Below are 550,000 nucleotides of genomic sequence, written 5' to 3' on the forward strand. Positions count from 1 at the left end.
ATGGTGATGTGTATAAGCCTCCACATGTTGTTATGATACTTTGAGGTGGGTATTGAATGGACAATTGACACAATGCCAACATCATGTTGAGGTAATCACCAGTGTGGGTCAACCTATTGCATGGAGCTAGATTTGGACATACAGTGCCTTGCGAAAGTATTCGGCCCCCTTGAACTTTGCGACCTTTTGCCACATTTCAGGCTTCAAACATAAAGATATAAAACTGTAATTTTTTTTTGTGAAAAATCAACAACAAGTGGGACACAATCATGAAGTGGAACGAAATGTATTGGATATTTCAAACTTTGTTAACAAATAAAAAACTGAAAAATTTGGCGTGCAAAATTATTTAGCCCCTTTACTTTCAGTGCAGCAAACTCTCTCCAGAAGTTCAGTGAGGATCTCTGAATGATCCAATGTTGACCTAAATGACTAATGATGATAAATAGAATCCACCTGTGTGTAATCAAGTCTCCGTATAAATGCACCTGCCCTGTGATAGTCTCAGAGGTCCGTTTAAAGCGCAGAGAGCATCATGAAGAACAAGGAACACACCAGGCAGGTCCGAGATACTGTTGTGGAGAAGTTTAAAGCCGGATTTGGATACAAAAAGATTTCCCAAGCTTTAAACATCCCAAGGAGCACTGTGTAAGCGATAATATTGAAATGGAAGGAGTATCAGACCACTGCAAATCTACGAAGACCTGGCCGTCCCTCTAAAATTATAGCTCATACAAGGAGAAGACTGATCAGAGATGCAGCCAAGAGGCCCATGATCACTCTGGATGAACTGCAGAGATCTACAGCTGAGGTGGGAGACTCTGTCCATAGGACAACAATCAGTCATATACTGCACAAATCTGGCCTTTATGGAAGAGTGGCAAGAAGAAAGCCATTTCTTAAAGATATCCATAAAAAGTGTCGTTTAAAGTTTTCCACAAGCCACCTGGGAGACACACCAAACATGTGGAAGAAGGTGCTCTGGTCAGATGAAACCAAAATTTAACTTTTTGGCAACCATGCAAAACGTTATGTTTGGCGTAAAAGCAACACAGCTCATCACCCTGAACACACCATCCCCACTGTCAAACATGGTGGTGGCAGCATCATGGTTTGGGCCTGCTTTTCTTCAGCAGGGACAGGGAAGATGGTTAAAATTGATGGGAAGATGGATGGAGCCAAATACAGGACCATTCTGGAAGAAAACCTGATGGAGTCTACAAAAGACATGAGACTGGGACGTTGATTTGTCTTCCAACAAGACAATGATCCAAAACATAAAGCAAAATCTACAATGGAATGGTTCACAAATAAACATATCCATGTGTTAGAATGGCCAAGTCAAAGTCCAGACCTGAATCCAATCAAGAATCTGTGGAAAGAACTGAAAACTGCTGTTCACAAACGCTCTCCATCCAACCTCACTGAGCTCGAGCTGTTTTGCAAGGAGGAATGGGCAAAAATTTCAGTCTCTCGATATGCAAAACTGATAGAGACATACCCCAAGTGACTTACAGCTGTAATCGCAGCAAAAGGTGGCGCTACAAAATATTAACTTAAGGGGGCTGAATAATTTTGCACGCCCACTTTTTCAGTGTTTTATTTGTTAAAAAAATTTGAAATATTCAATAAATTTCGTTCCACTTCATGACTGTGTCCCACTTGTTGTTGATTCTTCACAAAAAATTACAGTTTTATATCTTTATGTTTGAAGCCTGAAATGTGGCAAAAGGTCGCAGAGTTCAAGGGGGGCGAATACTTTCGCAAGGCACTGTAGATGTATATGTATCACCAGAAATGGGATTCATTGTTCTACAATATCTAAAAGTGGATATAGCATGTTTTTGGATTAATTCACATTTTTGAACATAGTTTGACTCCAACATACATTGCTCTTTCCACAGGTCCTCCTCCCCCTGGCTTATGATAACATTAACACCCACCTTCACACCAAACACACCATGCTGTGTCGTCTCCGGATGAGGCAGCGGCGGAAATTTTGTTTCAGTGCCACGTTTGTGGACCTTCAGCACTCTCGGAGTGATGCCAAGCATCGCGCTCCAAGAGTGCTGCTAAAAGCTGCGGAACAAATCTCCGGTAAGTAAAGATATAGATTACATGTGCCCAGATCTGTGATGTTTTTTTGTGGGCGGGCCTGTGTTTAGGTATGCAACAATTACCCCCCCCCCCCCCCGCTCCCTTTGCTCCCTACCTTTGCCACCTCCATCAAGTGTCTCTTCGCAACCTTTTTTACTACTATTAACATTTGTCTTTTAATTTGTCCTTCTTTATCTTCTGGTTCTAGCCGCAGCGGACGGACACGAACCGGTGGTGTGTTTGGTGAAGAAGGGGAGGAGGAGGACTGCCACACTGCAGTACATGGTCCCTGAGAGCAAGCCACTAGACTGTCTCCAAATTGTTGATCGTAAGCAGAAACATTTTAATTGTAGAAATGTAAATTATATTGATCGTAAGCAGAAACATTTTAATTGTAGAAATGTAAATTATAAAGTGTTTTGGGGTTATTGATCAGGACTAATAATGTTGGTGCATTTTTTTCAAGATACTTATTTATATGTAGTTATCTAACACTTCATGCTGAATTGTTTTGGAGCAACATGGTAACAGCAAACTACTCAGGAGTGGAGGTGTATTAGCAACGTCGACAAATTATATTAATTGTATGATACTCGAAAAGTGTGTAGATGTTTCCATGGTTCATTTGCTAGTTTATCTAAAAAAAGCCTTTACATGGTCAATGTGTAAAATCAAGGGCAGATTAACAAACTTTATGATCCACTTTCTGGAACTCTGACTAATGTGACTGCAGAGTGAACACATGATATTGGGGGGGGGGGGGGTGTGACTCATTGGGAATGGATGTTGACCTCCTGTTTCTAAACATGGTCAATGCAGCCCATTGATGTAAGTGCTCTTGTATGTGCAGATTTGTAGGGGCATTGAGTATGGTGCTAGCATGTTGAGAGGTTGCTGCCTATTTGTGTCCGAAAATAGTGTGTAACTTGGGATGTTGTTCTTTTTAGAAACAAGCGACGAGGAGCTGGAGGCTCAGCCTTCTCAGGCCCACTGTAAGTAATGTGGCTGTGCTGGTGTGTTGTGTGTTTGTTGTAACTTTGAGGAATGCATTTTTTCTTGTTTTGTTCTCTTTTGTGGTTGAAGTAGCTTCAGCGAGAGTGGAGCCTAAACAGGCAGGCCCAAGTCAGGTGGCCCAGGGGCAGGAAGGCCAGGACCATGTGGCCCATGAGGTGGAGGCAGGCCCAAGTCAGGTGGCCCAGGGGCAGGAGGGCCAGGACCATGTGGCCCATGAGGAGGAGGGTGGCCAGGATGAGGCAGCATTGTCCCTCAGTGATGAGGAGGAGGAAAACAGCTGTCCTCAAATGGGAAGTAAGTACTCTACATGTGTTTGTGTGTTCAATGTGTCCTTGTAATTATAAGGGCTGGAATGTATATTTTTGCCTTTGGGGTTATGTAGCAGCTGACATTGATGATGTTTGTTGTGGAGGATTGGGGAAGAGGGGCCGCTGCTTACCCAGTCCACTGTAACTACTATCTTCAATGTTTAGGGACTACTTTCTGTGTGCCTTGAGAAAATAGCTGATGTTAAATGATTGTATTCTTGTCTTTGTGTTTCTAGGATCTCCAACACCATCACCCCATGCAGGGTCTCCCCAATTGTCCTCCACTCCAGGGGTGGAGGATAATATAAGAACAGTGTTGGCCGGCTCCCCTTAACCACACTGTAAGTACATTGAATGTGATTCTCACATGTATTGTGTGTGCTAGGGTGATGTGTATCTGTGCTAATCTAAGTTGTAGTCAAAGCAAGTGCAGTTTTGCTACATGTGACAGGAAGGTTGATAATGATTTTGAAATGGAGGATTGGTAAGGTCAAGGATGGAGAATATACCATGAGGATCGATGTAAGGGTGGCCATTTTTGGGTTTGGTGAGCTTCTAAGACTGACCAATATTTGGAAGGTCAGATTGCACAACACTGTCAGCGTGGAAACACTATTGCTTAACTTTCATGTTTGGAAGGTGGCATTGGGGAGCATTACTGGACATGTAAGTCTTTCTTTGCTTTCTCAAGCCACCCTCCTCTAAATTTGTGTTCGTTTCCCTACAAAGGAAATTGTGTTCTTTGGACTTCTAATTTCTTTGGGGCCATGTTAATTAACTCATGTCCTGATTTTGTCAACACTTAAAATTCGTGTGGCTTGGCTTGAACATTGTGTTTGTTTCACAACATGTCAAAAATGCTCATCCCCCGGGAATGTCCCACATTCTAGTTCACATTTTGTGTTTTTTTCTTGTACAGCTTCTCATGCCCAAAGGCCATCTGGCTCTGTGGCCCAACAAAACCTTGCTAATGGTAAGTAATGTGTGCTTTTGCTGTAATGTGTCTACTTAGTAAGTGGAGAAATGCTACATGTGTATGTCCCCGATCAGGCTTCAAGTGGTTATAAAGGTAGCAGGTTCTTTATGTGAATGCATTCTATCCATTAGTATTCCAAGTGTTTGGTGTGCATATGCCCCCTTAGACTTACCAGGGCCCTTTTCTTACTGGAAAAATTTTCCAGAAAACACTTGTCTGGTCCTGACTCCCCCTCCTCCTTAGCTGAGGTGACAGCATGCCAAGATTGCCTCCAGATTCTGTCATTCCAAATCATTGAGACTATTGGAAGATAGGGGGGTCAGTCTGGCTCACAGCCTAGTACCTGAACAGACACAGGGTGCTTGGCTTCATCTCAGGTGCCTCCATAGCAAGCTGCCTGCTGTGGGGTCAATCAACAGGAGGGAGGTGCCTAGAGGGGTGTAGAGGGGCCATTTAAAGAGGAGGATCATGACTGCTCTCGTCCAAAAAAATCAACAGCGGGTAAGTATAACCTGATTTTTTTTGCCCAGCCATCCAAAAAGGAGATGTTCCCAACATTTATAACAGGCAGGGCTAAGGCAGAAACACAATCAGCACAAAAACATGGATTACGTATCTTAAAGGCTACAAGCTTCACCCAGAAGCATTAAGCTTGCAGTATAGAAATCAGCCTCCCTACCCTAAAAAGGCTAAACTAACACTTTCAGGGGAGTGTGGAGGGGGAAGGAGTGGCTGCTACAGCTTTTTCCTGACTGCCTAACCTACATTTAGTGTGAGTCTATTCCTTGATAAACTTTTTACTCTCTCTTAACACAGTTGTGCTGCAGCCAAGTGGATCTTGGCCAGAGAGGGATCAACCCCTGCAACCATTCGTCATCCGTCTTCCAAGGGGTGAGTCTCTACAATGTGTCTGTTTCAATCTATAGACAGTAGGAGGGAGAGAGTACTCAATCCAAATTATTATGGTTATAGAGAGAGATGTGTGCACATGTATCGTGGGAAGCAATTGAACACAACACCTTACATTGTTCAAAATGTTTGGTTGTGTTGACATGGAAAGCCTTTTACATTGCTTTGGTGGAACTGCTACTAACATTCTAAGCCATCTTGTGTACCATTTTGAACAATTTGCCGTGGAAGTTTGAGTTCAAGGTTTAGGTCCTAGTAAATCGGGACCACCTAGGATTTATTTGTTAACACCAACAAAGTGCTTGCTCCACTGTCATCTCTACCATCTTCATGCTTCAATGCTAAGAGATGAAAGACCACACCTAAGCTTGCTAGGAGCTCCTTCCAAAACTTGTGATGACTCAAATTAGCAGCCCAATAGGGAAGCTCTGTTCCTATGTGTATGCAATTGTCTAGCATTCCCAAACAATCCATATCCAAAGAGGTTGAAGTGAAAAATTTCTTCTGGTTGACTATAGAATTCACCTTACAGCTGCCAAAAACATGTTTGTGTATAACGCTTTTGATTGTAACTATGTAGACCAGCAAACTATCATATTTTCTCCAGAATGTGGAGAAAAGCCACCCAATATACTCCAAAGCATATTTGTTGATGCACATTTATTACAATCCTTGTTTGCCTCATTTTGCTTCAAGTAAATTATCTTGTCTTTTTCTACCCAGGGCACACCGACCTCACCAGGGAGGTGGCAATTGAATATCTTCAGTGGTGTGGGGCTCAGATAGCCCTCTTGGAGCGGAGGTTGGGGGTTGATCCTGACCCCAAAGATCCATTTATTCAGGATTGTCTCCTTTTGCAGTAAAGCTTTTTTTATTTTTTTTTTATGTTGCACGTTGCAACAGAATGTTCTTACAATTTTGTTTGTAAAATAATATATATATTTTTATCTTACAAATTTTGTACCACAAATAAATATGTATGTTTTATACAAAAAAAGTTTGTGTGTTTTTCAACATTGAATCTGTTGTGTGTTGGATTTGTTTAGTTTATTCTGAGTGGGGTGGTCTGTAATTGTTTGCATGTTGGCTTTGGTTTCTGTTCTCCATGAGACCTGTATTGAGGCTAAATTTGAAGGGAGACCTTTTTTTTGTTCATTATGTGAAGATTGAGTTTAGCAAATAGAAATGTAACCATATGTTTGGAGATAGAGAAGCACGTGTGTAGAAAAGCCTACATTAACCAGGGCCCTTACTTGGCCAACAACACTCACAAAATACCAGAGATCAAACACAAACAAATCAGGTTCAATATAAATTTATTCCATCACAAAATAAAAATGTCAAAATAATATACAGCCACCCTCAAATAACAACAAAAAGGGGCCCCACAATTTGGGCAATGGCCAAAGAAATACCAAAATACAAAAATCTAGAAGAAACATTCAAAACAAAAAAAAACACAAACTAAGGTGGTGGCTCATCAGGTGCCCTTGAACCCGGAGACATCCCAAATAATAGCAGCTGCAGCAAGGTGAGTCTCTGGGTCAGCTGCAGCAGTTGTGGCAGTTGTGGTCGTGGCTGCTGCTGCAGTGGCTGGTGTAGCGGCTGTTGCTGGTGCAGCGGCTGTGGCTGGTGTAGCGGCTGTTGCTGGTGTAGCGGCTGTTGCGGCTGTGGCTGGTGTAGCAGCTGTGGCTGGTGTAGCAGGTTTTGCTGGTGTAGCAGGTGTTGCTGGTGTAGCGGCTGTTGCTGCTGTTGCGGCTGTGGCTGCTGCTGTGGCTGCTGCAGCTCCACCCGGGCTACTTTTTGCTGTTGTTGGGGGTGCGAGGGGTGTGAAGATGCGTGGTGAGGTGTGCTGGATCGTTTTGCGGGGCGGGCCACGGTGCGGGGTAAAGTGAGATGTCTGTGTGGTGACAAATAAGGGGAATGGTCTGGGGAGGAGTGAAGACATAAAGGTGTGGAGGGACTGTAGCCTGTTGGAAGGTGTAGTGTGGAACCAGATTGAAAAGGGGTTGTGCAGGAGGATTGCTCATTGAGGGGTGGCTACAGGAGGAATTGTCCCCTCCCCAGCTGCCTGCCCAGTGGCCAACACTGGCGTCCCCCTCCCACTAACACAACCTGTGGTGGCAGGCGATTGTGCTGGTTGGGAGGGCTCTGCCAATGGGGCATCTTCAGCTCCAATCAGGCATTGGCGTCTGTCCAGCACCTGAGTGTCGACACTTTGCAGATCCCGTGGATGCTGGCCTGCTAACATTACGAAGCAGTCACGCATATCCTGTTGAACCTGTATCAAAGCCATCTGATTCCTGGCCAACATTGATACAGATTCCTGTATGAGCCCGAGCAACCGTACCAACTCACTAGATTCAGCAGCAGGCCTCCTTGGGTCATTTTGGAGCTGATACTCAGCAAGCAGCATCTCGGCCACATCCTGCAGAGATGGACGAGGTGGGGTAGGTGACAATCCCGCTGCATCCAATGCTGGCTGAAAATGACAAAAAATCTTTAGAAAACATCATTCCAAAAGAGTTACAATTAGTTAGACAGTGTAAACACCCCAAGCAGAACTTAGAACAGTTGGATGTGCTTCTAATAAGCACTTGATCATTGTAATGTTATCCAAGCTAGCAACACTTCTGGTAATGGGTACATATTATGGTTTTGTTACTATTATTACAATGGCAGAACAGTTTCTACATTAACCAGTTCCAAACTAGCCCTGGTCTGGTAGCTTAATTATTGTCTTGGAAAGTCTCTTACTACACCAATGACTTTCAATATCTAAGTAACTTGTCTAAAATCTGGCCAAAAAAAGGCTACATGACACCCCCACAAAAATACACACATGAAGTTTGACGTGGAACTTCAAAGACTGCCAGGACTTTATAGGTCCTGGATGTTTTAGAAACGTTTGTGTCCCCAGAAATTATACAATAATTCCCTGACGTTCAGGATGTAATTCTTGTGCTGCTGGTGCAGCGTCAGAATGTCCCTGCACACATTTCACACAGACAATGTAAGCCATATCTAGCCATAAAACCCTACTAACATTTAAATGGAACATTTCCACCTTGTTTCCTTAGATAACATACCCCAGCATCGGATGCAGAATCCTCGCCAGCTCCTGGTCCAACTCCAGCTGCTCCTTCAACAGGAGCCTGATGTTCTTAAAAAAAAGAGCAAGAAAAGGCTTAGGAAATAACCTTATACAGTAAGGATTTGGGGCCAATTTCAATCCTAGCTTCATGAATTAAGCATTGAGGCCAAACATTCCAAAGTGTTTCCCTGGGCTCATAGGACACTTGCTAGCACCCTCCCAAAGGCTAAGACGGCATGGTCAGAATACTTAATAGGCCATCCATGAATGATGACAATGGTGTTTTCAAGGGTAGACCTATTAAGGCCAACACTCTTTCTAAAGAAATGACATTTGCTTCAACTGGGTTAACAATAACATTCAGAAAAATACACATTAGCAATACATACCAACACCTTCCTCCAGGCCTTGCTGCACTGGGGGTGTTTCCTGATGCTGCTGATGCTCTTCTGTCAAGAGGACATAGCAATATGAGCTATCATTTGGAAATGAGAGACTAGTCTTCTACATTGTTTAGCACAGTACAATTTGGGACCTACCAGGAGGAGGGTCAACATTTATGTCACCAGCCGTGAGTCCGTCCGGGTCGCCGAGCGGCATGGGCTGAGATCCGTGCTGCAGATGAACAAATTGCAGGTGTTGGTTAAAAAAATAAAAAAATTGAAGGCGAAGTATAAAAGTCTATTCATGTAACACATAGGATAGTAGTTACTAGTTTCACAAAAACTCACACAATTTATATCTAAGTTAGTAACCTACCTCGGTGCAAAGCATCCGTATCAACGTCCTCCCCAGAAAAGATGGTGTCGGGTCCAAGGATTGTAACAAATGGCAACCGATAAGTCCAGAGAGAACGTTGAGCACGTGGATCCAGCCGACCTTCGCGGTCATAAAGGCCCTCCGCAGCCCATGCACTCAGCTTCTTCCGAACGGACCCATGGATGTCGTTGACCCTCTTCCGCACATTTGCAGTACTGCGGCGTACACTACCACCCAGTGCATTTACGGCATCCCGGATTTCATCCAACAAGCGTGCCCTCTCACTGGTTGAGGTGGCCTGGGCCCTGGTCCCTTGTAGGTGATCATATCTTGCCATATAGGCCTGGACCAGGACCCGGCTCTGCTCTGGGTTGAAATGGGGAAGCCGGGGGGCTGAGGACAAGCTGCTTCTCCTCCTCGAAGTTCCCTCTCCAGGACTGGGAGGAGAAGAAGCTTGTCCACTTGGTGTGTTAACACCCCCCCCCCGGCTTCCTCCTCCGGGATGGGGACGGTGGACTCCCTTCTGGATACAGCTGGAGCCTCCCTCTCACCAGAGCCAGACAATCTGCCCCCCTGGCCCCACTGGCCCCTCTACCTGCTACCCTTATACTCCTCCTCCTCCCTATACGTGTGGGTGTGGCCATGGGAGAATGAGGTGGGCAGGTAATCTGGCTGTCCAGCAGTAGCAAATAGCCTCAAGGCCACAATCTGCAACAAAAAAAGAGAAAAAAGGAAAGAGAAAAAACCATGAGTTCCACAAAGCCAAATACTACAGTATAATTAGTGAACAATTACAGAACACACTTACCAAAGTTAGCCACTGATTGCTTTCCAAGCCGCGTTGGTGGTGAGTAGAGTTGAGCGGACACCTGGATGTCCGTGTTCGGCGGATTCGGCCGAACTTGAAAAAAAAGTCCGGGTCCGTGTCCCGGACTTTTTCCGAACTTTACCCGGACACCGAACACCATTGAAGTCAATGGGGACCCGAACTTTCAGGCACTAAAATGGCTCTAAAAAAACAATGGAAAGGGCTAGAGTGCTGCAAATGGCAGCAAAATGTAGTTAAGAGCATGGCAAGTTCTCTGCAAACAAATGTGGATAGGAAAATAACTTAAAACAACAAAAAAAACCAGAAAAATAAAACAATTTTCTTCATCTGTGAAGGACGAGGCCCATATGGAGTAGGAGTGAGGTTGAGGTGGCGGTGGAAGCGGCGGTGGAGGGGGACGGGGTAGCCAACAATGCTTTTTTTTAGTCATTTTAAATTAGGGTACACCCCAAAAGAGTGAGAAAGATCAAAAATATAACAAAGGCTGGGTAAGGTCAGTATAAATCTCTATTCTGCACAAGACTATTCTGAAAAGTCCTGTGGGATCCATGCCTGGTTAATTTTAATGAATGTGAGCTTGTCCACATTGTCTCTGGAAAGGCGGCTGCGCTTGTCTGTGATAACGCCCCCAGCCGTGCTAAATACACGTTCAGATAATACACTGGCTGCAGGGCACGCCAGCACCTTCAAGGCGTAAAGGGCAAGCTCAGGCCATGTGCCCAATTTGGAGACCCAGAAGTTGAAGGGGGGAGACCCGTCATTCACTACATGTAGGCGTGTGCACACATACTGCTCCACCATGTTGGTGAAATGCTGCCTCCTGCTAAGACGTTCCATATGAGCTGCTGGTGCTGCTGTTTGTTGTGGCGTGCTGACAAAGCTTTTCCACATTTCGGCCATGCTAACCCTGCCTTCTGAGGTTCTGGTGGTGCCCTGGTTGCATTGGTGACCTCTTCCTCCTCCTCCTCTGCCTTGGCCTTGTGCTTCCACTGTGGCCCCGCTGTCAGGTGGGAATGCCAGCGTGCGCTTGTACTCCCGCATCTTGCGATCATGCTCCAGTGAGTGAATTAAGGACGGTATGTTGTCCTTGTAACGGGGATCCAGCAGCGTGGCCACCCAGTGATCAGCACAATTTAGAATGTGGGCAACTCGGCGGTCGTTGTGGAGACACTGCAGCATGTAATCGCTCATGTGTGCCAGGCTGACCAGAGGCAATGAAAGGCTGTCCTCTGTGGGAGGTGTATCGTCTGTGTCCTCTGTATCCCCCCAGCCACGCACCAGTGATGGCTATGAGCTGGCCTGGGTACCACCCTGCTGTGAACATGGTTCCATCTCCATCTCCTCCTCCTCATCCTCCAGAACTGTGCCCCTGCTGGACAATCGTGTACCTGGCGTTTGTGGGTGCAGGAACCCACCCTCGGAGCCACTTGTGAATGACTGCCCTGAAAGCCTTGGAAATGATCCCTCTTCCTCCTCCTCCTCCTCCTTATGTGCCACATCCTCTTCCATCATCGCCCGAATCGTTTTTTGAAGGAGGCATAGAAGTGGGATAGTTAAGCAGACAACGGCGTCATCGGCACTGGCCATGTTGGTGGAGTACTCAAAACAGCGCAACAAGGCACACAGGTCTCGCATGGAGGCCCAGTTATTGGTGGTGAAGTGGTGCTGTTCCACAGAGCGACTCACGCGCGCGTGCTGCAGCTGAAACTCCACTATGGCCTGCTGCTGCTCGCACAGTCTTTCCAGCATGTGCAAGGTGGAGTTCCACCTTGTGGGCACGTCACATATGAGGCGGTGAGCGGGAAGGCCGAAGTTACGCTGCAGCGCTGACAGGGGAGCAGCAGCAGGGTGAGAACGCCGAAAGTGCGCACAGACGGCCCGCACTTTCTGCAGCAGCTCTGACATATCGGGGTCATTTTTAAGGAACCTCTGCACCACCAAATTCAGCACATGCGCCAGGCAAGGGATGTGCCTCAAACCGGCTAGGCCCAGAGCTACTATGAGATTTCGCCCGTTATCGCACACCACCAGGCCGGGCTTGAGGCTCGCTGGCAGCAACAACTCATTTGTCTGCTGTTCCATGCTCCTCCACAACTCCTGCGCGGTGTGTGGTTTTTCCCCCAAACAGGCAAGTTTTAAAACTGCCTGCTGTCGTTTACCCCTGGCTGTGCTGACGTTGGTGGTGAAGGTGTTACGCTGACCGGGTGAGGAGGCGTTAGAGGATGAGGAAGTGGAGTAGGAGGAGTAAAGAAACAGGAGGCAAACTGAAGCGCCCTGCAATCCTCGGCGGTGGAAGGAGATGCACCAAACAAATTTAAAAGGTGTATCTCACACGTACCGATACAGACTATGCCGTAATTTAATTTTTTTCACCCCAAAAGGGTGTATATTGAATAGCGGAATAGAAAAAAAATTATAAAACGGTGTATCTCACACGTACAAACACAGACTAGGCCCCGATTACAATTTTTTGTACCCTAAAGGGAGGATGAGGAAGAGGAGTAGGAGGAGTTCGGAACAGGAGGCAAACTGAAGCGCCCTGCAATCCTCGGCGGTGGAAGGAGATGCGCCAAACAAATTTAAAAGGTGTATCTCACACGTACCGATACAGACTATGCCGTAATTTTATTTTTTTCACCCCAAAAGGGTGTATATTGAATAGCGGAAGAGGAAAAAGTATATAAAATGGTGTATCTCACACGTACAAACACAGACTAGGCCCCGATTACAATTTTTTGTACCCTAAAGGGAAGATGAGGAAGAGGAGTAGGAGGAGTTCGGAACAGGAGGCAAACTGAAGCGCCCTGCAATCCTCGGCGGTGGAAGATGTGCCAAACAAATTTAAAAGGTGTATCTCACACGTACCGATACAGACGATGCCGCAATTTAATTTCTTTCACCCCAAAAGGGTGTATATTGAATAGCGGAATAGAAAAAATTATATAAAACGGTGTATCTCACACGTACCGATACAGACTATGCCGCAATTACATTTTTTTTACCCCAAAAGGGTGTATATTGAATAGCGGAATAGAAAATTTTTTATAAAATGGTGTATCTCACACGTACAAGACAGACTAGGCCCTGATTACAATTTTTTGTACCCTAAAGGCAGGATGAGGATGAGGATGAGGATGAGGAACAGGAGTAGGAGGAGTTCGGAACAGGAGGCAAACTGAAGTGCCCTGCAATCCTCGGCGGTGGAAGAAAAAAAATTTGAAAGGTGTATCTCACACGTACCGATACAGACTATGCCGCAATTTAAATTTTTTTACCCTAAAAGGGTGTATATTGAATAGCGGAATAGAAAAAAATTTATAAAACGGTGTATCTCACACGTACAAACACAGACTAGGCCCCGATTACAATTTTTTGTACCCTAAAGGCAGGATGAGGATGAGGAACAGGAGTAGGGGGAGTTCGGAACAGGAGGCAAACTGAAGCGCCCTGCAATGCTCGGCGGTGGAAGATGCGTCCCAAAAATTTGAAAGGTGTGTCTCACATGTACCGATACAGACTATGCCACAATTTAATTTTTTTTACCCCAAAAGGGTGTATATTGAATAGCGGAATAGAAAAAAGTATATAAAATTGGTGATTTTTCAATAGCACATGTGAACACAGCAGTGTCTTATGTTTTATGTCACGGTCAGCAGCAGGCTATGAAGGGAAAAAAAATTCCCCTTTAACTTTGTAATTTTTAAATAGCAGATTAGAACAACAATCTGTGGTAAAATATAGCTGAATGCTGCACACAACAGACTGATAAAAATATATTCTTTTCTCCCTCCTCCTCCTCAGTGGGCTCAAGTGAGGGCAAAAAGATTGTTCACAATCACTGCACCACCCCCCACACAGCAAAATCGATGTAGATCACTAACGGACGATTGTTCTGTCCTGTGTCTCCTAATCTCTCCCTGCCTAATCTCTCCAGCCTGTCCCTAAAATGCTCAAATATCTTTCCCTGCCTACACTCCGACCTGTCCCTGCATTCTTTTCAGCACAATGTTGTTTTACCCTGTCTGTCCCTAATCAGCAGCAGCCAGCACCGTTATGTGTGCTCTCTCCCTACACTACAGCAGACTGACGGATTGCGCTGTGTCTCTAGCTTATAAAGACCTGGGTCACATGCTTCAGCTGGCCAATCACAGCTACTAATACATTAGTAGGCATGACTGTGGTGGCTTCTTTTGCACACCAGTTAAACGCTTGTTGATTGGCTGTTGAAAGCCCGCCATTAAAAGCGCGCCATTACATACAAAACAGGAAATAAAATTACTGAACACGGATTTTAAACCCGAACATACAGTAAAGTTTTCGGGTCCATGTCCAGGTAACAAAAATCCAATTATCCGGTACGGACCCGAATAATACAGTCCGTGTTCGCTCAACACTAGTGGTGAGTAAAGGAGGCTACAAAGAAAAAACGAACATGAGAAAACGCATAAGCAACGCACGTGGGCCCAACAAACACTTACCAAAGGTCACACAACAGTGGCTTGCTTGTAGTGGTGGTGAGTAAAGGAGGCTGCAAAGAAAAGACAAACATGAGAAATTGCATAAGCAACACCACTGCACGTGGGCCCAACAAACACTTACCAAAGGTCACACAACAGTGGCTTGCTTGTGGTGGTGGTGGGTAAAGGAGGCTGCAAACATAAAACAAACATGAGAAATCGCATGAGCTAAATCCCTGCACTTGAGGGCAAAAAAACACTTACCAGAAAAGCAAAAAGAGGTTTTTTGGAAGCTGGGAAGGTGAGGGGGCAGGCTTTGAGGCCAAATATAGACTGCAAACATAAAACAAACATGAGAAATCGCATGAGCTAAATGCCTGCACATGAGAGGAAATTACATTTACCAGAAAAGCAAAAAGGGGTCTTTAGAAGCTGGGAAGGTGAGAGGGCAGGCTTTGAGGCCAAATATAGACTGCAAACCTAAAACAAACATGAGAAAACACATGGAAAAACAACATGCACATGGGGGCAACTGACAATGATTAAAATACACTTGAGGGGTTCCTGAGGTATTGAGGGTTGGAGGGGATTCACCATAGACAATTGAAGCACCCCCGAGACAAGTAAAAAGTGCCAAAGTGCATACTTCAGGAAGCAATAACGGTGAGCCAAACTACACAGACAGAGATATATACATATATATAGATATTGTGAGGGATTAGCTCGGTGGTAGGCGTGGATGACCCCTTTGGGGGTGCGTTTTCACAGAGAGATAGCCGACAAGTGCTTGCAAACAAACAGTGTGGTTTATTAAATGGTGTTTTCTTCACCAGGCTGTATGCAGCAAAACATCCAAAATAAAATAAAAGACAAAATAAATTCTTGCCTCTGTGGGCGGCTACCTTCTCACAGCTGGAACCTACCTAAGAAGTCTTTCCAACCTACTGTTGGGCCGACACTGCTGATCCTACAGCAGACACTCAAATGTCCATTTGTTTGCTTTTCACACAGCACAAACATTGTCCATTGAACATGTCCCTTTGTTTTCTTTCACACAGCACATGTTCATTTATAACAGGATCCTTTACTCTTCAGATTCTTCACATTGAACACAGTTCATTTAACAGGTCCCTTTACTCTTCACACTCTTCACATGGAACACTTTGTCTTCTCACCTTTGAGACGTCTTCACTCGTGGTTACCCTCCTTAGCTTCACATCGCTTTAGGGGGTCTTCTCCCATGCTCACCAGCTTGTCGGGAGGCACACATCCGACTGTCCCCCTCTCCCAGCCCACACGGCGACAGGCGGCAGCAGTCCTTCTCCCATGCCCACACGGCGTCGGGAGGTACACGTATGTCTGTCCTCCTCTTCCCAGCTCACACAGCGACAGGAGGCAGCAAACAATAGGAATTTCTCTGAACAAATTATAGAGCCTTAACTCCCTCATTCTGAACAGGTGAAGGCCTTTCAACTTCCTGCTGGCTAGCTCTGTAGCCAACACCCTAAATTAATTAATGGACTTTCTAAATCAGGTAGAAATGTATCTCCTTCCTGTGACTACATTCCCAGATTTAGCTGACTTCCTGTTACATACCCCCCCCTCTTGTTTCAACCCTAGGGTTGGGACACAGATTTCCAGGCACGCATGTGTCAAGCACTGCTGACTCACTGATAAGCCTCCTATTATCCTCAAGCTTCCGGATGAAACTGTTTTGTCATCTTCATTGACGGATTTCTCATAAATGCCACACAGTTTGTCTCTCATCTCGTATACACATTCTTCAACTGCATTTTTGGCATCATTTCGCTCCTTCTCGTTTCTGTCATCTTCATTGACAGCTTTCTCATAAATGTCAGACAGCTTGTCCCTCATAACCGTCTGTCCAATCCACCATGGAGGACCGTGATCCATAGGCAACTCAATTGGGCTAGTCTTAATGTCTTCAACATTCTTAAGACGCCTCTCTCTGCAATCCATAAATGTTTTCCACAAAACTTTGAGAACCTTTGCTTCACTAAGCTTTGTTCCAAGTAGGGACTCTTGACATCCCTCTGTGACTTGAGTTGCCTCTCCATACAGCTGTACACAATCATTGACTTTTTGTTGTAAAAGGGAATGATCTTCCTTCTTGAGCTTTGCTTGCTCTAAGATGCTGTGCAGAGGATTTTCCAATTGAGACAACAGGCTGTCACACATTTCTTCAAAGTGACCCCTGTTCCTTTTCCCAGAGATATCAATATCATTCACCAAACATTTCATATTCATAGGCAGATCTGAAGCATTTGCACTCATCAACTTCTTAAACTTTTCGCCCTCCTGAGCGAGTCGCAGTAAAGGCCTACTATTTGATTTGATATTCAGTTTATATTTCTTGCCAAACTCTTCACAGAAGTAGCCAACCAGAACCTCATCAACTTTCCTTCCACCAACATAGGGGTCAAAGGCAACAACACAGTTGAACCCAGCGATCTGGGTGGTATCCATTATAGACCTCCTCTCTGCATCAGTGAAGAAGCATGGAACTGCAACACATTCTTTTACAGGTTTCTTCAATGCACTTTCTGCTGAACTATTTGACCGCTCAAGGTCACCTAGTTCTTTTTCTCTATCTGAATTCCACATGGAATGCATCTCAAGATCACGATCAAACTTCTGCCACCCGTCTTTCACCAGTTCCATTTTGGAAACACTCCCTGAAAGGCACTTATTCATTTGCTTCACGTTTTCACCAACAGCCTTAGTTTTCTCCACTAGGTTTTCAGCCTGAACTGAGAAATCACCACATTTCTTACTCAGCTCCTTTGTTTGCTGAAGTTCTAATGATACATTTTCCAATGCTTGAAGTTTTTGAAGGAACGGTTTATTCCAAAGGGGTGATTCAAGCCACATGTCGTCACATTTCTGAGGCTCACTCAGGACAGACCCCAAAACACTGATCCTTTTAAAAACTGCATCAGGCCCACTATCCCCTCTTTGGGACAGATCCTCTGTTGCCTGGAATTCCTCTTCCAGTTCCTGCAACGGAATCTTCATCTCTTCTACTTGCTGTTCTAAGGCTCGCTTAGACTTTTCTAGCTCCTGAACGCTTTTCACAACATCATCCTTGGAGCTGACCAATTCTTCCATTTCTGTACGCAGCTGTTTAACACTTTCTAGTTCAGCCTTACACTCTAGAGCTTCCTCCAAAGAGCGAGCCAAGAACAGGGCTTTGCTCTCGTTATCACGCACCTCCGTTTCTGCACGTGCGCGTTCTTCTGCATATTTTGCAGACACAGTCTTCCTTTCACCAAGCATCTGATCAAACTTCTTTTTCACATCTTCAACACACTGTAATGAACCAACGCTTTCTTCCATGCGTTTTTTCATATCCGCTATCTGAGCTTGCAATGTTGCGACTTGCTCTGATAGGTTTTTCTTTGCTTCCGCCTCCTCTTTTAATTGTTCCAGGAAGCCATTTTTCTCATCTTCCATTTGTTTGAGCTTTGTGCTAAAACTCAGCCTTTGACACCTCTCTTCCTGTAAGAGTTCCTGCGTGTCTTGCAGCTGCGATTCCAAGATAGAAAAATCTTCCGCAATTTCTCTAGATTTGCTGTCTGCTTGAGAAAGCTGATTTGTAACATTGTCCAACTCAACCTGCAGTCGGTTTGCCTTCTCTGACAGCTTAGCACACAATCGGTCACCTTCTGACACCTTGACTTGCGATTCCAGAAGCTGTGCCTCTACTTTTTCCCTCTTATGTTCACAATCTTCTTTTCCCTGCATAAGAGCCTTCACCTCATTGGCTAGCATCTGGGAATAAGAATGTAATTCTGCCACACAGGCTTCTTTCTCCTTTAACTGCTGCTGGAAACGTTGGGCTTCACCTTTCCAACTTTCACAGTCTGCACGCCATTCATTTACCACATTGCTTAAAGTAGTGAGCTCATACACAGTACTCAGTAATTTAGCCTCTCTTTCACTTTTCTCTTTGTCGCTGAGAGACAATGTCGCTTTCAGAGCAACATTCTGTTCCTGCGACTCCTGCAGGTCTATTTTTGTAACTTCCAAACACTGAAGACTTTTTTCCAGCTGATTACGCAACTCCAACATATCAGCCATACTTTGCTTCTGCAAAGTCTGAATTTCACTTTCCTTTTCCATGAGGATGGTATCTTTCTCCATTATAGTCTCTCTGCGTTTTTGCAACTCGACCAAAAGAAGAGCAGTGGATTCTTCCCACTGTAACACATGAGACTTGAGTAGTTCATTCATTTCCTGCAAGTTTCTATGCTCCATTTTAAGCAATTCCAAGGCTTGTTCCTTTTCTTCCATTTTCCGTTGCAAGGCATCCAACTCAGCCCTGCACACATACTCGGTTTCTTCCAAACCGATGGCCTCCATTGGCTGCTGGCGTCTCTGTTTCCAGCCTGCCATGCTCTCTTGATGAGCCTTTTGTTGAGCTGCAAAGCTCTGCTGAAAATCCGCATTTGCCTGCTGTTGAGCTGCATTTGCTTGCTGTTGAGCTGCATTTGATATAATCAGATGTTTCAACATCTCCTCCATTTTGAGTTTACTTTTCATCTGAGCACACTGCGTCTCCATAGCAGTTTCATCAGTGTTGCTAGGGACAACAACCTTCCTCTTTAGTATACTCTCTTTAGGCATGGATGGGGCTGGTTCAGACGGTAACATCCCCTCCATCCAAAGAATCCGGTCTCTCATTTCATCTATCTTTGCATTTTTCAGGCGTTTGGACCGCCCCATCTTCAATAACTCCACAAACAAATTTTTCACAGTCCAGCAAACAATTTTCAGACCACTGTCTCTTCAACACATGTAGTTTTTCTCTCTCTTGCAGGATCTCTTTTCCTGCGCACACAGTTTGTGCAGTCACTTGCACCAGACACAACAAAGTTCATCAAAAAATTTTGAGACCCCTGTCTCTTTAAAACACTTTTTTTTTTCTGTCAGGATCTTCTCTCCTGCACACATAGATTGTGCAATCTCATGCACCAGATAAAGTTCATCAAACATATGCACTTCCTTGCAGGGATCTCTGCTTATGCCCACTGCATACCTCCACCATATGTGAGGGATTAGCTCGGTGGTAGGCGTGGATGACCCCTTTGGGGGTGCGTTTTCACAGAGAGATAGCCGACAAGTGCTTGCAAACAAACAGTGTGGTTTATTAAATGGTGTTTTCTTCACCAGGCTGTATGCAGCAAAACATCCAAAATAAAATAAAAGACAAAATAAATCCTTGCCTCTGTGGGCGGCTACCTTCTCACAGCTGGAACCTACCTAAGAAGTCTTTCCAACCTACTGTTGGGCCGACACTGCTGATCCTACAGCAGACACTCAAATGTCCATTTGTTTGCTTTTCACACAGCACAAACATTGTCCATTGAACATGTCCCTTTGTTTTCTTTCACACTCTTCACATGGAACACTTTGTCTTCTCACCTTTGAGACGTCTTCACTCGTGGTTACCCTCCTTAGCTTCACATCGCTTTAGGGGGTCTTCTCCCATGCTCACCAGCTTGTCGGGAGGCACACATCCGACTGTCCCCCTCTCCCAGCCCACACGGCGACAGGCGGCAGCAGTCCTTCTCCCATGCCCACACGGCGTCGGGAGGTACACGTATGTCTGTCCTCCTCTTCCCAGCTCACACAGCGACAGGAGGCAGCAAACAATAGGAATTTCTCTGAACAAATTATAGAGCCTTAACTCCCTCATTCTGAACAGGTGAAGGCCTTTCAACTTCCTGCTGGCTAGCTCTGTAGCCAACACCCTAAATTAATTAATGGACTTTCTAAATCAGGTAGAAATGTATCTCCTTCCTGTGACTACATTCCCAGATTTAGCTGACTTCCTGTTACAATATATATAGAGAGAAATACAATTGTCTTACCTAAAGATAATCGAAGTTCTGGCTCACACAGTCTTTATATGTGTTCACTCTCTAACATCCAGCAGCCATATTGGCCATGTGGTCATTTTATAGCAGGCTCAGGCTGTGGCAATTAGCAGCCGTGTGTATATATAACTGCGCCAGTGCGCCGGCTAATTCCCGTGCTCAAAATGGCAAACAGAAGGCTTTTGGAAAATGCACTCTTGGCATTTATTGGTGCCCTGTTTGAGGAGGCCAGAGCACAGGAGGCAGCAGAAGGTGGGGCAGCACCTGAGGGAGCAGCTGGGGAAGCAGCTGCAACAGCACCTCCAGTCCCTGTGCCCTTACCTCGCCAGCCAAGAATTTTTGCTGCATGGCTATATTTGGACAAGATGTGTGATTCAGATATCAGAAGGAAGTACCGGCTCGAGCGAGAAGCAATTCTACACCTCTACCAGCTGATAAAGAACAAAATTGCACCTGACACAGAGTGCTGCCATGCGGTGCCCGGCATGGTCAGGTTGCTGATGACTTTGTATATATTAGGGCGTGGCAGCTTCCAAGCCACTTCTGGAACTATAATGGGCATTATCCAGGCCACAGTTTGCAGGGTGTTCATGTTGGTGGTTGATGCCGTTGTGGAGATTGTGCCCCAATTTATCCACTGGCCCCAGAATGTAAACGAGTGAAATGAAGTGAAGTTAGGTATGTATCAGTGGCACAGATGCCACAAATCCTAGGGGCAATAGATGGCACCCACATAGCCATCAGGCCACCAAGGAGCCACGAAATGGACTATTGGAACCGCAAGCAGTACCACTCCCTGAACATCCAATTGGTGTGTGACGCCAGACAGCGCATAATGAGTGCCAACACATGTCACCCAGGGTCGTGCCATGATTCCATGATTTTACAAGACAGTGCTCTCTACCGGAAGTGAAAGTGAAATGCCCGAGGGGTGGCTTATTGGTAAAGTATTAATTTTGGACAACAACATAAACTGTAAGGTTACATACTGACATGTTTTTTTACAGTATTGATTAGAGAGGCATAGACATATGAATAAGCTACATAGGTGTACACCCTGCTTAAACCGAAGCCTACATGAAATGTATCTGTTATGAGTTGGCAGGCTGGTTGCACACAACCAGATCATCATCTGCTTGTATGCAAGCAGCCTACTAGCTCACAACTGAAACATTTCAGAAGTTCTCTTCAAGTCAAATGAAGGTAGTTACCCAATGTGTAAATGCTGTCCTAACGCCACACAAGCAAAACATAAAAGTGATTCCAATGGTATTGACATATCCCCAAAGTCCTTTGCATAAGTGAGTCAATATTTGTTTCCTCAATATAGTGTAAGATATCTTCCAGAAGTAATGCCTATGCTAATCTAAGTAGAAAAAATAAGGGCGAAAGGTGGAACTTTAAATTGAAAGACACAACTTTTGGTCTCCTTTTTTCCACTTAGATTAGGGATGTAGGCAATTAGACATATTTCAGATGTGTCAGATGACTTTTTGCTATTATGCTAATATAAGCACACACCTAGACACACAGATGAGCAGGTTGTGTTGAAAAATGCATCATTGTCTCCCATTTTGATGACAGTCATCTAAAGTCACATGATATGAAGAACTAATGTATATCTTATTTTCTTTTCAGGGGATGCTGGTTACTCGCAGCTGACTTGGCTGATGGCTCCAATCAGGTACCCCCTGGGCCAACCACAACATAACTACAATAGGGCCTTGAGAAGAAGCCGGAGCCTCACTGAGTTGACCATAGGTCTTCTCAAATCCCAGTTTCTCTGCTTGGCCCGGCCCAGGGGAGAAATCCTGTACTCTCCTGCAAAGGCTTGGCTTCCAGGATCATCCTGGCATGCTGCGTGTTGCACAACATGTGCGTTGCCCGGGATGAATCCTGGGAGCTGACGGAGGAGAGGGAGCCAGAGGTCCGTCAGCTGGCAGCCCCCAGGCGGCAGAGCACCGCTGCAGGGATGGCCACCCGGAATACCCTGGTCGCTAGCCACTTTACATGTACTTACTGTAACCGGGATACGGCATGTGTATTAACTTGCTACTTTGCAGAGTTGACACTCACAGGGAGACAGATGGCAATTAACATCTGCCAATGACACTTGCCATTCTAGATAAAGTGTAGTCAACATTCCTAAACGGTGTTACTTGAGCAAGAACACGCACCTCAAACCAAAAACATGTTGGTATTGTAAATAGTGGAGAGGGATGAGAAGACCTGGCAGGTGTTTAGTTGTGTCTGTGCCACCTTTGTAGTTATTGACAAAATGAAAGGCTGCTTGGTATCTTATGGTGTATGCATTTTTCAGAATCTGGACATCTAGGATTGGAATCATGGCAAGTACCCTGCGAAGCCTGTGGTGATGGGCAATCGTGCGTCACAGGTGTGTATTCAAATGTTTGCATTAATGAATTCTGGTTTGTGTAAGTTGTGTGAAAATGTGTAATTTCAGTCATGATGTAGAAACAAATGAAGTAAAACATGAAGCAAGCGTGCAGTAAGATGTGATTGTCATGTTGAAATGGCTTATCCTTTGATATGATTTTCCAGGAGTGATACTGCTTGCGGTTGTAGCTGGTAGAAACCCACCTTCATGGACTCCACTCATCTTCATTTTTGGTCAGTGGATATTTTGGGAGGCACAAGCCCAGAACTGGCCTCGATCACCAACATGAACACCCTGGAACTTCAGAAGTGGCTTGGAAGCTGAACAGCAACCTGCACATGCCTGTCCTCTATGAGCTGGTAGAGGTGCAGTATTGCTTCTCGACTCTGCATGAACTTGCACAAGATATCCAAATCCCACATCTTTGCCTAATGTAGCCATGGAGCAAAGATTGTGGGCAGGCGCAGTAAAGGCACAGGGACTGGAGACTGAAAATATGACCTTGCTGCATCCCTCCTTATGCTGTAATTCCATGAAAAATAAATTATTTTGTAAGGAACATGTCTTAGTTTTTTTGTGGGTGGCTACAGACTTAAGCTGCCAATGCCGGGGCTTTGCACTTTGCATGCTGCTTGTACTGGTGATGTGAGGGCTTGGAATGTAGGGTAGGGATGGGACAGTGTTGTGCTGAGGGGTGAGGCAAAGTGTAGTGTTGGACTATGAGGGTCTGTGTTGTTAAAATATGTAGAGAGTCCAATACCAGACACATATATGCTTGTTGCTCCTCAAATTCAACAAGCATGGTAAATGTGTAAACAATTGCAGCTCCAGAAAAAAATGACCACACTCATACAGTTAAAATTGTGTTTGTTCCATTAGCGCTCTGTATATTTATGTAAGGCCCCCCCCCCCCCCCCCACCCCCCAAATACAACCAAAAACTAAAAAAATTTGATAGGGAAAATAGATCCAAGTGTAGTGATTGTTGGGATTTGAAACCATGACGTTGCATGACGTTGTTAACTGTAGTTAAGTTGCAAAGCACTTAGCTATTCAGCCGAATAGAGCTGTTTGCTGAAAAGAAAGGAGTGTCTTAAGGCTAAAATTCACATATAGCTAAAGTACTGAACATTGTAGGGAATCTAGGAAGAAGACCATTGAAAAAATGTGAGTTTTTAATGTGGACCTGAAGTTGTGTAGTGGTTATAATGGTTTGCTCTGCACTGTGCAACCATGAGTTCTAATCTAGACAAAGGTGAGATTATGAAATAGCTGAACAAAATGTGAGTTTGCAAGCGCTTGACAGTGTATGTTATGTGTATGTACGTGATGTAAATTTTGGAGCAATACAAATGATCCAATCTGTCAGAGTTTTTAAAAAAATATATATCTACACAAAAGAAGTTAAGTGAAGATGGTCAGCCTAGAACCTACGGCTAAGTGAGATGCATGAATCAGAGGATATGTGCACAATCCCACTAGACCATGGTGCTGTGTTGGACTGCTCCGTTCACATAGACATAAGTATGAGAATTTGAAAAGTCGCGATCGCCATTCAGCGTAGATCAACGCCGCTGAAGGCTGAATTCACTGTTGCTGTCACGCTGTCCAATTCGCCACTGCGTGAGTTAACCACTTCCCCCTAGGACGACGTCATATGACATCGTAAACTTTGCGGGGGTATACCGGGATGATGCCTCTAGCTAGAGGCATCATCCCGGTACCGTTGTTTGAAGCCGACGGTCGGCTTTCCGTCGGTACCGATCGATGCGGCTCGGGAGCCGCTCGATCGGTACCCGGGGGGGGCGGGAGGGGACGTTCCCCCCTCCCGCCGCCTTCCGCGGGTTTTACCGGGGCTCCCGTCCCACCGGGAGCCCCGAGCACCCAGCCGGCGCGTCCACCGGCTGGATGGAGTCCCGATGAAACGGCATCGATCGGGTCTCCCATGACGTAACCCGGAGGCGGCGTCCATGACGTCACTTCCGGGTTAGTGTGCTGCAAAACGGCGCCAAATTTGAAAAACGGCTGTATGCAAAAACGCCGTTTTCGGCGTTTTGCATACAGGGAAGTGTAGTGGAGGGGTCGAGGGTCTTTTAGACCCTCGATCCCTCCATAAAGTGTACCTGTCACCGCATATTGCTGTCACAAGGGATGTTTACATTGCTTGTGACAGCAATAAAAGTGATCAGATTTTTTTTTTTTTAAAAACTGTAATAAAGTTAAAAAAAATAAATAAAATAAATGGGGAAAAAAAAAAATTTAGCCGCCCCGATCACCGTTAGCTCGCGCGCAAAAAAAAACGTATACGGAAGTCGAGCCGCAAATTAAATCGCTGTTCAAACCACACATGTGAGGTATCGCCGCGATCTTCAGAGCGTGAGCAATAATTTAAAAAAAAGAGCTACACTCCAACTCTAAACTGGTAACCGTTAAATAAATTTAAAGTGTCGCCTATTGAGATCTCTATTGACCGTAGTTTGTCGCCATCCCACAGGGGGGCGCAATTTTAAACCGTAACATGTTGGGTATCTATTTACTCGGCATGACATCATCTTTCACAATATACAAAAAAATGGGCTAACTTTACTGTTTAGTATTTTTTAAATGCAGTGAAATGTAATTTTTCCCAAAAAAATGGTGTTTTAAAGACCGCTGCGCAAATACCGCGTGACAAAAAATATTGCAATGACCGCCATTTTGATCTCAAGAGTCTTTGCTAAAAAAATATATATAATGTTTGGGGGTTCTAAGTAGTTTTCTAGGAAAAAATACTGGTTTTAACTTGTAAACACAAAGTGTCCGAAATAGGCCTGGTATGGAAGTGGTTAATTAATTGGAATGCGGAGAGAAAAAAACAAGCCAAAGCAGAGTTAGGCTGGAGGTTTAATGAATTAGGCCCCCCGTGACAGTGATTCTAAACACAAGGCCAAGTCGTCCTGTCATTGGCTACAGCAGAATAAAGTGAAGGTTCTGGAGTGGCCATCTCAGTCTCCTGACCTCAATATCATTGAGCCACTCTGGAGAGATCTCAACCGTGCCGTTCATACAAGACAGCCCAAGAATTTAAAGGAACTGGAGGTTTTTTGCCAGGAAGAATGGGCAGCTTTACCATCTGAGAAGAGAAAGAGTCTCAACCACAAATACCACAAAAGACTTCAAGCTGTCATTGATGTTAAAGGGGGCAGTACCAGGTATTAAGAACTGGGGTATGTGAACTTTTGATCAGGGTCATTTGGGTAGTTTCTGTTGTCATTATGATTTAAAAAGAGTAAACACTGTTGATTGCCAGTAAATGGCTTCAGGCAAACACTAACCATGAGTGAAAGAAAAGTTTTTGTGTTATCATTCATATTGCCTGAAAAATGGCCAAGAAATCATAAATTCTGCCAGGGTATGTAAACTTGTGAGCACAAATGTATCTTGGCACGGACACTGTGTGCCAGAGATACATTCACTTGCCGCTGAACATGGCCATATAGCTCTGGGATGCCTATCTGCGAGAAATATTTCCTTCCTGGGACCTTCCATTGTGGTGTTCCAATGGCCACAAATTTTCGAAAGGCCTCCGAGTCCACCAGTTTATATGGCAGTAGTTGGCGGGCTATCAGTTCTGACAAGCCAGCGGTCAACCGTTGGGCAAGAGGGTTATCCGGCATCATCATTTTTATACGCTCGAACATTTGGGCCACGGAAGGTGGAGTGGAGAACAATTGTGAGGAGAGAGGAGAAGAAGGAGAAGAGGCTGGACGGTGAGAGCCTGGAGTGTGGCTTTGTGGGTTCTGACGGCATTGCTCCCACTGGGCTCAGTGATGGGAGTCCAGTTGCCTTCTTAAGGCAGTCGTCCCTAGGTGAGTGTTGGGCTTACCGCGACTTATGCGTTGACTGCAAAGGTTGCAGATGGCAACATTATTGTCAGCAGCAGACACATTAAAAAAAGCCCACACTGTGGAGCCATGTGCCGTCGTCCTGGGAGCGCCAGATGTGACCGTACATGGTTGATGGCTCGCTCCTGATACATTAGCAGTCTGGTTTGTCCCTACTGTGCAATGTAAGTTCGGCCTCCTTATCCTCCCTATCTGCTGGTCCATCTCTCCCTCTGAACTCCCCTCTTCTTCCTCTCTTGTGGGCACCCACGTGACGTCCATAGACACGTCATCATTGATGTCACCTTCCCCACCACTAACATTAGAGATCTCGGAGTAGGCAGCAACAGCGGGGACCAACCTCCTTGGGCTGATCTGGGTGCTGTCGTCAGACTGCTGAGTGGCGGCTGTTGCTACGTCCTCTTCCTGATCCGATGCCAAGAATGGCTGTGCATCGGAAATGTGTTTTGATGGATCGGAAAATAATTCCAGTGACTCAAGCGGAGGGTATATGGTGGTGGTGGTGTCTTTGGGGGTGCACACAGCAGAGAGTGAAGAGGGTGCAGATAGAGAGGATGAGGAGGATGCAGAAGAGGAAGGCTGAGTGAGCCTCTCAACCAAGTCTGGTGCGTCCTTTGACATTATCAAACGCACGGTCTGCAACTTCCCACTTTGGCTCCGGCCTGGTGCTCCTGCCCTACCACTACCACCCCTGCCTCTTCCTCTGCCTGTCATTTTTTAAATGACCCTGTGACAAAAGTCTCTAGAGAAGCGCAGTATATGTGGAAGAAGGTATATAACATCCCACTTCAATCTGTCATTTTGGGGGGGCCACTGGTCTATCACACCAGTTACAAAAAAAAAATTCCAGTAACTTTTGTCACTGTGTAGCAGAGGTAACGCAGCGAAAGAGGCAAATTTCTGCAGTAACCAAATACACTGTTATGAAAGTATATCGTTTTTTTCGCATTTAAATTTTTATTGATTAATAGTCAATACATACACAAAGAAAAACAACAGCAAAACAAAACTCACAATACTTATATAATTCATATACACAAAAAAAAAAAAAAAAAAAAACACCCCTAGTATGTCAGATCTATTCCACCCCCTTGTAAGCTCTTATATGCATCTAACAACCTAAAGTGGGTCCATGGTTCCCATAGCTTTTTAAAACCTCTTGTATTCTCCCTAGCTACCGCAGCTAATTCTTCTAAGTCATAAATTGAATTCACAGCTCCCACCCATTCCTTCAATGTGGGTATTCTAGTCGACTTCCAGTATTTAGGAATAATAGATTTTGCAACATATGCCTTACCAACGACTTTTTATTCTCGCTAAGTGACCAACCTGTTATATTCAAAAGACAACATTCGGGGGTGAAGTTGACCGGAATATTAATAATTAATTGGATCTGCCTCGTCACTTCTTTCCAAAATTTTTGTATGTTAATACAGCTCCACCATATATGTACCATTGTGCCCCGATCCTCACCACATCTCCAACACAAATCTGATATTTCAGGAAACCACGCATGTAGCTTAACAGGTGTATAATACCACATTGTCAAAATGTTATATGTCTTCTCTTGTATATTTGAACTAATCGAGCATTGGTGCACCATGGTACAAGCATTGGACCACTGGGTATCAGAAAATGTGGTTTGTAATGCTAATTCCCACTCCGCCTTATATTTAGAGCCTAGATCCTGACCATGCGTTTGTATCCGATCGTACATTTTGGATGTTGATTTCTCAATCGGATTACCCTCAAAACACATAACCTCAAATTGTGTCAATTGTCTTGAAAAATTTGACCGATTAATCGGACTCCCAACATAGCTATGAAGTCTAAGATATTGCCAGTATGTAAACTGGTTTCCAACTACCTGCGTTCGCAACTGGGTGTAAGGCCTAAGCCTTCCTGCCTCCATACAATGAAATATCGTCAATGGCATTGTCGATTCTCCACCTCCCGGTTCTATCACCTTCTTATTTTGTGCCCAGTCCATCTTGCCCTCCAAGGGGGTCAATGGACCCGGGACAGAGACCAAATCCCTATGCTTAACCACCTTCTGAAATATCTCTAATGTGGGTCCAATGGTTGGATGTATTCTAACTTCCATTGGAAGTAATTTATATGGGATCCATGGTAGAAATCTTAATGGTAATGTTTACATTTAGAATGACAGTTCCAATCAATGACCCTTACTAAATGTGTAGCATAGTGATAATGCAAAAAATTTGGTAAATTTATACCTCCCGCCTCTTTAGGTCACGATAATGTCTGAAGGCTTATTCTCGGCTTTTTATCCGCCCATATAAATTTCCCTATAATGGAATTCAAGAATAAGAAAAAGCCCCTAGGTAGTCTAATAGGTAGACTCCTTAGGAGATAGAGCACCTTTGGAAGGACCGTCATCTTTACGGCCGCTGCGCGCCCAAACCATGAGAGCGGTTTTGCCCTCCAATTTTTAAGATCCCCCTTCAATTTTTTTAATAGCGGAAGAAAATTTTGCGTATAAATATCTGCCATATTCCCCGGCAGTATAATTCCCAAGTATTTTAAATGAGATGACACCCACCTAAATGGGCAATTTATTTGAGTCTGCTGTAGTACTGTTTTGTTTAAAGAGATATTAAGCGCCTCCGACTTATGAATATTAATTTTAAAGTTAGACAGATAACTGAATGTCTCCAACTCTTTCATTAAATTCGGCATTGTAACCAGGGGCTGTGTCAAGGCAAAAAGAAGGTCGTCTGCATATGCCGCAAGCTTATAACTTTGCCCTTTTATATTAATGCCATTAATAGAGGGATGGCCTGAGCTTGCCCTTTACGCCTTGGAGGTGCTGGCGTGCCCTGCAGTCAGTGTATTATCTGTACGGGTATTTAGCACGGCTGGGGGCGTTATCACAGACAAGCGCAGCCACCTGTCCAGAGACAATGTGGACGAGCTCACGTTCATTAAAATGAACCAGGCATGGATCCCACGGGACTTTTCCGTACCTTGTGCAGAATAGCGATGGATACCGACCTTACCCAGCCATTGTTCTATTTTTGCTCTTTCTCACTCTTTTGGGGTGTACCCTCATTTAAAATTTCTGAAAAAAAGCAGTGTTTGCTACCTCGTCCTCCTCAGGGCCAGATTAACATAGGGGCTATTGGAGCTGCAGCTCCAGGCCCCTACCTTAATATAGGTCCCGGGTTGGCCATATTCACTGTTACCGCTCTTCTGTCACTTGTAAACACAGAAGTCTGGCTTCTATGTTCGCTTCCCCAGGCAGCTCCCTCAGAACCTCCCCACACAGCACGAAGGCCGGACAAGGAGGGACAGTTGCCGATGCATGGATGTGTTTATGGGCTTCAGAGACAGCATCCCATGTTGAATTAGGCATGCATGGCTGCACCCTTCCTCCTCTGGGTGCATGCCAAGGCACGGCTCTTAAGGCCCTTCAAAATCCTCAGCACCAAGCCCATGATGCTCTTAATCCGGCCCTGGTCCTCCTCCACCGCCGCTTCCACCTACACCACCCATAGGTGTGCGCAGCCTATTGCATTAGGGTGTGCACCCCAAAGTTTAAATACACATGCATGTGTTTGTCTACATGTACATGGCCCCGATACATTACTCTCCCTGCTGGCAAAGTGAAATAGAGCAGAGCAGGTCCGAGGGAGATCTTTCCCATCTCCTCACTGGCAAACAGAGCGATAATGCTATGTGCCCTAGGTGATTAGGGTGTGCCCAGGTACACCCGGCACACCCTGTGCGCACACCTATGACACCGCCACATCCACCACCACCTCAACCTCCCTCCTACTCCATATGGGCCTCGTCCTTCAGAGATGAAAAACATTGTTTTATTTTTCTGTTTTATTTTTTGTTGTTTTAAGTTATTTCCCTATTCACATTTGTTTGCAGAGCACTTGCCATGCTCTTAACTACGCTTTGCTGCCATTTGCAGCACTCTAGCCCTTTCCATTGGTGTTTTGGAGCCATTTTAGTGCCTGAAAGTTCGGGTCCCCATTGACTTCAATGGGGTTCGGTGTCCGGGAAAAGTTCGGCAAAAGTCCGGGACACGGACCCGGACTTTTTTTTCAAGTTCGGCCGAACCCGCCGAACACGGACATCCAGGTGTCCGCTCAACTCTACTCACTACCGCAGGTGCGGATGAGGTACCAGCTGAGGTAGCGCCTTGAGGGTTGGCGGGAGATGACAGAATTTGAACTCGTTCTTCCAGCCGAGTATATCCCTCTTGTAGATCCTTAACAACTTGTGTCAGACCCGCCAGATGTCGGTACAGTTCTTCCATGGGGGAGGTTCCTCGCTCGGGCTCAGACATGGCTGTCTGATACTGTCAACTTCCCACGTACCTGACTGATGAGCCCGATAGTGCAGAGGAAGGCCTCCCTTACGTTTTTGACTCGCGGCCCCTAGTAGAGCAGACAGGTGGCATGGGAGAGCAGAATGGTATGAGGGCCTGGCGGGTCAACAACAGGCGGGCAGCGTGGAATCCAAGGGAGCATGCAGGTTCAAGGTCAGAGGGGAGCCGGGGTCAGGTGCAGGCAGAAAGCAAGGGGAGTCCAAAAGTCAAGCCGGGTCGTACAGGAGATCAATCACAGAAGCAGGTAAACAGGAGCAGGGGTCACAGGAAGCTGCAGATCAGACAGCAAATACATAATGCTGCTGAGGAGTTTAAATAAGGCAGCCTGTTGCCAATCACTGCAGTTAGTCTTCAGACTCTGCATTATGTTAACCCTTAGGTAGCAGGCCCGTGACATAAGCACTTTGAAAATGCTATATTGTCAAGTTGTTGCTATGGGTAACAAAGGGGAATCCGTAACCAGCAGCTCCCATGGGAGTAGTGCTACACTTTTATATTTCTGTATTCCGATATATATCTGAAATTTGTAGAGATTCTTTGTGGGTGCATATTTCAACCCTCTATCTAATACTCCTATCTCGTCTTTAGATAGGGTTTGATTACTCAGGTTGAAAAGGCCTTCCCCCTTTAGGCTTCTTTCACACGGGCGCTCCGTATGTCCGTATATCATCCCATCCTTTTGCGGATGATATACGGACATAATGCATGTCAATGGGATTGCGGATGTCAGTGGATGACCATCCGATGACTTCCAATTTGTGTCCTTTCAGTTCTGTTCCGTTTTTTTTGGAACTGGACAGAACCCTATTTTTCTTTTGTTTAAAAAATGGAAAGGACGCAAAATCGGATGTCAGCGGTGTCATCCGCTGACATCCGCAATCCCATAGAGATACATTATGTCCGTATATCATCCGCAAACGGATGGGATGATATGCGGACATACGGACCAGATGACACAAGTGTCATCCGTGTCCGTAAAAAAGAAAAAAAAGTGCAGGAGCATATCAAAATATAGTGTGAAAGGACCCTTATTCTTTTGTTCTCTCTTTCCCGCTCTCTGTCCTCTTTTTCTTCTGCACTCTTTCTTGTGTGTCTTGTATCCTCCATTCTCTTTGTTTGAGGGTGGGTCCCTCCTTTCCCTAAAAAAGATTTTGAATAAGAGGCACCCTAATAATGGTCTTGGTAATTCCTATCTGTTCTTCCTTCATCTATATAATCACTGAGGGGGGCATAATAGTTTTGATTTCGTATAGGTGATCTCTATTATCACCGGTTCTATTATGCGTTCGGTCTTGCTTTCTATATGTATCCTGTGGATGCCTTCTAGTTTCTCTCCCTCGTCGATCATGGTTGCGATTGGGGCTCGTCCCATATTCTCTGTAGGGTTCTTGTGGTGGTCTCCTAGGACTTCTTTCAGAATTTCTATAATATTCGTTCTTTCTATAGTTTTCATATGGTGAGTCCCTAGGTGCTCGTGGGCCCTGATTAGGTCGATGCCAGTTGTTATATGGTTTCTTATATTGGTTATTCCCATAATAGGGTTTTTTTCCATGTATTTTGTGGAGTCCATGGAGGTCTTCTTTCCAAATTTCTAGGGGTATGCTGGTACTGCTCATATTATCCCACTTCTCTTTTATATTGTCTTGGAGTATTTCCTTGTGTTCTATGTTGGTCAGTGGTTCTTATGGAATTTGCCTGATCGGGTACCTCATCAATTGAATGGACTCTCTATTTTTTCAGGGGTGGAGTAATTGGAGGCTGGGTCAGTGGTGTTAATTTGACTCTTTAAAAACTTGTTCATTTTTGTAATAATTGGTGTCCCTTAAATATTTTTTACTTTTTCTAGATTGATCTTCTCGATCTTTTTTTTTTGTTCTTTATTAAGTTGTATACTTAATGTTGAAAACTCTGGTGTGTCTTTGAAGTTTTCCAATTGTACTTTTAACTCTCCTATGGTTTGCTCTATTTTTCTCAATTTTCTCTTAAGTAAAAATGTAACCAGTTCTAGTCCCTTATTAAAAAATGTATGCCCTTCGTCAATAGATTCCTGGCCTAAAAGACCATCATTGGGTGGAAACTCCTACCTTGGGCGTCTAGGTACAATTTCATCTCTAATATATTTATTACATAGTTACGGGTAGTTACATAGTTAGTGAGGATGAAAAAAGACATCAGTCCTTCCAGTTCAACCTATGATGTGTGTGTGTGTGTGTGTCTACTGTTAACCACACATTGCATACCCCTGTATGTTGTGGTCTTTAAGGTGCCCATCTAATAGTTTTTTGAAACTATCAATGCTCCCTGCTGATACGACTGTTTGCGGAAGAGAATTCCACATCCTTACTGCTCTTACAGTGAAGAACCCCCTGCGCATTTTAAGGTTAAACCGCCTTTCCTCTAGTTTTAGTGAGTGGCCACGCGTCTTATTGTATTCCCTTTCTCTGAATAGTTTGTTCCTTATGCTAGGGTTTCCAGTACAATATTTGTACATTGATATCATATCCCTCCTCAATAGTCTCTTCTCCAGAGAGAATAAGTTCAGTGCTTGTAGTCTTTCCTCATAGCTTATGTCCTCCATTCCCCTAATTATTTTTGTTGCCCTTCTCTGGACTTTCTCCAGTTCCAGCACATCCTTCCTGAGGACCGGTGTCCAGAACTGGACAGCATACTCCAGATGTGGCCGGACCAGAGTCTTGTAGAGTGGAAGAATAATCTCTTTATTTCTGGAGTGAATCCCCTTTTTTATGATAAAAAAAGTAAAATCAGCGCAGGTACTCTACAGTTGGTGAACCATCACTATAAGCAACTCACTTAATAATGCATAAGAACTAGATATCACAATATAAGATGATCAGTCTGTGCAGTAATAAAATGTGCCGAGTTTATAAATAAATAAAAAATGTGAAGGAAAAAATTAAGTTCAGTAATAAGCGTGATGATCTGAAATCAGTGAACCCAAACTTGGAAGTGGGGTAGAAAAGAAGAATAACAATGATGATTGTAGAAAAAAAGAGGAAATGGTGAATTCTTCAAAAAAAATTATAAAAATATCTTTCAGAGGTGCTCAAAAATAACTGGAAAGACACAAGAGCAGTGTCTATAATAAAAGTGTCGTGAGAAATAAGAATTAACCAAAAATCTTTTTTTTTTTGGTCAAAAAAAATTAAATACAGTGCCCTATGAAGAGTAAACCACCATACCTCTTCATAGACGGAGAAAAAAGGTTCAGTGACACAAGTGATGACTGGAAATAAATAGTGTCAGAAAAATGAAGAGAGAAAGTAGATAGATAATGAAGAAAAAACTATATATATATAAAAAAAAAATTATATATCCTCTGAAGAGTGAACCACTGTCAATTCAAATAACCAAAATTCTAAAGAAGTGACATAGTGGATAATAATATCACGAGGTGAATCATGCACTAAAAATAAATAATCAATCAAAAAATCAAAGAGTCCCAAACTGGATAAAGGAGAAAAAACAACTGCGCTAATTCAAAAAAGCAAAGCAGCAGCTTCAAGTGCGACTGACACCCCAAGAAGAAAATATATACATAAAGCTGCGCTAACAAATGAAACAGTCCATGTGAATGTCCATAAATGAGAGGGAAAAATGATGACCCTTGTGCAGGTACCGCTTACCAGATTCCAATCATTAAAGAGCCAAGAAATTTAGAGGCAGAGTCTTCAAATGTGGAACACAGCAAGCTTCATAGGGCTCCGATGTAAATCTCCTCAGTGGTATATGAATAGAAGGAGAAAAACAACACCATAGTGTAAACCAGTAAAAAAATGGAAAAAATTGCGTTGTAACTTGTGCGGGTACCGCTTACCAGAAGTAGCAGATACTGTAGCCAAAACTGGATAGCAATCAGTGCAAAATTCAAGTTCTTAATAGGTGAAAGAATACCGGTGATTCCCAGTGCGGCTCTTTAGTGAGCTGAAATATCAGGAAAATGAGTGTAATGGCCGCTCACCTCCACTAACACTCATAAGAGCGTTTCAGGTGTCACTTGTCAACCTGTAGACTTTTAGGGGTGTCTCCTCTAGATCCTGGGTGTCCAGCGCAGCCGCCCTATGGCTGAAAATGGTGGGTCGGGGCGGGGCTGGACTGTGCCTCAATGATATTATTGTATGTGGTGACACTACACTATTGGCTGTAGGTCTCTGGTGCTCCATTCCGGTTTTTCTCACCTCCTCCTGGTTATCAGTTTCCTTTTCTCTTTTTGGTAGCGCATAGGTTTACTTTTTATAATCCCCTTTTTTATACATCCCAGTATTCTGTTGGCTTTGCTTGCAGCGGCTTGGCATTGCATGCCACTGCCAAGCCTGTTGTCTACCAGTACCCCCAGGTCCTTTTCCATCCTAGACTCACCCAGAGGTTCCCCCCCTCCCCACCCCCAGTGAGTAGCTTGCTTTCTGGTTTCTGGCACCCAGGTGCATTACTTTACATTTTTCAACATTAAACCTCATCTGCCATGTAGTTGCCCACCCCATAATTTTGTTCAGGTCCGCTTGTAAGGTTTCCACATCCTGCCCAGAAGATATTGGCATGCTTAGTTTAGTATCATCCGCAAATACTGAGATTTTGCTCGATATCCCCTCCTCTAGATCATTTATGAATAAATTAAACAGGATTGGCCCCAGGACAGAACCCTGGGGGACCCCGCTTTCCACACCCGCCCAATCTGAGTACTCCCCATTAATCCCCACCCTTTGCAACCTCCCCTGGAGCCAGTTCTCTATTCAGGTACTCACCTTATGGTCCATACCTACCTTCCTTAGTTTGAACAGTAAGCGTTTGTGGGGAACGGTGTCAAAGGCCTTTGCGAAGTCCAGGTACACCACATCCACAGGCTTACCTTTATCTAGGTGGCAGCTCACTTCATCATAGAAGGTTAATAGAATAGTTTGGCAAGATCTATTTTTTATGAATCCATGCTGATTACTACTAATAATACCGTTTTCATTACTAAAGTCTTGTATGTGGTCCCTTAACATCCCCTCCAAAATCTTGCAGACTACTGATGTTAGGCTGACCGGCCTATAGTTACCCGGGATATATCTTGGCCCCTTTTTAAATATTGGTACCACGTTGGCTTTTTTCCAATCAGCTGGCACCATACCCATCTGTAATCTATCCTTAAAGATCAAGAATAATGGTCTGGCAATCACCTGGCTGAGCTCTTTAAGAACCCTTGGGTGCAAGCCATCCGGTCCCGGTGATTTATTTATGTTAAGTTTCTCTAGTTTAGTTCTAAGTCTATCTTCTGTTAGCCATGGCAGTATTTCCTGAGGTGTGTTGTTTCGTTTGGCCTTGCAAGCTGGGTTAGTGTAGCCCCCTGTTTCTTTTGTGAAGACTGAAGAGAAGAAATTATTTAACACTACCGCCTTTTCCCTGTCCTCTGTGGCCAAAACTCTCTTATCGTCTTTTATGGGGCCAATGTTCTGGCCTCGCTTTCTTACTGTTTATATACTTAAAGAATTTCTTGGGGTTCTTTTTACTCTCTTCCGCTATATGTCTCTAGTGTTCTATTTTAGCCGCCCTGATTTCGTCTTTACATTTCTTATTACACTCTTTGTAATGCTTGAATGCTGCCAATGACCCCTCAGTCTTGTATTTTTTGAAGGCCTTTCCTTTAGCATTAATATACATTTTTATGTTGGAGTTTAGCCACCCAGGGTTTAGTTTTGCTCTTTTAAATTTATTTCCCTTTGGAATGCACTGGTCAATCCCTTTGTTAAGTATGCTTTTGAAGCACTCCCATTTTTCCTCCGTGTTCTTTGTTCCCAGGGTTCTATCCCATTTGATATTTTCTAGCAGAGAGCGCAGTTTTGGGAAATTGGCTCTTTTGAAATTCAGTGTTCTTATATTACCCTTATGTTTCCTATTACTGTAATTAATCCTGAAACTAATTGACCTATGGTCACTGTTTCCTAAGTTGTCCCGTATTTCTATATCCGTGAGCAGGTCTGTATTGTTGGTAATCAGTAGGTCAAGAACGCATTGTTTCTTGTTGGTGCATTCACCATCTGACCCATGAAATTGTCCTGCAAAACATTTAGGAACTGCCGAGCCTTAGCTGAATGCGCGGTTCCTTCTGCCCAGTCTATATCTGGATAATTAAAGTTATTGTCATTATAATGACATTTGCCATCCTTGCTGCCAATCCTATCTGTAAAAGGAGGTCCGCCTCCCTCTCCTCCCTCAGGTTGGGGGGCCTATAGCATACGCCCCATATTACTTTCCCCACAGTGCCTTCCCTTTACATAGTTACATAGTAGGTGAGGTTGAATAAAGACAATAGTCCATCCAGTTCAACCTGTGTAGGTGTGTGTGGCTGTAATCATCTCACATACCCCTGAATGTTCTGATCCTTGAGATGTAAGTCTAAGAGTCTTTTGAAAGCCACCATACTACCCGCAGAAACCACCTCTTGTGGTAGAGAATTCCACAATCTTGTAGCCCTAACAGTAAAGAACCCCCCACGTTGCCTGAGGTTAAAACGCTTCTCCTCTAATCGCATTGTATGCCCTCGAGTCCTCATGCAATCCCTTCGAATGAACAGCTTTTTTTCTAAGCTGGGATCAACATTAAGATATTTATAAATTGCTATCATGTCCCCCCTCAGACGTCTCTTCTCCAGGGAGAATAAATCGAGCGATTGTAGACGCTCTTCATAGTCAAGGTCCTCCAATCCCCTAATTAGTTTAGTTGCCCTTCTCTGGACTCTCTCCAGCTCCAACACATCCCTCCTGAGGACTGGCGACCAGAACTGGACAGAATACTCCAGATGCGGTCGGACCAGAGTTTTATAAAGTGGAAGGATTATAGTCTTATCTCTGGAATACATCCCTTTCTTTATGCATGCTAATATTCTGCTGGCTTTGGCAGCTGCCGCTTGACATTGCATGCTGTTGCCTAATCTATCATCAACCAAGACTCCCAGGTCCTTCTCCATTTTTGATTCCCCCAAGGGTTCCCCTCCTAACGTGTATTGTGCTTTTATGTTTTTAGTCCCCAAGTGCAAAACCTTACACTTCTCCACGTTAAACCTCATTTGCCATGTCGTTGCCCACTCTGTAATTTTGTCCAGGTCATTCTGTAGGATATCTGCTTCATGCTGTGCAGTTATTGCTCTGGCCAATTTTGTGTCATCTGCAAAAACTGATATCGAACTACTGATCCCGACCTCAATGTTGTTTATGAATAAATTGAACAAGGTTGGTCCCAGGACTGAGCCCTGGGGCACCCCGCTTACTACCTCAGACCAGTCTGAGTATGCGCTGTTTATTACCACTCTTTGGACACGCCCTTTAAGCCAATTCCGTATCCAAGAGCAAACCCTGCTGTCGATACCTGCAGATCTTATTTTATAAATTAAGCGCTTGTGGGGAACTGTATCAAACGCCTTAGCGAAATCCAAGTACACCACATCCACTGGTCTCCCCCTATCTAGCTCACAGCTCACCTCCTCGTAGAATGTTAATAGATTGGTTTGACAAGAACGCCCATTTGTAAACCTGTGCTGATTACTGCTGATGATGTTGTTGTCTTTAGCAAACTCTACGATATAGTCCCTTATCATCCCCTCCAGAAGTTTACATACTATTGATGTCAAACTGACAGGCCTATAATTTCCCGGGATATGCCTCTGGCCCTTTTTGAATATCGGAATCACGTTAGCTTTCTTCCAATCCCCTGGTACATCTCCTGTCCTAATACTGTCAGCAAAGATCAGGAACAGTGGTCTGGATATAACCTTACTGAGTTCCTTGAGTACTCTCGGGTGTACGCCATCCGGGCCTGGTGATTTGTTTGTGTTGAGTTTATCCAGCCTTTCCCTGATTTCCCCCTCTGTTAGCCATAGTGGCAAGTCCTGTGTATTACTACTAACCAAACAGTCATGGTCAGTGTACCCCTCCGTTTCCTGTGTAAAGACTGACGAGAAAAAAGCATTCAGCACGGTTGCTTTTTCAGTGTCCTCTGTAACCATCCTCCCATCATTGTTAGTTATGTGTGCAATATGCTCTGCCCTAGTTTTTTTGCTGTTGATATATTTAAAGAATTTCTTTGGGTTTTTTTACTATCCTCCGCTATTTGTCTCTCAAAGTTGATTTTAGCCATCTTGATTTCTTGTTTACTTTTCTTATTTGCCTCCTTGTATTGCTCGAAAGTCGATACTGTGCCCTCTGATTAATACTTCCTGAAGGCCAATTTTTTTCCCCTAATAAGTTTTTTGACGCTACGGTTTAGCCAGCCAGGTTTGGCTTTGTCTCTTCTAAATTTATTTCCCATAGGAATGCACTGCAAGATGCCTTTGCCTAATATGTTCCTAAAGCATTCCCATTTTTCCTCTGTGGTCAGGGATCCCAGGGTTTGGTCCCAGTTTACCCTTTCCATCAATGAGTACAATTTTGGAAAGTTTGCCCTTCTGAAGTTTAGGGTTCTTATGTTCCCCACTTGCCTTGTTATATTGTTATTTATACTAAATGTGATCATCCTGTGATCACTAGAGCCCAGATTGTCCTGGACTCCTACCTGCGAGATTAGGTCTGGGTCATTAGTGATCAATAGATCCAGGACTGCATTTTCTCTGGTAGGGGAATCCACCAACTGTGACATGTAATTATCCAGTAAGGTTTCCGTGAATAGGCGGGCCTTCTGTGAGTGTGCAGTCCCCTCGTCCCAGTCAATGTCGGGATAATTGAAGTCCCCCAATATGACAACTGATCCCAATTTTGCCACTTTACTCATTAGTGCTAAGAATTCCAGCTCTACCTCCTCCCCTTGGTTAGGTGGCCTATAGCAAACCCCCACAATTACTTTCCCCTTTTCTCCTTCCCTATGGAGTTCAACCCACACAGATTCTAAATCCATGCTCATCCCATCCGTAATGTCACTCCTTTCTATCACCTTTATATTGTTCTTTACATAGAGACATACCCCTCCCCCTCTTTTTCCTACCCTGTCCTTCCGGTACACCGAATACCCTTGGATATTGGCCAGCCAGTCATGTGAGGGGTCGAACCAAGTCTCTGTTATTCCCACAAGGTCTATGTCCTCCTCATGTACCAATATTTCCAACTCATCCATTTTATTAGCTAGGCTCCTGGCATTAGCATATACCCCTCTTAGTTTTACGGAAGTTAAGCGCAATTGGCGGTTATGTTTATTCCTGTTTGGTCTGAGATTTTCCCGCACAGACCTGCCAATTGACATTGTGGACCTACTGTCGCTGCTGACCCTACAGCTGCCTTCAGTCCTCTGCTCCCTCCTGACTGACTCTACTTCTGAGCCCTCCCCCCGTCTCCTAGTTTAAAAGCCCCTCCAACTTGGTGGCCATCTTTCTCCCCAAAAGAGCTGTACCGTCCCCATTAAGGTGCAGCCCATCCTTACTAAAGAGCCGGTAGCCGACTGAGAAGTCAGCCCAGTTCTCCAGGAACCCAAACCCCTCCTTCCTACACCAATTCCTTAGCCACTTGTTAAGTTCCCTAATCTCCTTCTGCCTCTCCTGTGTGGCTCGAGGTACAGGCAGTATTTCAGAGAAAACCACCTTGGAGGTCCTTTTCCTCAATCTATTACCTAAGTCCCTGAAATCGTTCTTAAGGATCCTCCACCTACCTTTAACTTTGTCATTAGTGCCCACATGCACCATGACCGCTGGGTCATCCCCAGCCCCCCCCCATCAATCTGTCTGCCAGATCTGCGATGTGCCGAACTCGGGCGCCCGGTAAACAACAAACTGTTCGGTTCACGAGATCTTTTTTACAGATTGTCCTCTTGATAATTGAGTCCCCAACTACCACAACCTTTCTAACCTTTCCTGAGTTACCGCCCCCCTTCTTCCTGGAGCCGACCCCCCCCTGGCAGCTGGGGGAGGGCCCGTTCTCCAGCTCTGCCACTCCTGAGTTGATATCCCCCTCAACCTGCAACTCGGCAAATTTGTTAAACTCAGGATTGGCCTCCCTGGCACTCCTTCCTCTACCCTTCCTAACAGTCACCCAGCTGCGTACCTCTGCTGCTTGCGTCTCCTCTGTTCCTCCCTCCTCTATGCTGGCCCCTACCAGCGCCTGATAGGCAATGTCCAAGCTCCTTTCCAGGTTGTTGATGCCACGCAGTGTTGCCACTGTGTTCTGTAGGTCCAGGATCTGGTCTACCAGAGCAACAAGTCGCTCACATCTTGCACAGCAGTATTCGCCCTCGATTGGTTCATCAAGGAACACATACATACAGCAAGAAGTGCACTGAGTAGCATCCGCAATCCTGTTGGACATTATTACCCTCTACTCTATGGGGATAATATTAACGACCTGCTCTTCCTTACCTACCCTACCTCTGTCTCCCCTGGTACTAAACCTGGGGTCCTCACCAGTCGCTAAGATACTAACCAGTCGCTAAGATACTCACCAGTCGCAAAGATCCAACAGACGCAAAGATACTCACCAGTCGCAAGGATACTCACCAGTCGCAAGGATACTCACCAGTCGCAAAGATACCCACCAGTCGCAGGATACTCACCAGTCGCAGGATACTCACCAGTGGCAAAGATACTCCCAGTGGCAAAGATACTCACCAGTCGCAAAGATACTCACCAGTCGCAAAGGTACTCACCAGTCGCAAGGATACTCACCAGTCGCAAGGATACTCACCAGTCGCAAGATACTCACCAGTCGCAAGATACTCACCAGTCGCAAGGATACTCACCAGTCGCAAAGATACTCACCAGTCGCAAAGATACTCACCAGTCGCAAGGATACTCACCAATCGCAAGGATACTCACCAGTCGCAAGGATACTCACCAGTCACAAGATACTTACCAGTCGCAAGGATACTCACCAGTCACAAGATACTCACCAGTCGCAAGGATACTCACCAGTCGCAAGGATACTCACCAGTCGCAAAGATACTCACCAGTCGCAAAGATACTCACCAGTCGCAACGATACTCACCAGTCGCAAGGATACTCACCAGTCGCAAGATACTTACCAGTCGCAAGGATACTCACCAGTCGCAAGGATACTCACCAGTCGCAAAGATACTCACCAGTCGCAAGGATACTCACCAGTCGCAAGGATACTCACCAATCGCAAGGATACTCACCAGTCGCAAGGATACTCACCAGTCACAAGATACTTACCAGTCGCAAGGATACTCACCAGTCACAAGATACTTACCAGTCGCAAGAGTACTCACCAGTCACAAGATACTTACCAGTCGCAAGGATACTCACCAGTCACAAGATACTTGCCAGTCGCAAGGGTACTCACCAGTCACAAGATACTTACCAGTCGCAAGGATACTCACCAGTCACAAGATACTTACCAGTCGCAAGGGTACTCACCAGTCAGAAGATACTCACCAGTCACAAGATACTTACCAGTCGCAAGGATACTCACCAGTCGCAAGGATACTCACCAGTCGCAAGGATACTCACCAGTGGCAAAGATACTCACCAGTCGCAAAGATACTCACCAGTCGCAAGGATACTCACCAGTCGCAAAGATACTCACCAGTCGCAAGGATACTCACCAATCGCAAGGATACTCACCAGTCGCAAGGATACTCACCAGTCACAAGATACTTACCAGTCGCAAGGGTACTCACCAGTCACAAGATACTTACCAGTCGCAAGGGTACTCACCAGTCACAAGATACTTACCAGTCACAAGGATACTCACCAGTCACAAGATACTTGCCAGTCGCAAGGGGACTCACCAGTCACAAGATACTTACCAGTCGCAAGGTTACTCACCAGTCACAAGATACTCACCAGTCGCAAGGGTACTCACCAGTCAGAAGATACTCACCAGTCGCAAGGATACTCACCAGTCGCAAGGTTACTCACCAGTCACAAGATACTCACCAGTCGCAAGGGTACTCACCAGTCAGAAGATACTCACCAGTCGCAAGGATACTCACCAGTCGCAAGGATACTCACCAGTCACAAATACTTACCAGTCGCAAGATACTTGCCAGTCGCAAGGATACTCACCAGACTTCCCAGGTACTCTGTTGCAGAGACAGTCACACAGCAGTCAGTCGCAGCACTGTCAAACAGCTATTGATTTCTCACAGAGCTCAGTCACACAGCTTTCTCCCTGTTTGCAGCTGCTGCCTTACTCACAGCTGCTGCCACACACACACTGGGACGGATGTCTCCTCCTCCTCACTGGGCACGGACGGTCCTCCTCCCCTTCATCCAGGCACTAAGGGAGGCAGTTTCCGACCTCCACCGCCGCGCTCTTCCTCGGTCCCTGCACCCGGTATCCTGGTACGGTTGTTCACGTCCCTGCTGCCGCTCCCTCTGCTCTTCTAGCGGCTCCCGTCCTCCACCGCCGCTCAGTTGGTGGTTACCGGCCCCCTGCACTGTGCACCCGCACCCCTTGTGCGGCTCCCTCCGCACGTGTCCCCGCAGCTCCTCTTCCTCCTCGCTCCCTTGCCGCACGTACACACACACTTCCGGTTTCTCTCAGCGCCGCCTCCGGTCAGAGTGGTAAACTTCCACCATCTAAAACCTTTGAAGTTCTACTCATAGGCATTCTGCCTTGTCCATAGCTCCATTATTAATATCATCCCTCATATTTACCTGTATACTGTTCTTAATATACAGACATACCCCTCCTCCTTTTTTACCTTCTCTATCTCTGCGATCAAGGGAATACCCCTGAATGGTTGCCATCCAGTCATGAGAGCTGTCAAACCAAGTCTCTGTTATCCCCACAAAATCTAAGTCCTCCTCAAACATCAGCAGCTCCAGCTCTCCCATCTTGTTAACCAGGCTTCTGGCATTGGTATACAAGCCTCGTAATCGGTTGATCGGTGATCGGTTACACATATCCTCATTTGATGTTTTTAGGCTGCTCTTGTGATTTCTCCCCATACCCCCCTGGGTTTAGGAGCTCCATACACCCTACCGCTAATGTCCCCATTTCTGCCCTCTGGATCTTGCTTTCCACTGGCTAAGTCTACATCTGTACCCTCCCCGCCATCACCTAGTTTAAAAGCCCCTCTAACTTTTTGGCCATCTTCTCACCCAGTACGGTTGCACCGTCCCCATTTAGGTGCAATCCGTCCCTACCATAGAGCTGGTGGCTGACTGAGAAGTCGGCCCAGTTCTCCAGGAACCCGAAACCCTCCTTACTACACCAGCTCCTCAGCCACTTGTTAACTTCCCTAATCTCCCGCTGCCTCTCTGGTGTGGCTCGAGGTACAGGTAGTATTTCGGAAAATACTACCTTGGAGGTCCAAGTCCTCAACTTAGCTCCTAAGTCCCTGAAATCGTTTAGGACTCTCCATCTTCCTCTGCCTATGTCATTGGTACCCACGTGTAACATGACAGCTGGGTCTTCCCCAGCCCCACCCAGTAATCTGTCTACCCGATCCGCGATGTGCCAAACCCCTAGCGCCCGGTAAACAACAGACTGTTTGGCGCACACGGTCTTTGTGACAGATTGCACTGTCTGTCTTTCTAATGATTGAGTCCCCTACCACCAGCACCTGTCTTTCCTTTTTCCTTTCCCTTTCTCGCGGCCTCACTGGAGGAGTTCTTCCCCTGGCAGCTAGGGGCGTCACTCTGCTCCAGCAATGCTGGACCCTGACTGGTTTCCCCAACATCACGCAATGGGTTTGTATCTATTGGGGTGCTCCAGCCCGGGACCAGCCTCCTTGCCTTGTCCCCTTCTACCCCTCCTAACTGTCACCCCTCTACTCTGCTCTGATGCCTGCACCTCTGTGCAGGCCCCAGCCTGAGTCTGACTGGTATAATCCTGGCTTTCCTTCGGTATGGACATTTGGCTCAGTGTTGCCAGCTGCTTCCCTAGATTCAGGACCTGAGCTTCCAGGGAAGCAACGTGCTTACATTTTGCGCATTTGTATTTGCCCTTGATCGCATGATCTAGGAACGCATACATATCACAAGATGTACACCGAGTCGCATCTCCACACCCGCCGGGCATTGTACCTACTAATCTAATCTAATGGGGATTTAGTAATTAAAGTCTGTCCTGTGTGACTGTTTCCTGGCTTCCTAACTCTACCTTCTCACCCTCTGGTACTCCGCTACACTCACTTGACACTTAGTCACACCACACTCTCAGACGCACAACATTCTCAGACGCACAACACTCCCAGACGCACCACACTCTCAGACGCACAACGCTCCCAGACGCACCACACTCTCAGACGCACCACACTCTCAGACGCACCACACTCTCAGACGCACCACACTCTCAGCCGCACAACACTCTCAGACGCACAACACTCTCAGACGCACAAAACTCCCAGACGCACAACACTCCCAGACGCACAACACTCTCAGACGCACCACACTCTCAGACGCACAACACTCTCAGCCGCACAACACTCTCAGCCGCACAACACTCTCAGCCGCACAACACTCCCAGACGCACAAAACTCTCAGACGCACAAAACTCTCAGACGCACAACACTCTCAGACGCACAACACTCCCAGACGCACAACACTCTCAGATGCACCACACTCTCAGACGCACCACACTCTCAGACGCACAACACTCTCAGACGCACAAAACTCCCAGACGCACAACACTCCCAGACACACAACACTCTCAGACGCACAACACTCTCAGATGCACCACACTCTCAGACGCACCACACTCTCAGCCACACAACACTCTCAGCCGCACAACACTCTCAGCCGCACAACACTCCCAGACGCACAAAACTCTCAGACGCACAACACTCCCAGACGCACATTGAATGTATTAATGTCCCACCATAGACTAATTTTCTTCTCCATGTTGTATAATTTAATAATATTTTTTTTAAATTATACTACACTATATGGAGCCTTTTGTCCCTCTATGTTGGTCTGCCTGAACTGGAGACAACAAGATTTCCCCTAATATATCCTACCTCAGTAACGCCAGTGGATTTACTTCATGTTGTTACCTTACAGCAGTAAAGTAAGGGTGTAGTGCACCCAGAAGAGTGACCCTATCCTTGCATAACCATCTGGTATTGGAGATTATTTTCACGTTTTACACTATTGAGTGTTCATTGCTATTTGTTTTTGAACTTTATCATACCATTCACTATGATGGATCTCTTATGAAAATGGAAAATTCCTATCAAATACTTACCGTAATTTTCCTTTCCTGATGGTCTCCATGGCAGCCTACGTGTGGGTTAACCCCGCCTACACTCCAAGGGTATAGGACCCCCCTCCCATAAATTTCAGCTCTCAGGTACAGCCAGTGTTCCATATCTTAGCCGAATCCAAGACGAGAGGGTGGGAACTCCGGCTGCCATGGAGACCATCAGGAAAGGAAAATTACGGTAAGTATTTGATAGGAATTTTCCGTTTTCCTGACAGTCTCCATGGCAACCTACGTGTGGGAAATAACTAGCTCGCGCCACACGGGTGGGAATGCTTTAACAAAGAAACTTTAATTCATGCTGTTGGCAGACAAAACAGTCAGACCAAAATTAACTGAAGACAGCAAAGCAGGCTCCACACAATAATGGGTCATAAAAGTATTGACCGAAGACCAGGAAGCCGCTCTGCAGATCACATCTGGAGCCACTTGTCGCGAGGCCGCCCAGGACGTAGATATACTCCTTGTAGAATGAGCCGTCACCGCCTCTGGAGGAGCCAAACCCTCTGCCATATAGGCCTGTTGGATAGCTGCCATGATCCATGATGCAATGGTTCTGAATGAAGCACGCTTCCCTCTGTTTTTTCCCAGGAATAAGATAAAGAGGTTGTCTGACTGTCTGAACGATGTAGTTGCTTGAAGATAGATCCTCAAGGATTCACCAACATCCAACGGATGAAGACTAGTCTCATCAGAAGACCAGAAAGTAGGAAGAACGATCTCTTGATTTTCGTGAAAAACCGAGGTAACTTTCGAGTTTGAATTCAACATGGGTATCAGAACAACCCGATCCGGAAAGAAAGTTAGAAAAGGTTCTCTATAACCAAGGGAAGCTATCTCAGAGACCCTTTTAGCCGATGTGATGGCTACCAGGAAAACTGTCCGGATGGTAAGGTTCTTGAAGGAAGAAGGCCAGATTTTGAGAAGGCATTCAAGACCAGAGGAAGATCCCATTTCGGGAATCTGGGTTTTCTCTGCGGCCTGAGTCTGGCTGCTCCTTTAAAGCAGAGCTTCTAGAGCTCATTAAAGTGGGAATTGCTGTTGGTGGACAGCCGAGCGATTCCAGCCTTTCCCTCTCAAGAACCAGACCGTCAACCGGAGTATTGCAGGACAGGGATGCACTGATGATCCCTGAAGGAGAAGGTCTGGTCTGAGGGGAAGAGGGACTGGGTCCCGATAGCTGAGCTGTAGGAGAAGCAGAAACCATGGACTGTTTGGCCAAAAGGGAGCCACCATCACGACCTCGACATCTTCCGCTTGAAGTCTCTGTAGGAATTTGAGAATGATGGGTACTGGAGGAAAGACATATGCCCTGCTGAACTCCCACCTGTCGGTTAGTTCATCTGTTCCCGTAGGCCTGATGGCATTTGCCTCTCGTGACATACTTCTCCAGCTTGTGGTTGCAACGAGAGGCAAACAGGTCGACTTCGGGAGAAACTCCCAGAGACAGAATCCAGTTGAACAACTCTGCATGAAGAGACCATTCGTTGTGGTTCAACTGGACCCTGGACAGAAAATCTGCCTGGACGCTCTAAGGTCCTGGAATGTAAACTGCCGATATGTTGACTAGATGAGCCTGAGCCCAAGTCATAATTGGGTCTAATTCCCGTAGAAGGGGAAGGCTCTGCATCCCACCCTGTCTCTTTACATAAGACACTGCTGTGGTGTTGTCCATCCGGAGCATGACGGATCTTCCTTCCACAAGGTGTTGGAAGGCTCGAAGAGTGTGATAGGCTGCTCGGAGTTCCAAAATGTTGGACACCGGAGTGTGTCTTTGAGGAGACCACCTCCCTTGAGCCACTTCCGACAGACAATGAGCTTCCCAGCCCGAGTTGCTGGCATCTGTTGTGATTATGGTCCACAAAGCTGGGATCAGAGAGTGGCAATTGAGCAGATTCTTACATTGGAGCCACCAAAGAAAACTGGTCCTCATGCTGGAGGAGATGTGGATGAATTGCTCTTGCTTTTCTGGATTCCATTGCTGTAGGAAACCTCTCTGACAAGGCCGCATTCGCCAAAGAGCCCATTTGACCATGGGAGCCGTGGATACCATGATGCCAATGATTTTGAGGCACTGGGAGGCTCTTAGCTGGGAGGAAGAAAGGGCTGGGAGGATTCTCTCCCGCACTACCGGTATCTTCTCCACAGGGAGAGTGATTGTACTCCTGACGGTGTTGAACTAAGCCCTTAGATAGACTAGGCATTGAGTGGGCTTCAGCTGGCTCTTCTGCAGGTTCAACAGCCAGCCAAACCCCACGAGGGTCATCATGACCTGATCCCTGTGTGCCAGTAACTGATCTTTGTCCTGAGACAAAAGTAGAAGATCGTCTAGGTAATGGTGTAGACGTATACCTCTTAATCTTATATGAGCCACAACAGCCAGGAGAACTTTGGAGAATAGTCTCGGTGAGGTAGAGAGGCCGAAAGGAAGACATGTGAACTGAAGATGTCAGTTCATGACAGAGAAGCGGAGATATTTGTGAAAGTCTTCTGCTACAGGCACATAAAAATACGCATCCTTGAGGTCTTTTGAGGCGAGCCAGTCTCCTGGCAGCACCGCCTTTTGGATGGTGGAGAGAGTCTCCATCTTGAACTTTTCTTTCTTTATGAACTTGTTCAGATATGTGAGATCTATGATGGGCCTCCAGGAACCGTTCTTCTTTTGTACCAGGAAGAGGGGTGAGTACACGCCCTGAAATTTCTCCTGATCGGGTACCGAGACCACCGCTCCTTGAAACACCAAAGCGTCTACATAAGCGAGCAAGACTTCTGTTCTCTCTTCTTGATAAGGCAAGTGAGTTGGAATAAACCGGGGAACCGGATCCACCAGAAAAGACCACTTGTGACCTGTAGAGCCCGTTCTGACGGTCCAGAAGTCCGAGATTGAGGCCACCCAGACATGCTGGAAGTGGAGTAGACGTGCCCCCACCTGGCATGTCTGAACGGGCCCAATCTCAAAAAGACTTAGTGGTTTCCTGCCCAGAGGGGGCTGGATTCCTAGACGATCTTTGAGAGGATGATTGGCCTCCTCTCCAATTTCTCAGAAAATCCCTACCGGGCTTGTAGGAGTGAGCATCTCTTGATCTCTCAGTATTGCCTCCTAGGTTGAGGCTTCTTCTGGCCAAACAGGCGTCTATCTTGTGGTAGGAAGCCCAATTTCCCGCCAGTGGCCTTCGCTATGGCGCTGTCCAATTTATTACCGAAGAGAGATGTCCCCTCAAAGGGGATTTTACACCATGCCTGTTTGGAGGCTGGATCAGCAAGCCAGGGACACAGCCACAAGGCCCGCTTCACTGTAACCGAAGACAGCATTGACCTGGACAAGAGGCGAAGAACATCGATGGATGCTTCTACCAAAAAAACGGATGCCAGTTTGAGCTCATGGATGGGAGAGTTCTCAACTGCTTCACCTGAGATGTTCCCTAGTTTGGTCTCGATATCAGACACCCAGACCTCCATGGCCTTGGACATGGCTGCTAACACCATAACAGGCTTACAGGCTGCCCCAGCCGTAACATAGACTCTTTTCAGGTCCAAGTCTATTTTCCTATCCAGGGGATCCTTAAAGGAAACTGCGTCATCCAGGGGCAGTGTAACATGCTTTGCCAGTCTTGTGACTGCAGCATCTACCAGGGGAGCAGATTCCGGACGAGCTACATCTTCAGCTTTGAAGGGATAAAGCTTCACCAGTTTGGAGGATAGGGAAGATTTGCTGTCCCTTTTGCTCTATTCCTCAGTGATCACATCTTGCAGCTCAGTAAGGGAAGGGAAGTTGATGCGCTCCTTACCTAGGTGCTTGAAAAACTTCCGCTGCTTCCTCTGGGGAGACACAGGATCCTCCCACTTTAGAGCTTCCTTAATGGCTCTAATTAAGGGTGGCACTAGGGCGATCTCAAAGCCTCCTGCTGCTCCTTCCTGTTCAGAATCACTATCTGATGAATTCACAGAAGCAAGACTCGGTTGAGAGGGGCCCTGATCCTCAGGTGCTTCAGCTGGAGAACTGAGTATGGTGGGACAATGTGCTGGAGCAGAATCCCACTCTTTCAGGGACTGTTGTACCACCCTCTTCACCAGGGTTTGCAATCTGTGGTCCTCGGGCTCCCTCTCACCGGCTGCACGAGCGAAGCATGGCTCGCAAAGGGACTTGTCCTCCGGGACATGCGCCCCACAACCCCAACAAGCTCTCTGGTGTGTGCGGTGACCATGACGTTGCGTATGGTGTCTGGAGGAGGAATGGGAGCGTCTCCTCTGAAGCCTGCTCCCTGATGGAGACTCATGGCATCTTGATCTGGAGGATGAACTCATACGTGGTCTGACAGGGTCTCTATCTTGAGGTGCTCCAGACCTGGAAGAGCTGATGGAGAAAGAGAAATATTTGGGGAGACATTGGATTTAGCCATGAACCAGGAACCAGCTAGCCCTCCCCCACCCCTCCTGAAAACGCCAGCACCCACCTGTTATGAGAGGGCTGGCCACAGGAGGGTGGTGACGCAGGATCCATACTTCAGGCCAAACAACCAGACTGATAAAAGAAGGTAGCACACATCAGACACAGGGATAGTACAGTGGATAGTACAATGTAAATCATCCTCATCCCCCCCCCCCCCTCTGCATGTCAGACACCAGACAATCCCTCTGCACATACAGTACCTGTAGCAATGAAGCAGGAGACACAGGGAAGCTGCCGCAATGCCCACAGTACTTCCCAAGGGTACTGGGGTTTGACAGCTGTTTAAAGTCCCCACCGGAATGACGTCAGCGGTGACGAGCCCGCGATCGCGAGTGCTCATGCGCGAACCAAGCCTCGGCTTCGTTCGCAACGCACTGCTCATGCGCGGGACCGGGAAGCGGCCGTCCGATTGGCAGATGACAGCAGAGGAGGAAGAGGAAGGCATCCTGGAACGCAGGAAGCGTTCCAGCGCCATTAGCCCTAAAATACCACTAGCGCCAGGGAAAGAAATACAAAGAGGAATACATAGACAACTAATACCGCTGCCATGAAGAGCTGTACCGATAATCTTCAGACCCTTTCAGAGTATGCCGACCAAGCTTCAGTCAACCGCAGAGAGCTGGGGGATTTCAAGTGTCACTCACCCGCCCGTGGCTGGGCCCTGGACACCAAATATCTTGAGGTGAGCCGGCCATGGATAAAACATCCAAAATGTAGGTCGTTGGAGGAGGACAAAAAAGGAACACTGGCTGTATCTGAGAGCTGAAATTTATGGGAGGGGGGTCCCATACCCTTGGAGTGGAGGCGGGGTTAACTCACACGTAGGCTGCCATAGAGACTGTCAGAAAAGGAATTTTTTCACTGAATTTTAAGCACCTATTTATTGTCCACCATTGTTCTTATCACATATTTCCAGCACACATTAAATTTATTTGCACTTATCACTGTAAGAAATTGATTTATCGATCTATTGGATTTATTTATTGATTTGTTTATGAAAGGGAATTTATTGATCAATCTTTCAGTATCTATTTTATACATATGCAGTATTTTTTTTTTGTGTGTTTTTCATCGCATATTTTCCAGTGCACATTCATTTTGCACTTATTATATATTAATATTTTTTTTTTAAGGTTATGCACTGTTTTCAGTTATTGGCTAATTATTGATACACACCTTTATGATACTTGGATTATTGGATTATTATTGATACACACCTTTATAATACTTCTAGCATCTCTAAAGGTCTGATTACAGTTTTTTGATTAGCGCAGCTCCACATCTAGATCTTCATTTCACTTTACTCAGCTTTGGGAAGGCTGACTAGGCAGCTGCAGCTATCACTCGGTTCATATTGTCCTATCAGATAGCACAGGGGTCTCACTTTTCTTATTTACATATTTACAGGTGTAGCACCCTACAGGTAGATGCTAGGTAAATGTATAGTGGGTCTTGTCTGCCTAACAGCAGGGCTATGATTTATTTTGGTCAGGGTGTCATGGTTTCCAGATGTGCCTGCCGAAGGGGAAGTCTCCTCACTGGCTCCTGTGAGAGGCTTCTCATAGGGCAGTGGAGGAAGCCCAATCAGGGGACAAATTCAAGCTTGTAACTACCCCAGAAGGAAGATTATGCTGCAAAGGATTCTGGGAGTGGGTATAAGTTTGGGGGAAGCGCATGACATGGCGTCTTTGGCAGGAGCAGAGTCCCAGGAGGGAGAGAACAGCTGTCTCTCCTCCTGTCTGAGGAAGTGGATGTCTCGGGGTGTCGCCTAAGAATCCAGAGAGTGCTGAGTTGAGCTGAGGGGATGCGGTGTGCGGAGAGCGAGAGGGGTCCAGTTCCAGGAAAAGCCTACACAGGTTGTGAGTACTGAGGATGGCCCCTGGGGTCTGCCTGAAGTCAGAGGGGACCACTCCGGAAGAGGTTCTGGGATCCAGTGTCAGCTAGCCGTAAAGGGGGTACCTAGGTTGAGGACCCTAAAGTGAGAGGGGGTACATAGTCAGTGGACCATGAAGAGTTAACGGTTAAAGGGGGCGCCTACAGTTTGGGCCCTGAATTGCACAGAGTATTAGTTGGGAGTTGCAGCCATACAGGATTTCACCAGAGTCTACCTCAAGCCAGTGCGAGGCTGGAGGGAGTAGTCAGTGACTCTGCAGTACAGTGTCAGAAGCTCTTTATTCTACAGTCCTGGATCTGCTTAACTCATAGTCGGGAATCTAGCACTTCTTTCAAGTTGAGTTGAAGTAATCAAGGTAGGGTGATTACCTAAAGCGCTTGCTAGAATGTGTCAACCAAGTGATATATGTAAAATATAACAATATAAAACACTCTAAAATTAATAGCAAATATATGGTATAAATACTGTGCTTATTGATAAGGGGATTGAAAAAAATGTGATATTACTCAATAGCTGAAATTCATGTGCAAAAACATATAATAAATAATTGATATACAGTCCATATTATGGAAGCATCCACCAAAAAAAGTGACTTCTAGGTGAAAAACAGTCCAAAAAATATGTAGATAAATAATAAAGTGCAGGTGCTTCTTCCTCTTCCCAGGTTTCCCTTCACCGTAGATTATAGGTAAATTTCAAACTCACGGCATTAAGACAACCGCATTTTAGGAGACACTCTCCAGGTCCAGGTGCGTCCCTCCTGGCGGGTGAAGATATCCCTCTGCAGTACCACTTCCACTGCTAACCGTCTCCAAACTGGCTGTATCTCCTCAGAGAACGAACCGATAACTCCTGCCTGGGTATGATAATCCTCCCGTTTGGTCACCTCCAGCCACGGGTGTATATTAAAGGAATAAAAAAACGGATAGTGCAGTACTGTTGCAAAAATGGTTTTAATATTGCACACAACCCCGGTCACTCCACACAAATACAATCCCAAAGGTGATAAAAACAGGTGTAAAATATTAAAAAGCATCAAAGGAAGGTAGAAAACATCAAACGGTGAGGCAAATTGTGGGTAAAACACATAAAACCGAGCAAAAACGCCGCCATACGCTTGGGCTGCAAGTGGAGAGCGGTAGTTCCAGCTTGCGTTCCACTAAGGCCGTATGACGTCACGATCCGTGCGTTCCACCTAACGCATTTCGTCATTGGCTAGACGTCTTCAGAGGTGGAGTCACACGTTCGGCCCAGATCTTTTATATTGGAGCTGCTGCTCTTCACTCCGCCCCTTTCATTTACCCGGAAATAAGCGCACATCCGTGTCCCCATCCTATTATTGGACATGGATGTGCTTAAATCGTTACTGTTATTGCAAATTTTTTTCCACAAAAAAACTATCCACGTTTCAAATATAAGTTACTGCATTACTCTGTGGTTTAATATACACCATAATACCAGTTGATTCAAATAATCATACATCATAGATCCGGATGTACAGGAATATAATATAATTGTTCATGGAATAACTGCTTAAAGCGGAGTTCCACCCAGGGGATACTTTTTTAATAAAAATACCCCCGGGACAGTCAGGGCTAGTACATTCCACAATGGATAGCCTCTGATCTGTCCCGGGTTGCACTTACCTTTTAGGAGAAATACTTACCTTGAAAAAGTATTCTCCAGCACTGCCATCTCAGGTGTGGGCAGCTTGAAGCCAGCGCAATCCTCTTCTGCGTCCTCTTCCTTCTTCTTCGGTCCCACGATGCACTGCACCGGCCCCGCCGTCACTTCCGGTGCGCGCGCGTCATCCCTCCACACAGGGCCGGAGTGGGACTCATTTTCAGCCCTGGAGTTTCATGACTTAGACCGGCCCACTTTAGTTCATGACTGACTATATTAAAATAATGTAATTAAAACCTCAGAATATAAGTTTGCACAGGTGCACTGTTCTCTATTCTCTACAGCCTTGTAATTCATTGTATTTTTCAAAAAATATTTACAATTCAGTGCAAATTCAGCAGCCTAAGGCCTCTTTCACACGGCCGCTCCGTTTTTTTTGGCTGCTGTGGCACTTTTTTTTTTGTTTACGGACACGGATGACACTTGTGTCATCCGGTCCCTATGTCTGCATATCATCCTATCCGTTTTCGGATGATATACGGACATAATGCATGTCTATGGGGTAGAGGGGGAGATGGTTAGAGGCTGTGGCCATGGTACAGGGGGAGATTGTTAGAGGCTGTGGGCATGGTACAAGGGGAGATGGTTAGAGGCTGTGGGCATGGTACAAGGGGAGATGGTTAGAGGCTGTGGGCATGGTACAAGTGGAGATGGTTAGAGGCTGTGGGCATGGTACAGGGGGAGATGGTTAGAGGCTGTGGGCATGGTACAAGGGGAGATGGTTAGAGGCTGTGGGCATGGTACAAGGGGAGATGGTTAGAGGCTGTGGGCATGGTACAAGGGGAGATGGTTAGAGGCTGTGGGCATGGTACAAGGGGAGATGGTTAGAGGCTGTGGGCATGGTACAAGGGGAGATGGTTAGAGGCTGTGGGCATGGTACAAGGGGAGATGGTTAGAGGCTGTGGGCATGGTACAAGGGGAGATGGTTAGAGGCTGTGGGCATGGTACAAGGGGAGATGGTTAGAGGCTGTGGGCATGGTACAAGGGGAGATGGTTAGAGGCTGTGGGCATGGTACAGGGGGAGATGGTTAGAGGCTGTGGGCATGGTACAGGGGGAGATTGTTAGAGGCTGTGGGCATGGTACAAGGGGAGATGGTTAGAGGCTGTGGGCATGGTACAAGGGGAGATGGTTAGAGGCTGTGGGCATGGTACAAGGGGACATGGTTAGAGGATGTGGAGGGGTCTTACCTGGCCATGATGAGAGGCGAGCGCCACTGCTGGGCCACTGCAGTTTTTTTCTTTCGATTTAAAAATGGCGCCCCCCGCGCCATTAGCCCACTGCTGACAGAGGAGGCGGGACAGATTACTTAGCTGAGACAGGAGGCGGGGCGGAGGCGGGATGAAGTGCTTAGCTGGGAGGAGGTGGGAGGGAGAGAAGACATCCTCGGGTCTGAGAGGAGGCGAGGTGGAGGCGGGACGAACTGCTTAGCTAGGAGGAGGCGGGACGGAGGTCGAGCATAATTGTAATAATGCAGAGCTGGCAGATTACATTTTTTCTCTACCTCCGTCCCGTCTCCTCCCAGCTAAGCAGTCCGTCCCGCCTCAGCCCCGCCTCCTCTCAGACCCGAGGATGTATTCTATCCGTGCCGCCTCCTCTCTGCTAAGCAACCAGTCCTGCCTCCTCTCTGTCAGCTGTGTTCTAAATTTTAGAACACCGGTGTCACCGGCCCTCAACCCGACCAGCCCACCGGGAATCCTCCCGGTTCTCCCGATTGGCCAATCCGGGCCTGCCTTCACAGCTTCTGGGCATGCCCAGAAGCTGTTTCGAAGGGAATGATGCGCGCGCACCGGAACTGACGTCGGGGCCGGTGCAGGCGCATTGATTCCTGGCAGCTCCCAGGAATCATTGCAAAAGCCAGGAAGTGACGAATCGCCGTGGCTGCCGAGGGGAGGAAGAAGGAAGTAAGGTAAGTATATTTTCTCTACAAGGTAAGTAAAAAAAAAATTTTGATTATCCATTTGTTTTTCAGGTGACCCGGAGCGAGAAGATGGAGGTAAGTATAAATTTAGGGTGGAACTCCACTTTAAGGTTAAACCCAAGTTTATAGTTTACCATAGTTATATTGAATTAATTTATATATAAAATATGTGCTATTAATTATATTAAAAATACTTTATTGGTTATAATTAAAATCCCTATTAAATAAATATTTTTAAATTTTATATAAATGGATACCTTTCCAGGGGTTATGTGATAAATTAATAAAAATAATAATATTTAAATAGATATAGCTGTAAATTACGCTGTGGACATGCAATGGTTAAATATATTAAATATATATATTAAAAATATTCAATTAAATAATTGTATTTTTTAATAAATTGTGGTGTTGTCGCATGTGGTGTTGATTGAATATATATATATACGTATTTCTACTATCGGTATGACATTAATGATAATACTGATAGAAAGGACAGGGGTGTTTTTTTGTTATTTCGGATTAGAAATTATTATAATGATAAAAAGGACAGGGGTGGTTTTTTGTTATTACGGATTAGAAATGAAGCAATTTATGTCCATGTCCATGATGTCTTTTTTCAACCTCACTAACTATGTAACTATGTAACTATGTCCATGTTCATACCCTTAGGCTGAAGGGTAGACAGTTCAAAAATCCATCTGGACTCATTCTGGGATACTGCAATCCGCATGTTATTTCCCCTCCAGTTGGGTTCAATTCTATCAATGCCCTGAAAGGATAAAAAGGTGGGATCTCTGACCTCATCAAGGAGCACCAACTCCCACCCCACAAGAAGAATTTAGTCATAACCCACCTACCCCCAGATCCACAGGGGGGCCAAAACCACAGAGAACACCATATATGCAAAGGGAAAAACACAAATCTGGACCATCATCCAACTCACCAGTGAGGTACAATGTACCAACTTATAACCCATTCCAACCTTTGGAAAACACACAAAATAGGTACTATACTCCAGAGAGACCCCAATTCCGGGATTTCCCCGATGGGAAAACAGAGAACCCCCAACGTGGAACAATTACAGGAATCCAGAACCTTATCACCATCGGCCGTCACGTGGGAATCGAGGTTGGAACCGTCCCTATTACGGGAGGGGACGGGGGGGGGGCAGAGGAGGATATTGGCAATCCCAACCTCCACCTCCCCATCAGGGTTACCAAACCTATTACCAGAACCAATCCAGCCACCACCCTCCCCCCCGAAATGAACAAGACGGGGCAAAAGACGCAGAGGATGTAGAGGTGGCAGGAGCAAAAAGAAAAAGGGCCCAATAGGCCTGGGAATATTTAACTTGAGCGGAGTTGTATTCTCAGAAAAAGAATTAGAAGTGCTTGACATGGGATTAAAATATGCTCCTGACCAACTCTTAGATCCTTTTGACGTGTTTGTGGACATACAAAAATTTGTGAGAAAAATTAATATAAAAAAAACATTATTTTAACAAACCGGATTTTAAAGTTTTAAATAATGATAATAAATATATGAGGAGTGGACTAAAAAACAAATCCACTGTTAATCCAAAATGTGGGAACAATCACTTTGTGGATACGTTCAAATAGCTTGAGGAACAAGATCTAAAAACCCTCAAAAGAAAATAAACCAAAAGAGAATATCAGGCTAGGGATACGAGAACAAAAGGGGGGGGGGGCATTGTGATCCTAAAGAAAGAAGATTACTACGAAGAACTTAACAAACTGGTACATGACGAGGACACCTATACGAAGTTAAAAAGTAATCCTTTGAATATATACAGAAACAAATGCAAACATTTTTTAAAAAAGGCACATAAAAGGGGAATACTCACGAACAAAGAATACCGTTACCTACTTCCCGAGGCTCCAAGACTACCCATTATTTACCAACTCCCAAAGGTCCACAAAAATCCAGAGAAACCTCCAGGTAGACCTATAATTAGTGGAATAGACTCCCTATACTCACGTATTGGAGAATACCTGGACGTCTTTTTGAAACCTTTGGTTACACAGTATCCATCTCATCTACGAGATAGTAAACACCTCATCAACTTGATAAATGCACACACATGGGAGGATGATATTATTTTAGCAACCGTGGACGTGGAATCCCTATATACGAATATCAAACAGAAAGTTGCCCTATCAGCCATTAAATGGGCCCTGGAGGACCAATTAGACTTAGAATCGGAGCAGCAGAAAATTATTTTAAAACTTTTAAAAATGGCGATGAAAAGCAACTATTTCTGGCATCAGGGGGATTATTACCGCCAACATAAAGGAGTTGCAATGGGAGCTCGCTATGCCCCAAGTGTAGCTAATATATTCCTGAGTAAATGGGAAAATGAGGACATTTTTGGAAAGAAACGAAACCAATTGGTGATGTACCGTAGGTATATAGATGACGTGTTTATTGTGTGGAAAGGCTCGGAAGAATCCCTAAAAGAATATATAGAAGAAATTAATAATAATAAGTACAAGATAAAATTTAGTGGTACATGGGATAGGAACGAGATACATTACCTCGACCTTACTGTATTCAAGGGAGAACAAAGGACTATGCAGAAAAACGCACTTTAAGCCCACAGACAGAAATGGGTATATTCCCACCCATAGTGGGCATCATCCTAACTGGATTAGAGGAATACCCAAAGGACAAATTATGCGTCTAAGAAGAAATTGCAGCAATGAACAAGATTTTGACTCCCAAGCAGACGTGATCATTAAGAGGTTCCAAGAAAAAGGTTACAAAGAAAACACATTACTCAAACTAAAGGAAGATGTCAGAAACATGGATAGGAACAAGCTCTTAACAGACAAACCGAAGGAGACAAAGGATTACTCTTTAAATTTTATCACTCAATACAACGTAAGACATAAGGAAGTTGAGAATATCATAAAAAAGCACTGGCACCTTCTATTGAGGGATGAGAAATTAAAGGAGATTATTCCCAACCATCCCAAGTTTATATACCGAAGAGGACCCAACCTGAGGGATAAACTTGTGAAAAATGTACCAGACCCCCCTAAACGACTTTTACATTTTTTACATTATAAAGGTTTTTATTCATGCGGAAGGTGCAAACCATGCAGAACTGTGAAGACTAGGAAACGTCAAATATTGGAATTCCAATCTAATGTGACAAAAAAGAAATACAACATAAAAAAACTGATCACATGCAGAAGTACGCACGTCACCTACCTACTGACCTGTCCATGCGGGCTACAGTATGTAGGCCGCACCACCAGAGAGCTCAGGGTACGGATTGGAGAGCATATTGCCAATATTAGAAAAGGATTTAAGAAGCACAGTGTATCCTTGCACTTTAGATTAGTACACAACAGAGATTCCACCTTTTTATCCTTTCAGGGCATTGATAGAATTGAACCCAACTGGAGGGGAAATAACATGTGGATTGCAGTATCCCAGAATTAGTCCAGATGGATTTTTGAACTGTCTACCCTTCAGCCTAAGGGTATGAACATGGACATGGACATAAATTGTTTCATTTCTAATCCGTAATAACAAAAAACCACCCCTCTCCTTTCTTTTTTTTTTTTTTTCATTTTTTTTTTTTTTCCCAACAAGTTTATTGAAGAGTAATGAGGTTAACAACATGTAATTATACTTTTCACATTGTAAGAAGAAATAACAATCAAATCTGATCCAATAACATTATAAACGAGTAAGTATCAGTTTACATTAGGCAAAAGAAATAATCAGATGTCAAGGAAACGTATGTTGAAACACGTGTTAATACAGGAATGATAAAACTGAGGTGATTCGCCCTATTAGAGTGAGAAGTTTTATGTTGAAACAACATAACCCATGAAATATGGCTGTTAAGGGCTAACATCTTTTTCCGCTTAATAAAGCTAAAATAACAGAGTAAGAGGTAGAATATCAGAGGAAGTGGGGGAGCGGACCCTCTGACCAGCATTGGGTCCGCTGGGATGGGGAAGGAGTAAGCTAGAGAAGTAAGATGGGGAAGAGGGAGAGGGAAGGCAAGGAGAGTGGGCAGAGGGGAGGCGGGTAGGGACCAAATCAACTTATGTGTCTAAGCCCCTTAATGGATCATGAAGATAAATGATAATACGGAGGAGGTGGATTAACTAATTAGTAGAAGAGTTAGTAAGCTGTTCATATTCGGCGGAGTATCGGGAAATGATCCAATCTTTCCAGATTTTAAGATATTTGTTTGGAGAGTCATGAACTGTAGATATGAGCTCCTCCATTTTGGAGATTTTGTTGATCTGGGTAAGCCAAGTATGTAGGGATGGGACTTTTGTGGTACCCCAAAGTCTGGGGATGCAAAGCTTGGCAGCATTTATCATAATCATAGGAAGGGATTTGAAGTACTTAGGTGGAGAGTTGGGGTGAAAGTGCAGTAGGAACTGAGCTGGATGTAATTGTAAGTCTTGAGTGGTAATTTTGAGTATATAGGATTTGACCGTATTCCAAAATGGCTGTATCAGGTGACAGGACCACCAGATATGTAGTAAATCTGCATGAGATTGTTTGCACCTCCAACATTCATTTGGGATATATTTGTTATATTTGTTGAGCAGGAATGGGGTGCGGTACCATTTGGTAAGTATCTTATAATTATTTTCTTGAATGGATACATTTATTGATCCTTTTAAGATGTTACGATATATTTTTTCCCATTGGGGGTCTGTCAGAGATAAGTCCAAATCAATGCCCCAATCATCACACAGTTTTCCAAGTTGTATAGGGCAGGAATCCCAAAGGAGAGAATGTATAGCTGATAGCAGGTGTCGCTGGGGTTGCTGAAGTGCACAAATTTGTTCAAATTTGGAAAAAGGTGCCTCTTTAGGATTTTTTTTCAGGCGTGCGGAGACAAAGTAATGGAGTTGTGTGTATTCCCACCAGGTCAATGCGGGACTAAGTATAGCATTTTTGAGATCCTGAAAGTTAGGAAATTTCCCATTTTGTAAGAGGTGGAAAATGCGAATTCCTATATCATTGGGAACCGAGCGCAGGGTGTGTGAGGATTGGCCCGGAGGGAATTGCGAGTTGTCTAGTAAAGGAGTAAGGAGGCTATGTTTACGGATTAGTTGGTGTTTGGCGTTTGCTGTATGGAAACAACGAATGGTGGGACCTATTAACGGGTGTTTTTTTAGGGAGTCCTGTAAGGAGGAATAAATTAGCCAAGGGGTACTTTGAATGGGAATCTGAGAGAGAGAGTCTTCCAATTCAACCCAATCCTTTTTGTGCTTCTGTGCGTGCCAGTCTGCTATGCGTAAGAGGTGTGATGCCTGGTAGTACAAGTAGATGTCTGGGATTCCCATTCCACCTTTGGATTTGGGTCTTGAGAGTGTCTCAAATTTAATGCGAGGGGCTTTGTGATGCCAGATAAAGGATCTGATGGCCTTTTTTAAAGTGGAGAAGAAGTGTAAGGGCAGTTGAATGGGAACCGTTTGTAATAGGTAGAGGATACGCGGAAGCACATTCATTTTGACAATTGCAGCACGACCGAACCATGAAAAGTGTACTTTATTCCACTTTTTAAGGTCTTGGAAAATATCCTGTGAAATAGGAAGATAGTTTTTTTTTAATAGGTTATTTAGATCCGTGGGGATTTCGATACCCAAGTATGTGATGGTATCCGTTTTCCATTCGTAGGGGAAGGATTGTTTACACTGCTCAACTATTGGGTCAGGGAGGGATATGTTAAGTGCTTCCGATTTGGATCTATTTATTTTGAAGTTAGAAATGTATTGAAATAATTTCAACTCTTTTTGTAAATTGGGGATTGAGATAAGGGGGTTGGAGAGGAACAGCAGAACATCGTCTGCATAGGTAGCAATCTTATATTGGTTAGAGTTGGAGAGTACGCCTGAAATGTTAGGATTTGTTCTAATACTATTGAGAAGGGGCTCAAGTGTGAGTATGAATAGGAGAGGAGACAGGGGGCAGCCCTGACGGGTTCCGTTGCTGATGGAGAAGGCATTCGATAGCGAGCCGTTCACACGTACCCTTGCTGATAGGTTGTGGTAAAGTGCAAGTATGAGGGACATCAACCTGGGTCCCAGAAAGATTGACTGGAGGATCGCTTCCAAGTAGTCCCAGGCAAGCCTATCGAATGCCTTCTCCGCATCAAGAGATAGCAGGAAGCCGGTCTGTGAGGAAGAAGAAAGAATGTGGTGTATATTAAGGGCTTTAAGTGTGTTATCCCTAGCTTCCCTGCCAGGCACAAAGCCAACTTGGTCAGAGTCAATCAGGGATGGAATGAAAGAAAGAAGGCGGTTAGCTAGTATTTTGGCAAATATTATCAGATCTACATTGAGCAGTGATATTGGACGGTAGTTTTGAACTCGTGTGGGATCCTTCCCTGCTTTTGGTATAACAGAAATATGTGCTTCCAGGAGTCTGGAGTGGCTGGAATTCGAATTGGAAAGACTGTTGAATGTTTTCAGAAAGGGTACGGCCAAGATATCTGCAAAGGATCTATAATAGGCTAGAGAGAAACCGTCAGGGCCAGGGCTTTTCCCTGGTTTTATTTGCTTCAGAACCAGATTAAATTCTTCACTCGTAAGTGGTCCGTCAATATTGGAGGATTGTTGATTGGTGAGTGGTTTGAAGCCGTTTTGAAGTAGGTAATCCCTGATAATTTCAGCTCTAGAACTATCAGTCGCTTGAGGTTTGTGTTCAGGTGGTAGGTTATAGAGAGAAGTGTAGTAATGAGTGAATGCTTGTGCAATTTCAGAGTTGGAGTGATTCTTTTTGCCTGTGGAGTCTGTTATGCAGTGGATGGTGTTCTGAGCTCTTTTTGCCGCCAAGGCCCTGGCCAAGTATTTACTGCTTTTATTGCTAAATTCGTAGAATAGCTTTTGTGATAGTATGAAGCGCTTCCTGACTTTAATGTTAAAAAACTCTCTGATCTTATTCCTGACCTGATCTAACTCCTCTAAATGTTGTACAGCATGCGATCGTTTATGTGTGAGTTCCAGTTTCTTAGCTTGCGAGAGGAGCTCAGAAATGCTTTTTTGTGCTGCTTTTTTCCTATGTGCCCTCATTTTGAGTAGCGCCAGATTTTTTCATGTCTATTAATTTGAGGGATCGCGAGTGTGGCAGAGATAGCACAATGATCCGAGATACACATCGGTTCAATAGTCGCTTTTTTGAGTAGATGGATGTCTTTTTGCGTGATAAAGAGGTAGTCCAGCCTCGAATATCTGTTATGTGGAGTGGAGAAGAATGAATAGTCCCTGCCGGATGGGTTTAGAAGGCGCCAAGTGTCGTGTAAGGACAGGTCTTGTAGTTGTTTCTTGACCTGTTTAAGTGCCTTATACGGCATGGATGAGGTCCCGGTGGAGGTGTCCTCTATGGGATTAATTGCAAGATTGAAGTCTCCTCCTAGGAGGAGACATCCCTCTTGGAAAGATGTGAGGATTGTGGACATCTCTCTAAAAAAACTAACTTGTGCTGTGTTGGGTGCGTAGATATTAGCCAATGTCAGTGGAGTGTTCCACAAGGAACCCTTCACTAACACGTACCTGCCGTCTTTGTCAATCAGGGTGTCCGTGATTTCCAAAGGGATGTGTTTCGCTATCAGAATAGAAGCCCCCTTGGTTTTGGCAAGGTTGTTAAGGCGTGGAACATCGATGGAAATTCTCTGACATGCCATTTCGGAATACGGTCAGTCTTGAAATGTGTCTCCTGCAAAAATACTATGTCTGCTTTAAGAGAGTGGAGATAGAGGATTAGTTTGGACCTTTTTTCAGGAACATTTAGCCCTTTAGTGTTAAGTGAGATAATTTTAAGATGTTTGAATGCAGGTGTGTGTGATGGAGTATCCATCATGGTGAGAATCGCAGATGACAAGGGAAGGGGATGGGAAAAGACAAAGGAAAAAAGGAGAAGGGAAGCGGGTGTTATGAAACAAGAGAAGAAGAGAGAAAAAAGAGAGCAATTTCCCCTTGAAGTAGGAGGGGGATCACGGACCAACAGCAAATAAAGACCTGCCTTAACTGCTATAGGGATAGAAAGTGTTGGATTTAGTCAGCTCAAATCTGAGCTGTGTGGGGAGGTGGTAGAAAGCGTGCGGTATCTGGAGGGTACCAAAGATCGACCAAAACGTGGAGAAAACCCATGGTACCCCCACACGACCACCCGAACAAAAACTTATTAGGTGTTCATTTCTATGAGGTAACATTGAACCTGGGATAAAAGAAATATGGGAGTAGAAACAACACTATAACTGTAAGGATAATTACCTTTGGCAAGTGTAGACAGCACCAGCATTGTGGAATAGGAGGTCGAGTGAGGAACTGTGTGCACATACCTGTGTCCCGAGCAGGGATAGGCACGGACCAAGGCTGTGACAGACATTTTCCGAAGTACAGACCTTAGTGAAGGACACCGAGGTACATTTCAAATTAAAACCATCAAAAAACATTCTGTCTACTCTCTGGCCTAGTTCTACAAGTACAAATACATTTAAAATAACATTTATATAAAGACTTGTGGTATACTGTTTAAAAGATTTTCAAAATTCTTACTTTATATTTTTTGGCCAGGGCAGGTCCCCCATAGATCCCCCTTTAGCGCAGGCAGATCCCCCATAAATACCTCTTTTGAGCAGGCCAAGCCAGGGTGAGGGTTCCCCATACAGATCCCCCTTTAAAGCAGGCAGGTCCCCCATAGATCCCCCTTTAATGCAGGCAGGTCCCTCATAGATCCCTCTTTAGAGCAGGCAAAGCCAGGGTGAGGGTTCCCCATATAGATTCCCCTTTAGAGCCAGTCAAGGGCAGGCAGGTCCCCCATAGATCCCCCATATATCCCCTTTAGAGCAAGCCAGGCCATGTTGAGGGTCCCCCTCCCATATAGATCCCCCTTTATAGCAAGAAAGGGCAGATAGGTCCCCCATAGATCCCCCTTTAGCACAGGCAGGTCCCCCATAGATCCTCTTTAGAGCAGGCCAGACCAGGGTGAGGGTCCCCCATATGTATACATCCACTTTAGAGCAGGCAGGTCCACCGTCCCCCATAGATCCCCCTTTAGCGCAGGCAAGGGCAGGCAGGTCCCTCATAGATCATCCTTCGAGTAGGCCAGGGTGACAGTCCCCATATAGATCCCCCTTAGAGCAGGCCAGGGTCCCCCTCCTATTATGGATCCCACATAGAGCAGGCCAGGGTTCCCATCCCATTATAGATCCCCCTAGAGTTTGGCAGACACACACACACACACACACACACAGTATACATACATACACTGTATATACACACGCACACATACACAGTATATACACACACACACAATATACATACACATGCACACAGTATATACACACACACAATATACATACATACATACATACATACACACACAGTATATACACATACACACACAGTATACACACAGTATATACACACACACACAGTATATACACATACACATACACACAGTATATACACATACACATACACACAGTATATACACACACACACAGTATATACACATACACATACACACACAGTATATACACATACACACTATACACACAGTATATACACATACACACACAGTATACACACATACACACACATACACACACAGTATATACACATACACACAGTATATACACATACACACACAGTATACACACATACACACACATACACACACAGTATATACACATACACACAGTATATACACATACACACAGTATATACACATACACACAAAGTATACACACAGTATATACACATACACACAAAGTATACACACAGTATATACACATACACACAAAGTATACACACAGTATATACACATACACACACAGTATATACACATACACACACAGTATATACACATACACACACAGTATATACACATACACACACAGTATACACACACACAGTATATACACACACAGTATATACACATACACACACAGTATATACACATACACACAGTATACACACACACACACAGTATATACACACACAGTATATACACATACACACAGTATACACACACACCAGCACTTTCCATCTAAATATCAGCCTGATTGAACACACTGCTGCTGCCCCAATTTCCTGGCATGCTGGTACTTGTGGTGCTCCAGCAGCTCACAGACATTGGATGTGGTAATACAGGAGAGGAGGAGGTGGGCAGGTAATGAATAGGGAGGTGTAGCAGAGATTGGGGGAGAAGTTTAGAGGATATCTTCCATCTAGAAGCAGTGCACTGCTCCTCACACAGACAGGAAATGCATCTAACAGCCTCAGAGACAGGAAGAGTCCTGCTAGAAAACACAGCCTCTCCCCTTCCCCCTCCTCAGCAGGAATACATATCGTTTATCTGCCCCAGCTCACCTTCTTTTATGAGGCTGCAGGCTGTGTACTCCTCTCCTCTCCTCCTCTGATGTTAAACAAGGCGCGCTGGGGAAGGGGGCGTGTACACTGTGTTCCCATTGGCTGAGGAGGCAGTGGAGAAGCGGAGCAGCTATAGACTGTTTTTTTTTCACTAAAAGAATGTCGGTAACTGACATTTCAGGGAGTCGCAGAGCCTGCAGCGAGACTCCAGTGAAAAAGTCAGTGGCGGACCCGGCAAGGACTGCTCACGGACACCAGTGTCCGTGTGCGGACACCTTGCCGACCCCTGGTCCCGAGAGGAGCACTGGAACATATCACGCAAGAGCAAAAGTTTCTGTTGCGTATGGTCAAAAGATAAGAAATAGGGAATGAAAGGACAAAAAGTTAAAAACTTTGATACCATGTTAATATATAACCATAACAAGTTGTGAAATATCGCCATCTAGTGACATCAATCGGAATTGAGCCACGATGGGGATCTTAAAAGATATCCATGGAATGGATCCCGAATAATTGCTCCAGTGCTCCTCACCCGAACCAATATTAAACTTAGACTAATAAACAAGAGTATATGATTCTGGGTAATGAACTGAGTAGAACCATAAACCTGACTCGCCCTTCAACCAGGCACTTACAAACCCGTGTGAAACCGTTGCAAATCATTTAGAAGTATAAATCAGCACCTTAGTTCTTTTTTTTTTTTTTTTCATAATAATTTTTATTTGCATTTCAAATACAAACAGACACAGAAACAGGGAATGTAAGGAGGGAAGGGAGGGGGAATTGGAAATGGGGAGGCATGGCATGGCAATGCTCTAGTTGAATTCAGTACAACATGTACTATACAATTAGATACATTCAAACATTCTCAGTAACCAAAGAAAAAATAACATCAGCAATACAATACAACCGCGAAAAAGCATGGTAGCTCAGGGAGGTGACCAAAATTCCCAATGGTGTCGAAATTTTGACATGGAGAGGGAATTAAGTGCTAATGCCTTCTCAAATTGGTAATTTGCACGTAGTAGGGATGTCACATCTGTCAGATTGGGAGATTCCGTAGATCTCCAATTCCGTAGGATAATGGACCTGGCGGCTAGGAGCACGTGTGCTGACCATGGCCTATATTGGTGCGGAATGACTTCAATGCCTAGGTTTAGTACGGCCAGGGCCGGGGTCGGGTTGATCAAACAACCAGTGTGAGTCGCCATATATTTGAATACCTGACTCCAATAACTGGTAAGGGACGGGCATGCCCAGAGAATGTGGAGAAGTGTGCCCACCTGACCACAGCCCCTCCAGCAGAGTTGTGAATAGGACGTTGAGAAACCTGCAAGGCGGTAGGGGGTATAGTACCACCTGTTGACTATTTTTAGCATCATCTCCCAATGATTGACACAGTGTGTGTGATCCGTGGCAGATGAGATTGCCAACTTCCATTGGGACACCGTAAAACTCTTCCTAAGATCCCTGTCCCATTTGAACATCTGAATTGACTTGTAAAACTTCTCGTCATCTAACAGGATGTGGTAGTATTGAGACAGTCTGGGGGGCGGTATGCGCTGGGTAACCAAGAGATCCCAGAGCCCACCATCCACCAGTAGACTCTGTAAGGGATGTTTCTTTAGGAAATGGTGGATGCGGTATACATGAAAAAGAAGGGACCATGGTAGGGCATATCTATCCATCAATTCTGTAGGAGAAAGTAGATGGGACCCTTGGTAGAGGTGTTCTATTAGGGTTATGTTTCTGGAGTGGAAGATATGAAGCGGTAAGTCAGAGATATGTGTAGCCAGCAACGCCAGCGGGAGTGGCTGTGAGGAGAGGACATCCCGATCCGACGCCGAGGACACCGATTTGCGCCACGCCCGAACCGAGGCTTGCATTGTGGGGGGCAGACCCGACACATCCCAGGGGATCCATTTGTCACTGAGAAGCAGAACCCGCAAGTCAGGGAAGGGAGCTATGTCAGCCTCCAACAGGACCCAAAGTGGTTCATCCGTTGGCTTGACCCATTGTTTTGTTTGTGCCAGGATAGTAGACCAGTAATAGGTTGGGATATCCGGCATTGCTGCCCCTCCAAGGCGTCTCCTTCTGGGCAAGACAGAGGATGCGCAACGCACCCGTTTGTTGTCCCAAACGAAACGTCGCATATGGGTTGTCAGTTTAGCCAATTGGGTGGAAGGGATCGGAATGGGTAGTGTCCGAAATAAGTACAACAGTTGGGGAAGAATGTACATTTTATATGTCGCTAGTCGCCCGCTCCATGAAAGATATTTTGTGTTCAACCGAGAAGTGTCCTCCGTAATTTTAGTTAACAACCTGTTCATGTTAAGCGGAAGTAGTTTCGAGGTGATCGGGGGGATATCAATGCCTAAATAGTGGATACTGTCCGACGACCATGGAATGGGTATGTTGGTTTGTAGAGTTGTTTGCGTATCAGGGTCCACGCCAAGGTTTAAAATAGTAGATTTGGACACGTTCAATTTATAGTACGACACATTGCTAAAGGAGCGCAGTACCTCATAAGCTGCCGGAAGCGACGTAAGGGGGTTCGTAAGCATTAAAATAACGTCGTCGGCAAAAAGTGTTATTTTATGATGCGAGCTGGGGAGGGAGAAACCAGTGATCAATGGGTGAGACCTTATCGTTTTGGCCAGGGGTTCAATTAGTAAATTGAATATGGACGGGGACAATGGGCACCCCTGCCTAGTGCCGTTCGAAATCAAGAAGCGTTTGGAAAGGGAACCCGACGTGAAGACCTGCGTCGACGGAGAAGAGTATAGGGCTAAGATGGCGGACAGGATAGGGCCAGAGAAACCAAATTTGCGAAGTGTAGCCGACATGTACCCCCAGTGTACCCTATCAAAAGCCTTTTCGGCATCTAGTGTCAGTAATAGAGCTGGGGATTTGGAAGTCTGAGCGACGTGCACTACATCTATCAACCGCCTGGTGGCATCTGAGGTCTGCCTTCCTGGGGTAAAACCTAGCTGGTCCTTACCAATCAGTGACGGTAGAAACTTTTGGATTCTCTTTGATAGTATCCTAGCATATATTTTGGCATCTGAGTTCAACAAAGAAATCGGACGGAAGTTGGCCGGGGACACAGGGTCTTTACCAGGTTTGGGAAGCGTTACAATGTGTGCGCCCAAAATATCGGGGGGAAGGGTGGATTCCACCATGGCTTTATTAAACACTTCAGTAAGGGTCGGTCCTACAAGTGGGAAGAATAGGTGATAAAATTCGTTAGGAAGACCATCCGGTCCGGGTGATTTGCCTTTGGGAAGGGAAGCAATATTGGTACGAATCTCGTCTATAGTAAAGGGTGAATTAAGTTCTTCTAGCTGGGTTGGCGACAAACCAAACTTCAGGAAGTCCGCTATACACTCCATCGAGGGCTGGGGGTCAGACTGACTGTCCTTCAGATTATAAAGGGCGCTATAGAATTTGGCGAACTCGTCAGCAATGTCCTGCGGGTGTGTTATTTTGTGTTTAGTCTCGGGATGCAATAGAAAGGGGATCCTGGCCTTGGCCTGTCTACGCTTGACTTGCTGTGCTAGGTGTTTACCCGCCTTATTAGCCTGAGAATAATGTTTGAGCCTCAAGAACCCCAGATGTTTGTCTGACTGCTCCAAGAGCACAAGACGGAGGTCCTGACGGAGGCGAGTTAGTTCAGAGGAGGTGGTCACCGAGGGGTTTTTCTTGTTGTCCGCCTCCAGCACACGTATCCTATCCAGTAATGTGTTCAACTTTGCAGCCCTCCGTCTCCCGAGCCGCGCCCGCTGCTGAATGCACTGCCCTCAAACAAAGGCCTTATGTGCACCCCACAGCACCCACGGGTCAGAGACAGAGGGGGCATTGATAGCAAAAAATTCACGTAAACTAGCAGAAATGTGAGAGAAACAACCTGGGTCCTGAAGCATGCGGGTGTCACATCTCCACACACCCGGAGGAGCCACTCTCACGGCTTCCTCGATGGAAAGTGTCACCCCCGCATGGTCGGACCAAGAAATAGTCCCAATCTCAGAGGAGGATGCTTTGCTCAAAAGATACCTATCTAGCAAAAACATATCTAATCTAGAGTAAGAAGTATGTCTTGACGAAAAGAATGAATAGTCCCTCTCTGTGGCATGTTGACACCGCCAAACATCAAACAATTGTTCAGTATGCAAGAAATCTCCCAGTCCCCGTTGGCGGCCCCGGGGGGACGCCGAAGAGTCCAACCCGGGGTCGGCAACAAGGTTAAAGTCCCCACACAACAGAAGATGACCCCGCTGAACCTTGTATACTTGCTTGAGTAGTCTGCGCAGGAATTCGGATTTGGTGAGTGTTGGCCAGCATGACTCCTCGCTGTTTCACAGAGTCAGATGCAATGAGTATTTGTGAAAAATCCTTATGGGAGCAAGATGGGTGGGATCCAGCACGGAAATGGGTCTCCTGCACTGCCACTATATCCGCTCTAGAGGTTGAAGCCTCCAGCCATAGTGTACGCCGCTTCGCAGGATGGTTGAGACCATTAACATTAATCGACAATAGCTTGATGGTCATTGCTAGGCGGGAGAAAACGGGATGCAGATCCATCTTGTCTGTGGGACATCAAAAGAGAGCTAGCCAAGTGCGTGCCATAACGAGTCGTGTCAAAACGAGGGTGTAGCGTTGCCAATGCCAAACATGGGGAGGTAGGGGAAACAGAAACTAAGAAGAGAACCGTCTCTGCGGTTCGTGGTCGGGATGAGCCGACTACGAGCATACGGAGGGCCAAGAGGGAGCAACATTTCCCATGGCCGTGGACACTTGTACAGGAAAGTTGAGTCAAGCACTAGAGCCCCTATGATCAGATGTCAGCCGTGATTGCCTCTTCTGGGACACCACATTCCATTCGTCTTCCAGTGTGTGCAATGGAGAAGAGGCAGAAGGAGAGGGCTGTTGTGGCGGTAAGATCTGCCAGGTCTGCAGAGCCAGGATACCTTCTTCCATGGTACGGATGGTAACCGTGGAGCCTCCATGGGTAACCAGAAGCGTGGCGGGATACCTCCATTTATGAGGTATGGCGTGGTTGCGAGAGCTTTGGTCACCGTCGCCAGGTTACGTCTAGCTTGGAGGGTGTGTCTGGAGAGGTCTGGGAGGAGCTGAAGGCCCCCGTAGCCCTCCGGAAGGTTGTTATTTGCCTGACGGGATGCCACCATGATCTGTTCCTTCATGCGATAAAAATGCACCCGTAGCAGAACGTCTCTAGGTACATCATTGGGCAGGAAGGACGGCTTTGGCAACCTGTGAATCCTATCAATAGCCAGGTCTGCTGCGGAGGCCCCAGGCACCAGGGCAGTGAATAAAGTAGTGACATACTCCAGGAGTTGAGGGGTCTGAACTGTCTCAGGGATGCCTCTGATCTTGATGTTATTTCTCCTGGAGCGATCCTCCAGGTCTGCCACTTTATTTTTTAGCCATTGGATATCCTCATCATGCGTGTTCACTCTATCCACCACAGCATTGATGCAGGAGGCTTGTTTCCCCATAGCACGTTCACTGGCATCCACTCTGGACCCCAGGGACACCATCTCAGATTTAAACTGGTGCATGCAGGCCTGCATGTCCGCCTGCATGGTGGAGCGGAGGGTGTACATCATGTCCCTCATCACCCCCTCTGATATAGGATTGCTGCTGGAAGGGAGTGCTGCGAAGGGATCAGGGTGGCTGGGTGGCTGCAGAGACATAGCAGAGGGGGGAACACTGATGTCCATACCTGCTCCCTGGTGGTGCCGTGGAGGCGACTCTCTCCTCTGCTTATTCTTTGCAGGGCTCCTGGAAGAAGGTGAAGGAGGCGACGGGGAGCCAGAGGATTGCCCACTGTCCGGGTTTGCTATCTGGCGAACCGCAGGAGCAGCGGATGGGCGCGGATTTAGGTTCTTCAGCTGCTGGGGCTGCTGCTGCGGTCCGCGGGCGCCGCCATTTTGCTGGAGACCGGCGCTCTGGGAGATCCAGAAACCGGACAGCTTGTTCAGCTGTTCCGGCCCCTTCTTGCGGCGTGCCATCCCCGCGAATAACTGCTGTCTCCTCCGGTGCTGCGGGCTGTTGATACCGGGCGGCGGGGGCTCTACGGATGCGGCGTGTCCAGGGTGGCCTCGCGGAGCCGGACTAGAATGCGTCCATCTTCTCCGCCGGAAGCCACGCCCTCAGCACCTTAGTTCTTGAAAAACAATATGCCTAAGCAGAAAAGAGAGTAGGCCCATCCCCCTCGGTCCCTGGAGAGTCCGGGGGTAGCCACTCTCAGGTACTTGTGAGCCGCTGCGAATTGGTCATAAATAAAAAAAAAAGGCACGCAAAAACGGGTTTTCTTCAGGTGTCCAATGTGAATTAGAGTCGTAGTTTAAAGTGATGATAATCTGACATCACATTTGTACTCTTGGATTCCGATACAGAGCGTTCCTAAAGCAGCAGAGCGTTCCTTTAGTATACATCCTCTCTGACGGTTGATGAAGAAAACAGTGTGAATGTCATATACCGGGGTGGAATGCAAGGAGGTGAAGCTAGAGGAGGGTGTATTCAGTATAAGCGAGGTCTCCTAGAGATGAAGGGGCGCTGCCCTGGTCACGGCCTTGCCTGTGTCCTGGTGAGGCAGGACGATTGGGTGAAGGTCGATGTCTTCCGAAGTGCTCAGGGTTCTCTTGATGATGAACATCCATGTCCTCTATTTGCATATTAGGAGGTTGTCTGCTCACATGTGACCAACCAGGAATCTCTATTAAAAGTATGCCCAGAGAATTGCAAAAGGTCACAGTATCTTCAGGATGTCTGAGTGAGGCAAAGCGACCCCTGGAGCCGGCAAACAGACAAAACGGAAATTTCCATTTATAGGGAATTTCCCTTTCTCTCAAGATGTTCAATAATGGACGTAAATCTTTGCGCTTTTGCAAGGTGATTGGGGAGAGGTCTTGGAATAGTTTTACCTCAGTGCTCTGATAAAGTATGCGACCTCTTATCCTGGCGTTATGGAGGATCTCCTCTTTTAATTTAAATTGTGCTAGACAGCCAATAATGTCCCTTGGAGGATCCGAGTCCCTTCCTTTAGGTCTCAGGGCTCTGTGGAGCCGCTCTATTTCTATTGGGGTATCGGGTGGTCTCCCCAGCAGGTCATTAAAGATTGTGAGGGCAGTTTGAGTCAGTTGGGCAGGTTCTATTGATTCGGGGAGTCCGCAAATGCGGATGTTGTTTCGACAACCTCTGTTCTCAAGATCCTCTAGATGTCTATGGAGGTCTCTGATCTGGGAGGAATGATCAGATATCTCTCTCTGTGCACTCAGTATATCTGCATCTTGCCTGTCAGTAATTTCTTCTACCTCTTCCAGTCTATCAGTAATGTTATGCATCTCTCTCTTAAGGTCAGCAATGGCAGCTGAAAAGGTAGCTGAAAGGGTAGATTTAATGTCGTCTGCTACGGCTTTAAGATCTTGCAGTGATACACAATGTGAGGATGAAGCATGGCCAGGCATATCTGTGCGCACATTCTGGGCAAGAGGACAGGGTGAGAGGTCACCAGAAGAAGGGGTTCTTGGTGCCTGTGGTGTGTGTGCCTCTTTCACCTGCATGCAGTTGGGAGCGGCCTGTGCTGCTACATGTACAGTTTCTCCTGTCTGTTTTTTAAACATGTCCGGAACCTGGATCCCTGAACGCTGTTCTTGATCTCGTGGAGAGCGAGAGCGGGTTGAGGATGAGGATCTATCCCCTTTTCCCATGTTGAAGCTTTTTTAGGGCTGCCTCAAATGCTGCTGTATCAGGTGGACGGGTGGGGGAGCCCCCTCTTTACATATTCCCCGCCATGTGCAACTAGTGCAAAACTTTTAGTGATGCCAGAGAGGGGCTAGCGGATGTGCAGATTGCAGCCAGCAGAACTAGAATTTATTTAGGGGCGATTGCTGGACAGGGTGAGTGGTGTGCTGCCTGCTGAATGGTGTGCTACCTGCTGAATGTCTCTGTCCCCTTTTGCAGCCAAGATGGCGGCCGGCTGTGCTGAGGGGAGCTCTAAGTGTTATTGGGGGCCTTTTTGTGGGGAGCAGGAGGGGATGAATAAGTGAAGGGGCACCCGGGATGACCCCTGTGAGCTTCGGCCTTACCGGAACCTGATGAGCGCGATCACGGCTGCGGTCCGCTCTAGGAAAGGCCGCGGCTTCGGTGTATGAGTAGGCCTCAAAAAAATGATCCTTCAGACCGAGCTTTTTCTTTTAAATAATGGCCAATATCAGTCCTGGGGGTTCAGATGGGTCTCCCAAAGGTGTTTGTGACCCGTAAAGAGGGGAGATGAAGGAGGATTGAAGGCGATTGAGAGCGGTGATGTCGTAGCTCTCATCTGGCACGTTTGTCCCGCTCGGCTTCCGGTCACGCCCCTGTCCTTTCTATCAGTATTATCATTAATTTCATACCGATAGTAGAAATACGTATATATATTCAATCAACACCACATGTGACAACACCACAATTTATTAAAAAATAAAATTATTTAATTGAATATTTTTAATATACTATATATTTAATATATTTAACCATTGTATGTCCACAGCGTAATTTACAACTATATCTATTTAAATATTATTATTTTTATTAATTTATCACATAACCCCTGGAAAGGTATCCATTTATATAAAATTTTAAATATATTTATTTAATAGGGATTTTAATTATAACCAATAAAGTATTTTTAATATAATTAATAGCACATATTTTATATATAAATTAATTCAATATAACTATGGTAAACTATAAACTTGGGTTTAACCTTAAGCAGTTACTCCATGAATAATTATATTATATTCCTGTACATCCGGATCTATGATGTATGATTATTTGAATCAACTGGTATTATGGTGTATATTAAACCACAGAGTAATGCAGTAAGTTATATTTGAAACGTGGATAGTTTTTTTGTGGAACAAAAATTGCAATAACAGTAACGATTTAAGCACATCCATGTCCAATAATAGGATGGGGACACGGATGTGCGCTTATTTCCGGGTAAATGAAAGGGGCGGAGTGAAGAGCAGCAGCTCCAATATAAAAGATCTGGCCCGGACGTGTGACTCCACCTCTGAAGATGTCTAGCCAATGATGAAACGCCAATATAACTATGGTAAACTATAAACTTGGGTTTAACCTTAAGCAGTTACTCCATGAATAATTATATTATATTCCTGTACATCCGGATCTATGATGTATGATTATTTGAATCAACTGGTATTATGGTGTATATTGAACCACAGAGTAATGCAGTAAGTTATATTTGAAACGTGGATAGTTTTTTTGTGGAAAAAAAATTGCAATAACAGTAATGATTTAAGCACATCCATGTCCAATTATAGGATGGGGACACGGATGTGCGCTTATTTCCGGGTAAATGAAAGGGGCGGAGTGAAGAGCAGCAGCTCCAATATAAAAGATCTGGGCCGGACGTGTGACTCCACCTCTGAAGACGTCTAGCCAATGATGAAACGCGTTAGATGGAACGCACGTCGTGACGTCATACGGGCTTAGTGGAATGCAAGCCGGAACTACCGCTCTCCACTTGCAGCCCAAGCGTATGATGGCGTTTTTGCTCGGTTTTATGTGTTTTACCCACGATTTGCCTCACCATTTGATGTTTTCTACCTTCCTTTGATGCTTTTTAATATTTTACACCTGTTTTTATCACCTTTGGGATTGTATTTGTGTGGAGTGACCAGGGTTGTGTGCAATATTAAAACCATTTTTGCAACAGTACTGCACTATCCGTTTTTTTTATTCCTTTAATATACACCCGTGGCTGGAGGTGACCAAACGGGAGGATTATCATACCCAAGAAGGAGTTATCGGTTTGTTCTCTGAGGAGATACAGCCAGTTTGGAGACGGTTAGCAGTGGAAGTGGTACTGCAGAGGGATATCTTCACCCGCAGGGGGGGACGCACCTGGACCTGGAGAGTGTCTCCTAAAGTGCGGTTGGTCTTAATGCCGTAAGGCATATAGGACCCACATTTTCTGGTGAGTTTGAAATTTACCTATAATCTACGGTGAAGGGAAACCTGGGAAGAGTAAGAAGCACCTGCACTTTATTATTTATCTACAAATTTTTTGGACTGTTTTTCACCTAGAAGTCACTTTTTTTGGTGGATGCTTCCATAATATGGACTGTATATCAATTATTTATTATATGTTTTTGCACATGAATTTCAGCTATTGAGTAATATCACATTTTTTTCAATTCCCTTATCAATAAGCACAGTATTTATACCATATATTTGCTATTAATTTTAGAGTGTTTTATATTGTTATATTTTACATATATCACTTGGTTGACACATTCTAGCAAGCGCTATAGGTAATCAACCTACCTTGATTACTTCAACTCAATATCAGCACTAGCACCTTACTATAGCAGCTGCAACTTAATTTATTCACTTTAATAATTTATTCATTTAATTTATTTATTTATTGTCACTATCACCACTAGGTCTTTAACACCTTTATTGGTCCCCTTTGGCACGGGTAATATACTCTGTATATTTCTTTCTTATTTCTTTCAAGTTGCAGTGTGTTACAAGGCGTCAGTGAGCGCTGGCTAGCTTCGGCTGGCGTCAAGGCAGCGTTAACAAACATTTTCTGGATAAAGCCCCAAATTGTATTTAGTTGAGCCTAAAAGGAGTATCCCACTCATTTCCTTCTCCCATCCCCTTAAATACAATAAAACCACAAAACAAAGTTGCCGGAGTTGTCAATGTCTCAGTTCTCACACCCAGGGTCACAGCTCACATGGGCTGGAGAGGTAACCGGTAACAATGGCAGACCCACATCAGGCTCAATGCCTAGAAAACCTTCTACACAAGTATCATATTTGATTCTCATTATGTAGGTGATTGCAGTTCTACTAGTTATACTCCTTTTAACAAAAATATTTACAAACGCTGTCCCTTTTAAGATGTTTTTCAGTCACCCTATTTGTTGATGCTGGAAACCATATTACTAGCAAAGATGACAAAAAAGATTGTAGAAAAAATAAAACATGTTTCTTTACTTTCTGAAGCCAGAAATATAACAGTAATATTCAGTAAGAAACAAGTAAACAAAGAAGGGTTCAGGCTTATTTACTAAAAGGTAAAATGCAGGTTTAAAACAAATGGTAAAACGATGAAACCGTCCAACTAAAAAAAAAAATCTATATAATGTTTGGGGGTAATTTTTTAGCAAATAAAATAATGATTTTTCCATGTAAGAGAGAAGTGTCAGAATTGTCCTGGGTGGCAAGTGGTCAATTACCATAAGTAATATACAAATAATTATTATACATTGTTTTTAAGGTAATTTACTATATTTTCAAAAACTGTACTGAAGCAGGTGGCTTAACGAACAAATTACTAAAGTTTAAAGTTATCCTTTAAACCAGTAATTTCGAATTAAATAGATAAATATTATATAGCATAATAATATAATATTTTGCTTGATTAAAAAAGTACCTTTTTTGAGCAGCAGCAGCAGATTCTCCCTCTTACCTGCGTGTGTTTTTTACAGTAAAAATATTGGTGGTTGGCAACACTGTTGGATAAGTGCAAAAGTACTAATTGATCCTGCAAGTGTCCTGTGCACCCTGCCTGTGTTACTTCATAGAGTCTAATCAGCCCTCTCAGCTCTTCCCTTGGAATATATCCCCCTGCTATTGTAGCACCCTCCTAGATAGGTGCTAGGTAGTGAGTATAGTTTTGGCTCTGTCTGCCTATCAGAGGAGCAGCAGGCAAAATCTACATTTGTTCTCTGCTTAACAGAGAGCAGGATCTGTGAGTTAGGTCTGCTTAGTGTGCTTCATCTGGTCTTAGGGAGTGTCCTCAACTGATCCAATAGGGAGGCACATACAGTAGGATGCTGTATGAAACCTAACCAATGTCTCACATGCTTTTGGTACTGCCCCAGAGATTGGCATAGACAGTTGGTCTCGGGGTATTATGGTGCAGGGTATAAAAATCCATGGGCACAAGAGGTAGAGGTTTTTTGGCGGGAAGCAAAGTCCCAGAAGGATTGTGGCTGACTGGAGGAGTTGGGGCACTGCAAGACTCTGGAAAAAACAGTATCGTGAGTACAGAGGATCTTGCCCAGGGGTCTGCCCAGGAAGGGGACCACTCCGGAGTGTAGAGTCAGTGGACGGATGTCAGCTAGCACAGTGAAAGGGAGTACTAGTAGAGTACACTGAAGAGAAACACAAATAGGAACAATTACCTAATTTTTTATTCAAGTGGCAGGATGAAATAGCGGCCTTGCCGCATTCTCAAGTTAGAAGTCCTCTGAAGATTGAATAGTTAACAATTGGAGTATCCCACTCATCCGTTCTTCTATCCAAATATAAATAAAACAAAAAAAACAACAACCCTAGATGGATCATTGACTAAGCCAAAAACATAAAGTATTAAGATTTCTGCAAGCAGTTGCTATGGGTAACCCAGGGGAATCCAAAATTGTCATTCTTCAGCAGTGCCCTATGGGGCAGTGCTACACTATGTTAAGAGATAAGGGGAGGGGATATACCGTATTTTGTAATAGAGTAAATCAAACCTAAACTGTCTAGAGCTGTGTGTTATCTGTCATAAGAGTTTTATTTAGGATACAAGTGTATCGGGTATTTTCTGCACTTGCAATGTCTTTAAAAGGATAAAATGTGGAGAAGTGTGTACATTGCTGAGAAAAAAAATCTCTTTTCTCAAGTAATATGGATGACCACACATAGTAACCTGTATCACCCGCATTTTAAATTAAAATGTAGTAATGATAAAAGTATGTTAATGTTATGAACACTACAGATGAAAATATCAACATTCTCCTGTTCTGCTTTAACTTAAATCATAAAATATTTCCATTATATTCCCAGATATTCAAGAAAAGCACAAACAACATCTGATGGAGAAGACTGAGATTGTAGTGGAACATAAACCTCCGGGAACTACCCTGGAACCACAAAAATTCCTCATCAATGAGCGTTATGTGAAGCTGATTGTAGTCTCCACTGATCAGTTCAGGCAGCGTCCCCAGAATGAGCTAATACAGACTGGGGTAAAACATGAGGAATGCTTGAAGAAAACACAGACTGGACTGGAGCACATTTCCCCCAACAGACTGTTCCGATGGAACCACCAGTCACATTGTGTTCCACATGCAGTAATGGTGAGCGGAGTGCCAGGAATAGGGAAGACCACACTGATGCAGAAGTTTGTCTATGACTGGGTGACCGGAAAACACTACCAGAGATTTGCCTTTCTCTTCTTCTTCAGATTCCGGGACCTTAATAGACTGGGAGAGGTCAGTTTGGAGGAGATGATTCTTCATCAATATCCACATATGGGGAGCCAAATTGAAGATATTTTACAAGATCCAGAGAGACTTCTGTTTGTATTTGATGGATTAGATGAGAGTATTCACCAAATGGATTTCAGATCAAGTAAACTGTCCAATCCAAAACAGAGAACACATTTTGGTGAGATTGTGGTCAGTTTGGTGAGGCAGAGTCTTCTTAAGGGTTCCTCTGTACTGATAACCAGCCGCCCAACCAGACTAACATCAGTTGATACCTGTGTTTTCCAGAGAATAGCTGAGATCATGGGATTTCTCCATGAAGACAGACTGATCTTCTTTAATAATTTCTTTGGAAATGAGGAATTATCAGAAAAGGCTTTTCATTATGTACAGGAGAATGACACGCTGTACACTTTCTGTTATATCCCATCATACTGCTGGATCATCTGTACAGTGTTATCAATCTGCTTCAGATCCCAACCAACAATCACTGATCAGCTGATGACATCATTACCCAAAACAGTGACACAACTCTTTGTGACTTTTGTCTCCAACATTCTGGCCAATCACAGCCAGAATAAAGAAGGTGTTCATACTGCTCGGGAACTGCTGACATCTATTGGGTGGATGGCAGAACATGGAGTCATGAATCACATGATTGTATTTGATGAGCGTTATCTGGAGTCATTCAGTGTGAGAAATGATAATCATCTCTTTTCATCTTTCATGATGGAATCTGGTCAGCCTCCGAACGTGGATTACACCTTCTTACATCTCACTCTTCAGGAGTTTTTTGCTGCTTTAGTCCATTTTATTAACTATTATCCTGACAGATTACAGAAAACACTTGATGAGGCTGAATCTTACAAAGATGGCCGTGCTGAAATATTCCTTCGTTTTCTGTCTGGTCTCTCAGACTCTTCTACTAGATCCATGTTAAAGTCTCATGTGGGAGAATTGTCTACTCAGGCTGCCAGACATGTCATCACCTGGATCCAGAAGAAAATCACAAAACAAAGATTTTATAATTTTAAAGAAAAGAGAAAGCTTCTCAATGTATTCTACTATCTCTACGAGAGCAGGAATAAGGCTCTGGTGTCACAATGTATTGGATCAAACAAATTTGTCTTTTCTAGGGTCCCCCTCAGCCCTCTGGACTGCTCTGTGCTGTCTTTTATCCTTCAATCCTGCATAAAAACAGAAGAAGTGTCTCTCGATTCATGTAGAATTCCAAGTGAAGGATTGAGGAAATTTATACCGGTGCTACACACCATCAAGAGTTTGAGGTAAATATAAAATCTTATTAATCACATTGCTGTAATAAATTGTTATTTTCAAGTGTTTTTCCAGTTAAATTATTAATTATTGGTGTGATTTATTTCCTGTTGTATGCAGACTGTACATATCTATTTATGTGAATACATCAGATAAGACGTAAAGTAGAATTGAAGGCAAAACCTTTTCTTTTCATCTTGGGTAGAGTAAGAGAAGGTTATAACCTCTGTCAGTTTTTGTCATTAGTGTCCCATTGGGGAGACTTCCCTTCACTTCCTGTCCTATAGACAAAATAGAAAGTAAGTGGAAATTCCTCCAAAGTGAATTAATCCCTGGTTGTCACCAGAACTAGTGTCCCTATTGGAAGATTTCTCCTCTTTTCCATGTACTGGCGACAACCCATTTTTTTTTTTTTTTTCACTTGCACTTAGTGATAACAGTTAACAGGACATATAGAGAGTGTGAATCTCCCTACTGGGGGACAGACAGTAATAAAAACTTACAGGTGTAGATCGATCTACACCTGAGGAAAGAGCACGCATGCTCCCCACGAGCTTGGCGCACGCTCTGAAACGCGTCGTGTGCACCCTGACCCTGCCTACGTCACACGGTCGACGCTGAGTCACAGCCTGCCTCGAGAGTCCGGTCCCGGGGAAGCAAGAGCCGGCATCTCCCCGCCATCCCATCCACCGGATAGTACCATCTTGACTTCTTCTCTCTCGGCATCAGCTATTGGACAGCTTGACCCCAGGACGTTGCTTTTGAGCCTTCACTTCCTTTTATCTAGTGAGTTACTTCACACTGTATGTTTATTTCTTCATTAAACGTATTGCACTTAGAGGCGCTCCGCTTGTTTTTTTGCCTTACACTTTGATGGATCCGTGTATTTTTTTTTTTTTTTTTTCTCAATAAAAGCTTTATTGAATCGCAATAATAAACATGTACAGTATTAACAATGGCAGTATGACATATTGGTACAACTGTACAACATGTACATAAATTACAACATCATATAATGTTGGATCAAAAGTTAGTGCAACAACATTAAACATCTAAGTCAGCTCCTGAGGTATAAAGTGGGCATCTAACCTAGATACCCACCCTCAGATGAGACAGGACCAAAGTCATATGCCTGTCTCAAAGAAGGCCACTAGAGGGCAGGGAAGGAAGCGAAGATAGGAATTAAAGAAGACGAGTAAAAAAGAAAGAGAAGGAGAAGGAAATGTAAGGGGAAGGGAGGGGGGGGGGTAATGGAGTACTATTGATAAGTGGTACTTGATCAGGTGGCTCATTGTAGAAGCGTATACTAAAAGGTCCAGGTGGAATGTGAGGGTTAATTGCGAGATTGCTAATCTTCAATCATTTTTTTGAAATCCGAAGAAAGAGTAAAAATCAACCATGGTCTCCACATGTCATGGAAGGGTCCGCTATTTTCTTTTTTGATGGCTAGAGTTTCCTCCATCTCATATGTGGAAGTAACCTTGTCTACCCAATTCTTAGTCGAGGGAACGGATTTGGAATTCCAGTGTAGAGGTATAAGGGATTTGGCCGCATTGAGTAGATGTCTCGTTAGAGACTTTTTATATGACCTATAGGAGAGTTTATTGATGTGTAATAAACAGCTTGCTGCATTAAATTCTATGGTAGAACCAGTGATATGTTTGATCAGAAGCACAACCTTGTTCCAAAAGGTTTTGATTATGTCACAATTCCACCAAATATGCAGAAATGTGCCTGTGTGAGCTAGGCATCTCCAACACCTTCCAGAGTTCTGTGGGGACCACGTCTTCATTTTCGCTGGTGTTATGTACCATTGCGTGCGGATTTTAAATGACGTTTCTTGAGTTTTTGTGCTCAGGGAGCATCTATGAGTGAATACACAGGCTTTCTCCCATTCCCTATCAGAGATTTTGCGTGATAACTCGAGTTCCCATAATTTCTTATATTTGTCGTCAAAATTCGGCGACGGGGCTATAAGCCACTGGTAGGTCATCGATGTCGTTTTCGATATTGGAGACTGTCTCTCACATATCCTCTCAAAAGCAGTTAGTTGTCTAGCCCACAAAGTTTTCTTTTTGTTATTTAGAACAAAGCTGTGCAGCTGGATATAGTTCCACTGGTTCAATGAGATGTTTTGGGGTTTTAGGTTGTTTAGTTCGTGAAGAGATAGGATTTTTTGATCACGAATGCAATGTTTAATGAGCAAAGGGTGGTCAGCAGAGCACTTTATATTAAGACCCGGAACAAAGTCTGGGTTGTGGGAAACCGGGGTCAGAGGGCTTGGGTTGGTGGATAAGTTATATGATTTCGCTAGCTTGTGATAGATGGTAAGGGTGGTGTTGATTAGGGGGTGGTGTTTAACTTCAGAAGGGAAGTTGTGAGGGTCTGTCCAAAGCAGGAACTGGGTCAGATACCGGGAGCAGTGCCTCTCCATGGCCACCCAGTCCTTTTGAGTTGAATGGCAGTGCCAGTCAATCGCTCTGGTAAGGTGAGTGGCTTGGTAATATTTATAATAATCCGGGACCCCTATGCCTCCATTGATCTTGGGTAATTGCATATATTTTAGTTGTATCTTGGGTCTTTTGTTAGCCCATATGAATTTTCTTTGAATAGTCGTTAGTTTCCTGAAAAAGGAGGGAGGTATTGTGATGGGTAAAGCGTGAAATAAATAAAGTAGTCTAGGCAATATGACCATCTTTAGGATGGCTGCTCTGCCGAACCACGAGAAATGTTTAACATCCCATTTACTCAGGTCATTAGTGATGTGTTTCAGGATTGGGATAAAATTGGCCTCATAGAGGGCATCTAGAGTTGGGGTAAGTTTGATTCCTAGGTATTTAAGTGAGGTCGAATCCCATTTGTAGGGGCAATTAGATTTAGTTAATTGTTTTACTTTATCGGGGAGTGAGACGTCCATGGCTTCCGATTTGGAATGGTTGATTTTAAAGTTTGATATGTATCTGAAGGTGCGGAAATGTAAGTTCAATTTTGGAATGGAGATATGCGGTTGTGATATATAGAAGAGGAGATCGTCCGCATAAGCAGAAACTTTGAATTCTCTTTCTTTAATGCCGAAGCCATGCACATCTGTGTCCCCGTTGATATGTCTAATTAATGGTTCTAACGCCAATATAAAGAGGATGGGTGACAGAGGGCAGCCTTGTCTAGTTCCATTCTTTAGATGGATAGGGGCGGAAAGGATGTTGTTCACCTTAACTTTGGCTGTGGGATTAGAGTAGAGGGATTTTATCCAAGATATCATACTACTTTTCAGTCCTATATGTTCACAAATCATCAACATGTAGTCCCAGGCCACTCTATCGAAAGCCTTTTCGGCGTCGGTTGAGATTAACAGACCTTCAATTCCTAAATTGTGGGCTCCGTGTATTAAATTCAGGGATCTGATAGTATTATCCCTAGCCTCACGGCCTGGCATGAAGCCTACTTGTTCGGGGCCTATAACTTGTTGTAATAGTGGTCTTAACCTATTTGCCAAGATTTTTGCTAACAGCTTCACATCAAGATTTAGTAGGGAAATCGGTCTATAGCTGGCGCAGGTAGTCGGATCTTTATCCGCTTTCGGAATCACTGTGATGTGAGCAGTAAGAAAATCCTGAGATGGTTTATGCTGTTTGGTTAGTATGTTTAGTGCGTTTGTAAGGGGATCTGTTAAATAGGTTTCAAACATCTTGTAATATTGGGACGTTAGTCCATCTGGACCAGGACTCTTCCCATTTTTAAGATCTAGAATTGCCAATTTGGTTTCTTCTGGGGAAATTTCCTTTTCTAATGCCTCCACATCTCCATCTGAAATCTGAGGAAGGCCACTGTCAATGATATACTGTTTCATAATTGAATGTCTGGGACCTATGAGGTCGCTGGGTCTATTCTGAGGGGGCAAGTTGTAAAGCTTCTCATAGAAAGATCGAAAGGATTCCGCTATCTTTCTTGGGTCATGTGTTAATCTATTAGATTTGTCTTTGAGTGACATAATGTGTGTAGAGGTATGCGCGTCCTTTAATGCCCTTGCTAGGTACTTGCTTCCCTTATCCCCAAATTCGTAGTATATTGCCTTTTTAAAAAAAAGTGATCTTTTTATTTTGTTGTTTAGGATTTCGGACAATGATTTCCTAAGAGATAATAGTTCTTGGTGGTGTTCTTTGGTTAATGACATTTTATGTTGAGCCTCAAGAGTCGAAATTTTTGTGATCAAATCTTGGACCTGTTGCTCCTTCTCTCTCTTTCTCCTGGCCCCGCACTTAATGAATTCACCTCTCACCACACATTTGTGGGCCTCCCACAGGATCATGGGGGAGATATCAGAGGATTTGTTTTCATTGAAATAATTTGTTATTGTAGTTTGGATTTCACTTTGTATTTTAGCGTCTATTAAAAGAGAGGGGTTTAGCCTCCAATTGAATACTGGTTTACAATGTGTGGTTGAGGAGAGAGAGAGTGATATCGGAGCGTGGTCAGATGAAGAGATGATCCCGATGTTAGCGTCCGTAAGGTTGGGAAGGTCCCTCTGGGTAATGAGCAGATGATCTATTCTCGTGTATCTATTGTGCGATGCCGAGTAGAAAGTGAAATCCCTGTCAGCCGGGTGTAGCGATCTCCAGGCATCCACCAAGTTCAGTGATCTTAGTGCATTTTTGATTTTTTTCAGTGATTGGTATTTAATACATGAATGACCTGAAGATGTGTCCTGAAGGGGATTTAGGGGGACATTGAAGTCTCCCCCTAAAATAATACATCCTCTGGCAAAGCTTTTTAATTCATCAATAATTCTTGAGCAAAAGGACACATGTGCTTTATTTGGGAAATATACATTTGCTAGCGTGGTTGGACGTCCGAATAATGTACCAGAGAGGAACAGAAACCTGCCCTCTGGATCTGAGTGTTGTTTTTCAACTACAAAGGGTGCAGATTTGTGTAATAAAATAGCGACTCCTTTGGTCTTAGTGATGGTACTAGATGCCTCATATATTTTAGTGTAGTTTTTGTCAATCAGGGTAGGGATCTTGGGTCCCTTGAAATGTGTCTCTTGTAAAAACACAATTTGAGCTTTTGATTTTCGTAGTTCATATAACAATTTCCTCCTCTTTTCTGGAATATTAAGGCCGTTCACATTATGGGAAATTATCAGGGGATTCTTTCCCAGCTGCGAATAAGCCATGGTTAGTCAGGGGACAAAGGGGTATTGGACACGGACAATGAGGGGGGGGGGGAAAGGGTGGAAGAGAAAAGGCAAAGAGAAGAGAGAAGAGAAGGAGGAAGGAAGAATAGACAAGTAAGTAGTATCACCAACACGATGATCAACAGACCGTGAAGGTGAGAATCAAGATTAGGTACAAATCAAAGAATTATTTAACTTTAAATGAATTATGAATAATATTCCCTACTGGGGGGTGAGTGGAAGGAGTACAGTCCGGCCTGTCCGGTGAGAAGTCGTAAAAATTTGAACAAAGTACGGACAACACGCCAGTCTGAAGCCGGACAACTCCCCATCCATTATTAAACAAACAGGAAAAAAAAAAGATTTAACGTAAGCCTAAATTCAATATATAACAATAGGCAATGAATAAAAGGACTGCAAGATATGGTACATTTGGTGAATAACCAATGTATCCCTGGGTTCGGCAATAGCGCCCAAGGACACAAAAAAAAAAAAAAATTTAATAATAAAATATAATAAAAAATAACTTTTCCTCTTTCCCTTTTTTTTTTTTCTCCTCTCCCCTCAAAGGCCAATGAAAATTAAAGAGGTACTGTGAAGTAGATTATGACTCCTTGAACTGTTAGCATGTTTATCACGTAACAATTGCTGTGATATGGGTCTAAGAACTTTTCAACATTTTTGGAGAAAATAGGGGCAAACGTCACCCCGAGAATTAGGGGACCCCCGCCTCCACATCCCCAATAGCAGGATAGCATTAACTATTGAGTCACATAAACCACTACATTGGATGAATCAAACCTTTTGAAAGAGGGAGAAAGGATGGATAGATTTTTTCCCTTTTTTTCTTTTTCTTGATCCTCATAGTTCCGCGTGGATGCTATAAGAAGTTAGTTACAGTACCTTGGAGTAGACCCAGGAATATAACCCGGTAGGTGTTTCAATAACGGTCCTCTGTGGAAGTCCCAGTGTAGCTGTCTCTTTTTGCTGCAACCCAAACTATCTCGGAGGTAGGGAGATAGAAGGACAAAAAAGAAAAGGAAAACAAACCCGTTATGGGGCGAGATTAATTAAATCAAGTATTGACAACATGAGATATGTCATTGCGAGAAAACATGGGTAGGTATGTCATTCTAATGACTCAGTATATCTGAGACTCCTGAGATTGAAATCAACTGCACAATATCGGTAACTTGTGGTGAACTAAAGTATTGCGAACCGTAGCATGAAGAGAATTCCATTAATGAAAAGTGGTAATGTCTTGTACGATATTATAGTGAATTCCTCATAAAGGCAAATCCCTGTGCGTAGGAACCTTTCACAATAGTCAGTCAATCAGGGCTTGCATGAGAGCAATCCTATTTTCATAGATAATGTGGAAACTAAGCATCATTGAGCCGGTTGGTCTCTTGTGTCTGTGTTTATTTCCACCTTCAAGAAGTGGTAACCTGTATGTTGACAATGACCCGTGGACATAGGAGAACAGTACATCTACCCATTGTTTCTGTGGGTCTAGCACCATCTACTGAACAGATGTTCAAACATCAATCTACACACAAAAAAAAAAAAAACTTGAAAGCAATTGAGCAGAACCAAAAAACAAAACAAAAAGAAAAAAAGGAAGAGACTTGCAGTCTTTTTCAACTTGAGTGAGCAGGATCAAGTGTGATCTTTGGGTCTGGGGGTTTTAGGAGGTGAGGAGAAGGCGTTGTGAGGATCTCTGCCTTTAGATTTCTTTCCTCCAATTTTAGTTGCAGGTGACCTCATTGATGTTGAACATGAGGCTTCGTGTGTGTCGCTCATGGATGTGGGCAACATAAATTCTGCATACCAGTCTGGCAATGAGATTGGCTCCAAATTTAGGTTAGCGCAGAATGTGGGGAGATCGTCTGGTGTGCGAAGAAAAAATTGTTTCCCTTGATATGACGCCTGGACCGCAAAGGGGAATTTCCACCTGTAGGTGATATTTCTCTCCTTTAATGCTTCCAACACAGGTCTGACAGCCCTTCTATTTTTCAGGGTGATGGGGGAGAGATCTTGGTATAATTGAATAGGCGTTTCATTGAACAAGATCTCTTCATTTTGCCTCGCCTTATAGAGGATTTCTTCTTTAACTGGGTGGTTTGAGAGGCAGCATATAATGTCTCTCGGAGGGTTGGGATCTGGAGCTTTGGGTCTGAGCGCACGGTGGGCTCTGTCGAACTCAATCGGGGACTCTGGGGGTCTCTCCAGAAGATTATTAAAAATGGAGGTCAACACTGGTCTGATATTTTCACCGCTGACCGATTCAGGTATCCCCCTAATCCTGATGTTATTACGTCGTCCCCGATTGTCCAAATCCTCTAGTTGACGATTCATGGCAATAAGATGTTCAGAGTGTGAGGTGGCTACAGTCTCAAGTCGTTTAATAGCCTTATCTCTGCCTTTTCCTGCTCTCTCCCCCACCGCAATTTGTTCAGTGATCCTCAGTATGTCTGCCTTCAGGTCAGTTATAGCTGTGGCAAATGAATTTTTTATGTCTGCAGTTATGTCTGCAGCAAACACAGTCATGTCTTTAAATGTGAGTTGTCTGTCAGAGTGTGGAGAATCTCCCACCGTATCCTCCGATGCGGTGATTGAGTCTGCATCATATTCTTCTTCTTCCTCCTGTGTTGGTCTCCTCGCCATGTTGGAACCTGCTTTGTTCCTCCTCACGGGAGCCTGGGTTTTGAAAATATCGGCGATCCCCTTGCTGCTAACAACTTTTCCAGAGCGTTGTAATTTCCCCTGGGATCCTGTCTTAAGTATCCTGCCCATTGTATGTTGTCTTACATTAAAAATGTGGCTGCATGGAGGATGGGGAGCTGTCCTGTGACCGGCTCTCTCTTTTTAGTCGGCCATCTCCGCTGTGCACAGACTTTTGAGTGCTATTGTGTCAAATGGGCGGGTGGGTGAGCCCCGGTTTTACACAATGTCCGCTACACGCAAATAATGCCAAGTTTCTCTGGTTTCCAAGGAGGGGATAGCGGGTGTGTGGAACTACAGCCAGCTACACCAGTATGTCTCCAGGGGCAATTACTGGAATTGTTTAGTGGTGTGCTACTTGCTGAGTGTCTCTGTCCCCTTCTGCAGCCAAGATGGCGGACTGCTATGCTGTGGGGGCTGTAATATTTGTTGGGGCCTTACTTTGAGAAGCTGGTGGGGATGGGTGGGCAATTGGGGCGCCCCTAGGGGGAAGGATGGTCTCTGTGCGCTTCGGCTCCACCAAAACCCGGAAGCCACGGCCTACTCCAGGAAAGGCCCTGGCTCCGGAGCCCAATTAGGCCGCCGAAATACCGGACCTTCAATCCGGTGTATTACTGCACAAAAATGTCCAGTGACAGTACCTGGAGTGCCTGTGGGTCCCCCCGAGGCGATTGTAGGCGTTTGCGGCCCTCCCCGGATGCAGCCTCACCCGGATCCCGTATCGCGGCCGCGGGCGCCGCAATTAGGCGAGTCCGCGGCTTCAGAGCCCTACTAGGCCGCAACCTCAAAAGTCGCTCCCGGAGTCAAAATGGTCACACAGATGGGTTCCTTAGGCTCCGGTGTGGAGGATTGTGGTGTTGATGTCGCTGTCAGGGTGATCAGAGAGGAGGATTAGGCCGGATTACTTCTGCCAGATAGGAGCCTCTCCACCAGACGTCCGTCCCGGTCCGCTTCCGACCACGCCCCTGTATTTTTTAACCTTCACCTCTCCTCCTTGGTCATCCTTCATCCATTGATTTTGATACAGCTGCGATATTTTTGCCTTCCCTGAATCCTTCCTTTGACCCTTAGAAAAAACCCTCCCCTTTGGGTGATCTATGTACATTGCAAGGATTGTAGCAAACTTTGTGTCAGATTCCTACCTTTTCTTATTCTGAAGAAATTGCTGTTTGTCCATTTGCAGAATGAATGTCGATGGGAGTGATTGTATAATTATCAATCAGCTGCTGCACTTGCAGGACTCTAATAAAGAAAGTAACTGGGTCTGCATCTCTTTAGATGTGATTTTCCCTTTGGAAGTATACAAGACAGGAAAAAACCCAAGGGAGAGGCAAAGGCGACATTGCAGAGCACCTGTACAATATCAATGCTGTTTAAGCATCATTTGCCTGAAGTCTGGCACATAGGGCACACAGTTTTTAGGAAGGTTTACTGAGTCTTCCAACTCCAGGAGAGGCTGAATCTGGAGGGGTAGGTTCAGCAGTGGGGATATACTTGCAGCAAACAAAGTACTTACCAACTGCAATCAACAGGTGGCTTGGAGCATGACCAAAAAAAGAACACTTCAGTTGTGGGAAGGCCTGTCTTATATAGCTAGGAAGAGGTGGTCCTGTAGGCTCCAGAGGAGGTATTAACCCATTGTGTGCTGACATGGGGCTAGGGCAGGATAATGCTTGTACATAATATCTTGATATGTTTCACTAGACAACACTCGCTTCCTCAGGAGAAATTAGACACTCATATTTCTGAAAGCAGAGACCAGGTTGTTAAAGAAAAGAAAAAGAAAACACTTGTTTTAGGGGGAAGTTCCAAAGATTACTTTACAGTTCAAACAAAATGCCCAAAGTCTATTTATACTGGCTTGAGATTCCAAAAGTAAAGTTAATAGCATGACCCCAACAAGCATAAAACAGGGGGGCAGGAGAAAAGATGCCAACTGGACCACACCGTCCCATCTAGCAGTTGTGAGAAGGGGGAAAAAACAAGGCCAATCACTGAAGGATCCCAAATGTCTCATGAGAATTGGGCGACAGTCTCCAAAAACTGGAAAAACAAAAAGATCCAAAAAACCTAGAACATGGACCAGAAGGGTGATAAAAAGAGACCTCTTGAGTGAATACCAGGGGGGTGGGTGTGACAAGGGTAATAGTGATTGAAGGCAGGAGCCCTCAGATGATGAAAGGACCTCCTGAGAACACCTGGAGGATGGATGTGACGATAGTTAAGGTGATAACAGGCAGAAGCCCTCAAACAATAGAGGCAAGTAAAAAAAAATTGATAGATTGTAGGTTGCTACAAAATACTCCCACATAAGAGAGAGAACTGCTGTAAAAATAGTGAATAAAAAGTGACTGAGTAAAGTAGGGGTCCCACATTAGGGAGTGAGTCTCAAAAAATGAAGATCTATATATACAAATAGTATAAAAAGTCTACCATGTAGAAGTTGTACATCCAAATAATGTGGCAGTATGGATTAACCACCTAAGGACCAGGCCTATTTCTGACACTTGTTGTCTATAAGTTAAAAATCTGTATTTTTTGCTAGAAAATTACTTAGAACCCCCACAGCATTATTATTATTATTATTTTTTATTTTTATTTTTTTAGCAGAGACCCTAGAGAATAAAATAGAGATCATTGCAATACTTTGTCACACCGTATTTGCGCAGCGTTCATACAAAAGCAATTTTTTGGGGGAAAAAATACACTTTTTTGAATTAAAAAATAATAAAACAGTAAAGTTAGCCTAATTTTTTTCTATAATATGAAAGATGATGTTACGCTGAGTAAATTGATACCTAACATGCCACGCTTCAAAATTGTGCACGCTCGTGGAATGGGGACAAACATTGGTACTTAAAAATCTCCATAGGCGACCCCTTAACAATTTCTAAAAGTTACCAGTTTAGAGTTACAGAGGAGGTTTGGACTAGAATTATTGCTCTTGCTCTAATGATCATGGTGATACCTCACATGTGTGGTTTAAACACTGTTTACATATGTGGGCGCGACTTGCGTATGTGCTGGCTTCTGTGCGTGAGCTCGGAGGGACGGGGTGTTTACATTTTTTTTTTATTCTTCATTTTCCTTTTTCTTTTTAGACTGTCCCTTTAAAAAAAAAAATGTATCACTTTTATTCCTATTACAAGGAATGTAAATATCCCTTGTAATAGAAATAAACAGGACAGGTCCTCTTTAATCACATCTACACTTAAAAGTTAAAAAAAAAAAAATAATAATCTTTTAAGTAAAAACATTTAATAAAAAATTGGATCTTTAAAGCCGTTGGACTTATGACGTCGCTCTGGTCCTCCAAGGCCATAGAGTCGAGTGGGGGCCATCTTGCCCTCAGTCAACTCCCTGCCTGGGACCCGGAAGGACCGTTTAGTTTTCCTTTCTACCGACGGCACCGGTAAGTGGGGAAAATGACTGGGAAGCAGTGGGAGGGGGAGCACCTCTCCAGCCGCCCATAAAACTGATCCTGCAGCAAATCCGCCGCTGGGACCACTTTTATGTGAAAAAGCACCGCCCACCGTGTAGAGAAATAACGGGGTTTTGGCAGCTATCTGCTGCCATAATGCCGGTATTAAACGTCAAATACGCGGCAGGCGGTCCAGAAGTGGTTAAAGAAGGTGGCAGATGCCCAGCAAGTCAAGAGCAATATTGTCAACCCCCAGAGCAAGCAGGCTTACATAGCCTGGTTTGATAGCCGAACCACCCATCCCAGTGTCACATTGGTGGGAAAATAACCACGAGACTGCTCAATGCAGAAGGAGGCGGCCGCAGGTTCACCTCCATAATGCCAGTGCCAAAGTTCTAGTGCTCATGCATGGAACACAACAACACACGACATGTGTCATCGCATCAACAGCGCATGCGCAATCTCCCCATGCAGGTGGAAACCAGATGTGATGCCGATCCCACCCGCCTCCAACTGCCAAAGCGGAAAGAGGCGTGGAAGTTAGGTGCCACCCAGAAATACCAAGGCAAAAAGATGAAAGGTGACAGAACATAAACAAATCCATAGCAAGGGTGAAACCAAAATAACAAACCAGAAAACACTCCCGTAGGGCTGGCAAAGGATATACAGCGGGATCACAGCTCCTGGATATCGGACCGTGGGGAAAACCAGGGGCAAAAAAAAAAAAATACCCATAAGGTGGGGTGAAGGGCCCTCTGGTGTGCATGGTGTGGAAACTGGTGCTTCCTTGCACTGTTCGAAGATTACCTTAATACCTTAACCACTTGACGACCGCTTACGTTGCTGCTACCGCAGCACTGCGGATCTCCTATGTCCAGCAATGTAGGTCTATGTCGCCCACATTCACGGCTCCAGGGCGCGCACCCGCGTGCCCTGACCTCTGTTCTGGCCAATGGCATCATGTCCCCTGCCTGTGTAATGTAAACACAGGCAGGGGAAGTGATGTAATTTTCCCTCCTGGAACCCTTTCGGTTCAAGGAGAAGAAGAAGAAGCATCTAAAACGTTGAGTTCCACAACACTACACTGACACTACCACACAAAGGCATACTTTTGACCCCTGATCAACCCCCCAAACCCCTCACAGTGGACACTATATACAGTGGTATACAGATCTTTTACTGATCACTGTATTTAGTGTCACTTGTGACCCTAATTTGTGCTTGCGCTACCCCCAAATAGGTTTAGGGCACCCACCATCTATCCCCTTGATCTCCCCCAGTTAACCCCTTCACTCCCTATCACACCGTGCACTAATATACAGTATATTAGCTAAATACTGATCACTGTATTAGTGTCACTTGTGACCTTAATTTGCGCTTGCGCTAGGTCCAAATAGGTTTAGGGCACCCGCAATCTATCCCCTAATAAAGGTTTAACCCATTGATCTCCCCCAGTTAACCCCTTCACTGCCCTGTCACAGTGTTCACTATATACAGTGATTACCGATCACTGTATTAGTGTCACGGGTGACGCTAGTTAGGCTAGTTAGCGTCAGGGTCCCACCACATTTTTTACCAGTTATTAAGCGTCAGAGTGAATTACAGATTGCCAGTAACACACACACACACACACATACACATACATACACCTCCCTTACTAGTATAGTGTTTGAACAGATCAATATCTGATCTGATCAGAACTATACTAGCATCCCCATAGTTTAGTGTTCCCAAAATGCAGAGTTTGCACGATCAGCACTGATTCCTGCCAGCAACTGCGTTTAGCCACTCCGCCCAGCCCATCCCACCCAGGCAAGTGCAGTATTCAATAGATTATTGTCACTTCCAAAAAACACACAAAACGGCTGCGTTAGAGTCAGGCCTGATCTCTGCTAGCCCTAGCAGTTTTTTTTGTAGCGACAAAATAGTCCTCGAAACCAGGTGCTTTTTTAACTGTGAGTCACACTACTGTACCTCACAGTACCTCACTGTCACTGCGACTGACCGTGCCCTGCGACTGACCGCCTGGGAGGACTGGTAAGTATCTTAGCAACTGGTGAGTATCTTAGCGACTGGTGAGTATCTTAGCGACTGGAGAGTACCCTAGGTTTAGTACCAGGGGAAATAGAGGTAGTGTAGGTAAGGAATAGCAGGTCATTACCATTATCCCCATAGAGTAGTGGGTAATAATGTCCGACAGGATTGGGGATGCCACTCAGTGCACTTCTTGCTCCATGTATGCGTTCCTTGATGAACCAATCGAGGGCGAATACTGCTGTGCAAGATGTGTGCGACTTGTTTCTCTGGAAGCCCAGATCCTGGATCTAGAAAACATAGTGGCAACACTGCGTAGCATCAACAACCTGGAAAGGAACTTGGACATTACCCATCAGGCACTGGCAGGGGCCAGCATAGAGGAGGGAGGAGTAGAGGAGACGCAGACATCAGAGGTAGGCAGTTGGGTGACCGTTAGGAAGGGTAGAGGGATGAGTGTCAGGGAAGCCAGTCCTGAGTTGGTACACCCTAACAAATTTGCCAAGTTGCAGGTTGAGGGGGATATCAGCTCAGGGGTGGCAGTGCTGGAGCAGGTGCCCTCCCCCAGCTGCCAGGGGAGTGGCGGCTCCAGGAAGAAGGGGGGCCGAGATTCAGGAAAGGTTAGACAGGTTGTGGTAGTTGGGGACTCAATCATCAAGAGGACAGAGAGGGCAATCTGTCGAAAAGATCGCGGTAGCCGGACAGTATGTTGTTTACCGGGCGCTCGAGTTCAGCACATCGCGGATCGGGTAGACAGATTATTGGGCAGGGCTGGGGATGACCCAGCGGTCATGGTGCATGTGGGCACTAATGACCAAGTAAAAGGAAAGTGGAGGATCCTAAAGACCGATTTCAGGGACTTAGGGAATAGATTGAGGAATAGGACCTCCAAGGTGGTTTTCTCTGAAATACTGCCGGTACCTCGAACCACACAGGAGAGGTAGAAGGAGCTTAGGGAACTTAACAAGTGGCTGAGGAATTGGTGTAGGAAGGAGGGGTTTGGGTTCCTGGAGAACTGGGCTGACTTCTCAGTCAGCTACCGGCTCTTTAGTAAGGATGGGCTGCACCTTAATGGGGATGGTACAGCTCTTTTGGGGAGAACGATGGCCACCAAGTTGGAGTAGCTTTTAAACTAGGAGACGGGGGGGAGGGCTCAGAAGTAGAGTGAGTCAGGAGGGAGCAAAGGACAGAAGGCAGTAGTAGAGTCAGCAGCGACAGTAGTTCCATAATGTCAACTGGGGGGTCTGTGCGGGAAAACCTCAGACCTAACAGGAATAAACATAATCACTATTCACGATCAACTTTTACAAAACTAAGAGGGGTATATGCTAATGCCAGGAGCCTAGCTAATAAAATGGATGAGTTGGAAATGTTAGTATATGAGGAGGACATAGACCTTGTGGGAATAACGGAAACTTGGTTCAACCCCTCACATGACTGGCTGGCCAATATCCAAGGGTATTCGGTGTACCAGAAGGACAGGGTAGGAAAAAGAGGGGGAGGGGTATGTCTCTATGTCAAGAATAATGTAATGGTGATAGAGAGGAGTGATATTACGGAAGGGATGAGTAAGGAGTTAGAATCCGTGTGGGTAGAACTCCATAGGGAAAAAAAAAAGGGAAAAGTAATTGTGGGGGTTTGTTGTAGGCAACCCAACCAAAAGGAGGAGGTAGAGCTGGAATTTATATCACTGTTGGGTAAAGTGGCAAAACTGGGATCAGTCATCATGTTGGGGGACTTCAATTATCCCGACATTGACTGGGAAGATGGGACTACACACTCACAGAAGGCCTGTCTATTCATGGAAACCTTACAGGACAACTACATGTCACAGTTGGTGGATTCTCCTACTAGAGAAAAAGTAGTCCTGGATCTATTGATCACTAATGACCCAGACCTAATCTCGGAGGTGGGAGTCCAGGACAACCTAGGCTCTAGCGATCACAGGATGATCACATTTAGCGTAAATAACAATATAACAAGGCAAGTGGGGAGCAAAAGAACCCTAAACTTCAGAAGGGCAAACTTTCCAAAATTGTGCTCAATGATGGAAAGTGTAAACTGGGACCAAACCCTGGGAACACTGACCACGGAGGAAAAATGGGACTACTTTAGGAACATATTAAACACATGCATCTTGCAGTGCATTCCTATAGGAAATACATTTAGAAGAGACAAAGCCAAACCTGGCTGGCTAAACCGTAATGTTAAAAAACTTATTAGGGGGAAAAAATGGCCTTCAAGAAATATAAATCAGAGGGCACAGTATCGGCTTTCGAGCAATACAAGGAGGCAAATAAGAAAAGTAAATACGAAATCAAAATGGCTAAAATCAACTTTGAGAGACAAATAGCGGAGGATAGTAAAAAGAATCCAAAGAAATTTTTTAAATATATTAACAGCAAAAAATCGAGGGCAGAGCATATTGCACACATAATTAACGATGATGGGAGGATGGTTACAGAGGACACTGAAAAAGCAACCGTGCTGAACGCTTTTTTCTCGTCAGTCTTTACACAGGAAAAGGAGGGGTACACTGACCACGACTATATGGTTACTAGTAATACACAGGACTTGCTGCTATGGCTAACAGAGGGTAAGACCAGGGAAAGGCTGGATAAAATTAACACAAATAAATCGCCAGGCCCGGATGGCGTACATCCGAGAGTACTCAAAGAACTCAGTAAGATTATATCTAGACCACTGTTCCTGATCTTTGCTGACAGTATTATGACAGGAAATGTACCAGGGGATTGGAGGAAAGCTAACGTGATACCGATATTCAAAAAAGGGCAGAGGCATGTCCCGGGAAATTATAGGCCTGTTAGTCTGACATCGATAGTATATAAACTTCTGGAGGGGATGATAAGAGACTATATCGTAGAGTTTGCTAAAGACAACAACATCATCAGCAGTAATCAGCACGGGTTTACTAATGGGCGTTCTTGTCAAATCAATCTCTTAACATTCTACGATTTGGTGAGCTGTGAGCTAGATAGGGGGAGACCAGTGGATGTGGTGTACCTGGATTTCGCTAAGGCGTTTGATACAGTTCCCCACAAGCGCTTAATTTATAAAATAAGGTCTGCAGGCATCGACCGCAGGGTTTGCTCTTGGATACGGAACTGGCTAAAAGGGCGTGTCCAAAGGGTGGTAATAAACAGCGCATACTCAGACTGGTCTGAGGTGGTAAGCGGGGTCCCCCAAGGCTCAGTCCTGGGACCAACCTTGTTCAATTTATTCATAAACAGCATTGAGGACGGGATCAGTAGTTCTATATCAGTTTTTGCAGATGACACAAAATTGGGCAGGGCAATAGCTGCACAGCATGATTTAGATATCCTATAGAATGACCTGGACAAAATAACAGAGTGGGTAACGACATGGCAATTGAGGTTTAACGTGGAGAAGTGTAAAGTTTTGCACTTGGGGACGAAAAACATAAAAGCACAATACACGTTAGGGGGGGGACCCTTGGGAGAATCAAAAATGGAGAAAGATCTGGGAGTCTTGGTAGAGGATAGACTAGGCAATAGCATGCAATGTCTAGCGGCAGCTGCCAAAGCCAGCAGAATATTAGCATGCATAAAGAAAGGGATGTATTCCAGAGATAAGACTATAATCCTTCCACTTTATAAAACTCTGGTCCGACCACATCTGGAGTATTCTGTCCAGTTCTGGTCGCCAGTCCTCAGGAGGGATGTGTTGGAGCTGGAGAGAGTCCAGAGAAGGGCAACTAAACTAATTAGGGGATTGGAGGGCCTTAATTATGAAGAGCGTCTGCAATCGCTTGATTTATTCTCCCTGGAGAAGAGACGCCTGAGAGGGGACATGATAGCAATTTATAAATATCTCAATGGTGTTCTCGGCATAGAAAAAAAGCTATTCAATCGGAGGGATTGCACGAGGACTCGAGGGCATACAATGTGATTAGAGGAGAAGCGTTTTAACCTCAGGCAACGTGGGGGGTACTGTTTGGGCTACAAGATTGTGGAATTCTCTACCACAAGAGGTGGTTTCTGTGGGAAGTATGGAGGCTTTCAAAAGACTCTTAGACGTACATCTCAAAGATCAGAACATTCAGGGGTATGTGAGATGATTACGGCCACACACACCTACACTGGTTGAACTGCATGGACTATTGTCTTTATTCAACCTCACCTACTATGTACCAGAAAATTTAGTTGCTAAAATGTCCAAACGGTGATACAGTAGTGAAGAGGCCTACAGTATACTGACCATGTGAGATGAGAGCAATGGGGAAGCCTCACTGGCAGAATCAGGGTCAGTATATGAACCTGTAGAGAGAAGTGGCTCCCTGACAGATAGTTCCGACGACGGAGGGGTTCGTGCTAAGGTCAGGTGTTCCCGACCCCATTCTGGAGTTGCTAAGATGCAAAAACCGGATGTTTCTCGTATGCAGCAGAGTGCCAGTACTAGTGCCGCTCACACTTCTGGTGAACTGGCAAGCACCAGTGGCCTAGTACACCCTGGACCTAGACATACCAGCACTGCAGCATCACTTGGTGACGTGGCGAGTCCCATAGGTGCAGTTGAAGCTGGTGCAGTGGCTAGCATGAGTAGTGGCCCGCAGCCACCGCAAATTCAAAGACAGGCCCATAGAGCCCATAGTGCCCTCCCTGAAGCGCTGGAATATCCTAATTGGCAGCCCACAGATTCTACAGCGCCTGTACTTTCCTCCCCATTCACTGCCCAACCCAGAATTCAAGTGGAAACAGCTGATTTTAATCCCCTTAATTGGTTTGAGCTGTTTTTCACTGAAGATCTTTACAGATCTATTGTGGATCACAGTAATTTGTATGCTAACCAATTTATCACCGCCAGTCCAAGTTTGTCCCTTGCCAGAGAATTTGGCTGGAAACCTATAACGGTTTCCAAATTTAAGACCTTTCTGGGCCTATCCTTCAACACGGGCATTACTAAAAAGAGTGCGTTGCGGTCATATTGGTCCACTGACCCAATTCACCAAATGTGCATGTTCTCTGGTGCTATGTCCAGGGTTCGATATGAACAAATATTTCAGTTCATGCATTTCAATGAAAATGAACTCTGTCATCCTCAGGGAGACCCTGGATATGACCGGCTCCACAAAATTCAGCCCCTCGTAAACCACTTCAATCAGCGATTTGCAGACTTGTTTATCCCCCAACAAGATGTCTGCCTTGATGAGTCCCTGATTAAGTTTACTGGCCGCCTTGCTATCAAGCAGTATCTCGCCAGCAAGCGTGCCAGATATGAGGTCAAGCTGTATAAGCTGTGTGACAGGGCCACAGGCTATAAAGTTAGTTTCCATGTTTACGAGGGAAAAGATAGCACTGTGGAGCCCCCCAACTGCCCAGACTACATAGGGAGCAGCGGCAAGATGGTTTGGGACTTGGTGTCACCCTTATTCGGACAGGGGTACCACTTGTACGTGGACAATTTTTATTCGAGCGTGCCACTTTTTAGACACCTCTTTCAATTACAAATTGACGCATTTTACGCACTGTGCGATCTAATCGCTGGGGCTTCCCCCAACGGCTTTTAAATGCCCCACTTAGTCAGGGGGAGAGAGCCAGCTTGGGGTGCGATGAATTGATCGCAGTGAACTGGAGGGACAAACTGAACATTTTCGTTCTGTCCTCCATTTACCTAGACACGGCAGTCGAAATTACCATGGTCACTGGTGTTGTTGAGAAGTCCCTCTGGGTCCATCCATGACTATAACTGTAAAATGTAAGGGGTGGACTTCAACAAACAGATGATGGGACCGTACTTAATTGCCCGTAAGGCCGGACGCTGGTACAAAAAAGTGTCTGTATACTTATTTCAATTGGCTTTTTACAACGCTTATGTCTTATACAAAGTGTCTGCCTGAACATTATCCTTCCTAAACTACCAAGAAGGGATAATCAGAGCCCTTCTGTATCAAGTAGGTGCTCCTGCCCAACTTCCCCAACCAGATGCAGTGAGCCGGCTGCATGAGAGGCATTTTCTGAAATTCCTCCCGAGTACTCCTACCTAAAGATACTCCCAAAAAAAAAGGCAGTGTCTGCAGCAAGCATGGATTTAGTTGTGACACCCGTAATTATTGTCCCAACTGTCCTGACCGACCTGGTCTTTTCCACGGTGACTGTTTCCGTCGCTACCACACACTAGTGGAATATTAGCGTAGGGTACAGCACGGCACAGTTTAGGGCACACTTACACAGGGTCTCGAAAGATGTTTGATGGCTATCATCATTTTGAGAGACCCTAACCTGGAACTGTAACGTTGAAGAAAAAAAAAGTGTAAGAAAAAAAAAATTGCAAAAAAAAAAAAAACATAACATAAAAAAGCCAAGAATAGAATAGTTGTCGTTTGAGTTATTTTTCTGTTCTTACTCTGCTCTTCTACTTATACTCTTCCTACTTTTACTGTTTTTCATTGGTACTTTTCAGGTACCAAAGTAATGTTTTATGTTTACTGTTCACTTTGCCTTGCAGGTACACTCATCAGCTGCCACACTGATTTATATATATTCTGACACAAACAGCGTTTGCGCTCAGCATATATGGAAATCTCTGATGGCAGCGCTGTAGGAAGTGATTTAACCACCACAGTTAAAAAAATATTAGGTATACATTTGGGCGTTTGGTCACGTATCCCATCATTAGAAAGTGGATTTGGATTTTTTGGGCAGCTAATGATGGGTGTACTACACCTTTTCTGGCGGATATTTCTTCATCCACATTGATCGATGAGGATGAAGGAATCTGTTAGGTTCTCTTTTTTCGTTCAGCCCACAGGCAGCATGAAAAAAAAAACCTACAATATATGCCAAACAAGGACCAGCAATGTATTGGTATTGTCACGGGGTAACGTGGCAGAGCCTGACATAAGAGGAGTGGCTTACCGGGTAACTGGCATGGCACAGGTTCACCAGAGGCGCGGAGTCTAAGTGTTAGCCGGTTTTCACCAGGGCCCCAGATGGTGGGGATGGATTTGGCTGCTTGCTAACACCAGGTCGCGGCCCCCCGGATTCCCTGGGAGAGCCAGGAACAGGTCCAGGACCAATAGCCGGTAGCAGGTAAACAGATCAGGACGAGACAGGAGGATAGTCAGGACAAGCCAAGGTCAGGGCGGGCAGCAGGTAATCAGAATCCAAAGACAAGCTGAGTCAGGTAAACAGGAACAGCAGATATAACAGGCACAGGATACAGGAATGCTGAAGACAACACAGCAATCAGCTAGAGTGACAGCTGTGTTTAAATAGGCCTTTTTGGCACCAATTTGGTAGCCTCGAACTACAATGAGGTAGCCTCGAACTCTACAGAGGTAGCCTCGAACTCTACCGAGGTAGCCTCGAACTTCCACCAAGGTAGCCTCGAACTTCACCAAGGTAGCCTCAAACTCTACCAAGGTAGCCTCGAACTCTACCAAGGTAGCCTTAGCGCATGCGCATAGGCGTTCGCCGGTTAGCGACGCCAGTGCGCCTGCGCAGGGTATTGAGTCCCTGACATTGCCCCCCCCCTTAAGGGCAACCTCCGGGTGCCCAAAAGGTTCCTTTTGTGGGGATGGTTGCGGAAGAAATTCCGGTTTAAGTCCTGGGCATGGAAATTCTGTACCAGTTCCCAGGAATTTTCTTCGGGGCCGTAGCCCCTCAACTTAACCAGGTATTGTAGCTGCTTCCTACGCCTTCTGCAGTCTAGGATGGCCTCCATCTCAAATTCTTCGTCCCCGTTGATGGTGACAGGAGCAGGGGGTTCCGAACTTCTACCAGGAAAGGAATCAGGTACTGCAGGATTCATGAGTGAAACATGGAAGACTGGATGGATCTTGAGGGAATCGGGAAACGTCAATTCATAAGATACCTCATTTAATTTTCTCCTCACAGGGAGCGGGCCAATAAACTTGGGTGCCAGTTTTTGGAAGGGCATGCCAATCGGAGATTGGTGGTGGCTAACCATACCAGGTTGCCAGGCTGGAGAACCAACTCACCTCTCCTTCTTTTGTCAAAGAACTCTTTATTGGAGGTCTGAGCCTTTCATGGCATCCTGTAAGACTTTGTTGTTCTCCTTAAGGAACTCCAAGATATCCCGGACTGCTGGCACTGTAGGCTCAGGAATAAAGCAGGGCAAGAAAGATGGGTGAAACCCGTAGTTAGCATAGAATGGGGACTGACCTGTAGCCGAGTGTTTGGCATTATTGTATGCGAACTCTGTTGATGGTAGTAGTGAGACCCAGTCATCTTGAACAAAGGTGGTGAAGCATCGGATATATTGCTCGAGGGTCTGGATGGTCCTCTCAGTCTGCCCGTTAGTCTGGGGATGGTATGCGGAGGACATTGACAGCTTGATTTTCAGTGAATCACAGAAAGCTCTCCAGAAGCGAGAAGTAAATTGGACACCTCTATCCGACACAATGTTCATTGGGACCCCGTGAAGTCTTACAATTTCTCTGATGAAGACCTGCACCGTCTCGAGCGCCGGAGGGTGTACCTCTTAGTGGTATGAAGTGAGCCATTTTTGACAGACGGTCTACTACCATGAAGATTGCAAAAGAACCGTCTGATGGAGAAAGTTCCACGATGAAATCCATGGCAATCATCTTCCATGGTCTGTCAGGGACTGGTAGTGGTCTGAGCAGGCCCCATGCCTTATTTCAGGTTGCCTTGCTTCGTGTGCAAACAGTATAGGAGGAAACATATTGTTTACAACACTTCTCCAAGTTGGGCCACCAGAACGTGCGCTGCACAAGATCCAGGGTCTTATGGATCCCGAAATGACCAGCCATCGGGTGGTCATGACACAGTCCTAGGATGGACACACGAGCACATTCTGGAACGAAAATTTGATCCCCTCTCCATAACAGTCCATTTCTGGGTACCAATATAGTTCCAGCAGTATGGGGAGCATTTACTGTGGCTTGTCTCAGAGCGGTAATAAGGTCAGACTGTAATAGCAGAAAGTTACCTTGAATTAAGATGGTGTCAGGTACAAGGATTTCTTTAGAACTGTTGTACATTCGAGAGAGAGCATCGGGTTTCGTATTCTTGGAACCTGGTCGGTACGTTATATGGAACGTAAATCTGGAAAAAAAAGTGCCCACCTTGCTTGGCGAGGTCTCAGGCGTTTGGCCGTCCTCAAATACTCCAGGTTCTTATGATCCGTGTATATGAGTATGGGATGTTCCGCCCCTTCCAATAGATACCTCCACTCCTCCAGGGCGGTCTTGATGGGAAGGAGTTCCCGATCCCCTACATCATAGTTCCTCTCTGCAGGAGAAAGCTTACGGGAGAAGAAAGCTACCGGATGAATCAGGTCCTTGAGACCTTGACGCTGGGAGATGACTGCTCCTACTGCGATTTCCGAGGCGTCAACTTCGAGGATGTAAGGCAGGGCGGGATCCGGGTGGCTGAGGACAGGAACAGAAGTAAACAGCTCCTTCAGGGCTGTAAATGCAACTTGCGCCTCAGGAGACCAGTGGAAGCGGGTACCTTGTTTGGTGAGCAGGGTAATAGGGGCAATGATGGAAGAGAACCCCTTGATACATTTCCTGTAGAAATTTGCGAATCCTATGAAACGCTGAATCCCCTTTTTATCCACTGGTGCGGGCCAATCCAGGATGGCGAGACCTTCTGAGGGTCCATTTTAACCCCTTCAGAAGAGATTATTAACCCAAGGAATTGGATACTCTGCTGTTCAAATTTGCATTTCTCGGGTTTTGCGTAGAGCCTGTGTAGCCGGAGTCGGTGGAGTACCTTTTTAACGTGTTCTCGGTGCTGGGCCAGGGAGGAAGAGAAGACCAAGATATCGTCCAGGTAGACAATTACAAAGATATCCAGATAGTCTCTGACGATGTTGTTGACGAAGTGCTGGAAGGTGGCCGGGGCATTGCAGAGCCCGAAAGGCATCACCAAATATTCATAATGCCCGAATCGGGTGCGGAATGCTGTCTTCTATTCGTCCCCCTCCCTAATAAGGACCAAATTGTAGGCTCCCCGTAGGTCCAGTTTGGTGAATACAGAGGCGGTTCTTAGTCTCTGGAAGAGTTCAGGAATCAAGGGTAGGGGGTACAGGTTTTTGACCGTAATTTTATTTAACTCACGGTAGTCCGCACATGGCCGAAGTGAATGGTCTTTTTTCTCCACAAAAAATATCCCAGCTCCTGCCGGAGAAGTAGAGGGTCAGATGAATCCCTTCTCTAGGTTCTCCGTCACATAGTCCTTAAGGGTACCCAATTCTCATTCCGATAAAGGAAAGATACGTCCGAAAGGGATCTCGGCCCCCGGAAGCAATTCAATTGGACAATCATAGGGGCGGTGGGGGGGGGGTAAGGTCTCAGCCCCCTGTTTATTGAAGACATCCAAGTATTCATGATAAGATACTGGGACAGAGGAACGTATCTCCTTATCAGCGTCCATACAGAGTAGGGTGCTAGGAGCACTATGGCGTACTGGCAGGCAATGATTCTGGCAGTAAGGGGACTGGAACTTGACGTCTCCAGAAGTCCCATTAATCTGCGGGTTGTGCGCCTGCAACCAGGGTAACCCCAGAATAACGGGAAACAAGGGAGAATAGATGGCATCCAGGCACAACAACTCCTTGTACCCTTCGAGAGTGGTCACAGGCAATGGAGGGGTTTCTTGGGTTACTGGCCCAGACTTGATGTGGGACCCATCCGCTAGGAAGATGGAGAGTCCCTGCGACTTGGGTCGAAGTGGGATGCGTTGATGGGCAGCAAAGGTAAGGTCAAAGAAGCAGCTGCATGCCCCAGAATCAATAATAGCGGTGACCGGGATTGGGCCTTCTGGGAGCTGGAATGAGGTAGAGAGAGCCAGGTGAGTGGTATTGTTATCCAGAAACTGGATAACTTGAGGGGGATATACAAAGCCACTTACGCATCTTTGCTGGGAATGAGCGTACAAAGTGTCCGGCCTCTCCGCAGTACAGGCACAGGTTGTTCTGACATCGTCGTGAGCGTTCTTCTGTTGATTAGGAAGGACGCATAAGCCCAAGTTGCATCGGCTCTGACGTATCCGATTCAGGAGTAACCAGAGCAGTGTTGCTGGAACGGGCACCGGAGGAGAAGGTGTGGATGGGATTAGGAACCCGTGGCAACATCCAGACTGGGCGGGTCTGCTGCGTGGACCTCTCTGCTCTACGCTCACGGAGCCGGCGGTCTATCTGTATGGCCAGGGTGATTAATGCCTCCAAGGTCTCGGGTATACCCACTCGGGCCAGTTCATCTTTCAAGTTTTCTGAAAGACCCAGGCGGAACTGATGTCGCAAGGCTGCGTCGTTCCAGTGAGTGTCCGTACTCCAACGCCTGAAGTCAGTGATCCTCTACGGCTCTACGGCCCTGTTGAAGTGAAGTGAGCGCGGTTTCTGCGGTAGCAGTGCGCTGCGGGTCTTCGTATAACTGCGCCATTGCGTTAAAGAAAGCCGACATGGAGTCCAGCTGGTCACTGCGCTCTTCAAGCAGGCGGTGAGCCCAGGACTGAGGTTCACCTTGAAGCAGGGATATGATGAACCCCATTTTGGTTGCTTCCAAGGACAAGGTTCGGGGTTGCAGGGAGAAGTACAGCTCGCAGGCATTGCGGAAGGCTCTAAACTTGCTCCGATCCCCAGAAAACCTTTCTGGCATAGGGACCCTTGGCTCAGGAGGCAGCATCACCACCGTCGGACCGGAGGGATTCCCGGAGGGAGCCATGGAAGCAGCAGAAACTGTAGGGTCCGTGGAGGGGGTTAGGGACTGAACACGCCCCTCCAGCTGGGTATAGCCCTCTTGCAGGGACTTAACGGCTTGGGTAAGGGCCGCAAGGTGCTGGCAGATGTCGTCCATAGGAGAGGCTCCTCTAGCAGGCTCAGTCATGGCTGTGTTGTACTGTCACGGGGTAACGTGGCAGAGCTTGACGTAAGAGGAGTGGCTTACCGGGTAACTGGCGTGGCACAGGTTCACCAGAGGCGCGGAGTCTAAGTGTTAGCCGGTTTTCACCAGGGCTCCAGATGGTGGGGATGGATTTGGCTGCTTGCTAACACCAGGTTGCGGCCCCCCAGATTCCCTAGGAGAGCCAGGAACAGGTCCAGGACCAATAGCCGATAGCAGGTAAACAGATCAGGACGAGACAGGAGGATAGTCAGGATAAGCCAAGGTCAGGGCGGGCAGCAGGTAATCAGAATCCAAAGACAAGCTGGGTCAGGTAAACAGGAACAATCAGAATCCAAAGACAAGCCGGGTCAGATAAACAGGAACAGCGGATATAACAGGCACAGGATACAGGAGAGCTGAAGACAACACAGCAATCAGCTAGAGTGAAGAAGGGTTTGTATTACTCGCGCCTAGGTGCAAAATAAAATTATCTGTGGGAAGCTGCAAAGTAATCAGGTGCACTATATAATAGTGATCTAAGAATGTGTGAAAAAGAAAAAATACTGCGCTACCCTATTTAATCTGATTAAACAGCTCAATAAATGTGTTGATCAACGGTATAAATATTATAATAAATATTAAATATTATTACATTTAGTTGATGTTGTTAAATTATATAGTGAATAAATATATATATATAGTGAGTGGAAAAAAGATGAGTATGGATCACTCCAATATACTCAAATACATAAAGTGCAATGTGAACCCATATAAAATATGTGCAAACAACAATAATATACAAATATAGCAATAATAACAAATACAATTTATAATAAATAGTGACAGTCCATGAAAAACGTGACTAAAGTGCAAAAGTGCTTAATAAAAGTCTCTTTCGTGCAATATGCAATCGGTGGTGACTCCTGTGACCCTCAGTTTCACCCTTCAGTGCTCAAAGGTAAGGTAGCCCACTTACCAGATGTAGTGGATTCTTATGGCATACGCCAAAAAGAATCTATACTCGCTTGTGTGTTTCTCCTTATATCAGATGATCCGGTTCCGTGTTGAGCCCATATACACTCGGGATAAACAAAAAAAGAAAATGCTCCTCATAGTGTAAAAAGGTAACGACCTTTATTTTCACTCTAACACATTATAAAACACACTCTTCAGGCTAAAACATCTATAAAACGCCAAAAAAAACACTCTGGTAAAACTCCAAATACTGTATAAACACTGTGCAAACTAGCAAGAAAAAACGGTGAAGGGTCACAGCAAAAAGAGGTACCCGTTTAGGGGTCAGCTAGTAAAATAGTGTACCGCTACTGAGCTCCTGTATTGCCTCGCGGCACGATGTGACAGGACGCTGGTGGTTCTCCGCTGTTTGCGCCGTACCCGGAAGTGGTGAAACCGGCGTGCGGTCCAGCTTTGGCTCAGAGCGAGGCAGCGTGCGTACCAACTTGACGCGTTTCATCAGAGATGTGACGTCTTCGGAAGTGGTACGTGCGCTGCGTGTCAGCTTGGTTTTATGCGGAAGGATTCGATTGAACCCGCCTTCTCTCCCGCCTTGATTATATCCTTAATTTATGCAAACCGGAAGCAATTCATTGTGTCCGTAATCATATCTCTATGTGCATATTATTCTTATTATTCAATATAATTGGATGCAAAAAAAACTTTAGATATGGACCGACTAAGATTCATTGTATTCTCCCCAAAAACTGTTTCATTAATATTTCTTGACCATTTTCTTTCCTATTAGTGATGGCCTGTGTTAGTCTTATTCTATAGTATAGATAGGATGTGGAAATCAATCAATTACTTCCGTGTAGAACATAACCGATTTTTTATATAATTACATTTCTAGTTAGTGAATTTTTCCCTTTTGCCTCATCAATAATACATTCTGTGGGTGTTATAAATATGAATATATCATTATTATCAGATCTACATAATTTACAGCATTTTTCAGTATATTGTGACCTTGAATAAATAAATAAATTTCCGTTATATGATTACCTCATTTTATCAATAATTAGTTCACTCAATGATAGAGGAAAATATTGATAAAAAATTATTATAATTAATAAGAAATATAATATAAAACTGGGACATATGACAAAAAGGGAGTACATTTGTTAGATTTGACTATTAACATCAGAGAGGGTAGATTTTACACAAAAACCTTTTTTAAGAGTACAGACCGTAATGGATACATACCCACCCACAGTTATCATCACCCCAGATGGATTGAGGGAATCCCAAAGGGTCAGATGTTGCGAATGAGGAGAAATTGTAGGGATGATAGAGATTATGTTGAGCAGACCAACATCCTCATAGAAAGATTTTCAGACAAAGGATATGACACACAAAAATTAATCACATTACGAGATCAAGTAAAAAATAAGGATAGAAATATCTTATTGCAAGACAAAAATAAGAATAATGACCAAAGCACCAGTCACTTTAATTTAGCTTTCATCACACAATATCATAGAAATTACAGACAGATAGAAAAAGTGTTTAAACAACATTGGCACATACTCATGAGAGATAATACTTTAAAAACTATACTACCACCCAAGCCACAATTTATATACCGTAGAGTGCCTAATTTAAAAGATAGGCTAGCCCACAACATTCCTGACCCACCAAAGAGGATGGTGTCAACCTTTTTGGATTTCAAAGGTTTTTATGCATGCAAAAAATGCAAGGCTTGCAACACAGTAAGAATGAAAGCTAGAAAACAAACTTCCTTTATATCCCATGTTACTTCTAAGGAATATGAAATCAAAAAATTAATTACATGTTCAAGTACCCACGTTACGTACCTGGCCACATGCCCATGCGGTCTACAATATGTAGGCCGTACCACCAGAAAATTGAGTATCAGAATAGGGGAACATCTTGGCAACATCAAGAGGGGGTATAAAAAACATAGCCTCTCTATGCACTTTAGGACCCATAACAATAGGGACCCCTCACTACTACAGTTTTGCGGTATAGATATGGTAGACCCACATTGGAGGGGAGGAGATAAAAAAATTGCCATATCCAAAAACGAAACTTTTTGGATATGTGAACTAGGCACTTTACAACCTGGTGGAATGAACAAAGATTTAGACATTAATTGTTTTATATCAAATTTTTAATACATGAACAAGGGTTTTTTTTAATGTTTTTTAATGTTTCTTTAACCGCTTGCCGACTGCTCACAGTATATTTACTGCGGCAGTCGGCCCCTCACAGGCAGAGCGACGTAGGTCTACGTCGCTCGCCTGTGAGGCTCTGGGGAGCGAGCGCGCGCCCGCGGAGGCGCGCTCCCGCGCGGTCACGGACCCCCCCGCGCGTGTGACCAGCGGACCCGATGTCCGCCTGTCACTCGGCGATCGGTGGGGGAGAGGGAGAATGTCAGGCAGCTTGTGTAAACAAGCCACCTTTCATTCTCCTCGCTGTAAAGACACTGATCACTCGGATCTAGTATGTAGATCCGTTGATCAGTGTCCTTACAGCTCAAGCCACAGCCAATCACAGTAGAAAGCACGCCCCTAGGGACACACACAGCCCCTCCCTCTCAAATAAAGTTAACCCCTTCACTACCAGTGTATTTTTACAGTAACAGTGCATATATATAGCACTGATTACTGTAGAAATGTCGCTGGTAACCCCAAAAGTGTCAAAAATGTCAGTCAAGGGTCCGATCTGTCCGCCCCAATGTCGCAGTACCGCAAAAAAAATCGCAGATCGCCGCCATTACACGTTTAAAAAAAAACACCAAAAATGACAGAAATCTTTTCCTTTGTTAGTAAACGCGATAACTTTTGCGCAAACCAATCAAAATACGCTTTTTGCGATTTTTTTTACCAAACATAGGTAGCATAAAACAAATTGGCCAAAAATTTTAAAAAATTTTGATTTTTACATGTTTTTTGGGGAATTTCATATAAAAAAATGTGAAAAATATTGTTATTTTTGCAAAATGTACGCTCTTTTTTTGTTTATAGCGCAAAAAGTAAAAATCGCACGGGTGATCAAATACCACCAAAAGAAAGCTCTGTTTGTGGGAAAAAAAGGACGCCAAATTTGTTTAGATACAGTGTCGCACGACCGCGCAATTGTCTGTTAAAGTCACGCAGTGCCGAATCGCAAAATACCCCCTGGTCGTTTAGCAGGAAAATCCTCCGGGGCTTAAGTGGTTAATGTTTAATTATATTGATTATTGCAAAGGAATTTTTATATATTATATTTCTTATTAATTATAATAATTTTTTATCAATATTTTCCTCTATCATTGAGTGAACTAATTATTGATAAAATGAGGTATTCATATAACGGAAATTTATTTATTTATTCAAGGTCACAATATACTGAAAAATGCTGTAAATTATGTAGATCTGATAATAATGATATATTCATATTTATAACACCCACAGAATGTATTATTGATGAGGCAAAAGGGAAAAATTCACTAACTAGAAATGTAATTATATAAAAAATCGGTTATGTTCTACACGGAAGTAATTGATTGATTTCCACATCCTATCTATACTATAGAATAAGACTAACACAGGCCATCACTAATAGGAAAGAAAATGGTCATGAAATATTAATGAAACGGTTTTTGGGGAGAATGTAATGAATCGTAGTGGGTCCATATCTAAAGTTTTTTTTTGCATCCAATTATATTGAATAATAAGAATAATATGCACATAGAGATATGATTACGGACACAATGAATTGCTTCCGGTTTGCATAAATTAAGGATATAATCAAGGCGGGAGAGAAGGCGAGTTCAATCGAATCCTTCTGCATAAAACCAAGCTGACACACAGCGCACGTACCACTTTCGAAGACGTCACATCTCTGACGAAACGCGTCAAGTTGGTACGCACGCTGCCTCGCTCTGAGCCAAAGCTGGACCGCACGCCGGTTTCACCACTTCCGGGTACGGCGCAAACAGCAGAGAACCACCAGCGTCCTGTCACATCGTGCCGTGAGGCAATACAGGAGCTCAGTAGCGGTACACTATTTTACTAGCTGACCCCTAAACGGGTACCTCTTTTTGCTGTGACCCTTCACCATTTTTTCTTGCGAGTTTGCACAGTGTTTATACAGTATTTGGAGTTTTACCAGAGTGTTTTTTATGGACTTTTACCGGATGTTTTAGCATGAAGAGTGTGTTTTATAATGTGTTAGAGTGAAAATAAAGGTCGTTACCTTTTTACACTATGAGGAGCATTTTCTTTTTTTGTTTATCCCGAGTGTATATGGGCTCAACACGGAACCGGATCATCTGATATAAGGAGAAACGCACAAGCGAGTATAGATTCTTTTTGGCGTATGCCATAAGAATCCACTACATCTGGTAAGTGGGCTACCTTACCTTTGAGCACTGAAGGGTGAAACTGAGGGTCACAGGAGTCACCACCGATTGCATATTGCACGAAAGAGACTTTTATTAAGCACTTTTGCACTTTAGTCACGTTTTTCATGGACTGTCACTATTTATTATAAATTGTATTTGTTATTATTGCTATATTTGTATATTATTGTTGTTTGCACATATTTTATATGGGTTCACATTGCACTTTATGTATTTGAGTATATTGGAGTGATCCATACTCATCTTTTTTCCACTCACTATATATATATATATTTATTCACTATATAATTTAACAACATCAACTAAATGTAATAATATTTAATATTTATTATAATATTTATACCGTTGATCAACACATTTATTGAGCTGTTTAATCAGATTAAATAGGGTAGCGCAGTATTTTTTCTTTTTCACACAATCAGCTAGAGTGACAGCTGTGTTTAAATATGCCGTTTTGGCGCCAATTTGGTAGCCTCGAACTACACTGAGGTAGCCTCGAACTCTACCGAGGTAGCCTCAAACTTCCACCAATGTAGCCTCGAACTTCACCAAGATAGCCTCGAACTCTACCAAGGTAGCCTCAGCGCATGCGCATAGGCGTTCACCGGTTGCTGGACTTTGAGTGGTTATACCAGGATGATGGCTGCAGATTTAGGCATCATCTTGGTATAATTTTTTACAGCCAGCGGTCAGCTTACATGTAAAAGCTAGCAGATAATTCGCCCCTAGACTGCTTTTACAAGCAGTGGGAGGGGACTCCCCCCCCTGCGGTTTTTCTCAGGCTCTCCTGTCCCACCGGTTAACCCGAGAGTGCAGTCGGTGGTTCCATTATCTGACCATAGAGCTGATTGGAGAAGAAAATGGCTCCAATCATCTCTATGGCCTAAGATACCGGAAGCTATGAGCATTTCATGACTTCTGTTTCGCTAGAAATAAACAGCGCCATTGGGAAATAGGGAGAGCATCTTATCACACCAATCTTAGTGTGATTAGATGCTTTAAGGTCAGAGGAGAGATCTAGAGTCTAAAAGACCCAATTTTCTTAAAAAAAGAGTACCTGTCACTACAAATTGCTATCATAGGGGATATTTAAATTCAAATTCACTGTGATAACAATAAAAATTATAAAAAAAATAATAAAAATGAAAGGAAAGGTGTCAAAATAACATAAAAAAGCAAAAAAAAAAAAAAAAATCAAGCCATGGAATATTTTATATTTTGCCACAAGTTTCGGGAAAATTATTATTATTATTTATTTATTTTTTTTACACACAGTTGTCACTAAATGATATATTGCTCACACATGCCAGGGGTTTATGTGAAATGACACCCCAAAATACATTCTGCTGCTTCTCCTGAGTATGGGGATACTCCATTTGTGAGACTTTTATGCAGTCTAGCCATGTACAGGACCCCGAAAATGAATCACCGCCTTCAGGCTGAAATCAAAACAGTTGATTTCACTGTTTACTTCACTACCTATCACAGTTTTGAAGGCCATGAAATGCCAAGATAGCACAACCCCCCTCCCCCCCAATTGACCCCTTTTCGAAAAGTAGACACCCCAGGGTATTTGCTAAGATGCATGGTGAGTATTTTGCAGCTCTCATTTAATTTAGAAAATGAAGAAAAAAAGGAAAATGCATTTTTTTCCTCTTTTTTCAATTTTCAAAACTTTTTGACAAAAAGTGAGATGTTCAAAACACTCAACATGCATCTCTGCAAATAGCTTAGGGTGTCTACTTTCCAAAAAGGGGTCATTTGGGGGGGGGGGGGTTGTGCTGTATTGGCATTTCAAGGCCTCCAAAACTGTGATAGGTAGTGAGGTGTGAAATCAACAATTTACGCCCTTGGAAAGCCTGAAGGTGGTGATTGGATTTCGGGGTCCAGTACGCGGCTAGACTTCCAAGAAATCTCACACATCGGGTATCCCCATACTCAGGAGAAGCAGCAGAATGTATTTTGGAGTGTCATTTTCCATATACCCATGGCATGTGTGAGAAAAATATAATTTAGTGACAACTTTGTATTAAATAAAATAAATAAATAAAAAAAATATATAATTTTCCCAAAACCTGTGGCAAAATATAAAATATTCCATGGACTCAACATGCCTCTCTGCAAATAGCTTGGGGTGTCTACTTTCCAAAATGGGGTCATTTGTGGGGGTTTTGTGCTATCTTGAAATGTCAGGGCCTCGGAAACTGTGATAGGCAGTGAGGAGTGAAATCAACAATTTACGCCCTTGGAAAGCCTAAAGGTGGTGATTGGTTTTCGGGGTCCCGTACACCACTAGGCTCCCAAAAAGTCTCACACATGTGGTATCCCTGTACTCAGGAGAAGCAGAAAAATGTATTTTGGGGTGTCATTCCACATATACCCATGTCATGTGTGAGCTATTTATCTTGACAACTTTGTGTTCAAAAATAAAAAAATGTTATTTTCCCAAAACTTGTGGCAAAATATAAAATATTTTATGGACTCACCATGCCTCTCAGCAAATAGCTTGGGGTGTCTACTTTCCAAAATGGGGTCATTTGGGGGGGGGGGGGTTGTGCTATCTTGACATTTCAGGGCCTCTGAAACCGTGATAGGTAGTGAGAAAGTGCAATGAGAAATTTACGCCCTTTGAAATTCTGAAGGTGGTGATTAGTTTTCGGGGTCCCGTACACAGCTAGGCTCCCAAAAATTCCCACACATGTGGTATCCCTGTACTCAGGAAAAGCAGCAGAATATATTTTGGGGTATAATTACACATATACCCATGGCATGCGTGAGCAATATATCATTTCAATGACAACTTTTTTTAAAAAAAAAACAACATTTTTTTTTTTAATTTTTCAAACACCTGTGACAAAAAATTTAAATATTAAATGAGCTCAACATGCCTCTCAGGACATTCCTTAGGCTGTCTACTTTCCAAAAAGTGGTAATTTGGGGGGGGGGGGTGTACTGCCCTGTCATTTTAGTGCTTCAAGAATTGAGATTAGGCAGTCAGAAATTAAAGCTGTGTAAATTCCAGTATTTACACCATAGTTTGTAGATGCTATAACTTTTGCGCAAACCAATAAAATTACACTCATTGAGAATGTTTATATCAAAGACATGTAGCTAAATACATTTTGGCCTAAATATATATATAATTGGATATTTTTTAACAGTCAAAGTAGAAAATGTCAAATTTTCGAAAACCTTTTGCTATTTTTTTACTAATATTGCAAAAAATGAAAAAGTGCAGAGGTGATCAAATACCACCAAAAGAAAGTTCTGTTTGTGGGGAAAAAAAGGACGTAAATTTTGTTTGGGTACAGCATTGCATGACCGCGCAACTGTCAGTTAAAATCACACAGCGCCAAGTTGAAAAAAGTGCCCTGGTCATTAAGCAGGAAAATCCTCCGGTCTTAAAGTGGTTAAGCACAATATTTTTCCACTTTTTTTGGACTTTATTTTATCTAGATTTTTTTCTTCTACCTGTGCATTTCATATTGACTTTGAAATGCATACTGTATATCTATTATAACTGTGATATATGGAATGATTATGCAATCATTTATTAAATGATTTACATGATTTTATTGCACACTGTTTTGCACATTATGGTCCATTGTAGATGTATTAATTTGTTTATTTTTTTTAAATTAAAGTTTATTGTATATGTGAAAGTTACAAAGTATGCAACATTTTAACTTTATAACATATAAGAGTAAGATTAAGTTTGTATAATCAATGAAATACATGGCATATAAAGCAATGGCAAATAGAGATCAACTCGACCCACAAAATATCACATTGTACAAACCATTGGGAAATGATGACAAGTATTGTTAATAGGTGGATAACTAAATACATTTCTTTTGGGTGTCAATAATACATTGCATCCAATCACATCCACATCCCAGTAGACATAGAAGACACATAAAATTACATGCGTGAACTGGTTCAGGTGAGTAATCCCAGTTACGCCTAGTAAAACAGTTGGACTTTAAAGGATGTGATGATGCAATATCTATAACAAGCTAGTCAACACGAAATATATATAAAAAATATATATTTTATTAAATTGTTCAAACATTAAAAATATCCACTGATCGCATGATCAGGTCATAAGAACATACATGTAAACATATTTATTACAGATGAGAAAAAACCTCTGCAATTATAGTCGATTAAGTTCAGTCGTGTTGAAACAGGTTTGACGCGTTTCGCTTGAACAATTAAGTTCAGGGATTTGCTTCCTCAGAGACCCTTGTTTCAGAACTAGATGACTTTAATATATAAGAAAAATATAAAACAAAAAGCAATAAACAATATTATATAGCAATTACATACAATACAAAATGAAAAAATTCTTTTAACATGTATATGTATATATATGCATTTTATGCTTGCTCACCTAAATGACACAGATGGATTGGCTCACTCACGTCAGTCAAACCAGCTGCCACCAAACATGAACAGCTGTGGGTGGCCACAAGCGACCAAGTGTAGAGGATTCCCAGGAGTCCAAGGTACCTCACACGTGGGAGGTGCGGAGTCCCCTTAATCTAGACTGAAAGCCACAGCATCGGCACATACAGCTAAACTACGTGGAAGGATTTGTTAACAGCCACTATAATATATAGTGATCCAAAGGTTACTCGATGGGATCTATAATGGAAAGATACATATTGTCACCATAATGAACGACTCTAATACACCCCAAAATAATTACTGGGATAAAGAGTTAGGGTTAGGGCATAAGGTCATGCAGTCCCACCTCCAAAGGAGACATAGACGTGATAGATTGTAGTTAAGACAAAGTGATATCAATCTGGCCCCATATGGACAGAAAAATATATCCAGATATGTCCAAGATCAGACATAATGCAAAGGTTAATCCTCGCATAGGGGAGGGGGGGGGATGGGGAAAAAAAAAGAGAGAGAGGGGGGGAGGGGGTTTAGGGTCCGGGAAGAGACCCAATCACCAACACCCTCCAATACTACAACAATATCCAGCCCACTACCCAAAACATCCCCATGCGGTAATCATGTCAAGTTAATGGGCCTGGTGATAGGGGCAAGAAGGAGACCACAATATCACTTGTCATCAATAGAAAGGAAAAAAGAGACAAGGGGGAAAGAGACCGCCAGCTCAAAGAGGTATACCCATGCCTAAACTATATAGAGATAGAGCAGAGATACAGCCCGTTCATAGTGCCCATCAGCAATGCCCATTGTTACCTGCCTTCACACAAATTGCAAGGATAAACCAAGGTTCCTCGCGTCTCCCCGTCAGGATCGGCGTTCGCATCTGCCATGCCGGCTTCTCCCGCCAGATAAGGGGACTCCACCGGAAGCATCTTGGCGGGTGAAACCTCCCGCCGCGTCACTTCCGGTGCGGGCGCAAGAGGGCGGAGCCATCGTCATAGACGCAGCCCATAACGCGGACCGTCCACGGTGGTGAAGGGCTACGTCTATGATGACGGCCCCGCCCTCTTGCGCCCGCACCGGAAGTGACGCCCTGGGAGGTTTCACCCACCAAGACGCTTCCGGTGGAGTCCCCTTATCTGGCTGGAGAAGCCGGCATGGCAGATGCAAACGCCGATCCTGACGGGGAGACACGGGAACCTTGGTTTATCCTTGCAATTTGTGTGAAGGCAGGTAACAATGGGTATTGCTGATGGGCACTATGAACGGGCTGTATTTCTGCTCTATCTCTATATAGTTTAGGCATGGGTATACCTCTTTGAGTTGGCGGTCTCTTTCCCCCTTGTCTCTTTTTTCCTTTATATTGATGACAAGTGATGTTGTGGTCTCCTTCTTGCCCCTATCACCAGGCCCTTTAACTTGACATAATTACCGCATGGGGATGTTTGGGTAGTGGGCTGGTTATTGTTCTAGTATTGGAGGGTGTTGGTGATTGGGTCTCTTCCCGGACCCTAAACCCCCTCCCCCCTTTCTCTCTTTTTTTTTTTCCCCACCCCCCCCCCCCTCCCCCATGCGAGGATTAACCTTTGCATTATGTCTGATCTTGGACATATCTGGATATATTTGTCTGTCCATATGGGGCCAGATTGATATCACTTTGTCTTAACTACAATCTATCACGTCTATGTCTCCTTTGGAGGTTGGACTGCATGACCTTATGCCCTAACCCTAACTCTTTATCCCAGTAATTCTTTTGGGGTGTATTAGAGTCGTTCTTTATGGCGACAATATGTATCTTTCCATTATAGATGCCATTGAGTAACCTTTGGATCACTATATATTATAGTGGCTGTTAACCAATCCTTCCACGTAGTTTAGCTGTATGTGCCGATGATGTGGCTTTCAGTCTAGATTAAGGGGACTCAGCACCCCCCACATGTGAGGTACCTTGGACTCCTGGGAATCCTCTACACTTGGTCGCTTGTGGCCACCCACAGCGGTTCATGTTTGGTGGCAGCTGGTTTGACTGGCGTGAGTGAGCCAATCAATCTGTGTCATTTAGGTGAGCATAAAATGCATATATATACATATACATGTTATTAGAATTTTTTCATTTTGTATTGTATGTAGGGTTGAGCGGACACCTAGATGTCCGTGTTCGACGGGTTCGGCCGAACTTTAAAAAAAAGTCCGGGTCCGTGTCCCGGACTTTTACCGAACTTTTCCCGGACACCGAACCCCATTGAAGTCAATGGGGACCCGAACTTTAAGGCACTAAAATGGCTCTAAAACACCAAAGGAAAGGGCTAGAGTGCTGCAAATGGCAGCAAAACGTAATTAAGAGCATGGCAAGTGCTCTGCAAACAAATGTGGATAGGGAAATAACTTAAAACAACAAAAAAAAACAGAAAAATAAAACAATGTTCTTCTTCATCTCTGAAGGACGAGGCCCATATGGAGTAGGAGGGAGGTTGAGGTGGTGGTGGATGTGGCGGTGACATAGGCGTGCGCACAGGGTGTGCTGGGTGTGCCTGGGCACACCCTAATCACCTAGGGCACATAGCATTGCCAGTGAGGAGATGGGAAAGATCTCCCTGGGACCTGCTCTGCTCTATTTCTCCTTGCCTACAGGTACATGGCCCCGATACATTACTCTCCCTGCTGGCAAACACATGCATGTGTATTTCAACTTTGGGGTGCACACCTTAATGCAATAGGCTGCGCACACCTATGGGCGGTGTAGGTGGAAGCGGCGGTGGAGGAGGACCAGGGCCGGATTAACAGCATCATGGGCTTGGTGCTGAGGATTTTGAAGGGCCTTAAGGGCCGTGCCTTGCCATGCACCCAGAGGAGGAAGGGTGCAGCCATGCATGCCTAATTCAACATGGGATGCTGTCTCTGAAGCCCATAAACACATCCATGCATCGCCAACTGTCCCTCCTTGTCCGGCCTTCACGCTGTGTGGGGAGGTTCTGAGGGTGCTGCCTGGGGAAGCGAGCATAGAAGCCAGACTTCTGTGTTTACAAGTGACAGAAGAGCGGTAACAGTGAATATGGCCAACCCGGGGCCTATATAAAAGGTAGGGGCCTGGAGCTGCAGCTCCAATAGCCCCTACATTAATCTGGCCCTGAGGAGGAGGACGAGGTAGCCAACACTGCTTCTTTTCACAAATTTTAAATGAGGGTACACCCCAAAAGAGTGAGAAAGAGCAAAAATGGAACAATGGGTGGGTAAGGTCGGTATCCATTGCTATTCTGCACAAGGTACGGAAAAGTCCCGTGGGATCCATGCCTGGTTCATTTTAATGAACGTGAGCTTGTCCACATTGTCTCTGGACAGGCGGCTGCGCTTGTCTGTTATAACGCCCCCAGCCGTGCTAAATACCCGTTCAGATAATACACTGGCTGCAGGGCACGCCAGCACCTCCAAGGCGTAAAGGGCAAGCTCAGGCCATGTGCCCAATTTGGAGACCCAGAAGTTGAAGGGGGCAGACCCGTCATTCACTACATGTAGGCGTGTGCACACATACTGCTCCACCATGTTGGTAAAATGCTGCCTCCTGCTAAGACGTTCCATCTGAGCTGCTGGTGCTGCTGTTTGTTGTGGCGTGCTGACAAAGCTTTTCCACATTTCGGCCATGCTAACCCTGCCTTCTGAGGTGCTGGCGGTGCCCTGGTTGCGTTGGCGACCTCCTCCTCCTCCTCCTCTGCCTTGTGCTTCCACTGTGGCCCCGCTGTCAGATGGGAATGCCAGCAGCATGGCGTCTACCAGCGTGCGCTTGTACTCGCGCATCTTGCGATCGCGCTCCAGTGAGTGAATTAAGGACGGTACGTTGTCCTTGTAACGGGGATCCAGCAGCGTGGCCACCCAGTAATCAGCACAAGTTAGAATGTGGGCAACTCGGCGGTCGTTGTGGAGACACTGCAGCATGTAATCGCTCATGTGTGCCAGGCTGCCCAGAGGCAACGAAAGGCTGTCCTCTGTGGGAGGTGTATGGTCCGTGTCCTCTGTATCCCCCCAGCCACGCACCAGTGATGGCCATGAGCTGGCCTGGGTGCCACCCTGCTGTGAACATAGTTCCATCTCCTCCTCCAGCTCCTCCTCCTCCTCATCCTCCTCATCCTCCAGAACTGTGCCCCTGCTGGACAATTGCGTCCCTGGCGTTTGCGTGTGCAGGAACCCACCCTCGGAGCCCCTTGCGAATGACTGCCCTGAAAGCCTTGGAAATGTTACCTCTTCATCCTCCTCCTCCTCCTCATCCTGTGCCACATCCTCTTCCATCATCGCCCGAATTGTTTTTTCAAGGAGGCATAGAAGTGGGATAGTTAAGCTGAGAACGGCGTCATTGCCACTGGCCATGTTGGTGGAGTACTCAAAACAGCGCAACAAGGCACACAGGTCTCGCATGGAGGCCCAGTTAAATTAAATAGCGGAATAGAAAATATGATCCAAAAAAAGTGTATGTATATCACACGTACACAACCACACTAGGCCCCAATTACTATTGTTTGTACCCCTAAAAGGCTAGATGAGGAGTAGGGGGAGTATGGAACAGGCAGCACCCTCAAACCTTCAGAAGTATGAGATGAACCCCAACAACTTGGAAAGGTGGATCTCTCTCACACGTACCGACACAGACTATCCCGCAATTCAATTGATCCTCAAAGGTTTTTATTGAATAGCGGAATAGGAAATATGATCAAAAAAAGTGTATGTATCTCGCACGTACACAACCACACTAGGCCCCAATTACTATTGTTTGTACCCCTAAAAGGCTAGATGAGGAGTAGGGGGGGTATGGAACAGGCAGCACCCTCAAACCTTCAGAAGTATGAGATGAACCCCAACAACTTGGAAAGGTGGATCTCTCTCACACGTACCGACACAGACTATCCCGCAATTCAATTGATCCTCAAAGGTTTTTATTGAATAGCGGAATAGGAAATATGATCAAAAAAAGTGTATGTATCTCGCACGTACACAACCACACTAGGCCCCAATTACTATTGTTTGTACCCCTAAAAGGCTAGATGAGGAGTAGGGGGGGTATGGAACAGGCAGCACCCTCAAACCTTCAGAAGTATGAGATGAACCCCAACAACTTGGAAAGGTGGATCTCTCTCACACGTACCGACACAGACTATCCCGCAATTCAATTGATCCTCAAAGGTTTTTATTGAATAGCGGAATAGGAAATATGATCAAAAAAAGTGTATGTATCTCGCACGTACACAACCACACTAGGCCCCAATTACTATTGTTTGTACCCCTAAAAGGCTAGATGAGGAGTAGGGGGGGTATGGAACAGGCAGCACCCTCAAACCTTCAGAAGTATGAGATGAACCCCAACAACTTGGAAAGGTGGATCTCTCTCACACGTACCGACACAGACTATCCCGCAATTCAATTGATCCTCAAAGGTTTTTATTGAATAGCGGAATAGGAAATATGATCAAAAAAAGTGTATGTATCTCGCACGTACACAACCACACTAGGCCCCAATTACTATTGTTTGTACCCCTAAAAGGCTAGATGAGGAGTAGGGGGGGTATGGAACAGGCAGCACCCTCAAACCTTCAGAAGTATGAGATGAACCCCAACAACTTGGAAAGGTGGATCTCTCTCACACGTACCGACACAGACTATCCCGCAATTCAATTGATCCTCAAAGGTTTTTATTGAATAGCGGAATAGGAAATATGATCAAAAAAAGTGTATGTATCTCGCACGTACACAACCACACTAGGCCCCAATTACTATTGTTTGTACCCCTAAAAGGCTAGATGAGGAGTAGGGGGGGTATGGAACAGGCAGCACCCTCAAACCTTCAGAAGTATGAGATGAACCCCAACAACTTGGAAAGGTGGATCTCTCTCACACGTACCGACACAGACTATCCCGCAATTCAATTGATCCTCAAAGGTTTTTATTGAATAGCGGAATAGGAAATATGATCAAAAAAAGTGTATGTATCTCGCACGTACACAACCACACTAGGCCCCAATTACTATTGTTTGTACCCCTAAAAGGCTAGATGAGGAGTAGGGGGGGTATGGAACAGGCAGCACCCTCAAACCTTCAGAAGTATGAGATGAACCCCAACAACTTGGAAAGGTGGATCTCTCTCACACGTACCGACACAGACTATCCCGCAATTCAATTGATCCTCAAAGGTTTTTATTGAATAGCGGAATAGGAAATATGATCAAAAAAAGTGTATGTATCTCGCACGTACACAACCACACTAGGCCCCAATTACTATTGTTTGTACCCCTAAAAGGCTAGATGAGGAGTAGGGGGGGTATGGAACAGGCAGCACCCTCAAACCTTCAGAAGTATGAGATGAACCCCAACAACTTGGAAAGGTGGATCTCTCTCACACGTACCGACACAGACTATCCCGCAATTCAATTGATCCTCAAAGGTTTTTATTGAATAGCGGAATAGGAAATATGATCAAAAAAAGTGTATGTATCTCGCACGTACACAACCACACTAGGCCCCAATTACTATTGTTTGTACCCCTAAAAGGCTAGATGAGGAGTAGGGGGGGTATGGAACAGGCAGCACCCTCAAACCTTCAGAAGTATGAGATGAACCCCAACAACTTGGAAAGGTGGATCTCTCTCACACGTACCGACACAGACTATCCCGCAATTCAATTGATCCTCAAAGGTTTTTATTGAATAGCGGAATAGGAAATATGATCAAAAAAAGTGTATGTATCTCGCACGTACACAACCACACTAGGCCCCAATTACTATTGTTTGTACCCCTAAAAGGCTAGATGAGGAGTAGGGGGGGTATGGAACAGGCAGCACCCTCAAACCTTCAGAAGTATGAGATGAACCCCAACAACTTGGAAAGGTGGATCTCTCTCACACGTACCGACACAGACTATCCCGCAATTCAATTGATCCTCAAAGGTTTTTATTGAATAGCGGAATAGGAAATATGATCAAAAAAAGTGTATGTATCTCGCACGTACACAACCACACTAGGCCCCAATTACTATTGTTTGTACCCCTAAAAGGCTAGATGAGGAGTAGGGGGGGTATGGAACAGGCAGCACCCTCAAACCTTCAGAAGTATGAGATGAACCCCAACAACTTGGAAAGGTGGATCTCTCTCACACGTACCGACACAGACTATCCCGCAATTCAATTGATCCTCAAAGGTTTTTATTGAATAGCGGAATAGGAAATATGATCAAAAAAAGTGTATGTATCTCGCACGTACACAACCACACTAGGCCCCAATTACTATTGTTTGTACCCCTAAAAGGCTAGATGAGGAGTAGGGGGGGTATGGAACAGGCAGCACCCTCAAACCTTCAGAAGTATGAGATGAACCCCAACAACTTGGAAAGGTGGATCTCTCTCACACGTACCGACACAGACTATCCCGCAATTCAATTGATCCTCAAAGGTTTTTATTGAATAGCGGAATAGGAAATATGATCAAAAAAAGTGTATGTATCTCGCACGTACACAACCACACTAGGCCCCAATTACTATTGTTTGTACCCCTAAAAGGCTAGATGAGGAGTAGGGGGGGTATGGAACAGGCAGCACCCTCAAACCTTCAGAAGTATGAGATGAACCCCAACAACTTGGAAAGGTGGATCTCTCTCACACGTACCGACACAGACTATCCCGCAATTCAATTGATCCTCAAAGGTTTTTATTGAATAGCGGAATAGGAAATATGATCAAAAAAAGTGTATGTATCTCGCACGTACACAACCACACTAGGCCCCAATTACTATTGTTTGTACCCCTAAAAGGCTAGATGAGGAGTAGGGGGGGTATGGAACAGGCAGCACCCTCAAACCTTCAGAAGTATGAGATGAACCCCAACAACTTGGAAAGGTGGATCTCTCTCACACGTACCAACACAGACTATCCCCCAATTTAACTGATCCCCAAAGGTTTTTGATTAAATAGCGGAATAGAAAATATGATCCCAAAAAAGTGTATGTATATCACACGTACACAACCACACTAGGCCCCAATTACTATTGTTTGTACCCCTAAAAGGCTAGGAGTAGGGGGGGTATGGAACAGGCAGCACCCTCAAACCTTCAGAAGTATGAGATGAACCCCAACAACTTGGAAAGGTGGATCTCTCTCACACGTACCAACACAGACTATCCCCCAATTTAACTGATCCCCAAAGGTTTTTGATTAAATAGCGGAATAGAAAATATGATCCCAAAAAAGTGTATGTATATCACACGTACACAACAACACTAGGCCCCAATTACTATTGTTTGTACCCCTAAAAGGCTAGGAGTAGGGGGAGTATGGAACAGGCAGCACCCTCAAACCTTCAGAAGTATGAGATGAACCTCAACAACTTGGAAAGGTGGATCTCTCTCACACGTACCAACACAGACTATCCCCCAATTTAACTGATCCCCAAAGGTTTTTGATTAAATAGCGGAATAGAAAATATGATCCCAAAAAAGTGTATGTATATCACACGTACACAACCACACTAGGCCCCAATTACTATTGTTTGTACCCCTAAAAGGCTAGGAGTAGGGGGAGTATGGAACAGGCAGCACCCTCAAACCTTCAGAAGTATGAGATGAACCCCAACAACTTGGAAAGGTGGATCTCTCTCACACGTACCAACACAGACTATCCCCCAATTTAACTGATCCCCAAAGGTTTTTGATTAAATAGCGGAATAGAAAATATGATCCCAAAAAAGTGTATGTATATCACACGTACACAACCACACTAGGCCCCAATTACTATTGTTTGTACCCCTAAAAGGCTAGGAGTAGGGGGGGTATGGAACAGGCAGCACCCTCAAACCTTCAGAAGTATGAGATGAACCCCAACAACTTGGAAAGGTGGATCTCTCTCACACGTACCAACACAGACTATCCCCCAATTTAACTGATCCCCAAAGGTTTTTGATTAAATAGCGGAATAGAAAATATGATCCCAAAAAAGTGTATGTATATCACACGTACACAACCACACTAGGCCCCAATTACTATTGTTTGTACCCCTAAAAGGCTAGGAGTAGGGGGAGTATGGAACAGGCAGCACCCTCAAACCTTCAGAAGTATGAGATGAACCTCAACAACTTGGAAAGGTGGATCTCTCTCACACGTACCAACACAGACTATCCCCCAATTTAACTGATCCCCAAAGGTTTTTGATTAAATAGCGGAATAGAAAATATGATCCCAAAAAAGTGTATGTATATCACACGTACACAACCACACTAGGCCCCAATTACTATTGTTTGTACCCCTAAAAGGCTAGGAGTAGGGGGAGTATGGAACAGGCAGCACCCTCAAACCTTCAGAAGTATGAGATGAACCCCAACAACTTGGAAAGGTGGATCTCTCTCACACGTACCAACACAGACTATCCCCCAATTTAACTGATCCCCAAAGGTTTTTGATTAAATAGCGGAATAGAAAATATGATCCCAAAAAAGTGTATGTATATCACACGTACACAACCACACTAGGCTCCAATTACTATTGTTTGTACCCCTAAAAGGCTAGGAGTAGGGGGAGTATGGAACAGGCAGCACCCTCAAACCTTCAGAAGTATGAGATGAACCCCAACAACTTGGAAAGGTGGATCTCTCTCACACGTACCAACACAGACTATCCCCCAATTTAACTGATCCCCAAAGGTTTTTGATTAAATAGCGGAATAGAAAATATGATCCCAAAAAAGTGTATGTATATCACACGTACACAACCACACTAGGCCCCAATTACTATTGTTTGTACCCCTAAAAGGCTAGGAGTAGGGGGGGTATGGAACAGGCAGCACCCTCAAACCTTCAGAAGTATGAGATGAACCCCAACAACTTGGAAAGGTGGATCTCTCTCACACGTACCAACACAGACTATCCCCCAATTTAACTGATCCCCAAAGGTTTTTGATTAAATAGCGGAATAGAAAATATGATCCCAAAAAAGTGTATGTATATCACACGTACACAACCACACTAGGCCCCAATTACTATTGTTTGTACCCCTAAAAGGCTAGGAGTAGGGGGGGTATGGAACAGGCAGCACCCTCAAACCTTCAGAAGTATGAGATGAACCCCAACAACTTGGAAAGGTGGATCTCTCTCACACGTACCAACACAGACTATCCCCCAATTTAACTGATCCCCAAAGGTTTTTGATTAAATAGCGGAATAGAAAATATGATCCCAAAAAAGTGTATGTATATCACACGTACACAACCACACTAGGCCCCAATTACTATTGTTTGTACCCCTAAAAGGCTAGGAGTAGGGGGGGTATGGAACAGGCAGCACCCTCAAACCTTCAGAAGTATGAGATGAACCCCAACAACTTGGAAAGGTGGATCTCTCTCACACGTACCAACACAGACTATCCCCCAATTTAACTGATCCCCAAAGGTTTTTGATTAAATAGCGGAATAGAAAATATGATCCCAAAAAAGTGTATGTATATCACACGTACACAACCACACTAGGCCCCAATTACTATTGTTTGTACCCCTAAAAGGCTAGGAGTAGGGGGAGTATGGAACAGGCAGCACCCTCAAACCTTCAGAAGTATGAGATGAACCCCAACAACTTGGAAAGGTGGATCTCTCTCACACGTACCAACACAGACTATCCCCCAATTTAACTGATCCCCAAAGGTTTTTGATTAAATAGCGGAATAGAAAATATGATCCCAAAAAAGTGTATGTATATCACACGTACACAACCACACTAGGCCCCAATTACTATTGTTTGTACCCCTAAAAGGCTAGGAGTAGGGGGAGTATGGAACAGGCAGCACCCTCAAACCTTCAGAAGTATGAGATGAACCCCAACAACTTGGAAAGGTGGATCTCTCTCACACGTACCAACACAGACTATCCCCCAATTTAACTGATCCCCAAAGGTTTTTGATTAAATAGCGGAATAGAAAATATGATCCCAAAAAAGTGTATGTATATCACACGTACACAACCACACTAGGCCCCAATTACTATTGTTTGTACCCCTAAAAGGCTAGGAGTAGGGGGAGTATGGAACAGGCAGCACCCTCAAACCTTCAGAAGTATGAGATGAACCCCAACAACTTGGAAAGGTGGATCTCTCTCACACGTACCAACACAGACTATCCCCCAATTTAACTGATCCCCAAAGGTTTTTGATTAAATAGCGGAATAGAAAATATGATCCCAAAAAAGTGTATGTATATCACACGTACACAACCACACTAGGCCCCAATTACTATTGTTTGTACCCCTAAAAGGCTAGGAGTAGGGGGGGTATGGAACAGGCAGCACCCTCAAACCTTCAGAAGTATGAGATGAACCCCAACAACTTGGAAAGGTGGATCTCTCTCACACGTACCAACACAGACTATCCCCCAATTTAACTGATCCCCAAAGGTTTTTGATTAAATAGCGGAATAGAAAATATGATCCCAAAAAAGTGTATGTATATCACACGTACACAACCACACTAGGCCCCAATTACTATTGTTTGTACCCCTAAAAGGCTAGGAGTAGGGGGAGTATGGAACAGGCAGCACCCTCAAACCTTCAGAAGTATGAGATGAACCCCAACAACTTGGAAAGGTGGATCTCTCTCACACGTACCAACACAGACTATCCCCCAATTTAACTGATCCCCAAAGGTTTTTGATTAAATAGCGGAATAGAAAATATGATCCCAAAAAAGTGTATGTATATCACACGTACACAACCACACTAGGCCCCAATTACTATTGTTTGTACCCCTAAAAGGCTAGGAGTAGGGGGAGTATGGAACAGGCAGCACCCTCAAACCTTCAGAAGTATGAGATGAACCCCAACAACTTGGAAAGGTGGATCTCTCTCACACGTACCAACACAGACTATCCCCCAATTTAACTGATCCCCAAAGGTTTTTGATTAAATAGCGGAATAGAAAATATGATCCCAAAAAAGTGTATGTATATCACACGTACACAACCACACTAGGCCCCAATTACTATTGTTTGTACCCCTAAAAGGCTAGGAGTAGGGGGAGTATGGAACAGGCAGCACCCTCAAACCTTCAGAAGTATGAGATGAACCCCAACAACTTGGAAAGGTGGATCTCTCTCACACGTACCAACACAGACTATCCCCCAATTTAACTGATCCCCAAAGGTTTTTGATTAAATAGCGGAATAGAAAATATGATCCCAAAAAAGTGTATGTATATCACACGTACACAACCACACTAGGCCCCAATTACTATTGTTTGTACCCCTAAAAGGCTAGGAGTAGGGGGGGTATGGAACAGGCAGCACCCTCAAACCTTCAGAAGTATGAGATGAACCCCAACAACTTGGAAAGGTGGATCTCTCTCACACGTACCAACACAGACTATCCCCCAATTTAACTGATCCCCAAAGGTTTTTGATTAAATAGCGGAATAGAAAATATGATCCCAAAAAAGTGTATGTATATCACACGTACACAACCACACTAGGCCCCAATTACTATTGTTTGTACCCCTAAAAGGCTAGGAGTAGGGGGAGTATGGAACAGGCAGCACCCTCAAACCTTCAGAAGTATGAGATGAACCCCAACAACTTGGAAAGGTGGATCTCTCTCACACGTACCAACACAGACTATCCCCCAATTTAACTGATCCCCAAAGGTTTTTGATTAAATAGCGGAATAGAAAATATGATCCCAAAAAAGTGTATGTATATCACACGTACACAACCACACTAGGCCCCAATTACTATTGTTTGTACCCCTAAAAGGCTAGATGAGGAGTAGGGGGAGTATGGAACAGGCAGCACCCTCAAACCTTCAGTATGAGATTGTGTTCACTGTACCCCACAAAGATTGAGTTCACTGCACCCCACAATGATTGTGTTCACTGCACCCCACAAAGATTGTGTTCACTGCACCTCACAAAGATTGTGTTCACTGTACCCCCCAAAGATTGTGTTCACTGCACCCCACAAAGATTCTGTTCACTGTACCCCACAAAGATTGTGTTCACTGCACCCCAAAAAGATTGTGTTCACTGCACCCCAAAAAGGATGTTGTTCACTGCACCCCAAAAAGGATGTTGTTCACTCCACCCCAAAAAGATTGTGTTCACTGCACCCCACAAAGATTGTGTTCACTGCACCCCAAAAAGATTGTGTTCACTGCACCCCAAAAATGATTTTGTTCACTGCACCCCAAAAAGGATTTTGTTCACTGCACCCCAAAAAGGATGTTGTTCACTCCACCCCAAAAAGATTGTGTTCACTGCACCCCAAAAAGATTGTGTTCACTGCACCCCACAAAGGATTTTGTTCACTGCACCCCAAAAAGATTGTGTTCACTGCACCCCAAAAAGGATGTTGTTCACTGCACCCCAAAAAGGATTTTGTTCACTGCACCCCAAAAAGATTGTGTTCACTGCACCCCACAAAGGATTTTGTTCACTGCACCCCACAAAGATTGTGTTCACTGCACACCAAAAAGGATTGTGTTCACTGCACCCCAAAAAGATTTTGTTCACTGCACCCCAAAAAGATTGTGTTCACTGCAGCCCAAAAAGATTGTGTTCACTGCAGCCCAAAAAGATTGTGTTCACTGCAGCCCAAAAAGATTGTGTTCACTGCAGCCCAAAAAGATTGTGTTCACTGCAGCCCAAAAAGATTGTGTTCACTGCAGCTCACACACAGAAAAATGGATGTGGATCACTGACACCTGCCTATCTCCAATCCCACACCACACAGCAATATCGATTGTAGTTTGTAGAACACAGTTTCCCTAAAATTCAGCAGACTCTGTCCCTAACAGGATTGAGAAGAGATCGTAGATCAGGATTGAGTGCAGACCCCACCCCCCACACAGCAATATCGATTGTAGTTTGTAGAAGACACTGACCCTATATAATTCAGCAGACTCTATCCCTAAAATGCCTACAACTCGCCCTGCCTAAACACTCCGACCTGTCCCTCAATTCTATCCGGACACAAATGGTTTTTTCCTGCCTATCTTTCCCTAATCAGCAGCCAGCACGTTGATGTGTGCTCTGTCCCTGAATCTAAGCAGCATAATGACGCCGCTGCGGCTGCCTCGAACTTATAAAGACTTGGTCACATGCTTCAGACGGCCAATCACAGCTACTGAGACATTTGCAGGCATGGCTGGGATGGCTTAAGGCACACCAGTTAAACGATTGTTGATTGGCTGTTGAAAGCCCGCCATGAAAAGAGCGCCAAAGCATGCAAAACCCGGAAATAAAACGACCGAACACGGATTTTTACCCGAACATACAGTAAAGTGTCCGTGTCCGTGTTCGGGTACAAAAAATCCAATTATTCGGTACGAACACGAATAATACAGTCCGTGTTCGCTCAACACTAATTGTATGTAATTGCTATATAATATTGTTTATTGCTTTTTGTTTTATATTTTTCTTATATATTAAAGTCGTCTAGTTCTGAAACAAGGGTCTCTGAGGAAGCAAATCCCTGAACTTAATTGTTCAAGTGAAACGCGTCAGACCTGTTTCAACATGACTGAACTTAATCGACTGTAATTGCAGAGGTTTTTTCTCATCTGTAATAAATATGTTTACATGTATGTTCTTATGACCTGATCATGCGATCAGTGGATATTTTTAATGTTTGAACAATTTAATAAAATATATATTTTTTATATATATTTCGTGTTGACTACCTTGTTATAGATATTGCATCATCACATCCTCTAAAGTCCAACTGTTTTACTAGGTGTAACTGGGATTACTGACCTGAACCAGTTCACGCATGTAATTTTATGTGTTTTCTTTTGTTAATAGGTGGTATTTCACTTCCTATAGGTTTTCTAAGATGAATCCCTCCCTTTCACCACTGTGCTGGAGAGAATGTGGTAGAGTGGGTACCTTACAGCACGTCCTCTGGGAGTGTCCCTCCCTTACAAGCTTTTGGAAAGCAATTTTCCAATGTACTGCATCCATCACTGGAATCTTAACTCCTCCCAAACCAGAGTTAGCATTATTGAATCTAAACATTGAACTATACCCATTGACATATAGACAAATGATTGTACATCTTCTTTCGGCTGCCAGAACTTTAATACTATGCAAGTGGAAAACCACCGACACCCCAAATCTTTCTGAGGCAATTATCCTTGTTAATGAGAACTATAAACTAGAAAAAGCTTTATCCTTCTACGCTTTAACCCATCACAAATTTCAAAAAGCTTGGTCGGAGTGGCCCTATTTAACACCTGATACTAGAAGTTTATAATGTAACCTTTTATTTAACTTAGTTCTACTCATTCTGATCCTGGGGATGATGGGGGGTGTCGACGACCCATGGCTTGGTGACATAGTTCTGAGTCGGGGTGGTTCGACTCCTCTCTTCTCCTCCAATCATCAGAATAAACTACGTTAAACTTTACATGCATGATGCCATAGCACTCTTGTACGAAGCTTATAACTATTGTTTGAACACTGTAACATCCACTTTTGGATAATGTTCTACCTTGTTGTTGTTATTTTCTTATATCACATCCTGTTGATGTGATTCTCTGTTTTTCATTTGCATTTGAAATTCAATAAAAATTATTGATTGAAAAAAGAAATACATGGCATAAAGGTACACAAAGTATAGACTAATGCTTGTAATTAGAGATGGCCTTGCAGTTCGCCCGGTGGTTAGTTCGCGGCAAATTTTGCTTGTTTGCTACCCGCCAAATTTTCGGACACATGACGTCGTTCGCAGTGGCCATATTTGCTTACATTGGGGAGAACTTTGACCTGTGACATAGCCGTCATGTGGAACGGGACAGCCAATTGAAACATTCCAGCACATGGACAGTCCCCCTACCATATAAATAGACCCGATCTGGCGGCTTTTTCACATTCCGCTTTCTGCCAATGTAGGTAGAGGTCTGCTGTGCTCATGAGGGAGAGTTTGCTAGACACATGTAGCGCTGTGAAGATCCACAAAAATGTCCTTTTCAGGGCTGGTATTTTTCGGTACAGGTCTACTAGTATCTTTTGAGCTTAAGGAGAGGTATCCAGTGGTTGCTTTAGGGGCAGTTAGAGATCGGCTGCAGTCACAAATCGCTCTGTCAATGTCCACAAAAGTTCTTTTCAGGGCTGGTATTTCGGTATAGGTCTAGTATCTTTTGAGCTTAGGGAGAGGTATCCTGTGGTTGCTGTAGGGGCAGTTAGAGATCGGCTGCAGTCACACAGAAATCGCTTTGTCAATGTCCACAAAAGTCATTTAAAATGCTCCAATGTCGTTTTAGGGTCTTTTACAGTCTCTTTACTATAGGGGCAGGTATCTTGTGGTTGCTTTAGGGGCAGTTAGAGATCGGCTGCAGTCACACAGAAATCACTTTGTCAATGTCCACAAAAGTCGTTTAAAATGCTCCAATGTCATTTTAGGGTCTATTACAGTCTCTTTACTATAGGGGCAGGTATCCTGTGGTTGCTTTAGGGGCAGTTAGAGATCGGCTGCAGTCACACAGAAATCACTTTGTCAATGTCCACAAAAGTCATTTAAAATGCTCCAATGTCGTTTTAGGGTCTATTACAGTCTCTTTACTATAGGGGCAGGTATCTAGTGGTTGCTTTAGGGGCAGTTAGAGATCGGCTGCTCTCACACACAAATTGCTCTGTTATTGTCCACAAAAGTCATGTAAAGGGCTGAAAATTTTTTGGTATTGCTGTGCAGTGCACTAAAAAGGGGGGGGGGGAGGGGGGTAATCCACAGTATAATATACTTTGTAGAAAACATATTATAGTGGATTAGTACTATTACTGTGCAGCATTGTGATAGGTGTGGTGGTGAGACTGAGTGTTTTGGCAGCAACACTACACACAGTGACAAAAGTACTTATAATGTATTATAACTGGTGTGATAGACCAATTGCCCCCCCCCCCCCCCAATGCCACATATTTAAGTGGGGTGCTATCTGAGTAAACTTTTTCAAGTGTATTTGTGTCATGCAACAATATTGCCTAGTTTGCTGAGTGAAGTCTGGTACACACAGCGCCAAACTCACTGGCCAATTTTTTGAACTGGTGTGCTACACCAATGCCACATATTGAGGTGGGGTGTTATTTAACAATATAATTTTCTAAGAGTGTATTTTAGTCCTGCAAAAATTTGGCCTGTTGCTGTGTAAACAGTGCTACACACAGTGACAACAGTTACTGGCCAATTATTTGTAGAACTGGTGTAATAAACCTGTGCCCCCCCCTCCCCCAATGCCACATATTGAAGTGGGGTGCTGTTTAACAGTATAATTTTCTAAGAGTGTATTTTAGTCCTGCAAAAATGTGGCCTCTTGCTGTGTAAACAGTGCTACACACAGTGACAACAGTTACTGGCCAATTATTTGTAGAACTTGTGTAATAAACCTGTGCCCCCCCCCCCAATGCCACATATTGAAGTGGGGTGTTATCTGAGTAAACTTTCTCAAGTGTATTTGTGTCATGCAACAATATTGCCTAGTTTGTTGAGTGAAGTCTGGTACACACAGTGCCTAACTCACTGGCCAATTTTTTGAATTGGTGTGCTACACCAATGCCACATATTGAAGTGGGGTGTTATTTAACAGTATACATTTCTAAGAGTGTATTTTAGTCCTGCAAAAATTTGGCCTCTCGCTGTGTAAACAGTGCTACACACAGTGACAACAGTTACTGGCCAATTATTTGTAGAACTGGCGGACTGACGGAACGGCAGATAGGGAGGAGAGGCAGGCAGAACTTGCATTGCAGAAGAGGTACAAAGCAGACTGCAAATGTATCAGGAGCGAGCCATCAACCATGTACAGTCACATCTGGCGCTCCCAGGATGCCAGCACATGGCTCCGCAGTGTGGGCTTTTTTTAATGTGTCCGTTGCTGACACCAGTGTTGCCACCTCCAGCCTTTGCAGTCAACGCATAAGTCGCGGTAAGCCCAACACTCACCTAGGGACAACCGCCTTAAGAAGGCACCTGAAATCCGCCATTACCAAGCCCAGTGGGAGCAAAACTGTCAGAACCCACAAAGCCACACTCCATGCTCTCACCATCCAGCCTCTTCTCCTTCTCCTCCCCCCTTCTCCTTCTCCTGTCTCCTCACAGTTGTCCAACACTCCATCTTCCATGATGCCGTCGTAACGTTGTTCTGGAAAAAGGCAGGCTTCTGTGGCTCAAATGTTGGAGAGTAAAAAAAGATGTCCGACTACATTGGGTTAATGGGTGTGGTGGGCAGGCTTGACCTCTGGCCAGAGCTGGCACAATTTGCAAGGGAACTGTTGGCTTGCCACCCATCCAGTGTCCTGTCCGAAAGGACGTTCAGCGCAGCAGGGGGGATCGCGACCAATAAGCGCACTCGCCTAGCTCATGACAGTGTAGACTACCTCACATCTATAAAAATGAATGAGGCATGGATCTCTGAGGAATTCAACACATGTGACCAGTAGACCAGGTTTCATTGAAATTCCTCATGCCAGGCCACAAATATCTGAAAGACCGCCATCCAACCACAACAATTCCTGGTCCTTGGCTTCGCTAAATACAGCGGCATAAAAGGTATTTCATGTCCATTGAATGGCTAATTTTTGCAGCCTATACAGGCCGACACTTACTGTTCTGTGTACTGTTAATGCCTACTGTACCTCTAGCCATCATATACTACGTTCTTTGTTGTCAGTTCAACCCATGTGAGCTCATTTTTGCGGCCTATACAGCCCGCCACCAACTTGTGTATACTGTGAACGCCTACTGTACCTCTAGCAATCATATACTACGTTCTTTGCTGTCAGTTCAACCCATGTGAGCTAATTTTTGCAGCCTATAGAGGCCGCCACCTACTTGTGTATACTGTGAAAGCCTACTGTACCTCTAGCCATCATATACTACGTTCTTTGCTGTCATTTCAACCCATGTGAGCTAATTTTTGCGACCTTTAGAGGCCGCCACCTACTTGTGTATACTGTGAACGCCTACTGTACCTCTAGCCATCATATACTACATTCTTTGCTGTCAGTTCAACCCATGTGAGCTCATTTTTGCGGCCTATAGAGGCCGCCACCTACTTGTGTACACTGTGAACGCCTACTGTACCTCTAGCCATCATATACTACATTCTTTGCTGTCAGTTCAACCCATGTGAGCCAATTTTTGCGGCCTAAACAGCCCGCCACCTACTGGTGTATACTGTGAACGCCTACTGTACCTCTAGCCATCATATACTACGTTCTTTGCTGTCAGTTCAACCCATATGAGCTCATTTTTGCGGCCTAAACAGCCCGCCACCAACTTGTGTATACTGTGAACACCTACTGTACCTCTAGCCATCATATACTACATTCTTTGCTGTTAGTTCAACCCATGTGAGCTAATTTTTGCAGCCTATAGAGGTCACCACCTACTTGTTTATACTGTGAATGCCTACTGTACCTCTAGCCCTCATATACTACGTTCTTTGCTGTCAGTTCAAACTGTGTGAGCTAATTTTTGGAGCTTATCTGAGTATACTTTTACAAGTGTATTTGTGTCCTGCAACAATATTGCCTCTTTTGCTGAGTGAAGTCTGATACACACAGTGCCAAAATCACTGGCCAATTTCAGCATTGTGTTCACAGGCAGATCAGTGGCTGAGACCGCTGAATTTGTCAGTTGGTAAAGTGGTGTGCGACAAAAGTGTCAATCTGCTGAGCGCGCTGAAACAGGGCAAAATAACACACGTGCCATGCATGGCACACGTCCTGAACTTGGTGGTGCAGCGATATGTTGCCAAATACCCTGGGGTCCAGGACGTCTTGTGGCAGGCAAGGAAAATCTCGGGCCATTTAAGAAGATTTTAAACAGCTATGGCTCGCCTTGCTGAGATTCAGCGGTGACACAACCTGCCCCTCAGGCGTCTTATTTGTGACTGCCCGACGCGATGGAACTCAACGTTGCATATGCTCGATAGGCTGCTCCAGCAGAAACGTGCAGTTAATGACGACCTGTTCGAACTCGGCAGCAGGACAGGTTCTGGGGAGCTTGGGTTTTCTTCACCTCGCCAGTGGCTGCTCATGCGGGACGCATGCAGACTTCTGCGGCCATTCGATGAGATCACCAAACTGGTCAGTCACGGCCAGGGCGCCATAAGTGACATCATACCTTACGCCTTCTTTCTGGAGCGTGCATTGCGTTGTGTCATTGATCAAGCCGTCGAGGAGCAGGAAGATCAGGAAGTCGCAATGTTGGATGAATTCCCAGGGAGTGCTACTCCATCTGGGACAAATCAACAGCAGGAGTCTGAAGAGGAGTCAGAGGAGGAGGATGGTGCTGGGGGGATGAGGAGGAGAAAGAAGAGCATGCTTCAAACCTTTCTGGGATCCCTGGTGTTATCCGTGGATGGGGGGAGGAGAACGAGGACGACATTATCCTGGATGATGAGCTGGAAGCAGGCCACTATACCGCTTCCGCTTTAGTGGGAATGGGGGCATACATGCTGCAGTGTTTTAAGGGGGACCCCTGTATAAAACGCATAAAGGCCAAGGACCAGTACTGGGTGGCAACGTGCTTAGACCCCCGGTACAAACACAAAATGGCGGAAATGTTACCACAATCACAGAGGGCGGTCAAAATGCAGCACTTCCAGGCCTTGCTGCGGGAAATGCTGCATTCTGCTTTTCTGTGCGCTGGCAGAGGAATTTCCAGTCACAGAGAGACAGTTGCGGGTAGCAATCCAACAGCGCCTGCAAGAAGAGGGCGGTTGGAAGATGTATTGGTCACTTCAGATATGAGATCCTTCTTTCAGCCGAACCATCGACAGCTGTACTCCGGACAGGTGTCCGACTACATCGGGTTAACGGCCGATGTGGATGCTCTGAGCAGTGATGAACCCCTGGACTACTGGGTGGGCAGGCTTGACCCGGAGCCAGAACTTGCACAATTTGCAATGGAAATGTTGGCTTGCCCCCCATCCAGTGTCCTGTCCGAATGGACGTTCAGCACAACAGGGGGGATCGTGACCGATAAGCGCACTCGCCTAGCTCATGACAGTGTAGACTACCTCACATTTATAAAAATGAATGAGGCATGGATCTCTGAGGAATTCAACACATGTGACCAGTAGACCAGGTTTCATCGAAATTCCTCCACCCACAACAATTCCTGGTCCTTGGCTTCGCTACATACAGCGGCATAAAAGGCATTTCATGTCCGTTGAATGGCAAATTTTTGGGGCCTTTCAGGGCCGACAATAATTTTTTTCTGTGAATGCCTAATGTACCTCCAGCCGACACTTACCGTTCTGTGTTCTGTAAACGCCTACCGTACCTCTAGCCATCAAAAACTAAGTTTTTTACTGTCAGTTCAAACCATGTGAGCTAATTCTTGGATAGTGTTGAGCGAACACGGACTGTATTATTCGTGTTCGTACCGAATAATTGGATTTTTTGTACCCGAACACGGACACGGACACTTTACTGTATGTTCGGGTAAAAATCCGTGTTCGGTCGTTTTATTTCCGGGTTTTGCATGCTTTGGCGCTCTTTTCATGGCGGGCTTTCAACAGCCAATCAACAATCGTTTAACTGGTGTGCCTTAAGCCATCCCAGCCATGCCTGCAAATGTCTCAGTAGCTGTGATTGGCCGTCTGAAGCATGTGACCAAGTCTTTATAAGTTCGAGGCAGCCGCAGCGGCGTCATTATGCTGCTTAGATTCAGGGACAGAGCACACATCAACGTGCTGGCTGCTGATTAGGGAAAGATAGGCAGGAAAAAACCATTTGTGTCCGGATAGAATTGAGGGACAGGTCGGAGTGTTTAGGCAGGGCGAGTTGTAGGCATTTTAGGGATAGAGTCTGCTGAATTATAGGGTCAGTGTCTTCTACAAACTACAATCGATATTGCTGTGTGGGGGGTGGGGTCTGCACTCAATCCTGATCTACGATCTCTTCTCAATCCTGTTAGGGACAGAGTCTGCTGAATTTTAGGGAAACTGTGTTCTACAAACTACAATCGATATTGCTGTGTGGTGTGGGATTGGAGATAGGCAGGTGTCAGTGATCCACATCCATTTTTCTGTGTGTGAGCTGCAGTGAACACAATCTTTTTGGGCTGCAGTGAACACAATCTTTTTGGGCTGCAGTGAACACAATCTTTTTGGGCTGCAGTGAACACAATCTTTTTGGGCTGCAGTGAACACAATCTTTTTGGGCTGCAGTGAACACAATCTTTTTGGGGTGCAGTGAACAAAATCTTTTTGGGGTGCAGTGAACACAATCCTTTTTGGTGTGCAGTGAACACAATCTTTGTGGGGTGCAGTGAACAAAATCCTTTGTGGGGTGCAGTGAACACAATCTTTTTGGGGTGCAGTGAACAAAATCCTTTTTGGGGTGCAGTGAACAACATCCTTTTTGGGGTGCAGTGAACACAATCTTTTTGGGGTGCAGTGAACAAAATCCTTTGTGGGGTGCAGTGAACACAATCTTTTTGGGGTGCAGTGAACACAATCTTTTTGGGGTGGAGTGAACAACATCCTTTTTGGGGTGCAGTGAACAAAATCCTTTTTGGGGTGCAGTGAACAAAATCATTTTTGGGGTGCAGTGAACACAATCTTTTTGGGGTGCAGTGAACACAATCTTTGTGGGGTGCAGTGAACACAATCTTTTTGGGGTGGAGTGAACAACATCCTTTTTGGGGTGCAGTGAACAACATCCTTTTTGGGGTGCAGTGAACACAATCTTTTTGGGGTGCAGTGAACACAATCTTTGTGGGGTACAGTGAACAGAATCTTTGTGGGGTGCAGTGAACACAATCTTTGGGGGGTACAGTGAACACAATCTTTGTGAGGTGCAGTGAACACAATCTTTGTGGGGTGCAGTGAACACAATCATTGTGGGGTGCAGTGAACTCAATCTTTGTGGGGTACAGTGAACACAATCTCATACTTCTGAAGGTTTGAGGGTGCTGCCTGTTCCATACTCCCCCTACTCCTCATCTAGCCTTTTAGGGGTACAAACAATAGTAATTGGGGCCTAGTGTGGTTGTGTACGTGTGATATACATACACTTTTTTGGGATCATATTTTCTATTCCGCTATTTAATCAAAAACCTTTGGGGATCAGTTAAATTGGGGGATAGTCTGTGTTGGTACGTGTGAGAGAGATCCACCTTTCCAAGTTGTTGGGGTTCATCTCATACTTCTGAAGGTTTGAGGGTGCTGCCTGTTCCATACTCCCCCTACTCCTAGCCTTTTAGGGGTACAAACAATAGTAATTGGGGCCTAGTGTGGTTGTGTACGTGTGATATACATACACTTTTTTGGGATCATATTTTCTATTCCGCTATTTAATCAAAAACCTTTGGGGATCAGGTAATTGGGGGATAGTCTGTGTTGGTACGTGTGAGAGAGATCCACCTTTCCAAGTTGTTGGGGTTCATCTCATACTTCTGAAGGTTTGAGGGTGCTGCCTGTTCCATACTCCCCCTACTCCTAGCCTTTTAGGGGTACAAACAATAGTAATTGGGGCCTAGTGTGGTTGTGTACGTGTGATATACATACACTTTTTTGGGATCATATTTTCTATTCCGCTATTTAATCAAAAACCTTTGGGGATCAGTTAAATTGGGGGATAGTCTGTGTTGGTACGTGTGAGAGAGATCCACCTTTCCAAGTTGTTGGGGTTCATCTCATACTTCTGAAGGTTTGAGGGTGCTGCCTGTTCCATACTCCCCCCTACTCCTAGCCTTTTAGGGGTACAAACAATAGTAATTGGGGCCTAGTGTGGTTGTGTACGTGTGATATACATACACTTTTTTGGGATCATATTTTCTATTCCGCTATTTAATCAAAAACCTTTGGGGATCAGTTAAATTGGGGGATAGTCTGTGTTGGTACGTGTGAGAGAGATCCACCTTTCCAAGTTGTTGGGGTTCATCTCATACTTCTGAAGGTTTGAGGGTGCTGCCTGTTCCATACTCCCCCTACTCCTAGCCTTTTAGGGGTACAAACAATAGTAATTGGGGCCTAGTGTGGTTGTGTACGTGTGATATACATACACTTTTTTGGGATCATATTTTCTATTCCGCTATTTAATCAAAAACCTTTGGGGATCAGTTAAATTGGGGGATAGTCTGTGTTGGTACGTGTGAGAGAGATCCACCTTTCCAAGTTGTTGGGGTTCATCTCATACTTCTGAAGGTTTGAGGGTGCTGCCTGTTCCATACTCCCCCTACTCCTAGCCTTTTAGGGGTACAAACAATAGTAATTGGGGCCTAGTGTGGTTGTGTACGTGTGATATACATACACTTTTTTGGGATCATATTTTCTATTCCGCTATTTAATCAAAAACCTTTGGGGATCAGTTAAATTGGGGGATAGTCTGTGTTGGTACGTGTGAGAGAGATCCACCTTTCCAAGTTGTTGGGGTTCATCTCATACTTCTGAAGGTTTGAGGGTGCTGCCTGTTCCATACTCCCCCTACTCCTAGCCTTTTAGGGGTACAAACAATAGTAATTGGGGCCTAGTGTGGTTGTGTACGTGTGATATACATACACTTTTTTGGGATCATATTTTCTATTCCGCTATTTAATCAAAAACCTTTGGGGATCAGTTAAATTAGGGGATAGTCTGTGTTGGTACGTGTGAGAGAGATCCACCTTTCCAAGTTGTTGGGGTTCATCTCATACTTCTGAAGGTTTGAGGGTGCTGCCTGTTCCATACTCCCCCTACTCCTAGCCTTTTAGGGGTACAAACAATAGTAATTGGGGCCTAGTGTGGTTGTGTACGTGTGATATACATACACTTTTTTGGGATCATATTTTCTATTCCGCTATTTAATCAAAAACCTTTGGGGATCAGTTAAATTGGGGGATAGTCTGTGTTGGTACGTGTGAGAGAGATCCACCTTTCCAAGTTGTTGGGGTTCATCTCATACTTCTGAATGTTTGAGGGTGCTGCCTGTTCCATACTCCCCCTACTCCTAGCCTTTTAGGGGTACAAACAATAGTAATTGGGGCCTAGTGTGGTTGTGTACGTGTGATATACATACACTTTTTTGGGATCATATTTTCTATTCCGCTATTTAATCAAAAACCTTTGGGGATCAGTTAAATTGGGGGATAGTCTGTGTTGGTACGTGTGAGAGAGATCCACCTTTCCAAGTTGTTGGGGTTCATCTCATACTTCTGAAGGTTTGAGGGTGCTGCCTGTTCCATACTCCCCCTACTCCTAGCCTTTTAGGGGTACAAACAATAGTAATTGGGGCCTAGTGTGGTTGTGTACGTGTGATATACATACACTTTTTTGGGATCATATTTTCTATTCCGCTATTTAATCAAAAACCTTTGGGGATCAGTTAAATTGGGGGATAGTCTGTGTTGGTACGTGTGAGAGAGATCCACCTTTCCAAGTTGTTGGGGTTCATCTCATACTTCTGAAGGTTTGAGGGTGCTGCCTGTTCCATACTCCCCCTACTCCTAGCCTTTTAGGGGTACAAACAATAGTAATTGGGGCCTAGTGTGGTTGTGTACGTGTGATATACATACACTTTTTTTGGATCATATTTTCTATTCCGCTATTTAATCAAAAACCTTTGGGGATCAGTTAAATTGGGGGATAGTCTGTGTTGGTACGTGTGAGAGAGATCCACCTTTCCAAGTTGTTGGGGTTCATCTCATACTTCTGAAGGTTTGAGGGTGCTGCCTGTTCCATACTCCCCCTACTCCTAGCCTTTTAGGGGTACAAACAATAGTAATTGGGGCCTAGTGTGGTTGTGTACGTGTGATATACATACACTTTTTTGGGATCATATTTTCTATTCCGCTATTTAATCAAAAACCTTTGGGGATCAGTTAAATTGGGGGATAGTCTGTGTTGGTACGTGTGAGAGAGATCCACCTTTCCAAGTTGTTGGGGTTCATCTCATACTTCTGAAGGTTTGAGGGTGCTGCCTGTTCCATACCCCCCCTACTCCTCATCTAGCCTTTTAGGGGTACAAACAATAGTAATTGGGGCCTAGTGTGGTTGTGTACGTGTGATATACATACACTTTTTTTGGATCATATTTTCTATTCCGCTATTTAATCAAAAACCTTTGGGGATCAGTTAAATTGGGGGATAGTCTGTGTCGGTACGTGTGAGAGAGATCCACCTTTCCAAGTTGTTGGGGTTCATCTCATACTTCTGAAGGTTTGAGGGTGCTGCCTGTTCCATACTCCCCCTACTCCTCATCTAGCCTTTTAGGGGTACAAACAATAGTAATTGGGGCCTAGTGTGGTTGTGTACGTGCGAGATACATACACTTTTTTTGATCATATTTCCTATTCCGCTATTCAATAAAAACCTTTGAGGATCAATTGAATTGCGGGATAGTCTGTGTCGGTACGTGTGAGAGAGATCCACCTTTCCAAGTTGTTGGGGTTCATCTCATACTTCTGAAGGTTTGAGGGTGCTGCCTGTTCCATACTCCCCCTACTCCTCATCTAGCCTTTTAGGGGTACAAACAATAGTAATTGGGGCCTAGTGTGGTTGTGTACGTGTGATATACATACACTTTTTTTGGATCATATTTTCTATTCCGCTATTTAATCAAAAACCTTTGGGGATCAGTTAAATTGGGGGATAGTCTGTGTTGGTACGTGTGAGAGAGATCCACCTTTCCAAGTTGTTGGGGTTCATCTCATACTTCTGAAGGTTTGAGGGTGCTGCCTGTTCCTTACTCCCCCTACTCCTCATCTAGCCTTTTAGGGGTACAAACAATAGTAATTGGGGCCCAGTGTGGTTGTGTACGTGTGATATACATACACTTTTTTGGGATCATATTTTCTATTCCGCTATTTAATCAAAAACCTTTGGGGATCAGTTAAATTGGGGGATAGTCTGTGTCGGTACGTGTGAGAGAGATCCACCTTTCCAAGTTGTTGGGGTTCATCTCATACTTCTGAAGGTTTGAGGGTGCTGCCTGTTCCATACTCCCCCTACTCCTCATCTAGCCTTTTAGGGGTACAAACAATAGTAATTGGGGCCTAGTGTGGTTGTGTACGTGCGAGATACATACACTTTTTTTGATCATATTTCCTATTCCGCTATTCAATAAAAACCTTTGAGGATCAATTGAATTGCGGGATAGTCTGTGTCGGTACGTGTGAGAGAGATCCACCTTTCCAAGTTGTTGGGGTTCATCTCATACTTCTGAAGGTTTGAGGGTGCTGCCTGTTCCATACTCCCCCTACTCCTCATCTAGCCTTTTAGGGGTACAAACAATAGTAATTGGGGCCCAGTGTGGTTGTGTACGTGTGATATACATACACTTTTTTTGGATCATATTTTCTATTCCGCTATTTAATTTAACTGGGCCTCCATGCGAGACCTGTGTGCCTTGTTGCGCTGTTTTGAGTACTCCACCAACATGGCCAGTGGCAATGACGCCGTTCTCAGCTTAACTATCCCACTTCTATGCCTCCTTGAAAAAACAATTCGGGCGATGATGGAAGAGGATGTGGCACAGGATGAGGAGGAGGAGGAGGATGAAGAGGTAACATTTCCAAGGCTTTCAGGGCAGTCATTCGCAAGGGGCTCCGAGGGTGGGTTCCTGCACACGCAAACGCCAGGGACGCAATTGTCCAGCAGGGGCACAGTTCTGGAGGATGAGGAGGATGAGGAGGAGGAGGAGCTGGAGGAGGAGATGGAACCATGTTCACAGCAGGGTGGCACCCAGGCCAGCTCATGGCCATCACTGGTGCGTGGCTGGGGGGATACAGAGGACACGGACGATACACCTCCCACAGAGGACAGCCTTTCGTTGCCTCTGGGCAGCCTGGCACACATGAGCGATTACATGCTGCAGTGTCTCCACAACGACCGCCGAGTTGCCCACATTCTAACTTGTGCTGATTACTGGGTGGCCACGCTGCTGGATCCCCGTTACAAGGACAACGTACCGTCCTTAATTCACTCACTGGAGCGCGATCGCAAGATGCGCGAGTACAAGCGCACGCTGGTAGACGCCATGCTGCTGGCATTCCCATCTGACAGCGGGGCCACAGTGGAAGCACAAGGCAGAGGAGGAGGAGGAGGAGGTCGCCAACGCAACCAGGGCACCGCCAGCACCTCAGAAGGCAGGGTTAGCATGGCCGAAATGTGGAAAAGCTTTGTCAGCACGCCACAACAAACAGCAGCACCAGCAGCTCAGATGGAACGTCTTAGCAGGAGGCAGCATTTTACCAACATGGTGGAGCAGTATGTGTGCACACGCCTACATGTAGTGAATGACGGGTCTGCCCCCTTCAACTTCTGGGTCTCCAAATTGGGCACATGGCTTGAGCTTGCCCTTTACGCCTTGGAGGTGCTGGCGTGCCCTGCAGCCAGTGTATTATCTGAACGGGTATTTAGCACGGCTGGGGGCGTTATAACAGACAAGCGCAGCCGCCTGTCCAGAGACAATGTGGACAAGCTCACGTTCATTAAAATGAACCAGGCATGGATCCCACAGGACTTTTACCTTATGCAGAATAGCAATGGATACCGACCTTACCCACCCATTGTTCCATTTTTGCTCTTTCTCACTCTTTTGGGGTGTACCCTCATTTAAAATTTTTGAAAAGAAGCAGTGTTGGCTACCTCGTCCTCCTCCTCAGGGCCAGATTAATGTAGGGGCTATTGGAGCTGCAGCTCCAGGCCCCTACCTTTTATATAGGCCCCGGGTTGGCCATATTCACTGTTACCGCTCTTCTGTCACTTGTAAACACAGAAGTCTGGCTTCTATGCTCGCTTCCCCAGGCAGCACCCTCAGAACCTCCCCACACAGCGTGAAGGCCGGACAAGGAGGGACAGTTGGCGATGCATGGATGTGTTTATGGGCTTCAGAGACAGCATCCCATGTTGAATTAGGCATGCATGGCTGCACCCTTCCTCCTCTGGGTGCATGGCAAGGCACGGCCCTTAAGGCCCTTCAAAATCCTCAGCACCAAGCCCATGATGCTGTTAATCCGGCCCTGGTCCTCCTCCACCGCCGCTTCCACCTACACCGCCCATAGGTGTGCGCAGCCTATTGCATTAAGGTGTGCACCCCAAAGTTGAAATACACATGCATGTGTTTGCCAGCAGGGAGAGTAATGTATCGGGGCCATGTACCTGTAGGCAAGGAGAAATAGAGCAGAGCAGGTCCCAGGGAGATCTTTCCCATCTCCTCACTGGCAATGCTATGTGCCCTAGGTGATTAGGGTGTGCCCAGGCACACCCAGCACACCCTGTGCGCACGCCTATGTCACCGCTAGGCTTGTGACGGTATCAGATTTTCATGCTGCGATTAATTGATTAAGGTTTTGCCACGGTATACGGTATTATCACGGTATTCTATTATTAAATTTAAATTATTAAATTTCCACCTCACTTCAATTTCATTGCTGAATTTAGGGGCTTTGGTTCACTTATGCACATTATTATATAGTCAGTCAGTACAGACTCTGTGAACCAGGCCTAAAATAGGTCATCAAGCAGTGTCTGGCCTAACTGGTGATAACTGGTTCTGGCGCTCGGCTCCGATCCGATGGCCTGGTCATTAAGAGGGCAAATCCTTGTGGTCAAGAAGTGGTTAAACCTGAAGGAGGTGTTGTTTATAAATTACTTTACTATTGCTTTAGGCCTGGTTCACATGTATGCGGGTTGGTGGTTCACATTTGCACAGGCATAGCAGCCCATTGATTTGAATGGGCTGCTATGCCCTCATTTTCCGCAGAAAAAAGGTGCATGCAGCATTTTTTTAAAATTCAGTGGCCTTGAAATCCATCCTGCTTTTGCACCATGCGACTAACCTGCAGTTCCTGCTCTGGCAAGCTTTCTGCATTTTTTGTATACGTGGGCACGGCATTTAAAAATAAACAGTTTGCGTGTGCAGCAACGGCAGGTAAGTCGCATGGTGCAAAAGAAGGATGGATTTCATGGCCACTGCATTTTTTTAAATTCTGCATGCACCTTTTTTCAGCTGAAAACGCAGGCATAGCAGCTCAAGCCCATTCACATCAATGGGCTGCTATGCCTGTGCAAATGTGGGCCCCCAACCCGCATACATGTGAACCAGGCCTAAAGCAATAGTAAAGTCATTAATTGGTTAAACCTGCAGGAGGACCGGTGTTTTTATCTATTAATGACTTTACTATTGCTTTAGGCCTGGTTCACATGTATGCGGGTTGGGGGCCCACATTTGCACAGGCATAGCAGCCCATTGATGTGAATGGGCTTGAGCTGCTATGCCTGCGTTTTCAGCTGAAAAAAGGTGCATGCAGAATTTAAAAAAATGCAGTGGCCATGAAATCCATCCTTCTTTTGCACCATGCGACTTACCTGCCGTTGCTGCACACGCAAACTGTTTATTTTTAAATGCCGTGCCCACGTATACAAAAAATGCAGAAAGCTTGCCAGAGCAGGAACTGCAGGTTAGTCGCATGGTGCAAAAGCAGGATGGATTTCAAGGCCACTGAATTTAAAAAAAATGCTGCATGCACCTTTTTTCTGCGGAAAATGAGGGCATAGCAGCCCGTTCAAATCAATGGGCTGCTATGCCTGTGCAAATGTGGGCCGCCAACCCGCATACATGTGAACCGCCAACCCGCATACATGTGAACCACCAACCCGCATACATGTGAACCAGGCCTAAAGCAATAGTAAAGTCATTAATAGATAAAAACACCGGTCCTCCTGCAGGTTTAACCACTTCTGGATCGCAAGGATTTGCCCCTTTAAAGACCAGGCCATCGGATCAGAGCGCCAGGACCAGTCATCACCAGGTAGGCCAGACACTGCTTGATGGCTATATAATAATGTAATGTGGGCTGCTAGGCGTGTGTGTGTGTATATATATATTTATTAGAGCTGCACGATTCTGGCCAAAATGAGAATCACGATTTTTTAGCTTGGAATAAAGATCACGATTCTCTCACGATTCTCTGTGTAACAAAAAAAAAAAAAATTGGGATAACTTTACTGTTACGTTTTTTTTTTTTTTTTTATTCATTAAAGTCTAATCATTGCGTTTGAAAGACTGCTGCGCAAATACAGTGTGACATAAAATATTACAACAATCGCCATTTTATTCTGTAGGGTCTCTGCTAAAAAAATATATAAAATGTTTGGGGGTTCTAAGTACTTTTCTAGCAAAAAAAAAACTGATTTTAACTTGCAAGCAGCAAGTGTCAGAAAAAGATCCAGTCTTTAAGAGGTTAAACTTCCTTTCTCCCTGGCAGAGGGAAGGAAAAGATACAAATGTAATCATTTTTGTTTATAGTTAGGAGACTTAATGCTGAAAGGTGTTAGCTGAGTGAGTGAATGAGTCATCCAGCTCACTGAAATGTATCAATTCACAAGTCAGGCAGACTTGACAGAGAAACTCGGTATTTTAAAAATGCCACAATAACAATACCGTGGCTATGCAATACCGCGATATATCGAATTACCGAAAACCGGCATATGTCTAGTCACCGCCACATCCACCACCACCTCAACCTCCCTCCTACTCCATATGGGCCTCGTCCTTCAGAGATGAAGAAGAACATTGTTTTATTTTTCTGTTTTTTTTTGTTGTTTTAAGTTATTTCCCTATCCACATTTGTTTGCAGAGCACTTGCCATGCTCTTAATTACGTTTTGCTGCCATTTGCAGCACTCTAGCCCTTTCCTTTGGTGTTTTAGAGCCATTTTAGTGCCTTAAAGTTCGGGTCCCCATTGACTTCAATGGGGTTCGGTGTCCGGGAAAAGTTCGGTAAAAGTCCGGGACACGGACCCGGACTTTTTTTTAAAGTTCGGCCGAACCCGTCGAACACGGACATCTAGGTGTTCGCTCAACCCTATTCTTGGAGCCTATACAGGCCGACACTTACGGTTCTGTGTACTGTGAACGCCTACCGTACCTCTAGCCATCAAAAACTAAGTTTTTTGCTGTCAGTTCAAACCATGTGAGCTAATTGTTGGGGCCTATACAGGCCGACACTTACGGTTCTGTGTACTGTGAACGCCTGCCATACCTCTAGCCATAAAAAACTAAGTTTTTTACTGTCAGTTCAAACATGTGAGCTAATTTTTGGAGCCTATACAGGCCGCCACTTACTTCTGTATCCTGTGAACGCCTACTGTACCTCCAGCCATCAAAAAATAAGTTCTTTGCTGTCAGTTCAACCCATGTGAGCTAATTTTTGGAGCCCATACAAGCCGACACTTACGGTTCTGTGTACTGTGAACGCCTACTGTACCTCTAGCCATCATATACTACGTTCTTTGTTGTCAGTTCAACCCATGTGAGCTAATTTTTGCAGCCTATACAGGCCGACACTTACTTCTGTATTCTGTGTGAATGCCTAATGTACCTTCAGCCACAGAATACTACGTACTTAGCTGTCAGGTAAACCCATGTGGGCTAATTTTTGGGGCCTATACAGGCCAACACTTACTTCTGTATCCTGTGAATGCCTAATGTACCTTCAGCCACAGAATACTACATTCTTAGCTGTCAGGTAAACCCATGTGGGCTAATTTTTGGGGCCAATACTGGCCGACACTTACTTCTGTATCCTGTAAATGCCTAATGTACCTTTAGCCACAGAATACTACATTCTTAGCCAGGGGAGGGCTGGCAGCATTAGGCCTTGGGGGCAAGTCCAGTCAAGTGGCCCATTGAACCATCAAATAAGTTCACCATACATGCCAACCTGGTTTTATAACATATATTGATGTTATGAAGCAAGACAAACATGATGCAATGTGGTAACATAATTTAAGGTTAATAGCAACAAAGGAGGTTTACCAAAAATACATGACATCACGCCAGACGGGGCCTAGGAAGCTCCTGTCGGGCAGAGATCACTTTGCCTGACAGGGAAGTGACTGTGTTAGTATTGTGCCGGCCGGGTTTAGGAGCGTACTCTGCACACTCATACCGCTCCGCTGCAGCTCTGCAAATATAACATTGTGTATCGACGATCGCCAGCTGTGTACAGAGTCTTGCCCCTACATTAATCCAGACCTGAGTGCTTACTTTTTTACCCGGCATCAGAGTGGCCTAGGGGGCAATTGCCACCCTGCCCCCCTTCCCAGTCCTCCCCTGTTCTTAGCTGTCATGTAAACCCATGTGGGCTAATTTTTGGGGCCAATACTGGCCGACACTTACTTCTTTATTCTGTGAATGCCTAATTTTTCAGACTGGAAATTGAAAACAATGGGTCTGTAAAGGTTCCGCCAAATTGTGGAATGGATGCGGACCCATTTTACAGATGTGTGAATGGACCCTATATGTATTAGACAATGTATTTACCGGCTGCTGTCAGTTCTGGCTGATTTATGAAAAAAAGAAATATATATTTTTTGTTGTAAAAAAAAAAAAAAATAGGGCAACTTTTTCAATTGTAATACTTCTGTTATGACAATGTCCATGTGCTGGGACTATTTGTGCACAGCTAGTACATATTTTGTGGCTGCAAATAGGACCTAAAGGTTTTTAAAGTTGGCCTCCCATTAAAGTCAATGGGGCCCGTCGCGAACTCGCGGTTCGCAGACTTTTGAGAAAATTTGCGGCTGGCGTTCGCGAACCGCCCCGGCCGATGTTCGTCCATCACTACTTGTAATCACTCATTGAATATATCAAACATGTTTATAAGTGAAAACAATATTTAATAGTTCTGTGAACAGCATATACATTGGTAACATTCTAAGTAGATAAGGTAGATTATGAGTTTTGAATAGGGAAAAACTTGATGAGGTTTTGTGATGGATTGGAGAAGAGAAAAGGAGTAAAGGGGGGAGGTGTATCAGGTATTTTTACATATATTATGTTTTGTATTATGTATTTTAAACCTACAAGACATGGTTATTCATCTGTTCATTTCTTGTAGGTTTCAGACAGTGTGAAAGTGTACCATGGTCTCCACATTTTGTGAAATTGTGTTGTGGTTTCCATTTTAATGGCAATTGTTTGTTCCATTTTGTATATGTAATTGACTTTCATTAGCCAGTCTTTTATTGATGATGTGTTTCTTGTTTTCAAAAGTAAAGGTATGAATGCTTTGGCTGCATTTAAAAGATGTCTTGTCAGAGAGCGTTTATATTTTCTGTAAGAGAAATTGTTGATGTAAACCGCAAGCTGGGTCAAGATAAGTTGTGTGTCAGTTATGAGTTGTAAAAAGAAATGAGGTAGTTGGCGTTGCCTGAAAAATGTGTGGAAGGTTAAAGTAAAACCAATAGCTTGTATACAGGGGATTCTCTCAGATGTAAAATAAATATGAATATAAAGTACAAAAAATGCAAACCAGTGCAATCACAAATCAATATATATACACATATATATTATATAGACACATAAAGTGCAATAGTGCAATAACAGTGCGCACTCCCCCAAAAATGATTTATTTATTTTTTTATATGTATTGGTTGTATATATAAAAAGTGATTGTGGTGAAGATAGCCTGTTAGGAGGTCTGGCCAGTGAACCAACGAGAATTTAATATAAACCTATCTGTGGGGTGTGAAACTATATAGTAAAAAATATATATATTAGTGAAATAGTGCAATTAATATGGTGAAATACAGGATGAAGTGTATAAGTGCAATATAATTCTAAACCGATCAAGGGTATGTATAATAATAAATAAATTATATTAAAGTGCTTATTTGTGCGAGTAACTCAAATTTAAAAAGGTGCTATTCTAGGGACCCGTGTTTAAAAAATAAGAAGTTTGTAAATTAATCCGTGACTATGATCAAAAAAATCAAAAAATTCAATCGATCAGATAAAATGGAAAAAAGTCCATAAAAGTCCAATGAAAGGTGAGCTGTGGCAATATTCTACTCCGTAGGTGATTATTTTGTAGTGCTCCAATAGTTTAGGTGCCGGGTGTGGAGACAGTGCTCCCCTCTTGTTCCCAATTTCTCCCGCACTCACCAGATAATCACACCCCTACAGGGGTAACCAGCATATAGGACCAAGATCCACTATTCGGTCATAAGATGTTCATATGTGTTGATCCTTCTGGTGCAGTGCACTTCGAGTCATATATATCGTGGATGTCATATACCAAAATGTGTTCATGGGGAATATATCCAGGGCATCATAGGGAAAAAGAGCCTCATATAGTGATGTAACGTTTTAAAATACAGTCTTTATTAAACATCAAAAAACGTACTCACATTTAGGCAGATAAAGCAGGCGACCGGTACTGTAGGGGCCGCAAGACCCTCTTTAGCGGTGGCTTCCGGGACGCTGAGTTAGCCAACCACCGGATCTGCGTTCCAACGATGCGGAAGTGACGTAATTACGCTTTCAGTTATGAGTTATCTAATTCTTAATTTGTTTCCAGTATGTTTGTATCAATGTGCAAGACCACCATAAGTGTAGAAAAGTGCCTCTGCTCCTATTGCATCTCCAACAAACATCTGACTCCTGAAGAGACCAGCTTTTTATTTTTACAGGGGTGATATACCATTGGGTGCGTATTTTGAATGAAATCTCTTAACCACTTACCGACCGCCTGCCGCAGTTCTACTGTGGCAGGCAGCACCTCCTGCGCAAACCGACGTAGTTATATGTCAGTCGCGAGCCTGCAGTTAAAGGGGGTGAGCGTGCGCCGCCGGCGGTGCGCCCCCGCCCCCGCTCCGTCAGCAGGGACTCCGATGCATGGGGAAGGTGGCTCCAATTGCCGCCTGACACCCGTGATCGCTCCCCGCTGAGAGAGAAGAACGGTCAGCTGTTGTAAACACAACTGACCGTTCTTCTCCCTGGAATGATCACAGAGCTCCTCTGATCCTGCTATATAGGATCACAGGTCTCTGTGATCATTTCACAAGCCCCGCCCCCATACAGTTAGAAACATGCCCCTAGGTACACATTTAACCCCTTGATCACCCACAGTGTTAACCCCTTCCCTGCCATTGTCATTATTACAGTAACAGTGCATATTTTTAGCACTGATTACTGTAGTAATGTCACTGATCCCCCCAAAAGTGTCAAATGTCAGTCAGGGGTCCGATCTGTCCACCCCAATGTCGCAGTCCTGCAAAAAAAAAATAAAAAAAACACAGATCACCGCCATTACTAGAAAAAAAAAGAAACTAACAATAAAAATTACATAACTCTTTCCCGTAGTTAGTAAACTTGATACCTTTTGTGCAAATCTATCAAAATACGCTTATTGCGATATTTGTTTTTCTTTTTAACAAAAATATGTAGCAGAAAACAAACTGGCCTAAAATGTTAAAAAATTTTGATTTTTAAAATTATTTTTGGGAATGTTATATAGCAAAATGTGAAAAATATAGTTTTTCCAGAATTGTCACTCTTTTTTTGTTTATAGCACAAAAAATAAAAAAATAAAAAATATCGCACAGGTGATCAAATACCACCAAAAGAAAGCTCTATTTGTGGGAAAAAAAGGACATAAATTTTATTTAGGTACAGGGTCGCACAACCGCGCAATTGGCCGTTAAAGTAACGCAGTGCCAAATCGCAAAATATGGCCTGGTCATAAATGGGGAAAATCCTTTTGGTCCAGAACTGGTTAAATGCAAGTACCCAGAAAGTATTTATGAGTGAAAACGCATGCGTTTTTCCATTGCTCATCTGAGATTTGAATTTTAAATTGTTCTTCACAGATTTTGTTTTTTATTTATATAGAGTGTCAATGATTGGTTGTGAGAGCCAATTATAGGACAAAGAGGTGGCTTTTTGTAGTGGAGTTTGGTTGTAACATATTTGTTCAAAAGTTGTAAGGGGTCTTGCCATTGACTCTTTCTTTTGTTGTTATTGTTTTTGTTTTGGATAAAAACATGTATCTGTCGGTACAACCAAGAGCTTAAGATTGTTTTGTCAAATTAGTTCTTTAACCACTTTAATACAGGGCACTTCCCTCCCTTCCCGCCCAGGCCAATTTTCCCCTTTTAGCGCTGTTGCATTTTAAATGACAATTGCGCGGTCATGCAACACTGTACCTACACCAAATTTATGTCATTTTCCCCCCACAAATAGAGCTTTCTTTTGGTGGTAGTTGATCACCTGTGCGATTTTTACTTTTTGCTAAACAAATAAAAAAAGACAGAAAAGTTTGAAAAAAAAAATAAGTTTTTTTGTTTATGTTATACAATTTTGTAAATAAATAAGTTTTTTCCTGCACTGATGAGCACTGATGAGACTGCACTGACAGGCACTGATGAGGAGGCAATGATGGGGTGGCACTGATGGGGTGGCACTGATGGGGTGGCACTGATAGGCAGCACTGATAGGCGGCACTGATAGGCGACACTGATAGGCACTGATATGTGGCACTGATAGGTAGCACTGATATGCAGCATTGGTGGGCACTGATAGGCGGCACTGCTGGGCACTGATAGGCGGCATTGATGGGCACTGATAGGCGGCACTGACGGGCACTGATAGGTGGCACTGACGGGCACTAATGGGCACTGATAGGCAGCACTGGTGGGCACTGATCGGCACTGACGGGCGGCACTGATGGGCACTAATGGGCACTGATAGGCGGCACTGGTGGGCAATAATGGGCACTGGTGGGCGACACTAAAGGATGGCAATGATGGGCACTTGTGGGCAGCACTGATAGGGAGGACACTGGTGGGCATCACTGATGGGGAGGGCAATGGGGGGCTCCCTGAGCCCTTATTGCCATCCCTGGTGGCCATAGTGGGCATCCCTGGGGTCATAGTGGGCATCCCTGGGGTCATAGTGGGCATCCCTGGTGGATCTAGTGGCATCCCCCCCGAGGGTCTGCACTGGTAATCAATGATCTGATTACCAGTGCCGACCCCCCCCCTGTCAGGGGAGCCGCCGATCGGCGCTCCTTTACTCGTGCCTGTCAGGCATGAACTAAGGAAAGCCGATCAACGGCTGTTCCTGTTTTACTATGTGACCAGCTGTGATTGGACACGGCTGATCACATGGTAAAGAGCCCCCGTCAGAGGCTCTTTACCGAGATCGGAGATGCAGGGTGTCAGACTGACACCTCGCATCACCGATCGCCGCTCTGCGTGCCCCCGGGGGGCGCCCAGAGCGGTGTTATCCTGCCGCCGTCATATGACGTCCGGTCAGGATAACTCAACCACATTCCCGCCGTCATTTTGTAATAGGGCGGGCGGGAAGTGGTTAAGCATGTAAAAGATTTTAAATGACCTTAATGCAAGCAATGAAGTGCTAATAGGGGGGTGGGGGTTCTTCTTTATCTTGAGATTGTGTTTTGTAATTTATTCCAGGAGGGAAGTCTGAAATATTTGCTATTGCTGAGAGGGGACCTGGCTTAGATGATATAACATAAGATGATAGTTTGTGCGGTTGTTATTTCTTTGGAATATCTTTAAAGTTATGTTTATTAAGGGGTGCTTTTTGATTTAAAGTGGGTATTGTGAAGGGTTGTCCATGGTAGGTACTGTATAGTGTGTGTGGGTTCAACCATGATCTTTTTAATTCTACCCAATCTTTGTTTCTGTTTCTGGCATGGCAGTGCCATTCTATGATCCTTGTCATGCGAATTGCGTAATAATATTTCCTGAAATCAGGAAGTCCTATTCCCCCTTTGGGTTTGGGGAGATGGAATAGTTTTAGTTGGAAACATGGTCATCTGTTAACCCAAACAAAATATCTTCGTACCGTTGTTATTTTTTTTTTTTTTTTAAAGGTAGAAGGTATCTCGATTGGGAGTGCATGAAATAGGTATATTATTCTGGACAGGATTGTCATTTTCATGATGTTAGCCCTGCCAAACCAGGACAATTGCTTGGTATTCCAATTTTGAAGATCATTTTCTATTTTTCTAGTATTGGTAGGAAGTTGTGATCATAAAGGAGCTTTAGTTTTGGGGTTAGTTTGATGCCAACATATTTTAGTTAAGTCCTTTCCTATTTATATGGGTAATTTTCTGTTGTTAAATGTTCTCTTTTGAGAGTGTTGGGATAATCGCTTCAGATTTATTTCCTGTGGTTGATCCTAAAATTGGATAGGTATTTGAATAGTTGAAAAGATTTGTTTAAGTTTGGAATTGAGATATGTGGTTAAGTTATGTAATAAGAAAAAAAAAATCTGCATAGGCAGCTAGTTTGTATTCTTTTCCTAAAATCCATGTGTAGTCGGGACCGGACTACTATATATATATATATATATATATATATATATATATATATATAGCAGATACTGTATATAATTATGCCGGTTTACTTATATGGTTTACTTATTTGCTTATACTTATATGGTTTGCCATTATTGTTGACATTGCTGGAGTGCCCCTTTTTAAGGCTGCTTACAGAAGAGGATCGGCTCTCGCAGGAAGCGGACTAATTGGATGGTTCAAGAATGGATGGAGACCATTGTTTGGACTGCTGAGGGAACTATACTCCCAGGGAGCTTTGAGAGAGCGAAGGATCCTGGGAAAACTGATAAACCTATCTGCTACACAGAACGTGTGCTCTCTTGCTTCCGGGACTTATTTGATACAGACCAGCCTGAGAGGTGTATCGGGACACTGATGGTGGAGGAGGCCTGGTGTATGCGGCCTAGTGAGAGCGGAGCCCATCCTCAGCGGTGCGGATGCTGGTGACTACACAGCGGTAGCGGATCCATTGGAGCTGAGAGGAGAGCGGGTGGAAGCTGAGCTGTCTGACAGGGACAGCCGAGTATTGATCACTCCCAGATGCCAGAGCATGGGAGGGCGAAACGTTTCCTGTCACAGGATTGTCACATGTGGACACTGTCAAGTGGAAGAGTACCTAATGAAGTCCTAATCGCAAGTATAATTCTCCCTCAATAAACACACTGACTACAGGGATCAGGATTACACATTTTACCTTGGGATTACAAATATTACAGTGAATAGTGATCAGAGCTCCAACTGCCGGTGAAGACTAAGCAAGGTCTTGCTAGGGGAGGGAACTCAGCATTCGTTTGCTTCAAAGGGGTAGCTACAGTAATTAGAGTTACTATCAGTTAGGATCAGCAATAGGTGAAGTGATAACATAGGTCTCTTGTTTAGGCCACAGCTATTCTACAAACCCAATTCCAAAAAAGTTGGGACACTGTACAAATTGTGAATAAAAACAGAATGCAATAATGTGGAAGTTTCAAATTTCAATATTTTATTCAGAATACAACATAGATGACACATCAAATACTTAAACTGAGAAAATGTATAATTTTAAAGGGAAAAATACGTTGATTTTAAAATGAATGGCATCAACACATCTCAAAAAAAGTTGGGACAAGGCCATGTTTACCACTGTCTTTTTATAACAGTCTGCAAACGTCTGGGGACTGAGGAGACAAGTTGCTCAAGTTTAGGAATAGGAATGTTGTCCCATTCATGTCTAATACAGGCTTCTAGTTGCTCAGCGGCCTTAGGTCTTCTTTGTCACATCTTCCTCTTTATGATGCACCAAATGTTTTCTATGGGTCAAAGATCTGGACTGCAGGCTGGCCATTTCAGTACCTGGATCCTTCTTCTACGCAGCCATGATGTTGTAATTGATGCAGTATATGGTCTGGCATTGTCATGTTGGAAAATGCATGGTCTTCCCTGAAAGAGACGACGTCTGGATGGGAGCATATGTTGTTCTAGAACTTGGATATACCTTTCAGCATTGATGGTGCCTTTCCAGATGTGTAAGCTGCCCATGCTACACGCACTCATGTAACCCTTTACCATCAGAGATGCAGGCTTCTGAACTGAGCGCTGATAACAACTTGGGTTGTCCTTGTCCTCTTTAGTCCGGATGACATTGCGTCCCAGTTTTCCAAAAAGAACTTCAAATTTTGATTTGTCTGACCACAGAACAGTTTTCGACTTTGCCACAGTCCAATTTAAATGAGCCTTGGCCCAAAGAAAATGCCTGTGCTTCGGAATCTTTTTTATATATGGCTTCTTTTGTGGCCTGTAGAGTTTTAGCCGGCAACAGCAAATGGCACGGTGGATTGTGTTCACCGACAATGTTTTCTGGAAGTATTCCTGAGCCCATGTTGTGATTTCCATTACAGTAGCATTTCTGTATGTGATGTAGTGCCGTCTAAGGCCCGAAGATCACGGGCATCCAGTATGGTTTTCCGGCCTTGACCCTTACGCACAGAGATTGTTCCAGATTCTCTGAATCTTTGGATGAGATTATGCACTGTAGATGATGATAACTTCAAACTCTTTGCAATTTTTCTCTGAGAAACACCTTTCTGATATTGCTCCACTATTTTTCGCTGCAGCATTGGGGGGACTGGTGATCCTCTGCCCATCTTGACTTCTGCGAGACACTGCCACTCTGAGAGGCTCTTTTTATACCCAATCATGTTGCCAATTGATCTAATAAGATGCAAAGTGGGCCTCCAGCTGTTCTTTATATGTACATTTAACTTTTCCGGCCTCTTATTCCTACCTGTCCCGACTTTTTTGGAATGTGTAGCTCTCATTAAATCCAAAAGGAGCCTACATTTGGCATGACATTTCAAAATGTCTCACTTCAACATTTGATATGTTATCTATATTATATTGTGAATAAAATATAAGTTTATGAGATTTGTAAATTAAGCCCCGTACACACGTACTGATCGTCGGCCGAACGATCGGCCGTCTTTTGTCCAGGGCTTTTGTGTCTGTTGAAAACTGCAAAAGACTGCACACGAATTTTGTCGGCCAACAACAACCGACTGCAGAAGTGATGTCATGTGATGGTTAACTTTCCCTGTCTTTTTTCTTTTCTGAGCATGCCCAGTCTTGCTAATCTGCTGTCTGTCGGCCGAAATCTGTACTGACTGACGAACAATCGGCCGTTCTGGTGATGGCCAACAAATATTTTAATGCCTGCACGACAGATTCTGTTCGGCCGAAAATGCGCTGTCGGCTGTCGGAAGCATCATACTAACAAGCCTACAATCGGCCGATCGGTCGTCGGCCGAATATTTACAGCCGACAATCGGTACGTGTGTACGGGGCTTTAGTCCATTCCTTTTTTACTCTCAATTTGTACAGTGTCCCAACTTTTTTTGGAATGGGGTTTTTATATCACAATAGTTTTGACAGAAGTTACTAGTGATGAGCTAAACACCCCCCGGTTCGGTTCGCACCAGAACACCGCGAACAGAGGAAAACTTAGTTCGAACAAACGAACCCCATTGAAGTCTATGGGACTCGAACCTCGAAAATCAAACGGCCTCATTTTGAAGGCTTAAATGCAAGTTATTGCCCCAAAAAAGTGTATGGGGGTCTGGGTCCTGACCTGGGGAACATGTAGCAATAAAAATAACGTTTTTAAAAACAATCGCTTTTAAAGGAGCAGTGATTTACTGATTTTAATGAGGCTTAAAGTGAAACTATAAAAATTAAAAATTCCCTGAAATATCGTGCCTGGGGGGTCCTCTGAATGTGTCTGTAAAGTAGTGCATCTCTACGAAGTATGTAGCCTGCTGCAGCTATACTGACATTTCTATAGCAAAAAATGTCATATACAAATTTCAAATCACATGTACTTGTCATACGGGTGCAGAAAAATATTGGCCTTGCTTGTTGATGGTGCCTGAACACCGTAACCCCTTGCAGTTACTCTTACTGGGTGCAGGAACGGGCCCTGCTGCTAAAAAATCCATACAAATATGAAATTGCATGTACTTGTCATACAGGTCCAAAAAATTGGGCCTTTGGTGTTGCTGGTGCCTGAACACCGTAACCAACACCTCACAGTTACTCTTGCTGGGTGCAGGAATGGGACCTGTTGGTAAGAATTCCATGCAAATTTGAAATCGCATGTGCTATACAAGTGCCAAAAATTGGGCCTTTGCCATATGTGGTGCCTGAACACTGTAGCCAAGCCCTGACAGTTACTCTTGCTTGGTGCAGGAATGGCACCTGCTGGTAAGAATGCCATGCAAATTTGAAATTGCATGTGCTATACAAGTGCCAAAAATTGGGCCTTTGCCGTATGTGGTGCCTGAACACCATAACCAAGGCCTCGCAGTTACTTTTGCTTGGTGCAGGAATGGGACCTGCTGGTAAGAATGCCATGCAAATTTGAAATCGCATGTGCTATACAAGTGCCAAAAATTGGGCCTTTGTGGAAGGTGGTGCCTGAACACCATAACCCCTTACAGTTAGCAGGGCACAGGAACAGGGCCTGCTGTTAAAAGTGACATACTTCAAGGGATGGCAGACCTAGCAAATTCAATCTGTTACATCAGCATCAGGGGCCTGATAGCTCTTGTTGATATAGGACTGGTTCATTTTGATGAAAGTCAGCTGATCAACAGAGTCTGTGGAGAGAAGCACTCTTTTGTCCATCACAAAACCTCCAGCGGCACTGAACGTCCGTTCAGAAAGCACGCTGGAAGCAGGACAGGCCATTAGTTCCATTGCATATTGAGCAAGTTCTGGCCAGTGGTCCATCCTCAAGACCCAGCAAGCCAGTGGATGGGCAGCTGGAAAGGTCTCCAAGTCTGCTCTTGCGCCTTGATAATCATGCACCATATGATGGAGACGCTGGCAATGGTCGCTTAAACCTAACAGCCCTGGGTGCTGCTGAGGACATAAGAACAGTTTAAAGGCATCGGTCAGTCAGCCACCTTCTCCACCGCTCCTCCTTTGGCTGAAAGATGCCTCAGAAACACGTCCGGAGAATGTTGACCTCCCAGTGTCTGGAAAGGCAGTACACAATTTTTTTTTCAAGGCCTCCTCCAGAGGTTTCATCCTCTGCTCCCTCTGCGAAGGCAGGATGAGCTTTGCAACTTTACCCTTGTAACATAGATCAAGAAGGGTTGCCAACCAGTAATTATCCCTCTCCTTGATAGCACGAATCCTCGGGTCCTTTTGCAGGATTTGCAGAGTCAGGGAGCCCATGCAACATAAGTTGGGAGGAGGCATGAGCTTCTGAGTCCTCTGGGTCACTAAGGATGACATTGTCAGCAGGAGCAACCTCTCCCCAACCATGTACAACTCCTGGGGTTTCTGGGGAATCAAAACCATCCCTTGAAGACTGCTGTATCCTATCCTCTACATGCATGCTGCCGAAATCCTCATCCTCCTGTGTGTTTGGTGCCCCTGCAGGAATGATATCTGCATAAAGGGGGCCTTGTGAGGAAAGGAAGTCCTCCTCTTCCTACCACTGTTCTGCCTCAAGTGCCCTGTCCATGATTCCATGCAATGTGTGCTCCAGCAGGTAGACTAGCGAGATAGTGTCACTGATGCATGCATCGTCCTGGCTCACCATCCGAGTGGACTCCTCAAATGGTGACAGGAAGATGCATGAATCCTAATCAAAAGCCACTGGCGTGGCAATAAAAAAGCCAAGCTCCCCTGACCCTGTCCTTGCGCCATACTCACACTCATTGATGGCCCTCTGCTGCATGTGCAGCCGCTGCAGCATTGTCAACGTTGAGTTCCACCTGGTGGGCATGTCATAAATGAGGTGGTTGGTGGGCAGGTTGAATTCCCGTTGAATGTGAGATAAGCGAGCACTGGCATTGAACGAATGGCGGAAATGGCCACAGACTTTCCTGGCCTGCCTCAGGAGATCTTGGAAGCCCGGGTATCTGCTCAAGAAACGCTGCATCACCAGATTCAGAACATGTACCAGGCATAGAACTGTAACGCTCCTGCGTTTTACGTATGATGTGGATTTTCAGCTGCAGAAATATTCCACTTCAGTAGTCATGTAGAGAAACGCTGAGACACCATTCCCAACTCTCAATGCCTCATCATGTGTGGATGATCTCAATTCAGCAAGTAAATACACACACTCAATAAGATGTTTCCTAGAGTGACTTATGTATATAGTAACACAGTGATGATAGGCTGAAGAGACAGGTTGGGTAGAGATGGTAGATGACAGACACTTGAAAGGAAATGTTCTTGAAAGTAAGATAGTAGCAGATGGGATGCAGATAGGTTTAGCAATCATGTATGGTAGTAGATGACAGAGTAGCAGGTGGACATACAAGAGAGATCAACCCAGTGCAAGAACAGATGGTAGTAGGCTCAAGAGCTAGCAATCTTAGATAATGCAGATGTAGTAATAGTCCTTAGTATGCAGAGCTAGATAGTGTAAGCTTTAGTATAAAGGTTATAGAGGTTTCCCCTGTGGGGTACTTATCACTAATAGCAATGTAGCAGAGGAGAGGTTCGGCAAGAGCGGATGATCCGGTAGCGGGATACAGGGATCAGCGCAGCGTGGTTCCGACAGCGAGGTATGCTTGCAAGCATGTGAGCTTCAAGACAGGTTAGCATCAAGGCACAAAGCAGTTTGAACGAACACATGTGAGTGAGAGCCGGCGATCTAAATAGCCATCCAGTCCGGCGCTCAGTGATGACAGCATCAGTCTTAAAGGTGTATGCGCACCTTACCAAAAGAGAATGGTGGGGCGCATACACTTATGAAAGAGTAATTAGGGTACCCAAAGGTACCAGAACATTACAAGAACATGTGTCAAGTGTCCCTGTTGGAGGGTGGAGAGAAGGTTGGTGCCATTATCGCATACAACCATTCCTGGTTCAAACTGTCGTGGCGTCAACCATCTCTCAGCCTGCCCTTGTTACTCCTATCCCCTAGACAGACCAGTTGAAGCACAGCATGGCATCTTTTCGCCTGACTGCTTGCGTAGTCCCTTGAACACTTAGGGAGCACTGCTGCTGCAGAGGAGAATTGCGCAGAAGAGGACATGGAGGAGGAGGTGGTGGTGGTGGAGTAGCCAGATGTGGCAGAACCAGCACCAACTTTTTGGAGGTGTGGTGGCAAAACAAGCCGCAAGACGAATCCTGTCCTGCATCCTTCCCAGCTGCCAGCAGTTACCCAGTGCGCAATGAAAGAAATGGAACGTCCCTGTCTATGTCAGCAGTAATGTGCACCTTCCTGCTGACCGCTTTGTCCAACGAGGCCAAAACACTACCTTCCACATGACGGTAGAGAGCTGGATTGGCTTTACGTGAAAAGTAAGGCCTTTTTGGGACCTGCCACTGTGGTGCAGCACATTCCACAAATTTGTGAAAGGGAGCCGAGTCTACCAGCTGAAAAGACAGCAACTATAATGCTAGCAATTTGGCCAAGCTAGCCTTAAGACGCTGAGCATGTGGATGGCTGGGACAGTATTTCTTTCTATGGTTCAAATACTGGGGTAGTGAAATCTGCCTGCTGCTCAATTCAAGCGGTGGTGTACTGTTAGCAGATTGGGTGCAACTATCTGTGCCACTCATTGCTATACCATCATCCCTCTCAATGCTAGTATTGAGAAGGCATGAGGTATAGTAGGGTTAGATATCGCAGATGAGGAGCAAGGTGTTTTGATCTGGTGCCTCTTTCAGGTGCTGTTGCCAACGGACTGCATAGCAGGAAGTCATATGCCTTGTTAAGCATGTGGTGCCCAAGCGGCTGGTGTTCTGGCCACGCTTGATCAGCTTTAGACAGATGCTGCAAACAGCAACGCTGTGGTCTACTGCACAGGTGCTGAAAAAAGCCCACACTAATGAACTTTTTTAAGTCCGCGGGGATTTTGCAGCACCCTGCACCTGTGGAGCTCTGTGCTGTGACGCAATAGGTTGGCTACTGCTAGGCCGGCCCATGGAGCACATCCTGCCTTGTTGCAGTTGTGCATCCTCCTCATCCTCCCCCTCCTCCTCTATCCTGTCAGGCACCCAAGTACGGTCAGTGACCTCATCATCCCTTCCCTCCTTGTTACTGGAGCAAACTTGGCAATATGCTTCAGCTGTGGCAACATGACTGCTGGTCTCTTGTTCTGTCGTTGCCACCCCCTCTCTCTAGGCTCATGTTATTCCCTTCATCAACCTGGGAAACAACATCACAGCTTTCAAATTTCTGCGCATCCTCCAGGAGCATGTCACTGACACTATGATCGAATAGTTCAGGTGACTCCTTTGTGCATGATGGTGGGGCAACTGAAGGAGTAGCTGTGGAGAAGGAGCCTGTGAAACGGGCCGCTTTGGCAGCTGCGGTGGAAGGAAAACTACTGAGAACGTGGGTGTCAGAGGAAGAGGAGGTTGAGGATGGCTTATTGATCCACTCCACCAACTCTTCCACATGTTGTGGATGAATAGCACGGGCAGCACCGGAAATAAAGGACGGGCGTGCCCCACCTGCAGAGGATGCACTATGTCGATTGTGACCTCCACTTTTCACAATCGACACAGAGGCTATTGCCCTCTTTTCGTGGCTTGTGAGTGTCGACCTCTCCTTGTCGGCCTTTCAGACATGATGTTGATACAGAACAATACAGGGTATACGCAACTGACCAATATATACTCAATGACCGAATATGATGTAATTGATAGCCCTATAGATGAGCTGTAGTGGTTATAGATGTACGCAACTGACCGATTATCAATACTCTCACTGATATCTGATGTAATCTATAATCCTATAGATGGATGATCTGTGATCCCTATAGATAAATCCACAACTGAGCAAAGGATACCGTGGCTGATATCTGCAGTGATCTTTATTCCCACACCTATGTGACCCCTATAGAAAAAAACACAACTGAGCGCAAAGGTTACTGTGGCTGATATCTGTAGTGATCTCTATTCACACAGGTATGTGACCCTCATAGATAAATTCACAACTGAGCAAAGGTTACTGTGGCTGATATCTGTAGTGGTCTCTATTCCCACAGCTATATGATCCCTATAGAAAAAAAAACACAACTGAGTGCAGCATCTGTCTAATGTGGCTGATATCTGCAGTGATCTTTATTCCCACAGCTATGTGACCCCTATAGAAAAAAACACAACTGAGCGCAAAGGTTACTGTGGCTGATATCTGCAGTGATCTCTATTCCCACAGCTATGTGACCTCTATAGGAAAAATCACAACTGAGCGCAAAAGGTTACTGTGGCTGATATCTGCAGTGATCTCTATTCCCACAGCTATGTGACCCCTATAGAAAAAAACACAACTGAGCGCAAAGGTTACTGTCTTTAGTCCAATCATGGCAGAGATAATTTGATTGGCCAAAGCATTTGGTCAGGGTGCATGCTTTGGCAAATCACATAATGCACTGCACGCGTGCAATATGCAAAACTCGAATTTCCCGCGAAGAAGCACATTTGTTCGTAATTCGACGAACGATCGATGTTCGAATCGAACGTAGCCTTGACTCAAACTCAAAGCTCATCCCTAGAAGTTACTGACATTCTATTTGTTTGTATTAATGTTTGATATTTCTTATTGGCCTTATATATTCATGTTGTGTCAGTCTGTTAGACTCCACTGAGTTTGGTGGGGTTTGATAGACTGAGATTAATACATTCTTCTATTACCAAGTTGTACCCGTTTATCTATTCAAGTAAAATATCCAAACGGTATTTTCATTGTGTTAGTGTGTCCTTTGGAGAATATACTTGTCATGTCTTAACCTAAAGTGTCAGATGGGTTGGAAAGTTCTCAGGGTTGGGTGAGTACAGAGGAACACCCACTAACCAGCAGCCCTCATGGGGGCAGTGCTACACATGAATCGCTTTTTCTTGGTTTATGGTCCTAATTAGTGGTTCCTATGCAAGCATGAATAGCAAGGGGACAGGGGGCAGCCTTATATTGTTCCATTTTGAATTTTTATCAAATCTAAATAGATGTGATAGACTTTAATTTTTGTGTGTGGGTTGTTGTATAAGGATGTTATTCGTGACATCATCTTTTTGCCAAGGTCAATGTGTTTGCAGGAAGAGAACATATAGTCCCAAACTACCCTGTCGAAGGCCTTTTCTGCATCAGTTGACTGCAGAAGGCCTTGATTTTTTTTTTTGTGTAACCTGTGAATCTGGTTGAGGGTCTTAAGTATATTATCTCTTGTCTCGCAACCTGGCATAAATCCTACCAGCTCCTAGCTTAAAGCGGAGTTCCGGCCTCGGGGGTGAAATTTAGATAAAAATACCCCCGGGACAGTCAGGGCTAGTACATTCCACAATGGATAGCCTCTGAACTGTCCCGGGTCGCACTTACATTTTAGAAGAAATACTTACCTTGAAAATTTCTTCTCTAGTGCTGCCATCTCGGATGTGGGCAGCTGAAGCCAGCGCGTCCTCGTCTGCGTCCTCTTGCGTGTCCTCTTCTCCCAGAATGCGCCTGCACCAGCTCCATTCGTCACTTCCGGTGCGGGCACGTCATCCCTCCACAGCTTCTGGGCATGCCCAGAAGCTGTTTAGCAGGGAATGATGCGCCCGCAGCGGAACTGACGAACAGGGCCGGTGCAGGCGCATTGATTCCTGGGAGCGATGACGTTCAGCTCCCAGGAATCAATGCAAGGAGGAAGTGACGGTGCGGGCCGCGGCCGCAGAGGGAGGAAATGGAGGAAAGGTGAGTATATTTTCTTCAATAACAAGGTAAGTAAACAAAAAAAAATCTTAATTATCCATTTGTTTTTCAGGTGACCTAGGCCAAGCGAATGGCCCAAAATCAATTTTGTCGATTTTGAGGCCAGAACTCCGCTTTAATAGTCTTCTGAGAAAAGGCCTAATTCTGTTGGATAGTATTTTGGTAGTATTTTGGCGAGGAGTTTTAAGTCAATATTTAGTAAGGAGATTGGTCTAGAGTTTGTACATTCAGCAGGATGTTTGTCAGGTTTTGGTATTATAATTACTTGTGCTAATAGAAATTCTCTATGAAGAGTTGTGATCCTTATTAATGGAATTAAGTGCATTTTGTTAATGGTTTAGTTAATACAGGTTCAAACATTTTATAGTATTGTGATATAATACCATCAGGGCCAGGCAGTGGTGTACCTAGAGCATTTGGCACCGGGGTGGATCCTATATCTGGCATCCCCCCCAAACTTTAAAATGTAAAATCACCCACCAAAATTTGTAATGTTTTCAAGAATATTTATTGCACAAATTTCACAGCCCTCCATCACAGTGCCTCTTGCAGTCTGCCCCGTATCTCTAATCACAGTGCCCCCTTTTACACTCTCTGCCTCCCCTGCACAGTCCTACCTTCAGCATAAACAGATAGCTAATACTATTAGCAATGTGTATAATTTTGAGTAAGAGATTGGAGACATGCTACAGGAGAAGGTCAGAGACTGCAGACATGATAAAAGAGATGGTCAGAGACTGCGGACATTATACAAGAGATAGTCAGAGACTGTAGACATGATACAAGAGATGGTCAGAGACTGTGGACATGATACAAGAAATGGTCAGAGACTGTGGACATGATAGAAGAGCACTATGGGGGCAGGAGAGCACAGGGGAAGCAGAGAGCACTGGAGGAGCTGAAGGGCGGGGGGGGGGCTGGAGAGCATTAGGGGGGACTGGGGAGGTCTGGAAAGCATTGTAGGGGGTTGGAGAGCGCGGGGGTGGAGAGCACGGAGTGGAGGGGGGCAGAGAGCACTGGGGGAGCCAAGGATCGCTGGGGAGCCAAAGAGCACTGGGGGGGACTGGAGATTACTGAGGGGGGGGGGCCAGAGAGCTGGAGAGCACTGGGGGGGCTGGAGATCACGGGGGACTGGAGAGGGGGCGGGCTGAAGAGCACTGGGGGAGGGCTGGAGAGGGAGTGGGCTGAAGAGCACTGGGGGGGCTGGACAGCAGTGGGGGGCCAATAAAAGAAAAAAGAAGTTGTATAGGAGGAGCGGTGGGGCGGCTGCATATAGAGGAATTGATCTTTCCATATTCCTCCTGCAACCGCCGAATGCCTGCAGGAGGGAGAGGAGAATCAGGCATTCAGCAGCTGTAGGAGGAATATGGAGAGATCAATTCCTCTATATGCAGCCGCCCCACCGCTCCTCCTATCCAGTCACACACATGAGGCTGCTCAATCCTCCGGCATTCACCTTCTCGCAGCACAAACCGAGGACGGAGGGAGCAGCTGCCTTCACATAAGGAGATGAGCAGCGCCAGTACCAGCTTGACACCACCCCAGTGTGTGGCACCTGGGGCGGCCCGCACCCCCCAATGGTACGCCACTGGGGCCAGGGCTTTTTCCAGTTTTTAGGTCTTTAGTAGCGGCTGTGACTTCTTCTGGAGAGAGAGATTAAGTTTCTATCAGTTAAGTAATTTTTTATTATTTGCTCTCCGGTTAGGTTTGTTGGTATGTTCTGAGTTATGATGTAGAGATTAGTGTAATAATTAGGAAAAAGTTCTGCTATTGTATTTGAGTCATGAGTTGGTTTTCCTTCTTTATTGTGAATGCAGTGAATATCACCGGCTATTTTGGTCTCTTTTAGTGCTTTTGCAAGGTATTTGCCTCCTTTGCCTCCATCTTCATAATATATTGATTTTTTTGAGAAACCGTGATCTTTTAATTTTAGAGTCTATTAGTTGTTGTAGGGCTTTCCTGATGTTAATTAGGTCTTGTTCCGTTTTCCGTGCTAGCGATTGTTTATGTTGTGTTTCTAGGTTTGATATTTTGGTCAAAAAGTTTGCAATTTTTTCTTTGCTCCCCATTTAATAAACTCCCAGTGTATCACACTTTTTTGTGGGCTTCCCATATTGTGAAAGGTGCGACGTCTGGTGTGTTATTTGTTCGAAAGTAGTTCAAAAGTGAACTTCGAATTTGGGATTGGATTAGAGGGTCAATTAAAAGTCAGGCATTTAGTCTCCAACTAAATGTTTGTGAGTGGTTTCTGTGGGAATTAAATTGAGATCTGTGCATGGTCTGAGAGGGAGACTATTCCTATTTCTACTCTCTCTAGATCAGGTAGATCTCTTTGGGTAATGAAAAGGTAATCTGTTCTGGTGTTACATTTGTGTGGTGCAAAATAGAAGGTAAAATATTTTCCTGTTGGGTGTAATGTTTTCCATGTGACAATCAATGTTATAGATTTTAGCAGTAATTTCACTTTAAGGATTTTGTAGACGATACAAGTTTTACCCGACAAAGTATCCTGAATGGGGTTTAGAGAGATTTTAAAATCCCCTCCTAGAAGTATGTATCCATTGGAAAATCCTTTGAGCTCATCAAATCTATGCTGACAGAATGTGATATTTGCTTTATTTGGTAAGTAAACATTTGCCAAAGTAACAGGCTTACCATTCATAGTTCCTTTCAGGAATATGTATCTACCTCCAGGGTCTGAGAGTAAAGAACCCTCTACGCAGTTTAGGTTAAACCGCTTTTCTTCCAACTTTAGTGAATGGCCGTGTGTATTTTTAAATTTCCCTTCACTAAATCATTTTTTCCCTATGCTAGGGTCACCAGTACGGTGTTTGTACATTGATATAATATCCCCTCTCAAGCGTCTTCTCTCCAGAGAGAAAAAGTTCAATGCTTGTAGTTTTTCCCTATAGCTGAGATCCTCCAGTCCCTTTATTAGCTTTGTTTTCCTTCTCTGGACTCTCTCCAGTTCCAGCACATCCTTCCCGAGGACTGGTGCCCAGAACTGGACGGCATACTCCAGATGTGGGCGACCTTGTAGAGTGGGAGAATTATTGTTTTATCTCTGGAGTGGATCCCCTTTTTATTGCATGCCGCATTGCTGTGTCTGCTAACTGGATTTTGGATGTGTTGTTGGTAAGCTATATCAGACTCTTAAACTTTAACCAGACTTTGTAATCTTTTTGTGTATATGATTCACTAATAGAGTTGAGCGGACACCTGGATGTTTGGGTTCGGCCAAACTTTGCAAAAAAGTTTGAGTTTGGGACCCGAACTTAACCCAAACTTGACCCCGAACCCGAACCCCATTGAAGTCAATGGGGACCCGAACTTTTGAGCACTAAAATGGCTCTAAAAAAGTAATGGAAAGGGCTAGATGGCTGCAAATGGCAGCAAAATGTTGTTAAGAGCATGGCAAGTGCTCTGCAAACAAATATGGATAGGGAAATAACTTAAAATAACATAAAATACATAAAAATAAAAAATAATAATCTTGATGTAGGAGGACGAGGTCCATATGGAGTAGGAGGTTGAGGTGGCGGTGGATGTGGCGGTGTAGGTGGAAGCGGCGGCAGTGAAGGAGGAGGACAAGGTAGCCAACACTGGTTTTGGTTTTTAATTTTCTTTTTTTTTAAATTAGGGTACACCCCAAAAGAATGAAAAAAGCAGGAGTGTGTTCCCATATATAGCCCTAGATGGTTGCATAAATGAGGAATGGCATAGAGAATGTTGAGTCCCAAACAGGGTGACCGTTGATCAAATACTGAGACTATAGGAAAAGCTGGTGAAAGATGGAGAATCCTTCACCATGAAAGAGATCAACTAAGGGCACCCACGAGGCAGGCTGCAAAAATTATGCGAAAAACTTTATTAGGCACTTATGCCGTGAAAAGCATGTGAATAGATGTGGCACAACAATGTATATTAAAAACAGTTATAAACAAGCAATTGTAATGGATCACCATGAACCAGGATTGCTACAATTAGCTAGTATGAATACACGGAAACACCTGTACTGGCTAGAATGGCTGAATAATGCACTGTCCCAAATTGCCACTAGTCAGTGGCTAAGTAATCCAGATATACCAGCAAGATTTCAAATGGTATAAAGGTCAGATATCCCAATTGGGGAAAAGTTAATGCTAGAACCGGTGATGGCTAAAGCCGGTAGAGTATTGCACTGTCCCAGATTGCAAATAAATAGTGGCTAGATTGCACAATTCGAGTGGAAATATCCCAAAGGGTTCCAAAAATGGCAAAGGACGTGAGGCTGTAATGGGACCACAGTCCGATATCCCAATTGAGAGATGACTGATGCTGTACTAGGCCTTATGTAAAGTAAGGATATTGAATGACAAAAGGAATAGGACAAGGAATGTCAGCCTTCAATTCAATTACAGATTCCAGTTAGGGCCATAAATGATAAATACAGGTGAAGAAAGAGATGAAGAGCAAGTCTTCTGGTTTACCATGTAAGTACCAGCAGTACATGCCATGGTAGGGTTCCTGAAGTGTCCGTACCTCCGTATGGATATCGCCAGACGTGCCGGTAATGGCGTTCCTCACACGGCGTTCTCCTTCCGCGCTTACTCTGCGAACTTCCTGGTTAGACGTTCAGGCCCGTCGGACACGGCCAGACATCACATCCGGCATGGAGAGTTGGAGGCGGGGGAACAGCGAGGAAGCCGTCGTGCAGTTGTCCAGAGGTTACGGAGGAACCGGATCCATCAACTATGGGCAAATGACGCCAACGCTGACGCGTTTCACTGGCAAAATGCCAGTGAAAGCGCTGAAGAAACTGGCGTTTTGCCAGTGTCAGTGATAATATATTTGAATAAATAGATAAAAGCATAAACCACCTATTGTCGTATAAAATCTCAGTGTCTGACAAGTGATTTAAAAATAAGTAGAAATGAGTGAGGTGCCTATACCAGTGATGCCCACTAGGTATCGCACTCACCCTGTTTTTCTTTTAACTTCTGGGCCAAATTAATGTAATCCACCACAGAATGAGAGATGATTGGTTCGGGGTTCCTTCAGACTGCTATGAGCCAGGCTGGGGGGTAATCCTCCCTCTGATGTCCAATATCTAGGATGCTCAAACAGATGATAAAAGACCCCAATGGCGTAGTATATGATTATAGTAGAGAGCCAAGCAAATAAAGACTCACACTTCGGACCGATCACTTCAGTATCAGGACGCCGGGATGCTTCCGCGTTCCACGGCTCCAACCTGCTAAACCGGAAGTGACGTATGACGTGCGGAACTATTTTCTAAATATTTAATATATTTAATATTAAAGTCTGCTCAAACAGGTAGCGCCTTATACAGACTCCCTTTCCTTTAAACATTTGTACCCCTGTTTTCCAGGGGTAGGTTTGTGGCAGCTAACACCTGTATATTTACACATATTTGTATTAGTTACTCCATAGCGCTGGTCAGCTCTCTACTATTATTAGTTTCTAAGGAACCTCTGCACCACCAAATTCAGCACATGCGCCAGGCAAGGGATGTGTGTCAAACCGGCTAGGCCCAGAGCTGCTACGAGATTTTGCCCATTATCGCACACCACCAGGCCGGGCTTGAGGCTCACTGGCCCCATCCACTCATCGGTCTGTTATTCAATGCCCCTCCACAACTCCTGCGCGGTGTGGGTTTTTTCCCCCAAACAGGCAAGTTTTAAAACTGCCTGCTGTCGTTTACCCCTGGCTGTGCTGAAGTTGGTGGTGAAGGTGTTACGCTGACTGGATGAGGAGGCGGTAGATGATGAGGAAGCAGAGTAGGAGGAGTTAGCAACAGGAGGCAAACTGAAGCGCCCTGCAATCCTCTGTGGTGGAAGGACATGTGCCAAACTGCTATCCGGCTCAGGCCGCCACTGCACTTACCAAGTGTGCTGTTAGGGAGATATAACGTCCTTGACCATGCTTACTGGTCCACGTATCTGTAGTTAGGTGGACCTTGCCACAGATGGCATTGCGCAGTGCACACCCAATTTTGTCCCCCCTTGGTTGTGCAGGGAAGGGATGGCGGCTGGGCACGACATACTGTGGGACAGCCACCGCCATAAGGCTTTTAAAACTCTCCACCAGCTGGAATGACAGGAATTTTGAAATGCTGGCATTCAGGGCCAGGGATCGCGGGTGGGTAGGGGGGGTACTTCTTCTTCCGCTCCAGTGTTTGGGAGATAGAGAGCTGAACGCTTCCATGGGACATTGTGGAGATGGTTGGTGACCCAGGTGGTGGTGTTGCTGGCAGATCCTCTGTTTGCGGGGTGGCAGGTGCCATTGTCACTACAGAGGTGGATGAAGAGGCCGAGACTGCAGCAGAAGAGGAAGCAGGAGGTGCCAGAGACCTTTCTTGGTTTTTGAGGTGTCTACTCCACTGCAGCTCATGCTTTGCACTTAGATGCCTGGTCATGCAGGTTGTGCTCAGGTTGAGAATGTTTATGCCTCACTTCAAGCTCTGATTGCACAGCGTGCAAACCACTCGTGTCTTGTCATCAGCACATTGTCTGAAGAACTGCCACGCTAGGGAACTCCTTGGAGCTGGCTTTGGTGTGCTCCGTCCCTTGCTGCGTTGGGCAGTAGCAGGCACCCTGCTCCCTCTTCTGCTGTGCTGGTGGCTCTGTGCGACCACCCCATCTACCTCCAAACTACACAGGTCACCTGCATGACGTTCATTCCATGTGGGGTTGAGGACCTCATCATCCTCCTGTAAGATTCTGGTACCTCCGGTACCCTTAATCACCACTTTCTCTGTAATGCGTCCCACCTTTCTCTTCAGGTGGTACGCATATACCTTTAAGAACGATGATGTCACTGCTGAGCGCTGCAGAGCGGCTATTTCAACCGCCGGCGGTCTCACTCACATTGTTCATCCAACCTGCCTTGTTATCCACATGCTTTCAAGCCTGTCTCTCGATCGGAACCTCCAGCTATTCCCTTTACCTGGAGCAGACCGGAACCTCGCTACTGATCCCTGTATCTCGCTACCGGATCATTCCTTATCTACTGGACCTCTCAAAACTACTAACATTACAAGTGATAAGTACCCCGCAGGGGAACCCTCCATAACCTTATTGCACTATCTACCTATGCACATTAAGGACTGTTACTACCTATCCATACTATCCTATCATCTGCACTGTTACATAGATTGCTAGCTCTTGAGCCTACTACCATCTATCATCTGCACTGCTGCATAGATTGCTAGCTCTCCTGTCTACTACTATCTATCCTTGCACTGGGTTAGTCTATCCTGTATTTGTCATCTGCTGTCCTCACCACCTGTTAGCATACTCGATACTAACCTATCTGCATTCCTAAATACCATCTTGAACTCTCCTATACAAAACCTATCAAGTGATTACCATCCTTGTCACTGTTCACACCTGTCCCTTCAGCACATCACCTTCATACTATCATATACATCCTATCACTCCAGGAACATCTCATTGAGTGTGTATATATCTGTATGTTGAAGCTGACAGGCCCACGGTGATGAGTCCTGGAGAGTTGGATCTGGTATTCAACACATCTCTACATGACTACTGAGTGGAGATTTTGCAGCTGCAAATCCAGCCTATAATAAAAATGCAGGAGCGTTACAGATTGAACGAACCTTAAAAATGGATTCAGCAGAATTACCCACTCAAGTGACACAATTAACACAACAAGTAAAAGCGTTAATACTTGCTCTGACTGACGTACAAGAAAAGAATCAGACTCTGACACAGCAGGTAACCCAGCTCTCACGGCTTACTGCTTACTGCTGTTCAGCCTCCTGAACCTAAAATAAACCCTCCTCTAGTGTTGATCGGAAAAAATTTCGTGAATTCAAAAACGCATGTCAATTGCTTTTTTTGTTAAGACCTCGTACATACCCCACTGATCAAATAAAAGTCTGTACCGTTATTTCATACTTGACGGGTGATCCACGGGCCTGGGCAGACTCTCTCTTTGAGAATAATGATCAGATTCTCAACACCTATTCCTTATTCCTAGCGGAACTCGCTAGTTTATACGATGACCCCAATAGGCAGAGTACTGCTGATATTCAGTTGAGGGCCTTAAAACAAGGAAGGAGACCTGTAGAAGACTTTGTATCTGAGTTCAAAAGATGGACCCTTGATTCAGGGTGGAATGACACATCTTTGCGAACTCAATTCAGACTCAGGTTATCGGAAGCTGTTAAAGACGAGCTCGCCCGAGCGGATTTACCTGGCACCTTGGAGGCCTTGATACAACTTAGTATCAACATCGACAGACGACTGCGAGAAAGAAGGGCTGAAAAGATGGGAATGCCATTGTCTAGTCCTTCTCAGATTTCGGCCGTTGACCCTACTCCCATGGATGTAGGAACCATACGCCCACCTTTAACGACTACTGAACGAGCTAGAAGAACATCCAGAAATCTCTGCATGTACTGCGCATCCTCGGATCATTTGATAAGCACCTGTCCCCTTTTCCGCAAAAAAGAGGGTGAGTGTTCACATGTCTTGCTGGGAGGATTAACGGCTTCCTTTTCTAACCCCTATCTTTTTGTTCATTTAATATTACAGTGGGACCAAACTAGGATCACCACCAAGGCTATGGTCGACACTGGATCTTGTGGAAACTATATTGATACACGCTTTGTTACCTTAAATAAAATACCTATTATTTCAAAATCTAAGCCTGTTTCTGTCACGAACCGGCAGGACTGGTAGTGGATCCTCTGGACCAGAGAGGCGATGGCACGGGTTGTACTAGAGGACCGGTTCTAAGCAGTTACTGGTCTTCACCAGAGCCCGCCGCAAGGCGGGATGGATTTGCTGCGGCGGTAACTACCAGGTCGTGTCCCCTAGTAACAACTCGACCCCTCTGGCAGCTGATAGGGCGTGGTACACAGGAAGTAGGCAAGAGCGTAGTCGGACGTAGCAGAGGTCAGGGCAGGCGGCAAAGGTTCAAAGGCGAGTAGTCGGTAGCAACGGGTTCGGCAACAGGCAAAGCAAACAAACACAGCAGGGAACGCTTTCTCAAAGGCACAAGGCACAAAGATCCGGCAGGAAGCTGTGGGAGGAGAAGGTATTTATGGGTAATGCACAGGTGAAGCCTAATTAAGTCAGCACTACCTCTCACAAACCTTAACCCTTAATAACCACTTTAGGCCAGGCACCAATCACTGGTGCACTGGCCCTTTGAATCTAAGAGTCCCGGCGCGCGCGCGCCCTAGAGAGCAGGGACGCACACGCCGAGACGCTGGAGTGCTGCCTGGAGGCATACGCTGTGAGCGCTCCGAGGCCAGCAGGAGGCCCGGAGCGCTCAGCGTAACAGTACCCCCCCCCCCCCTTTGGTCTCCCTCTCCTTTTGGTACCGAGGAACTTGAGGATGAGACTGCGGTCCAGGATGTTCTCCTCCGGCTCCCATGACCTCTCCTCAGGACCGCAGCCCTCCCAGTCGACCAAAAAAAATTTTTTCCCCCGGGAGATCTTGGTCGCCAAGATCTCCTTGACAGAGAATATATCGGAGGTACCGGCGACAGGGGTGGGAGAAACAAGCTTGGGAGAAAAACGGTTAAAGACAGCAGGTTTAAGAAGGGAAACATGGAAGGAGTTATGGATTCGGAGGGAGGGAGGAAGATGGAGCTGATAAGAAACTTGATTGATACGACTCTTGATTTTATAGGGTCCCAAGAAACGAGGGCCCAACTTGTAACTTGGGACCCTAAATCGGATGTACCTAGAGGAGAGCCACACCTTGTCACCCGGGCGAAATTCCGGAGGAGATCTGCGTCTCTTATCAGCTTGAACCTTCATACGGGCGGAAGCCTTGAGGAGAGCAGCGTGGGTTTCTCGCCAGATGGAGGAAAAGTCCTGTACAAGACTGTCAACGGCAGGTACAGAAGAAGGAGTGGGAGACTGTGGCAGAGGTGGAAGAGGATGACGGCCAAAAACTACAAAGAAAGGAGACTTGTTAGAAGCAGAGGATTGTTTGTAGTTGTAGGAGAACTCCGCCCAGGGAAGTAGATCAGCCCAGTCGTCATGGCGTGAGGACACAAAGTGACGCAGATAGTCACCCAAAATTTGGTTCACCCGTTCTACTTGGCCGTTAGACTGAGGATGGTAAGAAGAAGAGAACTCCAATTTGATCCCGAGCTGAGCACATAGAGCCCTCCAGAATTTGGAGACGAATTGTACCCCACGATCCGAGACAATATGTTTGGGAAGGCCATGGAGACGGAAGATGTGCTGGAAAAATTGTTTGGCCAACATGGGTGCAGAGGGTAGACCGGGCAGGGGTACAAAGTGAGCCATCTTGGAGAAGCGATCCACCACGACCCAAATAACGGACTTGCCATGGGAGGAGGGAAGATCTGTAATAAAGTCCATAGCGATGTGAGACCAGGGAACTTCAGGAACAGGTAAAGGCAAGAGGAGACCCGTTGGTTTCTGGCGAGGCGCTTTATCCCGGGCGCAAATCATACAGGCCTGGATGAAGTCCGAGACATCTTTCTCCAAAGAAGGCCACCAGTACCTTTGGGAGATTAGTTGGAGAGATTTTAGCACCCCCGGATGACCGGCAAAATGGGAGGCGTGGCCCCACTTGAGAATTCGCAACCGCTGACGTGGAGGTACGTAGGATTTGCCAGGAGGAAGAAGGTGCAGGTCCACGGGAGCGACTGTAATAAGGCGTTCTGGAGGGATAATATATTGAGGTGTTAACTCGTCGCCCACCACATCAGAGGAGCGAGACAGAGCATCTGCCCTAATGTTCTTACAAGCCGGACGGAAATGGATCTCAAAATTAAAGCGGGCGAAGAACAGAGACCAACGGGCCTGACGGGGATTTAGTCTCTGAGCAGACTGGAGATAAGCCAGGTTCTTGTGGTCTGTGAAGATGTACACAGGATGTGTGGCGCCCTCGAGTAAATGTCTCCATTCCTCCAGTGCCAATTTAATAGCAAGTAGTTCTCTGTCCCCAATGGAGTAATTTCTCTCTGCGGGAGAGAATGTCTTTGAAAAGAAGCCACAAGTTGAAGTCTTGCCCCTGGAGGACTTCTGGGTGAGGACAGCTCCGGCTCCCACCGAGGAGGCATCCACTTCAAGAGAGAAAGGTTTGGTGGAATCTGGTCTAGAGAGAACGGGTGCAGAGGCAAAGGCGGATTTCAGGGACTGGAAGGCTTCCTCGGCTTGGGAAGGCCAGGATTTGGGGTTAGCTCCTTTTCTTGTGAGAGCCACGATAGGAGCTACCAGAGTGGAATAGTGAGGGATGAATTGCCTGTAGTAGTTCGCAAAGCCCAGAAATCTTTGTATGGCTCGGAGACCAGAGGGACGTGGCCAATCCAGAACCGCAGAGAGCTTGGCTGGGTCCATTTGAAGTCCTTGGGCTGAGATAATGTATCCCAGGAAAGGCAGGGAGGTCCGTTCAAAAATACATTTTTCAAGTTTAGCGTACAGGCGATTCCTCCTAAGACGAGTAAGGACTTGTCGCACATGGGCTCGGTGTTGGTCCAAATTGGAGGAGAAGATGAGGATATCATCCAGGTATACGACCACGCAGGTGTAAAGTAAGTCCCTGAAAATATCATTGACAAATTCCTGGAAGACAGCAGGTGCGTTGCAGAGGCCGAAGGGCATCACCAAATAATCAAAATGGCCGTCCCTTGTGTTAAAGGCGGTCTTCCATTCGTCTCCCTCACGGATACGGATCAGATTATAGGCCCCCCGAAGGTCCAATTTAGTGAAGATCTTTGCCCCTCGGAGACGATCAAATAACTCAGAGATTAAAGGCAGAGGGTAACGGTTCTTGATGGTAATTTTATTAAGACCTCTGTAGTCAATGCAGGGGCGGAGGGAGCCGTCTTTTTTTGTCATGAAGAAAAAACCGGCCCCAGCAGGAGAAGAAGATTTTCTTATGAATCCTTTCTGTATGTTCTCACGTATATAGTCAGACATGGCAAGAGTCTCAGGAGGTGAGAGAGGATAAATTCTGCCCCGAGGTGGAGTAGAACCGGGTATCAGGTCGATCGGGCAATCATAGGGTCGGTGAGGAGGAAGAACCTCAGCTTGTTTCTTGCAGAAGACATCTGCAAAGGAATGGTATGGCTTGGGCAGCCCTGGAGGCGGAGAAACTTGCGGGTCCTGTTTGACCAGAGCAGGCTTGAGACAGCGGTCAGAACAGGAGGAACCCCAACGCAGGATCTCACCGGTGGACCAATTCAGGACAGGACTATGACGTTGAAGCCACGGCAGACCCAGGAGGAGTTCGGAGGAACAGAAGGGAAGGACAAAGAACTCTAAAGTCTCGGTATGAAATATTCAGATGTCCATCTGCAGAGGCTGGGTACGGAACTGCACGGTGGCAGAGAGTCTCTCACCGTTAACAGTAGAGTTGAAAAACGGCTTGGGTAGACGGATTACTGGAATACGGTACTTGTCAACCAAGGAGGCGTGAATGAAGTTGCCTGCTGAACCGGGATCCAAGAAGGCGGTTGCGGAGAAAAAGGACTTGGAAGAGATGATCAACTGCACAGGTATGATGAGACGTGGAGAGGAAGAATCCACACCTAGCAACGCCTCTCCCACGTTTACTAGGTGCGAGCGTTTCCCGAACGCGGTGGACGGAGAGGACAATCTCTAAGGAAGTGCTCAGTACTGGCACAGTACAGACACAGGTTCTCGTCTCTGCGGCGGCTTCGTTCTTGCGGAGTCAGGGGTGACCGATCCACCTGCATGGCCTCCATGGCGGGAGGCCCAGTAGCGGGTTGAGGTGGACGCAGAAAAACGGGAGCCAGACGAGGGTAACGTCTAGGACGAGCTTTTTCCTTTTCAAGGAGGAGTTCCTCTTGTCTTTCGGCGAAACGCTTGTCTATCCTAGTGGCCAGCAAGATGAGGTCACTAAGAGTGGAAGGAAGCTCACGTGCAGCCAGGACGTCCTTTATCTCGCTGTTAAGTCCCTTCTTGAAGGTGGCGCAAAGGGCTTCATTGTTCCAGTTCAGCTCAGAGGCCAGGGTGCGGAACTGAATGGCATAGTCACCCACGGAAGAATCTCCTTGGGTCAAGTTTAGTTAGGCAGTCTCTGCGGAGGTAACCCGGGCAGGCTCCTCAAAAACATTCCGGAACTCTAGGCAGAAGCTCTGGACGGAAGTGGTGGCAGGATCTGCGCGGTCCCATAGTGGTGTAGCCCAGGCCAGGGCCTTCCCGGACAGTAAACTGAGAATAAAGGCTACCTTGGCTCGCTCAGAAGGAAACTGGTCGGACAGTAGCTCGAGGTGGAGAGAGCACTGCGACAGGAACCCACGGCACTGCTTTGGATCTCCGTCATATTTGTCTGGTAGGGACAAACGGATTCTGGAACCGGTGGCAACTGCAGGCGGAGGTGCTGGCTGTTGCTGAGAAGGCAGGAGCTGCTGCAACATAGCGGTCAACTGGGCCAGCTGTTGACCCTGCTGGGCCACAATGGTGGTGAGATCCGCTAGGCTTGGCAGGGGAACATCAGCGGGATCCATGGCCGGATCTTACTGTCACGAAGCGGCAGGACTGGTAGTGGATCCTCTGGACCAGAGAGGCGATGGCACGGGTTGTACTAGAGGACCGGTTCTAAGCAGTTACTGGTCTTCACCAGAGCCCGCCGCAAGGCGGGATGGATTTGCTGCGGCGGTAACTACCAGGTCGTGTCCCCTAGTAACAACTCGACCCCTCTGGCAGCTGATATGGCGTGGTACACAGGGAGTAGGCAAGAGCGTAGTCGGACGTAGCAGAGGTCAGGGCAGGCGGCAAAGGTTCAAAGGCGAGTAGTCGGTAGCAACGGGTTCGGCAACAGGCAAAGCAAACAAACACAGCAGGGAACGCTTTCTCAAAGGCACAAGGCACAAAGATCCGGCAGGAAGCTGTGGGAGGAGAAGGTATTTATGGGTAATGCACAGGTGAAGCCTAATTAAGTCAGCACTACCTCTCACAAACCTTAACCCTTAATAACCACTTTAGGCCAGGCACCAATCACTGGTGCACTGGCCCTTTGAATCTAAGAGTCCCGGCGCGCGCGCGCCCTAGAGAGCAGGGACGCACACGCCGAGACGCTGGAGTGCTGCCTGGAGGCATACGCTGTGAGCGCTCCGAGGCCAGCAGGAGGCCCGGAGCGCTCAGCGTAACAGTTTTTGTTAGTTTCATTAATTGTATTCCACTGTCTTCTGGTCCAATCACCAACCAGACACAGGCACTCCTTGCCACTACCAACGAATCACATGTGGAGACCATCACCTTTGACATACTATCCTCACCCCATTTTTCTATTATTTTGGGACATCCCTGGTTACACACACACACCAACCAATCATAGATTGGAATAAACGGACTTTGGTTTTCCCTTCTCACTATTGTGAGAATACGTGTAACCTCCCATCTTATGGGAAGATTCTGTCTGTGGTGTCAGATGAAATTGCACCACTATGCTATCAGGATCTGTCCGAAGTGTTCCTTGAGAAAAATGCTCAAGTGTTGCCTCCCCATAGGGATTACGATTGCACTATCGATCTACTCCCTAACAGCAAATTGCCTTTCGGTCATGTTTATCCCCTTTCACAGGATGAACTTTCTCATCTCAAGGAATACTTGGATGAGAATTTGAAAAAAAGGGTTCATTAGACCCTCTACTTCTTCCACTGCTGCAGGACTTTTCTTTGTCCGCAATAAGGATTCCAGTCTCAGGCCTATTATTGATTATAGGCAATTAAACACGATTACGATAAAGGATCGCTATCCTTTGCCGCTCATCCCTGAACTTATTGAACAGGTGCGTGGGGCTACTTATTTCACCAAATTAGACCTGAAAGGGGCATACAACCTAATCCGAATCCGTGATGGGGATGAGTGGAAAACAGCATTCAGAACCAGATACGGACTATTCGAATACCTTGTGATGCCATTCGGGCTATGTAATGCTCCCGCAGCTTTCCAAAGATTCATAAACGACATCTTTAGAGACTTACTTGATGTCTGTGTTGTAGTATACCTAGACGATATACTTATTTATTCTCGATCTATGCCTGAACACATAAAACATGTAAGACTTGTGTCGTCCAGACTGCTCTCACACAGACTATATGTGAAATTAAAAAAATGTCTATTTCATAAAGAAGAAATATTATTTCTAGGATACTTCATATCCAAAACTGGAATTAAGATGGATATGAGTAAGATATCCTGTATTCTAGACTGGCCTATACCAACAACTCGTAAGGCCCTACAGCGATTCCTTGGATTCTCGAACTTCTATAGGAAGTTCATCAAGAACTTTTCCGCTATTGTGAGACCTCTCACACAACTGACAAGTATAAAAAAAACATTCAAATGGTCAGAAGAAGCAAATCAAGCTTTCTGCTTGTTAAAATCAAGCTTTACTTCTGCTCCCATACTACGCCACCCAGACCCATCCCTCCAATATATTCTAGAGGTAGATGCGTCAAATATGGCAGTAGGAGCAGTTCTCTCCCAACGACCAACAAACACTTCATCACTCCACCCAGTTGCTTTCTTTTCAAAATCACTAAGCAGCCCAGAGGTGAATTACCCAGTGGGTGAAAAGGAGTTGCTTGCCATAAAACTGGCACTGGAGAATTGGCGACATCTGCTCGAAGGTACCCAGTTACCAATACTCATATATACAGATCATAAAAACCTTCAATACCTCCAGACTAACAAGACTCTCTCTCACCGGCAGGTACGATGGTCATTATTCTTTTTAAGATTTAATTTCCTAGTGACCTACATGCCTGCAGACAAAAATAAAAAAGCGGATGCGCTATCACGATTAACCGAAGATAACTGCGCCGAAATCCCTTCCATTCCCATAATACCCTATGAACGCATTATTGGTGTTGTCCGTTCCTTGAAGGAAGAGATTTTGCACAGTATAAGAATGGATTCACCTCCACCACAACTAAGTACTGATGCATAAGGCTTCCTCTATTACAATGACAAACTCTACATACCCCCTACTATGCGCACCAAGATCTTGGAGTTATCGCATGATGTGCCCATGGCAGGACATATGGGTATAACGAAAACCTTTAATTTGCTCACCAGGCAGTTTTGGTGGCCTGATATGAAGACGTCTGTACAAAAATTTGTTTCTTCATGTGACATCTGTGCAAGGTCCAAAATTGACACTACAAAACCATCTGGACTACTTTGTAGTCTACCAATACCCCAGGTTCCATGGGAAGTTGTGTCCTTAGATTTCATAGTAGAACTACCACCCTCTAAAGGATTTAATACCATCCTAGTGTCAGTGGACCACTTGACAAAGATGGCACATTTCATTGCTATCCGTAGACTACCTTCATCTAAACAAACAGCGGAACTACTGATGAAACATGTGTTTAAGTTGCATGGAATTCCCAAAACTCTTTTGTCCGACCGTGGTTCACAATTCATCTCTAAATTTTGGCAAGCACTTTGTCAAATTTTACGCATTGAGCGAAAGCTCACTTCTCCCTACCATCCTCAGACCAACGGACAGACTGAAAGAGTCAACCAGTGCATTGAGCAATATCTACGTTGCTACACATCATACTTGCAGGATGATTGGGTGGATCTACTTCCTCTAGCAGAATTTGCTTACAACAACGCAACCCACAGTACTACGAAGCAAAGTCCGTTCTACTTGAACTATGGGTTTCATCCCACTCTTCTTCCACCACGCATCCTGCCATCGAGTAACCCAGTAGCCTCGGATTACCTTACCCAAATAAAAGACTCTTTGGGTTTACTCAATACCACTATATCACACGATCACAGTCAACAAAAAAAAGTACTACCTTCGTAGAAGACCTTCTCCTCAGTATGCTATTGGGGACCTTGTTTGGCTATCAACAAAGAACTTAAGATTAAAAATCCCTAGCAAGAAGCTTGGACCTTTATTTTTGGGACCCTTCCCAATTAAAAAACTTATCGGAAAAGCTGCAGTACAGCTCACCCTACCAGCAGATCTCAAGATCCATCCCATCTTCCATGTGTCGCTACTGAAGCCCCATGTTCCTAACCAAGGAATAAGGCCTACCATCTTGCCTCCACCTCCAATACAAGTTGAAGGCGGAGAAGAGTATGAGATCAAGGAAATTTTGGATTCTCGCATCCATAGAGGAAGACTCCAGTATCTCATAAGATGGAAGAACTATGGACCCCAAGACAACACCTGGCTAGATACCTCTGATATTCATGCGCCTAGACTTATACGGAACTTTCACTCGAAACACCCAGAGAAACCTGTCCTATAGGCCTTCCGGAGCCAGCCTTAAGGGGGGGGGGTACTGTAAGATTCTGGTACCTCCGGTACCCTTAATCACCACTTTCTCTGTAATGCGTCCCACCTTTCTCTTCAGGTGGTACGCATATACCTTTAAGAACGATGATGTCACTGCTGAGCGCCGCAGAGCGGCTATTTCAACCGCCGGCGGTCTCACTCACATTGTTCGTTCAACCTGCCTTGTTATCCACATGCTTTCAAGCCTGTCTCTCGATCGGAACCTCCAGCTATTCCCTTTACCTGGAGCAGACCGGAACCTCGCTACTGATCCCTGTATCTCGCTACCGGATCATTTCTTATCTACTGGACCTCTCTAAACTACTAACATTACAAGTGATAAGTACCCCGCAGGGGAACCCTCCATAACCTTATTGCACTAACTACCTATGCACATTAAGGACTGTTACTACCTATCCATACTATCCTATCATCTGCACTGTTACATAGATTGCTAGCTCTTGAGCCTACTACCATCTATCATCTGCACTGCTGCATAGATTGCTAGCTCTCCTGTCTACTACTATCTATCCTTGCACTGGGTTAGTCTATCCTGTATTTGTCATCTGCTGTCCTCACCACCTGTTAGCATACTCGATACTAACCTATCTGCATTCCTAAATACCATCTTGAACTCTCCTATACAAAACCTATCAAGTGATTACCATCCTTGTCACTGTTCACACCTGTCCCTTCAGCACATCACCTTCATACTATCATATACATCCTATCACTCCAGGAACATCTCATTGAGTGTGTATATATCTGTATGTTGAAGCTGACAGGCCCACGGTGATGAGTCCTGGAGAGTTGGATCTGGTATTCAACACATCTCTACATGACTACTGAGTGGAGATTTTGCAGCTGCAAATCCAGCCTATAATAAAAACGCAGGAGCGTTACACCTCCACATCATCTTCCACCCAGTCTTCACCCCTGCCCTCCTTGTCGGTTTGCACAATTCTGAAAGCCGTAGCAGTTGGCACCTGTATTTCATCATCATCCGAGACGTGCTGCGATGGTCCTCCCATGTACTCATCTTGAAACATAAGTGGTTGGGCATCGATGCACACAATCTCTTCCACTTCTGGGGCAGGGCTAGGTGGATGGCCCCGGGAAACCCTGCTAACAGAGTCATCAAAAAGCAGAAGAGACTGCTGCGTGACTTGGGGCTCAGACTGCTTGGCTGATTTGCAAGGGGGTGAGATGAAAGACTGATGGACATTGGCTGCAGGTGCCAACTCTGGTCTTTCAGCAGGAGACTGTACTTGTTCTGGCCTCAACATTCGTAGAGCCGCATTAGGCCCGACCAAATACCAGTGCAGATTCTGTCGCCTACTCGCACCTGAGGACGGTGTTTCACTTGTGCGTGTAGCTGGCACAGATTGACCACTTCCTCTCCCTGCAACAGGAGCTTCACCAGCAGCACCACAACTGGGGCCACGTCCCTTATTTGGTGTTCTCATCATATTTCTCAAATTTAGGATCTTGCCCTAAATGGGTGTTTTTTGAATAGCAGAATAGAACAACAATATGTAAAGGGTAAAAAAAACAAGTAGATGGGAATATGAGCGCTCCCTACAACAAATTCAAGTTGGCACAGAAGTCACAGATAAAATATCTCAATAATAAAAAATCTCAATTTATTGTAATAAAAAAACTTGGCATAAACACTTGTCAGCAAAATATGTCCAAATGGTTGGCAGTACCTGTGGTGGAAGTCAGGAAGACAAGATGGAAACATCTCACATGGTTGTGTGGGAACAGCCCAGGGAGTGACCTCACACAAAGAGAGAAGGGGAGAGAGGATCCGTGGCCTTGGAGTGGTGAGGAAGGCAGTCACCCTGTTGTATTAAAGAAAGGAGAGAGCGGCGCCAGCTTAGTATAGTACAAGTTTATTTAACACTGTTAAAATTGGTGACTCACTGTCCGAGGTTGGGTGAGACCGGTACACAAAGACTGTTAGGGTCATCCATCTTCCTCTTCCAGGATAGTGGTCATAGGAGAAGGTGGTGAGGTTCCAGAGGTATAGCCGAGCCGCTGTGGGGCTGCTAGTTGTCACTGGCCGCGGCGGAGCATGCACAACAGGGCTCCGGCTGCCGACTTCTGATCCCTGATGACATCACTTCCTGGCAGGAGAAAAATAGGGGTTGCACGCGTTCAGAGCATCCGTGCTCCTTCGTCAGGCGATGGGAGTGTCTCAGGTGGGGCAGGGAATTTATACCCTGTTGCCGGACTAATTGCAGAGACATCTGTCTGTGGGGGGGCGGAGCCAAAAGACTCTAAGAAAGTCATCTCAGTAAAAACACAATTGGGGATACATGTCTCTAGGAAATCCATAAAAGTACATAAAAATACATAAAAATACATGATGGTATTACATAAAAGAGGACTTATAAGAATAAATCCCATAAAAACAATACTGACATGGCCATGGGGAAAATAGATCGGTAATGGGTGTATACATCTACATGAAAAAACGGTATTGGAGGGAAAAAATAAAAATAGAAATAAATGTAAAGATAAAAAAAAAAAAAATTAAAAAAAAAAATATATATATAAAGATAAAAAAAAAAAATATATATATATAAAATAAAATAAACATAAAAATAAAAATATATAAATAAAAATAAAAATAAACATGAAAATAAAAGTAAAAATAAAATAAAAATAAAAATAAATATAAAACTAAAAATAAAAATAAATATAAAAATAAAAATGAAAATGAGAATAGAATACACACATACATATATATATATATATATATATATACACACATACACACATAAAAAAAATATATATATATATACATATATATATATATATATATATATATATATATATATAAAAAAATATTGATGGAAAAAAAAAAATATATATATATATGTCACTGATAGGGAATGATGTGTGAATGTATGAGGTGTCACAAGTATATGTGCAATATTTTAGAGTGTGATATTGATTTCTAATCCCTCGTTTAGGCCTCCTGGCGCTAGAGTGTCCAGGGTATAAATCCAGTAGTTTTCTCTGGTACACAGTCGCTTGAACCGTTCAGCAGGGGGAAAGTGTGCAGGGATGGCTTCCAATACCCACACTTTGAGTCCATCGGAGCACTTGGGATGATACTCAGTAAAGTGTCGGGGGACGCTATGTTTATCGGAACCTGTTTCAACAAGGTTCCGATGCTCTCCAAAGCGTTTGCGTAAGGTCCGTATTGTACGGCCTACATAAAGTAGGTTGCAGGGGCACACGAGGCAATAGATGACATATTCCGTCGAACAAGTGTAGAAGTCAGTGAGGTGATGGGTTTTTCCATTGTTTGTGAATTCCTTTAGACCGTGTCTCACATGTTTGCATGTTAAGCACCTGGTCTTACAACATTTGTACATTCCCTTGATTTGGAGAAAGGAGGTGAGTGATGAGTTAGTTTTTGGTCTAATGGAGCGGACCTGGCTTGGTGCTATTAGAGTTTTGAGGTTTTTTGCGCGCCTGTATGAAAAACGGGGGCGCTCGGTGAGGTCTGCACGTAGGTAAGTGTCTTCCTTTAGGATTGCCCAATGTTTATGGAAAATGCGTTCCATGTGCTTGAATTTACTGTGAAACTGGGTAGTGAATCGTGCAGAGGTGGGATGATTGTTTATTTTCCTTGTATACTCCGCTCTACTTTTCTTTAAATCTTCATGCAGGTAGTGGTAAGCGGCTTTTGTTATGAGTTCTTCAGGATAACCCTTTTCAAGAAATTTCTGTTTGAGTAGTGTTCCATGGTGGAGATATGTTTGGGACTGAGTGCAATTGTGTTTAAGGCGGCAATATTGGCTCTTTGGTATGTTCTGAATCCATCTGGGGTGGTGACAGCTATTGTAGTGCAGGTATGAATTTCCAGCGGTGGGTTTGACGTAATTCTGAGCACTGATTGTATTATCATGATGGTATAACTCGAGGTCCAAGAAAGTGAGTTTTTCGGCATCTGAGACTGATGTGAAGGATAGCCCCATCTGGTTGTTATTGCAGTGTTCGAGAAATGGTGGTATGAGGGAGGCAGGGCCATCCCAGATGATAACTATATCGTCGATATATCGACCAAAGAAGATGAGATGAGAAGCAAAGGGATTGTTGTGCCAAATGTATTGCTGCTCCCAGTAGCCCATAGTTAAGTTGGCGTAACTGGGGGCAAAATTGGCCCCCATGGCCGTGCCTTTGATTTGGGTGTAGAACTCGCCATTAAACTCGAAGTAATTGTGGGTGAGACAATATTCTATGAGATCCAGGAGAAAGTGTGTTTGCCGGGGATTGAGTGCAGATTCATCATTCAAGAAGAAACGTACGGCCTGAAGTCCAATGTGATGTGGTATAGATGTATAGAGAGAGACTACGTCCAAAGATAGCCAGAGATATGATGGTTGCCATGGGTAAGAGGATAATAGGTCCAGTAGATTGATGCCATCCTTAACATATGACGGAAGTTGTTGGACTATCGGTTGAAGGAAATGGTCGATATAGATGGAAAAATAACTGGAGACACTCTCCATGGCTGCAATGATGGGTCTGCCCGGGGGATGAAGGGGATCTTTATGGATCTTGGGGAGATGATAAAAATATGGCCTATGGTAAAAGTCATGTTTGAGAAATGACACTTCTGTGGAGGTGATGACATTGTCCTTTGCCGCTTTTTCAATGAGGGAATGAGCTTCCACTTTGAATTCGGGCAAGGGGTCACTGGTGAGTTTTAGGTAGGTGGAGCTATCGGACAGAAGCCTGATGGATTCTTTAATGTAGTCAGCTTTATTTTGAACGACCAGGCTACCACCTTTATCCGCTGATTTTATGATGATATTTGGGTTTTTCATGAGTTCCTTTAAAGCCGATTTTTCCATAGGTGTTAGATTGGAGGCAGGGTGTGTTTGGTCATGGGATGATTGGCACATGCGGCGTATATCAGCGTGGACCACTTGGTAGAAGCTTTGGATGTACGGACCTTTAGCAAATGTGGGGTAAAAAACTGATTTGGGCCGAAATGTAGTATGCTGTATGGGTGGGGAACCAGGTAGGTTTTGGGAAAGAATGGAGACGTAATCATCAGTATCGCAAGTGTATAGATCTTCTAAATTCTCTAGAGCCTGTAGTTCTTGTGTATTGAAATTATAGTTCTGTTCAGTGGTGGGAGAACTGTCAATATCATCTATATTGGGTATTGGTGATTCCTTTATACTGTTTTTGTTTTTGTTAGCTTGAATATGGAAGAAGCGTTGCACCGTAAGGTTCCGTATGAATCTGTTCAGATCTAGGAAAAGGGTGAATGGATTGGGAGCAGCTGTAGGCGCAAAAGTGAGTCCTCGGGCTAAGAGGGATTCTTCAGATGTGGAGAGGGGGTGGTTGGAGAGGTTGAAGATTTTCATAGTCTGCGTGACTTTTCTGGTCTGTCCGTGTCTACGTTTTCCCCCTCTTCTACCTCTGCGATGAATTTTCTTTTTGAGCAGGGTAGGGGGGTTTGTACTAAAAAAGACTGGGGGGAAGAGGGAGCTGGTAAGCTTATAGGGGGTGTGTTGGGTGTAGCATTAGGGGGCTCCTGTGATTGGGGAACCGAGTTCACTCCTGTGGTAGGAGGGTCAGTGGTTAATACATGGTATTGCGTGTCCTCTGTTCCTGAGCTGGTTTGGTTGGGTGGGCCGGGTTCAGATGTATGGTGTTGTTGAGCTGTGGGCATGATATGCTGTTGCCCAGTATTGTCAAGTGGATGGGGTGTGCTGGAATCTATTTTTGATCTGGTAGCCTTTTTGCTCCTTTGGCGAGGGACTTCTGCTTGACGACTGCATGGTGTAGAGCAAGGTTGGGACGGAATAAGGGGTTTAGGGGGGTCCTTTCCACGTGGTGGTAGGTTGCTGGAAGAACAATTGGTCTGTTTGGATGATGCACGTACCCTCTTAAGTAGCGAGGGTGTGGGAACAGGGCGACAGTCCATGAGGGGGACTGGGCCTATAGCGGTGGTGGATGGGAGGGAAGATTGTGTGGATTGCCGGCTGACAGGGCGACAGTCCATGAGAGGGACTGGGCCTGTGGCGGTAGTGAGAGGGGGGGACTGTGTGGATTTCCAATTGAAAACTTTTTTCTGAGCATAGTCATCTACATCCCTTCGTATTTTCTGCAATTTGTTTCGAAGGAGGGAATCTTCTAGAAATTTTGTGTTTAATTTAAGTTTTCTGAGCCAAGAAGATGGAAATGGAGAAAAGTCTTTTTGGAGGGAAGAAATTAGCGTTTGAGTTTTGGAGATGAAGGAATGGTATTGGGCTTCTCTCTGTGTGATAATAATGGACATCCATTTACGTGTGCAGAATTCTGATATGTGGAACCATTCTCGATCCAATTCTTCACTCAAGAATGGACAATTTTTTAGGACCCTAAGGCCTCTAGGGGTGATGTGGTTATTGAGATATTCTTGAAGGAAGAACCTATCCCACCATTGCATATTGGCCTTATGAATAAGGTCTTTTATTTTGCGAAATTTTGCACATAATAGGCGATATTGGGGTCTGGGGATGGAGGCCTGATTTTGAAAAAAAGTCGATGGGAAAAGCATGTATAGTTCGTCAAGTATAGTGTACTTGGCGGACTCTATGTGTTCAATGATATCCATGTTGGGAAGAAAAAAAAAAAAACAAAACAGAAAAAAAAAAAAAAAAAAACCACACACCAAAAAAAAAAAAAAAAAAAAAAAAAAAAAAGGGGGGGGGGGAGGGAAGGAAGGAAGGGACACACAAACTCAGGGGAGGAGAAGGAAAGGGTAGTGAAGACTGGTATAAATTTTACTATGTAAGAGATGGTGAGATACTGGAAGTGATCTCTGATAGTACCTTACATAAAAACAAGATATATCTCATACATAAAGCATACAACATATAAATATACACACATATATACATATGGTGAAAGGTAAGGAAATAAAAGCAATACCATGTGGGATAATGCATGAATATATATAAATGATATTGCAAAAGAGACTGAGCAATAATGCAAAAAGGGGACTGAGATGAATATACTCCGTTGCTGTAAGCTTTGTTTAAAAACTGTCACTTGAAGAAAAACAAATTGTTTTTATGAAAGAAATCACGGCATGAAGTTTTCATGTGCCAATATTATAAAATGTCATAAAAAGATGAAACATCCAATAGTACAAGAGAAATGGGGTGGGAGAGGGAAAGGGAGGGGGTGGGAGATCACTGGTATACAGGTGTACCAATAGGATTAGAGGCAGCTCATGAAAGTTCTCCTGGAAGCACAGACATGAAAGTGGGGGGTGTCATGGCACTCTTCTAATATCCCAAGGTGGTACAAGGAATGTGGGTGGATGGGAGGGGGGGGGTTATGGGGCTGCGTGGGGGGGAACAAAGTTTGGTACTGTAGGGAAGCTATAGTCCGCGGCAGCCGGCTGAAGCGTGGAGAAGCCCTGAGAGATGCAAGAAAGGAGAGAGCGGCGCCAGCTTAGTATAGTACAAGTTTATTTAACACTGTTAAAATTGGTGACTCACTGTCCGAGGTTGGGTGAGACCGGTACACAAAGACTGTTAGGGTCATCCATCTTCCTCTTCCAGGATAGTGGTCATAGGAGAAGGTGGTGAGGTTCCAGAGGTATAGCCGAGCCGCTGTGGGGCTGCTAGTTGTCACTGGCCGCGGCGGAGCATGCACAACAGGGCTCCGGCTGCCGACTTCTGATCCCTTTTTTTTTTTTTTTTCCATCAATATTTTTTTTTTTTATATATATATATATATATATATATATATATATGTATATATATATATATTTTTTTTTTATGTGTGTATGTGTGTATATATATATATATGTATATATGTATGTGTGTATTCTATTCTCATTTTCATTTTTATTTTTATATTGATTTTTATTTTTAGTTTTATATTTATTTTTATTTTTATTTTATTTTTACTTTTATTTTCATGTTTATTTTTATTTTTATTTATATATTTTTATTTTTATGTTTATTTTATTTTATATATATTTTTTTTTTTTTTATCTTTATATATATTTTTTTTTTTTTAATTTTTTTTTTTTTTTATCTTTACATTTATTTCTATTTTTATTTTTTCCCTCCAATACCGTTTTTTCATGTAGATGTATACACCCATTACCGATCTATTTTCCCCATGGCCATGTCAGTATTGTTTTTATGGGATTTATTCTTATAAGTCCTCTTTTATGTAATACCATCATGTATTTTTATGTATTTTTATGTACTTTTATGGATTTCCTAGAGACATGTATCCCCAATTGTGTTTTTACTGAGATGACTTTCTTAGAGTCTTTTGGCTCCGCCCCCCCACAGACAGATGTCTCTGCAATTAGTCCGGCAACAGGGTATAAATTCCCTGCCCCACCTGAGACACTCCCATCGCCTGACGAAGGAGCACGGATGCTCTGAACGCGTGCAACCCCTATTTTTCTCCTGCCAGGAAGTGATGTCATCAGGGATCAGAAGTCGGCAGCCGGAGCCCTGTTGTGCATGCTCCGCCGCGGCCAGTGACAACTAGCAGCCCCACAGCGGCTCGGCTATACCTCTGGAACCTCACCACCTTCTCCTATGACCACTATCCTGGAAGAGGAAGATGGATGACCCTAACAGTCTTTGTGTACCGGTCTCACCCAACCTCGGACAGTGAGTCACCAATTTTAACAGTGTTAAATAAACTTGTACTATACTAAGCTGGCGCCGCTCTCTCCTTTCTTGCATCTCTCAGGGCTTCTCCACGCTTCAGCCGGCTGCCGCGGACTATAGCTTCCCTACAGTACCAAACTTTGTTCCCCCCCACGCAGCCCCATAACCCCCCCCCCCTCCCATCCACCCACATTCCTTGTACCACCTTGGGATATTAGAAGAGCGCCATGACACCCCCCACTTTCAACCCTGTTGTATTAGCCGGCCGCAGAGCCGCAGCGAACCGGTGTCTCCTCTCCTTGGCGGTCTTGAGCGGCGACGGCAGATGACGTCATCCACAAGCGGCATTCGGCTCACAGGAATCCACACCAGACGGCCGGAAGAGATGAAAAGGCAGCTCCACACTGATGCACATGCCGCACACCAGCAGGCATAACCAAGTGTTGAAGGGGATGGCAGAAAGATTAAACGCCAGGGGGGGAGAAAATAAGGAGATTACATGTTTCGGGACAAGCCCTTCGTCAGATCTCCAGTGGCGTTGTACAAGGGGGTTTAAATAAAAGAGGGAGGGAGGAGAGATGTTGCCACCCCCCCAGGCTCCCCCTTCAGGCAGCTGCTGCCAACATAATCACAAACATACAAACAAGATGTACATAAATGCATAATGAATATATATATATATATATATATATATATATATATATATATATATATATATCAATGAATGGTTGAAAGGAATATTATTACAATTGAAAAATAAAAAATAAATGAATGAAATAATATAAAATAATAATAATAATAATAATAATAATAGAAAATAAATTAAAAATGATGTTGAAGATGGTACGTAACACAATGGGGGGGGGGGATTTATATCACAGAATATGTGTCCAACTCTTCATTCAACCCGTGAGGAGAAAGCGTGTTGAGTTTATAAATTCAAAATGTTTCTCTCTTGCAAAGCAAGGAGAAACGCTCACACAGAGGTCTAATCTGTCACCCTCTGAGCAGAGTGCTCTCATAGTGCTCAAACAGAATGGTGACATTGTGATTAAACAGGCCCATAAGGGCGGCAGTATTGTGGTCCAAGATCGGGTGGCTTATACCAACGAGTCTTTACGATTACTGTCTGACACTGATACTTACATTGTTCTATCTCATGATCCCCTTCCTGAGTTTCAGTCGGCCCTCAGGGGTTTGGTACAGGCGGAGGTTAGGGCTGAGGTGCTCACCAAGAGGGAGGGTCAATTTATCCTACCCCCGGCATGCAGCACTCCTTATTTCTAGCATCTCCCCAAGGTCCATAAATCCCTAGTAGACCCCCCAGGGAGACCCATTGTGGCCGGCACTGACAGTTTCTTCAGTGGTCTTTTTGAATACATCGATTGGTTTTTACAACCAATCATACAACAGCTTCCCTCTTACATTCGGGACTCGGGTCATGTATTGGACATACTCCAACAATATCCTTGGGAAAACCGGTACCAGTGGGCCTCCTTGGATGTGTGCTCGTTGTACACATCAATTCCACATGATGTGGGCATTCGAGCTCTCAACCATTTTCTCACCAGGGATGGACAATTGAACTCTCGCCAGGCATCCTTCTTGGTGGAAGGAACGAAATTCTGCCTAGAACACAACTATTTTTCCTTCCTCAATAAGTTCTATTTGCAAACCAGAGGTACCGCCATGGGAGCGAGTTTAGCACACTGTTATGCTAACCTCACCATGGGCTTTTGGGAAGAGTTTAATATCTGGCATAACAACCCCTTTTCTAAGCACATAGTCTACTATGGGAGGTATATAGATGATGTGCTTGTAATTTGGGACACTTTTCAGGCATTTGTTGCCCATTGCAACACCAACGACTTGGGCCTTACCTTTACACACGTCATTGACCCGGTTCGTCTGGTGTTTTTGGATCTGGAGCTCACTCATGCTGATGGTGCCATTGTGATTTTAAATCATTCCAAGCCAGTGGCTGGCAACTCCTATTTACATTTTGGGAGTTGCCACCACCCTTCTTGAAAGAAGAACATCCCGAAGGGCCAGTTCCTGAGGCTCCGCAGGAACTGCACCCGAAGGGATGATTATGTTGCCCAAGGCCAACTCATGATGGCCGAGTTCATAGAAAAAGGCTACCCTGAGGATCTTGTACAATCAGCTTTCCTTTCCTGCATGGATTCACCTTCTACTAGTGGTTCTGATGCTAGCTCTTCAAGGGGTTTGGTTACTCATCAAGCTAGATTCGTCACCGGTTTCAACAGTAATTTCAAACAAATCACTCACATCATCAAAAAACATTGGCCGATTTTACGGTCTGATCCCAGACTGGGTCCCCATCTCCCTACAGCCCCTCAGGATGTGTACAGGAGGGCTCGCCCCCTCAAGAACAATATTGCTCCTAGCAAACTCAATAGGCCCACAGGTGAGAGAACCATGGACATCAGGTCTTACTTCAATGATAGAGTGGGCATATTTCAATGCAAGAAGAGGAGCTGCCTGACTTGCCAGTTTATTTCCCATGGCCACAGTTCCTTTTGTGACACACTAGGTAATTGTTTTTCCATCAGACAGTTCATCACATGTTCCACACAATTTGTGGTATATGTACTGCATTGTCCATGCAACCAACTCTACGTGGGCCGCACTATCCGCCATTTACATGAACACCGCAGGGCTATCATTTAAGGGCTGGCCACCAAAAATTGAAAGGTTCCCCATAGTGTCCCCCGTCACTTCTCCACCCATCACAATGGGAATGTGCGAGATTTGACGGTTTGGGCCATTGAATCTATTCCTAAAGGTACCTTAACAAATAATGAGTGTTTCTCCTTGCTTTGCAAGAGAGAAACATTTCGGATTTATAAACTCAGCACGCTTTCTCCTCACGGGTTGAATGAAGAGTTGGACACATATTCTGTGATATAAATGTGCCTTGTGCAACACTTCCCCCCCCCCCCCCCCATTGTGTTACGTACCATCTTCAACATCATTTTAAATTTATTTTTTATTATTATTATTAATGTTTTTTATTATTTTTTTTATTTTATTCATTTATTTATTATTTATTTTTCAATTGTAATAATATTCCTTTCAACCAGTCATATATATATATATATATATATATATATATATATATATATATATATTATTCATTATGCATTTATGTACAGTACATCTAGTTTGTATGTTTGTGGACATGTTTGTGATTATGTTGGCAGCAGCTGCCTGAAGGGGGAGCCAGGGGGGGTGGCAACATCTCTCCTCCCCCTCCTCCCTCCTCTTTTATTTAAACCCCCTTGTACAACGATCTGGAGATCTGATGAAGGGCTTGTCCCGAAACATGTAACCTCCTTATTTTCTCTCCCCCCTGGTGTTTAATCTTTCTGCCATCCCCTTCAACACTTGGTTATGCCTGCTGGCGTGCAGCATGTGCAGCAGTGTGGAGCTGCCTTCTCATCTCTTCCGGCCGTCTGGAGCGGATTCCTGTGAGCCGCTTCCCGCTTGTGGATGACGTCATCTGCCGGCGCCGGTCGAGACCACCGAGGAGAAGAGACTCCGGTTCGCTGCGGCTCTGTGGCCGGCTAATACAACAGGGTGACTGCCTTCCTCACCATTCCCAGGCCACGGATCCTCTCTGCCCTTCTCTCTTTGTGTGAGGTCGCTCCCTGGGCTGTTCCCACACAACCATGTGAGATCAATGAGATGTTTCCATCTTGTCTTCCTGACTTCCACCATTTGGACAACCATTTGGACATATCTTGCTGACAAGTGTTTATGCCAAGTTTTTTTATTACAATAAATTGAGATTTTTTATTATTGAGATATTTTATCTGTGACTCCTGTGCCAACTTGTATTTGTTGTGGGGAGCGCTCATATTCCCATCTACTTGTTGTTTTTGTGCTTTTCTCAGCTGGGTCTGAGCATGGGACAGCTGCACCCCTGACATGGACTAATTGGCATTTTTTCCTACACATGGACGTCCATCCCATTCAGTTTGACATCACATGTGTTTGGGTTTTCTGAATATTCCGCTTTACAGCGCCAGGATTCTTTTCTGTGCAGTATGTAAAGGGTGTATCTCACAATGACCGATGCAGCAAAGGCTGCAATATTAAGAATTTTGCCCAAAAAGGGTGTTTTTTTACTAACAGAGTATGACAGCAGTATATAACGCTTGAATTTGACACGTACAGATGCAGCAAGGGCTATAAAATTATGGATTGTAGCCCAAAAAAGGTGTTTTTAAAAACCCAGAAAATTATAGCTATATTTATAGCTTAAAATGCACACTGACTAATGCGGCAGAGGCCCCAGATGGACGGCATTGCCAAAAATGGGTGTTTTTTCAAAGCCTGAAAATTATTGAAGTATTTCAAGTTTGTTTTTATCACAGATGCAGCAAGGGCTGTAAAATTGTGTATTTTGCCCAAAAGGGGTTGTTTTTTTTTAAAACCCAGAAAATGAAACCTGTATTTCTAGCTTAAATTGAACACAAAAGCTACAAATGCAAAATATGTAGGATATTGCCAAAAAAGTTTTTTTTTTTTTTTTTAAAACCAGATTATTATTGCAGTATTTCAAGCTTGGATTTGAATGTTACAAAAGAATATATGCAGTGCTGGTGCACTGATCTTATATAAAATGGCCGCCGCCGCCCACCTAACTAACAGACGGATAAAAGTTATTTTTCTCTGTCACTGGGCTCAGGGCAGGGTAAAAGGATTGTGCACTGCACCCACACAACAAAATCTATTTAGATCGCTGAGTTCTGATTAAAGATTCTGTGACTGTCCTATTCTCTCACTCAAAGCAGCAGCCGCAGCCTTCCCCTACACTAGTTAAAGCAGAGTGACGTGCAGCGCTACATGACTCCAGCTTATATAGAGGCTGGGTCACATGCTGCACTGGCCAATCACAGCCATGCCATTAGTAGGCATGGCTATGATGGCTTCTAAGGGCACACGAGTTAAACGCTTATTGATTGGCTGCCCTGAAGCTTTTTAGAATGTGCCATTAAATTGCCGAACACCAAACTCGATTCCGAACATACAGTAAAATTTTCTGGTCCGGGTACCAAAAACCCTAAAGTCCGGTATTAACCCTAGTCTTCAAGAGACTCACTTTTTGGAGGACTCTGTGGGGTGCTTGAGGTACTCTTTTTTTTTTCAAAAAACATTTTATTCAGGAATTCAAAGATATATACATTACCATTTCAACATATAATCCAGTATCATTTAACAATTTATTGCTGCTACTCTTTTACCTTTTACTTGACTTGTATTCCTTCTTTATTTTCCTTTATATCCCCCACCAGCCCTCCTCCCCCCTCCCTCTCTCCCCGCCCTTCCCAAAAAGAAGAGAAGAAAAAAAAAAAAAACATATATTCCGCTACCAGTAATATGGAGGGCCCATTACCTCCTCTATCTGATTTTTCCTCCACTTATCCTATTATAAATTGTTTCCCTTCCTCAGAAACGATGAAGTGATTCCATAATTCCCATATTTTTTTATACTTTCCCTGTCTATTTTGGGATGAAGCGATTAGCTCTTCCATTCCTCTCATATCCTCCACTCTTTGTACCCATTCTACCAGCGAGGGGGGTTGTATTTTTTTCCAGTTGCCTGGGATACATGCCTTAGCTGCATTTACCAAGTAGGGGATGATAGAGCTTTCATATCTCCCCACCGGTATATCCGTCACCTGCAGCAAGAAAAAAACAGGATTCCTTCTATTTTATATTCTGTACATTTTTGAATAATGGTCTTCACCCCTTCCCAGAATGGTTTTATATCTACACAGGTCCAAAGAATATGAAATAGTGTGCCTACTTCTTTTCTACACCTCCAGCATAGATCTGATTCCCTCGGGAACCACCTGTGCATGTTCTTAGGTGTAATATACCATCTCAGTGTTGGGTGAAAAGTGCGCAGGATACTGTGTAGTAAAGCTGCAAACCTGAAATAATGTATAACAATAGTGAAGGAAGGTGGGTGCGCTAAACTTAAACACAATGTTCCCCAAATGGGAGTAAATCACAACGTGATAAATTATATTACATGTGAAGAAAAAAATTGCAATATACAAAGTAGGATGTAGTAACGTGCACTAGTGGTCAACTAAGCAATCAAGGGTGACATGTTCTCTTCAAAGTAATAACAGAAACTGAAGTAAAAAAGTCCAATCCAAACAAAATTCCTGAAAAAGTCCACGTGGTATTGTGAATAAAATGAACTCCTTGGTGAAAAAATCCACAGCAAACTAGAGTGCATATAGTCCCACCACCATATCCGGATTGGCTCCTTACCAGAAGGTTAATTGTAAGGGCGTAAATTACACAAATCCAGATATAAGATACCCACACTGGATCCCTTAGACCACACTTAGGGAGAGGATGTGCCTCTTACCAGAAGGATCATGAATGTGGGCCTGATCACACACTCTCATGGGAATGGGTGGTTTCCCTCCTCTGGCTCCTGGGTCTGGATGTGTCCCCTCTGGTGCTTGAGATATTCTCGTAGTGCCCCAGAAATAAAAATCGTGCAATAGTGTAGTACTGTACAGACCGTTTAATATTAAAATAATAGAAACCCTTACATACAGCCACTTGTTCCGGGCACAAAAAGCACAGCAATGGAGAGGAGAGGGCCACGGCCGCCTGCAGCGCGGTCCGCGGCGATGAGTGATGACTTTGCGGCGCTCCTTTCTGACGCGTTTCCTCCGAGAGGACGTCAACGGAGATAGGAGATAGCCGGCAACATCATCTCCGCCCTTATATGGTGAGAGAATGAGATCCACATCCGGTGTCAGGAGAGGAAGTCCCGCTGTTCATTAGAAACAGGAAGTGCAGCCTGATGTCCCCGATCTTTACAAAAAATCACTATTGGACAGCGTCTGCCCTGGATTCTTTCTTAAGGGGCCCGATGTACGGATCACCTAGTGTAAACTTTAAAGAGTTTGGGAAATTATATATAATCATTACTAAATTCGAAGCTTCCACCGGATATTGGGTACTCATCTCTATAGTGGTACAATAAATAAAATAACATAAAATCAAGTGACAAAGCGGCATTAGGTGTGTGGTCACCATATCCGCTATCTTATAGGCCAAATGGGTACAATCATAGGTTTAGGGTCTGAGCAGTTATCACTATCTCAAATTTTATTGTATTATTGAATAATAAAGGTAATAAAATGTTAAAACCTATGTGTAAAATATCCTAACCAGGATAACTAAAACAATTAAAATGGTGATTAAAACCGTGATCAATGACTGTAGTGGGATGTGATTCCGACTCCTCAGTCAATAGATCACTCTTAAGAGGGGGCACAAAATCCCCCGTAATATCAATATGATGCAAGAGGATTGAGGCATATAAAAGTAATGTTGTGGAGGCACATCAGCTGTTATTTATAAATGAGTTGATGTCCCATTCCACGTTATGACCCAGGGGGCGGGAACATTTGAGCTGGTAAATCCAGTAGGTCTCTCTTCTTGATATGGACCTTTTTAAATTGCTCCCTTGCCAATGGGGGTTGTATTCCTCTATCACTCTCACTTCCAAGTCTCTGTGTTTTTTGTGATGGTGAGTAGAGAAATGCTGAGAGAGACTGTGTCCAGGAAAGCCTTTCAGGATATTCGCCAGATGTTCCCCTATTCCCCATATTCCGAAAGCACTGGAGTATACTACAGCAGGACAAGATTTTAGGCCCAGTTCTTCCTACAGGTCCACAAATGATTTATAAAAAAGCACGGGACCTGAAAGAAATCATAGCCTGCACACCAGTAGACAAACCTATCACACCAACTTTTTTTCCCAACTTGAAGGGATATTTTCCATGCAGGAATTGTAACCTCTGCAGAAACACCAAAACCATCAAAACCGACTCGTTCAAGTCCTCAGTGACAGGTGAAGTCTATTCCATCAAAGACTTTATCACCTGTCACACTAAAGGGGTGGTCTACCTACTCACATGCAGCTGTAATAAACAATATGTAGGCAGGACCATCAGGACGGCCAACATCAGAATAGGGGAACATCTGGCGAATATCCGGAAAGGCTTTCCTGGACACAGTCTCTCTCAGCATTTCTCTACTCACCATCACAAAAAACACAGAGACTTGGAAGTGAGAGTGATAGAGAAATACAACCCCCATTGGCAAGGGAGCAATTTAAAAAGGTCCATATCAAGAAGAGAGACCTACTGGATTTACCAGCTCAAATGTTCCCGCCCCCTGGGTCATAACGTGGAATGGGACATCGACTCATTTATAAATAACAGCTGATGTGCCTCCACAACATTACTTTTATATGCCTCAATCCTCTTGCATCATATTGATATTACGGGGGATTTTGTGCCCCCTCTTAAGAGTGATCTATTGACTGAGGAGTTGGAATCACATCCCACTACAGTCATTGATCACGGTTTTAATCACCATTTTAATTGTTTTAGTTATCCTAGTTAGGATATTTTACACATAGGTTTTAATATTTTATTACCTTTATTATCCAATAATACAATAAAATTTGAGATAGTGATAACTGCTCAGACCCTAAACCTATGATTGTACCCATTTGGCCTATAAGATAGCGGATATGGTGACCACACACCTAATGCCGCTTTGTCACTTGATTTTATGTTATTTTATTTATTGTACCACTATAGAGATGAGTACCCGATATCCGGTGGAAGCTTCGAATTTAGTAATGATTATATATAATTTCCCAAACTCTTTAAAGTTTACTCTAGGTGATCCGTACATCGGGCCCCTTAAGAAAGAATCCAGGGCAGACGCTGTCCAATAGTGATTTTTTGTAAAGATCGGGGACATCAGGCTGCACTTCCTGTTTCTAATGAACAGCAGGACTTCATCTGCTGACACCGGATGTGGATCTCATTCTCTCACCATATAAGGGTGGAGATGACGTTGCCGGCTATCTCCTATCTCCGTTGACGTCCTCTCGGAGGAAACGCGTCAGAAAGGAGCGCCGCAACGTCATCACTCATCGCCGAGGACCGCGCTGCAGGCGGCCGTGGCCCTCTCCTCTCCATTGCTGTGCTTTTTGTGCCCGGAACAAGTGGCTGTATGTAAGTGTTTCTATTATTTTAATATTAAACGGTCTGTACAGTACTACACTATTGCACGATTTTTATTTCTGGGGCACTACGAGAATATCTCAAGCACCGGAGGGGACACATCCAGACCCAGGAGCCAGAGGAGGGAAACCGCCCATTCCCATGAGAGTGTGTGATCAGGCCCATATTCATGATCCTTCTGGTAAGAGGCACATCCTCTCCCTAAGTGTGGTCTAAGGGATCCAGTGTGGGTATCTTATATCTGGATTTATGTCATTTACGCCCTTACAATTAACCTTCTGGTAAGGAGCCAATCCGGATATGGTGGTGGGACTATATGCACTCTAGTTTGCTGTGGATTTTTTCACCAAGGAGTTCATTTTATTCACAATACCACGTGGACTTTTTCAGGACTTTTGTTTGGATTGGACTTTTTTACTTCAGTTACTGTTATTACTTTGAAGAGAACATGTCACCCTTGATTGCTTAGTTGACCACTAGAGCACGTTACTACATCCTACTTTGTATATTGCAATTTGTTTCTTCACATGTAATATAATATACCATCTCGTTATGAGCTTATAATTCAGCTCTTGAATTTTAACACAGCCAGATGGTTTAAAGATTAATCTTAATATCCTCTGAATCTATTCACTTTTCAGCTTGCATCCCAGATCTCTACCCCATTTTTCCAGCCATGGTAATTCCAAGTGTTCTTCCGAGTCTGTCAATAACCCATAAGTAGGGATGAGCGAACACGGACTGTATTATTCGTGTTCGTACCGAATAATTGGATTTTTTTTACCCGAACACGGACCTGAAAACTTTACTGTATATTCGGGTAAAAATCCGTGTTCGGTCGTTTTATTTCCGGGTTTTGCATGCTTTGGCGCGCTTTTCATGGCGGGCTTTCAACAGCCAATCAACAAGCGTTTAACTGGTGTGCCTAAGCCATCCCAGCCATGCCTACAAATGTATCAGTAGCTGTGATTGTCCGTCTGAAGCATGTGACCAAGTCTGTATAAGTTCGAGGCAGCGCCGCTGCGGCGTCATTCTGCTGTTTAGTTCAGGGAGAGAGCACACATCAACGTGCTGGCTGTTGATTAGGGACAGACAGGAAAAAAAAACATTTGTGTCCGGATAGAATTGAGGGACAGGTCGGAGTGTGTTAGGCAGGGCGAGTTGTAGGCATTTTAGGGAGAGAGTCTGCTGATTTTTAGGGTCAGTGTGTTCTACAAACTACAATCGATATTGCTGTGTGGGGTGGGGTTTGCAGTGACCGATCTACGATCTTAGCAATCCTTTTAGGGACAGAGTCTGCTGATTTTTAGGGTCAGACAGTGCGTTCTACAAACTACAATCGATATTGTTGTGTGGGGTGGGGTTTGCAGTGACCGATCTACGATCTTAGCAATCCTTTTAGGGACAGAGTCTGCTGATTTTTAGGGTCAGACAGTGTGTTCTACAAACTACAATCGATATTGCTGTGTGGGGGGGGGGGGGGGGGTTGCAGTCACCCGATCTACGATCTTATCAATCCTTTTAGGGACAGAGTCTGCTGATTTTTAGGGGTCAGACAGTGTGTTCTACAAACTACAATTGATATTGCTGTGTGGTGTGGGATAGGAGATAGGCAGGTGTCAGTGGTCCACATCCATTTTGCTGTGTGTGGGCTGCAGTGAACACAATCTTTTTGGGGTGCAGTGAACACAATCTTTTTGAGGTACAGTGAACACAATCTTTTTGGGGTGCTGGCTGCTGATTAGGGACAGACAGGAAAAAAAAAATTGTGTCCGGATAGAATTGAGGGACAGGTCGGAGTGTGTTAGGCAGGGCGAGTTGTAGGCATTTTAGGGAGAGAGTCTGCTGATTTTTAGGGTCAGTGTGTTCTACAAACTACAATCGATATTGCTGTGTGGGGTGGGGTTTGCAGTGACCGATCTACGATCTTATCAATCCTTTTAGGGACAGAGTCTGCTGATTTTTAGGGTCAGACAGTGCGCTCTACAAACTACAATCGATATTGCTGTGTGGGGGGGGTTTGCAGTCACCCGATCTACGATCTTATCAATCCTTTTAGGGACAGAGTCTGCTGATTTTTAGGGTCAGACAGTGTGTTCTACAAACTACAATCGATATTGCTGTGTGGTGTGGGATAGGAGATAGGCAGGTGTCAGTGGTCCACATCCATTTTGCTGTGTGTGGGCTGCAGTGAACACAATCTTTTTGGGGTGCAGTGAACACAATCTTTTTGGGGTACAGTGAACACAATCTTTTTGGGGTGCAGTGAACACAATCTTTTTGGGGTGCAGTGAACACAATCTTTTTTGCCCACTGAGGAGGAGGGAGAAATGTATTTTTGTATCAGGTACTGTGTGCAGCATTTTTCCTTCAGCTGTGCTGTGCTGAGTGACTGATCATACACTGCTGTGTTCAGTTCACATGTGCTAATATTGAGTGGTTTCAAAAATCATACACTTTTTTTCTATTCCACTATTCAATATACAGCCTTGGGTTAAAAAAAATTAAATTGTGGCCTACAGCAGAGCTGAATGATATTTGGGGTTTTTGGGGTTCATCTCATACTTCTGAAGATTTGAGGGTGCTGCCTGTTCCATACTCCTCCTACTCCTCATCCAGCCTTTTAGGGGTACAAACAATAGTAATTGGGGCCTAGTGTGGTTTTGTACGTGTGAGATACATACACTTTTTTTGATCATATTTCCTATTCCGCTATTCAATAAAAACCTTTGGGGATCAATTAAATTGCGGGATAGTTTGTGTTGGTACGTGTGAGATCCACCTTTCAAAGTTTTTGGGGTTCATCTCATACTTCTGAAGATTTGAGGGTGCTGCCTGTTCCAAACTCCTCCTACTCCTCATCCAGCCTTTTAGGGGTACAAACAATAGTAATTGGGGCCTAGTGTGCTTCTGTATGTGTGAGATACATACACTTATTTTGATCATATTTCCTATTCCGCTATTCAATAAAAACCTTTGGGGATCAATTAAATTGCGGGATAGTCTGTGTTGGTACGTGTGAGATCCACCTTTCCAAGTTTTTGGGGTTCATCTCATACTTCTGAAGATTTGAGGGTGCTGCCTGTTCCATACTCCTCCTACTCCTCATTCAGCCTTTTAGGGGTACAAACAATAGTAATTGGGGCCTAGTGTGCTTCTGTACGTGTAAGATACATACACTTTTTTTGATCATATTTTCTATTCCGCTATTTAATCAAAACCTTTGGGTATAAACAATTAAATTGCGGGATAGTCTGTGTCGGTACGTGTGAGATACACCTTTCCAAGTTTTTGGGGCGCATCTCATACTGCCGAGGATTTGAGGGTGCTTCAGTCTGCCTCCTGCCTGTTCCGAACTCCTCCTACTCCTCATCCTGCCTTTAGGGTACAAAAAATTGTAATCGGGGCCTAGATTGTGTTTGTACGTGTGAGATACACCGTTTTGTAAAATTTGTCCTATTCCGCTATTCAATATACACCCTGTTTGAGTGTAAAAAATTAAATTGCGGAGGCTCCTTGGTTACCTGTTGAATAATTTGCGCTGTGGGGCTTCTTCCAGTTCCCTTGGTAACAGCTTCTGATCCCATTGGGGTTGCCTCGGGACTGGGCGAATCTCCCCCGAAGTTTTGGTTCTTTATCTAGGCCGGTTGCCTCCTCTTCCTTGGAGCCTTGGTACCTGTATTGCCTTGTTTTACTGAAGATGTTATTTTACCATGTAATGCTTTGTTAAGCGGTGCACAAAGTTTGTTACCCCCTTTACAAAAAGCGAAATGTTTCATTTTGCAGTTGTTACCTGTATTGATATCTCTTAATAAAAATCTTTGAAAGAAAAAATTAAATTGCGGGATAGTCTGTACCGGTACATGTGAGATACACCTTTTTAAATTTGTTTGGCGCATCTCCTTCTACCGCCGAGGATTGCAGGGCGCTTCAGTTTGGCTCCTGTTCCCAACTCCTCCTACTCCTCTTCCTCATCCTGCCTTTAGGGTACAAAAAATTGTACTCGGGGCCTAGTCTGTGTTTGTACGTGTGAGATACACCGTATTATAACATTTTTCCTATTCCGCTATTCAATATACACCCTGTTTGAGTGTAAAAAATTAAATTGCGGGATAGTCTGTACCGGTACATGTGAGATACACCTTTTTAAATTTGTTTGGCGCATCTCCTTCTACCGCCAAGAATTGCAGGGCGCTTCAGTTTGGCTCCTGTTCCCAACTCCTCCTACTCCTCTTCCTCATCCTCCCTTTAGGGTACAAAAAATTTTAATCGGGCCTAGTCTGTGTTTGTACGTGTGAGATACACCGTTTTTTTATCCTTTTTCCTATTCCGCTATTCAATATACACCCTTTTGGGGTAAAAAACATTAAATTGCGGCATAGTTTGCATATTTGACTGTCAGATACACCCGTGCGATACTGTTGTTGTTTTGTTCCGCTATTCAATAAACACCTTTCTAGGGCAAGATCATAAATTACAGAAATATGAGGAGACCGTCAAATAGGGGCCGTGGCCTGGGTCGTGGTGCTGCTGGTAGAGCTCCTGTTGCAAGGAGAGGACGTGGTCGATCTGTGCCAGCTACACGCACAAGTGAAACACCTTCCACAAGTGTGAGTAGGCGACAGAACCTGCATCAGTATTTGGTAGGGCATAATGCGCCTCTAGACGTGATGAGGCCTGAAGAAGTACAGGCGATAGTAGATTGGGTTGCTGACAGTGCCTCCAGTTCCTTCACATTGTCTCCCACCCAGTCTACTGCAGAAAGGTCAGAGTTGGCACCTGCAGCCAATGTCCAACCGTCTTTCACCTCACCCCCTTGGAAATCAGGCAAGCAGTCTGAGCCCCAATCCATACAGCAGTCTCTTCTTCTTTTTGAGGACTCTGTCAGCAGGGTTTCCCAGGGCCATCCACCTAGCCCTGCCCCAGAAGTTGAAGAGATTGAGTGCAGCGATGCCCAACCACTTATTTCTCAAGATGAGTACATACAAGGACCATCGCAGCACGTCTCCGATGATGACGAAACGCAGGTGCCAACTGCTGTGGCGTTCAGCATTGTGGAGACCGACGAGGAGGGCAGGGGTGAAGATTGGGTGGAAGATGATGTGGAGGACGATGAGGTCCTCGACCCCACATGGAATGAAGGTCATGCAGGTGACCTGAGTAGTTTGGAGGAAGAGGCGGTGGTCGCACAGAGCCACCAGCACAGCAGAAGAGGGAGCAGGGTGCAGAAGCGGAGCGGCCGTGCCCTAGACACTACGCCCGCTACTGCCCAACGCAGCAAGGGAACGAGCGCACCAAAGTCAGCTCAAAGGAGTTCTCTAGCGTGGAAGTTCTTTAGAAAATGTGCTGATGACAGGACACGAGTGGTTTGCACCCTGTGCAATCAGAGCCTGAAGCGAGGCATAAACCTTCTCAACCTGAGCACAACCTGCATGATCAGGCATCTAAGTGCAAAGCATGAGCTGCAGTGGAGTAGACACCTTCAAAACCAAGAAACGTCTCTGGCTCATCCTGCTTCCTCTTCTGCTGCAGTCTCGGCCGCTCCAGCCACATCTGTAGTGATACTGGCACCTGCCACACCGCAAACAGAGGATCTGTCAGCAACACCACCACCTGGGTCACCAACCATCTCCACAATGTCCCGTGGAAGCGTTCAGCTTTCCATCTCCCAAACACTTGAGAGGAAGAGGAAGTACCCCCCTACCCACCCGCGATCCCTGGCCCTGAATGCCAGCATTTCAAAATTCTTGGCCTTTGAAATGCTGTCATTCCGTCTGGTGGAGACGCACAGTTTTAAAAACCTTATGTCGGTGGCTGTCCCACAGTACGTCGTGCCCAGCCGCCACTACTTTTCCAGGCAAGCCATCCCTTCCCTGCACAACCAAGTGGGGGAAAAAATCAGGTGTGCACTGCGCAACGCCATCTCTGGCAAGGTCCACCTAACTACCGATACGTGGACCAGTAAGCACGGTCAGGGGCGTTATATCTCCCTAACGGCACACTGGGTAAATGCAGTGGCGGATGGGCCTGAGGTGGATAGCAATTTGGCGCATGTCCTTCCACCACCGAGGATTGCAGGGCACTTCAGTTTGCCTCCTGTTCCTAACTCCTCCTACTCCGCTTCCTCATCCTCTATCGCCTCCTCATCCGGACAGCGTAACACCTTCACCACCAACTTCAGCACGGCCAGGGGTAAACGACAGCAGGCAGTTTTAAAACTTGCCTGTTTGGGGGACAAACCACACACCGCGCAGGAGTTGTGGAGGAGCATGGAACAGCAGACAAATGAGTGGTTGCTGCCAGCGAGCCTCAAGACCGGCCTGGTGGTGTGCGATAACGGGATAAATCTCATAGCAGCTCTGGGCCTAGCCGGTTTGACACACATCCCTTGCTTGGCGCATTTGCTAAATTTGGTGGTGCAGAGGTTCCTTAAAAACTACCCCGATATGTCAGAGCTGCTGCAGAAAGTGTGGGCTGTCTGTGCGCACTTTCGGCGTTCTCACCCTGCTGCTGCTCGCCTGTCAGCGCTGCAGCGTAACTTCGGCCTTCCCGCTCACTGCCTCATATGTGACGTGCCCACAAGGTGGAACTCCACCTTGCACATGCTGCAAAGACTGTGCGAGCAGCAGCAGACCATAGTGGAGTTTCAGCTGCAGCACGCACGCGTGAGTCGCTCTGCGGAACAGCACCACTTCACCACCAATAACTGGGCCTCCATGCGAGACCTGTGTGCCTTGTTGCGCTGTTTTGAGTACTCCACCAACATGGCCAGTGCCGATGACGCCGTTCTCAGCTTAACTATCCCACTTCTATGCCTCCTTGAAAAAACAATTCAGGCGATGATGGAAGAGGATGTGGCACAGGATGAGGAGGAGGAGGAGGATTAAGAGGTAACATTTCCAAGGCTTTCAGGGCAGTCATTCGCAAGGGGCTCCGAGGGTGGGTTCCTGCACACACAAACGCCAGGGACACAATTGTCCAGCAGGGGCACAGTTCTGGAGGATGAGGAGGAGAGGAGGAGGAGCTGGAGGAGGAGATGGAAGCATGTTCACAGCAGGGTGGCACCCAGGCCAGCTCATGGCCATCACTGGTGCGTGGCTGGGGGGATACAGAGGACACAGACGATACACCTCCCACAGAGGACAGCCTTTCATTGCCTCTGGGCAGCCTGGCACACATGAGCGATTACATGCTGCAGTGTCTCCACAACGACCGCCGAGTTGCCCACATTCTAACTTGTGCTGATTACAGGGTGGCCACGCTGCTGGATCCCCGTTACAATCCTGTTTAATTTGTTCATAAATGATCTAGAGGAGGGGATATCGAGTACAATCTCAGTATTTGCAGATGATACTAAACTAGGCATGCCAATATCTTCTATGCAGGATGTGGAAACCTTGCAAGCAGACCTGAACAAAATAACGGGGTGGGCAACTACATGGCAGATGAGGTTTAATGTTGATAAATGTAAAGTAATGCACTTGGGGGCCAGAAACCAGAAAGCAAGCTACTCACTAGGGGGGGGACCTCTGGGTGAGTCTAGGATGGAAAAGGACTTAGGGGTACTGGTAGACAACAAGCTTGGCAGTGGCATGTAATGCCAAGCCGCCGCAAGCAAAGCCAACAGAATACTGGGATGTATAAAAAAGGGGATTCACTCCAGAAATAAAGAGATTATTCTCCCACTCTACAAGACTCTGGTCCGGCCACATCTGGAGTATGCTGTCCAGTTCTGGGCACCGGTCCTCAGGAAGGATGTGCTGGAACTGGAGAAAGTCCAGAGAAGGGCAACAAAAATAATTAGGGGAATGGAGGACATCAGCTATGAGGAAAGACTACAAGCACTGAACCTTTTCTCTCTGGAGAAAAGACGATTGAGGGGGGATATGATATCAATGTACAAATACTGTACTGGTGACCCGAGCATAAGGAACAAACTATTCAGAGAAAGGAGATACAATAAGACACGTGGCCACTCACTAAAACTAGAGGAAAGGCGGTTTAACCTTAAAGTGCGTAAGGGGTTCTTCACTGTAAGAACGGTAAGGATGTGGAATTCTCTTCCACAAGCAGTCGTATCAGCAGGGAGCATTGATAGTTTCAAAAAACTATTAGATGGACACCTTAAAGACCACAACATACAGGGGTATACAATGTACGGTTAAAAGCAAACACACACACGCATCATGGGTTGAACTGGATGGACTGATATCTTTTTTCAACCTCACTAACTATGTAACTATGTAACTATGTAAGGACAACGTACCGTCCTAAATTCACTCACTGGAGCGCGATCGCAAGATGCGCGAGTACAAGCACACGCTGGTAGACGCTATTCTGCTGGCATTCCCACCTGACAGCGGGGCCACAGTGAAAGCACAAGGCAGAGGAGGAGGAGGAGGAGGAGGAGGAGGAAGAGGTCGCCAACGCAACCAGGGCACCGCCAGCACCTCAGAAGGCAGGGTTAGCATGGCCGAAATGTGGAAAATCTTTGTCAGCACCCACAACAAACAGCAGCACCAGCAGCTCATATGGAACGTCTTAGCAGGAGGCAGCATTTCACCAACATGGTGGAGCAGTATGTGTGCACACGCCTAGACGTACTGAATGAGGGGTCTGCCCCCTTCAACTTCTGGGTCTCCAAGTTGGGCACATGGCCTGAGCTTGCCCTTTACGCCTTGGAGGTGCTGGCGTGCCCTGCAGCCAGTGTATTATCTGAATGGGTATTTAGCACGGCTGGGGTCGTTATCACAGACAAGCGCAGCCGCCTGTCCAGAGACAATGTGGACAAGCTCACGTTCATTAAAATGAACCAGGCATGGATCCCACGGGACTTTTCCATACCTTGTGCAAAATAGCGATGGATACCGACCTTACCCAGCCATTGTTCCATTTTAGCTCTTTCTCACTCTTTTGGGGTGTAACCTCATTTAAAATTTGTGAAAAGAAGCAGTGTTGGCTACCTCGTCCTCCTCAGGGCCAGATTAACGTAGGGGCTATTGGAGCTGCAGCTCCAGGCCCCTACCTTTATATAGGCCCCAGGTTGGCCATATTCACTGTTACCGCTCTTCTGTCACTTGTAAACACAGAAGTCTGGCTTCTATGCTCGCTTCCCCAGGCAGCTCCCTCAGAACCTCCCCACACAGCACGAAGGCCGGACAAGGAGGGACAGTTGCCGATGCATGGATGTGTTTATGGGCTTCAGAGACAGCATCCCATGTGGAATAAGGCATGCATGGCTGCACCCTTCCTCCTCTGGGTGCATGCCAAGGCACGGCCCTTAAGGCCCTTCAAAATCCTCAGCACCAAGCCCATGATGCTCTTAATCCGGCCCTGGTCCTCCTCCACCGCCGCTTCCACCTACACCGCCCATAGGTGTGCGCAGCCTATTGCATTAGGGTGTGCACCCCAAAGTTTAAATACACATGCATGTGTTTGCCTACATGTACATGGCCCGATACATTACTCTCCCTGCTGGCAAAGTGAAATAGAGCAGAGCAGGTCCGAGGGAGATCTTTCCCATCTCCTCACTGGCAAACAGAGCGATAATGCTATGTGCCCTAGGTGATTAGGGTGTGCCCAGGTACACCCGGCACACCCTGTGCGCACGCCTATGACACCGCCACATCCACCACCACCTCAACCTCCCTCCTACTCCATATGGGCCTCGTCCTTCAGAGATGAAGAACATTGTTTTATTTTTCTGTTTTTTTTTTTTTTTTGTTGTTTTAAGTTATTTCCCCATCCACATTTGTTTGCAGAGCACTTGCCATGCTCTTAACTACATTTTGCTGCCATTTGCAGCACTCTAGCCCTTTCCATTGGTGTTTTAGAGCCATTTTAGTGCCTTAAAGTTCGGGTCCCCATTGACTTCAATGGGGTTCGGTGTCCGGGAAAAGTTCGGCAAAAGTCCGGGACACGGACCAGGACTTTTTTTTAAAGTTCGGCCGAACCCGCTGAACACGGACATCCAGGTGTCCGCTCAACTCTACCCATAAGCAATTGATAATGTATGTAAAAGAGTCCCTGGCTTCACACAATATTGTTCAAATCTCGTTAATGCTCTACAGAAATTTTCTGGTTTTGGTATTGAGGCCAGATAATGATGTATTTGGATTGCTTGCCAAAAAGGCATATTATATGTTCCCAATCTATCAATCAACTGGTTAATTGAGGGCCATTTTTTTTGTATCAAGAAATACGAAGCCTGCTCATACTTCTTCTCCCTCAATACAGCAAACTGTCTCTTATCTAGGCCTGGTATAAACTGGGGATTCCCCAATATTGGGAATAGGGGGGACTCATTCGTTGTCAGTTTAGTATAAGTATTAGATTGCCTACACACTCGGAGTGTATTTCCTATTATTAAGTGTTTTTTCAAATCTCTAGGTAGTGCCTGGTAACACCATATCGCTCTCTTCAAGTCCACCTCTGTTTGTGCTTGCTCAATTTGCACCCAAAGTTTATTTTCCGAGTGATGCCACCAATCTAGAACTCTGGCCACTTGAGTGGCCTGTTAGTATGCCCGTATATCTGGGAATGCTAAGCCTCCTTTTTTCTTTGGTAGCGATAAAATTCGTCTTGCTATTCGTGGTTTTTTTATGGGACCAAATATATTTCACAAACAGAGAGTGTACTATTTTAAAAAAAAGCTCGGGATCTTAACGGGCAGCACTCGCAACAAATACAGGAACTTTGGCAGGACTATCATCTTTAACAAATTGCATTTGCCAAACCAGGAATGCATTCCACTATGCCGTTGTTCTAATAGTTTCCTCGTCATTGCAATCAGGGGCTGGAAATTGAGATCGTACACTTGTGTTAATTTTGCTGGTATATATGTTCCTAGGTATCTCACCGCCTCCTCTTTCCACTTGAAGCCAAAGCTCCTTTTCAGTGCATTTGCTTGGGAGTTAGGTAGCCCTATTCCCATAGCCTCTGACTTGTCAAAATTAATTTTCAAATATGACATAACACCAAATGTTTTAAACTCCTGTATCAGGTTCGGCAGTGATATACCAGGGTTGGTCAGAGAGAATAGTAGATCATAAGCATAAGCGGCAATTTTATATTGCTTCTCCTTTATCCTTACCCCCTCAATGTCTTGGTTTAATCGGACTCTACATAAGAAAGGCTCTAATGTCAAGGCAAAAAGCAAGGGTGACAATGGGCACCCTTGCCTTGTACCATTTCTTATTGGGAATGCATCTGATAATACACCGTTGGCTTTCACTCTAGCTGTTGGCTCTGTGTAGACTCTAGTTATTTTTCCCAACATCGCTTCCCCCAGCCCAATGTACTTGAGCACGGCAAACAGGAAGGGCCAGCTTACCCGATCAAATGCTTTCTCTGCGTCCGTGCTCAGCACTACACATGGGGTCTTTTTTTCCTTTACTACTTGTACTAGATTGAGAATTCGGGTAGTATTATCTCTTGCTTCCCTTGATGTCATAAATCCCACCTGATCTAAATGTACTAAGCTTGGGAGAATACTTGCCAATCTATTTGCCAAAATTTTAGTGAATATCTTTAAGTCCACATTTAGCAGAGATATTGGTCTATAGCTGCTACATGCAGATGGATCTTTACCCTCTTTTAATATCAGCGATATGTGGGCCGTAAGTGTATCTCTAGTTAACTTTCCATCTATATCTGTTGCATTATATAATCTTACCAAATATGGACCTAAGATGTGGAACAACGTCTGATAATATTGTGTCGTTAGGCCGTCTGGACCCGGTACTTTCCCAGGCTTCATTGATTTGAGTGCTTGCTGTACCTCCTCAATAGTAATTTCCATCTTTAGAGATTCCCTATCCATCTGTCAACTTCTCACGTACCTGACTGATGAGCCCGATAGTGCAGAGGAAGGCCTCCCTTACGTATCTGACTCGCGGCCCCTGGTAGAGCAGACAGGTGGCACGGGAGAGCAGAATGGTATGAGGGCCTGGCGGGTCAGCTGTTGGACGGGTAGCTCCAAGGTCCCAGATGCTTTAAGAGGAGACAACCAGCAGGTAGGAGGATCCCAACAGCAGGCAGGCAGAAGGACGGAACATCCGAGTCCACACTCACTCTGGGGGTTCACAGGCAAACGGATCAGTTCACAGGCCGGGTCAACAACAGGCGGGCAGCGTGGAATCCAAAGGAGCATGCAGGTACAAGGTCAGAGGGGAGCCGAGGTCAGGTGCAGGCAGAAAGCAAGGGAAGTCCAAAGTCAAGCCGGGTCGTACAGGAGATCAATCACAGAAGCAGGTAAACAGGAGCAGTGGTCACAGGAAGCTGCGGATCAGACAGCAAGGACATAATGCTGCTGCAGAGTTTAAATAGAGCAGCCTGTTGCCAATCACTGCAATTAGGCTGCAGACTCTACACTAAGTTAACCCCTTAGGTAGCAGACCCATAACACCATCTCTGTTAGTTTTGGAAGCTGTGACTGAGCTATATATCTTTCAATATCCTGTAAGGAGGGTGGGGTTTCTTTTAGATTATATAATGAGGTATAGAATTTCTCAAATTCCGCTGTTATTTGTGTTGGTAGGGTTTTCTTGACCCCTTCTGCCGTAATGATATGTGGTATGTACGATCTCAATCTCTGCTCCTGTACCGATCTGGCGAGTAGATTTCCGCATTTGTTACCCGATTCGTAATTTATTTTACGGCCTCTTTGAATAGCTGCTTTAGCTTTGTATTGCAACAGGTCCGTTATCTGTTTTCTAGTCAATGTCATTTCTCCTCTTACTGTCTCTGATAGAGTCTGCTTATGTCTTATCTCTAACACACTAAGTTTTTCTAAAAGTTGTGACAGCTTCTCGTTCCTTTCCTTTTTAATACGTGCTCCATGCTTAACAAAAATTCCCCTCACCACCGACTTATGAGTCTCCCAAAGGGTTCCCATCCGACAGTCCGGTTGATCGTTTATCTCAAAGAAGATTTTCATCTCCTTTGATAATTCTTTTAAAACCTCCTCCTTCTGGAGTAGGTCCTCATTTAACCACCAGAAACGTCTTCTCTGTGGGGAATTTGATGTTAAGCTATACGTTATTGATATAGGTGCATGGTCTGACCATGTAATGCTATCTATATCTGACTTTTTCACGGCCTGTAGCTGAGCATGAGGTACAACAAAGAGGTCAATTCTGGAATAGTTCTTATGTGGTATTGAATAGAATGTGTATTCCTTTTCCGAGGGGTGTTGTAAACGCCACACATCTATCAGCTGAGCTTTGTATAGAGCTCTTAATATCCGTTTGCTCATTCCAGAGGTAAGAGTAGTAGTCCCGGAAGATGTATCTAATGCTTGTATTAATGGTGCATTAAAGTCCCCACCCAAAATTAATTGACCTTCTGTGTATCCCACAAGCTCAGCTAAAGTCCTAGAGATTAATGCATCCTGCCGATTATTAGGTGCGTATATTGTTGCCAGCGTTACCCGTATTTCCCCTATCAATCCCTTAACAAATAGGAACCTTCCCTCTGGGTCATGTCTGCTATCTTGGAACGTCCACGGTACTCCATTTGCTATAAATATGGAGACTCCACGGGATTTTGCTTGTGTATAGGCAGAATGGTATATATATGGGAAGAATCTATTTTTGCAAAGGGATATTTTATCTGACCTAAAATGTGTCTCTTGTATAAACGCAATATTAGTTTTTAATCGTCTCAGTTCTGTTAGTAGCATATGTCTCTTTTCTGGGATATTTAATCCTTTAACATTATAGGAAATTATTTTTAGATCCTCCGTCCCTGGTTAGCGGAAAAAAAAAAAAAAAAAAGAACCCCAAACCCCCCTCCCGCCCCAATGAAGAGTGAGAGAAGTCGGTCTCTATAAGGGGCCGATTCTCTCTCTCTTCACTTCGGATAGTATTTCTATCCTTATCTCACACGGCACTTTTCGGTGCCACTTGTGTGTAGTCCTAAAATAGGGCTATGCCCCGGAGTGTCCCTCCGCATATTTTCCCACACCTCTCCCTTTTATCTTAATTAATTCTCTTATTACATTCTCCTAAAACACCTAACTATTTACTCTCCCCCCCCCCCTCGTGTGTTCCATCTTATTTTCTCCTCCCTCCCCTCCCTTCTTCATAGAGAGGATACATCTATCTCTTTACCACTAATTTAAATGTATTCCCAGGGGGGGCTAGGAGAAGTAGAGAAGAGAGACATACACACTAACAAGAAAAACTAGGTTTCTTCCCCTTAATAAGACTGTAAATATTCCTCATAGACATTTTCGCTTTCCCTCTACCTCTCCTATCCCCTCTCTCTTCCCCTTGTCTCTCTCCTCCTCTCCTTTCCCCCTCCAAGGGGATAGCTAGTTGATAAACAATATACACTTCTTCAGTTAAAATATTGTTGTATACATTTATAATACCCCCCATTTCAGCTTCCCCTCTCGTCCACAAAGGAGAGGAAAAAAAAAAAAAAAACCCAAGTTCTCCCCCTTTCCCTCTACTTGTGTAATGTGCCTTCAAAAATATAATCAGAATAGTAGGGTATACAAAATTCTCCCTCCTAATATATGTAATCAGTCACCAAAAAAAAAAAAAAAAACTCCCCCATTCCCTCCACTTGTGTATTGTGTAATGTGCCTCCAAAAATATAATCAGAAGGGTAGGGTATAGAAAATTCTCCCTCCCTAATATGTGTAATAAACACAAAACAAAAAAAACAAAAAAAAAAAAACTACTTGTGTAATGTGCCTCTAAAAATATAATCAGAAAGGTGGGTATACAAAAAAAAAAGAAAAAGGCTCCTCCCCCTTTCCCTCTACTTGTGTATTCTGTGATGTACCTCCAAAAATATAATCAGAAGGGTAGGGTATCAAAAAAATTCTCCCTCCCTAATATGTGTAGTAAACACAAAAAAAAAAAAATATTTATAATACCTCCCCATTGCGGATACAGGAAGTCTCTCTAGAGGTAACAAAAAAGAAAACTAGTCCTCTTTATCTTCTCTCTTCCTCTTCACGATATCTAATCTTTTCTCTTGTTGTTGAAATTGGGGGAAAAGCCTTTCTTTGGGTATCTGGTCTAGCCAGTTTACCACCTGTATGGGGTCCGTCTTTATAAATTGAAAGAATGCCACTGGCTAGCCTCCTTCCTGCAGGGTCTAAAAGGCGCAGGTGGTATAGCTTGGTGGCGGGCTTGCTCAAGGGGAGGAGGTATCGCGATATACCAGCGAAGCTCCGGTATAGCTGCGCGAGATACCCCGTAAGGTCCTCTGTCACAGCCGTTTGTTCCTCCCGCTCGATGGTAGCGGGTATCCCCATGGGAGCCGGTCACGCCGCAAGGTGGTCACTTCGCTAGACCCCCACTCTGCCTCTGCTCTGCCGACCAGGGCTCTCTCCTCATCTACCGAACCAGCGGGCCGCAGGTCTACTGTTCCGGTCTCAGTGTCTCAGGAACGCCAGCGGGAGAGGTGTGTGGTTGTTGCGGAGAGTCTCACAGTGTGAGGTCACATGACCACTTCCGGGCACGCCCCCCGACACTCATTGGACGCTTGAGGTACTCTGGGTGGGCCGGGGATACCATTCCACTCACTCCCCATATTCCAGGGGGGTGAGTGTTCTGGTGTACAGGTCTCTGGCCTTTCAGGAGCTGGGAGCTCGAGTGGATTCGGAGGGCCACTTTGTGTTCCTGTATTGCAAACTCTTTCAAATTACATGTATACTGGCTGTGGTGTATATTCCTCCTCCGTTTTCCTCCACGGTGCTCCGGGGACTTTTAACATTTATGGTAGACAAGGCTGATGTACCTCTATTTGTGATTGGGGACTTTAATGGGATCTTGGACCCTGTGAGGGACAGGCATCTCCCTGCCTCTTCTTCGGTCTCCGCTAGGGGCACTGCTCTCTCCCATTTTTTGGGGGAGCTCGGCTGGGTGGATGTCTGGCGCCTGAAGCATCCTGACACGGTCCAATTCTCCTGCTTTTCCAAGACTCACCTTTCACTGTCTCGCATCGACCTGTGTGGGGGCACTGGTGCTGCCCTCGCGCTGGTGGAGAGAGTGGAGTACGCCTTGAGAGGGATTTCGGATCACTTCCCGTTGGTGGTCTGGATCACTGCAAGGCCTCAGACCGGATTGAGCGGAGCTCCCTGTCGCCTGAATGCTTTCTGGCTGAAGCTTTTCCCACCGGACACTGACATTCAAGCCAGTAACATCTCCTACTTCCTAGATAATGACCGGCAAGGGAATGTTCTCATGAGGTGGAATGCCTTTAAGTGTTTCCTCAGGGGCATTTTAATTGCTAATGTAGCAGGATTGCCAGGGTTTGGGCTTAATGTGGGTCTGCCACGGTCACCGGAAATGCCAGCCACCCCTTTAAGCTGAATACCCAAGTGTGAGGCTTGAGACAATGAGCAGTCTTTGTTTGTTTTGTTTATTTTATATGGGGATGGGAGAAGGGAATGAGTGGGTCAACTAGGTACAAATGGGACACTTTGGGGAAAAATGCCTTTCAGCGCTATCTTGACACCAGCTGGATGCCGACCAACGCTTGCTGGCACTTGAAAAACACTTGACTTGCTGTACTGTACTTGAACTTGACTTCTGACACTCTGGTTAGCTCAAAATTCCCAAACACAGCTCCCTCCAGTCCTTTCAGACTGAGGTAGCTTCTGTATACTGCTTCTGTTGCTGCAACTCTCAACACTGTACACTGCACACTCTAACACTTTAGGGCCCAACTGCTGGCGCCCCCTCTTTACTTCAGGTTCCTCTCACTAGGCACCCCCGCTACACTTCAGGTTCCTATCACTAGGCACCCCCTCTACACTTCACGGTTGACACTGGCACCCCCTCTACACTTGCACCTGCACTGACTAGCTGGCTCCTGGATCCCTCTGACCTTCACCGGAGTGGTCCCTTCACTCTAGGCAAACCCCCAGGGGCAGTTTGAAGTACTCACGAACTGGGAATTCTTTCCTGAAACTTGACCCCTCTCTGTTCCGCCTGTCCTCGGCACACCGGATCTTCTCTGCAGCTTAGCTCAGCCCTCTGTCCCCTCAGGAAAGCCGCCTGGGACACCCGATTCCTCTGACAGGAGGAGAGACAGCCGTACTCTCCCTCCTGGGACTCTGCTTCCCGCCAAAGACGCTGCGTCATGTGCTCCCCTCAAACTTATACCCACTCCCAGAATGTTGTGCTGCAGAATCTGCCTTTCTGGGGTAGATACAGGCTTGAGTGTGCCATTGGCTGGGTTTCCTCCACTGCCCAATGAGAACCCTCTCATGAAGCACAGTGGGGAGACTCCCCAGTCTCAACAGCCACACCTGGGAGACATGACAGCCCAGCTGAAAATCATGGCCCTGCTGATAAGCAGACAAGGTCCACTACACTTTACCAAGCACCTACATTGTAGGGTGCTACACTAATATTAGAAAGGTACAAACCAACTCCAGACACTTTGAGGAGCAATTGGCCCAGCATGCCCGCAACTTGGAGGAGGAGTATATTGCCAACCCCTTGGACGGGACGAGAGATGCCTGGTTGTCTGCTCAGAAGGTTTGGGTTGGGGAGCTTCACTCTAAGGCTGATAAAAAAACGTTTCTTTGCTAAAACTACCTTTATGAGGAGGGGGAGCGGACTGGTCGCCTGCTGTCACGTATTGTGGGGATGTGCCCCTCGCCCCCCCCCCCCCCCATTGGAGCCCTTAGGCATTTGGATGGCCATCTGGCTAATACGCTGGAGGGCATTATGGCTGAACTGGTACGTTTCTGCTCCAATCTGTACTCCTCTAGAGTGACATATGCTCCGGAGGACCTACGGCAATATTTGAGCATGATCTCTCTTTGACAATTGACGGAGAGTCAAAGTGCCAGCCTGGAGACCCCCATCACTGAGGAGGAGTTGCATGAGGCAGCAGCTCTGTTCCCAGGCTCCAAGGACCCTGGTGATGATGGTCTCCCTATAGAGATATACCAGCAATACTCTAAGGTGCTTATAACTAAACTGCTAGAGGTCTTTAATACGGCCAGGGAGCTGGGTGCTCTGCCAGACTCAATGACTAGGGCTAGAATTGTTCTGTTGCTTAAGCCCGGCAAACCCGCGACGGACCCGGGCTCTTAAAGGCCTATTTCTCTACTCCAGAACTATGTGAAAATTTTAGCAAAGGTTCTAGCAAGGAGGGTAAATGCCATTATTGCACACATTGTTCATGAGGACCAGACAGCTTTATACCTAATAGATCCACAGCTGTCAATCTCGGCCGTCTGTTTGTTGCCATGCAGACACCAGCCGACAATGCGGGGGATAGAGCGATGTTGTCGTTAGACGCTAATAAAGCGTTTGACAGCGTGAATCGGGCTTACCTATGGGCAGTGCTGGAGAAATTTGAGTTCGGCCTTATCTTCATATCCTGGGTGTGGTTGCTATATTATCTCCCACAGGCTTCCATTAGAGAGGGTGGTAGGACATCAGATAGCTTTCATATGGGAAGAGGTACTAGGCAGGGGTGCCCACTATCCCCGCTCCTGTTTGCCCTGGCCATCGAGCCACTCGCAGCTACTATTAGGGCTCAGGCTTACATAGTTGGATTTCGCTATGGTCCCTTACAGGAGAAGATTCTGCTCTATGCGGATGACATGCTCCTGCTACTTAGGGCTTGCTGGGATCACTCTGTCTGGTCCCCGTGGTGTCCATGTTTAAATATTTAGAAATGGTGGTCTCTGCGGACCTGATCCAATATTGTCAACTAAACATGCACCCTCTCCTGGCAAGATTCCGGTACACAATAAAAGTATGGAATAAATTGTGGTTATCAGTAGCCGGCAGAGTGAATCATCAAGATGGTTCTAATGCCGCAGCTCCTGTACAACTCCCCGGTGGTGATTACACGTAAGATATTTCGGGTGGTAAACACGTTATTTCGGTCTCTCATCTGGCGGGGGCAGGCGGCCCGGATTAGGATTGAGCAGCTGCAGAAACCTCGGGATATGGGAGGTCTCTCTCGTCCCAACCTGTGGATATACTACCTAGCCTCTCAGCTGTAGCACATGGTGGGGGTCGTGGCTAGGGTACAGGGGGGCTCAGCGTTGGCACTTATGCGGCATTGCACCGGTGCTGGCGGGATACTGGGGGGGCTGGAGGCACAACTCTTCTCCTCCAAGTCCAATAAACTCTTCCCCACCTATAGGCTCCTTCAAAAGATCTGGGACAAAGTCAAACAGTTGCAGCAGGTTTCTGGCTACGCTTCATACAGCCCCATTTGGAACAACCGTTCATACCCTGAGCTATGCAAATTGGACCAGGCTGGCAGGTGGCGTCCTTACGGGGTGACTCATCTCAAACACATTTTGCTGAATGGGTCGTTAGTGCCCTTTGAGCAACTGCAACTCCGATTCCTTGTAACTGGAAATATGCTGCACTATTATATGCAGTTACAACACGCTGTGCGGGCCCAATCCTCCTTACACCATTCCCGAATGTCCTCTACCCCGGTATTCTCCCTTATGGAGTAATTTACTTCCACTAAGGGATTTATATCCGCCTGCTATGCTTCCTTGTTGGGAATATATCTGGAAAAATATCCTAGCAAGGCGTTTGATCAATGGTGGGCTTGAGCACGATATGGCCATATGGTGGGACTAAATCCCCATTTTTATTTATGGATTGTCTCCATATTTGCATGTGTGCGCTATTCTTTTTTAATATACATGTCGCTTGGTCCATAGCTGCACCGGCTTTAGATATACATTTTCAGGGTTTGCTCCCCCAATTTTTTGCTTGTTTATAATGGTGCGCAGATGTGGGGGAGGTTACTGATGAGCAGTGGGAGGACGCCTTGGAATCTGTCCGGGTATGCTCGCTTATTGTGTCACATCAGGTGTCAGTTATACATTCTCATAAGGGTTCACCATACAACGCTGAAGCTTCACGCTATGGGCCTCCGCTCCGATAATGTGTGCAATAGATGTGAGAGATGTGGGGGATTTAATACACTTACTTTGGCAATGTCCAAAGTTACATCGGTATTGGTCAACTGTAACCTATGCTGTCAACCGGGTTCTGGATTTGGAGATCCCAATGGATCTGAGGCAATGACTCCTGGGTATACTTGACCACATAATACAGGATAGATTTCTGCGTGAGGCAGCGGCTTGGGCTTTGTTTCAGGCACGATTGCTTATCCTTAGGCAATGGACCGCGCAAGAACCCCCGACATGTAAGATGTGGTTGGAGCAGTTGGGTTCCACCCTTCGCATGGAAAAATGTATATACCAACACAGGGAATCCCCATCCAAGTTCATGAAGATTTGGGGGGTTTGGTTGAGTTCACCGGGTATGGCCCAAACAGACTTGATACTGGACCGTTTGTTGCTTTAACTACTGCGGGCCCTGGAGGGGTCGTGCTGTTTGCACTAGGGTCTCTACCTTCTTTCTTGTGGTTCGGTTGAAAAGTCTGCTAAGATGTATATTTTCATTAAAAAAAAAAATGGAAGGACCAAGGGAGGCCCTGAAAAGTGGGACTATACCGGCATAAATTGGTTGCAGGGATACAAACACAACACTATTATGTATAAAACATATTCATTTTATTACAAAAAGATAAAAAACAGATATGACAACAAGACATACATACAGAGCTTAAAAATTAAATACACAGGTCCGTGTGTTGTATGATAACTGTAATAGGTTCCAAGATACCACAACAACGGATCCCAGAATAATTGCAGACTAGTGGTCCCTGGATAAGCCAACGTGTTTCGCATTTATTGCTTCATCAGGGCATTACAAAGACCAAATCGATACTGCACTAGAAAAATATAGAAATACAAATATTACAATCACAAATACTTTTGATACATTCATATTGCCTAAATATACAGTTTATGATTATGCTAACCTCAAAATTAGGACAGGCGGGATGAAAGAATACCTCCTCTGCAGGCATCGGGAGCCCATATATGTGGATCAAAAAGGTGGTCATATATTGCTTACTGATTATGTCTTTACAAGTAGTGAGTAATTTAGGGATGCAAAGTATCATATGGGATACTAAATATTACAAAAAGGGGGGTAAAAAGATAACTTGAATACCCTAATTGTAGATATAAGAGTAGCTTCCACCAAGGATATTGATTGCCTAAAAGGAAAGACAATAATTATGTCACATATAATATATTGCCTAAATAGATGTCCCCTTAAGAAAAAAAAAAAAGCTAGATCCATAGATATATGGGGGAGGGGAGAGGTAGGAGATAAAAAACTCCTTTCCCTCAGAAGCTACAAGTAGAGCAAATAGAAAATTCCCATAGAATGGTAGCCATGTATCCCAAAGTACGGATGGATGAAATACCACCTATAGAAAAGATCCAAAGGAGCAAATAGTACCAAAGCTATTGGCCAAAATCATATAAATGAAAGAGCAAGAGAGGTATTAAAGTACAAGAGCCAACAGGATAGAGGACACAGGAGGAAAAAATGCTCCATATTTTGCCTCCACTCAAACAAACACATACCTCGCTGCACAGTGTGGTACAAAGAACGCTGTCTCACTCCTTCCGGTCATGTGACTGGCTATATATATGTGGCTATAGATATATGTGGCACCGCCTCTGCCTGGGACCGAAAGAACAGCTGCTAAGCCAATGATCGCTCATTGGCCGCAGCTGTGTAACCGGCCTCCTAGTCACGTCCGCAACGCGGAAGTGATGTTGGCAGAGCGGCGGAAGTACCGAGAGGACCATAGAGAGAACCCCCCTCCAAGGCCACTCCACATCGCACCGCCATCTAGCATATAGCAGCCAAAGTGTAAACTTCCACTGAATGCCTGCAGTGAAGAAACCCATCACAAGCCTATCATATTTTGATAACAGCAACATCCATCTTATACAGAGAGCCAAAGCCCCCTATAATTGTTACAAATATAATGTACATATATAAATCCTTGAATACATGGCAGAATAAGCACATTAATACGCAAAAATAATGACAGTACATGGGAATATTCAGAAAATAGCAATAACACTCCCAAAGCTATCTAAACTATAGTGCTATAGGAATGATTTGAAGCTCAGAACATCGTTCAGACCTGGACTTTGAGTGGCCTTCAAGTCAAAAATCCATTTAGCCTCCTTAACCTTTTGCCGAGCGCCGCACGACTATTTACTGCGGTGGTCAGCCCCTCACAGGCAGAGCGACGTAGAACTACGTCGCTATCCGGTGAGGGTCTAGGGAGCGAGCGCACGCCCCTGGAGGCGCGCTCACGCTCCTGCGTGGTCACGGACCCCCCCGCGCATGTGACCAGCGGACCCGATGTCCACCGGTCACTCGGCGATCGTTGGTGCAGAGGGAGAAAGGCAGGCGGCTGATGTAAACAAGCCGCCTGTCATTCTCCCCTGTGTAGAAATAGTGATCATACGGTTCTACAATGTAGGACCGTTGATCTCTGTTCCTACACCTCAAGCCACAGCCAATCACAGTTAGAATCACGCCCCTAGGGACACACATAACCCCTCCCTCTCAAAAAAAGTTAACCCCTTCACTACCAGTGTAATTTTACAGTAACAGTGCATATGTATAGCACTGATTACTGTAGAAATGTCACTGGTAACCCCAAAAGTGTCAAACATGTCAGTCAAGGGTCCGATCTGTCCACCGCAATGTCGCAGTACTGCAAAAAAATCACAGATCACCGTCATTACACGTTAAAAAAAAAAATGACAAAAATCTTTCCCTTTGTTAGTAAACGCGATAACTTTTGCGCAAACCAATGCAACTGAGTCATTTGTGTTTTTTTTGCTGACCATTGCTTGAGAAGAGGTAAGGAATTTGGTCAGGTGTTGCTATTGTGCATTTGCTAATGAGACCAGCTCATTAAGGTGTTACATTTGTTACTGGGGAGGAGCTGTGAAGGAGTGAGTGTATATATAGAGACATACTCATTAGCTGGCCTAATTCATTAGCTGCAAGTACTCCATTCAAGTACAACATTTTAAGTACAGTGAAGAGATATTGCAGGAGATAGTCAGGAGGTAGGCTGGAAGGTGGAAAAAAACAAAAAAAAAAAAGGTAAGATTTGTTTGACTTAAATTTATAATTTTTTTTTTCTCCTCTTTAAAATGGCAGACTTGGTTCAGTGCAGGAATTGTTGTGCATTTATTTCATGTTCCACTCTTTGGAGATTCGGGTGCTGTCAGATCTGTAGACAATTCTCCTTACTGCAGCAGGAAATTGCATTTTTGAAATCAGAGATATTTAAATTATCTGTTAAACAAACTCCAGCTGGGACTGCTGCAATGCCACTGCCACAGAGGACCCCCAGAAATGGCAGATGGGTTACTGTAGGTTCTGGAAGACTTAGAGTGGTGGATAGAAGACATGTCCCACAGTCGGTGGTTCTCCAAAATTCATTTGCAGCACTCTCAGAATGTAAGGACAACATGGATATGGACTCAAGCACAGAGGGTGAGAAACCATTGACTCCTATGTCTAATGTATGCAAGACTGCAGCCAAGGACAAAAAAGATAAAGTGAAGTCTCAAAGGAAGCAGCTGTTGCTGGGTGATTCAATCATAAGAAGTGTGGAGCTTAAAGAAAATGGTTTTGTGAGATGTCTCCCTGGTGCTACTGCTAGACAAGATAGAAGACATATTATTAATATTGTTAAGCAAGCAAAGCAGGAAGGGGACGTGGATGTTCTTGTCCATCTAGGGACAAATGACCTGGCTTGCAATGAAGTGTCAGAGGTGAAAAAATCTTTTATCACACTTGGTAATGACGTACAGGATTTTGCATCCACCATTTCATTTTCTGAAGTTCTGCCTGTGCATAATGTTCAGAATGATAGGCAGAGGCGCATAAAGGAGTTCAACATATGGCTTAGTAAATGGTGTCAAGAGCAAGGATTTGGCTTTGTTTCTCATGATAGCTCTACTTGGAATAGAAAGGAACTGTACAAAAAAGATGCTTTGCATCTTTCTCTCAAAGGAACAAATGTACTTAGTGAACAACTCCAAGAATTTGCGAAAGAGTATTTAAACTAGGAAGGGGGGGGGGCAAAAGAGTGGAAATACAAGAGTCCAATTGCCCCCCGAAACAATGCCAGAACAGGTCAGAAGCACAGAGGTTAAGAAATGATAAGCTCAGAGTCCTGTCTACAAATGCTCGCAGTTTAGGTAAAAAAATCAATGAACTTGGGTCAATAATGGCATCTGAGAATGTAGATTTAGTGGCTGTTACGGAGACATGGTTTAATGAAAGAAATGACTGGGACATAACCATACCAGGGTACTCTTTATACAGAAGAGACAGAGAAGGCAAGAAAGGAGGAGGAGTGGCCCTGTATGTGAAAGATAGCATTAAATCTAACCTAATACATGTTGGTGAGGCCAACATAGAGTCAGTTTGGGTTACGTTGCAGTTTGCTAATCATGCAGTAACTCGTGTAGGTGTGATATATAGACCACTTGGTCAAGTTAAAGAACTAGATGATCTACTAGTTGAAGAAATAGCTAAAATGACAATGAAAGGAGAAGTTATCATTATGGGAGATTTCAATCTTCCAGATATAAACTGGAAAACCAAAATAGCAAGTTCTACCAGGAGTACAGATATTCTAAATTCCCTACTGGGGTTGTCTCTGCAACAAGTGGTTGAGGAGCCAACCCGGAGGGAGGCCATTTTGGATTTGGTATTCACAAATGGGGATTCGGTATATGATGTCATTGTAGGCGAAACCTTGGGATCTAGTGATCACCAGTCAGTGTGGTTTAATATAAGAACTGTGAAAGAGTCACACCACACAAAAACAAAAGTTTTAGATTTTAGAAAAACAGACTTTTCAAAAATGAAATTAGTCATAAATGAGTCCTTATCAGACTGGAACGGATTACATGGAGTCCAGGAGAAATGGGACTACTTAAAAGGTGCATTATTGAAGGCAACAGAAAACTGCATTAGACTTGTCAGTAAAAGCAAAAAAAGGAAGAGACCACTGTGGTACTCAGCAGAAGTGGCCCAAATCATTAAAAATAAAAAGCTAGCATTTTGTAATTATAAAAAAAACCCAGAGCAATGAAGATAAGGAAATCGACAAGATTAGGCAGAAAGAGGCCAAGCAAGTTATAAGAACTTCTAAAGCGCAGGCCGAAGAAAAACTAGCTCAGTCTATGAAAAAGGGGGATAAGACATTCTTTGGATATATAAATGAAAAAAGGAAATTAAAACAAGGAATAACTAAATTAAAAACAAAGGACGGAAGGTATGTAGAAGAGAATAAAGGGCTAGCCGACTGCCTTAATGAATACTTCTGTTCAGTTTTTACAGAAGAAAAAGAAGGAGAAGGACCTCCACTTGAAAGGATGACTAATGAATCGTTTGATGCATGTGTCTTTACAGAGGAAGACGTTCTAAGATTGCTGTCTAAAGTGAAGACAAATAAGTCACAGGGTCCTGATGGGATACACCCAAAATTATTAAAAGAGCTTAGTGGTGAGCTGGCAAAACCATTAACAGATTTATTTAACCAATCATTAGTAACAGGAGTCGTCCCGGAAGATTGGAAATTGGCAAATGTCGTGCCCACTCGCAAGAAAGGTAGTAGGGAGGAATCGAGCAACTATAGACCAGTGAGTCTGACATCAATAGTAGGCAAATTAATGGAAACCCTATTAAAGGATAGGATTGTGGAACATCTTAAATCCCATGGATTGCAAGATGAAAAACAACATGGGTTTACTTCAGGGAGACCATGTCAAACAAATCTTATAGATTTTTTTGACTGGGTGACTAAAATAATAGACGGTGGAGGTGCAGTAGACATTGCATATCTAGATTTTAGTAAGGCTTTTGACACTGTCCCACATAGAAGACTTATCAATAAACTGCAGTCATTGAGCATGGACTCCCATATTGTTGAGTGGATTAGGCAGTGGCTGAATGACAGACAACAGAGGGTTGTAGTCAATGGAGAACATTCAGAACAAGGTCATGTTACCAGTGGGGTACCTCAGGGATCTGTACTGGGACCAATTTTGTTTAATATCTTCATAAGTGATATTGCAAAAGGCCTCGATGGTAAGGTTTGTCTTTTTGCTGATGACACAAAGATATGTAACAGGGTTGATGTTCCTGGAGGGAAACGCCAAATGGAAAAGGATTTAGGAAAACTAGAAGAATGGTCACAACTCTGGCAACTGAAATTTAATGTGGATAAGTGCAAGATAATGCACCTGGGGCGTAAAAACCCAAGGGCAGAACATAGAATATTTGACACATTCCTGACCTCAGTATCTGAGGAAAGGGATTTAGGAGTAATTATTTCAGAAGACTTAAAGGTGGGAAGACAATGTAATAGAGCAGCACGAAATGCCAGCAGAATGCTTGGATGTATAGGGAGAGGTATAAGCAGTAGAAAGAGAGAAGTGCTTATGCCGCTGTACAGAACACTGGTGAGACCTCACTTGGAGTATTGTGCGCAGTACTGGAGGCCATATCTCAAGAAGGATATAGATACTCTGGAGAGAGTTCAGAGAAGAGCTACTAAACTAGTACATGGATTGCAGGAAAAAACTTACCAGGAAAGGTTAAAGGACATTAACATGTATAGCTTGGAAGAAAGAAGAGACAGAGGGGATATGATAGAAACTTTTAAATACATAAAGGGAATCAACTCGGTAAAGGAGGAGAGCATATTTAAAAGAAGAAAAACTACCACAAGAGGACACAGTTTTAAATTAGAGGGGCAAAGGTTTAAAAGTAATATGAGGAAGTATTACTTTACTGAGAGAGTAGTGGATGCATGGAATAACCTTCCTGCAGAAGTGGTAGCTGCAAATACAGTGAAGGAGTTTAAGCATGCATGGGATAGGCATAAGGCTATCCTTCATATAAGATAGGGCCAGGGACTATTCATAGGATTCAGATATATTGGGCAGACTAGATGGGCCAAATGGTTCTTATCTGCCGACACATTCTATGTTTCTATGTTTCTATGTAAAATACTCTTTTTGTGATTTTTTTTTTTACCAAACATATGTAGCATAAAACAAATTGTCCCAAAATGTTAAAAAAATCTTGATTTTTACATTTTTTTTGGGGAATTTCATATAAAAAATTTGAAAAATATTGTTATTTTTGCAAAATTGACGCTCTTTTTTTGTTTATAGCGCATGATCAAAAAATCGCACAGGTGATCAAATACCACCAAAAGAAAGCTCTGTTTGTGGGAAAAAAAAGACGTCAAATTCATTTAGGTACAGCATCGCACGACCGCGCAATTGTCCGTTAAAATCACGCAGTGCCCAATCGCAAAATAGGCCCTGGTCAGGAAGGGGGTAAAATCTTCCGGGGCTTAAGTGGTTAAATAAGATTTTTTTATCCACATTTCCCCCCCTGGAGTCCTGATGTATTACTTCCAAAACTGTGAATTTAAGTCCTCAAAATTATGTTTCAACCGTACGTGTCCTCCAATGGGTGTATTGATCTGTCCTGTATTTATGTAGGAGATGTGGTCAGAGATTCGTTTGTGCAAAAATCCGATTGTCTTTCCCACATAAAATGAGCCACAACTACATAGCATGATATATACCACATTTTTTGTTTGGCAGGTCATATCATGTTCATTAATGTAATGTATACGTCCCGATGGAAGTCTGAAAGATTGCCCTTCCAGAATCCAGGGGCAGAAACTACAATTTCCACACTTGAACATACCTTTAGGTGGTTGGACATCTTTCTGAGGTCTAGTGTAGTGACTATGTACCATACTGTCACGTAGGGATTTTGCCCTCCTGTATGTAACACTTGGGGATGGTCCCAAATATTTACAGAAAACTGAGTCATTTGTAAGAATACTCCAATTTTTTCTGAGTATCTCATAAATTTCAGTATGCTGTCCAGAATATGTAGTGATGAACCTAATTTTGTCATCGCTTTTTTTCTCTTTCTTATTAAAAAGGAGTTCATGACGTGTTTTATTAGTAGCTTTATTATATGCTTTGCGTAGTATAGACTTAGAGTATCCTCTCTGCATAAGTCGCATCCTAAGCTTATCTGATTCTTGTTTCAAACACTCATCTTCTGAACAGTTCCTCCTCAGACGGAGGTATTGTGAATATGGGATACTGTTTACTAAATTTCTAGGGTGGGCGCTGTCCGAGTGTAGTATTGTGTTCCCTGCCATGGGCTTCCTATATAGAGTGGTTCCCAAACTACCATCTCTCTGTATATACAGAGTGGTATCAAGGAAATCAATTTTTTCCTTGCTCCAGGACATCGTAAATTTGAGGTTATATCTGTTCATTTTTATCCTAGAGAAGAATTCTTGGAACAGATCAATATCTGCATCCCAAATAATGAGGACTAGGGATGATCGAACTTTTGAAAAGTTTGGTTCGGCCAGAACACCCGAACTTCCCAAAAGTTCGACCCGGATTTCAGAACCCCATTGAAATCAATGGGACACGAACTTCGGTAATCAAAAAACACAATTTTGAAGCCCTAAAACCCAACAAATGCCCCTAAAAAATGCCTAGGGTTCTGGGTCATGCCCCAGGAACTATTAATCACACAAAAAAAAGTTCTTAAAAATTGTCATTTTTGATAGAGAGCCAATTATTGAAAAAATTATTGAAAAAAAAAAAATGAGATTTCTTTGGATTTAGTGTCTGGGGGGGTCTAAAACGTGTACCTGTGAAGTTTCAGCTCTGTAGCATGTCCAGAACCAGAAAAAAAGGTAATTTGTATTAGAATTAATATAGAACAGGGATATGGCTCTACTATTTTCACACCTTGCCGGTTTTGTAGCAAGCGTTTTTTTGGGCATTTTTTGGGGGACTTTGGAGGCAGGCATAACGTCAGAACTTCTGTGTAGGGGTATATATATACACACACTTATATGTATACAGTGAGTACAATATATACCCAGGTCCCTTCCTGTATACAGTAAGTACAATATATACCCAGGTCCTGTCCTGTATACAGTGAGTACAATATATACCCAGGTCCTGTCCTGTATACAGTGAGTACAATATATACCCAGGTCCTGTCCTGTATACAGTGAGTACAATATATACCCAGGTCCTGTCCTGTATACAGTGAGTACAATATATCCAGGTCCTGTCCTGTATACAGTGAGTACAATATATCCAGGTCCTGTCCTGTATACAGCGAGTACAATATATACCCAGGTCCTGTCCTGTATACAGTGAGTACAATATATACCCAGGTCCTGTCCTGTATACAGTGAGTACAATATATACCCAGGTCCTGTCCTGTATACAGTGAGTACAATATATACCCAGGGTCCTGTCTTGTGTACAGTAAGCAGAATATATACAGTGAGCTGAATATATACCTGGGAACTCTCTTATCTACAGTCAGTGGAATATTTACCCAGGTCCTGTCCTGTATACAGTGAGTAGAATATATTCCTGGGCCCTCTCCAATGTAAACATTAAAATATTTCCTGTGTACAGTGAGTGGAATATACAACCAGGTCCTGTCGTGTATACAGTGAGTATCTCTATATGTACAGAATACATAAAATAAGTGGCTCAAAGTGAACAGCATGAAGTGGGTGGCTCACATACTTGCCAACTGTCCCTTTTTCCCTGGGACAGTCAGTCCCTGCAAATAGGAGCCTGTCCCAGGTAATTTATATTGTCCCTGGAAGCGCCTGTTAATCGGGCTGCCCGTAAATGTTACGCAGAAGTAGTGCAGCTGAATGGGAGAATTATTCCAACTCTGTAACTGTGGGTGCTCTGGCTGTGGGGTTTCTTCTCTTTTTTTGCTCTAATACGAGAAAACCGCGCCTCCTAATTGAATAACAGCGGCTAGCATTCAGTTACTAGTGAGTATAAAATCAATGGTGCATAAACACTCAGTGGTAGCAGACTCTGTTTGGGATCCATGATTGTTACCATGGTCTCTTTAGTATAAGCGCTGCATTTTATTCCACATCTCTTTTTTAATTGGTTGGTAGAACTAAGGGATGATGGGGGATTTGGGACTGCGTGGTTGGAATTTGGGTAGGGAGGTTGCTTTGGGCACAGGGTGGTCCGTGTTTTGTTTCTTCCACGCTGTTGGATATTGTGTGGTTTCTCCTTTGGGGGGTCACCGCCCTCCCCCCCAACAACCCCCCCCCCCCAACAACCACACACCTGTCTTATCCCAGGGGTGGGTTGGTCGAGGGACGTCTTGATGGAATGTGTGAGGTGGCATATACGTCCTTCGCTATGGCGGTGCATTGGGTCCTGCATTATGATCAGGGAGCCATGGAAGAAAACACTGGTAGTGTCTCTGCTATTTGGTTACTGCCTGGGTATCCTGGCAGTCTCCCTTTATATTTGGAGGACATGGCATGGTTCTGTTTTGTTCAGTTGTTTTTTTTTTAAATTTTCTTGATCACTGACTGCCCATGGGGAGTTCCCTTTCTTGTTCGGGGTTTAAAATGTTTTTGTTTCCTGCATTGGTGGTTGTCTGTTGTTGACACTACTTGGCTGATTTCTTGTGTACTGGCCCTGCTGATTCCACTGGTTGCATGGTGCTGTTGGCTACTGTTCGGTCCGTTGTTCCGCTGGTTCCTAAAGGGACTAGGGACCTTCCTTAGTGCTTAGCTTCTTAGGGATTCTGTCTGATGCTTTGGCGATGTAGGTAGTGCTTATGGATGATACACTGGTGGGTTGGAATTCAAGGTTGTGTTGGCTCAGCGGCATTGCAGTCAATTTTGGTTATTCTCTTATGCCTGCCCTGTCGTGCTTAGGGACAGGTTTTTCAATCATTGTTTTGAACTGGCTATTGAGGGTGCCTGGTCATGGTATTATGTTACCTGGGATGGTGGGGATTACGTTTGGGTCTGTGGGAATCTTTTCTCTAACCCTGTGCGTTAGTAGGTTGTTGCAGCTGGCGGATGCCATGTGTTGTTTTGTTATCCGCTTTGTGTCACCACTGGCTATACAGGTTGTGGTACGCATTCGGTGTCAGTGTAAGGCAGGTCATTGGCCGCCGCCATGGTGGGGTGGCTGGGTTTACTGAAAATGTGTGTTTTATTAGAGAAAGACAGTCTGTGTGGGGCCCGGGTGTGGGGGTCCAACACGAAGACTGTATTTCATAAAAATGGGAAGAGAGAGAAAAGAGGAAAGGGAATGGGAATAGGAAAGGAAAGAGAGGAAAGGGGGGGAGGGGAAAGGGGAAAAAAAAGGGGGAAGGGGAAAAGGTAGAGGGGAGGAAGGGAAGGGAATGGGAACAGGGGAGGAGGGGGAAACGGGAACGTGGTGGGGGACAAAAGAATGGGGGAAAAAGAAGAAGAAGAAAAGAAAAATGTGGAGGGCTAGTGGGATTTTTAAGCGGTACTGTAGCTAATTGTAAATACACAACATGAGTATAAAAAATACAAATTTTATTAATATCTTAAAATCAAGAGAAGCATTGTGTAGAAAACATGATGTTGAAATGCAGAGCAATACATCAATTCATACAGATATTGTCTTGTAGGCAAATACAATATACACATACAGAGACCGGTGATTCAGAAAGCACCGAGTGTCAACCCAACATGTTTCGCGGTCTAAATGATCCGCTTCTTCAGGGGTGTTTTTATTATGTAATAGGTTGATTTGCCTTGGAGTTCCTGTGTAACAGAAAATATACATTAAGAATAATGCAATAAGAATCAATGCGCAGGAGAATCGTTACCAGCCACATGCACCCCAAGTGTCTCGTGTCTCCATCAGCCCACACATGCACGGGTAGCCACCCAGTGAACGCCTCACCCACGGATGTGTGTTTTGTTTGTTTACTATGGTTCTCTGTACTATGGTTCTTTGGTTCTGTGGGGTTTTCCATTCCATTGTAACAGGTTCGTTTTCTCTGTGACAATTTGAGGATTATAGCGAACAGCGTGTCTGTGTCGTTTTCATATGGCGGTCCAGTCAGCTTCACCTTTGGGTTTGGCATTGTTGGCATTTTAATTCTTTATTTATGTAGTCCTTGTTACTGGTTGTACTAACTTCCGATTGCTGCTCTTTCTTGGTTTCCGGGTACAATTCTCGGTACCTGGTGTACCTGAGAGTTCCTTGGCCAAACTGGCGGTTTAGCCTTGCAGTGCAGTACTGCTTATGCTGCTATGTTCAGGAGCTGGCCACGTGGTCGTTACCTCTCCGGAGGTGGGAAGCAGATTTGGGTTCGGTTCATAGGTTGTGCAGGTTTGCAGGTCGGGCAGCGTGTTCTTGAAACAAGGGGTAAAACCGTTGTTGGTTCGTTATTGGGCAGTATGGTTCTGGGAGCTGCAAATTGGCAGATTTTTCTTTCCTTTCTTTCATTTGTTTCTGATGTTGGGTTGATGGGACAGAAAAATGTTTTTAATTTGCAGCAAAGCGGGACCGAGCACCGGTGGTTGTAAGCCTTTTTAGGCAAGGCCTGTGTCATTTTATTTATTTGTTCATTTCCTTGAATAAGCTAATAATCCCTGGTCGGTTCATCTTCTTAGGGAGGTATTTTCCTGAGGGCCTTGGTGTTGGCCTTTTAGCTTGCATGATTGGTGAGCTGGTTTGTTTTCATGATTATGGCATCCAGTTTCCAGGTGGTTACGTTCGGTGTCATCTTGGTCAGTGTGTTGGTTTCTGCATTTACATACTGACGAGTTGGGGTTGTGAGTGTAGTTGTTGGGTGAGTGCTCCTTCTGTCCACACGGTTTGGGCTGTTGCCTGCTCTTAGTAGTGGGATATGGCGCTCTCCTTCTTCATTAGGACGTTTGGTGCTGTCTCGATCACACTTTGTATGGTTTGGATGGTTTATTGATTTTTGGTTAGCGCACCTTTGGGTGTGTTTAAGGGCATCGGCGGCTGAGGGTGTCTTGAGGTTCTCCTGTGTTTGTTCGCCCTTTGCTTGTTTTCTTGTTTCACCTGATTATGTATCTGCCTTGTTTGGCTTGTGGGTCTTGTTTTACTGTTTGTCTCTCCTCTTCGTGCATCCCTGGGGTAATAAGTCTGGGTTCCCTAATGGTGCTTCCTACTGAAACTTTAGCGGGGGCACATAGTAGGGTGTGCTGGGTTTCAGTTGCCCGGGCGGCGACTGGGCATTCCCAGTTGGAGGATACACAGCAATTGATTGGGACGCCTGGCTTAGGTTGGGTTGGGTCATTGCCATGGTCCAGTGTTATCCTCGATTGGATTGGGGCACCTTGGTGTGGCAGGACACGCCGGGAGATGTTGTATGGGGTTTGGATCTCAGTACAAGCTTGTTTATTGCAGTAAATTTTGCCTTACGCCTTGCACTTGCTGTCCAGGGTTGACACTTGTTTGGTCTGAGATGGGCGTTGTTACTCACTGGTGTTTGGGCGGTCAATGGGGAGCCTGACCGTGGCTTAGGTTTAGGTCAATGTGAGGAGTCCCGGTTTGTGGTCTGGGCTGGAGGTTTTCTGGGTGGTTCAACATTGGGAGTTGGAAGTTAAATTGTGGGGGGTATTGATGTGGTAATGAGTTTTACTTGGATACTGTGGGTATTAGGCGGTGGTGTTGGTGTTCAGGCTGGTTTTTCAGAGAGCCCTGCAGGTTTGTGGGGCCACACAAACATAAGGTGTCATGTTTGTGCGGTGGTGGCGGGGTACAAGGTCCTGGTAGGTTAGTATGGTGCAAACTTATACTTGGTAGGGACCCGTCTGAGGTACGGCTCCCTGATGGTGCAAACTTATACTGAGGTACGGCTCCCAGTAGTTGGTATGTTGGTACCTGCGACTGGTTGTCTCCGAGCCGGTGCTGTGGTGGCTAGAGGCCTCATTAAGTCGGACGCAGGTACCTCCTTCTTTGATGCCTACCGGGACCTTGAGGCTCCAGTAAAAAACTGGGTTTAACGTGTTATTTACCTGTTATGTATACAGTTTGTTAATAAAAGGCTGCTATGGCCATTTAACTCCAACCTGTGGTCATGTGGTTATTTATAATGGAGGAGGAGAGTGATGGTCAGAGCAGAATGGAGACAAATCATCTTTAATCCCCTAGTCAAGCATCCGCCAGCAGGAAGTCTGATATAGAAGTACAAATAGTATAATATAATTCTATGCATAGAGCCCTACATTTAGTGACAAAATGTGTGATGAAACAAATGATAAATCTGCACCCTACAATGTTTCCAAATACCAAATGTAAAACATTTAGGCCCCATGCAGACAGGACGTCAAAAAAAAAAACAAGCTGCAGAGCCACTTCTAACGTCAGGAAAAAGCAGCTGTAAAAACTTGCTTTTAGCAGCTTTTTCCATTTGCGTTATTGTATGTTTGGCCACGTCACTTTTAGCAGCGTTTTTTCTGCCTCCATTCAAAATCAATGGTTTCCTATGGGAACCTATTGAATTGAATGGAAGGCGCATTGCAAGTCGGATTGGGATGATCCGACTTGCGGTGCAACTTGCGTTGTGAGAATCTTAAGGGGGAACCCCGCGCCAAAATGGGAAAAAATGGCGTGGGGATCCCCCCCAGGTTCCAAACCAGGCCCTTTGGGTCTGGTATGGATTTTGAGGGGAGCTCCATGCCGAAAAAACGGCGTGGGGTCCCTCCAAAATCCATACCTAACCCTTATCCGAGCATGCAGCCCGGCAGGCCAGGAAAGGGGAGGGGACGAGTGAGCGGCCCCACCCCCTGAACCATACCAGGCCACACGCCCTCAACATGCGGGGTTGGGTGCTTTAGGGCAGGGGGGCTCTGCACCCCCCTACCCCAAAGCACCTTGCCCCTATCTTGATGAGGACAAGGGCCTCTTACCGACAATCCTGGCCGGAGGTTGTGGGGGTCTGCGGGCTTCTCGGAATATAGAAGCCCCCTTTAACAAGGAAAGCCCCCCAGATCCCGGACCCCTCCCTATGTGAATGGGTATGGGGTACATTGTACCCCTACCAATTCACCCATAAAAAGCAGTGTATTACATAATAACAGAAGAAGTTTTGAAAAGTTTATTAAAAATCTTCATCCGGTCTTCTCGGCTCTGGTCTTCTCCCCTCTGCTCTTCTGGTCTTCTGCCCTCCACTCTTCTGCTCCTTTTGTCCTCCCCTCCGCTTTTCTCCCCTCCGCTATTCTTCTGGTCGTCTTCTTCCTCTGGTCCTCCTCCAACGCTGTTTCCGGTGATAATGCCGGTCTCCGGTCTATGCAGCTTATTATATAGCCATTAGGGGCGTGGCCTCCTGGTGACATCATCGAGAGACCCCCACCCCCTTATGTCACAGGTGACGTCATCTGTGACATAAGGGGGCAGGCTCTCCCGATGATGTCACCGTGAGGCCACTCCCCTAATGGCTATATAATAAGCTGCATAGACCAGAGACCGGCATGACCGGCATAATCACCGGAGACAGCGTCAGAGAAGGACCGGAGGAAGAAGAATAGCGGAGGGGAGAAGAGCGGAGGGGAGAAGACCACAGTGGAGAAGACCGGATGAAGGTTTTTAATAAGCTTTTCAAAATGTCTCCTGTCATTATTTACATACACTGCTTTTTATGGGTGAATGGGTAGAGGTACAATGTACCCCATACCCATTCACATAGGGAGGGGTCCGGGATCTGGGGGGCCCCCTTGTTTAAGGGGGCTTCCAGATTCTGAGAAGCTCCCTGCCCACAGACCCCCCACAACCACCAGCCAGGGTTGTCGGGAAGAGGCCCTTGTCCTCATCAACATGGGGGCAAAGTGCTTTGGGGTGGGGGGGTGCAGAGCCCCCCCTGCCCCAAAGCACCCAACCCCCCCATGTTGAGGGCGTGTGGCCTGGTATGGTTCAGGGGGGGTGGGGCCGCTCGCTCGTCCCCTCCCCTTTCCTGGCCTGCATGCTCAGATAAGGGTTTAGTATGGATTTTGGGGTGACCCCACGCCGTTTTTTTCGGCATGGGACTCCCCTCAAAATCCATACCAGACCCAAAGGGCCTGGTTTGGAACCTGGGGGGACCCCCACACCATTTTGGCATGGCGTTCCCCCTCAAGATTCTCACAACGCAAGTCGCACCGCAAGTCGGATCAACTTACGATGCGCCTTCCATTCAAATCAATAGGCTCCCATTGGGAACCATTGATTTTGAATGAAAAAAAAAAAAGTATAACGTGGCTTAACGCTGTTTAGGCAACGCTATTCAGCCTTTAGCAGTGTCATGTTTTTACAGCTTGACACTGCAGCTCCAGAATGCACTGGTCCTGTTTTTTTTTTTTTTTTGCAGCTATTAAACGCCTATGCCACTTGGAGCTCCTAAAAGAAGGCCTCATGCACACTGGACGTTTTTGAAGCTGCTGTTAGCAGCATCAGACGTTTTTTTTTTTTTTTGCAGCTGCAGAACGCCCATCCATGTTATTCTATGGCATCATGCACACATAGAGCTTTTAGGAGCTCCAAGTGGCATAGGCGTTTTACAGCTCCAAAAAAAACCCAGGAACTGTGCGTTCTGGAGCTGCAGCGTCAAGCTGTAAAAACGTCTGACGCTGCTAAAGGCTGAATAACGTTGCTTAACGTGCGTTAAGCCACGTTATACGTTTTTTTTCTTCCATTCAAAATCAATGGTTCCCTATGGAAGCCTATTGATTTGAATGGAAGTCGCACCGCAAGTCGGATCAGGATGATCCGACTTGCGACGTGACTTGCGTGAGAATCTTGAGGGGGAACTCCACGCCAAAATGGGGAAAAAAATGGCGTGGGGTTCCCCCCAGGTTCCAAACCAGGCCCTTCGGGTCTGGTATGGAATTTGAGGGTAGCCCCACGCCGAAAAAACGGTGTGGGGTCCCCCCCCAAAATCCATACCAGACCCTTATCCGAGCATGCAGGCCAGGAAAGGGGAGGGGATGAGCGAGCGGCCCCACCCCCCTGGACCATACCAGGCCACACGCCCTCAACATGGGGGGGTGTGGGTGCTTTGGGGCAGGGGGGGCTCTGCACCCCCCACCTCAAAGCACCTTGCCCCCATGTTGATGAGGACAAGGGCCTCATCCCCACAACCCTGGCCGGTGGTTGTGGGGGTCTGCGGGCAGGGGGCTCATCGGAATGTGGAAGCCCCCTTTAACAAGGGGGCCCCCCAGATCCCAGACCCCCTACCTATGTGAATGGGTGGGTATGGGGTACACTGTACCCCTACCCATTCACCACATAAAAGGCAGTGTATGTGATTAACGACAGAAGACGTTTTGGAAAGTTTATTAAAAATCTTCATCCGGTCTTCTCCCTCTCCGGTATTCTGCTCTTTTGCTATCCTCTCTTCTTGTCTTCTCCTCTCCGGTCTTCTGCTCTTTTGCTGTCCGCTCTTCTTGTCTTCTCCTCTCCGGTCTTCTGCTCTTTTGCTGTCGGCTCTTCTTCTTCCTCCGGTCCTCCTCCTCCGACGTCTCCAGTGATTATGCTGGTCTCCGGTCTCTGCAGCTTATTATATAGCCATTAGGGGTGTGGCCGCCAGATGATGTCATCTGGAGACCCCGCCCCCTTATGTCACAGTGCTGTGCAAAAATCAAAAAGATTCTAAAATGTGACGATACAAAAGAACAGCGCAAAATGGTTGTGATTGGCATAAAATATGGTGAATCAACAAAAACCATAAATGGACAAATATAAATATAAGTATATGAGACAGATATATCCTAAAACCTTGTGCAATGAATGTCAATAAAAAAACAGTATCATACACCCTGTGCGGTGAATACAAAAGTCCATAAAAATAATAATAATAACAGTCAATCAAAAAATAAAATCCCCTTCTCCTCAAGGAACAGGAAATGAACAAAGTACTTGAGGAGAAGGGGGTATTTAAACCCTTCCTAGTTGAGGCCGGAAATATATCTGTGATAATGCCTTGGAGGGCGAAACGCGTCAACACAATTTCGGGTCCTAAGCTTGCTGTGACGTCATTTCCGATAGCGGTGGAACGCACGCCGGGACCAGGGGAGCCCGCAGCACACCGCGATCTGAACGATCTCTTATATCAACTTAATGACTACACCAGCCTGCTTTTTATCATGCGAAATGTGAGTGATCCATTTTATGTTCTGAATAAACGTTTTCATTAGCAATATTACACTATTGTGAGCCTTTCCTTCCGCATATGGTCCCTATCCTGCTGAGTCTATTGGAGGTCCCTAGGTGGTTCTAATCAGCCCAAAGGATAATTGCCTGGATTCCTTACTGGACTAAGCCTGTGTGACCCTTACACAATATTGTCTAGGGGTCCATTTTGTCCGGTAAGTGTAATATCCTGGGGGAGAGGAAAAGTCACTATTTGTCACCACACCATGGCAGCATGATTTTGCACAGAATTTCCAGCACTTGAGCACCTTTTGTGGACTATCTTTCACTGGCTACTTGCTGAAGCACTTTGGATATTTATACATTTTGGATTTTATTCATTTTTTGATTGACTGTTATTATTATTATTGTTATGGACTTTTGTATTCACCGCACAGGGTGTATGATACTGTTTTTTTATTGACATTCATTGCACAAGATTTTAGGATATCTGTCTCATATACTTATATTTGTCCATTCATGGTTTTTGGTGATTCACCAGGGGAACAGTGTACCCCATATCCATTCACATAGGGAGGGGGTCCGGGATCTGGGGGGCCCCTTTGTTAAAGGGGGCTTCGAGATTCCGATGAGCCCCCTGCCCGCAGACCCCAACAACCACCGGCCAGGGTTGTGGGGATGAGGCCCTTGTCCTCATCAACATGGGGGCAAGGTGCTTTGAGGTGGGGGGTGCAGAGCCCCCCCCTGCCCCAAAGCACCCACACCCCCCCCATGTTGAGGGCGTGCGGCCTGGTATGGTCCAGGGGGGGTGGGGCCGCTCGCTCGTCCCCTCCCCTCCCCTTTCCTGGCCTGCCAGGCTGCATGCTCGGATAAGGGTCAGGTATGGATGTTGGGGGGGGCCCCACGCCGTTTTATCGGCGTGGGGCTACCCTCAAATTCCATACCAGACCCGAAGGGCCTGGCTTGGAACCTGGGGGGGAACCCAACGCTGTTTTTTTCCCCATTTTGGCGTGGAGTTCCCCCTCAAGATTCTCACAGCGCAAGTCGCGCCGCAAGTCGGATCACCCTGATCCGACTTGCGGTGCGACTTCCATTTAAATCAATAGGCTCCCATAGGGAACCATTGATTTTGAATGGAGGCAGAAAAAACGCTGCTAAAAGCAACGTGGCCAAACGTGCAATAACGCTAATGGAAAAAGCTACTGAAAGCACGTTTTTACAGCTGCTTTTTCCCGGCGTCAAAAAATAGCTTTGGAGCTCGTTTTTATGACGCCCTGTGTGCATGGAGCTGAATGGGTGTTCTGCAGCTGCAAAAAAAAAAAAGTTTGACACTCCTAACAGCAGCTGCAAAAACGCCCTGTGTGCATGGGGCCTAAATGTAGATGTGCGAACTACACCAATAGGGATCAAATCTAACAATGAAATTCACTACAAAAATCCACTTTCATACATGTGAGCAAGGACAGATCTCCTCCAACCTATTCACAGCTACTTCAATCTACAATCACCAGCCACTTTAGTAAGTACACCTGTTCAATTGCTTGGCTATACCAATTGCTAATTAGCCAATCACATGGTAGCAACTCAATGCATTTAGGCATCTAGACGTGGAGAAGACGACTTACTAAAGTTGAAACCGAGCATCAGAATGGGGAAGAAAGGGGATTTCAGTGACTTTGAACGTGGCATGGTTGTTGGTGGCAGACGGGCTGGTCTGAGTATTTCTGGGATTTTCACACACAACCATCTCTCAGATTTACAGAGAATGGTTGGAAAAGGGGAAAATATCCAGTGAGCGGCAACTGTGTGGGGGAAAATGCCTTGTTGATGTCAGGAGTATAGGCAGACTGGTTCCAGATGATAGAAAGTAAGCAGTAATTCAAATAACAACTCGTTACATCCAAGGTATGCAGAATACCATCACTGAATGCACAACCATCGAATCTTGAAGCAGATGGGCTGCAGCAGCAGAAGACCACACCAGGTGCCACTCCTGTCTGCTAACTGAAGCCCCGTACACACGCACAGATCGTCGTCATACAAACGTCGGCGGACGAAAGATCTGCCGATTGTACGCGTGTAAAGCCCCGTACACACGTACCGATGGTCGGCATACAAACGTCGGTGGACGAAGGATCTGCCGATTGTACGCGTGTTAGTATGGTGCCTCCGACAGATGTCTGCGCACAATCCGCGGACAAAAGTCTTTCTTGCAAACATGAAAATTTTTGTATGCCGACACCAGAACGGACGATTGTTCGCCTGTCAGTACACAATTCGGCCGACAGACCGCAGATTTGCAAGACTGGGCATGCTCAGAAAATAGAAAACACAGGGAAAGTTAACCATTACATGACATCACTTCTGCAGTCGGCGGACAAAATTCTTGTGCTGTCCTTGTGCTGTCTTTGCACTTTTCAGCAGACACCGACATCCCGGGGAGAAAAGAGGAACATTTGTATGCCGACCATCGGTACGTGTGTACGGGGCTTTAGTATGGTGCCTCCGACAGCTGTCTGCACACAATCCGCGGACAAGAGTCTTTCTTGCAAACATGAAAATTTTTGTCTGCAGACACCAGAACGGACGATTGTTCGCCTGTCAGTACAGAAATCAGCCGACAGACCGCAGATTTGCAAGACTGGGCATGCTCAGAAAATAAAAAACACAGGGAAAGTTAACCATTACATGACATCACTTCTGCAGTCAGCTGAAGTCTGCGGACAAAATTCGTGTGCTGTCCTTGTGCTGTCTTTGCACTTTTCAACAGACACCGACATCCCGGGGAGAAAAGACGAACATTTGTATGACGACGATCTGTGTGTGTGTACGGGGCTTAAGGCTACAATTCACACAGGATCACCAAAATTGGTCAATAGAAGATTGGAAAAACTTTGCCTGGTCTGGTGAGTCTCGATTTCAGCTGCAACATTCAGATGGTAGGGTCAGAATTTGGTGTAAACAACATGAAAGCATGGATCCATCCTGCCTTGTATCACCGGTTCAGGCTGGTGGTAGTGATGTAATGGTGAGGGGGTGGGATGGTTCAGGCTGGTGGTGGGGGTGTAATAGTGTGAGGGATATTTTCTTGGCACACTTTGGGCCCCTTAGTACCAATTGATCATGGTTTACACACCACGGCCTACCTGAGTATTGTTGCTGACCATGTCCATCCCTTTATGACTACAGTGTCCCCATCTTCTGATGGCTCCTTCCAGCAGGATAATGCACCATGTCACAAAGCTCCAATCAACTCACCACTGGTTTCTTCACCATGACAATGAGGTCCCTGTCCTCCAATGGCCTCCACACTCACCACATCTCATCCAATAGAGCACCTTTGGGATGTGGTGGAACGGGAGATTGGCATCATGGATGTGCAGCCAACAAATCTGCAGCAATTGCATGATGTTACCATGTCACTATGGAGCAAAATCTCTGAGGAATGTTTCCAACACCTTGTTGTATCTATGCCACAAAGAATGAAGGCAAAAGGGGGTCCAACCTGCTACTAGCAAGGTGTACCTAATAAAGTGGCCGGTGAGTGTATATAACATATAACGTGCAAAATACATAAACATGAAGAGCAACAAAGTTATCTCATAATATTGAAAACATCAAGAGAAAGTTCATACATGTGAAAAAGCAGATTTCCTACAACCCATTCACCACTACTTCCATCTCCAATCACCATACAGTGACTTGTGCAGTAACAGAAATAATAATTCCCAAAGATTCATCCAGATGGTTTATATAAATGCTGATCAGCTGCTACCTCTTTGGGGGCTGATCAGCATTGATTTAAACCATCTGGATGAATCTTTGGGAATTATTATTTCTGTTACTGCACAAGTCACTGTATGGTGATTGGAGATGGAAGTAATGGTGAATGGGTTGTAGGAAATCCACTTTTCAATTTTATGAACTTTCTCTTGATGTTTCCATTTTTTTAAAGATGTTTTTATGTATTTTTGTACATTATATGTATTGAAGTAGCTGTGAATAGGTCGCAGGAGATCTGCCCTTGCTCACATGTATGAAATATTTGTAGTAAATGTAATTGTTATATTTGATCAGTATTGGTGGAGTTAGCACATCTAGTATAATATGGAAGACTGCAGCACTAGTATATAACATTCAAACAATATAAATGTGAAAATATAACAATAAAAGTGAGACTCCCCAACACAAAACTCCCTATTCGTGTATATATAACAATGGTATGGTGAATATTTCACTGATAACTAATGAAGAGAATTTATAATCCGCATATATAAAATTAGTGCAGCAATATTAGTACGTATTAAAAAAAAAAAAAGGTCCAAATAAAGAACGGTAATAATAAAATCTTCTCCACACCATAAGATCAAATCCTCCACCGTGATGTTCAAAGGAAATCCCAAACTACAATGGTGTCCCTTTTAGTCAATGAAGTTTCCACAACATGAGTGAGACTTCTGTGACCATCAAAGTGAATTCCCACAACTAGAGTTGAGCGGACACCTGGATGTCCGTGTTCGACGGGTTCGGCCGAACTTGAAAAAAAAGTCTGGTTCCGTGTCCCGGACTTTTTCCGAACTTTGCCCGGACACCGAACCCCATTGAAGTCAATGGGGACCCGAACTTTCAGGCACTAAAATGGCTCTAAAACACCAATGGAAAGGGCTAGAGTGCTGCAAATGGCAGCAAAACGTAGTTAAGAGCATGGCAACTGCTCTGCAAACAAATGTGGATAGGGAAATAACTTAAAACAATAAAAAAAAAAAAAACAGAAAAATAAAACAATGTTCTTCATCTGTGAAGGACAAGGGCCATATGGAGTAGGAGGGAGGTTGAGGTGGTGGTGGATGTGGCAGTGTCATAGGCGTGCGCACAGGGTGTGCCGGGTGTGCCTGGGCACACCCTAATCACCTAGGGCACATTAGCATTATCGCTCTGTTTGCCAGTGAGGAGATGGGAAAGATCTCCCTCGGACCTGCTCTGCCATAAGAGAAGTGCCACACACTTCTATTTCACTTTGCCAGCAGGGAGAGTAATGTACCGGGGCCATATACATGTAGGCAAACACATGCATGTGTATTTAAATTTTGGGGTGCACACCCTAATGCAATAGGCTGCGCACACCTATGGGCGGTGTAGGTGGAAGCGGCGGTGGAGGAGGATGAGGTAGCCAACACTGCTTTGTTTCAGTCATTTTAAATGAGGGTACACCCCAAAAGAGTGAGACAGAGCAAAAATAGAACAATGGCTGGGTAAGGTCGGTATCCATCTCTATTCTGCACAAGGTACGGAAAAGTCCCGTGGGATCCATGCCTGGTTCATTTTAATGAACGTGAGCTTGTCCACATTGTCTCTGGACAGGCGGCTGCGCTTGTCTGTGATAACGCCCCCAGCCGTGCTAAATACCCGTTCAGATAATACACTGGCTGCAGGGCACGCCAGCACCTCCAAGGCGTAAAGGGCAAGCTCAGGCCATGTGCCCAATTTGGAGACCCAGAAGTTGAAGGGGGCAGACCCGTCATTCACTACATGTAGGCGTGTGCACACATACTGCTCCACCATGTTGGTAAAATGCTGCCTCCTGCTAAGACGTTCCATCTGAGCTGCTGGTGCTGCTGTTTGTTGTGGCGTGCTGACAAAGCTTTTCCACATTTCGGCCATGCTAACCCTGCCTTCTGAGGTGCTGGCGGTGCCCTGGTTGCGTTGGCGACCTCTTCCTCCTCCTCCTCCTCCTCTGCCTTGGCCTTGTGCTTCCACTGTGGCCCCGCTGTTAGGTGGGAATGCCAGCAGCATCGCGTCTACCAGCGTGGGCTTGTACTCGCGCATCTTGCGATCGCGCTCCAGTGAGTGAATTAAGGACGGTACATTGTCCTTGTAATGGGGATCCAGCAGCGTGGCCACCCAGTAATCAGCACAAGTTAGAATGTGGGCAACTCGGCGGTCGTTGTGGAGACACTGCAGCATGTAATCGCTCATGTGTGCCAGGCTGCCCAGAGGCAACGAAAGGCTGTCCTCTGTGGGAGGTGTATCGTCTGTGTCCTCTGTATCCCCCCAGCCACGCACCAGTGATGGCCATGAGCTGGCCTGGGTGCCACCCTGCTGTGAACATGGTTCCATCTCCTCCTCCTCCTCATCCTCCAGAACTGTGCCCCTGCTGGACAATTGTGTCCCTGGCGTTTGTGGGTGCAGGAACCCACCATCAGAGCCACTTGTGAATGACTGCCCTGAAAGCCTTGGAAATGTTACCTCTTCATCCTCCTCCTCCTCCTCCTCATCCTGTGCCACATCCTCTTCCATCATTGCCCGAATCGTTTTTTGAAGGAGGCATAGAAGTGGGATAGTTAAGCTGACAACGGCGTCATCGGCACTGGCCATGTTGGTGGAGTACTCAAAACAGCGCAACAAGGCAAACAGGTCTCGCATGGAGGCCCAGTTATTGGTGGTGAAGTGGTGCTGTTCCGCAGAGCGACTAACACGTGCGTGCTGCAGCTGAAACTCCACTATGGCCTGCTGCTGCTCGCACAGTCTTTCCAGCATGTGCAAGGTGGAGTTCCACCTTGTGGGCACGTCACATATGAGGCGGTGAGCGGGAAGGCCGAAGTTACGCTGCAGCCCTGACAGGCGAGCAGCAGCAGGGTGAGAACGCCGAAAGTGCGCACAGACGGCCCGCACTTTCTGCAGCAGCTCTGACATATCAGGGTAATTTTTAAGGAACCTCTGCACCACCAAATTCAGCACATGCGCCAGGCAAGGGATGTGCATCAAACCGGCTAGGCCCAGAGCTGCTATGAGATTTCACCCTTTATCGCACACCACCAGGCCGGGCTTGAGGCTCGCTGGCAGCAACCACTCATTTGTCTGCTGTTCCATGCTCCTCCACAATTCCTGCGCGGTGTGTGGTTTTTCCTCCAAACAGGCAAGTTTTAAAACTGCCTGCTGTCGTTTACCCCTGGCTGTGCTGAAGTTTGTGGTGAAGGTGTTACGCTGACCAGATGAGGAGGCGGTAGAGGATGAGGAAGCGGAGTAGGAGGAGTTAGGAACAGGAGGCAAACTGAAGCGCCCTGCAATCCTCGGTGGTGGAAGGACGTGCGCCAAATTGCTATCTGCCTCAGGCCCATCCGCCACTGCATTTACCCAGTGTGCCGTTAGGGAGATATAACGCCCCTGACCGTGCTTACTGGTCCACGTATCGGTAGTTAGGTGAACCTTGGCACAGATGGCGTTGCACAGTGCACACCTGATTTTTTTCCCCCACTTGGGTGTGCAGGGAAGGGATGGCTTGCCTGGAAAAGTAGTGGCGGCTAGGCACGACGTTCTGTGGGACAGCCACCGACGGAATGACAGCATTTCAAAGGCCAAGAATTTTGAAATGCTTGCATTCAGGGCCAGGGATCGCGGGTGGGTAGGGGGGTACTTCCTCTTCCTCTCAAGTGTTTGGGAGATGGAAAGCTGAACGCTTCCACGGGACATTGTGGAGATGGTTGGTGACCCAGGTGGTGGTGTTGCTGACAGATCCTCTGTTTGCGGGGTGGCAGGTGGCGGTATCACTACAGAGGTGGATGGAGAGGCCGATACTGCAGCAGAAGAGGAAGCAGGAGGAGCCAGAGACCTTTCTTGGTTTTGAAGGTGTCTACTCCACTGCAGCTCGTGCTTTGCACTTAGATGCCAGATCATGCAGGTTGTGCTCAGGTTGAGAAGTTTTATGCCTCGCTTCAGGCTCTGATTGCACAGGGTGCAAACCACTCATGTCCTGTCATCAGCACATTTTCTGAAGAACTTCCACGCTAGAGAACTCCTTTGAGTTGGCTTTGGTGCGCTCGTTCCCTTGCTGCGTTGGGCAGTAGCAGGCGTAGTGTCTAGGGCACGGCCACTCCGCTTCTGCACCCTGCTCCCTCTTCTGCTGTGCTGGTGGCTCTGTGCGACCACCGCCTCTTCCTCCAAACTACTCAGGTCACCTGCATGACCTTCATTCCATGTGGGGTCGAGGACCTCATCGTCCTCCACATCATCTTCTACCCAGTCTTCACCCCTGCCCTCCTTGTCGGTCTCCACAATTCTGAGTGCCATAGCAGTTGGCACCTGCGTTTCGTCATCATCGGAGACGTGCTGCGATAGTCCTTCCATGTACTCATCTTGAGAAATAAGTGGTTGGGCATCGCTGCACTCAATCTCTTCCACTTCTGGGGCAGGGCTAGGTGGATGGCCCTGGGAAACCCTGCTGACAGAGTCATCAAAAAGAAGAAGAGACTGCTGCATGACTTGGGGCTCAGACTGCTTGCCTGATTTGCAAGGGGGTGAGGTGAAAGACGGTTGGACATTGGCTGCAGGTGCCAACTCTGACCTTTCTGCAGTAGACTGGGTGGGAGACAATGTGAAGGAACTGGAGGCACTGTCAGCAACCCAATCCACTATCGCCTGTACTTCTTCTGGCCTCATCACTTCTAGAGGCGCATGATGCCCTACCAAATACTGCTGCAGGTTCTGTCGCCTACTCACACGTGAGGAAGGTGTTTCACTTGTGCGTGTAGCTGGCACAGATCGACCACGTCCTCTCCTTGCAACAGGAGCTCTACCAGCAGCACCATGACCCAGGCCACGGCCCCTATTTGACGGTCTCCTCATATTTCTGTAATTTATGATCTTGCCCTAAAAGGTGTTTATTGAATAGCGGAACAAAACAACAACAGTATCGCACGGGTGTATCTCACAGTCAAATATGCAAACTATGCCGCAATTTAATTTTTTTTACCCCAAAAGGGTGTATATTGAATAGTGGAATAGAAAAAAGGATAAAAAAACGGTGTATCTCACACGTAAAAACACAGACTAGGCCCCGATTACAATTTTTTGTGCTCTAAAGGGAGGATGAGGAAGAGGAGTAGGAGGAGTTCGGAACAGGAGGCAAACTGAAGTGCCCTGCAATCCTTGGCGGTGGAAGGAGATGCGCCAAACAAATTTAGAAGGTGTATCTCACACGTACCGATACAGACTATGCCGTAATTTAATTTTTTACACTCAAACAGGGTGTATATTGAATAGCGGAATAGAAAAAAATTTACAAAACGGTGTATCTCACACGGACAAACCCAGACTAGGCCCCGATTACAGTTTTTTGTACCCTAAAGGCAGGATGAGGAAGAGGAGTTCGGAACAGGAGGCAAACTGAAGCGCCCTGCAATCCTCGGCGGTGGAAGGAGATGCGCCAAACTAATTTAAGAAGGTGTATCTCACATGTACTGATACAGACTATGCCGTAATTTAATTTTTTACACTCAAACAGGGTGTATATTGAATAGCGGAATAGAAAAAATTTTACAAAACGGTGTATCTCACACGTACAAACACAGACTAGGCCCCGATTACAATTTTTTGTACCCTAAAGGCAGGATGAGGATGTGGAGTAGGAGGAGGTCCGAACAGGAGGCAAACTGAAGCACCCTGCAATCATCAGCAGTGGAAGATGCACCCCCAAAATTTGGAAGGTTTATCTCACACGTACCGATACAGACTATCCCGCATATTTAATTGTTTTTACCCCAAGGGTGTAGATTGAATAGCGGAATAGAAAATATGATATCAAAAGGTGTATGTATCTCACACGTACAGACCCAGACTAGGCCCCGCTTACTATTTTTTGTACCCCCAAAGGCAGGATTAGAAGTAGGAGGAGTTTGGAACAGGCAGGAGGCACACTGAAGCACCCTGCAATCCTCGGCGGTATGAGATGCGCCCCAAAAATTGGAAAGGTGTATCTCACACATACCGATACAGACTATCCCGCAATTTAATTGTTTTTACCCCAAAGTTGTAGATTGAATAGCGGAATAGAAAATATGATATCAAAAGGTGTATGTATCTCACACGTACAGACCCAGACTAGGCCCCGATTACTATTTTTTGTACCCCCAAAGGCAGGATGAGGAGTAGGAGGAGTTCGGAACAGGCAGGAGGCAAACTGAAGCACCCTGCAATCCTCGGCGGTATGAGATACGCCCCAAAAATTGGAAAGGTGTATCTCACACGTACCGATACAGACTATCCCGCAATTTAATTGTTTTTACCCCAAAGGTGTAGATTGAATAGCGGAATAGAAAATATGATATCAAAAGGTGTATGTATCTCACACGTACAGACCCAGACTAGGCCCCGATTACTATTTTTTGTACCCCCAAAGGCAGGATGAGGAGTAGGAGGAGTTCGGAACAGGCAGGAGGCACACTGAAGCACCCTGCAATCCTCGGCGGTATGAGATACGCCCCAAAAATTGGAAATGTGTATCTCACACGTACCGATACAGACTATCCCGCAATTTAATTGTTTTTACCCCAAGGGTGTAGATTGAATAGCGGAATAGAAAATATGATATAAAATTGGTGATTTTTCAATAGCACATGTGAACACAGCAGTGTCTTATATCAGTCCGCTCTGCTGCAGGCTATGAAGGAAAAAAAAAAGAAAATTCCCCTTTTTAAGTTTGTAATTTTTAAATAGATTAGTACAGACTATGCCCCAATTTAATTTTTTTAACCCAAAAGGGTGTATATTGAATAGTGGAATAGAAAAAAGTGTATAAATGTTAAAATCACTCAATAATAGCACATGTGAACACAGCAGTGTAGTATCACAGTCAGCAGCACTGAAGGAAAAACGCTGCACACAACTGACTGATAAAAAATATTTTTTTCTCCCTCCTCCTCAGCGGGCAAAAAGATTGTGTTCACACCACCCCACACACAGCAAAATCGATGTAGAACACTGACCCTGCCTATTCTCCAGCCTCGCCCTAAAATGATCGATAAGATCGGTCACTGGCATTGCAAACCCCCCACACAGCAAAATCGATGTAGAACATTGAACCTGCCTATTCTTATTCTCCAGCCTCGCCCTAAAATGCCCTAACAACTCGCCCTGCCTGCAGCACTCCGACCTGTCCCTGAATTATTTTCGGACACAATATAATTTTTGACTGTCTGTCCCTAATCAGCAGCCAGCACGTATGATGTGTGCTCTGTCCCTGTACTACAGCAGAATGACGCAGCGGCGCTCGGTCTCAAACTTATAAAGACTTGGTCACATGCTTCAGATGGCCAATCACAGCTACTAATACATTAGTAGGCATGGCTGGGATGGCTTAAGGCACACCAGTTAAACGCTTGTTGATTGGCTGTTGAAAGCCCGCCATTAAAAGCGCGCCATTACATACAAACCTGGAAATTAAATGACCGAACACGGATTTTAAACCCTTACATACAGTAAAGTTTTTGGGTCCGTGTTCGGGTAACAAAAATCCAATTATTCGGTACGAACACGAATAATACACTCCGTGTTCGCTCTACACTACCCACAACTGAATGGAAGACTTAGCAGAAGGTTGGAGGTGAAAGCCTAAAGGTCAGTGTGAGTGTGTATGGTACAATCCCCAAACAGGAATAATGAATGGATCACACCACCTCATCCACTTCTCATCTCACATTTACTAATTGGGATCCACAAAAAGAGAAATCTCTAATAGTGTAGATGGTAGATCGTGTTTTATAAAGTGATATAAATGATTCCAATAAAGAGAAATGAGTTCCATGTATGTACATAGTTGCCAACATTTAACTACCTCAATACTGGACACTTAAACCCCCTTCCTTCCCAGACCAATTTTCAGCTTTTAGCGCTGTTGCATTTTGAATGACAATTGCACGGTCATGCAACACTGTACCTAAACCAAATTTATGTCATTTTTTCCCCACAAATAGAGCCTTCTTTTGGTGGTATTTGATCACCACCAGGTTTTTTCTTTTTTGGTGCACGAATAAAAAAAGACCGAAAAGTTTGAAAAAAAAAACGTTTTTTTGTTTAGGTTATAAAATTTTGTAAATAGATACGTTTTTTCCTGCACTGATGAGCACTGATGACGCCGCACTGACAGGCACTGATGAGGAGACACTGATGGGGTGGCACTGATGGGATGGCACTGATATGCAGCACTGATGGGCACTGATAGGTAGCACTGATATGAAGCACTAATGGGCACTGATATGTGGCACTGATAGATAGCACTGATATGCAGCATTGGTGGGCACTGATAGGCAGCGCTGATGGGCACTGATAGGCAGCACTGATGGGGACTGATCGGCGGCACTTATGGGCACTGATAGGCGGCACTGATGGGCACTGATCGGCACTGATGGGGGGCACTGATGGGCACTGATAGGCAGCACTGGTGGGCAATAATGGGCACTGGTGGGCAGCACTGATAGATGGCATTGGTGGGCAGCACTGATAGGGGGGCACCACTGGCAGGCTCTCTGAGCCCTGTTTGCCATCCCTGGTTGCCATGGTGGGCATCCCTGGTGATCATGGGTGGGCATCCCTGGTGGCTCTAGTGGCACCCCCTCCACCCAGGGCTGCACTGGTAATCAATCATCTGATTACCAGCACAGACCCCCCCTGTGATCAGTGAGTAATTAGAAATACTCACTGATCCCCCCCGGCTGCAGCACCGATCCTCTCCTCTTCTCCTCACTGACAGGATCTGTCAGGAGGAGAAGAGATCAAAGCCGTTACAATGACTGTATTTACATTACATGACGGCTGTGATTGGATACAGCCGTCATGTGATCAGGAGGGCCAATCACAGGGCTCTCCTGCCGCATCTTGTTGCTCTGTGTCCTAGGGACACAGGCACATCGAGATCGCGCCGCTGCACGTGCCCGCGGCGGCGCGATCTCTCTCCTTCTGAAGGACGTTCCAGAACGTCCGATCAGAAGGACAAGACTCCCACCCGGCCGTATATGTACAATGGCCCGGGTGGGAGGTGGTTAAAAACCATTTCCAGGGACACTTTGCAGCACAGCTATCAACTACCACACCCACTTTCCTGAAGCTCCACCCACTCTGCATAATTAATCTTGCCTATTTATCAGATTATATGGTCTACTCAATATAGAGAATTATAGGAAATTAAAAAGGGAATTTCAAACTTAAGGCCACAGTAGCAGAGTTGGAATAATTCTCCCATTCATCTGCACTACTTCTGGGTAACATTTACGGCAGCCCGATTAACAGGCGCTTCCAGGGACAATATAAATTACCTGGGACAGGCTCCTATTTGCAGGGACTGTCCCAGGAAAAGGACAGTTGGCAAGTATGTATGTAGAGAATAGTTACATTCATTCCTGGGGGAGAAATTTATTTTCTTCTGGTAACATTCTTCTCTTCTACAGATTGTGCTCTAATCACCTGACAGACAGTTCCTGCCCCCACCTGGAATCTGGAATAAGAAATAATCAGACACTGAGGACACTGGACCTGTCTGGGAACAATCTGGAGGGTCCTCATTTCAGGGATGTGATGGAAGCTCTGACAACAAGCCGGATAGAGGAATTACAGTGAGTATAACAGGACTGACTGACAATAATATTCTGGGACAGTTTTATATCTAAACCACATAAATAATATAGAAATATGAGAATGTCATCAAAATCCATCTTTAGGCTCCATAAATATCCAATCCTGGACTGTTCTGTCCAAACTCCATAAATCAAATTATAATAATGGAGATATATTTCATCTCCTGTTTGTCTCTATATATCACCAATATCAGACACTTCTCTAAAGATGGATATAAAACAAAAATAAAAATGAAATATCTGCACTAAAAAACGTGAAAAACTTTGTGGAAAATGTAATGAATGAAAATCATCCGCCAGCAGGTAGTCTGATATAGAAGTACAAATAGTATAATATAATTCTATGCACAGAGCCCTACACTTAGTGACAAAATGTGTGATGAAACAAATGAGAAATCTGCACCCTACAATGTGTCCGAATACCAACACTTGCTGAAAATGTAAAACATTTAATGTAGATGTGATAACTCCACCAATAGGGATCAAATCTAACAATGAAATTCACTACAAAAATCCACTTTCATATATGTGAGTAAGGAAGCAAGGACAGACCTCCTCCAACCTATTCACAGCTACTTCAATCTACACTCACCGGCCACTTTATTAGGTACACCTGTTCCATACCTCCCAACAGTCCCGGATTCCGCGGGACCGTCCCGCAATTCTAAGGAAGTCCCGGGTCCCGCGTATCTGAGCTGAAGTCCCGGATTCCCAGCTCCTCACAGCTACGCCTCCCGCCTCCGATGAAGGACAGCTCCGCCCCCCACCTTCGGCTCCAGTTTCCTGCCTGTCGTGTCTGGTAAGCTATGTAGTAAGAGTGGACAGCTCATCACAGGATAGCTCCACCCCTCGCCTCCGGCTCCAGTAAACAGCTTCGTCCCCCGCCTCCAGCACGGGACAGCTCCACCCCCGTCTCCGGCACCATCACGTGATAGCTCTGCCCCCCTCCTCCAGCACGGGCCAGCTAAGCCCCGGCCTCCGGCTCCATCACAGGATAGCCCCGCCCACCCGCCTCCAACATAGGACAGCTCAGCCCCCCGACTCCGGCTCCAGGGAACAACTTTGCCCCCCGCCTCCAGATCCAGCAAAGGACAGCTCCACCCTCTGGCTCCAGTGAAGGAGAACTCTGTACCCCACCACCAGTTCCTGCATCATGCCTGTCAGCGGCTCCTACTTGGTAAGAAGAGCCATGTAGTAGCTTGGCACACTGACAAGGAAGTGGAGTGAGGGGGGACTCAGTGACAAGGGGGAGCACAATGACAGGAGGCTACACAGAAGAGGGGGGGCACAGTGGCAGGGGGGACAGAAATGGAGATTGGGGACTTGTGCTTAAAGAAGGAGGAGAGAGATTGGGTTGGAAGGGGGAATGGAGGAAATGAGGATCGGTGCTGGGCAATGGCGGCTGGTGCACAGGGGCGCTGCCCCCCCTATCCATGAGTCAGGCCCCCTAATCTACATGCGCGGCGTTGGACGCATGGAGTTCAATGGGTTTTTTTTTTTCTGAAGCACCTGATTAGAGCCAGAGGCTCTAATAGGCTTTAGGAAAGGGTGGGTCCGGGGCACAGAGCACTGCGCCCTAGCCCACCCATTTGTGTGACAATAGCGAATGAAAAGTTGCTATTGTCACACGGATCCTCTTCCTGGCCAATCAAGAAGCGGGTCCGAGACCCGTTTCCTGATTGGCCGAAAGGCGAACCCATTGCATTGGCCAAGGAGGAGGTGGGAGGACGAGGCGGGTGGACTCGAGGAGACGCAGGGAGACGCGGGGGACTGAAGAGAAGCCACCGCTGCAAATCAGGTAAGTGCATTGGTCACTCTGCATTGAAGGGGGCACAATGGTTTCTCTGCATTGAAAGGGGCACGCTGGTCATTCTGCATTGAAGGGGGCACACTGGTCTCTCTGCATTGAAGGGGGCACGATGGTTTCTCTGCATTGAAGGGGGCATGCTGGTCACTCTGCATTGAAGGGGGCACGCTGGTCATTCTGCATTGAAGGGGGCACGCTGGTCTCTCTGTATTGAAGGGGGCACGCTGGTCTCTCTGTATTGAAGGGGGCACGCTGGTCTCTCTGCATTGAAGGGGGCACGCTGGTCACTCTGCATTGAAAGGGGGCACGTTGGTCTCTCTGCATTGAAGGGGGCACTCTGGTCTCTCTGCATTGAAGGGGGCATTCTGGTCTCTCTGCATTGAAGGGGGCATTCTGGTCTCTATGCATTGAAGGGGGCATGCTGGTCTCTCTGCATTGAAGGGGGCATGCTGGTCTTTGTTGCTTTGAAGTGAGCACACTATGCCTTGATTACTGAAGGCCCCTTTCACACTTTTGTGACCTCACAAAGTCACACGATTTTTTACCGCGTTTTTTGCCGCAAAGCAATGCCTATTACATTTTTCTGTTTGCGCGCCCCCAAACATTTTACTGGAAAGGGGGGTTGTGGAAGAAAATTTGTCCTGGGAAAGGGGAAGAAGATTTGTGCTGAGAGGGTGGATTTGGATGGGAGGATGTGTGATAGAACTGGGAGAGGACTTGTACAGATATGTGGGATGTGGGGGAGAGAGGATTTGTGCTGGAGAGAATTTGACTCAGGATGGGGTGGGGGGGGGCTGTGTTGGAAGGGAGTACTTGGGAAAAAGCATCTGTAATAGAGATGGGGAGAAGATTTTTACTGGAAGAGGGAAGTAGGGATTTGGGGGTGGGGGGGGGCAGGATTTGTCCGGGAGAATTCTAAAGAAGGGGAAAAATGATTTGTGCTGGGATGGAGGGGTGGGGTGGCATTGTGCTGGAAGCGGGGAGGGGATTTGGGGGTGGGGTATTTGTGCAAAGATGAGGAGTTGTGCTGGGAGGGGGGATTTGGGGGTGAATGAAGATCTGTGTTGGAAAGGGGGATTTGGGGGAGATATTTTTTTGGTAGAAGTGGAGAAAGAATTTAAGCTGGGAGGAGGAGGATCTGTGCTAAAATAAGGGTTGGATGTTTGCTGGGAAAATACATTTGGGGGGGATTTGACGTGCTGGGAAGGGGGATTGGTGAGGGAAAGATTTGTGCTGGGGCATTTGAAGAGGGGGAATTGGGTGGGAGATGATTTGTACTAAAATGGGGGAGTGTGCTGGGACAGAGGATTTGGGGGGGAGGGGGGGTGGTAGAGAAATTATTCTGAGAGGGGTACTGGGGGGAATGAGGTGAAACTTTGAGTCATGAGGGGGAATTTTCATTGTATGGGAGGATTTGTTTTAGGAGGGGGGGGAGGATTTGTACTTGGGGGGGGGGGGGTCATCATGCAAATTAGTGCTTTTTATTTATTCATTTATTTTTTTTGGAGAGGAGGGAGTGGTAAAGTGGAGGAGAGTATTGCTTTGGGGGGGGGGGGGAATTTGGCACTCTCCTTACCCCTACACTGTGCATTACACACCCCTGACTCCTGCACTCATTTTGTTTTGTACACCTGACTCTTACTCTGCATTACATACTCCTGACCCCTGCATTCTGTACCTTACACACTCCTGTCCCCTGCATTTTGTACATTAAACACTCCTGTCCCCTGCATTCTGTACATTACACACTCCTTTCCCTTGCATTCTGTACATTACACACTCCTGTCCTCTGTATTCTGTACATTACACACTCCTGTCCCCTGCATTCTAAACATTATGTACCCCTGTCCCCTGCATTCTGTGCATTACATACTCTTGACCCCTGCATTCTGTGGATAACACTCCTGGAGCCTGCTCTGTGTTGTCATGTATTCCTTAACCCAACCTAACTAAACCTAATACTGACTGCAACACCCCCCAATCCCTGTGCTCTGCATTACACACTCCTGCACTTTATACATAATACTGTACATTATATACTTCTCACCAAAGTCTTCATTGTCTCAACAGTTGCTGGTTGCTATGCAGTCCCTGACTATTTTAATGAAGTTCTTCTTTAAGGTAGGCTCAGAAAAAGAAATCAAAGCATATTTTTAGGTACAGTGAAGCTTGGGTTATGGTTCACCACGCCCATTAAGCCCCTCCCACTTGTATGCCTTTGGCCACACCCACACTTTGCCACGGCACACGTAGTAGGTCACTCCTTCCCTCAAGTGTCCCTCATTCTGAAGTTCAAATGTTGGGAGGTATGCTGTTCAATTGCTTAGTAATACAAATTGCTAATTAGCCAATTACATGGCAGCAACTGCATTAAGGCATCTAGACGTGGGGAAGATGACTTACTGAGTTCAAACCAAGCATCAGAATGGGGAAGAAAGGGGATTGAAGTGACATTGAACTTGGCATGGTTGTTGGTGCCAGACGGGCTGGTCTGAGTGTTTCTGGGATTTCACACACAACCATTTCTCTATCGTCCATCAACAGAAGCAGCCTCATCTCCATGAGCTGAGTGGGTTATGCTGTCACCTGCAGGAGTAGTCTAGGCAGTACGTTAGTACAAACTTTTAGCATATACACGCACACGGGGCTGTCTCTCCAGGCATAACCCCCACTGCCAAAGCCCAGAACATCAGTTTGTTTCTGCTTAGAGAAGGAGTAGGACCTAGGTTTCCTCAGGACCTGGTCTCAGTTTTTTTATTTTTCAGAATATTTTATTTTTATTTCTCTTTACTCACTTGCTAGCTAGTGTTCAGGGAATAATTTTCCTCGTGATCTACAAGCAATGATGCTGGCTGGGGCTTTGTACTGGATAATCTAAATCCTTATGCTCCCCCCAGTCTGGCCTACGCGCGTGAGCAGATTCTAGTTCCGACCTAGGCCTAGCCACGATGGTCCCCCTTTTCCAGAGGGGGACTAACCTGCGAGCGGATGCCTCGCCGGAACACGACGACCTGGAACGCCCTGAGTCGCAGCATACCCCTCGGCTGGCAGCACCCCCACTTCGGGTGAGAGGCAGTTTGCCCAGAGCAGAGCCCACCCGGTCCATGGTATGGTGAGTAAATATACCCTCTTTGCCCCTGCTGGCCTTGGGGGGGATGTGGGCCCTCTCCTGGGGATAATGGGATTTGTGCCTCCCAAAAGATCCCCCTGGCCTGCCCGGTCTGTGTGTCCTCCCCTCCCCCCTTCCCTGTCCCTGCGGTGGCTGTGTGTCTGGAGTGCTCTGGTCCCTAGCCGCATGGTTCGTCGTGGGCACCAACATCTTAAGTGTGGGCAATGTGATTTTTATTTTCCCCATAGACTTGTATGGGGCAGACATTTTCCCTGTAGCTTCCAATTGTTTTGTATGGGCATCCATCTTTGTGTAGCCCTGGTGCTATGCTCAGCAGTGTAACCTTATTCACCGACATCACTTCCTGTGCAGTCATTTCCTGCTGCTGCTGAGCCGAGGTCACTTCCTGCCTTTCTCTCCATGCTGCTGGAAGATTCAGGAGGATGGTTTGTCTGAGGTGGTACAGTACTTGGGGTCCCTGCGGACATATCCCTGCACATTCTGCTGTCAGTTTGGTTTAAAGGGGTTCCCTGCAGACCAGGGCGATCGGTGGTGGATACCGCAATCGGAGCTCTTAAAGCGACAGTACATTGTTTTTTGAAAATTGCAATATGTAGTCCCAAACTGTGCAATCTCCCTCAGACCCACTCTGTGCAACTCCCAGACAGTACGGATCGCAGTTGCTGGCCACGATTTCAGCAGCCCTGGAAAGTCGTTGGCCGTGATTTCAGCAGCCCTGGAAAGCCTGGCGACTGTTAGTCATGAAAAAGGTTGATAGCCAAAAACGGACACTGCCTTCTCCTGATATGGAGGTGTCCTCTGATTCAGAGGCTGATGGCATCGCCCCAGACGCCCTCTACCTGAGGGGTCGCTGTCCTTGCAGTCAGATGGTGAAGAGGACCCATCTTCAGCTGCAGCACGGAAATACGCTTTAGTGGAAGCCCTGATTATTTCAATGTGGGATACTTTATAAAATTGGCTGATGAGCCCGTGTCGGCAGGGACGCGGGTGGCTTTTTGCTCTCAGAAGTCTCCAAAAGCTGACAGGGTTTTCCCTTGTCCCGAAACCTTTCAGGATATTGTGAATGACCAATGGTGGCACATTAAGCACGTGTTAGTGGTGCCTAAATGCTTTAAATGCCGGTACCCTTTTGCTGAAAAGGTCTTTAACCGTTGGACGGTGCCACCTAAAGTGGACCATCCTGTTTCCAGATTGAGCAAATCTACCCTTGTACCTGTGGAGGATTCCCCGATTTTTACGGATCCAGTGGACAGGCAGGTGGAATCCCTTTCCTGCCATCTTCATGTGCTGGCGGGTTCCATTTTGAAACCGGTTTTTGTGTCTGTGTTAGTCTTACAGACGACGTCGGAATGGATTAGGGGTTTGCAGGAGTCTTTGGGCCCCGAAACTGTCCCTCCGGAACAGCTGGAACTGTTGGACCAGGTGATCCAGGCTCTGGTGTTCCTGTGTGATGCGTCTATGGATGCGGCTCCCCTGGTGGCCAGGGTTTCGTCCGTGGGCATTGTTTTAAGGCGCATGGTTTGGCTGAAGAGCTGGTCGGCTGACCAAGCTTCTAAGAAAGCCCTAGCTGATCTCCCCTTTCTGGGAGAGCGTTTGTTTGGTGACTCATTGGATGAGTTGATCAAGGGCCTGACTGGCGGGAAGAGTACTCTTTTTCCTCAATCCTCCAAGGGTAAGACACCCCGTACTAAACGGGGTCCCTCTTTTTCTGCTCACAAACATTTTTTTCGTGCCTCCTGGGCGCAAGAAAAAGGTAAGCCATTCAGAACTTCTGGGGGAGCTAAGAAGCCTTGGGGCAAGCCCAAGGCAGGTCAGTCAGGTGCTGCTGACAAGTCCTCTTCAGCATGAAGGGGCACCCTCACTCGTCTCAGGGGTGGGGGGACATCTGCGTTTCTTTCAGGAACACTGGACTTCCTTCATTCAGGACGATTTGGTTCACAGAGTGATTTGCTTCGGGTACAAGATTGATTTCTGGTCCCGGCCAGGGCACAGGTTCTTTCAGTCAAATCTTCACCTGTCTCCGGAGCGTTTGAAGGATCTGCGGGAGGCTGTGCGAGATCTCCTGGCACAAGCCGTGATTGTGCCGGTTCCTCCGCAGGAACGCTCTCAAGGTTTCTATTCAAACCTGTTCACGGTGCCCAGAAAGGAGGGCAAGGTGCATCAATCCTGGACCTCAAGGCTCTGACCCATTTTGTGCGGGTCCAGACATTTCGAATGGAGTCCATTTGGTCAGTGGTGGCCTCTTTGAATCAGGGGGATTTTCTGGCTTCCATCTATCTCAAAGATGCGTATCTCCACGTCCCCATATTTGAGGGACATCAGCAATTCCTCTGCTTTGCAGTGGCAGAGGAGCGCTTTCAATTTGTGACATTACCCTTTGGTCTCGCCTCAGCTCTCAGAGTTTACCAAGGTCCTAGCCCCTGTGCTGGCCTTGTTGCATCGACGAGGTATCTCCATTGTGGGATATCTGGACGATCTCTTGTTGCGAGCAAGTCTCCCATTCAGATCTGCTGGACAACGTCTCCATCACCATTTAGACCCTTCAAGAATTCAGGTGGACGATCAATTTCAACAAATCTGCCCTGACACTGTCCGTGAGGGTCGCTTATCTGGGGCTGATCCTCGACTCTGCTCTGGTAAGGGTCTTCCTTTCTTTGGACAAGCTTCAGAAGTTGCAAAGGGCGGTCTGGTTGCTGATGGAGACTGATCAGTTCTCATTGCGGGCTTTAAATAACAATATTGCTGCGCTAAAAGACATGAAAATTAACATGAGAATCTAAAAAGTAGAAAGCAGCCACACAAATCCGGAATAATATACAGATCCAAAGGACATAATATAAATAATGCAGCACTATTCAATATGAAAAAGTCCCAAACTAACAGGACAAAGCAGTCCTTTAGTGTCCACTCCAAACGGAAGAAAATGTGGGAAACCGCAGGCCCGGAGAACCACCGCTAAGCACACTGATCACACCGCCTCTTACCAAATAAAAATTACCTCCATTACAGATATCCGATATAGCCAAATGTGTAGGGGCAGAGAGCGATCCTCCTTCCAATGATGCTGGGCTCACAGGTTCAACCGTATAAAAGATATAAAACGGGACACTCTCATAGCGCAGACTGCATAAAGCTTTTAATAGCACGTATGGTTAAGAACACTTACAATAAAATAAAACAAAATGAGCATCTTAGCTGATAGTATGTGTTCCTCTCCGTGTACCGTGCTGTATTCCGAGAATATTCTTGCTGCTTCTGCCGCTGCTCTCAGCATTTGGCTAAGAGCAGCGGCAGAAGCAGCAAGCAGAGTGGTACCCGTGGATCGGAGCAGCGCTGAGCCTTGAGCTGTCGACAGAACTCATGTTAAGAGAGTAGCTTGTTGGGAGACGTTCATCCAGAGAGTTGGTGGAAAAGTATTATCCCCTTGGCCATTGTGCCTTGAGCCACCGGAACCTACAGCTGCGAATAGGACAAGTTTTCTGGATATCCCAGCGAGAGCACACCACTCTTTGTTATCCATACACTGGATTTCACATTACAGCAGTCTAAGCTCATATCTCCCTGATCTCTGGTAAGAATCCATCTTTACCACTGGGTGTCACCATCTCACCACATTGTCACCTTCAAGTTTGAATGTCATTATTGAAGTGTTTTGCGGGAAGAGGCCACCCTAAACATCGGTTAATGTGAAACACCATCGTCTGAACCTATTGTCACGTCACCTTGGCACAGACTCACTTATTTATTTATTTTTAAGTTTAAAGCAGACTCAGTACATATACAGCGGCGGTCAGTCCCTCACAGGCAAAGTGACGTACCGGTACGTCACTAGCCTGTGAGGCTCTGGGGAGCGAGCGCGCGTTTCCGGAGGCGCGCTCCCGCGCGGTCACGGATCCCCCCCCCCCTCCCGCGCGTGTGAGTGGCGGACCCGATGTCCGCCGCTCACTCACGATCGCCCGTGACAGCGGGAGAAAGGCAGGCGGCTAATGTAAACAAGCCGCCTGTCATTCTCCCCTGTGTAGGAACAGTGATCATACGGTTCTACTATGTAGGACCGTTGATCATTGTTCCTACACCTCAAGCCACAGCCAATCGCAGTTAGAATCACGCCCCTAGGGACACACACAGCCCCTCCCTCTCAAATAAAGTTAACCCCTTCACTACCAGTGTCATTTTACAGTAACAGTGCATATGTATAGCACTGATTACTGCAGTAATGTCACTGGTAACCCCAAAAGTGTCAAAAATGTCAGTCAAGGGTCCGATCTGTCCGCCCCGATGTCGCAGTCCCGCAAAAAAAATCGCAGATCGCCGCCATTACGCATTAAAAAAAAAAAAACAACAAAAATGACAAAAGTCTTTCCCTTTTGTTAGTAAACGCGATAACTTTTGCGCAAACCAATCAAAATACGCTTTTTGCGATTTTTTTTTTTGCGGCGGGCGGGCGGGAACCGGGAAGGTAAGTGCGTCAGAGTGACTGACGCACGCACCGCCCCCACGACGTCGTCAGGCGGGAGTCCTGAATGATTGGTCCAGGCTGGAGTCTGGACCAATCACAGGACTAGGAGTGTAGAAGTGGGAGTATCGGGGCGCATTGCTCTACGCCCTGATGACACCCACAACAGCCGCCAATCGGCACCTCTGCCTGGCAGCACATGGGGTGCCAAACCCCACCCCCCCCCCCCATAGACTTCAATAGGTCCGGCGCCCCTAGTGGGCTATAAATGGAATTTTTTTTTTTTTTTTTACATGAAGATGCTGATAGATGCTGATTGGGGGGGCGGCACCCTGCGCCCCCTATAGACCGGCCACCACTGGACAGCTCAGAGGCTATCTATTATGAAATGTACTAGCCCTGACTGTCCCGGGGGTATTTTTATCTAAAAAAAAGTTTCCGAGGCCGGAACTCCGCTTTAAAGGTGCCTTCTCCTCTGCCATAACGAAGTTGATAGCAGATATGCTGACACTAACAGAAAAAGTGGCAGGAGCAGAAAGAGAAGGAAATAGGCGTGATGAGGCTATATCTCACCTGGAGAAAGTTACCAGTGTTCACTTCACACATCTGATAGCATTGATGGCGATTGAGGACCTGGACAGTAGGGGAAGGAGGCGTAATATAAGAGTGAGGGGGGTCCCAGAGACAGTGGAGCAGGAGCACATAGTGCCCACTTTGCAGACAATTTTTAATAAGCTGCTGAACCGTCACCAAGACTCCACCATCAATTTTGAAAGAGCTCATAGGGCACTGAGGGCTCGTCCAGTGGACTCATTACCCCCACGGGATATAATATGCTGTATCCCCAATTTCAGACTTAAAGAAGACATCATGGTGAAAGCTCGGATGAATGAGCCTATTTTATTTGACAATCAAAGGATTAGTCTTTATCACGATCTGTCACCCACTACTCTAAATAATGGGCATGCTTTGCGACCCTTGTTGGATTTACTGAAGGAGCGGAAGCTAATATATAAATGGAAATTCCCCTTCGCCTTGCAAGTAACTTTTCAAGGCAGACACTTTTTACTACGCACCCCGGATGACTTACAATCATTTTGCGATAAATTGCGAATCCCTTTAGTGGACTTGCCAGATTGGTACAGTGAATTTCGTGACCTGCCAGACGGGGGCAGTATACCAACTGTATCTCAATCTACTCAACGTGCATAATTTTCCCGAAGCAAATTCTTAACTAAGGAGGTGAAAACCCCTAAACCCCATAAACAGGGTATGGACCGGGCCTCAGTGTGAGAAGGGATCTATTGGGGTTTATTGGATATGGACAGTGATTAAGCAGGCAGTAAGCAAGCTAGTGATTAGTGACTAGGAGGCTAAGCAATTAAACGAGTAATGAATATAAAATTAAATTAAAACAAATAGAATGAAATTATAAGCTTGCAACTGTGAACTTTGCAACTTGGAAATTCTAGAGGCATCTTGCTCAAGGAGATTGAATAGGGTGGGTGTAACTGGACGATTGAAACTAATAGGGTGGGATTAATTGGGTGGGTGGCTGGCTGGATTTTTTTTTTCTTTTCCCTTATTTGAGATTTTAACCACTTTACCGCTATGTACCGGAGTACTACTGCGGCAAAGTGGCTCTTGTAGGTCTAGTCACGTAGACCTACGTCGGCGCGTTCTCGGCTCCCAGAGCGCGCTCCCGCGCGCTGCGGGTGCCGATTCCGATCGGATTCGTTTGGGAACTGATCAATCACCAGATACTGACCAATGATTTTTGGTCAGTGTCTGGCGATCGGTCCCAACCAATGGCAATCTGTCCCCTGTCTGTGTAATGTAAACACAGACAGGGGAAGTGATGTCACTGTCCCTCCTGGAGTCCTTTCGGTTCCAGGAGAGAGACAGAGACACAGCAAAAACGTGAGTTCCACCAACACTACACTGACACACCTCACATAGGCACATTTAACCCCTTCATCACCTCTGATCACCCCCAAACCCCTCACAGTGAACACTATATACAGTGGTATACAGATATTTTACTGATCACTGTATAAGTGTCACTTGTGAGCGTAGTTTGCGCTTGCGCTAGGCCCAAATAGGGTTAGGGCACCCGCCACCTATGCTCTAATAAAGTTTTAACCCCTTGATCACCCACAGTTAACCCCTTTACACCCTATTACTCTGTGCACTAAATACAGTATATAGGTAAATACTGATCACTGTATTTAGTGTCACTAGTGACCCTAATTTACGCTTGCGCTAAGCCCAGATAGGGTTAGGGCACCCGCCACCTATCCCCTAAAAAACTTTTAACCCCTTGATCTTCCCCAGTTAACCACTTCACTCTCTATAACACAGTGCACTAATATATACAGTAAATCAGATAACTACTGATCACTGTATTTAGTGTCACTTGTGACCCTAATTTGCGCTAGGCCCGAATAGGTTTAGGCCACCCGCCATCTATCCTCTATAAAGGTTTAACCCCTTGATCTCCCCCAGTTTAACCCCTTCACTTCCCTGTCACAGTGTTCACTATATACAGTGATTACCGATCACTGTATTAGCGTCACGGGTGACACAACTTAGGCTAGCTAGTTAGCGTCAGGGTCCCACTACACCACCGTTACTTAGCGTCAGTTAGATTCAAGTACACTAACACACATACACACACACACACACACCTCCATTACCAGTATAGTGTTTGAACAGATCAATATCTGATCTGATCAGAACTATACTAGCGTCCCCATAATTTAGTGTTCCCCAAACGCAGTGTTTGCACAATCAGCACTGATTCCTGCTAGCACCTGCGTTTAGCCCCCTTGCCCAGACCACCTTACCCAGGCAAGTGTAGTAATCAATAGATTACTGACACTTCCAAAAAACACAAATCACACAAAACCGCTGCGTTAGCAGAGTCAGGCCTGATCTCTGTTAGCACTTGCAGTTTTTTTTTTGTAGCGACCAAATAGTCCTCGACAACCAGGTGCTTTTATTACCTAGTAGTCGCACTACTGTACCGGTAAATTTAGTTACAAAAATGACAAAACGTTGGTACAGTGGTGAAGAGGCCTACGAAATGCTGACCACGGCACGTGAGAGCGATGGGGAAGCCTCACTCTCAGAATCAGGGTCAGTATACGAACCAGATGACAGCAGCAGCTCCCTGATAGATAGCTCCGACAGAGGGGTCCCTGCTAGGGTCAGGCGTACCCGACCCCATTCTGGAGTTGCTGACTTGCAAGAACCGGGGGTTTCTCGTATGCAGCAGAGTGTCAGTACTAGTGCTGCTCACACTTCTCGTGAACTGGCAAGCACGAGCGGCCTAGTACATCCTGGACCTTCAACCAGCACTGCAGTATCACCTGGTGACGTGGCGAGTCACCTGAGTGCAGTTGAAGCTGGTGCGGTGGCTAGCACGAGTAGTGGCCCGCAGCCACCGCGTATCCGAAGACAGGCCCGTAGAGCCCATAGTGTCCTCCCTGAAGCGCTGGCATATCCTAATTGGCAGCCCACAGATTCCACAGCGCCAGTACTTCCCCCATTCACCGCCCAACCCGGAATCCATGTGGAAACAGCTGGTTTTAATCCCATAAACTTTTTTCAGCTGTTTTTCACTGAAGATCTTTTCACATCTATTGTGGACCAATCAAATTTGTACGCTCAACAATTCATCGCCGCCAACCCAAATTCACCCCTTGCCAGACCATTCGCCTGGAATCCTATTACGATTCAGGAGTTTAAAACCTTTCTGGGCCTTTCCTTCAACACGGGCATTACAAGAAAGAATGAAATGCGGTTATATTGGTCCACTGACCCAATTCATCAAATGCACGTGTTCTCTGCTGCTATGTCCAGGATTCGATACGAACAAATATTTTGGTTCATGCATTTCAACGACAATGAACTCTGTCGTCCTCGGGGAGACCCTGAATATGATCGGCTCCACAAAATTCGGCCCCTCATAGACCACTTCAATCAGCGGTTCGCAGCCATGTTTACCCCCCAACAAGATGTCTGCGTTGACGAGTCCCTGATTAAGTTTACTGGTCGTCTTGCTATCAAACAGTACCTCCCCAGCAAGCGTGCCAGATACGGGGTCAAGTTGTATAAGCTTTGTGACAGGGCCACAGGCTATACAGTTAATTTACGTGTCTATGAGGGAAAAGATAGCACTGTGGAGCCCCCCGACTGCCCAGGCTACATAGGGAGCAGCGGCAAGATAGTTTGGGACCTGGTGTCACCCTTATTCGGAAAGGGGTACCACTTGTACGTGGACAATTTCTATTCAAGTGTGCCACTTTTTAAACACCTCTTTCAATTGCAAATTGGCGCTTGTGGCACTGTGCGATCTAATTGCCGGGGCTTCCCCCAACGGCTAGTGAATGCCCCACTGAGCTCGGGGGAGAGAGCCTGCTTGAGGTGCGAGGAATTGCTTGCAGTGAAATGGAGGGACAAAAGAAATGTTTACGTGCTGTCCTCCATTCACCCAGACATGGCAGTCCAAATTACTACGGTCACCGGTGTTGTTGTTGAGAATCCCCTCTGTGTCCACGACTATAACCGTAAAATGGGAGGGGTGGACTTCAACGACCAGATGTTGGGACCGTACTTAATTGCCCGTAAGGCCAGACGCTGGTACAAAAAAGTGTCTGTATACCTATTTCAGTTGGCTGTTTACAACGCTTTTGTCTTATACAAAGAGTCTGCCGGAACATTATCCTTCTTTCAATTCCAAGAAGAGATAATCAGAGCCCTCCTGTATCCAGCTGGTGCTCCTGCCCAACTTCCCCAACCAGATGCAGTGAGCCGGCTGCATGAGAGGCATTTTCCTCAATACCTCCCGAGTACCCCTAAACAAAGATACCCCCAAAAAAGATGCTGTGTCTGCAGCAAGAGCGGATTTAGGCGTGACACCCGGAATTATTGTCCCGACTGTCCTGACCGACCTGGTCTTTGCCACGGTCACTGTTTCCGTCGCTACCACACACTAGTGGATTATTAGCGTAGGGTACAGCACGGCACAGTTTAGGGCACATTTACACAGGGTCTCAAAAGATGTTCGATGGCTATCGTCATTTTGAGAGACCCGAACCTGGAACTCGACGTTTGAAGGAAAAAAAAAAATACATAAAAGCCAAAAACAGTTGTCGTCTCAGTCATTTTTTATGTTCTTCTACACTTCCTACTGTACTTTTAATGTCCTTTGTTTGTTTTTTCATTCTTTTGTGACCTGTTTCTCTTGCAGGTACTCGTCGGCTACCACGCATTGATTTTATATATTCTGACACAAACAGTGTTTGCGCTCAGCATATATGGATACCTTTGCTGATAGCAGCTGTGGTGATTTTCTGATTTCAGCACTGCAGTTAAAATCCTATTTTGGTATACGTGGATAGTGTTGTGTATACCCATCATTAAATTCAGTGGGTGGTTGTTTGGGCGGTTAATGATGAGTAATACTACACATTATTCCTGTGCTGATTTCTGATAGGTTCTCTTTTTTTTCGTTCAGCCCACAGGCTGCATGAAAAAAAAAAAAAAAACCTATATGCCAAACAAGGACCAGCAATGTACTGGCACGTTGCTGGACTTTGAGTGGTTATACCAGGATGATGCCTGCAGATTTAGGCATCATCTTGGTATCGTTTTTTACAGCCAGCGGTCGGCTTACATGTAAAAGCAATCCTAGCAGGTAATTGGCCGCTAGACTGCTTTTACATACAGTGGGAGGGGACTCCCCCCCCCCCCCCCCCACCGCCGCCTTCCGCAGCCTTCCGTGGTTTTTCTCGGGCTCTCCTGTCCCACCGGTTAACCCGAGAGTTCAGCCGGTGGTTCAATTATCTAACCATAGAGCTGATTGGAGACGAGAATGGCTCCAATCATCTCTATGGCCTAAGATATCGGAAGCTACGAGCAATTCATGACTTCTGTTTCGCCAGAAATAAACAGCGCCATTGGGAAATTGGAAAAGTATTTTATCACATCAATTTTGGTGTGGTCAGATGCGTTAAGGTCAGAGGAAAGATCTAGAGTCTAAAAGACCCCAATTTTTTTTTTAAAAAGGGTACCTGTCACTACAGATTGCTATCATAGGGGAAATTTAAATTCACCATGATAACAATAAAAATTATATATAAAAAAAAAAAATAAATGAAAGAAAAGGTGTCAAAATAACATAGAAAAGCAAATAAAAAAAAAAATCAAGCCCCCCTGTCCCCCTGTGCTTGCGCGCAAATGCGCACACAAGCGTTGGTCTAGTGTCATATGCACCATGCATGTGAGGTATCACCGCGAACGCCAGGTCGAGGGCAGTAATTCTTGCAGTAGACCTCCTCTGTAAGTCCAAAGTGGTAACCTGTAAAGACTTTTAAAGGCTTTTAAAACCGTACGTAGTTTGTTGCCGTGACACGGGCGTGCGCAATTTTTAAAGCATGTCATCTTAGGTGTCTATGAACTCGGCATAAGATCATCTTTTAAATTTTACCAAACAATTTGGAATTATATAGTGTATTTCTGCATTAAATATAAAAAAAGTGTTTTTTTTTTCTTTCAATAGTTTTTATTGAATTTTCAGAAATCAAAAAATACAAAAACAAAAAGGCAGCAAAAATATTGCAAATGTACAGTCCGATATAACAGGAACAGAATATCACTAAACCATATAAACTGCTGTGGGAAGCACAGGTGAAAAACAACAATATCCGTCCTTGCGAATCCCAACAAACGACAAAGTGGGAGCAAAAGGGAGGACTGGTTCTAGATGCGGTAACTTGCTGTAAACAAGGCTTGTTCAGTCCAAGTGGAGGGGAAGGGGGTGTTGACCCTACTGGACAAGGCCCCCCCCAGCCAGCATCCCGCACCAGAGGACGTGCCCCTATAAGGTGGCGACACATCCGTCCCCCGAGCGGGAGGCCAGAGGCGGAGACCCTGCCCAGAGTACCGGGTTGATACCATAACAAATTAGAAAGAAGAAGGAGTGAAAGAAAGGCCAGAAGATAGGGAGAATCAAGAGGGAAGGGAGAGGATCCTAGGTCAAACATGAAGGAGTTAACATCACAGATCAACATGAACATATTTAGCCCATGGCTCCCAAGTAGACTCAAACTGGGCCACCCGGTCAGAGAGAATACCCGAGAGCTTCTCCTGGGTCATGATCCAGGAGATCTTCATTTTAGCTTCCCTAACCGAGACGCGTGGTTTCTTCCACGCCCTGGCTATGGTAAGTTTGGCCCCTAACAGGATAAAGTGTAGAAGTTTTTGGGAAAATTTAGGCAGGCCCGAGACTCTACCATTAAGTAGGGCTATTAGGGGAGACTGGTCTATTGGATGATCCAACACCTTCCGGGCCATACGAAAGATGGACGACCAGAAGGCTCGGAGCCTCGGACAGGACCACCAGGTATGAAGGAAGTCCCCTGACATATCACATCCTCGAAAACATAGAGCAGATGAATTAGGGTACATGCAAGCTAAACGTGTAGGAACCAAATACCAGCGAGTAAGCAATTTCACATTGGCCTCGATCAAGGAAACATTAACAATACCTTTAAAGGCGCGTCTGAATCGGGTACTCCAGTCATCCAGCTCCACACCAAGGTCCCTTTCCCAATCCAACATGTATTTCGGCTTCTCAGTAGTGTCAGAGAGTGCGCTGTAAATCAGAGATATACCCCCTTTAGGGTCACCGGCCTCCGAACACCACCGCTCGTAGGAAGTGACCTGGGGAGGGTCAGGCTTAGTAAGCCAAATTGAGTGTAGAAAATGGGAAATCTGTGTGTGGCGGAACCTTTCAGTCAGAGGCCTTTTGAGGGAACTGACACAATGTGGGAAAGATAGAGGGCCCATAGAATTAAAGAAATTACCTATCCGAAAGAGTCCCTTATTGAGCCACCAGCCAAAAGTTCTGATATTGAGACCAGGGGGAAAATCGGGATTATGAAAAATATGCGTAAGTGGTTTCATGGGAGAGATCAGGTTGGGGTGTTTAGACAGGGCATCATGAATGGAGAAGTGCGACAGTGTAGGGGATAGAGTCAGAGGTCTAGATTTAGGGGGCCTCCAGGCTAGGAAGTCCAGCGTGTGATTCGGGGTTGCTTGTCTTTCAATATGTACCCAGTCCGGTTTGGCAGAGCGCCTATAAATAGCTGAGAATTGGGCAAGCTGGGCCGCTTGGTAGTACCAACGTAGATTAGGGAGGGCAAGACCTCCTTTGTCCCTTGAGCGAAAAAGTACAGATTTGGCGAACCTATGACCTCTAGAACCCCAAACAAATTAGATAACTGCCTTTTGAAGCTCCGCTAGATGTCCGGAGTTAACCGGGATTGGAAGTGCATGGAAAAGATACAAGACCCTAGGGAGCAACGTCATTTTTACCGCATGAATTCTCCCCAACCAAGACAGTGAGTGCGTGGACCAGGTAGCGAGATCAGCCCGAAGCTTTTTGAACAGAGGGGGATAATTGACCGAATATAGAGAGGCAATGGAGGGGGTCAGTTGAGTACCCAGGTACGGGATAGAGTCCGCTTTCCAGGAGAAAGGAAAGGCGGCTTTCGCAGTGGCCAACTGCGATGAGTCTAAAGAGACATTCATTGCCCAGGATTTTGACAGGTTGACCTGCAGACCTGAAGCAGCGCCGAATACTTTAAGTCGTTCAAGAATCAAGAATTACAGGTACTGAGACCACGGGATTAGTGACAAAGAGAAGCATGTCGTCCGCAAACAACGCACATTTATGTTCTCTGTCCCCACAACGAACCCCCGAGACGTCGCTGTCGTGCCGAAGGGCAATTGCCAATGATTCGATCGCAATCGCGAACAACAATGGTGAAAGAGGACAGCCCTGGCGGGTTCCTCTGGTTATAGGGAAAGGGTCAGAGTAGCATCCATGAAGACGCACTCTGGCCGATGGCGAGGAGTACAGGGACCGTAGGATGTTCGTGAAACGGGGTCTAAAACCCCATCTCCCGAGCACCCCAAAGATGTAAGGCCACGTCACCGTGTCGAAGGCTTTTTGAATATCAAGGGAAAGGAGAAATCCCTTCTGAGGAGGCCCGCCATCCCAGTCTAATTTGATCCGTCCCCTGTCTACCTGGGATAAACCCAGCCTGATCCTTATGAACATATTGGGAAATAAAAGCATTCAGTCTGTTCGTGAGTAGCTTAGTGAGGATTTTGACATCATTATTGATGAGGGAAATAGGCCTATAGTTAGAAACATCACTAGGATCCTTAGAGGGTTTGGGGATTACCGAGATAAGAGCAGCATTGAGATCTGGGGACAGCGGGGTACCGGAGGACAATGAGTTGAAAAATTTCGTTAGGTGTGGGGCTAGGGTGTCAACGAACCTTTTGTAATATATCGGCGAAAAACCGTCAGGGCCTGGGGCTGAAGAGGTTTTCAAATTCTTAATGACATCACGGACCTTGGCTTCAGAGATTGGGTCTTCTAGGCTCTTCCTATGAGAAGAGGAGAGCGTAGGGAGAGGGATCGTGTCCAGGAAACGTTCGGACGCCCCTGGTGCGTGTGATCCATTGTCTTACAGTTCGGAAAAGAATTTCTGGAAAGCCGCCATAATTGGGGCAGGATTTTGGGATAAAGCGCCGGTAGGCAGTCTGATCTTAGGGAAGGCCCGGGCTCAGGCCCCAGGGGTCAGCCTAGAGGCCAAGCGGGAGCCTATCTTGCCGCGTTCTGAATAAAATCGCGCGCCGGTCCAACGAAGATGCTTTTCCGCAGCCGTGGTAAGCGCCATGTTCAGGGCCACCTTGGCTTTGTCAAGGAGACGCAAAGAGTCCGCCGTGGGATGCCGCTTGTGGCTTTTACGTATGGAAGTGTGGAAGGAGCGTTCGAGAGTAATCAGATTAAGTCAATAAAGTAATATTGCTGCGCTAAGTGAATAAAAATATCGCTTAAATATGTGACAAATAATGCTGTGATACTGGTAAATCAATAACACTTGAATAAGATAACAAATAATATTGTGATAATCATAAATCACTTGAATAAAGTGTCCCAATAAGTGAGCAGTGACTTTAAATAATATAACAAAAGTCCCAATAAACAGTGCAGTTTCAGTGATATAAAGATAAACAAATCTTCATCTGTGCAGAATGTGCTGCATGCTTCACTCTCAGTGCTCCAGTGACAGATAGTGAGATTAGCAGCTCACCTCAAATGGAGACTCAAATGAGTCAAGTCAGGCACATAAAGCAGTATTCACAATCGCCTGGTGATCACCTCTGCCTTCACCTCCAACCAATCTCTCAAACTCCAGGGATGTGGTGGATGAAAAACAAATAAAGGAGATCTAATGCTCTCTGTGTTGATTGGGGGGTTATTTATTATCAGTATATATATTGCACTTACATAGACGGGCACTTCAGCCGTGCCAGCTAGCAATTGCCTCCAAACACTTCCTGGTACCTCCGGACCGGCGTAATGACGTGCAGGCTCCTCCCCCGTACGCGTTGCGTCATCGACTTCGTCAACGCGTACGGGGGAGGAGCCTGCACGTCATTACGCCGGTCCGGAGGTACCAGGAAGTGTTTGGAGGCAATTGCTAGCTGGCACGGCTGAAGTGCCCGTCTATGTAAGTGCAATATATATACTGATAATAAATAACCAACCAATCAACACAGAGAGCATTAGATCTCCTTTATTTGTTTTTCATCCACCACATCCCTGGAGTTTGAGAGATTGGTTGGAGGTGAAGGCAGAGGTGATCACCAGGCGATTGTGAATACTGCTTTATGTGCCTGACTTGACTCATTTGAGTCTCCATTTGAGGTGAGCTGCTAATCTCACTATCTGTCACTGGAGCACTGAGAGTGAAGCATGCAGCACATTCTGCACAGATGAAGATTTGTTTATCTTTATATCACTGAAACTGCACTGTTTATTGGGACTTTTGTTATATTATTTAAAGTCACTGCTCACTTATTGGGACACTTTATTCAAGTGATTTATGATTATCACAATATTATTTGTTATCTTATTCAAGTGTTATTGATTTACCAGTATCACAGCATTATTTGTCACATATTTAAGCAATATTTTTATTCACTTAGCGCAGCAATATTACTTTATTGATTACTAAGGGTGTTTTGTGTTTGGCACTGATTGCTTGCAGCTTTGTGTTTTTCACTTTATTTTGAGGATTGCGCTGATTATCTTCACTTTATTTGAATCAGATTAAGTCGCTGCTCACGCTTGAGTTTGGATGCCAGTTGTATGATATGCCCCCAGGTGACGGCTTTATGGGCCGCCCAAAGGGATACCGGGGAGATATCATTCACGCCATTCAGTCGAAAATATTCCTTTATCCCATTGTCGATCATCGTGCAATGGGCCGGGTTGGTTAGAATCTATTCATTAAGTCTCCAGTACGACGGAGCCGTAGAGCGAGTAGGTATGGAAAAGGAGATGGAGACTATAGAGTGGTCAGATAGAGGTGTATCGCGAATGTCAGATTTGTAAACATTAGGGACAAAGGGAGCTGGGACGAAAACATGATCAATCCGAGCATAAGTGCGATGAGGGGCCGAGTAATGGGAGTAGTCCTTAGAAGTAGGATGTAGCTCCCTCCATATGTCGACAAGACCCATGGAGGAGATCGTCTTGGCGACCCTAAAGCTCTGTCGAGGAGGTTGTTTGTACGGAGAAGACAACGGCCTGGATTTGTCCAGGCTGCGGTCAAATGCCAGATTAGAATCGCCCCCGAGGATCAAGGATCCAACCGCATGTTTAGAGATCAGGTCAGCCAGAGTAGAAAAAAATTTAGCCTGACCCTTGTTAGGGGCATAATACGACACAAATGTGAACGTCTGTCCTGCTATGTCACCAACCAGGAGGAGAAAGCGCCCTGCAGGGTCGCGGACTGTCTTGGTGGGGGAGAATTTCACCCTGCCCGAAAAGAAGATGGCCACCCCCCTAGTCTTAGAGTCAGAGTTCGCCAAATAGAACAGCGGGTACTTAGCATGGACAAAGGAGGGGTTGTATGAGGGGGGAAAATTAGTCTCTTGCAGGAATAAAATGTCATAATGTGTGGTGTGATAATATTGAAACAACTTACGCCTCTTGAGGGGGGAGTTGAGACCCTGGACATTATGGGAAGCCAATCTTAGCGGTGGAGCTCGCAGGTCAGAGGAGGCCATAATACCAGTGGATGAGCTGCGCAGACGGGGAGCTTGCGGACGGAGCTGCCCGATGAGGGCCCGATGAGTGGAGCCAGAGCTGGAGGACCATAGCAGCATGTTGACCTAGGACAAGAGGAGAGAAAGAGACAAGAGGGAGGGAAAAAAGGAGAGGGAAGAAAAGGAGAGGGAGGAGGAAGCGGAAAAGCACAAGGAAAAAATTAGTCATTAGTGAAGACAATAAACAAAACCATACAAATGCATTAACAGTAGCAGCATTATATAACGGTGACAAAAGGTCACATCCAGGGTCGCGACCGGTCAAACAACGCCCGGACGCGAGCCCGGATAAGTTCACCGGGAACCTGGGAACAGGACCCGGGGTAGCCCCAGGGGGGCACAAGAAAGTCATCTCGTGCAACCGCCGGAACTAGTGGAGTGGCATGACAGCCGCTCTGGCAAAGGCTCAAAAAATGGGGAAAGGGAGCCAAAAGGGACTCCCCCCCCCTGAGGAAGCACCGTGGAGAGGAAAGCTCCCCACAATGCTTCCCCTATAAAGTAACAGCACCATGCTTAAATGAAGCTCACAAAGGCACCAGGAGAGCAAATATAAGACTCATAAAACATTCTCATATATAGAAGATGGTAGAAAAAGAAAAATGGAGGGTAAAATACCCATTAATGTCCTGGACAAGGACCAAAAACAGTAAAAACAAGAGAAAAAAAAAATGAGTCAGTAGTGCCAGCCAGCCGAGAACCGGGTCGGCATGGCAAAAAAAGGGCAGATCTTCCCAGTGTGGGAAGCAGTCCGGCAAAAAGGTAAAACACTCGGAGCCACGATGCGGGGGTCTCAGGGAGGTCCGGAATCCTTAGACCGCTTGTGTTGCTGCTTTTGCCACAGAGGGATCACAGGGCTGGACGGTGTGGGATGCTTGGAGGATGAAGATCTCTGCGACCCAGGAATTGGTGCGTCGTGGGAAAGGATACCCAAATGAAGGAGCAATTTCTCGCCGTCAGCCATAGAAGAGAAGCCATAGGTTTTTTGACGGAAAGAGAAGCTGAGGCGAAAGGGGAAAGACCACCAATACTTAACGTTCTTCTGGGTAAGGACCGTGAGCAGGGGTTTGAGGGAACGTCTCCTTTGGATGGTGAACAGTGAAATGTCCGCAAATATTTGGATTGGATGACCCATGGCGGTGAGTTGGGGTGAGGATCTGGAAAGTTTCATAATTTCCTCTTTTACTGAGTAGTAATGGGGCTTCACGATAATGTCCCTGGGGAGGCCATCCTAACGAGGGGGCTGCAGGGACCTGTGAGCACGGTCCAATTCCAGGCGGTTTGCAGAAATGCCAGGTATCAGGTCAGAAATAAAGGATTGCACCGCAGCCGTGACATCCGTTATGGATTCCGGGAGCCCCCGGATCCTAAAGTTGTAACGACGGGATCTATTCTCCAAATCGTCTATCTTGGCTAGCGCTGTCTCAAGCTGGTCTTGGATGTCCTGTATTCTAGCTGTGTTCTGGTTGGTTCTGGCTATAGTATGATCAGCTTTCTGTTCGATAGCCTCTATGCGGGACACCAGATTCTGCAAATCCCCCTGAATATTGGAAGTGATCTGAGCAGCCGTGTGGGAAAGGCCCCTAGCCAACATTTTGGAGAACATAGCCATCATTCCCTGCATATTAGGAGGGCAATTAGGGTCGTCCAATTGCAGGCCAGGAATCTGGCCTGGGCCGGGTGAAAAGTCTGCCATGGGGGAAAGGAGAAGTTCCTCCAGTGTGCGGCCTATATAGGACTCTGTGGAGGCCGGGGAACATGGGGGGGCTGGAGAGGTACTCACGGGGTGAGCTGTACTGTCCCTGGGTGTCTGTGGGGTAGCTGGAGGGTCCGCTATGTCCTCCGAATCCGCAAGCCCTCCTTGAGGTCCGGGTGATGGTGCAGCCGCCGCCATCTTGGCGTATGAAGGCCGCGGGAGGTCCGGGGTCAGAGACCGCTCCAGGTTCCACCTGACCAGGACCACTGACATAGAAGGGTGCCCGGATAGTTCAGGGATGCCGCGGGTGCCTCGATGGAGCCAGGGGTGCCGTGTATGTCGTGTTGCGAGCTCTTAATTGCCGGAGCGGGACGGAGCTCCTGGATCAGACGTCCATGCTGGGCTGCCGCGCATGCGCACTCAGAAAAAGTGTTTTTTTTACGCAAAAATTGCGTTTGGAAAATGTGTGCGCAAATACCGTGTGACAAAAAAAAATTGCAACATCCACCATTTTTTTCTGTAGGGCCTCTGCTTTAAAAAAATATATAATGTTTGGGGGGTCAAAGTAATTTTCTTGTAAAAAAAAAAATATTTTTTCATGTAAACAAAAAGTCACAGAAAAGGCTTGGTTTTCAAGTGGTTAGAAGAGTGGGTGATGTGTTGCTAAAATTTAGCATAAAATGTCAGGACTGTTCAAACACCCCCCAAATGACCCCTTTTTGGAAAGTAGACACCCAAAGCTATTTGCTGAGAGGCATATTGAGTCCATGGAGTATTTTACATTTTGCCCTAAGTTTCAGGAAAATTACCATTTGTTTTTTTTTTGTTTTTTTTTTACACAAAGTTGTCAGTAAATGATATAATGCTCACACATGCCATGGGTATATGTGGAATGACACCCCAAAATACATTCTGCTGCTTCTCCTGAGTACAGGGATACCCCATGTGTGAGACTTTTTGGCAGTCTAGCCGTGTACAGGACCCCGAAAACCAATCCCCACCTTCTGGCTTTCTAAGGGCGTAAATTGTTGCTCTCACTCCTTACTATCTATCACACTTTTGAAGGCCATGAAATGCCAAGATAGCACAAACCCCCCCCCCCAAATGACCCCATTTTGCAAAGTAGACACTCCAAGCTATTAGCTGAGAGGCATGATGAGTCAATGGCATAGTTTATATTTTGCCACAAGTTTCGGGAAAATTATAATCTTTTTTTTTTTTTTGTTTTTTTACACAAAGTTGTCGGTAAATGATATAATGCTCACACATGCCATGGGTATATGTGAAATGACACCCCAAAATACATTCTGCTGCTTCTCCTGAGTACAGGGATACCCCATGTGTGAGACTTTTTGGCAGTCTAGCCGCGTACAGGACCCGGAAAACCACTCCCCACCTTCAGGCTTTCTAAGGGCGTAAATTGTTGATCTCACTCCTTACTACCTATCACACTTTTGAAGGCCATGAAATGCCAAGATGGCACAAAAACCCCCCAAATGACCCCATTTTGCAAAGTAGACACTCCAATCTATTTGCTGAGAGGCATGGTGAGTATTTTGCAGCTCTCATTTTTTTTGGAAAATGAAGAAAAAACAGGAAAATGCATTTTTTCCCCTCTTTTTTCAATTTCCAAAACTTTGTGACAAAAAGTGAGATCTGCAAAACACCCAACATGCCTCTCTGCAAATAGCTTAGGGTGTCTACTTTTGGAAAAGGGGTCATTTGGGGGGGGGGGGGGGGTTTGTGCTGTCTTGGCATTTCATGGCCTCCGAAACTGTGATAGGTAGTCAGGAGTGAAATCAACAATTTACGCCCTTGGAAAGCCTGAAAGTGGGGGTTGGCTTTCGGGGACCTGTACTCGGCTAGACTGTAAAAAAGTTTCACACATGGGGTATCCCTGTACTCAGGAGAAGCAGCAGAATGTATTTTGGGTGTCATTTCACATATACCCATGGCATGTGTGAGAAATATATCATTTAGTGACAACTTTGTGTAAAAAAATAAAAATAAAAATAATAATAATATATTTCCCGGAACTTGTGGCAAAATATAAAATATTCCATGGACTCACCATGCTTCTCAGCCAATAGCTTGGAGTGTCTACTTTGCAAAATGGGGTCATTAGGGGGGGTTTTGTGCTATCTTGAAATTTCAGGGCCTCCGAAACTGTGATGGGTAGTGAGGAGTAAAAACGGAAAATTCCTATCATACTTACCGTAATTTTCCTTTCCTGGTGGTCTCCATGGCAGCCTACGTGTGGGTTAACCCCGCCTCCTCTCCAATGGTATAGGACCCCCCTCTATAAATTTAAGCTTGCAGGCACAGCCAGTGTTCCATATCTTAGCCGAATCCAAGACCAGAGGGTGGGAACTCCGGCTGCCATGGAGACCACCAGGAAAGGAAAATTACGGTAAGTATGATAGGAATTTTCCGTTTTCCTGGCAGTCTCCATGGCAGCCTACGTGTGGGAAATAACTAGCCCAAACCACACGGGTGGGAATGTTTCAAATCAAATTTTACTTCAAATTATTAGCAGACAAAACAGTCAAGCCAAAATTAACTGAAGATAAGGAGGCTGGCTCCACACAATAATGTATCATAAACGTATTTACAGAAGACCAGGAAGCTGCTCTGCAGACTACTTCTGGTGCAACATGATGTGAAGCCGCCCAGGACGTTGAGATGCTTCTCGTTGAGTGGGCTGTCACCGCCTCCGGAGGAGCCAAACCCTCTACACAGTAAGCTCGCTGAATGGCAGACACAATCCAGGCTGCAATGGACCTTGACGAGGCCCGTTTCCCTCTATTCTTGCCTGAGAAAAGGACGAAGAGATTATCCGATTGTCTGAAAGAAGACGTTGACTGGAGATATTCCATAAGAGTTTTCCCTACATCCAAGGGATGAGGTTCATTATCCTCTGAAGAACGAAAGGTAGGAAGTACAATCTCCTGGTTCTCATGAAAAACCGATGATACCTTCGGATTGGAATTGAGCATCGGAATTAGGACTACTCGGTCCGGGAAGAACGTGAGAAAAGGTTCTTTATGACCAAGGGAACTGATCTCAGAAACTCTTTTAGCTGAAGTGATTGCTACTAAAAAGGCTGATTTAATGGTAAGATCTCTAATGGAGTCCGACAAACTAGATCTTGAAAGGACGTTAAGGACAAGGGGAAGGTCCCATTTTGGGAACCCTGGCTTCCTCTGAGGTCTGAGTCTGACCGCACCTTTGAAGAATTGTTGTATGAGTATATGCTTGGCCCAGGAGAACCCTGAGAACACAGATAAGGCTGATATTTGCACCCTGAGAGTCCCAACTGATAGGGACTTATCCAGACCTGCTTGAAGGAACTTCAGGACTTCTTGAACTCCGAAATTCAGGGAAGGATTTCCCTCCGGGTACGTGAATTCCAAGAATCTAGACCAGACTATACAGTAAACTCTGTTCGTGCTAGGTCTCCTGGAGTTCATTAAGGTAGGGATTGCCCCAGGAGGGCATCCGAGTGACTCCAACCTCTCCCTCTCAAGAACCAGACCGTTAACCTGAGCAAGGCGGGGCAGGGGTGTAATGTTGTTCCCTGCGAGAGAAGGTCTGGTTTGATGGGCAGGGGAATCGGGCAGGAGAAGTGGGAACCAGGGCCTGTTCGGCCAGTGAGGGGCTACCATGACAATCTCCACATCTTCTGCTTGGAGTCTCTGAAGAAATCTGAGGATGATGGGAAATGGGGGAAAAGCATATGCCCTGCTGAATTCCCATCTGTCGGTCAGAGCATCCGTTCCGCATGCTTGGTGACACTTGCTGCGTGTGAAGTACCGGACCAGCTTGTGGTTGCAAACAGGTCTACTTCGGGTGAGACCCCTAGGGACAGAATCCACTTGAATGAGTCTATGTGGAGAGACCACTCGTTGTGATTCAACTGAACACTGGAAAGGAAATCTGCCTGAACATTCTGTGGCCCCGGAATGTAGGCCGCCGAGATGTTGGACAGATGGGCTTGGGCCCATGTCATGATTGGGTCTACTTCCTGAAGAAGGGAGAGACTCCTGGTACCGCCCTGTCTTTTCACATAAGCCACTGCCGTGGTGTTGTCCATTCGAAGAAGTACGGATTTGCCTTCTATTAGATGATGGAAAGCTTGAAGAGCTAGAAAAGCCGCACGAAGCTCCAGGACGTTGGAAACCAGGGAGTGGGCTTGCGGAGGCCATTTCCCTTGAGCCACCTCTGTCATGCAATGGGCTCCCCAGCCAGAGTTGCTGGCGTCAGTTGTAATGATGACCCATGTGATGGGAACTAGAGAATGGCAATTGAGCAGGTTCTTGCGTTGGAGCCACCATAATAAGCTGCTCCTCATGCTGTGGGAAATAAAGATACGCTGATCGTGATCTTCCGGATTCCACTGCCGAAGGAAGCCCCTCTGCAAGGGCCGCATTCGCCACAGTGCCCACTTGACCATAGGGGCCGTCGAGACCATTGTGCCGATGATCTTGAGACACTGGGATGCCGTCAGAAAAGAGCATGAGAGGGCTGGAAGGATCCTCTCCCGAACCACCGGGATTTTCTCTAGAGGCAGAGAAAGTGTATTCTGAACGGTGTTGAATTGAGCCCCTAGATAGACCAGATGTTGAGAGGGCTCCAGAGGACTTTTTTGAAGATTCAACAACCATCCGAACTCCATGAGAGTTGTAGTGACCAGGTCCCTGTGGGACAAAAGTTGATCCCGGTCTTGTGACAACAGTAGAAGATCGTCTAAGTAGTGATGTAGACGTACACCCTTTGTTCTGATTAAAGCTACCACTGCTAGAAGGACCTTGGAAAACACCCTTGGGGATGTGGACAGGCCAAAAGGAAGGCAGATGAACTGGAAGTGTTGATGTTCTACCGCGAAACGAAGGTACTTGTGGAAGTTTACTGCTATAGGCACATGGAAATACGCGTCTTTGAGATCTATTGACACTAGCCAGTCTCCTGGAAGTACTGCTTTCTGGATGGTAGATAAGGTCTCCATTTTGAACTTTTCGTTCTTGATGAACCTGTTGAGATAGGTGAGATCTATCACAGGGCGCCAGGATCCATTCTTCTTCTGTACTAGAAAGAGGGGCGAATATACGCCTTGGAATCTTTCCTGCACGGGCACCGGAATTATTGCGCCCTGAGCTACCAAATTGCTTACATAGTCGAGCAAAACATTTCTTTTCTCGTCCTGAGAAGGCAAGCAAGTGGGAATAAATCTGGACACGGGATCTGTTGAGAAAGTCCATGTGTGTCCTGTGGATACTGTCCTGATGGTCCAGAAGTCTGAGATTGAGGCCGCCCAGACACGCTGAAAGCGGAGCAGGCGTGCCCCCACCTGGCATGTCTGAACGGGCCCAACCTCAAAAGGAATTTCCAATTTCTCCTGTAATCTCGTGGAATAAGGGAATAATAACCGCGCTAAAGGAACAGATAAATTAGAACAGCAGCAACTTCAAGTGTGACCACACCCTAATAAATATTATACATATAAGTCGCGCTAAATATTAGATGGAGATGTGAAGTCCATAAAAGTCCAAAACAATATTATTGATAAATTCCAGGACCAAACTCCCTTAAGGGTATGTGCTTACCAGATGAAGGTAAGGAAAAGGCAGTCTCGCTGCGTGGAAACTTGTCACCTTGACAGTAGATCCAAGCTTCTATGATCGATCAACTCAGTGGACATGGGATCATGAAAAGCAAAAAAAGTACCGCAATAGCGTAAAACCCAACAAACAAATTGTGACTATCACCAAGGTGTGGGTAAATGAAAATTGTGATGTGATATGACCTCCACCACAATAAATGAAATAAATAAATCATGCAAAAAATATAGGGAACTTAGGGTGAATAACCCCTACCAGAGAGGTTAAGGGTTGATGCCTTAAGTGATTAATGTGTATCGGTTGGAGTAGCCTCTTACCAAACAGAAAAAATAATGACACAGTGAAGAAAACGTTGAAAAAAAGGTAATCGTGCTGAACCACCACCAGCTGAATTCGCCTCTTACCTTGGATAGATATAGATTAGCCAAAGTGCACTAAGCAAATCCAGTGTACCACTCAGGAGCCAGCAATTTCACACCTGTGAGAGTTGCCTCTTACCACATATGAAGTTGTATCAAGCCTATAGGGTAAATCAAGTGGCCAAAGACCGACCCCAAATTGAATCCAAGCCTGTGTGTATACGAATAACCAGGGGATCCGACCAGAGGTGTAGGTAACTGGGTCTCAGAAGTTTCAGCAATATAGGATATCACCACCTGCAACAGGGAGCGAGAACCGCAGATGAAGACCACGAACTGAGAAGCCGCAACACACTTGTAATCGACCGCACAGACTCATGAACACGGAGGGAGCTGGACAGAGTTGGCCTAGTGACTTGTAGTTTCGTGCACTCAGTGCAGAAGCAGCCCTCCTCTCCTGTAATCTCGCCCAGGCCTATATGAGCGGGCATCCTTTGATCGCTCTGCAAACTGCTTTCTTGGTTGCTGCTTCTTAGGGCCAAAGAGGCGCCTATCTTGGGGAAGGAGACCTGACTTTCCACCCGTCACTTTAGTAATTGCATTATCCAATTTGTTTCCAAATAAAGAGGAACCTTCAAAAGGGATTTTGCACCAAGCCTGTTTAGAGGCTGGGTCTGCCAGCCAGGGACGCAACCAAAGGGCCCGTTTGGCTGTGACAGAAGTCAACATGGATCTGGATAAGAGACGTAACACATCAATGGATGCTTCTCCAAGAAACACAGAAGCTAACTTCAGTTCCTGAACAGGAGAGTTCTCTACTGCATCTTCAGACACACTTCTTAATTTTAGTTCAACATCAAAAACCCAAGTTTCCATGGCCTTAGACATGGCTGCTAGTGCTAGCACAGGTTTACAAGCCACGCCGGCTGTGACATAAATTCTTTTTAAATCCAAGTCCATCTTCCTATCCAGAGGGTCTTTAAAGGACACCGCATTATCCAGCGGGAGTGTAATGTGTTTTGCCAGTCTGGAAACTGCAGCATCAACTAGAGGAGCTGATTCCAGGTGACTGACTTCTTCCGATTTAAAAGGATACAACTTAGACAGTTTGGAGGATAAGGAGGTCTTGCTATCCCCTTTACTCCACTCTTCTAGGATGACATCCTTCAATTCTGACAGGAGCGGAAAGTTTAGCCGCTCTTTCCCCAAATGTTTGAAAAACCTTCTCTGTTTTACTTGTGGGGTACTGGGATCTTCCCATTTCAGAGCCTCTTTGACTGCTCTTATGAGAGGTGCAACAAGGGCAAAATCAAAACCCCCAACTGCACCTTCCTCTTCTTCCGAATCGCTCTCTGAGGATTTCCCGGAAGTGAAGCTTGGCTGAGAGGGACCTTGCTCTTCAGGAGCATCAGCAGGAGAGCTGGGAGTAGCAGACCCAGGTGTGGGACTAGCATTCCACTCTTTCATGGATTGCTGGATAATCCATTTCACCAGGGATTCCAATCTCTGATCTTCAGACTCTCTTTCACCAGCTGCACGAGCGAAACAGGGCTCGCAAAGGGACTTGTCCTCCGGGACATGCGCTCCACAACCCCAACAGGCTCTCTGGGCCGTATGGCTACTGTGACGGTGTGTGCGGTGTCTGGAGGAGGAATGTGAGCCTCTCCTCTCATGTCTGCTCCCTGATGGAGACTCACGGCGTCTTGACCTTGAAGATGATTCTCTTCGTGGCCTGACAGGGTCTCTTTCTTGACCAGACCTGGAGGAGCTGGGAGAAAGAGAAATCCAGGGAGACACAGGATTTAGCCATGAATCATGAGCCAGCATCCCTCCCTTCATATCCCTCTAAATTTACCAGCACTCACCTGTTGTGAGAGGGCTGGCCACAAGAGGGCGGTGAAGCAGGATCCATGTTTCAGGCAAAACCACAAACTCACTAGGAAGTAGAGCATACAGGGATCACTACAAAGCAATAAGGAACATTCAGATGTTGTCCTAATATGCATCCAACCGCTCTCCCCCCCCCCCTGCATACCACAAAAAGGTATGCAGCATCCGGTCCCCACATACCTGGTAAACAAACGGACAAGGTACCGGGAAGACGTCGCTATGCCCACAGTGCATTCCCAAATGCCTTGGAGCTGACAGGCGTTTAAATTTTCGCGCCAGGATGACGTCAGCGACGGCCGGCCATGATCGCAAGTGCGCATGCGCAGACCAGGCCTCGCTTCCGATCTCGGCGAAGTGCGCATGTGCAGGCAGCGAGCGGAGCTCCATTACCATACAGCGCATGCGTCCGCCGGACTGAGCGGAGGGGAAGCAGGAAGGAGATGGCTGGAATGCATGGAGCGTTCCAGCCGCCATTGGGCCACCAGGGATAGCAAAGAAAGATAGTTTTGAGACAAACAAACATAACAAAAACACTGCCATGGAGGAGACAAATCTTCAGACCCTGTTAGGATATCCGTCGGCCATCCGAAGCACCGCACAGTTATCAGCCAAAGGGGATTTTGAAATGTCACTCACCTGCCCATGGCTGGGCCCTGGACATAGACACCGACTTTTCATTCTGAGGTAAGCCGACCAAATTCCAACAGGAAATAATCCAAATAGTTGGTCCTTGGAGGAGGACAAAAAAGGAACACTGGCTGTGCCTGCAAGCTGAAATTTATAGAGGGGGGTCCTATACCATTGGAGAGGAGGCGGCGTTAACCCACACGTAGGCTGCCATGGAGACTGCCAGGAAATCAAAAATTTACGCCATTAGAAAACCTAAAGATGGGGATTGATTATCGGGGTCCCATACACAGCTAGGCTCCCAAAAAGTCTCACACATGGGGTATCCCCATACTCAGGAGAAGCAGCAGAATGTATTTTAGGGTGTCATTCCACATAAACCGATGTCATGTGTGAGAAATTTATCTTTTAGTGACAACTTTGTGTTAAAAAAAAAAAATTGTAATTTTCCCAAAACTTGTGGCAAAATATAAAATATTCCATGGACTCATCATGCCTCTCAGCAAACAGCTTGGGGTGTCTACTTTCCAAAATGGGGTAATTTGGGGGGGTTTTGTGGTATCTTGACATTTCAGGGCCTCCTAAACCGTTATAGGTAGTGAGAAAATGCAATGAAAAATGTACGCCCTTTGAAATTCTGATGGTTGTGATTGGTTTCGAGGTCCCGTACACAGCTAGGCTCCCAAAAAGTCTCACATATGTGGTATCCCTGTACTCAGGAGAAGCAGCAGAATATATTTTGGGGTGTAATTACACATATACCCATGGCATGTGTGAGCAATATATCATTTCAATGACAACTTTGTGTAAAAAAAAAAAAAAAATTTTTTTTTAGTTATTTTTCAAACACCTGTGACAAAAAAATGAAATATTCAATGAGCTCAACATGCCTCTCAGAACATTCCTTAGGATGTCTACTTTCCAAAAAGTGGTAATTTGGGGGGGGTCTTGTACTGCCCTGCCATTTTAGCACTTCATGAAATGAGCTAGGCAGTCAGAAATTAAAGCTGCGTAAAATTTCAGTATTTACACCATAGTTGGTAGACGCTATAACTTTTGCGCAAACCAATAAAAATACGCTCATTGAATTTTTTTTTGTCAAAGACATGTAGCTAAATATATTTTGGCCAAAAAAAATGACATAAATTGAGTATATTGGATATTTTTTAAAAGACAAAGTTGAAAATGTCATTTTTTTGCAAAATTTTCGCTCTTTTTTTATTAATATCGCAAAAAATAAAAATCGCACAGGTGATCAAATACCACCAAAAGAAAGCTCTGTTTGTGGGAAAAAAAGGACGTAAATTTCGTTTGGGTACCACATTGCATGACCGCACCATTGTCAGTTAAACTCGCACAGTGCCGAAGCACAAAAAGTGGCCCAGACGTAAGACAGCAAAATGCTCTAGTGGTAAAGTGGTTAAGATTTATAAAGTCATTTATAAAGTCATTTTGATTGGGGGTGAGTACATGTTGGGTTGTCTATAACCAAGCACAATCATATACGAATTGCATGTTGGGGGCTGTATGGCTTGGGTTTCTGCTGGGAGGCCGGTGACACCATTGCTGATTCCTCCTTCTACCCTACCAGTGGTACTATGAGGTACTATCATACAATTGGAGCCTGGGGGTGGCTCCATTTGTAATTCACAGCACTAATTTTGTTTTTGTTTTTTTTATATCTCCCGCTGGGCAAGTTGCTCAGGGGTTGCTCAGTAAGTGAGTTATTTTAATTCTTGTGTCTTCCTGCAGGGAGGACATATAATACCCCTTCCCCCCCCCTTTTTTTTTCTCTCATTTTCTCTCTCTTTCTCCCCCTCTTCTTTTTCTTCTTCTTTTTCTGGGTTATTTCTATAAAACCAGGTTTTTTGTATGTAGCAGGATTCCCAGCCGTTTTGCTGGATGTGGGGCCGCCAGGGTTACCGCTAGTAACAACAGCACATTTAAGCATGTTCTCCAAGTGTGAGCACTGAGACGAGAAACAGTCCAGCATCTTTGGGTTTTGTATTATTTAGGAACTTGGATGGGAGAAGAGAATGAGTGGGATACTCCTCTGGCTCAACTATGCACAAGGTAAATGGGACAACTGTGAAAAATGCCTATTGACTCTGACTTGACGCTGGCTGAATGCCGGTCAATGCCGATTGGCACTTGTTAACACTGACTTGCTGTCGGTTAACACCGAACTGACTTTGACACTCCCCGTTGGCACAAAGTCCTTTGTACTGCTTCCTTTAGCCCTCCTGGCTGAGGTAGCTACTTGTAAATACTGCTGCAACTCTTAACACTTCAGGGCCCACACTGGCACCCTCTTTCACAGACTTCTCTTCAGGGCTTAGACTCTGGCACCCCCTTTCTAAGCCTTCTCTACCGGTTAGCTGGCTCCTGGATCCATCTGACCTTCCGGAGTGGTCCCCTATCTTAGGCAGACCCCTGGGCAGTTTACAGTACTCGCGACACTTTCCTGGAAACCTCTGCCCCAGGAGCTCCGCTTGGTCCACAGCACTCTGGATCCCTCTCTACAGCCCAGCTCAACCTCCTGTCCTCTTAGGCCTGACTGCCTAGGACACTTGCCTTGTGTGGGTAATATTCTGGGTGGGAGACCCTAACAAGGGCACCTTGACTGTCCCGTACTCGGATGCACCAGGCCTGGCCCGACCCGTCTGGGCAGCTGACTTCCACCCTGTCAATATAGATGGACTGTCCATAGTAGCACTGTGTCTTGATGGCCTTGAACTTCTCCTTCAGGTCAGTCTCAGGCGAGTCTCTAAAAGGTTTGGGGATAAAGATAAAGTCCCAAATAGCTTAATCACACCAAAAGTCCCTTTGTTTCTCAATGAGTAGCATGACCTCTCTGGGAGCATAGGGATAATCATATCCGTATTCCAGCGCCACCTTGCGCTGCGTCTATCTTTGCATTCTTGACAACCGGGGAAGGGTTTTTCTATTGCCTCTCCCTGGCAGAGAGAAAGGGGTCTCTACCCGCTTAATTAAAGTGTCATACGCTTCATTTTGATCCTGGGCGTAGTTTGCAGGTAGAGTTAGGTCTGGAATTCTCTTGGTATAGGCCTCACAGAATCCCAGTTTTTGTGCTAACTCTCCTCTTTCTATGGCCTCTTTGTTCAGAACAATAACTTCAGGGCCCGGGGAGCTGCTCCCAGCCTCCGAACCCCAGTCCCATTCTGTTTCATCCGTGGATCCCCAATCGTCAATCCCCTCTTTAATGGACCCGTACTTATACTGAAATGATGGAGATCTGGTACTGAAAATTTTAGCTTCTTCCTCACTACTAGGGATGATCGAAAGGGTTCGGGTCGACCATTGGTTCGACATGAACATTGGGTGTTCGAAATTCGGCCGAATTCCGAACTTTTTGCGGTAAAAGTTCGGAATTCGGTTACCCGTACCGCCCGAAATGCAATGGGACAGGAAGTGGGCTTTAAAAGCCCGTGATTGGCCCAAAAACGTCAGTAAAAGCCAACGAGGGGGCAGGAGTCTGCTAGGAACGTGATTGGAGTGACTACGGGGACCAGAGGCCAATCAGGAGTGAATACGCCCCCCAGTATATAACATAGCCCTGCCTAACCTCTAGCACTGTAATACAGAGGCTTTGGAAGAGAGTGGAAGCATTTGTGTTTCTCCTGCTGTTGCTGCATAGCCGATTGCTTGTAAAGCTCCATATCAGCAGAAGAGCAGTCAGCTTACAGAAAGATTGATAGTGTAGTTAGAAATACAGCGATTGTGCTGTTTGAGTTAGAAAAAGAAAAATGTAAAGGGACAGTGTCAGTTAGAAATTATCTTCTGCTGTATGGAGCTCTTCTTTTAGTGTGAGGAAAGGGATATGCAGTGTAGTTAGGGTACTATATACCACTATAGTTAGATTCAATAATCTAGTTTTTGTAGGGATAGTTTTAAGTGTCAGGGTTCCGTCTAGTTGCACTGCTGATATATCTACAGCAGGTATACGTGCTTGCTAGTCAGCTATTGTGCAAAGTACATTTCAGCGATACACACATCTGCTGTATTTAGCGACAACTTTGGGTCGCATAGCAGTGCGCGTTTTGCAGGTGAATTTCACCGCGTAGAGTTGCCAAAGCCTCAGTGATAAGTTAATGCCTGTTCTTGTTGTAAGCGTTAAGTTCACTGCAAAAGGCTTTGCTACTCTGCGTCACACACATCTGCTTTATTTAGCGACAACTTTGGGTCGCACAGCAGTGTGCGTCTTGCAGGTGATTTTTACATCGCACAGTTGATAAAGCCTCAGTGATAACTATACATAAATTAAAATTCATCACAAGAAAACAGATTATTTTTCTTAGAATTTCATTCAGTAGCGCAGGGATGGTGTTACCCTTCTTTCATAAAGTGCAAATAAATAAAGTGCATAAATTGCATAAATAATCCAAAACATCCAACTAAGCAAGTCCTTCAAAAGTCTTTGTTTATGTAGTGCCAGAGCAATACACAGTGCCTTTAATGCAGGGTCATTGTACGGTGGTTCCTATAACTGTGTAAGATTCTGGTACCTCTGGTAGCCTTATTTTCCACTTTTCTTTCAAATATGCGTCCCACCTTTCTAATTAGGTGGTACGCATACACCTTTAAGACGGATGACGTCATCGCCGAGCGCCGCAGAGCGGCTATTTCAACCGCCGGCGTTCTCTCTCACATCGTTCGTTCAAGCCGCCTGTAAAGCAGCCATACCTGATGTCACTCGCTTTCGTATCTCGCTACCTGAACTTGTTTCACTATGTGATCTTGTATCTCGCTACCCGATCACTCTTGGCATACTGCTTTCACTCTTGGCTTCCTGCCTGTGTGTCCACATGCTTACAAGCTTGTCTTGCTACCGGAACCTCCAGCTATTCTCTCTTACTTGAAAACAGGCCGGAACCTCGCTACTGATCCCTGTATCTCGCTACTGGATCACTCCTTCATTACTGGACCCTTCTACTAGGGTTGAGCGGACACCTAGATGTCCGTGTTCGACGGGTTCGGCCGAACTTTAAAAAAAAGTCCGGGTCCGTGTCCCGGACTTTTACCGAACTTTTCCCGGACACCGAACCCCATTGAAGTCAATGGGGACCCGAACTTTAAGGCACTAAAATGGCTCTAAAACACCAAAGGAAAGGGCTAGAGTGCTGCAAATGGCAGCAAAACGTAATTAAGAGCATGGCAAGTGCTCTGCAAACAAATGTGGATAGGGAAATAACTTAAAACAACAAAAAAAAACAGAAAAATAAAACAATGTTCTTCTTCATCTCTGAAGGACGAGGCCCATATGGAGTAGGAGGGAGGTTGAGGTGGTGGTGGATGTGGCGGTGACATAGGCGTGCGCACAGGGTGTGCTGGGTGTGCCTGGGCACACCCTAATCACCTAGGGCACATAGCATTGCCAGTGAGGAGATGGGAAAGATCTCCCTGGGACCTGCTCTGCTCTATTTCTCCTTGCCTACAGGTACATGGCCCCGATACATTACTCTCCCTGCTGGCAAACACATGCATGTGTATTTCAACTTTGGGGTGCACACCTTAATGCAATAGGCTGCGCACACCTATGGGCGGTGTAGGTGGAAGCGGCGGTGGAGGAGGACCAGGGCCGGATTAACAGCATCATGGGCTTGGTGCTGAGGATTTTGAAGGGCCTTAAGGGCCGTGCCTTGCCATGCACCCAGAGGAGGAAGGGTGCAGCCATGCATGCCTAATTCAACATGGGATGCTGTCTCTGAAGCCCATAAACACATCCATGCATCGCCAACTGTCCCTCCTTGTCCGGCCTTCACGCTGTGTGGGGAGGTTCTGAGGGTGCTGCCTGGGGAAGCGAGCATAGAAGCCAGACTTCTGTGTTTACAAGTGACAGAAGAGCGGTAACAGTGAATATGGCCAACCCGGGGCCTATATAAAAGGTAGGGGCCTGGAGCTGCAGCTCCAATAGCCCCTACATTAATCTGGCCCTGAGGAGGAGGACGAGGTAGCCAACACTGCTTCTTTTCAAAAAATTTTAAATGAGGGTACACCCCAAAAGAGTGAGAAAGAGCAAAAATGGAACAATGGGTGGGTAAGGTCGGTATCCATTGCTATTCTGCATAAGGTACGGAAAAGTCCCGTGGGATCCATGCCTGGTTCATTTTAATGAACGTGAGCTTGTCCACATTGTCTCTGGACAGGCGGCTGCGCTTGTCTGTTATAACGCCCCCAGCCGTGCTAAATACCCGTTCAGATAATACACTGGCTGCAGGGCACGCCAGCACCTCCAAGGCGTAAAGGGCAAGCTCAGGCCATGTGCCCAATTTGGAGACCCAGAAGTTGAAGGGGGCAGACCCGTCATTCACTACATGTAGGCGTGTGCACACATACTGCTCCACCATGTTGGTAAAATGCTGCCTCCTGCTAAGACGTTCCATCTGAGCTGCTGGTGCTGCTGTTTGTTGTGGCGTGCTGACAAAGCTTTTCCACATTTCGGCCATGCTAACCCTGCCTTCTGAGGTGCTGGCGGTGCCCTGGTTGCGTTGGCGACCTCCTCCTCCTCCTCCTCTGCCTTGTGCTTCCACTGTGGCCCCGCTGTCAGATGGGAATGCCAGCAGCATGGCGTCTACCAGCGTGCGCTTGTACTCGCGCATCTTGCGATCGCGCTCCAGTGAGTGAATTAAGGACGGTACGTTGTCCTTGTAACGGGGATCCAGCAGCGTGGCCACCCAGTAATCAGCACAAGTTAGAATGTGGGCAACTCGGCGGTCGTTGTGGAGACACTGCAGCATGTAATCGCTCATGTGTGCCAGGCTGCCCAGAGGCAACGAAAGGCTGTCCTCTGTGGGAGGTGTATCGTCCGTGTCCTCTGTATCCCCCCAGCCACGCACCAGTGATGGCCATGAGCTGGCCTGGGTGCCACCCTGCTGTGAACATGGTTCCATCTCCTCCTCCAGCTCCTCCTCCTCCTCATCCTCCTCATCCTCCAGAACTGTGCCCCTGCTGGACAATTGCGTCCCTGGCGTTTGCGTGTGCAGGAACCCACCCTCGGAGCCCCTTGCGAATGACTGCCCTGAAAGCCTTGGAAATGTTACCTCTTCATCCTCCTCCTCCTCCTCATCCTGTGCCACATCCTCTTCCATCATCGCCCGAATTGTTTTTTCAAGGAGGCATAGAAGTGGGATAGTTAAGCTGAGAACGGCGTCATTGCCACTGGCCATGTTGGTGGAGTACTCAAAACAGCGCAACAAGGCACACAGGTCTCGCATGGAGGCCCAGTTAAATTAAATAGCGGAATAGAAAATATGATCCAAAAAAAGTGTATGTATATCACACGTACACAACCACACTGGGCCCCAATTACTATTGTTTGTACCCCTAAAAGGCTAGATGAGGAGTAGGGGGAGTATGGAACAGGCAGCACCCTCAAACCTTCAGAAGTATGAGATGAACCCCAACAACTTGGAAAGGTGGATCTCTCTCACACGTACCAACACAGACTATCCCCCAATTTAACTGATCCCCAAAGGTTTTTGATTAAATAGCGGAATAGAAAATATGATCCAAAAAAAGTGTATGTATATCACACGTACACAACCACACTAGGCCCCAATTACTATTGTTTGTACCCCTAAAAGGCTAGATGAGGAGTAGGGGGGGTATGGAACAGGCAGCACCCTCAAACCTTCAGAAGTATGAGATGAACCCCAACAACTTGGAAAGGTGGATCTCTCTCACACGTACCAACACAGACTATCCCCCAATTTAACTGATCCCCAAAGGTTTTTGATTAAATAGCGGAATAGAAAATATGATCCAAAAAAAGTGTATGTATATCACACGTACACAACCACACTGGGCCCCAATTACTATTGTTTGTACCCCTAAAAGGCTAGATGAGGAGTAGGGGGAGTATGGAACAGGCAGCACCCTCAAACCTTCAGAAGTATGAGATGAACCCCAACAACTTGGAAAGGTGGATCTCTCTCACACGTACCAACACAGACTATCCCCCAATTTAACTGATCCCCAAAGGTTTTTGATTAAATAGCGGAATAGAAAATATGATCCAAAAAAAGTGTATGTATATCACACGTACACAACCACACTAGGCCCCAATTACTATTGTTTGTACCCCTAAAAGGCTAGGAGTAGGGGGAGTATGGAACAGGCAGCACCCTCAAACCTTCAGAAGTATGAGATGAACCCCAACAACTTGGAAAGGTGGATCTCTCTCACACGTACCAACACAGACTATCCCCCAATTTAACTGATCCCCAAAGGTTTTTGATTAAATAGCGGAATAGAAAATATGATCCAAAAAAAGTGTATGTATATCACACGTACACAACCACACTAGGCCCCAATTACTATTGTTTGTACCCCTAAAAGGCTAGATGAGGAGTAGGGGGGGTATGGAACAGGCAGCACCCTCAAACCTTCAGAAGTATGAGATGAACCCCAACAACTTGGAAAGGTGGATCTCTCTCACACGTACCAACACAGACTATCCCCCAATTTAACTGATCCCCAAAGGTTTTTGATTAAATAGCGGAATAGAAAATATGATCCAAAAAAAGTGTATGTATATCACACGTACACAACCACACTAGGCCCCAATTACTATTGTTTGTACCCCTAAAAGGCTAGATGAGGAGTAGGGGGGGTATGGAACAGGCAGCACCCTCAAACCTTCAGAAGTATGAGATGAACCCCAACAACTTGGAAAGGTGGATCTCTCTCACACGTACCAACACAGACTATCCCCCAATTTAACTGATCCCCAAAGGTTTTTGATTAAATAGCGGAATAGAAAATATGATCCAAAAAAAGTGTATGTATATCACACGTACACAACCACACTAGGCCCCAATTACTATTGTTTGTACCCCTAAAAGGCTAGATGAGGAGTAGGGGGGGTATGGAACAGGCAGCACCCTCAAACCTTCAGAAGTATGAGATGAACCCCAACAACTTGGAAAGGTGGATCTCTCTCACACGTACCAACACAGACTATCCCCCAATTTAACTGATCCCCAAAGGTTTTTGATTAAATAGCGGAATAGAAAATATGATCCAAAAAAAGTGTATGTATATCACACGTACACAACCACACTAGGCCCCAATTACTATTGTTTGTACCCCTAAAAGGCTAGGAGTAGGGGGAGTATGGAACAGGCAGCACCCTCAAACCTTCAGAAGTATGAGATGAACCCCAACAACTTGGAAAGGTGGATCTCTCTCACACGTACCAACACAGACTATCCCCCAATTTAACTGATCCCCAAAGGTTTTTGATTAAATAGCGGAATAGAAAATATGATCCAAAAAAAGTGTATGTATATCACACGTACACAACCACACTAGGCCCCAATTACTATTGTTTGTACCCCTAAAAGGCTAGATGAGGAGTAGGGGGGGTATGGAACAGGCAGCACCCTCAAACCTTCAGAAGTATGAGATGAACCCCAACAACTTGGAAAGGTGGATCTCTCTCACACGTACCAACACAGACTATGCCCCAATTTAACTGATCCCCAAAGGTTTTTGATTAAATAGCGGAATAGAAAATATGATCCAAAAAAAGTGTATGTATATCACACGTACACAACCACACTAGGCCCCAATTACTATTGTTTGTACCCCTAAAAGGCTAGGTGTAGGGGGAGTATGGAACAGGCAGCACCCTCAAACCTTCAGAAGTATGAGATGAACCCCAACAACTTGGAAAGGTGGATCTCTCTCACACGTACCAACACAGACTATCCCCCAATTTAACTGATCCCCAAAGGTTTTTGATTAAATAGCGGAATAGAAAATATGATCCAAAAAAAGTGTATGTATATCACACGTACACAACCACACTAGGCCCCAATTACTATTGTTTGTACCCCTAAAAGGCTAGATGAGGAGTAGGGGGGGTATGGAACAGGCAGCACCCTCAAACCTTCAGAAGTATGAGATGAACCCCAACAACTTGGAAAGGTGGATCTCTCTCACACGTACCAACACAGACTATCCCCCAATTTAACTGATCCCCAAAGGTTTTTGATTAAATAGCGGAATAGAAAATATGATCCAAAAAAAGTGTATGTATATCACACGTACACAACCACACTGGGCCCCAATTACTATTGTTTGTACCCCTAAAAGGCTAGATGAGGAGTAGGGGGAGTATGGAACAGGCAGCACCCTCAAACCTTCAGAAGTATGAGATGAACCCCAACAACTTGGAAAGGTGGATCTCTCTCACACGTACCAACACAGACTATCCCCCAATTTAACTGATCCCCAAAGGTTTTTGATTAAATAGCGGAATAGAAAATATGATCCAAAAAAAGTGTATGTATATCACACGTACACAACCACACTAGGCCCCAATTACTATTGTTTGTACCCCTAAAAGGCTAGATGAGGAGTAGGGGGGGTATGGAACAGGCAGCACCCTCAAACCTTCAGAAGTATGAGATGAACCCCAACAACTTGGAAAGGTGGATCTCTCTCACACGTACCAACACAGACTATCCCCCAATTTAACTGATCCCCAAAGGTTTTTGATTAAATAGCGGAATAGAAAATATGATCCAAAAAAAGTGTATGTATATCACACGTACACAACCACACTAGGCCCCAATTACTATTGTTTGTACCCCTAAAAGGCTAGATGAGGAGTAGGGGGGGTATGGAACAGGCAGCACCCTCAAACCTTCAGAAGTATGAGATGAACCCCAACAACTTGGAAAGGTGGATCTCTCTCACACGTACCAACACAGACTCTCCCCCAATTTAACTGATCCCCAAAGGTTTTTGATTAAATAGCGGAATAGAAAATATGATCCAAAAAAAGTGTATGTATATCACACGTACACAACCACACTAGGCCCCAATTACTATTGTTTGTACCCCTAAAAGGCTAGATGAGGAGTAGGGGGGGTATGGAACAGGCAGCACCCTCAAACCTTCAGAAGTATGAGATGAACCCCAACAACTTGGAAAGGTGGATCTCTCTCACACGTACCAACACAGACTATCCCCCAATTTAACTGATCCCCAAAGGTTTTTGATTAAATAGCGGAATAGAAAATATGATCCAAAAAAAGTGTATGTATATCACACGTACACAACCACACTAGGCCCCAATTACTATTGTTTGTACCCCTAAAAGGCTAGGAGTAGGGGGAGTATGGAACAGGCAGCACCCTCAAACCTTCAGAAGTATGAGATGAACCCCAACAACTTGGAAAGGTGGATCTCTCTCACACGTACCAACACAGACTATCCCCCAATTTAACTGATCCCCAAAGGTTTTTGATTAAATAGCGGAATAGAAAATATGATCCAAAAAAAGTGTATGTATATCACACGTACACAACCACACTAGGCCCCAATTACTATTGTTTGTACCCCTAAAAGGCTAGATGAGGAGTAGGGGGGGTATGGAACAGGCAGCACCCTCAAACCTTCAGAAGTATGAGATGAACCCCAACAACTTGGAAAGGTGGATCTCTCTCACACGTACCAACACAGACTATCCCCCAATTTAACTGATCCCCAAAGGTTTTTGATTAAATAGCGGAATAGAAAATATGATCCAAAAAAAGTGTATGTATATCACACGTACACAACCACACTAGGCCCCAATTACTATTGTTTGTACCCCTAAAAGGCTAGATGAGGAGTAGGGGGGGTATGGAACAGGCAGCACCCTCAAACCTTCAGAAGTATGAGATGAACCCCAACAACTTGGAAAGGTGGATCTCTCTCACACGTACCAACACAGACTATCCCCCAATTTAACTGATCCCCAAAGGTTTTTGATTAAATAGCGGAATAGAAAATATGATCCAAAAAAAGTGTATGTATATCACACGTACACAACCACACTAGGCCCCAATTACTATTGTTTGTACCCCTAAAAGGCTAGGAGTAGGGGGAGTATGGAACAGGCAGCACCCTCAAACCTTCAGAAGTATGAGATGAACCCCAACAACTTGGAAAGGTGGATCTCTCTCACACGTACCAACACAGACTATCCCCCAATTTAACTGATCCCCAAAGGTTTTTGATTAAATAGCGGAATAGAAAATATGATCCAAAAAAAGTGTATGTATATCACACGTACACAACCACACTAGGCCCCAATTACTATTGTTTGTACCCCTAAAAGGCTAGATGAGGAGTAGGGGGGGTATGGAACAGGCAGCACCCTCAAACCTTCAGAAGTATGAGATGAACCCCAACAACTTGGAAAGGTGGATCTCTCTCACACGTACCAACACAGACTATGCCCCAATTTAACTGATCCCCAAAGGTTTTTGATTAAATAGCGGAATAGAAAATATGATCCAAAAAAAGTGTATGTATATCACACGTACACAACCACACTAGGCCCCAATTACTATTGTTTGTACCCCTAAAAGGCTAGGAGTAGGGGGAGTATGGAACAGGCAGCACCCTCAAACCTTCAGAAGTATGAGATGAACCCCAACAACTTGGAAAGGTGGATCTCTCTCACACGTACCAACACAGACTATCCCCCAATTTAACTGATCCCCAAAGGTTTTTGATTAAATAGCGGAATAGAAAATATGATCCAAAAAAAGTGTATGTATATCACACGTACACAACCACACTAGGCCCCAATTACTATTGTTTGTACCCCTAAAAGGCTAGATGAGGAGTAGGGGGGGTATGGAACAGGCAGCACCCTCAAACCTTCAGAAGTATGAGATGAACCCCAACAACTTGGAAAGGTGGATCTCTCTCACACGTACCAACACAGACTATCCCCCAATTTAACTGATCCCCAAAGGTTTTTGATTAAATAGCGGAATAGAAAATATGATCCAAAAAAAGTGTATGTATATCACACGTACACAACCACACTGGGCCCCAATTACTATTGTTTGTACCCCTAAAAGGCTAGATGAGGAGTAGGGGGAGTATGGAACAGGCAGCACCCTCAAACCTTCAGAAGTATGAGATGAACCCCAACAACTTGGAAAGGTGGATCTCTCTCACACGTACCAACACAGACTATCCCCCAATTTAACTGATCCCCAAAGGTTTTTGATTAAATAGCGGAATAGAAAATATGATCCAAAAAAAGTGTATGTATATCACACGTACACAACCACACTAGGCCCCAATTACTATTGTTTGTACCCCTAAAAGGCTAGATGAGGAGTAGGGGGGGTATGGAACAGGCAGCACCCTCAAACCTTCAGAAGTATGAGATGAACCCCAACAACTTGGAAAGGTGGATCTCTCTCACACGTACCAACACAGACTATCCCCCAATTTAACTGATCCCCAAAGGTTTTTGATTAAATAGCGGAATAGAAAATATGATCCAAAAAAAGTGTATGTATATCACACGTACACAACCACACTAGGCCCCAATTACTATTGTTTGTACCCCTAAAAGGCTAGATGAGGAGTAGGGGGGGTATGGAACAGGCAGCACCCTCAAACCTTCAGAAGTATGAGATGAACCCCAACAACTTGGAAAGGTGGATCTCTCTCACACGTACCAACACAGACTCTCCCCCAATTTAACTGATCCCCAAAGGTTTTTGATTAAATAGCGGAATAGAAAATATGATCCAAAAAAAGTGTATGTATATCACACGTACACAACCACACTAGGCCCCAATTACTATTGTTTGTACCCCTAAAAGGCTAGATGAGGAGTAGGGGGGGTATGGAACAGGCAGCACCCTCAAACCTTCAGAAGTATGAGATGAACCCCAACAACTTGGAAAGGTGGATCTCTCTCACACGTACCAACACAGACTATCCCCCAATTTAACTGATCCCCAAAGGTTTTTGATTAAATAGCGGAATAGAAAATATGATCCAAAAAAAGTGTATGTATATCACACGTACACAACCACACTAGGCCCCAATTACTATTGTTTGTACCCCTAAAAGGCTAGGAGTAGGGGGAGTATGGAACAGGCAGCACCCTCAAACCTTCAGAAGTATGAGATGAACCCCAACAACTTGGAAAGGTGGATCTCTCTCACACGTACCAACACAGACTATCCCCCAATTTAACTGATCCCCAAAGGTTTTTGATTAAATAGCGGAATAGAAAATATGATCCAAAAAAAGTGTATGTATATCACACGTACACAACCACACTAGGCCCCAATTACTATTGTTTGTACCCCTAAAAGGCTAGATGAGGAGTAGGGGGGGTATGGAACAGGCAGCACCCTCAAACCTTCAGAAGTATGAGATGAACCCCAACAACTTGGAAAGGTGGATCTCTCTCACACGTACCAACACAGACTATGCCCCAATTTAACTGATCCCCAAAGGTTTTTGATTAAATAGCGGAATAGAAAATATGATCCAAAAAAAGTGTATGTATATCACACGTACACAACCACACTAGGCCCCAATTACTATTGTTTGTACCCCTAAAAGGCTAGGAGTAGGGGGAGTATGGAACAGGCAGCACCCTCAAACCTTCAGAAGTATGAGATGAACCCCAACAACTTGGAAAGGTGGATCTCTCTCACACGTACCAACACAGACTATCCCCCAATTTAACTGATCCCCAAAGGTTTTTGATTAAATAGCGGAATAGAAAATATGATCCAAAAAAAGTGTATGTATATCACACGTACACAACCACACTAGGCCCCAATTACTATTGTTTGTACCCCTAAAAGGCTAGATGAGGAGTAGGGGGGGTATGGAACAGGCAGCACCCTCAAACCTTCAGAAGTATGAGATGAACCCCAACAACTTGGAAAGGTGGATCTCTCTCACACGTACCAACACAGACTATCCCCCAATTTAACTGATCCCCAAAGGTTTTTGATTAAATAGCGGAATAGAAAATATGATCCAAAAAAAGTGTATGTATATCACACGTACACAACCACACTGGGCCCCAATTACTATTGTTTGTACCCCTAAAAGGCTAGATGAGGAGTAGGGGGAGTATGGAACAGGCAGCACCCTCAAACCTTCAGAAGTATGAGATGAACCCCAACAACTTGGAAAGGTGGATCTCTCTCACACGTACCAACACAGACTATCCCCCAATTTAACTGATCCCCAAAGGTTTTTGATTAAATAGCGGAATAGAAAATATGATCCAAAAAAAGTGTATGTATATCACACGTACACAACCACACTAGGCCCCAATTACTATTGTTTGTACCCCTAAAAGGCTAGATGAGGAGTAGGGGGGGTATGGAACAGGCAGCACCCTCAAACCTTCAGAAGTATGAGATGAACCCCAACAACTTGGAAAGGTGGATCTCTCTCACACGTACCAACACAGACTATCCCCCAATTTAACTGATCCCCAAAGGTTTTTGATTAAATAGCGGAATAGAAAATATGATCCAAAAAAAGTGTATGTATATCACACGTACACAACCACACTAGGCCCCAATTACTATTGTTTGTACCCCTAAAAGGCTAGGAGTAGGGGGAGTATGGAACAGGCAGCACCCTCAAACCTTCAGAAGTATGAGATGAACCCCAACAACTTGGAAAGGTGGATCTCTCTCACACGTACCAACACAGACTATCCCCCAATTTAACTGATCCCCAAAGGTTTTTGATTAAATAGCGGAATAGAAAATATGATCCAAAAAAAGTGTATGTATATCACACGTACACAACCACACTAGGCCCCAATTACTATTGTTTGTACCCCTAAAAGGCTAGATGAGGAGTAGGGGGAGTATGGAACAGGCAGCACCCTCAAATCTTCAGAAGTATGAGATTGTGTTCACTGTACCCCACAAAGATTGAGTTCACTGCACCCCACAATGATTGTGTTCACTGCACCCCACAAAGATTGTGTTCACTGCACCTCACAAAGATTGTGTTCACTGTACCCCCCAAAGATTGTGTTCACTGCACCCCACAAAGATTCTGTTCACTGTACCCCACAAAGATTGTGTTCACTGCACCCTAAAAGGATGTTGTTCACTGCACCCCACAAAGATTGTGTTCACTGCACCCTAAAAGGATGTTGTTCACTGCACCCCAAAAAGATTGTGTTCACTGTACCCCCCCAAAGATTGTGTTCACTGCACCCCACAAAGATTGTGTTCACTGCACCCCAAAAAGATTGTGTTCACTGTACCCCCCAAAGATTGTGTTCACTGCACCCCAAAAAGATTGTGTTCACTGTACCCCCCAAAGATTGTGTTCACTGCACCCCACAAAGATTCTGTTCACTGTACCCCACAAAGATTGTGTTCACTGCACCCCAAAAAGATTGTGTTCACTGTACCCCCCCCAAAGATTGTGTTCACTGCACCCCACAAAGATTCTGTTCACTGCACCCCACAAAGGATTTTGTTCACTGCACCCCAAAAAGATTGTGTTCACTGCACCCCAAAAAGGATTTTGATCACTGCACCCCAAAAAGGATGTTGTTCACTGCACCCCAAAAATGATTTTGTTCACTCCACCCCAAAAAGATTGTGTTCACTGCACCTCACAAAGATTGTGTTCACTGCACCCCAAAAAGATTGTGTTCACTGTACCCCCCAAAGATTGTGTTCACTGCACCCCACAAAGATTCTGTTCACTGTACCCCACAAAGATTGTGTTCACTGCACCCCAAAAAGATTGTGTTCACTGCACCCCAAAAAGGATGTTGTTCACTGCACCCCAAAAAGGATGTTGTTCACTTCACCCCAAAAAGATTGTGTTCACTGCACCCCACAAAGATTGTGTTCACTGCACCCCAAAAAGATTGTGTTCACTGCACCCCAAAAATGATTTTGTTCACTGCACCCCAAAAAGGATTTTGTTCACTGCACCCCAAAAAGGATGTTGTTCACTCCACCCCAAAAAGATTGTGTTCACTGCACCCCAAAAAGATTGTGTTCACTGCACCCCACAAAGGATTTTGTTCACTGCACCCCAAAAAGATTGTGTTCACTGCACCCCAAAAAGGATGTTGTTCACTGCACCCCAAAAAGGATTTTGTTCACTGCACCCCAAAAAGATTGTGTTCACTGCACCCCACAAAGGATTTTGTTCACTGCACCCCACAAAGATTGTGTTCACTGCACACCAAAAAGGATTGTGTTCACTGCACCCCAAAAAGATTTTGTTCACTGCACCCCAAAAAGATTGTGTTCACTGCAGCCCAAAAAGATTGTGTTCACTGCAGCCCAAAAAGATTGTGTTCACTGCAGCCCAAAAAGATTGTGTTCACTGCAGCTCACACACAGAAAAATGGATGTGGATCACTGACACCTGCCTATCTCCAATCCCACACCACACAGCAATATCGATTGTAGTTTGTAGAACACAGTTTCCCTAAAATTCAGCAGACTCTGTCCCTAACAGGATTGAGAAGAGATCGTAGATCAGGATTGAGTGCAGATTCACCCCACCCCCCACACAGCAATATCGATTGTAGTTTGTAGAAGACACTGACCCTATAATTCAGCAGACTCTATCCCTAAAATGCCTACAACTCGCCCTGCCTAAACACTCCGACCTGTCCCTCAATTCTATCCGGACACAAATGTTTTTTTCCTGCCTATCTTTCCCTAATCAGCAGCCAGCACATTGATGTGTGCTCTGTCCCTTAGCTAAGCAGCAGAATGACGCTGCTGCGGCGGCTGCCTCGAACTTATAAAGACTTGGTCACATGCTTCAGACGGCCAATCACAGCTACTAAGACATTTGCAGGCATGGCTGGGATGGCTTAAGGCACACCAGTTAAACGATTGTTGATTGGCTGTTGAAAGCCCGCCATGAAAAGAGCGCCAAAGCATGCAAAACCCGGAAATAAAACGACCGAACACGGATTTTTACCCGAACATACAGTAAAGTGTCCGTGTCCGTGTTCGGATAAAAAAAATCCAATTATTCGGTACGAACACGAATAATACAGTCCGTGTTCGCTCAACACTACCTTCTACTACTAACCTTACTAGTGATAAGTACCCCACAGGGGAATCCTCCATAACCTTACTTACACTATCTACCTCTGCACATTAAGGACTGTTACTATCTATGTATACTAAATATATCATCTGCACTGTTACATAGATTGCTAGCTCTTGAGCCTACTACCATCTATCCTTGCACTGGGTTAGTCTATCCTGTGTTTGTCATCTGCTGTCCTTACCACCTGTTACCATACTCGATTACTAACCTATCTGCATTCTACCTAATACCATCTAATACTCTCCTGAACATTTCTATCAAGTGCTTACCATCTCTGTCACTGTTCACACCTGTCCCTTCAGCACATCATCTTCATACTAACATATACATCCTATCACTCCAGGAACATCTTATTGAGTGTGTATATCTGTATGCTGAAGCTGACAGGCCCACAGTGATGAGTCTGGAGAGTTGGATCTGGTTATTCAACACATCTCTACATGACTACTGAGTGGAGATTCTGCAGCTGCAAATCCAGCCTACTACAAAAACGCAGGAGCGTTACAGATTGAACGAACCTAAAAAATGGATTCAGCAGAATTACCCACTCAAGTGACACAATTAACACAACAAGTAAATGCATTAATGCTTGCTCTTACTGAAGTAAAAGAAGAAAATCAGACTCTGATACAGCAGGTAACCCGTCTTTCACGGCTCACTGCTGCTCAACCCCCTGAACCTAAAATAAACCCTCCTCTAGTGTTTACAGGTGATCGGAAAAAATGTTGTGAATTCAAAAACGCATGTCAATTGCTTTTTTTGTTAAAACCTCGTACATACCCTATTGATCAAATTAAAGTCTGTACCGTTATCTCATACTTAACGGGTGATCCACGGGCCTGGGCAGACTCTCTCTTTGAGAAAAATGATCAGCTTCTGAACTCCTATTCTTTATTCCTAGCGGAACTCGCTAGTTTATATGATGACCCCAATAGGCAGAGTACTGCTGATATTCAATTGAGGGCTTTAAAACAAGGAAGGAGACCTGTAGAAGACTTTGTAGCTGAGTTCAAAAGATGGACCCTTGATTCAGGGTGGAATGATACATCTCTGCAAACTCAATTCAGACTCGGGTTGTCAGAAGCTGTTAAAGACGAGCTCGCCCGAGCGGATTTACCTGGCACCTTGGATGCCTTAATACAACTCAGTATCAACATCGACAGGCGACTGCGTGAAAGAAGGGCTGAGAAAATGGGAATGCCATTGTCTAGTCCTTCTCGGATTTCGGCCGTTAACCCTACTCCCATGGAGGTAGGAACCATACGCCCACCTTTATCAACTACTGAACGAGCCAGAAGAAGATCCAGAAACCTCTGCATGTACTGCACATCCCCGGATCATTTGATAAGCGTCTGTCCCCTTGTCCGCAAAAAAGAGGGTGAGTGTTCACATGTTTTGCTAGGAGGATTAACGACTTCCTTTTCTAACCCCTATCTCTTTTTTCATTTGACATTACAGTGGGACCAGACTAGGATTACCACCAAGGCTATGATCGACACCGGATCTTGTGGAAACTATATTGATACATGTTTTGTTACCTTAAATAAAATACCTATTATTTCAAAACCTAAACCTGTTTCTGTTAGTTTCATTAACGGTATCCCACTATCTTCTGGTCCAATCACCAACCAGACACAAGCACTCCTCGTCACTACTAACGAGTCTCATATGGAGACCACCACTTTTGATATACTATCTTAACCCCATTTTTCTATTATTTTGGGACTCCCCTGGTTACACACACATCAACCAATCATAGATTGGAAAAAACGGACTTTGTCTTTCCCTTCTCACTATTGTGAGATTACGTGTAACCTCCCATCTTATGGAAAGATCCTGTCTGTGGTGTCAGATGAGATTGCACCACTATGCTATCAGGATCTGTCCGAAGTATTCCTTGAAAAAAATGCTCAAATGTTGCCTCCTCATAGGGATTATGATTGCACTATCGATCTACTCCCTAACAGCAAATTGCCTTTCGGTCATGTTTATCGTCTTTCACAGGATGAACTTTCTCATCTCAAGGAATACTTGGATGAGAATTTGACAAAAGGGTTCATCAGACCCTCTACTTCTTCCACAGCTGCAGGACTTTTTTTTTGTCCGCAATAAGGATTCAAGTCTTAGGCCTATTATCGATTATAGGCAATTAAATACGATTACAATAAAGGATCGCTATCCTTTACCGCTCATCCCTGAACTCATTGAACAAGTGCGTGGGGCTACTTACTTCTCTAAATTAGACCTGAAAGGGGCATACAACCTAATCCGAATCCGTGACGGAGATGAGTGGAAAACAGCATTCAGAACCAGATACGGATTATTCGAATATCTTGTGATGCCATTTGGGTTGTGTAATGCTCCCGCAGCCTTCCAAAGGTTCATAAACGACATCTTTAGAGACTTACTTGATGTCTGTGTTGTAGTATATCTGGACGATATACTTATCTATTCTCGATCTCTCTCTGAACATATAAAACATGTAAGACTTGTGTTATCCAGATTACTCGCACACAATCTATACGTGAAATTAAAAAAATGCCTATTTCATAAAGAAGAAATATTATTCCTAGGATACATCATATCCAAAACCGGAATTAAGATGGATATGAGCAAGATATCCTGTATTCTGGACTGGCCTATACCAACAACTCGTAAGGCATTACAGCGATTCCTCGGATTTTCAAACTTCTATAGGAAGTTCATCAAGAACTTTTCTGCCATTGTGAGACCTCTCACACAACTGACAAGTATAAAGAAACCATTCAAATGGTCAGAAGAAGCAAATCAAGCTTTCTGCTTGTTAAAATCAAGCTTTACTTCTGCTCCCATACTACGCCATCCAGACCCATCCCTCCAATATATTCTGGAGGTAGATGCGTCAAATATGGCAGTAGGGGCAGTTCTCTCCCAACGACCAACAAATACTTCACCACTCCACCCAGTTGCTTTCTTTTCAAAATCATTAAGCAGCCCAGAGGTGAATTACCCAGTGGGTGAAAAGGAGTTGCTTGCCATAAAATTGGCACTGGAGAATTGGCGACATCTACTTGAGGGTACCCGGTTACCAATACTAATATATACAGATCACAAAAACCTTCAATACCTCCAGACTAACAAAACTCTCTCCCACCGGCAGGTACGATGGTCATTATTTTTCCTAAGATTCAACTTCTTAGTGACCTACACGCCTGCAGACAAGAATAAAAAAGCGGATGCGCTATCACGATTAACCGAAGATAACTGCGCTGAAATCCCTTCTATTCCTATAATACCCTATGAACGTATTATTGGGGTTGTTCGTTCCCTGAAGGAAGAGATTTTGCACAGTATAAGATTGGATTCACCTCCACCACAACTAAGAACTGATGCAGAAGGCTTCCTCTACTACAACGACAAACTCTAAATACCCCCTACTATGCGTACCAAGATCTTGGAGTTATCACATGATGCGCCCATGGCAGGACATATGGGTATGACGAAAACCCTTAATTTGCTTACTAGGCAGTTTTGGTGGCCTGATATGAAGAGGTCTGTACAAAAATTTGTATCTTCATGTGACATCTGTGCAAGGTCCAAAATTGACACTACAAAACCATCTGGTCTACTCTGCAGTCTACCAATACCCCAGGTTCCATGGGAAGTTGTGTCCTTAGACTTTATAGTAGAACTACCACCTTCTAAAGGATTTAATACCATTCTAGTGTCAGTGGACCACCTGACAAAGATGGCACATTTCATCGCTATCCGTAGACTACCTTCATCTAAACAAACAGCGGAATTACTGATGAAACGTGTTCAAGTTACACGGAATTCCAAAGACTCTTTTATCCGACCGTGGTTCACAGTTCATCTCCAAATTTTGGCAAGCTCTTTGTCAAATATTACGGATTGAGCGAAAGCTCACTTCTCCCTGCCACCCTCAGACCAACGGACAGACTGAAAGAGTCAACCAGTGTATAGAACAATATCTGCGTTGCTACACATCATACCTACAGGATGATTGGGTGGACCTTCTCCCTCTGGCGGAATTTGCTTATAACAACGCAACCCACAGTACTACTAAGCAAAGTCCGTTCTACTTGAACTATGGGTTTCATCCCACACTTCTTTCACCACGCATCCTACCATCAAGTAACCCAGTAGCCTCAGACTATCTCAGTGGTTCTCAAATCCGGTCCTCGGGACCCACTAACAGGCCAGATTTTAAGTATTACCTTGGGGGATGCAGACTAGAATACTGCAATCACTGAGAAGCAAATGAGATCACCTGTGATGTAATTTAGTTATCTTGCAAACCTGGCCTGTTGGTGGGTCCCGAGGACCGGATTTGAGAACCACTGGACTATCTTACTCAAATAAAGGACTCTCTGGGTTTACTTAATACCACTATCTCACACGCCCACAGCCAACAAAAAAGGTACTACGACCTACGTAGAAGACCTTCTCCTCAGTATGCTATTGGGGACCTCGTTTGGCTATCGACAAGAAATTTAAGATTAAAGATCCCTAGCAAAAAGCTTGGACCTTTATTTCTGGGACCCTTCCCAATTAAAAAACTTATTGGAAAAGCTGCAGTACAGCTCACCTTACCAGCAGATCTCAAGATCCATCCCATCTTCCATGTGTCGCTACTGAAACCCCATGTTCCTAATCAAGGAATAAGGCCTACCATCTTGCCTCCATCTCCAGTACAAGTTGAAGGCGGAGAAGAATATGAGATTAAGGAGATTTTGGATTCTCGTATCCACAGAGGAAGACTCCAGTATCTCATAAGATGGAAGAACTATGGACCCCAAGACGACACCTGGTTGGATACCACTGATGTTCACGCACCTAGGCTTATACGAAGATTTCACTCGAAATACCCAGAGAAACCAGTACTATAGGCCTTCCGGAGCCGGCCTTAAGGGGGGTACTGTAAGATTCTTGTACCTCTGGTACCCTTATTTTCCACTTTTCTTTCAAATATGCGTCCCACCTTTCTAATTAGGTGGTACGCATACACCTTTAAGACGGATGACGTCATCGCCGAGCGCCGCAGAGCGGCTATTTCAACCGCCGGCGTTCTCTCTCACATCGTTCGTTCAAGCCGCCTGTAAAGCAGCCATACCTGATGTCACTCGCTCTTGTATCTCGCTACCTGAACTTGTTTCACTATCTGATCTTGTATCTCGCTACCCGATCACTCTTGGCATACTGCTTTCACTCTTGGCTTCCTGCCTGTGTGTCCACATGCTTACAAGCTTGTCTTGCTACCGGAACCTCCAGCTATTCTCTCTTACTTGGAAACAGACCGGAACCTCGCTACTGATCCCTGTATCTCGCTACTGGATCACTCCTTCATTACTGGACCCTTCTACTACTAACCTTACTAGTGATAAGTACCCCACAGGGGAATCCTCCATAACCTTACTTACACTATCTACCTCTGCACATTAAGGACTGTTACTATCTATGTATACTAACTCTATCATCTGCACTGTTACATAGATTGCTAGCTCTTGAGCCTACTACCATCTATCCTTGCACTGGGTTAGTCTATCCTGTATTTGTCATCTGCTGTCCTTACCACCTGTTACCATACTCGATTACTAACCTATCTGCATTCTACCTAATACCATCTAATACTCTCCTGAACATTTCTATCAAGTGCTTACCATCTCTGTCACTGTTCACACCTGTCCCTTCAGCACATCATCTTCATACTAACATATACATCCTATCACTCCAGGAACATCTTATTGAGTGTGTATAACTGTATGCTGAAGCTGACAGGCCCACAGTGATGAGTCTGGAGAGTTGGATCTGGTTATTCAACACATCTCTACATGACTACTGAGTGGAGATTCTGCAGCTGCAAATCCAGCCTACTACAAAAACGCAGGAGCGTTACAAACTGACACCAATGTCACCACCACCAGTGCTGGGAGAGATAGCCAAAATGCAGACTCAACAGAAAACTATGCCTAACCACTCTCATGGAATAGGCATATACAGCATGAACACCTCAAAACCTCCTCCTGGTATCTGCTGCTGCACACCTCCTCCTCTCATTTACAGCATGTGGGAGATGTTATTGGGTGGCAATGCTCTGTTCCTGTAGACATTATGTGGCTTCAAAGACGCAGAAAGAGATCAGCAGCACTGACTGTCAAGTTGTGGATGGTGTATGAAGTATGCGTCACCCAGGTTTCCTACTTACATGTGGTAGGTGAGACACACAAGCAACATTTTTGTTTTTTTTAGAAGTCCTGTTCTGAGTCCTGGAGCCCAGAGACTTAGTAGAGCTAACCAGATCCGGACCTGTTCTTGCTTAGTTGGATGTTTTGGATTATTTATGCACTTTATTTATTTGCACTTTATGAAAGGAGGGTAACACCATCCCTGCGCTACTGAAATTCTAAGAAAAATAGTCTGTTTTTTTTGTGATGAATTTTAATTTATGTATAGTTGTCACTGAGGCTTTATCAACTGTGTGATGTGAAAATCACCCGCAACACGTGTCACAAGTTAGCCTATAGTTTTGTCTGTATATTCTTATCTCCTTGCTGCAGTGCTTCTGTCTTGGCTCCCTTCACATGTGGTGTTTGGGCTTCTATGGGCGTCGCCTGCTCCACTGTGGGTTATATCCTGTTCCTGTCCATTACTTCCTGGGTCACCTCCCTGTATGCTTCCCTATATACACACATGCTCAGTGCACTGCTCCCTGCTTGAGCAACATCGCTGTTCTCTGAGCTCCTATCCGTGTATCCCTTAGTTATTGTATCTGATCTCCTGTGTACCGACCCGGCTTCGTTTCTCCGTCTATGTTCGTCTGCTGCCTGTCCTGACCTCGGCTTGTCTCTTGGATCTCCTTATAGTCTCCTGTTTATCCTGCACACGCCAGCGGTCTCCACATCCTCAGCTGGGCCTACCTGGGGGCCGCGACCTGGTTCCAGTCTGCTGCAAGTCCATCCCCACCATCAGGGGCCCTGGTGAAGAAGCAGGCTGGGGCTTAGACTCTGCGCCCTGGGGAATCCTGAGCTGGGGATCTATAAGGGTTCACTACCACAGACTCGTTGACAGTTTGCTCAAGCCATGAGCTCGTCTGAGACACCGCAGCCACTTCAGGATCAACTTAAGAGTTTGGAGCAGACAGTTAACGTTCAGCAGGCTTATCAAGAACAGATTATGCAGTGTCTGCAGGCTCTTTCTTCCCGTCTGGATCAGCTGCAGATTGTGCCTACTCCCGCTTCCTCTGTTCCAGCTCCTGTGTCCGCCCCTGTCACTTCCGCTTCCGCAGTCCCTCCAGCAGAGGTCAGTCCTGCAAAACTCCAGCCGCCTCCGCCATCTCGCTTCTCTGGGGACCCCAAAGCTTGTCGGGGATTCATCAATCAGTGCTCAATCCACTTAGAGCTAGCAGGCCATTACTTTCCTACTGATCGTTCCAAGGTGGCGTACATGATTTCTATCGGGACCAGCTTTGGCTTGGGCCTCGCCGCTGTGGGAGCGTCAAGATCCTACCGTTTCCAGTCTCTCTGCCTTCCTACAAGCTTTCCGTAATACCTTTGATGTGCCTGGCAGGGCCTCATCTGCTTCTAGAGCCCTTCTTCGTCTTCGTCAGTTCAGTTTCGCACCTTGGCTTCGGAACTGGCATGGAACAACGAGGCTCTTACTGCAACATTTTGGCAAGGTCTTGCAGATCGTATTAAAGATGAACTAGCTGGCAGAACTATACCCACCACCTTGGATGGCTTGATTTCCCTTAGCATCCAAATTGATGTCCGCTTCCAGGAGCGAGATCTGGAAAGGACTGTGTCACGTCACCCGCCGGTGGGTCACCTTGCTCCTGTTGTCCAGAACATTCTGGAACAACCCATCTCTCCTGCAGTATTGGCTTCTGAAGAACCCATTCAATTAGGCCGCACACGCCTCGCTCCACAAGAGAGGTCCCGTCGCCTGAGACTCGGCCTGTGTCTTTACTGCGGAGCTGGTGGTCATATGATAAAATCCTGCCCCGTCCGTCCAGGAAAACTCTCGGGTCAAGGTCGCTCAGAGGGAGGAGATCTAGACCAGAATCTGAACTTTGCCACCTACCCTCAATTTGTTATACCCGTCTCTATTCATTGGGCCCTAAATTCATATCAAGTTTCTGCATATGTAGACTCTGGAGCAGCCGGGAATTTCATTGAGCAGTCTTTGGCCACTGAACTGGGAATTCCTCTAGTTCCCCTGGCTATGCCTCTAGCTGTTTTGGCAGTGGATGGCTCGACCTTGGCCTTCGGACCCCTACGCTTCAGAACAGCCTCCATCACCATGCATGTCGGTGTCCTTCATCGGGAGGAAGTCTCCTTCCTGATTCTTCCCAAGTCTTCTAGTCCCATCATTCTTGGACTTCCATGGTTGAAGAAACACTCACCTTATCTGGATTGTAACTCTGGCCAAGTGTTATCCCTGGGGTCGCAATCCCATCAGACCTGTCTCCCTAAGGTGTCTCCACCTCTCCGTGTACCTGTGGCTGAGGTCTCTACCTCTCCAATTCTTCCTCGGCAGTATCTGGCCTTCCAAGATGTCTTTTGCAAAAAAGCTGCTGACAGTTTGCCTCCTCATCGTCCATACGACTGTGCGATTGACCTCCAACCCGAGGCTTCACCACCCCGAGGTAGAGTCTACCCTCTCTCCATCCCGGAAACCCAAGCCATGTCCAAGTACATCCAGGAAAATCTGCAGAAAGGATTTATACGTAAATCCAATTCTCCTGCTGGGGCTGGGTTCTTCTTTGTGGAGAAAAAGGATGGTACACTCCGGCCCTGCATTGATTATAGAGGTCTCAATGCCATCACCATTAAGAATCAGTACCCGTTACCCTTGATTTCCGAACTTTTTGACAGGCTACGAGATGCTCATATTTTCACCAAGTTGGACCTCCGTGGAGCATACAATTTGATTAGGATTCGAGAGGGAGATAATGGAAAACCGCTTTTAACACCAGAGATGGGCACTATGAATATCTCGTAATGCCTTTTGGCTTGTGTAAAGCCCCAGCTGTCTTCCAGAACTTTGTTAATGACATTTTTCTGATCTCCTATACGTTTGTGTCATAGTGTATCTGGATGACATACTCCTCTTTTCTCCAGATTTGAACACTCATCGCCAGCATGTTTGTACGGTTCTTCAACGTCTTCGGGACCACCGCTTGTATGTGAAGTGGGAGAAGTGCCTCTTCGAGCAAACCCAAGTTCCTTTCCTAGGCTTCATAGTCAGAGATAAAGGGCTGCTTATGGATCCTGCCAAACTTCAGGCCATCCCCAACTGGCCTCAGCCTTCTGGTCTAAAAGCTACGCAACAGTTCTTGGGATTCTCCAATTTCTATCGCCAGTTCATCCCTGATTACTCCTCTCTGGTGGCACCCATTACCTCCTTGACCCGGAAGGGTGCCAATTCCAGAACCTGGCCTCCTGAAGCTGTCGAGGCTTTCCACAAGCTCAAATCGACCTTCCTATCGGCATCTATTCTCAAACGTCCTGACATTCTTCAGCCTTTCTTCTTGGAAGTAGATGCTTTGTCCTTGGGAGTGGGGGCCGTCCTTCTCCAAAGGCATGACAGTAAGCTCCGCCTCTGTGCCTTTTTCTCTAAGATGTTTTCTGATGCAGAGAAAAATTACACCATCGGGGATCGGGAGCTTCTGGCTATCAAGCTGACACTGCAAGAATGGCGACATCTACTGGAGGGGTCTCCTCATCGTATTCTGATCTATACCGATCATAAGAACCTCCAGTATCTGCAGTCCACCCGACGTTTAAATCCCAGGCAAGCACGATGGGCTCTCTTTTTTGCCAGGTTTAATTTTGACATCACCTTCCGGCCCGGCTCCAAGAATGCTTGTGCGGATGCCTTGTCCAGATCATTTGACATTGCTAACTCCGAGTGTCATATTGAACCTGAACATATTATTCCTGCCAATTGTTTCCTGGCCTCCACTCACCTTCAGTCTCCACGTATCCCTCCCGGAAAGACCTTTGTGAGGCCCTCCCTTCGCCCCAAGCTTCTCAAATGGGCACATGACTCTAAACTCTCTGGACATCCTGGTGTGCAACGCACCTGTGCCTTCCTGCTGCGTTACTACTGGTGGCCCTCACTCCGGAAGGATGTTGAGGAATATGTCCAGGCTTGCTCCATTTGCGTGCAGTCTAAGTCTTCTACTTCAGCTCCAGCAGGTCTCCTGTTACCTCTACCTGTTCCAGATGTACCGTGGCGCTGCATCTCTATGGACTTTATATCAGAACTACCCCCATCAGCGGGCTCCACCGTTATCTGGGTGGTGGTGGACAGGTTTTCTAAAATGTGTCACTTAACTCCACTTCCAGGCCTACCCTCTGCTGTCACTTTGGCTTCTATCTTCATTAGGGAAATCTTTTGTCTCCATGGTATGCCCTCACACATTGTCTCAGATAGAGGAGTTCAGTTTACGGCCCGCTTCTGGAGAGCCCTGGCCACGTCATTTGGAATCAAGTTGGATTTCTCCTCAGCTTTTCATCCGCAGCCAAATGGTCAAACGGAAAGGGTTAACCAGAATGTGGAACGGTATCTTCGTGCCTTCATTTCTGCCCATCAGGATGATTGGGTAGACCTTTTACCCTGGGCCGAATTTGCCCTCAATAACCATGCTAATGTCAGCACTGGTGAGTCTCCCTTCTTCATGGTATTTGGCCGCCATCTTTCAGTACCATTTCCTGTTCCGATCTCTGCTGAGGTGCCAGCCGCCGCAGAGGTGCAACAGTCTCTCAATTCTATCTGGGCAGATGTTTCCAAAAATTTACATCTGGCAGCTTCCAGGTACAAGGTAGCTGCAGATCGCCATCGCCGTGTGAGCCCCAAAATTCTCCCTGGTGATAAGGTTTGGCTCTCTACCAAGAATATCCGTCTCAGGGTACCCTCTATGAAGTTTGCTCCCCGTTTCATTGGTCCCTTTACAATCCTCTGCCAGGTTAACCCTGTCGCTTTTAAGCTCCGTCTCCCGTCACATCTAAAAATCCCCAATTTTTTCCATGTTTCTCTCCTTAGACCATACATCATCAATATGTTTTCTCGTCCTATTCGTCGTCCTTCTCCAATAGCCAGTACTTCGGATCAGTATGAAATCAAGCAAATCTTGGATTCCAAATTCTCCAGGGGGAGGCTCTTGTATCTAGTGGACTGGAAAGGATATGGTCCTAAAGAGAGATGTTGGATTCCTTCCACTGATGTTTCTGCACCTTGTTTGGTGAAACGTTTTCATCAGAAGTTTCCTCTCAAGGCTGGGCCCAAACGAGTGGGGAGGCCCCGTATGAGGGGGGGGGGGGGTACTGTCAAAAGTTAGCCTATAGTTTTGTCTGTATATTCTTACCTCCTTGCTGCAGTGCTTCTGTCTTGGCTCCCTTCACATGTGGTGTTTGGGCTTCTATGGGCGTCGCCTGCTCCACTGTGGGTTATATCCTGTTCCTGTCCATTACTTCCTGGGTCACCTCCCTGTATGCTTCCCTATATATACACATGCTCAGTGCACTGCTCCCTGCTTGAGCAACATCGCTGTTCTCTGAGCTCCTATCCGTGTATCCCTTAGTTATTGTATCTGATCTCCTGTGTACCGACCCGGCTTCGTTTCTCCGTCTATGTTCGTCTGCTGCCTGTCCTGACCTCGGCTTGTCTCTTGGATCTCCTTATAGTCTCCTGTTTACCCTGCACACGCCAGTGGTCTCCACATCCTCAGCTGGGCCTACCTGGGGGCCGCGACCTGGTTCCAGTCTGCTGCAAGTCCATCCCCACCATCAGGGGCCCTGGTGAAGAAGCAGGCTGGGGCTTAGACTCCGTGCCCTGGGGAATCCTGAGCTGGGGATCTATAAGGGCTCACTACCACAGACTCGTTGACAAGACGCACACTGCTATGCGACCCAAAGTTGTCGCTAAATACAGCAGATGTGTGTATCGCTGAAACGTATTTTGCACAATAGCTGACTAGCAAGCACGTATACCTTCTGTAGATATATCAGCAGTGCAATGTGCTCACTAGACAGAAACCTGACACTTAAAACTATCCCTACAAAAACTAGACTATTGAATCTAACTATAGTGGTATATAGTACCCTAACTACACTGCATATCCCTTTCCTCACACTAAAAGAACAGCTCCATACAGCAGAAGATAATTTCTAACTGACACTGTCCCTTTAATTTTTTTTTTTTTTCTAACTCAAACAGCACAATCGCTTTGTTTCTAACTACACTGACAATCTTTCTGTAAGCTGACTGCTCTTCTGCTGATCTGGAGCTTTACAAGCAATCAGCTATGCAGCAAACGTTGTTTAACACAGTGGCAGGTGCCAAGTCCGCATTACTTTGCAGCAGAGGGCCCTCGATGAATATCTCTGCGAGTACGGCACCAGCACTGGCTCAGCGCACCTGGGCTTTTTTTCGCCACAGCAGTGGCTTTTGATTAAGGATGCATGCGCTGTCCTCTCGCCATTTGAGGAGGCCACAAGGATGGTCAGCCGGGACAGCACATGCATCAGTGACACCCTACCGGTACTGTTTTTGTTGGAGCACACTCTGCGTGGCATTATGGACAGGGCACTGGAGGCAGAGCAGCAGGAGGAAGAGGAGGACTTCCTTGCCTCTCAAGGCCCCCTTTATCCTGACCCCATTATGCCTTGCTCCCAGAGGCCCGAGCAGGATCCAGGGGTGGAAGAGGAGGAGGAGGAGGAGGACGATTCTTCGGGAACTTTTGCAGGCTTTGAGGAGGAGGAGGAAGACATGCGGCAATCTGCAAGGCCTAGTTTGACTCCCTCGGGACACTTTGGAGTAGTACGTGGCTGGGAGGAGGAGGAGCACTTTCAAGATCATGTCTTTTTGAGTGACCCAGAGGAGTCAGCTTCTCAGGCCTTTGCAAATTTGCATTGCATGGCAAACATCATGCTTCAGAGCCTGCGAAAGGACCCCAGAATCAAGGCCATTAAAGAGACTGACCACTATTGGTTGGCCACCCTACTTGACCACCGGTACAAGTCAAAAGTCTCTGAGCTTTTCCCATCCACCCAGAGAGTCCACAGGATCAAATCCCTTGAGGATAGTTTCAAGAGGATTCTGGTGAACACGTTCCCCGACTCCCGTAGGGTGCAGGGGCGGGACAACCTACCATGGACTCTACTGCGGGTCACGAGAGGAGCGTTGATGGATGCCTTTTTTAGTCCTCACCGCCCAGGCCTCTCAGCTGCCACATCGCATCGACAGCGTCTGCATCACATGGTGGACCATTACGTCAGGGCACAAAGTGACACAGAGGGCTTTTCATGTGACGAATCCGATCCACTGGCATACTGGGTCTTAAGATTAGACCACTGGCCAGAACTGGCCCAGTATGCCATGGAGTTGTTGGCCTGCCCTGCTTCCAGTGTCCTATCGGAACGGGCATTCAGCGCAGCAGGAGGGTTCATCAGTCACATACCATCGAACGAGACTCTCCACCGACTCAGTCGACCGTTTGACATTCATTAAAATGAATCAGTCGTGGATATCATGATAATGCTGGCCCACTGACTGCTTGCATGGCCTCCAGCTTCATTATGACACGAATCATGCCCCTCCCGCCTCCGCAGTGGAACCTGGACTCTGTACCGGTCACCTCTCGAGTGAACCCGGACTCCCTAGACACACACATCTGCTTGAGCCGGCCTTCACTTTTCTCTGGACGCAGCAGCAGATAGCCACACTGCCAACATTGGCTCCACGCTTGCACTTTATTCGTAATACTAGTACATTGTGGACATGCCATTCCTAGGTATTCAAGGCCTCCTCCTGTGCAAAGCGCGAGCCCTCCTTCCGGCACCATCCGAGTGCAAGTATCCCACATGAAGGTTTGGCTGGGCTGTCTGGTCCAGTATCTGCCTAGCAGGTTCCCCGCCAGTTGGTGAAGTTATTACGGTCACACACTTCTGCTCTCCAGCAAGCTCTATGTTGCTCTCTCCTGCACGTGTCTCACTCTCAGCCACACCCAAAGGGGGGGGGGTGTTAAATGGACTCCCCTTGTCATTCCTGATTGACTGGGTGCGACCAATGTCTCCATCCATTCTCTGTGTTTGGCAGTGCTTGATAGATCGAGCTTTCCCGCGCGGTACAGTAACTCTTCCCATGCCATGCTCCCGCTCTCTAGCCCACAAGGAAGTTACTGTAAAGCAGACCACATTTGTTAACGCTGACTTGCTGTCGGTTAACACCGAACTGACTTTGACACTCCCCAGTGGCACAAAGTCCTTTGTGTCTAAAATGACAGACAAATATTTTCAGGCAGCCTTCCATTCCACTAATCCGATAGCAAGGACCAAGGGGGTGTCTATTTTGATAGGGAAATGCTCTGGATTTGTACTTGACTAGCAGTTAGCAGATCCCGAGGGTAGATTTTTATTTCTTAGGTAAAATTGGGACAATGCCAATAACCTTGGCAAATGTATATTTTCCTAATACTGCGCATGTTACTTTCTGTCGTCATATGATAGACAAACTTACCTGGTTTGCAACTGGTTGTATTATACTGGGAGGAGACTTTAATGCTCCCCTAGACCCTCTCTTAGATATGTCTAACAGCAGATCTTCTGTTACTTTTTGAATACTTAAAAAAAAATCAAGTCAATGTTGGCATCCCTGACATTAATAGACTCCTGGAGCACTGTTAATCCACAAGGTAGAGATTACACTAACTTTTCGGCGATACATAAAAAAAAAATATTCTCATATCAATTAAATTTTTGGCTCCCAAAGAGATCTTACAGCTCTGGCGGATGCATGCATAGGCATTCAATCAGTCTCTGACCATGCGCCTACTTCAATTACGCTGCAGATCGACAATACGATATCTAAACCTTGTGCTTGGCGCCTTAATCTGACATTGCTAGCCGACAGGATAAATATATCTCATATTTCCAATGTAATCAGTAATTACTTTTGTGAAAATACTACAGATGACGTATCATTATTTTCCATCTGGGAAGCACATAAATGTGTCGTACGCGTAGAACTTATTAGTATCGCTTCCAGGCGTAAGAAGAATAATGACAGGGAGTTAAGGCTTTTGGTAGATAAAATCAACGAATTGGAACAACAACATAAGAAATCAGTAGCAGTACAATCGGCGTCCGATCTTTTGAGGGCAAGAAAAGAATTACAATCTAGACTTAAACATTAAACGTGTTCTATTTTTTAAACAAGGTTTATTTTATGAGCATGGAAATAAAAATAATAAGTATTTAGCCAAAACATTGAGAGATGCAAGATCAGCTACTCACATTTCACAGATTTAAACATCTGATAATAAATTGGCAATTAAGACAGAGCAGATAGCATCTGAATTTCATCATTTTTACTTGAAATTATATAATATCTCCCCATCTCATAAACCCTCATACTTGGAAGGCGACAGGGGGTGAATAATTCAACAATATTTAGAAAATAGTGGACTTCCCAGGCTGTCACATCTGGAGACTAGAACTTGATCGACCAATTGAGATCACAGAACTCACACTTGTTATTAATTCCCTGAAACCTGGGAAGAGCCCGGGCTCAGATGGCTTCTCAGGCATTTATTATAAAACATTCTGCCCCCTTTTGACAACCCATTTGCTAAAAGCATTGAACTCCCTACAGGATTCCCAAAAGTTAATGTCATCATTTACTACGGCCTATATTACCGTATTGCATAAACCTGGCAAGGATCCTGCTGATTGTTCAAGCTACAGGCCGATATCATTACTCAATCTTGATATCAAATTGTTAGTGAAAATTATGGCTATGAGACTTGGGAAATATATGAATAAATAAACAGTGCTGTGCAAATATACAAGTTAATATATACTGCACTATGTGCATATAAACATATAAAATCCAAAAAACAGTGAGTATTATATAACAATAAAGTGCCAATAGTGCCACTAAATTAATCCAATTCCATAAAAGAAGAAAAGATAGAAAGAGAGTCCAGTGTAAAAAAGTGTATAGTCGTGCTGAAGATTAATAATTATGTCAAGTTCAAACAATCCTAAAGTGATCTGTGCTCCCGAAGAAAAGTGACAAGAGTGTCACAGTGGACAGCCAGCCGTGCACCCCCTTGTGAATGGGTGCTCACCTCAGATCTTTATAAAGAACGCATGGGTTAATAGATCCTAGAGATCATCCATCCATATCCTTAGGTCTCCTCTTATACACATGGGTTAATAGATTCTTGAGATCATCCATCCATATCCTTAGGTCTCCTCTTATACACAGTACTGAAATTTGGCTTGTGGTGTCACCCAATGCAGTATATATGGAAATAGAAAAACTTGCAATAGTGCATGAAATCCTTAACCACTTAAGCCCCGGAGGATTTGGCTGCTAAAGGACCAGGGGTTTTTTTGCGATTTTTTACTGCGTGACTTTAACGGACAATTGCGCGGTCGTGCGACGCTGTACCTAAACGAATTTGACGTCCTTTTTTTCCCACAAACAGAGCTTTCTTTTGGTGGTATTTGATCACCTGTGCGATTTTTTGATCACGCGCTATAAACAAAAAAAGAGCGTAAATTTTGCAAAAATAACAATATTTTTCACATTTTTTTATATGAAATTCCCCAAAAAAAAAAGTAAAAATTAAAATTTTTTAACATTTTTCGGCCAATTTGTTTTATGCTACCTATGTTTGGTAAAAAAAATCGCAAAAAGCGTATTTTGATTGGTTTGCGCAAAAGTTATCGCGTTTACTAACAAAGAGAAAGATTTTTGTCATTTTTGGTGTTTTTTTTTTTAACGCGTAATGGCGGCGATCTGCGATTTTTTTTTCGGTACTGCGACATTGCGGCGGACAGATCGGACCCTTGACTGACATTTTTGACACTTTTGGGGTTACCAGTGACATTACTGCAGTAATCAGTGCTATACATATGCACTGTTACTGCAAAAATGACACTGGCAGGGAAGGGGTTAACTTTATTGGACAGGGAGGGGTTAAGTGTGTCCTAGGGGCGTGCTTTCTACTGTGTAGGGACGTTGCTATTGGTGTAAAAGCAAAGATCAACCGTTCTACATAGTAGAACGGTCAGATCTTTACTTTTACACAGGGAGAACTGACAGGCAGCTTGTTTACACAAGCTGCTCTGTCTTTCTCCCTTCACAGGAGCGATCGCAGTGTGACTGGCGGACATCGAGTCCGCCGGTCACACGCACTGACTTGCCTGTGAACGAGCCGCGGCGGGCGCGCGCCTCGGCGGGCGCGCGCCCGCCCGCTATAGGCTCGCAAGTCAGTGACAGGCGAGTGACGTACCGATACGTCACTCTGCCTGGCCGGGGCTGACCGCCGCAGTATATAGTCGTGCGGCGGTCGGCAACCGGTTAAAAAAAACGCTCTTTATTAGGTGAAAGATAAATTGGTCTCACTCACATTTGCAGGTGCATAACATGCACTTAGACAATCACATCAAGAAATGGTGGAAATCGTGGTGGTATAGTGGGAGAGATCGTTCAGCGCCTTCTAGTATCCACAGTGCGCGCTGATAGCCGACAGCCTCACCAAACAGCGGTGTATCGCTCCGTCCGTCCTTGCCCCTCCCCTACGCGTGACGACACAGGGACCATGTGTCTTCCTCAGGGGTATATGATTGGATGGTGGATTGTACATAGGCGACACGTGGTCCCTGTGTCGTCACGCGTAGGGGAGGGGCAATGACGGACGGAGCGATACACCGCTGTTTGGTGAGGCCGTCGGCTATCAGCGCGCGCTGTGGATACTAGACGGCGCTGAACGATCTCTGCCACTATACCACCAGTATTTCCACCATTTCTTGATGTGATTGTCTAAGTGCATGTTATGCACCCGCAAATGTGAGTGAGACCAATTTATCTTTCACTTAATAATGACCGTTTTTAAAGGATTTCATGCACTATTGCAAGTTTTTCTATTTCCATATATGCTGCATTGGGTGACACCACAAGCCAAATTTCAGTACTGTGTATAAAAGGAGACCTAAGGATATGGATGGATGTTCTCTAGGATCTATTAACCCATGCATTCTTTATAAAGATCTGAGGTGAGCACCCATTCACAAGGGGGTGCACGGCTGGCTGTCCACTGTGACACTCTTGTCACTTTTCTTCGGGAGCACAGATCATTTTAGGATTGTTTGAACTTTACATAATTATTAATCTTCAGCATGACTATACACTTTTTTTTACACTGGACTCTCTTTTTTTTATCTTTTTATCTTTTCCTCTTTTATGGAATTGGATTAATTTAGTGGCACTATTGGCACTTTATTGTTATATAATACTCACTGTTTTTTGGATTTTATATGTTTATATGCACATAGTGCAGTATATATTAACTTGCATATTTGCGCAGCACTGTTTATTTATTCAAATATTTACACTATTATGAGAAGTGGAGTGTCTGCGGCAGATAGTCTATTGATCTAGAACCTCAAGGTTGCTCGCAGGACCTATTTCTTTTACTTGGGAAATATATGCCTAAGCTTATTGGTCTGGAACAAGCAGGGTTCATGCTTGGGGGGGGGGGGGGAGAGAGAGACGCGAGATAATATCACAAAGGCAGTGAATTTTATTCCTAGCTTGAGGGAATCAGAAGAAGGCCTTCTCCTATCAACTGATGCGGAGAAGGCCTTTGATAGGATAGCGTGGGATTTTATGTTCTCACTCTGCAAATATGTTTTTAATCGAATATGATGACTTGGTTGGCGGCGATGTATCAATCCCCTACTGCTAGATTGAGAATTAATGGCACCTTCTCGGAAGCAGTAAAGATCTATAATGGTTCAAGACAGGGATGCCCGCTTTCACCTATCTTGTTCAATCTTACTCTGGAAACATTCATAAGGGCGATTAATAGGAATCCCTCTAAGATCCCAAATTGCTACATGTGATAAGTCAGGGCCTAACAGGCTAACACAACAGCAATTATGGAGGTCCCGGCCTAAATGTATTTTATAGGTAATCTCCTTGAGGGCAGGGACTGATGTGAATGTACAATGTATATGTAAAGCGCTGCGTAAATTGATGCTATAAAGCGCTATACAAGTACCTGAAATAAATAAATAAAAATAAATAGGTACAGTGGGGATCGAAAGTTTGGGCACCCCAGGTAAAAATTTGTATTAATGTGCATAAAGAAGCCAAGAAAATTTGGAAAAATCTCCAAAAGGCATCAAATTACAGATTAGACATTCTTATAATATGTCAACAAAAGTTAGATTTTGTAAGAGTAAAAACGAGGTAAATTGGCGCTGCCTGTTAAAAAGTAAGAAATACACTAATATGGAAGGGATTTTAAAATTATATAAATATGGGAGAAATTAAGATATATGGAAGGGATTGAAAAAATATGTATATAATAATGATGTGTAATTAGATGTAAAAACAGTAAATAAATCTATATAAAACCGTGATAAAAAATTAATCTGCACGTTGACATATAAATAAATGCAAACACATAAATGGTGAATATAAAGTGATATGTGCAATCAATAAAGTGACAATAACAAAGTGCTGCTGTGATAATGTCCAGTGAAATCACCAAAATTATTAAATAAATTTAAATATAAATAAGTCCAAACACAGTCCATAAAGTGCTTAAAAAGGACCTCGTATGGTCTTCCTTTCTACATGTTACCTGGGAATATCTCCCCATATTGGAGTATGGATTATTATGGTGACCTTGCCTATTGAAGATATCTGACTGCACTGAGAAGCGATATCCAGGGATACTTCCATCCTAAAGCCTAATACCGTGATTCCTAGGAGAGAGGCTAATACCTTAAGGCTTATTACCCCTGTAGGGGTACATATCTCTGGTGAGTGCGGGATACATTGGAGGGGTGCATGGTGCTTTTCCCACCCCACACTTATCACCGTATCACCGCTTGAAAATTATTGAATCACCATTGGTTTCAATGAAGCACAGATTTTTTCCTTTTTAAGCACTTTATGGACTATGTTTGGACTTATTTATATTTAAATTTATTTAATAATTTTGGTGATTTCTCTGGACATTATCACAGCAGCACTTTGTTATTGTCACTTTATTGATTGCACATATCACTTTATATTCACCATTTATGTGTTTGCATTTATTTATATGTCAACGTGCAGATTAATTTTTTATCACGGTTTTATATAGATTTATTTACTGTTTTTACATCTAATTACACATCATTATTATATACCGTATTTATCGGCGTATAACACGCACCGGCGTATAACACGCACTTCAAATTTAGGAGGGAAGTTTTAGGAAAAAAGCTTACATTTGAAATAAACAGCATTGAACTCAGAACTTTTTTTTTTTTTTTAGTCAAATGCAGACTTACCAGTGCCCCTGAATGCAGCCTCATCAGCACAGTGTTTTATATGGTATATATAAATGACTTTAAAATCACTGTAAAGGAACAAGCTGAAGTAAGATGATATACAATACAGATATAAAGCATATACAGGAAACCTCGAATACTCTTCATTCATTAATATTTAACCAGGCACACTGTGCTAGATGTGCCGATGACAATAAATGACTGCTAGGACAATAGTATAACCAATATCTAAAAATCAATACACTTGTGTGCGATTATTGGAACAAGAACTCATGGAAGAAGTCCATAAAATAAAAGCTATTAAGAATTTAGCCATGTACCGTACTTGCAGTGATATACCGGTATTTTAAAAACGGTCCAGGCAGCGCTGAGAAGCAGAGGAGGGAGGCGGGCCAGACCGAGGGGAAGCGAGGACGAGCGGCCGCTGTCATCAGAAGTCCCAGCGTCTACCTATGATAGACGTCACACGTCCTGCGTCTCTGCATTGGACCACTGTGCTGTCTATCATAGGAGGCGGGACTTCCTATGACATACACCGCTCGTCCTTCCTTATACATGGCCCGGCCCGCCCCCCTTCTCTGCCTCTCAGCGCTGACCGGACTGTTTTTATTTTACTAGATCGGCGTAAAACACGCACTGGTGTTTTGCCCTCCATTTTTAGGAGGAAAAACTGCGTGATAAATACGGAACATATTTTTTCAATCCCTTCCATATAGCTTAATCCCTCCCATATTTATATAATTTTAAAATCCCTTCCATATTAGTGTATTTCTTACTTTTTAACAGGCAGCGCCATTTTACCTCGTTTTTACTCTTACATTGTATAGCCCTCTGGACTATATTTTGGGGTAGGCTGCAGCCTTATTAATATCCATTAACGCGGAATCTTACCTCTTTTAAAAGTTAGATTTTATTTCCATCATTTACACTTTCAAAATTACAAAAAAACAAAAAAATGGCGTCTCCAAAAGTTTGGGCACCCTGCAGAGTTAATATCTTGTACTGCCCCCTTTGGCAAGTATCACAGCTTGTAAACGCTTTTTGTAGCCAGCCAAGAGTCTTTCAATTCTTGTTTGAGGTATCATTGCCCATTCTTCCTTACAAAAGTCTTCCAGTTCTTTGAGATTTCTGGGCTGTCTGTCACGCACTGCTCTTTTAAGGTCTATCCATAGATTTTCAATTATGTTGAGGTCAGGAGATTGTGAGGGCCATGGCAAAACCTTCAGTTTACGCCTCTTGATGTAATCCCCAGTGGATTACGAGGTGTGTTTAGGATCATTATCCATTTTTAGAAGCCATCCTCTCTTTAACTTCAGCTTTTTCACAGATGGCATCAAATTACCATCCAAAATTTGCTGAACTTTTATTGAATCCATTTTATCTTCTACTCGTGAGATGTTCCCTGTGCCACTGGCTGCAATACAACCCCAAAGCATGATTGATCCACCCCCATGCTTAACAGTTGGACAGAGGTTCTTTTCATTAAATTCTGTGCCCCTTCTTCTCCAAACGTACCTTTGCTCATTCAAAAAGTTCAATTTTAACCTCATCGGTCCACAGAACTTGTTTCCAAAATGCATCAGGCTTGTCTATATGTTCATTTGCAAAGTTCAAATGCTGATTTTTGTGGTGAGGACGTAGAAGAGGTTTTCTTCTGATGACTCTCCCATGAAGACCATATTTGTACAAGTATCTTTTTATAGTGGAATAGTGTACCACAACTCCAGTGTCTGCCAGATCTTTCTGATGGGATCGTGCAGTCAAACGTGGGTTTTGAATTGTTTTTCTCACAATCCTGCGAGCTGTTCGGTCTGATATTTTTCTTGGTCTTCCAGATTTTGCTTTAACTTCCACTGTTCCTAATGACGGCCATTTCTTAATTACATTCCCAACAGAGGATATTGACATCTGAAAACGCTATCTTCTTATAGCCTTCTCCAGCTTTGTAAGCGTCAACTATTTTCAATTCCAGTTTCCTAGACAACTGCTTAGAAGATCCCATTGTGCTGATTGTTGGGGCAAGGTCAGATGAGTCTGGGCATTTAAAACCTTTGAGATTGACATCACCTGGTCTTCCCAGAGGATGATTGAGAACAATCCATGACACTGGCTGGTCTCAGCCTTGCAAAGGGGAGTGCATGCTATAAATTCTGCAGGGTGCCCAAATTTTTGCAGAAGCCATTTTTTTGTTTTCTGTCATTTTGAAAGTGTAAATGATGGAAATAAAATCTAACTTTTGTTGACATATTATAAGAATGTCTAATCTGTAATTTGATGCCTTTTGGAGATTTTTCCATCTTTCTTTGGCTTCTTTATGCACATTAATACAAATTTTTACCTGGGGTGCCCAAACTTTCAGTCCCCACTGTACAAGGAAGCCCAGGTTTTCTTTAACCATGTCTCTTAGACCCTCCCACTCTAATGTTTTGCCACAGCCACTTTTTTGCTGCCGCAAGTCACTTCCTCCCTGTCATGTCCCTCATTCTCAGAAGCTCGGAAGTTGTGAGGTATGTTCTGTATGTATGAACAATGCACAGTGCTACTAACCTTGTCTGGTAAGCCAGGTTAACAAAAAAAATCAGTGAGTGCTTCCTTCCACAAGATGGTGCCCTTTGCACCTGCCCTGTAAGATTGGCTATTACAGTGCACCAATGAGGGCAAAATACTGCGCTAATCCTAATAAACCCTATAAAACAAAGAAAGCAGCTTGCGCCAATCCTGAAACAAGGATACAAATAAGCTTAAAATAACATGCAGCTCTTTGCAAAACTTTAAAGTCCACACATAATCAAGTGGAAAGAACAGTCCATATAAAGGCCATACACATATAAAGAGGGAATCAGATGTAGACGTGGTTCAGAATGAAAATAAACTGTGAATCCAGAAGCCACCACCAGCAAACACCAGGTGTTCAAGCCTCTTACCGGATCTGACAGACCCCCATTACAGAGGTCAGTCTAGCGTGCCCAATAAACCTCCTCTCATGTAGAGCCAGCCTCAGGTCCCCAAATCATCTAGATCATACAGCCCGGTATAGGTGCTTATCAGACCTCAGATCAGAGAAAAAAGTACAGACTCCTCATGGTATAGTATATCAAAACTAGCAAGTTTAATTAAATGATAATTGGCCACTTACACAGCATCCAGTTAGTAACAGCATGTAACATCATGTGAAAACTCGATCAAGCAGTAGCTCTGGACTCCAAAAATATGGCCGCAGGATCCTCCAAAGCAACAAGCGTCACGCCAGCCAAGCTCCGCCTACATGTTTTGTCGTAACCAGACGTCATCAGGGGGCGTGGCTGGCGATGCTACTCGCAATCTTATATATCGGGTGCCCTCAGCCATTGGACTGCCCACAGGGTGGTATTACAGTGCAATAAAGAAGTAGGGAGAGGAATAGCAATACTGGCGGAGATATGATACTAAATTTGAAATACCTTACGGTAGTCTAACCGATGAGCCAGCCAACTGAAGCAATGCATGAAAACACAACACAGAAGGAGTTGCAAAAAATAGGCTCAAACATAGGTATATTGAAAAAGTAAAAAGGTACTTTAATGAGGCATAGACTAAGTATCACATCATACAAAATCTAAAATAAATAGAAAAAAATGAAATGCAGGGGTCCGTGAACTGTGACCCAGTGACACCACATCTCGGCTCATAAAACACACACATAAGACCCTCAGGGGCTCCACCCCACACCCAGGCCCAAAAAACACCCCAACTGCCCACCAAGGACCGCCCCCTAAATGTCCTGATGATGATGAAAGGATCTCTCAAAGGAGAGGTAAAAAACAAATAGCCAGATCACCAGGTGAAAATGGAGGAAACAAAGCCTTAAAAAAATCTAATGCAGCTGTCCCATCTATTCTGGTATTCTGACAGCCTGTGGTGTCATCTGTCAGAATACAAAAGCCCAGCAGGGGGAGGGGGTACTCAACTATCTGCGTTGTTAGTGTGGATGGAGGAATCTGTTACGCTGGCTACACTATACAATCTGATTGTACACCATCCTTTAGTTTCACCAAAATTACTCATATGAAGACAGACTTGAACTTTTTTTAATGAGAATCAAATCAGACGGGTCATTATACTAGATAATTGTTAATAAATCTAAAAGAAGATTGTATAGTGTGTGGTTAGCCATAGATGGGTTGCCATATGGGGTTGGGGGTTGTATTGTGGAGGGGAAAGAAGGTGGTAGGAGGAGGATGGTGGTGTGGGGGGGGGGAGGGGGCACCAAATCGCACCTTCACCTGTGTAGACAAAAATCCTTCCACCGTCCCTGAATGTAATTGTTATATTTGATCAGTATTGGTGGAGTTCACACATCTAGTATAATATGGAAGACTGCAGCACTAGTATATAACATTCTAACAATATAAATGTGATAATATAATGTAGCACTGTCCCCTTAAGAGCTGCTGGTTTTTAACACTTTTGGATTCCCCTGGGTTACCCGTAGCAACTGCTTGCAGAAATCTAAGCACTTTACTTTCTTGGCTGAGTCAATAAACAGTCTAGGGGTTGTTGTTTTTGTGATTTTATTTTATATTGGGATGGGAGAAGGGATGAGTGGGATACTCCAACAATCAAACTATTCACAATGCTGAGGACATCTGATTGATAATGCTGCAAGGCCGCAGCTTCATCCTGCCACTAGATGAATCTGAGGAAAAATTTCCTTGAGGTATTTCTCTTCGGGGCACACACCTAGCACCCCCTTTCTTTCCTCCAGCTGACACCTGCATACCTGCTAACTGTCCCGTTTTTGCAGGGACAGTCCTGGCAAATAGCATCCTGTCCTGGGTAATTTACTCTTCCGGGACTTGTTCCGGCAAAATGTGTGTCTCTGTGAGTGGAGGTGTGTATAGGTCTGTACACACACAGTACAGGCCGCCCGATATTTCCTTCTCCTCCCCCTCCCCCTCCCATGTTATGTCTGTGTACACACACCGGGCACACTGGATGTCCTGTCAGGCCGGTGCCGGTTCCTGTGTGTATCACTCTCATCCGCCGGTCTCGTCCTCTTCTGCTCCCGCCTCTCCCCGCCCTCCACCAGCCATGCGTGATTATGATGAGACGACCTCTTTCCTGGGAGAGTGAGGTCCCTTCCAGCTGACCATCTTCTTTCTCTGCTGACTTCCTGACCGCCACCCCCGAGCACTAGTGCTGTGTACCGGACACAACGCCAACCTGAGCCTGGCTTGGAGGAACGTCTGCATCCCCTTGGAGGGGAAGGACGGTGCTCTGGTACAGAGCAGGTGCTGGAGATACAAGCTTGACACCCTTAGGTACTACTCTGATCTGGGGCTCCTTCCTTATCAACATCAGTGAGTGACTTAGAGAAGAAGTGTCTGGATAGATGGGAGTAAGATAGGGACATCTATCACTCCACTGTCATCACAGAGGTGAGGGAGAAACACTGCTATAGTGCAGAGGGAACAATGGGGAGCAGGTGTAACCTTTCCTAAGCCTGGAATAAATTTTGATGTGATCTCATTGCCCTTGATAAATCTTGGCAGGCAGTTTGCTCATGTTTTCCCTGTTTGTCAGTTTTCGCTTTCTTTCAGGTCTGGTTTCATTATCCTCTTTGCCTGCAAGTTGAAGGAAATATAAATCACATAGACACAGCAACAGCCCATTCATACCTAATTCGCATACCACAGAATAAAAATTCAGAAGTGATGTCATGTAGAATTTGTATTGTATTTTTAGACAAAGACTGTACTGATTAACCACTTGCTCTCCGGCCATTTTTTGCGATACGGCACTACGTCACTTCAACACTTCAACTGACGATTGCGCGGTTGTGTGACGCTGTACCCAAATAAAATAAAATTGATGTCCTTTTTTTCCCCACAAATAGAGCTTTCTTTTGGTGGCATTTGATCACTTCTGCAGTTTTTGATTTTTTGCACTAAAACAAAGTGACAGTTTTGAAAAAAAAAAAAAAATAAAAAACATTTTTTACTTTCTGCTATAAAACAAATCCAATTCCAATTTCCAGAAAATGGAAGAAAAAAATCAAATGTCTTCATCAATTTAGGCCAATATGTATTCTGCTACATGTTTGGTAAAAATAAAACCTAATAAGAGTATATTGATTGATTTGTGCTAAAGTTATAGCGCCTACAAACTAGGGGAAAGATTTACAGATTTTTTTTATTTATTTACTAGTAATGTCGGCGATCAGCAACTTATAGGAGGACTGCGACATTGCGGCGGGCAAATTGGACAATAAGTGACACTTTTTGGGGACCAGTGACACCAATACAATGATCTGTGCTAAAAATATGCACTGTCACTGTACTGATGACACTGATCGTCTCATATGTTAACCCCTTCCCAGCCAAAGGATTAAATGTGCCCCTAGAGCACAGGTGTCAAACACAAGGCCCCCGGGCCGAATGCGGCCCCCCGTGCCATTTCATGTGGCCCTCGCACCTCTCCTGCCGCTCCGGCACCCACCCCCACTCTTCTCTGCCTCCACCTTGGCTCTGTAGTCGGCAGCAGATACGACAGAGCTCCTTTGCCAGATCCTGCAATCCTCTGTGCAGCGGGAGAAAGGCTTGTTTTTGCCCACCCCCTCCTTCTCAGCAGTCTGCAGCAGAGAGGAGGGCAGAACTCCTCCTACAGATCCTGCACCCCTCTGCGCAGCCGCAACACCACCTTGCCTTTGCCTCCCCTAGTCTCAGCATTCAGCAAACTCTGGAAGCGGACTCCAGCCCTCCTCTGGTTCTCCTCCAGACCCTGCCCTTCTTCCCAGATCCACCCACATCTTCTTCCTGGCAGCAGTACAAGGTAAGGGGGTGCATTGTGATGTAAGGAAGGGTGGGTGATTCTTGGCTTCTGATGGTCGGGGGGGGGGGGTTTTGACATCTCGTGTAAGGGGGCATGGGATGCTCTGGACATCTAAGCCTACAGATATAACCGGCCCTTTGAGGGCGACCATAATGCTGATGCAGCCCCACAGTGAAATTGAGTTTGACACCCCTGCCCTAGAGAGTGCTTGCTATCTATGGGGAAGGTGCTTGTACTATGGAAAGATCCATGTTCCTGCTTTGTAGGAACACAAGATGAATGCCCTCCCTTCTCACAGAAAGGCAATCTGCCTTGTTTAAATAGGCAGACCACCTTTCTGCCTGTGTCCCGAACGATCAGTGGGTCCCAGTGGACATTGAACCAACCGGACCCGCTGATTGGCTCCCGCTGTGTCCAATCACAGCAGGTGCAGGTCACTGGCAGAACGCGTGCACGCCCCAGACCCAAAAGTTCAGAACCATGTACAGGTACGTGATTTTGCACAGGAGAGCCTTGCTGACATATGTATGCAATATAAGGGCGGCAAGCAGTTGAATGAAAATCATACAATCTGGTATCATATGAGAACATTTTTCTTGTTTGTCCCTTCAGATAATTGGATGAAGTGTCATGATCGGCTCTCGATCTGTGTACTAAATATCAGATTATCATACAATTGCTTTGAAAGCGGTATTTTTCATCAGATTTTCTGATCGTGTGTACACAGGATCAGAAAATCATACGAAAAATACCGCTTTCAAATCGATTGTACGATAATCTGATGGTTAGTACACAGATCGAGAGACGATCATGACACTTCATCCAATTATCTGAAGGGATGAACAAGAAAAGGCCCTTTAGACTGCATTCACATGTTTTGCATTTATGTTTCATGCGTCTTTCAGTGAAATCAATGGAAATGTATCAACACGTGCATTAGGCCTAATGCACACTGGACGTTTCTCTCCTTTGCTCCTGTCAGGATTTTGGCAGAAAAAACACTTGATGCTTGTAAATGCGTTTGGGCACTAATTCATTTCATGGCCAGAATGATAATTTATTCTGGCCATTGAAATTAATTCACACTCAAGCGCCAAGTGTGTGTTTAAAGACACGCATCAAGCTGTTTTTCTGCCAAAATACTGCTGCTCCTAGACGCAATGGTTGTGGGTTTTTGCTTCAGCCTCTAAAGATTTGAATTATGTTTGGACAGGCTGAATGTACCCAAGTTGATCAATCGATCAACTTTGGTACAACCAGCCTGCTGGATTTTACATGCGATTATTGCAAGTGGCTGTTATAGGCTGAGCACGTTTTATACTTTAGAATTGCAAGAAATTGTAATGAGAATTTTAAACTTTAGGCAGAAGTAGTGCAGCTGAATGGCAGAATTATTCCAACTCTGCTACTTTGGCCTTAAGTTTGAAATTCCCTTTTCAATTTCCTGTAATTCTCTCTTTATTGAGTTGACCCTATAATCTGATAAATAGGCGGAGATTAATTGAGGAGTGGGCGTGGCTTAAGGCAAGTAGGTGTGGTACATTTTCAAGTAAGTAATTGATAGCTGTGCTGCAAAGTGTCCCTGGAATTTTTTTTCAAATGTTGGCAACTATGCACCTGTCCACTGACTTACACTACTCCGGAGTGGCCCCCTTCCTGGGCAGGCCCCTAGACATGATCCGCTGTACTCACGATACTGCTTTCCAGGTTCTCTAGTGCAGTGGTTCTCAACTCCGGTCCTCAGGGCCCACTAACAGGCCAGATTTTAAGTATTACCTTGGGGAGATGCAGACTAGAGTACTGCAATCACTGAGCAGCAAATGATATCACCTGGGATGTATTTCAGTTATCTTGCAAATCTGGCCTGTTAGTGGGCCCTGTAGGCCAGGGTTGGGGACCACTGCTCTAGTGCATCAACTCCTCCAGTCAGCTCTCCTGGACCTCTGGGTTCAGCTGCACACTTCTGGCTCACCAGGCCGAATCCCTGTTACCACACACCAACTACCTCAGAAGAGGAGGCAGCCGCCACCCTCCTTCCGAGACTCTGCTTCCAACCAAAGACCTCGAGCACCGGTTCCTCTGGCTTTATATACTACACCCCACAATGCACCGAGACAGCAGTCTGTGCCAATCCCTGGGGCTGTATGTAAGCCTGTGTCCTCATTGGCCAGGTTTCCTTCACTGTCCAACGTGCCTCCCCATTGGGCACAGTGGGTACACTCCCTCAGACCATATGAATCACACACTGGGCACATTGAGCAGACCTAACTAACAAATCCTGCTCCTTGTTAAGCAGAGATAATATATAATTTACCTGCTGCTCCTCTGATAGGCAGACAGAGCCAAAAACTATACTCACTACCTATCTAGGAGGATGCTACACTCACTCCCCACCAAACGAGCCATGTCCTCATTGGCTCTGAGGCAGCCGCCCCCTACAAAATTTCTTCCTAAAAATTTCCTAACAGAGTATCCCACAAACCTGGAAAGGGGGAAAAGGGAAATAACATATGTACATAGTAATAAATTACGTAGAAAAATAGATATTTACTGTACAAGTATTCACAAAGCATTTATACACAAAGGCGCATTAACTTAATGCAACCCTCCCACCAAACAAAAATCTGTTTCAGTGGGTGAAACATGTCATCCTAACTGACTGAACTAAATACAATATTCACATTACAGACATGGAGGGCCTAGCCAGACCCGGATATCAAGTGCAAGTCTGCAACGGAAAACAATAGATTAAGCACATTATAACATTTCTATCAGAACTAGTGAGACTGCCCTCTCCTCAGAGGCAACTTTCTCACCCAAAATCACTATCTATATATTCTTGAAAAAGGGAAAATGGTCCGTGGGACTTTATATGAGGTGTGTGCCTGTGGCTGAAAGGAGGAGCTGAAACCAAATAAAATAAATAAGAGTAGCTTTTATTACAGTAAATAGGAAATACATTATTACAGTAAATAGGAAATACATCAAGTACATAGTGGTGTATCCCAAAATGTATACATTGTAATGGTACAATATATACCCTATAAAACAATAACTGTGGCGCTAAACCTTATATAAGAGTCCCAAATGAATGAGAAAGCAGTCCATGAAAATATGTCTCCACACTTGAAAAAACAATTCCAAAGTTGAAGAACCACCACCGGAAAGCACTCCAGCACCACCACTCCTTACCAAATGTCGTTGAGATCAAATGCGCATATACACAGGATATATAGACAGGAGGCTTCCCACTCGGATGTCCAACTGGCAGGCTCAAAGGTGGTGTATGTTGTGGGAGAAAAAAGGGAACATCACATAGCGCCAGAGATGTATAGTAACGAAGTAGAACTACTTAAGTACTGTACTTAAGTACCGAAATGTGGTATCTGTACTTTCCTAGAGTAGAATTTTTTTCTCCTACTTCTACTTTTACTTCACTACATTTTTTCGATGATTTCGATACTTCTACTCAAGTATTTTTTTTTTGTGCTGCATAGTTACTCGTTACTTTTAAAAAAATTACCACTGCCAGAACAGTAGATGGCAGGTTACATAAAGCTCAAAAAAATGTGTATAATGTCATTTGTAAATCAGCGCATACGAAAATAAAGGCTGTGTATAATAAAAGCTGCTATACCAAATCTTTCCAATAAAAAGAAAATATGAAACAAACAAATAAATGGTGCTACAGCGCTTAAAGTGCATCAAGAAACTACTAACAAACACAGGTTAATCATTTGAATAAATCATTTGAAATAATAAAAACAATATGATGTTCAAACTTTTGACTTATTTCTTTAATAAATACATAACACAGTACTTGTACTTCTACTTTCAGTACTTGAGTAGAAATTTTTTTTCAAAACTACTGGTACTTTTTACTTTTAGTACTTAAGTAGCAAATTTTTTGAAAAAACTACTTGCAATACTTAAGTAAAAAAAATGTTGAATACTTTAGTACTTCTACTTAAGTAACTTTTTCTGCGAGCACTTCCACTTCTACTCAAGTAATTTTTTGATCGAGCACTTGTACTTTTACTCAAGTAGAAATTTCGAGTACTTTATACAAGTCTGCATAGCGCAGACTGCTTAATTACGCTTTATTCCCACTCTTAAAATCAGCCACTTACAGAATCAAAAGAAGGTATCTCGAATCCATTACATAATATGAGAAATCCTCCCCGCTGTTTCCTGGGCGTTCCTGGCGCTTACCACCTGAATGATGGCCGCTCTGTCTCCTCCACGCTGTGGCACGCGTCACTGAGAGCGCCACCCGACGCACGTTTCGTCATAAAAAGACGTCGTCAAGGGGTGTGGCCTCGGGGTACGCTGGTGCCTTTTAAAGCGGCGGAGGAGATCCAGCCAATCGAAAGTGCTCAATAACCGGAAGTCGGAAATGCGTTCCACACTCGGGAACCACCGCACAAACCGGAAGGAAGGGGGGGGAGAAGGACGATATGAGAAGATACTGAGATGAATCAAAATCCTTCCCTATACTAGTATTTTTCTCAATCTACCCCCGCCTCCATAATGCCCTAAACTCCAGAATGACCTAGATGGGGCAGATTGTAAAATACTCGGGGATAAATATATCCGCCAGAGAACATAAGGCCGCGGCCCGGGGGAGACAGCGCCACCTACCGATGCAAACACCAAGAACACCCAAAGAAATGGGAAGTTTCAATGACCAACCATAAAATTAAAAATGGGTACATAAGATACATTAGAATACATACAAATACAGATACATATGAAACCTCAAATCTATAATACAATATTAAAAAATTTAAAAGCATAAATATCTGCACTAGAGAATGTCACATATTGCACCGAAAGATAGGAAAATCCAAACTAGGAATTATTGATATGGGCATTTAAATCCCATTTGATATTGAGATCTAAGGGAGTATAAGACTTAAGCCTATAAATCCAGCTAGTCTCAAGCTTTGATACTCCCCTTATTAAGTTACTTCCCCTCCAGTGGCCCGAAAACTTATCAATGCCCAAAAAAAAGGTTCCACTGGGATCTCTATGATGGCACTCATCATAGTGCCTCGAAAGGCTATCTTTGGGGAAGCCCTTGACTATGTTGGCCACATGCTCCTTGAGCCTCACATGAAGCTCTCGGATAGTGCGGCCAACATAGTCAAGGCCGCATGGACATCTCACCAGGTAAACCAGATATCTAGTGGTACAGGATATAAATGGTTTGATGGTAAAATCCTGACCCGTGGTCCCGGATTTAAAAGTGTCCACATGCCTCCTCTTTTCCACATTCAGCTTACAGATAGCACACCTCCTGCACCTATAAAAGCCTCCCACCTGTTGAAAAAATGAGACCTTTTTAGGAGGGTCCCTAATATTGGGAGCTATCTGTAGCCTCAAGGGGGGAACACCCCGATAAATAACTTGAGGTTGTGGAGGTAAGAGGGGACCCAACACCCCATCATTTTTCAAAATATGCCAGTGGCGTCGTAAAATATTTTTTACGGAAAAATGTTGGGTCGAATATGAGGAAAAAAAGGCAAAGTCAAAAGACTGTTGTGAATCTCTCATTTTCGGCTGTAGAAGATCTTCCCTGGCTCTAGAATCATGGCCAAGGCTGATTCTAGGGCCAGGGAAGATCTTCTACAGTCGAAAATGAGAGATTCACAACAGTCTTTTGACTTTGCCTTTTTTTCCTCATATTCGACCCAACATTATTCCGTAAAAAATATTTTACGACGCCACTGGCATATTTTGAAAAATGATGGGGTGTTGGGTCCCCTCTTACCTCCACAACCTCAAGTTATTTATCGGGGTGTTCCCCCCTTGAGGCTAAAGATAGCTCCCAATATTAGGGACCCTCCTAAAAAGGTCTCATTTTTTCAACAGGTGGGAGGCTTTTATAGGTGCAGGAGGTGTGCTATCTGTAAGCTGAATGTGGAAAAGAGGAGGCGTGTGGACACTTTTAAATCCGGGACCACGGGTCAGGATTTTACCATCAAACCATTTATATCCTGTACCACTAGATATGTGGTTTACCCGGTGAGATGTCCATGCGGCCTTGACTATGTTGGCCGCACTATCCGAGAGCTTCATGTGAGGCTCAAGGAGCATGTGGCCAACATAGTCAAGAGCTTTCCCAAACATAGCCTTTCGAGGCACTATGATGAGTGTCATCATAGAGATCCCAGTGGAACCCTTTTTTTGGGCATTGATACGTTTTCGGGCCACTGGAAGGGAAGTAACTTAATAAGGGGAGTATCAAAGCTTGAGACTAGCTGGATTTATAGGCTTAAGTCATATACCCCCTTAGGTCTCAATATCGAATGGGATTTAAATGCCCATATCAATAATTCCTAGTTTGGATTTTCCTATCTTTCGGTGCAATATGTGACATTCTCTAGTGCAGATATTTATGCTTTTAAATTTTTTAATATTGTATTATAGATTTGAGGTTTCATATGTATCTGTATTTGTATGTATTCTAATGTATCTTATGTACCCATTTTTAATTTTATGGTTGGTCATTGAAACTTCCCATTTCTTTGGGTGTTCTTGGTGTTTGCACCGGTAGGTGGCGCTGTCTCCCCCGGGCCGCGGCCTTATGTTCTCTGGCGGATATATTTATCCCCGAGTATTTTACAATCTGCCCCATCTAGGTCATTCTGGAGTTTAGGGCATTATGGAGGCAGGGGTAGATTGAGAAAAATACTAGTATAGGGAATAATTTTGATTCATCTCAGTATCTTCTCATATCGTCCTTCTCCCCCCCTTCCTTCCGGTTTGTGCGGTGGTTCCCGAGTGTGGAACGCATTTCCGACTTCCGGCTATTGAGCACTTTCGATTGGCTGGATCTCCTCCGCCGCTTTAAAAGGCACCAGCGTACCCCGAGGCCACACCCCTTGACGACGTCTTTTTATGATGAAACGTGCGTCGGGTGGCGCTCTCTGTGACGCGTGTCGCAGCTTGGAGGAGAAAGAGCGGCCATCATTCAGGTGGTAAGCGCCAGGAACGCCCAGGAAACAGCGGGGAGGATTTCTCATATTTTGTAATGGATGCGAGATACCTTCTTTGATTCTGTAAGTGGCTGATTTTAAGAGTGGGAATAAAGCGTAATTAAGCAGTCTGCGCTATGTGATGTTCCCTTTTTTCTCCCACAACATACACCACCTTTGAGCCTGCCAGTTGGACATCCGAGTGGGAAGCCTCCTGTCTATATATCCTGTGTATATGCGCATTTGATCTCTGTTATGGGGGTCAACGGCATTTGGTAAGGAGTGGTGGTGCTGGAGTGCTTTCCGGTGGTGGTTCTTCAACTTTGGAATTGTTTTTTCAAGTGTGGAGACATATTTTCATGGACTGCTTTCTCATTCATTTGGGACTCTTATATAAGGTTTAGCGCCACAGTTATTGTTTTATTGTGTATTTTACTCTGTCACTTTCCAGATTAGTGTGGCTGCTTTATCCTTACGTTTTCTGGCAAGTTACTTTGCTATTTTTATTAATGCTTTTATATGTTTTCCTCAGCGCAGCAATATTGTATTTTTAAATATATACCCTGTTGTACCAATTATATATATATATATATATTCTGTTGTATCAATTCTTCTAATTTTTATCCTTACTATTACCTTCAATATCGACTATACCACATGTCCTTCCTATATTGAACATATACTTTATCACTTCCATATGTGATAATCATATCCAGCATTATACATTATATACTATATTATTTATTTACAGTGTATGACAGAATTGGAAGGTTCAACCTCCTCTTACTACACTCATCCCTCATCTATCTACCATGGGCCCTCATGTTGGCCTGGTCCAGTTGGACCCTTCAGCTCCCGGGTCAGGCACTTCCCACCGCCGCCCCAGTTAGCCCATTGCGACTCCAGATACAGTGGCCTGTAAGTATTTGGCACTCTTTTTGAGTCCCTCATATTTACAGAATATTTTTTCATTATATTATTTTTTATTTTTTCTTCCTTTATTGTTTTTTGTTTGCTGTTTCTTCAATAAAAGCATGTCTCTTTCATTTTAGACATAGTTCTTATGCATTTACTCTGAAGAAGCGAGTGTATAGCTAGCGAAACGCGTCAGCTCAAGATGCACTATATTCATTTACTATGATATATGTATTTATGGCTATATTGATGAGACTGTGATATACTGTACCATTACAATGTATACATTTTGGGATACACCACTATGTACTTGATGTATTTCCTATTTACTGTAATAATGTATTTCCTATTTACTGTAATAAAAGCTACTCTTTTATTTATTTTATTTGGTTTCAGCTCCTCCTTTCAGCCACAGGCACACACCTCATATAAAGTCCCACGGGCCATTTTCCCTTTTTCCTTTGTATGTTTCGGGATGGAGGTGTGTAACTGATGGTACCAGACCATATACCCCTTTTATCCTATCTATATATTCTGGTAGATATTACTAACGGCAGACTTGACTCAGCGTTCAGCTGTTACTCCTGGACAGGTGACAACCAAACCCTATCAAGCTAGCTATCTACTTTCCTGGTCACAATTTGAGACTGAAATAGGCTCAGGCCCTTAAGCACCTGGGCATTGACTCTTCCCTATTTCAGTCAAGCCCACAAGTTCTTAAAGACACGCAGAGTCCATCCGACTGATGCTCACAGTGTCCTTCCCACCTGTAGCACCAAGGCAACATGTCTACTTTGGGACAAGTTGTTTGCTGGAGCCTGAAAAACTTGTCCGGCTTGCGGGGTTTAACAGTCTCTTCAGAGGCCCCTTGCATTCGGGCACCCCCACCAAAGAGACTTTAGGCCACTACCTGCTCTCCTGAGGTAGTAACCGGCACAAAGTTCCTTTACTGGCTCGTTGGCCCAACAAATCATCACAAAGTATCTTTGTAGAAAAAGTCTCTCTGTAAAAGATTCTCCTCTTCAGCCTGATAGCCTAAACTACTCTGTAGAGTGTCCTTTTAACTTAAGGTGGTAAATAATCCAGGCCCGATGGCCCAAAGGATCTCCATTTTAGCACTGTCATAGCATCACTAGAGTCCTCCTTTTAACAAGGGTCTCTTTTTGTAAAGTTGGAGGGTCGGCCCTCTTGAATGGAACCTATCTAGTTTGTAGATGTCCCAATCCCTTTTGCAAGGATAGAAGGGTATTGGGAATAGGGCTTGGGCCCTAGCAACAAAGATGAAACTTGAAACCGCAACTGTACACTTTACATTCGGGCTCTCCAGCTCCTCTTCTTCTTGATGATGAGGGAGGCATAATCTTCGTTTTGTTCCCGGGCCCGGGCATAGGTTCAAGGTGGGGATAAATCTGGGACCCTTGTAGAGTAGGACTTGCAGAACCCCAGATTCTTGGCACACAGTCCACGTTCCACAGAATCCCTGGTATCCTCATCAGGAATTCTAGGACTGGCTGAATGCTCTGCTCATCCGACCCCCAGTCCCACTTGGTCTCTTCCTCTGACCTCCAGACATCAATCCCCTCCTCCAATGATCCATAGCGATGCTGGAAGCTAGGAAAGAAAGGGCAAAATCCGCGCTTAGGATAAATGAAAGAAAATATGGAGGTATTGACTGCAGCCTACCTTTTAATTGTTCACACAAGTGAACAATGGAATCGAGAATTGGGTGAAGAGGTAAATGGCGCTGTCCAATATCTGAAGGTGTATGGATACAATAAATAGATAAATAATGATTGCACTGTCGCTAGCAATTAGATGTGTGAATAAAAAAATGTAAACCCTTGGTGTAAAATATATCAAAAAAACATCACATATATGCAGGTATGACAAAAAAACAATGGTAATAAAAATACAGATAATCCTCCTACAAGGATATAAAGTGACTGAGTGTCTATGGTAAATACTTCCAATATATATTGTGAACCAAATATAGTGCAAGTGGCAATCAGGATACAGGAAAATAGTGCTGTAGTGACTAATTGTGAGTGAGCTCCAATCACTGGAGCAAGTTGCAAAGGGGCAAGTGCAAATTAATAATATCACTGATAATAATCTAAATAAAAAGTGCTACTATTTCATAGTGCAAAGTGATGTGATTCCAAAGTCGCATAAAGGAACGGAAGCAGAAGTGAATAAGTTCTAATAAATAGAACAAGCCCCAAGGAGGGGCAGGTGCAAGTGAATGTGAGTGATTTAAATGAAAAAAATTTCAAAAATCGCATAGTACGCATAGCAAAATCAAAAGTGTAAGAATCAAGTATACCAAAGAGATATATAGGTATTAGGAGTGGAGTGTAGCTATCCAAAAGTTCATGTAAGTAGTCCCAATAGCACACTAAGTGCTTCCAGTGCAGGGTTAAATCATTTTTTTATTAACACATCTATTTGCTAGGAACAGTGCAATCATTATTTATCTATTTATTGTATCCATACACCTTCAGATATTTGACAGCGCCATTTACCTCTTCACCCAATTCTCTGGAAGCTAGGAAACCCCACATCATGTCTTATTCCGGCACTCGCTACACACGAAAGTAGAAGCCTCCTTCTGGATTGGCTGTTCGTGGGCAGCGCCTCAGCCCACAACTCCAGATTAGCTGACTCTCTGGCGGTGACTCTTCCTGCTAGGCAGATGTCTTCAGCGCGTACTTTCCCACGTGGTACAGTAACCTCTTCACTGTCGCTCCAACTCACAGCAGATCATGCTCCTCAATCCGCAAGCATCTGCCATCCTTGTCTGTACCTGAGCCTCAGTTGCACCTCCATCTCACCAGGCCAACTGATCTCCCTTGCTATTTTGGAGAATTGTCCCACTGTCAGGCATTGCATGGCCAACATTTCACTTGATAGCACATGTACAGATAACACCCGCCATACTGTCTTGGAAAAGTGTCCCGCTGACATAAATTGCACGGTCAACATTTCTCTTTACAGCATCTCCTCCAGTATCACTCTTTCCACTATTTTATGAAAATTGTCCCACTGACATATACTCCACGGTCAAAATTTTTCTCCATAGTGCAAGTCCACACATGGCCCCCAGCACATCGATCCACGTGCCCTGGGCCGTTACTTTCTCTGTCCACACTTGCACCAGTCACTATAAAGCAGACACAGCATGATGCATGTCTTCTCCTCTAACCCTCCTGCGCATTTCTTGAAAGAAAAGATTACAGTCCCAACAAAAGTCCATAAGTTGCCATTGGCAAACATCACTGTGAACTTGACTCTATTTCCCGCTCTCCCTAATCCCTGTAGACCAGGCATCATTCTCCTCCTTGGCACTCTAGCACATTTCTTGAAAAAGCATGATGTTATTTTGCAAAGATTTCTCAGCCGTTGCCATTAGCAACTATTGCGGTAACCCAGGACGTTATCCCGGACGAGCCCCCAAATGTAGCACTGCCCCCTTAAAAGCTGCTGGTTTTTCACACTTTTGGATTCCCCGGCTTACCCGTAGCAACTGTATGCAGAGTCAATAAACAAGTCTAAGGGTTGTTGTTTTTGTGGTTTTATTTTATATTGGGATGGGAGAAGGGATGAGTGGGATACTCCAAAAAATCAAACTATTCACAATGCTGAGGACATCTGACTGAGAATGCTGCAAGGCTGCAGCTTCATCCTGCCACTAGATGAATCTGAGATAAATGTTCCTTTAGGTATTTCTGTTCGGGGCACATAGCTAGCACCCCCTTGCTTTCCTCCAGCTACATAGTTACATAGTTAGTGAGGTTGAAAAAAGACATCAGTCCATCCAGTTCAACCTATGATTTGTGTGTGTGTTTGCTGTTAACCGTACATTGTATACCCCTGTATGTTGTGGTCTTTAAGGTGCCCATCTAATAGTTTTTTGAAACTATCAATGCTCCCTGCTGATACGACTGTTTGCGGAAGAGAATTCCACATTCTTACTGCTCTTACAGTGAAGAACCCCCTGCGTATTTTAAGGTTAAACAGCCTTTCCTCTAGTTTTAGTGAGTGGCCACGCGTCTTATTGTATTCCCTTTCTCTGAATAGGTTTTTCCATACGCTAGGGTTGCCCGTACAGTATTTGTACATTGATATCATATCCCCCCTCAATCGTCTCTTCTCCAGAGAGAATAAGTTCAGTGCTTGTAGTCTTTCCTCATAACTGATGTCCTCCATTCCCCTAATTTTTTTTTTCTTTCAAAATTTTTTATTTTGATATAATATCAAAACTGGCTGGCTAAACCGTAGCGTTAAAAAACTTATTAGGGGAAAAAAATTGGCCTTCAGGAAATATAAATCAGAGGGCACAGTATTGGCTTTCGACCAATACAAGGAGGCAAATAAGAAGTGTAAACACGAAATCAAGATGGCTAAAATAGACTTTGAGAGACAAATAGCGGAGGATAGTAAAAAAAAAAAAAACAAAGAAATTCTTTAAATATATCAACAGCAAAAAAACTAGGGCAGAGCATATTGCACACATAATTAACGATGATGGGAGGATGGTTACAGAGGACACTAAAAAAGCAACCGTGCTGAATGCTTTTTTCTCGTCAGTATTTACACAGGAAAAGGAGGGGTACACTGACCATGACTGTATGGTTAGCAATAATTCACAGGACTTGCCACTATGGCTAACAGAGGGTGAAATCAGGGAAAGGCTGGATAAACTTAACACTAAAATCACCAGGCCCGGATGGCGTACATCCAAGAGTACTTAAGGAACTCAGTAAGGTTATATCCAGACCACTGTTCCTGATCTTTGCTGACAGTATTAGGACAGGAGATGTACCAGGGGAGTTGAGGAAAGCAAACGTGATTCCGATATTCAAAAAGGGTCAGAGGCATATACCGGGAAATTATAGGCCTGTCAGTCTGACATCAGTAGTATGTAAACTTCTGGAGGGGATGATAAGGGACTATATCGTAGAGTTTGCTAAAGACAATAGCATCATCAGCAGTAACCAGCACGGGTTTACAAATGGGCGTTCTTGTCAAACCAATCTCTTAACATTCCACGAGGAGGTGAGCTGTGAGCTAGATAGGGGCAGACCAGTGGATGTGGTGTACCTAGATTTCGCTAAGGTGTTTGATACAGTTCCCCATAAGCGCTTAATTTATAAAATAAGGTCTGCAGGTATCGACAGCAGGGTTTGCTCTTGGATACGGAACTGGCTAAAAGGGCGTGTCCAAAGGGTGGTAATAAACAGCGCATACTCAGACTGGTCTGAGGTAATAAGCGGGGTCCCCCAAGGCTCAGTCCTGGGACCAACCTTGTTCAATTTATTCATAAACAGCATTGAGGTCGGGATCAGTAGTTCGATATCAGTTTTTGCAAATGACACAAAATTGGGCAGGGCAATAACTGCACAGCATGAAGCAGATATCCTACAGGATGACCTGGACAAAATAACGGAGTGGGCAACGACTTGGCAAATGAGGTTTAACATGGAGAAGTGTAAGGTTTTGCACTTGGGGACTAGAAACATAAAAGCACAATACACATTAGGAGGGGAACCCTTGGGGGAATCAAAAATGGAGAAAGATCTGGGAGTCTTGGTTGATGATAGACTAGGCAACAGCATGCAATGTCAAGCGGCAGCTGCCAAGGCTAGCAGAATATTAGCATGAAAAAAGTATATATGTAAAACTCAAAACCGCCCTCTACTGGTAATACAATATATCCCCTGCGCACAAGTAACCTCAAAATCAGTCTTTATAAAGACAATACCGCAGCTACTAGAAAAAGAAAATGTGTCAAAGTATACTCAAATCATTCGTCCCTTGGAACAGATGAAAATGGCATAAGTAGCGCACGTACAAAGAGGGGAAATGACATGAATCACACAGCATGAGTCAAGTCAAGTCCAAGTTAAGTCCTTAAATGTCCATCAATGCAAATCTAATAGAGATTCCAGACAAGGGGCTAAATTCCTTCAGTAATAGTCCAATACACCAAGTCGGGATCACGTGTAAGGGTCACCACAGCTCTACACCTCCACCGATGTGATAATGAGGGGGATGGCAACTCACCAAAACAATGGCCTACCTATTTGCATAGGACAAGCAAACAGGCTAATGTATAATGGATCCCACTCAGGAGCGACTGCTGCTACTGGTACTGGACATCAATCCCTGATGGTCTCGTGTCTCCCTTTTTCCTCTCGGTAATTGCTCAGATAGCATACATAAAGGGAAAGAAGGAACCGCACTAGCGTGATATTGTTTCACCCATCAGATTTTAATGTAAAAAAAACCCCAATACAATCGCACTCACAAACATAAGATAGCAATAAGCTTTCAATATCCTAGTAAGTAACAGTGCTACGGGTGCCGTTGCGGGCAATGTCGATCCTGCTCACCCTCTCCACGCTGGTGTCACGGATCTTCAAAGCCGCCGCTCGTGTCCCCCGTGCACTTCCGGTCGCCGTAAGGTTCATGCCCTGACGCGTTTGGTCATTTCCGCCTTTTTCAAAGGGCGTGAACCTTACAGCGCGGCGTCCGAATATAAAGGAGTGTTTGCTGACAAATTTGACATGAATATAATGGCCCACCTTCGTATGTAAATTAGGCCGCTCGATAACCTCGAGCACTTCCGCCCATACTAGACCACTGAAAGGTCCTACATACTGCCGCTCCTGCCCAAACTTAGGTCCTACGATCGTTAACATAAACGACATTACTCTACGGTTTCCCCTTGATTGTATAATATACACTGGGCGGTCATAAACTATATAATATACAGTGGCCGTTATCATGAATTACATTACTCTACGGTATCCCATGGATTATATAATGTGCATTGGGCGGTCATGTTTATACAGGACCTGCCCTCATTCTGTCAGCATACATCTCCCATATTTCAATAACAACAAAATGCATACAATAAAAACACAAACTCATATTCATTATAAAACACAGAAAAAAATAAAAATGAATATGCTCCACGTGGTCAATCTGAACGGGAGTCTACTATTGTAAACTTTATATAGTAGATAGTATAAAATACAATTAAAATATTAAAATTCTAAATGTTATAAACAATATACATGTAAAACTCTCAATGTCTAATAGAACATGGGTGGTCCCGAACGTTTTCCGAAAAATAATAGTAGCAACACATTAGAAGTCAATATGGATATTAATGGGATCCCAAAGGAGTCCCCATAAAAAGAATAAATACTAACAAGTATAAAATAATATAAAATATGTGAAAACACTTGATAAAGTGTCTCAACATATATCCAAAAATTCTTAATAAAGTTCATCTAAAATAGTGTAGCTAATAGAATATTAGCATGCATAAAGAAAGGGATGTATTCCAGAGATAAGTCTATAATCCTTCCACTTTATAAAACTCTGGTCCGACCGCATCTGGAGTATCCTGTCCAGTTCTGGTCGCCAGTCCTCAGGAGGGATGTGTTGGAGCTGGAGAGAGTCCAGAGAAGGGCAACTAAACTGATTAGGGGATTGGAGGACCTTGATTATGAAGAGCATCTGCAAACGCTTGATTTATTCTCCCTGGAGAAGAGACGCTTGAGAGGGGACATGATAGCAATTTTTAAATATCTCAATGGGGATCTCAGCTTAGAAAATAAGCTGTTCATTCGAAGGGATTGCATGAGGACTCGGGGGCATACAATGCGATTAGAGGAGAAGCGTTTTAATCTCAGGCAGCATGGGGGGTTCTTTACTGTTAGGGCTTCAAGATTGTGGAATTCTCTACCACAAGAAGTGGTTTCTGTGGGTAGTATGGTGGCTTTCAAAAGACTATTAGACGTACATCTTAAGGATCAGAACATTCAGGGGTATGTGAGATGATTACAGCCACACACACCTACACAGGTTGAACTGGATGGACTATTGTCTTTATTCAACCTCACCTACTATGTAACTATGTAACTATAATAAGAACAAGAACAGAAAGAATATAACAATCGTAACAATTGCAAACTGGGTTGCATAAGATAGTTACACAAGAGAAGAGGTCCGAAATTGTTTGCAATGCTTAAATTGCTCTAGATATGAGATAAATGACAACAAAAGTCTCTGGAAGCTGTGATACTGAATATAAACTGTCAAAGTGAAAAAGGAAAAAGAAGAAGAATTCCAAAATAGCCTAAATCCAGTCTAGTCCGTTTAGAGGCTGCCCCATATCCACCTACAACATAAGAAGCAATTAGCAAGACAGCGACATCATATCCATGACCCCCTCTCCGTGAACATAGTAAAAAGGAGGGGGGATAGCGTAAGCGTAAACCCAGAGGAAAATCCTCCCGAGGTTGACTGAGCCAGGTTTTAGAAAGAAGGGAAGAAAGGAAAAAGCGAGGAGAGCAAAGTGTGGAAGGAAAGACAAGGGAAGGGGGGGGAACAGCCGCGCTCCGGAGAGGCACATCCAAATCTCGTAGCTTAAGTTAATCCCGGGACTAAAGATATTTCCAAGTAAGCCGCCCATGGTTCCCATATCTTTTCAAACTTGGTTACCGTGTCCGTTAGGGTGCCCACCATCTTCTCCTGTGACATGATCCACGTGATTTTATTTTTGATTTTCCTTATAGGCACCGATCGTTGTTTCCAGGCTGCAGCAATCATCATTTTGGCACCCAGGAAAATAAAAAATATTATTTGTTGCGTGTGTTTAGGTATCTTAGGCACTCTAGAATTCAACAGGGCAATGGCCGCCTGTCTGGGGATTCTAAGTCTGGTGACTTTGAAGATCATGTGGAATACTCTATTCCATGTGCCTCTCAGCTTTGGGCATTCCCACCATATGTGGAGCATATTACCAGGACACTGGCAGCCTCGGAAACAGAGGGGAGAGGAGGAGGGAAACATTTTATGAACTCGCGTGGGCACCAATTACCAACGAGTGGACACTTTTATGTTTGCCTCGATCAGGGATACGATTTGATTCCTTTAAAAGAAAGAAAAGACATATTTCCCCACTCCTCTACCCCCCAAGTCCTTCTCCCATGCTTCCATGTAGGGTAGTTTAGATCCTTCAGACATTAGTGATAAATATATCAGCGATATGCCACCCCTTTGCTCCTCCGAGTTTCCGCACCACGTCTCATAAGCCGTAAAGGATAATGGGGGAGTCACCCCTACAGATATTGATTGTAGGAAGTGAGAGATTTGTAGAAACCTGAAGGTTTCCATTTTGGGCATCTTTAGTTTGTCGTAGCAATGTTTCAAAGTGAAAGGGCCGCTATTAGTGAAGAATTGCCCTATACGATAGAGACCCTTATCGAGCCACCACTGAAATGCTTTGATGTTCAATCCCGGTGGGAATTTCGGGTTGTTGAAGATGTGTGAGAGCGTTTGGAGTGGGGATATCAAAGCCGGTAGGGTTTTTAGGGAATCCCAAAGCGCGAAAGGCGCTGAAAGTGTGGGGGCTAAAATGGATAGTCTCTGTCTGGAAGAGGTCCAGAGAAGGAAGTCCAAAGTGTACGTGGGTACTGCCTGTCTCTCCATTTGAACCCAGTCCAGTTTTTCATACCGTGAATACACTATCGAGAGTTGAGCTAGCCTTGTTGCCTGGTAATATGCCCAGAAATTCGGAACGCCCTGTCCCCCTTGCTTTCTTGGCTTTAATAGTACCTTGCGGTGTAATCTGTGACCCGTTTTGCCCCAAATAAATTTAAGTACTGTATTTTGAAATGTTTGCAGCTGATCCCTGAGTATGGGGACAGGTAAGGCTCTAAAGAGATATAATAGTCTAGGAAGTACATTCATCTTAATTGAGTTAATTCTACCCAGCAAAGATAAGCTATGAGAGGACCAGTCCGCCAGTTCCCTCCCCAAGGATTGATAGATTGCTGTATAGTTCAATTTATGGAGATGTTTTTTTCTGGAGGGTAAGTTTATGCCTAGATATTTAATGTGGGACTCACTCCACTTAAAGTTGAAAGATGATTGTAGATTAAGGGCTTCCTGGGGGTTAACCGAGATATTGAGAATGGAGGATTTTGCAAAGTTCACCTGCAGGCCTGAATTTTTTGCAAATTTGTCTAGTAAGGAGCATATGTTCGGGAGAGTAGTAGTGGGAGATGTGACATATAACAGGAGATCGTCCGCGAAAAGAGCACACTTGTGTTTGGAAGGCCCGCAGAAGACACCTTTGATGTTGGGATCCGCACGGATAGTCAACGCCAAAGTTTCTATTGCTATTGAAAAAATTAGCGGAGAAAGGGGGCATCCCTGTCTTGTGCCTTTTGCAGATTGGGAAAGGATCCGAATAGAACCCTTGATACATAATTTTAGCTGTGGGAGTCGAGTATAGGGAGTGCATGATGCCCATGAATTTGCGACCAAATCCACATTTGGTTAATATTGCAAAGAGGTATGGCCATTCATCAGAGTCAAATGCTTTCTGCAAATCTACTGAAAGCAGGAGTCCTTCCTGGTGACCCGAGCCGTCCCATCCTGATTGGAGTACTGTGATAATATCTACTGCCCTTCTAATTTGGTCTGGACCTTGCCTGCCTGGCATTAACCCAGCTTGATCCTTATGGATGTATGTAGTTATAAAAGAGGACATCCTATTAGCTAGGAATTTGGTTAGGATTTTAAGGTCATTGTTAATTAGAGATATAGGTCTATAGTTGCTTACCTCTCCAGGGTCTTTGTCGGGCTTGGGGAGCACTGAAATGAAGGCTGAGTTACTGTCTTTGTCTAGTGGGTTGCCAGAATGTACGGTGTTGAAATATCTGGCCAGGTGAGGGGTTAAAGATTCTTGGAAGGTTTTCTAATATAAATTAGAGAACCCATCCGGACCGGGGGCCGATCCCAATTTAAGCGATTTGATAACCGATGCGATCTTCGCCTCCGTAAAGGGTGCTTCAAGCACGTCTTTGTGTTTTGTAGATATAGTAGGGATGTGGAGATCCCGAAGGAAATCATCCAGGTCGGAATCAACCCCTGTCCTATCAGATGAGTACAACCTTTTAAAAAAGTCCGCGAAGGCCGGTAATGTGCGTTTGGGGTTTTGGGATTTCTGGCCCCCTGGAATGGAGAATTTAGGTATGTGGGTCGAACGAACTTGGGATCTCAGTTTAGAGGCTAGCATGGAGCCTATTTTGTCCCTGTGGTGATAGAACTTGGCTCCCTGCCATCTCTGGTACTTTACAGCGGAGCCAGTGAGAGCTAGGTTAAGTGTGGCCCTGGCTTCATCCAGGATGCGTATAGGGACTGAAGTGGGATAAGCCTTGTGTTGGGAAAATAGGGTAGAGTAATCTTGTTCCAACTTGTCAATGTGTGCCCGTATGTCTCGTCTGAGTTTTGAGTTCAATTGAATCAGTTTGCCCCTAATAGTGGATTTATGAGCTGCCCAGAGTACCTCTGGGGAGGTGTCCCTAGTATCGTTAAGGAGGAAATATTCAGAAATAGCCTTTTTGATTTCAGAAACCCTACAGGGTTCACTGAGTATAGATTCGTTAAGTCTCCAGTGAAAAGTAGCGTTAGCGGGGTGGGGTCGGGAAATCGTTGCCGCCACCATTGAGTGGTCCGACCAGACCGTGTTTTTAATGGAAGCAGATTGGCGATACGGGAGCAGAGAATAAGACACTAGGATGTGGTCAATGCGTGCATACGTCTGGTGTGGGTGGGAGAAGTGAGTATAGTCTTTGGTTGTGGGATTTAATTCCCTCCAGCAATCTATCAATCCAGTTTGGTTAAGCAATTTGGCTAGTTTCATGCTATGCCTAGTGGGTCTTAATGACTGGGATCCCGGGGGTCTGGACTTATCCAGGCTAAAATCGAAGGCTGTATTTGAATCCCCTCCAAAAATTATGTGGCCCTCCAAGTGTGGGAGAAGCTTTTGGAACATAGACTGTAAAAATTGCAACTGATTGTGGTTAGCGGCGTAATATGACACGAGTTAAACGTGAATCTGCAAGATTTAGCGAATAGAACGGCTACACCACGTGTTTTGTTTTCTACATTTGCTAGGTAGAAGGTGGGGAACTTGGCATGGAGGAATTTGGGTCTATATGTTTTCGGAAAGTGTGTTTCCTGAAGCATAAGAACATCAATTTTCCTATGATGTAATTCCTGAAAAGCTTTTCTGCGTTTCAGAGGTGAATTGAGTCCCTGAGCATTATGTGTGGCTATGCGGAGACGTGGAGCGGAGACCTTAGAAGAAGATATCATGTAAGGAGGAAGCCCATGGAATAGCGAACCACTTACCCCTTGTATGTCTTCCACACTACGGTCATTGAGAGTTTGTGACAAAGTAGATCGTGGGATGTTGCGAAATGGGGCACCACCACTCCGGAGCACGGCTGTAGGGGAGAAAGGGGAGGGAGAGATCAGAAGGAAGAGAAGAAAGAAAAGTGGAGGACCAATGTCCAGAAAGGACTCCAGCGAGCGGATTGTGGTCTGCATCAATCCGTTCAGAGATGTAGACATGTTCCCGTCCCCCAGGTGGAGGCGTCATCCGACCACTCCGGCAGGGCTCCCGCCCATCTGAAATATAGTAAAGGAACACCAAAGGCATTCATGAATGGGTGAACCAACCTAAAACATGACTAAACATAGAGACAACAGTAACTTGTAACAAGTATGGGTTGCAAATATGCCATATAGGGTCAAGGTGAGAATATCAAAGACATATAAAAATAAGTTGGGAGCACTGGACGTTCCCGGCCCCTCAGTGAAATATGATGGAGGAATGAAAGCCAATAATAAGAATCTTTCATAAAAAAACAAAAACATGAATAAGGAGGGAATTCAATCGGCATAGCAACCCAACTGGTGAAGTAGTGAGTCAGGTGTGACCAGGGTGAAAAGGGACTTCAGAGAGAAGTAACCTTCCAGGACCGCGTCTTCATAGATGGAGAATGCTGATGAATAGCTAGGAAGTTCATGGGGGATTACATTCTTTGGAGTGCTTGAATTTGGATCTGTTCCACAGGGGTGTCAGAGGGCTCGTCGGGTTCGGGCGTTTGGAGGATCCAGAACTGGTAGATGGACTCTGTTGTTCCGGGGACTGCGGTAGAAGATTGATGTGAAGGAGTAGCCGTTCACCCTCATGGAGACTGGAGAATGAGTAGGTTTTATTTCTGTGAGAAAACTTGAGGGCAAAAGGGAAGGCCAACCAGTACTTTATCTCTTTCTGCGAAAAGATGGAGAGTAGGGGTTTCAGTGCTCTTCATCTTTGGATGGTAGATGGGGCTAGATCCGAGAAGATTTGAACCTGATGCCCTAGGCAGGTGAGCTATGGAGCATTCCTGGCCCTTCTAATGATCTCCTCTTTAACCGTATAGAAGTGTGGTTTAACTACCACATCTTTAGGGCTGCCGTCCTTCCTAGGGGGGCCTAAGGCCCTGTGGGCTCTATCAAGTTCCAGCTTGTGGTCCGGGATCTCCGGAATGAGATCTTTGATCAGGCTGTGGATAGCTGCAGGAATATCAGTGACCCTGTCTGGGAGTCCTCTCAGTCTAAAGTTTTCTATTTGCGACCTATTTTCCAAGTCCTCTACTTTGAGTAAATCAGAGTCCAATTGTTCTTGTAGAGTTTGGATCAGACCGGTATGCTGGTTAGTTTTAGCTACTGTCATGTCCAGTTTGTTTTCGCCTCCATGCGTGATCCCAGGTTTTGGAAGTCAATCCTGAGTTCAGAGGTGATTTTGGATGCTATTTGTGCAAGCCCTGTGTCCAGGAGGGCCGACATCTTGGAGATGATATCATCTGGCATAGGGAGATCAGGCCTAATGGAATTTTGTAGGCAGGGACGGTCCTGGCGTGTAGTGGGGGAGTCACAGGCTGGGGACAGTGAGAAGTCATCCACCATCCTTCCCAACAGGGATTCCGTGGATGCTGGGGATGGGGTGAGAAGCAAGTGTGTACTCACTGTGCCCCATGGAGTGATGTGCTGAGGGCCGTCTGTTGCAGGGATGGCCTGTGTGTGCGCTAACTCCGCCATCTCTGCTGTCTGAGGCGCCGGATCCGCCATCTTGGGATGAGTGGTCTCCGCTATTGTGGCCTGATATTGCGGTCGGAGGTCCCTTCTGACTCGACTCTGGGACATGTACCGGATCCCTGGAGCAGCGTGCTTTCGATCCTGTGCCTCCGGGTGCTGAAAGTGACTGTTCACCGGCTCAGGGCGGGATGTAATGCCGGGGTGGCGCGGAGCTCTGGGCTTAAGCGACCATCTTGGAGAGCTCCGCGCATGCGCCTTCCCCTAATTATTTTTGTTGCCCTTCTCTGGACTTTCTCCAGTTCCAGCACATCCTTCCTGAGGACCGGTGCCCAGAACTGGACAGCATACTCCAGATGTGTCCGGACCAGAGTATTGTAGAGTGGGAGAATAATCTCTTTATTTCTGGAGTGAATCCCCTTTTTTATACATCCCAGTATTCTGTTGGCTTTGCTTGCAGCGGCTTGGCATTGCATGCCACTGCCAAGCCTGTTGTCTCCTAGGACCCCCAGGTCCTTTTCAATCCTAGACTCACCCAGAGGTTCCCCCCCTAGTGAGTAGCTTGCTTTCTGGTTTCTGGCACCCAAGTGCATTACTTTACATTTTTCAACATTAAACCTCATCTGCCGTGTATTTGCCCACCCCATTATTTTGTTCAGGTCCGCTTGCAAGGTTTCCACATCCTGCCCAGAAGATGTTGGCATGCTTAGTTTAGTATCATCCGCAAATACTGAGATTGTACTCGATATCCCCTCCTCTAGATCATTTATGAATAAATTAAACAGGATTGGTCCCAGGACAGAACCCTAAGGGAACCCGCTTTCCACACCCGCCCAATCTGAGTACTCCCGATTAATCACCACCCTTTGCAACCTCCCCTGGAGCCAGTTCTCTATCCAGGTACTCACCTTATGGTCCATACCTACCTTCCTTAGTTTGAACAGTAAGCGTTTGTGGGGAACGGTGTCAAAGGCCTTTGCAAAGTTCAGGTACACCACATCCACAGGCTTACCTTTATCTAGGTGGCAGCTCACTTAATCATAGAAGGTTAATAGATTGGTTTGGCAAGAACGATTTTTCATGAATCCATGCTGATTACTACTAATAATACCATTTTCATTACTAAAGTCTTGTATGTGGTCCCTTAACATTCCCTCCAAAATCTTGCAGGCTACTGATGTTAGGCTGACCGGCCTATAGTTACCCGGGATATATCTCGACCCCTTTTTAAATATTGGTACCATGTTGGCTTTTTTCCAATCAGCTGGCACCATACCCGTCTGTAAACTATCCTTAAAGATCAAGAATAATGGTCTGGCACCCGTCCACTGACTACACTACTCCGGAGTGGCCCCCATCCTGGGTAGGCCCTTAAGCATGATCCGCTGTACTCACGATACTGCTTTCCAAAGTATGTAGTGCCTCAACTCCTCCAGTCAGCTCTCCTGGACCTCTGGGTTCAGCTGCACACTTCTGGCTCACCAGGCCGAACTGCCTGTGACCATACACCAACTAGTTCAGAATAGGAGGCAGCCACCACCCTCCTTCCGGGACTCTGCTTACAGCCAAAGACCTTGAGCACATGTGCTCCTGACTTTATATACTACACCCCACAATGCATCGAAACAGCAGTCTGTGCCAATCCCCGGGGCTGTATGTAAGCCTGTGTCCTCATTGACCAGGTTTCCTCCACTGTCCAACATGCCTTCCCATTGGGCACAGTGGGGACACTCCCTCAGACCATATGAATCACACACTGAGCACATTGAGCAGACCTAACGCACAGATCCTGCTCCATGTTAGGCAGAGAGAATATAGAATTTACCTTCTGCTCCTCTGATAGGCAGACAGAGCCAAAAACTATACTCACTACCTAGCACATATCTAGGAGAGTGCTACACGAACAATAAAAGTGGGACTCCTCAACACAAAACTCCCTATAAGTGTATATATAACAATGGTATGGAGACTATTTCACTGATAACTAATGAAGACAATTTATAATCGGCATATATAAAATGAGTGCAGAAATATTAGTATGAATTTTCAAAAAAAATCCAAATAAAGAACAGAAATAATAAAATCTTCTACACACCATAAAATCAAATCCTCCACCATGATGTTCAAAGGAAATCCCAAACTACAATGGTGTCCCTTTTAATCAAGGTTTCAACAACAGGAGTGAGACTTCTGTGACCATCAAAGTGTTTCCCAACAACTGAATGGAAGACTTAGCAGAAGGTTGGAGCTGACAGCCTAGAGGTCAGTGTGAGTGTGCATGGTACAATCCCCATACAGGAATAATGAATGGATCGCACCACCTCATCAACTTCTCATGTCACATTTAGTCATTGGGATCCACAAAAAGAGAAATCTCCAATAGTGTAGATGGTAGAGCATGTTTTATAAAGTGATCTAATATAAATTATTCCAATAAAGAGAAATTAGTTCCATGTATGTAGAGAATAGTTACATTCATTCCTGGGGGAGAAATTAATTTTCTTCTGGTAACATTATAAAAAGGTGTGTGCATCTAATCCCAAATGTTTAATCATATGCATACACTAACAGCGCTACACCATAGATATACCAATTCTCAGTGTGCAATATATAAATGATTAAGTGAGTGAAAAAGTCCAGGTAAAAAACATCACTCATAACAGTCCATCCAATGTTCCACACGGGGTCCTTGACATAGCATGCACCACCACCTCACTGGCGTGCCCCCCTAGAAATTCCCACATACCTCCAGGTGGGAAATAATGCGCCAAAAGTAATGGAACAAAGCCTCCAAACATAGGACTCCTCTTGGACTGCCGGATACCTGGTGCCTGGATCAATCCTCATGTATACCTTACCGCATATCATGTAAATTAATGATAGAGGCCCATAGTGTAAATCCGTATACACAAGTAATTTATTGATAAAACAAGCCCAAATAATATGCACTCACAAAGTATAATATAAATTAGAACCCATAAAAGCGTATCCTTGTCCAGACTACCTGATCGTCGTACCGTCCTGCACTAGCTGGTCGCGTCCGTGGCTCAGATCCGGTCGTCGGACTTCTGGGTGCCGGTGTTCCGTGAGAATTACCTACCCGTGAGAAAAACCTACCCCGTCACTTCCGGTTCACGGCAGTCTGTGTAACGCGAGCAGTTACATTAAAACAGCTGTGCTGCACTATGAGTCATCTCCGCTCCTGTCCCGGTCACTTCCCTGCTCTCGGCTACTAAATATAAAAGCGGCGGCGGCTGTATGAAAAGATAAATCACGGAGCCGCCAGCCGCTTTTATATTTACTAGCCAAGATCAGGGAAGTGACCGGGACAGGAGCGGAGATGACTCATAGTGCAGCACAGCTATTTTATGTCACCGCCGCGTCGGTAGGTTTTTTTAACGGACACCGAGATCGTTTCAGACTAGTGCGCATGCACACTAGTCTGATCCTCAGATCTTCCATTAGGTATCCGGGGCTGTGAGCATGCGCACTGCTGCGCTGCTCAGCTGTTCCTGGCCGGAAGTGACGAGGGGTAGGTTTTTCTCACGGGGTAGGTAATTCTCACGTTACACCGGTCTGACGTCAGGTGCTCGGGACGTACAGTTGCTATGGTCACCGCGTGCTCAAGCTCTTACGCCTTTCATCACAGCGGACTTCTACGGAGGGCGTGAGCACGTGACGCCATCACTCCCATTTTATACCTGGCAGGGCGGGCGGAAGTCATCACCCTCGGGCTTCAGTCCACACAGACATAAAAACCTCCCAGTATACGCCCCAGTCTCCGCCCCCTATAACCACCAGGGAGATGTCAATACAACCTTTAACCATCTCATATGCATGTGGAAGCACCCATCCAGAACCACCATATTACTATGATCGGTCACACGGGCACCTCCCACATACAACGTGTATATAAAACATACTTCTCATTTTTCATATATACCATGCAACTGATATAAATAGCTAATCCATTGCATTATAATAGATAATATAATAAAATAAAATAAAATGCAATCCATATAGCACCTCTAATGCATACATATGGACATATATGGCACTCATATATACAATGCCACCTCATACTAAAACCAACCATTAGCAATTCGTAAATTGTGGCTGCTCCTCTTCCACCTGCCATTAATTATCTGCACCCTTTAGCCTTTACAGGCCACCGTGCGACAATATTCCTGGCCATATCGATATCATTATAGGGGACAACCATAATAAATGACTTAAACTATTGGCACCTCAACAGGGATTCACCCTCTTCAAATGGCCACACCCTGCCTGCATACTGGTTATTTAAAACCTCTGGACAGGACATATCAAGCCATTAGGTGTCATTAGAGGGATTTCCCATTTTCTTTAAGTTACAAGTACAATATTGGCAACACGGATATACTGTATAGTGGGCATTCAACCACGGATCGCCATACTCGTATGGTCACCTAATATAGGAAACCACTATATTGAATCCCAATTTTAAAGTTCTGTATATGTCCAAATGCACCCATAATCAAAAAAAAGGGCAACTAGACATCACATACACTGTAATGAATAAAATAGCAGTGTCAACTTAAAATACCATATATATAAAATGCCTTTTACAATAATATATAAACCATTAAAAAAGCACCTAAGTAGATCCGAAGCACAGACAAAGAAAGGCCAAATTACAGGCCAATATATTAATCCAAAATTAAACAAAGAGATATAATATACTATAGATCATATTTGAAGGTAAATAGAAATATATAAAATCAAAAGAGCAAATCCAAGATGTAAACCAAGCCGCATCTGCCAAAAACCAAAAGACCTAGAACCTCAATAATTGCTAATAAAGCAATTGAGGTCTAGTTCTACGTTGAGGCCATTAGGATGGAGAGCGTTGGTGAGGTAAATCCAGTAGGTCTCTCTCTTGTATAACTCCCTCACCATATTTGAACCTCTCCAAGCCTTACTAATTTTTTCAATACCCCATAAGACTAGACCAGTTGGATCTTTATTGTGTTTGTTTTTAAAGTGCAATGATACACTATGGTCCTTATATCCTTTACGGATGTTGGCAATATGCTCTGATACTCGCTTTCCAAGCGTTCTCTTTGTTCGTCCGATATAGATCATATCACATGGGCAAAGTAAGCCGTATACCACATGTGTGGGCATGCATGTAATGCAATCCTTAATTTCAAAGGACTTGCCATTAGCGGACGAAACAAAAGAAATGTATCCCCTTAAATGGGTGTTTACCTGCCTGTAGGATTTGCATCTCCTGCAGGCGTGAAACCCCATCCTATTCTCCCAAAACATGCTGGGTTTGCTTGGAGGATCAAGTACCTTTTTTACAATTTTGTCCCCGAAGGTCGGAGCCTTCCTATATATAAAAATAGGCTCTTTAGGTAACACCTTCCCTAGGTACTTGCATAAGACTCCCCAATGTTTTTTAAAAACACTTTCCACATCCTTATACTGGGCATTGTATGTCGAAATGAAACCCCACTCATGGCGGTTATCATCTACCTTTTTTCGGGGACAAAATTGTAAAAAAGGTACTTGATCCTCCAAGCAAACCCAGCATGTTTTGGGAGAATAGGATGGGGTTTCACGTCTGCAGGAGATGGGGGATTTAAGGGGATACACTTCTTTTGTTTCATCCACTAATGGTAAGTCCTTTGAAATTAAGGAATGCATTACATGCATGTCCACACATGTGGTATACGGCTTACTTTGCCCATGTGATATGATCTATATCGGACGAACAAAGAGAACGCTTGGAAAGCGGGTATCAGAGCATATTGCCAACATCCGTAAAGGATATACGGACCATAGTGTATCATTGCACTTTAAAAACAAACACAATAAAGATCCAACTGGTCTAGTCTTCTGGGGTATTGAAAAAATTAGTAAGGCTTGGAGAGGTTCAAATATGGTGAGGGAGTTATCCAAGAGAGAGACCTACCGGATTTACCTCACCAACGCTCTCCATCCTAATGGCCTCAACGTAGAACTTGACCTCAATTGCTTTATTAGCAATTATTGAGGTTCTAGGTCTTTTGGTTTTTGGCAGATGCGGCTTTGTTTACATCCTGGATTTGCTCTTTGATACTTGACCGCTATATTTTTTATGATTCATTTTTTATTGTTTTTTTACTGGGTTCTCTTCTTTTTTCCTCTGTCTCACAGTGTTTATAGATTTTATATATTTCTATTTACCTTCAAATATGATCTATAGTATATTATATATCTTTGTTTAATTTTGGATTAATATATTGGCCTGTAATTTGGCCTTTCTTTGTCTGTGCTTCGGATCTACTTAGGTGCTTTTTTAATGCTTTTTTAAAGGTTTATATATTATTGTAAAAGGCATTTTATATGTATGGTATTTTAAGTTGACACTGCTATTTTATTCATTATGGTGTATGTAATGTCTAGTTGCCCTTTTTTTTTTATTATGGGTGCATTTGGACATATACAGAACTTTAAAATCGGGATTCAATATAGTGGTTTCCTATATTAAGTGACCATACAAGTATGGCGATCCGTGGTTGAATGCCCACTATACATCCGTGTTGCCAATATTGTACTTGTAACTTAAAGAAAATGGGAAATCCCTCTAATGACACCTAATGGCTTGATATGTCCTGTCCAGAGGTTTTAAATAACCAGTATGCAGGCAGGGTATGGCCATTTGAAGAGGGTGAATCCCTGTTGAGGTGCCAATTATTTAAGTAATTTATTATGGTTGTCCCCTCTAATGATATCGATATGGCCAGGAATATTGTCGCACGGTGGCCTGTAAAGGCTAAAGGTGCAGATAATTAATGGCAGGTGGGGGTTTTTTGATGTCTCAAGCCAGAATGGTGGGACTTTATGGGCAAGTAATGATATTAAGATCAAAGAAGTAAAATAATAATTTCGGATTTATTCCATTAATACATATCATAAAAGACATACATATTAATGATGTGAAGGTTAGTGTATTGGGTATAGGCCCAATGTGATAAAGTTGGTGAAGGAGAAGATTCTAGTGAATCTGTGACATATGTGATAGCTTAGTGACAAAGATATGGATATTATCTTTGTGTTTCCTGTAGAGATTCCAGGAAAGGGTGGTTCACAGAGTTCATCCGTTAACTGACACGTTTCGGCTGTTTGTAGCCTTTTTCAAAGATTTTGTCACCCAGCTGTAATGTATAATCAACAACATTTCCATTATTGGAAATATGCGTACAAGTATTAGCGGTAGAATAAAAAGTCTATAAAGTATTTGTACATACATTGTTTTAACTTTGTTTCAGCAAAAAGAACCTTTTCTCTGTGTCCTGTAAAAACTGCAGCAAGGAGCCGTGTGGTACCTTGGTCTGGAAGGATATATTGTATGTAAGTTTAGGTGGCATATATACAGGCGTTTATATCATATGATTTTAATTGTTACCATTTACTCACAAATAGGTGGGATGTGAATATTCATGTGTGGATGGTCAGGTAGCTTGTAGTACTATCCTGAGTGCTCCATTCTAGGAAAATCATATATATACTGTTTAGATGCTTGTAATAAAATTGGCAATGTTAATGACTTTTATGGGGGTCTTTATGCCCATTGAAAACTTACATTTGCCGTATTTTGTAGGGGAAATGGAAGGGATGAAAGGTGTTTCTTCCAATGCCGCAGATAGGTTGCAGCCCTGCTTCAATGGACCGTTCTAAGGAGATCATATGATTGTTGTAATTGCAGTGCTTTTACTTTAAAAAGTGGTGAATAGCAATATTTATTGGTGACTTTTTATCTGGATCTTCCTGGTCCATTGTAGACTTACATTTTTGCAGGTAGGAGAGAGGGGATGAGGATAGGTTCTTCCAGTACCGCCGGTCCGTGTCCGTCCTGTTCCCTCGCCTGGAGGGAAGTGAGGAGAGACGTCGGCTCCCCGGCCTTTAAAAGCTGTTCGCGCATGCGCAGAGCGCGCTGCACGTACTCAGCTTTTTCTTTGTCAGTGACGTGGTCTCCCCGTACTGCGCATGCGCCTGGGTGATGCACACACAGTACAAGCCCGTCTGACATTACGGCCGCCGACACGGGGTGTGAGACATGCGAACATCTAACCGCAGTCAGAGGGGGAGATGTTTAACCCCTTCATGTCTTATTTTCAGCCCCTGTTATAGAAAACAGGGGCTTTCCGTGCTGGGTGCAGATTTTTTGGGACAGAGATGTTTTGCTGTACAAACAAAGTATACATACAATATTAGTAGTAATAAAGTAATAATAATATATATACATATAGGGTCGTGGTATTAACAGCAGTTATAATATAAGATTGCCCAAGGTGTATACTCCAATGTGGGATGTTTTAGGATATATCAGAGTCAGACATGCCAGAGATGTCTATCAAGGGTTTTTTTGAGGCATTTTGATTTTATTACCTTAGTATGGAGCCTACACTGGATCCTATTATGGTTTTTCTGGAGGTTTATATATTAGTCCGGTTTTTGAGAAAAATGGATAAATGAAATATCTCAGGTTACTTCTGTTCATTCTAAGAACAGTATTGTTTATTGTTACCACTTAACGGGGGGGTCTTATTTAGGTAACCAAGATTGGTCGATCGACAAAATCTTTGAAAAAGGCTACAAACAGCCGAAACGCGTCAGTTAACGGATGAACTCTGTGAACCACCCTTTCCTGGAATCTCTACAGGAAACACAGAGATAATATCCATATCTTTGTCACTAAGCTATCACATATGTCACAGATTCACTAGAATCTTCTCCTTCACCAATTTTATCACATTGGGCCTATACCCAATACACTAACCTTCACATTATTAATATGTATGTCTTTTATGATATGTATTAATGGAATAAATCCGAAATTATTATTTTACTTCTTTGATCTTAATATCATTACTTGCCCATAAAGTCCCACCATTCTGGCTTGAGACACCAAAAAACCCCCTCTTTTTCAAAATAAAGGGACGGAGGCGAAACCTACTCTCACTACCTCGAGATCAAAACCCCCACCCCCTAATTAATGGCAGGTGGAAGAGGAGCAGCCACAATTTACGAATTGCTAATGGTTGGTCTTAGTATGAGGTGGCATTGTATATATGAGTGCTATATATGTCCATATGTACGCATTAGAGGTGCTATATGGATTGCATTTTATTTTATTATATTATCTATTATAATGCAATGGATTAGCTATTTATATCAGTTGCATGATATATATGAAAAATTAGAAGTATGTTTTATATACACGTTGTATGTGAGAGGTGCCCGTGTGACCGATCATAGTAATATGGTGGTTCTGGATGGGTGCTTCCACATGCATAGGAGATGGTTAAAGACTGTATTGACATCTCCCTGGTGGTTATAGGGGGCGGAGACCGAGGTGTATACTCGGAGGTTTCATGTCTGTGTGGACTGAAGCCCGAGGGTGATGACTTCCGCCCGCCTTGCCAGGTATAAAATGGGAGTGATGGCGTTGCGTGCTCACGCCATCCGTAGAAGTCCACTGTGACGAAACGCGTAAGTGCTTGAGCACACGGTGACCATAGCAACTGTACGTCCCGAGCGCCTGACGTCAGACCGGCACCCGGAAGTCCGACGGCCGAATGCGAGCCACGGACACGACCAGCTAGCGCAGGACGGTACGAAGATCAGGTAGCCTGGACAAGGATACGCTTTTATGGGTTCTAATTTATATTATACTTTGTGAGTGCATATTATTTGGGCTTGTTTTATCAATTAATTACTTGTATATACGGATTTACACTATGGGCCTCTATCATTAATTTACATGATATGCGGTATACATGAGGATTGATCCAGGCACCAGGTATCCGGCAGTCCAAGAGGAGTCCTATGTTTGGAGGCTTTGTTCCATTACTTTTGGCGCATTATTTCCCACCTGGAGGTATGTGGGAATTTCTAGGGGGGCACGCCAGTGAGGTGGTGGTGCATGCTATGTCAAGGACCCCGTGTGGAACACTGGATGGACTGTTTTGAGTGATGTTTTTTACCTGGACTTTTTCAGTCACTTAATCATTTATATATTGCACACTGAGAATTGGTATATCTATGGTGTAGCGCTGTTAGTGTATGCATATGATTGGACATTTGGGATTAGATGCACACACCTTTTTATATTTCTGGCTTTATAACAGCAGCTGTTCATCTATTCATTTATGTTACTTCATTTTATGTGAACTTTTCTAGTTGTGGTAACACAATTTTAGCTTCTTAGCGCTGAGTGAGTGTGTCAATAAGCATTGGTTTGGTTCGTGACTATTTTCCTGCTCTTTTTTTTACTTCTGGTAACATTCTTTTCTTCTTCTTCAGATTGTCCTCTAATCACCTGACAGACAGTTCCTGTCCCCACCTGGCATCTGGAATAAGAAATAACCAGACACTGAGGACACTGAACCTGTCTAGGAACAATCTGGGGGGTCCTCATTTCAGGGATCTGATGGAAGCTCTGACAACAAGCCGGATAGAGGAATTACAGTGAGTATAACAGGACTGACTGACAATAATATTCTGGGACAGTTTTATATCTAAACCACATAAATAATATAGAGATATGAGAATCTCATCAAAATCCATCTTTAGGCTCCATAAAGAACCAATCCATAAATCAAATAATAATAATGGAGAAATATTTGATCTCCTGTTTGTCTCTATATATCACCAATATCAGACATTTCTCTAAAGCTGGATAGAAAACAAAAATAAAAATGAAATCTCTGCACTAAAAAACGTGAAAAACTTTGTGGAAAATGTAATGAATGAAAATCATCCACCAGCAGGAAGTCTGATATAGAAGTACAAATAGTATAATAGAATTCTATGCACAGAGCCCTACACTTAGTGACAAAATGTGTGATGAAACAAATGAGAAATCTGCACCCTACAATGTGTCCGAATACCAACACTTGCTGAAAGTGTAAAACATTTAATGTTGATGTGATAACTCCACCAATAGGGATCAAATCTAACAATGAAATTCACTGCAAAAATCCACTTTCAATCAATTACATGGCAGCAACTCAATGCATTTAGGCATTTAGATGTGGTGAAGACGACTTATTGAAGTTCAAACTGAGCATCAGAATGGGGAAGAAAGGGGATTGAAGTGACGTTGAACTTGGCATGGTTGTTGCCAGACGGGCTGGTCTGAGGGTTTCTGTGATTTTCACACAACCATTTCTTGGGTTTACAGAGAGTGGTGGGAAAAAGAGAAAATATCCAGTGAGCGACAGTTGTGTGGAGGAAAATGCCTGGTTGAGGTCAGAGGAGAATAGGCAGACTGGTTCCAGATGATAGAAAGGAACAGTAACTAAAATAACCACTCATTACATCCAAGGTATGCAGAATACTATTTCTAAATGCAAATCGCATTGAACCTTGAAGCAGATGGGCTACAGCAGCAGAAGATAAGAACAGGAAACTGAGGCTACAATTTGCACATGCTCACCAAAATTAGACAATAGAAGAAACGTTGCCTGGTCTGATGAGTCTGGATTTCAGCTGCTACTTTCCGATGGTAGGGTCAGATTTTGGTGTAAACAACATGAAAGCATGGATCCATCCTGCCTTGTATCACCGGTTCAGGCTGCTGGTGGTGGGGGTGTAATGGTGAGGGGGTGGGATGGGGTAATGGTATGGGGGATATCTTCTTGGCACACTTTGGGCCCCTTAGTACCAATTGAGCATGGTTTACACACCACGGCCTACCTGAGTATTGTTGCTGACCATGTCCATCCCTTTATGACTACAGTGTCCCCATCTTCTGATGGCTCCTTCCAGCAGGATAATGCACCATGTCACAAAGCTCCAATCATCTCACCACTGGTTTCTTCACCATGAAAATTAGGTCACTGTCCACCAATGGCCTCCACACTCACCACATCTCCTCCAATAGAGCACCTTTGGGATGTGGTGGAACGGGAGATTGGCATCATGGATGTGCAGCCGACAAATCTGCAGCAACTACGTGATGTTATCATGTCACTATGGAGCAAAATCTCTGAGGAATGTTTCCAACACCTTGTTGTATCTATGCCACAAAGAATGAAGGCAAAAAGGGTCCAACCTGCTACTAGCAAGGTGTACCTTATAAAGTGTCCGGTGAGTGTATATAACATATAACGTGCAAAATACATAAACATGAAGAGCAACAAAGTTATCTTTTAACCACTTAAGCCCCGGAAGATTTTACCCCCTTCCCGACCAGGGCTTTTTTTGCGATTTGGCACTGCGTGACTTTAAAGGACAATTGCGCGGTCGTGCGACGCTGTACCTAAATAAATTTGACGTCCTTTTTTTCCCACAAACAGAGCTTTCTTTTGGTAGTATTTGATCACCTGTGCGATTTTTTGATCATGCGCTATAAACAAAAAAAGAGCGTAAATTTTGCAAAAATAACAATATTTTTCACATTTTTATATGAAATTCCCCAAAAAAAAAATGTAGAAATCAAAATTTTTAACATTTTCGGCCAATTTGTTTTATGCTACATATGTTTGGTAAAAAAAATCGCAAAAAGCGTATTTTGATTGGTTTGCGCAAAAGTTATTGCGTTTACTAACTAAGGGAAAGATTTCTGTCATTTTTGGTGTTTTTTTTTTTTTAACGAGTAATGGCGGCGATCTGCAATTTTTTTTTTTTGCGAGACTGCGACATTGCGGCGGACAGATCGGACCCTTGACTGACATTTTTGACACTTTTGGGGTTACCAGTGGCATTACTACAGTAATCAGTGCTATACATATGCACTGTTACTGCAAAAATGACACTGGCAGGGATGGGGTTAACTGTATTGGAGAGGGAGGGGTTAAGTGTGTCCTAGGGGCGTGTTTCTAACTGTGATGGGACATGGCTACTATTGTAAAAACAGAGATCAACGGTTCTACATAGTAGAACCGTCTGATCTCCATTTATACACAGGGGAGAATGACAGGCGGCTTGTTTACATAAGCCGCTCTGCCTTTCTCCCTCTCTACCGACGATCGTAGTGTGACCGGCGGACATCGGGTCCGCCGGTCACACGCGCGGACTCCTCCGTGAACGAGGCGGGGCGGGCGCGCGCTCGCCCGCTATTGGCTCACAAACCAGTCACAGGCTAGTGACGTATATCTACTTGCGGCGGTCGGCAAGCGGATAATATTGCAAACATCAAGAGAAAGTTCATAAATGTGAAAAAGTGGATTTCCTAAAACCCATTCACCACTACTTCCATCTCCAATCACAATCCAATCCAATCACAGTGACTTGTGCAGTAACAGAAATAATAATTCCCAAAGATTCATCCGGATGGTATAACTCAATGCTGATCAGTTGTCACCTCTTTGCAGCAACTTCAATCATCCTCCACCACACCAGTGAGGAAACAGGTCACTTACCAAAAGGTTTGTCCCCACAAGCAAAGCCCAGACATGCATGTTTATATCCTTCCAGCAGCGCCACTCCACTCAAGCCGGCTTCCGATGAGAACAGACTGTGCCATGGAATGTCACACCTCCAGGTAGTATCTCCAATATCACCCAAGGTATCCAGACAATGGCCGCAATCACATCACATAGAAAAGAAAAAGCCTCCATAGTACATAATCCTTAAATATATATTGAATGACAGATTGTACACTTCCATCATATACACGAGTATACACAGATCTCAGAGCACACACCGCTCCGGACTGCAGCCGTGTGCGATGACATCACTTCCTTCACTCCATCATGAACAGCTGCAGTCCGGAGCGGTGTGTGCTCTGAGATCTGTGTATACTCGTGTATATGATGGAAGTGTACAATCTGTTATTCAATATATATTTAACCACTTGTGGACCAGAAAGGATTTGCCCCCTTAATGACCAGGCCATATTTTGCGATTCTGCACTTAGTGTTAGTTTTTAATGGACAATTGCGTGGTCGTTCGACGCTGTACCTTTTTGTCCCACAAATAGAGCTTTCTTTTGGTGGTATTTGATTACCTGTGCGATTTTTTTATTTTTTGCGCTATAAACAAAAAAAAGAGCGACAATTCTGAAAAAAAAAAAACAATTTTTCACATTCTGCTATATAACATTCCCCCCAAAAAAATGTAAAAATCAAAATTTCTCTATCGTTCATTGACGGTTCTCTCTGATTCATATCAGTAGGGTTATACTCCCCCCTACAGGAGTAGGACACTAGGCAGAAAAAAGTTCTGGCTACGACTATGGGCAGTCCCGGAGGGTACACCCTCTCTCTTCCTGAATAGGATGTCAGTTTTAATCTGTCTAGTCAGAAGTAAGGACATAGTTCCTTGCTGGGATCTCTGGTCTTGGCATATAAAGTATTTTTTTATGTAGATTTTTTTAGCTAGCCTTTTTTTCTCCGGAACTTTTTTTCCTGTGAGATCTTCAAACAATTAGGCTGGGTGACAGACTGGACCCCTATATCCAGTGGTCACCCCAGTCTGGCCACCGAGCACGTGCAGACCGTAGCTCCGCGCTGGGTCGGCCGCGACATAACCCCACTGGACGGGGACTGGCCCCGCGAGTTAAACGTCTCGCCAGGATGCACATGACAGGGTCTAGGCTTATGTCGCAGCGTTCCTATTTGGCCGACTCCGGAGGCGTGGGGTCCTGTCAGGAGATGGCGCTCGCCTGTGTTCCTGGTATGGTGAGTAAACTCACTCCTGGGTTTCCCTCTGTCCTGTTGTGAATCCCTCCTTTCCATCACTACCCCTACCCCTCCTCCCACGTGGGGGACGGTTTGGGCCTACCTGAGACTGGGGCCTAGTGTGCAGGCCGCATGGGGGGCCGGGGGGGGGTGTTGGTGCGCCGTCCACGGTGCTAAACCGATCGTGCGGGGGGGGGGCATTGGTGGGGTTTTCTGCAGTGGATGGTGTGGACGGGGGTTTGGGGGGTCCCCCTGTGGGTCCCGATTACCGCAATTCCAGCACGGGGCCACCATTTTGTTGTAGCCTCTGTCTGCTTCTAAGGTGGTGGGCATCTTGGTACACCCATTTTTGGCCATTTTGCGGTAGATGTTTTGCTGTGGAGGCCGGTTGGAGTGCCTGGAGGACAGTGAGTCATGAGGGTGGTCTCTCCCTCTCTGTGGGGGTCCGTTAGCGCATGCCTGACCTCCGGGGGGGGGCACTGTGGGGCCACTTTAAAATAAAGTAATTTTTGTCTTTTTTTTTTAATTGCTGGCGGGTTCCTCAGGTTCAGTATGGACCCTGCAGGCCATTTATTCCCACCTGACCCCCTCACGGAGGCCGCAGGGCCTTCCGGATCTCCACTGTCCGTCGATGCCTTTTCGGCAGTTCGGGAAGCATTTGGGCCCGAGTGAAGGTGGTAAGTGCGCTAAAACGTTTCTCTGCCTCATCTGATGTCTGGGAGTCCGAGTCTGGCTCAGCCGCCGCAGACGTGGGGCCTCCCTGCCGGGTCTGTTACCTCGCACCCTGTCTCCTCGGATGATGAGGATGACATTTCTACCTCCCCTGCCGTGAAAGGGGCTGGTGGATGCACTGGCTGTTTTCAGTGCGTGACACCCTACAATTTGGGGGTCGCAGCGGCGGCTGCGTCAGGGGCGCAGGTGGCATCTGCCACTCACATGCTATCTGGAGCTGCTCTTTTTGCTGGCTGCTCATGTAGGAGGGGACTATCTGAGACATTCCCCTGGGGTGTCTAGGCGGCCGTTAGACGTTGCCCTTTTGGGGAATCTCTGGTGCAGAGGGCTGTTCCGCCTTTACATAGCTACATATAGTTACATAGTAGGTGAGGTTGAATAAAGACAATAGTCCATCCAGTTCAACCTGTGTAGGTGTGTGTGGCCCTAATCATCTCACATAGACCTGAATGTTCTGATCCTTGAGATGTAAATCTAAGAGTCTTTTGAAAGCCACCATACTTCCCGCAGAAACCACCTCTTGTGGTAGAGAATTCCACAATCTTGTAGCCCTAACAGTAAAGAACCCCCCACGTTGCCTGAGGTTAAAACGCTTCTCCTCTAATTGCATTGTATGCCCTTGAGTCCTCATGCAATCCTTTCGACTGAATAGATTTTTTTCTATGCTGAGATCACCATCGAGATATTTATAAACTGCTATCATGTCCCCCCTCAGACGTCTCTTCTCCAGGGAGAATAAATCAAGCGATTGCAGACGCTCTTCATAATTAAGGTCCTCCAATCCCCTAATCAGTTTAGTTGCCCTTCTCTGGACTCTCTCCAGCTCCAACACATCCTTCCTGAGGACTGGCGACCAGAACTGGACAGAATACTCCAGATGTGGTCAGACCAGAGTTTTATAAAGTGGAAGGATTATAGTTTTATCTCCGGAATACATCCCTTTCTTTATGCATGTTAATATTTTGCCGGCTTTGGCAGCTGCCGCTTGACATTGCATGCTATTGCCTAGTCTATCCTCTACCAAGACTCCCAGATCTTTCCCTATTTTTGAATCCCCCAAAGGTTCCCCCCCTAAAGTGTATTGTGCTTTTATGTTTTTAGTCCCCAAGTGCACAACCTTACACTTCTCCACATTAAACCTCATTTGCCATGTCGTTGCCCACTCCGTTATTTTGTCCAGGTCATTCTGTAGGATATCTGCTTCATGCTGTGCAGATATTGCCCTGCCCAATTTTGTGTCATCTGCAAAAACTGATATTGAACTACTGATCCCGTCCTCAATGCTGTTTATGGATAAATTGAACAAGGTTGGTCCCAGGACTGAGCCTTGGGGGACCCCACTTACCACCTCAGACCAGTCTGAGTATGCGCTATTTATTACCACCCTTTGGACATGCCCTTTTAGCCAGTTCCGTATCCAAGAGCAAACCTTGCAGTCGATGCCTGCAGACCTTATTTTATAAATTAAGCGCTTGTGGGGAACTGTATCAAACGCCTTAGCGAAATCCAGGTACACCACATCCACTGGTCTCCCCCTATCTAGCTCACAGCTTTGGTGGATGTACGGCCTCTAGCTGAATGGGACTACAGTTGTTCCGGTGGAGGAATCCTCGTTCTTAAGGACTTGGGGATAGGATGGCGTGGGCTGTGGCCTATGATCTGTACTCCCTGGTAGAGTCTGCACTGGAAACAGTGTTTATGTTTGCCCTTGCCACGCAGACTCTGCCTGATGGGCGGAGTTCCGCCGCTGTGACTTGGTGTGGGGCATGTCCCTCTTGCCCTGGGGGAGCTGTTGGACCAGCTGGCGCAGGGGCTGCAATTTGTTTGTGATGCCACGCTGCTCGAGGCTCCCTTGTATGGGTCACCTTGTCATTTTCGGCGGTGGATGTCCAGTGTCTACTTGACCAGAGTGTTGGTCTGTGGATCAAACTTCTAAGACGGTCTAAATGGATCTCCCTTTTCGGGGGATTGCCTGTTTGGCGCTGCCCTGGATGACATTATATAAGGGTCTCACCGGGGAAAGAGTGTTTTCTTCCACAGGCTAACAAGAGTAAGGGCCTTCGTCGCAGTCGGGGTTCTTCCCTTTCGGCTCGCGTGTGGTTCCAAACAACCCTGGTCTGGAGAACATGAGAGCGTTTTTTTCCAGACATGCAGCCAAGGCCTACTCGGCCTGAAGGTGCTTCCTTACCCATCTAGGGGGTGGGGGAGGCCCTTGCCAGTCAAGGACCTGCAGCTGACCCGGATCCCAGGCTGACTGGGTTCAGGAGGTCATGCGGTCCAGTTGCACGATCGAGTTTCGATCCGTTTATTTCCGGTAAAGTTTTTTCCCTTCCAATGTATGGCTGTCCCCAGATCGCTTTCAGGCGCTCTGTGGGGCAGTTCAGGCTCTGGTTCAACAAGCTGAACCAACAGGTCCTTTGATGGTTCTGTGCAGGTCAAAAATTTAAGTTGGTATCGGTTCGCACGGTGGTGGCTTCCCTGCATCAGGGGGATTCATGGCCTCCATAGACATCAAGCTGCCTACCTTCACATCCTGTTATGTTCATGACACCTACGGGTTTTTTGCCATGGGGAAGGATCTCTATCGGTTTGTGGCATTACCCTTTGGTCCCGCTTATGCTACTAGGGTCTTCACAAATATGTTGGCTCCGGTCCTGGCGCTATTGCTTGTGGCAGCAGGGCGTTTCGGTCCGGGGTACCTGGCCGATCTGCTTCTCCGTGTGGAGTCCCCTACGGTGCTGACAAACTAATTTGGAAGTCACCACGAGAACACTTTGGACTCGTCCTCAGTCAGGGTGTTTTCTCCCTCTGGGGAAAAAACTCTTGGAACTTCAGACTGCGGTTTGACTGTTATTGTCTCGCACATGGTCATCCCTTCGGACCTGTATGCGAGTTCTGGGACTGATGGTGCCGTCTTTCAAGACGGTCCCTTTCGCTCAATCCCTCTCGGGGATCCGGCAGAAGGCGATCCTTCTCGAATGGGACTTGAATCCAAACTCTCTGGACTTTCGGATCCGGCTGAGCTGGCTGACCAGGGAGTCTTGAGCTGGAATCCTTCCTCCCCTTTTTCCTGAACACTTATCACCGCGGATGCAAGCCTGTCGGGGTGGGGAGGAGTCCTCGGCATTTTCTCTGCTTCGGGAGTCTGGTCCCTGGAGGATCCAGGTTACCGATCAATGTCCTGGGGCTGAGAGTGATCCGGCCTTGCCTGGTTCACTGGATCGGGCACCTGCAGCTGCCCGATGCACGTTCAATCGACTATGCCACAACAGTGGCTTATGTAATTTGCCAAGGGGGTACCAAGGGTGTCCTTGCGGCCTTGGAAGTGTCAATTCTTCGTTGGCCAGTGCGCCTTGTTCCAGCTCTCCGCTGTTCCCTTTCCAGGTGTGGAAACCTTGGTGGGCGGGTTGCCTCAGTCGACAGGCCTTGGATGCAGGGGAATGGTTCCTTCATCTGGTGGTGTTTAAGCAGTTGTGCCTTTGTTTGGGCACTACAGACGTGGACCTGTTGGTGTTGCATCTACAGGATGGTGCAGCGGTTTGTTTCTGGCGGGTGCAATGGTTACACCATGGGTTCTGTCATGGGCAAGAACATTCGCTAAGTTCCAGTTCCACTTGAACCATGCCGTGGAGTCTAGCATGGTTACCTGCGCACGGCTGCCACCGGCATGGTCCTGTCTGCGTGCTCACTGATGGGCTAAGGTCAGTATCAGCTGCAGTCTGCCTTTCCTGCTCCCAAGTTGCTGCCAAGAATTTTTCGCAGGATCGAGGCGGAAGGGATTCCGGTCTTTCTCGTGGCTCTGGACGGGCCTCGCCGAGCTTGGAATGCCGGCCTGGTCAGGCTAGCCGCAGACACTCTTTGGAGAATTCTCAGGGAGGAGTTATTGTCTCCAGGGCCCATCTCCCATCCGACTACGTTCGCTGATTTTACCGACTTGGCTGTTGAATGTCAGGTGCTGAAGGTTGGGGATTTGGCTGCTTCAGTGATATCCATCCTGCTTGAAGCGTGGGAAGCGACTTCTAGGGTGATTTGCCTGTTTGCTCTGTCACGAGAGTGACTGAGCCTATGGAGTCGGTGAGTGGGCATTGCTTATCCCCCTTCAAAGCACAGTGGTGACGGTTTGGTGACCCCATACATCTGCACCTACAATCTGCTTCTTTATAACCGATGCTTGTGGACTAGTGCTGCATATCAATTTATGAACTGTACCTCATTGGTGATTTAAATTTATTGTGCATTGTCAGTGCTAGCTGACGATTTGGTAGGGGCTGGATTATGGTCTCCCCTTGCGCTACAGGAATATTTACCATTTGTGTTTTTAGTATTCTTTTTTATTCTATGTTTTTTATTAAGTAGCAGCATTTACCATACTATTGTGAGAGATATCTCCTCATAAGCGCTTGGTTGCTTACAATTAGTTTGGTCTCCGTGTGCTTGTAAGCAGTTTATCTATCCCATCCGACTACGTTCGCTGATTTTACCGACTTGGCTGTTGAATGTCAGGTGCTGAAGGTTGGGGATTTGGCTGCTTCAGTGATATCCATCCTGCTTAAAGCGTGGGAAGCGACTTCTAGGGTGATTTTTGTTCATCATACAAGACAGTCGTATATTGCATGGGCTCCCCCTCGCTCTTACTCGGTGGCCCGGATCTTGGCTTTCTTTAACGGGAAGTTGATCACAAGTTGGCCTTGAGTACTGCCAAGGGTCAGGTTTCGGCTTTGGCAAATTTCTTCCAAAGGCCATTGGCCGCCTGTGCCCTGGTGCGTGACTTCTTCCTGGGGGTGCGACACTTGGTACTTCCAGTGTGAACTCCGTCGCCCACTGGGGACCTTGATTTGGTGCAGTCGGTTCTTTTAGACCCTCTGTTTGTGAGTATTTGAGGGTATCCCCTGCCTACCTTATTACAGAAGGTGGCTTTCTTGGTTGCTGTCACTCTGCACGCAGGTGTCGGCACTGGCGACATTGTCCTGTCATTCTCCCTATATGTTGATCATGGGGCCAAGTTGTACTTCGTCCGGATCCGTCCTTCCCTCCGAAGGTGGTTTCTGGTGTTCACTTGCATGGGATCATTGTATTCCCATCTTGTGTCCTGAGCCCTCACATTCTAAGGAATGTGCATTGCTTACTCTGTTGAGTGCGGGCACTCAAGGTGTACTTGGCGCCTACTGTGTCTTTTTGTAAGTCAGGCTTGCTCTCTGTACTTACGGATGGCCCATGAACGGGACTGCCTGCGTCTGCTGCGTCTATTCTCGGATGGATCGGACAGACGGTGGTGCAGGTTTATTCAATTAAGGGTCGGGTCCTACCCTTCCCTGTTTCAGCAAGTTCTACTCCGATGCCTAGTGCTTCCTGGGCTTTTTGCCTTGTAGGCATCTGTGCTCCAGGTTGCAAGACGCCTACCTGGTAGTCTTTTCGCTCCTTTACCACGTTTTATAAGGTGGATGTGCTGACATCTGCAGATGCCTCTTTTCAGCCGCAAGGTTTTTTTGCTGGCTGCTGTTTGGAGGGGCTTTTGACCTTCCTTGAGGTATTTTACTGTTTTTGTTTTCAGGTGGGTCTCATCTTTTGTTCTGATGAGTCCTATGTTGGCTGGTTGGCTATGTTTGGCCTTGGGGATTTGTTCTTTTCTGCTGTTCCCACCCCTCATTTTATGGCAATGCTTTGGGACGTCCCTACTGATATGAATCAGAGAGAACTGCTTTCAATAATGAACGATAGAGAAAACTGGATTTTTGACTTACCGTAAAATCCTTTTCTCTTAAGTTCATTGACGGACGCAGTACCCGCCCCTCTATTTTGAGTTGGGTTGGTGTTACTTTTCTGACACTGCTTTGATACAAAACTGACATCCTATGCAGGAAGAGAGAGGGTGTACCCTCCGGAACTGCTCATAGGCATAGCCAGAACTTTTTTCTCCCTAGTGTCCTACTCCTGTAGGGGGCAGTATTACCTTACTGATATGAATCAGAGAGAACTGCGTCTGTCAATGAACTTGAGAAAAGGATTTTACAGTAAGTCAAAAATCCATTTTTTTTTTAATATTTTAGGCCAATTTGTTTTCTGCTACATATTTTTGGTAAAAAAATTGCAATAAGCGTATTTTGCTTGGTTTGCACAAAAGTTATTGCATATACTAACTACGGGAAAGATTTTATGTCATTTTTATTTATTTTTTTTTCTAGTATTGGCGGCAATCTGCTATTTTTAGTGGGATTGCGACATTGTGGCGGACAGATCAGACCCCTAACTGACATTTTTGACACTTTTGGGGGGACCAGTGACATTACTACAGTAATCAGTGCTCAAAATATGCACTGTTACTGTAATAATGACACTGGCAGGGAAGGGGTTAACACTGTGGGTGATCAAGGGGTCAAATGTGTATCTAGGGGCGTGTTTCTAAACGCGGGGGCTTGGCTTGTAAAATAAACACAGAGATCTGTAATCCTATATAGCAGGATCACAGGGGCTCTATGATCATTCCAGGGAGAACAGCCAGCTGTGTTTACAACAGCCGACCATCCTTCTCTCTCAGCGGGGAATGATCGCGGGTGTCAGGCGGAAATTGGAGTCGCCTGCCCCATGCATCGGCTTCCTCGCTGGAAGGCACGCATTTGCCCCCTAGCTGCCTTCGCGCGACCGACATATACCTACGGCGGTTCACGCAGGAGCGGCTGCCTTGCCTGCCACATTATAAATGCGGCGGGCGGTCGTAAAGTGGTTAAGGATTATGTACTATGGAGGCTTTTTCTTTTCTATGTGATGTGATTGCGGCCATTGTCTGGATACCTTGGGTGATATTGGAGATACTACCTGGAGGTGTGACATTCCATGGCACAGTCTGTTCTCATCGGAAGCCAGCTTGAGCGGAGTGGCGCTGCTGGAAGGATATAAACATGCATGTCTGGGCCTTGCTTGTGGGGACAAACCTTTTGGTAAGTGACCTGTTTCCTCACTGGTGTGGTGGAGGTTGACTGAAGTTGCTGCAAAGAGGTGGCAGCTGATCAGCATTGATTTAAACCATCTGGATGAATCTTTGGGAATTATTATTTCTGTTACTGCACAAGTCACTGTTTGGTGATTGGAGATGGAAGTAGAGGTGAATGGGAAATTCGCTTTTTCACATTTATTAACTTTCTCTTGATGTTTTCCTTTTTTAAAGATAACTTTGTTGCTCTTCATGTTTATGTATTTTTGCACATTATATGTTATATAGATTGAAGGAGCTGTGAACAGGTTGCAGATCTTCCCTTGCTCACATGTATGAAAGTGCATTTTTGTAGTGAATGTAATTGTTATATTTGATGAGTATTGGTGGAGTTCACACATCTAGTATAATATGCAGTGGCGGCCGGCCGATAGGGGGCGCAGGGGCGCCGCCCCCTCCCCCCCCCCTAAAAAAAAAAAAAGAAAAAGAAAAAAAAAAAGATTAAAAAAAAAAAAAATTTGCCCACAAGGGGCGTCCGCCTCATTGGTGCCTATGGGGGGGTGGGGTTTTCCACCCGCAGAGGCGCCGATTGGCGGCCTTCTGGGGCGTAACTGTATCGCAGAGCACGGCGCTACACCACCCCCCTTTTGTGATGTCTTGGATCATGATTGGTCCAGACTCCAGCCTGGACCAATCATGATTCAGGACATCCATGCTGACCTCGTTGGGGGCAGTACTGGTGCGTGCATCAGTCATTTACCGTCACCGCCCGGTCAGCTTCCCGCCGCCGCAGAAGAGGAGTCGCGAGGAGGGGAGAAGCCACCGCCGCCGCTCTGCAAGATCTGATCGAGGAGTCGCGAGGAGGGGAGAAGATCCGATCGGCAAAAGAGCTGCCTGCAGTGCCGGAGAAGTCGGGGTGTCCATGTCCAGTGTCGGCGTGTCATGGCCTGAACCTGCGGGGGGAGCACCATGTGGGAGAGCTGTTCCTCTTGACCCAGGAGCGACGTGTCTCCCGTCTTCAGCAGCCCACAGCACAGCAGTCTGTCCAGTCAGGTGAGCCAGCCCAAGAGCAGGTAAGTGACATGACCTGTGACCTGACCTATGACCTGACCTGTGACATGACCTATGACATGACCTATGACATGACCTGTGACATGACCTGTGACATGACCTGTGACATGACCTGTGACATGACTGTGACATGACCTGTGACATGACCTATGACCTGACCTGTGACATGACCTGTGACATGACTGTGACATGACCTGTGACATGACCTGTGACATGACCTGTAACATGACCTGTGACATGACTGTGACATGACCTGTGACATGACCTGTGACATGACTGTGACCTGTGACCTGACCTGTGACATGACCTGTGACCTGACGTGACATGACTGTGACATGACCTGTGACCTGACCTGACATGACTGTAACATGACCTGTGACATGACTGTGACATGACCTGTGACATGACCTGTGACCTGACATGACTGTAACATGACATGTGACATGACTGTGACATGACCTGTGACCTGACCTGTGACATGACCTGTGACATGACCTGACTGTAACATGACTGTGACATGACCTGTGACCTGACGTGACTGTAACATGACCTGTAACATGACCTGTGACATGACCTGTGACATGACCTGTGACATGACTGTTACATGACCTGTGACCTGACCTGACATGACTGTAACATGACCTGTGACATGACCTGTGACATGACTGTGACATGACTGTGACATGACCTGTGACATGACTGTGACATGACCTGTGACATTACCTGTGACATGACCTGTGACATGACTGTGACATGACCTGTGACATGACTGTAATGTGACCTGTGACCTGACTGTAACATGACCTGTGACATGACTGTGACATGACCTGTGACCTGACTGTAACATAACCTGTGACATGACTGTGACATGACCTGTGACATGACCTGACTGTAACATGACTGTGACATGACCTGTGACCTGACGTGACTGTAACATGACCTGTAACATGACCTGTGACATGACCTGTGACATGACTGTTACATGACCTGTGACCTGACCTGACATGACTGTAACATGACCTGTGACATGACCTGTGACATGACTGTGACATGACTGTGACATGACCTGTGACATGACCTGTGACATGACCTGTGACATGACCTGTGACCTGACATGACTGTAACATGACCTGTGACATGACCTGTGACATGACTGTGACATGACCTGTGACCTGACCTGTGACATGACCTGTGACATGACCTGACTGTAACATGACTGTGACATGACCTGTGACCTGACGTGACTGTAACATGACCTGTAACATGACCTGTGACATGACTGTTACATGACCTGTGACCTGACCTGACATGACTGTAACATGACCTGTGACATGACCTGTGACATGACTGTGACATGACTGTGACATGACCTGTGACATGACCTGTGACATGACTGTGACATGACCTGTGACATGACTGTGATGTGACCTGTGACCTGACCTGTGACATGACCTGTGACCTGACTGTAACATGACCTGTGACATGACTGTGACATGACCTGTGACATGACCTGTGACATGACCTGTGACATGACCTGACTGTAACATGACTGTGACATGACCTGTGACCTGACGTGACTGTAACATGACCTGTAACATGACCTGTGACATGACCTGTGACATGACCTGTGACATGACTGTTACATGACCTGTGACCTGACCTGACATGACTGTAACATGACCTGTGACATGACCTGTGACATGACTGTGACATGACTGTGACATGACCTGTGACATGACCTGTGACATGACTGTGACATGACCTGTGACATGACTGTGACATGACCTGTGACATGACTGTGATGTGACCTGTGACCTGACCTGTGACATGACCTGTGACCTGACTGTAACATGACCTGTGACATGACTGTGACATGACCTGTGACATGACCTGTGACATGACCTGTGACATGACCTGACTGTAACATGACTGTGACATGACCTGTGACCTGACGTGACTGTAACATGACCTGTGACATGACCTGTGACCTGACCTGACATGACTGTAACATGACCTGTGACATGACTGTGACATGACCTGTAACATGACCTGTGACATGACCTGTGACCTGACATGACTGTAACATGACCTGTGACATGACTGTGACATGACCTGTGACCTGACCTGTGACATGACCTGTGACCTGACCTGTGACATGACCTGTGACCTGACCTGTGACCTGACCTAACATGACTGTAACATGACTGTGACATGACCTGTGACCTGACCTGACGTGACTGTAACATGACCTGTGACATGACCTGTGACATGACCTGTGACATGACCTGTGACATGACCTGTGACCTGACCTGACATGACTGTAACATGACCTGTGACATGACCTGTGACATGACTGTGACATGACCTGTGACCTGACATGACTGTAACATGACCTGTGACATGACTGTGACATGACCTGTGACATGACCTGTGACATGACCTGTGACCTGACATGACTGTAACATGACCTGTGACATGACCTGTGACATGACTGCGACATGACCTGTGACATGACCTGTGACCTGACCTGACATGACCTGTGACATGACCTGTGACCTGACCTGACATGACTGTAACATGACCTGTGACATGACCTGTGACATGATCTGTGACATGACCAGACATGACTGTAACATGACCTATGACCTGACCTGTGACATGACCTGTGACATGACTGTGACATGACCTGTGACATGACTGTAACATGACCTGTGACCTGACCTGACATGACCTGTGACATGACATGTGACCTGACCTGACATGACTGTAACATGACCTGTGACATGACTGTGACATGACCTGTGACATGACCTGTGACCTGACCTGACATGACTGTAACATGACCTATGACCTGACCTGTGACATGACCTGTGACATGACTGTGACATGACCTGTGACATGACCTATCACCTGACCTGTGACATGACCTGACCTGTGACGTGACATGACCTGTGACCTGACCTGTGACCTGACCTGACATGACTGTAACATGACCTGTGACATGACCTGTGACTTGACCTGTGACCTGACCTGTGACATGACTGTAACATGACCTGTGACCTGACCTGTGACATGACCTGTGACATGACCTGTGACCTGACATGACTGTAACATGACCTGTGACTTGACCTGTGACCTGACCTATGACATGACTGTGACATGACCTATGACCTGACCTGTGACATGACCTGTGACCTGACCTGTGTCCTGACCTGTGACATGACCTGTGACATGACCTGTGACATGACCTGACCTGTGACATGACTGTGACATGTGTGACATGACTGTGGTCAGGTGGTCACTGTGCATTAATGGGGACATGCTGGTCAGGTCACTGTGCATAGATGGGGGGACATCATGCTGGTTAAGTCGCTGTGCATTAATGGGGACATGCTGGTTAGGTCACTGTGCATTTATGGGGACATGCTGGTCAGGTGGTCACTGTGCATTGATGGGGACATGCTGGTCAGGTGGTCACTATGCATTGATAGTGATGTCGCGAACCTAAAATTCGCGGTTCGCGAACGGCGAACGCGAACATCGGCAAATGTTCGCGAACCGGCGAACCGGGCGAACCGCCATAGACTTCAATAGGCAGGCGAATTTTAAAACACACAGGGACTCTTTCTTTCTTTCTGGCCACAATAGTGATGGAAAAGTTGTTTCAAGGGGACTAACACCTGGACTGTGGCATGCCGGAGAGGGATCACGCAAAAAAAAGTTCTTAAAAATTATAATTTTTTGAAAGAGAGCCAATTATTGGAAAAATTAAAAAAAAATAAAAATAAAAAATTTCTTTGGATTTAGCATCTGGGGGGTCTAAAAAGTGTACCTGTGAAGTTTCAGCTCTGTAGCATGTCCAGAACCCCTAAAAAACAGCATTTTTCTTATATTTTCAGGAATATGGCTTCTCTGCGGCTGGCTTTTTCTCTTGCAGGCATTTATCGGGCATTTTTTTAGGCAGGCATGTCATTTTTTGTATTTAGTGTCTGGGGGGTCACAAAAGTGTACCTGTCAAGTTTCAGCTCTGTAGCATGTCCAGAACCCCTAAAAAACAGCATTTTTCTTATATTTTCAGGAATACGGCTTCTCTGCGGCTGGCTTTTTCTCTTGCAGGCATTTATCGGGCATTTTTTTAGGCAGGCATGTCATTTTTTGTATTTAGTGTCTGGGGGGTCACAAAAGTGTACCTGTCAAGTTTCAGCTCTGTAGCATGTCCAGAACCCCTAAAAAACAGCATTTTTCTTATATTTTCAGGAATACGGCTTCTCTGCGGCTGGCTTTTTCTCTTGCAGGCATTTATCGGGCATTTTTTTAGGCAGGCATGTCATTTTTTGTATTTAGTGTCTGGGGGGTCTAAAAAGTGTACCTGTCAAGTTTCAGCTCTGTAGCATGTCCAGAACCCCTAAAAAACAGCATTTTTCTTATATTTTCAGGAATACGGCTTCTCTGCGGCTGGCTTTTTCTCTTGCAGGCATTTATCGGGCATTTTTTTAGGCAGGCATGTCATTTTTTGTATTTAGTGTCTGGGGGGGTCACAAAAGTGTACCTGTCAAGTTTCAGCTCTGTAGCATGTCCAGAACCCCTAAAAAACAGCATTTTTCTTATATTTTCAGGAATACGGCTTCTCTGCGGCTGGCTTTTTCTCTTGCAGGCATTTATCGGGCATTTTTTTAGGCAGGCATGTCATTTTTTGTATTTAGTGTCTGGGGGGTCACAAAAGTGTACCTGTCAAGTTTCAGCTCTGTAGCATGTCCAGAACCCCTAAAAAACAGCATTTTTCTTATATTTTCAGGAATACGGCTTCTCTGCGGCTGTCTTTTTCTCTTGCAGGCATTTATCGGGCATTTTTTTAGGCAGGCATGTCATTTTTTGTATTTAGTGTCTGGGGGGTCACAAAAGTGTACCTGTCAAGTTTCAGATCTGTAGCATGTCCAGAACCCCTAAAAAACAGCATTTTTCTTATATTTTCAGGAATACGGCTTCTCTGCGGCTGTCTTTTTCTCTTGCAGGCATTTATCGGGCATTTTTTTAGGCAGGCATGTCATTTTTTGTATTTAGTGTCTGGGGGGTCACAAAAGTGTACCTGTCAAGTTTCAGCTCTGTAGCATGTCCAGAACCCCTAAAAAACAGCATTTTTCTTATATTTTCAGGAATACGGCTTCTCTGCGGCTGTCTTTTTCTCTTGCAGGCATTTATCGGGCATTTTTTTAGGCAGGCATGTCATTTTTTGTATTTAGTGTCTGGGGGGTCACAAAAGTGTACCTGTCAAGTTTCAGATCTGTAGCATGTCCAGAACCCCTAAAAAACAGCATTTTTCTTATATTTTCAGGAATACGGCTTCTCTGCGGCTGTCTTTTTCTCTTGCAGGCATTTATCGGGCATTTTTTTAGGCAGGCATGTCATTTTTTGTATTTAGTGTCTGGGGGGTCACAAAAGTGTACCTGTCAAGTTTCAGATCTGTAGCATGTCCAGAACCCCTAAAAAACAGCATTTTTCTTATATTTTCAGGAATACGGCTTCTCTGCGGCTGTCTTTTTCTCTTGCAGGCATTTATCGGGCATTTTTTTAGGCAGGCATGTCATTTTTTGTATTTAGTGTCTGGGGGGTCTAAAAAGTGTACCTGTCAAGTTTCAGCTCTGTAGTATGTCCACAACCCAAAAAAAACAGCATTTTTCTTATGATTTTTAGTAGAAAACTAATGCAGTGTCTTTCTAGCTGTCTTTTTTTCTTTCTGGCAAGCTGAAATATGATATGCCAAGGCAAACATGCCTATCAGTTGAGCTATGACACAGACAACACTGCACACATGGGGAAATATGTAAAACAAAAAACAGGAAAAGGAAATTAGGTGACGGTAACAAAACATGATATTGTGATTGGCCAAATAAAAAGTCACCTCGCGATGAGGTCGCGCCAAAGTCGCGCTAAGTCGCGCCAAAGTCGCACTGGAAGCGACGCTACTTTAGTGGTAGCGGCAGTGTAAACCAGCACTAAAACATCCAGTGTGTGAATACGATCAGGTATGATGTTTTATCGGTCAAGTAGTGTAAGGGTTACGCCCGTTGCCCGCTTCACAGTGACAGACCAAACTCTGACAGACCAAACTCCCCGTTTAACAGTCAGTCAGTCCATTTGCACAACCGCAAACTCCCAATTTGCACAAGGTTGGATACCAAGCTAGCCATGTCCCGTTCCTTGTCCTCACTGACATCATTGAAGGTCTCTTCCTCCACCCAGCCACATACAACACCAAGGGTCCCCGAAAGGTGAGAACAAGCCCCCTGGGACGCCTGCTGTGGCTGGTATTCCACCTCCTCAAAGCCACCTTCCTCCTCTGACTTCTCTTCTTCAGACTCCTCTCTCTGCGTTGCCACAGGTCCAGCAATTGACAACGACAAGGCTGCTTCTGGTGGTGATGAGGACCACAACTCTTCCTCTTCATGCTCATCTACAGCCTGATCCAGTACTCTTCGCAGGGCACGCTCCAGAAAAAACGCATATGGGATGAGGTCGATGATGTTGCCTTGGGTTCGACTGACCACCAGGGTTGTCATCTCCGCAAAAGGACGCATGAGCCTACAGCCATTGTTCATGAGCATTCAGTAACGCGGCCAAAAAATACCCAGCTCCGCAGAAAGAATGAAAGAAAATGAATGTTTTTTTTTATGAAAAATTATCCTGCGGATCGCTTTTGGTCTGTACACAATGAAGCAACGACCTTATCATCTGGGGTGTGCCAACACAATCCTAGAGGTGATCGCTTCATTGTGATACGCAAGCCCCTTCACCACGACAAGGTAACGATCACGAAGGGGAATTGACACATGTATGTGCCTTTTTTTTTGTTTTTTGTTTTTTTGCAGCCACAGTGTAGCACCAGAGGCCAGAAAAATTAGGCATGTACACATGCATGAAAAAGTAGGTATTGTTGCAGCCGCTGCTGTAGCAGCGGCCTGAAAAATTGAGGTTTTAAGGCAGAAAGTGCACTAAAACATTGCTGCTTGAACCGTAGTTGGTGGCGGAGACGTCACGTAAGTCATCCGGCATGCAGAGAATGATTATATACAGCAGCGTGTGGACCATTTTTAGGCCAAGGCATCTCAGTCATCACCAGGCCTTTTTTAGTCAAATGCATCCCCCACTGTCAGTCCCTTCGGGATCCATGCCTCATTCATCTTAATAAACGTGAGGTAATCAAGACTTTTTTGACCTAGGCGACTTCTCTTCTCAGTGACAATACCTCCTGCTGCGCTGAAGGTCCTTTCTGACAGCACACTTGAAGCGGGGCAGGCCAGAAGTTCAATGGCAAACTGGGATAGCTCAGGCCACAGGTCAAGCCTGCACACCCAGTAGTCAAGGGGTTCATCGCTCCTCAGAGTGTCGATATCTGCAGTTAAGGCAAGGTAGTCTGCTACCTGTCGGTCGAGTCGTTCTCTGAGGGTGGACCCCGAAGGGCTGTGGCGATGCATAGGACTAAAAAAGCTCCGCATGTCCTCCATCAACAAGACGTCTGTAAAGCGTCCTGTCCTTGCCGGCGTGGTTGTGGTGGTAGGAGGAGGATTACTTTCACCTCTTCCCCTGTTGGATTCCCGTTGTGCTGTGACATCACCCTTATACGCTGTGTAGAGCATAGTTTTTAACTTATTTTGTAGCTGCTGCATCCTTTGCGACTGCCGGTAATTGGGTAACATGTCACAGACTTTCTGCTTATACCGGGGGTCTAGTAGCGTGGCCACCCAGTACAGGTCGTTCTCCTTCAGCCTTTTTATACGAGGGTCTCTCAACAGGCATGACAGCATGAAAGACCCCATTTGGACAAGGTTGGATGCCGAGCTACTCATGTCCAATTCCTCGTCCTCACTGATGTCATTGAAGGTGTGTTCTTCCCCCCAGCCACGTACAACACCACGGGTACCAGATAGGTGACAACGAGCACCCTGGGATGCCTGCTGTGGTTGGTGTTCCTCCTCCTCAAAGCCACATTCCTCCTCTGACTCCTCTTCCTCACACTCCTCTTCCAGTGTTGCCGCAGGTCCAGCAATCGATGGTAAGGCTGTTTCTGGTGGTGGTGATGGTGACCACAACTCTTCCTCTTCCTCTTCACGCTCATCTACGGCCTGATCCAGCACTCTTCGCAGGGCACGCTCCAGGAAAAAAACATATGGGATGATGTCGCTGATGGTGCCTTCAGTGCGACTCACTAGGTTTGTCACCTCCTCAAAAGGACGCATGAGCCTACAGGCATTGCGCATGAGCGTCCAGTAGCGTGGCAAAAAAATACCCAGCTCCGCAGAGGCTGTCCTAGCACCCCGGTCATACAAATACTCGTTGACCGCTTTTTCTTGTTGGAGCAGGCGGTCGAACATTAGCAGTGTTGAATTCCAACGTGTCGGGCTGTCGCAAATCAAGCGCCTCACTGGCATGTTGTTTCGCCGCTGAATATCTGCAAAGTGCGCCATGGCCGTGTAGGAACGCCTGAAATGGCCACACACCTTCCTGGCCTGCTTGAGGACGTCCTGTAAGCCTGGGTACTTCTGCACAAAACGTTGCACAATCAGATTCAACACATGTGCCATGCACGGCACATGTGTCAACTTGCCCAAATTCAATGCCGCCAACAAATTGCTCCCGTTGTCACACACCACTTTGCCGATCTCCAGTTGGTGCGGGGTCAGCCACTGATCCACCTGTGCATTCAGGGCGGACAGTAGTGCTGGTCCGGTGTGACTCTCTGCTTTCAGGCAAGTCAACCCCAAGACAGCGTGACACTGTCGTATCCGGCATGTGGAATAGCCCCTGGGGAGCTGGGGGGGTGCAGTTGGTGTGGAGCAAGACGCAACAGCAGAAGAGGACTCAGCCGAGGAGGTTAGCATAGAGGATGGAGTAGGAGGAGTAGAGGAGGTGGCAGCAGGCCTGCCTGCAAGTCGTGGCGGTGTCACCAACTCCTCTGCAGCAGAGCCACGCATTCCATGCTTGGCAGCCGCCAGCAGGTTTACCCAATGCACAGTGTACGTTATATACCTGCCCTGACCGTGCTTTGCAGACCAGCTATCAGTGGTCAGATGGACCCTTGCCCCAACACTGTGTGCCAGACGTGACATGATTTCTTTTTCCACAATAGAGTACAGGTTGGGGATTGCCTTTTGTGAAAAATAATTTCGGCCGGGTACCTTCCACTGCGGTGTCCCAATAGCGACAAATTTTTTGAAGGCCTCAGACTCCACCAGCTTGTATGGTAAAAGCTGGCGGGCTAAGAGTTCCGACAAGCCAGCTGTCAGACGCCGGGCAAGGGGGTGACTCTGCGAGATTGGCTTTTTGCGCTCAAACATTTCCTTCACAGACACCTGACTGTGGGCAGGTGACGAGCAGGAACTGCTGAAGGTGAGAGGCGGAGGGGCGGGTTGTTGATAGGGGGCATGGAGGACAGCAGTGGTTGACGTGGCTGAAGATGCTGGACCAGGAGGAGGATGGTGGCTTTCAGTTTGTGTGCTGCTTTTACTCATGTGTTGATCCCATAGGCGTTTGTGATGTGAGATCATGTGCCTTCGCAAAGCAGTTGTACCTAGGTGGGTGTTGGACTTCCCACGACTCAGTTTCTTTTGGCACAGGTTACAAATGGCATCGCTGATATCAGAGGCAGACACACAAAAAAAATGCCACACTGCTGAGCTTTGCAAGGACGGCATTCTGGTGGTGGCAACAGCTTGCGTTGATTGGCGTGCTGTCTGGCTGACCCCGGGTGCCGAATCTACATGCTGTCTGACTGCGCCACTAGCTCCTTGCGATGACCTCCTCCCCCTGCTTCCAACTCGTCTCCTCCTCCTCTCTGTCTCCCCATCTGAACTTTCCCCCTCTTCTTCTGCTCTTCGAGCAGGCACCCAGGTGACATCCACAGACACATCGTCATCATCAGCCGCTTCACTTGACAACTCAGCAAAGGCAGCAGCAGCAGGTACAACATCATCATCATCACAATGTACGTCCATGTGTATAATGCTGCCTGACTGAGACATATCCCCGTTATCTACATCCTCTGGCACTAATAGTTGCGCATCACTTATTTCTTCAAACTGATGTGAAAATAACTCCTCTGACGGATCAAGTGAAGCGGCTGTGGTGCTAGTGTTGGTGGTGGTGCCGGCGGGCTGGCGAGTGGTAAATTGAGAGGTGCCCGAAGCTGAGCTGGAGGAGGATGGTGCATTAAGGTTCCGAGCGGAAGCTGTAGACGATTGGGTGTCCTGTGTAAGCCAGTCAACTATGGCCTCAGAATTTTTTGAGTTCAGGGGCTGTGGTGGCCTCTGAACACTGGGCATTATTCTAGAGCCTAAGGAAATCACAGCACCACGACCACGACGGCCCTTGCGGGGTGGCCTGCCTCTGCCTGTCATTTTTTTTTTAATGTGTTGTTACTGTTGTACTATGAGTGCAAGCTGCTGTGCCACCTTATATATCAGTGGTGGGTGGGCAGTGGCACAGTACACTCTCTGTGGACCTGACAGCAGTCACTGGCACCCAGGCAACTGCAATTTAAAAAATATATATATTTTTTTTTACTTTGCAAGCTGCTGTGCCACCTTATATATCAGTGGTGGGTGGGCAGTGGCACAGTACACTCTCTGTGGACCTGACAGCAGTCACTGGCACCCAGACAACTGCAATTTAAAAAATATATATATATTTTTTTACTTTGCAAGCTGCTGTGCCACCTTATATATCAGTGGTGGGTGGGCAGTGGCACAGTACACTCTCTGTGGACCTGACAGCAGTCACTGGCACCCAGGCAACTGCAATTTAAAAAAATATATATATATTTTTTACTTTGCAAGCTGCTGTGCCACCTTATATATCAGTGGTGGGTGGGTGGGCAGTGGCACAGTACACTCTCTGTGGACCTGACAGCAGTCACTGGCACCCAGGCAACTGCAATTTAAAAAAAAATATATATTTTTTTTACTTTGCAAGCTGCTGTGCCACCTTATATATCAGTGGTGGGTGGGCAGTGGCACAGTACACTCTCTGTGGACCTGACAGCAGTCACTGGCACCCAGGCAACTGCAATTTAAAAAAATATATATTTTTTTTTTACTTTGCAAGCTGCTGTGCCACCTTATATATCAGTGGTGGGTGGGCACACAGTGGCACTGCAGTGGGCACAGTACACTCTGTGGACCTGACAGTCACTGGCAGCCCAGGCAACTGCAATAATAAAAAATATTTTTTTTTTCAATTTATTGCAACAAGATGCTGTGCCAACGTATATATATCAGTGGTGGGCAGTGCACTGCAGTGGGTACAGTGCACTCTGTGGACCTGACACAGCACTCACTGCAATTATGACAGAGAAAAAAAAAATATTTTTTAAAATGCCAGGTACTGTGCCTGTGCCACCCAAAATGAGTGTGGTGTGCACACAGTACAGTCTGTGGTAGGTCTGTGGCCTCTCACACACAGCGGGCAGGCAACTGCAGTGTACAATAGATATATATATATATATATATATATATAAAGAAAAAAATCTATTACCTTACCAGCCCTTGAAAGGGCTTTTGGGGACACTATATATATATATATATATATATGTATATATATAAAAATAAAAAAATCCTCAATTACCAGCCCTTAAAAGGGCTTTTGGGGACACTAGATAGATATAGATATATATATATATGAAGAAACAACTCAATTACCAGCCCTTAAAAGGGCTTTTGGGGACGCTAGGTATATATATATATATATATATATATATATATATATAAAAAAAAAAAACACAAATACCAGCCCTTAGAAGGGCTTTTTGGGGTGCTGATATTACAGCAGTAGTGGACCAAGAACACTGCAAGACCAGGAACACTGACTAACTGTCCCTAGCTTAACAGCAGCAGCAGCAGCAGCAGCTCTCTCCCTATTCTCACTACACACACTGCTTCAGAATGATCTAAGATGGATGCTGCCCTTGCTTATTTATAGGAGGTGGGAGGGTGTGGGAGGGAGGTACGCTGATTGGCTGGAAATGTGTCTGCTGACTGTAAAGTTCAGGGTCAAAGTTTGCCTCAATGATGTCTTATGGGGGGCGGACCGAACATCGCATATGTTCGCCGGCAGCGGCGAACGCGAACATGCTAAGTTCGCCGGGAACTGTTCGCCGGCGAACAGTTCTATACATCTCTATGCATTGATGGGGACATGCTGGTCAGGTGGTCACTGTGCATTAATGTGGACATGCTGGTCAGGTCACTGTGCATTAATAGGGACATGCTGGTCAGGTCACTGTGCATGAATGGGGGAAATGCTGGTCAGGTCACTGTGCATTAATGGGGACATGCTGGTCAGGTCACTGTGCATTGATGGGGACATGCTGGTCAGGTCACTGTGCATTAATGGGGACATGCTGGTCAGGTCACTGTGCATGGATGGGGGACATGCTGGTCAGGTCACTGTGCATTAATGGGGACATGCTGGTCAGGTCACTGTGCATTAATGGGGACATGCTGGTCAGGTCACTGTGCATTGATGGGACATGCTGGTCAGGTCACTGTGCATTGATGGGGACATGCTGGTCAGGTCACTGTGCATTAATGGGGACATGCTGGTCAGGTCACTGTGCATTGATGGGGACATGCTGGTCAGGTGGTCACTGTGCATTGATGGGGACATGCTGGTCAGGTGGTCACTATGCATTGATGGGGACATGCTGGTCAGGTGGTCACTGTGCATTAATGGGGAAATGCTGGTCAGGTCACTGTGCATGGATGGGGACATGCTGGTCAGGTCACTGTGCATTATTGGGGACATGCTGGTCAGGTCACTGTGCATCGATGGGGACATGCTGGTCAGGTGGTCACTGTGCATTGATGGGGACATGCTGGTCAGGTCACTGTGCATTAATGGGGACATGCTGGTCAGGTCACTGTGCATTGAATGGGTACATGCTGGTCAGGTGGTCACTGTGCATTGATGGGGACATGCTGGTCAGGTGGTCACTGTGCATTAATGGGGAAATGCTGGTCAGGTCACTGTGCATTATTGGGGACATGCTGGTCAGGTCACTGTGCATCGATGGGGACATGCTGGTCAGGTGGTCACTGTGCATTGATGGGGACATGCTGGTCAGGTCACTGTGCATTAATGGGGACATGCTGGTCAGGTCACTGTGCATTGAATGGGTACATGCTGGTCAGGTGGTCACTGTGCATTGATGGGGACATGCTGGTCAGGTGGTCACGGTGCATTGATGGGGACATGCTGGTCAGATCACTGTGCATTAATGGGGACATGCTGGTCAGCTCACTGTGCATTAAATGGGGACATGATGGTCAGGTGGTCACTGTGCATTGATGGGGACATGCTGGTCAGGTGGTCACTGTGCATTAATGGGGACATGCTGGTCAGGTCACTGTGCATTAATGGGGACATGCTGGTCAGGTCACTGTGCATTGATGGGGACATGCTGGTCAGGTCACTGTGCATTGATGGGGACATGCTGGTCAGGTCACTGTGCATTGATGGGGGACATGCTGGTCAGGTCACTGTGCATTAATGGGGACATGTTGGTCAGGTCACTGTGCATTGAATGGGGGACATGCTGGTCAGGTCACTATGCATTAATGGGGACATGCTGGTCAGGTCACTGTGCATTGATGGGGACATGCTGGTCAGGTCACTGTGCATTGATGGGGACATGCTGGTCAGGTCACTGTGCATTGATGGGGGACATTCTGGTCAGGTCACTGTGCATTGATGGGGGACATGCTGGTCAGGTCACTGTGCATTGATGGGGGACATGCTGGACAGGTCACTGTGCATTGATGGGGGACAGGCTGGTCAATCTTGAACCAACTTAATGATTGTTTGTTAAGTCACACAATTTTTTACAGCGTTTTTTTGCCGCAAAGCAATACCTATTATATTTTTTTTTGCGCCCCCCCCCCCCCCCCCAAAAAAAAATTTTGAGCACCAGCCGCCACTGATAATATGGAAGACTGCGGCACTAGTACATAGGAAGAACACTTCACACAATTTCCCCACTGTAGTTTAGAACATTCTGCCATTCATTCCTATGGGGCCAATTTCACAGCATGAGTTGGAAACAAACGGTCACAGTGTAAAAAGTATTAGGGCTATGGCTTAGATGTGGACATGTTAAGTGGCAGCAGGGATAGGCGAACGTTTTGATGTAACATTTGTGTAGATGGCCTTAAAAATGAGGGAGTGGCAGCAGTTTAGAAATTGTGGAAAGATTTCTTCGCTCCCCCTCTCGAAATCTTCATCTCCACTCTAGTTTTGAACATTCCGCCATTCATTCCTATGGGGCCAATTTCGGCCAATTTTGCCACAAAAACAACGATATTTCGCAAACCGTTTGGCGAAACCTTCCAAAAAGTAATAGCAACGCTCATTTTGGTATATTTCTTGTCTATGTAGGGTAAAAACTGTGGGAGGAGATAGGGTGCCAAATTTTCCTATAGGCTTTCACTATAATAAGAATAATATATACTGTATGTGAAAGAATAGTAAGTGTATTTGCCATAGGCAAGAACACTTAATTAGTGCAGCAATATTCGTATTGAGTTTCAAAAAAGGTCCAAATAAAGAACGGTAATAATAAAATCTTCTCCACACCATAAGATCAAATCCTCCACCATGATATTGAAAGGAAATCCCAAACTACAATGGTGTCCCTTTTAGTTGATGAAGTTTCCACAACATGAGTGAGACTTCTGTGACCATCAAAGTGAATTCCCACAACTGAATGGAAGACTTAGCAGAAGGTTGGAGGTGAAAGCCTAGAGGTCATTGTGAGTGTGTATGGTACAATCCCCATACAGGAATGATGAATGGATCACACCACCTCATCAACTTCTCATCTCACATTTACTAATTGGAATCCACAAAAAGAGAAATCTCCAATAGTGTAGATCAGGGGTGTCAAACTTAATTTAATCATGGGCCGCATCAGCATTATGGTTGCCCTCAAAGGGGCAGTTCTATTTGTAAGACTATAGAAATGTATCTACTGCAAGTCTGAAAAGGAGGGTCACACACCGCTGGTATCATCCACAAGAACCTTTACTGGAGACCGCTTAGAGAGAACATGGTTCTGCCATGGTGTTCTATCTGAAGTCTCCAATAAAGTTTCTTGTGGATGATACCAGCGGTGTGTGACCCTCCTTTTCAACTGGCACAGAATCATAGTATTCTCATAATACTTATAAGCAGATGTCTAGAGCTCCCCACCCCCCTTACATCAAATGTCAAGAGCACCCCCACCATTAGAAGTCAAGAGTCCTCCACCCTCCCTTACATCACAGTGCACTCCCTTACCTGGTGGTACTGCTGCTGGGAAGAAGGGGGCCACATGAAATGGCCTGGAGGGCCGCATTCAGCCCCGGGGACTTGTGTTTGACACGTGGTGTAGATGATAGATCATGTTTTATAAAGTGATCTATTAAAAATGTGTAGCACCCTCCTACATAGGTGCTAGGTTAAAAGCATTGTATGCTTCATCTGCTTATCAGGGGAGCCTGATCTGTTAGTTGTGCCTGTTACATGTGTCCATGTGTGATTCACTGGGTCTGAGGGAGTGTCCCCACTGTATCCAATAGGGGAGCCTGTTGGACAGTGGAGGAAACCCAGCCAGTCACACACAGGCTTTTGTGACAGTCCCAGTGGGAGGGCACCTTTGCAGTGCATCCTGGGATTGCTCAAAAAAAAAAAAAAACAAGGGCACATGTGACAGGGCATCTTTGGCGGGAAGCAGAGTCCCAGGAGGAGGGTGATGGCTGTCTCTCCTCCTGCAGTCAGAGGAAGGTGGTCACAGGCAGTCGGCCTTGTGAGGTGTGGAGCTGAGCCTGAAGGATCCTGGAAAGCTGACGGTGGAGCTGCTGGCAGAGTCACCTGGGAAAAACAGTGTCTGTGAGTACCAGGGAGCTTACCAAGGGGTCTGCCCAGGAAGGGGGACCACTCCAGTGAGGTCAGAGAAAAGAAGGTCAGCTCACACAGTATATCAGAGTAAAGGGGGTGCCAAGAAGAACCCTGAAGAGTAAGGGTAAAGGGGGTGCCATGCGGGGCCCTGAAGAGTAATTCACTATACAGTTCGCTTATCAACTACTTCACTACAGTGGCAAGGTGAAGCAGCGGACTTGCCGCACTCAACATAGTTAGAAGTCCTGAAATTGTGCATAGTTCATCCAGTTGGAGTATCCCACTCATCCCTTCTCCCATCCCAAGTTCTAAAATAAAAACAACAAAAACCAAATACCCTGGACTGTTTTCTGACTGAGCCAAGCACTTAAAGTAATAGGAAATTACAAGTTGTTGTCATGGGTAACCCAGGGGAATCTGCTTCAAACAGCTCCCAAGGGAGTAGTGCTACAAATGATTCCAATAAAGAGAAATTAGTTCCATGTATGTATATGTAGCACCCTCCTAGGTAGGTGCTAGTGAGAGAGTATAGATTTGAGCTCTGTCTGCTTACCAGAGGGACTGCAGGTAAATCTATATTGTTCTCTGCCTACCAGAGAGCAGGATCGGTTAGTGAGGTCTGCTCATTGGGCTCAGCATGCGATTCACTCTGGTCCAATAGGGAGGCATGTTGGACAGTGGCGGGAAACATGACAAATGGATGCATAGGCTTTTGATACAGTCCTGATGATTGGCAGAGGGCAGGTCACCTCACTGTATTCTGGGATACTGTATAAAAGCCAGGAGCACATGTGCTGCGGGGTCTTTGGCTGGAGAGAGTCCGGACCAAGGAGGCGGCTGCCTCCTCCTCTGTAGAGGTGGAATGCGGTCGCAGGAGGTCGTCCTGAGGGCCAGAGGAGTGGTGGAGAGGAGCTGAACCCAGAGGCCCAGGAGAGCTGACTGAGAGGGGAGACCCTGGGACTGTAGTATCGTGAGTACAGGCACTCATGTCAATGGGCCTGACCTGAGGGGGGCCACCCCTGCAAGTAGGACAGTCAGTGGGCGGGTGTCAGCGGAAGAAGAGAGAGAGGATACTATGGAGAGTGTAGAGTGAAGATAACTAGTTGCTCACCAAGTCATCTTAAGGATAAGAGGCTTAATCCACATTCATCCAAAGTGGCAGGATGAATCAACAGCCTGGCTGATCCAAATCTATAGTAAAGCAGAGAAGATAGGAGTCCTCAATCACTGTGAATAGGTAAAATTGGAGTATCCCACTATTTCCGTCTCCTATCCCCAATTTTACAATAAACCACAAAAACAACCAAATACCCCTGGACTGATTATTGGAGTGAGCCAAGGAGAATTAAGGAATTGTCTTTGCTTATGGCCGTGTGCTGGTAACCAGGGGGAACCTACAGAGTGACTATCAAGCAGTCCTTGATATTGCTCCATAGAGAATAGTTACATTCATTCCTGGGGGAGAAATTAATTTTCTTCTGGTAACAGTCTTCTCTTCTTTTACAGATTGTCCTATACTCACCTGACATACAGTTCCTGCCCCCACCTGGCATCTGGAATAAGAAATAACCAGACACTGAGGACACTGGACCTGTCTGGGAACAATCTGGAGGGTCCTCATTTCAGGGATCTGATGGAAGCTCTGACAACAAGCCGGATAGAGGAATTACAGTGAGTATAACAGGACTGACTGAGACAACAATATTCTGGGACAGTTTTATATCTAAACCACATAAATAATATAGAAATATGAGAATGTCATCAAAATCCATCTTTAGGCTCCATAAATATCCAATCCTGGACTGTTCTGTCCAAACTCCATAAATCAAATAATAATAATGGAGATATATTTCATCTCCTGTTTGTCTCTATATATCTCCAATATCAAACACTTCTCTGAAGCTGGATATAAAACAAAAATAAAATATCTGCGCTAAAAAAAAAACTTGAAAAACATTGTGGAAAATGTAATGAATGAAAAGCATATGCCAGCAGGAAGTCTGATATAGAAGTACAAATCTATAATAATAAAATCCAAGTCTGAGACTTCGCCCCGTCCTATTTCAGTCTGCTAGGGCAAGACTTGCCAAATCTGAGTGAATGGCTGGCAGTAACTGCTGAGAGCCCATAACAACTGCCTTTTCACATACGGTGATGAATTCTGTCATGAACAATAAAAGCCATTTAAATGTTGTATTCAATGTACTTCATAATGCACATATATATTAAAGCCTTTACATTTCATTCTGCACAATATATATATATTAGAAAAGAATAAATACAGCATGGCACTTCAGCATGTGATCAGCTCTGCAGTTCTGTGGGTAATTTGCATAAACCACTCCCACCTACCAATCAGACAGTAGAAGTTATCTGCTCAGCAGCACATATACGGTAGGCTCTGTGTACACCATCGGGTTACATAGACGATAAGTAGAGAGAGAGAGAGAGTAGGAGGTGTCTCATTACTCTGTGAAGCTGACATTTTGTACTGTGTTTTATGATTGGACTGTATTGTTATGCGGCGTATAGAAGTACAGGGTATAATGTACTCAGATGGGAAGTATTTGTTTTGATATATTTTATATAAAAATAAAGTATATGAAAAAAAAAAAAAAACTGTTTCTAGATGGGATATAAATCTGTATAAATATAAATACACAAATGATCTATGCCTTACAATAGGACTTCCCAAACTGTGGGTCGCGACCCACAGTTTGGTCTAAATATTAAAAAACAATTATATATATATTTTTTTTATATATAAATGGAAGAATTAATAAATAAAAAAAAAAAAAAAAAATATATATATATATATATATATATATGTGTGTATATATATATATATATATATATATATATATATATATATATATAGGAATATTGTCTGATTAGAGAACACAAACACAGCTCTTATCGGGGCACAATAAAGGGGACTCTGGCCACATTATTAAAGGGGACTCTGAAGGCATTATTAAGGGAGACTCTGACGGCATTATTAACCACTTGCCAACCGCTCATATTGAGCGTACTGCGGCAAAGTGGCTCGTTATCGTCCAGCGACATAGGTCTATGTCGCTGGACTCCCCCCCTTGTGGGTGGCGCGCGCGTGTCGCTGGAGGCTCGCTCCCGCTGTATTCAGTCACAGCGGGAGTCGGGCCAGGGGAGGAGCGGCGGTGATCAGCGCCGCTTTTCCCCGATCGTCGGGGATCGAGTGAGGAGATCCCCCGATTGTGTAAACAAAGCGGGCGGATCTCCTAAGTGACAGGAAGGGACAGATTACAGCTGAACCTGTGATCTGTGCCTGTGTCACACAGTCCCCTCCCCCCACACACGTCAGTAAGCACCAGGCATACATTAACCCCTTGATCACCAAGAAAAGTTAACCCCTTCCCTGCCAGTGTCATTTTTAGAGTAACAGTGCATATTTATAGCACTGATTACTGTAGTAATGTCACTGGTACCCCCAAAAGTGTCAAAAATGTCAGTCAAGGGTCCGATCTGTCCCCCGCAATGTCACAGTCCCGCAAAAAAAATTGCAGATCACCGCCATTACTAGTTTAAAAAAAAACAATAAAAATGACATAAATTTCCCGTAGTTAGTAGCTGCGATAACTTGTGCGCAAACCAATCAAAATACGCTTATTGCGTGTTTTTTTGTTATGTAGCAGAAAACAAATTGGCCTAAAATTTTAAAAAATTTTGATTTTTACATTTTTTGGGGGGGGGGGGGGGATTTCATATAAATAAATTTGAAAAATATTGTTATTTTTTTCAAAATTGTCGCTCTTTTTTTTGTTTATAGCGCAAAAAATAAAAATCACACAGGTGATCAAATACCACCAAAAGAAAGCTCTATTTGTGGGAAAAAAGAGACATAAATTTTAATTTGGGTACAGCGTCGCACGACCGCGCAATTGTCCATTAAATTAACGCAGTGCAGACTCGCAAAATATGGCCTGGTAAGGAATGGGGTAAAATCTTCCGGTCTTAAAGCGGAGTTCCACCCTCAGAATAATTCTTTTAACAAAAATAGCACAGTAATATTAATACATCTCGCTTCATAAAACCGCTATTTGCATATTTATGAGTTGAACAGTGTATTTGTTTAGTGAAAATCTTACTTTTAAAACTGCTGCCTGTGCGTTGTCATCTTTACTAAGGGCGTCTGAAGCAGCAGTGTAAGACTTACTGACCTTCTTCCTGATTGCTGTTCATTCTGGCTACCCAGAATGCAGCAGGAAATCCCGCACATGGGCAGTACTATGCTTTAGGCATAGTACAGGTTGCTATAGAAACGTTGGCTCAGGAGGAAGTTGCCGCCCTCTATATCCCTTCCCCGCCTCCAGGAAGACACATGAGAGAGAGAGACAGAGAGAAACATACTGTATGCAATCTCTGACCACCCATGTATGCAATCAGAGGCGGCTCTCTAATTAAGCCGGTAAGGCGGTCGCCGAAGGCCTCGCACTTAAAGGGGCCTCGCATGATCCTTCCCAAACATTTTTTTTTTTTTAATGAATAGAGTTGTCCTTCACCTTGCGACACGCCAGGTCGCCGGGGGCCGCATCCGCACACTCCACATCCTGACATCCACAACATTAAATGCCGGGCGCAGCAGCGCTACGCGCTACACCAGTAGACTGTCTGTGGGTGTATAGCAATTCTCCAGTCCAGTCTCCAGCCAGCCAGGCCCCGCAGTGCACGCACTCCAGTGGTGTACCAACAAGGGGGCGGGGGGGGGGGGCGGTCCGCCCCGGGTGCTACACATTGGGGAGTGCCAGGGAGCCCCAGGGTGACACCCAGAGCCGGCCACCAAACTGCCGAGTCTGCCGCTAACTGACCCTGGAGAGCGTAGCAAGAGGCAGCGAGTGTAGAACAGCACAGCCACAGGGAGAATCATCAGCGCTGAATATACAGTGGGGCGGTCCCGGGCGGACACTGCCGATTAATGAGCAGGTGATTGGTTGCTAGGACCCCCTAGCAACCAATCACCTGCTGTGAACTAGCAAGTTTAACTTCAGTAATTCCCGCTCTATATTCAGCGCTGATGATGATTCTCCTTGCCCTGTTCTGCTTTACACTGACTGCTCCCTGCTCTGCTCTCCTAATAAGGTAGGATGGGAGGATGGGGGGGGGGGGAGTGGGGGGCTGTATATATCATCTAAAGGATTCCATGGGGGGGGGGGTTGTATAATGTAATGTAAATGGTTCATGGGGGCGGGCTGTGTATATATACTGTATATATAATCTAAATGGTTCATTTGGGGGGGGGCTGTATAATCTAAAGGGTTCCATGAGGGGGGGTGGTGTGGGGTGATGTGTAATGTAAAGGGGTCCAGAGGTGTGAGGAGATGTGTAATGTAAAGGGGTCCAGAGGTGTGGGGGGCTGTGTAATGCAAAGGGGTCCAGAGTTGTGGGTGGATGTGTAATGTGAAGGGGTCCAGTGGTATAGGGGCTGTGTAATGTGAAGGGGTCCAGTGGTATAGGGGCTGTGTAATGTGAAGGGGTCCAGAGGTACAGGGGCTGTGTAATGTAAAGAGGGTCCAGAGGTACAGGGGCTGTGTAATGTAAAGGGGTCCAGAGGTACGGGGGCTGTGTAATGTAAAGAGGGTCCAGAGGTACAGGGGCTGTGTAATGTAAAGAGGGTCCAGAGGTACAGGGGCTGTGTAATGTGAAGGGGTCCAGAGGTACAGGGGCTGTGTAATGTAAAGGGGTCCAGAGGTACGGGGGCTGTGTAATGTAAAGGGGTCCAGAGGTACAGGGGCTGTGTAATGTAAAGGGGTCCAGAGGTACGGGGGCTGTGTAATGTAAAGGGGTCCAGAGGTACGGGGGCTGTGTAATGTAAAGGGGTCCAGAGGTACGGGGGCTGTGTAATGTGAAGGGGTCCAGTGGTACGGGGGCTGTGTAATGTAAAGGGGTCCAGAGGTACGGGGGCTGTGTAATGTGAAGGGGTCCAGTGGTACGGGGGCTGTGTAATGTAAAGGGGTACAGAGGTACAGGGGCTGTGTAATGTGAAGGGGTCCAGTGGTACGGGGGCTGTGTAATGTAAAGGGGTCCAGAGTTGTGGGTGGATGTGTAATGTGAAGGGGTCCAGTGGTATAGGGGCTGTGTAATGTGAAGGGGTCCAGTGGTATAGGGGCTGTGTAATGTGAAGGGGTCCAGAGGTACAGGGGCTGTGTAATGTAAAGAGGGTCCAGAGGTACAGGGGCTGTGTAATGTAAAGGGGTCCAGAGGTACGGGGGCTGTGTAATGTAAAGAGGGTCCAGAGGTACAGGGGCTGTGTAATGTAAAGAGGGTCCAGAGGTACAGGGGCTGTGTAATGTAAAGGGGTCCAGAGGTACGGGGGCTGTGTAATGTAAAGAGGGTCCAGAGGTACAGGGGCTGTGTAATGTAAAGAGGGTCCAGAGGTACAGGGGCTGTGTAATGTGAAGGGGTCCAGAGGTACAGGGGCTGTGTAATGTAAAGGGGTCCAGAGGTACGGGGGCTGTGTAATGTAAAGGGGTCCAGAGGTACAGGGGCTGTGTAATGTAAAGGGGTCCAGAGGTACGGGGGCTGTGTAATGTAAAGGGGTCCAGAGGTACGGGGGCTGTGTAATGTAAAGAGGGTCCAGAGGTACAGTGGCTGTGTAATGTAAAGAGGGTCCAGAGGTACAGGGGCTGTGTAATGTAAAGAGGGTCCAGAGGTACAGGGGCTGTGTAATGTAAAGGGGTCCAGAGGTACAGGGGCTGTGTAATGTAAAGAGGGTCCAGAGGTACAGGGGCTGTGTAATGTAAAGGGGTCCAGAGGTACAGGGGCTGTGTAATGTAAAGAGGGTCCAGAGGTACAGGGGCTGTGTAATGTAAAGGGGTCCAGAGGTACAGGGGCTGTGTAATGTAAAGAGGGTCCAGAGGTACAGGGGCTGTGTAATGTAAAGGGGTCCAGAGGTACAGGGGCTGTGTAATGTAAAGAGGTCCAGAGGTACAGGGGCCGTGTAATGTAAAGGGGTCCAGAGGTACAGGGGCTGTGTAATGTAAAGAGGTCCAGAGGTACAGAGGCTGTGTAATGTAAAGAGGTCCAGAGGTACAGGGGCTGTGTAATGTAAAGGGGTACAGAGGTACGGGGGCTGTGTAATGTAAAGAGGGTCCAGAGGTACAGGGGCTGTGTAATGTAAAGAGGGTCCAGAGGTACAGGGGCTGTGTAATGTAAAGGGGTCCAGAGGTACAGGGGCTGTGTAATGTAAAGAGGGTCCAGAGGTACGGGGACTGTGTAATGTAAAGGGGTCCAGAGGTACAGGGGCTGTGTAATGTAAAGAGGGTCCAGAGGTACAGGGGCTGTGTAATGTAAAGGGGTCCAGAGGTACAGGGGCTGTGTAATGTAAAGAGGATCCAGAGGTACGGGGGCTGTGTAATGTAAAGGGGTCCAGAGGTAAAGGGGCTGTGTAATGTAAAGGGGTCCAGAGGTACAGGGGCTGTGTAATGTAAAGAGGGTCCAGAGGTACAGGGGCTGTGTAATGTAAAGGGGTCCAGAGGTACAGGGGCTGTGTAATGTAAAGAGGGTCCAGAGGTACGGGGGCTGTGTAATGTAAAGGGGTCCAGAGGTACAGGGGCTGTGTAATGTAAAGAGGTCCAGAGGTACAGGGACTGTGTAATGTAAAGGGGTCCAGAGGTACAGGGGCTGTGTAATGTAAAGGGGTCCAGAGGTACAGGGGCTGTGTAATGTAAAGGGGTCCAGAGGTACAGGGGCTGTGTAATGTAAAGAGGTCCAGAGGTACAGGGGCTGTGTAATGTAAAGGGGTCCAGAGGTACAGGGGCTGTGTAATGTAAAGGGGTCCAGAGGTACAGGGGCTGTGTAATGTAAAGAGGGTCTTCCTACATTTTACCCGCAGTTATAGCTGCAGTCTATAGATTTCTATTAGATTGCGCTTTTTTTTTTTCCCTGCATTTTCTGAAAGCGCACCAAAAGTCCCACATGCTGCATCTTTGGCGCACTTTCAGAAAACAGGAAAATCATCTTTTTTGGGGGAGGAGTTACACCATGTTTTAATGCACCAGGTGACTGCAATCCTAGTGATGCCATGGCAGTTAAATGTATTTCTGTCTGGTGCCTCAGGTCAGTCGGCGCCGTTTTTGCAGGAGGAAGAGGAGGAGGGGGGCCTGGCCGCCCAGGGGGAGCAGAGGGAGGAGAATTCTTTCAGGTTTAAGGCCGCAGTGCACTTGATGACACGTCGATGTGTGGTGCGTCGTCTTTCCGCCTGGGGGGGGGCTTTGCCAGATATAGGATCCGCCCCGGGTGCCAAATGCTCTAGGTACACCCCTGACGCACTCACATCGGCTTCTTCTGGTTGGGCTGCTGCTGCACTGAGTCTCCGCCTCTTTCTCCTGCATTCCACGAATCATGGTCCGGGATAGCGATGACGTCACAACGTGATGTCACGTAACCCCTCCCCTGCATTCTCCCGGCATCGGTACCATGAGGAGAACTTGAAGATAAGAGCAGACCAGAAGAAGAAGACGAAAAGGTAAGGACTGGAGCTGGAGGACTCAGAGTGGGTGACTGACTGCAAAAAGAAGGCCTGTTCTGTCCAAGAGGCAGCCAGCCGCCGCCTGCAGCTGCAGAGGACTGTCCTGACAACTGTCATCCTCCTGAAATTTGAATATTTAAGTTATAAGTACCGTTCCAGGCTGGCTTGAAATGAAAAATATAATTAATATGGGAAACGTCCTATAATCCTATGCAATTGAAAAAATTAGATTAAAAAAAATAATAAAGTGCTCAGTGCTTCTGCTTCATCATGAATCATGCTATTGCTTCTTTTCTTATGACAACCCAATGGTATGGTTTTTTTCTTTATATAAGTGCTCTGTGCTCAGATGGATTCCTCACAATTTATTTTATATCCAGACCAGTGCATCCACTCAGTGCTCCCCTCTCAATCCCCCCCAACTCACCGCACAATTCAAGGGAATAACGCCTGTCACAGTGTCACAGCTTTAATAAGGTGCCAAATCCCAGGTGAATGGTGTGTAGACTGCCTGCACTTCTGCATAGAGGGGGTAACATGTTCTGGAGCTGAAGTGGTTAAAAGAGTTAGTGAATTGTTAATTTTTTTAAAAACCAATAAAAAAAGGCTGCAGGGACATTATTAATCCAGTTTGGTGTGTCCAGTATTCTTTGTATATTTGGAGTATATGTAATGCCACCTACCGTCCCCTGTTACATCACTTCTGCTTTGAACGCAAAACATGTCGTCACTTTGACACCTGCGATTCATGAAGTGTACCATATTTCTGACCAAACTCTGTGTGTGTGTGAGTGTCAATATATATATATAAAAATAAAGTATATCAGATGGGGTTTCTCTTTTCCCCCCTATCTTTTACCACTTGCTGACCAGCCACCAAAACATATACTGCAGGTTGGCAGATTCCCGCAAAATGATGTGCCCATATGTCGCTTTGCAGGAGCGCACGCACCCATTTGCTAGGGTAGAGGGGAAGCTGATGTTTGAATAAAATAACTGGAAGGTACCTCAGCCTCACTATGGAGATCTCCTTTTTTATACCAATGGGGGAGCTATGTAAGAGGCACCGTGACCCAAGGACTTGACCGAGAGCCATGTTTATGCCACGGTCTTATCTTCAGCAGAAGTTCTGCTGAAGATAAGACCGTGGCATAAACATGGCTCTCGAGTCCTTGGGTCACGGTGCCTCTTACATAGCTCCCTGGGGCGCCTGGGGTTTTATCGCGCAAGGGGGGCCTCATATTTTAATTTCGCCTAAGGCCTCAAAAAGTCTAGAGCCGCCTCTGTATGCAATCTCTGACCATCCCATGATGTATGCAATCTCTGACCATCCCATGATGTATGCAATCTCTGACCATCCCATGTATGCAATCTCTGACCACCCATGTATGCAATCTCTGACCATCCCATGATGTATGCAATCTCTGACCATCCCATGATGTATGCAATCTCTGACCATCCCATGTATGCAATCTCTGACCACCCATGTATGCAATCTCTGACCATCCCATGATGTATGCAATCTCTGACCATCCCATGATGTATGCAATCTCTGACCATCCATGTATGCAATCTCTGACCACCCATGTATGCAATCTCTGACCATCCTATGATGTATGCAATCTCTGACCATCCCATGATGTATGCAATCTCTGACCATCCCATGATGTATGCAATCTCTGACCATCCATGTATGCAATCTCTGACCACCCATGTATGCAATCTCTGACCATCCCATGATGTATGCAATCTCTGACCATCCCATGATGTATGCAATCTCTGACCATCCCATGATGTATGCAATCTCTGACCACCCATGTATGCAATCTCTGACCACCCATGTATGCAATCTCTGACCATCCCATGATGTATGCAATCTCTGACCATCCCATGATGTATGCAATCTCTGACCATCCATGTATGCAATCTCTGACCACCCATGTATGCAATCTCTGACCATCCCATGATGTATGCAATCTCTGACCATCCCATGATGTATGCAATCTCTGACCATCCCATGATGTATGCAATCTCTGACCACCCATGTATGCAATCTCTGACCACCCATGTATGCAATCTCTGACCATCCCATGATGTATGCAATCTCTGACCATCCCATGATGTATGCAATCTCTGAACACCCATGTATGCAATCTCTGACCACCCATGTATGCAATCTCTGACCATCCCATGATGTATGCAATCTCTGACCATCCCATGATGTATGCAATCTCTGACCACCCATGTATGCAATCTCTGACCATCCCATTCTGTATGCAATCTCTGACCATCCCATGATGTATGCAATCTCTGACCACCCATGTATGCAATCTCTGACCATCCCATGTATGCAATCTCTGACCATCCCATGATGTATGCAATCTCTGCTGCCTCTATCAGTGTACATTCCATCGCTGCATAAATCACAATTGTGACATGTCATTCACCCACCCATCCATCCACATTGCTTGCTGAAAAAATCAAAGCGCTGATCGATCTGCAACTCACTCCAATCCGCTATTTGGGACGAAAAGGGTAACACTGGCAAAAATAGCAGTGTTTCCCTTATTAAAGATGGCGCCTGACGCGCTTTACTCCGCCTCTCTCGCGTCATTTCTGGTTTTGAAAAAACGCGAGATGAGGAGAGGCCGGCCACTGCGTCATTGCCCATTGCCTTCTGGGAGTTATTACAAACAGCTCCCATGAGGCAATGCGAAACAGGAAGTGACGACAGCGACCACGGCCGAGGAGGGGGGAGGAAGGAAGAAGAAGGAGGAAGTGAACATTATAATGAAGTAAAAATAAGATAAGAAACTCCAAAAAAAAAATGCCCAATTGATCTTGAGAATGCACAGCCCGAACTAAAACTGTAAAGTTGTGAAACAGGGTGGAACTCCACTTTAAAGCAGTTAAAAATACGCTCATTGAGATTTTTTTTGTCAAAGCCATGTAGCTAAATACATTTTGGCCTAAATATATGACAAAAATTGAATATATTGGATATTTTTTAACTGTCAAAGTAGAAAAATATTGTTTTTTTTCAAAATTGTCGCATTTTTTTATTAATATCGCAAAAAATGAAAAGCGCAGAGGTGATCAAATACCACCAAAAGAAAGCTCTGTTTGTGGGGGAAAAAAAGGACGTAAATTTCATTTGGGTACAGCGTTGCATGACCACGCAATTGTCAGTTAAAGTCGCAAAGTGCCGAATCGCAAAAAGTGGCCTGGACGTAAAGCAGGAAAATCCTCTGGTCCTAAAGTGGTTAAAGAGACTCTGACCGCATTATTAAGGGGGGCTCTGAATGCATTATTAAAGGGGGACTCTGATGGCATTATTAAGGGGGACTCTGACGGCATTATTAAGGGGGACGCTGACGGCATTATTAAGGGGGACTCTGACCGCATTATTAAGGGGGACTCTGACTGCATTATTAAGGGGGACTCTGACCGAATTATTAAAGGGGGACTCTGACCGAATTATTAAAGGGGCACTTTAACCGGGGCTCATACAGGGGAACTCTGACCGGACACATAAAGGGACACTGATGTAAGGAGGCACTCTGATGGGGACACTGATGTAAGGAGGCACTCCAATGGGGACACTGATGTAAGGAGGCACTCTGATGGGGACACTAGATTGGATTGCTAGATTGCTAGAGCAACAGGGATGCAGTGCACAGTGCGTGACAGGTCGGACAAGGAGGCTGATGAGGGAGAGACTTAAAGATATTAAAAGGACATTGTATGAGGAAAAATGGATTTTTGTAAAATCTTACCGTAAAATCCTTTTCTCTTAGCTCATCGACAGACGTAGTCCTCGGTGATACACCACCTTCGGGTTATGTTACCTCCGCAGGAGCAGGACTAGACAGGAAATTAAAAAGCTCTGGCCACACCCTAGGGGCAGTCCCAGAGGGTATATCCTCTCTCTCTCTGCCTCAGCAAATCAGTTATGTGAAAAAGCAGTGCTTAGAGAATTTAACCCAACCCAACTCCAAAACAGAGGGGCGGGGACTACGTCTGTCGATGAGCTAAGAGAAAAGGATTTTACGGTAAGATTTTACAAAAATCCATTTTTCTCTAGCGCTCATCGACAGACGTAGTCCTCGGTGATACACCACCTTCGGGACGTCCCAGAGCAGTATCACAACTGAGGGGTGGGAAAATGAAAATCAAATCCCAATCTAGAAGGCCCAACCGGTGCCAACTAGAAGTTTACAATGCTCATCCTTAATGATGAGACTCAACAAAAAAAGGGAAAACAAATTTTTTTTTTTTTTTTCAAACAGAAAAAAACCCTCGAGGTAGACCACCGGTCTCCTCAAATTGCGGCCTGCAAAACCTTGCGGCCAAATGAGGCATCCGCCGATGCCGTCACATCAATTTTATAGAATTTTGTAAAGGTATGTACCGACGACCAGGTGGCCGCCTTACATACCTGGACCACTGACGCCTGATGGCGAAAGGCCCAGGAAGTACTGAGCGCTCGAGTGGAGTGCGCCCTAACAGGGAACGGAGGACTCTGACCCTTAATAGAATAAGCCTGTACCACCGTTTGTCTAATCCATTTGGCAATGGTCGCGGCAGATGCAGGCAAACCCTTTCTGGGGCCATCCGTGATCACAAAAAGTGAATCCGTCTTACGGAATGATTCCGTAGCTTTCAGGTATACCCTGATTGCCCGAACCACATCTAAGGAATGCAACGCATGTTCCCGATGATGCTTGGGCTGAGGACACAAGGAAGGTAGTACAATATCTTCATTCAGATGAAAATCTGAAACCACCTTGGGAAGAAAAGATGGCTTAGGATGAAGTACTACCTTATCCCTATGAATCACTAGGTATGGTGACTGGCATGATAATGCAGCCAGTTCTGACACCCTGCGAGCAGAAGTAATAGCCACCAAGAAGGCCACCTTCTGGGATAAAGTAAGCAAGGGAATCTCCCTGATGTTTTCAAAGGGAGGTTTCTGTAGAACCGACAAAACCAAATTAAGATCCCAGGGCGGTAAGGGCGCGCGGACTGGAGGAGCCAGGTGCCGCACCCCCTGGATGAAATTCCGCACCAAGGATTTGGTAGCTAAAGGCTTCTGCTAGGACCACTGGCGCTGATTGGATCTGAACCAGGCGTCCCTAGAGCTATCTGGCCCCGACCATCCGAGAAAGTCTGGTCGTTTTCTGTTCCCACACATTTATCAGATACCTGATAGTTATCAAGAAAGGTGATCTTTTCTGGTTGAACCTCAGGGACCGAAGTCACCCGACTAGAGGCTACTTGGCCTATCTGGTCAACCAGATCCGATTCCTGTGAGGTATCGGGACTAATCTTAGGAAAAGGTAAAGGATAAGATCTTTTCAGGGAACGGTAACTACCGCTTCCTGTGGTACTTAAATGTTGGAAGGGAAGAATCGCACCGGTAGTAGTGGTTGATGCTCGATCTAATGTCCTGAATACCGGTGAAAACGTCCCCCCACCCTGAAACCGGGTGGGGGCGCACCTTCAGGCTGTGTACTCCTTTACTTCGGGTTTGGCTGGGTTGGTCCCCTGCTTGTCCGACCAGCCCTTCTTGAACCCTCCTGGAGGAGTCTTGCCTTTCCCGCTAGTACCAGCCGGGCGCCCTTTATGGGTGGTAAAGAAAGGTCCTCGCTTGTTGCGAGGTCCCTTAGCTTTTGCAGCCTGTGGCAAAAAAGTGCTCTTGCCCCCAGTGGCATCCTTAATGATTTCATCTAGGTTGGCCCCAAATAGACGATTCCCCTGAAAAGGGAGATTGGTCAAGGTCTTTTTGGAACCTAGGTCAGCTGACCAGCATTTTAACCACAGCACACGTCTGAGGATCACCGCTGACATAGATGCATGCCCTAATAAGGGAGTAGTGTCCAAGGCTGCGTCACAGATAAACTGTAGCCCTTGTATGATCTGTTCCATCAAATCAGATGTCTCCTGGGGAATATCTTTTCCCCTAAGATCTTGGCGTACCATTTTCGCCCATTCCGTAAGTGTCTGGGAAACTAGACCAATAACGATTACTGGTCTAAATGCTGACCCTATCAGAGAAAAGATAGTGCGGGACTCTGCTTCTATCTTTCGATCCACCGGATCCTTAAAGGACGAAGTGTCCTCCACTGGAATAACCGTGGCTTTATTCAGCCTGGAAATAGGCGGATCCACGATTGGTGGTACCGTCCATTTCTTAATGATGGATTCCTCAAACGGATAGCGTCTAGCAATACGCTTGGAAATAGTAAAGGTACGCTTAGAATGCTCCCATTCTCCTTTAATCTGATTACCAAAACATTTAGGTACAGGAAAAGCCTTCGCCGTCTTGATGGGCTTATTAGTACCAAAAGGCATCTCTGTTTCAGTTGCCTCTGCCGGTAAAGCCTCAAGTTTTAAGGTTTCTTGCACTGCCACAACTAGTGCGTCCACCAATGCTTCTTCCTGAATAATAGCAAGAGAAGAAGCGTCCTCCTCACTTTCTGAGGGGGCTTTACCTGGGATAGCAGCCCTTGCAGAGGAACCTGCAACTGCCGTGACCATCTCTGAATCTGAGTCAGAGGTGTCAGATAGTATAGGGGTAGGCGGGGGTCGCTTCCTTGACCCCCGTCCCTGACAGGCCGCCTCCACCCGAGCCACCATAGACTCCAAAATTGCTGTAAATGACTCTATACTCTGTGCACCGGCGGGTCCCGAGGCCCCCTCGAGGGAAACAGGTGGGGGAATATGTGTGGCAGGGTCCATGATAACTCCAGTTACTTCCTGGATAATATAATTCAAAAGTAAAGGAAAAAACTTTTTTTTTTTTTTTTTTTTTTCTTTTCTGACCCCCAGCGCCACAAAAAAGCCCCTTAGTGTTACCTGCTAGCTATCGATCGAGAGAGAGAGAGATAGACCCCCAGGCTCACCACCTGATGCTCAGAGTTAAACTGCAACAGCTTACAGCGCTGTCTTGACAAACAGGAAGTCTTTTGGCTGGCTGCCCAGGAAGAAAGGAGGCGGCTCCGCCCCTCTGCACGCCTTCCGGCGCCTCCCCCAAGCTCCACGAGGTGTAGGATCACCTCAAACATGGCCGCCCCCATGCTGGAGACACGAGGCTACGCCAAAATGGCGGCTCGTGCGATCCTGCAAGAAAAAATGGCGGCGGCCTGCTGAATGGCGGTGTGCTGCAGGGCACACAACACTCTCACTGCATGGGGATATGGCGTGGTTGGCGGTACCGGCCCTGGCGGACCGCATGGCCGTTCGGGAGGCCTGCTAATAGCTGGAGATCTGATTTGGAAGGCAGTCTACATGTCCGTGGCTTCTGACTGGTAGGTAGCTTATACTTAACCCATAAGATTCCCAGAATGCCACAGATTACATCTTTTAAACATGTATACAATAGATTGTTAGCTCCCAAACCAAGCCTCCTGGCTTTTTGTACACAAAAAATCACACTCAAAGTAGGAGGATCTGTGACATGTTATAGGATAGAAAGGACTCTTTCTTACCATACAGAGAGGGGCCCGCGTTCACCACAAAACCCGTCAGGGAAAAAGGGGAACATACTACTCACCATACCGGAACCAGGCGGGCACCAACTCCTGACAGTACCCCTCTCCACCGGGGCGGGAGGGCTGTCGACCGATACGAACGCCGTGACTCATGGTCTTTGGCGTTTCAGCGAGACGTTTAACTCGCGGGTTTAGTCCTTTTAATGGGACTTTGTCGCGGCCGACCCAGCGCGGAGCTATGGCCTGCACGCGCTCGTAGGCTGAACTGGGGTGACCACCGGATCTCAACATCCAGCCCGTCGCCCAGTTCAGCTTTCTTGCTTGAAGATCTCACAGGAACACTGGAGAAAAAAAGCTGTCTAAAAATCCTTTAAGAAAAAAATTCTTGCCAGGACCTAAGATCCCAGCAAGGTATCTAGGTCCTTACTCCTAACTAGACAGAAAATAACTGATTTGCTGAGGCAGAGAGAGAGAGGATATACCCTCTGGGACTGCCCCTAGGGTGTGGCCAGAGCTTTTTAATTTCCTGTCTAGTCCTGCTCCTGCGGAGGTAACATAACCCGAAGGTGGTGTATCACCGAGGACTACGTCTGTCGATGAGCGCTAGAGAAACTTATACTTGGAGTTGCATGAGGAAACTTATACTTGGCAAACCCTTTGACTGTGATTATTGTGGTGAAAAAAAGTGAATAGAGCCATGATTATTTTTTAAAGGAAAAAAGCTGTTGCTGTGAGGAAAAGGATCATTCAAACAGAGGAAAAAAGCTGTCACACTCAGCAAAGCAAATCTGCGACTGTAGAAACGCTGTTAAAGGGACATTGCCCGATTGAAAGCTACCACTGTAAGTGCATTACTGTAACAAAAAAAAAAAAACGCAGAACATAGACACGCTATTAAATGGACATTTATAAGCAAACTGACTTTAGTAGCAAAGTATGCCTACAGAAAATCTGCGAGTGTGATTGCGAAACCTTACAAAAGAATGGAAAGTAAGGACACGTTTTGAACGGGACATTTGCAAATAGAAAGACTGCAGACGCAAAACACGCCTGAATGAAATCTGCGACTGTAGGTGCATTACTATAAAAAAAATCGCAGAACATAGACACGCTATTAAAGGGACATTTATAAGCAAACTGACTTTAGTAGCAAAGTACGCCTTATGCCCCATACACACGTGCAGATTATCTGCAGACTTTTGTCTGCAGACTTACCTTTTCTATGTAGTGCAAGGGCCTGCCGGATTGCATACAAATTGAAAGTGTTTAGGTTTGACCTCATATTATATGGTTTTGGTAAGTCTGCAGACAAAAGTCTGCAGATAATCTGCACGTGTGTATGGGGCATTAGTGACAAAATGTGTGATGAAACAAATGAGAAATCTGCACCCTACAATGTGTCTGAATACCAACACTTGCTGAAAATGTAAAACATTTAATGTAGATGTGATAACTCCACCAATAGGGATCAAATCTAACAATGGAATTCACTACAAAAATCCACTTTCATACATGTGAGCAAGGGCAGATCTCCTCCAACCTATTCACAGCTATTTCAAATATGAGTTTTTATTAAGGCAAGGAAAGGAAGACATCGTAAACGATACAAAAATAGCGTAAATACCAAAGCATACATAGATATAGAAGAAACATTCTTGTATACATCAGAGGTATGTAAATAACAGGTCTAGCACTTTCCCTGCTTGCTTTTATGGAGGTGAGAGAATAAAGAAGATAGAAAGGGGAACAGAAAAGAGGGGACAGAAGGGTAGAAAAGAAGTGACAGGAGGGGGGGGGGGGGGGTAAGGCAAGGAAGGGTAGGGGGGCCCGGCATGGAAGGATCAGAACGGGAAAGCCAATATACCATTTGAAGGAAACTACCCACTCAACAGTGCAGCCCCCTCCTCAGATACCAGAAACAGGTCCCAATTATGCCATAGTGCTGCATATTTCTCGTGCTGTTTACAGCTACTTCAATCTACACTCACCAGCCACTTTATTAGGTACACCTGTTCAATTGCTTGGTAATACAAATTGCTAATCAACCAACCAAATGGCAGAAACTCAATGGATTTAGGCATCTAGACGTGGTAAAGACAACTTACTGAAGTTCAAACTGAGCATCAGAATGGGGAAGAAAGGGGATTTAGGTGACTTTGAACGTGGCATGGTTGTTGGTGCCAGATGGGCTGGTCTGAGTATTTCTGGGATTTTCACACACAACCATCTCTCGAGTTTACAGAGAATGGTGGGGAAAAGAGACACTATCCAGTGATTGTTGTGTGTGGAGGTCAGAGGAGAATGGGCAAACTGGTTCCAGATGATAGAAAGGCAAAAATAACTCAAATAACGACTCGTGACATCCAAGGCAGTGGTTCTCAATTCCGGTCCTCGGGACCCACTAACAGGCCAGATTTTAAGTATTACCTTGGGGGATGCAGACTAGAATACTGCAATCACTGAGCAGCAAATGAGATCACCTGTGATGTAATTTAGTTATCTTGCAAACCTGGCCTGTTGGTGGGTCCCGAGGACCGGAGTTGAGAACCACTGATCCAAGGTATGCAGAATACCATCTCTGAATGCACAACACATCAAACCCTGAAGCAGATGGGCTACAGAAGCAGAAGACCACACCGGGTGCCACTACTGTCAGCTAAGAACAGGAAACTGAGGCTACAATTCACACAGGATCACCAATATTGGACAATAGAAGATTGGAAAAACATTGCCTGGTCTGATGAGTCTCGATTTCAGCCGCGACATTTAGCTAGGAGGGCCAGAATTTGGTGTAAACAACATGAAAGCATGGATCCATCCTGCCTGGTACCAACGGTTCAGGCTGGTGTGGCTGCAATCACATCACATAGAAAAGAAAAAGTCTCCATAGTATATAATCCTTAAATATATATTGAATGACAGATTGTACACTTCCATCATATACACGAGTATACACAGAACTCAGAGCACACACCGCTCCGGACTGCAGCCGTTCATGATGGAGTGAAGGAAGTGATGTCATCGCACACGGCTGCAGTCCGGAGCGGTGTGTGCTCTTAGTTCTGTGTATACTCGTGTATATGATGGAAGTGTACAATCTGTCATTCAATATACAAACCCAAATCCAAAAAAGTTGGGGCACTGTACAAATTGTGAATAAAAGGAATGGTCTAATTTACAAATCTCATAAACTTATATTTTATTCACAATATAATATAGATAACATATCAAATGTTGAAAGTGAGACATTTTGAAATGGCATGCCAAATATTGGCTCATTTTGGATTTCATGAGAGCTACACATTCCAAAAAAGTTGGGACAGGCAGCAATAAGAGGCCGGAAAAGTTAAATGTGCATATAAGGAATAGCTGGAGGACCAATTTGCAACCTATTAGGTAAATTGGCAACATGATTGGGTAAAAAAAGAGCCTCTCAGAGTGGCAGTGTCTCTCAGAAGTCAAGATGGGCAGAGGATCACCAATTCCCCCAATGCTACGGCGAAAAATAGTAGAGCAATATCAGAAAGGAGTTTCTCAGAGAAAAATTGCAAAGAGTTTGAAGTTATCATCATCTACAGTACATAACATCATCCAAAGATTCAGAGAATCTGGAACAATCTCTGTGCGTAAGGGTCAAGGCCAGAAAACCATACTGGATGGCGGTGATCTTCGGGCCCTTAGACGGCACTGCATCACATACAGGAATGCTACTGTAAAGGGAAGCCCGGAGTAAAATGCACAAAGAAATGGACGGAGGGCCAGCATGACAGGGGTTAAAGAGGCGTCAGTCTAGGTGGGGGTTTTCAGGGGCTAACTGAAAGTATAAGCAGCAGAACTCATCTGATTGGGTCTAGGTCAGGGTTGGGAGGAGCTGCAGGGGGTTATCTAAAAACTTGTCTGGGAAGATTGCCAGTCAGAGGTCTGAAGAGCTGGGGAAATCTTGGAAATCTTCCCTCCCTCCATCTTTATCTTCAATTTTCCCGCCACCCTCGGATGGCCTTGCTCTGCCAAGGGGTCCAGTGTCAGCGGGAGCCGGCCTGTCATCCTGGGCAGCCGGTGTCCCTGTCACTTTCTACAGCGGGAGCTCCTGAGGTATGCGGGGAGGTGTTTGTGGGTGAGCGTCTCTACCTGCATGGCGGGCGGCTTCCTCTTCTCGCTCCGGTGGGGGGGGGGGGGCACGGCGTGGCTACGGCGGTTCCCGGTCCAGGTTCTCTCTGAAGGGGGTGGCGGCCGCCGCCATGGGCTGGCGGGAAGCTGCTGGGAGAGTGCCAGGGACAGCAGCGGGGGCTTTGCAGCAGTTCCCAGTCCAGGTCCTCTCTGGAGCTGGCGGCGGATGGCGTCACGGTCTGGCGGGAAACTGCTCAGAGAGTGTCTGAAGCAGCAGCGGGGCTTTACAGCTCTGTCATGTCTCGGACAGTCTAAAGGGGAGCGGTGGGACTGGTCAGCTGGACTGTTTTCAGCGGTGGAACAACAGGCAGCGGCTGGTGGACTGGTGCGTCCGCTGCAGCCCTGTAAGTATTCTCTATGTGCTTTGTTCGCTTTCTGTTTGCCGGTAGTGCTGGGGTCTGCTCTTAGGGATAAGGGAGAGTAGTGTGGGCTGCTGGGGGTGCTGGCTGCATTGCTTTTGGGCTCCAGGTGGGCACAAGGGTTGTAATTGTTGGTCGGTTTTTATGTAGTTATGGAGGGGGCCTGTGGTGGGTACTTTCACGGGTTTGAGGTCCCTCTCAAGTCTCTGCTTCCTGCGGAGTCTCCGTTGGTGGTTCCCTAGCGGAGTAGGCCTCAAGCTGGGCCCTTAGGGAGGGGGTCCGCCAGTGTTCAACAGGCGGCGGGGTACAGTGGCCACTAAACAGGGATCTGGGCTTCATTTAGAATTGGGGGAAATGTGCGGTTTACGTGGGTTGTGGGGGATCGGTAAGGGCGCGTCTGGACCTGGAGGTGTGGAGGAGCACATGGATGGGTGTGTACTTCGAGAATTTGCTTCCATTGGGATGTTTACTCTGGTGGAGGCAAGTTGGCAGTGCACGTGCAGTCAGGGGTGAACCGTGGGATAGTTTCCTTTTGCGGACGATTCATGACTGGTAGTTAGCATTTGGGATTCTGGCGAGGGCAACAGTTATTTTTCGGAGTTAGTCCACTACTTGGTTGCTACTGGAGAAGCATGTCGGGTCCATAGGGGACTGGACGGGCTGCGGTGCAATGGGCATTTCTGCCAACACACGACAGTTTGGCTGTCCTTGAATTGTGCTCGCATGGACATCAGTCTTTAGGGAACACTCCTGATTTTACACGAACTGGGTATCGGTTTTGGGCAGGTGGGGCTGGGGCCACTGGTCAGCCGGCCTGCAAGTGTAGGGGTATTGTTGGCGGGATGTCGGAGGAACTTGTGGGGTTTGGCATGCGGTGTCAATTCAGGCTTGAGGGCTGCGAGGGCCCCCGCCCTTCGGCTCGGCGTGCCTGCATGGGGACTGTGATAGCCTGGGGATTCTGGGGGAAGAGGTATGTCTCTGGTACAGGTGGCGGATACGCATCCTTTTGTGGGTAGGTGTCCTGATGGGGTGTGGAGGATCTGCTGCAAAATGGTTTTGATGTATTCACGTTTTGTTGTCTTGCTTCCCTCCCCTCAAGCAAAGGCACATTGGTGATCAGCGCGGGCTTCCCCTGCTGTAGTGTCGGTGGAGCAGTCGGAGGGAGTTGCTTTGATCCAGGTGGCGGGATTCTTTAGATCTTTGCCACGCCACTGGACATTTTAGTGGTTTCCCCTTTGGTGGTCCTCCCTGAGTAGGAACACGGTGGTGGCTTCATCGTTGGTCAGGTCCCGGAGGTGGCTCGACGAAGTAACATGTCGGTCCGATCTTGCATTCATGGTGAGCAATGTACGATTTGTTCAATATATGAAACTATGTGAACCGGACCTGAATCTGCTTGGCGACTGTCGCCAGTGCACCCGGACAGTTTTGGTGGTTGAATTATGCTGTTTGCACCTTTCAATTGGCGACTGGGTGTTTGTGACGTGTCTGTGGGTTTTCCTTCGGTCATTCCTTACTTGGCTGACTTGTGTTTTGTCCCTGCAGGTTCCACCCGCTGGGGTTTTTGTTGGCTACCTTGCATCAGGTTGCAGATTGTTTTAGCGTTCCCCTGGTTGCTCAGCGGGTACGGCATTGTGTTTTCTGAGTGTTTTGATTGGCCCTGGGGGGGATATGGAGTGTCGGCTCCCATGTGGCAAGCGGACGGATTCTGAGCCTTTGGATTTTCGGCACGGTGGCGTGGCAGGTTTTTTCTGCTGCCCCAGCTGTGGTCACTTTAAGGTAAGCGAAGCTGTTGTCCTGCAGGTCGGGCCTTTGGGTGGCAGTTTTTATTTGCCGGTTTGGGGATGTCCCCGCTGGGGTTTGGGCACGGGCCTTCTTATTCGAATTCCGCTGGAGCATGAGGCGGCCTTGTGTGGTTTTAGGTACCTTCTTTAGACTACTGTAATGCAGAGATGGGAGTTCCAATGCCAGGTCATATTTGAGTGGGAGATTTTCATGGCGGTAGTGGTTTCCGCTTGCCACGACGCAGCTTTCGTTGGTGGGTGGCATGCAGGCCTTCGGCCAGTGGAATTGTGGTAGTCTGGCCCCATGCAGAACTTGGTGGCTTTTCCATTGTTTCCATGGCGCGTGTGGTTGAACGGTGGGATTCTCAATTGGGAAAAAGGTGGGTTCGTTTTCCCGGCGACCACATGGTTGTGGTGGCGGCTCTCTGGCAGGGTGTCAGCTTCCCCGCCTAGGGCTATCGCATGATGTGGATTGGTTTTTGTCTGGTTACACGGTGCTGCAGTTGCGCATGCTGCCTGTGACCCTGGTTGTGTTAACCCACTGGGGGTGTTGTTTGCTGGGTGAGCAGGATAGGTTTGCGTTTTGTTGATTTCGGCTGTGGTAACATGGGGTTCCTTGTTCAGTCTGGTAGTGTGCGGTTTCCTACCGTGGCAGCTACGCTGATTAGTCATTTGATTGGAGGCTACATGGTTAGGATGTTCCGAAGTGTGGAAGTAAGGGTTTGGTCACGTGTTTGGGTAGTTCTGGTTTTGACCGCTATGGCGGGTTGTTCGTCATATTTTCTTGGGCATAATGTGTGCTGCGCAAGTGGTTAGATGGTGGGGTCAGTGGGGCATACTCTTTGTATATTAGGTTCTGTCAGGGTAGGTCCTGTCGGGGTATAGCTGAGTCGGAGCCCCGCGGATGTATAAAGGTCGGTGAGGTTTTTCGGCATTGTGTTGACTGTCATGGGTGTTTTCTGGCCCGTGTCCTCCTCCTTATGCAGCGGTGGTGTTCCGGGCGGTGTTTCCATTGTCCTTCTGTTGGGCTTTGCCCCTTAGGGATTTGGATGTTCCTCTAAGTGGGGGTCCATTGGTTTACAGTCTGCTTCTGTGGGTTTTTTGTGTCTGTCCTGTGTTTTGGGTACCCGCAGGTCCGAGGCATATCCTGCAGGTAGGGGTGTCCGTGGGAAGTGGTCTTGGTTTGGACGCAGTCTGATTTTAGTCCTCAGCTACATTTGGATCTTGCATTCGGGGCATGTCCCCCCCCCCCTCTTTTGTCCTTTTGTTGCCTGTGGATAGTTTGGCATTATCCAGGTGTCAAGTCACTTCTGAGTTCTGAACAGGTTAGTGGCTTTGTAGTTCTGCCATTGCGGCTCACTATTTCTCCAATACGGCAGCTACAGAGGCGGGGCGTGGGAATCCTTTTTCTTTTGGGCACGGGGGTTCTGGGTGTGGGGTTCGCTGTGAACCTCAGCATTTCCGATTCTAGGTTTCTACCGTATTTGGTCGCACACTGCGGGGTTGTTGGCACCCTGTTGGATTTTTTGGTGTCTATTGCCCCCCCCCCCCCACTTTTTCTAGTTGATTGATTGTCTTTCTTTTCTGTCATGTGTTGTATTGACGGGTGTGTGGGGGGACCATAGTAATTCCTGCAGGGGGACGTTTGTGCTCCTGGTTGGGGCCCCCGTGTGTGTATGTTATTAGTGCATGCAGGGGGTACTGAATTGGGTCTGAGGTCTATGGGGGATCTTGTGCAGGATACTGAATTTAAATTGCTATGGTTTCATATGTCTTACCCAACTTTGTGGTTTGTGTGGGTTCCTGGGTGGCTCGTACTCTGTCAGTGGCATGGGCGGTAGTACGCTGTGACAGGCTCGGGCGCATAGTTAATGGGGTGGTGTCCGGCTTGGTGCTGCCTGACGGGAGTTTGGTGATCGGACCTCATACATTGGATTTGGCTGCTTGGAGACGTTCAGGTGGTGACGGTGTGTGCACTTGAATGCTTTGGGCTCAACGTGTGGTCTTCTTTGTGAGCTTACAAAGGGGTGTCCAACAGGCCCTGAGGCGTGGTGGACCGCACAAACATAAGGGGTCATGTTTGTGCGGTGTGGCGGGGGTACAAGGTCCTTTTAGGTTATGGTGGGTAAATAGGTACGTTGTAGGGACCCGTCCGAGGTACGGCTCCCTGTTGTTGGGATGTGTATCTGCGTGTTTGTCTCCGAGTCGGTGGTCTTGCGGCTGGAGGCCTGATTAAGTGATACGCAGCTACTTTCTTTTCTTGGGAGGCCTAACAGGACCTTGGGGCTCCATGGTATTAAATGCTAATTTATATTTTGGTTATAAAAGGCTGCTACAGGCCATTTACCTCCAAATTGTGGTGGTGTCATTATTATTATTGTTTTTATTAACATAAGTAAAGAATGTGATGGGGTTATGGTCTGAGCAAAACAGACAAGCCATATTTAATACCCTAGTCAAGGGAGGCCCAAAGTAAAATGCACAAAGAAATGGACGGAGGGCCGGTGTTCTAAAATTTCCTCGGACCCATGAAAAAAATCGGACCTCGTCACTTCCGGTGGTCCTACTTCATGAAACAGCTGATGGAGTCTCAAGTGCGCATGCGCACAAAACATTATCTTGGTTTGGTAAAATTATAACACATAGCGGGCAGCTGACTGAGAGAAGGCGGGGCTGAGGTGGGACGGAAGACACCGCCGTGTCATCTGCAGAGCTGAATAGAGGAGGCGGAATGGAGGTGCGGCCGTAATAGATGCAGGGCTTAAGCGACTCCTTCTGTTTTATTATCTTTAGTAATTAATCTATTATTCATCCTTAGGATTTAATAACATTTAGTATTTCTATAATACAAAATAAGAAATACTAAATGTAATGAAATCCTAAGGATTAATAATACAATAATTAATAAAGATGATAAAACAGAAGGAGTCGCTTAAGCCCTGCATCTATTACGGCCGCACCTCCGTCCCGCCTCCTCTATTCAGCTCGGCAGATGTGCCTCTGTCCCTGTAATGTTTCAGTGAAGCGGCGGTGTCCTCCGTCGCACCTCAGCCCCGCCTCCTCTCAATCAGCTGTCCGCTCTCTGTTATAATTTTGCCAAACCTCGAAAAATTTCTTCTGCGCATGCGCACGGACGACTCCCATCAGCTGTTTTGTGATGCTCTGTCCACCGGAAGTGACGAGGTCCGATTTTTTCACGGGTCCGACAAAATTTTACAACACCGGCATGACAGGGGTTAAAGAGGCGTCAGTCTAGGTGGGGGTTTTCAGGGGCTGGCTGAAAGTATAAGCAGCAGAACTCATCTGATTGGGTCTAGGTCAGGGTTGGGAGGAGCTGCAGGGGTGATCTAAAAACTTGTCTGGGAAGACTGCCAGTCAGACGTCTGAACTGAAGAGCTGGGGAAATCTTCCCTCCCTCCCGCCCTGTAATTGTGTTTTTTCGGCCTGGGCAATCTTGGTTTTGTGTTTTTCTCTGGCCTGCAACGGGCAGGGTACAAGGCCCCTTTTTAGGTCAGGGTGGGTACAAAAAATAAATAAATTATAAAAAAAAAGAAAATGAAAAATGAATGCATAAACTTGAGTCGATAAATAAATGCAAAAAAAATAAAAATTTAAATAAAGGTCTGTGTCGGGACCTGTCCAAGGTACGGCTCCCTGTTGTGTAGAAAGTGTATTTGTGTGTTGTCTCCGAGCCGGTGTTTTTGCAGCTGGAGGCCAGGATTAAGTGAGCAGCAGCTATTTTCTGGAAACCCGTCCGAGGTATGGCTCCCTATTGATGGGATGTCTATCTGCGTGTCGTCTCCGAGTCGGTGGTCTTGCGGCTTGAGGCCTAATCAGGTGATACGCAGTTATTTTCTTTCTCGTTATGCTTAGCAGAAACTTGTGGTTATATGTCAATTTTGGGTGGGGGTACAAGGTCCTTTTAGGTTATGGTGGGTAAAAAGGTACGTTGTAGGGACCCGTCCGAGGTACGGCTCCCTGTTGTTGGGATGTGTTCTGCGTGTTTGTCTCCGAGTCGGTGGTCTTGCGGCTGGAGGCCTGATTAAGTGATACGCAGCTACTTTCTTTTCTTGGGAGGCCTAACAGGACCTTGGGGCTCCATGGTATTAAATGCAAATTTATATTTTGGTTAATAAAAGGCTGCTACAGGCCATTTACCTCCAAATTGTGGTGGTGTCATTATTATTATTGTTATTATTAACATAAGTAAAGAATGTGATGGGGTTATGGTTTGAGCAGAACAGACAAGCCATATTTAATACCCTAGTCATGGAAATCACAACATGGGATCAGGAATACTTCCAGAAAACATTGTTGGTGAACACAATCCACCTTGCCATTCGCTGCCGGCTAAAACTCGATAGGCCAAAAAAGAAGCCCTATCTAAACATGATCCAGAAGTGCAGGCGTTTTCTCTGGGCCAAGGCTTATTTAAAATGGACTGTGGCAAAGTGGAAAACTGTTCTGTGGTCAGACGAATCAAAATTTGAAGTTCTTTTTGGAAAACTGGGACGCCATGTCATCCGGACTAAAGAGGACAAGGACAACCCAAGTTGTTATTAGCGCTCAGTTCAGAAGCCTGCATCTCTAATGGTATGGAGTTGCATGAGTGCGTGTGGCATGGGCAGCTTACACATCTGGAAAGGCACCATCAATGCTGAAAGGTATATCCAAGTTCTAGAACAACATATGCTCCCATCCAGACGTCGTCTCTTTCAGGGAAGACCTTGCATTTTCCAACATGACAATGCCAGACCACATACTGCATCAATTACAACATCATGGCTGCATAGAAGAAGGATCCGGGTACTGAAATGGCCAGCCTGCAGTCCAGATCTTTCACCCATAGAAAACATTTGGCGCATCATACAGAGGAAGATGCGACAAAGAAGACCTAAGACAGTTGAGCAACTAGAAGCCTGTATTAGACAAGACTGGGACAACATTCCTATTCCTAAACTTGAGCAACTTGTCTCCTCAGTCCCCCGACGTTTGCAGACTGTTATAAAAAGAAGAGGGGATGCCACACAGTGGCCTTGTCCCAACTTTTTTGAGATGTGTTGACGCCATGAAATTTAAAATCAACGTATTTTTCTCTTAAAATGATACTTTCTCAGTTTAAACATTAGATATGTCATCTACAGTATGTTGTATTCGGAATAAAATATTGAAATTTGAAACTTCCACATCATTGCATTCTGTTTTTATTCACAATTTGTACAGTGTCCCAACTTTTTTGGAATCGGGTTTGTATATTTAAGAATTATGCACTATGGAGGCTTTTTCTTTTCTATGTGATGTGATTGCGGCCATTGTCTGGATACCTCGGGTGATATTGGAGATACTACCAGGAGGTGTGACATTCCGTGGCACGGTCTGTCCTCATCAGAAGCCGGCTTGAGCGGAGTGGCGCTGCTGGAAGGATATAAACATGCATGTCTACACAGATTGAAGTAGCTGTGAATAGGTTGCAGGAGATCTGCCCTTGCTCACATGTATGAAATGTTTGTAGTGAATGTAATTGTTATATTTGATGAGTATTGGGGGAGTTCACACATCTAGTATAATATGGAAGACTGCAGCACTAGTATATAACATTCAAACATTATAAATGTGATAATATAACAATAAAAGTGAGACTCCGCAACACAAAACTCCCTATAAGTGTATATATAACAATGGTATGGATACTATTTCACTGATAACTAATGAAGAGAATTTATAATCAGCATATATAAAATTAGTGCAGAAATATTAGTACGTATTTAAAAAAAAAAAGCTCAAATAAAGAACGGTAATAATAAAATCTTCTCCACACCATAAGATCAAATCCTCCACCATGATGTTCAAAGGAAATCCCAAACTACAATGGTGTCCCTTTTAGTCAATGAAGTTTCCACAACATGAGTGAGACTTCTGTGACCATCAAAGTGAATTCCCACAACTGAATGGAAGACTTAGCAGAAGGTTGGAGGTGAAAGCCTAGAGGTCAGTGTGAGTGTGTATGGTACAATCCCCATACAGGAATAATGAATGGATCACACCACCTCATCAACTTCTCATCTCACATTTACTAATTGGGATCCACAAAAAGAGAAATCTCCAATAGTGTAGATCAGGGGTGTCGAAACTCAATTCTATGGTGGGCCGCATCAGCATTGGTGTACTCAAAGGGCCGGTTGTATCTGTAAGACTATGCATCTACCAAGAAGTATGCAGTGTACAGAGTGTAGAGTTCATGAGTGTGCTACATACAGATTGCAGAGTTCAGGGGTGCACTATGTACAGACTGCAGGGTTGAGGAGTGCATGACCTACAGAGTACAGGATTTATGGGTGCGCTATGTACAGAGTGCAGAGATCAGACGTATGCGGTGTGAAGAGTTCAGGAGTGTGCAGAGTACAGAGTGCCCCCACCCCCAAAAAAGCTTCCATACATCTCATTTGCCTGGCTCTAGTACCTTCCGGCAGTTTAGATGGCTCTGGGTCTCTCTTACATTGATCGGCACTGCTGTGCCCTGCTGTGAGTGCATGCAGGGTAGGCAGGGATCTGCAACAGTCAGGGGTGGTAGAATAGAGTTCCACCACATTCCAGCTGAAAAAAAGCACTGGTTGCGAGGGCCACATGACATGGCCTAGTGGGCCTTGTGTTTGACACCTGTGGAGTAGATGCTAGATCATGTTTTATAAAGTGATGTAATATAAATGATTCCAATAAAGAGAAATGAGTTCCATGTATGTAGAGAATAGTTCCATTCATTCCTGGGGGAGAAATTCATTTTCTTCTGGTAACATTCTTCTCTTCTACAGATTGATGGATAATGAGCTGACAGACAGTTCCTGCCCCCACCTGGCATCTGGAATAAGAAATAACCAGACACTGAGGACACTGAACCTGTCTGGGAACGATCTGGGGGGTCCTCATTTCAAGGATCTGATGGAAGCTCTGACAACAAGCCGGATAGAGGAATTACGGTGAGTATAACAGGACTGACTGAGACAATAATATTCTGGGACAGTTTTATATCTAAACCACATAAATAATATAGAAATATGATAATGTCATCAAAATCCATCTTTAGGCTCCATAAATATCCAATCCTGGACTGTTCTGTCCAAACTTCATAAATCAAATAATAATAATGGAGATATATTTCATCTCCTGTTTGTCTCTATATATCACCAATATCAGACATTTCTCTAAAGATGGATATAAAATAAAAATGAAATCTCTGCAATAAAAAACGTGAAAAACTTTGTGGAAAATGTAATGAATGAAAATCATCCACCAGCAGGAAGTCTGATATAGAAGTACAAATAGTATAATAGAATTCTATGCATAGAGCCCTACACTTAGCGACAAAATGTGTGATGAAACAAATGAGAAATCTGCACCCTACAATGTGTCCGAAGAATACCAACACTTGCTGAAAGTGTAAAACATTTAATGTAGATGTGATAACTCCACCAATAGGGATCAAATCTAACAATGAAATTCTCTACAAAAATCCACTTTCATACATGTGAGCAAAGACAGATCTCCTACAACCTATTCACAGCTACTTCAATCTACACTCATCGGACACTTTATTAGGTACACCTGTTCAATTGCTTGGTAATGCAAACTGCTGAGCAGCCAATCACATGGCAGTAACTCAATGTATTTAGGCATCTAGATGTGGTAAAGGCGGCTTACAGAAGTTCAATCTGAGCATCAGAATGGGGAAGAAAGGGGATTTAGGTGACTTTGAACATGGCATGGTTGTTTGTGGCAGATGGGCTGGTCTGAGTATTTCTGGGATTCACACACAACCATCTCTCGAGTTTACAGAGAATGGTGGGGAAAAGAGACACTATCCAGTGAGTGGCGGTTGTGTGGAGCAAAAAGCCTTGTTGATGTCAGAGGAGAATGGGCAGTCTGGTTCCAGATAAAACAAAGGCAACAGAAACTCAAATAACGACTCGTTACATTCAAAGTATGCAGAATATCATCTCTGAATGCACAACCATCGAACCTTGAAGCAGATGGGCTACAGCAGCAGAAGACCACACTGGGTGCTATTTCTGTCAGCTAAGAACAGGAAACTGAGGCTACAATTCACACAGGATCACCAAAATTAGACAATAGAAGAATGAAAAAACGTTGCCTGGTTCGATGAGTCTCGATTTCAGCTGCTACATTCAAATGGGAGGGTCAGAATTTGGTGTAAACAACATGAAAGCATGGATCCATCCTGCCTTGCATCAACGGTTCAGGCTGGTGGTGTAATGGTGAGAGGGAGAGGGGGGGTGTAATGGTATGGGGGATATCTTCTTGGCACACTTTGGGCCCCTTAGTACCAATTGATCATGGTTTACACACCACGGCCTACCTGAGTATTGTTGCTGACCATGTCCATCCCTTTATGACTACAGTGTCCCCATCTTCTGATGGCTCCTTCCAGCAGGATAATGCACCATGTCAAAAAGCTCCAATCATCTCACCACTGGTTTCTTCACCATGAAAATGAGGTCACTGTCCTCCAATGGCCTCCACACTCACCACATCTCATCCAATAGAGCACCTTTGGGATGTGGTGGAACGGGAGATTGGCATCATGGATGTGCAGCCGACAAATCTGCAGCAACTGCGTGATGTTATCATGTCACTATGGAGCAAAATCTCTGAGGAATGTTTCCAACACCTTGTTGTATCTATGCCACGAAGAATGAAGGCAAAAGGGGGTCCAACCCAGTACTAGCAAGGTGTATCTAATAAAGTGTCCGGTGAGTGTATATAACATATAACGTGCAAAATACATAAACATGAGGAGCAACAAAGTTATCTTATAATATTGCAAATATGAAGAGAAAGTTCATAAATGTGAAAAAGTGGATTTCCTACAACCCATTCACCACTACTTCCATCTCCAATCACCATACAGTGACTTGTGCAGTAACAGAAATAATAATTCCCAAAGATTCATCCAGATGGTTTATATCAATGCTGATCAGCTGCCACCTCTTTGCAGCAACTTCAATCATCCTCCACCACACCAGTGAGGAAACAGGTCACTTACCAAAAGGTTTGTCCCCACAAGCAAAGCCCAGACATGCATGTTTATATCCTTCCAGCAGCGCCACTCCACTCAAGCCGGCTTCCGATGAGAACAGACTGTGCCATGGAATGTCACACCTCCAGGTAGTATCTCCAATATCACCCAAGGTATCCAGACAATGGCCGCAATCACATCACATAGAAAAGAAAAAGCCTCCATAGTACATAATCCTTAAATATATATTGAATGACAGATTGTACACTTCCATCATATACACGAGTATACACAGATCTCAGAGCACACACCGCTCCGGACTGCAGCCGTGTGCGATGACATCACTTCCTTTACTCCATCATGAACGGCTGCAGTCCGGAGCGGTGTGTGCTCTGAGATCTGTGTATACTCGTGTATATGATGGAAGTGTATAATCTGTCATTCAATATATATTTAACCACTTCCTTACCGAGTCATGTAAAATGACGTCGGCAAAGTGGTTGTCTAGATCCGGGCCGCCGTCATATGACGTCGGCCCGTTCTAGCTGCTACTGCGCACCCCCGGCGGCGCGCAGCGGCGCGATCAGGGATGAGGCTCGTCCCTCGGACATAGCCCATCACTGATCAAGGTAAACAGCCAATAGAAATTGGCTGTTTACCACGTGATCGGCTGTGTCAATCACAGCCGATCACATGAGCGGCTCCAGCACGAGCCGCTCGTTCTCTCTGCAATGCGCGCCCCCGGGGGCGCGCAGAGCAGCGATCGGGGACGAGGCCCGTCCCTCGGACAGAGTCGATCCCCGATCTAGGTAAAGAGCCAATGAAATTGGCTCTTTACCACGTGACCGGCTGTGTCCAATCACAGCCGGTCACAAATGTCAACAGAGAACACGGTAACTAGCTGTCACCGTGTTCTCCTCCTCACACACTGATCCTGTGTGAGGAGGAGATTGTGGTAACAGCTAGTTACCAAGTAGAGTGCACCCCAAACACACTGATTGCCCCCCCCCCCCAATAAAGAGCACCTGTCACTAGCCCATCAAAGTACCCGAGTACCTGTCATCAGGTACTCAGATGACAGGTACTCGGGTACTCTGATGGGCTGGTGACAGGTATTCGGGTACTCTGATGACAGGTACTCGGGTACTCTGATGACGGATACTCTGATGACAGGTACTCGGGTACTCTGACGGGTACTCGGGTACTCTGATGACGGGTACTCGGGTACTCTGATGACAGGTACTCGGGTACTCTGATGACGGATACTCTGATGACAGGTACTCGGGTACTCTGACGGGTACTCGGGTACTCTGATGACGGGTACTCGGGTACTCTGATGACAGGTACTCGGGTACTCGGATGACGGGTACTCGGGTACTCTGATGACAGGTACTCGGGTACTCTGATGACAGGTACTCGGGTACTCTGATGACAGGTACTCGAGTACTCTGATGACGGGTACTCGGGTACTCTGACAGGTACTCGGGTACTCTGATGACAGGTACTCGGGTACTCTGATGACAGGTACTCGGGTACTTTGAGTACCTGTCAACGGAGTACCCGTCATCAGAGTACCTGAGTACCTGTCACCTACCCATCAGAGTACCCGAGTACCTTCCACCTGCTCATCAGAGTACCTGACGCCTGAAGTACCCAAGTACTTGCCGCCTGCTCATCAGTACCCATCACTACTCATCAGTACTCATCAGTACCTATCACGTATCAGTACTGATCATCAGTACCCATCAGTACAGTATCACCTATCAGTACTACTCATCAGTACCTATCACCTGCCTGTCACCTGCCCATCAGAGTACCCGAGTACCTGTCACCTGCCTATCGGAGTACCCGAGTACCTGCCACCTGCTCATCAGTACCAGAGTACCTGTCACCTGCCCAACAAAGTACCCGAGTACCTGTCACCCTTCATACAGCCACCATGTCCAAGTCCAAAAAGGTTTATATACGTCGTCCGTTTAAACCTAAATACCGGTGTTATGGTAGCAGATAGCTGCCATAACCCTGGTATTTTTTTAAACGGTGGACGGTTGGCTTTCCGATAAGGGTGGTCCCAGCGGCGGATTCGCCGTGGGATCACCCTTCCGGGATGGCGGAAGAGGCGCCCCCCCCCTCCCGACGCGTTCCGGTCCCTTTCCCCGCTTACCGGACCCGCCGGCAGCGGGGAAAACGATCCGGTCCCGAATCCTCACAGACAGGATGTCGAGTGAGGGCAAGCTTGCCCTCACTTGACTCTATGGTCTTGGAGGACCGGAGCTACGGAAAATGTTGTTGCCTAGCAACCGGTTTAAAGGTCCTTTTTTTTTTTTTTTTCATTTTATATTATAATTATTATTTTTTTTTTTTTTTTTCTATCTTTTAGTGTACTTGTGAGATCTGAGGACTTTTTGACCCCAGATCTCACAAAAAAGAGGTCCTGTCGTGCCTATTTCTATTACGAGGAATATTTACATTTCTTTTAATAGAAATAAAAATGATCAATTTTTTTTTTTTTTTTTAAACGGTGTAAAAATAAAAAATAATAAATAAAATAAATAGTAAAAAAAAAAAAAAAAAAAAAAATTAAAGCGCCCTGTCCCCGTTAGCTCGCGCGCAGAAGCGAATGCATACAGAAACCCCGCCCACATATGTAAACGGTGTTCAAACCACACATGTGAGGTATCGCCGCGATCGTTAGAGCAAGGGGAATAATTTGAGCCCTAGACCTCCTCTGTAACTCAAAGATGGCAACCTGTAGAAATTTTTTAATTTGTCGCCTATGGGGATTTTTAAGTACCAAAGTTTGTCACCATTCCGTGAGCGTGCGCAATTTTGAAACATGACATGTTGGGTATCTATTTACTCGGCGTAACATTATCTTTCACATTATGGAAAAAAATTGGGCTAACTTTACTGGTTTCTTATTTTTTAATTAAAAAAAGTGAATTTTTTCCAAAAAAATTGCGTTTGGAAGACCGCTATGCAAATACGGTGTGATAAAAAATAGTGCAATAATCTCCATTTTATTCTCTAGGGTCTCTGCTAAAAAAAAATATATAATGTTTGGGGGTTCTAAGCAGTTTTCTAGCAAAACAACTGATTTTAGCTTGTAAACACCAAATGTCAAAAATAGGCCTAGGCAAGTGGCTAGGATGCATGATGATGCTCCTTGGATGTTCGGCCCCTCTATATGGCTAGGCTGTGAAAAAGTCTCACACATGTGGTATTGCCATACTCAGGAGGAGTGGCAGAATGTATTTTGGGGTGTCATTTTTGCTGTGTACATGCTATGTGTTAGGAATATCCTATAAATTGACAACTTTGTGTAAAAAAAAAAAGTTTTCATTTTTTTCCCACATTTTCCAAAAACCTGTGGAAAAAAATGATATGTTCAAACGACCCATAATGCCTCATAGAATATACGTTGGAGTGTTTGCTTTCCAAAATGGGGTCATTTTGTGGACTTTTCCATTGTATTGGTGCTCTAGGGCCTTGAAAAGTGTGATAGGTAGTAAGAAAGTTTTATGTGTATTTATGCTCCTAGAACGCCTGAATGTGCTTCTTGGACGTGGAGTCTCTTTTTGTGGCCAGGCTGTGTAAAAGTCTCACACATGTGGTATCGCCATACTCGGAAGGAGTAGCAGAATGTATTTTTGGGTGTAATTTTTGCTGTGTACATGCTATGTGTTAGAAATAGCTTATAAATTGACAACTTTGTGGGAAAAAAAAGAAAAAAAAAATGTTTTCTTCATTTTCCCAAGAATTGTGGGAAAAAATTACAACTTCAAAAAACTCACCATGCCTCTTACTAAATACCTTGGACTGTCTACTTTACAAAAAGGGGTCATTTGGTCGGTATTTGTACTGTCCTGACATTTCAGGGCCTCAAGAAAGGAGATAGGCAGTCAGTACATCTGGTGTGATCAATTTTCAGTAATTGGTACCATAGCTTCTAGACTCAATAACTTTCACACAGACTAAATAATATACACTAATTTGGGTTAATTTTACCAGAGACATGTAGCAGTATACATTTTGGCCCAAATGTATGAAGAAAAATTTATTTTTTGCAAAATTTCATAATTGAAACTAAAAAAAAGTGTTTTTTTTTCAAAATTTTTGCTCTTTTTTTGCATATATCACGAAAAAAAAAAACCCCAGTTGTGATCAAATACCACCAAAAGAAAGCTCTATTTGTGTGAAAAAAATGATAAAAATTTTGTTTGGTTATAGTGTAGCATGACTGAGCAATTGTCATTCAAAGTGTGAGAGTGCTGAAAGCTGAAAATTGGTCTGGGCAGGAAGGGTGTCAAACTGCTCTGTATGGAAGCGGTTAAGGATTATGTACTGCACAAGTCACTGCTTGGTGATTGGAGATGGAAGTAATGGTGAATGGGTTGTAGGAAATTCGCTTTTTACGTTTATGAACTTTCTCTTGATGTTTCCATGTTTTAGAGATAACTTTGTTGCTCTTCATGTTTATGTATTTTTGTACATTATATGTTATATTATTATTATTATTATTATACAGGATTTATATAGCGCCAACAGTTATATCGATTGAAGTAGCTGTGAATAGGTTGCAGGAGATCTGCCCTTGCTCACATGTATGAAATATTTGTAGTAAATGTAATTGTTATATTTGATCAGTATTGGTGGAGTTAGCACATCTAGTATAATATGGAAGACTGCAGCACTAGTATATAACATTCAAACAATATAAATGTGAAAATATAACAATAAAAGTGAGACTCCTCAACACAAAACTCCCTATAAGTGTATATATAACAATGGTATGGAGAATATTTCACTGATAACTAATGAAGAAAATTTATAATCAGCATATATAAAATTAGTGCAGCAATATTAGTACGTATTAAAAAAAAAAAAAAGGTCCAAATAAAGAACGGTAATAATAAAATCTTCTCCACACCATAAGATCAAATCCTCCACCATGATATTCAAAGGAAATCTCAAACTACAATGGTGTCCCTTTTAGTCAATGAAGTTTCCACAACATGAGTGAGACTTCGACCATCAAAGTGAATCCCCACAACTGAATGGAAGACTTAAGTGGGGTACACACTAGTAGAAAATCTGCTGAAAATTCCCATCCGAGGTAAAATCGTACGATTTTCGGCTAGTGTGTACACAACTTTCAGCAGCCGATGCCGACATTTTCAACGAAAATTTTTATCGTCCATCCCCTGACGACCAATTTTCGTTTAATGTGTATGCAGTACGTCCGTGAAAAATCGGATACAAAAGACCGCGCATGATCTGAAGTTGCTGACAACCCGGAAGTCTAGGAACAAATGTGCCAAAAAAAAAAAAAAATCGGACGAGAAATTTCGTGAACATTTATGCACTGTCAACTAAAAACGGTAATGAACGCTGAGCAAGAGAGAGAAAGGTCAGAGGAAATTTCGTCAGATTTCCGTCAAGTGTGTACAGGGCTTTAGCAGAAGGTTGGAGGTGAAAGCCTAGAGGTCAGTGTGAGTGTGTATGGTGCAATCCCCATACAGGAATAATGAATGGATCACACCACCTCATCAACTTCTCATCTCACATTTACTAATTGGGATCCACAAAAAGAGAAATCTCCAATAGTGTAGATCAGGGGTGTCAAACTCAATTTTATGGTGGGCCGCATCAGCATTAGTGTACTCAAAGGGCCGATTGTATCTGTAAGACTATGCATCTACCTAGAAGTATGCAGTGTACGGAGTTTAGAGTTCATGAGTGTGCTACATACAGATTGCAGAGTTCAGGGGTGCACTATGTACAGACTGCAGGGTTGAGGAGTGCATGACCTACAGAGTACAGGATTTATGGGTGCGCTATGTACAGAGTGCAGAGATCAGAAGTATGCAGTGTGTAGAGTTCAGGAGTGTGCAGAGTACAGAGTGCCCCCACCCCCAAAAAAGCTTCCATACATCTAATCTGCCTGGCTCTAGTACCTTCCTGCAGTTAAGGTGGCTCTGCGTCTCTCTTACTTGAAGGGAGATCATTGATCGGCACTGCTGTGCCCTGCTGTGAGTGCATGCAGGGTAGGCAGGGATCTGCAAAAGTCAGGGGTGGTAGAATGAAGTTCCACCACATTCCAGCTGAAAAAAAGCCCCGGGTGCGAGGGCCACATGACATGGCCTGGTGGGCCTTGTGTTTGACACCTGTGAAGTAGATGCTAGATTGTGTTTTATAAAGTGATGTAATATAAATGATTCTAATAAAGAGAAATAGAAATGAGTTCCATGTATGTAGAGAATAGTCCCATTCATTCCTGGGGGAGAAATTCATTTTCTTCTGGTAACATTCTTTTCCTCTTCTACAGATTGTCCCGTAATGACCTGACAGACAGTTCCTGCCCCCACCTGGCATCTGGAATAAGAAATAATCAGACACTGAGGATACTGAACCTGACTGAGAACAATCTGGGGGGTCCTCATTTCAGGGATCTGATGGAAGCTCTGACAACAAGCCGGATAGAGGAATTACAGTGAGTATAACAGGACTGACTGAGACAATAATATTCTGGGACAGTTTTATATCTAAACCACATAAATAATATAGAAATATGAGAATGTCATCAAAATCCATCTTTAGGCTCCATAAATATCCAATCCTGGACTGTTCCGTCCAAACTCCATCAATCAAATAATAATAATGGAGATATATTTCATCTCCTGTTTGTCTCTATATATCACCAATATCAGACACTTCTCTAAAGCTGGATATAAAACAAAAATAAAAATGAAATCTCTGCACTAAAAAACGTGAAAAACTTTGTGGAAAATCTAATGAATGAAAATCATCCGCCAGCAGGAAGTCTGATATAGAAGTACAAATAGTATAATAGAATTCTATGCATAGAGCCCTACACTTAGTGACAAAATGTGTGATGAAACAAATGAGAAATCTGCACCCTACAATGTGTCCGAATACCAACACTTGCTGAAAGTGTAAAACATTTAATGTAGATGTGATAACTCCACCAATAGGGATCAAATCTAACAATGAAATTCTCTACAAAAATCCACTTTCATACATGTGAGCAAAGACAGATCTCCTACAACCTATTCACAGCTACTTCAATCTACACTCATCGGACACTTTATTAGGTACACCTGTTCAATTGCTTGCTAATGTAAATTGCTGAACAGCCAATCACATGGCAGTAACTCAATGCATTTAGGCATCTAGATGTGGTAAAGGCGGCTTACAGAAGTTCAATCTGAGCATCAGAATGGGGAAGAAAGGGGATTTAGGTGACTTTGAACATGGCATGGTTGTTTGTGGCAGATGGGCTGGTCTGAGTATTTCTGGGATTCACACACAACCATCTCTCGAGTTTACAGAGAATGGTGGGGAAAAGAGACAATATCCAGTGAGTGGCGGTTGTGTGGAGCAAAAAGCCTTGTTGATGTCAGAGGAGAATGGGCAGTCTGGTTCCAGATAAAACAAAGGCAACAGAAACTCAAATAACGACTCGTTACATTCAAAGTATGCAGAATATCATCTCTGAATGCACAACCATCGAACCTTGAAGCAGATTGGCTACAGCAGCAGAAGACCACACTGGGTGCCATTTCTGTCAGCTAAGAACAGGAAACCGAGGCTACAATTCACACAGGATCACCAAAATTAGACAATAGAAGAATGAAAAAACGTTGCCTGGTTCGATGAGTCTCGATTTCAGCCGCGACATTCAGATGGGAGGGTCAGAATTTGGTGTAAACAACATGAAACATGGATCCATCCTGCCTTGTATCACCAGTTCAGGCTGGTGGTGTAATGGTGAGAGGGAGGGGGGGGGTGTAATGGTATGGGGGATATCTTCTTGGCACACTTTGGGCCCCTTAGTACCAACTGAGCATGGTTTACACACCACGGCCTACCTGAGTATTGTTGCTGACCATGTCCATCCCTTTATGACTACAGTGTCCCCATCTTCTGATGGCTCCTTCCAGCAGGATAATGCACCATGTCACAAAGCTCCAATCATCTCACCACTGGTTTCTTCACCATGACAATGAGGTCACTGCACTCCAATGGCCTCCACACTCACCACATCTCATCCAATAGAGCACCTTTGGGATGTGGTGGAACGGGAGATTGGCATCATGGATGTGCAGCCGACAAATCTGCAGCAACTGCGTGATGTTATCATGTCACTATGGAGCAAAATCTCTGAGGAATGTTTCCAACACCTTGTTGTATCTATGCCACGAAGAATGAAGGCAAAAGGAGTCCAACCCACTACTAGCAAGGTGTACCTAATAAAGTGGCCGGTGAGTGTATATAACATATAACGTGCAAAATACATAAACATGAAGAGCAACAAAGTTATCTTATAATATTGCAAACATCAAGAGAAAGTTCATAAATGTGAAAAAGTGGATTTCCTACAACCCATTCACCACTACTTCCATCTCCAATCACCATACAGTGACTTGTGCAGTAACAGAAATAATAATTCCCAAAGATTCATCCAGATGGTTTATATAAATGCTGATCAGCTGCTACCTCTTTGCAGCAACTTCAATCATCCTCCACCACACCAGTGAGGAAACAGGTCACTTACCAAAAGGTTTGTCCCCACAAGCAAAGCCCAGACATGCATGTTTATATCCTTCCAGCAGCGCCACTCCGCTCAAGCCGGCTTCCGATGAGAACAGACTGTGCCATGGAATGTCACACCTCCAGGTAGTATCTCCAATATCACCCGAGGTATCCAGACAATGGCCGCAATCACATCACATAGAAAAGAAAAAGCCTCCATAGTACATAATCCTTAAATATATATTGAATGACAGATTGTACACTTCCATCATATACACGAGTATACACAGATCTCAGAGCACACACCGCTCCGGACTGCAGCCGTGTGCGATGACATCACTTCCTTCACTCCATCATGAACGGCTGCAGTCCGGAGCGGTGTGTGCTCTGAGATCTGTGTATACTCGTGTATATGATGGAAGTGTATAATCTGTCATTCAATATATATTTAAGGATTATGTACTGCACAAGTCACTGCTTGGTGATTGGAGATGGAAGTCAGGGCCGGCCCTACCATGGGTCCCGGTGGGACCATGGGACCCAGGCGGCACTTAAAAAGGAGCGGCCCCCGGCCGCCTCTTCGGCTCATACTCGAGTCAAAAAAAAAAGGTCCGTGGCCAGTCCGACATGCACACTGCGCATGCGCCGCCACCGCCACTCGGGAAAGCCCGTACACGTTCGGCTATTTCCGGGAATAGACGAACATATACAGGCTTTCCCGAGTGGCGGCGACGCATGCGCGGTGATGTGTTGGCGCCGGGCGGCACCATTTTTAAATCGAAAGCCTCAGGAACAGGTAAGTGAGACTTCTCCACAGCCACACTACCTGCCATTATGCTGGGGTGTGGGCATACTACAGAAGATGCAGTGCTGCGGGCATGGTACATGCCCACAGCACTGCATCTCCTATAGTATGCCCGCAGCCCTGCATTCTCTTGTACCATGCCCACAGCCCCGCATTCTCCTGCCCTGTGCCTGCAGCCCCGCTTTCTCCTGCCCGGTGCCCGCAGCCCCGCATTCTCCTGTACCATGCCTGCAGCCCCGCATTCTTCTGTACCATGCCCGCAGCCCGCATTTTCCTGCCCCATGCCCGCAGCCCCACATTCTCCTGTACCATGCCTGCAGCACGCATTTTCCCGCCCTATGTCTGCAGACCCACATTCTCCTGTACCATGCCCGCAGCCCCGCATTCTCCTGCCCCATGCCCACAGCCCCTCATTCTCTTGTACCATGCCCGCAGCTCCGCATTCTTCTGCACCATGCCCGCAGCCCCGCATTCTCCTGCACCATGCCCGCAGCCCCGCATTCTCCTGTACAATGCCTACAGCCCTGCATTCTTCTGTACTATGCCCGCAGCACTGCATTCTTCTATATTATGCCTGCAGCACTGCATTCTCCTGTACCATGCCCACAACCCCGCATTCTCCTGTACCATGCCTACAGCCCTGCATTCTTCTGTATTATGCCCACAGCCCCGCATTCTCCTGTACCATGCCTACAGCCCTGCATTCTTCTGTATTATGCCCACAGCCCCGCATTTTCCTGTACCATGCCCACAGCCCTGCATTCTCCTGTACCATGCTCGCAGCCCTGCATTCTCCTGTACCATGCCCACAGCCCTGCATTCTCCTGTACCATGCTCGCAGCCCTGCATTTTCCTGTACCATGCTCGCAGCCCTGAATTTTCCTGTACCATGCTCGCAGCCCTGAATTTTCCTGTACCATGCTCGCAGCCCTGCATTTTCCTGTATCATGCTTTCATAGTCCTATAGAATGTGGGGGCCTTTTGGAGGGCAGCATTTCATTCTTCGACCCAGGCAGCACAATGTCTTGGGCCAGCCCTGATGGAAGTAATGGTGAATGGGTTGTAGGAAATTCGCTTTTTATGTTTATGAACTTTCTCTTGATGTTTCCATTTTTTAGAGATAACTTTGTTGCTCTTCATGTTTATGTATTTTTGTACATTATATGTTATATAGATTGAAGTAGCTGTGAATAGGTTGCAGGAGATCTGCCCTTGCTCACATGTATGAAATATTTGTAGTAAATGTAATTGTTATATTTGATGAGTATTGGTGGAGTTCACACATCTAGTATAATATGGAAGACTGCAGCACTAGTATATAACATTCAAACAATATAAATGTGATAATATAACAATAAAATTGAGATTCCCCAACACAAAACTCCCTATAAGTGTATATATAACAATGGTATGGTGAATATTTCACTGATAACTAATGAAGAGAATTTATAATCAGCATATATAAAAATTAGTGCAGCAATATTAGTACGTATTTTAAAAAAAAAAAAAAGGTCCAAATACAAGAACGGTAATAATAAAATCTTCTCCACACCATAAGATCAAATCCTCCACCGTGATGTTCAAAGGAAATTCCAAAGTACAATGGTGTCCCTTTTAGTCAATGAAGTTTCCACAACATGAGTGAGACTTCTTTGACCATCAAAGTGAATCCCCACAACTGAATGGAAGAAATCGGACGAGAAATTTTGTGAACATTTATGCACTGTCAACTAAAAACAGTAATGAACAAGAGAGAGAAAAATCGGAGGATATTTCGTCCAATTTCCGTCAAGTGTGTACAGGGCTTTAGCAGAAGGTTGGAGGTGAAAGCCTAGAGGTCAGTGTGAGTGTGTATGGTACAATCCCCATACAGGAATAATGAATGGATCACACCACCTCATCCACTTCTCATCTCACATTTACTAATTGGGATCCACAAAAAGAGAAATCTCCAATAGTGTAGATCAGGGTTGTCAAACTTAATTTTTATGGTGGGCCGCATCAGCATTAGTGTACTCAAAGGGCCGATTGTATCTGTAAGACTATGCATCTATCTAGAAGTATGCAGTGTACAGTGTACAGAGTGTAGAGTTCATGAGTGTGCTACATACAGATTGCAGAGTTCAGGAGTGTGCAGAGTACAGAGTGCCCCCACCCCCAAAAAAGCTTCCATACATCTCATCTGCCTGGCTCTAGTACCTTCCGGCAGTTTAGGTGGCTCCGTGTCTCTCTCTTACTTGAAGGGAGATCATTGATCGGCACTGCTGTGCCCTGCTGTGAGTGCATGCAGGGTAGACAGGGATCTGCAAGAGTCAGGAGTGGTAGAACGGAGTTCCACCACATTCCAGCTGAAAAAAAGCACTGGTTGCGAGAGCCACATGACATGGCCTAGTGGGCCTTGTGTTTGACACCTGTGGAGTAGATGCTAGATCGTGTTTTATAAAGTGATCTAATATAAATGATTCCAATAAAGAGAAATGAGTTCCATGTATGTAGAGAATAGTTCCATTCATTCCTGGGGGAGAAATTCATTTTCTTCTGGTAACATTCTTCTCTTCTACAGATTGATGGGTAATGAGCTGACAGACAGTTCCTGCCCCCACCTGGCATCTGGAATAAGAAATAACCAGACACTGAAGACACTGGACCTGTCCTATAACAATCTGGGGGGTCCTCATTTCAGGGAAGTGATGGAAGCTCTGACAACAAGCCGGATAGATGAATTACTGTGAGTATAACAGGACTGACTGAGACAGAAATATTCTGGGACAGTTTTATATCTAAACCACATAAACAATATAGAAATATGAGAATGTCATCAAAATCCATCTTTAGGCTCCATAAATATCCAATCCTGGACTGTTCTGTCCAAACTCCATAAATCAAATAATAATAATGGAGATATATTTCACCTCCTGTTTGTCTCTATATATGACCAATATCAGACATTTCTCTAAAGATGGATATAAAACAAAAATAAAAATGAAATCTCTGCATTAAAAACGTGAAAAACTTTGTGGAAAATCTAATGAATGAAAAGCATCCGCCAGCAGGAATTCTGATATAGAAGTACAAATAGTTTAATATAATTACTACACTTAGGGCCTAATTCATTGTACCGCCATTTCACCATCGCCGGGATTTTTGCGCAATGGCGAATTTTAACATATGACATTGGTATTCATTGAACCGCCGGCGGATAATAACGCCTAGTGTTAGATTCACTAAGATGCTACAACGTCAGGGCGAGTGGTAAAAACAGTTCAGCTAAAAGCTTGACTACTTTTTTCAAAAACATTGTTTAGTACCCCAAAAAAGCCCAAATCACTGTGGAAGATGTGGGAGATCATTTGGAGATGAATGGCTTTTAAACTGTCTCAAAAACTGACATATAAAGAGATTTCTACAAAAGTGTAAAAAGTAAAAATAGCTCCTGAAGTCCGAGCTGCAAGAAGGCTCATGTGCGCATGCGCAACGCCAACTGGGCTCAAAAATTTACGTTTTGCAAAACGTTAGCATGCAGTATAATGAATTTCGGTATAATGAATGTGGTATAATGAATATAATGAATGTATAATGAATATAGTAAAGAGGAATTACAGGTTTTAGATCTTGGTCTTAAATTCGCCCCCACCAAAGAAATTGATCCATTTGAAGTTTTTATCGACCTGCACAAATTTGTTAGGAAGCTCAATATTAAAACGTTTTTTAAACTCAAAGGCACTAAATCTACCACATTAGACCCCTCCTTTATCCATTCTGGCCTCAGAAATCATTCTATATTCAATCCACAAGTACCTGGAGGGGAATGTATAGGAGCTTTTAAAAAGATGGTGGAAGAAGATTTATGTAAGATTAAAATCCAACCGAAAAGGTACAATAAGATTAAACTAGCCATTAAAGAAATGGAGAAAAAGAAGGGAATAGCCATTCGCCCTGCGGATAAAGGAGGAGGATTAGTCATTTTAAATAAAACAGATTATGAACAAGAAACGACCAACCTACTGCAGGTGGAGGGTACCTACGAAAAAATGAGAAGCAATCCAACTAGAACATATAGGAAAAAACTGAAAGACTACATCAAGAAAGGTAAAGATCTGGGCATACTAGAGAAAAAAGAAGCACAATACCTCATACCTGAGACTAGCAAGATCCCAGTTCTTTATTATTTACCCAAAATACATAAGGACCCAGTGAAACCTCCTGGAAGGCCTATTGTGAGCGGAGTGGACTCACTATTCTCCAGACTCGGTGAATACTTGGACGGCTATCTACAACCAGCGGTAAAAATGGGCAAATCCTACCTCAGGGATAGCACAGATCTTATTCGGACACTTAAAGAAGTACAGATTCCCGAACAATGTATTTTGGCTACCATAGATGCCAATTAGCTCTACACCAGTATCAGACAAACTGATGGACTCAAGGCAGTGGATAAAGCCCTACGTGAGCGAACTAAACTAAAGCAAACACAAATCCAATATATTTTGGTTGGGCTGAAACTTACTATGAGCAGCAATTTCTTTTGGCACAAACACGACTACTACTTACAAACTAAAGGGGTAGCGATGGGAGCCCGCTATGCACCGAGTGTCGCTAATTTATTTATGGATCCAAAGAGAGAGAGAGAAAACCAAGCGCCGATCTAAGTGTAGCAATAAGCGTTTCTTTAATATCACATAAAAGAGTGTTACTCACAAGAGTCCTTTAAAAACAGGCATCTCAAAAGCAGTGGGGCAGTCTGTGTGGTCACATCAAGGGTGTCCTCTTGGGTCTGCTGGGTCTGCACATCAAGGGTGTCCTCTTGAGTCCGACCTGCTTACCGAATCTGCCCCATCGCCGCTGTGGACCTGCAAATCCCCTGCCTCGTAACAGGAGAACATCGCTCGTCCCTCACAGAACCAGCTCTGCAGCAGACCCAAGAGGACACCCTTGATGTGACCACACAGACTGCCCCACTGCTTTTAAGATGCCTGTTTTTAAAGGACTCTTGTGAGTAACACTCTTTTATGTGATATTAAAGAAACGCTTATTGCTACACTTAGATCGGCGCTTGGTTTTCTCTCTCTCTCTTTGGATCCATACAGGGTTGCTTCACCCTTCACAGCCTGCAGCCATCCAAGTGTTCCAGCAATCCCTCTGTCCTGTTCATTTACCTTTACCCACACTTAGACTACTTTAGCAGCCTGTTCAGTCCGATCGCGCCAATCTCCCCCCCCCCCCCTTTGCTAATTTATTTATGGACCTACTGGAAGAGGAGTCTATTTATACACAGAATATCCCACAACTTATTTTTTATCGGCGATACATTGATGATATTATTATTTTATGGGAGGGCACAGAAGATTCTTTAAATAATTTATTTTTAAAGCTAAACAACAACCCTTATGAGATCAAATTTACCAGAGATTGAAGTCACGAAAATATTAATTATCTTGATTTATACATTTTTAAAGAGGGTAATAGTCTTAAAAGTAAAACTTATTTTAAACCTACCGACAGAAATGGGTACATACCCACAACTAGCTGTCACCATCCGACCTGGAAAGAAAGTATCCCGAAGAGCCAATTCATTCGACTGAGAAGAAATTGCGATAATCTGGAAGACTATATTCAACAATCAGATATTTTACTGGCTATATTAGAAGAAAAAGGCTATAACAAACAAAAATTACTTAACACCAGAAAATCCGTACAAGATATGAATAGGGACGAGCTTTTATACAAGCCCACGGTCCCAGCATGCAAATCTGAAGATCTGGCGTTTATCACTGGATTCCACAAAGGTTTTAGACAGACCGAACAAATAGTTAAAAAATGTTGGCCCATACTAAAATCAGATAAAACTTTATCTAAAGTATTACCAAATAAGCCCAAATTTATCTACAGGAGGGACCCCTCCCTACGGAACCAGTTGGTCCATAATGTTGTAGACCCTCCTAAACCTGTGAAGATGTTTTCAGACATTAAAGGTTTTATACGATGTAATAGATGTCTACCATGCAAAACAGTCAGGAACAAGGCAAGGAAAACCACAAGTTTCAGGTCCAGATGGAGTGGAGAAGAATTCTACATTAACAAATTAATTACCTGCCAGACAACCCATGTCACTTACCTTATAGAGTGCCCCTGCCAACTCCAGTACGTCGGCAGGACTACTAGGCCTCTCTTCGTACGAATTAGGGAACATATAAATAACATCAAAAAAGGATTCCCGAAGCATAGCCTTTACAGACATTTCACAGAAACACATAATAAGGATCCCAGCGGATTTACCTTTACGGGGATTGACTCGATCTCTGGCCACTGGAGGGGCGAAAATAAAAGAATTAAAATTTCCAAGAATGAAACCGCCTGGATATACAGGCTCAATACACTTCAGACCAAGGGTTTAAATTTGGACATTGACCTTAATTGTTTTATTTCCAATTTTTTAATTCTATAGGTCCCTTATTTATACCTTTTTCGCCTGCTCCTTACTAAAATATATTATCCCCCCCTCCTTCCATACCTTTAATTAATTTACATATATATCATACTACTACCATCCTTCCTAGGTCCATTCAGATCTTGCTACATAAGAATATATTCCACTTGGGCCCTCATTTTATTTATTATTTATTAATATTTATATACTCATTTTTAATTTTATTTATTATACACATATGTACATGGTCCACACATATATCGTTTTTACATATATAATACTTTTTTTTATCATATCACCACATAATATTATGTTGTCCTCTTTACTCCCCATATTATATATATATACATATATATTTTATATCTTATATGCATATATTAATTCCTCTCGTGCTTCATATTTATATCTTATACCGATACCAAATTTACCCACTAGATGTCCATCTATAGACTTTTAGCCTCTAAAACTAATTTTAATGTCAAATGTTATATATTGTTATTATCATAGTATTTTATATACTCCTCTTGTTCATGTTTATAGTGGTTTCAATCCAGCACGGAATTATTATATTTATATCTATTCATAACATATATTTTTTCTCTATTATTTTGCCATTGGTGCAAGATTTATTATTGTTTTTACATTTCCGCAGCAGTTTTTATTATTTTTTATTATTATTACTATTCTTATTTTCACACCACGGAGCAGCATGTATCATCATCATTTTTTCATCATGAACGGATACACCGTTCCGCCATGATTTTGTAGCCTCTTGTACTTGTAGATACCTCTGCTGCCCGGTTTTCTGGCGCCTTGTTTCCGTTACTCGGCAATCACTATCCACATAAGGGAGGTAACTGGAAGTGATACGATGCTGCAGAGGACGTCTGATGACAAAACGCGTACAGCACCATCGTGTCATTTCCGGTTCCGGCATTCTGGTGGATCGCATTGCGTTCCAGCACACGCTATATCGCTTTGAACTCTTTACACCTATGTGAGTACCCATTTTATGTATGCAATATAAATAAAGGCTTTACAGTATTACACTATCAGCCTCTTTTTGTCCCATATGACTCTCCTGCCCCTGCCAATTACCATTGGCTGAGACCCACCTGCGGATCATTGGACATACCACCGCTCCTAGCGTGGACGACTGCAGGATTCCAATCACCCCCTTTTTGGACCCCTACACAACCCGGACCCCCAAGGAGGACCCTTGGTATCATCCTAACACAGAAGAGAGAGAGAGCAGCCCACTGAGGAACCATCACCCATATTCAGTACCCGCTCTATACCCCTGTGTGGGGTGGGTACATCTGGTGAGTGGGCTATTTACCTTAGGGGTCACCCAGCACCTAACCTGTTACCCACCACGGGGTCACCCCTATTTGTTTACCGTCCACAAAGTCACTTATCCACATATTGACCTGCCTATGGACTTATTTGGTCACTTTGTCACATCACAATTTTTTTCCTGAAATAATTCATACTGGCCATACAGATTCTCCTGCCAGTCACTGTTATTGCATTTTTTGTGCACTTATTATTATCTTCTTGTGCTCCTTACTTTGAGCTTCGTTTATTCACTTTATGTGCATAGATTATTGTAAAGTATTAATTGTTTCGCTTTACCAACTCTATCATTATTATTTTTGTATGCACATTGACACTTTATTCTTATTGCACTATATCACTTTGATATTTATGAGTGCACCTATTCACTTTATTATTTACTAAGGATATTCAATTTATTTATTGCAATTTTTTCTGTGATATTAATACCATACTGATGTTTTTATACACTATTTTACACATATTTATTCATATCACTTATTCACTGGATTTATATTAATTTTATACACATTTATTTATTTATCACCCATTCACTGTATCTATTATTGCCTATATTAACGTAGTTCATAATCAATAGGCAGCGCCAACACCCTTTCTTTCTATCTACCTCAGTTAATGGATATAAACAGATAACACATCTAGTGATTAGTATAGTTATAGTGCAATCCAAATGTGAAATATCCAAAAGGGAAACATCATGTACAATCCAAAAATCAACCACCACCAAGGACAATGTGGACTCTTATCAAAAATGTACACCTCAAAGTTATAAGAGGTCTAGCTGCACTTATGGGTGAGCCTCTCATAAATTACTCCACAACTGAAGAGTCCGGTCAGGGAGCAGAGAGATTGGAATTTCACCAAAGAAATAAAACTCTGGCTTGAGCTGTGTCTAGGATTAGATCTAGATACTCCAGTGATGGGTCATACTGCTAACACCATGAAGGGGGTAGACCATTGTTTAACAAAATCTTTCTCAAACGGTTACAGGGATAGAGACTTGCTTGGGAGGCACAGTGAGCTTGTCAGGATTTTCCCATTCTCCATAAAGGAAGACTGCAAACAGAAGATGTAGTGGAAAGGTCTTGGTGGTCTTAGGAGGCCCTAAGGAGCCTAGACTGGGGAGAGCACTGGTAGAGGGTACTGGATGTTCTTCACGTTATAAGGTGCTGCTCACCACATTAGTAAGAATGTTTGTGCTGGGAGTAATGGCAGGTGCAGATTCATCCCTCAGGGACTTTAGAGACTCGGCATCTAATAGTTTAGACAGGGCCATAGATAATTTTTTCTCCAAGGAGGTTCAGCCTTGGATACCCAAAAGACAATAATTTGTGTGCCTGCCACACTGTGACAAATTGTGGGTGTGGCACAAATTAACTATTTCCTTAACTAATAGATGTGCTCGCTGTCAGAGCTGGGTAAAGTGTATGTAGAATCAGCTATATACAGGATACAGCGCTGTGTTCCAGCAGCAGGATGGAGACTTCCCGTCCTGCTATCAGACGGAAATTGAGTTGGGTTGAGTGCTCAGCCATTCACAGGACACCTTGTTTTTTTACCAACAGATACAAAGCTTCCTCTGATTAGCTGAGGGGGAGATTGTGACATTATCCACCCACCTTAGTCAATCAGAAACCCTGTATTTGTTGATAAAATACAAGGTGTCCTGTGAATAGCTGAGCACTTAATCTGACTCAATTTTGTTCTGAGAGAATGATGGGAAGTCTCCATCCTGCTGCTGGAACACATATCATACCTCCCAACTTCTGAATTTATCAATGAGAAAATGGGTGTGGTCAAACTATTAACAGTGAGAGGGGCTTAAGGGGCAGGGTCACCGCTGCAGAATAGAGGACAGGGGTCTCTACTGGCAGGAGAGAGGGCAGGGGTCACCACTGGTAGGAAATAGGACAGGTGCCTTTGCTCACAGGGCAGAAGACAGGGTTCGCCACTGTAAGAAGAGAGAACAGGGGTCACTACTGGCAGGATAGAGGGCAGGGGTCACTGCTGGCAGGATAGAGGACAGGGGTCACTGTTGGCAGGAGAGAGGACAGGGGTCACTACTGGCACGATAGAGGGCAGGGGTCACCACTGGAAGGAGAGAGGACAGGGATAACTGCTGACAGGACACTCAGCATAGCTCCCATCCCTTCACTGTACATACACAACCTGAACACAGGCAGCAAGATCTCCACCTCGGCTCTTCCCCACACAACACAGAGCTGAAATCTGATTCCCTCTCACACAGCTACATGTACTGTGTGAAGCTGGTGATTATGTTCCACTTCTGGCCTGTGGGATTCTCTGGTCAGAATAGCAGGGCGGCTCTAGGCACCAGCTACCCACACAGAGTAGTGCATGTAGCTGTATGCAAGAGAATCAGATTTAATCTCTGTGCTGTGTGGGGAAGAGCTGCTATTGCAAGTGTAGAGGTCAGGATTGTGTAATGCACAGAGTACAGAGGTCAAGTAATACGTAATGTACAGAGCACAGGAGTCAGGAGTGCATGAAGCACAAAATGCGTGATCATCTACTGGTCTTAAAGTGTTACTAAACCCAGTACCCTGCATTCACTATATCTGGTCTCCCACAATACACAGAACATGGAAATGCAATTATTTTAGTAAATATAAACTGCTAAATATCTTTGCTCATCAGCAGTATTTAGCAGTCTTAGGTTCCACAGTGAGTATAACAAGCGCGCTTTACTGCATATACATAATGATTTTACTGTTGTGGGTTTAGTAACACTTTAAAAGGTTCAATGCTTGCAGACAAATAATTTTACCCCTTTAAGGCCTTTAAGACTCGGTCCACACTACCGCGACTTGTCAGCCTGACAAGTCGCGGTCCCTGGCGGTCCATTGACTGCTACAGGATCCGTTCTAATAGAAGCGACACAAGTCGCTCCTGTGGCAGGCGCAGCACTACAAAGTGCCGTATGCGCTGTGGCATTAGAAGAATTGTCTCTCTCTGACTTCAGTCTAACCAGACTGACTGTTACTCTATAAATTCCTCTAATACCGTTCCATGGAAAGCAGTAGGTTTAAAGAGCACACCAAACGCTTAAAGCGGTTGTAAACCCTATAAAAAAAAAAAACCTGCAAGACAAAGGCATAATGAGCTAGTATGCATCGCATACTAGCCCATTATGTGTAACTTACCTTAAAACGAAGCCCCGACATGGACCCCGGACATCGCTGCGGGCGCTGCCATGATCCCTCACAGTCTCTTCCAGGTTCGGCGGCTCCGGCGCGCTGATTGGCCGGAAGAGACGGCTCCGGCGCAATGATTGGCCGGAGCCGCGATGACGTCACTCCCGCGCATGCGCGCGGGAGTGATTTTTCCGGCAAGCTCCGGCAAACTAATTGAAGGTCCCCCCCGGACCTTCAGAGCGCATGCGCCGCTCGCGCGAGCGGCTGCATGCACTGTAAATATCTCCAAAACCGTGCCGGTTTAGGAGATATTATTTGTACCTACAGGTAAGCCTTATTATAGGCTTACCTGTAGGTAAAAGTGTCAAAAAGCGGGATACTACCGCTTTAAGATATCTTCTTTATTAACTTCAACTTTTCTTCATAGATAACACTGACACTTTTGCAGCAGACAGTCCATGTACAACATGTGCTAAATACAGTAAAACAAATGGTGGATATATTTCTCTCTGTATTGCTGTTTGCTGTTTGAGTTTGTTTGCTTGGGTTTGGTTTTGAGTTGTTAGAGTTGTTTGGGTTTGTTCGATAGTTTGAATTCGATATAACTTTTGAAGTTTGATAGTTTGTTTGTTTGTTTGATTTCGTGTTTGGTGGAACTACAAGTGAACACATAACTAGTTCAGTATACAGCTCTAATCACATTACTAACAATAGGAACATGTATAACTGTTAATTACCTATTTTTGGCCACTTGCTTCCATAAAACTGCTCTGTGGATCTGTGTGTCTGTTCAGTTCTCTTGCTCTGTAGTGGAATGAGAAGGTTGGCTGAAAGCATGAGGCTTCAGAGAAAAAATGGGTGTAAGGCTGGCTGTGACTGGCCAAGACTGTTGCTGAGTGTGAGATTGGCTGTGATTGGCCACCAACTCCTTATGGGTAATAAAGTTTAACTCTGTGCTTTCTGGTTTAAATTCTGCTGTGTCTGAGCTTACCTTACAGGCATATAAATGAATCTTACAGGCAAATTTCCTTTTGCTTCTGTGAACACAACATACAACTGTTATGTGACATCCAAATATGAAATCACAGTAAATAACTCTGCTTTTGTCTCTCAAATATAAACATATGCGCACTGTATTGAGGTTATTAACAGGTCTAGCTGTATATGCATGTAGGTCATATTAGCAACCTAGGACAGGTTCTAGCTGGCCAGCTACAGCTCCGACTTAGAATAAGGGTCCTGTACTACTTCGGGGCGACCTCGGAGCGACTTGCATAGACTTCCATTATGTGAAGTCCATGCAAGTCGCTCCAAAGTCGTGGTGCATGGGAATGCACAAGTCGCCCCCGAAGTAGTAAGGGGTCGTGCCGCTCCAGTGTGAACCGAGCCTTACAAGGATGGTCATGGGACAGCAAATACAGGTGGCTAAACCCCTGTTTTACTGCCCCCTGGCAACACACCCAAATCTAAAATACAGCTGGAGGAGGCTGCTCACATGCTGTAGCTGTGGTACTTTGCATCACAGCCACGAAGAATCAACTTTGGCATTTTGAGTTGACTATCAAACAAGCCATTCAAGTCAATGGAATTGCGCCGCAACTGTGGGCCAAACACTTGGGCTTGTGGTTGTGGTGCATTCGCACCATTATAAACTGCCATTTGTCCTCCTGAATAACTTACAGCAGCCACTTAGTTGCACTCTGACAATTGATCCACCACAGATCACTTTTCAGAGCTTTGGCTATTGTAAACCCAGCCTAATATCACTCATTGTAATGCCAGCTATGGTTCTGTCCTTTTACCATGGTGACAGTAAGCTGACACTTATGCTGCACAGGTTCACACTTCTCAGGTTGCTGTGGTGCTGGTAAACGCTTGCCGACCGTCCGCTGCAGTTTTACTGCGACAGATCGGCTCTGTCCCGCGAAATGACGTACCTGTATGTCGCTTAGCGGCGACGCACGCCATTCACCACAGGAGAAGCCGATCAGCGGGTCCGGCGGGCACCCAGGGTTGCTCCTCGTGGAGACAGAACATCGGTCTGTCGTTGTAAACACGGCAGACCACTGTTCTGTCAGTTATGAACACAGGGATCCTCTTATTTAGGAACACAGGTCTCTTTGCTCATGCAGAAAAAACACCCCCCCCCCACAGTTAGAAAGCCCCCCTAGGGACACATTTAACCCTTTGATTGCCCCCCCGGTGTTAACCCCTCCTCTGCCAGTGTCATTATTACAGTAACAGTGCATATTTTTAGCACTAATTACTGTAGTAATGTCACTGGTCCCCCCAAAAGTGTCAAAAATGTCTGGTGTCCGCAATGTCACAGTCCTTTTTAAAAAAAAAAAAAATCGCTGATCGTCGCCATTACTTAGTAAAAAAAAAAAAAAAAAACATAAGTTTTTCCCCTAGTTTGTAGACGTGATAACTTTTGCTCAAGGCAATCAATATACAATTATTGGGATTCTTGTTTACCAAAAATAAGTAGCAGAATACAAATTGGCCTAAAATGATGAAAAAATTGAATTTTTAATTTTTTTTATTGGGAATGTTATATAGCAGAAAGTAAAAAATATTGTTTTTTTTTTTTCAGAATTGTCGTTCTTTTTTTTTGTTATAGCGCAAAAAAGGGGATCAAATACCACCAAAAGAAATCTCTATTGGTGGGGAAAAAAAGGCATCACTTTTATTAGGGTACCGCATCGCACGACCGCGCAATTATCAGTTAAAGTAACGCAGTGTCGAATCGCAAAGAAATGGCCTGGTCTTTAAGGGGGTAAATCCTTCCAGTCCAGAAGTGGTTAAAAGGACAGGAATATGGCTGGTGTTACAATGAGTGTTGTTAGAGGGGGGTGCAGGATCTGCACTGTACAGGAGGCACTTCTAGCAGCTCCCAATTTTCCCTTCATTTCTACTGGGGAAAAATGCTGCTTTCTTGTTCTATTCCCCCTCACCTTATCAATCATTGAAGGAGAGAAGCCTCACTGCTTGCAGATCAGGTCGGGAGCTTGTCTGCAGGCTTCTCCCCGCATTAGAGTCGCTGCTCCATCCTACATCTGTACTGACAGGAAGCCCGCAGGATAAACATTAAATTGCAGTGATGGACAGCACACTTTACCGATTGGCTGAGGAGGCAGTGGGAGGCAGCAGCCTATAGGCTACATCACCACCTGCTGTCTCCTCAGCCAATGGGCAGCTTCAGCTACCTCAGTCCCTCCCTCATGACATCACCCTGCAGTATCCCGAGTCCCAGCCTGCCCGCACAGTAAACTAATAGGCCGGGACTGACATATATTAAAATCAGGAAAATGTTTCTGCGCGGCTTCCATCCCGTCCCTCAGGTGAAAGACTACAATTGCATAACTTCTGTGCCATTGACAGATGCTCTGGGGGGGTTTCAACCCCCCTTGTCTCCCCTTATCTACGCCCCTGAGTCCGGATAGATGAAAGCTCAAAGGCTGCTAATGATGTGTGCAGATCAGATAGAGATTCTGCAGGGGAAGGTGTGGGAGGTGCTTATGGCCTTTGCTGTCAGAGTCAGAAATCCTCAGTACTGCTTTGGAATCCTTCCTAGATACATCAGAGGAGGCAGTCACACGATGGAGCTACAAGACATTAAATTTTCCTTCTTGGTTTTAGATATACACTATATTGCCAAAAGTATTGGGACACCTGCCTTTACACACACATGAACTTTGATGGCATCCCAGTCTTAATCCGTAGGGTTTAATATTGAGGTCAGGCACTGATGTTGGACAAGAAGGCCTGGCTCACAGTCTCCGCTTAAGTTCATCCCAAAGGTGTTTTATTGAGTTGAGGTCAGGAGTCTGTGCAGGCCAGTCAAGTTCCTCCACCCCAAATTTGTTCATCCATGTCTTTATGGATGTTGCTTTGTGCACTGGTGCACAGTCATGTTGGAACAGGAAGAGACCATCTCCAAACTTTTCCCACAAAGTGGGGAGCATGAAATTTTCAAAAAAATAAAAAAAATGACATAAATCTTTCCTATAGTTAGTAAACACAATTACTTTTGCGCAAACCAATCAAAATATGCTTTTTGCGATTTTTTTTAACCAAAAATATTTAGCAGAAAACAAATTGGCCTAAAATGTTAAATTTAGATTTTTACATTTTTTTTGAGAATTTCATATAAAAAAAATGTGAAAAATATTGTTAATTGTCGCTCTTTTTGTTTATAACACAAAAAAATAAAAAATTGCACAGGTGATCAAATGCCACCAAAAGAAAGCTCTGTTTGTGGGGAAAAAAAGGACGTCAATTTTCGTTTGGGTACAGCGTCGCACGACTGTGCAATTGTCCATTAAAATCATGCAGTGCCAAATCGCAAAATAGGGCCTGGTCATTGAGCAGCCAAATCCTCCGGTCTGAAAGTTGTTAAAGTTCATGTGCGTGTAAAGTCCCAATACTTTGGCAATAGAGTGTACTTTAAATTACAAAAAGAATAGAAAATAGTACAAAGGAAAGCTCATGTGCAAAATAATTTTATTAATAGTGAATAACTGACTGAAGCCCCCAATGAACATAAAAGGTGATGGCATTATCCCCCCGCCCAGCCTTACATACCACACACATCACTCACACCAGTACTGGTACTATGCTAAAGTACAAGTGCAGTCTGAAAAAGTCACCTCTATTCTACAGCATAGATTGCTGATAATCCTCCACAGAAGATCTAATTGTTGGTGATAGTTATGACATGTAAATCTGCCTGATGATTAGATAATAATAACTGTAACATGGACAGTGGATGGCTCTGATATCCAAAGCTGGAATGCACAGAGCAGATGACATGAAACAGCTCAAGCTTGCAGAGTGAGATCAGATCAGCAAAGTAATAGAGTTCCTGCAGGCTGCAGACAGAAGGTGACAGAGAGAAGACACAGGAGCACACACATACTTCACACATCTCCAGTCTCATGGGGAGGGTCCAGCTATCTGCATTTACAGACCAGATCAGCAATAATGTAGCAACAATCTAGATTGGAAGGAAGAAAACCTGAAGCTGCAAAGAAGGTTAAAGTGGTACTAAATCTAAAACCAAAAATGTAATATATTGCAGCTCACCAGTCATTAGATGTGGTGGTTGTGTTGCACATATGCTGAAAGTATGGTCAATAATTCCAATGTGCAAAGGGATCGGACCGGGTGAAACCAGAATTATTTTTATTGAACAAGTTTCCGCAATGACATGACATGAGGTATGATGACCTTTAGTCTGAGGGACACAGAACAGCAACTGCTATTTTCTTCATACATACTATTACATAACTATATACTTTGTATATAATAATATCAACATTCTGATATACAGGAATAACGTCCTCATAAAAAATAACAACCAATGAAACATGTGCTGATATGTTGTTACTCCTCCTGCATCACAGTGGTCTCATAATACAATCTAATATGAGATATAAAAACATAACACTATAATAACCACATTCCTGGTACACTGTAGTCACGTGGCGAAACAGTGTGACCCCCTAACATTTGTGCAGTGTGTTATTCACACAGTAGTGACAGCAGCCTTTACTGATCACAGGGATGTAAATTAAATCAGTTTCACCCTGTTTATAGTCCTAAATATACAAACCCAATTCCAAAAAAGTTGGGACACTGTACAAATTGTGAGTAAAAAAGGAATGGACTAATTTACAAATCTCATAAACTTATATTTTATTGACAATATAATATAGATAACATATCAAATGTTGAAAGTGAGACATTTTGAAATGTCATGCCATATATTGGCTCATTTTGGATTTCATGAGAGCTACACATTCCAAAAAAGTTGGGACAGGTAGGAATAAGAGGCCGGAAAAGTTAAATGTACATATAAGGAACAGCTGGAGGACCAATTTGCAACTTATTCGGTCAATTGGCAACATGATTGAGTATAAAAAGAGCCTCTCAGAGTGGCAGTGTCCCTCAGAAGTCAAGATGTGCAGAGGATTAGGGATGATCGAACCATCGGTTCGACCCGAACATTGGCTGTTCGAAATTCGGCTGAATTCCGAACTTTTGCGGGAAAAGTTCGGAATTCGGCCACCAGAACCGCCCAAAATGCAATGGGTCAGGAAATGGGCTTAAAAAGCCTGTGATTGGCCCAGAAACATCAGTAAAAGCCGATTGGAGTGACTAGGGGGTCCAGAGGCCAATCAGTAGTGAATACGCCCCCCAGTATATAACATAGCCCCACCAAATCTCTAGCACAGTAATACAAGGGCTGTGGAAGAGAGTGGAAGCATTAGTGTATGGAGCTGTTCTTTTAGTGTGAGGAAAGGGATATCCAGTGTAGTTAGGGTACTATATACCACTATAGTTAGATTCAATAATTTAGTTTCTGTAGGGACAATAAAAGTGTTAGGGTGACTGTAGTGTAGTTTAGGTGACCTGACTCTGCCATGTAAGGCTGACCGTAATGAAGTTTAGCTAACTTAGCCTGCCATACCAGGGTGACCAAACACTTCTATGTCGGGCTGACCGTAATGAAGTTTAGCTGACTTAGCCTGCTGCCATACCAGGGTGACCGAACTCAGGGTGACCGTAATGTAGTTTAGGGTGAACTGACTCTGCTATGCCAGGGTGACTGAACTCTTCCATGCCAAGGTGACCTTAATGTATATATATATATATATATATATATAATCAAAAAACACCATTTGAAGCCCTAAAACCCAATAAATGCCCCTAAAAAAAGCCTAGGGTCTTTTTTTTTTTTCAATAATTTTTTCAAAAATTGGCTCTCTATCAAAAACGACAATTTTTAAGAACTTTTTTTGTGTGATTAATAGTCCCTGGGGCATGACCCAAAACCCTAGGCACTTTTTAGGGGCATTTATTGGGTTTTAGGGCTTCAAATTGGTGTTTTTTGATTTCAAAAGTTAGGGTCCCATTAATTTCAATGGGGTTCTGGAATCCAAACAGAACTTTCGGGAAGTTCGGGTGTTCTGGCCGAACCAAACTTTTCAAAAGTTTGATCATCCCTACAGAGGATCGTTAATTCCCCCAATGCTGCGGTGAAAAATAGTGGAGCAATATCAGAAAGGAGTTTCTCAGAGAAAAATTGCAAAGAGTTTGAAGTTATCATAGTTACATAGTTACATAGTAGTTGAGGTTGAATAAAGACAATAGGCCATCCAGTTCAACCTGTGTAGGTGTGTGTGGCTGTAATCATCTCACATAGCCCTGAATGTCCTGATCCTTGAGATGTAAGTCTAAGAGTCTTTTGAAAGCCACCATACTTCCTGCAGTGACCACATCTTGTGGTAGAGAATTCCACACTCTTGTAGCCCTAACAGTAAAGAACCCCCCACGTTGCCTGAGGTTAAAACGCTTCTCCTCTAATCGCATTGTATGCCCTCTTGTCCTCATGGAATCCCATTCGACTGAACAGCTTTTTTTCTTAGCTGGGATCCCTATTGAGATATTTACAAATTGCTATCATGTTCCCCCTCAGGCGCCTCTTCTCCGGGGAGAATAAATCGAGCGATTGCAGACGCTCTTCGTAATTAAGGTCCTCTAATCCCCTAATCAGTTTAGTTGCCCTTCTCTGAACTCTCTGCAGCTCCAACACATCCTTCCTGAGGACTGGCGACCAGAACTGGACAGAATACTCCAGATGCGGTCGGACCAGAGTTTTATAAAGTGGAAGGATTATAGTCTTATCTCTGGAATACATCCCTTTCTTTGTACTTACGTAGTAGGTGAGGTTGAATAAAGACAATAGTCCATCCAGTTCAACCTGTGTAGGTGTGTGTGGCTGTAATCATCTCTCATACCCCTGCATGTTCTGATCCTTGAGATGTAAGTCTAAGAGTCTTTTGAAAGCCACCATACTACCCGCAGAAACCACCTCTTGTGGTAGAGAATTCCACAATCTTGTAGCCCTAACAGTAAAGAACCCCCCATGTTGCCTGAGGTTAAAACGCTTCTCCTCTAATCGCATTGTATGCCCTCGAGTCCTCATGCAATCCCTTCGAATGAACAGCTTATTTTCTAAGCTGGGATCACCATTAAGATATTTATAAATTGCTATCATGTCCCCCCTCAGACGTCTCTTCTCCAGGGAGAATAAATCGAGCGATTGCAGACGCTCTTCATAGTCAAGGTCCTCCAATCCCCTAATTAGTTTAGTTGCCCTTCTCTGGACTCTCTCCAGCTCCAACACATCCCTCCTGAGGACTGGCGACCAGAACTGGACAGAATACTCCAGATGCGGTCGGACCAGAGTTTTATAAAGTGGAAGGATTATAGTCTTATCTCTGGAATACATCCCTTTCTTTATGCATGCTAATATTCTGCTGGCCTTGGCAGCTGCCGCTTGACATTGCATGCTGTTGCCTAATCTATCATCAACTAAGACTCCCAGATCCTTCTCCATTTTTGATTTCCCCAAGGGTTCCCCTCCTAACGTGTATTGTGTTTTTATGTTTTTAGTCCCCAAGTGCAAAACCTTATACTTCTCCACGTTAAACCTCATTTGCCATGTCGTTGCCCACTCTGTTATTTTGTCCAGGTCATTCTGTAGGATATCTGCTTCATGCTGTGCAGTTATTGCCCTGGCCAATTTTGTGTCATCTGCAAAAACTGATAACGAACTCCTGATCCCGTCCTCAATGTTGTTTATGAATAAATTGAACAAGGTTGGTCCCAGGACTGAGCCCTGGGGCACCCCGCTTACAACCTCAGACCAGTCTTAGTATGCGCTGTTTATTACCACCCTTTGGACACGCCCTTTAAGCCAATTCCGTATCCAAGAGCAAACCCTGCTGTCGATACCTGCAGACCTTATTTTATAAATTAAGCGCTTGTGGGGAACTGTATCAAACGCCTTAGCGAAATCCAAGTACACCACATCCACTGGTCTGCCCCTATCTAGCTCACAGCTCACCTCCTCGTAGAATGTTAGGAGATTGGTTTGACAAGAACGCCCATTTGTAAACCCGTGCTGATTACTGCTGATGATGTTGTTGTCTTTAGCAAACTCTACGATATAGTCCCTTATCATCCCCTCCAGAAGTTTACATACTATTGATGTCAAACTGACTGGCCTATAATTTCCCAGGATATGCCTCTGACCCTTTTTGAATATCGGAATCACGTTAGCCTTCCTCCAATCCCCTGGTACATCTCCTCTCCTAATACTGTCAGCAAAGATCAGGAATAGTGGTCTAGATATAACCTTACTGAGTTCCTTGAGTACTCTCGGATGTACGCCATCCGGGCCTGGTGATTTGTTTGTGTTAAGTTTATCCAGCCTTTCCCTGATTTCACCCTCTGTTAGCCATAGTGGCAAGTCCTGTGTATTACTACTAACCATACAGTCATGGTCAGTGTACCCCTCCTTTTCATGTGTAAAGACTGACGAAAAAAAAAGCATTCAGCACCGTTGCTTTTTCAGTGTCCTCTGTAACCATCCTCCCATCATCGTTAATTATGTGTGCAATATGCTCAGCCCTAGCTTTTTTGCTGTTGATATATTTAAAGAATTTCTTTGTGTTTTTTTTACTATCCTCCGCTATTTGTCTCTCAAAGTTGATTTTAGCCATCTTGATTTCGTGTTTACTTTTCTTATTTGCCTCCTTGTATTGCTCGAAAGCTGATACTGTGCCCTCTGATTTATATTTCCTGAAGGCCAATTTTTTTCCCCTAATAAGTTTTTTAACGCTATGGTTTAGCCAGCCAGGTTTGGCTTTGTCTCTTTTAAATTTATTTCCCATAGGAATGCACTGCAAGATGCATTTGCTTACTATGTTCCTAAAGCATTCCCATTTATCCTCAGTGGTCAGTGATCCCAGGGTTTGGTCCCAGTTTACCCTTTCCATCAATGAGTACAATTTTGGAAAGTTTGCCCTTCTGAAGTTTAGGGTTCTTATGTTCCCCACTTGCCTTGTTATTTTGTTATTTACACTAAATGTGATCATCCTGTGATCGCTAGAGCCCAGGTAGTCCTGGACTCCTACCTCCGAAATTAGGTCAGGATCATTAGTGATCAATAGATCCAGGACTGCGTTTTTCCTAGTAGGAGAATCCACCAACTGTGACATGTAATTATCCTGTAAGGTTTCCGTGAATAGACGGGCCTTCTGTGAATGTGCAGTCCCCTCTTCCCAGTCAATGTCGGGATAATTGAAGTCCCCCCAATATGATGACTGATACCAGTTTTGCCACTTTACCCAGTAGTGCTAAAAATTCCAGCTCTACCGCCTCCCCTTGTTTAGGTGGCCTATAGCAAACCCCCACAATTACTTTTCCCTTATCTCCTTCTCTATGGAGTTCTACCCACACAGATTCTAAATCCATGCTCATCCCTTCCGTGATGTCACTCCTCTCTATCACCTTTACATTGTTCTTGACATAGAGACATACCCCTCCCCCTCTTTTTCCTACCCTGTCCTTCCGGTACACCGAATACCCTTGGATATTGGCCAGCCAGTCATGTGAGGGGTCGAACCAAGTCTCAGTTATTCCCACAAGGTCTATGTCATCCTCATGTACTAACATTTCCAAATCATCCATTTTATTAGCTAGGCTCCTGGCATTAGCATATACCCCTCTTAGTTTTACGGAATTTAAACGTGATTGGCGGTTATGTTTATTCCTGTTTGGTCTGAGAATTTCCTGCACAGACCTGCCAATTGATGTTGTGGACCTACTGTCGCTGCTGACCCTACAACTGCCTTCAGTCCTCTGCTCCCTCCTGACTGACTCTACTTCTGAGCCCTCCCCCCGTCTCCTAGTTTAAAAGCCCCTCCAACTTGGTGGCCATCTTTCTCCCCAAAAGAGCTGTACCGTCCCCATTAAGGTGCAGCCCATCCTTACTAAAGAGCCGGTAGCCGACTGAGAAGTCAGCCCAGTTCTCCAGGAACCCAAACCCCTCCTTCCTACACCAATTCCTCAGCCACTTGTTAAGTTCCCTAATCTCCTTCTGCCTCTCCTGTGTGGCTCGAGGTACAGGCAGTATTTCAGAGAAAACCACCTTGGAGGTCCTTTTCCTCAATCTATTACCTAAGTCCCTGAAATCGTTCTTTAGGATCCTCCACCTACCTTTTACTTTGTCATTAGTACCCACATGCACCATGACCGCTGGGTCATCCCCAGCCCCGCACAATAATCTGTCTGTCAGATCTGCGATGTGCCGAACGCGGGCGCCCGGTAAACAACATACTGTTCGGTTACCGAGATCTTTCTTACAGATTGCCCTCTCTGTCCTCTTGATAATTGAGTCACCCACTACCACAACCTGTCTAACCTGTCCTGAATTTCGGCCCCCATTCTTCCTGGAGCCGCCTCTCCCCTGGCAGCTGGGGGAGGGCGCCTGCTCCAGCACTGCCACCCCTGAGTTGATATCCCCCTCAACCTGCAACGTGGCAAATATGTTAGGGTGTACCAACTCAGGACTGGCCTCCCTGACGCTCTTCCCACTAGCCTTCCTAACGGTCACCCAGCTACGTACCTCTGATGCCTGCGTCTCCTCTACTCCTTCCTCCTCTATGCTGGCCCCTGCCAGCGCCTGATGGGTAATGTCCAAGCTCCTTTCCAGGTTGTAGATGCCACGCAGTCTTGCCACTGTGTTCTCTAGATCCACGATGTGGGTTTATAGAGCAACAAGTCGCTCACATCTTGCACAGCAGTATTCGTCCTCGATTGGTTCATCAAGGAACTCATACATGCCGCAAGAAGTGCACTGAGTGGCATCCCCAATCCTGTCGGACATTATTATCCCTCTATGGGGATAATATTACGACCTGCTATTCCTTACCTACACTACCTCTATCTCCCCTGGTACTAAACCTGGGGTACTCCCAGTCGCTAATATACTAACCAATCACTAAGATACTCACCAGTCGCAAGCTACTTCATCAGTCGCAAAGATACTCACCAGTCACAGGATACTCACCAGTCGCAAGGATACTCACCAGTCGCAAGGATACTCGCCAGTCACAAGGATACTCACCAGTAAGGATGATCGAACTTTTGAAAAGTTCGGTTCGGCCAGAACATCCGAACTTCCCGAAAGTTCGGCCCGGATTTCAGAACCCCATTGAAATCAATGGGACCCGAACTTCGGTAATCAAAAAACACCATTTTGAAGCCCCAAAACCCAATAAATGCCCCTAAAAAGTGCCTAGGGTTCTGGGTCATGCCCCATTAACTATTAATCACACAAAAAAAAGTTCTTAAAAATTGTCATTTTTGATAAAAAAGCCAATTATTGAAAAATTAAAAAAAAAAAAAAAGAGATTTTTTGACTTTTACTTTGGATTTAGTATCTGGGGGGTCTAAAAGATGTGCATGTGAAGTTTCAGCTCTGTAGCATGTCCAGAACCATGAAAAAAAAAAAGATAATTTTTCAGTAGAACAGGGATGTGGTTCGGGAGCCTCCTTTAACTTTAACACCAATATGATCTTTTTTTCTGTTTCTGGACATGCTACAGAGCTGAAACTTCACAGGTACACCTTTTAGACCCCCCAGACACAAAATCACACAAAAAAAAAAGTTCTTAAAAATTGTCATTTTTGATAAAAAAAAGCCAATTATTGAAAAATTAAAAAAAAAAAAAAAAAAAAAGAGATTTTTTGATTTTTACTTTGGATTTAGTATCTGGGGAGTCTAAAAAGTGTACATGTGAAGTTTCAGCTCTGTAGCATGTCCAGAACCCCCCCAAAAATAGCATTTTCTTATAATTTTTATTAGAACAGGAATACGGCTTCTCTACGGCGCTTTTTCTTGCATTTATCGGGCATTTTTTGGGGCAGGCATGACTTTTTTTGGATTTAGTGTCTGGGGGGTCTAAAAAGTGTACCTGTGAAGTTTCAGCTCTGTAGCATGTCCAGAACCAGAAAAAAGATCATTTTTCAGTAGAGCAGGGATGGTGGGACCCCTCTTTTACACTTATATGATCTTTTTTTTGGGGTTCTGGACATGCTACAGAGCTGAAACTTCACAGGTACACCTTTTAGACCCCCCAGACACAAAATCACACAAAAAAGTTCTTAAAAATTGTCATTTTTGATAAAAAAGCAAATTATTGAAAAATTAAAATAAATATATAAAAAAAAAAAAAAAATATTTTTTTGATTTTTACTTTGGATTTCAGATCTGGGGGGTCTAAAAAGTGTACATGTGAAGTTTCAGCTCTGTAGCAAGTCCAGAACCATAAAAAAAGATCGTTTGTATTAGAAAACTTTAAGCACAGGAATATGGCTTCTCTGCTGTAACACCTTGCCGGTTTAATAGAAGGCATTTTTTTGGGGTTCTTTGCAGTCAGGAAAAACATCTGAACTTGTGTATAGTGGTACTGTGCACAAGTTCTGATGTTTTGCCTGCCTCCAAAACCCCCCAAAAAATGCCAGCAAAAACACACCTGGGCATTTTTTTTTTTTTGACGCTAGCGTTTTTGTGGCATTTTTTGGGGTTCTTTTGAGGCAGGCAAAACATCTGAACATGTGTATAGCGGGTATATATAGGCATATATGTCTGAATATATACCCCTAGACATATATAGGTGTGATAGTAGCAGAAATATATTTTTTTGGAAAATTATTTTTATTCAGTTTTCAAGAACATACAAAAAGAAAACAGTAACAACGGTTACAATAAGACAAGGCAGACATTAAACAAAAACATCTACCTAACCCCAGAAATCACCCACCCCCCCTAAACAGACACCAGCACCCCAACATCATCCCGGATGACCGAGGCCAGCAGGGTCGGCACCGGCCCGCGCCAGAAACAAACGCGGGCCGGCTCCGATCCACAGAGAAGAGCACCCCCCAGTAGCACCCAATCAAACCCCCCTCAGTGCACACCCAAAACACAGCTGTCATGCAGTATAGTTCAGGCTAGGTAGCAATATAAAATAAAGTACATAAATCCAGCAAATCAACATGCAAATGGCATAACATAATAACAGGACTCAGGGCCAGCGTCCAGCCTCCTCACCCAAAAAGTGTAAAGTTAACCAATTGATGAAGATGAGTCAACCCACGCCCTCCAGACCTTGTCAAATTTTTTGGGACAACCCCTAGATAAGTATGTCGCCTTATAGAGCGGCAAGCCAGCATTGACCAAGCCCCTCCAGAAAGAAAGCGAGGGAGGAGCCTCCTTCTTCCAATGGAGCAGGATCGCCTTCCTGGCATAGAACAGCAGTATACTGAGCAACGTTCTGTGGGCCACCGAAGGGACCACCTCCTCCACCAAACCCAAGAGACAGACCCTCGAGGTCAGTGGAATCGGGGTCAGCAACACCTCATTAATACAGTCAGTCACAGCCCTCCAAAACATCTGGATCTGGCTGCAGTCCCAAAAGACGTGAGTCGCGTCTGCCGGAGAAGTAGAACAATGCCAGCATTCAGCGGACGAGGTCGGATAAATCCTTGCCAGGCGGGCCGGAGTGTAATAGATCCGGTGCAGGAATTTAAATTGTATGAGCCGGTCCCTAGCGGACACCAGATATTTAAAGGGTTCAGTCCAGACCTCATCCCAGTCGTCACCTTGCAGGTCGGGCACCTCCAACGTCCATCTGTCTCTACATTTAGTAATGCAAGGGGGGGTCAGTCTAAACATATCCTTATACACAGTCGAAAGGACCTTCAGCGAGGTGTCACAAGTTAACACACACTCAAGATCCGAACGGCACATTTCCACGTGAGACGTGGCAAACTGGCTTCGGAAAGCATGTCGCAGTTGGAGATATCTAAAGTAATAATGATTGGGCAGGTCAAAGTTTTCTTTCAAACGGTCAAAAGGAAGAAGATCCCCCGCTTCTGTAATGTCCCCCAAGGTCTTAACCCCTTTCACCGCCCATACCACCGGGTCAGGAAACTTATGGAAGTGGGGGAGGGTAGGATTCATCCACAGGGGGGTAGACGGAGAGAAGCCAACATAGCTAGGACAGGTCAAGCGCAAAGACTGCGCCCAAGCTCTCACCGTGGCTTTCATGGTCAACGTTAACGGGAGATCCGAGCCAAGTCCCCTAAACAGGGCCAACCGGAGAGTCTCAAATGAGCCCAGATGAGCTGCCTCCAGGATCGTGGCCGAGTCCCCGTCATCCGCCCGCAGCCATCGTCTTGCAAACACCATCTGACCCGCCAGGTAATACTTACGCCAGTCAGGGAGTGCCAGACCACCACTGCCCCAGGGCTCCCTGAGGGCCCGTAGGCCAATCCTGGGAGCCCCCGGTGACCAAAGGAAGGAACTGATGATACTGTCCAGTTTTTTGTAAAATGACATGGGAACCCATAAGGGGGAATTACGGAGGAAGTACAATACAACTGGCAAAAATTTCATTTTAAGGACACTAATACGACCCAAGAGGGACAGTGGGAGCTTCTTCCAAGACTGTACATGTTGCTGTAGTCTAGACAACAAGGGTAGGAGGTTAAGATGGTAATAGTCCTGAGGGCTACTTGTCACTTTGACCCCCAGGTAGGTAAAGCTATCAACCCAGCAGAGGGGCAGGTCCCCAGCCGCAGCAGAGCGGGCACCATCATCCACAGACAGGATAGCGGACTTCCCCCAATTGACCCGAAGGCCAGAGCACTTGCCAAAGTCATCCAACACAGTCAGGGCCGCTCGAAGAGAGGGGCCCGGATCGTCCAGGAATAATAACATGTCGTCTGCGTATAGGGCAAGGCATTCTTTAATGGAGCCCACTCTGATGGCACAGACGGCCGGGGAGCCGCGCAACGCTATAGCTATAGGTTCCAGTGTGAGGGCGAACAGGAACGGTGACAGGGGGCACCCCTGTCTCGTTCCCCGGCCCACCTGGAAGTAGGGAGACGTAAGAAATCCCAGACGGATAGCCGTTTTAGGACCGGTGTACAAAAGCCTAATCCACGTCCGGAATTTAGTCCCAAAGCCCATAAGTTCCAAAGTCTTAAGCATAAAGGACCAGTCGACCGAGTCGAAGGCCTTTTCAAAATCGATAGAGACCACCACCCGTGAGCCTGAGTCCCCCCCTGGGATCTGAAGGTGAGTGAACAGTCGTCTGATATTCGTGTCAACCGACTTACCAGGCATAAAGCCCGTTTGGTCAGGGTCGATCAGGGAAGGAAGTACTCCCGCCAGTCTGGTGGCCAGGACTTTCGTCAAGATCTTGAGATCCATGTTCAGTAGAGCTATGGGTCGGTAGGAGGAACAGTCCATAGGATCCTTACCAGGCTTAGGCAACAGGACCATATATGCCTCAAGCATAGAGGGAGGGAGAGACTCGCTCTCCAAGCAATGTTGTAGTAAAGAACTCAGTCTGGGTGCTAACTGTTCAGAGAACTGTTTATAAAAGTCTGCAGGGAAGCCATCAGGGCCTGGAGCCTTATGAGGCGGGAATGCCGCAATGGCCTTTTCCACCTCCGCGGTCGTAATCGGTGCATCTAACATGGCGCTATCCTCAGACGTCAAAGTTGGAAGGGCAACACTCCCCAGCAGCCCATCAGCCACCGAGGGGTCAACATCCCGCAACGGGGCATACAGGGTCTCAAAGTAGTTATGGAATGTAGCCAGTATGTCTCTGGGATCAGTCTGCACAACCCCATCCCTATTCCTGATCAGCGGGATGTTAACAGGGGTCCTCTGGTCGGCCACCAGCATCGCCAATAATTTACCATTTTTATCTCCTCGAGCGAAAACCGACTCCCGGGTCCGGTTGATCGCAGTATGAGCAAGATCGGAGACATGCAGGGAGAGAAGGCGTCTCGCCTCCAGCAACGCAACGTAGCTGGCATCAGTTGGCGAGTCCGCATGTTCCCTCGCCCGCAGTCTCTCCGCCTCCTGAAGCTCCCTGACCTCGCCATTATGATCCTTCCTGGCCGTCTTAATGGCTGAAACACATTCCCCCCGCGCCACTGCCTTGAATGCATCCCAGACCATCCGCCGGTCCGCGGAATCCTCATTCTCTTCCCAGTACGATCGGACCGAATCACCCAGGTGGGAGGCGAGCTGATCCTGTTGGAGCCAGCCAGCCGCCAGGTGCCAACCCCGCACTCTAGCCCCCAATTGGAGGTTCACTGTCAAGAGTAACGGGTTATGGTCAGACACCCCCCCCCGATAGGTACTCCGCCCCGACCAAGAGGGATTGAAAGCAGGCAGTCCCAAACGCCAAGTCAATTCGGGAAGACGACTTGTGCGTCGTGGAGAGATAGGAGTACTCCCGCAACATAGGATTCTTCCACCTCCAAAGCTCAAGTACACCCACCGCGGACGCCCACCCAGACAGGTCCACCGAGGCAGAGCGGTTGGGGTTGGAAGAATCCATCGTACTATCCAGGATGGCATTGAAGTCACCCATATACAACACCGGAAGATGAGAATAATCGATCAATTTGTCCATCAAATCATACAATAATTGTATCCCAAAAGGAGGAGGCACATAGATCGCCACCAGCAGCATTGTGACCGAGTAAATATCTAGTAGTACCGCCACATATCTGCCCCCTGGATCGGAGATCACCCTTTGGATCGTGCAGGGCAAAGATTTACTTATGAGGATGGAGACCCCCCTGGCATAGGTGGAATAGGTGGCATGCAGCGCTCTCTGGATCCACGGTCTCCTAAGAGCAAGAATCATATTACCGTCCAAGTGGGTCTCCTGCAGGAGGAGGATATGTGGTTTAATCAATTTCAGGTACTGAAAGACCCTGGCCCGCTTGAACTTATTATTTAAACCTCTCACATTCCAGGAGAGGAACCTAACATTGTCAGCCATGTGCATAGAGAAAGCATGGGTGTGGGACCCGAGGCAAGGCCCAATGCAATAAGAACCCTAGGGGGCACTGCAGAAAAATATAGCAAATACTGATAATGACCTCTAGACATAAATGAGCATTCAAGTTCAGGTGCTGGTGTAACATAACCCGTGCCATCATACCAAAAACCCCAAAAACAAGCAAAAAACAAGAAAAAAAAAAACAGCAGAAAAAACAGTCCAGTACGTGGCTTGAATCCCGAACAACCCAAAAAAAACGACAAGTGCAACGGTCCTCCAGTGTGAACAACAGTTCGGCAAGTTAGATGACAGTCACTGTCCCACATGGAGCCCCTGGACCTGGCGGATGGTGATCAGTGCAGTGGGACGTCCAAGCAGAACAACCCCACCGTCGCAGGCAACCCAGGGCACATAAGGGGGACGGTGTGCCAGCATCCAGTTAGTAATAAAAAAAAGGAAAAAAAACAAGATCTGAACCCCAAAAAAAAAATTGGGAAAGACAAACAAGGGTAAGGACTCAGGAGGTAAGCAGCGACAGTCGCACAAATAGGGCCAGGAGTCTCAGGAAAGCATATAGAAGCCACGTAGGAAACCAGAATCATAGCAGCCAGACAGAGCAAGAAGGATGTTAACGCAGGCCATCCAACCACTCCGACACCTCCTGCGGAAAATCAAAGAATTTGATCGAGCCATTATGTTGAACCCGGAGCCTGCTAGGGTACTGCATGCTGTAGGTGATCTCTTTGGCTCTCAAGCGTTTCCTGACCTCAGTAAACGATCGCCTCTTCCGCTGGGTCTCCGCAGAAAAATCAGGAAACAACATCACACGGGCATTTTCAAAGCGCAGCTCAGGATGTTTTCGCGCCTCCGAGAGGAGCATGTCACGATCCCTGTAGTTGAGGAACTTAACCAGGAATGGCCGTGGGGGGGCTCCCGGCGGCCTGGCCCCAGCCGGGACCCGATGAGCCCTTTCAACCACATAAGTAGGGGGTAAATCCTCCAGGGAGAGCAGCTGTTTAAAGAATTGTTCAGCAAAAGGAGCAGGCTTCTTCCCCTCCACCCCTTCAGGGAGCCCCACCACTCTTACGTTATTCCTCCTCTGACGGTCTTCTGCATCATCAGCGCGGTGTTGCAGGGACTTCACTATGCCCTGTAGTTCCGATAATTGGGCAGAGTGGGCATGAGAACAGTCTTCCACCTCAGAGATCCTATCCTCCGCTGTAGTGAGGCGACCCCTGATCTTGTCAAGGTCATGGCGGATGAGAGTACATTCTGATGCCAGATGATCAATCCTGACCATGAGCGCTGCTTTGCATGCGTCTATAGCCTCCAGGATCGGTGTGGTAATCGCCCTCTGGTCGGTATCCGGAGCCGGAGCAGTATTTGGGGACGCTCCGGGACTCCGCACATCCGCAGCCTGACGATCCTCCATGCCTGCACAAGCGCCACAGCACCTCGCGGTGGACGGCGGCGCCAAAATGGCGGAGGCGGAGCCTGAGCTCTTAGCTGAGCGGGTCTGGCGCTGGTCCGTAGGCGGCTTCCGCTGCGATTTAGGGGTCGAGAATGGCATCGCCAGCACACCCGGAGGTTCACCCACCGACCAGGGTGAAAAAGGGGGGTCGCCCGCCCACCGAAAACGGAGATATTCAGGATAATCCAGGGAGCTCCGGGCAGACACGTCTAGCCTCGCTCACATCCGGCCACGCCCCCGTAGCAGAAATATATTACTGTAAATGATTTCATTAGCGCAAGCATTTATTTCTGCTACTATCACACCTATATATGTCTAGGGGTATATATTCAGACATATATGTCTATATATACCCCCTATACACATGTTCAGATGTCATGTCTGACATCAAACATGTCCTCAAAAAAGCACTGGCAGTGGCAGCCCCTGCAGCATAAAAAATGCTTGCTGGTGAGAAGCCATAATCCTGTCCAGAAGCAACTCAGAGAAATGATCATTTCTCTATAGCGGTCACCCTGCTATGGAAGGGTTTCGTCACCCTGCCATAGCAGTCACTGCCAGTTAACCCTACACTACACTACGGTCCCCTGACACTTAACACTTTCCCTACAGAAACTAAATTTTTGAAGCTAACTTAAGTGTAAAGGAGCACTCTAACTACACTAGATATCCCTTTCCTCACACTAAAAATAGCTAAATGACACTTTTAAAGTAAAATTAACAGAACTGCTTCCACTCTCTTCCATGTCCAGTATAACAATGCTGGGAATATGGCGGGGGCGATCTTATATACTGGGGGGCGTATTCACTAATGATTGGTCTAGGGACCCCCTAGTCACTCCAATCACATTCCTAGCATTCTCCTGCCCCCTCAATTGGCTTTTGCTAATGGTTCTGGTCCAATCACGGGCTTTTAAAGCCCATTTCCTGAAGCATTGCATTTTGGGCGGTTCTGGTTGCCGAATTCCGAACTTTTTGGGCAAAAAGTTCTAAATTCGGCCGAACCTCGAACACCCAATGTTCGGGCCGAACCGATGGTGGACCCAAACCGTTCGATCATCCCTACTCACCAGTCGCAAGTTACTTCACCAGTCGAAAAGATACTCACCAGTCGCAAGCTACTTCACCAGTCGCAAGATACTCACCAGTCACAGGATACTCACCAGTCACAGGATACTCACCAGTCGCAAGGATACTCACCAGTCGCAAGATATTCACCAGTCGCAAGATACTTACCAGTCGCAGAGATACTCACCAGTTGCAAGATACTCACCAGTTGCAAGATCCTCACCAGTCGCAAGATCCTCACCAGTCGCAAGATACTCACCAGTCGCAAGGATACTTACCAGACTTCCCAGGTACTCAGTCGCAGAGACAGTCACACAGCAATCAGTCGCAGCACAGTCAAACAGCTATTGATTTCTCACAGAGCTCAGTCACACAGCTTTCTCCCTGTTTGCAGCGGCTGCCTTACTCACAGCTGCTGCCACACACACACACACACTGGAACGGATGTCTCCTCCTCCTCACTGAGCACGGACGGTCCTCCTCCTCTGCTTCCAGACACTAAGGAAGGCGGTTTCCGACCTCCACCGTCGCTCTCTGCCTCGGTCTGCCTCGGTCCCTGCACCCGGTATCCTGGTGCGGTTATTCACGTCCCTGCTGCTGTCGCTCCCTCTGTCCTTCTAGCGGTTCCCGTCCTCCACCGCCGCTCAGTTGCTAGCTACCGGTCCCTGCACCCGCACCCCTTGTGCGGCTTCCCACGCACGTGTCCCCGCAGCTCCTCTTCCTCCTCGCACTCAGCTGCCTTGCCGCACGCACACACACAGTGCACAACTTCCGGTGTCTCTCAGCGCCGCCTCCTCTCTCTAGTGCAGCATCTACAGTACATAATATCATCCAAAGATTCAGAGAATCTGGAACAATCTCTGTGCATAAGGGTCAAGGCCGAAAAACCATATTGGGTGCCCCTGATCTTCGGGCCCTTAGACGGCACTGCATCACATACAGGAATGCTACTGTAATGGAAATCACAACATGGGCTCAGGAATACTTCCAAAAAACATTGTCGGTGAACACAATCCACCGTGCCATTCGCTGTTGCCAGCTAAAACTCTATAGGCCAAAAAAGAAGCCAAATCTAAACATGATCCAGAAGCGCAGGCATTTTCTCTGGGCCAAGGCTCAATTAAAATGGACTGTGGCAAAGTGGAAAACTGTTCTGTGGTCAGACGAATCAAAATTTGAAGTTCTTTTTGGAAAACCAGGACACCATGTCATCCAGACTAAAGAGGACAAGGACAACCCAAGTTGTTATCAGCGCTCAGTTCAGAAGCCTGCATCTCTAATGGTATGGAGTTGCATGAGTGCGTGTGGCATGGGCAGCTTACACAGCTGGAAAGGCACCATCAATGCTGAAAGGTATATCCAAGTTCTAGAACAACATATGCTCCCATCCAGACGTCATCTCTTGCAGGGAAGACCTTGCCTTTTCCAACATGACAATGCCAGACCAAATACTGCATCAACTACAACATCATGGCTGCATAGAAGAAGGATCCGGGTACTGAAATGGCCAGCCTGCAGTCCAGATCTTTCACCCATAAAAAAATTTGGCGCATCATAAAGAGGAAGATGCAACAAAGAAGACCTAAGACAGTTGAGCAACTAAAAACCTTTATTAGACAAGAATGGGACAATATTCCTATTCCTAAACTTCAGCAACTTGTCTCCTGAGTTCCCAGACGTTTGCAGACTGTTATAAAATGAAGAGGGGATGCCACACAGTGGTAAACATGGCCTTGTCCCAACTTTTTTGAGATGTGTTGATGCCATAAAATTTAAAATCAATTTATTTTTCTCTTAAAATTATACATTTTCTCAGTTTAAACATTTGATATGTCATCTATGGTGTATTCTGAATAAAATATTGAAATTTGAAACTTCCACATCATTGCATTCTGTTTTTATTCACAATTAGTACAGTGTACCAACTTTTTTGGAATTGGGTATGTACTCACTCTTACCTGCAATGACATGACATGAGGTATGATGACCTTTAGTCTGAGGGACACAGCAACTGCTATTCTGTTCCCCCAGGAACAAAAGGTCTAACTTTTTAGTTCCTCCCATGCCTTGCTGCAGTTGAACTTTGTGCTGCCATCTACTGGTGGTTTCATAGAAATGCTGTGAAACGGAAATGTGTTTTTTTTTTATGGGGTACCTGACATCCCTTACACTCGTCCCCGACATATGCAGATTTAGTATTAGAACCATTCCTTTCCCCATCTCACAATAGCCATTGGGAGCCAAGGTTAAGTAGTAATCCAATTACTGGAGGAACCGTCCTCCCTGCGACATCTACTCCAAGTTATGTCAGTTTCTCACCAGGTCCAGAGCGCTCATGTACCTGGTGAGATATTGTTGCATATAGCCAACCAATTAGTAAACCTCTACAACACAGTTTTGTGTAGGCTATTGAGAAGATGAGGTTTGATGGAGAACTAGGGAACATCTTATTACTTCTGTCCATTGTTTTTTAAAAGGTGGAATACCCATGGTACGTTATTAATACAATACAGCATAACCACCTAATACTCTCTACTAGTGTTGAGCGAACACGGACTGTATTATTCGTGTTCGTACCGAATAATTGGATTTTTTTTACCCGAACACGGACACGGACACTTTACTGTATGTTCGGGTAAAAATCCGTGTTCGGTCGTTTTATTTCCGGGTTTTGCATGCTTTGGCGCTCTTTTCATGGCGGGCTTTCAACAGCCAATCAACAATCGTTTAACTGGTGTGCCTTAAGCCATCCCAGCCATGCCTGCAAATGTCTTAGTAGCTGTGATTGGCCGTCTGAAGCATGTGACCAAGTCTTTATAAGTTCGAGGCAGCCGCCGCAGCAGCGTCATTCTGCTGCTTAGCTAAGGGACAGAGCACACATCAATGTGCTGGCTGCTGATTAGGGACAGATAGGCAGGAAAAAAACATTTGTGTCCGGATAGAATTGAGGGACAGGTCGGAGTGTTTAGGCAGGGCGAGTTGTAGGCATTTTAGGGATAGAGTCTGCTGAATTATAGGGTCAGTGTCTTCTACAAACTACAATCGATATTGCTGTGTGGGGGGTGGGGTGAATCTGCACTCAATCCTGATCTACGATCTCTTCTCAATCCTGTTAGGGACAGAGTCTGCTGAATTTTAGGGAAACTGTGTTCTACAAACTACAATCGATATTGCTGTGTGGTGTGGGATTGGAGATAGGCAGGTGTCAGTGTTCCACTTCCATTTTTCTGTGTGTGAGCTGCAGTGAACACAATCTTTTTGGGCTGCAGTGAACACAATCTTTTTGGGCTGCAGTGAACACAATCTTTTTGGGCTGCAGTGAACACAATCTTTTTGGGCTGCAGTGAACACAATCTTTTTGGGGTGCAGTGAACAAAATCTTTTTGGGGTGCAGTGAACACAATCCTTTTTGGTGTGCAGTGAACACAATCTTTGTGGGGTGCAGTGAACAAAATCCTTTGTGGGGTGCAGTGAACACAATCTTTTTGGGGTGCAGTGAACAAAATCCTTTTTGGGGTGCAGTGAACAACATCCTTTTTGGGGTGCAGTGAACACAATCTTTTTGGGGTGCAGTGAACAAAATCCTTTGTGGGGTGCAGTGAACACAATCTTTTTGGGGTGCAGTGAACACAATCTTTTTGGGGTGGAGTGAACAACATCCTTTTTGGGGTGCAGTGAACAAAATCCTTTTTGGGGTGCAGTGAACAAAATCATTTTTGGGGTGCAGTGAACACAATCTTTTTGGGGTGCAGTGAACACAATCTTTGTGGGGTGCAGTGAACACAATCTTTTTGGGGTGGAGTGAACAACATCCTTTTTGGGGTGCAGTGAACAACATCCTTTTTGGGGTGCAGTGAACACAATCTTTTTTGGGGTGCAGTGAACACAATCTTTGTGGGGTACAGTGAACAGAATCTTTGTGGGGTGCAGTGAACACAATCTTTGGGGGGTACAGTGAACACAATCTTTTTGGGGTGCAGTGAACACAATCTTTGTGGGGTGCAGTGAACACAATCTTTTTGGGGTGGAGTGAACAAAATCATTTTTGGGGTGCAGTGAACAACATCCTTTTTGGGGTGCAGTGATCAAAATCCTTTTTGGGGTGCAGTGAACACAATCTTTTTGGGGTGCAGTGAACAAAATCCTTTGTGGGGTGCAGTGAACAGAATCTTTGTGGGGTGCAGTGAACACAATCTTTGGGGGGGTACAGTGAACACAATCTTTTTGGGGTGCAGTGAACACAATCTTTGTGGGGTACAGTGAACAGAATCTTTGTGGGGTGCAGTGAACACAATCTTTGGGGGGTACAGTGAACACAATCTTTTTGGGGTGCAGTGAACACAATCTTTGGGGGGTACAGTGAACACAATCTTTTTGGGGTGCAGTGAACACAATCATTGTGGGGTGCAGTGAACACAATCTTTGGGGGGGGTACAGTGAACACAATCTTTTTGGGGTGCAGTGAACAACATCCTTTTAGGGTGCAGTGAACACAATCTTTGTGGGGTGCAGTGAACAACATCCTTTTAGGGTGCAGTGAACACAATCTTTGTGGGGTACAGTGAACAGAATCTTTGTGGGGTGCAGTGAACACAATCTTTGGGGGGTACAGTGAACACAATCTTTGTGAGGTGCAGTGAACACAATCTTTGTGGGGTGCAGTGAACACAATCATTGTGGGGTGCAGTGAACTCAATCTTTGTGGGGTACAGTGAACACAATCTCATACTTCTGAAGATTTGAGGGTGCTGCCTGTTCCATACTCCCCCTACTCCTCATCTAGCCTTTTAGGGGTACAAACAATAGTAATTGGGGCCTAGTGTGGTTGTGTACGTGTGATATACATACACTTTTTTTGGATCATATTTTCTATTCCGCTATTTAATCAAAAACCTTTGGGGATCAGTTAAATTGGGGGATAGTCTGTGTTGGTACGTGTGAGAGAGATCCACCTTTCCAAGTTGTTGGGGTTCATCTCATACTTCTGAAGGTTTGAGGGTGCTGCCTGTTCCATACTCCCCCTACTCCTAGCCTTTTAGGGGTACAAACAATAGTAATTGGGGCCTAGTGTGGTTGTGTACGTGTGATATACATACACTTTTTTTGGATCATATTTTCTATTCCGCTATTTAATCAAAAACCTTTGGGGATCAGTTAAATTGGGGGATAGTCTGTGTTGGTACGTGTGAGAGAGATCCACCTTTCCAAGTTGTTGGGGTTCATCTCATACTTCTGAAGGTTTGAGGGTGCTGCCTGTTCCATACCCCCCCTACTCCTCATCTAGCCTTTTAGGGGTACAAACAATAGTAATTGGGGCCTAGTGTGGTTGTGTACGTGTGATATACATACACTTTTTTTGGATCATATTTTCTATTCCGCTATTTAATCAAAAACCTTTGGGGATCAGTTAAATTGGGGGATAGTCTGTGTTGGTACGTGTGAGAGAGATCCACCTTTCCAAGTTTTTGGGGTTCATCTCATACTTCTGAAGATTTGAGGGTGCTGCCTGTTCCATACCCCCCCTACTCCTCATCTAGCCTTTTAGGGGTACAAACAATAGTAATTGGGGCCTAGTGTGGTTGTGTACGTGTGATATACATACACTTTTTTTGGATCATATTTTCTATTCCGCTATTTAATCAAAAACCTTTGGGGATCAGTTAAATTGGGGGATAGTCTGTGTTGGTACGTGTGAGAGAGATCCACCTTTCCAAGTTGTTGGGGTTCATCTCATACTTCTGAAGGTTTGAGGGTGCTGCCTGTTCCATACTCCCCCTACTCCTCATCTAGCCTTTTAGGGGTACAAACAATAGTAATTGGGGCCTAGTGTGGTTGTGTACGTGTGATATACATACACTTTTTTTGGATCATATTTTCTATTCCGCTATTTAATTTAACTGGGCCTCCATGCGAGACCTGTGTGCCTTGTTGCGCTGTTTTGAGTACTCCACCAACATGGCCAGTGGCAATGACGCCGTTCTCAGCTTAACTATCCCACTTCTATGCCTCCTTGAAAAAACAATTCGGGCGATGATGGAAGAGGATGTGGCACAGGATGAGGAGGAGGAGGAGGATGAAGAGGTAACATTTCCAAGGCTTTCAGGGCAGTCATTCGCAAGGGGCTCCGAGGGTGGGTTCCTGCACACGCAAACGCCAGGGACGCAATTGTCCAGCAGGGGCACAGTTCTGGAGGATGAGGAGGATGAGGAGGAGGAGGAGCTGGAGGAGGAGATGGAACCATGTTCACAGCAGGGTGGCACCCAGGCCAGCTCATGGCCATCACTGGTGCGTGGCTGGGGGGATACAGAGGACACGGACGATACACCTCCCACAGAGGACAGCCTTTCGTTGCCTCTGGGCAGCCTGGCACACATGAGCGATTACATGCTGCAGTGTCTCCACAACGACCGCCGAGTTGCCCACATTCTAACTTGTGCTGATTACTGGGTGGCCACGCTGCTGGATCCCCGTTACAAGGACAACGTACCGTCCTTAATTCACTCACTGGAGCGCGATCGCAAGATGCGCGAGTACAAGCGCACGCTGGTAGACGCCATGCTGCTGGCATTCCCATCTGACAGCGGGGCCACAGTGGAAGCACAAGGCAGAGGAGGAGGAGGAGGAGGTCGCCAACGCAACCAGGGCACCGCCAGCACCTCAGAAGGCAGGGTTAGCATGGCCGAAATGTGGAAAAGCTTTGTCAGCACGCCACAACAAACAGCAGCACCAGCAGCTCAGATGGAACGTCTTAGCAGGAGGCAGCATTTTACCAACATGGTGGAGCAGTATGTGTGCACACGCCTACATGTAGTGAATGACGGGTCTGCCCCCTTCAACTTCTGGGTCTCCAAATTGGGCACATGGCCTGAGCTTGCCCTTTACGCCTTGGAGGTGCTGGCGTGCCCTGCAGCCAGTGTATTATCTGAACGGGTATTTAGCACGGCTGGGGGCGTTATAACAGACAAGCGCAGCCGCCTGTCCAGAGACAATGTGGACAAGCTCACGTTCATTAAAATGAACCAGGCATGGATCCCACGGGACTTTTCCGTACCTTATGCAGAATAGCAATGGATACCGACCTTACCCACCCATTGTTCCATTTTTGCTCTTTCTCACTCTTTTGGGGTGTACCCTCATTTAAAATTTTTGAAAAGAAGCAGTGTTGGCTACCTCGTCCTCCTCCTCAGGGCCAGATTAATGTAGGGGCTATTGGAGCTGCAGCTCCAGGCCCCTACCTTTTATATAGGCCCCGGGTTGGCCATATTCACTGTTACCGCTCTTCTGTCACTTGTAAACACAGAAGTCTGGCTTCTATGCTCGCTTCCCCAGGCAGCACCCTCAGAACCTCCCCACACAGCGTGAAGGCCGGACAAGGAGGGACAGTTGGCGATGCATGGATGTGTTTATGGGCTTCAGAGACAGCATCCCATGTTGAATTAGGCATGCATGGCTGCACCCTTCCTCCTCTGGGTGCATGGCAAGGCACGGCCCTTAAGGCCCTTCAAAATCCTCAGCACCAAGCCCATGATGCTGTTAATCCGGCCCTGGTCCTCCTCCACCGCCGCTTCCACCTACACCGCCCATAGGTGTGCGCAGCCTATTGCATTAAGGTGTGCACCCCAAAGTTGAAATACACATGCATGTGTTTGCCAGCAGGGAGAGTAATGTATCGGGGCCATGTACCTGTAGGCAAGGAGAAATAGAGCAGAGCAGGTCCCAGGGAGATCTTTCCCATCTCCTCACTGGCAATGCTATGTGCCCTAGGTGATTAGGGTGTGCCCAGGCACACCCAGCACACCCTGTGCGCACGCCTATGTCACCGCCACATCCACCACCACCTCAACCTCCCTCCTACTCCATATGGGCCTCGTCCTTCAGAGATGAAGAAGAACATTGTTTTATTTTTCTGTTTTTTTTTTGTTGTTTTAAGTTATTTCCCTATCCACATTTGTTTGCAGAGCACTTGCCATGCTCTTAATTACGTTTTGCTGCCATTTGCAGCACTCTAGCCCTTTCCTTTGGTGTTTTAGAGCCATTTTAGTGCCTTAAAGTTCGGGTCCCCATTGACTTCAATGGGGTTCGGTGTCCGGGAAAAGTTCGGTAAAAGTCCGGGACACGGACCCGGACTTTTTTTTAAAGTTCGGCCGAACCCGTCGAACACGGACATCTAGGTGTCCGCTCAACCCTACTCTCTACCTTTTTGTTGTCAGCCGACTTTACCTTAACTACCTAGTCCCATCATGTGAAGCTATTTTTGCTTGACCTGGAAAATCTGCAGTAAGAGTGCAAGAAATGTCCTTTTGTTAACTACAGAAAATAACACCTAACATCCTCGACATAAGTAAACAACTCTAACATAGTAATAATTAATAGACCATATCATAATATATATGACTGCTTTTACCAGTTTTTAGAGTCCTCAGCAAAACATTCTGGACTTAAATACCAGCTAGGGCAAACGGGTAGTGTATGAATACAGTCTATGACCTGTACAGCTGCATTTCTGGCAGTACTACTGGGCTGACCCAAAGTGTCATAAGTCAGAACTTTTGGTTGTTTCCTGTTCCTGCTGGGCTGTATCCTGCGTAGAGGAAGGGCATCCGAAGCGTCCTCATACTCTCCTTCGTCACAGTCAACTGTCTCTGTTGGCTTTCCTGGTGAAGGATATTCTTCTTCTATATCTCCTGGTGAACATGCAGTTTGTTCAGGTTGACCCACAGGCTTGTCCTCTGTAGTTTCCACTGTAGCTTCCCCTGTAACTTCTGCTGTAGCTTCCTCTGTACTTTCTTCTGTAACTGCCGCTGCACTTTCCTCTGTAACTTCCTCACTCGTTTCAAACTGAAAAGGGTAGAATTCTGCTACTTCTGGATTCCCTTGCGTGGTCTCTCTGAGTTACAGGAATGAAAGATCTCCATTGCTCTTGTTCATGGTCGGATTCATCTTCTGATACTTCCTCAGATATCTGTGTAGGCAGTTGAGTAGTCTTTGGAACTTTGCCTTGTTTTCTGGCACTGGGTCTGTCAGGTATCTTCTGACCTCTGTCGACGGGTATGTAATCGCATGGCAATAACTAATTGCGGTGTAGAATCCTTGTTCAGCTTTTTCCAATTTCTGGCTTGACCTCGTACACCGGACTATCTTCACCCTCTTTCCTAAGGACAACATGTACGGCATCTTCCCAGAACGATCTCAATTTTCCTGGTCCTCCTCTTTCAGTAAGGTTTCTTACAAGAATTCTGCTGCCAGGTGCAAGTTCAACTCCATGAGTCTTCTTGTCATAGTGTTCTTTTCCTCTTTGTGCAGCTTGAAGCAACTTGGTAGGCCTCAGTCATCCTATCTGTCCACATTTTCACATACTCAGAGTGAGTCTTGTATTTTTCTGTTACTGGAGTGTCAAACATGCTATCTATGGGTAATCTTGGAGACCTCCCGAACAGTAGAAAGAATGGAGAATACCCTGTAGCTTCACTTTTGGTGCAATTGTATGCATGTATGACATGTGCAAGTGAACTTTTCCAGTCTTTCTTGGAATCTGGTGACAGGATTTGAAGCATAGACAACAGGGTACAATTAAATCTTTCACATTGTCCATTGCCTTCTGGATGATATGGAGTTGTGTGAGAGTTCTGGAAATGGCAGTGTTTCCCTAATGCCAAGGACAATTGGTTTTCAAATTCTTTACCCATGTCATGGTGAATTCTGGTAGGAAATCCAAACTTCAAGGACAAAGTCACTGAATATCTTGTCGGCAACAGTCTTTGCTGACTTGTTTTTGGTGCGTAGGCTTGAGCAAACCTGGTGAAATGGTCGATTACCACTAATATGTACTCATAACCTCCTTTACAAGTCTCGAGATGGAGAAAGTCAATGGAGACCAGCTCAAAAGGATAAGTGGTGGCAATATTGTTCAATGGAGCTCTAGTAGGCTTATGTGGGCGTTTGTCTTTCAGTCAAGTGCACTGGTGGTTGATGTATTGCTCAGCGTCTCTCTGCATATGTGGCCAAAATAATCTTTCTCTGATCAGGTTTACAGTCCTTTCGACTCCTAAGTGTTCCATATCTTCATGTAATTCTTTCAACACCAATTGATGATACAACTTGGGCAACACTAGTTGAGAACCCGATGATGTTTTCCGTCTCAGGATTCCATCTTCATCAAGGTATAGCTTGGTCCACTGTTTCATTAGTATGAAGAGATCAAGTGGTCCACCTTGTCGTTCCTGTTTTGATGGGAACCGGTTTTGGCTCTTGTACTTCCACACTGGGCCAATCACTGAGTCTTCTTTTTGGGCTGTCCTAATGGTCCCTTTGGGTATTTGAGCTACCTTCTTTTGGGTACCATCTATTGCTGATGTCATATGGGCGATGGTTACTGGACACAGCCAAGGCATTTCTTCTTTCTGACGTACTTGAAGGGCTTGGGTTATGCATCCGACGATTTTGGGGTCCACTTCTTGAGAACACTGTTGCATGTATTGTTCAGGACTTAATGGCATACGGGAAAGTACATCTGCATCTGCATTCCTTTTTCCTGGACGATACTTGATGGTAAAATTAAAGTCAGGTAATTCTGCAACCCATCGATGGCCTGGAACAAAACAAGGGGGGTTCCCCTAGTGGTGGGACTTTATAGGCACTTCAAACGTAGAAACAAATCATAATAATATAAATAGAACTTTATTCAATAAATATACATATAACAATGTTAAAAATAAGCAAGCAGTGTACATTATACAACACAAAATGCAAGAGATAACCAACAGTGGACAGGAGGTAAGTACCCAACGTGTTTCGAAGTGACTGACAACTTCTTCTTCAGGGGTAACCTTGGGTGGTTTTCTGTTGATAATTAAATACAATCACAAACATAGTCTATTTCATTTTAAATCACATTGTAAATGAACATCTGAATATGCATATAAATAATGCTTATTATCAATTATCAAACACTTACATAATTTGCTTTTTTGTGGAGTTATACCGCTTGCGAGACCGTAAACCGTGGCCAGAGCAACAAAAGATAGATGGTAGGTGGTGGACCCAAAATGGCTATCACAGGTGTGTGTTTCCAGCATGAGCTGGTGGTGGCAGCTGGAGTCCAACAGGGCTAGAGATCCTGCTGAGCAGAGATAAAAGGGGTATGATAAATTCTATACAGAAAGTAGAGAGATATCTACCTATTAATAGAAACTGAAAACATAAACAAATAAAAATCAGGTATCAAAAAAAAATATGTATATATATATGGAGGGGTACAAAGACCTATTTTCACCCATATATCAACAATGTGGTCTAAGGTTGCAATACATAAAAAGGAAAAAAATGAAAAACTGCAAAAAAACACAGCATGGTTTTGGGAGTCTTGGTAAAAGGCTTACCTTGTATAGACACACACAAACAAAGGGAATATCCAGGCTCCTGGCAGGCAGAGATACAACTGGCTGCCATATAAATCTGGATTTATATACTACCTCTCAGAGTAAATTGGCTCCGCTGTCTTTGAATAGCAATGATTAATCTCAATCAGCTGACTCTTAGCAAATGGACTCCCTGGTTCACCAGAGCTGAGCGCCGCCTCTGGCCCGTGCGCATGCGCATGATGCGGTGAAGTCGCGGCCAGCCTCCAGGTTCCACCGGCACAGAGTATCTCCGTCAGCGTGGGGACGAAGGCGGAGGTAGCCTGAGCATGCGCACAAGATCTCAAGGAGATTGGGATGAAAAACAGCGTCATGTCAGGTAATTGGGCGTCCGCAAGGTGGCGCCCATGTCCGTGCCGGGCTGTCCCCAAAAAGAAACAGCGCAAAACCGGAAGGCAACACCTAAGTCAGGGGGACATAAATTTTTTTTTTTGTAGAAGAAGCAAGAAAAGGGGCAGAAAAAAACCCTAAAGAGCAAAGAATGAAAGACAACAGTCAAAGAGACTTGCCCATAACAATAATCAAACTAATAAGTACGTATGTCAAAAAATTATATCAATCATGAATTAGTTTAAATTTTGGCCATATAGGTACCAGTCAGACTCCAACAACCTGGAATTTGTGCGACAACACATTAAGGAAGAAATGCTATGTCACAATATGTTGGTATGTAGCTAGGGGGCAAAAAAAACTTGAAAAGAGAAAATCTGATTTATTTCTCCATCCCCCCAGAGGTGAAACCTTCCAGAAATGGTCTAAAGGAGATCATTTCATTAAGGCCTGGTGGCTCTGTGGCCCTAAACAAATGTATCCACCTCAGCTCCATTTGCAAAAGAAGTTTATTCCAGTCTTGGGGTGTATTCTGTCCAGGATGAGGAACTTAAAGTGGAGTTCCACCCATTTTTAATAAATTGGATTACATAGATGTATGTAATCCCCTTTAAAACGACTTTTACAAATGGAAAGTTTTTTTTTTTTGCTAGTAAATACCTTAATTTCTGCTTTATTTATCCTCTTCTCACTTCTGGGTCCGGTCGGCGATTACGTCATTCGGCGATTCGCAGTGTGTGCTGGGATGTCCATGGCCATGAAATCTCGCATTATTACACAGGAGATGAGCTGCACTGCGTGCTCTGCCCCGCCTCCGACCCGCCTCTGCCCCGCCTCCTCTCAGTGAGCTCAGTGAGGATATAATGCTTTCAGTCCACGTTCACTGAGAGGAGGCGGGGCGGAGGCGGGGCGGAGCACGGCCTCAATACAATATATTCAGTACAGCTCACTGAGAGGAGGCGGGGCAGAGCACGCAGTACAGCTCATATCCTGTGTAATAATGCGAGATTTCATGGTCTGAGATACATCCCAGCACACACTGCGAATCGCCGAATGACGTAATCACCGACCGGACCCGGAAGTCAGAAGAGGATAAATCAATCAGAAATTAAGGTATTTACTAGCAAAAAAAAAAAACCTTTCCATTGGTAAAAGTTGTTTTAAAGGGGATTTCATACATTTAAAGTCACTAAAATGGGTGGAACTCCACTTTAATTTTAGGCAATTTGTCTGCATGTACTAGGGTAGTATGGCGCACAACTTGCCTTGCGGACACCCAATTACCTGACATGATGCTGTTTTTCATGCCGATCTCCTTGAGATCTTGTGCGCATGCTCAGGCTACCTCTGCCTGCGTCCCCACGCTGACGGAGATACTCCATGCCGGTGGAACACGGAGGCTGGCCAGAGCTTCACCGCATCATGCGCATGCACACGGGCCCGAGGCGGCGCTCAGCCCTGGTGAACCAGGGAGTCCATTTGCTAAGAGTCAGCTGATTGAGATTAATCATTGCTATTCACAGACAGCGGAGCCAATTTATTCTGAGAGATAGCATATAAATCCAGCTTCATAGGGCAGCCATTTGTATCTCTGCCTGCCAGGAGCCTGGATATTCCCTTTATTTTTGTGTGTCTATACAAGGTGAGCCTTTTACCAAGACTCCCAAAACCATGCTGTGTTTTTTTCCGTTTTTCATTTTTTTCCTTTTTATGTATTGCAACCTTAGACCACATTGTTGATATATGGGTGGAAAACTGAAAATTTATATGAAATACTTACCGTAATTTTCCTTTCCTGATGGACTCCATGGCAGCCTACGTGTGGGTTAGTCCCGCCTCCTCCTACCTCATAGGACCCCACTCCCATAAATTTCACTCTGCCCTAGAGACCATGTTCCATAAAATAGCCTCCTCCGGCAGATGGGTGGGGACTCCGGCTGCCATGGAGTCCATCAGGAAAGGAAAATTACGGTAAGTATTTGATATAAATTTTCCGTTTTCCTGACAGACTCCATGGCAGCCTACGTGTGGGAAATAACTAGCCAAACACACCAGGGTGGGCAATCTGCTGTTCAAAAGAAATTTAATTTGCACCATCAACTGATAGTATCCGCAAACCAAAATCAACAGATGATAAAGAAGCTGGCTCGACACAATAATGAGCCATGAAAGTATGAATTGAAGACCATGAGGCCGCCTTGCATACAACTTCAGGAGCCACATGATGGAAGGCTGCCCAAGAAGTCGACATTCCTCTTGTAGAATGTGCTGTCACAGCCTCCGGGGGAGCCAACCCTTTAGCTCTATAGGCCCACTGAATGGACTGGACAATCCAAGATGCGATCGTTCTAGATGAAGCACGCAAGCCTTTATTCTTCCCATAGAACAGGACAAACAGATAATCTATATGGCGGAAATGAGATGTGGCTTCCAGATATAGCTTCAGAATTTGCCCTACATCCAGTGGATGAGTCGCAGAATCAGAGGATCTGAATGTTGGCAAGACAATTTCCTGATTTTCATGAAAAATAGAGGATACTTTAGGATGAGAATCCAACATGGGAATCAGAACCACCCGATCCGGGAAAAACATCAAAAAGGGTTCTTTGCAACCCAAAGCTCCCAGCTCAGAGACCCTTTTTGCTGAGGTGACTGCCACCAGGAACGCTACTATAAGAGACAATTCTTTGATGGAGAGTTGAACCAGGTTATCTCTTCTGAGGTCTGCAAAGAAATCCAGAACAAGCGGAAGATCCCACTTAGGGAATCTGGGCTTCCTTTGTGGTCTGAGCCTAGAAGCTCCTCTGAAAAATTGCCTCACTAGGGGATGCTTTGCCCAGGATATTCCTGTGAAAGCCGAGATAGCTGACACTTGAACTCGAAGAGAGCTGACTGATAAAGGCAGATCCAGGCCAGATTGTAGAAAACTCAAAATATGTTGAACCTTTGGAGTGCCTTGCACATCCATATTTCCGGAGATATGAGACATGAACTTCTTCCATATCCTTTCGTAGACTCTATTTGTTCCAGCTCTTCTTGCATTCAACAGTGTGGAGATAGCTCCGCTTGGACACCCTAATGCCTCCAGCCTTTCCCTTTCAAAAACCAGGCCATCAGGTGCAGATGGGCCGGGCAAGGGTGTAACACCGTTCCCTGAGACAGGAGATCCTGCCTGGAAGGTAGTGGAACTGGCTCGCGAAAGCTCAGCTGTAGCAGCATCGGAAACCAGGACCTGTTCGGCCAATATGGGGCTATCACAAGAGCCTCCACTTCTTCTGACCTGAGTCTCGTCAGGAATTGAAGGAGGACTGGAACTGGTGGGAAGGCGTAAGCCTTGTGAAACCTCCACTGCTCTGTTAGGGCATCCACCCCGAAGGCTTGTGGGCATTTGGATCTCGTGTAATACTTCTCCAACTTGAAGTTGCACGGGGAAGCGAACAGATCCACTTCCGGAAGGAACCCTAGGGATTTTAGCCACTGAAACACATCGGCATGAAGACTCCACTCGTTGTTGTCCATGGAGACTCGTGATAGAAAATCCGCCTGGATGTTCTGTGATCCTGGTAGATAAACCGCAGTGAGGTTGGATAAGTGTTTCTGAGCCCAGACCATTATTGGCTCGACTTCTTTCAATAGAGAGTGACTGCGAGTTCCCCCTTGACGCTTTATATACGACACTGCCGTCGTATTGTCCAGCCTCAGGAGGACAGATGTTCCTACTGTAAGGTGATGAAATGCTTGGAGAGCTTGAAATGCTGCCCGAAGCTCCAGGATGTTCGAGACTTCCCTGTGTAACCGAGGATTCCATTTGCCCTGGGCTATCTCTGATAGGCAATGAGCGCCCCAACCTGTGTTGCTTGCGTCCGTGGTTATCGTGACCCAGGAGATGGGAAGGATAGAATGGCAATTGAGTAGATTCTTCTTCTGCAACCACCACAGGAGACTGTCCTGCATTACTGGGGAAATCCAAATCAGATGATCCATGTCGCCTGGGCACCATTGGCGAAGAAAACCTGTTTGAAAAGGACGCATCCTCCATTGAGCCCATTTCACCATAGGTGTCGTGGCCACCATAGTACCTATTATTTTGAGGCACTGTGAGGCCCGGAGATGGGATGATGACATAGCCAGCTGTACTCTGTCTCTGATAATCGGATTTTCTCTAGAGGCAAGGAGATGGTGCCCTTGACTGTATTGAATTGAGCCCCGAGAAAGATAAGTGCCTGTGTGGGCTCCAGATGGCTCTTTTCCAGGTTTAGCAACCAGCCGAACTCGAGAAGAGTCGCAGTGACTAGATCTCTGTGAACCAGGAGTTGCTCTCGATCTTGCGACAGAAGTAGTAAGTCGACTAAATAATGGTGAAGACGAACTTCCTTGATTCTGATCAGGGCTACCACAGCCAATAAGAGTTTTGAAAATACTCGAGGAGATGTTGTGAGCCCGAATGGGAGACATGTAAACTGAAGATGGTGTTGATCCACAGCAAACCGCAGGTATTTCTGGAACTCTGCTGCTATAGGCACATGGAAATATGCATCCTTCCAAGTCTATTGACACAAGCCAATCTCCTGGCTGAACCGCCTGGCGGATTTTCAATAGTGTCTCCATTTTGAATTTTTCCTTTTTTATAAAGGAATTTAGATGTGTGAGGTCTATGACCGGTCTCCAGGAGCCATTCTTCTTCATTACTAAGAAGAGTGGAGAATAGAGGCCTTGAAACCTCTCTTTGGCTGGTACTGGAACTACTGCGCCTTGAAGCAGCAGCGCATCTACGTATGCTGAAAGGATTTGCCTTTTTTCTTCCGACCGTGGAAGAGCTGTGGGAACGAACTTGAGGATAGGTGGACTGCAGAATGACCAAGTGTGGCCTGTGGAGATTGTCCTGATGACCCAAAAATCTCTTATCGAGGCTGCCCAGACGTGTCAAAACCGGAGAAGGCGAGCACCGACCTGAACCGTCTGGACGGGCCCAACATCAAAAGGACTTAGCCGCTTCCCGGCTACTAGAAGAGGCTCCTTTGGAAGCCTTTTGGTTTGAAGATGGATTTTTCCTCCATGTTTTCTGGAATTCACGACCAGGTCTGTAACTTCGAGCATCCTTCGCTCTATCCGAAAATTGTCTGGACTGTGTCCTTCTCTGACCCAGCAAGCGACGATCCTGCGGGAGGAACCCCGACTTACCGCCCGTGGCCCACGAAATAGCACTCTCCAGCTTGTTCCTGAACAAGGAAGACCCTTCGAATGGAATACGGCACCAAGCCTGCTTGGAGAAAGGATCAGCCAGCTAAGGGCGCAGCCATAGAGCCCATTTAGCTGTCACTGAAGAGAGCATGACCCGGGCCACCAGACGAATAATATCTAGGGAAGCCTCCCCCAGAAAAGAAGCAGCCAGTCTGAGCTCATTCACTGAAGAAGCTCTGGCTACTTCTTCTGATACAGACCTTAGATCCGAATCCACCTCTAGTGTCCAGGCCTCCATGGCCTTGGATAAAGCCACAATGGCTAGGGCTGGTTTACAAGCCATTCCAGCAGACACATAAATCTTCTTAAGGTCGATTTTTCTTTCCAGCCCATCTTTAAAAGACACTGTGTCTTCGAGTGGAAGAGTAACGTGCCTCGCTAATCTCATGAGGGCGACGTCCACTAGGGGCGCTGACTCCAGGTGCTTCACATCCTCACTCTTGAATGGGTACATCCTGGAAACTTTGGATACCAGAGAATTTTTCCTCTCTGCACATGCCCACTCATCCGAGATGATTTTGCCAAGCTCACCTAAAAAGGGAAAATTATGGCGCTCTTTCTTTAGATGTTTGAAGTACCTTCTTTGTTTAGATGGAGACTCTACTGGCTCCTCCCACTTTAGGGCTCCCTTAACTGCCTTAACCAGGGTAGGGACTAAGGCTAAATCAAAGTCTGTGCCAGGAGTATCCGATTCGTCCTCACTATCCCAGGAGTTGAAGCCGGAAATGCTCTGCTGAGAAGGGCCGGGAGTACTGAGACTATCCCTAACAGGGATGTCTGCCATACCAGCCGAGGGGCTACAGGTGCGGTCAACCTCCAGGTTTTGTAGGGATTCTTGGACCACCCGTCTAACCAGGGATTCCACCTGCTGGTTATCATTCCCCCTTTCTCTAGAGGCATGGGCAAAACATGCATCACATAGTGATTTGCCATCAGAAACACATGCTCCACAACCCCAGCAAGATCTTCTATTAGGGTGTCTTTGTGCTGATGCAAGCGTGGAGCCTTCCTTGTGATGTTTGGTAGAAGACTTGTGGCGACTAGTGCCAGGAGATGTGTGATGACGTTGTGACCTAGTAAGGTCCTTATCTTCGCGTGCTTTAGTTTGTTTATCAGACCTAGAAGGGCTAAGAGAAAAGGGAAAAACTACCCCTACTGCCCTAAATCCGAACCGTACAGGGATAGGTAAAAATAATACCATTCTTACCTGTAGAGTAAGGGTTGGCCACTGGGGGGCGGTGAAGTATCCATACTGCTCTTAACAGGAAGACTGTAACAAACACAGGAATAAGGAAGTGCTGCATACACCACAGACTGCACACAGACATCCAGCAGGATTAAGCTTACCACTAGCAGAGAACGATCAAACACAGGGAAGCCGCCGCATATGCCCGCAGTACAATCCCAATGTGACCCACTGTGACAGCAGTTTAAATCTGCCACCAGATGATGACGTCACCGCCCCCCCGTGACAGACAGCATCCGTGCGCATGTGTGAGCACGAACAGCCACTCCACTGCGCCGGCACCGTCCCCAGACACCCAGCGGTGACCTGGAAGCTGCGCTGGGACACAGGAAGAGCCGGGGCCGCAAGATGAAACGCACCTGCGTTCCAAAACACTGCAAGACAAAATACATATACAAAAAATGGCTGCCATACGTTACCAAGCACGCTCCAAACCACGGTCTGACCTGGGACACGAAAACCTCCAGTGCATCGATTCGGGTGTATTAATGGGCCTCCCGCTAGTAGCTAGGACGATTGGCCATATTCAGCTTGCCCGCCAGTGGCCAGGCTTTATGCTTCTCCAATGCATGGGATTGCACACCCGTGTTATACCCCGCTAGTAGCTAGGGCGTACTGGACTCTTCAGGAATTCAGCCTGGAATCAATCGTGTAAATCACCAGGAAATAGACCGAAAATCTTCATGAGGTAAGACTTGATATCCATCCAACAGGAGGAGGACAAAAAAGGAACATGGTCTCTAGGGCAGAGTGAAATTTATGGGAGTGGGGTCCTATGAGGTAGGAGGAGGCGGGACTAACCCACACGTAGGCTGCCATGGAGTCTGTCAGGAAATAGGTCTTTGTACCCCTCCATATATTTTTTTTTTTTCTTGAACCAGGGAGTCCATTTGCTAAGAGTCAGCTGATTGAGATTAACCATTGCTATTCACAGACAGCGGAGCCAATTTACTCTGAGAGGTAGTTTATAAATCCAGCTTCATATGGCAGTCATTTGTATCTCTGCCTGCCAGGAGCCTGGATATTCCCTTTGTTTTTGTGTGTCTATACAAGGTGAGCCTTTTACCAAGACTCCCAAAACCATGCTGTGTTTTTTTTCCGTTTTTCATTTTTTTCCTTTTTATGTATTGCAACCTTAGACCACATTGTTAATATATGGGTGGAAATAGGTCTTTGTACCCCTCCATATATATTTTTTTTTTTTGATACCTGATTTTTATTTATTTATGTTTTCAGTTTCTATTAATAGGTAGATATCTCTCTACTTTCTGTATAGAATTTATCATACCCCCTTTTATCTCTGCTCAGCAGGATCTCTAGCCCTGTTGGACTTCAGCTACCCCCACCAGCTCATGCTGGAAACACACACCTGTGATAGCCATTTTGGGACCACCACCTACCATCTATCCTTTGTTGCTCTGGCTACGGTTTACCAGTCAGGCTCTCCAAAACCTGGTTGATTTTAATACTCGCAAGCGGTATAACTCCACAAAAAAGCAAATGATATAGGTGTTTGACAATTGATAATAAGCATTATTTCTATGCATATTCAGATATTTATTTACAATGTGATTTAAAATGAAATAGACTATGTTTGTGATTGTATTTAATTATCAAGAGAAAACCACCCAAGGTTACCCCTAAAGAAGAAGTTGTCAGTCACTTTGAAACGCGTTGGGATCTTACCTCCTGTCCACTGTGGTTATCTCTAGCATTTTGTGTTGTATAATGTACACTGCTTGCTTATTTTTAACATTGTTATATGTATATTTATTGAATAAAGTTCTATTTATATTATTATGATATGTTTCTACGTTTGAAGTGCCTATAAAGTCCCACCACTAGGGGAACCCCCCTTGTTTTGTTCTATGCATCTAGGGATGTGGCACTCATTTAGAATTTCCACCAAGAGCACAATCCCCATCGATGGCCTGTTGCGTTTAGTTTAGCCGTAGTGAGGACATAGGTTAGGGGATTATTGTCAGTATATACTACAAAGGATGGACAGTAGTATAGGTAGTCTCGGAACCTATCACATATGGCCCACTTCATCGCTAGGAACTCTAGTTTTCCCAAATGCATGTGATAGTTCTTCTTGGCAGCTGTGAGAGTTCTATACCTGTAAGCAATTACCTTTAACTTTTCCTCTTGCTCTTGGTACAGCACAGCTCCTAGTCCTTCTTGCGAGGCGTCACAGTGTAGAACAAAGGATTTGCTGTAGTCAGGGTAACCCATCACTGGAGGATGGGTTAACACATCAATAAGCCGGTTCAGCACTACCTGGTGGTGGTCAGTCCAGACTATAGACTGATGAGAGGGTAGTTGACCTCTTAGCTTTGGTGATGGCTTCTTCTTCCTGGACTGGCTAGTTGGTGCTGATGATGCGGCAGGTGTCGTATCTGCTGACAGTAATTCATAGAGCGGTTTTGCAATTCTGGAACAGTTTTGGACATAAGGGCGATAATAGGAAATGAATCCTAGTAGTTTCCTGAGTTCTCCAACAGTCTTTGGCTGGTTGTTCTTCAATGCCAGCACAGGCGCAGTGTCTGCTGGATCCACGGAATGACCATCTTTGGACACGATCTTGCCCAAGAATCTGACTTTGTTTCTGAAGAGTTCACACTTCCTTGACTCCATGTTGCTGATATCGTTGCAGTACCAACCTGACATGCTTCACATGTTCTTGGAATGATCTGCTGTGAACAAGGTTGTCCTCTAGGTACAGCAGACATATCTCATCCCTCAGTTCCATTAAACAGGTTTCCATGCTGCGTTGAAATTCAGCTGGTGCAGAGCTAAGGCCAAAGGGTATTTGGATCCACTCATACAGACCCCAAGGTGTGATAAATGCAGTCAGTGGTCGACTGGATTCTTCCACAAATCCTTGATGGTAGGCTTTCCCTTGGTCTAGCACCAAAAAATATGAAATTCCTCCTAGGCTGTCCAGCATGTCTTGGATCCTAGGGATTGGATGGCGGTCAGGGATGGACTTCTGGTTCAATTCTCTGTAGTCATAACACAGTCTTAAACTACCGTCCTTCTTCCTTACGCACACAATGGGTGATGAGTATGGAGATTTTGACTCCCCAATCCATCCATGGTTCAGTAGATCTTGCAGGTACTCTTTCACTTCTTGGTGCAGTGGTTTCGGTACAGACATGTACGTTCTCCTAACAGGTGTGTTGTCTTTGAGGCGAAGTTGCAATTGTAGGGAAGGAATACATCCTACATCAGTCATCTTTGGCGAAAGCATTGCATTCCTCCCTTAACATCGTCTTGACTAACTGTTGATCCTCCCCCAGTAGGTGTTCGATAGCCACTGGTGGATCCCAGTGTTCTCCATTAGCATCGCTTACCGGTGATGGACTCGTGTTTAGGTTTTGCACTCGACCTTCCGGCCCTTGTCTAGATGTCGGTGGCCGATAAGTTACTGAGTGAGTGGCCACACTCACTGATTGTTTCAGTTTCACCTGAGCTGGGTAAGTTGTCTTTATGGGCTCGAGGCACCCCCATCCTAGTCTGACCTGATAAAATAATGTCCCGCTTAGTTGTGTTCCAAACCGGGATGGATAGTTTGGAAAATTGTCCCTTTTGGAGTGATACCAATGTCTCACCTACATGCAGTCCATCAGGCCAATGATGGGCCTCATCAGGTGTAAATAAAACTGTCTGATCTTGCAGTGCTGGTTTGGCGTGAGCCCTACAGCTGAGATACGTCCCAGTGTTTGCTGGAATTCTTTGGCTCTTAGTACCAGTCTTTAGTGTAGCACCACCAGTTTCCCTGGGACTGGCTTGTAGTAGACTTACAAGGATCTCTGTTTTGGTGGTCGACAGTTCCAATGCTGTCCCTAGTACATCTACAAAACCTGGAATGGCTTTCTTTCCCTTGGCAGATGTCTCCTTGAAGAGTTCTTCAATGACATTATAAGCGATGATGGGCTTTTCAGCTACTTTCTCATCCTCCGATACCACAAGGGGCACTATTAACTTTTGGCAGGTGTTACTTCCCGATGTTAGCTGAAAAACTACCTCAATCCACCCGGAGAAGGGAATCTCAGTCTCATTAGCTGCTTTTCCTAGGAGGACTCCGGGCCCAAGCAATTCTTCAAAAGATCGGAGCACCGTATGTGGCAGAACCCGCTGTCCAGCTCTCATTGATAATGCTAACCTGAGAGCCAGTATCCCATAGGGCCTGGACAGGAGTATCATCTATTTCACAGTTCACAAGGCACCTTTTTCCAACGAGACTCAGTAACTTGCTGTTTTGTCTCATGGTAGCACCGTCCACATGAGTTGGCACTTCCTCAGCCACCTGGTAGAGTCTTTGGTTACTGCGGGTGGGTACCCTTTGCAAGGGATCTGGGCTCACCCTTCCAGCCGTGGCACTGATGGTGGTTTGAGAACTTGTTGCTTTGCTACCGACAAGAGTTGCACTTTGGGACACAGGGTTGGTTCTCGCACAGGTTATTGTCGGTCCCTTGACAGCAACCCTCTCCCGTTTAACTGGTTGGAACTGGTCATTTTACAGTATCTCGCTATATGTTTAGATTGACTACAGCTGAAGCAATGGTCACAGGCAGTTCTCCGACCAGTTCTTTTACAAGATTGACAACATCCATTGCTCATTCCCACTGTTACCTGAGCTCCTTTAAACTCACGGTCTAGTCGAGTTCTCGAACCTTGGAGAAGTGTTTTCATCTCTATCATCTCTTTTTGCATCTGGAGTATCAGCTTTTCCAGTTCAGCGTTGCTCTTTGAAAGCTGGTGGATGGTTGGGCTACATGATCTTGTGTCGGCAGTCGTTCTCAGGACATCTGGTTCCTGAGGACACTGTAAGACATTGGGCTGACACTCTTTCCCTTTCATCGAATTTACTGGGCTGAGTTTTCTTTTGCTTCTGTTCCCTTTCCATCTCCACATTAGCGGCTTCATTTGTTTTCTCTATGAGCACCTCATCTGAAATGGACAGATCGTCTAAATACTGCTTTAATTGGAACTTGATGTGGTCACTTCTCAGTCCAGTACCCACTGACCTTAGGAATTTCTTTTGTATCAGCTCAGCGCTGAAGTGTTCATCCGAACCTTCTTCTTGTGAGATAAACAACAGGTGGTCATTCAATTCAGCTCTGAACAGGAAATTCTGAGGAGTTTCCTTACTATTCTGTGAGATGTTTATCAGTTGTTGGTACAGTTCAGAAGCATTTTCCTCCTTGTAATTGCTTTTTGCTATCTGACCAGCAATCCTAAAGTCCTTCCTAATTGTCACCTCTGGCAAGTTACCATGGTGAAGTCTCTGAGTAATGGGAATAGGTTCTTGTTTTGAACAGGGTTCGTACGGTCATGAAAATCCTGGAAAAGTCATGGGATTTTGACGTGACACTTTCCAGGCCTGGAAAAGTCCTGGAAAATGGGCAAAATTACTAAGTTTTGGAAAAGTCATGGAAAAGTGTTGTGACACTATTTATTTTTGTCTCTGGGCCCCCTGTATTCTGTGGGAGCGGGGGACAGTAAGTGGACTATTTTCTCTGTTTCGGGTTTGGCGGATTAATCAGCCGCAGTGCACTGCACAGCTGAAGCCTGATCACTGGTCTCTTCAATATGAATAGACCGTGACAGGCTAGGAACTCTGCGGCGGATTGATCTGCTGAAACTGAAACAGAGAAATTGTGCATTTACTGTCCCGCTCTGAGGGACGTAGCTGCGGGGCGGGGGCCGCGATCACTGCGGGGTGTCAGGCTTGTGTCCATCGGGCAGGGTGGGCGGGGGGGGGCCGCGATCACTGCGGGGTGTCAGGCTGGTGTCCATCGGGCAGGGCGGGCGGGGGGGGGCGCGATCACTGCGGGGTGTCAGGCCGGTGTCCATCGGGCAGGGCGGGGGGACCGCGATCACTGCGGGGTGTCCATGCCGCATCTCTGTGTGAAGAAGGCAGCGGCAGAAGGAAGGTCAGTGAGGAGTCTCGTGTGCTGGATAGGAGGGGGATGGGATGGTACAGCTGCATAGAGAGGAATTGAACTTTCATATTCCTCATGTCGCTGAGTGTTGTTACTCCTCCTCTCAGAAGCTGCACTAGGAATATGGAAAGTTCAATTCATCTATATGCAGCTGCCCCATCCCCCTCCTATACAACTTCCTTTGCTGGTCCCCCCTCAGTGCTTTTTTAGCCCCCCCCCAGTGCTTTTTTTTAGCCCCCCCAGTGCTTTTTTTAGCCCCCCCCGTGCTTTTTTAGCCCCCCCCTGTGCTCTTTACCTCCCCCCTGCTCTTAGCCCCCTCCGTGCTCTTAGTCTGGCTCCCCCTCAGTGATTTTCTGTTCCCCCCCCCCCCCAGACAGTGCTCTCCAGTTCCTCCCTCCCCCTGTGCTCTCAATCATCCCCGTTTTCCCTGCCTGCCCCCCCATTGCTCTCCACTCCCCTGCGCCTTCCAACCCCCCTGCAATGCTTTCCCAATCCCCCCTTAATTCTGTCTATTCCCCCCCCCATACCCTTCAGCTCCTCCAGTGCTCTCTGCTTTCCCTGTGCTCTCCGGCCCCCCCTCGTGCTCTTCTATCTTCTATCATGTCCGCAGTCTCTGACTATCCCCTGTACCATGTCCGCAGTCTCTGACCATCTCTTCTACCATGTCCGCAGTCTCTGACCATCTCTTCTACCATGTCCGCAGTCTCTGACCATCCCCTGTACCATGTCCGCAGTCTCTGACCATCCCCTGTACCATGTCCGCAGTCTCTGACCATCTCTTCTACCATGTCCGCAGTCTCTGACCATCTCTTCTACCATGTCCGCAGTCTCTGACCATCTCTTCTACCATGTCCGCAGTCTCTGACCATCTCTTCTACCATGTCCGCAGTCTCTGACCATCTCTTCTACCATGTCCGCAGTCTCTGACCATCTCTTCTACCATGTCCGCAGTCTCTGACCATCCCCTGTATCATGTCTGCAGTCTCTGACCATCTCTTCTACCATGTCCACAGCCTTTGACCACCTCCTGTACCATGTCCACAGCTTATGACCACCTCCTGTACCATGTCCACAGCTTCTGACCACCTCCTGTACCATGTCCACAGCTTCTGACCACCTCCTGTACCATGTCCACAGCTTCTGACCACCTCCTGTACCATGTCCACAGCTTCTGACCACCTCCTATACCATGTCCACAGCCTCTGACCACCTCCTGTACCATGTCCGCAGCCTCTGACCACCTCCTGTACCAAGTCCGCAGCCTTTGAAAATCTCCTGTACCATGTCCGCAGCCTTTGAAAATCTCCTGTACCATGTCCACAGCCTCTAACCATCTCTTCTATCATGTCCGTAATCTGTGACCATCTCTTGTCTTTTATCATTTTTGCAGTCTCTGAGGGGGTCTGGAGAGGAGTCAAAAGTGGGAGTGCGGTCGGGATGGGGATCACAGGAGAAGTCAGACATGTGTGGACTAGGGAGAGGAGACTACAGGATAAAACCAGAGCATTGTGCACCTAAGAGGAGGTCAGTGACAGTGCTGCCCAGCCAGCCTGAGGGGGGGGGGTCACTGATGTAAGGGGGCACTGTTATAAAGGTACCTCCTTATATCAGGACCCCCCCTCCCTTCCTTAGTGCATTCACTCTGTGGAAAGTGGTCTCTGGTCACCAGAGTCCCCCCTACATCAGAGTTCTCAGCTTTTTCAGCCGTGCGCCTGAAGTGACACCCGCTCCGAGCTGCTGCAGTGGTGCTTCCATCTCATCCACTGTAAAACAAGGGACCATTTTGAGTTGCGCTGTATCCAGAAACGAAACCCTAACTGCAGAGGTACTGTACACTACAAAGATTGTCATTTATTTTAGTAAAAATATGCTGGGTGTGACATGGATTTTCTTCTTATTTAACGTGTATACATAGACATTTCATGAAACTTTAGGTCATGAATATTTACGTGAAGTCATGGAAAAGTCATGGAAAAGTCATGGAATTTTATTGGTAAAAATGTGTATGAACCCTGTTTGAATGACTGTCATTTGAGTCGTTGCTTTTAGTACTCAGCTCTTTTATTTGTTCCTCAATCATTCTGGACGTTTCCTGGAACTTCTCCTGCATAGTGTGGTATTGTCGTTTCAGATTGGCTAATTGCTGTCCTGGTTGGGGGTCTTTCTCACTGGTGTTTGGTGCTTCAGCATTGTCCCTCTTCTTCTCTAGCTCACTGACAAATCTTTTAGTTGCTTGAAGGAATTGTGTCACCACTTCTTCACTTTCAGTCTCAAACAGTTCATCTATCACCTCATTGACTATCCGCATGTAGTAGCACCGGGTTTTTCCTTTTGCCATACTTTCTTCAGAGGCTTTGGCAAACTGGCAAGTCTCAATGTGATCACCCGACTGTCATGTGAATCAGATGCCCATTGATTTCGTCTTGCAACTTTTCTACATCCATCTGTGTGTGATTCCTGTGCAGCAACGGTTAATACTTTAATCTTCTCTCTGCTTCGCCACGGACAGCGTAACCGCTCTCTTTTACTTCTGTGACCTTTGCGTTTTCTTCACCCAGTCCCTGTTCGGGCGCCAATTTTGTTGCACATATGCTGAAAGTATGGTCAATAATTCCAATGTGCAAAGGGATCGGACCGGGTGAAACCAGAATTATTTTTATTGAACAAGTTTCTGCAATGACATGACATGAGGTATGATAACCTTTAGTCTGAGGGACACAGCACAGCAAATGCTATTCTGCTCATACATACTATTACATAATTATATATATAATAATAACATTCTGATATACAGGAATAACGTCCTCATAGAAAATAACAACCAATTAAACATGTGCTGATATGTTGTTGTTACTCCTTCTGCATCACAGTGGTATCATAATACAATCTAATATGAGATATAAAAACATAACACTATAATACCCACATTCCTGGTACACTGTAGTCATGTGGCAAAACAGTGTAACATTTATGCAGTGTGTTATTCAATCACACAGCAGTGACAGCAGTCTTTACTGATCACAGGGATGTAAATTAAATCAGTTTTGCCCTGTTTATAGTCCTAAATATACTCCGTCTTACCTGCAATGACATAAGGTATGATGGCCTTTAGTCCGAGGGACACAGCACAGCAACTGCTATTCTGTTCCCCCAGGAACAAAAGGTCTAACTTTTTAGTTCCTCCCATGCCTTGATGCAGTTGAACTTTGTGCTGCCATCTACTGGTGGTTTCATAGAAATGCCATGAAATGGAAATGTGTTTTTTTTATGGGGTACCTGACATCCCTTACAGTTGCGTTTGTTTTATTTTTTTCTCCCTCTGTTTTCACCTGATGAAGGTCAGTAAGATAGGGTGACCAGACGTCCCCGGTTTCCGGGGACAGTCCCTGGATTCAGGGGCAGTGTACCTAGTGCTGACAGCCTAGCAGTACATTCATCAGTGTGACCATCCATCCAGCACAGTGTCAGTGAGAGTGAGTGGAGCAGAGCTGTCAAAGCGAAGCTCTGATGTTGGGGATGGGAGGGCTGATATGTGGAGCTCCTCCTCCCTTCCATCCACATCCAGTCAGCAGTAGGGGTGTTGACAATTATCGGCGCATCGATGCATCGCAATTGCACTGACGTCACCCCAGCCCGTCATCCTGGCTCCTCCCCCTTGTCACATTCATCTTAATGGCGGCTTAGAAGACTTTCAAACTAGGCCATCTATGTGGTGCCACCTTCCACCAATCCCCTTCTCTCTCCCCTCATCGTCCCGCCAATAGAAAGTTACGCTGTGTGGACATGGAGGGGGCGGAGGCGGCTCAGCCTGTCCGTGCTGGCGCTGCTCCTGATGAGAGTGGTGGCGGCTGGGCCTGTGGAGCACAGAGCTCCGGGAGGAGACCGGAGCCATCAGTACCTTGGTCCCTGGAGGGTTTGGGGTGGCTGCAGCATTCCCAGCCAGAGCTGTGTGACGGTGGAGGACGATAAGGCCGAGCTGGAGGAGAGCCAGGAGAGCGGCACAGCCGGGTGAGGGTGCCGTGGGGGGGGACACTGAGGGGACTGGACATAGTGAGGGAGGTGCCAGACTGTACTGTCCAAGATGACCAATACCCTCCCTCACCAACAACCTGTCACCATATTATACTGTTCCTCAGTGGTGCCCTATCCATGCGTCCGGCCCCCTAATCGACATGCGGGGCGCAGGACGCATGGAGTTCAATGGGCTTTTTTTTGCATCACCTGATTAGAGCCAGAGGCTCTAATAGGCTTCAGCAAAGGGTGGACCCGGGGCGCAGAGCAGTGCGCCCCGAGCCCACCCATTGTGTGACAATAGCGAATGAAAATTCGCTATTGTCACACGGATCCTCCTCCTGGCCAATCAGGAAGCGGGTCCGATACGCGCGTCCTGATTGGCCGAAAGGCAAACCCCGTGCTTTTGGCTGGGGAGGAGGCGGGAGCCAGGAGGACTGAGAAATGGGGACTCGAGGCGGAGACGCCGCCATGCCAGGAAACTGAAGCCGCGAGCTGCCGCTGCAGTCTTGCTGCTCCTGCCCCTGGGACTGGCCTGGACCTACAGGGAGGAGGTGGAGAGTGACAGGTGAGTTCCTGATCTCTGTTTCGTATGTTACAGTTGTTATCAGCAAACTCCCACATTTTATTTTCTGCCTAGCATCTGTGCGGTCAAGAAAGTTCCCTTTAGGCTCTTCAGTAACTTCAATAGTATTGTTGAATTATGCAAGAGTAATATCATTCTTTTTAAAAACCAACACTGCCCCATATGGACCCCAAAATTGAATCTGAGAAGCAAAATGTCAGCTTTCCTCATGGCAGGCGTTGCATAGACTAAGGTACTTTGACTACAGTGCACACTTGGTCCGTTACACATTTTAGCTGTCTTCTCTCAAGATAAAAAGTCATGTTTTTAGAATAAATAATGAGAATGATCATGAAATTTCAGTTGCCTCTACTTAAGATGTAAGCAGTAAGCAGTTCTGTTTCCACTCAAGTTTAGCCAACTATCTTCAAAGAAATAGCCTCAAGGGATCAGACTTTACTATGATCAATGAACTGTGACAATAAACCTGCCATTTTGACAAACTGTACTACCAGACCTCATGTACAGTAAATTCTTGATCTCTATAATAGAGATTTTCTGTATCCTGTAGTATGGTTACTGAGCTTGGATTTGAAGCTAATGGTGCCTAAAGACACTAGAGAATGCTAACCCAATCCAATAGGTTATGGTCTGATAATAGACTTAGCACAGCCCTCACCCTGCTCAGCTCCTACAGGCTCCATACAGCAGGCTCTACAAGGGGGGGGGGGGGGGGTATATCGCTCTCTTATCTACTCATTAGGACCAGCTCTGGACTTGAAGAATGGGGGATATAACACTCACTTGGGGGTATATAGGAAAATCAGTGACATGGGGGGCAATATTCAGGGGTGCAAAGTGCAGGGAACACAATCAGATCTCAATGTCCTGTAATGTACTGCAGGCAGAGCAATGACAACTGAGAAGCTGCTGCAGGAGATTGCACTTTACATGTCTGATCTGTGTGCTCTCTTCATTATACATGTCTGATCTGTGTGCACTCTCTTCATTATACATGTCGCTGTGCAGTGGCGGCTGGTGCTCAAAATTTTTGGGGGGGGGGGCGCAAAAAGAAAAATGTAATAGGTATTGCTTCGCGGCAAAAAACGTGGTAAAAAAATTGCATGATTTTGAGGTCATGGTACAGGCATGGCACAGGTGATGGCATAGGCATGGCACATGTGATGGTATAGGCATGGCACAGGTGATGGCACAGGTGATGGCATAGGCATGGCACAGGTGATGGCATAGGTGATGGCATAGGCATGGCACAGGTGATGGCATAGGCATGGCACAGGTGATGGCACAGGTGATGGCATAGGCATGGCACAGGTGATGGCACAGGTGATGGCATAGGCATGGCACAGGTGATGGCATAGGCATGGCACAGGTGATGGCGCAGGTGATGGCATAGGCATGGCACAGGTGATGGCATAGGCATGGCACAGGTGATGGCACAGGTGATGGCATAGGCATGGCACAGGTGATGGCATAGGCATGGCACATGTGATGGCATAGGCATGGCACAGGTGATGGCATAGGCATGACACATGTGATGGCACAGGTGATGGCACAGGCATGGCACAGGTGATGGCATAGGCATGGCACAGGTGATGGCATGGCACAGGTGATGGCATAGGCATGGCACAGGTGATGGCACAGGTGATGGCATAGACATGGCACAGGTGATGGCATAGGCATGGCACAGGTGATGGCATAGGCATGGCACAGGTGATGGCACAGGTGATGGCATAGGCATGGCACATGTGATGGCATAGGCATGGCACAGGTGATGGCATAGACATGGCACAGGTGATGGCACAGGTGATGGCATAGGCATGGCACAGGTGATGGCATAGGCATGGCACAGGTGATGGCATAGAGATGGCATAGGCATGGCACAGGTGATGGAATAGAGATGGCACAGGTGATGGCATAGGCATGGCACAGGTGATGGCATAGGCATGGCACAGGTGACGTCACAGGTGATGGCATAGGCATGGCACAGGTGATGGCATAGGCATGGCACAGGTGATGGCACAGGTGATGGCACAGGCATGGCACAGTTGATGGCACAGGTGATGGCACAGGCATGGCACAGGTGATGGCATAGGCATGGCACAGGTGATGGCATAGGCATGGCACAGGTGATGGCATAGACATGGCACAGGTGATGGCACAGGTGATGGCATAGGCATGGCACAGGTGATGGCATAGGCATGGCACAGGTGATGGCAAAGGGATGGCACAGGTGATGGTACATGCAGGGCACAGGTCGGCTTCAATCACTTACCTTCTGACGGCGGCAGGATGGCGGGATTCCGGGAACCGAGACGAGCAGCGCGGACGTCCTCCTCTTCAGTCTTCTGTCTTCCAGTCCGGGCGGCGGTAAGGAGATCGGGCGGTGACGGTGCGTGACTGACGCACGCACCGGCACCGCCCCCATTGCGAGTCAGCGATGTCCTGGATGATGATTGGTCCAGGCTGGAGACTGGATCAATCACAGCCAGGATATCACGAAGGTGGGGGTGGCGCAGCGCTTTTGGCTGCGCCCAGGTTAAGCCCAGGTTACGCCCCCAGAAGGCAGCCAATCGGCGCCTCTTCTGGGTCGTAAACCCCACCCCCCCCTCCATATCCACCAGGCCAAGCGCATAGGCCTGCAAACCCAATTTTTTTTTTTCAAAACTTTATTTTTTTTTGTCATTTTTTTTTTTCAAAACTTTATTTTTTTTGTCATTTTTTTTTCTATTTTTTTTTCTTTTTTTTTAGGGGGGGGCGGCGCTCCGGCGCCCCCCTATGCACGGGCCGCCACTGTCGCTGTGCATTGAAAGGGGGCACGCTGGCCACTGTGCATTGAAAGGGGGGCACGCTGGTCTCTCTGCATTGAAAGGGGGCACGCTGTGATCACTCTGCATGGAAGGGGGCACACTATACCTTGATTACTGAAGGCCCCTTTCACACTTTTGTGACCTCAAAGTCATGCAATTTTTTACAGCGTTTTTTGCCGCAAAGCAATGCCTATTACATTTTTCTGTTTGTGCCCCCCCCCCCCCCCCCCAAAATTATGAGCACCAGCCGCCACTGCTGTTCCTGCTGCCACCCCTGCTCATTACCATAGGTCTCCCCTGCCCAGTGTCACCACAGACCAATTCCCATCCTTATTGATCAGCATTCACACAGTCCTCTGTCTCCACACCCCCCTCCCTTGCACCTCTACACTCTGAGCATGCAGATATGACAATAAAACAAAAAATGGTATGTAGCGCTTTGCGGTGATAAATGTACAAAAGTGTCTTAAGTATTGAACAAATAAAGTGATAAAATATACTATAAATCCGTGATGTGATTGAAAGAAATCTTCTGTGTATTCAAAGTAATTCCAATGCTGAGTGTCTCCTGTGAACGCACCCGCTGCTGGGCGCGGGCAGCACGCTCCATGATCACAGGGTCTGGAGGACACTGCTGATCACAGATCGGGGTAAAAAGCCAATCAGCGGCTCTTTATTATGTGATCAGCTGTGTCCAATCACAGCTGATCATGGATGTAAAAAGAAGCCCATTATCGGCACTCCTTTCCTCTCATGCTGACATGCATGAGGAGCGGAGAAGACACTGGCTTCCCTAAAAAGGACATCTACACTGATTATCAGTGCTGCCAATCTGTGCCTCCTTATCAGTGTCACCTATCAGTGCTGTCTACCAGTGCAGCCTCATCAGCGCACATCAGTGAAGGAGAAAAATTACATAAGAAACTGAAAAGGTTTTTTGTGCTTTTGAAAAGACTACTGGTCGGTTCAATATATATATATATATATATATATATATAGATATATATTTATATAAATGATCAATAAAATATAACAATCAATTGCGCAAAGGATCATACAATTAAACATCCAACTAAAACTGTGTAAAATAATAACAATAGAAGTCCAAAAATTGTGTTTTCCTTTATACATTATTGCTTCATTTTTAGTGTGGGAGGTCACTATTTAATGGTTGCAGCTTGTAGGTGATCGGGTTGACCCTCCCGATTTGTAGCCCTGGGTCAGTGAATTCTTGTGTAATCAGGCGTCTGGGAGACCAGTTTCACCAGGGAATCAGACACATGCGCATGAAGTAGATGAAACCAATCTCTGTTGTCTTTATTGCACTTAAAGGTGGTCTCCTTACCAGGAAACAAGCTGAGGTGGGCACATTCTATAGGCTAGTACAGCTGTCAATCAAACTTAGGTCATTTTGGAGAACCAGAAACTTAATGGGTTAAGCGTTTCCCTCGAAATAGGGAATTTTAGTTTCTATTTCATCATCAGATGATGGGAACAGGAAAAGTTTGCAACATTATTTCATGTTAGAATACAGAGGTCAAAACATGATAAGGAAATATCCATGCTCAATTGTTCCTTCATTATATACTACAGGAAAGAAAGAGGAGAAGGAATGTTACTGATGAGTTTTGCTGAAAACATCAAGGCTACGTGAAACTGAAAAGCTATGAAATAAAAAAGAGCATATTGTGCACAAAATGGAAGAGCATTGCAAGATGGAGTCATGTAGGCCCCTTCAATCCCCTCTCAAAATCATAAATTTATTTACAATGATTTTCTCTTACTATGCTTACGGTGTCATCAAGGGACAAAGAGTCTCCTTGGTAATTAAAACAGAGGTGGGCGACATTAGTCGTTGGGCTCCTTGTTGTACAAAAAGGACCCACCCCGCCCACCTAAATGATAAAATTCTTTCTTCTGTCCTTATATTGCTTTACATAATCTTTATAGTCTGAGGAAGGGGGTGGAGTGTGCTGCAAAAGGGTGGGTTGTTCTAATGGGGTGCTTTGTGCAGATGATGCAACATTATTACATTCAGAGCTTTTGTTATGACAAAGGCTGAGGTAAATTCTGCTCTCAGCACCTGGGATCATGGGTTTTAGTGGTTCTAGCGATTAAACACATAATGAGCTGAAAACATGCATATAAAAATAATAGAAAAAGCGAGACCAGGACAATTGTTATGGCTATATCTCTTAACCAGGAAAGTATTCCTCCTAGACCAAAACCTCCCAGATTTCCAAAAGGATCCTAATTTCGTGCAATGCTATGGGCTTCCTCTTGCAGCTTATTAACCTCTTTCCGGTGTTGAGCGATTATTTCATAATAGTCAGGCACTGCCATGGTGGTGTTATGTATCCAGGTACAACATTCATAATCCTCTGTATGTTCACAGAGACCAGTTAGCGCTGCACTCATGCTTTCAATGGCCAGATCATGCAATTCTAACTTCTTTCTAAGTGCTCTTTGTAAAATATTTAATAGGTTAATATTGTCTGAATTTTTTTCCATAATCTCATCAATAATCCTAGAGTAATTATTTAGCCTTCTCATCATATCTATCCCCCACCCTGTCCATGAGGGGAACCAGGCCCAAGCCTGGTCTCCCTTGTTAAATACTTCCCATTTGGTTTTATGCCTAAGGGGATATTTTGGATGCATGCCTGCCTCAAGTATGTGTCCCTCTTTATTGTTACCCATTACTCCCATGATCGGGACTACAGAGGCTAAATAACACCACCCTGAGACATGGAGGGGAACCCAAGGATAACATACCTTCCCACAACACACATAGATACTTTGGCCTAGTGCAAATGGTTTCTTAGCAACATGCTCATGGAGGTACTTGTCCTGTACTGCAAGTATAAATTGGAATAGTATAGTTTGTGTGTTATGATGGAGGGAGAAAAATTTGGAAAGCAAAGTTTTGTTCAACCCAGGATCAGATATGTGGAATAGTGAACAGGAAAAGATTCCCTTAGATTCACACATGGAAATGTTAAATATTGATCTACTTCATATAGATGGGTTAATTTGGGTATTATTTCCCAAACTAAAGCACCATTCAGGGAAGTGGCTCCTACCAACTATTGGAAAGGTAATGGTATTATTTTCATATAGACTTGATATGTTGGTTAAAGTAATGGAAGGAGTTATATTTAAAAAGGAGTGATATTTAAAGGAACAGCCATAAGGGGAATGTAGGCTGTACCAGGGTGAAATTTACTACATACCCAGCATTACTCAAAACCTGATTTCTGTGCATATGCGTATTTGAACTTCATCAGTAAAATTTCACTGTGAAACATGGTTAACCCTTCCTCTATCTCATTTCCTACTAATGATTCTCTTTTTGTTCTGTTATGCATTTCATGTGTAGGTTACACGTCCTAGAAGACGTTTTCAAACCTTTGAAAATGTCTTCTAGGACGAAACGTCGTTAGGTCACGGCGTGCTGACGTCATCCCTGGAAGCTTTCCAAGCGAGCAGATGTGCCTTGCCGTCCGGCCGGCGGCTTTTCATGCTCTTTTGCTTTTAACAGAATGAAAGTGTGTTTCCTTTATTTAATAAACCAATGGTTACGATTTTACACTATTGGCGTTTTTCTTTATATTTGGGATTGGTTTGTCCATCTACTGAGATTATTGGCTCATCCTTTGGGATCATCTTCAACCTCGACCCTGCTGTGTGAGTTATCTATCGGTGGTGAATGTCGGTGGATTGGATCTGTTTGATACCATACATTGCGCAATTACTATCGGAGTCTGGTAAGGGGCCCGTATTGTCAGTGTTGGTGGTCCTGGTACATTTGGGATTTTTCTCTATCTACCTATATCCATCCTCAATCTGGTAAGCGGATTTCATATTGGTGGTGGTCTTCTTCCATTTTCAATATCATCTGTCTTTGTGATCACTCATTTGGGGAGTGTTATATGCCTTCACAATATTTTCTTTTGGTAAGCAGCCCCACATCTGGTGACGGATTATACACCTCCTGCATGGTGTAATTTAGGGTGTTTAAGGAACAATTATCGTTATGGTATTATGCTATGGCGTTTTCTTTTTTTCCATGATTTTATGACCTTATTCTTGGGAGTTCATCATATGTGTCTTCTACAATCAAGTTCACTCCTTCATGATTTATCTCTGCAAATATTTATTTTTTGTCTGGTAAGCACATTCACTATAAGTTTTCGGATCCTTAAGTGTGGATTTTTTAGTCACATCAATTTGAAGATTATCCGTTTTCACTAGGACTTTTTTGCACTGGGACTTGATTCATTTATTTTTTGTTTTGGTTTTGGACATTGATTTGTTCACTTTCATTCAGCGCGACTTATTTTATATATTACTTTTTAGGGTGTGGTCACACTTGAAGTTGCTGCTAACATTTACCATTGACCTATAGCGCAGTTAACTCTCCTTTCTTTATATAGAATCAAAGGGCCTTTAACCACTATACCGAATAAAAAGACACACACTGACCTAAGTCAGTGAATCAGCGCTCACTGGACCACTCTGGAGGGGACCACATGACCAGTGGTGCCACAGATGAAATCACAAATTAAATGTAAATAACATTAAATGGATAAATGAATACATTAAATAAATAAAAATAAAAAAGAATTGAGTGACAATGGAAATATTACAGGGCAAACAAGATACAAGAACCTCAAATGTATAGAAGTCCTATTCAATCATGCGATGATCCCGAGTGGAGATGGATCCTTGCTGATGAAAGAGTACAAAAAGTCCAAATCAGAGTACTGGGGTGAAGATTAGACAGGCAGCTCCTCAAGAGGTAGGGATACCCTCCAAATATGTAACAAAGAAAAAGAACAAGGGCGCCAAGTCATAAAGGTAGATGAACAGCTGTATAATTTAACGTAGTAACTAGAGTTGAGCGGACACCTGGATGCCCGTGTTCGGCGGGTTCGGCCGAACTTGAAAAAAAAGTCCGGGTCCGTGTCCCGGACTTTTTCCGAACTTTACCCCGACACCGAACCCCATTGATGTCAATGGGGACCCGAACTTTCAGGCACTAAAATGGCTCTAAAACACCAATGGAAAGGGCTAGAGTGCTGCAAATGGCAGCAAAACATAGTTAAGATGCGCCCCAAAAATTGGAAAGGTGTATCTCACACGTACCGATACAGACTATCCCGCAATTTAATTGTTTTTACCCAAAGGTGTAGATTGAATAGCGGAATAGAAAATATGATATAAAATTGGTGATTTATCAATAGCACATGTGAACAGCAGTGTCTTATATCAGTCAGCTCTGCTGCAGGCTATGGAGGGAAAAAAAAAAGAAAATTCCCCTTTTAAGTTTGTAATTTTTAACTAGATTAGTACAGACTATGCCACAATTTAATTTTTTTAACCCAAGGGTGTATATTGAATAGTTGAATAGAAAAAAGTGTATAACTTTTGAAATCACTCAATAATAGCACATGTGAACACAGCAGTGTATTATCACAGTCAGCACAGCAGCACTGAAGGAAAAACGCTGCACACAACTGACTGATAAAAAATACCTTTTTCTCCCTCCTCCTCAGCGGGCAAAAAGATTGTGTTCACACCACCCCATCCACAGCAAAATCGATGTGGACCACTGACACCTGCCTATCTCCAGACTCTCACTAAAAGGATCGATAAGATCAGTCACTGCCGGCACTGCAAACTCCCCCCCACACAGCAAAATCGATTGTAGAACACTGACCCTAAATATCTCCAGCCTCTCCCTAAAATGCCCTAATATCTCGCCCTGCCTGCAGCACTCCGACCTGTCCCTCAATTCTTTTCGGACACAATATGATTTTTGCCTGTCTGTCCCTAATCAGCAGCCAGCACGTATGATGTTGTGTGCTCTCTCCCTAATCTACAGCAGAATGACGCAGCGGCGATCCGTCTCGAACTTATAAAGACTTGGTCACACCTGAATATTAGTATTTATATAGCATCAGTAGATGAATAATAAAATAAATACACCTCAAAACTTTGGCTCTATAAAAAATTGATCGATAAAACATACATAAAAGGCAAACAACCTCACTGGGGGTTAACCAATTAACCGCTAGCAAGGACAAAAAAAGGGGGGGGGAAACAGCAAATGTCAGCAGGACTCGTTGTAAAAAGAAGAGAAATGAATAAAATTACCAAAAATACCAAAATTAGCAACGGTACATAATCACATCCATGGTGCTCACTATAAAATGGTATTAATTTCAAGCTCCTCATTTAACCCCCCGGGGGCCAAGGAATTAAGAGTGAAAATCCAGAAAGTTTCCCTATGGCAGAGGGTCTGCAAACGCTCTGCCACTGAATCGCAGGGGGGGGGTGGTCTCGATGACCCAAACCCGTAGTCCCTCAGTCGACTGATTGTGATGGAGACGAAAATGTCTGGGGACACTATGCTCCACAGACCCCTTTTCAATTACTCTCCTGTGGTCTCCAAAGCGGGCACGCACTGTGCAGATGGTGCATCCCACGTAAAGGAGACCACAGGGACACGTCAGGCAATACACCACAAACTCAGTGGAGCAACTATAGAAATGTTTGTGGATGTATTTTTTCCCTAATGGACCCTGAAACCACTTCTGTCTGTGCGTTACAAAGGGGCACATCTTGCATAAGATTTTTTTACATTGATGCATGCCCACTAAGTTACAAAAGGTAAGAAGGGGCTGTGTGGAAATTTTGGGCTTTTTAAACCTGCTCGGGGCTATTATGTTTTTTACATTTCTGGGCCTCCTATAAATGACTCGGGGATACTTAGGTAAAACAGGAGCCAATTTTGGATCCTGCATTAAAATCCCCCAGTGGCGTCTGATTATACTCTCCATCCTCTTGTGAGCATAATGGTATTGGGTTATGAATTTAACCTCCCCAAAAGCTGTCAAGTCAGATGTGGATTTTGCGGAACAAGGATTTTTACATTCTTCAAAGGCCGCCTGGACCAAGGTGGAGTCATACCCCTTGTCCAGGAACCTGTGAATCAAAACTTGGCCCTGCTCCTCATTAGGGATGATCGAACGGTTCGGGTCGACCATCGGTTCGACCCGAACATTGGCTGTTCGAGGTTCGGCCGAGTTTAGAACTTTTTGCTGAAAAAGTTCGGAATTCGGCAACCAGAACCGACCAAAATGCAATGGTACAGGAAATGGGCTTTAAAAGCCTGTGATTGGACCAGAACCATTAGTAAAAGCCAATTGAGGGGGCAGGAGAATGCTAGGAATGTGATTGGAGTGACTAGGGGGTCCCTAGACCAATCATTAGTGAATATGCCCCCCAGTATATAAGATAGCCCCGGCAAATTCCTAGCATTGTAATACAGGGACATGGAAGAGAATGGAAGCAGTTCTGTTAAATGTGCTTCAAAAGTGTCATTTAGCAATTATTAGTGTGAGGAAAGGGATATCTAGTGTAGTTAGAGTGCTCCTTTACACTTTAGTTAGATGCAAAAAATTAGTTTCTGTAGGGAAAGTGTTAAGTGCCAGGGTGACCGTAATGTAGTGTAGGGTGAACTGACACTGACTGCTATGGCAGGGTGACCAAACCCTTCCATGTCAGGGTGACCGCTATAGAGAAAACATTGTTTCTCTTAAGTCACATTCAGTGCAGGGATATGGCTTCTCACCCGTCAGCTTGCTTTTTGGCTGCAGGCGTTGATAGGGATTTTTTGAGGGCATGTTTGGAGTCAGGCATGACATCTGAACATGTGTATAGGGGGTATATATAACCACCCATGTATGTATATATACACCTAGTCATATATAGGTGTGATAGTAGCAGAAATATATGCTTGCGCTAATTAAATAATTAACATTAATATGGCTCTGCTCCTATAACACCTATATATGTGTAAGTGTAAAATACATATAAGGGTGTGTGTACATATATACCCCTATACAGAAGTTCAGATGTTTTGCCTGCCTCCAAAGAACCCCAAAAAAATGCCCAAAAAAACGCTAGCGCCAAAAAAAAACACCCAGGTGTGTTGTTGCAGGCATTTTTTATGGTTCTTTGGAGGCAGGCAAAACATCTGAACTTCTGTATAGGGGTATATATGCACACACACCCTTATATGTATTTTGCACTTACACATATGGCAGAGCCATATTAATGTTAATTATTTAATTAGTGCAAGCATATATTTCTGCTACTATCACACCTATATATGTCTAGGTGTATATATACATATAAGTATGTGTGTATATATACCCATATACACAAGTTGAGATGTTTTGCCTGCCTCCAAAGAACCCAAAAAACGCTAGCGCCAAAAAAAAAAAAAAAAAAAAACGCCCAGGTGTGTTGTTGCAGGCATTTTTTGGGGGTTTTTGGAGGCAGGCAAAACATCTGAACTTGTGTATAGTGGTATATAAAAACACATACTTGTATGTATTTTTACACTTACATATATATAGGTGTTATAGGAGCAGAGCCATATTAATGTTAATTATTTAATTACGCAAGCATATATTTCTGCTACTATCACACCTATATATGTCTAGGTGTATATATACATATAAGTATGTGTGTATATATACCCGTATACACAAGTTCAGATGTTTTGCCTGCCTCCAAAGAACCCAAAAAAATGCCCAAAAAACGCTAGCGCCAAAAAAAAAAAAAACGCCCAGGTTTGTTGTTGCAGGCATTTTTTGGGGGTTTTTGGAGGCAGGCAAAACATCTGAACTTGTGTATAGTGGTATATATACACACATACTTGTATGTATTTTTACACTTACATATATATAGGTGTGATAGGAGCGAAGCCATATCCCTTTTCTATAAGTGACATAATACAAACAATCTTTTTTTTTTTCTGGTTCTGGACATACTACAGAGCTGAAACTTCACAGGTACACATTTTAGAACCCCCAGACACTAAATCCAAAGTCAAAATAAAAAAATCTAATTTTTTTTATTTTTTCAATAATTGGCTCTCTATCAAAAATTACAATTTTTAAGAACTTTTTTTGTGTGATTAATAGTCCCTGGGGCATGACCCAGAACCCTAGGCACTTTTTAGGGGCATTTATTGGGTTTTAGGGCTTCAAAATGGTGTTTTTTGATTACCGAAGTTCGGGTCCCATTGATTTCAATGGGGTTCTGAAATCCGGGCCGAACTTTCGGGAAGTTCGGATGTTCTGGCCGAACCGAACTTTGGAAAAGTTCGATCATCCCTACTTCTCCACGGGTGCAATTCTTCCGTAATCTGGAGAATTGCCCCTTGGGGATATTGTGTATCCACTTTGGGTGGTGGCAACTTCCAAAGTGGAGGTAAGAGTTGCCTGCAGAGGGCTTGAAGTGTGTCTTAGACACAATCCTGCCCTCTCTGTGGGACAACTCTAAATCCAAGAAGACCAAGGAGGTTGGATTGATCACATGTGTGAAAGCTATACTCATGTCATTGCTGTTGCAATACTCTATGAAAGGAGTAGCGGTGGAAATGGGCCCATCCCAGATGATTATCACGTCGTCGAGCAGGTTTAAAAAGCCCAAAATTTCCACACAGCCCCTTCTTACCTTTTGTAACTTAGTGGGCATGCATCAATGTAAAAAAATCTTATGCAAGATGTGCCCCTTTGTTACGCACAGACAGAAGTGGTTTCAGGGTCCATTAGGGAAAAAATACATCCACAAACATTTCTATAGTTGCTCCACTGAGTTTGTGGTGTATTGCCTGACGTGTCCCTGTGGTCTCCTTTACGTGGGACGCACCATCCGCACAGTGCGTGCCCGCTTTGGAGACCACAGGAGATTAATTGAAAAGGGGTCTGTGGAGCATAGTGTCCCCAGACATTTTCGTCTCCATCACAATCAGTCGACTGAGGGACTACGGGTTTGGGTCATCGAGACCACCCCCCCCCCCTGCGATTCAGTGGCAGAGCATTTCCAGACCCTCTGCCATAGGGAAACTTTCTGGATTTTCACTCTTAATTCCTTGGCCCCCGGGGGGTTAAATGAGGAGCTTGAAATTAATACCATTTTATAGTGAGCACCATGGATGTGATTATGTACCGTTGCTAATGTTGGTATTTTTGGTAATTTTATGCATTTCTCTTCTTATTACAACGAGTCCTGCTGACATTTGCTGTTTTTTACTCCCCCCCCTTTTTTTGTCCTTGCCAGCGGTTAATTGGTTAACCCCCAGTGAGGTTGTTTGCCTTTTATGTATGTTTTATCGATCAATTTTTTATAGAGCCAAACTTTTGAGGTGTATTTATTTTATTATTCATCTACTGATGCTATATAATTACTAATATTCAGATTTTTATAATAGAGTCCCATATTTATATCTACATTTATATGTACATACACATCCTCTATATGTGACACGTTCACATAAGATAGGTTATACCACTTTTGCAGTTGTGGTTCTATTAATGTAATGTTTTAATTATATTCCATGTATTTATATTTTTAAATGAATCCAATGGGGAGGTGTCTTTTCTATGTTCCACACTGAGTTAGTCACTCCGCTCTTATATAGGGTTTTATATATGCTAATTAATGTGATGTTCCTTTAATATGTATTGCCTCTGTTGCAGCTGGGAGGTGTTTGTCCCTCCCCTATCTCTCTTTTTTCCTCTTTGTTAATTTTTCTTCCGTTTTTATTGGTGTCACCTGAGGTATGTCCAATCCTCAGCAGTGTAATTGTTTCCTATGATTATAAATACTTTCCATGGTGGAGGGGCGGGCCTGCCTGATGGAGGAGGAGGTCCTCCGAAACGATGTTGCGGCCCGCCCTCCACTCTTGGTTCAGTGTTCGTTCCTGTCGGCTTCCGTGGAGGAACCGAAAGACTTGTCCTTTCTACTTCCAGTTTCCGGGTCATTACCTCCCTGCTGCACGGCGGATTGTGGTGAGGCTGCCCAGCCAGGGAGCCCATGCCATTTGCGGCATCACCCGGTATTGCCGGTATCCAGGACTGCCTTCACCATTATACAGGACCCGCCATACAGGACCCAGATGCGATTATCCTTCATCTTGCATTTTCCATCGGATCCACTGTCCTTTTGCACCATGCATGCTGTCTTATTGGAATGCCTGTTTTTAACATGTAAGTTACTACATTAAATTATACAGCTGTTCATCTACCTTTATGACTTGGCGCCCTTGTTGTTTTTCTTTAACCACTTTACCACCGGAGGATTTTGCTGTCTTACGTCCAGGCCACTTTTTGCAATTCGGCACTGTGCGAATTTAACTGACAATTGCGCGGTTGTGCGATGCCGTACCAAAACAAAATTTACGTCCTTTTTTTCCCACAAACAGAGCTTTCTTTTGGTGGTATTTGATCACCTGTGCGATTTTAACTTTTTGCGCTATAGCAAAAAAAGAGCGTAAATTTTGAAAAAATAACAATATTTTTCACATTTTTTTATATGAAATTCCCCCCCCCAAAAAAAATGTAAAAATCAAAGTTTTTTTAAAATTTTTGGCCAATTTGTTTTCTGCTACATATGTTTGGTAAAAAAAATCACAATAAGCGTATTTTGATTGGTTTGCGCAAACGTTATTGCGTTTACTAACTAAGGGAAAGATTTCTGTCATTTTTGGTGTTTTTTTTTGTAACGAGTAATGGCGGCGATCTGCGATTTTTTTTTTTTTTGCGGGACTATGACATTGCGGCAGACAGATCGGACCCTTGACTGACATTTTTGACACTTTTGGGGGTACCAGTGACATTACTGCAGTAATCAGTGCTGTACATATGCACTGTTACTGTAAAAATGACACTGGCAGGGAAGGGGTTCATTTTATTGGAGAGGGAGGGGTTAATGTATGCCTGGTGCTTACTAATGTGTGTGGGGGGAGGTGACTGAGTGACACAGGGACCGATCGCAGGTTCAGCTATGCTGAACCCTGCAATCTGACCCTGTCTGTCACTTAGGAGATCCGCCCGCTTTGTTTACACAAGCGGGCGGATCTCCAGACTCGATTCCCAGACGATCGAGGAAGAGCGGCGGTGATCACCGCCACTCCTCCCCTGGCCCAACTCCCGCTGTGACTGAATACAGCGGGAACGAGCCACTTTGCCGCAGTACAGTCAACGTGACTGGTCGGCATGTGGTTAATCTCCTCATTCTCATCAGACCGGACCAGGTAAGGTCAAATCCAGACTCCTTAAATACCAGTATCTCCCCAATCGGAATAAAAGGAAATGCACAGAATCCATATACCGGTTCGTCCAACAAATGTGTGCAGAGTGATATGGAAAACATAAAGGGCTCATAGAGTAGTAGTCCAACAAAATTTTATTGTTAAAAAATACCCCAAGCTCCCCCACTCTATGCACTCCCATCAAACAAAATGACCAAAGGCACTTAAAACACAAGATTTCACTGACAGCAGTAGCGCTGCCTGGAAGCTCACCGCCCCTCTCCTGCTTGTCAGCCTCGGGAGGATGTGTAGGCAAGTCCGTGGCAGCTTCTCCCAATACTGATGTCGGGGTAGCCGCGTGCTCACACCCTGACATGTTTCATCATCACACTGACTTCTATGGAGGGCGTGAGCACGCGGCACCGCAACCTCCCTTTATCTCCCTCCTCTCCTGTCACTTAACCCCTTCCACCGGCCGATAACAGCTGAAAGTACATCAGCCTGCAGGGCGGGACAGCACAGGATCATTGGAGATCACAGATGACCGTGCACCAATCTCTGAATGTTTCAATATACTATTGTGGCAAATAAAGTATATATATATATGTAACCATCCACCGCAACGTCAGCTACCTTCACAAAATAGGGGAGAATATAATCATAATATAGAAGTGCTGACGATACATACATAACAAAATGGTTATCATACTGCTAAACAGTCATAATGATCGGTATACAGCAAGGTATACAACACAATCTTTAACATTAATATACTGATAATCCAAATGATGGGTGGAAGGTTAATAGCCACCAAGACCATACATTCAGAGATCTATGCTACAATTTGGCACCTTATATACATAACAATAATAATCGTATCTAAATGCAATTTGAAACTTTTAAAATTACATAACAACATATATCAAATACAATCATCACCATATAAATGCATCATATAGCACCGTCATGTACATGAGCACATGAACAAAAAACATATATAAATAAATGAATATCCCCAATCAAAATGAATATAATGGAAGAATATAAATTCATTAAATTACATTAAAATAACAAGACGCATAAAAAATGCATAAAAATGCATATAAAATCACTTACATACATAAATACATAAATGATTTATTATAAATTGTGGGAATTACAATATGTTTACCCTAAGGTGAACCAACGTCAATAATCGCTAATGAAGCAATTGACGTCCAATTCAACATTTAAACCTTTGGGAGTTAAAAAACCAGTCAAATAAATCCAGTAGGTTTCCCGTTTGGAGAGTTCCCTCACTAGATTGGAACCCCTCCAAACAGGATCTATTTTGTCTATGCCCCAAAATTTGAGGCCGGATGGATCTTTATTATGTTTCTGCCGAAAATGTAATGAAACACTATGGTCCTTATAGCCTTTTTTAATATTGGCCAGGTGCTCAGATACCCTTTTGGACCATGTCCTTTTTGTACAGCCTATATACATCAGGCCGCACGGGCACTCGAGACAAAAGACCACATGTGTAAACTGGCAAGAGATAAACTACTTTATTTCAAAACTTTTACCATTGCCATTCGAAACAAAAGACGTTTTGGCTCTCTGAGTTTCTTTTACCTGCCTGAAAGAAATGCATCTGCGACATGAGTAAAAACTGACCCTATCCCAAAAGATACTGCGTCTAATGGGAGGGTCTAAAACTTTTTTAATAACCTGATCGCCGAAAGAGGAGGATTTCTTATATATGAACACAGGTTCGGGTGGGATCACTGCACCCAACACCTTGTCCATACAGAGGACCCTCCAGTGCTTACAGAAGATGTCTTCTACCTCCCTATATTGCCCGTTGTACTGGGTGATAAAACCCCATTCATGTTTAGTGTTAATAGGAGCATCCCTATCACGAAGGCAAGCCTCCTGGGACATCATACCAACATCATGAATGGTTTTATCTAGCCTAGAACTATCATACCCTTTCTCCACAAGCCGGTTCTTGATGGTCTGAACCTGCGTGGAGTAATCAGAGTCATAATACAGTTTCTCCTAACTCTGAGAAACTGTCCTTTGGGGATATTTCTAAGCCACTGAGGGTGATGCCCGCTAAACATAGGTAAGTAGCCATTCCGGTCAGTTGGCTTAAAATAAGCCTTAGTACTCAGATGGCCTTCAACATCCAAATAGTGTACGCTCTCCCTACTCCAACTGTACTCGAGTCTAATATTATTGGAGTTATCATTTAAATGATCCATAAATGATATCTGAGATGATTCGGACCCGTTCCAAATAAAAAACAGGTCGTCAATATAGCGCCGGTATAGAATCAGCTTTTTCTTTTTGGCGGAATAGATATACCTGTCCTCCCATTCACTCATAAAGAGGTTCGCTAGGCAAACTTTCTCGCCCATAGCCACACCTCTTTTCTGGATATAGAACCGGCTTTTATACCAAAAATAGTTGTGCGATAAGCAAAAGTCTAGCACCCGGCCTAGTAACCTCTTCTAAGGATCAGGTATATCTTCTCGTTGACAGAATGCCCAATTGAGAGCTAGTTGTGTGTCATCATGCTGTATTATATTGTATAGCGACGCAACGTCTGCTGTCACAAGATATACCTCATCAGTTTCCAGAAGCGTAACACTATTTAAAGCCTGGAGAAAATCTTTGGTATCCCTTAAGTAGGATCGAGTGCGGATCACACTCTCTTGCAAGAATTTGTCAAGATACTCTCCTACTCTAGAAGTCACAGAATTTATACTGTTGACTATTGGTCTTGCGGGGGGGTTGTTAACATCTTTGTGGATCTTCGGCGAGTATAAATAGTGGGTATATGACTATAGCTGGGCATTAAATACCTTTTTTTCCTTTTTTAGATATAATCCTACAATAGAACCCACACTGCACCAGATCATCCAACTCCTTCCTTAATCTCTTGGTGGGATCTCATAGGGTAGTAGTCCAACACAATTTTATTGTTAAAAACACCCCAAGCTGCCCCACTCTATGCACTCACATCAAACAAAATGACCGAAGGCACTTAAAACACAAGATTTCACTGACAGCAGTAGCGCTGCCTGGAAGCTCACCTACACTTGCCTACACATCCTCCCGAGGCGGACGAGCAGGAGAGGAGCGGTGAGCTTTCAGGCAGCGCTAATGCTGTCAGTGAAACCTTATGTTTTAAGTGCCTTTGGTCATTTTGTTTGATGTGAGTGCATAGAGTGATGAGAATGAGATGATTAAAAGACCCTTTGATTCTATATGTCTGGTGAGTAGGGATGATCGAACGGTTCGGATCGACCATCGGTTCGACCCGAACATTGGCTGTTCGAGGTTCGGCCAAATTTAAAACTTTTTGCCCAAAAAGTTCGGAATTCGGCAACCAGAACCGACCAAAATGCAATGGGACAGGTAATGGGCTTTAAAAGCCCATGATTGGACCAGAACCATTAGCAAAAGCCAATTGAGGGAGCAGGAGAATGCTAGGAATGTGATTGTAGTAACTAGGGGGTCCATAGACCAATCATTAGTGAATACGCCCCCCCCCCAGTATATAAGATAGCCCCGGCAAATTCCTAGCATTGTTATACAGGGACATGGAAGAGAGTGGAAGCAGTTCGTGGACTTCTGCTACAAAGTGTCATTTAGCATTTATTAGTGTGAGGAAAGGGATATCTAGTGTAGTTAGGGTGCTCTTTTACACTTTAGTTAGCTTTAATTTATTCAGTTTCTGTAGGGAAAGTGTTAAGTGTAAGGGGACCGTAGTGTAGTGTAGGGTTAACTGACAGTGACTGCTATGGCAGGGTGACCAAACCCTTCCATATCAGGGTGACCGCTATAGAGAAAAGCTAGTTTCTCTTGTGTCACTTTCGCTGCAGTAATATGGCTTCGCCCCGTCAGCATTCTTTTTGGCTGCAGGCGTCTATAGGGATCTTTTGAGCACATGTTTGGAGTCAGGCATGACATTTGAACATGTGTATAGGGGGTATATATACACACCCATGTATGTATATATACACCTAGACATATATAGGTGTGAAAGGAGCAGAAAAAACTACTTGCGCTAATGGCTTAATTAACACCAATATAGTTACACTCCTATAGCACCTATATATGTCTAAGTGTAAAATACATATAAGTATGTGTGTATATATACCACTATACACAAGTTCAGATGTTTTGCCTGCCTCCAAAGAACCCAAAAAAATGCCCAATAAAACGCTAGCGTAAAAAAAAAAAAAACGCCCAGGTGTGTTGTTGCAGGCATTTTTTGGGGGTTTTTGGAGGCAGGCAAAACATCTGAACTTGTGTATAGTGGTATATACACACACATACTTATATGTATTTTACACTTAGACATATATAGGTGTTATAGGAGCGTAACCATATTAGTGTAAATGATTTCATTAGCGCAAGCATATATTTCTGCTACTATCACACCTATATATGTCTAGGTGTATATATACATATAAGTATGTGTGTATATATACCCGTATACAGAAGTTCAGATGTTTTGCCTGCCTCCAAAGAACCCAAAAAAATGCCCAAAAAAACGCTAGCGTTTTTTGGGGGTTTTTGGAGGCAGGCAAAACATCTGAACTTGTGTATACGGGTATATATACACACATACTTATATGTATATACACACCTAGACATATATAGGTGTGATAGTAGCAGAAATATATGCTTGCGCTAATGAAATCATTTACACTAATATGGTTACGCTCCTATAACACCTATATATGTATAAGTGTAAAATACATATAAGTATGTGTGTGTATATACCACTATACACAAGTTCAGATGTTTTTCCTGCCTCCAAAGAACCCAAAAAATGCCCAAAAAAACGCTTGCTACTAAACCGGCAAGGTGTGAAAAGCGAGAAGCCACTAACCTGTTCTATAACAGTGACCTAATACAAACAATCTTTTTTTTTTTAATGGTTTTGGACATGCTACAGAGCTGAAACTTCACAGGTACACTTTTTAGACCCCCCAGATACTAAATCCAAAGAAATTTTTTTTTTTTTTTTTATTTATTTTTTTTTTATTTTTTCAATAATTGTCTCTCTATCAAAAATGACACTTTTTAAGACCTTTTTTTTTTGTGTGATTAATAGTCCCTGGGGAATGACCCAGAACCCTAGGCACTTTTTAGGGGCATTTATTGGGTTTTAGGGCAGTTTCGGGAAGTTTGGATGTTCTGGCCGAACCAAACTTTTGAAAAAGTTCGATCATCCCTACTGGTGAGTGAGCAATACCCTAGGGGGTCACGAGGTGTGGTGGAAGCCTTTGATCTTTTCTACACTCCATTGATCCTCCCACTGCTGAGGTGCTCGCTGATTCACCGTTGTTGATTCTTTAAGGGGGTCACACTCTTTACAAGCGCTGCTTATGTGTTGGACTTTTATGGACTTTTGAAGGGATTGACACATTTTTTCTATTTATCACTATATATTGAGTAGCAGCTATATATATGTGTTTATATTGATTTATAATATTATTTATTTATTATTTATTATTATTTTTTGTTTCTCCTAAGCGCGGGGTGATTGAGATAATATTTGGCAATTTTTATCCCAGTCGTTTGGTTTTGTGCTCCACATATACTTTTCATGGCACCCAGTTCCTTGGGGTGATAGATGCAGTTAGTTACTAGGGATGATCGAACGGTTCGGGTCCACCATCGGTTCGGCCCGAACATTGGGTGTTCGAGGTTCGGCCGAATTTAGAACTTTTTGCCCAAAAAGTTCGGAATTCGGCAACCAGAACCGCCCAAAATGCAATGCTTCAGGAAATGGGCTTTAAAAGCCCGTGATTGGACCAGAACCATTAGCAAAAGCCAATTGAGGGGGCAGGAGAATGCTAGGAATGTGATTGGAGTGACTAGGGGGTCCCTAGACCAATCATTAGTGAATACGCCCCCCAGTATATAAGATCGCCCCCGCCATATTCCCAGCATTGTTATACTGGACATGGAAGAGAGTGGAAGCAGTTCTGTTAATTTTACTTTAAAAGTGTCATTTAGCTATTTTTAGTGTGAGGAAAGGGATATCTAGTGTAGTTAGAGTGCTCCTTTACACTTAAGTTAGCTTCAAAAATTTAGTTTCTGTAGGGAAAGTGTTAAGTGTCAGGGGACCGTAGTGTAGTGTAGGGTTAACTGACAGTGACTGCTATGGCAGGGTGACAAAACCCTTCCATAGCAGGGTGACCGCTATAGAGAAATGATCATTTCTCTGTGTTGCTTCGGGACAGGCATGTGGCTTCTCACCAGCAAGCATTTTTTAATGCTGCAGGGGCTGCCACTGCCAGTGCTTTTTTGAGGACATGTTTGATGTCAGACATGACATCTGAATATGTGTATAGGGGGAATATATAGACATATATGTCTGAATATATACCCCTAGACATATATAGGTGTGATAGTAGCAGAAATAAATGCTTGCGCTAATGAAATCATTTACAGTAATATATTTCTGCTACTATCACACCTATATATGTCTAGGGGTATATATTCAGACATATATGCCTATATATACCCCCTATACACATGTTCAGATGTTTTGCCTGCCTCAAAAGAACCCCAAAAAAACGCTAGCGTCAAAAAAAAAAGATGCCCAGGTGTGTTTTTGCTGGCATTTTTTGGGGGGTTTTGGAGGCAGGCAAAACATCAGAACTTGTGCACAGTACCACTATACACAAGTTCAGATGTTTTGCCTGCCTCAAAAGAACCCCAAAAAATGCCAAAAAAACGCTAGCGTCAAAAAAAAAAATGCCCAGGTGTGTTTTTGCTGGCATTTTTTGGGGGGTTTTGGAGGCAGGCAAAACATCAGAACTTGTGCACAGTACCACTATACACAAGTTCAGATGTTTTGCCTGCCTCAAAAGAACCCCAAAAAATGCCAAAAAAAACGCTAGCGTCAAAAAAAAAAATGCCCAGGTGTGTTTTTGCTGGCATTTTTTGGGGGGTTTTGGAGGCAGGCAAAACATCAGAACTTGTGCACAGTACCACTATACACAAGTTCAGATGTTTTTCCTGACTGCAAAGAACCCAAAAAAATGCCTGCTAATAAACCGGCAAGGTGTTACAGCAGAGAAGCCATATTCCTGTGCTTAAAGTTTTCTAATACAAACGATCTTTTTTTTTATGGTTCTGGACATGCTACAGAGCTGAAACTTCACAGGTACACCTTTTAGACCCCCCAGACACAAAATCACACAAAAAAAAGTTCTTAAAAATTGTCATTTTTGATAAAAAAGCCAATTATTGAAAAATTAAAAAAAAAAAAAAAAAAGAGATTTTTTGATTTTTACTTTGGATTTAGTATCTGGGGGGTCTAAAAAGTGTACATGTGAAGTTTCAGCTCTGTAGCATGTCCAGAACCCCCCAAAAATTAGCATTTTCTTATAATTTTTATTAGAACAGGAATACGGCTTCTCTACGGCGCTTTTTCTTGCATTTATCGGGCATTTTTGGAGGCAGGCATGACTTTTTTTGGATTTAGTGTCTGGGGGGTCTAAAAAGTGTACCTGTGAAGTTTCAGCTCTGTAGCATGTCCAGAACCATAAAAAAGATCATTTTTCAGTAGAGCAGGGATGGTGGGACCCCTCTTTTACACTTATATGATCTTTTTTTGGGGTTCTGGACATGCTACAGAGCTGAAACTTCACAGGTACACCTTTTAGACCCCCCAGACACAAAATCACACAAAAAAAGTTCTTAAAAATTGTCATTTTTGATAAAAAAGCCAATTATTGAAAAATTAAAAAAAAAAAAAAAAAAAATTTTTGATTTTTACTTTGGATTTAGTATCTGGGGGGGTCTAAAAAGTGTACATGTGAAGTTTCAGCTCTGTAGCATGTCCAGAACCATAAAAAAAAAGATTGTTTGTATTAGAAAACTTTAAGCACAGGAATATGGCTTCTCTGCTGTAACACCTTGCCGGTTTAATAGCAGGCATTTTTTTGGGTTCTTTGCAGTCAGGAAAAACATCTGAACTTGTGTATAGTAGTACTGTGCACAAGTTCTGATGTTTTGCCTGCCTCCAAAACCCCCCAAAAAATGCCAGCAAAAACACACCTGGGCATTTTTTTTTTTTGACGCTAGCGTTTTTTTGGCATTTTTTGGGGTTCTTTTGAGGCAGGCAAAACATCTGAACATGTGTATAGGGTGTATATATAGGCATATATGTCTGAATATATACCCCTAGAGATATATAGGTGTGATAGTAGCAGAAATATATTACTGTAAATGATTTCATTAGCGCAAGCATTTATTTCTGCTACTATCACACCTATATATGTCTAGGGGTATATATTCAGACATATATGTCTATATATCCCCCCTATACACATGTTCAGATGTTTTGCCTGCCTCAAAAGAACCCCAAAAAATGCCAAAAAAACGCTAGCGTCAAAAAAAAAAAAATGCCCAGGTGTGTTTTTGCTGGCATTTTTTGGAGGGTTTTGGAGGCAGGCAAAACATCAGAACTTGTGCACAGTACCACTATACACAAGTTCAGATGTTTTTCCTGACTGCAAAGAACCCAAAAAAATGCCTGCTATTAAACCGGCAAGGTGTTACAGCAGAGAAGCCATATTCCTGTGCTTAAAGTTTTCTAATACAAACGATCTTTTTTTTTCTGGTTCTGGACATGCTACAGACCTGAAACTTCACATGTACACTTTTTAGACCCCCCAGATACTAAATCCAAAGTAAAAATCAAAAAATCTCTTTTTTTTTTTTTTTTCTTTAATTTTTCAATAATTGGCTTTTTTATCAAAAATGACAATTTTTAAGAACTTTTTTTTGTGTGATTTTGTGTCTGGGGGGTCTAAAAGGTGTACCTGTGAAGTTTCAGCTCTGTAGCATGTCCAGAACCAGAAAAAAAGATCATATAGGTGTTAAAGTTAAAGGAGGGTCCCGACCCACATCCCTGTTCTACTGAAAAATTATCTTTTTTTTTTTTTTCATGGTTCTGGACATGCTACAGAGCTGAAACTTCACATGCACACCTTTTAGACCCCCCAGATACTAAATCCAAAGTAAAAATCAAAAAAATCTCTTTTTTTTTTTTTTTAAATTTTTCAATAATTGGCTTTTTTATCAAAAATGACAATTTTTAAGAACTTTTTTTTGTGTGATTAATAGTTAATGGGGCATGACCCAGAACCCTAGGCACTTTTTAGGGGCATTTATTGGGTTTTAGGGCTTAAAAATGGTGTTTTTTGATTACAGAAGTTCGGGTCCCATTGATTTCAATGGGGTTCTGAAATCCGGCCGAACTTTCGTGAAGTTCGGGTGTTCTGGTCGAACCGAACTTTTCAAAAGTTCGATCATCCCTATTAGTTACAGTCCATACAAGGAAAAATACTGAAGATGAGGTCAGTATTATCAGGGGCCAAAGTTTGCCTGAATCCGGTGAGATTAGGAAAGTCATTTTCTACAGGGTCAGGGCTTTCTGCCCCGTTACTACCCCCTTTTCTTGCCTATCCTCTTCGGGGTCAGGGCTCTCTGCCCCCGTTAGCACCCCCTCTCTGGGCTCCGGTTCCCCTGTTTCCTGTGGTTCCTCTGGCTCCGGTCCCTTCCGTACCAGATTCACTCGGGTGGCGTGGATCCAGGTAGGGCTGTGCTCAGTCAGAACGGTGGTCCTGGTGACAGCTACCACGGTGGTTTCTTTCCCTTGGGCAGGAGCTTCACTACCACTGTGTCTCCTTCTCTGAAAGGATGCGTGTTTTCCTGTGAAAGAAACGGAAATCTGCGGGTAACATTTTCTTCAACTTCTATCAAGGTTTCAATTAACCGCTTAACATATGCATCTCTAACATTATCAAGGTTGTCAGATGTCATGAATGTCTTTCTGGCCCAGGGAGTAGGGAATGGCCTACCCATCAGGATCTCAAAGGGAGAGCATCCTAATGTTCTGTTAGGTGTCATTCTAATTTCTGCCAATACTGCTGGCAGGTATCTTCTCCAATGTTCATATGTACCTCCTGTGGCCTTTCTCAATTTGTCTTTAATGGTTCTGTTCATCCTTTCCACTATACCTGAACTCTGGGGGTGGTAAAGTTTGTGGAATTTCCACTCAATCCGCATAGCCTTGGCTAGATTCTTGCAGATTTGAGAGGTAAATGCCGGCCCTTTGTCAGAGTTAATCTGCAGCGGTATCCCCCACCTGGGAATGATCTCCCTGGTGAGGATTCCTACTACTGTCTTAGCATCTTCTCTTTTGGTAGGGAACATTTCCAGCCATCGAGAAAACATGTCAGTGATGACACATGCCGGTTGTGTTCCCCCTCTTGGTAGAGGAATTTGTGTAAAATCAATCTGCAGATGCGTGAATGGCATTGTGGGATAGGGCAAGTGTTCATGTGCAGCTTTGTGTGGATTATTTGGATTACTCCTAATGCAAATAAGGCATCTTTTTACATATTTTTCAACTAATTAAGCTGCGCCCATGATGTAAAAATCTTTCTGAATCTGTTTTAGAGTGGCCTTCCATCTTATGTGTCCTATTCCATGGTAGTGGACAATGTAAATAGGAATGCTGTTACGGGGTATACATGGTTTCCCCTCTTTGCAAATTAATCCTGTTTGAGGATTCTTTTGCAAGAGAGGATAACACCAGTCCTCCAATTCCTCAGCAGTGATTGAGGCTTGTAGATCTGTGATCAACTGTGCATCATTGGGGAGGATGTGTGTTAGGACAGGCATCTGGATTAGGGCTCCTAAAGGTAACTGCTGTGCGGCTGCTTTTGCTGTTTTGTCTGCTAGTGCGCTGCCCTTGGAGATATCATCAGTACCTCTGGTATGTGCCTTACAGTGAATGATAGCTAATTCTGAGGGTAACATAATAGCTTGGAGAAGGTTGGTGATGAGCTCTGAGTGAGAAATCCATTTCTCATCTGCTCCTGTGTATCCTCTAAGTGACCAGAGGCCAGCATGGTCCCAGACCACGCCATGTGCATACCTGGAATCTGTGTAAATGGTGACAGGTTTATCTTTGTACAGCGTGCATGCCCGTGTGAGCGCTATCAGTTCAGCAGGCTGGGCTGATTGGAAAGGTATTGGTTTTGCTTCTAAAATGACATCAGGTGGTAGTTTAACTACAGCGTATCCAGCATGATACGTGTTGTCATTGGGGCGAGTGCATGAGCCGTCTACAAAGACAACATCTGCTCCAGGGATAGGTGATTTCATCATGTCTGCACGGGGTGAAGTGACACTCTCAATAGTTTCTAGGCAGTCATGTGGTTTTGGGTCCATATCATCTGGGGATTTTAGGCGCAAAAGGGTGTTAAGAATCATAGCGGGGCTGGAATTAGCCGCGCTGTATTTTATTAGCAAATTTGGGTAGCTCAGTAGAATAACTTCGTAGCCACTCAACCTCTGTGCAGACATATGTTGGGTGTGTACATTTTTGAGAAGGGCTACAACGTCATGGGACGTGTGTAGACAAATGGGGTGGCCTAAGGTAAAAGTAGTAGCCATTTCTACCACCATAGCACATGCAGCCAGTGATCTGAGACATGCAGGCATTCCCTGGACTTGGAGGGGCATGACCTTTGAAAAATACGCCACAGGGCGTAATTTCCCACAGTGTTCCTGGGCCAGCACACCCGCCATGGTTTTACAATTGTCTCTAGCATACAAATGAAACAACAATGAAAAGTCAGGGAGACCTAGGCCAGGGCTTACAATTATTGCATGTTTCAGAGCCTCAAAAGCATGTAACATTTCAGGAGACCATTTAATTCTGTCAGGGCTGTCTTTCAGGGTGGCTTGTCTGAGGATATTGTCATAGAATGAGCAATCAGCGATCCATTGCCTACAATAGTTTATCATTCCAAGAAATGATAACATCTCATTCTTGGTTTGTGAGGTGACCAGGCCCACTATGGCAAGGATGCGTGTGGGACCGATGCTGCGTGTCCCTTGTGAAAAGACAAAGCCCAGGTATTCAACCTTTTTCCCTGCACCATTGTAACTTTTGCTTAGACACTTTGTGACCACACTTGCATAACCACAACATCAAAGATTCACTGTGAGTCTGGCTGGCCTCCTGTGACTTACTACAAACCATCAAATCATCAACACACTGTAGTACTACCGAACCTTGGGGGGGGGGGGGGGAAGCCACGGCCTGAGAGTGGACTGAAGAACAATACTGTACACCACGGGGGAGTCCACATAACCTTGCGGTAATCTACACCAGGTTAGTTGGCGTTTGCTGTCAATGGAAAAAGCAAAAAGAGGTCTTGTCTCCTTGTCAACAAGGATGCTAAAGAAAGCATTTTTTAAATCAACGACCGTAATATGTGTGGCGTCATGTGGTATGATGGCAAGCAGGGCATGGAGATTAGGCACAATGGGCGTGATTGGGACTACCAGCTATTGACAGCTCTAAGATCCTGCACAAAGCAGTAAGTGCCATTAGGCTTCTTTACCGGATTCACTGGATTCACTGGGGTGTTGTATGGTCATATTTTTTCCTCCAGGACGCCCATCCTCAGAAAATTTTCCACCAGTGGGGTGATACCCTCAATTTTTTCTTTGGACAGTGGGTATTGTTTGTGAAAAACTGGGCTGCTGTCAGGTTTTAGTGTAGCTTTGTATGGTGTACACGGGATGAAACCAGTGTCATAATCATCCTCGGCCCAGACCTCGGCAGGCAAATCTTGGTATGCATGAATGTTAACCAGTGTCACTATGTGTGCCTCTGTGAATGGTTCCAGGGACATTACTGAGGAATCAACAACAATTCCGCCCTTTTCAGGTTCCACTGAAAGAGTAATTTGCAATTTGCCAAAAATATCCCGACCAAGGAGGTTCACAGGACACCCTGGTATCAGGCTGAACACATTAGTACATAGGTATTTCCCGCTGCTGTCAGAAACATGCAGTGGGACAGTGTGATAGGTTGTTGTTGATGTCTCATTAATTCCCATAGAAGGCTCGGATTTTCCCTTTGATCCATCGTAATGGCCCTCAGACAAAACACTCGTGGTTGCACTGGAATCGATTATAAAAGGCAGTTTGATTCTGTTTATCTCTAAAACAATCAGTGGTGCATCTCTCCGAGTGTTTGTAATTTGTGGGAAAATCGGGACATCAGCCTCTGGGCCCCGTCAATATTGACGTTTATTTGACCAGTCAATGGGGAACTGTGGGGATTGAGCACTGGCCTGTGGTTGTCCTGTTTGCTGTGTGTCAGTTTGTTGTTTCTTCCTAGGGTGAGGACAGTCTCTAGCCCAGTGTCCCTCATCACCACAATTGTAGCATACTCCGGGGGGGGGGGGGGGGGTGTTCGAGGGACAAAGCCATTTTTAGAAGTTGCCTTATGATTAATGTGAGCCTCCAGCTCATTCCACATATTGGTTCTACCCTGTTCTGTATTTAACAGATATGTGGATGCCGTGGCATAAGCTTGTGCCTGCCCCTCCCCCCCACAACACCCCCTGCCTGAATGACACTTATTGATTTAATCTTACCCCAGTCCTATTTTGGATTAGTTCCAATAATCCCATCTACAATTAACCTCATGTCATCTTGTGTATAGTTACATCCCTTGCAAGCCCTTTTTAAATACTAAGGGTACCCTGCGGAGCGACATTGGGTTTGGGACAATTTTTAACTATTCTATTTATGTCCTTAATCTCAATCGGTTTCTTTAACCGTTTTTCTCCTACTGTCATGAATGGGGTATGTAATATTGGTTCCCTGCTCCCTCCCCTTGAACACAGATTGGGCGGTGAGAAATGGACTGACCCGAAGGAAGGCACCAGGACTTCATTGTCACTGTCTGTGTCACTTGTAGGGCTGTCATCATTGTCAGAGGGTTGCTCAACAGAAGCGGCAGAAGTGTCTGCCGCCGCTGCTTGGACTTGTGGTCCTACGGGTTGGGCGGGAGCAGCAGGGACAGGGACAGGGGCCGTGGGTGTAGCAGAAACAGCAATAAGGAGGTCATCTAAATCCTTCCCTGATAAGTTGGGATATAACTGGTTGGGGACATATGGCGGAGGAACAGGGACCATGGAGTGTGAAACAGACGCTTCCAAATCGTGCAATTTCGCCGCGTCCTGTCCCTTATTTCTGTAGTGATATAATATATATCACTACAATTTCCTCTGCCTTTTTCTCCCTTTTTGTCTATGCGGGGATACCAGTAGGGAGCGTATTCTAGCCAATTTAACCCAGCTTTTTCCATATAATTTTTATCCCATTGTGGGTCGGGACCGAAATATGGGTATGCTTTTTTATCTCCAAGGCGCAAGCTTTTGACCATATCCATGTAAAAACTATCATTGGCACACTCCCGGGGGAATGGATTACAACTACCCATAGTTTCTGTCCAACCGGCTAGTTTGTCAACCCATGGATAGATCAGATAATAATCTGTACCACATACACGGGCGACGTAGTCTTTACAATTTTCACCTTCAGAGGGTGGGTCTATTTTGGATTTCTGTCCTCCCATATTAAATCTCAAAGAAACTGTTAAAGCCCTCAAGAAAAAGATTTAAGTGTCCTACTTTCTGACCAACAAAAAATTGCGGGACCTTAAAATGACAATATATTTTATATACTGTAGGTATTGGTTTTTACAATAGAATCTTGGGTTCTCTTTAGTGGCAGAATGCCAATTTAGGGCATAGGGGACCCCTCACTAATATGTCTAATTATATGTTGGCTGTCGTCAGGTCCAGTATGTTGTATTAAAAGTCCGCAAACACAGTCTATACACGTCATGAAATTCAACAATGGATAGAGAAAAGAAAGTTTTGATCTGCCGTGCTCGACTGCTACTCGGGACGCCCCGTATACGTCTTGCCAAAACGCAGATCTGTCACTTTTCTGCCTGTCCGTGACGGCCACAGATGGAATCGGGGGGTGCGTGACAACTCACTTCCTCTCATCAGACATAAAGTAAATGTACTTAAACCTCTATACACAAGTGACACTGGCCGCATTGGTTGGACATGCCTGATTTAGTGTATTATTGTACTGGTGGTGACTCATTATTCTTTGAGTCTTTCTGTGTACTGTGTTCCAAATGGGACTCATGATTCTGTGACCCCATAACTGTTCTGGAGGCTCATATGATTCTGTGACTCTGTAACTGTTCCGGAGACTCATATGATTCTGTGACTCAGTAACTGTTCTGGAGACTCATATGATTCTGTGACTCAGTAACTGTTCTGGAGGCTCATATGATACTGTGACTTAGTAACTCTTCTGGAGACTCATATGATTCTGTGACTCTGTAACTGTTCCGGAGACTCATATGATCCTGTGACTCAGTAACTGTTCTGGAGACTCATATGATTCTGTGACTCAGTAACTGTTCTGGAGGCTCATATGATACTGTGACTTAGTAACTCTTCTGGAGACTCATATGATTCTGTGACTCTGTAACTGTTCTGGAGACTCATATGATTCTGTGACTCAGAAACTGTTCTGGAGACTCATATGATTCTGTGACTCAGTAACTGTTCTGGAGACTCGTATGATTCTGTGATTCAGTAACTCTTCTGGAGGCTCATATGATTCTGTGAATTAGTAACTCTTCTGGAGACTCATATGATTCTGTGACTCAGTAACTGTTCTGGAGGGTCATATGATTCTGTGACTCAGTAACTCTTCTGGAGACTCATATAATTCTGTGACTCAGTAACTGTTCTGGAGGCTCATATAATTCTGTGACTCAGTAACTGTTCTGGAGGCTCATATAATTCTGTGACTCAGTAACTGTTCTGGAGGCTCATATAATTCTGTGACTCAGTAACTGTTCTGGAGACTCATATGATTCTGTGACTCAGTAACTGTTCTGGAGGCTCATATGATTCTGTGACTCAGTAACTTTTCTGGAGGCTCATATAATTCTGTGACTCAGTAACTGTTCTGGAGACTGATATGATTCTGTGACTCAGTAACTGTTCTGGAGACTCATATAATTCTGTGACTCAGGGCCGGATTTAAAGAAGCTGCAGCTTCAAACATCTATGACGTGTTTCAGTTTCGCAACTTTAAAATCAATTAACTAGCGCTGCGGCGAATTGGCTAGTGGAACAGCAACAATGAATTCCACCGTCAGCGGTATTCACTTACGATCGCGGCTTCGCAAATTCGCAAACTTATGTCTTTGTGCTTACAGCAGTTTCACATAGCAATGTGGTCTAGTGGATTAGTGCACACATCTCGTCTGTAATTCATCTCCCTCTGCTGTAGGTTTGAGGCTTACCATCTCCACCTAACTTTTTTTTTTATTTTTTTGTTTATATTTCAAAAATGTAACGGATTACATCATATATTGGTAAATAATGTTACACCCAGAAGCGCTTGCAAACTTACAACATTTTAAGTGATTTTATGATCTTGTCTGTCTGTCGAATCGATCTTATGAGTCAAAGTAGCAAAGGCAAGTCACCAAACCCCTACACTACTTCAGGTCAAGATGAAACCTCACAATTTTACCATGGTCTTCTTCCCAGATTCCATACCCTGTTTAGTACTTTAGCTATATGTGCTTTTTAGCCTTAACACACTCCTTTATTTTCACCAAACAGCTCTATTCTGCACAATAGTTAAGTGCTTTGCAACTTCACTGCAGTTAACAACGTCATGGTTTCAAATCCCAACAATCACTACACTTGGGATCTCTTTTCACTCTCATTTATTTTAGAGTTTTTTTAAACTATCTCGAATTTTGGGGGGGGGGGGGTGGAGGGGGGGTGTTCTACCCAAATTTCAAGCACATTAATGGAACCAACACAATTTTGATTTTATGAGTGTGGTCCTAGTTTTCTCGAGATGCAATTCTTTACATATTTACCATGGTTCTTACAATTTTTGGACCAATAAACATAGGTGTCTGATATTGGACTCTCTCCATATTTGAACAACACAGACCCTCATAGTCCAACACTACATTTGCCTCACACCTCAACACAAATCTATCACATCCCTACCCTACATTACAACCCCTCACATCACCAGTACAAGCAGCATGCAAAGTGCAAAGCTCCGGCCTTGGCAGCTTAATGGCCCATACACTAAGAAGTTTTCAACACTTTTTCCTGTAGACTTAACCAAACCATATAATATGAGGTCAAACCTCAACACTTTCAATTTGTATGCAATCAGGCAGGCCCTTGCACTACATAGAAAAGGTCAATCTGAAGGATAAAGTCTTCTCTAAATCTTAAAGTGTGTATGGCCCTTTTGTCTGTAGGCACCCACCCAAAACAAAAAACACATGTTCCATTCAAAAGTCTTTATTGATTATAGAATGACAGCATAAGGAGGGATGCAGCAAGCTAATATTGTCAGTCTCCAGTCCGTGTGCCTTTACAGCGCCAGCCCACGATCTTTGCTCCATGGCTACGGGATTCTGATCTCTTCCCCAACTTCATGCAGAGTCCAAAATCCATTTTGCACCTCTACCAGCTCATAGGGGACAGGCATGGCCAGGTTGCTGTTCAGCTTCCAAGCCACTTTGGAAGTTCCAGGGTGTTCGTGTTGGTCATCGATGCTGCTTCTGGCCATGTGCCTCACCAAATATCCACTGACCACAAAAGAAGATGAGTGGAGTCCATGAAGGTGGGTTTCTAACAGCTACAACCGCAAGCAGTAGGAATGATCGAACGGTTCGGGTCCACCATCGGTTCGGCCCGAACATTGGGTGTTCGAGGTTCGGCCGAATTTAGAACTTTTTGCCCAAAAAGTTCGGAATTCGGCAACCAGAACCGCCCAAAATGCAATGCTTCAGGAAATGGGCTTTAAAAGCCCGTGATTGGACCAGAACCATTAGCAAAAGCCAATTGAGGGGGCAGGAGAATGCTAGGAATGTGATTGGAGTGACTAGGGGGTCCCTAGACCAATCATTAGTGAATACGCCCCCCAGTATATAAGATTGCCCCCGCCATATTCCCAGCATTGTTATACTGGACATGGAAGAGAGTGGAAGCACTTCTGTTAATTTTACTTTAAAAGTGTCATTTAGCTATTTTTAGTGTGAGGAAAGGGATATCTAGTGTAGTTAGAGTGCTCCTTTACACTTAAGTTAGCTTCAAAAATTTAGTTTCTGTAGGGAAAGTGTTAAGTGTCAGGGGACCGTAGTGTAGTGTAGGGTTAACTGACAGTGACTGCTATGGCAGGGTGACAAAACCCTTCCATAGCAGGGTGACCGCTATAGAGAAATGATCATTTCTCTGTGTTGCTTCGGGACAGGCATGTGGCTTCTCACCAGCAAGCATTTTTTAATGCTGCAGGGGCTGCCACTGCCAGTGCTTTTTTGAGGACATGTTTGATGTCAGACATGACATCTGAATATGTGTATAGGGGGAATATATAGACATATATGTCTGAATATATACCCCTAGACATATATAGGTGTGATAGTAGCAGAAATAAATGCTTGCGCTAATGAAATCATTTACAGTAATATATTTCTGCTACTATCACACCTATATATGTCTAGGGGTATATATTCAGACATATATGCCTATATATACCCCCTATACACATGTTCAGATGTTTTGCCTGCCTCAAAAGAACCCCAAAAAATGCCAAAAAAACGCTAGCGTCAAAAAAAAAAGATGCCCAGGTGTGTTTTTGCTGGCATTTTTTGGGGGGTTTTGGAGGCAGGCAAAACATCAGAACTTGTGCACAGTACCACTATACACAAGTTCAGATGTTTTGCCTGCCTCAAAAGAACCCCAAAAAATGCCAAAAAAAACGCTAGCGTCAAAAAAAAAAATGCCCAGGTGTGTTTTTGCTGGCATTTTTTGGGGGGTTTTGGAGGCAGGCAAAACATCAGAACTTGTGCACAGTACCACTATACACAAGTTCAGATGTTTTGCCTGCCTCAAAAGAACCCCAAAAAATGCAAAAAAAAACGCTAGCGTCAAAAAAAAAAATGCCCAGGTGTGTTTTTGCTGGCATTTTTTGGGGGGTTTTGGAGGCAGGCAAAACATCAGAACTTGTGCACAGTACCACTATACACAAGTTCAGATGTTTTTCCTGACTGCAAAGAACCCAAAAAAATGCCTGCTATTAAACCGGCAAGGTGTTACAGCAGAGAAGCCATATTCCTGTGCTTAAAGTTTTCTAATACAAACAATCTTTTTTTTTTATGGTTCTGGACATGCTACAGAGCTGAAACTTCACAGGTACACCTTTTAGACCCCCCAGACACAAAATCACACAAAAAAAAGTTCTTAAAAATTGTCATTTTTGATAAAAAAGCCAATTATTGAAAAATTTAAAAAAAAAAAAGAGATTTTTTGATTTTTACTTTGGATTTAGTATCTGGGGGGTCTAAAAAGTGTACATGTGAAGTTTCAGCTCTGTAGCCTGTCCAGAACCATAAAAAAAAAGATCGTTTGTATTAGAAAACTTTAAGCACAGGAATATGGCTTCTCTGCTGTAACACCTTGCCGGTTTAATAGCAGGCATTTTTTTGGGTTCTTTGCAGTCAGGAAAAACATCTGAACTTGTGTATAGTAGTACTGTGCACAAGTTCTGATGTTTTGCCTGCCTCCAAAATTCCCCATAAAAAAGCCAGCAAAAACACAAAAAAAAATTCTCTTTTTTTTTTTTTTTTTTAATTTTTCAATAATTGGCTTTTTTATCAAAAATGACAATTTTTAAGAACTTTTTTTGTGTGATTTTGTGTCTGGGGGGGTCTAAAAGGTGTACCTGTGAAGTTTCAGCTCTGTAGCATGTCCAGAACCAGAAAAAAAGATCATATAGGTGTTAAAGTTAAAGGAGGGTCCCGACCCACATCCCTGTTCTACTGAAATATTTTTTTTTTCATGGTTCTGGACATGCTACAGAGCTGAAACTTCACATGCACACCTTTTAGACCCCCCAGATACTAAATCCAAAGTAAAAATCAAAAAAATCTCTTTTTTTTTTTTTTAATTTTTCAATAATTGGCTTTTTTTTATCAAAAATGACAATTTTTAAGAACTTTTTTTTGTGTGATTAATAGTTAATGGGGCATGACCCAGAACCCTAGGCACTTTTTAGGGGCATTTATTGGGTTTTAGGGCTTAAAAATTGTGTTTTTTGATTACAGAAGTTCGGGTCCCATAGATTTCAATGGGGTTCTGAAATCCGGGCCGAACTTTCGTGAAGTTCGGGTGTTCTGGTCGAACCGAACTTTTCAAAAGTTCGATCATCCCTAGCAAGCAGTACCACTCCTGGAAAAATAAAACAAAGGATAAGACATTTCATTATGAAAATCACATCTTAATGGCCGTTTCCTTCATTCTGAACTTCATTTAATTTCGACATCACGAGTGAAATAACACATTTTCAGACAACTTACACAAACCAGAAAACATGAATGCAAACATTTGAATACACACCTGTGACGCCAGACAGCCCATCACCACAGGCTTCTCAGGGTACATGCCATGATTCCAAGATGTCCAGGTTCTGAAAAATTAGAACACCATAAGATACCAACCAGCCGTTCATGTTATCAATAACTACACAGGTGGCATAGACACAAATAAACACCTGCCAGCTCTTATCAGCCCTTTCCACTATTCATAATACCAACATGTTTATGGTTAGAGGTGCATGTTCTTGCTCAAGTAACACAATTTTACCAATGTTGACTACACTTTATCTACAATGGCAAGTGTCATTGGCAGATGAGAATTACCCTCTGTCTCTTGTGAGTGGCACCTCTGCTAACTAGCAAATTAATACACATGCCATATCTCGACCGGTTACAGTACTTACATGTAAAGTGGCTAGCAACCAGGGTATTCCCGGTGGCCATACCTGCAGCGGTGCTCCGCCGCCTGGGGGCCGCCGGCTGACGGACCTCTGGCTCCCTCTCCTGTGCAACACGCAGCACACCAGGATGATCTTGGAAGCCTTTGTAGGAGAGTACAGGAGTTCACCCCCAGGCCGGGCCGAGCAGAGAAACCGGGATTTGAGAAGACCTATGGTCAACTCGATGATACTCCGGCTTCTCCGCAAGGCCCTGTTGTAATTCATTTCTGCTCGGCCCTAGGGGTACCTGATTGGAGCCATCAGCCACGTCAGCTGCGGGTAACCAGCATCCCCTGAAAAAAAAGAAAAATATACATTAGTTCTTCATATCATGTGACTTTAGATGACTCCTCAAAATGGGAGACAATTAGGCATTTTACTAAACAACCTGCTCGTCTGTGTGCAAAAACTCATATGAAACATCTCAACTCTGTCTAACTGCCTAAATCACTAATACAAATGGGAAAAAGGACACACAAAGTGGTGGGTTTCTCTTGCAAGTTCCAACTTGGCCCCTATTTTGTTCCTATTACATTAGCATAGGCCTTACTTCTGGAATATATCTGCAACTAGAGTGAGGAAACCAATATTGACTCACTTATGCAAAGTACTTTGGGGATATGGCAATACCATTGGAATCATTTGTAGGTTTTGTTTGGGTGGCTAGAGGACACCATTTACACATTGGTTAACCACCTTCATTTGACTCAAAGACAACTTTGGAAATATTTCTGCTAAGCTGCTGATCTGGTTGTGTGTGAACAGCCTGCCAACTCCTAACACATCCATTTTAGGTAGGTTTTGCTTAAATCAGGGTGTACACCGATGTAGCTTATTCCTATGTCTATGTAATCTTACTGTTTATGTTGTTAAGACAAAATATTTTACCAATAAGCCACCCTTCGGGCATTTGGCCACTTTCAAACGCCTGGTACAGAGTACTGGTTCGTAACATCATGGAATCATGGCACGACCCTGGGTGACCAGTGTTGACACTCATTATGCGCTGTTTGGCGTCACAAACCAATTGGACGTTCAGGGAGTGGTACTGCTTGCGGTTCCGGTAGTCAATTTCGTGGCTCCTTGGTGGCCTAATGGCTATGTGGGTGCCATCTATTGCCCCTAGGATTTGCGGCATGTGTGCCCGCAGGTAGAAGCCCAACTTCACTTCATTCCACTCATTTTCATTCTGTGGCCAGTGGATAAAATTGGGCACTAGATCCACTATGGCATTAATGACCAACATGAACACCCTTGAAACTGTGGGCTGGCTAATGCCCATTATACTTCCAGAAGTGGCTTGGAAGGTCACCGACATCTGTGCGTCTGTTCGGAGGAAGCTAATTGCATGGGCTGCGGAGGGTCTTTATGACCGACAAGGTCAGCTGGATGAACATGCACAAAGTTCTCTCTGGACTTATCAATTACCTTTTTTGCAGATCATAGGGCCCGATACCATCTTTTCCAGAGAGGATGTAGATTCGGATGCTTTGCATCAAGGTAGGATATTATCTTGGATGTCAATTGTGTGAGTTTTTTTGAAAAGATGAACTACTATCCTATGTGTGACATGAATAGAATTTGATACTTGGCCTTCCAATTGTCCTTTTTTTTATTTTCCCCAACCTGCAATTTGTTCATCTGTAGCACGGATCTCAGCCCCTCCACAGCCCATGCAGCTTGGCGACCCCAACGGACTCACGGGTGTTGACATCAGTGCTGACCCTCCTCCTGGTAAGTCCCATATCGTACCGTGCCAAACAATGTAGATGTATATTTTATTATTTTGAAGATAGCTCATATTGCTATGTCCTCTTTACAGAAGATCTGCAGCAGGGAACACACCCAGTGCAGCAAGGCCTGGAGGAAGGTGTTGGTATGTATAGCAAATTTATATTTTTTTACGAATCTTATTAACCCAGTTAACACACATGTTTTTTCTTTAGAAAGAGTGTTGCCTTTTAGATGTTTACCCTGCAAAACACCGTTGACAGCATTAATGGGTGCCGTCATTAGTATTCAGACCAAGCCTTCTTAACCTTTGTGAGGGTTTAGCAAGTGTCCTATGAGCCCAGGAAAGCAATTTAGAATCTTTGGCCTCAATGCTTAATTCCTGAAGCTAGGGGGGCAATCTGGCCATACTCATTACTGCCTAAGGTTATGTACTAAACATGTTTTTTTTTTTTTCAAAGAACATCAGGCCCCTCTTGACGTAGCAGCTGGAGTTGGATCAGGAGCTGGCGACGATTCTGCATCCAGTGCTGTGGTATGTGATATAAGGGAACAAGGTGCACATGTAACATTTCAATGGTAGTAATGATTTTGGGCTAGATGTGGCTTACATTGTGTGTGTTAAATTAGTGCTATGACATTCTGACGATGCACCAGCACAACAAGAGTTCGATCTTGAACATCAGGGAATTATGTTATAATTTGGGTTGCCACTAATGTGCCAAAAACATCCAGGACCTTTAAAGTCCGGCCAGTCTTTGATTTTTCAGGTCCAAATTCATGTGTATCGTTTTGTTGGGTTGTCCAGTAGCCGATTGATGGCGAGATTTTAGACAACATACGTAGATGTCGAAAGTCATTGGTGTAGTAACAGATTTACCAAAAGCAAAAACAACCTACCACACCAGGGTTAATTGGGAACAGCTTCATGTCTAAACTTTTTCGCCTTTGTCATATTAGTCCTACCAACATAATATGTACCCATTATCAGAAGTGTTGCTAGCTTGGATAATATTACAATGAACAAGTACTTATTAGAAGCACATCAAACTTTTCTACGTTCAGCTTGGGGTGTTAAGTTGTCAAACTTATCCGAACTATTTAGTCATGATGTTTTATAATGATTTGGTCTATTTCTTCTGCTTTCAGGCAGCCTTCGATGCAGCGGGATTGTCACCTACCCAACCTTGTGCATCTCTGCTGGATGTGGCCGAGAGGCTGCTTACCGAGTATCAGATCCAAAATGAGTTAAGGAGGTCTACTCAGCAATCTAGTGAGGTAGTACGGCTGCTAGGGCTCATACATGAATCTGTAGCAACGATGGCACGGGTTCAACAGGATATGCGTAAAAGCTTGGTAAGTTTAGCAGATCAGCATCAACGGGATCGGCAAAGTGTTGACACTCAGGTGCTGGCCACACGCCAACGCCTGTTTGGATCTGAAGATGCCCCATTGGCAGAGCCCTCTCACTCACCTGCCACTGCAGGTTGTGCTAATGGGAAGGTAATGCCAGTGTTGGCCACTAGGCAAGCAGCTGGGGATGGGACAATTCCTCCTGTAGCACTTCACACTCCGTTCGGACTCCCACACCCCTCAATGAGCAATCCTCCTGCACAACCTCATTGCGCACTGGTTCCACAATACCCCTTCCATTTGACTACACTCCCTCCACACCTTTAGAACTTCAATCCTACCCAGGCCGTCACCCTTTGTCACCAGCCCCACACGCCGTTTCCCCCCGCACCGTGGACCCCAACAACCAATCAACCACAACTCCCCACACATCTTCACAACCCTTGCACCACCAGCAGCAAGACCATTCAAAAGTCTTTATTGATTATAGAATGACAGCATAAGGAGGGATGCAGCAAGCTAATATTGTCAGTCTCCAGTCCGTGTGCCTTTACAGCGCCAGCCCACGATCTTTGCTCCATGGCTACGGGATTCTGATCTCTTCCCCAACTTCATGCAGAGTCCAAAATCCATTTTGCACCTCTAACAGCTCATAGGGGACAGGCATGGCCAGGTTGCTGTTCAGCTTCCAAGCCACTTTGGAAGTTCCAGGGTGTTCGTGTTGGTCATCGATGCTGCTTCCGGCCATGTGCCTCACCAAATATCCACTGACCACAAAAGAAGATGAGTGGAGTCCATGAAGGTGGGTTTCTAACAGCTACAACCGCAAGCAGTACCACTCCTGGAAAAATAAAACAAAGGATAAGACATTTCATTATGAAAATCACATCTTAATGGCCGTTTCCTTCATTCTGAACTTCATTTAATTTCGACATCACGAGTGAAATAACACATTTTCAGACAACTTACACAAACCAGAAAACATTAATGCAAACATTTGAATACACACCTGTGACGCCAGACAGCCCATCACCACAGGCTTCTCAGGGTACATGCCATGATTCCAAGATGTCCAGGTTCTGAAAAATTAGAACACCATAAGATACCAAGCAGCCGTTCATGTTATCAATAACTACACAGGTGGCATAGACACAAATAAACACCTGCCAGCTCTTCTCAGCCCTTTCCACTATTCACAATACCAACATGTTTATGGTTAGATGTGCATGTTCTTGCTCAAGTAACACAATTTTACCAATGTTGACTACACTTTATCTACAATGGCAAGTGTCATTGGCAGATGATAATGACCCTCTGTCTCCCTGTGAGTGGCACCTCTGCTAACTAGCTAATTAATACACATGCCCTATCTTGACCGGTTACAGTACTTACATGTAAAGTGGCTAGCAACCAGGGTATTCCGGGTGGCCATACCTGCAGCGGTGCTCCGCCGCCTGGGGGCCGCCGGCTGACGGACCTCTGGCTCCCTCTCCTCCGTCAGCTCCCAAGATTCATCCCGGGCAACGCACATGTTGTGCAACACGCAGCACGCCAGGATGATCTTGGAAGCCTTTGTAGGAGAGTACAGGAGTTCACCCCCAGGCCGGGCCAAGCAGAGAAACCGGGATTTGAGAAGACCTATGGTCAACTCGATGATACTCCGGCTTCTCCGCAAGGCCCTGTTGTAATTCATTTCTGCTTGGCCCTGGGGGTACCTGATTGGAGCCATCAGCCACGTCAGCTGCGGGTAACCAGCATCCCCTGAAAAATAAGAAAAATATACATTAGTTCTTCATATCATGTGACTTTAGATGACTCCTCAAAATGGGAGACAATTATGCATTTTACTAAACAACCTGCTCGTCTGTTTGCAAAAACTCATATGAAACATCTCAACTCTGTCTAACTGCCTAAATCACTAATACAAATGGGAAAAAGGACACACAAAGTGGTGTGTTTCTCTTGCAAGTTCCAACCTGGCCCCAATTTTGTTCCTATTACATTAGCCTAGGTATTACTTCTGGAATATATCTGCAACTAGAGTGAGGAAACCAATATTGACTCACTTATGCAAAGTACTTTGGGGATATGGCAATACCATTGGAATCATTTGTAGGTTTTGTTTGGGTGGCTAGAGGACACCATTTACACATTGGTTAACCACCTTCATTTGACTCAAAGACAACTTTGGAAATATTTCTGTTGTGAGCTGCTAAGCTGCTGATCTGGTTGTGTGTGAACAGCCTGCCAACTCCTAACACATCCATTTTAGGTAGGTTTTGCTTAAATCAGGGTGTACACCGATGTAGCTTATTCCTATGTCTATGTAATCTTACTGTTTATGTTGTTAAGACAAAATATTTTACCAATAAGCCACCCTTCGGGCATTTGGCCACTTTCAAACGCCTGGTACAGAGTACTGGTTCGTAACATCATGGAATCATGGCACGACCCTGGGTGACCAGTGTTGACACTCATTATGCGCTGTTTGGCGTCACAAACCAATTGGACGTTCAGGGAGTGGTACTGCTTGCGGTTCCGGTAGTCAATTTCGTGGCTCCTTGGTGGCCTAATGGCTATGTGGGTGCCATCTATTGCCCCTAGGATTTGCGGCATGTGTGGCTGCAGGTAGAAGCCCAACTTCACTTCATTCCACTCATTTTCATTCTGTGGCCAGTGGATAAAATTGGGCACTAGATCCACTATGGCATTAATGACCAACATGAACACCCTTGAAACTGTGGGCTGGCTAATGCCCATTATACTTCCAGAAGTGGCTTGGAAGGTCACCGACATCTGTGCGTCCGTTCGGAGAAGGCTAATTGCATGGGCTGCGGAGGGTCTTTATGACCGACAAGGTCAGCTGGATGAACATGCACAAAGTTCTCTCTGGACTTATCAATTACCTTTTTTGCAGATCATAGGGCCCGATACCATCTTTTCCAGAGAGGACGTAGATTCGGATGCTTTGCATCAAGGTAGGATATTATCTTGGATGTCAATTGTGTGAGTTTTTTTGAAAAGATGAACTACTATCCTATGTGTGACATGAATAGAATTTGATACTTGGCCTTCCAATTGTCCTTTTTTTTCTTTTCCCCAACCTGCAATTTGTTCATCTGTAGCACGGATCTCAGCCCCTCCACAGCCCATGCAGCTTGGCGACCCCAACGGACTCACGGGTGTTGACATCAGTGCTGACCCTCCTCCTGGTAAGTCCCATATCGTACCGTGCCAAACAATGTAGATGTATATTTTATTATTTTGAAGATAGCTCATATTGCTATGTCCTCTTTACAGAAGATCTGCAGCAGGGAACACACCCAGTGCAGCAAGGCCTGGAGGAAGGTGTTGGTATGTATAGCAAATTTATATTTTTTTACGAATCTTATTAACCCAGTTAACACACATGTTTTTTCTTTAGAAAGAGTGTTGCCTTTTAGATGTTTACCCTGCAAAACACCGTTGACAGCATTAATGGGTGCCGTCATTAGTATTCAGACCAAGCCTTCTTAACCTTTGTGAGGGTTTAGCAAGTGTCCTATGAGCCCAGGAAAGCAATTTAGAATCTTTGGCCTCAATGCTTAATTCCTGAAGCTAGGGGGGCAATCTGGCCATACTCATTACTGCCTAAGGTTATGTACTAAACATGTTTTTTTTTTTTTTTCAAAGAACATCAGGCCCCTCTTGACGTAGCAGCTGGAGTTGGATCAGGAGCTGGCGATGATTCTGCATCCAGTGCTGTGGTATGTGATATAAGGGAACAAGGTGCACATGTAACATTTCAATGGTAGTAATGATTTTGGGCTAGATGTGGCTTACATTGTGTGTGTTAAATTAGTGCTATGACATTCTGACGATGCACCAGCACAACAAGAGTTCGATCTTGAACATCAGGGAATTATGTTATAATTTGGGTTGCCACTAATGTGCCAAAAACATCCAGGACCTTTAAAGTCCGGCCAGTCTTTGATTTTTCAGGTCCAAATTCATGTGTATTGTTTTGTTGGGTTGTCCAGTAGCCGATTGATGGCGAGATTTTAGACAACATACGTAGATGTCGAAAGTCATTGGTGTAGTAACAGATTTACCAAAAGCAAAAACAACCTACCACACCAGGGTTAATTGGGAACAGCTTCATGTCTAAACTTTTTCGCCTTTGTCATATTAGTCCTACCAACATAATATGTACCCATTATCAGAAGTGTTGCTAGCTTGGATAATATTACAATGAACAAGTACTTATTAGAAGCACATCAAACTTTTCTACGTTCAGCTTGGGGTGTTAAGTTGTCAAACTTATCCAAACTATTTAGTCATGATGTTTTATAATGATTTGGTCTATTTCTTCTGCTTTCAGGCAGCCTTCGATATAGCGGGATTGTCACCTACCCAACCTTTGTGCATCTCTGCTGGATGTGGCCGAGAGGCTGCTTACCGAGTATCAGATCCAAAATGAGTTAAGGAGGTCTACTCAGCAATCTAGTGAGGTAGTACGGCTGCTAGGGCTCATACATGAATCTGTAGCAACGATGGCACGGGTTCAACAGGATATGCGTAAAAGCTTGGTAAGTTTAGCAGACCAGCATCAATGGGATCGGCAAAGTGTTGACACTCAGGTGCTGGCCACACGCCAACGCCTGTTTGGATCTGAAGATGCCCCATTGGCAGAGCCCTCTCACTCACCTGCCACTGCAGGTTGTGCTAATGGGAGGGTAATGCCAGTGTTGGCCACTTGGCAAGCAGCTGGGGATGGGACAATTCCTCCTGTAGCCACTCCTAGCACTTCACACTCCGTTCGGACTCCCACACCCCTCAATGAGCAATCCTCCTGCACAACCTCATTGCGCACTGGTTCCACAATACCCCTTCCATTTGACTACACTCCCTCCACACCTTTAGAACTTCAATCCTACCCAGGCCGTCACCCTTTGTCACCAGCCCCACACGCCGTTTCCCCCCGCACCGTGGACCCCAACAACCAATCAACCACAACTCCCCACACATCTTCACAACCCTTGCACCACCAGCAGCATCAAATAGCCTCAGGGCAGCAGCAGCAGCTACAAAATCTAATGGTAATGGCACACTATTCCCAAATTCTGAGGCTGAGCCCAGAGCAGATTGGACTATTGGCCCAAGATATTATGTCTGGTACATTTCCAGGGTTCACCACATTGCATCAGCAGCAGCCTCATGGACAAAATCTGCTAATAATGGCCCACTATACCAAAACTCTAAGGCTGAGCACAGAGCAGATTGGACTATTGGCCGAACATTTGATGTCTGGAACCTTTCCAGTGTTCACCACACTGCATCAGTCACCACCACCAACACCTTAATTTGATATTTGTTTTATTTATTTGTGTTATTTTTGTTAATGATTGATACATTGGCCAATTTGTGGGGCCATTTTTTGGTTCAATTTGAGGGTGGCACAATATGATTTATTATAGTGTTTTTTTTTTGGTTAAGCAATAAAAATTTCTGCAAAATGAATAGTTTGTGTTTGATCTTTGGTTTTTTGGGAGTGTTGGTGGCCAAGTAAGGGCCCTGGTTAATGTAGGCATTTCTACACACGTGCTTCTCTATCTCCAAACATATGGTTTCATTTACATTTTGAAAACTCAATGTTCACATAATGACCCAAGAAAAGGTCTCCCTTCAAATGTAGCTTCAAAACAAGTCTCATGGATAATATAAACCAAAGCCAACATGCTAACAATTACAGACCACACCACTCGACTAAACAAATACAACACAAAAGACATTCGATGTGTACACCAAAAAGAAAACTTTGGTAAAAAAAGATAAAATCTTTTTAATAACACATGTAGGTGTCTAACAAATGTAGCGTCAAAAATATATTATTAAAATATATAATGTAAAAAAATTACAATTGTAACATTTGTGTTGCAACGTGCAACATAACAAGTAAAAAAAAAAAATAAAAAAAAAAATAACATTAGGATCTTTTTCAGAGGTGTGACGTTACAAACAAATGGCTCCTTAGGGTCCGGATCCACCCCACACAGCTGCTCCAATAAAATGATCCGTTCTCCGCACCACCTTAAATAAGCCAGCATTACCTCGCTGGTGAGGTGGGTGTGCCCTGGGTAGAAAAAGACATGACAATTAGTTTTATGCAAAATGATCCAAACAAGGATTGTAATTAATGTGCCTCAACAAATATGCTTAGGAGTCTATTGGTTGGCTTTTATCAACACTCTGAAGCAAATATGCTAAATTGCTGTTGTAAACCTTGAACTCAAACTTTCACAGCAAATTGTTCAAAAGGTTACATAAGATGGCTTGGAATGTTAGTAGCAGTTCCACCAAAGCTAAGTAAAAGACTTTTCTTCATGTCAACACAAGCAATCATTTTGAAGAATGTAAGGTGTTTTGTGTTCAATTGGTCAACACGATACATGTGCACACATTTATCTCTATCACCATTGGAATTTGTGTAGCGTTCTCTCTCCCTCTTACTGTCTATAGATTGAACCTGACACATAGTAGAGACTCACCCTTTGGAATTTTGAGGGACAGTTCTGGCCGGAGCAGATGTGTCTCCTCCCCTGATGTCCTTTGTTCCATCCCAGCTGTGTTAAGAGAGAATAAAAAGTTTCTCAACAAATGGACTCACGCTAACTGTAGGTTACGCAGTCATGAAAACGCTCTAACACCCACTCCTTACCCCTCCACACTTCCCTGAAAGTTTTATTTAGACATTGATACGGTGGTGATGCAGATTTGTACAGTGCAAGCGTCATTCTTCTGGGTGAAGCTTGTAGCGTTAAGGATACGTACTCCCTGCTTTTGTGCTGATTGTGTTTCTCTGATGTTTTTTGTGCCTCAGCCCTGCCTGTTCTAAGTGTTGGGAACATATCATTTTTGGAGGGCTGCGTAAAACTAATCAGGTTAGACTTACCCTCTCTAGCTTTTTGGGGACGAGAGAAATCACGATCCTCCTTTTTACATGGCCCCTGTACACCCCTCTAGGCACCTCCCTCCTGTTGGTTGACCCCACAGCAGGCAGCTTGCTATGGAGGCACATGAGATGAAGCCAGGCACTAGGCTGTGAGCCAGCCTTGCCCCCCTCCCTTCCGATGGTCTCAATGATTAGGAGTGACAGCATCAGGAGGCAATATTGGCATGCTGTCACCTCAGTTAAGGAGGAGGGGGAGTCTGTTCCAGACAAGTATTTGTGCAAAGGGTGTCCATTAACATTGCTGATCAGTGTTAGAAGTGGCCCTTTACGAGGGAGGAGCCTGTTGATGGCGCCAAACCGGAGTGCTGGCTGACACTGGAGTAAGAGCTGTCCGGTGAGATGGACGTAAAGATCCCCAGCCTCCCTACACCAAGGAACCTTTTAGCACCACCCCCTCCCCTGGGATTGCTTCCCCCCCACCATCCCCGTACCTGAATCGGGCTAAGAGAGTGGAGGAAGACCGGTGGTGTACTGGAGCAGCGGAGATAGTGTGACGTGAGCTGGCCGGAAGTCCGTGCGGCGCCGGGTGAGAGCCGAAGAGAGCCGCCGTCGGCATAGTTGGAGCCAGCCGCGAGGTGGAGGCGGAAACTGGACAGAGGAACGCGGGTGGCAGGCGAAGTTCCTGGAGAGCCCCGGCAGCAATGCATAGTGGCCACAAGGGGGAGAGCTGCAATCGCTGAACCCGATAACCGCTAGCACACCACGCCGCATCGGAAGGAGGCAAGCCCGACACCCAGAGCCCCGGAGACAGCTCAGCACGGCCGATGAAGATGTGGTGAGAGGGCGAAAGCCCCCCTCTTTCTCTCTATGCATAGACTGTTGCCGTGTATTGATCAATATCCATGAGACATATTAATACACAATCCTAGTGGAAGTGGATACTTAAAGGGATGTTACACTAGCTTCAGATAAACAGGGGGGATAATGGCTGTAAGAGATGGACCGAGTTGTATATAAATGGTGATTCTATTCATCCCCCCCAGAAGTCATATGAATATCCTATATCGACAAACGTATCTATAATGATATCACAAAAACAAGGGGAAGGTCAACCAGGGAGAAATTTACCCCTGAAAGTTTAAAAGACAAGACTCCATACGGACTCTTTCTTTTTGTCCCCTTTGCGGATTTCCTTTGGTTTTTTTTTGTTTGTTTTTTGCTATTTTTGTCCTCTTTGGTTCTCCTTCTCATTTTTTCTCCTGGGGAAGGAATTGAAAATCGTTGAAATAGATCTACTTTAACAAGTCTGGACATAAAAACACTAATAATGGTCTAAAAAGGACTTGTTTTATTTAATTATTTTTTCATTGCTTTTTTGGAAATTATCTTATCCAGCGTGCATTATAAATACTTAGCAAATTCTGAGCAATATATAAAGCTCTAGGACGCTCATAGAAATATAAACTGAGGCCATATAGAGACCCTTTTGGGAGTCGTCTTGTAGCCTTGTTCTATGTGTCACTGCCGTATAATACCCCAGAGCAAAGTGTGAAACAATCTCCACTGCCCTGAATAGATTGGATACCAGGAGAAAGTATATAAAGTGTGATTAACCTCAGCACCCCAACATAGGACTATATAACCGGGACAGAGTGGGGTCTGAATAAACAGGGGTAAATAGGCAGGCTAAGATCCTAACAAGAGAAGAAAATTGTTTTTCTCTATTTTTGTCTTTTTTTTGTTCTTCTCATTTTTTCTCCTGGGGAAGGAATTGAAAAATGTTGAAATAGATCTACTCTAACAAGTCTGGACATAAAAACACTAATAATGGTCTAAAAAGGACTTGATTTATATATTTATTTATTCATTACTTGTTTGGAAGTTACTTTATCCAACGTGCACTATAAATATTTAGCAAAATTTGAGCAATATATAAAGCTCTAGGACGTTCATAGAAATATAAACTGAGGCCATATAGAGACCCTTTTGGGAGTCGTTGTGTAGCCTTGTCCTATGTGTCACTACCGTATAATACCCCAGAGCAAAGTGTGAAACAACCCCCACTGCCCTGAATAGATTGGATACCAGGAGAAAGTATATAAAGTGTGATTAATTTCAGCACCCCAACCCAGCACTATATAACCGAGACAGAGTGGGGTCTGAATAAACAGGGGTAAATAGGCAGGCTAAGATCTTAACAAGAGAAGAAAAATATTATAAACAAGGGCTTCTAAAAAAAAGAAGTACCAGGGAAACCTGCAAAATGCACAGCTAGCCCAGGAACTATCAAAATGTACATGACACCTGAAGGAAAAGGGCTAAGCATACCGCCAGAAAAACAACCGGTAGTTAGACCAAAACAGAATGCAGAAATAAGTAAAAAAACGAAAAGCCAAAAGAATATGGGTGCAAGCGGAGAAGAAAGCCTGGAAGTTTCAAGGGAAAGCACTCAAGCACCAGAAGAGGAAGAAATGAGCAAAGTAGAGGAAATCAGTGAGAAAGAAGCCCTTCCATCAAAGTCAGAGATGCGCGAAATGTTTTCAAATCTTGAAAAGTCTATTAAGACTGAACTGGCTACTCTCCATGGAGACCTGGGACATATTCTCGTCAGAGTCGAAGAAACAGAAGATAAAATAGCTCTCCATGGAAAGAAACTGAAAAATGTAAAAGAACAAATGAGAAAGATACAGACAGATCAGAGAAATATGTCATATAAATTGGAGGATCAGGAGAATAGACATAGAAGAAAGAACTTACGAATAAGAGGAATACCGGAGAAGGGACAAACGGAAAACTTAGAAGAAATACTGGAGAACATACTCAACCCTCTCCTGGGAAAAGAGATCACAGAAAAAATTGAATTTGAGAGAGTTCATAGACTAAGGAGACCTACTAATATACCAAAAGAAAAATCAAGAGACGTGGTTGCAAGATTCCACAAATATGAGACAAGAGCCCAGATCTGGAAGAAAATGAAAGAAAGACCTAAAATACGAGGGAGAAGAGATCCAGATCTTTCCCGACCTGGCGCAAGAAACGATGAACAGGAAACGCATCTTAAGACCAGTAGTAGAAGAGTTAAAGAAATTAAACATCCAATATTTCTGGAGCCACCCTGCGGGCCTAGGAGTAAGACGAGATGGAAGGACTTCACTACTTAGGTTTCCAGAGGACACCAAAATATTTTGTGAATCATTAAAAATACCTCAGGTAGACATTCCGGGGTGGGCGGACCAAGGATCCCCAGAGGAAGAATCGGATGAAGAAGAGCCGACCCTGTGGAAAGAGAAGAAGAAACGAAAGAAGAAAAGAGACACTAGGGAATGAAATGAGATAGTGTGGGGGTGGAGGGGGGGACCCGGGGGGGGGGGGGGATAAGGGATAAGAAGACAAAGGGAATTATGAAAGAAAGGGAGGGAACTTAAACGAGATGGGCAACCGGACAGCCCTACAGTAGTCAGCAGGCCTCAACCATCTTAACCTAGAAATAGGAAAGATGGATGGGAATGACGAGCATCGCCAGAGCTCAACCTCGACAACAAGTCGATGGATAAGGGAGAAGGAGTCATCGACTATCCTGGCTAAGAGAAGGAGGGAGGCCAGGCCCCCACAAGGGCAGGGAGGGGAGGGGAGGGGGGAGGGGGGTAGGATAGAGGGTGAGGGGAAGGGGGCAAAGGGAAAAAAAGGGGGAGGGGTAGAAGAGGAAAACCCCCTAGGAAAAACTATCCAACTCCTAGAGGAGAAAAAAAAAAAAAAAAGAGAAAAAGAATCCCAAAAAAGTATTCAACCTATATAAGCCAAGATCAAATCCAAAAGTTCCAGAACTCTATAAACTCAGAGACAATATTATAACTCAGATAAATGATAAGAAAACCCACATAAATTAGAAATGGTGGTAATTAACATATTATCTTATAATGTACGAGGTCTAAACTCACTAGATAAAAGGAAAATAATTTTAAAAGAAATCAATTACTTGAAGGCAGATATAATTTTCCTACAAGAGACTCATATCTCCCACGCATCTAATATCAAGCTATATTCTCAGAGCCACCCCATCTGGTACTACGCGGACTCCCTGGGAAGCAAATCCAGGGGAGTGGCCATTGGTATCACAAGGGGCCTGGGATTTGCTCTCGAGGAGAGACTGGTAGACCCGGAGGGAAGATACCTCTTTTTAAGAGGAAAAATAGGAGAGGAGGAAATTACCCTAGCAAATATATATAGTCCCAATACAGGACAAATAGAATTCTTGGGGAAAGTAATGAATAAATTAATGTCGTTCAAAAAAGGGGGAGTGGTGGTAGCAGGGGACCTAAATCTCTGCCTCGATCCCGAAATAGACACTACTTCAAAATCTGTAAGTGCCAATAAAAATCAAAAAAGAAGAATTAAAGATAAACTATTAATAAATCAATTGGTAGATCCCTGGAGAATTCTCCATCCGAAAAGCAGAGATTATACCTGCTACTCAAATGTCCATGGAACCTACTCGAGATTAGACTATATATTAATAGAACATAGATGGCTTGAAAAAATAGTAGAGGCAGAGATTGGGACTAGAACCTGGTCCGACCACACCCCAATCACGGTAAAAGTAAAAATGACTAGGGAAAGGCCTAGAATGGATGGGTGGAAAATTAATGAAGAGATTCTTAGAGATAAAAAATGGGGAAAAGAAATAGAAAAAGAACTAGAATCCTACTTTCAAGTAAATGATCAAAATGATACACCAAAAAATATGGTCTGGGAGGCACATAAAGCCTATATAAGGGGTATTCTGATTTCAAAGGGAGCACAAAGGAAAAAAGAAAGTATAATAAACAAGGAAAGCCTCTTGACAGAAATACACCAACTAGAGCATAAACATAAAAAAACACAAGACACACCCACATACAACCTATTAGAAAGAAAAAGAGAAGAACTGAGAGACCTTATAGATCAGGAAATTGGACAAGAAATAAAAAGATGTACGAAAGAAAAATATACAGAAATTAATAAAGTGGGAAAAAATCTGGCAAAAATTTTAAAGAAGAAGAAAGCGAGAAACTTTATAGATAAAATAAAAAACAAAGATGGGGATATAATCCAAACAACAACAGGAATTGCTAAAGAATTTCAAAAGTATTATGAAAACCTCTACTCAGTAAAAAAAGGAGAGCCACAAAGTATAGCACCGGACAGGAGTGAGAAAATCAAAGAATATATCAGAAATGCTAAATTGGCACGGAGAGAAGAAGATAAACTTTCAGCTTTAGAGAGACCAATTTCAGAACAGGAAATTGAGAAAGCCATAAAAGAAACTAGATCGGGCAAAAGCCCGGGACCTGACGGGTTCACAATTAATTATTATAAAAGATATAAGGAAATATTAATACCAAAATTAAAAGAGTATATGAATGGAATTGGCTCTCAATTTAAGAAGAGTAGTGAAGCCCTATCAGCCTCGATAACCGTAATATATAAAGAGGGGAAGGACAGGTTATTATGTTCTAGTTATAGACCTATTTCGCTACTCAATGTAGACACTAAGCTCTTCACAAAAATTCTGGCCACTAGGTTTAAGAGCCTAATGAGAGAATGGATACATAAAGACCAAGTGGGGTTTATCCCGGGCAGACAGGGGCGAGACAATGGAATCAAAACTATACTCCTAATTAACCAAATGCTTAAAAATAGACCATCAAGTATAATAATGTCATTAGATGCTGAAAAAGCATTTGACAGAGTTAATTGGGAGTTTATGTTTGAAACCCTAGAGGAGCTCGGGGTAGGCCCCACAATGATGGCCAGGATTAAATCATTATATAATCATCCATCCGCAAGAGTAAAAATCAATGGGGGAATATCAGAACCTTTCGAGATGTTTAATGGAACTAGACAAGGGTGCCCACTATCCCCAATGTTATTTGTCCTCTCATTGGAACCATTATTAGCAACGATAAGGGGAAGTATTGACATTAGGGGCATAAAGATAGGAGAAGAGGAGTATAAGATCTCCGCCTTCGCGGATGACATTCTGCTGTATATAACTAACCCTACGATTACACTACCAAATATAATAAAAATTATGAAATATTACGGTGAACTCTCAAACCTAAAAATCAATCAAAAAAAGTCAGAGATACTGAGTGTAAATGTCAACAGGAAAGAAGAAGAGAGGTTAAAAAATGAATTCCACTTCAAATGGAGAAAAGATGAAATAAAATACCTTGGGATTAAATTAACAGCAGCCCCAGAGAAATTATATAAAGTAAACTTTCTTCAAATATTAAATGATACGAGAGTAGAATTAAATAGACTATCTCCGAGGATTCCATCGCTAATAGCAAGAATAAATACAATAAAGATGATAATCCTACCTAAAATACTATACATATTCCAAATGATCCCCATATCAATCCCACAAGTATTTTTTAGAACACTAAAAACTTTGATAACTCAGTTTATTTGGAAGCATAAAAAACCAAGAATTAGGTACACAATACTAAGGAAAGAAAAGGGTCACGGAGGACTGGCACTACCTGATTTTAAAAAATATTATTTAGCATCAATACTTACACGGGTGATAGACTGGAGTAAACAACACGGTGAAAAAGATTGGGTAATAATAGAAAACACACTTAGTAAAACACATCTAGCAAAAATCATCTGGATACCACCAAAGTTTAGAGAACTAAATCAAGATACAGACACAATCACACGGCACGCTTTAAAAATTTGGGACACGATACATATAAAAGAAAATTGGAATTACAACTCACCGTTAATACCTCTGGTAAACACTAAATTTTTCGCACCGGGAGAAGGAAAGGAATTGGGAAATTGGATAGAAGATAGTGGAGCCCGATTAGGGGACGTAAAAGACCAAGGGAGACTTATAACCCTTGAAGAAATGAAACAAAAAAAAGGGGACTGGAAAATAAATGAATGGAGATATATACAGTTGAGGCATTTTGTCGCCACGCTACCCCAACCCTTAAGAGATCTGAAAGATTTGAGACCTTTCGAACAGCTTTGTCTCTCAGATAGAGTGGCAAATAATGTCTCAAGTGTTTATAAAATTCTGTTAAGAATAACAAAGGAGATAGGCCCCTTATTAAAAGAGAAGTGGGAAAGAGATTTTGGTCCCTGTAGCGATGATACTCTTTGGGAAAAAAGCCTACAGCTCGTACATAGATCGGCGATTGATTCTAACACTGAAGAAATGAATTATAAGCTGCTTACTAGGTGGTACATCACTCCCGATAAATTGAGTAGATTCCAGAGGGAGAGTGCTAAGGATTGTTGGAGAGGATGTCAGATGATTGGGACAGTGTCACATATTTGGTGGGACTGCCCAAAAATTACAATATTCTGGAAAGAAGTTTTAGCTTTAATAAAAAAAATCACAAAAGAACATATTCCGGAGGACCCGTGGAAATGTTTGTTTCATGGAACCCATAAGTCAGTGAAACATTATAGGGAAACTCTAATACCTCATTTATTAAATGCAGCCAAAAGCCTAATTCCCTTAAAATGGCAAAAAGAAGAGCCCCCAACAAGTAAAGAGTGGGTGATCAGAGTCGAAAAAACAAGAAAACTAGAGTCTCTGAGGAATTGGGGTGAGGAGGATCAAAAGACCGTAATAGAAATTTGGGATGAGTGGCAGGATTTTAAAGAGACAGAAGAATATAAAGAAATACTAGGAGAAGGATAGATAGAAGATCAATGGGATGTAAGGAAAAGGAATAAGGGGGGAGGAAGGGTTAGGGGTTTATGGGTAAAATGTTTCAATGTTACATTGTATGAATATTCCTCCAGTGATTGGAGGGTCGAAACGTCTTTATAATGCCCTTTTAACTGTAAAATGTGAAAAATTTAATAAAGAAATAAAAAAAAAAAAAAAAGTATTTGTGCAAAATTTTGGACAGTAAGAAAATGGTCCCAGTAAGTCTTAGGGGGAATATGCACACCTATCACTTGGAATACTAATGCATAGAATGCATTCACATAAAGAACCTGCTGCCTTTAGAACAACTTGAAGCCTGATCGGGGACGTACACAGTTAGCATTTCTCCACTTACTAAGTAGACACATTACTGCAAAAGCACACAACTTACCATCAACCAGGTTTTCTTGGCCCCCAGAACCCGATGGTTTTATCGGCTCAGGAGAAACTGCACAAAAATAACACAAATTGTGAACTGGAATGTGGTACATTACCGAGGAAGAGTATTTATGAAAGGTTGAGAAACACGCATTTTCAGTGTTGACTAAATCAGGACATGAGTAAATTAACATGGCCCCAAATAATTTAGAAGTACAAAGCACACCATTTCCAATGTAGAGAAACTAACACCAATTTAGAATAGGGTGGCTTGAGAAAGCTTAAAAATAATAACATGTCCTGTAATGCTCCCCAAAACCACCTTTCAAACATAAAGGTTAAGCAAGAGTGTTTCATGACCAACCTTCCTGTCACATATAGCAAAACTGCACTTGCTTTGACTCCAACTTAGATTATCCTAGATACACATCATCCTAGCACACACAATACATGTGATAATCTAATTTTATGTACTTACAGACTAGTTCAGGGGAGCCACAAACATCATCCGCCTCCACCCCTGGAGTGGGAGAGGATGGGGGAGACCCTTCATGGGGGGATGGTGTCCCTTCATGGGGGGATGGTGTCCCTTCATGGGGGGATGGTGTCGTATCTCCTAGAAACACAAAGACACGAATACAATCCTTGAACAAAAGCTATTTGATAAAGGCACACAGAAAGTAGTCGGGAAACATTGAAGGTAGTAGTTACAGTGGACTGGGTAAGCAGCGGCCCCTCTTCCCCAGTCCTCCACAACAAACATCCTCAATGTCAGCTGCTACATAACCCCAATGGCAAAATATATATATTACAGCCCTTATTTTTCCCAGGACACATTGAACACACAAACACATGTAGAATACTTACTTCCCATTTGAGGAGAGCCCAGGTCCTCCTCATTCCAGGAGAAATTGGCCTCTTTGTCCTCCTGGGCCGGATCAAGGTGACTTGGCCCTGCCTGAGGCTCCTCTGTTGCTGAAGCGACATCAACCACAAAATAAAAAAAAAAAAACAATCATTCCTCCAAGTTAGACCTAATACACAACACACCAGCACATCCACATTACTTACAGTGGGCCTGAGAAGGCTGAGGCTCCAGATCCTCATCATTGGTTTCTAAAAAAAAAAAGAAATAACATAAAAAAAAATACATTATATATTATTTATGGACACAAATAGGCAGTAACCTCTCATCATGCTGGCACCATACTCAATGCCCCTACAATTCAGAACATAGAAGTGCACTTACACCAATGAGATGCATTGACCATGTTTTAAAACAGGAGGGCACCATGCAAATTAAGCGGTCGCCTAAGGCCTCGCACCTACAGGGGCCTTGTGGCCAGTGGCGGAGCACCAACATTTCGAAGGGCGCAGTCAGGGAAATCGCCCAAGTAAAAGATTGCTTTCAATCCTCGGATCTAAAAGTTGCAGCAGTGTGCTGCAGTCCCTTCACTGCGTCTGCCAGGTGTATGTTGTCCGCTGACACTTACTCCTCCTTCTCTGACTGGGGATTGGCCGTCTGCTCATGTTATCCTAAGATGTTGAGGAATCGGTAGGTGTGTACCTGCACCAGTAGGAAGTTACTGCCTGGTCAACTCACTCTGCTATCATCGGTTGTTGCTCTGGGAGGAGAGCTCCGCCCTGGACCCAGAACATACAGGTAACCAGGCCCAGACTTGATATTTTGCAGGCTGCTCATAGATTTGTGGTGTCTACTATGCAAAGGGGGTGAGTAGCCCCAGGGAAGTTGGAAGAGTCCGAAAATGGTTGGTGGAGGAGGAGGAGAATAAGGCCCTGGGTGGCTGGGGGACAAGGAGAGGGCCCCTGGGTGTTTTCTAGAGGAGGAAAGACCCCCAATGACGCCAGAGTCAGTTGCCAGGGAAGAGACTGGAGCTGAGCAAGTCCTGCATATCTGACATGAAAGCCAAACATGGTGGAGATGGAGCCCTCTGCCCTACACAATGACAGCACCTGAGGTGGAAGGTGAGAGGTAGTGGGTCTTTGACATTATATAGCATATGGACTCTGTCCATTATTGTTAGTTTGGTTTGGAGTTGTCCTTTAGATGTTTAACTCTGTTGTTTTTGCCCCGAGCTGTGAGGGACTGAGGTATGACAGCCCACTATGCTGGGACTTATAGTGCCCTAGAATGTGGAGGACTGAGGAATCCTTAGTCCCTAACAGAGGGCACTACAAGTCTTAGCATAGCAGGCAGTAGTTCCTTAGTCCCCTACAGAGAGCAGTACAAGTCCAAGCAGGTAGCCTTCTGCAGTGGGACTTGTTGTGCCCTTGACTGTGGTGGACTGAGGAAGGGAAGTATAAGGGTGTCTCTGTAAGCTCTGATGTATGGGAGAGCTTTGGTGACCACAGAGTTCCCTTTTACACCAGAGTCCCCAGCTTCCCCCCTCAAATAATGGTTCCCAGAACTCTCCTTACATCAGAGTCTTAACACTTCCCTCTTACAGTGTAGTAAGTCTGGAGACTCCGATGTAAAGGGGGCTCTGTGAAATGTGATTAGAGATTTGACATTTCTACAATGTACATTTTTCTACTTACGATCCACAATTTCTAGCAGCTGAAATGGCTCGCTGTCTCTGAAGGCATATTTCAATGTGGCCGTCCTCCTCCTTCCCTTCTTCACCAAAAGTACAAGAGGGTGTCGCCCGTCCACTTTGGCTAGAAGCAGAAGAGAAAAAAGAAACATAAAAAATACTAATGTACATAGTAGTATTAAAGGTTGTGAAGAGACACTTGATGGAGGTAGGATAGGTAGGAGCGAGAGGGAGGGGAGGGGGGGGGGTTGTTGGTATTTGTGTTGTTGCATACCTAAACACATGTCCACCTACCCACAAAATTGTAACCTATCTGGTCACATGTCATGTATATTTTTACTTACCGGAGATTTGCTCAACAGCCTTTTTGAGGAGCCTGGGTGAGTGCCTTTTGGCATCACTCCAGGCCCGCTGAAGATCCACCGCAAGAGGCAGGAAGTTGAATCTCCGCCGCAGCCTCATCCGGAGACGACACATCATCTTGTACTTTTGGTGAAGATGCATGTTCACCTTATCATACCCCCAGAGGAGGAGGAGCTGTGGAAAGAGCAATGTATGTTTGAGTCCAAGTATGTCCAAAAAAGTACAGTCTTACAAAAACATGCTAGGTCGTCTTTGAGTTTTTTTAGAACAAAGAATCCCATTTCTGGTGATACATATACATTGATGTCCAAATCTACCTCCATGACATAGGTTGCCCCACACTGGTGATTTCCTCTACATGATATAGACATTTTGTCAATTGTCCTTTCATTACACACCCAGGGGGGGACAGCCAATACACATGTAGGGGGCCCGAGTGCCTGTAGGGGCCCCGGACCCGCCATCCATGAAGTGTGCAGGAGACAGTAGCCAGTTGACACATAAGGCAGGAGAAGCGCCGAAGGATAAATGCATAGTAAGCACACTAAACTAGCTGGCAGGGCTGGGACTCAGGAGATGTTCGGAGGAAGGGACTTAAGAGCCTTTCAGCTACTCATTGGCTGAGGAGGTAACAGGAGGCAGGCTGATCCGCTTCCTGCTGCCTCCTTAGCCAATGGGTACACAGGGTGCACTGTCCATCACTGCACATCCTTGTGCTTCCTCTGCTGATGGGATAGAATTCCTCTGCCAAAATAACATGCAGCAGAGATGGAGATAAGAGAGATTAAAAATAAATGTTTCCTAATGAAGCTGCTATATTTAGCTAGAATACATGTACAATTCATAGCCCTTGGCATGTTAAATACAGTCACTGTATTTACAACCTTATTGCTGTCCATTTAGCAGGGTGAAAGTAACTTTACACACATGTAGCATAGGTATCAACTTTTGTCACCATGTTAAAAGGACAGCAGTATGGGTAGCATTACAGTGACTGTTATTAGTCTAGGCTCACTAAACTAGCCAATGCTTGGAAAAGCAAGCCATACAGATTGCTTTTCAGGTCCCTTTTAACATGAGCTGTCTGATTGGGTGTGTCTGTTCATTATGCTGTGCTGAATTACCCTGGATTCGCAATTCCTGCAAGAGGAGCACATGGGATGTGGGAGATGAGAATTTAATGTGGCAGAATTATCCACACAATCACACATAATCCTTTTTAAAGGTCCCCAGCAGAATTTGATGGCATAGTGGTTGACAGCAGTGCCATCAGATTCCAGTTAGATCTGTAAATTAACAAAGCAATGGGATCTGGGGGCGTATTTAACTTGCAATGGACACCCCCATTGAATCACATATGGCAGTGTGAGATGCGTGTGTTGGGAATGTGATCCATTAAGACAAGTGATTATACACTCATGTGTTTCGTTTAGAGGTGATTTGTCCAATGCAATCCTTTGAAGACATGACCAGTCCATATTTTTGTGAGAACTGATTCCATCTCAGGTGAACAAATTAGCTGCTGTGTGCAGATCCAGCTTATGATGGCGAGTCTCAGACAAGACAAACGGTGCAGAGCTTGCAGTGTGTATGTATGTATTTAAGGCAATAATTTTTGGCATTATGTATTTAGGGAATATAATGTTTCTAATCTTGCATATATGAAAAGGGGCAATACATTTGTCTTTATCTAGACAGATTCCAAAGCGTCATGGCAATCTGTCACAGATAATTGTGTTACATTTAGTGTAAAAGTAGAAACTAATAAAATCTATCTATATACAGGCATACCCCACTTTAAGTACACAATGGGACCAGGGCATGTATGTAAACTGAAAATGTACTTAACCACTTGCCTACAGTGCACTTTCACCTCCTTCCTGCCCAGACCGATTTTCAGCTTTCAGCGCTCTCACACTTTGACTGAGAATTACTCAGTCATGCAACACTGTACCCATACAAAAATTGTGTCCTTTTTTTCACACAAATAGAGCTTTCTTTTGATGGTATTTGATCAATACTGGGTTTTTTATTTTTTGTGCTATAAATAAAAAAAGACTGAAAATATCGTGAAAAAAACGCATTTTTCTTTGTTTCTGTCATAAAATTTTGCAAATTAGTCATTTTTCTTCACAAATTTTGGCCAAAATTTATACTGCTACTTATCTTTGGTAAAAAAAACCCAAATAAGTGTATATTATTTGGTCTTTGTGAAAGTTATAGAGTCCACAAGTTATGGTGCTATTCATTGAAAATTGATCACACTTGATCACACCTGATGTACTGAAGGCCTATCTCATTTCTTGAGACACTAAAAGGTCAGGAAAGTACAAATACCCCCCAAATGATCCCTTTTTGGAAAGTAGACATTCCAAGGTATTTAATAAGGGGCATGATGAGTTTTTTGAAGTTGTAATTTTTTCCCACAATGCTTTGCAAAATGAAGATTTATTTTTTTTTTTTTTATTTTTTACAAATTGCCGTATTAACAGGTTATTTCTCTCACACAGCACATGTATACTTGCAACTACACCCCAAAACACATTCTACTACTCCTCCTGAGTATGGCGATACCACATGTGTGAGACTTTTTCACAGCCTGGCCACATACAGAGGCCTAACATCCAAGTAGCAGCGTCCGGCATTCTAGGAGCACAAATACACATATCATTTCCTGACAACCTATCGCACTTTTGAAGGCCCTGGAGCACCAGGACAATGGAAACCCCCATAAAATGACCCCATTTTGGAAAGCAAACAGCCCAACGTATAATTTTTGAGGCATAATGAGTCTTTTGAATATGTCATTTTTTTCCACAAGTTTTTGGAAAATGTGGAAAGAAAATGAAAACACATTTTTTTTTACACAAAGCTGTCCATTTATGCAATATTTCTAACACATCGCATGTACATAGCAAAACT

General features: G+C 45.0%; 1 protein-coding gene across 1 annotated transcript; it reads left to right on the forward strand.

Moving 5' to 3' along the window:
- Positions 1 to 73,838: 73,838 nt before the first annotated feature.
- On the forward strand, positions 73,839 to 433,097 carry LOC309569153 (NACHT, LRR and PYD domains-containing protein 3-like; the record flags this gene model as incomplete). Its single annotated transcript, XM_082274914.1, has 8 exons — positions 73,839 to 73,974; positions 79,328 to 81,035; positions 251,467 to 251,631; positions 360,691 to 360,855; positions 391,174 to 391,338; positions 418,783 to 418,947; positions 427,333 to 427,497; positions 432,929 to 433,097. 8 exons carry the CDS (start codon positions 73,839 to 73,841, stop codon positions 433,095 to 433,097), a joined length of 2,838 nt encoding a protein of 945 aa, XP_082131040.1.
- Between the last annotated feature and the right edge of the window lie 116,903 nt (positions 433,098 to 550,000).

Source organism: Pelophylax lessonae, assembly GCF_965119305.1.
Source record: "Pelophylax lessonae genome assembly, chromosome: 13".
NCBI classification, from domain to species: Eukaryota; Metazoa; Chordata; class Amphibia; order Anura; family Ranidae; genus Pelophylax; species Pelophylax lessonae.